Genomic DNA, 576716 nt, shown 5'->3' with positions numbered 1-576716 from the left:
TGATCATTTCCTGCCTCTGCACTTCTTCCAGTTTTTCAAATATGAAATATAAAATAAGCCAATAAAACAGCCTTATTGAAAGAAACCTGCAAAGTTTTGAGCGTGTAATGTGATTTCCTTCCCCCCACCCTCTTCTCTGTGTATTGTTAATTTTAATTATGCATTGTAGAAATAAATATCTAAGTGGCAAAGACGGTATCAGCAGGCAGCCAGCAAGCAGGCAAAGCAGCAGGAGGGGAACAACACTTGTACACCTGTTCCACTCACTTTTAAGAGAATAAGGCAGTCAGAAAAGTGTGCAGTTTCTTGAATGACATATGCTTCTTATCACTCAATTTAACTTCTCTGAGTTTGCCTTTCTAAAGGAAGGACAAACACAAGAAAAGGAAATGGCTGCACAATTGTGCACATCCTGAATATTCATGGCTTTTGAATAGCCACGTAACCAGTTATCCAAAGACCGGCAGCACATGGAAACAGCCTTCTTCTCCACACGCTCTTTCCACATCTCTGAAACACAAGTATGAAAATATTAACAAATGCTTTTATTGAAAAACTCATTTTACAGGGATGTGTTGTCAAAACATGCCATGACATAATTTCTTTTAAAATGTGATGTCAACAGACATTGGACAAGATTGCTTCTCTGATTTTCCACAATATTTTTTACGGTTCACTAATATTTCTTTCATGCAAGGTATTATTTAGAAATACTCTTTATCTTCAAAGACATGGCAGTTAATTGCAGATCATATGAGACTACAATGAAACAATGACTACAGGATATAAGATTATTGAAGGATGGTTGTTTCTCAAAACCAGATACTTTAGTTCACAAATAAACGTCTGCTGCATCCAGAACAATCAGCGTTGGGTTGCAGGCGGTACACCCCAGTACAGGTGTACCAAATCCTGCCCGGAGCACCGGTTACCATTCTGGTACAGTGCTCCAGAGGGCCCACCCACTTGCCCAAAATCCTTACATGTGCTTTAAGCTTTTGGCGCTTCCACGCATGCACATGACGCATATGGCATCTGCGCGATGCTCCGCCGAGCAGCTGGAGCATCGCGGAGGCTTGCGGAAGCGTCATTTGACACTACAATGCAAGTGCGCACTGCGCATGTGCATGTGCATGTGGGTGACTCCGGGGCCATTCCAACCATACCGGTTGGAACAGAATCCAGAACCCACCACTGAGAACAATGGATAATTTTGCCATAGCCTGACCAAGTAAATTACCTGTTGCTACATTTCATGAAATACTACATATATTTCATTTGTTGTTGTTAGTTGCGAAGTCATGTCCGATCCATCATGATCCCATGAACAACGTTCCTCCAAGCCTTCCTGTCCTCTACTACCCCAGGGAGTCCATTTAAACCACTGGCGACTGCTTTAGTGACTCCACCCCATCTTGCCGTCCCTTTCTTCTTTTGTCCCCAATCTTTCCCAGAATTAGGATCTTCTCCAGGAAGTCCTTCCTTCTCATTAAGTGGCCAAAGTATTTGAGTTATATATTACATTAGAGCACATTAACTTTTAAGAACTTCAAAAAGTTATCTACGAACTTCATGTACATTCCATGAGTGAACTGCTTACTTTGGTGGGATAGAACCATAATATTACATTTGGCTATGGTGCAGACTTCATAGAGGAGATAAGAAATTAAAGGCAAAATAAATGAACAAGTGACAGCTTCTCAATTATCAAATTTTGTCACAATGAAACTGTTTTTTCATGTAGAAAAAGGTATAATAAATAGTTTTTTTTCTCTTATCTTAGAGGAGAGATTCATTCACTCCTAGTGAAAACTGCTAAGCCAGCAAGTAAAGGGAGGTGATAGTTACGCAAGTGAGTTGTTGATTATGGATGAATGGATATGCATGCATTCATCCATAATCCAGTTCCTCCATGGGGAGGAACTCTGTGTTTCCATGTGGAAATGGGCATCTAGTCAAATCAAATCCATATCAAGGTTAAAACGACAACAAAAGAAGATAGGGTACAATTAATTTAATAGTACGGAAACTATCATAAAGAGTAAAAATAATGAAAAGTTGAAATATATAAAACAAAATTATGTACAAAAGAAAAAGTCTAAAAAAAAAATCCAAAAGAGCAGAGAGCATTTGATGGGCGTAGGGGGAACTTCAAAGATTAGTACATGGCGGACTAAATGCATAACAATACAGAGCACTCTAGAATGATGAACTCCATGATTATTAAACTAGTTTATGTCACAGGATGAATTGAAAGTGCTGCTATGCAGAATGTGGCAACATTATATTTTATATCAAGGTTAGTAGTAGAGAGCAGCAAGTAGTATTATCCTGTGTGCCCTGGGTATTTATACAATAACAGTGAGATGAGGCTAGTACGGATGTGTCTATATTAAAGATACTTGAGAAGTACATACTGTGTTGTTTCTGTGTATCCCAAGTCAGAGGGTCACAAAATTACAGGAATGTATATCTGTAATGAATTAATTGGAGAAAAATGTGTGTCTCATGTATGAATCTGCATACAGTCCCAACTGCTGCACCACAAAGCAAGATGTGCTCCTTAGCCCAAAGGACTCGGCTGTTTCTGCTGTTATTCTTCCGAAGGAGCACTCCCAGGCTTGGGTCAATTTGAAAACTTTCATCCTTCATCCAAACTAGTAGCAAATCAAATAAAAAGAATCCTAGAACAAACATATTATGATAATTGAAATCATTTCCTATCATGCTTCAGGATATAGGACCTCAGCTTTATTATTCTGTTGTATTTTGAATACAACATGTATTCAAATCTTAATGGGGAGTACACCTCAGCAGTACTAAATACCATTGAATATGGTATCCTTCTGACACCTGCAAAACAGGGAGCTGGGAGAGCATATTGAAATGGTACTTCTCCTGTATGAATATATATAGTTACAATCATGCTCATTGGGGAAATATACACAAGCATTTCAATTTGGACTTCAAACCAGTTTGATGCGCTGTGTAATATTGTTTAACATAAACGAGACCTCACAGGGAGAGATCATCTTTACTTCAGGATGAGTTGTCATCAATATGCTGTTGTCACTGAGCCAAGGATTTTGATAATCTAGATGGGACAAGGCAAACTTTGATTGAATCCTAACCAACATGCAATTAGTAATATTGGTCCCATTAGCAGTTTGAAGGGAGACACACTCCCACTATACAAATTGATTTAGGTTCCTGCTGAAACATGGACAACAGGGTTTTTACTCAATCTTCAACCACTGCTCCAATTACAACTACAGGTAATCTTGACTGACAATCTTTCATTTAGTGATTGTTCAAGTTACAATGGCATTGAAAAAAAATGACAAGACCAGCTTTCAAACTTTAGACTGTTGCAGCATCCCCACGATCACAAAATTCGAGTGTTTGGCAACTGGCATGTATTTATTATATTTATCGGTCAGCTTCTGACAAGCAAAGCCAATTGGGGAAGCCATAATTTCTTAATAACCACATGATTCACTTAATAAATGAAATGATTTCTTTAACAACTGTAGCAAAAAGATCATAAAATGGGGCAAAACTGATTTAACGACTGCCTCATTTTCCAACAGAATTTTCAATTGTAGTCATAAGTCAAGGACAACCTGTACACTAGGACCAGGGTTCTCTGGGAACAGTAGCTAATGCATTGATCACACTTGACTGTACTACTATGGAATCAGTTTTGGAGATGATGTAGTACAGGGTTGTCAAACTCAAGGCCCAGGTGCTGGATCCAGCCCATAAGGTGCTTAGATCTGGCCCGCAGGGGAAGCCCTGGAAACAGCAAAGGACCTGCCCACGGTGCCTCTGCCAGTGAAAATGGAGCATGGGAGGACCACATGTGGTCCCCGTTGGGCCCTGTTTTTGGCCCTGATGGCATCCTGCAACCTGTTCTGACCTAGGCTTCCCAAGAGCATGAAACAAACTCCTTGTCCTGACAAAAAAAATCCTTTTATTAATTTACTGTGAATTCTGCTCATTCACATACAGCAAAGGCTTTCCATGGAGGATTTACAGTTTCAGATCCTATCTGGCTTGGAGAACTGACAGGCCAATATCTGCAAAACCTGGCAAGGAGTCTCAGAGTGTCACAAACCAATTAAGCAAAATAATTGTCTCCTGCAAACTCCACTCCCCTTTTGCTCCACTTTTATTTCCTCTGGGAGGGCCATTCATTGTCCACCTGTGGCCTTACTCCCAAGTTGACCCCTGTTCTTTAGTTGTTCCCTTCATCTTGCAACACTGTGCATGCACACAATGGGAACAGGCTCCAGCTGTTCATCTGCCTTACTGATGTCTGACTCTGAAGGAAGCTGATAATTGTCTTATGGCTATGGCCCCCTCTCTGCCTCTGACACAGAGCCCTCATCAGAACCTTCCCAGACTCCAATGCAGCTAAACAAATGGTACACAGCAAAAAGAAAGCAAATTAAAAGACTGAAATACATTAGATATAAGGTGTATAAAACAATTAAAATGTCAGTTATTTTACTGTTAAATGAAGACAATCATACAATCCCATGTAAGAGCCTCTTGAAAAATTCTAGCAGTAACCTTAGAACAGGTCACCTTATTTCAGTAATTTGGGCTTTCCTTTTTACTATCAGCAGCCTGAAAAGATCAGGTAAACATTACAGTATTTTTTGGAGTATAAGACGCACCAAGGTTTTGAAGAAGCAAATGAAAAAAAAAGTTTTTGCACTCTGCAAACCTCCCCAAAACAGCCCGTTTTTCGTGAAAACGGGCCTGTTTTTTTTTTTTAAAAAGGGCATGAATAGCCCTTAGAAGGCTTGTAGAGTGTTCCCGGGGGGGGGGGGATGAGCAACAAACAGCCCATTTTTCATGAAATGTTCCTGGAGGCTGGGGGAGGGGCAAAATTGAGCAAAAAACAGCCTCCAAGAGCTCTCTGAAAGCCTCCTACATGGACATTTTGGTGAAGGGGGCGGGGTTTCAGGAGGCAAAAAATGCTGTATTCAGTGTATAAGATGCACCCAGCTTTTCAGCCTCCTTTTTGAGGGAAAAAGGTGCATCTTATACTCCGAAAAATACACTATGTCTTGTGGTAGCTAAGAAAGTCCAAACAATATAAAGGTCATTTCCATCTGGCAACAAAATATAGTAATTTCAGGAAAAATTTTAGAAATAAAAGTTATTGCATTCTTACTAATTCAAACCATGTTTTATCTGGAATATAAGGCTAGGTGATTCTAACCCTAACCTACTCCAGTATTTTGCCAAGGACATGAAGATCCATGATCAAGGCAATATTTAAATAAATAATACAAGAAGGAAGCTGAGCAACTGGAAAAGTCCAGAAGGGAAATGAGGGAAATGGTGTTTATTACTATATGTGGCTCTTGTAACTAGAGGCAAAAAGAACAGATGAACAAATGAAAATGCTGCAAAGATATGTATACAACTGATACATGGAGTATCCGAACCATGAACCAATGCAAACATGAGGCTTTAAGAACAAAAATGTCATGATTGAACGTTGATATTCAAGGAATTCGAGAACTGAAATGGATAGTAATGAATTATTTCACAAATCAGTAATATAAGATTTCCTGCAAAAAGAAACTTTTAAAAATAGAATAGCTGTAATTTTTAAGAAAAGAGGGTTAAAGTACGTTCTTGGATGAAATCCCTCAAATGACAGAATTATTCCTTTTCAAATTTTAACGTTAGCCAACCACTATTATGGTGGTCCGAGACTACATGCCAGCCACAAATATTGAGGAAATAAAAGCTGAGGAATTAATTCATACACACACACACACACACACACACACACACACACACAATTCATGCTATCATACTAATTATAAAAAACTGGAATGCTAAATTTGGAAGTAAATTAGCTCCTGAAGCAATGGCAAAATTTGGCCTCAATACAAAATGAAGCAAGCAGCAAACTAATGAGAGTTCCACCAAAATTAAATGTTTATAGAAAATATCTTCTTCCAAAAACTTAAATTACAAATCTATACACTACCATTACTGGATATACAGTACCAATAACAAATTAACTATTGCAAGCAAAGGCAGGAAAGCTTTTTTTGATCTGCAAAAACAGGTTTCTGTGCTTACTGCAGCTCACATGATAAAACTTCTTCTTGTACAAACATAACTGAAACTAACAAAATATTTCAACCAACATGATAAAATATCAGCAATGTTCAAATGATTACATGGTAAAGGTAAAATAATATATTGAAAAGATTTGATTTGATGAATAAAGTGCTTGAAGTATTCTGGGCTGAAATTATTGTGATAGCATTAGAGAAAAGAAAACAATAATCTTAAATATAAAAGGCAAAAAAAGTTAAAATAGCTGTTGAACTGAAAGAACAAGAGAATTGTTTAAGAATATTTCAGAAATCAAAGAAGTCTTTCATGCAAAAATAGATTAGACAAAACAGGCAAAGATCTTCTAAAGAAAAAAGACATAACGATGTGACATTAAAACATGAAAGAACTATACAAAAGAATTCCAAAATAAATGATATATACAAGTTTGATCATCAAATTAGAGCCAAACATTCTGTAAAGTGGAGTTAAATGGGCCCTGGAAAATACTGGTAACAACAGAACTACAGAACCTGATGAAATACCAGTAGAAGCATATAATCTTACAAGAGGATAAAGTTAAAGTGCTTCATATAGTTTGTAAGCATTTATAGAAAACACATGTGTCCAAGGAACTGCAAAAGATCAATTTATATTTTAATACCAAAACCTCAGTATCATAGAATGTTCAAACTGCAGTTACCTTACATGCTAGTGTGATAATATTCAAGATTTTGCAACCCAGTCTTCCTGAGAACTACAATAGAACCTCTGATCACGAACACTTCTGACCACGACCAAATTGTGTTCCAACCAAAAAATTCACATTTTTTTTGCAACCGATTTCCCCTTCAGTGCCATTTTTTTTTTGCACCAAATTTCCAAAATTAGGTTCAGGTCACGACCAAATCAGTTTGCAACCAAAGTTATGGAATGAATTATGGCCGTGACCAGAGGTTCTACCAGTGGTGGGTTGCAGGAGGTACGCCCCAGTACAGGCGTACGAAATCTTGCCCACAGCACTGGGTACTGTTTCTGTACGGTGCTCCACCCACCCGTCTGAGCTCCTTACCTTTGCTTTAAGCCTTTGGTGTTTCCGCACACACAAATGGCGCATATAGCTCCTGCACAACGCTCTGCCGAGCAACTGGAGCATCACGGAGGCTTGCAGAAGCATCACAGACAAGTACTACGCACAACCATGTGACACTGAGGCCATTCCAACCATACCAGTTGGAACAGAATCTGGAACCCACCATTGGGTTCTACTGTATGTGGTACTCAAGAAGGATTCACAAAAAGCAGATATACCTGTGATCACATTGGTAATACTCTATGGGTAATTGAAAAAGCAAATGAGTGCCAGAAAGATAACTATTTTTGCTTTATTGGTTATACAAATGCTTTTTGACAGTGTAGTTTACAACTAATTATAGATAGCTTTTAAAAACATGGATATACCAGTTCAACTCATCTATCTGTTGAAGAACCGTTTGGAATGGAACGCAAAGCAAAGCATAAAGGAACAAAAATGGCCAAGTTGTACATTGTTACCTTATTTAATTAATATAAATTATGTGACACAAGAAACTCTGGACTAGAAGAAATAGTTGCTGTAATTAAAGATCCTGAAAGAATGCCTAAGACATTCTGAAACTCTTCTTAAAGGTAAAAATAGAATTCAAGCCATTATTCAAACTAAAAATACTACGATTATATCAACAGATAATGCCACCCTGATGCAAAAGACAAAAAGGTCAAGTATTAACAGACATGATCTTCCTAGGCTGAAAAATTTACATTGATAGTAACTGTAGCCCTGAAAAAAATACTGCAAGCTTAGACATCAACTGTATAAATTCTCAGGGTTATGGTTTTCCCTAGCTGTTATATGCGGTCATGAAAGGTGAACCATTAGAAAAACTGAAGAAAGAAAAAACTTAAGGCTGTGAATGTTGGTACTGGAGAAAATTGCTGATAATGCTTTGGACATAAGAACAAATAATTCAATACTATACTGCACTGCCTACTGGAAGCACTAACGATGAAGCTAAAGCTTAAACATTTTATACTTTTAATACCAGGAACAAGTCATTGAAAAAAAAACTAATGCTTAGAAAAATTGAAGAAAGACAATGTAAAAATAAGCCAACAAAACAAAATAAAACAAGGTTGCTGCACACTCACAAGCATGAGATTACAAGAAACAGCTACTAACAATCTTAGCAAAATGATGTGTATTATAGCATGGAGAGACAGATCTAAACAATGAATAACAACAATATATTTCAGTAGAATGCTTATCTATAGACTTATTTAGATTTGGATTAAGGCAATCCAACCTGTATCACTCCTAGACCACATTTACCAATCTCAAAACAAACTACATAGTTACATAACTTTCAAGCAGTGGTGCTTCTATGGCAACCCCCTAAAATACAACCCAAATAAATTAAAACAGCTACTGTATTCAGTATAATTTTTATTCTATTTTTTAATTAAGATATATATCAACAAAACATCAAAGGTTAAAAAAAGAAATAAAAAGGCAGAAAACTACATTCCTACACAATCATTTAAATTTACAGAAAAATACAAAAAATTCAAGTATGTATATTCAATGCTTTGAACCAGGAAAACTTATTTCCAATCCTAAATTAACAATTCGTATACAGTAAACTAATAATTAATGTAAAAATAGCCACTGCTAAATTCAAATGAATTTCTGCTAAATTCAAATGAATTGGTGGTATTATGTATTAATCAGTAATAATAAAAGAAGGGTTCAATTATAATTTAATAACATTAAAAGTAAGAAATACTTTGTTTCTTTTATTTTCTTATCCTTCTATATTCTTCAAATAAATAATTTGAGACAGAAAAAAATGATTATGCATTTGTATATATAAATGAATTGACTTCCATATTGTGTACAAAAAAAAATCAATGCAGAAAAATCCACAAAATTTGGGAAAACATATTAGCCTTCTTTGTTTCTCTGTAATGAAAGGCTCTGTTAATATTTCATGCCTTTGCTTCCTCTGAGTACAATAGTCATATACAACTATTTCTGGAAAATGCTTAATCATTTTAATCATTTATTTTGTGTAGACATTTGTAGATTCAGATACTTCCATATAGCAGAACAAGCTTTTATTTAGTTACTCTAATATGAAATGTTATCTTCTGCAGGTCTTAAAGAGCCTTATGCATTTCCTTCTTACAAATGCGAAATAACAAAATTATTATATTATATTCAAGTTTTGCTTCCAGATTTACTTTGAAATAAAAACATTATTTTAAACAAGCACTACTTTCAGCATGCTTCATTGTGGAGAACATTCCTTTATTCTGATGTCATGCTTAAGGCTTTTCTTCTCAGAAGACATCTTTTGTAGTTACAATCAAGAGGCACAAAAAGAGATTTCAGAGCAAAGAAGGGATTATAAAGGCCTAATTTATTCAAGTTTTCGCTTGAGGTATATGGAGGGGAAATTATTTTTTAGGTGTGATTGGTTAATGTAGTCCAATTATAAGTAAATACTTCCTCCCAGTTTTAAAAAGCACTGTGAACATTTTCACACACTAGTTGGATTTTAAATTCTTTGTATTATTGTACTGTATCACAAGAAAGTCAGCTATAGTTTCATGAAAGACGTTTTCATTAATGACTGGCATCTTCTCAATAGCAGAGGCCCAGCACACCACTCTCTTCCAAGCAAACCTTTTTATTCTTGAACAGTACTGCATTCATAACTTATTTTCAGCACTGCAAGGCAGCACCACAGAAAAACTGCTTAATATTAACAGCTTATATAATTGAAAACTCTTTATTATTTGGCCTAGGTAGATAAATATCTTCTGCACATACTTCAAAATCTAATTATCTTTATTATGTTTGCTTATTCCCAGAATCAGATTTTGTCATACCTAAAAAAATTCTAATATTAAATGCTTTAAATGACACACATTATTTTTTCTGCACAGGTAAAGAACATATATTGAAGTTCAAAAACAAAATGAAAACATGAACATGACACTATAACACTGTGTTCCATTGCTAAGGTTACTCCAGACCCCTGGTTATTTAATTAGCATTGTCCATGATCCTAGCACTTCTAAACCAGAAACTTGTTACAACATTCTTGAGTAAGCTGTTATTATGTTCTCTCTCTTGAGAATAGAAATAATAATAATTTATCTCAGCAAATTACTGTGGAAATAAAGATATACTTAAAACTGTATAAAAATACTAATACTTGTTATTTATTGACAGATGTTCTAAAGATTTCCCAGTAATATTGAAAATTGCAATATCAGCAAGAAGCATGTTCAGGAAGCTGATGGAACCGATATAGAAATAATGTAGTTGTTCAAATCTCCATTCGAAACTTAACATGTTCATAATGAGGTCTGATATAATAGATCAAGAGTGAAGGACTTAATTTTTAATTAGAAATGTAGAAATTTATACAGTGGGACCTCGGGTCACGAATGGTTCTGACCATGACCAAATCATGTGCCGGCCAAAAAAATCCGCTAAATGTTTCACGAACACATCCTCGGGTGGCAATCAAATACAGTCACAGCAATTTTTCCTGCCAGAGTGATTTTTCCCTTCCACACCTTTTTTTGTGCGTGCACGCATGCGCAGTCAGTCTTGCTTCCGGTCATGACCAAATCAGGTGCTGACCGAAGTCTTGGAACAGATTATGGTGGTGACCCGAGGTCCCACTATATTGCAAGAGCAATCATGGTTTGATACATGGTTTTAACTGCAGAACTATTTAACTCATTTTTTGCATCTGTCTTTACACAAAGTGATAAAACAGTCCAACCTATCAAAAACAGCACCACAAAAATCAGATTAGGAACACAAGTTGAAATAGGAAAGAAAAAGGTAAGTGAGCACCTGTCTACCCTAGACAAGTTCAAATCACCAGGACCAGACGGATTGCACCCCAGGAACTGGCAGACGAGATCTCAGAACCACTGAACTATATCCTTCAGAGATCCTGGAGCACCCGGGAACTGCTAGAGGACTGGAAAAGAGCTGATGTGGTTCCCATCTTCAAAAAAGGGAAAAAATAGATCCAGGAAACTATAGACCTATCAGCCTGACCTCAATACCAATTCTGGAAAAGATAATCAAGCAACGAATTATGGAACACCTAGAAGTAAACAAAATAATAGCCAAAAGCCAACATGGGTTTGTCAAAAACAGATCATGCCAGACTAATCTTATTGCATTCTTTGACAAAGTGACAAGTGGACCAGAGGAATGTAGTGGACCAGAGGAATGTTGTCAATATAATTTACTTGGACTTCAGTAAGTCTTTTGATAAGGTAGACCATAACCTACTAGACAAAATAAAAGAATGTGGGTTAGAGAACATCAACACCAGATGGATTCATAACTGGCTGACCAACCACACTCAATGTGTAGTCCTCAATGGAACTGCATCTATATGGAGGGAAGTATGCAGTGGAGTACCCCAAGGTTCTGTTTTAGGCCCAGTACTCTTCAACATCTTCATCAATAATTTTGATGAGGGAATAAATGGGGAACTCATCAAATTTGCAGATGACATCAAGCTGGCAGGAATAGCCAACACTCCAGAAGATAGGCTTAAGATACAGAAGGATCTTGACAACGTTGAACATTGGGCAATATCTAATAAAATGAAATTTAATGGTGAAAAGAATAAGGTTCTACATTTAGGCAACAAAAATGAAATGCACAGATACAGTATAGGTGGTACCTTACTCAATAGTAGTAACTGTGAGAGGGATCTTGGAGTCCTAGTGGACAACTATTTAAATATGAGCCAGCAGTGTGCAGCAGCTGCCAAAAAAGCCAACACAGTCCTATAGATAGCACTTCAACTGGTTAAAGAATAAAACTGATCAATTCCAAAGAGATTTCCTCCTCCACAAAAAAAAAAAAACTAAGAATGCATTTCTGAACACAGAAAAAAGGTTAAGGTAAGCGAGATGCACTATATCCCGAGGGCTCCATGTAGGACATTAAAGGCAGCTCAAGAAAGCATCCAACATTCAACAAAGACATCAAAAAAATTGAATGGCTAGCTACATTCTGATTCATTTGCTGTTTATATTGAAGAGTATATTTACTTCCTTTTCATAACTTTGAGTGTAATAATATTTAATGTTATATGCAAGTTACATTTCAAATTAAAATGTCTTTATTGTAATGATTGATTTTATAATACAACACAACATATATAATAATATAACATCAAATAGATTTATCTACTGCTTCATAGTTCTCTCTAAGCAGTTTACAGAGACAACATACTGGGTTCAAAAATCTGGGCCCTCATTTTACCAACCTCAGAATGATGGAAGACAGAGTCAACCTTGAATCAGTGAGGATAGAAGGAATCAAACTCCTAGAAATGTAAGCAGAATGAGCCTGCAATACTGCATTCTAACCACTGAGCCACCATGGAGGATATAGGACAGCAAGTGCTGAAAAGGGAATGTGTGCATGCGCGCTCATCTGGCCTACAACCCAAAAGAGAAGCTGCCCAGGGGGCATGCATGTGCCAGAAAATAAAGTTCCAGTTTCCAGTTAGTCTTCTGGTTACTGGCATGCATGATGATCAGTTGGCCAATGTGCATGCACATGCTGGAAAATGGAAGACCAACTCTTCCAGTATCTGGCACTGCCACACAGACAAAGGCCAGCTGATTGTCACATGGACATGCACACCAGAAACCCAGAAGAGGAACGGGCAAAACCATGTGCGCCAGGTGGCATGGCTAGATGTGCCACTTTGGCCTTGCATGCCATAGGTTCTCCATCATAGGATATCGTCCTATAGGATAATAAAAATAATATAAATGCAAGGGTCAAAACTTCATGCTGACACAATTGAAATAAAACCAGAAACTATTCACAAATTCTTGCACTTCCTACAATTCCTCAAATAGATTTTCAATCAACTTTAAGAAAAAATTATTGAAGCCACAAATATTGTAATATTTAAAAAAAAAAACATTTGAGGATTTTGGTACAATCAGGTATATGGGTTTACTGGTCAGTAAAATCCATTTTATTTTTTTAGTTTAAATTTGGTTTTTAAACTTACCTTTTATTACTTTTAAAAAACAATTTAAGGCGATGAACATATCCAACATACTTTCCTCCTCCCATTTTTCACAACAACCTTGTGAGGTGAGTTGGGCTGAGACAGTGACTGGCCAGGTCACCCAGCTAGCTTTTACATCTCCCGTTGTAGGTGTACTAGATGTGCTTCAACAACAGTTTCATGTTTTTTGTATGTTCCTCTCAGGTATTAGCAAGCTTGAGCTTGTGATCAATACTGCACAGGCAAATTAAAAAAGAATAGGCAGCACTGAATCAGACCTAAGGAACAAATTATACCTTCTCCATGGACAAATGTTCACCTTTTCAATCTACTGTATGTCTTGTGGCAAACTGTAATCAAAAATAGACATCCATATAGCTGAATTGTATGTATTTGTTTGTTGGAGATTAGATTCACCACAAATTGTAAGCCTCACAAGGATATTCCAGTAATCTTAATCTTTTTCATCGAATTTATCTATTTTCTTCTCATTCTTCTAATTCCCTAAACCTGCCAAGCAATGGGGGAAGAGTTTGTATCATACACATACATTTTCAGATCAAATGTTCGAAGTATGTGCTGAACATTCATGTGCTGATTTACTCACTGATCTCTCTTTACAGAATGGTCCATCTTTATTGCTTCATTGGTTTTCCTTGTAGTCCATATTATTAGTAATTGCATCAGAATCCATAATTTGAAAATACCTACTTTTTATTGTTCCATTTACAGCTTTCGCAGCCATGCCACTGGGAAAAATACTGCTTTAACTATTCTGATCCTTTTAGTCATAGAAATATTTTGATGTCTTATTCCCTAGCATTAATCTCCACATTTTACCCCCAATACATTGTTGTTTTTTCTTAATAATTAACAAATTATTTAGTTTATCATTTAATGCTTCAGTCAACTGCAAATTAACTTAGCACACTACTTTGTCTTTATATTTAACATTAACCCAGATTTTTCATTCTATTATACTTTAATGAGTTTTTCAAAATTGCCTTTATTTTCAGCTTAGCAAATAATGTGTCCTCATATCTATGACTATTAGTGTACCAATGTCTAATATGGATTCCAACTTTTTCAGTCCTGCTATTCTTATATTTGGTTAAACAAATATGAAAACAGTGACCTTTATTTTATTCCCTTTCTTATTATACACTGTTTTTCTAAATTTAGTTCTTACAATAGCTTCTTGTTTACTGTTAATATTCCTTAGAAAAATAATCGGATGTTCTGGCCACCTATAGACCAATATATCTCATTCTGGCATGACCTACAGAGTCATACCCTTTGCTGTAGTAAAATAGAAGTAGATTTTATATTTTCTATCTTTGCACTACTATTATATTGCTCATCTCATGTCATCTTTCTCTATTTTTTCTGAAATTTGCCCTTATTATTTTTGTCCATTTACTTTCTATACATGGTTCTGTTTAAGATATTAATCAAAACTTTGAGGAATTAATACAGTGATTCAGTAAATTAAGTTTCTTTTGCAACCTGGTTCCATATTTGTGGTTCCCAGTTCTCTTAAACAATTTATTGGGCGAATTGAATTAAAGGCCTGTAATTTTTGTATTGAATATCTGGTTTATTGCCTCCTATATGTCATTTTTTTCTTATTTAATTACTGAAACTATAACTTCTTTTAAAAATTCAAATGTTTTGAATGTGTAATTTGTCTGAACCATCTGTCTTATTTAATGCTTTAAGCTGTTCTATTTTTTTTTCTAATTTTGTATGTTGCAGAGTCCATTGGAGTTAGGTGTCTCTAAAAACTATTAAATAAAATTTCATTTACACTTTATAAATGTTTCAGTCATCTACAGTATTCCCATTTTCTTTTTAATTTTATTTTTTCCATTAGATCTTACTGGTTATATTTATCCTTCCTTTTTTGTAATAATGTGTTCAATCTTTTAAAAAAATATCTCATTTTTATTTTGACTGGTTAGTTTTTACTTACTTTTTCTTTCTTAAGTTATGCTGGAAGGCTGTGTTCAGCTGTTCTTGATGCTCAAGAATAGACATTCTCACTTCCAGCAACCATTCATCATATGGTTTATCTTCCAGTTTCCTAATCATTATCATTGCTCTTCTCTGCACTCTTTCTAGAGTTTGAACATCCGTTTTGTATTATGATGACCAAAAATAGAACACAGTATTCCAAGTGTGGTCTTATCAGTACAATAAAAGTGGTACTAACAGAACACATGATCTTGATACTATCCCTATGTTGATGCAGCCTAGCTTGACCTAGCACAGAACAATCTACCCACAATCCTTCTTGTTTCTCAAGTAGGAGCTTGTATCCTAACTAGCCTGAGACTTCTTTTAAGGTGTATATTTTGTTAAATATGCTGAGTAGGCTTATTAGATGGCAATTGGTTGGATTGTTTATTTTTCCTTCTTCCAGGTAGGAATAATTATTATGGTATCATTGTAAGTAAGAAGTGAAACTGGCACTAGACCCCACTCAAAGGAGGTTTGTATCTTTGTTGTTGTTGTTTAGTTGTGAAGTCATGTCTGATCCATCATGATCCTATGGACAATATTCCTCCAGGCCTTCCCTGTCCTCTACCATCCTCTGGAGTCCATTTAAGCTCACGCCAACATTCTTCTTTTGCCAGCAATCTTTGCCAGCGTTAGGATCTTTTCCAGTGAGTCCTTCCTTCTCATTTGGTGGCCAAAGTATTTGTATCTGTAATAAGATACAATGCGATGTAATAAGATACAAAGTTTTTGTATCTGTTTAGAGGGAATTAAATCCACACCTGGTTTTTTTTTCTGGTTTTAACTACTTAATTAGTTTATTTACTGTACTGCATCTGAAACTAAATACCACTCCATCAGTCTTTTCTCCCAAATCAGTTTCAGCATCTCATGAATTTTGCCTCCATAAAAAGCTTGAAGTTTCCCAGATTGCTTCTGAGATATGATACTCCAGGCATGAAAGGTGAGCTTTCAGTACTCCCATAACTAAATATCAAAACCTAGCAGTCTTTTACCTAGGTTGCTGTTACTAACAATGTCCAAGTTTCATTAACTGCTTCTCTCTTTTTTATGCTTCTTCTGAAGAACTTGAGAGTATAAATGAGCTTGAGTATAGTTCTTAGCGAATAATTCTTTTTTAACTTTCTGGAAGTCCAGAAAGTGCGTTTTTAGTTTGAATTTGACTTAAAATCTGTTTGCAGGATTGAATGAAGAACATGCAATGTTTAAGAGTAATTTTATTGGTGTACTTGAAAATATTTCAAGGTGTACCTGTTTCAGAGTACATTTCAAAAGCTCTTCTACACCAGAATCATATAACAGCAGTATTGTTGATGGCACTGGTTGCCACTGTCCAAATCAATGTAATGGCCATTACCTAGTTATATTCCTCAACATCTTCAGTCTGTCTGCTTCAATTAGACCCAATGGGTTCAGTATGCGCTTCCAGACAAAAATGTTCAAGGTTCCCCGTGTGTGTGAGATTATTTTTGGGGGGGGGGGGAATTAGAAAGTGGTATGTGTTTCCATTCATAAAACCCCCTCCCAAAATTATGTCAATTCCCTCCCTTTTGGTTTTTAGAATGGCTAATTATTTTGAAGAATCTTTAGGTTTTAGTGTTGTGGATGCCAAGGAGGAATAATATATTATTACAGTTCTAATGAAGATTTTATGTTTGTTTGTTTTTAATTTTAAGAATACACTTAAATTCCTGGAAGTTCATTTAGAGTCAGCAGTATACAACTATTGTAATATATAAATAAACGATTAAAATTTATGCTACTATTTGTTCCCACTAACTATTTGTTCCCAGTAACTATAGCATAATCTTAAATAACACATTTTTTTGTGGTTAAACATATTATAGATTATAATGTAAAAGTTTTGCAATTCAGTGATTTAACATACAGAAAATGGAAAGCAAATATCTATTATTTTCAGTTCTGGCTCTCTCTGATAACACATTTCTTCCACTTGGTTACCATTCATCATCATCATCCATTTATTTATAAAAATGTATACTCAATGACTCTGGGTGGCTTACAAAAATAAAAGCCTAACATACAAACAATTTGTGACCTTGTGACTGTATTTAGTGTTCCTTTTTTGTTCTCTCGCATCCTTCAAATACTTCATCAGTTTTATCCATGTGGATAAGCTGAGCCTTGAGCCTATTGAGATTACAGAATGCTAAAATAATCTTATATTAGTTTGTCATTCCTTCTATATTGTTCTGAAGTCTTTAGCAGTAACAATAAACTTCAACATGGAATCAGTCACAATGAATTATATTCTTTACAATCACATGACAAAGTAGCACCATCGATCCATGTTTGAGAGATTAAATTGTAAAGAAAGAATGTTACAAAAATATTATTGCACAGATACTGCATCTCATATAGAAAATGTATTCTTAGAAATTGGAAATTTGTAGGTTGGAATTAAGAACTATGTTGAATGTAGCTACACGTGGTCCTTGATTTATGATTGTTAACTATGGTTCAAATTAATGATGTTTTCAGAAAGAGTAGTTAATAGCATGGGATTATTTCAAAATGTTGCACCATCATTCTGCCGACATTTGCAGTGTGGATGCTTGGAAAACTCCTCACACTTACAACTGGTTGCCAAGAACCCCATCTATCAATACTCAGTCACTTAGGGCAGCCCTTTCTGTGGATTGTAGTTCTCAAGCAGGCTGGAAAAATTGTTTAGAATAAACTCAAAGTATCTACAATTGCTAGATGGTTATTCACCCTATTTTATGCACTTCATAAGAACACAATTTGAAGTGAGATATACTATAGCTAGTCACTTTTCAAGCATGCATGCCAACCAGCAATTAAACAAGGGGAAAATTTTGACCTCACTACTTTTAATTACTGTATTAATGCATGGTAGATGCTTTAAGCAAGAAAGAGTTTCATCCAGCTAAATGATATTTATATTGCATTATGATCTCATATTTATTGAAAGTTATTTAGAAGAACCATAGATCATTATTTCATTCCTGAACGCCTCTTCTTAACTACGAGAATATAAAGGCAAAATGCTTCAAAAAAAGTTCTGCTGGACCCATGAGGAGCATATAACTTAAAAACACTGTATCTAAGTGTTTAGACTGTGCTACGTTATTCAGAGAAAGAACATCATTCATTTCCCAGGTTGTTTTGAATGATAAAAAGAGTTCAGCAGCAATCCTCACTTCTTGGGGTTTTTTTCTTTAGAGGAACCCAGTATGTAAGCTGTTTCTGAATCCCAAGATGCTGGAACAGCTTCTCTATGAAGTGCAGTTAATTCCAGGGGTCAACTATGAGAAACTGGAGAGAGAGTGTTCAAACTGGTTTTCTAAGTTATTTCAGATAGGAAAATAAGTGCCTAATGAAGCTCAATGTTTGGAGGTGGCTAGTAAAGCTATGTATATTTAAATACTAGTGAAAAGCATCCTTTCAGCCATAAGTCTAATATATTTTATTCTGTCATACAAATTCTGTTTCTCTTGAGAACTCACATAAATGACAAATTACATAAACTGGTTCTCAAATGAGATGCTGATGTACTTGAAATCAGCTCTTAAACAAAGAATTATTGACATAGAACTACGGTTCCACCACAAAACTGCGATGTCCTTATCCGCACCGACATAAGTGCGGAGGCAAATCCGCGGCGTCCGAAGCGCTAAGAAAAAAACGACCCTACCGCTGCGACAACAGCGCGGTGACAGAAGGGTGTTCTACATGCTTCGTTCTTTGCCTCCAAAGGTAGCCCTCCTCCTCCAGCTGACAGTGGCAGCGGGCACGGGGCAAAGCGGGCTGCCCAGCAGCAGCAGCCCGCGGGAAGGGTCCAGCTCAGCCGTGGGGGGGCAGCAGGAAGCGGAGGAGGACGCGGCAGCGGCGGCGGCTGAGGCTCTCCCGAGCCGGCGAAGCGGGCTTGCCCGGCGAAGGCAGGCTGCCCTCTTCTTCCTCAACAACATCTCCTTGGACGGGCGGCCTCCGCCGCCGGAGCCTCCCCCGGAGGAAGAGGCAGGGCGGGCGGCGGCGGCGGCGGCTGAGGCTCTCCCGGGGCCGGCGAAGCGGGTTGCCCGGTGGCGGCGGCCGCCCATCCAAGGAGATGTTGTTGAGGAAGAAGAGGGCGGTCTGCCTGTGTCGGGCAAGCCCGCTTCACCGGCCCCGGGAGAGCCTCAGCCGCCGCCGCTGCTGCGTCCTCCTCCGCCGCCAGTGTCGGCAGCCCTGCTCGGGCCACCCGCGGGCTTCCTGCTGCCCCCCATGGCTGTGCTGGACCCTTCCCGCAGGCTGCTGCTGCTGGGCAGCCCGCTTTGCCCCGTGCCCGCTGCCACTGTCAGCTGGAGGAGGAGGAGGGCTACCTTTGGAGGCAAAGAACGAAGTATGTAGAACGCCCTTCTGTCGCTGCGCTGTTGTCCCCGCGGTGATGACGTGCGGTGATGACGTCGCAACTTTAGTGACGCGATTTAATCTCCGCTATTTTGCGTAGCGCGGTTTTGTCATGCCACGAGAACTACAAACAAAATTTACTAAATGTCATTCTGACAACAAATGTGGCACAACAAACTTTGTTTCAAATCAACCTTATATAGCAATAGCAATAGCAATAGCAGTAGACTTATATACCGCTTCATAGGCCTTTCAGGCCTCTCTAAGCGGTTTACAGAGAGTCAGCATATTGCCCCCAACAACAATCCGGGTCCTCATTTTACCCACCTCGGAAGGATGGAAGGCTGAGTCAACCCTGAGCCGGTGAGATTTGAACCGCTGACCTGCTGATCTAGCAGTAGCCTGCAGTGCTGCATTTAACCACTGCGCCACCTTGGCTCTTAAATGCAGACAACTTATAATCAATACATTTCATAGGGCCTTGAACAATACTGAGGTTTTAATATCTTAGCATCAACAGTACTGGAAGTTAAATTATGCAAAATCCCCAACCCTAAAAGGCTTTGTCCTAGTAAAGAGAGGAGCATTGAATCATGGGATCATCTCCTGCTTTAATTTTTACCAGGACACTTCTGGACAATGTGTTACTTCTTTGTCCACTGAGGTCAGACAGAAGAATTCTATGTGCAGCTTCTTTTGGCAGATAAAGATGCCAAGATAACTCTTACTGTGGCATCTCAGAATATATTCGGTGGGAGAGTAAAACAGAAACACAATTTCAGGCCTTTTAATCATGCACATAACATTGCACTTCATATTACATAATGTATCTTATTTAAGTCTGGAACTACGATGCAAAATAAATTTTAACAGAATCTGGTGACTCCCATCCACTAACAAAACAGCCTATTGCCCTATGTATAAACCCAGCGTGCCAGGAATCTTTAAAAATACCTCCATATGTCGGTACATTGCACAGTTCATCCTGATACAATCTCGTAAAGACATATGGAACAGTTGCCAAAGTTCTCCTCTTTTGTCACGTTCATATCATTATTAAAAATTTATGTAAGCATTAGTCTTACAGAGGTCTGCCATTTTTAAAAACTAAAAAGTCCACCATGAATTTATGTTCTATTAATATTTAATTTATACTCAAATTAAAATAATAAAAAGCCCAAGATTAATAGTTATCGTTAAAAACAAAGAATTGGTTACAAATATATTAATTCCAATGCCAAGCAAACATCTCTTAGCAGCTAAGAAATTTGTGAAATGGGAGGTATAGGATATTACACCATTATCAGGTAAGAAACACAACCAATCATCTCCCTAAAGCAGGGATGTGAAACTCATGTCCTCACGGCAGTATCATGTGACATATCGCAACTTTGCTAAACTGGGCATGGGTGACGCATCCAGCCCGCGGGCCCCGGGTTTGAAAGCCCTGCCCTAAAGGCCCTCATTTTGAAATAGTCAACATGCAGCTTTATATTTGAGTGTGCAGCAGCGAAATACACAAAGATTCCCCAATGGTCAATTGTAATGTTCTATCAGCTATAAATATATAATAAACAAATTTAGATTCAGACAGAGATGGGAGAAAAAATGGTGATTCCCCAATTCCCCTCTTCTAGTAACTTCCAGTAATATTACCCATGATGTTATAAAGAACTGGCTTGTTAAAAGGAAGAAGGATGAGAAAATATTCTACTAACCCTTGACTCCAGAAATAAACCACTAATGCAGGGGCCATGGCCTATTTGCAGCTGTGACATGGGAGAATCAGGCCAATGTACAATGTACACATGTGTGCAGCTTGACTCAGCCCTACTCACTCACACAATGAAGCTGTGCACACACACACATCCCTGCCCCTCGCATCCCCTCTTCCCTGGGCGTGGCCACCAACCCGAAAAGGTTAGGAAATGGATCTCACTTTTTCCTTCTCAAACTGAAGCTCTTCCATTCAAAGAGAGGAAATCTGTATTAAGAATAAAGGATTTCACCCAGTATTTAATGTGAACCTACTAGCATATCATTTTTAAAAACTTTTTTGAATTTTTCAGATTAGAGTTTATAAATGCATACAGTAAACAAAAAAACTGAATTAAAAGTACATTTTTCTAAAAAATCTCTGGCGATTGGCAAGATCATGAGAAAAGATTTGAAAAACTGTAATTTATGAGATATAATGATGAGACCAGACCATCACCAGCATGGATATTGGAATTATCTACTACTATTGGTCAGTATTTTGAATACAAGAAAATGTATTTTTCTAGGGATTTCTGTACAAGTAAATGCTGCAACAAATATTTTAACACCACATATTCCTACCTTATTTGCAGTACTATATATGCAAGGGGAGAAGAAAAAAAGACATTCTGATAGAGCAGTTGCATAGTGACAGTGAGGGTATAAATTGGAACTTGTACTTTATGTGAAAATCATTGCTTGTTAGGGATGTTATGAAGATAGTAAATGGTTTTCAGACCATTTAGCCCTCCCTTCCAGAAAGGAGAAAAAAGGCCTGAATGTTAATATTGTGAAATATATATTCTGCTAAAAATTAAATTGAAATACTATATTCTAAATACTTTCCCACACGTAAGTCACCTTTTTTTATTTCTTGAGACAGTATCAGTTTATTTCAAATTTAGAGATACTGGCCTTGATTCAAATTCATGGCAGTTATAGAAACCAATGTTCCATGGCTTGATTCAGGTGGCAAGCATTAAATCTTTTTCCTGCTGTCATGCAACAACAACTTTAATACAAATTAGCACTGCCAAACTCACTTTTCTGAGCTACAAAGTCCTTGATGCTACTCCCTGAATTTTATTCATTCTTTCACATGGATTATGCTCTTTTAAAATTGCTGTAACTGACAACAAGAACAACAAAAACCAACCATTTAAAAACAATGGATTTTGCACTATAATTCACTACACTGTAGAAAACGTAATAGGAAATATTCATTATTTTAGCTAAGGTAAAAGTGAAAATAATGCATTGTAATTTTGTGGAAAAGGGATTTTATAAAATCAAATCCTCCTATTAGCCTGATTGCCTACATTTAATCTAACCTATCAGTCATTAATGATTTCATATGCTTTATTCCACTACATCAGCATTCATTTCAATTTCACTTTGTAGGTTTTTCCCCCTACAATCAATGATATCTTCTAATCACATTTAGCTCTTGCATAGTTCCCTTTATAAAAGCTTTTGCAGCAAGAACAGTCCACTAGGGTCAGGGGACTTAAAGAACCTGTCAGGGTATAGAACCTATTTATTAAAAAGAAATAACCCCTGGAACCCTGATAAAGAGGGGTGGAGCTTCGAAATGTCAACTCATAACATTGCATCTTTAAAAAAAATCAATAGTGCTACTTCTGATTAGAGCAGCCTTGAGATAGAGCACATGGCTAAGTACATTTAAGGTGCCTCCCATCTCACTTTGTCCTTTGTGAAAAGGAAATTGTCCCACCCACACCCAAAGAAACTTTCCTATGAGATATAGGGGCAGGAGGTAAATCCCAACACACTCAGCCATCTAAACTTAATTTGATGTTATTCTTTAGTGGCATCTACATAATTTTTTTTCTAAGAGACTCCAAGTCTCTTTTCTAAGAACTTCTATTTCTTTGCAGGGAAACATTTTTTCCTCTTAGTTTGTGGAATCCTAAGCTTCAAAGGAACCCAATCTGGAAAAAACTAGCACTGGTGATCTGCACTACTTCTATGCTTCTTTGCTATGCCCATACATTTTTGGCTTGATTAAAGATGCACTTCAATATAAAACGAGTAATGCTCAAATCTCATTAAGAAGCAGACTACCAAACCTCTTCAATCTAATCCCAACTGACCCAAATATGTGATTTAGAACCATAAATTTAAGTTGCTGCTTTATGATTATTTCATGCCAATTCATAAAAACATATGAAACATTTCATTTAAATAACAGCAATATATCAAACTATAACAGGCTTAATCAAGCTGTTACTTCTATATGCCACACTCCAGGTACAGTTCTGAAGCCACTCCTTCAAATAAAGTCCACCTCTCACTTGGATGAAAATGAGATGTGCTCAGCTATGGAATATTTATGAGACATGAGAAAAAGAGTAAGATCAGATTATCAGATCAGATCAGATGAAGAGGACTTCTTGGCAGATAGAAAGGACTTATTTCCTTCTTCAAATAATAAAGTGAACTGCGACTTCTGCCTGTTCCCAGATTCTGAAGCTGTCTTCCTAACTCCACCATAACAACTCCTTGACTTTATGTCAAACATTGTCTTGTTGTAGCAAAAGGACAATGGGCTAAAGGATGCCCTGGGAAGATATTATGTTCTGGTACCTGGCTGCCAGTTCATGCTACTGTGATAGCAAGTCTTAGTACAATGATCACCAGTAGCAGGAAACAGAAGCATAATTTAATCTTTTGTGCAGTTCAGTCCTGTAAATGTGCATTATGAATACATTATTGACAGCAACGGGAATTATTACTAGATTTATGGCATACAATTCCTAAAATAGAAGATCCTAGAAGGAACAATGGGACAGGAGTAAACCTTGCAGTTCCTTGAAATGGGGCCAAATTTGGGAAGCACGTTGCAATTTTATGTTGGGTAGGGAAGATGAAAACTAGATTACCTCTTTTCAACAGACATTGAAAATATATATATATATATATATTGAAAGGAAGTTTACTGTAAATGCATTAATTATCATATAGCTCCTTGAAGTAGAAAAGGTGAAGACTAACTGCAAACAAGAATTGCTCCTACATGGGTAATTGACAGTGGCCGAATGAGTTATCCTGATGAAATTGGGATAATGCAATAGTTTCAAAGATTAAAGGTTTATTTTCCTATGGACTAAAATCAAACTCATTGTAACGTAGACTCCAAGAAGCTTCGTGGTTAATTAAAATATCTCAATGCAAGCAAACCACCCTTATAACTATAAACATATATAAAAGGGTAGAAGCATTAAGTAATGGAGTAAAGTTTCCTGGGTATTGTTGTTAGTTGTCGTGTCCAACCCATCACAACCCCATGGACAACATTCCTCCAGGCCGTCCTTTCCTCTACTATCCTCTGGAGTCCATATTAGCTGGGTATTACTGGGTATTACCAGTTGTAAATAACTTGTTTCGGTGCCATAGTAACTTTGAACGGTTGCTAAATGAATGGCTGGACGTCAAGGACTACCTATATTACAACAGCAATCAATGCTTTATCTAACAGACCATATGGCATCTTCTTGTGTAAAATGAGCAGCTAAGGGGAAATGTGTAATTGCCTTGAATTGTGGATGAGAGTAACTTATGACCGGTTTTCCACTTACAACCACTGCAACATCTCCATGGTCACGTGATCAAAATTTGGCTGGTTAGTAACTGGCATGTATTTATTATCTCAGGGTCATGTGATCACCATTTGTAACCTTCCCAGCCAGCTTCCATGTAACACTTATATATGAACATGCAACCAAGTGATGGCCTAATTATATTATGAAGTTATAATATCCCAAAATAGATGTACCAAACCATTTTATGGGAGGGGAGAGTAAAAATCCAAAACCTTTCTCCCCAAATATTAGTAACACTTACATTACACAGCTAATTAAAGTTGCCATACCAGACAACATGGGGCAGGTTCATATATTCTGCTTACAGAAGAACTACGATCCTCAGATCAGTAATTTTAAACTGATAGGTATTTTGTTACAGTGAGGATGTCATGGGTTTCTATGGCCATGTTCAAAGACCCTTAGCAAATTATGCATTAGAAGGAATATCCATTCAATTTCTTTAAGTAACTAACCAAAACAGAAGAATGAAATATAAACTCCCTTCAGGTTTTTGCCAAATGAGTCAGTGACTCATTCTTAAATGGCCTTGGATTGACAGGCAAACATTTTCTCATTTACGCAGCATTTGGCCTATAGATGTTTATAAGGTTGCTATTTTTATACACTACTACTTGATTATTTAGGTGCATTTACATTGTTTATCATGTTACTTTTTATTGTGTATTTCACCTTGGGCAAAATTTACAGAATGACATGGTAAAAACATGATAAAATGAAGAATTAATTTTTAGTGGGTACTCTCTCAATTCAGAGAAAGTGAAAAAGGAGGCACTCAAGAGCCCTTCAAATAAAAAGAAACAAGTAGAGCTGTCTGATCTACTGATCTTGCTTTCTATGAGTATTTCCCTCAATATATTAATAGCATATACTCCAGTAAGATAAGTGTGAGTTTCACCGTAGAGGAGGATACTTTACTCTGCAATTAATGTTAAAAAGGCAAGAATTTATTGGTCATTCAAAATACAGACATGTGAAAAAGTAAAGTATACCCCTTTAGAATTTTTGACTTTTTTTTCAACTTACTTTGGAATTCAAATATTTTATCTTTATTGTAACAATATTGATACATAAACAGGATTCAAATGTCATGCACTATTTATATTTCCTAGCCAATTATGTAATTTTAAATAAACATAATGCATATATGAATGTGAAAAAAGTAAGTACATTCCTACATTTACTGCTATCTCAAATATCTAGAATTAGAATCAGGTGCACCATTTTAATGATTAGACTTTCATTAGAGGGGATCTAGGAGGAGCCTGTCTTAATTAAAACTCAGGCATTTTGATTTCTTATTTGCTGCTAATGTATGAAGCAATCAACATATGTAGATCAAAAGCTCTCTGAGGCCTTTGGAAAATAGTTAGATACCCCTATATATCCCTGGAAAGGGATGTTAAAAGATTGACAAAGAACTGGATTCCACTAGCCACAAGGATATTTATAAGTGAAGAAGATTCAAAGCAACTGCCAGCTTGCCCAGGTCAAGGAATCTCAGCAAGTTCAGACACAGAGCAAAACAAACGAGAATGAAAGTAGTCTATGAATCCCAGACTTTCATCACATCAGTGGTGGTTTCCAACTAGTTTGGACTGATTTGGCCAAACCGGTAGTAGCTTGGGGGCCTGGGTCGATGGAACCGGCAGCGACTCCGGCCTTCCACGCCCCCAAACTGGCTCTCCCGGCAGTGCCAGAGGTGCTGACATTTTGTTTTTTGCTTCTGCACATATACAGAACAATTTTAATTGTACTGTGCATGCGTGCATGGCGCATCCCTAAGAGAGCCAGTAGTAGACTCTGCCGGAACCCACCCCTGCATTACATTAGGAACAAGTAGCTCACAACACTACTAATTCAGAGTCCACCATTAGAAAGAAGCTACACAAATTAGATTTATATGTTCCAGGAGGAAACCTTTGCTGTCCAGAAATATATATCAGGACTATATGTTTTTGCTCATGAGGCCAGACTGAGTTTGCTTGTGAACATCTCAGAAAAGATCAGTACTTTTGGGAGATGTGCTCTGGACACATGAGGCAAAGATAGCCACAATACCAAAATGTGGGTTTGACAAAAATTAAAGACAGCATTTCATCAGAAGGATCTGATGAAGGAAATGTTATGCTTTGAGGTTGCTTTGCTACATCGGGCCTGGAAGTGTACCATCATAGATTCCACAATGAATTCCTCATTGTAAGAAAGAGTGCTTGAGGATAATATGAGACCATCTGTCAGAAAATTTAGCTCATTCTAGATTGTACCTTGCAACATGACAATGACCCTGTTCTGTCCCTAGAACATTTGCTGCTCTGGCAGGATGGGTTTATGCTTGGCAACCAGCATGTATGTACAATGGTTACAGCATCCCAGGGCCATGTGATCACCATTTGTTACCTTCCCAGCCATCTTGCTGAAAGAAAATGCAATGGGAAAATCTGCATTCACTTAACTGCAGTGATTTGCTTAACAACCATGGCAAAAAAGGTGATAAAATTGAGCACGACTCAATTTACAACTGCCTTGCTTAGCAATGGAAAGTCTTGTCTCAATTACAAGTGTAAGTCAACGTTTATCTATATTACAGAACTACTGAATGCATTAAAAAAGTAACTTGATTCATGTTAAATTTTCTCAAAAATGTTTTATATATTTAGGATAGCATTGTGGTTGGTCACTGTTTAATTGGTGGAAAACTTTTGGTATAAATCATTTAGGAGAAAAGCTATTTATTCTGTAATGAATAAATGCACCATATGCATATTCATAGTTCTGGCTTCTAGTTAATTAACACATAAGAAATTGTATTTGTCACTGAAAATTCATTGGAAGGCCAAATTGAAATTATGAATGTCAGCTAACTTCAAGTTCATACAGAATGAATGTACATGTAATTTATATGGATTTGGTGTGTGTGTGTGTGTGTGTGTGTGTGTGTGCGTGTACTTATGTGTGTGTATATATACACACAGACAGTGTGTATTAATGAGTTAAGGGAGGGGTATCAAATTCACATTGTCATGGTAGCATCATGTGACATATTGGGACTTTTTTCCCCTTCGCTAAACCAAGCATGGGTGTGGCCAGTGGGACTTTTTTCCCCTTCGCTAAACCAAGCATGGGTGTGGCCAGTGGGTGACATATCCAGTCTGTGTGCCGGGAGTTTGACAGCCCTAAGTTAAGGAAAATAAATTGATGCCATAATCCTTACAAGACTTAGTATGTTTCCAACATAGAATAAGTTGTCAAAGATTCCAGAAAAACAGTAAAAGTTATATGTGTATCTTGGAAGAATATAAAGGCCCATTTCTGTAATATCAGCCCACTATTGGGGAAAAAATTGACAAATAACAGCTGCACAATCCTGTAAAATGATGCAGCTGCTTTAATTAGCTGCACAGTGGCTTTAGGTTCACATTCCTAGTTTCCAAGTAATTACACAAAGTATTATAAAATCCTATTATTTCTTATAAGGAAATTAGAATGACTTGCAATTTTTACAATCAAGTTGCTAACAAACTTCCAGAAAAGCTAATGTTTTTCATTGATAATTTATACATAAGCTCTTACCTAAAGGTTTGTTGCCTATTCTATAAAGATTCATGGACAACTGAAAAGATCTTCCCTTTTAAACAATAATATCAATTCATGATATCAATTCATGATATTCCGGCAGGCCCCAGGCTGTTGAACTCACGATTGAGTTCCAGCCCCAATTAGATTGGGTGTACGTTGTGGTCTTTTTAATCTATGTTTCTGTTTTTTTAACTTCTATTTTTAAATGTATTGTTGTAAGCCGCCCGGAGTCCTTCGGGATTGGGCGGCCTATAAATTTATTAAACATCAACATCAAACATCAAACATGACATTATTTTACGGGGTTTTTTTGCAACAGCCTCATAATTAAAAATGAGATTATGTCCAGTAAACCCTTTTTTCAGTTTATTTTTTTTCCCTGGGGGGAAAAACAAGAATTGGAAAGGACATAAAATCCTGAATTGAAAGGTTTCTGATCAGGAGGAAATATTGCAACTACAGGCTAAATCCAACACTTTGGAGAACTTTTGCTGGTCACAGAATGTACATGGATGAAATATTTGTCCTTCACCATAGCAGAATGGAACAGATTGGAGGCAATTTTCACTGATTTGTTCTATCATGAAATCTATATATCCTAAAATTTGCTCCAGAGATTTGGGGAGCCTGTGGACCAGTGGCAGAAGAACTGCACAGAATCAGTGAAGAACTCTTCTCATTTTCTATGAATAACTTTTTGAGCCGAATAAGACTCAGGGGATGCATGCAGCAACTGAAAAAAGAAAACACAGAATTCAATACACTGAACTTTAAAGACACATTTTTAAAGCAGCTGAAGGACTGCAGTAGGATGATATCTTTAAATGAATTTGAAGTATATAATGGTAAGACAATGTCATGATTAGAGTTCCTCAAAAAAATGTTTTCAGCACATTACAAAGCAACTTTTTTTCTAAAAATGTAAACTGAAAGATGAAAAATACATGGAATTTTAAATGCAGAAGTCCTCAAGTTCAGTCTCAAGATTTTTTTATATTTTTATTTTAGAAAGGCCAAAAAATGGGCATTTACTGATTTTGAACTATTCTGTTCACAAGCCTTAGTCTAAATATGCAGATCTTTTCATCCTGGAAAATAGACCCACTAATTAAAGCAATAATGCCTGAAGCACTTTTCTATTACATTTTATGCCCCTCTCTTCTTTCTGGAATATTTTGGCAATCAAAAGAACAGAATGTTCCAAAAAACCTACCCATTCTTCAAAGATGTTTGTATACTAACACTAAACTCAAATTGTAAATGTTCATATAATTACAATTTATGAAAACTGATGTTATAAATATATTTTACTTTTTAAGCCAATAAGAATAATTCAGAAATCTTGATAGTCCATGACACTGTAGACTAGCTGAATGTAAATGCTTGATATAGATACTGCTAAGACCTCTAGCCAAAGTGGGCATTGCAATCAGATGGCAACTGGCAATCAATCTCTGGCTTTTTATTTTATCAGGGTGACGTTTAGCACTCCTAAACTTATTTAGTCCAACTATATATTTCCCCCCAAAATACATAATTGTTTCAACATTTGTGTACAAAATCTGTGGACTTCAGTATTGTTGCAAGCTATTTGAATCAACTTTGGATCTTGTTTTAGACTGTCACATTGTGTCATAAACAGCCAAATTATGCTCTCAAATTCATAGTATATTGCTAAACCAAACCTAAGAATTTAATTTAGCAGAAATTTGGCAATCTGATCATCTTTCCTAAAGGAATGAGTCATTGCAATTCACAAATTGAAATTCAGGATAGGTAACGCAAGTATCACACCAAGTTCAAAACAATAAAAATAAATATTAAAAAGTATAATGTAAGATAAGACGTATTTCAGGGATGAGAACTTGAACTCATGGGCTTAAGTTTATCCTGTTATTGTTGCACTTGAGACTAAAATCCACAGGAATGCTAATGTGTTCCTGGATCAATCACTATATATTAACCTTTAAATATTATTGGGAGTATTCTAGGTATTTGCCCTCCACCAAAGGTGTGTGGGAGGGGGGGGTAGCATAGTATTATTTCAAGAATTGTGGATTTTCCATAGGCTGTCTGAAAGTAGTGTTTTTGTATATATGTTGAAGGCGAAACCTACATCTATTTGCAGCAACAGATCGTTGGTATATCAAAAAAAGGAGAAGGTACATTTTCGATCAATATGGGCAAAGTATTTGGAGTCATTCTGTTTATAACACCATTTCCAGCTCTTTTCCCCCTTTACTTCACCCCTTTTTATTCCTCTGCTTATTAATTTTGTGGTTGTGTTAATCCTTTAATGCCGTTATATGCATTTGTATTAGTTTGTATAATACAAACTAATATAATGAGAGGAAAAACAAGATAAATTTATTTTTAAAAATGTTATTTTAATTGGGTTAATATCATAATAAATCCCAGTGTACTTAATGGGATTTTTACCTTCTCTGCATATGACTGGGATTTGCATTATGACATGAACATGGTTTAAAAGGACCAAACTTGCTCTTATTTAAATTGTATTTTTAATCATTTACCTCATAAATGTTTTCTTATTTTTTCTTTACAATCTGCTTTCATAGTTTTAATTGCCATGATGCAATTAGTCAAACATTAAGGAACAAGCATAAGATATAAACTGGTATTTAAAATCCAAGTTTTCAGTTAATTTTGACAAGGGAAATGTTGTACAAGTGATTGTTCTAAACTAATGTACTGAAAGGTAAAACAAAATACAATACAACCCAAGAGTAGGAGGTAGACAGCCTGGTCTTTTAAAGGTTTTAGACCATAATTCCAACAATGTTTTGCTACTGGCAACTTCATCTAAAGACAATTGTGAAATATGAAATAGTTGGAAGGCTTCCAGATGTTTAGGTTTTTTTAAGAATCAGTTGTAAACATTTTACTAGTACTAGTAAAATACTAGTAAACAAAGTCAACTTTTTTCAATCAGGTGATATTTAAAAAATATATGTAATCTTGCTACCATGTTTTTTTCAAAACAAACCAATAATAAATTAACATAAAGCTGAAAATCAAAGTTCTGCAATACATTGGGATGAAATGCCTTCATATAATGGCCATATCTTATGTCATTTTTGTTGCTAACGATGGCTCTTGCATATATAATTCTATTATACTTTTATAAATCAGCATTTGGATAAATGATTTTGAACCATTAATATATTTTCCTGGTTAAAATTCTCTGAGATGTTCTTAATAAGAGTCTTAGATAATGAATTTGGGCAAACTCTGGAACAGTCTTTACAGTATTATCATTCTCATTAATTTTCAAAACTACCCACTGTGTTGAGATGATCGTCATGGGCCTAAGACTTCATTTGGCTAAATATTTTTGCATATATTTCAACATTTAAGTAACAGATGTTTACATCTTAAGTTTGAATTTCAGTAATGGTTAAATATTTACTATGATTCCCTAATTTACTTTACAGTGTTCATCTTTATCTCACTTTTTAGCCTTGAAATCTAACTTTACTATGCTCATTAACTATAGACAAAATAACAATAAAAATGAATTTAGTAATTATAGCTATGATGATGATGAAGAAAAATAGTTTAATAAAATAGAATTATTTTCAAGAGAGTTAATGAAGATTATATGCACCATCCCATTCAAGTTCCACTTTAAAGTGTCATTCCTTTTGTTATCTTCAAAGACTAGTTGTTTCCCAATTGTTTCATTCCTTTAGTGTTCTCGTATCAGAGCAATAAGTATTTCATTACTAGTTTATCTGTCCAGAGGCTTGAGAGGCAGTAACAATTAACCCTCCCTTCACAGTGATTGATACAGGCTTTGCTTTCAATTTGTTCCACTACACAGATCATGAAATTCTGAATGCGATCATCCTTATTGACCTGTATCTTATTGCCTACCTTGTTGACAAATTGCTACGAGATTATATATATATATATATATATATATATATATATATATATATATATATATATATATATATATATATATATATATATATATATATATATATATATATATATATATGCAATTTATATACAGACATACAGAGTATATACACAAACATACATACATACATGTACTTTATAAAACGATTCTATCTAAAACAAAGTTTTAAAAAATCCTGGATTATAGATAGTCCTCAACTTACATCAGTTCGTTTAATGACCATTCCAAGTTACAACAGCACTGAAAAAAGTGGCTTGGGCCATTTTTCATACTTATTACCATTATACCATCCCCATGGTCACATGATCAGAATTCAATCAGTTTTATGACTGTTGCTGTGTCCCACGGTTTCATGATCCCCTTTTGCCACTTTCTGAGAAGCAAAATCAACAGGGAAGCCAGATTCACTTAGCAATCATGTTACTAATTTATCAACTGCAGTGATTCACTTAACAACTGGAGCAAAAGGTCATAAAATGGGGCAAAACACAATTAACAATGTCTCACTTAACAACAGAAATTTTGTGCTCAATTGTGGTTGTAAGTCAAGGACTGCCCGCATTTTCTTTGAGCATGATAGTTATCAGATAGCAAGAGAATCCATGATTTGATTTTACAACAAAAAAATATATGCTTATACCTCACCAAAAATGTATTGTTTTTGCAATTTTTCTCCATCAGTAATCTAAATATACTACCTAAGCAGTATGAAGAGAATTGCTAGTGGAAGATTGAATAGTTATTTAAAACAATTTGTCCTATTCTTGCACAATACCAACATCAAAGATACCAATCACTTTCTCTGGATGGGACTATTAATCTAAAGTCTTAACATTAAAGTCTTAACTTTTCTCTTATTTTGTGTTAACAAAGATCAATGGCAAATTAAACAATAACTTCTGTGCTGTCTCTGGATTATTTCCTCTTTTGATAATCAAAAATGGAAGTACAGGAGGCTCATCACTATACCAGCAAATATTCCATGTGCTGCTCCATGTTGATACAACACATTCTCCCTCCACTGCAGTCATAGCTTCCTTCTGAGATAAAAGCAAACTTTCTACAGATTGAACTTTATCAGATATCTTCACCAATGCTGCCTACTCCATAATTTAATTAGATTCTCTACCTCATGATTCTATTCATTTTCTAGAGGACCTGGGCATACTGGAATCTGGAAGACATACAAGAATGTTTAGGAGAAGCAGAGCAAGAAAACAAGCAGACATTCACTTGGATATTAAAGTTTGCAGCTCTGCCACATTTTTTGCAACATCACATCTGTTGGACAGGAGATTCCACAATGGTTGGTTTCAATCTTCTACTGTTACGAAACTGAATAAGGAGGAACAAGTTAGTACGTACAACTAGAACAATGCTCACCACGCCCCCAAACCGGTTCCCCAGTCACCGCAACATCTTTTTTTCACTTTTTTAAATGTTCTGCGCATGCACGTGAGACATGTATAAGAGGGAACCATGCGTGTGCAAAATTGCGCGCATACCAAACCAGCAGTAATGCCAGAAGAAATCCACCCCTTTTTATGACCATTGGCCTGTGATTCACAGGGATCTATAAAACTTGATTTCAGCCTGTAAGTGTATTGTTTCTATAGTTTTAAAAAATGATAATCAAATCAATTTGTAACTTTATTATTTTACTCTTATACCTTCACGCTTCACATGTATTCCAAAAATATTTAAAATTTGGATGTAATACATTTTTACTCCCAATTTTATTTTAATTATTAGGAGATAATATGCAGAACAGAAAAAATGGCAAAAACATAAACAGACATAAATTTGTGTTTAAAACATTACATCACACATTAGTTTTATAATTAATGTCATAGAAAACAAATCGCTAGCAGAGTATTTATCTTCTTTACAAAAGTTCCAAAGTTTATTATTTGGAATCTCTATAATCTAAAATACTGTAGGGAAATAGTTTCACAAAACAAAATTTCACAATTAAAAAATACCTAAAATGTCACACATTTTGAGAATAGAATAGTTTTGAGGAACCATACAAAGAATACTATATAACAAGATACTTCATGGATGGCTGAATCATATGAGAACGTATTAGTCATGATGTTGAACTCTAACTGTACATTATTTTTAACTACCATCATGAGCAAGAACATAGTGGAACAAAAACTGCAGGCATTATAAAGAATTAAATTTAAGAAAATATACATTCTAAAATCAGGAAAACAAATATGTTTACATTTCAAGCAACTTTATATATAATTCTTCAATGTACATTATATTAAAATGCACAAGTAAGATTAAAGAAGTGAACTTCTCTGATAACTATCATACTACATTTGCTGTCAAAGAAAAATATTACAGAAAAGTTTTGAAAGTAAAGAAGGCGTCAAGGCATAGTCAATTTCATTCCTCTAATCTGGAAAACAATTTACAGCTGTAAAAAAAAGTACTATATTATTTCACTTTCACTTGCAGCAGAGAAAATTTTAAATTAATTGTAAGGGGGCGGGGGGGGGGGGGGGAGAGAGCTATTCACAGAAATTCCTGAGATTCTTATCAGCATACTGTTCAAATGAAGAGCACTTTAATCAGTAGAGGAATCCTCACATTTCTAATGTCTTGCTGAGCATTCTGCAGGTTAGAGCAGCAGCTGGGAGAGGTCATATATCTTTTGTGAGTATCCCAAAAAGGCTCACTGCCAGATTGCTAAATTATGAATAAACAATGAACAAAAGAATGCAGATACGATAGTGACAAGATAATCCAAGCAAATTTATCTATGACAAATTTCACAGGATTAACAAATTACATTTACACAGAACAATACAAACCTGCAAAAATGATGAGCTTATTTTCCTTAAAACCATCAGTTCCCCTCCCCCCCCCAAACCCATCCAAATTCACCGCATGCATTTAAAATTAATTGAACTAGAAAATAAGACACATACAGCTCAATAGTATGCATGTTTTCTTCAGAGTAAATCCAACTTAGTTCAAATATACCTAATAGTTATGCCAAGGACTGTAGCCATAATTAATGACAGAGAAGGGATTACGTTTCTTTTCTTCAAGCAAAATAACACATTTAATGCATGGAATGCTTTATTTGTGGATTATGTAGTACAATACTTTAAAACTGATAGTTTCTCTTTTAAAGGATGTGTTTTAAAATTAATGCCACTACATTTATTTTCAAGGTAAAATTGTTATATTTTAATCATTTATATGATTAACATAATCAGAAATATTTAAAGCTTTTATTACAAAAGATGTTGTAATATATTTTCCAAGATTTTTTTTAAATTTAAAAACTTAACAAATGCTTAGGGAATTTATTGAGTTATTGATTAAATTTATTAATTAATCATCTGGAAACTTGCTATTGTTGACAATAGTCACTGGCTAAGTATTATTAACTGAACTTGCTAAATGATCTGTGGTCTAGCTGGCTGGAAACTGGAAAATCACAGATATATGAAGAGAGAAAAATCAGCCCAATCTGATTCTAATCATTCATGACTAAAATGCACATAAGTCTAATTATACCAGATGTGGGTACAACTTTGGAAGTGTAACCATCTCAGAAAACTGCAATGCAGACTTCACTGTGCATCAAAGCATACACTGAGTTTTTTAGCTCCTGATCCAGCAAGCAGTAGTAGGACGCTGAAAATCCTTTGAAAGATGACCAAGGCAAACGCACAAGGCTTGGAATAAAACCCAGCTCTTTTAATAGATGCTTCATTCCCCTGCATTCTCCCACATACGACACAGTGCCTCTTTCAAAGAACTGTGTATACCTAAAATACATATAGAGCTAGATCTATAGATAACACTCTCTTGGTGAGTATGAAGCTTTAAAAAAATATTCCAGAGATAATTGTCTTTTAGATATGCATCATACTATTCTTCAACATTTCAGAGTCCATTGTGTAAGGTAGTCACAGACTTCAGACTTCCAGTATTTGATGCTGAAAAGTACCTATCTTTCCCAGTCTTAAGATCTCAAATATAAAATATATTTTGCGAGAATCTAAACCAGCTGGGAAAGTCATATATTGCCTGGAAATTATGGATGTACAAATCCCAGAAGCATTAGATCAGGGAAGAATAATGTATATCAATTCTGATTATATGCCGATCAATTATGGCGCTAAATAGACTTACTTTTGACTTTAAGATATACTTATTATTTTTCATTTGAACCTACTTCATAAAAATATCTTTGCAATTATTTTTCCATCATTTAGAAAACACAGCCTAGAATATAACAACCTACAAACGGTCATTTGTTACAGAGTTGGGAAATTGCAAAGTTATAAGAATTAAAATGATTTGGCCATTATATGACTAACTTTCTATGTATTTTGGAGTGTGTGCCCGTGTGTCTCCTTATATCAGTATGTAGCAAAAATGCTAATAACTAATAATAGAAATGGGAACTAAGCAAAGGTGCATACTTTCAACAGCACAGCTTCTATCTGAAAGGCATCAGATGTATTTAACCACATTGGCTAAGAATTATGCAATTTGTAGTTTTATTGTATCATATTTGGATAGGACTAGATTACAAAAGATGAAGCAGACTACAGCTATGCATTTCAGTGATGTAATATACAATTTTAGTAATGAGAATAATCCACACAATCTAAATCTGTGAAGTCAATGGTAGGTTCCGGATCCCGTTGTAACTGATACACTGCAACAGGGCCGGGCGTCCATCACAGTGTGCACATGAGTACCCATCACCCGTGACACTCCAGCTGCTCGGCAGAGCATTGCGCAGGCGCAATAGGCTCCGTGCGCGTGCGCAAATGCCCCAATCAGTTCAAATAGCAGTAAGGAGAGGGCAGGCAGACCCTCTGGAGCAGTGTACCAGAATGGTACCTGGTGCTCCCAGCAGGCACTGGTATGCCCGTACCGGAGCATACTGTTGGTATCACACCACTGCTGTGAAGTAAGCACCAACAATAATCTGAGAATGCCTGAGAAGATAGTTAATTCTAAAAGCTTATTGGTGCTCACATTTCTGTCCAGAGAAAATAGTATTACCGCAGGAAAATCTATGGGGCCCATGTCCTGTCTTATGAAAAACACTGATCTTATTTTTATTTATTATTATTGAATGAGCAAGACACTTTCCTGTCGATACATACCCCTAAAGAGGTTTCTACAAGAAGAACAAAATGGTGAGGGAATTCTTTTCTTTTTCTGGGAAGTTTTTTTTTCTTCATTCAAATAGAAGGAAATCATACATAACATCTTCAGGAATTTTTGAAGGACCGATTATCTCTGCAGTTCTTGTTACCTGCAGCAGCTGAAAGGTAACGTTAATCTTTCCTCTTAGCTGTGTATTTTCTGCCAACATCAGATATGGAGATTCCTAAAACTTCTGCAACAGCATATCTTAGACCATTTCAGCATCCCTTTCTTCGCACTGTGCATGTTAATCAAATTCCTCTGGCTTTATCCACAGTGTTTGTATAGTTTTGCACACAAGCAGTTCAGAAAGCCTCTGCACACATGTACATTTGAATCCCACGAGACTCTAGATTACAAACAAGAAGTCTGAAACTAAAAAAGCGCTTAAAGAAGCAGTTAATATATAAAAAAGAAAATGATTATCCTCAAAAACTTATCTTTCTTATGTTCTTATGTTTTTACCTTTTTCATTCAAGCACATTAACCATTAATTTTAATAATTATAGAAATTTAGTGACATATTTACATGCCCATGTTAATTTACAATATATAAAACGTGTTTGCCAAGCAGTAATCATAAAAAATGCCAATATTAAAATTAACATCTAATTAATATTTTAATGCACAACTTTTAAACTTCAAATGCAAGTGTTTTAATATAATCAATTATTCACTAAGTCAACCAAAATGCAGAAGGAAGAAACATAATCTAGGCTTACGTGAAAATTTATGCTTTATTAAATATAGAAAATGATGAAAAAAAATGAGTGATTAACTCATTCTTCAAGATTATGAGCAATTCTTTGTTTTTTACCAAGCCTCAATTCATCTGTAAGATTTTCTGAATTTCTCTTTATATGGAAATATATGGTTTATATGGAACTGAAGGATAACAGCCAACTTGGTCTCCGGTTATATTTTTCTACAAATAGAATCAGCCACTTTGTGTTATTATAAAGGTGAAGGGATAAACAACACACTCTACAAAAGTCTTTTTTTATCTTTACATCCAACATTGTAAAGATTCGGTTGTTCAGCCCTTGGCACTGACCTACACCTTGACCTATAAAGTCTATTACCTATAAGTGTTTCAATATCCTGTTTTTCACTCAACAGTGCTACAAAGTTATTTTTTAGATAGAGAAATACTTTTATTCCAAAACTTATCAATTTACTGAATGTTTATATAGCACCCTAACTAAGATGGGTAATTTTACAATGAACTAAGTGATTTGAAATAAAATGAGCATTAATCCATAATAAAGTTTATCAACCAATCAGCAAAAGTGGAAAATGTGGTAGCAAAAATTACTAATTTGAATTAAAGTGCAGAATCACTTGTTTTATTTCTTTAAAACATATTAGATGTTACCTGGCTAAAGGTGAACAACAAAGGTACAGCTTTCTCCCTTCAAATCACAATTGGTTGGCAAAATTTCAAAACCACTTGGAAAGAAAAATCTGTCTTATTCCATTGGATAACTTTGCACAAGGTATTTTTTTCCACAGCTAATGCATCTGATATTATCATTACTTCCAGTTCTCAATTGCAGAGCTAATGTACCCTGTATACACCCTTATTATTGCTCCTCAGCCACTGTTATAGAAAAGCACTGACCTGGGACTGGACTTGCCAGGGAAAAGATTATCATATTAATTTCTAGCTTGTAATCACCATTATCATAATCTAGAGCCCCTCTGAAAAAAGGCAGTTTCCTACATTTTCGAGTACAATACTGCAGGATGCATGCATTGACTTGGAAAATTTACAATGCTATATCATCTAGCTAATTGATAAATGTCTGGTTACATGGTTTCTCTTGCTAAACCTTTATTTCACTGCATCTTTTCATGGTATGCAGTTTGTGGGAATGCCATCTTTCAAACCTACATAGAGATTTTTTTAAGAATTCAGTTTTATAAAAACCTATTGATACAGTTAGCCTTTGATTTACAACCTTTTTAGTGATTTTTCAAAGTTACAATGGCAATGAAAAAAGTGACTTATGAACATTTTTCAGACTTACGAGTCGTAAATTATGACCGTTGCAGCATCTCCAGTCACATGACCAAAATTTGGACGCTTGACAACAGGTTCATATTTTTGCCGATTTGCAGTGTCCCAGGGTCATGTGATCAACATTTGCGACCTTCTGACAAGCAAAGTCCATGGGGAAGCTAGATTCATTTAACAATCATGTTACTAACTTAACAACTGCAGTGATTCACTTAACAACTGTGTCAAGAACAGTTATAAAATGGGGCAAAACTCACTTAACCACTTCTTGTTTAGTAACTAATATGGTTAATCATCATTCACAAATACAACAGTAATAAAAATGTAATTTTCCAATAATATACAACCAAATTTTATGCATCTGACAACAAAAACCTTCAGTGAGAAACTGATTAAGATCTGGTCAGTTTCAGGCAGCACTTGGCTGAAAGTTCTAATCAACTAATTAGCTCAGAGCTGAGCTTGTTAACTATTGGTTAGCACTTTTTAGAGAAGTCCTACACTGAGGAGAAAAGCAGCTCAGAAAGAAATAGTTTAAGCAATATTTCCAACCTGCGAGGGGGCAAAAAATAAAATAAAATAAAAATAACTGTCAGGCACAACAAACTATACAAGAGGACTTTATCTGAATGAGATGGCAGCAATCAGTGATCTTTGCAGTGTTTTTCTTTCATGTATTCACTTAACAACTATGTCGCTTAATGACCAAGTTGTTGTAACAGAGCATAGTCACTACATAAAGAGAGAGTGGAGTCCTCCAAGTTAAATAAAAGTGGTGTATCCATAAGTCAACTTCAGATTATTGTACGGTATTACTGATAAGTTATATTTCATTTCATACATTTCCCAAGTCTCTGTGTAAGGCCAAAACAAATTACAAATTTATTAAAGAAAAAATAAACAACTTACCTAAAATAGGAACAAATATGATAAAGTCAGCAAATCTTTTCAAACAAACAGATGCATCTCTAGAATAAATCTTCTGTAGATCTTGGTAGGAAGCGAGACTCTCCTCATCATTGAAATTAAGACTAACTAAGAGGCCTATTTTTGCTAAAAAGTGCATTTTAAATCATACGGCAAATGGCTAAGGGGACTAGGTAGGTTTAACCCAAGTGTCTGCAACCTGCGGCTCTGGAGCCGCCTGCAGCTCCTTGGGCCCTCTGCAGCGGCTCCCTGCAGATGATCCCACCATTGGCTGGCCCTACTCCTCGCCCTCCCCTCCCAGTCACTACTTGACTGGCCTGAGAAGGTAAGGCCAACTGTGGAGGATGGAGAAATGGTTGGGGCTGATTGTCCGGTGCCTCACTCTTGCTGGAGCATCTTCCGGCCCTTGTTGGTGCTTGGCATGCCTTGGTCACTTGGGGAGGCATGTAACCTGCTCCCTGCCCCCCAAAACTGGTCCAACCCGGCCGCAACTGATGCTGGCCTTACTAACACAAGGGCTGGTGGGGTGGGAATGGGATCCAGGAATAGGGGATGACGGAATGGGGGACAGGCCTGCAACGCCCAGCCATTGCTTTAAAACATGCATGGGGGACTTTCATTGCATCTCTGTATCTCTCTTTTTCTTTGCCGAAGCCTTAGTGTGGAGTGAAGCGGCTCTGTACTTGCCTTCACACCACATTTACACTCAAGGCAGCCCTCACCTCCTGCCACTTCAGGCTCAAAGGTGTAAGTCACATCCTGTTGCTAGGGGCCAGTGGGGCAGGGTCATATTGTGGCTCCATGTCATAATGGGCTTCAGGAGGAGGAGAGGCCCCCATTTCTCCCATTGTGAAGCACACTAAAGTTCACTGTGGTGTGCAAGGCTCTGCAAAAGCCTGCCTGACACCTCATTTCAGAATCAGAGAGGGGGTAGAGACATAGAATGAGATACACAGAGAGATACAGAGAGAGGGAGAGAGAGGGAGAACCATAGAGAGACACACAGAGAGATACATAGAGAGGGGAGAGATAAGATATGGAGAGGGGAGAGACACACATAGAGAGAGAGACAGAGAGAGAGATACAGAGGGGAGGAGGGGGAGGGAGAGAGAGACATAGACAAGCACAGGGAGAAATACAGAGAGAGGGGGAGACTTAGAGGCAGAGAGAGATATATATAGAGAGAGAGGGAGAAGAGACAGAGTGATACAGAGAGAAATGAGATATGTAAAAAGGTTTTTGTGGCTCCTGGTTCTGCCCTAATGACCAGCTGGGTAGGCATGGCTAGGGGGTCATATGACTGGGTGGAATGAGTGATGTCAAGTTGGCCACACCCACCCAGATTTTGTGGCTCTCATTGTTTTCTTTTCTGTGGGGAAACAGGTCCAAATGGCTTTTTGAATGTTTAAGATTGCAGACCCCTCGTTTAGCCTCCCCTGGAAGGCTCAGGAGAGACATAACAGCAGTTTTCCAATACAGATAGTCCTCAACTTACCACGATTGAGCCCAAAATTTATGTTGTTAAGTGATAAATTTTAAGTGAGTTTTAACCCATTTTATGACTTTTCATTTGTTAAGTGAATCATTGAAGTTGTCAAATTAGTAACATAGTTGTTAAGCGAAGATGGTTTCCCCATTGTCTTTGCTTGTCAGAAGGCTGCAAAAGTAAATAAATTACCCCGGGAATAATCATGAATATGAACCAGTTGTCCAGCATCCAAATATAAATTATGTGACCATGGGGATGCTGCAAAAGTCATAAGTGTGAAAAATGGTCATGTTACTTTTTTCAATGCCGTTGTAACTTTGAATGGTCTCTAAACAAACTGTTTTAAGTCAAGGACTAACTGTACTTGAAAGGCTATCACAGGAAAGAGGGTGTTGTTTTGCCTCCCAGAACTGTGGATAATCCACTGCTAGAGGTTTTCAACAAAAAGACTGGACAACCATTCTTCTGGATGGTGTAAGTATTCCTTTGGGCAGTATAAGGACTCCTGTTTTGGACTAGAGGACCTACAAGATCCCTCCCAGCCATATGATTCTAAACCAGAGACTATTGTCATTTGATTAATAAGAGACTATTGTAGTCGCCACAAGCACCAAAGCAACATAATGGAATACTATCATTTCCTAAATAAATGGACATTATCCAGGTAACAATAGGGAACTTCTGTTTATTGAAAAATGGCTATCTTGATATTACAATTCTTTTTTTTTCATGTTGGAAAAGAAAATAACTAATACAATGCAGAAACACAATTTACTTTTGTATCAACTTTTCCTACTATGTATTTTCAGCTCTAGCTAATATATTGAATGAATGAATGCTTTATTATGGCCAAAGGCCAGCAATGTTTTAATGTTTTGATTTCAGCAGTGAAACCTGCCTCTTTATAAACACAGAACTGCAATTAATTGTGACCATCAAAGAAGAGGACACACGGTACATTCCTGGTGGATTGGGTTCTTTGTCCTGTATTTCCCTCTCATGCACCTCTTATTGTGTTCTAGAAGGCTGAATAGCTGTACTACAGATTTTATAAAGGCACCTGGCAAGGTTGTAAAGAAGTAGAATATATAATATACATACACATACTATAGGCAGAAGTCAAACAATCAGTAAATTACAGCAGGCAGGCAGACAGGCAGGCGAGGAGAGGAGAGAGGGGAGGGAGGGAGGGAGGAAGGGAGAGAGAGAGAAGGAGGGAGGGAGAGAGAGACTGGCCCTTACAGGGCCTCCTCTTATTATACAGGCTCTTAAAGGGATAACAGCCAAAAACCTTGCTGGCTCATTCTCATCATTACATCAGTGCATCACTGCATCATTGTAGCAGTTGGTCAGCTCTTAAATCATTACTCTGACACAGTAAGTCAAAGAAATGAAATGCAAGGATAAGAAATATAGTTAAATCTAGAAAATACCAACTCCATTCACTAAACTTTTCTGAATCTTTCTATCTTTGCAAACCATCCTTGCTTCCACCATGCCCATTCATGGCTTCATAGTTTGCCTTTCTTCCTTTAAAATTCATACCCTTCTTTGAGAATCTCATCTCTTCAACAGATATTGTGACATGTGACCCTAAAATGGGCAGGCTCCATTAGGATCATATCTTGAGAACTATCTGTACATGTAATCCTTGGTCTTATAACCAGTCGCTTAACAACTATTCAAAGTTGTATGACAACTTTATGACCTCCCCAGTTCAATAGTGACTGTTCTACTGTTAAGTTACAATGGCACTGAAAAAAGTGACTTATGATGTAAGTTTTTCACACTTCTGATCGTTGCAGCTTCCCATGGTCATGTGATCAAAATTTAGACGCTTGGCAACTGATTCATATTTATGATAGCTGCAGCCCAAGGTCATGTGACCAACTTTTGTGACCTCAGGCAGAGTCAGTGGGAAAGCCAGATTCACTTAACAACAGTGGCAAGAAAGGTTGTAAAATGGAGCAATTTTCACTTAAGAAATGTCTTGCTTAGTAACAAAAATGTTGGACTCAATTGGGGTCATAAATTGAGGATCACCCATAATTTATCCTGGAGTAAGTATTCATTGCAATTGCTCTGTGGAAGAGCTTTCCCACCCAGAGATCTGCAGGGCCCTCAGCTTGCTATTCCTGTGGCAATTTTTAAGAACCTGTTTTCCCCTCCCTGCTCCTGGGCTTGAGGCTATGCCGATTGTGTGTGGAGAGGGATCTCCTTTTTAGTGGCTGTGTTTTTTGTGGTTTACTTCAGGCTACATATTGCATATGCCAGTTGTGTTTTACTACATGCTATATTTTTCTCCTTTTGTATTTCATTATGGTGTTCTATTTTAAATCTCCCAGAGTGTGGATTTGAATCTGTCTGTCTGTCTGTCTGTCTGTCTCTGTCTCTCACTCTCTCTCTCTCTTTCAATTAAATTAATGTTAAATTCTCCAAATTATATGTCAAGAATTTGAAATCATTTCATGTTTTGGAATCCTCACAAATATATGCTCAGCATTCAGAATTCAGCCCAAATAAGGAAGTTTGATGTAGCACAAGCTTCTGTGGATAAAGTGTTATCCTCATCCAGCAATTATATACTTGGATACAGAGAAAAAAATCAAAACACTCAGACCATCTGGAATTAGCCATTCCTTTGTTCAAGCATGTCCATTTATAGGACAGCAATAGAACCAGGAGGCTGAAATATCTCCCAATGGTTTGAATTACCATAATTTCCCCATCTGTATTACCTTTCATCAATCTCCTTAACATTGGAAATGCCCAAGTTAAAAGTTGTGTTAAGAGAATATACCAATAAATGAAAAAAAAATAGTTTTGATGATTGGTCCTCCCAAAATAATCCTGTTCCCTGCTTCTTCATATGAAAATTAGTATTTATCAAGAAATATTAACTATTTATGGTCTAAGGCATAAAATTAGATCCCCTTTTGTTTTATTAAATAACTAACACTTTCCACTCCCAGTAAAAGGACAACCAAAACTGCTCAGGTACATATATTACTATACAACATTATCTTCTTATTTGTCAAATCACTATAACAAAATCATTTTGTGTGCAATTCATATAATTAGATGATTATAGAATGTATTATTTTTAAAAAAATTAATGAATTTACAAAGCTCAAATGGATCATACTCAAATATTACTTCTTGACTAAGAAGATAGCTGTTCATAAATGAGTTCAAACTTCAGTTTTTAACATGCTATGTACACATTCAGAGCTCAAGTAGTTTCTTGTCTTTTATCTACCATGCCATTAAGAGCAGAAGAATTTGCTTCTGTTTCAAGCAAGTTACAATGACATACTGCATCTGAACCTGAATAATCTACAGCTAATATTAAGAAAACAAATCAAACCATAATCCGAAGTGATGTTTACTCTGAAATATAGTTAATACTAATACTAAAACTGAGTGAGATTCAGATATGAAAATTGCAATGGGATAAAAGTAGAAGTATTGTCATAGACACTTTGGAAAAGAGAGAATGAATACATGCAACTCTAAGGCTCAACCATACTTATTCCTATAACATTAAACTATCTTGTTGTTAAAGCCAAATTCATCCAGTAAGGCACAAATTGATGCCAAACTGTCCATTTGATGAAAACAGACCATGAGACTTAACTGATAAGAGAAAGATGAAAAGAATCCACAGACAATTATCAGTTCTTACCCAACCATTCTTTCATGTCAGAACCTATGACAGAACAGTATAATATGAGCCTTTTCTTCACTATACAGAGTTCAGTTAATCTTGGATACACTGCAAACATTTAATGATTTGAGGAAGGTCAATATACTTAATGCCGATTATGCAACACCATGTTTGAAGGGGAAGAAATCAGAAGTATTCTGAATTAGTTCTGAAAGACCTTAGGGCATTGCTAATCATTAGTTGCGTTAAGAAAAATAACTAATTCAGTATCATAAAAATGAGATTCTATATAAAAATGAGATCAGTGTGACCTTTGTTACATAACATAATTAAGATGCTCAAAGACCCTTTAAATTAAGGGAATACTTTATATTTTTCTGACATCTGAATTAAAGCAATTAAATATATATTCAATTGGGTTAATAAATAAGAATTTAAAATCAACCTTTTGAAAAATATAACGTATGTTAGCTTGATCCTATTTAATGTGCATAATTAACTAATGCTGTTTTTACTAAATAGCAACAATAAGATTTCTATTTTCCCAGAAAATGTCAATTGTATCAATTGTAAAGATAATACTATTGCTGGCATATCTTTCAGCATAACACACAAGCCTACCTTAAATTATTAATGAATACCTCAGTTCTAAGCCATGTTAAAATAAAGGACACAGCAGATAGTTTGTTCTATAGGTAGTTATAATAGATGGCAAGAACTACCAAAAACAAAAAGGTGGCATGTGGCTTTTATATAGAAAAAGCAATTTCAGTAATCAGCAACAGTTTTCATATATATTCCTTATTAATCCTTTCTTGCAAATATGGCATTATAACACATTGTGACTATTGTATCATGATTTATAGATACTCAGTATCTTAAGGTGCCTCACTCTAAGAGGAATTTATAACAAAGCAAAATTACAAATTCTTTTACACAAAGTTGGAAGACAATCACAAAAAGTTAATGTAAATTATTTTTTAAAAAAATCCTACCCCCCTCAAACTGAGATTTTTTCACAAAGTTCTAGTGATTGATATACCCAAATTAATTAGCTGAAGACTATCTACAAGTAAACATGTTAAAAATGATTTATAAAAAGAAAGCTTGTATTTTAAAACCTTAACTTGTTCAAACACTTCATAGGATCGCTTATAAAATATTCAAGCAAAGCATTTAAATAAATACTTGGTCTTACCAAAATTATTGCCAAGCGTCTTTATGAATTGTGTGAAAATTTCAAATATTTCAAAAATGACATTCCTATTTAAAGCCACTAATTTAAAATATTGTTCATATCAATACACTGCAGTTTTAGCAAGATATTGATAATATATTGTACTCACATATGAATGAACAGAAAATAACAAACACAATAACAGTATTTAAGTAGATTTAATTATATAGCTTAATGAAGTAAAGCATTAAGTGCAACAGAACTACTGTGATAACACTCTCATAGGAAAGTCCAAAATATATTGACTTGTTCATTATTTCACGTAGAATGAAATGCAACAGCTTAAGTGTTGGATCTAATATGTTATTTGCAGTATTGTACTCACAAGAGGTGAGATGCTGGTTATAAGATATATATTAAGCAAAACAAGCATGTAGTTGAAAAGTACAGAACAAAACATTACAACATATTTAGTTCATTACTTGTTGAAAAATTCTTAATACTCTGATATGAACATCAAACAAGATATTTCATTAACCTACAATACAACAAATCAAATACGGAGGAATAATTTCAAGCTATTAATATTACTGCAACTACTAATCCATAAATCAGGAATCAGAAATATTGTGGTAATGGGGAGGCTCTGTTTAATAAAGGTCATTATAACTCCTAGCTCCACAGCTATAAGATGTAATATCCTCTCTGGTACCTCTATGATATGCCCATGCATTACTGTTCTTGTTGACAGTCTGTTGCCTTGGAAATATTTCATTATTTCAGTTTTTCCATTTGTAGACCCTTGGCCTTGTGATATGAAGGCCACCCTATTTCATATTTTCGATTATCATTTAAGCAATCTTCTGGAGCTATTTATATAAAAGCAAGTGTTAGACAATGCATATCATCATTTATCATTGCTGTGTTTAAGCATATACTGTAGAAAGAAATACCAAAAAATGAACAGAGCTTTGTTCCACTTACTTTACAACAGAAGCACAGCAATAGGCTTTACAAATCACTACAGACATATCTTATGCATTACATTTGTGTCTATTTAAAGCACATTCCTATGCATATCTACTGAAAATGAGCCCCACTGAATTCAATGGTGATTACTTCCAGGTGATTGTGTATAAGATTGAGTTCCTAAGATATAACAAGAAAACTGAATAACATTTGAAACTGTTTGTTAACACAATGTATTTTAACAGGAAAAATATATTAAACTCAAGTCCATTGTTTTTTCCTGTCCCCAAATAATAAAGTTTGAATATTAACGACAGCTACTAAACATCAAAGTTTTAAAGACTACCTTACCAACTACTCTATTAGTATTTATAAAAGTTTAATATATTTGACTTCTACTCAACAATTATACTATTAATATATAACAACTAAATAATAATACTAAAAATCTGCCATACTGTCTTTTAAGCAAGCACTGCATGTTAGTTTTATGATCTGAAGAATATAATTTATTTCAATAAGATGTGCATCAAACTCATATATGTGAATATATCATATATATAAAATGACTGATTTCAGTCATTTCAATTCAAAAAGGGTGCACAAAATTATTGCCTTAATCCGTATTACAATTTGCAGATTAGTAAAAAGAAACAAGCCAAGAGAGTAGTTTTAATTAATACTAAAACATAAAGTGTATATTAAGAAAATATTGAGCATTTAATCTATTGAAATATAATTCTATTCTTCAAAGTACTGTGAAGCAGCAAGAGTTTGACATACCATGTCTTATTCAAGCCCCTGAAATAATTCATGTATAATTTCATCATAAACTAGTTGGAGCACAATAAGCAGTGACAATAACTTAGGCCTCAGGGCATAAAACAATCTGGACACCAGGGCAAGCTTTGGGTTATTGGTCGTTCATGAATTAAAGTTACCCCCACCACTACCGGTTAAAATTATTACTCATTCCACTCCCTACACAGGATAAAACTACTCTGATCCAACCTTTAAGATGACAGCATCAGAGCTGAACAAGAATATGTTATTAAAGGGCATTAAATTAAATACAGTATATCCTCCTACAACTTCAATCAGAATTTCAGACCAAGTGTTATTTAGTACAGCTCTCAAGTGAAGCAGAATAACAAATTGCACACTTTGATTTACCTTCTTCGAATGCCAAATGGAGACAGGTGATAAAGAAAGCACTCATGCACAGGCTATGAAGTTTCCCCTAGAAATTAATTCTATCTTCAAGATTCCTATCTCAGAAAAATTCCCAAAATGGCACACAAATATGCCTCTGCTGCAGAGATTACTGAAGCTGTCCCAGCAAACATACTTATTACTAATATAGTACTAGGCTCATAAAGAATATACAACTCTCTGGTTTGGAGCCGTGGTAAAGACAGACACTGTATACCAGCAGTTATGTACAGTATTAGCTTTCTTTCTCTTGGAGACGTAGAGCTTTGAATACAGGATAACAGCACTCCTCTATAATGAATGGTAATGTACATATGATTTTCAATCACTGGGAGACACTGAAAGTTCATAGGAAAGGAGTAATAAAGTGACTTCAAACCTAATTCCTAAACTCTATAAATATTGCCAATATTTCCAACCTGACTCTATGCAAATGTTACTGGCAGTCATGAAATGCAACAGTTTATACCATCAAATACAAGATGAACAAATTAGAGGTATTTGGATTGATATATCTTAAGGAAAACTGAATCACCTCAAATCCAAAATACTAGCTCTGTTGCTATAGATTACATATGCAGATAAGGATGCTCTGGCAGGCACATGCAAATTTAAATTCACTCCCTCCTTTGAGATGCTGCTAAAAGCTGGTTGTTGCATTCTCTAAGTATTTAAAAGCTATCAGTCTGTAATGTGTAGACATGTTTTTTTAAAAAAAATAGATTTTAAAATAGGAAGCTTTATATCTTAACTAGCATGTGCATCAATTATGAGTTATTCAACGGAATCAGTTATGCTAAAAGTGAGCACAAGGGATGACAAATATTATATGCATACTGATCTTTCCTCATATGAAATTGAGCCTCATTTGGTAAACATCAGGTGAACTTTTTAAAGTGCACAACTTGTTCACCATCTGTACAATGTTGCACTCCAGCTATCATGTTCCTTAATTGTGATGCAATCTGTATGCCATCACTAGTTGTTTCCTATTACACTTATGATAACCATTCTCCTTATTGGCCATCTATTTTGGGGTGGGAGGCCTCCAGAGGAGAGTCAATCCTATCTGGATCAAACACCCTAATGCAGAAGTCTTCCTGATTCCTAACTCCACTTCTAGGATTGAGTATACTTATCCATAAAATACTTTGCACATACTTAGATCAGGTATCATAGGTATTAAGCCCTGGAAAATCCTACCTCAAATTATTTGACATTATACTGCAAGAAAGTTAAACTGCCTTGGTAAGGAAACCCACGTTTTTAAAAGCTTTTTTACAGCTCAAAGTGCAATTCCTTCACACTTTCATTGTTTCCAGTGGCTCATCCAGAGGTTTGTTATGTTCAATGGGCCAGGTTAGAATTTGTCTTCTTCCTCAAGGATTCCAGGTGGCATCCTTCTCTAAAGATGCACTTTAAATTTTGCCTAACGCGCCAGCTGCAAGCATCTCACCAACTATAGAACCGAAGGGGAACAACAATAAAAAGGTATATCGGATGGCTTTCATAGCAAACTATTTCTTATGACTAAGCTTCTCCCGGGCAATAAGTAAGTTCACGGTTAAACCCGGGCGATTCCAAAAGGGGGGGAAAGGGAGGGAGGGTTTTATACACGCGAAGCCAGAGAGTTGTTGCTGAGCTTGAACTAAACTTGTGCCAGCAGTTTGAGTGGAGTCCCAGCAAGCTCCTCTCCCCCCTTTTCGGCCTAGCTGCACGAGCCCAGCCACTCTCTCCACTAAGCAACGCCGGGCCTGGTTAAAAGCTGTTTTCCTCTCACGCACTCCCCCCGCCCCTTTTTTTTGCTCCGTTCCAACCTGCCGTGGGTCCTCCCTCCCCCATTTGTCGAGACCCATCCAGCCGAAAAGTTGCCTCCCGGGAATTCCGCCCCACCCCCTCTCTCCCTCCGCCCCCCACCCCCACCCGTGCGCTCAGCCAGACACCGACGACTCTTCCGATGTGGGGAGGTACAAGCTCCCTCCTGCTGCTGCTGCTAAGGGGGCGAGCCTAGCAAGTGTTGTGGATCCGGCAGCAGCAGCAACAACAGCAGTAGTCGCCGCCGCCGTGAAACGTGCATGCACCACGAGAAACTCCCGAGACCTAGCAGCGCTAGCGGGTCCGTGGCCACCCCTCCCTCCGCTTTTCCCTTTCCCGGGCATGGAAGCCAAGTAAATCAGACCCAAGGTGGCGAGCGGCGGCAGTGGCGGCGGCGTCCCAGACCCAGGCAGGCACTGCTGCCTCGGGTTCAATATAGAGAAAGTGTTACCGTTCTCGCCTCGAAGGATCCTGTTGAAAGCTTGGCTTGGTGGGCGCCATCTTCCTGGGCTTTTTTCCCCCTTTCCTCTCTCTCTTACTTTTCCCCCTCCTTGTGTTGCTGTGTGGTGTTGTGTCTAGCGGCGGCGGCGGCGGCCCTGCTTAGACAGGCAGGAGGAGGAAAAGTAGTGAGGCCAATGCATTGCGGGCTCCCGCTCCCCGGCGCAGCAGTCCTGCCGCAGGTTGCTTCGCTTAGCTAGGCGCTGCTGCTGCCGCTGCTGCTGCTCTGACCGCAGCCGTCCATAAGCCGAGGAGCGGAGAGAGCCTAGGCTCCGCTGCCTCCGAAGACATACCAAGCCCGGCGACGAGTGGCCGGCCGCAGCTGAGTGAGAAAGCGCGCAGCCCCGATGGGCAGCCCGGCCATTGGCATCGCCCGGCAGGTGTGACTAGGCACACGGAGAGGGAGCCCGTGGGACTGGCTTTAAGCGCGAGGCCAAGCCATAAGCGGGGAAGTCAGAAGTCTCTGTTCTTCAGGCTTGGCTGCCGTGGACGTGTTCGCGAGCATTTTCCAGCTGCTTCCCCAGCTCCGGCGCTCTGAGTCTGGTGTGCAAAGGGACAGGAAAGCCTCCGCTGCCGGCGCAACAACGCCACTCAGTTGCAGTTTCGCATACTTTCCTTCTCTGGAGTAGCAGAGCCAGCAGAGGAAGAGGGAGACAGACAGAGAGGGAGGGAGGCAGACTAGGAAGCCGCAAACACACGGCCGCTGCTGGGGGAAATTCCCAGCAAAAGCCAGCGTGAATACGGGGAAGACCCGAATGCACGTGGGATAAAAGACAAAATTGGAGAACGTGTTTTTTTTAAGTGGTGTTGGGTTTTGTGTGCGTGTGTTCATACACAATCGGTACAGATTTGAGCGCGTGTGCGTCTATTAGCATACGTGCATGTCTTTATGTACACAACCTATGTGTCTCTATGGAAGAGGAGCGACATCCTTCAGCTACACGAGCTGCACATGCGTCTGACTCTTGTCCTTCGTCCAACTACCGTATACAACTGAGTGGACGTGTGACTGCGCAAAAATGGGTGTAGAATTCTATCACCTGGACGTATTGCTACCGTATTTCTTCTGGCATATCGATAGCTCACCCTGTTGGAGAAAGTTCATTTTGTTCTTATAGACTCCCACTGTGCCGGATCATAAGTTAATGAAAGATTTTCTAATATAACAGGTGGTAACGGGCAGAGTGGCTCTTCAGGATGGCACAGGGGAAAACGCCGATTTTTTTTTTAAAGGATCAAATTTCAAACATCTTCCTAGGAATAGGAGTCGATTAATCTTAAAAGTTGCTCCGTATCACTAATTTACCCAACCCAGTCGCCTCATGGGCTGGAGGGAGTAAGTAAGGTGCTGAAGCGGAATTTTGATAAAAGTTAAGCGGAATGCAACAGATGCACGCGTGCGTAGGTATGCGAATAGCTGCATAAGGACTTTGCAAATGCGGAAAGTTTAGCTGGAGGGCGCAGTCAGTGACCCCAAAAATATGATCTCTGCCACTGGAGGCAGATAATTTGACCTGCCTTAAGTCCCTCGGGGCTCCGAAGAGCAGATACAGCCGACCTAAGAAGCTTCAATGCAGAACCTTACAGCAACTCCTTTGCTTCTAAGAACTGCTTTCTGATTTAGCACGCAAAAATGATTCAGTCGTTAAGGATCTACACTCAAATGAAAAGAAGTAATTCTTATAAAATAGGGAGTCCCGAGTTTTTATCCAGGGGAAATTCCATCAACCGCTGTCTGGAGACAGGGCTATGAAGCCCGTTTTCTCCACATGCTCAAAACAATGAAGTTTAACAGGTGTCATCTGGTTTATCTAGTGAGTGAAGGACTAGCAAAATCCTTCTGTTTTTCTTAAGTATTGTAGGGCAAAACATGGAAGAGTTTAGTTTTAAATGGGTTAAGAAGAAAATGCCTTGCTCTTAAGTGCCCATAGTTTTGGGGAAACACGATTTTCTATGCTTCTTTAAAATAAGGAAAATGTAACATATATTGATTGTAAGAGACAGTATACTAAGAAAACTAAACTTGCAATTATGTTTCAGTTAAGCTGGTAATAGGATCCACTAAGTAAAATGAAGCCTATTCACAGGACAGTAACCATATGTGTTGTCTTTGTTGGGATAAATAGCTACAGGTAAGGGCATTATATTTAATAATCCTCTTTATATTGCCAATTTATCAAATATATACTTATTTCTCCAATTTTGTATATCATAATTAAAATACTAAAACCTGAGAACTGTTCCATATACTTTTTTCTATACAGGATAAAATCTGAGAGCTATTTTCTTATTTTTGTAAAAGTTTTATCATTTGAACCTTGAGTTTCCTTCTTTCTGCTCTCCTATCCAAATTATCTGGAAAGCATGAGGTGACAACTAACCATCAATTTCCCCTAGTAATTTAAGAAACCTGTAGCAACAGATAGTCCCAAAACAGAGAATAGCGAGCTTTTCACTAACTTTATTCTTTATATCCATTACACTAGTGTAGCACTACACTAACTTTATTCTTTATATCCATTACACTAGTGTAGCACTACACTAACTTTATTCTTTATATCTATTGTACCGCCTTAGAGTTTGTGTATTTATTTAAAATAGCAGTGTCTTCAATTCCAAACCTTCATCCGCTTTAAGAGTCCTCTGCTGTCTCATGAAATAACTTCATGATTCTCACACTATCTCAAAAGCACATAAAGCAAAGGATTATACATACATTGCTTGAAAAGTTTACTAAACCAAACCATGTCCTGGGCACCAAATTTTTTATCCAGACTGCTTTCTCATTCAAGCAAACATAGTTACAGCCTGACTGGATTAAATAAAGAAAAATATGATTTCCAAAAGTTCCTTGTCTAATGAAATTTTAAATTTGAAAGTGTTGGTTTATTTTTGTGTAAGTACTAGTTTATGCTCACATATATTTTATTTCACATAACCTGTCTGGATGAAATTGTAGAATATGGGGAAAAAGAAAAATGACATGTTGGGAAGCAGAATCAAATAAAGAAAAACAAAGAAAATATTCTACTTTTGAAAAAAACAAAATGCCAATTAATTGTATACAATGTTGGTGCTGGAACTCTCCTGCAAAGTAATGATAGGGAAAATAAATTTTAAAAATCAAAGAAAATCTTGGGCACTATGACTTGACTAACTTAAGGTTAGATCCTTCCTAATATATCTATAGTATCTGTTTAAAAGCAGTTAAATTCAAAGGGACTTATTTGGACAGAAGTATGTATAAAACTGTAACTTAAAGAAGCTGGCAGTGAGACTCCGGTATTTGCATTAAAATGCATTTCTGATGAATACTCCCAAAGTGTTAAGTCACTTAGAATTTCCTGCTAGATTTCCCTGTAGTAACAGGTGACATGCTAATACCCTGGTAATACAAATGTGTAACTGCAAGGGTGAAGTGCCAAGTGAAAACTCTATCGTGCTCAATTGAAAATAAATCATCAATCACAATAGCGTGATCAATTATACCTCTTAGCTGCTATGCTGTGGGGTTTGCACAAGCCGCTGACATTGAGAAATTCCTACTTAAGGAGGAGAAACAGACAGGACTCCAAACTTTGCAGCAGAAAAAAAAAGATAATCTGCCTTTGAGCAGGCGGCTATCTTACTTTTCTCTTCCCTATTGTTGTTTCCAAGATCAAGCAGCTCTAACATGTGTGTTCGCGGCTTTTAAAACACCCTTTTGGATGAAGAGTTGCCTTCCCCAAAGCATTCGACATTGAGATTTGAGGGTTTTGTTTTTGTTTTGTTTTGTTTAAAAAAAAAACACGATGAACACATAACGCTCAAACGGACATAAAAGGCAAGTGAAATTAGTCGAAAAGATAAACACACCTCTCTAGCTTATGTACTCACCGTTGTTGGTAGGAAGTAATGCCCTGGACGTTTTGCGGATTCCCGTTAGCTGCGGTACTGGCTCTCCCCACGCCCGGGCCGGCTGGTACTCCCCCGGCCGCAGCTGCAGTCACCTGCACGCTGAAATCCGGGAAGATCCGGATCATTCCCGCGGCTCAGCACCCAGCGAGTGTCGGCGAAGAGGTACAGCAGCTCCTCTCCCTCCGGCGGCTGCAGCAGCAGAGCCAGCCACACTGCAATCCCATTAGTGAACAGCGGCCACTGGGAGGGAGGCACAGCGCTTTGATGTGAGCGGCTGGGCTGAGATTGAGTTGAAGGGGGGGGGGACTTAAAGTGAAGCGAGGGAACAGAGAAGGTATTTTACCAATTTGCAAACATACAACGCGCCAGGATTTGAAGAGAAGCGCGGAACTGGAAGGTTGCGAAAAAGGAGGCAAAATCGAGAAGGGGGGGGGATTCTCTGGGTAGCCTAAACCCGGATTCTGAGGGGCGAAGGGACGGTGAGGGGGCCGCAGTTACTTTAACGCGGCTGTGAAAATGATGGGCAGCAAATGTTGCCTCTTCCCCCCCACACCTCAACCTTCTACTCCGCCCAACCACGCGGAGTCCGGGAGGACTTCTCGGTTTCTCAGAAACACTGCTGACAGCAGCTTAGTGGGCCACAATAAACTGGCGAGGTGCGGGGGAAGGGAGAGAAGTGTGTGTAGGGGGGGGGGGAGAATTCCCGGTTCCCAGAGGGAAAAATAAAGCGATTGGGAGGAGGAGGCGCGTTACAGGACAAGTTCTTGAGAACTAGCTTTCCTTCCCCTTCTCTCTCCCACCCCCCTCTCTTTTCCCTTCCTTTCTTGTATTCTTTTCTCTATCTTCCCCCTTTTTTTATGAAGCACCGGTTTGCACCCAGAAAAAGAAGAAAAAAACACGCCGCTTTGTGCCGCGGTGGGGCTCGCTCTCTTCCAGAGGGAAGTGACTCTCCTGCCCTCCTAGTGTGCGCCGCGGTTACTGCTACTCAAACTTGGAAGGTAGGGTGTCTGCGCGCGCGGCTGGCTGGCTGCACGCACAGCTCTCCCTTGCTGCTCTAACAAATCGATTAAACCGTTGAGTGCAGTGCAAGAAAGCGGTTGCAAATGCATTATATGAAGCGGGAACAAACACAATAACGCGGGAGGCAGCTCGGTGTGCCACTGCAAGCGAGCGAGCACGCACGCTGTTAACCAAGGTTCTGGGGGGAGCTGGTTGCAACGGCGTGCCTTAAGTTGGCTCTTTCAGGTGGGACTTTGTTGTCATTTTAACAGGCACGGGAAGTTAAGCGGTACATTAACAGCAGGGAATCTCTTCCCACGTGTAGGGATTGTGGGTATTGCCAAGTACTTCGCGAGGTTAGGGGCTGCCGTTTCTTTGTGCGCAGGACGGCGTGCAAATTTACATTCCTATTCTCTTCATCCTTTCTAGCTGCCCTCTGCAAATAACGGGAAAACGAGGGAAGGGGCTTGCAAAAGCCGATTGTTGTGCCAGCGATACAAGACTTGGTGAATGTTGCGAGCAGGGCTTTGCAAGGGCGCGGTAAGTGGTGGGCTACCCGAGCTGGAATGTGCCGAGGTAGGAGCTTCCCGCTTTACCCCTTCCCGTTCTCACACCACAAGTGCTTCCCTTCACTACAAACGGACGGATGTCAAAGGGAAGGTCTCTCTACTCAGGCAAAGCCGTGGAGAAGACGCCCCTGTTGTTAACCAGAGGCACTGCGGTCCCACCTCCCCCTCCCTTTTTTTGTCCTGGTGTCCCGTTTCCCCTTCCCTTTCCATTGCTCGAAGCCCGTTTCCCCTTCCCTTTCCATTGCTCGAAGCCCGTTTCCCCTTCCCTTTCCATTGCTCGAAGTAAAAAAAATAAAAAATAAACTGCTTTGTTCCCGGTTAATATTAGTTTTGCCTGCTAGTCTGTATAATTGTCAGGATGCATCTGTAAGAAGAGTACTTGTGGGAATTGTTAACATACGGTGGGCACCAATTGGATGTGGAAAACAGATATTTTTTCCTGAGAACATTTAAGAGTTTTTCAGAGGCACTTCACAGAATATTGTCCAATGTAATTTGACACAGTCCCACTTAAGTTCAGTGTATTCTGGAGGGCTCACTGGGAAAGATTGATGTCTGGATGAGTACAAATTTCAAAGACAACAGGAAGACATAACTATCCATAGTGATAGCTTTTGTTTATAACAGTTGCACATCCAAAATATGGCAGGATGGTGCTCTTCTCTGTCTTCCTTTACTCTGTCCTGTCAAAATTGCATATTTCAGGAGCATTTGTTACCACATACACACTTCTCCATCATGCAGCATTGTATTATTGAGTAACCATTAAAAATTACCAACCTTATCTTTGTAAACTAAACCCAAATTGGGAAAAGACTTCAGTGGATGATCTGTTGGAGTAGAAAATTCATGTGGGAGGAATGGACAGAGGTGGAATTGAACAGTTTCCATGGGGTCCATATATAAAAAGAGCATTATCCAAAAGAAGGTTCAATACTAAAATAAGATTAATATTGATAGAGAATATTTGTGGCTCAGGGTTGAAATGAGGAGTCCATGGTAAGCTCTAAATTTGGTTGTTTTCTTACAGTTTCATTTCCAAAGTTAGGTAACATCAGCAGCAGTACACTGGTTGGGTTAACTAGTTTGGGTAATGAAATGTCTGCAAGAAGACCACCAATCTCAACCAGGGATGTCTCGAGATTAATATTTTCTTTCAAAGGAGGCAAAGTAAATTGGTTAATCACAACAGTTGCATTGGTATGTTTTTTCCCTGCGCAATAATAAGAGGAAAAGTTTCTTTTGTTAGAGACCAGTTGTGTGACATTCATATAAGGCAGCCTCTTATAAAATTTAGAGAAACTTCAAATTTCATGGAATGGTGAATGGAAAATTCTAATGAGCGTGGTCATGCTTAATAATTTGCAAGAAAAAATCATATTTTAGTTTTTCTTGTCTTTCATATAATGTTTTGATTGAGGAAAGAGGACCACAATGAAAACGTACAAGTTTTACATCTGGAGTAGTCATATGAAAATAATTAAAGTGAAACCTATAATTCTGGTCCTTAAGACATGCAAAGCCAATTCTTTGTTGGCTGGTTTAATTTCCAGGTTATCATGGTTTCACAAATTTACCAACTGCATGACGACATGAATAGAAAAATTAGTTTTGGAAACAATGTGAAACATGTTGAGAGGTGGTAAAGAATAACCCTTAAAATAAATTAACACTCAAATAGTGTTTGGTGTATATTAGATTCTTTGGAAATGCTTAATAAGAGTTTAATAAAGGTTTATTACAATCATGTTGCTTTTCCCAGCTAGATGGTGTGGGCAGATCCTGTATTGATCAGAAATATGAACATGATTTGAGACCAGTCCTGTGCAAATCATAAAGGTTAAGAAGCCACTTTAAAAACAGTAATGGGCTCAAAGAAGTAGCCAGCATGCCAATCAGTTGTGGCTAGTCAGCTAACAGTATTGTTGAGGTTTGGAGACACTTGGTAGCATGTCTTTTGAGGTGGACATAGCAAATCCTTCATGGAGACTACAGTATTTGTCAACATTGGATTTGTTGAATTGGGGGGGGGGGACCACTTAAGAGTTACACAAAGCTGCTTGGCAGAACTCATTCAGCCAATAGGCATTATGCCATATAGGCTTGCTTTAAAACAATTATTAGATGATGTGTCCCTACATTTATATCAAAGTGTCAGGGATATTTTCATGGATGAGGAACACCTAAACAATTATTGTGTAACATGGGAAGGATAAACCTACATCTGATTTGTGGTATTTGATAGGTGTTGTTTGCCTGCGTTTTGAAGTAGCTTTTTTTTTGTAACAAAAGGGGCAAAAAAGAAATGTTAAAAATGTGATCAAACTTTTTGAAGATGTTTAGTTACTAGAATTTCCAAACTATTTTCCTTGGTTTCAGTATGTCTTCATTTCCCACAGTTGGAGGTAGATTTTGGTTTTCATTAGGTAAATAATTTTAATATATATAAAAATGTTTTCAAAAACATTTCTTGCAATAATAAAATCTGCCCAGGCAAAGCCATGTGGATATTTATATTAGAAGCACATTTGTCATGTTGGACTTTTAACAATTCTGATAGGATATCAGATGTATTCCAGTGTATTAAGATTCATGGCAAAATGGCAAAAATAAAGAGCTGCTCTGTCAGCCTCTTTGGATGCAAATTCTCCAATAAAAATTTATTCTACAGGTAGTCCTCGTTTAATATTGATTCATTCAGCTCCACTGTAGCGTTGCAGCATCCTACAGTCACCTGATCATCACTTCAACTTCCTACTGGTTTCCCCATTGAACTTAGATGTTGCAGAAGGTTGCAAATGACAGTCATGTGATCACAGATTATTGCGTCTACAAATGCCAGAATTGTATGTCAGTGTGGCCACATGACATTGTATCTTACAACCACATCACTTAGTAATGGGATTCCTGATCCCAATTACAGTTGGCAAGCAAGAACTATGTGTACTACCAGCGTGACCTGTCAAAACCGCGGAGGACAAAATCGCGCTCGACGAAAGCGCGCATGTGACGTCATCACAGCGTGACGAAAAAATTAAAAATTGAAATAAAATTAAAATTAAAGCAAGCCGATTCACATAAAGGTAAGGGTTAGGGTTAGGGTTAGGGTTAGGTTAAGGGTTAGGGTTAGGTTTACAGCGTTAGGGTTACGTTTAGTGTTAGGTTAACGGTTAGCGTTAGGTTTAGCGTTATGTTAACGGTTAGGTTTAGGGTTAGATTTAGGGTTAGGTTAATGGTTAGGGTTAGGTTTAGGGTTAGGTTTGGGGGGGTTAGGGTAAGGTTTTCGCTTTATTTTTACATTTTTCGATCACAGCGTGATGTTTTCGTCGCACTGTGATGACATCAAATGCGCGCTTTCGTCGAGCGCGATTTTGTCCTCTGCGATTTTGTGGTGGAACCTACTACCAGATGTGGTTTGAAAAATTATGGGCAACTACTAGATGACAACAAAGAGATACCAAAAAACCAATCTTGTTTCTGTCATCTTCAGAAAATTTTTTAAAGTTCAGATACTGTAGTCTTAGCTAATGACCCCCATTATTAGATCAAGGACTATTTGGTCTTTCGTAAGAGACTGAACATATAAATGTAGAAAGGCTCATAGTCCATTAACCATTTTGAAACAAGCCTATATCATTGGGAAATGAATTGAGAAGCAGGTATCGGTATTTCATAGGCAATTCCCTGTGTCTATAAGTAAGAAAAATCAATTTTGAGAATGATGGCTCAAGAAAAAGACTGTTTTTCTTAGTGAAAACTCAAGGAAATGTTTGAGATCCTAAAATTAACATTTCTAAAGTATTTCAAAGAGGCTAAGGAACAATTGCACCATATTCAAAGGCATAGTGTTTATGGTTGCCCCCAGCTGAAAAGCAATACCAATATACAGCTTGGTAACAAAGAATCAATAATATCTTTCTCTTTTTTTGCTTCAGCATTTTTGTTCTAAACCAAATCAGGGTACATAAACTCGATGATAAAACTGTTTGTGTTGAAATCCTTTGTATCAAATAGCATCTGTGTTTGCATTCTACTTTAATGCAAAATGCTTTGGACTGCAGCTAATACCAAGAGATATGAAACTAGTTAGTCCCCACATGTTGCACATAAAAAGAATTCATAATGAGCATCTGTGGGATGTGGAATGGATCCCATGAGTTAGCTGAAGACCTCATAACATAAGAGCTGAGAAGCCTAAGTGAATTATGACTGTCTCTTTTCTCACAAGTAGGATTAATTTTCTATCCCACTTATATTCATTATCTATCCTGTTTATACCACAGGGATACCAATTGTTTGAGTGTTGAATGTAAAGTCTTCACAGAAAATATGGCACAGCTGATTGAACATTTTTTTCTTTTTCTGCAGCCCAAATACCACTCAAACACCACATTTAATAACCAATATTAGAGGCATTTCTTGACACTTTAAGCAGGTTTATTTTCTCCCTAATTGGCATGTTTACATGGCCCAGTTCTCATGCTGTCTTCCATATGTCCACTGCTCTTCCAAAGATATCAATATAAATTTTGTATGCAGATCAAGAAGGGTATATGGCCTTTAGAGAGTAGGTCAATAAATGGCTGTAGGAATGATTAAAGACTTTTTAAAAGTGCCCTTCCTTTTTCTTAGAATGGTGTACAAGACTGGCATGAATTTAGGGCTGATATAGGAACTGGAGTTTTAAGATACATGTAATAACCAGGGGTACTACTCTGCCCATTTTCACAGCATTTTCAAGGTTGATTGTAAGCTGAAGTGCATTTATTTTAAATAAGAGCATCAAATTTTCTGGAAAACGTCTCCTAGCATCTCTCATTATTCATGCTGGTTGGCTCTTTGGGGATGTTTAGTTCAATAACATCTGGAGATCCTTAGATTTCTTGCCACATATTTATAATCTAATATTAACTTTAATAATTATATAATTGTTCAAATATGAAACATAGTCTCCATGCACAAGAGAGCAGTCTCTAGGCATGCCCAGATCCTACTTTGGAGAAAAGGCATTTTGTTTAAATACTCCAGGTCCAGCTTCAGGCTGCTTAGGCCTTGTGGATTACAACTTGCTCTTCAAACTTAAAACAATCCAAGGAGTAAGAATTGATCACTTTCTATCTTTGTTCCTTGAAAATATGTACCACTGTCTTTCATTTTTACCAGATCTACATTCACATTTGCACTACTTCATATAGAAAGAGGAAATTAGAAAAATCACAATGGATCACAATAGCAAGATAAGTATTTTGCTTTTATTGTTAAGGCTCAAGCTTAAAAGTCTTCATCTTTCTTTTCTTTTTTTACTCTGTTGCATTCTGTATTTTATATGGTCAGATGACGACATAATACTTGAAAAAAATACTCTATATTTGATGGAGCCCTTTGTGATCTACTCATAAACTTCAGTTGTTGAAATGCAAACATTGACTGAAAAAAGGGATAATGGTGTAGGAATTTGTGCATCCATGGCGAAATGCAAAAAATATAATAAAACAAAAGTAGATCTGTAAAGAACGAATATTGGGTATTTTGTATTTGAAGATTATTTGATCTTATGCTCAAATAGAGCTGAATGGTGGGGTGGGGAAAGAGATGTGGTGATGCACACAAACCTGATTAGATGTGTCTTGTTCCCATTCACTGTTGCAGTCTTCACACATTTAGCTTGAAGGGTAGGTTCAACTAATATCTTCATAGCTTTATTTTCTGTTTATTCTCAATATTGTCTTGCAGGATTTTCAATTCTACTCACACATTGCCTTTTCGTTCTGATCAAAGTTGGTACAGAGTTTTAAAATATATAAGAGTACAATCTCCAGAAAAATGAAATATATATTTAATGGAAATATTACCTAACACCATGTAGCATCCATCAATGCAACCTCGTGCTGAGATTCTGAAATCCACCTTAGCTTTGATAAAATTCCAAAGAGAATATATAACTGAAAGAATGACACTCTGCTTGGATTCATGATCCAATCTGTTTTGTTTAGGTTTGGCCTTGTGTATTGTATGAATAAAGTAATTGTGGTAAACCATAATTTGTATTTGTGAATCCAGTCATTATAGTTTATTAAAATCATGGTAAATGTGTGTCTATGGGATTGCTTCTTTTCTGTTTTTTTTTTAAGTTTAAAGCTAATTTTGTTAGGTATACAGTGTTAAGGATATTAAATAAAAAGAAGAATTTTTTTTAAATCAAGTCTATGATCAAACAAACTGTGCCTTGATGCAATATGTGAATTTAGTCCCTAATTAATTAAATTTGAGTAGAACAATTGAAAGGAAGCAATTGCTTAAAGGCTCTCGGAAGCATTTAAAATGTTTGCCAACATTTCGGAGCTTGTATAAAAAACCTCTTTTCCAATCAAAATAACTGGGCATATATTTATATTCACACAGAGGTAGTAAGAATAGGTTCCGAAGTGCATAACATGCAAATTATATGATCACTAACAATTTGAAAAAAAATTCATTGTACATATTGGTCCTTCTAAGCACTTTTTTGAATGCTTTGCAAGCTCCAGCATTTAATTCTTTACTTCTTGAATAAAATTAACTTCTTGAAAATAAGCTATAGTCAGACCATCAGTAATGGTGTGCTGCAGTATGGGCCAATATCCAAATATAATTAAACCCACACAAGGCATGTTACTGTAGTTAGTCTTGTAACTAAGTAGTGAATTGCTATTACAATACTTGTGTTTAAAAGCCTATTTTTTACCTAGTCTGGATGAAATATCCAATATTTGAAATACCCCAATATCTAATCCAATCTGGAATCTCTTTGTAATTTTTTAAATCCCAATCAAGGAACTCTACAAATACCTGGTACAGACATGCTGCATGTGTAATAAATTAGACTGCCTACATTTATGACCTGTTACATGCAAATGACAGCAACATTCATAGGATTCAGTATCAAAATCACAATATGAATGTGACCAGGATTACAGCTATCATCCTATATTAAGAAGCACAGATGTATTGACTGGTAGACTACATGCTTCAGATGCAAAATAATGAAAAAGATGTTGGGTTTAATAATTGACACCTCCCAATGGAATTGAAGGAGAGCTCTATCTAAAAACTTTACTCTACCCAGTTAGACAATGAATACTGAAGCAACTGGCTAATGGTCTTAAGCTAGTAAAAGTGGGTAAAGGTCAACCCAGTCTTCAAGTAGGGATTGTCACACTTATTTAGATTTGGTTTCCTCAGGAGATGTTTTGATATTTTACAGTATGTAAATTTATTTAAAAATCTACAGATAGGGGAGGACAAATCAAGCTCTCTCATACTTGGATACGCTCCCACATTGGAATTCTAGGGAAAGAATTCTATATAACTGCAATAGCACTTGGGCTTATATACCACTTCACAGTGCTTTACAGCCCTCTCTAAATGGTTTACAGAGTCAGCATATTGTCCCCAACAATCTGGGTCCTCATTTTACTGACCTCTGAAGGATGGAAGACTACCACAGCTCTTATGCTGCTAGCAAACAGAACCCAACACAAGTTCTGTGTTTCCCTTAGTCTATCCCAAAAAAATGACAGGAATGGGCAAAGGATAGTTTAAGATATGATGGTGGATATCTAGATAATTTTTAGCAGATTGTCCAAATTGTGTAATGGTAGCAACAATTCCCACGCTGGGCATGTTTCATAGGTGCCTAGTTCCCTCAATAAAGGGTTGTGTTGTACGTGGTAATGCGTAATGATTTTCAAGTTTCTAGAAAAGAGCTGGATAGAATTTTTAAGCTTGCCCTCCTGTGAATTTCAGCATTTCAACCAGGATGGCTTTGATTTAAATCAAGTCCAATAGCATTTTATTAAAATAAATTTGATCAAAATAAAAAAAAACCTGATGTAAATTTTTTAAAATCTTATTTTTTAAAAAAACATCAATTTTTTTCTACCCTGATTTCAGCCAGGAATGTGATGGCAAATGAAAAGGCATGATACTTCAATTTTAATTAAAATAACTTATTTGCCTTTGGAGTTCCCAATTAACTAGCTAGTTGTTATGGAACATTTATCTGTATTTTCCCCAACAATTAGTCTTTCATAGTATTTTCCAATGTGGCATTCCAGCTCAGAATTCCTAAGCCAGCAAGGCATTGCTGAACATTGTTTCACACATAGAATGTTCTTACATGCTAATATTTCAAATATATTTTCCATCATCCTGAGCATATTAACAATTTACTAGCCAATTCCAAAGTGTTTTTTTTAACATGCATGACTCAGATGTTAAAACAATAAAATAAGGTTTCACATGAAAGCTGTTCCATCCATTAAAAAAAATGCCCCGTAACATATAAAATTGATATCTTCAATTAGGGAAAAATATTCAGCCTTAGTTTCTTCTTACTACTTTAGGAACAATTAAGAGAATAATATCAATTTATCACCTTAATGATTTGCTGAGTACACCCAGATTGGCAATCACATTGTATTTCCTTATCTGTAGTGGAATTTCACTATACAAAAAGAGAAAAATCCATACATATCTCTTTGCATGAATGGAGCTGTGTCTCTATAGAAATAAATGGAAATGATTTTCATCTACAATCTTTGAATGCAGTGTTTGTGTGTAAGAACAGACATAGGGCATCCAGATCAGAATGTAAACGTTAGATTTTAGGTTTGAGCTTAATTTATTTTTTACACAGTTCTGGCATACTAGGCATACTATTACATGATGTTCTGCAAATTGTTTCATTTGTGGTTAAAGCATTCCTAATAATAGAATGCCTTTTCTCCCCCAATGAACTCTATATTATCTGCTACTATGGGAAAGAAACTCAGTGATGATTTTAAAAATGAATTAAAGTATACATCCAGGCTGTGTAATGTCATAATGCTTAATATTTAAACCTTACGTTATCACAATTATATGCTGTATCTGTCAGTGTACTACTATTCCTTACCTGTATAAGTGAAAGAAAATCTCTTTAGAAATTCATTTCCATTTACTTAAAGTTAAATGGTTTGACTTTGAATTTTCATTATCTCTTGTTGGAAGGTGGTTGTGACAGGTATTGAAGAGAATGCCACAACCCTTCATTGCATCATCTAATTTCTACTTTAGTTTTTATGTTTTATGTTTTATTGTTTTATTGCAAATTTATATGCCGCCCTTTTCCCTGAGGGGACTCAGGGCGGCTTACAGCAATAAAGGGAAGGGGGTGCAAGACAAAACTTAAAAAGAAAAAAAAAAAAATCGTGATTAAAGGAAATTGGTCATAAAAACACAACATTCACTCAACATTCGGGCGGGGTGAGAGTAATCCTATCCCCAGGCCTGACGGGATAGCCAGTTCTTGAGGGCTGTGCGGAAGGCCTGGACTGTGGTGAGGGTACGGATCTCCACGGGGAGGTTGTTCCATAATGTCGGAGCTGCAACTGAGAAGGCTCTCCTCCGCGTAGTCGCCAGTCGGCACTGACTGGCGGATGGAATTCGGAGGAGGCCTACTCTGTGCGATCTGATGGGACGCAGGGAGGTAATTGGCAGGAGGCGGTCTCTCAAATAGTCAGATCCACTACCATGGAGCGCTTTATAGGTGGTAAGTAAGGCCTTGAAGTGCACCCGACGATCAACAGGTAGCCAGCGCAGCTCACGGAGGATTGGTGTTATATGGGCGAACCGTGGTGCGCCCATGATCACTCGCGCGGCCGCGTTCTGGACTAGCTGAAGTCGCCGGATGCTCTTCAAGGGCAGCCCCATGTAGAGCACATTGCAGTATTCCAGCCTAGAGATCACAAGGGCTCGAGTGACTGTTGTGAGAGCCTCCCGGTTCAGGTAGGGCCGCAACTGGCGCACCAGGCGAACCTGGGCAAATGCCCCCCTGGTCACAGCCGACAGATGGTGGTCAAAACTCAGCTGTGGATCCAGGAGGACTCCCAAGTTGCGGACCCTATCTGAGGGGAATAAATTTTGCCCCCCCAGCCTGATTGATGGAACGTTAACCAAATTTTTGGGAGGAAAACACAACAGCCACTCGGTCTTTTCCGGGTTGAGTACCAGTTTGTTAGCTCTCATCCAGTCTTTAACAGCCTCAAGGCCCCGGTTCATCACGTCCACCGCTTCATTGAGTTGGCACGGGGCGGACAGATACAACTGCGTATCGTCCGCATATTGATGGTACTTAATCCCGTGCCTCCGAATGATCTCGCCCAGCGGTTTCATGTATATGTTAAATAGCAGGGGGGACAGAACCGAACCCTGCGGCACCCCATAGGTTAGGGGCCTCGGGGACGATCTCTCCCTCCCCACCAACACCGACTGCGACCTGTCCGAGAGGTAGGAGGAGAACCACTGTAAAACAGTGCCGCCCACCCCCACCTCCCGCAGTCGTCGCAGAAGGATACCATGGTCGATGGTATCGAAAGCCGCTGAGAGGTCAAGGAGAACCAGGATGGACGCATAGCCTCCATCTCTGGCTCTCCAGAGATCATCGGTCAATGCGACCAAAGCGGTTTCAGTGCTGTAACCGGGCCTGAAGCCAGACTGGAAGGGGTCAAGATAGTTAGCTTCCTCCAAGGTACGCTGAAGCTGTAAGGCCACCACCTTCTCAACAACCTTCCCCAGAAAGGGGAGGTTGGAGACTGGACGATAGTTGTTAAGAACTGCTGGATCCAAGGACGGTTTCTTCAGGAGGGGCCTCACCACCGCCGCCTTAAGTGCGGTGGGGAGGTGTCCCTCCCGAAGAGAGGCGGTGACAACCGCCTGGATCCAGCCTCGTGTCACCTCTCTGCTGTTGGCAGTCAGCCAAGAGGGACACGGGTCCAGTATACAGGTGGAGGAACTTACAGCTCGCATAGCCTTGTCCACATCCCCAGAGGCAACATCCTGAAACTCAACCCAGAGATGGTCTACCAAGTTATTCCCCTGTGTCCCGGCTGGATCTGCAGGGGTGGAGTCCAGTTCCGATCGAAACCGAGCAATTTTGTCCGCCAAGAACTGACTATATTCCTCAGCCCTTCCCTGTATGGGGTTCCCCGTCTCCCTCCTATTTAGGAGGGAGCGGGTTATCCTAAACAGGGCGGCTGGGCGAGACTCGGCGGACGCTACCAAGGAGGCAATGTGTGATCTTTTGGCAGTTCTCAGTGCCCAAATATACTCCTTGGTGCAGGCTGTCAACAATGCTCGGTTCGGTACGGACCTATCGGATCTCCACCGGTGCTCTAGGCGTCTCCTCCGGCGCTTTATCTCGCGGAGCTCCTCGGTAAACCAAGGGGGTCTCCGCGAGCCGCTGACCCGGAGGGGCCGTAGTGGCGCAATTCGGTCAAGAGACTTAGTTATTTTAGATAGAGTGTAAAACAATATTCATAGAAAAGAACAGGAGAACAAAATGAAAGAAACATAAAATAGACCAAGTTGTATAATGAATTGTTAAAAAGGAAGACCTGTTTATTGGTAACCATACCGGCACACATGACACTCTGTATAAGTGTGGTATATATATGTGTTTTATTGATTCTTTACCACCGAGATAATTGCATTAATTTTATATAAACAAAGTATCCCTTGATAAGATGTAATGTTTATAAAGATGAAATACAAATAACATGATTACAGCTGAATAATTTTACTCCCCTTTCCCACTTCATACTATTTATGAGGTTGGGAAAGGATTATTGTAGTTTTTAAATGTTATTCTCCCTGTCAGTTGCATGGCTTGTGTTTCTCTGCGAATGGACATTTGTAATAGCTACACTTCTATTTATTGCAGCAGTATATCTCAAAGAATATAATGATAAGCCACCTCTGTACTGATGTTAAGCACACTGCCTGGTTGTGTCCACTAAGAGTCCAAGTCCTTCTATCTTCAAGCAATGTATAAATTAATAAAAATGAAGTGGCTATATGAAGCAATAATTTAACTTATCTCATGATGGATAGAAAATGAGTCATAGAAAATTATTAAAAGGCAGAGAAATAAAGGAAATGTTAGAAAAAAGATACCAGCAAGAGAATAAAAAAAATCTTCCAGCTGGATCATAGTATTTCGGTAACTTCATGATATGGTATAATTGTGTATAAGTAAAGCAATGTGATATACCTCAGATTATATTGCTAAATTATACTCCAAAATATTATGAATACAGGTAATCTTCAAGTTACAATTCCAGTCAGGACTAGAACATCTGTCACTAAATGATGTGGTCATTAAGTGAATCATCACGTGACTGCACCCAATGTTACAACCTTTTTTTTTTTTTTTTTGCCACAGTCATTACACAAATCCAGCTTCCATACCGATTTTGCTTGTTGGAAGCCAGAATTCCGCAAATGGCGATCACGTGACCACACTGCAAATATCATAAATACTTGTCATTCAAGATATTTGGTTTTAGTGGACGCTCCATCCCAAGTGGTCTGTTAAATCAAGTCTTTATATATATATGATTTCATTTTCTGTTTCATAACTAAAGGCAGGATTACTTGGTGTTTGTGCATTTCACTGTTATGAAAAACAGTAACAAGGATCTGTTCTGCACTTTATACCCAGTCCTTTACAAGACTGATGAGCTGTGTTTAAAATAGATTGTTCATGTTTATGTTACATTGAAAGAAATAGTTACTTTTATTGCTCCCATTACACTGATAAGTTGTGTTAAATATCTAGATGAGAAATATCAGTGGGGGAAAAAAATCTAATAGAGCTGCCTTCAAATCTATGATGACGGCCTTGGAAGTGTATGTGATCCTCAAGGTCACTTATTGTCTAAATAGAAAGTGAAGGAAGGTGTCAAGAAAGTCCCAAAAAGAGGCAAGCAGAGAATAAATTAGAACGAAAGGGCCTGGGGATAGTAGCATCACTACTGAAGTCATAAATGATGTATAAAGACATCAGTAGAAGAACTGGAGGGAAAGAATCTCTGGAAGAATGCCCTAAGGTGTTATCTCAATGGCTGATCTATTAGCTGATTATGCAGCTGTTGGAGAACCAAAGGTAAGATTTGAGACTAGCCTTTAGATCCGACTTATTAGGGCTGGCATCAGAATCATCATCAAGATGCTGCTGAAGCACAAGTGTCAAGGGACTGTTTACCCAGAATCTACAAATAGATATGCTCCTTATCAGTGCTCAATGGGTCCAAAGGTGGTTTAAAAAACCATGTAACCCCGCTTATATGTTACAATATAAACATAATGGCAAGATAACAACTCCATTATTTATAAAATGCTCTCATCCTAAAGATTTTATTTTACGAAGAGTGTTGATATGGCTTTATGATTCCCTTTCATATCAAGAAGGCTTGCATGTAAACATCCATTTGCTTTCAAGTGAACAGAAGACAGCTTAGAAAGTTCATTGTGAAGATCGGAGTAACAAAACTAGTTGTTACTTCATTATGGTAAGCATTTCATCTGAAATTACAATGTATGTTTTCTCAAGAATTTAAAAGGTGTGTATAGCAAATGTACTTTTATTCAATTGTTGCTATTAGAGTGAATTTCTACGATTACGATTAATGTTTTACCCAGAATGTTATTTTTGTTTCCCATAATATCAGTTTTGACAACTGATGTACCATTTAAACAATGGCAGAAGGATATATCTAAATTTGTATGACCAGGAGGAAAAACAATGAGTTACATACAAGCTTTTACAAGAAGATGAGGCTTGGACCTGCCAGATTTGAAACTAATTTTTTCTGCTTGCTCTTTATTTTGGTTAAAAGAGTGGTGTTGTGAATTACTGAATTTATAAAGTCATAATTTGAAATTTTGAAAGAAAAGTTCATAACAGAAAGCTATTGTTTTAAATAGTTTTATTATATACAATTAACAGAAAGGTTTAAAGTAGATAAAAGATTTTATGATTTTGAATTTAGTAAGATTGAATTTGAAATAGAATTGTGTACTAATAGTAAATGTAGCAAATGTACATTTGCTAAAATGTAGATTTTTTGCTGAAATATCAGGACAGAATAAGATCAAGTGATTGATTGTGTGATAAAGTGGGGTTAACATTTTTTTTATATAATATACAGATGGACCAGTGGAAAAATATGTAATTGAAAGGATTGAAATTATATTAATTTCTAGCCTTAAAAAAGATTTTTATAAAATATTGTATTGTTGGTATTTGTCACAAGTGAAATTGTTTGTATAAAGGGCACTTTGAACCCACTGGAAATATGAACAACATAAAGTGACATTTTATCAAGTTTGGTGAACGTCAAAAAAAAAAAAGACAAAACATTTTGGATACCAATGCATGCATTAATTCAGAAGATTTTAATAGTTAAAGTAAACTGAAACCACATATTTTTCTTTTGGGATTAATGGACAAGCTACTAGTAAAAAGTCAGTGTCTGAAATAAATGCACAAAGATGCCCTATCTTGTATTTTCTCTGATCTGGATTAATTGGTGTCAGTCATCATGAAAATTCATAAAATTATTTGGGATGTTCAGTAGTTCTAATGACCTCCAAAAATATTCTGTAGGCACATAGTCTTTCAACATATGCTAATGCAATGATAACTCAGCAGCACGAAAGTATGATGCTACATATGATGCTATTGAATGGCTGATTACAATATTATATTAAAATCATGGGAAATTGGTGATATTAGTTGAAAAAGTTCTATTTTTTGAGATTTAATGTCAGATAAATGGATTTGTTTTTACATTTAAATAGCATGCATTATACTGATTTGAAAATAAGTTTGAATTAATAGAGATGCCTCTTTTTTCTTTAAAAACTAAAAATTTGGCTTATTATCAACAGAAAGCAGCAAATGTGATTACCTTTACTGAAATAACTTTTCATTATTTAAATAGCATTCATATTTATTCAGTAATTATGTCTTTCATAAATTTGCTATATATAACATGCAACCATTGCTCCCCTGATTATTTGAAATTAATACACAAATTCTGCATGTCAGTGCACTGTGTCATAAAGCTTTAAATTCTCAGGAGGGGATAAGTTTATATATATATATTAAAGAATGGCAGAGTGAATGGGATGAAAAATAAATAAAATATTTCAGATAATGTTTAACTAAATGAATATTGGAAAGATTGTCTTTGGGATCTGAATGAGAATAATAGTATGGCACAGTAATAATATGGGCACAGTTTGCTTATGAAGTAGCTCTTTAAAGTATATGTGAACCAGTGATGGGTTGCAGGCGGTACGCCCCAGTACGGGCGTACCGGAGCCAGCCCGGAGCACCGGATACTATTCCCGTACGGTGCTCCGGAGGGCCCCCTGCCCGCCTGAGCTACTTACCTGTGTTTAAAAGCTTCTGCGCTGCCACGCACATGCATGGCACGCAGCTGGAGCATTGCGGAGGTACTAAGACACATGCGCGCACATGTGCACACGTGCTGTGCACATCCATGAGGATGCCGCCGGCCCCGTTCTAACTGTATTTGTTGGAATGAGATTTGAAACCCACCACTGGTGTGAACATTGCCTCCATGCATGAAAAATGAAAAAAACTGCTATTCTTCTGCTTCACTGTGGTTCTGCTTTTATCTAGGAGTGCAATTCTCATCAGCAGCATAGATAGTCTTTGACTTACAATCACAATTAGAATTGGAATCTCCATCACTCAGCAATGTGGTCATAAAACAAGATGTCACATGACATCTTAGCAATGGCAATCCTGGCAGTTTCAGTTGCCATTGTTAACCAAGAATCACAGGTCATTAAGTGTGTTCTCATGCTAATCCAAGCCATTTTGTCTTGGTCTTTCTCAGCCCCAATCCTCAGTAAACTAAGAGGCTGCCTCCTACTCTTCCCACTCATCAGTCTCTTCTCCATCTCTGCCCTTTTGGGGGGTGGTAAGCAGTCCCATAACCATGTGGCTTTAGCGGTGCTCGCCATGGCCCAGGAAGCCACAGCCATCCCAGTCCTCTATGTAGTCTCACCCTTACCAGCCAGATTTCTGCTCCCCTGCACTCCACCACTTCAACTGACTTTCTCTGTTTTCATGTTCCCACTGCTGAAAAGACACGCTTGACCTGGCTGCTGGGCTGCGCTGGGGCTGATATTTTCATATTTTTGCAGTGTGCAGCTCAAAAATATCAGTAGCACTTAGACTTATATACAGCTTCACAGTACTTTACAATTCTCTCTAAGCAGTTTACAGAGTCAACATATTTCCCTCAACAATCTGGGTCCTCATTTTGCGCACCTTGGAAAGATGGAAAGCTGAGTCAACCTTGAATGCTTTTTGGTTGCTGTAGTTTTGGACCTGCTTTTGGATTTGGGTTTTTTTTTCCAGTGCAAAAGTGTAGTTTTTGTGGATTTATAACTAAAACACAGATGAGGGAAAATATAATAAATATTTTTAATATACTAGAAAATTATTCCACTACATATACTTTGACCGATGGATTTTAATGGAAGGTGATACAAGAAAGGAAATTGAATGGGGTGTTAAATGTGATTGGCAGGCATCTGGCAAGCTAAGCATAATATTCAAGAACAACTTCCGCTATACCTGAAGTTAATTTTTTTTATCAGTCTGTGCTCCTGCTCTAACATATATTGATGAAACATGGACACTAAACTCACAATTGATATAAAAGCTACTATGAGTGATGCAAAGAGCCATAGAAAGATACATGCTTGGCATTGCAAGATAAGATAGAAAGAACAAACGAAAGTATACAATATCATCAAGAGAGTAAAAGAATTGAAATGGAAATGGGCTGGTCACATAGCGAAAAGAACTGATGGCAGGTGGACCAAGGCAGTCATAGAATGGATTCTACTTAATAAAGAGCGTCCACAAAAGAGATCTAAAATAAGATGGATTGACATCAGCAAGTATAGTAGGCCCAATTGGCAAAGGAAAGCTCAGGACGACCCAAATGTATAATTGTGTTTCCTCAGTTTACTTATGACCACCTGCACCGCTATACTGATGGATAACCTTGCCCAATAGTTTCATGTACATGTTAAATAGAAGTAGGGGAAAATAGAGTCTCAGAAGTCTGTACAGCTTTGGATGCAATCTGTTTCCCTTATTGAATGAAACTGACCGTGGAAAGAGGAGGAGACCTATGGTGTCATAACATAGTGTTTCCCAATCCCTGTTCCTTGAGCTGGTCCAGAAGGATACCATGTTCGATGATATCAAATGTGTGTACCAGAGGTGGGTTCCTACCAGTTTGCACCTATTTGGTAGAACCGGTTCGTCAAATCTACTGAACCGGTTAGAAGAGGTTCCACCAGTGGACCCGGAAAGCAGGCCACACCTACAGAAGACGTTCCAAAAAAATTTGAAACCCACCACTGGTCCTTGGATATGATTATTCTACACTATCATGCTCATATTTATAAAACTCAGTGCCTCTGTGAAAGGTAAGGATTACTGCGTTTGTGGTCAATCAGAACATTGCATGTGTTGAAGTTGTTTTAATGCAAACCAAATATGCCTTTTAAAAAACAAGTTTACATCATATTCTTATGCATGCCAGTGCTGTGTGTGAGGTAATTTAAGGTGGTTCTGACAAGTGTCATCAGCATCTTCATATCCAGGCACATGGGCGGCAAGCCACTCCCATCTGGTCACATGGGCGGCAAGCCACTCCGACAAAGGCCACACCCACAGAGTAGGTTCGAACAATTTTTGAAACCCACCACTGGTGTGTACCTATGTATCTGTCAGAAGTCATGTTACAAAAACTAAATTGTTGGAAGAAGTAGAACAGATACATTTCATCCTAGAAAAGAATTCATACACATTTACAGGAGCAAGCAAGCTGAAGAGATAAGGAAGTCATCTCCAAAATCAGACAAGACTAAATGACAACAACTAGTGATAACAAAGATAAATGCCATACATCAAGCCATATTTGCCCCCAGAATCTAACAGTCAACAAAAGAACACTTGAAGTGGCAAGTGATGGAATGGGTGAGAGTATGCAACTAGCAAAAGATAAAAAGGGAAAGCTACACAGGGAAGACCGCATGCTTACATCATCTGCTGAGCACTCCTGTGTTCTCCAACCACCATGCTACTTTTGCATCACACAGATAAGTATGGCTGTATGTATAATGCTTAAGCAGTTGTAATTAAGAAAGGTTTTGTAGGTTAATAGAAACTTTCTGTGTTCTTCATTATCACATAAGATCTGTAACTTCTGTTTCTCTTGAAAATATGTGAATGTATCTGCAGTGACCAAGTCTTTGTGACATGAAGCTTCATCTGTATCTATTGAGTCTATGCATTAGATACAATGCAATGCACTCAGAAGGCACATGTGCCTCAGCAAAGTGTTACAAAATGAAAGTGAATGACTGCACTTCAAGTAGAGGTAATATTGTGAAAACCATACTCCAAGAAATGATAGTTCAGAGTAAACTAAGAAGAATATACAGTAGAATGAATTGAAATCAATTACATATAACTTTAAATTAATTGCCAATTAAAATTATTTTTCTATAAAACAAGTTATCTGGATATCCCCTTCTGCATGTATGCATGCAAACCATTCTTCCATGAATAAACTTTCTCACCGGCAAGTAAACAGAAGCAGTCACACATTCCTCCCATTTTTTCCAGCAGAAATAGCAACTGAGGTGGGGGGAAAAAACAGGGTGGGGAAAGGATAAGTTGTCATTTTACTGGGAAGGGAAAGTAAAGGAGATAAGGAAAGTGGGTGAAGATGATGGGAGGAAAAGAGGTAACGGAACAGGAAATGAAAGAAATGAGAGCAAAGCCTTGCTTAGGCATTGCAAAATACATTAAAATTCAGCAGATGAGCAGCTCCTTCCAAGCTACAACATTCCTCCTTTTCAGCAGCAATGTCTGCAGTCATTTGCTCTCCCTGCCCATTTATTTTCCGCAAGACTCTGATTCCTATCAGCGAATGCAAGATGATACCCTCATCCAGTTCGTAAGTAATGGGGGCAACGGGGAGGGATTCACCTTCGTATTGTAATTACAGTAGTTAGGCGGATGAGCCGAAATGAGTTAATCATTAAGCTTTCATTCCTTATGGAAAACATTTCATAGCCCAAAACATGGTTGTGGTGGTAATTGTAATGGCAGCACAGCAAAACAGAAGATAAGAGAGACAAATAGCTGCAAATTGGCAATGAACAAGTGGCAAATAAGGTGATCACCCAGAGAGAATTGCAAGACTTATGAGAGCTCTCTTTTTTGTGCAGAATATATTTGAAAACATTCAGCACCGACGTATTATTAATTCTTGTGTACGCTGCAGGAAGATAATATTGGCTAAGATATAACTCACTCCACTCTTTTGAAAAGTGCCTCTAGTCTAACTTCTGCCTTGATAGCCATCAAAGGCTGACTGAATGACTCTCAGTTTAATGTCCTTTCCAAAAGGATAGTACCTATGAAAACATATTTACTCTGGGCTGTCGTATAAAGACAGTGAAAATCAGCTAATCTCAGGTAAGGAGGTGGAATCCACTTTTTTTTAAGCCTGTAGGCGAGTCTGTCTTCATATTACTTAAATAGACAACACACTACAGGTTTGGGCTCTCAGTATTAACTCACGGTGAATATGATTTACTGCACTTGTCAGCGCAAAGCAAGTGTTAATGCTTCTTTCCACAGCTAAAGAACTCAAGCCTTCATACATATTATATCATAGGGGGAATGATCCCATTAAGGAGCTCCATATTTACATTTCTGATTGCCTAAAATTATTCATCAGAGGTTCCATGAATATATATTTTCCACCTATGGAGTTTCAGGAGGAAAGGAAGTATGGATGAAAACTAATGATATCCCCTTTTTCTAACTGTTCTTAAAAAATCTGGTCCACATGGTTGGAGATCTCTCTGAAACAGTGGCAGATTTAGAGAAGTTTGTATTTGGAAGCAACATGTAAAAAATATTTGCTTCCTCTCTTAATATGGGAATGACCCTCACTGATTCCCCATCCGTTCCATGAAGACAAATCTTACTTGATTATAGATTTCCTAGAATAAATATACAGGTGAAACTCGAAAAATTAGAATATCATGCAAAAGTTCATTTATTTAAGTAATGCAACTTAAAAGGTGAAACTAATATAGGAGATAGACTCATTACATGTAAAGCAAGATAGTTCAAGCCACGATTTGTCATAATTGTGATGATTATGGCTTACAGCTCATGAAAACCCCAAATTCACCATCTCAGAAAATTAGAATATTGTGAAAAGGTGCAATATTCTAGGCTCAAAGTGTCCCACTCTAATCAGCTAATTAAGCCATAACACCTGCGAAGGGTTCCTGAGCCTTTAAATGGCCTCTCAGTCTGGTTCAAAAGAAATCACAATCATGGGAAAGACTGCTGACCTGACAGTTGTGCAGTAAACCATCATTGACACCTTCCATGATGAGGGAAAGCCTCAAAAAGTAGTTGCAAAAAGAAGTTGGATGTTCCCAAAGTGCAAAATCAAAGCACATTAATAGAAAGTTATGTGGAAGGGAAAAGTGTGGAATAAAAAGATGCACAAGCAGCAGGGATGACCGCAGCCTGGAGAGGATTGTCAGGAAAAGGCCATTCAAAAGAGTTGGGGACTTTCACAAGGAGTGGACTGAGGCTGGAGTCAGTGCATCAAGAGCCACCACACACAGACGGATCCTGGACATGGGCTTCAAATGTCGTATTTCTCTTGTCAAGCCGCTCCTGAACAACAAACAACATCAGAAGCGTTTTAACTGGGCTAAAGAAAAACAGACCTGGTCTGTTGCTCAGTGGCCCAAAGTCCTCTTTTCTGATGAGAGCAACTTTTGCATCTCATTTGGAAACCAAAGACCCAGAGTATGGAGGAAGAATGGAGAGGCACACACTGCAAGATGCTTGAAGTCCAGTGTGAAGTTTTCACAGTCTGGGTTGATTTGGAGAGCCATGTCATCTGCTGGTGTTGGTCCACTGTGCTTCATTAAGTCCAGGGTCAACACAACCATCTACCAGGAGATTTTGAAGCACTTCATGTTTCCTTCCACAGACGAGCACATATAGGACTGCTTAGAAAAAGGATGGAAAGTATCATTTGTACAGCACTGGATGAAACTGGGGCACTCTATTGAAGACACTCTTAGATGTGGTAATATCCTGCTGTATTTTCTTCCTTAATTCCAGCTGTTCTGTAACCTTCATCCACTTTAACATGTTCTTTATTTGTTTTATGAGCCAGACAGCTGAAGTTGGCCATATATTGCACTACATAAAATATGGCAGATGAGATAGCTCTGAACTTTACCTGATAACATCAGTTTCTATTCATGTAGCTGTTCCTCAATCCTTATATGACTCATTGCAATTCTACAAACACCATAGGAAAAGGACATACTCTTCTAATTTTGAGCACAAAATGCCTATCCATCATGCAAATATATAAAACTTAAGATTTTTTTTAGGTCTTGGAGAAATTGATTTACCAGAGTTTCATACTGTGGCAAATGACTTTAATTCTATTGATTGGTTGGCAGGAAACCAGAAACCAAATGCTTTTCTTCTGTAGTCACCAGGAGGCAGAATATAGTTTGATGCTTTTGTAGGAGAAAAGGAAGCAGACATACAATTTGGTTGCTTCTCATCATTCAGATGTGAAAAACTTTAGATCATGTCATCATGCCCAGAATCTTCCTGAGTTGGTCATAGTCGGGTGGCTTGTACCAAGAAGACTTTAATCCAGCTAAGAAGCACCAAGAATTCACGTCTGTTCTTATCTTGTGCTACAGAAATTAGATTTGCCCTGAACAAACTGCTAATTTAGCAACCTTGTTCACTAACTGTATAGCTTATGTGCACAACTAGCTTTGTAATGTACACAACTCCCTATTTGGGGGCATGAATGATTCAAATGTATCAGTACTTTTGATTTCTTTTGAAATCTCCATGATCATTGTTATTTGTCCTTTTCAGAGCTGTATGGACAACACAACAAGGGAATACAATCCCCACCTGGTCAAGGAATTGGAAATAGCATAGTGGCTGTGATTCTGATGAGTGTGAATAGATTGCCTCTGAGTTTTGGAAAATTATTTGGTTCAATTCTAGTAGGTACCAGCAAACATTGATAACCGGCTATTATTTCCTTTTGATGTGGGAGTTCAAAAATATGTCTATATAAATCACCTTGTTGTAATTAAATTGTCCCTTGCAAAGGGATAGGAGACACAAGGGAAGTCAGTTTTATTTCACATTCTTATGAACCAGTATAATAATATCCATGTTGTTATCTATCAGAAGACTTATAGGGAGTGGTGATCATATCCATTAGCTGTAGTTGTTTCTACCAGTAATAAATTTTATATCAGATTTAATATCAGCTTGTATCCTTGGACAATATTTTGTATCCTTACTATCGGGCCCATCATGTAAGCAATGACTGTCTACAGAGAAGGGCAATTGAACCTGAATACTTACACTTAATAGGTGATTTACTCTTTGTTTCACCCACTGTGTCCCAAATTTTGCATTAGTCTAGAACCGCAAGTGGTCAATTTATAGACAGCAACAAAGTTAGTCATGTTTCTGAGACAGACCCTATTTTTCCCTGCAATGTGTTGTAATTATGCTCATTTCATTGTGTGGTGAGAAGCACGTATGACCAACCTCACACATGATTAGAGCTACCCGGGGTGAGATTTTGACTTAGCAGCTTTCATTTTGCAGATGGTTATAGGAAACCAGCTTCTGTTTTTCTCCAAAACAATTTCCCAGTCCTTAGAAATGTACAACACTGTATAAATTATGCAACTGATTTATAAGTCACTTTTAATGGGCATATAATTTCCCCATACTTCAGTAAATACAAATTGTAGTCTGATTGAAAGCAGACTTTAAAAAAAAGGAGAACAAGAAAGGCTCAAATGGAACTGAGTTCTCAAAATTAATTACCTTCTCCTAAATATTGCAATTGGATTCTCTTGGAGGAACACATTTTCTTCTTTGTATGAGAAGTGATAAATGAAGAACCTCATCAATCTACCTCTTTACCCTTGGAATAGAGCCTCTCTCTATATGCATACAAATCTCTCTCTGCTCCTCATCTGTTTCTTGCCACACAGAGCAAAATATCATGATTCTGTTAAGTCATTTGCAAAGAAAAGTGCAGGTGGATTTCTGAAGCATCCTTATTCCGATAAAGTCCTATGTATTAAGCCTAATACTATAGAATGCTTTCTATATTAAAACAAAGCAAGCTTGTCATTCCAAATCTTTTTAGAGTTTATATACAGATGTAGCTTTTTGGGATAACAATCTTTCTTAGCAGCTCGATATTTAAGCAGTATTTTCTCTCTCTCTCTCTCTCTCTCTCTCTCTCTCTCTCTCTCTCTCTCTCTCTCTCTCTCTCTCTCTCTCTCTCTCTCTCTCTTCCTCCCTCCCTCCCTCCCTCCCTCCCTCCCTCTCTCCCCTCCCCTGTGTTTGTGTGTCTATAAAACATAGGGGCATGTGAAATACCCAGTCTCTGGCTCTGTTTACTCCAATCCCAACTACTGATTTTTTAAAAAAGAGTTGTTGTAACAATGAGATGGGCAGCAGAGAAATTTAAGGAATAAAATGAAAAATAAAATAAATCCTCCTCCGAGCTTGGTAAAAAGCAATAGTAATAGAGAGGGGGAGAGAGGAAAAACTTCTGATTAACTCAGTGTCAGCTTGGGTGTGGCTTTGTCTAAGGAACCTGGGCATAGTTTCTAAATCAAAGCCTCTGGTGAACAACAGCTCCATATTCAGTATATAGAGTATATGCCCCAGTCCTATTACTGTGACTGTTACATATTTTCAATTACAGTATTTGGAATGTTCATGACATTCAACCTTTACTTGTTGACTTTAAAGGGGCAAAACTGAGCTTTTCTGCTTAAATTGGATGTAAGCAGAGTTTAGATAAATAATTCAAGTTGTTTGCAGAGGTGTTGAGCTCATCCCCTGGGAAAAGACAATATGTGGGAATTACATTAGCCATATGTCCTGTTGTATTGCAGACTGGTTATGCATGACAACCCCAGTAGTACAATCACCTACTGAGAAATTTACTGTCATCCCAGAACCATTTAATATGCTAATTAGTTATTTGCTTGGAACACAGTTGTCTGTAGGCTTCTCTTAACAGCAAAGAGGTGGTAAGACTGTCCATCTTTGCTACTGAATGAAGCTGACAGGGTTATCAAAAAAAATATGCAAGACTGTGATTTTGGAGTCTAAATAATGGCTTAATAGCGATGTTTCCATTCTGAAACCTGATTTAGGCTACTCAGGGTTGGGGTTTTTTTTTTAGCAGTTCTATTCCTAAAGCATAAATTGCCTTTGTGTCTCCCTTTTACAATTTATATAAATATTTGATAATTAATGCTTTCACAAAAACAGAGGAGAGGCATTTGTAATGCAAATGGGCATTCATACCAATCAAGCTTTTACATTTATTTTAGAAAAAGGGTGAAAAACTCCTCAGATATCAAGAACTAGGTCATTCATCCCAGTGGGTCTAAAGGTTTCTTCCCAACAACTATTTTAAAATGAAATCTGAGATAGCAAACTCAGGTGATAAATAGTGACTGGATTGTACCCAAAACAGACTCTGATAAACACAAATAATAGAATAGGGTCTTCTTCCAGGGCCAAAAAATTGCATGCCTAATGTGAGATGTAACATCTGTTTAAAAACCTGTAAGAAAAGTCCATTACCCTCTAGGGCATCCTGTTTATTTTAGAAAAAGTTCATATATCAGGGTGTTTTCCTAATGCTTGGATTAGTTCCTGAAACTTTCACTACCTTTGAAACAACAGAACATGAATTTATTCCATCCCCTCTATGACTGTCCTTCCCCTATTTCAAACGATTGTGTATTGGTTTTCAATGTTTTCTTCTCTAGTCCAGACATAGCTAACTTCTTCAACCTTTTCTGAGATTTAATTTCCATGTTTCTCTCCATTGTTGTGTCTCTTCCAGAGATGTTCCTTTGTTCCTCCAGTGTTCCTTTGCACAAAAATTGTATAAGTACAATGCATTGGGGGAACAGAACACCTCCCCCCCCCAAAAAAATCTAATACGATTTAAATATATTAATAACCATAGAATTTAGTGGGGAAGAGCAAGCATGTGGCAGAGCAAACTGTGGAATTGTCTTATTCATTTATAAGAAGCTTATTCATATCTGTCTGTCCATCCCTTCCTCCCCCCCATCTATCAATCTAAAATTATAAAAATACAAATAATGTAAAACTAATAAATTAATTGAATATGGTAACAAAGCATATTAATATCTCAACATTAACCTTTTGAATTGGTTAAAGGATACTATTATCCGTTAGATAATTAAAATTAGATTTAAAATATTAAATACTTCTTTAATTCAAAAGCATTATTCAGGACACTTTTTCATTCTTGGTCTTTTAAAATTGAGGCAGCATATCTAGAATTATTTTAATCTCACCTGAGTGGCATTTCCTTTAGTACCCGTTTGTGGCCTCTTCTTTAGCCGGTAGATATCCTTTCTTTAACAGGCCTATACATGGGTTGACCTAATTAAATGTTGAATTGTAGGAGCGATCATTATTTTGTCCTTTAAAAATTTGACAGGATTCCCCAAGGTCCTAACAATATTGATGAAGATGTGAAAACAGCTTGCATTCAATTGTTAAAAACTTCAGTCATTTTTATCCTAGTGTAATACAGATTTATTTTCAAGTCTGTCAATTTTGTTTGAGGATATTTTTTCCAAAGATGTTCTGTCAAGAAGGCCAATAGGCTTTTTACTTGCTAGTGTTTTCTCAACCAAATGTTGAATTTTGTGTTCATATCTAATTAAACAGATGGTGAATAATAGGTTTGTGAAGTAAAAGATTAGTAATCTTTGTGAAAAATTCAGCATGAGAGTTGATGGGCATTTCTATATTAATTAACTTTCCATGTGTGATTACCCTTAGAAACGTAGTTAAAGATACACAAAATGGCTAAAATATTTTGAGTAGACTTTTGCCCATAAGCCTATATCCTTGTCTCACCCAACTTGCACAGGGTTTGAGAACATCATTTTAAATTTCATTTTCAAGAAGGTCACTTGAACCTATTTAATTTCTAGTGCTTGCAGCAGCATTTTTCATCTCACGTAAGACTTTGGGAATAAAAGTCTTATTCCAGCTGCAAAATTTTACATTAGCCATGGGAATAAGCATAAGGTATTAATCTGCTTGGATTCAATAATATATCCTCTGAGGCACCCAATCATTGGGGAGACTGGCCACCTAGCTTGAGGTAATGTTTAAACAGAACTTTTGTATATATTGCACAACAGTTCCAGCTGTGGGTGAAGCACACATTAAAGCCCTAACCAAAATAACCATTGGATATTTCCTAAATCAATGCAATTATGGTAATTTACTGGAAATTTGTTTCAAGTTAAATAAAGTCATCTATTATGTTCATTAGATTTCCCTTTTCCATCTTGAATTCTGATTGATTTGATTGGTTAGGCCAGTCAGTGGTAGTTTTTCTTTTCTCTGGAAAATATGGCAGCTTTCAATTTTGATTCCTTTGGGAAATGCGGCTCAACATATCTGAAGATATATATATCTGAATATATATATATCACAAATACTACGCATATATATGCGTGGTCAGAGCTGCCGTCTTTCTATAAATCTTAGTGTGTGTGTGTGTGGAGTGCTAGCTTTGTTTCAGTAAGTGGAATGAGGCTGTTACAACATGAAACAACAACGGACAACAGCCAGCACCAATCAGCACCAATCCACCAATCTACCAATCATAATACAACCACACAACCAATCATTCCACTTACTGAAACAAAGCCAGCACTCCACACACACCCATCAACATATATATATATATTTTACAGTAAAAAATATTGGGTTTCTGTCTGGATGGTCTCTTGTGACGAGCCTAATGACAGAGAGTGGAAGTGTGACCTTCCTCCCATACTTGGGCATACCAGGGGTTGTGACTTTAAGTATATACCTCCCACCCTGGCTGGCTGATAAGGAGTCGTTCTCTGTAGCTCAAATGGTTAACTCCCTGCCTGGGAGGCAATGGAGCACAGGTTCGATTCCCAAACTTGGGTATGGCTAGCTGATGAGAGCTAAATAGCTTGAAATAGATCTATACTAGTCTCCCTTTATTTATTTATCAGCATAAATATAACAAATGTAACAAAAAAGGCAACAGTAAAAAATATTGGGTTTCTGTCTGGATGGTCTCTTGTGACGAGCCTAATGACAGAGAGTGGAAGTGTGACCTTCCTCCCATACTTGGGCATACCAGGGGTTGTGACTTTAAGTATATACCTCCCACCCTGGCTGGCTGATAAGGAGTCGTTCTCTGTAGCTCAAATGGTTAACTCCCTGCCTGGGAGGCAATGGAGCACAGGTTCGATTCCCAAACTTGGGTATGGCTAGCTGATGAGAGCTAAATAGCTTAAAATAGATCTATACTAGTCTCCCTTTATTTATTTATCAGCATAAATATAACATATATATATATATATATATATATATATATATATATATATATATATATATATATATATATATATATATATATATATATATATATATATATATATATATACACACACACACACACACATACATACATACATACATATTTATATATATACATACACACACACACACACATACACACATACACACACACACAGACATATATATATATCATATATTTAATTTTTTAATAAACATTATTACCTAATACTTTAATAAAACATTATTACTTAGCCAGTGTTTTTATTATTAGTATATTTAGGATTGCTTAATCTGCAGTATGTGTTGGGGCACACAATCTCTCCAATCTGTATCCTATTCAATTTTAAATGGAAGGATTGTAATTTAATTTATCCTGCAAGATTTTGATTAAGTAATGGTAGTTTATATACAACTTATCCACTATTTTGTTATACCATTACTCAGCTATAATATATAGCAATATCACTTAGACTTATATAGCACTTCATAGTGCTTTATAGCACTCTATAAGTATTTTACAGATTCACCTATTTTCCCCAATAATCTGGGTCCTCATTTTACCAACCTCGGAAAGATGAACGGCTAAGTCAACCTTGACCCTGTGAGGATCGAATTCCTGACAGTGAGCTGAATTAGCCTGCAATACTGCATTCTAACCACTGTGCCACCATAGCTCCTAATATGATAGTTTGAATTGATGTAACATTAAATAAGTAAAAGTAGAAGTAAAAGTGAAAGTATAACAATTTGCACTACAGAAGGAAGGAGTGGGCCCATAATGTGTGGATTATCAACTGAAGAGAGGTACCATAGGACACCTATCCATAATAATAAGAGCTTCATCACTTGTGTCTCTGCATCTTAAAGCATGCTTCCATTGACCGTAATAAATGCAAATAATGGTGAGGCTTAGCATCTCTTTTTGAAGCTATGAGTCTCAGGCAAGACACAACTGTCTTAGATTAGACCAATTATTTATATGCAAAGTATATTGCTGATGATTGACAAATAAAATTATGCAACTATTGGCAATGGCAGTGGGGCAATGACAATATGCTTGTGTTTTTAATCTTCTTCCTTTTCCTCTTCTTCCTCCTCCTCCTCCTTCCTCCTCCTCCTCCTAGCGTATTCCCACAAGTGCAGGATCAAGTGCTTATGCTTGAGTTACTAATCTTTCTTTTAAAAAATGAAAACAACTAAAACAAGTATAAACAATTTTGGAACATATTATGAGTTCCTCAAAATGGTTTTAAAAAGCAAAATTGTAATTAACAGATTTTAGAAAGGTGGAGGGCAGGAAATGAGAAGGCCAATCCGAAATAACTGGAAGTGTAATAGTAGAGAAAAGAGTGTAGGGGAATTCCTTTCTTTGCAAGCCTGCTTTGTTGCAGAATTATCTGTACTGCTTTTCTTGCAAATCTTGAGAGAGGTCAAAAAGGAAGAACAAATGTTACCCTTGGAAATAATCTCTTTCATGTGTCTTGCTCTGCAAAGGACACACTTGTCTTGCAAATGGAGCTGTTCGACAATCATTGGTCTTGGAATGTGGTTAAGCTTAATCTTTGGTGCTAACAGAATTGTGCACTTTTGACCTCCCTGTGGTGTTGTAGAATACAGTGCTGGAATAAGGTTGAGAAACAGTTTTCCCACAAAAATTAGAAACTGGCCCGACCTTTTCTATGGCCAATCCCTGAACTTGAAGGTTGGTCATGGAGTGTGTGTGTGTGTATGTGTGTATACTGTATTTGTAAGAATGTATGTATACATATGTGTTTGTGTAAGTGTATGTAGTCCTAGTGTTACAACAGTTCATTTAGTGACTGTTCAACAGCACTGAAAAAAATGACTTATGACCATTTTTCACACTTATGACTGTCATAACATTCCCCCTGGTCACATCAGAGGTGGGTTCCTACCAGTTCGCACCTATTCGGTAGAACTGGTTCGTCAAATCTACCGAACCAGTTAGAAGAGGTTCCACCAGTGGACCCGGAAAGCAGGCCACACCTACAGAAGAGGTTCCAAAAGTTTTTGGGTGTGTAATGTCCCGCAGTTATCTACGCATTAATAATGATAGTAATATTTCCTTATACATTTTAGGGACCTTTCCTTACATAATTGGTGTTTTCTTTCATACTTTTGGATTTCTAATTTCTGTTTCCATTAGTTGGCAATTGCTAAAACCAATCCCACGTGAAAAAGTATTCAAAGCCTTCTTGATTTTAATTGTCAACTTATTTATTCCTGCACATTGTAATATTTATTCATTTACATATCTTTGTTTTTCCACAATTCCATCAGCTGCTAACATGTGTAAAATTAAATATATATTATACTCTCTTTCAAATAGCCAACAAAATATTTCTGGTTTAATTCCATATCTTGCTTTATGATTGCTTCTAACCATTAACCTCTGAATAGCTACTTGGACCGACCTAAGTACTAATTCATAATTTCATATCCGGTCACATGGGTGGCAGGCCACTCCCATCCGGTCACACAGGTAGCAAGCCACTCCCATCCAGTCACATGGGTGGCAAGCCACTTCCACAAAGGAGGCCACACCCACAGAGTAGGTTCCAACAATTTTTGAAACCCACCACTGGGTCACATGATTAAAATTCACATCAGGGATGGGTTGCTGCCGGCATTACTGCCAGTTCAGGATCCGTGCAATTTTGTATTAAGCTTCCAATAAGCTTAGTAAGTCAATTTTAGTTTAACCCCATAAATTTCAAAAGGTCTAAGTCTTACTCATATATCCCACACAGTCCTTGGCCACCAAAGATTATTAACTAGCAATTAAGTTAAATCCCCTGGAGAATGTGTATACAGTACTGGCTGAAACTTTAGTTTTGCCTTTAGAATAATGTCTGCTTCTCTGATTTAACTCTACCTTGGGTTCTTTTATATGCTCAAACTAAAATGTAATGAAATGGCACTTAAATTAGCTGCTTAATCTACAGATGAAGCACACCTTTGGAGATAGTTTTGCAATATCAAAGCAAACTAACAATCTGTAAATGGAGTTTTAAAATCTCTGGTGTTGAAATCTAGGACTTTTCTTATTATTTGAATAAAGTTTGGTGCTTGGAAACCTATGTGAGAATATTTTAGAGATTGTGGTTTTTGGGTTGTTGGATTTTTTTTTTTTTTTTTTTTTTTGCAAGATGCGGGTTTGAACTATTCAGTATCCTTAGGAAAGCAAATCCTGCTGGCCTTTGTTGTTCAAACAGAGTTACCAAGAGCTGCTCTTTTATTACTCACCTTTGCAGAATTTATTGTTTATCTGACATCATTCCAATTGGGATAATACACTAGTTTCTATTTTAAGATGAGTGACATAATACAAATGTAGTTCCTGGTGATGTCAGAACAGTTCAGTTTGTTTTACAAGATTAATTCTGAAATAAGTTGTTGCTTGAAAATGAAGCTAAATATCCAAGACTCTAGTTAAAGGTACCTTGAGTATTCCACATTTATAGCTTTACTACATATAAGATAATTTAATCCTTTGAATGTTGTTATTCTTAGAATATATTCCAGTTTGTTGCAGGATTTACTCATAGAAGAGAATATTTGTAGCTCGGTTGAATTGTGGCATCCTTGGTGGTCTCTGAGTTTGATTGTTGTATGCCAGGGCTGTCAAACTTGCTGCCCATGGGACGGATGCATCACACTCTGGCCACGCCCATGCCCGGTTTAGCGAAGGGAAAAAAGTCACAATACGTTATGTGACATCACGTGATGGCCGTGATGACATGAGTTTGACACCCCTGTTGTATGCTGAAGATGTTACCTAGTTTAGTAATGAAATGTCTGCAAGAAAACAACCAAACTGAGAGTGCACCAAGAGCCCACAGAATCTACTTGCTTCGCATTGTGCTTGCCTATTTGCTCGCTAGTTCTAATTCTTATAGCATAGACTTTAAATGCATGATTGATTGAATGAATGATTAGATTTAAAACTGCCTAACCCCAGTATGACTCTGAGCACCTTGAATTGAATTGAATACTTTATTTGGCCAAGTGTGATCAGACACACAAGGAATTTGTCTCCAGTACAGAAGCACTGAGTGTACATACAAAACAATAGAATAATAACAATTATAATATCAATAAAAGACAGACTAAAGAAGATAATAAGAATAAATAACAATACCACAGTCACACTACAGCAGCATTGGGCAGCATTGAGAGAATTAGGTATTCTATAGAGTGATAGCACAAGGGAAAAAACTGCCCCTGTGTCTAGTTGTTTTGGCTTACAATGCCACCATCCTGAGGGGTGGAATTGAAACAGTTTATGTTCAGGATGCAATGGATATCTTGTCAGCCCTCCTTCTGACCCATGAAATATACAGATCTTCTATGGAAGACAGGCTGGTTGCAATTGTTTCTTTTGCAGTCTTAACTCTCTGTTGGAGATTATAGAACCCCAAAACCTGAAGGACTCTACTGCTGATACCATGCTGTTGAACATAGTTAGAGGTGGTAAAAGAGAAGGCTCCTCCTAAAATTATACATTATATATTTATGTGTTATAAAATGATATAACAAAGGGGTATTTTTAAACTGGCTTTTGCAGAGATTATGATAAAAGATAAAATATTAGGGAAAGTTCATTGCAATTGACTGAGATGATTGAAGAAGCAATTGTTGATGATTTTTATTTATAACTGTATGTCTTTCCATCACTCTGCAGCTTCCATGGATACTCCATGTTGCATAATCTGGAAGAGGACACTGAGAGGAAGTCATGCTTGGTGTTTTTGCTTGAGATGTAATTAAACTGTAGAAGCCAGTCAGCTTGCAGTCTCTTGGAGAGAGGATTCTACAGGGGAAGACAAGGTGTCCATGCATATTTCCTGACCGCTCTACAACTAAAATAAATTTTTTTAAAAAAAACAAATAATACATTCATAAGAATTTCATGACTGTCTTTAAAATCTGAAAAGCTAATTTACTTTAACAAAAATGCAAATAATTTGTTTTGTGTGGCACAAAATTACGTTTGAGATCATAGTATGCAAAAAGTAATGATTGATGAAATTCAGTCAGTTAGATCTTTGAGAATTGCCAAAGTAACATAAAGCTGAACCTCTAAGCACCTTAACTTTGAGGGCTGTATCAAAATGAACATGAGCAAGTTTAATGAGTCTTCAGTTTATTGAGTTTAAGGTAAAATATTCATTATGTCATAAGTTGTTTTAAAAAAAAAATAGTAATGCTTAAGTAGCAATAGCAGTTACACTTATATACCACCTCATAGTTCTTTATGGTATTCTCTGGGTGGTTTACCATGTCAAGATATTGTCCCCAACAATCTGGGCCCTCATTTTACTGACCTCTGTAGGATGGAAGGCTGAGGCAACATTGTGCCCCATCAGGATTGAACTCCTGGCTAAGGGCAGAGTCACCCTGCAATACTGCATTTTAATCACTGCATGGCTTAAAGGAAAGCTGTTTCATAATTTGATAACTAAACAGCCACGATGATAGTATAAAGTCTATGTTTATTGAAAGCAAGTTCCACTAAATTCTACTATATAGGAGTAAATATATTTAGATTTGAATTTCTGTGTTTCTTCTTATTGTTGCATGAAGTATAAATTTGATAAAAATTATGTTTGTATCATCATACTTTGATTTGATCTGTATGTTTATCTTTCATCAAAATCAAAGTCTTACAAAGCTTTCGCCACCAGAATTCAATACTTAAGTACCTAGACTCATATTCAAAATGCTGCATAGGTATTAACTAATCAAGGAATGTTGACAGATGATGAACTCTACTACTAATTGTGCTGCTAAGGTAACAAAATGATCTCTACTCACCTTCTAAGGTACAGTACATATCACAATGTTTGGACTGAAATGACATGCTAATAGAAGATAACTATCCTGACTAGATAAAATTTTAAAATAGCACCTTTTCTATCAATTTCTAAGCTTGATGTATCACATTTCCAATGCAGATATAATGATTTATTCCATAAAATCCATAACCTTAAGATTTGCACATTGCCATTTTGAATCTCATTCTCTTTACACTCTGATTCTTTGCTAGAGTATTACTTTATGATGATTTAGATTGCTTAGGTACTATTGCGGGGATGAAATTTTAGTATCACATTTCTTCTGACAGGTTTCTCTTTTGTTTATTTGCCAACTGTTTTCTCATGTTTTCCATTTTGATTTGTTTAAACAGTAGTTTAAAATTAGCCCTCAACACAGAATAATTTGTTCAATTTTTTATTGTTATTTATTTATTTGCCACCGTTATTATCTTTCCAAATAATTCATGGCAGCAAACAAATCCAACACAACTTCCTATTCCTATTTTCCCCACAACAACTTAGCTGGGCTAAGAGACAATGACTGGCCCAAGGTTACCCAGTTGGCTTTCATGACTAAGACAGGACTAGAACTTACAGTTTCCTCCTTTCTAGCCTGTACTTTAATCTCAAGTCCAATCTGGAAAATCCTGAATACATGAAGGTACCGTGTTTTCCTGAAAATAAGGCAGGGTCTTATTTTCTTTTGAGCTCCCCAAAATAAGCATTTGGCTTTATTTTCAGGGAGGTCTTATTATTTTTGAGATGCAGGAGGTGGTGAGCGTGATCGGCTCATGGCTGCTGCTGTGTTGCAATATTTTTTGGGGAGTGCTTATTTTTCAGCGAGGTCTTATTTTGGCTTATTTTAGCACATGCGCTTAAAAGCCCAGTTAGACTTATTATCCGGGGAGGTCTTATTTTCAGAAAAACAGGGTACAACCTATGAAATGTTGAATCTATGTTCATTCATAAGTGTTAACTGATTTGTAGATGTAACAAGATCAAAATATTTATTCCTAAATAATTTCTATGGAACAGTGTAATATTCTTTTGCTTTAAATTATGCAGGGAAGAGTTTGTAAAATATTTCAAAGAAACCAGCCATTTTCTTAATTTTTTTAATCAGTTGTCCTCCTTATCATCACCTGTCATCTTTCTCATTCCCTCTACCTACCATTCTTTTTCTTACTCTATTCTCCCTGTAAAAAACCTATACAACATCTCAGGGCCATATAGAAGATCGGATAGGTTGACCCCATATTAAGAACAATTCAAGTTTTTGTTTCCCAAAAGAGCTCTCTCATCTAATCATATTTATATAGTACAAAGGCAAAATTGATGAAAAACAGCCTGTGCCTTTGCAATTTCATCAAGAATCTTCAAAAAGGCGAGTTTAGCACTGAGAAGACATCATTGATGGAGCACGTATTCTTGATTGGGCAATGCAATAGAATCATAACTTTCAGTTATTTCCAGCATTCTGTAAAAACAGGGAAAAGAAAAGGAGGAAAAAGCCACCTATTGTTGTGGCCCACCAGTGGCCAGCAGAGCTGGGAGTAGATTCGGACAGTGAGGAGATTGGGGAGGAACATGAGTCAGTCTTGGAGTCTGGGGAAGGCTCTGATGAGGCTCTGTGTTGGAGGCAGAGAGGTGGCCAGAGCTGTATGCCAGTTATCAGCTGCCTTCAGAATCAGACATCACTGAGGCAGACAAACAGCTGGAACCTGTTCCCAGTGCCCACATGAGCAGAATAGCCAGACAAAGGGAACAGCTAAAGAAGAGGGATCAACTTGGAAGTAAGGCGACAGATGAATGATGAATAGCCCCTCCCAGAGGAAATAAAAGAGGAGCAAAAGGAGAGTGGAGTTTTCAGGAGACAATTAGTTTGCTTAATTGGTTTGTGACTCTCCAAGACTCCGTGCCAAGTTCTGCAGATATCGGCCTCTCAACCCTCTAAGCCAGATAAAGTCTGTTACTATAAATCCTCCCTTGAAAGACTTTGCTGGATGTGAATGAGCAGAGTTCACTGTAAATTAATAAAAGGGGTTTGTATCGGAACAAGGAGTTTGCTTCATGTTCGTAGGAAACCTAGGTCAGAACACTTACATACATCAGAGCAGCATGCCCAGATGACCCTTCAGTCATATTCCCTGTAATAACCTTTAGACAACAAAGCTTATTCAAGAAGGAAATTAGTAGCAATCGCACAGTAGTTGCATTGATTTCATTTGGAATTCTTCAAATGAGATTTTTGCCTTTGCACATATTGTATACTGTAGTTACTATTTCCCAGTACTCTCCTTTAAACACAAGATAGACAGGAGAGAAAGGAGGGGGGGGAGAGAGAGATTTGGCTATGTTTATATTAGAACTATCCCCACATGCATAGTTAGCTACTTCATGTGCTTTAGAATAGAATAGAATTCTTTATAGAATTCTTTATTGGCCATGTGTGATCGAACACACAAGGAATTTGTCTTGGGTGTATAAGCTCTCAGTGTACATACAAGCAGCAAATGATAAATCATGATCGTCATCATAAAATGCAATCATCATGAGTAAATAGATTTGTTAGATTTTGGGTGTTGGGCAGGAAGTTCCAAAATACTTTCCTTGATATTTTCCTATAACTGGTCTAAAGGGAGAGGTCCTTGGTAAGACAACCAGAAAGATCCTATTTTTTAGGGAAGTCAGGGACCAACTTACCATGATTATCTTTTACTGGATAACCCTTTGGAACAGGTGCCAGTGAAACCTGAAATGTCTCTTACCAGTCTATAACAATGTTGTATCATCTTCAGTACTCTTTCTGCAAACATTATTTGTTTACTTGGCACTTCTTTCATCTTTTTGTTATTCTCTTTGTTTCCACCACCATTCTACTGATCACCACACATCTTTCCCTTTTCTTGTTCAAATCTTTTCCTCTCACCTGAGTGCTGATCAACACTGCTCCAAGCATTCAATTAAGACAATTCTTTGTCTTTGAAAGCATTCCTGATAAGTTGCTCGTACATCTAAAAATGTGCCTAATCTCATGTGGCAATCCCATATTCAAAAAGAAGCCTCAGCCTTCAAATTATACTGAATCTGGCTGAATACAGCAAGGATAGATATGGATGCCTATAAAGGAACAGTCTGGAAGTGGAGGATTATGACTCAGAATCAGTAAATCTGTCCTCCGGTTTTCTGAAAATGTTCTTCCCTAGAGAAAGGAGTTTGTTTCCCTCCCTTATTCTCAGGATACCTTAGAATTTCTTTAGAACTTCTTTTGATTATGTTTCTGAATTTACTCCATTGTTGCAAGGTTACTGCATTCTGTGACACATCTGTCCATCATTCTGCCATCTCCCTGGTTGCTTAAATTTCCTGATTTGAAAAAGCCCCCAGAGAGGGTGCCGTACATTTTCTCTTGGAATTTAATTAAAGTATGGAAAGTCAGAAAGACTGCAGATGGCTGGAGATAAGTTTATTCAGTGAAGGGCACCTCATATCTAAAGACAGTGCCAGAACACTCCATTAGGACTGCCAGGCCTCAGCTTCAGCCATCTGGATGGCCACTAGGTAGCAGCAAAGAGGTACAAAGCATTCTGACACTTTTGCTGCCATGCAAAAGTGATGTTTAGGTTCTTGCAGCTCAGGGATCATAACTCTATCCTTCATTGCAATTATTTAAATAAGAAACATTTCTTCTTAGGAAGTAAAATATCGAATATTATTTTCCTATCAAATTGCATAAGGAATGTAAAAAAGCACAGAAGAAAATTTGAGTCCTACTTTGCTCTTAGATGATACAAACATTTGTTTCGAGATCTATGAGGCCAATTTGTGCCCCACAACATTGTCCCAGGGAGGAGGAGAAAAGTCATTTTTGGTAGGTTTGGCTTGTCCTAACTTGTATAAGGTGAGAAATTAGCTCCACACCGTTTGCAACCAGTATACAAAAGGGACAAGATCTAAAAATAAATTACAAGCATTTTTATGGATTGGCTGAAAAGGAATTCTAAAAATCCTTTCTTTATTGTCAGCAGACATTAGATTTTTCATGAGCTTTGTTTCTAATGTAGCATATGAAGAAAAAAACGTACCAAATCTAGATAAAATCTAATGTCTTCATATAATTGTTGTAAAATACAATGTTCTCAAACTAACATTGAATTCTATTCCTAAAATACAGAATTTGTCATCTTGTGAAGAGCTTTGGCTTTATTGAACTTGGGGGATAAAGCAAATAAGATAACCTCATGTAACTGGAAAGAAAGCCACTCCTAATTTTAAGGAATAAATCTGGGATATAAATTTGTTATCTATTTTTTAAGTCTTTGTGTTCTAAAAATGAGATGATGGTATGGTCCAAATTTAATGATAATCTCAATGACTGAATTACTTTCATAAAGGTATTTATATAGACCTTTTCTTATTGTTTTGTTTATTTTATTACTATAATTAGTTTTAGTGTGTTGCCACTATTCAAAGTGGACTTCCTTCTTTTGCACATTTATTTATTTATATTTAAACCATGTATATATCAGCAATGACTATAATGTACTGTACTAATCTAATAAAATTTACAAGAACATGATTTTTTTAAAAAAAAATCTATAATCATTCTGCAAAATACTGAAAAATCATTATGTTCCTGCAGAATAAGGTAGAAGAGAAGGAGAGAGGAAAACTGAGATGGAACAGTCAATTTCCACTTTCAAATGAATGAGTGAAATGTCTTTTTTTTTCCAAAAATGCATTTGAGATATTTCCTTTTTCCCCTTTCTGATGCAGAATATCAGTTGTAGACTACTATGAAGCTTCTTTTCTAATCATGAATTTTCAGAGCTGATGTCATAGTTTCCCACCTACATGTGAAATAAACAGATTAGTGTACTGCAAATCGCGAATTACTATATTATAAAGAAAATGTTGCACTCTTTTGTATTCCTCTCCAGGAAGCCAATCAGCAAGCTATGCAAACTTCCAGGATCTTCACTCCATGCATCTTTCTCAGCATTTTTTCACTTTTGTCTTCCTTGTGTAATGGTCTAGATCAGGCCTGTCAAAGTGGCAGGCCATGGGATGGATGCCTCACGTACAGGCCGTGCCCACCCCAGCTTTGCAAAGGCAAAAAAGTCACAATACATCACATGCCACAATTGAGTTTGACACCCATGGTCTAGATCCTCTGCATAGGATCAATCATTGCTGAGAAATGCCAGCTCTTTCCTTACATTTTTTCTACCCTAAGTTTGCATTCTTACAGTTTTATTTTTCCCAGAATTGCTGATATCTCCATTATCTCTTTTTTGAATACATAAAGACCAGCCCACAGAAAATGAGTCTCCTATTATAGAAGTTCTTCTATCAAATTTACATAGAAATCACTAAGTTCAAAGGTAGACATTTAAGAGGAAATTAACAGACATTCTCTTGGAACCAAAAGGACTTGAATGCTGCACAAAATATTCTAATTTGATTTTAAAACAGAAAAGTCTCATGCCCTACTCTAAAGAACAGATTTATTGTAGCATAATCTTTCATAGACCTCATTCTATTTCATGGAGCAAGTAAGAGAAGGGGTTTTATGTATATGTAATATTGTATGTGTAATAATGTACATATAATATTTTTAGACACTGTTTTTTGGGAACAATATCAGGGTATACTGTCATGGATCTTCATCAAGTGTAAATGTACAACAGTTTTGAATTTCTTACCATCAAGGAAAATGAGGCATATTGGAATATATGCTCTTAAAGCTTTCTACAGGTAGTATTAATCTCCCAAAGTAGCCAGCTAGCAGAGATAAAGATCAACTTGGTTGGGAATTCCAAAAGTTTGGAAACAATAGTCCCTATCTATTTGGAAGTCACTTGTTAGAAAGGGTTCTCTAAGTCTAAGAAAAAGCACCAACTAAAATTAATTCACCTAATTTGAATAATAATGTTACATGTTCACAGGGAGTTTTAAAATGCCAGAAAAATGCCAGACTATAATGTTTCCATGAAGAGAAAGTGTATGATTATATAAAACTTTCAGAGTACAATAAAAGTCTAAAGAAAATATAATCATTATTGTTGTTTTATCGCCTCAAACATGTTGTTGCAAATGTCATTATATCAGATGAGTTGGGTAACAGGTTTTTCCATTTTGTGCTTTATTTGACAAGGTGATTCATTGTCTTGTGCAGTTTAAGATGTCAGTTCTCCTAAAAGGAAATGAGCAGTGCTGATTCACATGTGCATATTCCCCTTCATCAAAATATGTGATTAAGGAAGTGTTATTCTTTAGAAATGGTCTTACCCAACTCTGAAACAGGAGTGTTTTTCTTTATTGAAACATAATCTATCACAGTAGCCTCCATGGTAACTGCATATGCTACTCATCCCCTACGGGACTCATAGTTCAAATACCAAAACAGTCATAGTGGAGATAATTTTAATGCTGCTTTCTAGTAGCCTGACAGGTAATTGGAATCATTAATTCTTAGCACATCCAATCTACCATATTAGAACGACTAACAGTTTGGTATTAAATAGCCGCATATTTAGTAACAGCATCCCAGTTTTTTAAATTTTACCAACTTACACGAGCAGATTCACTGATTTTAGTAGAACTGTAGTTCTGTTTCCTTGTTTTAACTGTATTTCACTTTTTATTTATTTCAAGTACTTTTCTGCCAGTTCATTTAGGATGACTCTTAGTAGCTTATAGCAAAGTATCAGGCATATAAATGTAAATATATAAATTAACATATAAAAATCAAATAACCACTTTGCAATAATATAAATGTCATATCTTTGTGTTCATGTGCATGTGAGCATGTCTGTGTGCGTGTGCGCGCGTGCGCACAAATCCACATGTGCATCAAGTCAGTTTTTCACATCTGGAGAGTGCCTCGTCTAGTCTCTGCAGTTTTCTTGACAAGTTTTTAAGAAATCATTTATCATTGCTTGCTTCCTGACTAAGAGTGGGACTGGCCCGAAGTTCCTCAGGTGATCTTGTGTCTAAAGTGGGACTAGAACTCATAATCTCCTGGTCTCTAGCCTGATGCTTAACTAACTACACCAAACTGTCTTATCTTTATCCATTCAAAATTCCATACTATTTTAACAGAAAAACCAATTATCTAAAGTTCAACAGCTGATTCCACAATCCCATATGCTTTTAAAAGACCCATGTTTTTAACAGTTTCATAAATCTCAAGAATAAAGATGCAATTCTTAAATTTGATAGAAGACCCTGTTGAAAATGCCCATCTCTGTGTCCCTTCCCCAATGCCCTTACAAACATTCTTTGCAAACATATTTTGCATGGACAGAATTCTGGGATTGTTCCAAAAATTACCAGCAACATTGGCAGATCAGAATGTGAACTCTAAAATCACACTATTTGAAACATAGTTAAGGCATCAAAAAGTAAAGTTTACAGATAATGATAAGATCCTAAAGAGAACAGAGCAAGCATAGTTCTATGTGAAGAGCTAGTAAACAGCAGAAATCCAATTGTGCCACCAATCAGTTCAGAAGTTACTATATGAATTGTGATGAAGAAGCAGCCACTGGAGAAAAGAATAGATGAAGACTGCTTAAAAGTCTAAGAAGAAAGACTAAAATTCAGTTTGCTCATGGTGAGAGGCTAGAAGCCAGGGGAGTGTGAATTCTAATCCTGCTTTAAGGCATGAAAGCCAGCTGGGTGCTCTTGAGCAGTTACTCTTTCAGCCCAACCCACTTCACAGGGTAGTTGTTATAGAAAAATAGGAAGAGGAAGAAATACAGGTAGTCCTCAACTTACAACCACAATTGAGTCCAAAATTTGTGTTGCTAAATGAGAAATTTGTTAAGTGATCTGACCATGGCTATGGACTGATGGCAGTATATTCCTCCTTCTGCTCAGTTGTTGAATACAGTAATAGAAGAAGCAATTCAATTCTGGAAAAATAATATACTCCCTCAAGTAATCTGGAAAATACCTGAGAGAGAAAAATGATCCAAATTTAACTAGTTGTTTCTTCTCTTGAGTGGAATTACCTGGAGAATTCTTCAGGGCCCAAGACTATCCTCTCTGCATAGGTGTGTGCTCATCTCAGTCTTGCAGAATCTCTCACCTTCTCCTGATCAACTGGACTTCTGATGGACTTCTGCCATCTAGTTAGCAATGACCAACCTGGGAGTAGCAGTGGAGAGGACGTGACAGATTCTGCCTTGGCTTGGTCTCTTTGCCTTCCCTGTTGCTTTTCTGATACGGCGACTGTTGGTTCTCTTTCAGGCTACTATGTCAAGGTTGCGAAACCTGGACCACCATTTGACACAACAGCAGAACACACAGAAAACTCTCTCCTCTTGTTGCCATATAGGTGTCACGTGATTTATTTATTTATTTATTTGCCCAGCATGGGTAGCTCTATCTGATATGATCTACCTTGTTAAAAGCCTGGATCAAGGAATGGGATGGTTAAGTAGATCAGGAGTCCTAGCACTTCTGTATCCCAAGGTGGCTGTTCCTCCTAATTGTTTCTCCAGTCAGAATTCTCTGTTTCAATCCTGTGTGTATACTTTTGTAAAACAAATACACACACACACACACACACACACACACACACACACACACACACACACACCAAATCCAATTCCATCAATTTGTGTTTTCTTACAGGTAATGTCACCAGTCTTCTAAATTCTGCCACCGAATTAGAAAAGAAATGAGAAATTCTGCCACATTTAGAAAAGTAGACATTGTGTCCTTTGGATGTCTGTGAATTGGTGACTTTAAAGAAGTGGGAGGTTCCCCTCTCCCTTTGGAATAGAAAGGAGGAGAAAAATGGCATGAAACATGAATATGTATCTACTAGAGCTCTGCATATTTCAAACATGATTCAGAAGCTCTTTCAGACTTAATGTGAGTACAACTCTTTTCTGATAATTCATTAAAATAACCAGATTTCCACAGAACCTAGAAAAAGGTACCGTCTGAACTTTAATTAATAGATTCCTTAAAGCGGTGGAACTTTATTTTCAGGCTCATGCACAAGCTTCAAAAGGGCTAATGAGCAATGGAATAACCATGCACTCTCAAGGGGAACAAGGCACTTCTGAATAAATTCCCAAACCATACATGAGACTAATATCTACCTCACTATGCAGATGGGTTAGGCCCACCTGCTGACCCATCACATTGGTTTTAAGGCCCTCTCAATGTCCGCTATGGAAAATCCCATAGCAGAATAAGAGAGGGCATGCTCTGTTTTGCAGAGTTCGTGTTTTAGCATCAGATGATGACAAAATTTTCTGCCTGACATTCTGATAAGACACTGCCAGTCAGAATAAACCATGCTGAGTTAGATACAGCCTGAGTTGGAGGAAAGTTACTTTCAGAAGCCAAATAGATTATTTTGAGTCGGGAGGGGCAGTGGTTTCATTGTCAAGAATTTTAGTGGATTTCTGACTGCTGAAGCTTTTTCTATAGTTAGGAGATACAGTACCATTTTAGCCCTACAAAGACGTTTGATTCTATAATCCTTGTAGCAATGAAGACCAGCAGACTAATTATATGTCATGGCAAAGACTTAAAACTATTCTTTTATCAGGTATGCTTTCACAAATATTCAATTTCAGTGAGAATCCTCTGGGGCTTTAAAAGTACATGACATCTGTCTTAAGCAATCATTAATTAATTAATTTGAATCCTGTTTCATGTCTGCCTTACCAGGGTAAACTTCTCTTCACAATTATCTTGTTTCACATATACAGTATCTTTAAAGGATTCACAACTTCTCCATTTCTAAATGATGTTCTACAACAAATCAGATTCTACCATATAGCTATTGAGACCCAGGTCAAATAGGCAATGATACTGTGCTAAAAGCATTGGAAAAATAATCATCAGTGTATTAAAAATGGCCTTCAGTGAGACTTGATCTTGCATGGCCAATTTTCCAACTTAATTAGATATCTCAGACATATGAGAAAATCTGACATTTTCACATTCCAGAATTTTATGTCAAAATGTAAATGCCCATGAAATCCACGATGCTTTGTAATACATGCATTTAACAATGATTCATGTTTGGTAAAAGCCACATATTCACCTAGGATGTCCATTATAATTACTGTGCCAGAAGAATTTAGAACCGGAGCTTAGAAAGGAGTAACCAACATTTACACGGTGAATAGAACTGCTAATTCTTAAGCACTGTTCACCCCAGTCCATCTATCTGCTCAAAGGTGGAATAGAATATTGGACATTTAAGTGGGAGGAAATTGGATGATGTTTGAGAGAGAGAATTGCTGCTATTTTATTGGGTGACAAGATATTTTCCTTCTTTCCTTTTATTCCTTCTTTCCCCAAATAATGAGCAAATCCAAGTTGTAACACTAAGCATCATCTTAGCTGTAGTCAGCAGCTGGACTCAGAATGTCTTGACATAGATGCTAGACAATGTGGCTATTGTGATAACACCCATGAACACCCCAAAGCTTGCCCTCATTTTTTCATATTATCTTGATGATGATTTAAATGTTTTCACCTGACATCATTTTACAATTTCCAGTTAAATAAGTGCAACTGACTATAGGGTGAATAATGGGAACATGATATTCACGGTCAGTGTACCCAGTTGCCTCTTTTGATGGATACCTGCCTTGTCTTTTTGCAATCTTTGAATTCCACAGAAGTCCCACTGAGATGATAGACATTTTAGAGCAGGGGTATCAAACTCAATTTCATTGAGGGCCACATCAGGGTTGTGTTTGACCTTGGGGGGTTGGGGTGGGCATGGCTGGGGTAGGTGTGGCCAGCTCAATGTCACTCGTGTCAGAAGCCCCTGTGGTGGCCAAGTACCAAGGCAGGACTTCCCTCAGACCCTCCCTCCCTCCCTCCCTTTTCTTCTTTTTCCTTCTCTCTTCATTCTCCTTTCTTATTCCTTTCCATCTTTCCTTCTTTGCTCTCTTCCAATCTTCCCTTCTTTTTCATTGTCTTCCCTCTTTCCCTTTCCCCTTTCCTGTCCCTTCGTGGTGCTCAAATGCAAAAGGGGAAACATTTCTTCTTTTCTTTTGTTTTTAGTTTGTTTCTAGTCCTCTGCCAGTGAAAAGCAAAAGACTGGCCCATGGTGCTTCTGCTAGCAAAAACTGAGCCCAGGAGGAACACACATGACTGTCTCGAGGTCCGTTTTCAATGACAGAGACACCGCAGGTTGCTCCTTTACTGTTTCCAGGGTGGCCTCATGGACCAGATCTAAGCACCCCACAGGCCGGAGTGTACAGATATTGAGTTTGACACCCTGTTCTAGAGGACTTTGTGTTTTGTGAAAGAGAAATCCCAACTGCCAATTTTCAATGCGTTTTGGAAAATGTAATTCTTTTTTTCAAGGGCACTTCTGAAGTGTCTGTCTCCTCCTTTTTTTGTTAACTTTTGTCTTTCCTTCTCATTGTATATCAATGCCAGGTCCATCATAGCAGCCAGTTTGTTAATTAGCAATCATCCTATTGCAGCCATTTTGTAACATGTCCACTTTACCCCAAATATGCTCAAAGCCTCTCCTTCATCATACAATTCCTCTACCTTTGTTGTAGAATGAACAGTTCATTTTGTATTCATCAAAATAAAACAAGGTCTAGATGATTGAACAATTAGCATTTAGGGGATAATTTTGTAATTTGTGTGTGATGGTGACTTTTTTATTCTATGAAGAAATATATTTAGAAATATACAGTAGAACCTCTGGTCAGGAACCTCTGGTCTGACCATGACCAAATGGGGTTCTGACCCAAAGATTCATAATTTTTCCCCCATGGCCGATTTTCTCTTCTGCGCCATTTTTTGTAAGAGCCAAATTTCCAAAATTAGGTTTGGGTCACAACAATATTGGGTTACGACCAAAGTTATGGAACGAATTATGGTCATAACCAGAGGGTCTACTGTATAGTGTATTTCTTACTTCAAGCATAGGTAGAAGGAAGCTGTAGAGGCACAGTGGTTAGAATGCAGTATTGCATGCTGCTGACTGCTGATTGCCAGCAGTTCGGCTGTTTGAATCTTACTGGCTTAAGGTTGACTCAGCTTTCCATCCTTCCCAAGTCAGTAAAACGAAGACTTGTTGGGGTTAGACTCTGTAAACCACTTTGAGAGGGTTGTAAACAGTGGTGGGTTACGACCGGTATGCCCTGGTACAGGTGTACCGGTGCCTGCCAGGATCACTGGGTACTGTTCCGGTACGGTGCTCCGGACAACCCGCCCGCCTGCCTGCACTCCTTACCGGTATTTGAGCTCTTTGGGGTTTCTGCACATGTGCACAGAGCGTATGGCTCCTATGTGATGCTCCGCCAAGCAGTTGGAGCATCGCAGAGCATCACAGGTGGTAAGTATGTGTGCGTGCGCTGAGCACATGTACATGTGCGCTGTGCATGTTCATGTGGTGGACGCCAGGCCCCGTTGTACCATACCGGTTGCAACTGGATCTGGAACCCACCACTGGTTGTAAAGTACTGTGAAGCAGTATATAAGTCTAAGTGCTATTGCTATATTATAGAGGAAAAGGGAATGGCTTTGAAGGACAGAAGGAAGAGCTTCTGCCAAGGCAAAAATCAGACAAGGACAACCTTAATCCATCCTCAAAAATTGAGAGAATATATCAGACAGGCCCTTTCCTAATTCATGGGAAGATAAAGGAAGGGAGGGAGGAGGAATTCAGACTTGAGAGAGTCTGTTACTATAGCCCATGGGTGTCAAATCTGCGGCATCACATTGCCATCATGTGATGCTTTGTGACATTTTTCCTATTCGCAAAGCTGGAGTGGGGTGGCCTGCGTGTGATGCAGCTGGCCAGTGGGACACCCTGTTACAACCATTCAACAAAAGTCATTTTAAGCTTATATGGCTTGTTAGGCTGGTGTTATACTCCTTTATTTAAAGTAGCAAATTGATCATTTAATGAATTTAAAATTTAACTCTTTATTTAAATTGAAAACAAATAGCATTTCCCACAAACCTTAATGACTAAATGAAGCTGTTTTAAGATAGGCTTTAGTTTGGAATAGTATTGATGAACATGAAAGTAAACAAGTGATTTAAACATGTACAAAGTACTCTATCCAACTACGGTACATTATGTCCCGTATTTCTGACTTTCTCACAACCCTTCTGCGAAACTCTCAGAGATATGTATGGTGAATTGATTGTGAACCTTGTTAACAACTGACTCTTTTCTCCCTCCTTTTCTCTGGACCCTCTTTTTTGGATTATTGTTATTAAACTTCAGAATCACCCATTTTGGCCATTTCATTTTGTTGGCTCTGTTGCTAAAACAGTTCAGTAGCAAAGTGCCTTTTTATATACAGATCTTGAGTTAAACTTCTGGCATCTGACCAGGCAGCAGGTGATAGAAATGACAGCTATTGGAGTCTTTGGTGTTCTCCTGTCAGTCACAAAAAGCAGCTCTAACTTGATATAAGGCAGTTGCTTTTGTTCCTCCCCAGTGGCTTAGCAAACCAATAATATGGTTCTATAATTCTTCAAATGGGGAGTTCTTCAAAATATAATTAATTGTACATAGTATGAATTTCCTGAAGGCATCTGGGTAGAATTTATGCATGGAATAAGCTATGCCAAACCTGCCTTTCCATTACATGCATGCACACGCATGCACACACAGACACAGAGAGAGAGAGGGAGAGGGAGGGAGGGAGGGAGAGGGAGGGAGAGAGAGAGAGAGAGAGAGAGAGAGAGAGAGAGAGAGAGAGAGGGAGAGATCCATAGACAAATCACATTTGGGTTAGCAATATGTAGTTATTTTTGGGAGGAAAATGATTTGGTTTCTTTTATACATTTAAAATTCTCAGATTTTATGTGCACATTGTTGGAAGAAAAGTAAATAAAATAGCAAGACACTTTCCAATTAGAGCATAAATATGAATGGCCCAAAGACTGCCTAATAAAACAGGATTGAACTGGGAAATCAATGCATTATCTGAATTTACAATCTTAACTTGTAATTGGATGAGAGATTCATCAAATCTGAATATTATTACAAAGCTTTCAGCCTTTTATTCGGAAACATCAACTTTAATATACCACATTCATTTGACCCTGTATATAAGAATCAGTTTATAATATGTATGTTTCCATTTTCATCCATATTTACTTGTGGTTTATATCTTACCTAAGTACTGCATCAACCAGATTACTGAAAAATAAGAACTTTGGAAACCTATAAATGATCACTATGAAGGATGATCACATATTAGTTTCCTTTTATTACTGTAGTCTCATCACATTGGAGTGCACAACTAGGGAAGATTTGCATCTTTTATTTTTTTAGGAATATACTCTTGTGGACTTTAAAATATTAAAAAAACAATTAAACTCAGTAACTAAACTTATATACTTCTTTGTTGTTATGAGTCCGTTGGTCTAAAGCACCAAAAATGACAAGAGGCCCAGTTGTCAAAATCAACAAGTTTCTGTCCTGTCATCACCCACAGTGAACAGAGGGAATATTCAGGCAATACCAATATCATTTGGGAAGGGAGGAAGGTTTCAGATACAACAACAGAAGATGAGACTGTAGAAAATAAGCCATTCTTTCTCAGTATCAATGAAATTTCAGATGTGGCACAACATTGTCATCTTGTAGTAAATCTATATTTTTAGGTAGAAATTAGCAGTTGTACATTGTACATAGATCTGTCTTTTCCTTTATACTTACGTTCAGTGTTGCAAAATATAGAAATAGGCATCACTCAGCGACCACAATTGCAACCAACAATTCAGTTGTTTTGTAAAGCAGTCATTAAGTGAAATTGTTATTGTACTTATGATCTTATGATCAGCTCTCCTTTGCTTTACAGACCTTCAAAGATTACTTTTTCATCATCATTGTAACGGCTTGCTAAATAAAGCAGTCACTAAACAAGTGACAGCTGTATAGCAGGAACTTGGAAACTAAGAAACCTTTTTGACCAACTTAGTTGTAATCCTTGAAGGGGCAATAAACCTCAGAGTGAGGCATTTTATAATGGATATTTGTGTGTGTGTGTGTGTGTGTGTGTGAGAGAGAGAGAGAGAGAGAGGAGGGGTGGGTGGGTGGGAGGGAGAGAGGGACAAAATTCATTTTTTTGTGGGGGAAAAACCCAGGTGGAAAGGGAAAGTTTTCAAAAAAAATAGATACTTTTCCTGGTTCTTATTATGGTCTCCAAATGGGCATCTTAACAGGTGGAGACAGTAAGGGAATTATTCCAGGATGAGATTGTAGTTCAAAATCCTCTTCCAATTTTACCAGAAGTAGCTGAACTTTCAGGACAGAAGGGTCACAGACAAAGTTGCTCCTAAAGGCCTACACAAAACCTGAGAGGCCCTTATAAATATTCAAATACTTATGTCAAATCCATGTAATATTTAGACAGATGTGGGTAAATGAGAGCCAGTTCTAAAATTTCCCCAGTAAACTCATGTTTATTATGCCAGTTCTAATTATCATGCAATCTAGTGGCTTTAAGGCTTATGTTTTCTACACCACCAGGCATCACAAACATTAAAGCATTTTATACTGTCATTGTACATCAATGTTTGCACTTGGTTATACATATATACAGAAACGATTCACACCTTGCTATTTCCTTCTTTCAAATGAACGTAATTTTACTGTGAAAGCAACTTTTTAATAAATGTTATAAGAAATACAGCAAGGCACCATTTTTTTTAAAATGTGGGGTTCTTTTCTGATTACCACCTCAAGAAGCATAGTAGAAAACCAAAATGTTTTATTTAATTTAGTACAATGTTAACAATTCTTAATATACAACACCACATAGCTGTTTCTTGAAGTGTTGCATAGTTTTGTTTTGTTTTGTTTTTTAGAAAAAGCAAAAGGATACATTTGTGTTTACTTTGTATAACCGGTTCTTTTGACTCAGGAGCAATTGATTCCTTTTTGCTGTAATCAAAATTTCCTTTCTAAAATATTTTCAATAAACAATATGGGTTATTGTACTCATAAAATACCAAATGTGATACGTAAAACAGGAGAACTAATGACATTTACAGTTCTGAAATGATGACTTAAAATGATCACAGAAACTGTGCAATTGCAAAATCATTAAAATATTAGTGGGTGAGATGTCATACAGAGGCATACACATTTGAAAAGAAAGTTGTTAAGAGGTAGCTTGGCATATAAACCCATATGAAAGAAAACTGTTTTGCTACAAAGCCAAATGATAACTGAAATTGCTCCAGCATATGCAACCTGGTTACAAAGCCAACATGTACAAATAACATTTGGAAAGAAAATTTATCTTGGGAGTCAAGTGTAACAAAAGGCAGTGATACAATGGAATTAGAGGTCATCCCAGGGTTTAGAGGATAAGCCTACATCTGAAATGCAGCCAAGTTTCTAAAAGGAAAAGGGGAAAGAAAAGAAAAAAAAAGTAAGAGCATGCTACATCAACTATAATTCCATTTGTAAAACACAATTTTCTTTAAAATAGCCACGTTAGCTGCTATATGATCTCACACCAGGGTCCTTACGGGTAGGTATATGCAAAAGCAGCTATGAACACCAATTTTTTGTAGCTTATGGTTTAAATCAGAGTTATATCTTTTCATTGAAGTGGAAACCCTCATTGATTTTTATAAAACAAGATTTAGTTTCAAAAGGCACTGGGGAAATAATCAAGTTTGACCTTTTCCCTCAATCCCATCCTTTTAGGTATCTGTGAACATGCTTCCTTTACCTTCTGAAAGTTTATCAATCAATAGGCACATAAGACTCAATAAAGGCCACCCAGCCAACCAATATAATCTGCAATCCTGAGCCTATTACATGGAAATAAGTCCTATTAAAATCAATAGGACACATTGCCAAATAATCTATTTAGGTTTGAGATTATATAAATATGGGTATAATCTAAAATACTCTATTGAATTCTCTCTAAAAATAGAAAGAGATGATATAGATAAATAATCCATTAATTGATATTGCCCTAATATTTCTTACTAGGAGGAATAATTAATATAGTCCTCAATTTATGTCTGTTTAAACAATGATTCAAATTATGATGTCTTCAGAAGAAGTGATTTATTATCTGTCCTTGCACTTAAAATGTTGCCTCATTCCCACAATCACATAATTTACAATTTGGGCACTTGACAACAACTATTTAAAACTGCTTGCAGCATCCTGTGGTCACATGATCATGGTTTATGGTCTTTGCAGCTGGTTTCCTACAAAAAAGTAAATTGAGGAAGCTTTATTTGCTTACATCTGGGCACATGATGGCTTGTGTTATGACCACACTGATTTATGATGGAAATTCCGGTTCTAATTATTTACATGAGTCAAAGACTACCTGTATTTCTGATGCAATTTTTTCCACTTTAGAATTTGCACAGGGTTAATCTGTGCAACAAAGAGACAAAGCATAGGATAGAGATTATGAAAAAATAACTATTAGAATACAGCTAAGGGATTAGTACAAAGTACCTTATCACCGCATTTCCAAGGAGGCACTCCAGCTTTGCATTTTATACTTTCCAAATTAAGTAAAAATATCTGGAGTTATCCAGTCACCTTCTTGTTTAATATTAATTAATATTGGGGAAATCGATCTCTCCACCCCCTCCACAATTTTTAAACAAATACAGGCCTATGATTTAAACATGAAACGTGTTGCATATCTAACCTCAACACCTTAAATGGGCTTTTAATAATATATTTTTTAAAAACCATAAACTGTTGGAACTGTATGTAAGCTTTTTAGATATCTAAACTTATACATAGCTAAAAAATTAAATATGTCAACTTAATGTTAAAAATAAAACTATTGTGGTAATCTTTATATGAGCAGTCAAGAAAAAATTTACTACTTTGACAAAATACTGATTAAATCAGGAAACAAACCAGGAGGTTAATCTTCATCTGGTATTCATTCATGCTTTCTTGGACCTATAGCAATAGCAATAGCAGTTAGACTTATATACCGCTTCATAGGGCTTTCAGCCCTCTCTAAGCGGTTTACAGAGTCAGCATATTGCCCCCAACAACAATCTGGGTCCTCATTTTACCCACCTCGGAAGGATGGAAGGCTGAGTCAACCCTGAGCCGGTGAGATTTGAACAGCCGAACTGCAGAACTTCAGTCAGCTGAAGTAGCCTGCAGTGCTGCATTTAACCACTGCGCCACCTCGGCTCTATATCACCATTGGGTAATAATCTCCTTGATTAAGGTGAATGGAAGATGTCTTTGGTTGTTTGTTCCAGTTCTGGCCACTTCTAGATCTTTCCTATCAGTTTGTGTGTATTTATTGGCACAGCTCAATGATAGAATAGAGATGGCTTTAAGAACTGGCCAGTGATATCATCCAAGGTCTTTGGGAAGAACTAGATAGGTGGATAAAAATGTCAAATCCAGTCTAACTATCTGTTTGACCATGTGACAAAACACAATATAGCAGGACAATATCAAGCACAATGAAGTTAAGAAGAAAGTCAGAAGTGAGTACATCATGAGAATGAAGATCTTAAAGTCCAAACACCATCTAAGAAATTAACATGAGGCAATTCCAGTCACTGGATACACAGTTGGAATAGTGTGGAATACTGGACTCAAGCCACTGAACTAAAAGTCCTAGATAGGAAGACCAGAAAAATAATGACAATGAATCATGCCCAAAGGTACTTTTCAAATCATGATATGGATGACTGAGAATCTCCATAGACAATGTATCATGTCCTACATCCTCACAGCAATATTGACAAATTATACTTAAGAAGGAAAGTAGGTGGATGTGGAATGTTGAAAGTACACCAGACAGTTGAAGAAGAAGAAAGATCATTTCAAGAATATCTGAAGGACAGTGAAGAAGATGTACTGAAGGCTTGCTAAATACTGGAGAGGCCAAACTGACCTATAAGAATAAATGAAGAATAGAAACAAGTCACGACAAAGCAAATCACTATATGACCAATGTATTCAAAAAAATAAATAATAGGCCAGCAGATAACTGCAATGGATAAGAACAGGAAAGTTGAAGAAAGACACAGAGGGACTAACTTTGGCTGCACAAGAACACACCTTAAGAACAAATGCATACAAAGCCAGAACTGAAAAGACAGCAACAGATAACAAATGCTGCCTCTGCAAAGAAAGTGAAGAAACAGTGGAACATCTAGTTAGCTTCTTCAAGAAATTTGCACAAACTAACTACAAACACTGGCATTGAAAAATAGCAACAATGGTGCATTGGAATCTCTGCAAGAAGTCCCATTTGCTTGCAAGCAAGAACTGGTAGAAAATAGACAAAGTAATTGAAAAAGAAGAAACTAGTGTTCTGAGACTTTAGAATTCAAACATACAAACACCTGTCACATAACACCCCAGTCTTATCATTTGTCAATAAGGAAGATTTAAAAAATCTAGATAGTGGACATTGCAGTACCTGAAGATAGCAGAATAGAAGAGAAAGAACTGGAGAAAATCACAAAATACAAAGACCTGCAAATAAAAGTAAAATGACTAAACCAATTTTGTTGTATTTAAGTACAATGACAATAAAGATTATACTTACAGAAAAAGAAAGTAAAGATAGTACCAATAGTAATAGGTGTCTTGGGTCCAATCCAAAAACATCTGGAGCACCACTTGGAACACCATCAGCACTGACAAAATCAGCATCATTCAATTCAAAAGACAACTTTACTTGGAACAGCTTTTGTTGTGACCTTTAATATTATTAAACACTGCCTAGCCCAGATCCTTGGAAATAATTTGATAGGTGGACAAAAATGCCAAATCCATTTCAAACATCAGGTTCACTGTGCAAGCAATCATCATCATCATCATTAGTAGTAGCAATACTGGTAGGCTGGCAAGATCCAGTTAAAGCTTAGGGTCTTAAATACTCATCACTAACCAATCCCAGAAAATATCATTTGGCTGACTTTATAAACTAGAGCACAAAGTTTGGTCACGTTAAGCATAAATCTTGTATCTGCAATGCAACAGGATCAATAGAAAATAAATAAATCTACATGGTCTAATACTAAAAAAATAGGATGATGGGAACATCACAAATATAGCAGAACAAACAACACAAGGAGATGTGGAATTTATCTTAAAAGATTGCTGATAATAAGAACATTGAAATAGGCCAGCATGAAGCCTTTATACTGCCTAACCTTGGCTAGGTAAATGAGATGTCTCGCCAGTTGGGAAAAGTTCAAAGTTTTCCTGCATAGATGGTACCTACCTTGTTGTTTCTTTTGCCTTGTTATATTCTTATGTTTGGATCGATCAATTACACTAATAAAGATGATTTGATTTGAATGACTTGGCATCACCTTGTGAAAGAATTAGATGACAGATGGTGGGAAAAACCTGTCTGACACATTAGACAATCTCTGCAAATCAGAATAGAAAACACTGGACTGCATAAAAAATAATTGGTTCTGGTATAACTTCATGTGCGCCTCAAAGAAAAATGTATAGGAAGAAAAGGTTATGGACCATATTGATAGAAAAAGAAAGTGCCATGATAAATTTTCTTGATAAATCTTGCCTCCATGGAAAACAAAACCTCTGAACCTCGAGAGGAAACATATCTGTGCAGTTATAAAGTCAGCAGCCGTCTGGATAAAACAGCAGAATTATCACTTACAGTACATAGAACTTTTTGAAGCTGCTGTCTCTTAATGGTCAATTTTATACCATACCCATAAAATAGTGAGATTACAGCTTCGATATACGGTGTTCAGCAGGAAAATATATTTGCTCACAACAGCTTTATTCTGGCTTGCAGCTGGAGCAGAAATCACATTAAATTAGTTGAGCTACGTTGGTAAATATGCATACTGTCACCTTTGCGTACTGGGTTTATTTTTAGGGTACACATATACCATAGATAATTTTTCTCTTAAGTATCTCAGCTTCACATAAAATCACACATTTTAATGAGCTTACAGCACAGGTGCTCCAAGAAAAAAAAATAATGGTGTTTGCCATTTATCTTTCAAATTAAATAATGTGTTTTTAAATAGTAACTTTTTTCATAATACACTTATGGGAACAACATTTATCTGTCACATTTTAAAAGATGTATTAGTAATAAATGTAAATTACCTTTGGAAAATCAGTAATTAGGCTCATCAAAAAATAAACAATCTGCCACCAAAAAGATAATCTTTAGCATAGTTAAGTATAATAACTGTTATTTGAATAAGTTAACAAATTAGGATAGATTGCTTCTAATTCATTTCCCATAGCATGAGAAATGAAGTTAAAGTATCAACTAAGCCCTCACAGGAGGGAGGAGGGATTTCAAGAATCTGGTGGGTAGCTTAGAGAGCCTGGGGTCTGGTGCTGACTTGAGGAGCTGTGGATTTATGAGTTAGGGTACTTTTTATGTGAAGACCCCACAGCAATATCCTTGCTGAATTATATTACACCTTCATTAATTGACATTTAGGAGGCACCTCAGTGTGCATATAGCTTTTGTATGCACTAAATTTTTACCTTTAGTGAAAGGGAAGCTCATGTGGGCAGTGAAAGTTGGTGTACAATCACCAATAGGTGAATATTGAGCAAAGGCAAGGGTGGAAAATCTGTCAAGAGTTATGCTCTCTTGGGCTAAGTTGTTGTACGGGAGTGGGGCCAAACTAAGTATGCAGAGAAGTGTGCAGTGTTTGCTTGCTTTCTGTCTCTTCATGGCATTTCCTTTTTCATTCTCTTTTCTAGCACTCTTTTTTCTTCTTCCCCTTTCTTTTTTCCTACTCTCAAAACAAGTTATTTGAGGAAGCCAGATTATTCATGCCAGAAACCTAAGTGAATACTTCACAAAGCTTTTGAAATGGAGGCTGAAAGAGGTAGAATGCCCACTTCTGAATTAGAACGCATTATTGTAACTCTAGAAAATATGCAATTTCCAGTACATTGTCCTGAAAATAAGAGCTGCATCAGTTTTCTCCTTTGCTAATACACATTCCAATAAACTATTCATATTGGTTTGTAAAGGTGAACCAGTTTCAGTAATAACTGCCATGTTTCTTAATTTCAGGAGTTCACATTCAGTTTTCTGGTTTTCTTGGGGGGGGGAGTCGATTACACAGGAGGTGTGGGGAAGTGCCCATTGACAATTTGTATAGAGCCAGTAAGTTGTTAAAGCTGACTTTGACTAGACGGTGCAATAAGCCAAAAGACAGCACAGAAATGTAGGCTACACTTGTAATACCAGTTTTCTTCAATTATTTGCTACCATTCAGCTCAAATTTAAATCTAAAAAGACATGTATGCATAATTAATTTTATCAGAAAACAAATGTGAGATTTAAAGCAATGCTGTAAAGATGATAGAACTGATGCCTATAATCCATGCGTGGACAAGGGCAAATAATATTAATTTTCATGTTATGTATATTGCTTTAGGCTTTAGTTAGGATTGAAATTTTAGCACATGAGATGGGGTATCACAGGTTAGGACTGAAAATATTTTAAATAAGGTAAACTAGCACTGCTACATTTAATAGGAAATAACAAATGACATATATAAATAATAGTTCAATATCTTTTTCTTCTCCAGTGCATATAACATAGCCTCGATTCTGAATTTTATTTAAGGTTAAGAATGATGATATATTTCAGGAAACCAAGCACAAATGTTTTCTAAATGAACCAGTTAGAATTGGGAATTATAAGCAGTCCAGGTTGTAGTCACCAAGTGAGGACCTCATTCTTCATTCCCCGCCCTGTGCAAATTGCATCCACTTCAGTTCCCTCCACAATCATTTTTTTTAATTATAAAAGGAAGGAGGGGCACAGTCAATTGAATAAAAAATACTACTGGCTATGGGGATAATGGCAGAAGTGAGTCCAGCAGAGGTAAGGCAAAGGTGATGACAAACATCAGCTGGGACAACCCTGGACAGCAATGGTGGATGAATACATGGCTTTTTTATTGTGGCTGTGCTCTGCTGGGTGGCCAAAAGGCCAAAAGGAGGGAGTTGAAATGGAGGCAGTTTGTTCAGGAGAGAAGAATGTGACTGCATGATGCTGCAAAAATCATAAAAGTGGGCTAGTTTGCCAATTATTCAAACTTTGATCATGTGACCACAGGGAAGTTGCAATGGTTGCCATTTTGAGGACACATCATGTCCATTTTTTCAGCATCTTTGTAAGTTTGGATGATCATTGAAAGAATGGATTTAACCTGACTATCTGTAAAATGTAAGCTTCAAGGAGCTTACATGAGCTGTGGTGGCGCAATGGTTAGAATGCAGTACTGCAAGCTACTTCTGCTGACTGCCGGCTGACTGCAATTTGGCAGTTCAAATCCCACTAGGTTCAAGGTTGACTCAGCCTCCCATCCTTCTGAGGTGGTAAAATGAGAATCCAAATTGTTGGGGGCAATATGCTGACTCTGTAAACTGCTTAGCGAGGGCTGCAAAGCTCTGTAAAGCGGTATATAAGTCTAAGTGCTATTGCTATTAAATATCATTTTATTATTGTGAACATAAATTCAAAAGGCACGCATTATCTACTAAAACAGTCACCACCAATACTAAAATTTGTTTAATTATATGGTCATGTCACTAATAATATTCGGTCCTCAAGATTTCAGTACATACCTGCTCATGAAATAACATGTATGTGTCCAGAGACAGTTGCATTCTATCTCTTTGCATTTATGTGCCTTTCTTTGTAAAGAGGCAGGAGTTTTTCTTCACATACAAGAGTTTTTGGGTGTGGGTGCTTAATTTCTTTGCCTTTCAAGTGATCAGGTTTTAACTGAGTGGCTTTAACTAAGGCCTTTGGAGAGGTGACAAAATCTTCTTCAGATTTTGCAGTGCCAAAGGACTGACCTGGATGGTTTTCTATAGAGTCATTTGGAAAAGAATTCAAAACTGGACCTTTGTTAGAGGTCTCTTGATCGGAAGATTCACCAGGATAATTTTTTATATTCTCTGATCCTGTTTTGCTAAAAGTGCCTGGAGGATTTGTACCCATTTCCTTAGATAAGAAAGAAAAGTCATTACAATTGGTGGGTGTTTGGTGTTCATCTATTAAATCCAAGTCCTTGTACTTGACCATAGTTGCCTCAGCTTCATTAGGAGCAATGTATGTCTGCTGTTCAACTCTTTCTTCCTCAGGACAGGCTTCAAAAAAGCATTCAATGTTTTCTGCAAAGTCCAGCGGAACTGGAGTACTGCTCTTTTCTTCATCATATTTAGTCACTTCTCCACAGTCACTATCATGAGAAGAGAGTGAAAGGTAAGAATAAAAATCCCCCTTTCTAAGTTGGATTGGCCTGTGAGAATGTTCTAGAACCTTTTCTTTGATCTGGGCTAATGAATGTGGAACAGCTGGCTCGCTTTCAGGCTGTGATTTGTTCTTCAAGGCTGTGGAAGCCATGTCAATTATCTCCATCACAAAATTATGCACTGAGCAATCTTCCCCATTTCTTTTATCAAAAGCAACTGATTCACAGTTGCAACATGAATCATGACTGCTAGCTGATGGGTTTTTTTCTGCTTCATTTGATTTTAAACATGCACAGCAATCACTAACAGGCTTACCAATTCCTGTTTTACTTTCTTGATAACTTGGAGGCAATGTTAGTAATGCTGTACTGTCTTCTTTGACATTTGAGTCAAATTCTGTGATAAGATTTTTAATACCCTGGCCATCACACAAAATATGATTTTGATACTCTTTTTGAGGACTGGCTATATTTGATAGTTGAACAGCTTCCTCATTGTTAATATGAGAATCTTTTGAACTATCAGCAAATGATTCACTGACAAAATCTTCATTTTCATTCTCTTTCCTATCTAATGTACTAACAGTTACGGCAGATGTTGAAATATGTTGTCCATTTAGACTTTCTTGACTAACTGCAACATTTCCATTCTCCATATCATCTACTAAGCGATCTTGTAAAAGCTGAAAACCTTCATTTTTTGCTTGTCTTTTTGTCTCTGATGTACGATTCTCCAATACATTCTTCCTATTGCCATTATTTTGTGAAAGCTTACATATGGAATCACTCAAAAATTGTTCAATGTTCAGTGAATCTTTTGGTTTCAAAGTCTCACCACCTCTTAACTCCTTACAGCCCTGAATTTCATCATTCACATGATGTCTCCTCTTCTCCTTTGGCAAATATAATTTAGGTCTAATCCAGGTGTGGAGTTCATTCTTAATATAGTCAAGTCCTGACATTAAATTGGAGTCTTCATAAATATCCTCATCAGTTGCAATACTGGAATCATCATCTTCATCTTTCATGCCCAGCTCTTCCTCAGTCAAGGTGAGAGTAGAACTTGATAACAAATCACTATCATCTTCATCATCAGTGCAAGCGGAGGTACAGGAAACATTAACAATCATGCTAACGTTGATATCACTCTCATCAGCGACAGACCGATTGAGGTGCTTTCTGAATGATGCATTTGAATCTAGTACTTTGTTTCTGGGCATTATAATATCTTCAGAGCAGAGAGACAGATCATCACTACTGCTTAACTCAGTGAGAGAAGCAGGTGAATCTTCATTGATTGAGGAGGCAATTTCCAAGGACACTTGGCCAGTCAAGGATATTCTTTGAGAAGTGCTTTGGAGGGTGATATCAGAGATGCTCCGCTTTATTTTTTGATCTAAAGGACTTTGGATATTTTCTAAGCGATTCAAAAGATCTAACGTCCTTTTACTGAGTTCTCCAACAGAATCACTACTTCCACTAAGGTCACCGGAATCATTACCGCTAAAAAGATCTTCATTGCTCTTGTAGGGATTTAGCAAGCTCTCTAAGGAAGTGCTACGATTAAGCCCATCTCCACTTCTAAAAACAGTTAAACCAAGCAAATCACTTGTCAGAGAAAGGGAATCTAAAGAAGAGCTATGAGATAGAGTTGAAAGCACTTTCCCATTTGTTGTGTCATATAGTTTCTTTAAATCTTCCACAAACTCAGAGTGTTTAGGATCAGCATCATTCCAGTCAGTTGGTAAAGCAAGCTTTTCTGTACATGATTTTAACTCCCCAGGCTGATTTCCAGATATAAAAGGAACTTTGTCAAAATAAAAGCCATGAAGCAAGTTGCCCTGCTTGTGTGCTTTTTCTGACTGAGGTTGCTTTATCATCCGTGGTAGCTTTAATTTTGAACCTTGAAGATATGAGTAGTCATAAAATGTAAAAGCATTGTGTTTTCCTTGTAATTCTTCCACACTCACAGAATCATGATGGGCACCATTGTCTACAGCTTTTGTTCTGTTACTAAACTTTGGTTCCGATGTAGTGACGTTATCAAGGCTTTCTTCCTCTTTCGGCTTACAATTTTGTTTTATCACATCAACTATATTCCCTAAATCAGAATCTGAAATATTAGGCATGGAATTATCTTGTATTCCGTCACTATCAGGAAACAATTGGATTTCAGAGCTGCTGATAGCTTTTAGCTTTTTTTCACTGATTACTTTATTCTGACTTTCAGAATGCCTGGTAATATTTCCGCTATGATACATATAATTCTGTGGTTTTGCCAATGTGGTGCTACCCATTAAATTTGGCAAATATGAGGAAGCATCTTTATTTGTGTCTTTGTTTGCAGTAGTTGAAGGTGTAAGGCTGGAGTCTTTGGATGTGTTTTTCATGAGAGATATATGATTTTTTCTGGGTAGTTCAACATCGTGGAGACTATATACTTGGTAAACCTTTGCACCTGAAGAAGATGGCATTCTTTGGTCACTGTGACTGTCTCCATGAATGTTAGGGGCTTCTTCTTGTTTTGGATTACCATTATCAGATATTTCAGGTGGCAAATTCAGCTTTGTGTCGTCTTGTTTTGCTTCAGGTTCAGTAAAGTCTTCATTAATACTAATTAACTTATTACTTATATCCATTTCATCCCATTCTAGGGCATCTTCACTTGTGCTATTTAGCTCCATTAAACCAGGATCAATAACATTCAGGGAGTCCTGTTTAAAAAAGAACAATAGAATTATCAGTTAAAACAGAATTATGGAAAAGCAGAATTTTAATTCATAAATTTAACATAACTGGAACATATAATAGGTAGAAAGCCTATTACTCATCAATATTACAGTGCAATTGGAAAGAAATACAGTAAATAAATATGAGTATTCATAGAATACTTAGATTTGACACAGGAACCAGGTTCCAATTGATATTCAGGTATGAAGGTGCTAAGTGAGGAATCCATAAACAATGGGGAATTCAACAGAGCCTCTACACAAAACTTATTTAAACAATTTAATTAATTTAATTAAACCAATTTAATTAATGTAATTCCAATAACTATAATATTTTCTTCTTTATCACCTGCTAGCTGATCATCATCGGAATGAAATTTACACTCATGAAACTAGTGTTGGCTTAAACACATAATTATTACTTTGGGGCATGGTACTCTTACATTTTGCACATATCTCAGGGAGATAAGTAGCTCTCTTTCAAATCTCTCTGAACAATAGTTATACAAACAACTTAGCAGATCAAGAAAGAAGTGGGCTGATGATGCATATAGAAATCAGTTCAGCGACACTTATGTCACATGCAGTTTTCCCCGCTAGTGGTGAGGAATATGGTGGCACATTGCAGTCAGTATGCCAGAAGTCCAGCTAAAACCCAGATTTACTCCAAGAATTCTCAAGCTATTTTATATCTTTCAAGTCAATATACTGTTGCTGACATCCCATCAACTAGACGATATATGCAGTATACTGATCCACATTCAATATGCTTTATTCATAATGAAAGAACTATATCAAGTCCCCATTACAATCCATCAAATCTAGATTTTATATTCTGCAACATGAGTAGATCATAAAGAGCAATCAGACTGCTTAATGCTTGTGTGCCAGACAGGTTCTTATATCAGTTCTCTAGTTTTCCTATATTCATCTGGGCAGAATATTTATTTGAATTTCTGTTTGGTTGCTCGTAAAAGCAGTATTCAAGAAATTATAAGTAATAAATCTGTAAAGCAACCCCTTCATTACATTAGTTTCATATGTTGCTAGCTTTAAAAATATTCTGGAAAGTTTTTGAATAATGATGCAAAATTTTAAAAAGTTGTCTTCCAATTCACATTTGTCCAACATTTAATCACACATATCCTTTTCTAATATTTTAGAAGTATACTCAATGGTGAACAAGAATATTGTATACTAACAATGATTAAATAAAGCTAGTAACTTCACCTATACCTCTTTTTTGACTTTATAATCAAAATGGTATGCTGGAGATTGGAATAAAGATGCATTTCTAATTTTCATTTCTCAACTTTTAGTCTATCATCTAATTAATTGCTAAAATTAAAAAAATATATCTTAAATATGTACAAATAGAGGATAGACTATGTGCTTCAGTAGAGCTGGCCTTCCATAATTCTCAGTTAACATAGTTATTAACTGTAGGAATGCTGGGGTGGGAGAAGCTAGAAATGTCAGATTTATCTGACAAATTTCTTTTCAAGTAATAAGAATTCTGGCAAAATACAATATTTCATTCACAAAATCCACAAGGACTTAAATATTTGTCAGCTCAAATTTCATTTAAAAATATATTTTAAAAAAATGAATACATCAAGGCAAAGAATAATACATGATTCACACAAAATATGTAAAGGAAATAAAAATGCAGTATTACTGTAGACTGAATACAGAAAGAACCATACATCCCTGATTTGTGGTCCAACACATCTGGAAGGCACCTGGATATAAAAGGTTGGTAAAGGATTTCAAGGTTTTAAACTTTCTATATAAAAGCTCCATAGTTAGCTCGAAAATGATGTTACTGGAGTTCCTCCTTTATTCAAAAGTATATGTCACAAGTAACTTCCATACATTTTAAAACTAATACCCTTCTGTAAATTCCATAGAGTTTGTGAATTATTACTCAGTCTCTTCTCAAATATGGAATATTTGTTTCTTTGATTGTGAAGATAACATTTGAACTGTAAACCAGCTGTTGACAGCTTTATTTATTCTTCCCGTTGTACAAATTCAACAATGATGCAAGAAATTTTAGCTCACTTATCTTAACTGTATAACCACTTTAATATAAAGGTTTTTTTTTGTCTCTTATATCATTTAAACTATGTAAACTTTTAAAAGATAAATAAAAAGATCCAGCCTCAGCAACAAAATTTTGCTGTAACCCATGTTAGTGTTTTATTTGCTTTCACAGGATCAAGCAAGATATTAAAGGGACCTGGAAGTATGATGCAAAGTTCGGACTGCAGGACTGCCCTTATCGCATCATTAATATGTTAAATTTAGTCACTTCTTGATACTGTAAATGAAGCACAGAGGATTGGCAGGGCCTCCTGAAGTCTGTGTTGAATGAAGCCTGAATAAAGCTCATGCTGTGAATAAGGAATCAAATGCATGGACAATAACACCTGGATGAATGAAGCTGAACTGGATTAACTTTGGAGTTTGTACTAAAACATTGCATGAAGCCACATTCTCAATCAAAGATGGTTTTAACTTGGTTTTTCTCTCTTCAGCTGTTATGGAAATAGTTGATGCAAAATAAATCAGAATGTCCCATTTACTTTTACTTATTTTAAAGTAAAAAGCAGAGGTAGTGCACCTATAGTTCTTCACATTTACAATAAGCGATTGAAATCATGATCTTTCTTTTTGATTGTAATATCCCATTTGATTCTGGAAGAATTCAGAACTTAGTAGAACATATTGCAAGTCATAAAATGGATAAATAATACTGAGATTGCTATTATTTAAATGCATTTAATATTGTAGAATTATTGCAACATTAATGTTCCACAGTGCTCTACTATAATGTTATATCATCAGAAAAAAGTGTTTTTCATTTAAGTGGTAGATATAATATTTTGGGGCAACTGTGGGAATTCATTTAATTCAGCAGGACATCCAAACCGTATAACTGGAACCATAGGGCACCCTTCATTTTTTAAAATCCTCTTATGGATCGTATTCACCTTTAAACAAAAATTGGAATGTACTAGACTGCTACACAGTTTGAACTAATTTGGGGAGAAAGGAGTCATTGATTATGTGTCAGTTGATTCTGGTTTATCATTTTTATATTTGTAGTCAATTGCTTTGTAATTTGATTAATCATTTTAATTACATTGCAGTTGCTTCATTTATTTAATTGAATGGATCCTTTAAGGCTTATTGTTTCTATTTTTAATATACTTTGCCTCTAGTTCTAATAAATTCTAAATTGTTTTTCCTTTTCAATAATGAAGTTCACAGGAACAACCCAAAACAAAGGGACTTTTTAAAAAAATGAATAATTTTAATAGACAATTGGTTCTCTTGATGGCTGCAATGGAAGATAGTGAGAGAACTTCACTTTTCTCATGTCATGCCAAGTGACTTGCTGTTTCTCAGCAGACATCGGAAAGTTGTTTGGCATAAAACATTATCATCTTAATGAGTGTGCAAAGTATACATTTCCAGATGGAGTGGCATTGAGCCTTGGATTTGATATGTCAACAAATAACAGCTTAGCACATGACAGTGTTAATGCTTCTTCTCTGCATGAAATATTTCAATAGAGAAACAATTATGATGGCAGGTACATAAGGTTTGTACCTTGGCAGAAAAAGTCTGCAGTGTCATTCTAATATACAGTACTGTTATAAACAGGACAATTTACAAAAGCAAAGCTTTTGCACCACATGCCTTTCTCCATTAACACAGTTTTATGGGTTTGAATATTGAATGTGTATATTTACTTCTTTTCTGTCATATTCTCATCATGTTCTAAATAAATAATAATGAGTTTGAATGACCCATTCAATCATAAATGTATCGGCTAACCTAAGCTGAAAGTTAGTTGGTTAGTTGTAATTTGATGCGTTGTGCAGTGCAATCATAAGAATGACACTGTTGTTCCTTACAGAGGCTCAGTAATAGCCCACCACAAAATTAGATTAAAACACAAACACAGAGAAGGAATTTCCTCACTACAAGAATTCTGCATTTGAGTTAGTATGCTGTGCATTTACTTCGATAAAAATGATCATATTTTCAGATCCACTTCTGCCTAATTCATTAATGTTTACTTGGAACTTCTTGTGTTATAGCCAGAGAATATCCTCTTCATTCAAAATGCAATATTATACTAATATGTAAAACAACAATTATGTTTTATTATGGCTTTTGAGAGGAAAAGGTAATTATTCTATCCCTAGAACAATTATAGTTAAAGTGGATACTAATTAGTAGCTCTGTTTATTCTGAAAGAAAATACAATTTAAAAGGTTCTTTAAAAAAAAAAAGAGTAGAAATAGTCATCAGGTCTAAGGGATGTGATAGTAATAACAATTCCACACACTGAGATGGTATATCAGTGTAAGCCACTACTGTTTCTCAAACACATTGATACTCCAATTCCAGTGAATAATTTCCATAGAAAACATTGGTTATATTTCCTTTTATTTCATTTTAAACCAATTGAAATGGCAATCACCGGCTTACATGTCAAGTTGCATAGGTGGAGGATTTGTTTCTCCTGATAATACCACACAGTACATTTTTTTGAGAACAGCTTCTATTCTTCTAGAATTGACTATTTGTCAAAGAGTTACATGTCAGGTACATGCATATGTGTGTATGCATTTTTGTTTATATATCTCTCTGTGTGTTCATATGCATTAAGTAGAATATAATTTTGAATTCAACAGAGCTTTGAGTGTAGTGAATGCTTTGTTTCAGAAAAAATGTTTTTATATCAAGCACATATTTATCTATTTGTGGAAATTTCATGGTATGCATTTAGTATGTGTGCACAAATGCTTCTCCCTCGATCTATGTAGCTAATTTAGGGTGTTGTAGAAGGACAGTAAATAATTGTTTTATTTGCTAGTATTGTAACCTTTTTGGCTAGGGATGGAAAGAGCTGTCAATGCTTCTTTCTTTCTTTCTTTCTTTCTTTCTTTCTTTCTTTCTTTCTTTCTTTCTTTCTTTCTTTCTTTCTTTCTTTCTTTCTTTTTTGCCTTATATGCCAAAATAATTTGGCTGGAACATACTGAAAAGGGGATTGTTGGGACAGGCTTGGATATACAGACACGTCTTTGGAACTGACATTTTTGGGCCCAATGAAAGCAATGAAAGAAACATTTTTAAAAAGTAAAGACTGGCACCAAAAAAATAATCAACATACTCTCTTGAATGTACTTGTACTATTTACTTAACCTATTAGTTTTATCAAACATTCTGAAGCCTCTAGAAAGTTCCTTTGAATGTTGAATTTTTTGATGCTTATAATTTAAAGGTCAGGGGTATTTAATCTTGGCAAATTTAAGATTTATGGACTTCAACTCCCAGAAATTCCCACCAGCCATGGTGTAGATAGATATAAAGATATCTATGTTTATAGATATATATTGCTACAGTACTCTGAGGCAAATTATAATATTAGTTTACTGAAATATTTGTAAGAGTATAAAAACAGCAATCATTTTGTGTTTGTTCTGTTTAGAAAACAGGATCTTGGCTATTAGTTTTATCTGGTCATTATCATGACATTAGCAGCAATGTCTCAATCCATCTTGGGATGCATTTTTAACAATATTTTTACATGATTGGTGCCAGAATGCGAAGAAGTGGTTTGTATTTGAATATTCATTCAGTTCAGATAAATGCAGTGTATTCAAATATATTTGTTCAAATTAATACTTTCTTTTTTCACTATGGATGACCTGTTGGATGTTTTAAACCCACATGCAACCTGTGCCTATAGGTCAATATACAAGGATTAAATTGAGATTCAGAGGCTACTATCATAGTTCTCTCCCATTTTTTCCTTGTTAATCTTAATGAGATTATACAGTTGAAGGCACATCCAGTTTCTCTATATCTCTGCATAGCTCCTTGTTTGTTTCAAGCCCTTGAGTTTGTAGAAAGAGCTTGTACTTCTTAAAATCACCTTCCATTTCACAATCACTCCAGCCATGGAACTATAACTAGGCCGCAGAGGTCTTGGGAAGTTTGTGTGCGTGTGTGAAAGCACGCACTGCTGCATTTGTGAAAGTGGCACACACACGTGCACAAAACCATCCCCTGTCTCCCTTGTGCCCGCCATCATTTTTGCCAGGTAACCAAGCTAGAAAGTTTGGGGAACACTGAACTGTAACAGCTTAGAAGTTAGGAGCTGGTATTACTGACAGAAGAAAATTAGTGTAGTTCAAAACATGCTATAGTTGGCAAGTTAAGGGTTGGAAGCGCTTTCCAAAACGGCATAGTAATTTAAATCATAACAATGGTTGAATACAAAAATTTTATGATGAAGTAAAATAAAAAAGCACCCAAAAATTAGCTAAACATAAAGCCCAAAGGCTGCAGCAACTCTGGCACTAACAGAGTTGGCAGTGTAGCTGGTAGAGTAAGATTGATACTGATTCCCAAAGAAACAAATATGCTAGTCTTTTGCAGCAAAGTTAACAAAGAATCTTGTGGTCTCTTAATATATTAACATAATTGTTGTAGAATAAACTTCCTTTCACAGACTACACAGATAAGGGCATAATAAACCATTAGGGTTAAAAAAACCAGCAACAATATTGTAATTTTTTTTATCCTTCCTCATAGGCTAAAAGTATTGCAAAAAAAGTAAATAACCAATACGATTTCTTGTTACTGATATAAATGATACTATGACACAATATTCCATAATGTTATTTAAGAAGTATATTAAATGTGCATACAGTATTTGTGCAGGCTAAACTTGTAGATTGAAGCCACTGATCAAGTTTGTACCTCTTTTCCAAAATTGACTTTTTCAAACACAAAACTTGCTATACTGCTGAGCGAACCTCCTACAGAGGGAATGGCTCTATAAACTTTAGGAACTCATTTATTATGTTGCTCGATCAGACACTGCATTTATTCACACAGTACTTCTATAAAGCTGAGCTTTCATTAGAGCCATTGGGAGGCCCAAGTCTTTTTCTCTTAACTTGAGAAGGTGAAGCTCAAACAGATAATTAACCATGCAACAATGAGGAGGCTTGCCGAGTAAGCAGTAGTGTGAAAACAGTTACTCCTCACAAAAGAGGGGAAATTAGCTGGCTGGATAAAAGAGGAAGTGTCAGACTGGAAGACTGAAACACAGAAAGGAGGACTGCCAGCCTAAGCAGATAGCTCTGATGCATCATTAATGCCATTTTTTAATACCTAAACTCCACAGCTGTCCTAATCCAAATGCATTTCAAACACCGCCCATCATGAGGAACGAAGATACCACACTGAAACGATTGCCGTTAAACTTCCCATGTTCCTCTTTTTAATCGTTGTCAAAAATTGCCAACAGCGAAATGTCACAAGCTCTCAGTGCAGCATCTTTGTTCACTATGCCAGGGCAAACAGAACTTCTGAAAGAGAGAAATTCACTATCTTCATTATAACAAAACATATCGTATTTTTCCTCGTGAAGACTAATCTCTCCAGAAACAGAAAGTTAGGTTTGATTCTGTTGTTTTCATACAGAACAGATTTAATTGTGTGTATTCCTTTTCTACATTACTTTATCTAGAACGATGTTCCCTGAAGCAGGCTCCCGCCCCCTCTTTTTGGCAGAGGTTCAGGTGCATGCAGTGCCAAAAGAAATAGAATAAACAAACACTGCTTAATGCAGCTGGCTAGGTAATTTACATATTACTGCACACCAAACATGGAGACCTGAATATGGATTAGAGCTCCTGTTATGACACAAATGCTATATAGATAAAGAAAATGAAAATTCTAGCTACCCCTCAATTTACCGTTCTCAAGAGTGACATTTTTCTGGGCAATATATGTAGAAACATGTATGTGCATTTTAGGAATACATTAACATCCACAAAAGAAAATTATTGGGCAGAAAAATATATATGAGAAAATTGATACTCTGGGTGTTTCTTCATAGCCTTGTACAGGAATTTACCTGTAGGATTAAACCAGGAGTCATAGAGAAGCTTCTCATCAGCCCAGCTATTTTATAGTTCTTTGTTAATTTTGTGGGAAGATCTCAAAACAAGCCTACGTCACTGAGGATATTTATTAAGCACCCTTAAAGCTCATGAATGTCTGCTCATACTCATTGGTATTGGAAATGTTGTAACGTGCAATCTTAAGTTTCCTAGAGAATGTCAGAATGAAATTAGTTAATAAAAAAATGTAAGTACCACTTATTTATTAATTTATTTTAATTTATGCTTCAGTGTATTGTGAGTTAATAAAAGCATTGAGCAAAATACAAAACAAGTAAGACATCTGTCTTGATAGCATTTTGTATCAGGAACGGACATATTTATTAACTTAATCAAATTTGAGATCAAATATATGCCCTGTATAATCCAGTACATAGCTGCAAAATCAGTTTAATTAATTCAATGAGAAAAACCTTTTAGTAAATATTCTCTAGAAGTTCAAGGCAGCTTAGCAATGTCTCTGTTTGTGTGTGTGTTTGTGTGTGTGTGTGTGTTTTCTTCATTTTATTCCCTCCATAACAACCCTGTAAGGTAGGATAGATTGAGAGATATTGACTGATCCCAAAAAAATCCAGTATTTCTGTAAAGTTTGATGACTCATATCTAAAAAGAACAGCTATAGAATAAACCATATGTGAAAAAGATGCAATTAAAGACATTTTGAATCTAAGCCAAGTAAATGTGTGTTTAAAGAAGATGGATACTTCAGAATGCCATGATGTACAGCTTTGACTTGATCCAGCAAGGGTGTTTTTCAGTTCATAATGCATCTAACACTAGGACAATACAACACACACACACACACACACACACACACACACATACACAGAGTCCTCCAACTATGAGACCTTTTAGAGGATTGCATATGTTGCATATGTGCGTGTACATTCCCCGGAGGAGCAAATACTACTGACGGAAATTTTCGCTTACCAGGCTAGGAGAAAAAGGATTGAATTCCAGAGCCCTTGTACTTACTATAGTTTGACCCTCAGACAACTATGATAATGAGTAGTCTACAGCAGAGGATGCCATAACATTTGAGTGCCTAACAACTCAGATTATGCGATTCTTCCAAAATATTTTTTACTGCGGTCTGTGCAATTAGTGCAACAGTAGTCAGGTTAAACCTTTGGCATTACTGGAACGTAATAAGTGGAGATTATTTGTAGAGAATTCTCACTGCGTGTTTTTTGTTCTAAGTTTTACATGAGTTTACAAAAACTTTTTCAAAAGTTCTATACTTTTTCTTTCTCCATTAGTTCCTTCTGTTCAAAATAATTACCTAATTTGCCATTGAGTCATTTAATTAGGGATTGTCCATACTAAGTGACAACTTATACAAATAACAAAACGATGGCTCTTCCATTTGTCTCCTCAGTAGATTTCTCCCCCTCCCCCCCCAAAAGTATGTAATGACCATCAGACCACTTATTTGTTTTGCTTTTTCTTAAGGGAAAAGGAAAGAACAGGGACACCATTAGGAGCAACTTTACCAAGACGTGTTTTCTTTTCCCGAAAAGCACAAAAGGAGAAGTGGATGAGGATATCGGCTTAGCGGCAATGCATCATTTTAACACATTTTGTTTTCCAGGTTTGCTTTTCATTCATTATAAAGAATCTGGGATTTTTCCCAACGTCTCTCAAATGGCACTTTCAACAGCCTCTTTAACTCCTAAGAATAAGCAGCCAAGAGAAAAGGAAAGAAAATGCTTGGTAGTTTTTTTTTTTTTTTTAAATAAGCTGTCTCACTACTGCAGATTTTTCGAAGTTCTTACAACTCTAATTAAAATGTGGTAATTGGTTATGTTACCTCAATTACCATGATGCATGGACACTGATGCAGAGCGACACCAATTGAATCCCTTGGGTGTTATACCCTAAGGCCATCCCATTTATTGTGGCCTTATTATTTTCAATTATGTGCCTGGATGTACAGCATACTTTCAAAGCCAACACACATGGGAATTGTGCTGGACACACAGAACAGTGTACTTACAGAAATGTTCAGCGGTAGATAAAAATTTGCATGATGGAATGGAAGTGCTTCTCAAAACTACATGAATAATACGAGTCAGGAATATTATACAGAATCAGTAACAGGCTATCAGGCTATTCCAAATTGATAATGCTGCTTCAGAATTTCTGTGTCTCTGTTGGGAATTAGTAACTTGTAGATTGCAACAGAAAAAAAACAAGCAGGTTTTATCTGATATAAATTTGAAGTCTAGGTCAGTGAAATCAAAGAATAGGAAAGGACAAAATTCCTTTCAAAAGTCCACTAGAATTGCTGTCCAATAAGTTTCAATAAATAAGAATAATAACATGTTTACTTTGTAGGTTTTTTTTCCTTAATTCATTCTCAGATTTATGTTGGGAATGAGTGGTTAAATAAATAAAATGTATTTTTATATTTCAAAATGTATTTAAGGAGCAATCTTATGCAAACTCAGTCAGAAGTAAGACTATGGACTGGGTTTATCTATTGCATTATGCCTTGTTTGTTTAACCATGGTTTATGAAACAAACAACAATTGCTGGCTTCACAAAACATTAAGCCACAGATCATTCCATTCATTTATTCACACAATAGCAGGATGCAACTAAACATGTTAAATGAAAACCAACCATTCTGGATTAGTAAAATATGTGTACGCAGCCCACACGGTTTGCTGCCTGGAAAGTAGTGACAGGAATATGATACAGTGTATAAGGGATACCTATAGAAAGAATAGATTTAGATCTGGCCAGTGAGTCGGTAGCTTAAACACAAGAGTGAATACTTCACACTGTCTACTTTTTTTTTCCTGAATAGGAGACAAAAGAAGCATCAAAGCAATCCCTGGTTAAGCCTTCTATGTTTTCATTTTCCTCAGGAAATGAAAAAAAGAGATAGCATATAAGGGTCTAATGAATAAACTGGCCTTCAGAAAAAAGTAAACAAGAAGGCAAGAAAAATAAGTGTGAAAGCTTCTTTTTCAATTGACATTTTCTTTTCAAAGTATCAAAATACTAAATTGTTCATATTTACATGTGTTTATTAGGAATAGTTTAAACATTTCCAAGTTTCAGCTGGGAAAACATTAGCTTTCAGTTACTGTCAATTAAAGGAGTATTAAAATATCACTTTCACAACTGATGAAGTATTTAAAAGTTTTCATTGGAATATAAAATACTATATGGAACAGCTATAAATTATGGAGAAGTACACAGACACACATATGCAAACACAGTTTTAAAACAGAATAGTTTATTCTAAGAAAAAGATTCCCTGAATTACTTCATAGTTAGTTTACTGTCCAAAATTTAGAGCACTCTATTCAAAATGATATTTTTCATAGATAGTGAAAGCACTCCCAGAATGGTCAGGATGGCTTAGAATTCAAGGAGTTTTAATTCAACGCAATGGAATGGCTTCCTCGGAGGAAGAGAAGTTGAGAAATCCTTATGAATCACACACACAAGTAACATATTTCAGAACCATTAGAGAAGGAAAGAGAGCTTGCAACCAAAGGGAAGATTAGCAATTAGAGAACTGGATGGATTGAATTAATTTAGTGTTGCTTACTCATTTTACATTCTTTGGGAATGTTGTTCATACACATGTTTTGTTCATACACATGTTTTGAACATTGAGAAATTGGTATGCATCATTACAAAAATGACAGTCATGATATGGTGTTTGTTTGTGTGTGGTGTATTATCTTAAAAACAGTTGTGCATTCAAAAGAGGGGAAAGAAGGATCATGCATTAATGCAAATTTGGGAAAGTTGAACTAAAGGATAAAGTCCTTCTTTCTAGAAAATACAAAAACACTGGTTGTGTTAAGCAAATTCAGGATTCACAGGGAAAAGAAAATAACAATTGCTTAACATGTCTTTTGGTCACCCAGTGCTTTTCATTCCAAAAAGGAATTTTGGACAGCCAGCCAATAATCCCAACCTGGAGTTCCTTTACTTAATCCTTCCTCCTTTGGGAGTGGGGGAGGAGGAGGAGGAGAAAGATATAATACTGAAATTAAACAGAGAAAGTAAACACTCAATTAAATCTTTGAGCAGTAACAATAGAATGCCAGTAGATACCATTAGTAAAAAAAATGGACAAAGGAAAATGTTAGAACAGCACTTTAAAGAAAAGATGAAAATAGCTCCTGACCTTCCATATTGCATGATGTAATGATCCAAGTAATCTTTTTCCATATCAGGGACTCTTAATAATATCAAGTAAGATGCCATCAGAGATGCAAACACATCCGCTTTGTTTTATATATTACAGTATATTTTGGACAACCTCAATTAAAACACACATACACACACAGTTTCCCAGGGAAACTATTCATTTGCCAAGACTGGCACAACATCAAGCTCAAGGAAATAGACAAGGCAGAGAAAGCAATTTTGGGATCAACCCAAGAAATGACTACACAGGAACTGAATGAAAGGAAATGCTGTAAAATGCCAGCTTGGAATTGGGAGACAGCGAATGCAGCAGAAGCTAACGCAATTCAATTCCAACCAGAGCATTTGGATTCTAAGAACTCTTTCATCACTGGAAAAACACTTACAAACTAAGGCCCACGTTTTTATATGGTGCATATGTTTGCAGCTACAAGACTCCACAAAACAAAAATATCGCCTGCGCTCCAAATCAAACCTAGAAAGAATTTTTAATAGCTGCCATATCTTGGCAGGAAACAAGTTGTGCTCCCTACTAGGTAAAAGATAATTCAGTCCAACAAACAAGGCCAGGTTTTCTCAGGCAAAATGGGAACAAAGCAGTGTGGAGCTTGTGAAGTTCTGTCCAGTCCTGAGACAAAGAAAACATAGTGCTTGTACACTCATTCTACCTCACCTCTCCATCAATTACTATCCAAATAAAGTCACAAGACTACTTCACTCCTGCTGCAGACACAGCACTCACCTTTAATTAACATGTATCCACTTATTTAGAGGTACTACAGTACCTCCAAGCAATTGCCTGCCTGGGAAAGAGAAAACTGGTCCCCATCAGCAGCACTCTTGTGTGTTCAGCAGCCTGCCAGGTTTTCCAGGGCTGCTCCTTGCCTCTGCTTGTGGCAGAAGAGAACAGGACCTTCTAGAAGGTGAAATTGAAATGGAAGCACAACGCAAAAGAACAGCTCACTGCTGGTTACAGGTATTTAAGTGAAACAAGACAAAAAGAAAACAATCATCTTCTCTGCTCCCGGCCATATGTCATATATTCACCAGCTACATTGTATGAGAACATAGGAAGTGAGACAGAAATGGTTTGCTGCAGGGTTAGCTGGAGTTGCCAAACTTCAAGTGTGCTGTTCATGCAAAATCAAACGACTGTTGGGGACAAAGGTGAATTCTGCAAAGACAGCAACCATACTGTATGTCTGCTTCTTTAGAAATCACTTCTTCCACAGTGCATAATTAACCTGTGGAATTCGCTGCCATCAGTGAATTAACTTTAAATTTTAAAGCTAATTTTAAAAGCTTCAAATAGTGATTGAATGTATTTATGGTCTATCAATGGTTCAAACACACCTGGCTTCCAAATTAATGGCAGGAGAACAAAGATGGTTGAGGCTAGAAAAGCATCTCATTGCCCACTCTGAGAAACAAAATGGATGTTGATCCAGAACAAAGATGGATCTTGGCCTGATCCAGCAGAGCTATTCTTAAGTTCTGCTCTTTATTTTACAAATGTGAAAAACCTGAAATTATTAAACCCAACAGGCCCTGTCAATCAATGATTAAAATCCAAGAAAATGGAAGGCAGTACTAATATTTGCCAAGGACAATAGGATTGTTCTGCAGTACAGTGGATTGGAACAGGCGTAAAACAATCCTGATACAGATAATTCTTGATTTATGACAACAGTGGGCCCATAATTTCAGTCGTAAGTTGTTGTGATCATAATATGATAAATGAGAAGATTTGAAGTTCCAACTGGTTTTTTTAAAATTACAATGTCATTAAGCAATCACTGTAAACCAGATGCATTTTCCTCAAGGATCTTTTTGCTGGAAACTGGAGGAAATGCTGGAAATCGGCAAAAAAAGTCACAAATCTTGATCATCTGACGGTGGTATGCGGTGGTAAAAGTGAGCTGATTGCCAAGTGCCCAAAAGGTGATCATTTGACAGTGGAGGGGTGTGCAGCTTTGTAACTCTGAAAACAAGTCATAAGTAACTCTGAGGATGGTTCATAGTAACTTTGAACCATTGGTAAACAATCAGTCATAAGTCAAGAACTGTACCTATTAAGCTCAAACACAACATTAATGACCTCACTTTTTCCTTGCTCTATGATTTTATTAGTGTTGAATGTGGCAATGGTGCTACAGCAGAAGAAAAAACACAAGTACTTAGATATGAACTAGCAGTCACTGGCAAGTAAATGATACATACCTAAAACACTTTATGAACTGCAAAAACCAGTTCCATAGACTTGCATAATATCATAATGCCCCTGCCCCATTCCCTATCACAATGCTAAGTGAAAATTATCCTTAAAAAATGCAATTCCAGATGCTAAAAGAATGTCTACACCTGATTTGCAAAAAAAGAAAAAAAGAAAAAAAAACATTTGGGCTGAATCTTAAGAAGGACTGATGTTATTTATCTACAATTAGTTTTTGTTCTCCAGAAATCATTTCATTCAGTACAGACATTACACAATGTAAAATACAGAATTGTATTCTTTAAAATAATTTCTGCCTAACCCATTAATCAGTTGATTCCATCTATGTGTAAATTAAGATGTGACTTATAAGAAATTATTTGGTTCCTATTGTACCTGGCTATAGCATAATTTTTTAAAAAAAGGTTGAGACAATGCAACAATAAGTCCAATGGGAATGGATGGGAAGGGAGTGGGGGTGTAAGTCAGACAGATATCACTTACTGGATGCTTTGCCAACTTCTTCTGCAATCTAGTTTGCCACTGGACTGCTTGCATGATGATAGCTTCCCACCTTCTTTCAAGATTTACAATTATCAGCTGCATCGACTGATGGTCCGCACTCAGATTACAGGTATCCTGATCATCAAGGAGGTGTTGGCACAAACGTAACACTGAGCCTACCCCTCGACGCCTCTGCTTGATTTCACAGCACAGAGACTGTGGACAGAAGAAGGGTCAATGTCAATATACCATTGTTGATTTTAATGGATTTTATGGTCACCTTTTATGTTTTGCATTTTGTCTTGGTTGTTATTAAGCCACCTTGAGCTCCTGTATAAATAGAAAGGTGGGCTATAAAGCAAATGTATATGTTACATGTATAACCACATAGCAGGTAGTCCTTGACTTACAACAGTTCATTTAGTGACCATTCAAAGTTACAATGGCACTGAAAAAGGCGACGTATGATCATTTTTATCACTTATGACCGTTGCAGCATCCCCATGCTCACTTGATAAAAATTCAAATACTTGGCAATTGACTCATATTTATGACACTTGCTGTGTCTTGCGGGTCAGGTGATCACTTTTCATGACTTTCTAACAAGCAAAGTCAATGGGGAAGTCAGATTCACTTAACAACTGTGTTACTAGCTAAACAATCACAGTGATTCATTTAGCAACCGTGGCACGAAAAGTTGTAAAATGCAACAGAAATTTGGGGCTCAATTTTGGTTATAAGTCGAGGACTACCTGTACATTGTACATATACATTGCAAGAATTATTTGTAGTTTGCAGCAGGTCTTGAATGAACAACAGTCAGATCAAAATGCAAATATATGTCCTGTAAAGCTGGATAGCTAATTTTGAAAATAATATATCAGCAATGTGTCCCTTCTTTGTTCAAACATATTAGAAGTCATGTCGTTGGTGTCATAGACTTAAGTTGTTTATATTCACTTTTTTTTTAAAAAAAGTTCCCTAATTAAAATAGTTTTTATTATTATACAATAGGAGGGAAGGCAACTGCTACAGAATCCTAAAAGTTGGAAAGTTCCAAAGGAAGACTTTTAATTTTCGTGGCAATGACTTACTCTACATCAGGAATATATTTGTAAACAGATTCCTAACTAGAGTGATGAAGAATACTTCAAATTGATCTTAGTCTACTTCATAAGTTTTGGAAATAGATTATTGGTAAAGAGACTACATTTTATAGGGGAATCCCTCCATGATATATATGGGAACGAATGGATCGAAGAACAGGGAGAGAAAGACGTTACTATCTTGACCTCTAGTTAGGATTTACAACATGGAAAACCTGCATGATAATATAATCAATGTCCCAACATGGGTCTCTTGCTGGGTATGGTGGCTAATGGTCTGCAGCCCAATTATACACAAGGCCACTTCCTTCCAATAGACTGTCCATCCATCCACTCTGTGCCTGCAGAAGAATACCTGCTGAGGCATGATGGAAATTCAAAGGCAAGTGGTTTCTGCAAAAGTTTCCCCTTTGTAGAATGCCCCACCACCAGAAATAAGATCTGTGTTCTTCAGTCTTGATTTATAGCAAGCTGTTAAAGCTTGGCTTTTCCAAGGATCTTCAGGATGATGGAGTTAAGTCTGAATCTAATCATAGCATGTATAAGGGCACTATCAGTACTGATGCAATGTACTGATTGTTTGACAGATGGTTTATACCAGTGATGAAATTCACATTTTTTTACAGCAGTTCTGTGGGCATGGCTTGGGGGGCATGGTGTAGCTTGGTGGGCATGGCTTGGGGGGCGTGGCAGGGGAAGAATACTGCAAATCTCCATTCCCACACCATTCTGGTGCCAGCCAGAGATGGCATTTGCCGGTTCTCCAAAGTACTCAAAATTTCTGCTACCGGTTCTCCAAAGTACTCAAAATTTCTGCTACTAGTTCTCCAGAACCTGTCAGAACCTGCTGGATTTCATCCCTGGTTTATACTATCTAGAAATATATACATCATGTATTGATATTTTTGATTATTTTATTTTATTTATTACTGACTCTCTGCTCTAAACTACTTAGAGATTGAAGGAATGAAGCAGCATAAGGGCCTGGAAACACATGTATATAAGTCGCCTTTAGAGAGCTACTAGCAGACAAGTTTGATCAGTAAATAATGCTGTATGAATTACTTTACATTGTTGGATGTAATCTTATGTCCAGACTTGTCTATTATAATTTGACCTATGTGGGGCTCCCCTTGGTTCTAATCCTATATTTAGTAGAGAACTGAGAAGAACATATGTATCACTTTGTAAAAAGCATTACAGTGGGCAACATCCAGGTAAAAACCAAATGGCTTTAAACTTCTGTGTGGCTTGAGTCCAGACAACCTGAGAGAACATATGGGGTCCATAAGACAGTCCCCCTACCAATTCAGTCTTCGAGATCATCTGAAAGATTTGTCTACAATTGTCATGCTGTATCTCATAGCATCTCATTATGGAGTCTTTTTTCTGTGGGCGCTCCACTTTGTAATAATAAACTGGTAGCCTAATCTTTTTATTTTCCTTTTTTTAAAAAAGCCATGCAAAGAACCTGCTAAAAGAGCTTCTCAACTGGTGATTTTAATTGTTTTAATATTTCAGGTACTTTGATTTTATCTCTTATTATAAACTGCAGAGAGATTCACTGGGCATTTGGTATGGTAACCAACAATGATTATGTATTCTTATTCTATCATTTTGGAACCAGAAATTGAAGCTATATTTACCGAATATTCTCCGATATAAGTCTACCACTATCAAAGACCTTTAAGCAGAGCTTTCCAAGTAAATAGATACAGAAGTGCTGATTCTGTATATCAAACTTCACACAAACCACAACAATCTTGAATATTTTTACACTCCAGAAAATCACTTCCATATTCAGTTATTAACTAAGGAGCAGAAGCTTCACAGACTCAACATAGCTGGATAATGTATTTTTATTACAAAGAACTATTAATGCAGATCTTGCCTGTTACAAAATCCAGGACTTGATATCGAACAGAGAGATACATATATGTATGTGTATACATCAATTTAACAACCCATTAAAGGGGATAGGATGTCCATTAAATCTGAATGACCATAAATTATGGTTGTGCTTTATTGTATTAATTTATGTCATTTGCATTATTACATAGTTGTTGTCAATAATGTCATTTCCTGGATGACCTCTACTTAACAGACAAATATTCATTTAATGGATGTTAAATGGTGTAACAACTGAATGAAAAAAAATGTCCATTGCATCAGAGCAAAGGCCCATTAAGCTGTGATTTCACTGTAACATACCTCAACCCAGGCTTTAAATCCTAGGCCATTTCCTCTGTTCTCTTGAGTCAACAATCTTTTGACATTTCTTTTCCTTGTCATGAGTATTAGATATATCCGCTGCACATTTACTTGACAATTCTGTGTGGTCTCAATTCTCTGATTGCACTTACAACTTCATGAACTTATTTATTCATGAGGTTCCTAAGCTGCTTCAATTAGTTATGATGGGCATATTAACTTATATCACTGAATATAAGATGTGTGTCTGTCTCTCTGTGTGTATGCATGCATGCATGCATGCATATGCCCCTATGAAGTAGGAGCCTTTCTTCAGACCCAAGGCTGAACTGAATTATTGGGTATGTCAGCTTCAGGCAGGTGCAATCATGTTCTTTCCTCTTTAAAGTGAAAAAAGGAAAATTTTCACTCACAAATGGCCAGAGGAGAAAATTCTCTCACCCACCACACCCTACCCACTGCTCATGGGGGCGGATGTAAACAAAACAATGTGCTATTTTACTTTTTCTTCCTAGGAAGCATCACCTTGTCACTAGTAAGTGAACACACACACACACACACACACACACACACACACACACACACACACACACACTATTTATAGATGGTTGCAAAGTATAAAGGTCACAATGTCAGTGAAGGAATGACTTATTAGGAATACATAAAACTACAAAGCATGAAGATGCCAGTTTTTGAAATATGCATCTTTTCCTTGGGCTGGATGATAAAGGAAAATAGGTAGCAAAAAATCTAGCCATTCTGCACATGAATACTAGCAGTTTATAATTGTAAAATTATTTTATTACTTTTGTGAACACTTTTATAATGGGCCAAGATAATTTTTGATACCTGCATATTTAGCTTTAATATTTGTATTTTGTATTTCATTTATTGAAATATGTAACGGAAAGATCTAGAATGCAGAGATAATTCATACTAAGCAATTTTTCTCTTTACTTTTGTTTTGTTGTAATGCTTCATATTTTGTTTGGTCCATTCCACATCACTCATTGTATATGTGAAGATTTACAATCAACATTATACAATATTTTTTAACACTTTTGAAGAAAGACAAAGGTATATTCTTCAGCTCTGGATTAAGTTCAATATATAGTTTACAGTGATGTTCTGCATACTTTTACCATGTTATAATATATTATTCACATTAAGGCCCTTATCGAGCAATTTAACTGTATAAAATAACAACATTTACCGAACAATCCTATGAATCAAAATGAACAATCCATTTGATACGTGGAAGGTATACAGGTAGTCCTTGAATTAACCCCTTAATTTAGATAATAAGTCATGATAGTTGTAAAGTGGGTCACCAGGATGACCAGACTCAATTTTATGATATTTTTTGCAGTGATTGTTAAGCAAACACAGCAGTCATTAAGCAAATCCATTGTTTGCTGTAGGGTGGTTTTTGCTAGAAACAGCAAGTACAGTAAATGCCAGTTTTGGGCAAAAATGTCATAAATCATAGTCACATGACCATGGGAGACTGCAAACAACCATAAATATGGACACGCTCTTGAGTGCCCAAAATGTGGTCATGTGACCATGGAGGGGATGTGGAAGACATGGGACCTATGTAGCTTTTTGGTGATCCATCATAATCATAAGTTGAGGACTAGAAATAGTCCTCAACCTACAACCACAGTTGAGCCCAAAAACTCTGTTGCTAAGCGAGACAGCTGTTAAGTGAATTTGTCCCATTTTATGACCTGTCTTGGAACAGTTGTTAAGTTAGTAATATGGTTGTTAAGTGAATCTGGTTTTCCCATTGATTTGGCTTGTCAGAAGGTGATGATCCCAGGACACTGCAGACATCATAAATAAGAGCTAGTTACCAAGCAGCCAAATTCTGATGACCCACAGGGATGCTGCAACAGTTGTAAGTGTGAAAAAATAGTTATAAGTCACTTTTTGCAGTGCCATTGTAACTGTGAATGGTCACTAAATGAATTGTTGTAAGTGGAGGACTACCTGTATCTATAATCCTTTGATTAACCTGAATTCTTGAATCAAGACATTGATAAGAATTTTTAATTAGATTTTTTTATATTTCTGAACTATATGAAAGACATTCTTAAACTGAAAAGTCTTCATCAGAATTATGATTGCATTTATATTGCTGAATTATTAATCAGTATCCTCTTCAACAATTGTCCTGTTCCTATTTATTTTATTGATGTATTATTACATTTGCTGCCTGTCTCTTTGTGGGACTATTCTGGGTGGTTTACAATGGTAAAATGTAAAATTATAAAAAAAAATGTAACTATAACAACAGTAAAACAATGAAACAATAAAATACATAATGAAAATAGAGCAATTTGAATTAGAAGATGGGTGGGAGGAAACAGAATGTGCAGTGGAGAAATGGGGTCAGGTATTAGCCCAATAGCCACCTCCATTGTATTACTCCCCCACTAGGTCCCCAGGCCAACTGGCAGGCTCAAGTCTTCAGACTCTCATGGAAGGACAGGATGTGGGGGCAGACTTCACCCCAGAGATCAGATGCTATGGCACAGAAGGCTCTTCTTTTGGATCCTGCCAGCCAGGGATCCTTGATTGATAGGATCCACAGCAGGCCTCCTATGCTGGCATGAATGGAAAAGGCCTGTTCTAGTAGAACAAGCTGTTTCATAAATCATAAGGACCCATGCCACGATAGGCTTTAAAGGTCATAACCAACACCTTGAACTGCACCGAGAGGCAAACAAGCAACCAGTTCAGCTCATGGAGCAATAGTGTAACATGGGCCATTGTAGGAGCACCACAGATTGTTCACACTGCTGCACTTTGCAGTAGCTGAAGCTTCCAGATGCATTTCAGGGATAGCCCCATGTAGAACATATTGAATAGATGAGAAATGACTAGGGCTTGAGTGACTGAACACAGGGAGTCCTGTGTTAGAAAAGGCCATAGCTGGTGCATAAACCAAAATTGCGCAAAGGCTCTCCTAGTTATGCCCACCTCTTAGTCATCTAGCAGGAGTTGTGAGTCCAGAAGAATCTCTAAGTTGCAAACTGGGTTTGAAGGGGGTAGTGTAACTTGTCCAGAATTAAAGAAGTAAAAGATCCAGATCTTGATGTTCCAAGTACCCAATGCTACTCAGTCTTGCTAGGATTCACCCTAGCCTATCCAAGCTCCCACAGCCTCCAGGCACCATGAAAGGGTAGCAACAGCATCATTCAGGTCACCAGATATGGAGTTGTAAAATTGAGTATCATCAGCATACTGATGATGCCTCAACACATGGCAATGGATGATCTCACCCATGAACTTCATGCAGATGTCCATGATTTGTACATATTCCCTCCATATGTACTTTCCTGGGGTTTATTATTATGACAACATTCACTTGGAGGGCAAATGTAGTTTTAAAACAGATACATAAGCTCTGCCAGTTTTGCAATTTACATGATTAATTTATACAACAGCAACTCAAACACTGTTTACAATAGTGCCGTTCTGGTTATGAATCCACTTCCACATTTGCAAGGCTTTCCACTTGCACATGATCATATTTAATGCAATACACTAAATGCTGCTAAGGTTTCCCTAAAACCAGATTCCCATGATATACAAAACTTCTTACAATATGAGGAGAGATGGAGTGTTCATCCAAATATTGACTCCAGCTAATCAATACTCTTCACAGTCAACTTTTATTGTCTCTCCAGAGATAGTCAATAAAGAAGGAGAGCTACTTATAGATTATCAGTGCTGAGAGCACTTCTAAATAGATCCTAATGTTCTATAAATGATATATCTATCACAACCCTTAGAGAAAATTCTCAATATCTTACCCTGGAAGCATACTTAGTCAAATCTGGGTGTTAGAGTTCATTGCTAAACAAGAAAATCTGTCTCTAAATTCTACTTGTGCTTGCTTGAAAATGAGTGGAATTTTTGCAGGAGTAGGGATCATGATTATGCTGTTGCAGAGCTAAAAGTAGAGATTCTCAGTCACCCAGGTCATGGTTAGGCCTGGCTAGGTGGCTCAGTGGCTAAGATGCTGAGCTTGTTGATCTGAAAGGTTGGCAGTTCAAATCCCTATATAGGCCAGTGGTTGGACTAGATGACCTCCATGGTCCTTTCCAACTCTGTTACTGTTAATGATTGTCCCAAGGGTGCTTTTTCCAGAGGCAACTGGACTGTATTGTTTTTTCTTTGAAGACATTTCACTTCTAATCCAAGAAGCTTCTTCAGATATTGGGAAGTTGAAAACCCATTTTTCTGTTGGGTCTGAATTCTGCTAAGGAAACAGGAACTGAAGTCAGCATGTCCATACCCAGAAGTAGGTAGGGATATTAATTTCTGATATCTTTTTCCCTTCTCTTGTGGAAGGGGCAGTTCTTATCAAAGGCAGGAAATTTGAAGTGAGGCCATTATTTAAGGTCTCACATTGGATTAGAGGTTATGCAAACATGGTTTTGGATGCAAAAAAAACCTCCCTGGTTTTAGTCTGATGAAGTATCATAGGAAAATGATCACAAAAAAGCACATAGTCCTAAGCATGTATACTCAGAAATAAATCTTATGATTCAATAGGATTTATGGCCACATAAGTATGGATAGAATTACAGCCTTAAAGTAATTTATGGCCTTTTACTTGTTTGTGCCCTGTGCTATTTCTAAAATCTGTTAGAAAGGAGATGGATTAGGGCAGTTTGATAGCCAGGTTACATTAAATATATGCACAGTGTAGAGAGTTCTTTCATTGGTATTTTTATATTTGTTATAAACAGGCATCTTTGTACACGTTAGCTGAAATTGTTATTAGCAGTATTCATTTTTAGCTAAGTTTTGATTTATCCTATGATGATCTCTTTAATTTAAAAATTAGCTATGTATACTTCCGAAACAAAATACATTGGAGTTTTTTTTTTAAAAAACCAGCCCATTATAAGTAATCTCCCAAAACAAAAAATAAAGTAAACGTCACATCCTTGGAATGGATTATGACGCCACATTTTAAAAGAAAATGTTGGCAAATAGGGTTTTTGAACTGATTTCAAGGATAAATTAACACCTACAACAAAACCATGCTTGATTACTAAGAGTGAGACCTAATCTACAGTATACTAAAACTATTTTATAACCATACAATGAACCACAAGAAACAGCCACTGAAAAATGACATGATTAAATAGTATAACATACAATCATTTGCTTTCAATTATATCGATGTGTCTTTTTCTATCCCAGGGGTCAGGCAGAAATATTGTTTTTTAAAAGCCTCTATTAAATTGGGTACCAATAATAAGAGATGAGTATCCTAATAAGCTCATTTGCATAGTATATATCACATACTACAAAACTATTCTGTCCAAACAGCTTTGCTCATAGATTTGTCTCCTGATTGCCATCCATCTTGCCAATATTGCAGCATATTTCTCTAAAAGCATGCTGTTGTTTTCATAGCTGTCCCTGGAAATCTGTTGTAGAATTTCCCTTATTAATCTGTTGGAAATTCTTCATTGTAATTACAGGGGAGAAAGTTTGGTTATAATATGCTTGCTGTCAGTTTTTATTAGGATGATGGTTGAAGGAAAATCTCAGAATGACATTTTGGAAACACTGCCTAATTGCAAGTTAGGAACAAGGAATGACAGTTTAAAAGACATCACAAGTTCTTTTTTTTCTAAAAGTGAACTGATTTTTTTTCTATTTAAGAAACATACCTTTTATACTATTATCCACCAAATTGTTCCAATGAAAATCTCCCTTGCCAAGATTATTTTGTAAAAGTGCAAGATCTCACTGACAAGTTTTGAAATGGCATGTGACATTTAATATTAAAAATATCCACATTTGTAATCAAGGCCTTATTTTTCTTCCTTGGCCCATTCTCAGGTGAAAAAATGCAAATGCTATGCTATGTAAAATGCTACATTTTAACAAAAAGATTACTTTAAATATGCTTGATTATTTAAGAATTACCAATGACTCTGCTATTCAAGTTAAATAGCTTAATCCTGTCAAATTATAGGCTTTGAAATATAAGCATATAAGTACACTGTAATATACTTTAAATTACTCGAAAACAATTAAATTCCTTCTACCATTAGCCAATAAATGGCATCTATATTTATGCCAGGTCATCTCCAAAAGTATATCATATAGACAGAGATGTCCTGAATGGCTAACCAAACATGATTTTTAAAAACATTTCTGCATGTTACATCTTATGTTAAGTTAAGTAAATTTTTAAACTGTTCTTACTTTTTAAACTGTTCTTATTTAAAAATATTCTTTATTGTGATGATATTTATGCTACACAGCATGGTAGGATCTAATGCTAGTGCTATGCTAATGTACTGATATTTAGTACATGTTCCTATGTTATTAGTAGTCCACTATAGTACTCTGGAGGAAAAAATCTATTAAAATTCTAATCATATGACTTAATATGAAGATTAAGTTATTCTGAAAGAAAATTCTAATAGATACAAATTCTGTATATTATTACTGAAGTGTTGGCAGCTATCACTATGTCCCATTAGAATAAAAATATAATTTTATCAATCTATTAAAACATCAATCTACTTAACAAGTATAGCAATCAGCCATATTATTAACATTAAATATATTGAAGTGGTAGACAGCTCCTATCTTTTAGGATTGACTACCAACAACAGCCAGTTTGGTCTAATAGTCAGGCACCTGTTTAGAAACTGGATGACTGCCTTAGACATGAAAACTCAAATGGGTGATCAACTTGGGTCTCTCTCTCTCTCTCTCTCTCTCTCTCTCTCTCTCTCTCTCTCTCTCTCTCTCTCTCTCTCTCTCTCTCTCTCTCTCTCCCTCCCTCCCTCCCTCCCTCCCTCCCTCCCTCCCTCCCTCTCTCTCTCTCTCTCTCTCTGCCTATCTCTCCTCACAGGGTTGTTGTGGAAAAACAAGAAAGAGAAAAGAGTATTAGGTATGCTCATTACCTTGAGTTATTTTAGCCTGTAATCAAGAAATATGCTACATAACTAGTACTTAGCAGGATACTAATGAAGAAAAAGATATTCAGATGCGACAACATATCCATACTTACAAAGATCTGAATTGTGCAAGGAATGGTTTTCCTCATGACATGCTATTGAAGCAAAAATTGAGTGAAGAAGCAGGAGGAAAATAATACTTATATATGTGGTGTTGAAGAACCTAAGATTCCTAAGGATACCATGGATTCCCAAGAAAACGAAGAAGAAAAAAGAATCACTGAAGAAATAGATCCAAATATCCACTTGAGACTCAAAGGACCAGTCTCAAATTATTATTTGTTGGGCGCATTATGTGAAGTTCTCTTGAGATGATAACAATGTTGGAAAGGAAAGAAAGGTAAGAAGAAGAAGAGAACTATCAGCAAGAAGGATGGATTTGATTACAGTACCTTTGGAGGATCATGGGGGCAAGAAAGGAGCAGATCTGTCTATATATTGGTTAATAGTGACACCAACCTGACAACATATGATCGATCAATCAATCACTCCTTAAAGTTTAAAGTATCATTTCTAAATCATGTCACATATTTCTGCTTAGTCACAATGTTAAATTATTTGTTTTGAGTGCCAGGAAATCACATTTTAAGAAGAATTATAACAGCTTATATTGCTTGCTATATAAAGTTTTTGTCCTGAATTTATAAACTGTTATTATATTTAAATATATTCTGTTTTATTATTTTGTGGTTTATTCTCAGTTATTTGTATTTTTAGACTATAAGGATAGATAATCAGCTTATAAAAACCAGTATGCAATAATGCTTTTAAAATTGGACATTTACTTAAAGGCAGGGGTGGGTTTCGGCAGTCACTACTGCTGTTTCACTTGTGGCCACGCCACACACGCTTGATGCACGTCGTGCGCGCATGCACAGTGCAATAAAAATTGCTCTGCACATGCACAGAAGCAAAAAAAAAGATGGTGACTTCTATGGGGTCACTGGGAGAATTGGATCAGGGGCATGACAGGCCTGGGTTGCTGCTGGTTCCAGTGAACCAGGCCGCCAAGCCACTACCGGTTCGGTCGAACTGGTCCGAACCGGTAGGAACCCACCACTGCTTAAAGGTGATTCATTTGTTGTCTTTGGGACTGTGTTAAATGTAAAATTTAAGTATAAGGAAAAAAATCAAATCAATGGGCTCAGATGGTGCTTTTACCTATCCTTATAGACCATTCAAGGGGACTGACACGAGAAAGGAAAATACTACAAAGTGAATAACTGGCAATGTGCCAGATGATTATAAAACAGCAAATGTTGTTCCTATCCTGATAAAAGGAAATAAGAGAATACAAGAAACATAGATCAATAATGTGATAGGCAACCATGGGTAGTTTCTTGCATGGTTATAAAGTGAAAGAAGGAATTTGAAAAGAATGTGTCATTAGAGAAAATCAGCATTGGCGTGCTAGGTTAACTTTATTTCTTTGTTTTTTATTAGATAATTTCATTAGTAAATTTTGAGTATGCTTTATACATAATGCTTCTTGATATTAGCAAGATAGTTAAATAAATAGTCTATGGCATTTTGATTAGTAAACTAGTTAAATGAAGGTTAAATAACAATGAAAATCCAATAGATACATGGATGGTTGAAAGCTGTGGTCAAATAGTGTTCATGAATGGTTCCTCATTAAATTGGAGGTAGGTGCTTGGACTTGTCTTTCTCTTGTAACTCCTCAACATTTTTATTAAATGAACAGGTAGAACAAAAGTTTACCAGTTCTATCCCCAATTGGACTGGATAGCCACTATTTTAAAAGACAGATTTGAGAAATAAAATTAATGAAATGTAAGAGAATAAATGCAAAGCTAAAGATAGATAGCTATCTTGATAAGATCTTTGAAAAAGATCTTTTGATTTTTATTTATTTTATTTTGTAATGCATGAATTAGATGACAGATATAAGTATAGACATGATTATGAATACATGAAATGAATACAAATACAAGGGAATATTAGGACAGGGATGGTAGGCACGGTGATGCGTTTATGCATGCCCCTTAAAGATCTCTTAAGAATGGGGGGAGGTCGACAGTAGACAGTCTAAGGTTAAAGTTTTGGTGGTTTAGGGAAGAAACCACAGTGACAGGTAGTGCATTCCAGGCATTGACAATTCTGTTTCTGAAGTCGTATTTTCTGCAATCAAGTTAGGAATGGTTTACCATAAGTTTGTATCTATTGTGAGCTCATGTGTTGTTGTGATTGAAACTGAAGTATTCATTGGCAGGTAGGACATTGTAGCAGATAATTTTATGTACTATGCTTCAAAGACTGCGAAGTTGTAAATTGTCTAAGCTCAAAATTTCAAGTCATGGTTTACTAGTTGATGACAAACTAAACTTGAGTATGCCATGGCTGCAAAAAAAGGGAAATGTCACTCAGTAGGGAGTGTAAACTAGAAATGAAGTTCTACAAAGAGAGATTTAAGGTACGGACAACTTCAAACTTGAGAAGTCTGAAAGGACACATGGGAGCACTCTACAGGCAGGTTCTGAAGGAATGTTAGGAAACTCATCTTAGCAGTTAGAACAATTTGATTGTGAATTTAATTACCCCAAAAAATAATGAACTTTCCTTCACTGGATGAGCTCAAAAAAAGCCATGTATTTATTTTTTACAGTTATTTTTTAGATTTACATCCTGCTTTCCATCCTGGAGTGTATTGAGGCAGTATACAGAGTTATCTGCAAATCTAATTCTACTACTTATATAACTTCTCTAGATATCTGCAGTTTGAGCAAATTGTTCCAGAAGACTTGAAAATGCTTTCAGATAAATACACTCTAAAAAATTTCCTATGAGTGGAAATCCTTATAGTTTTAACACTATAGCCATCCTCCTATTTAGACTTTTGAACATTTACAGTACAGGTAGTCCTCAACTTACAAGCATTAGTTGAGAAACTATTTGAAGTCACAAGATTCTGAAAAAAGTGACTTTTTCAGTTTAGCAATAGCACTTAGATTTACATACCACTTCACATTGCTCTACAGTCCTCTCCAAGGATTTACAGAGTCAGTATATTGCCCCCCGAAATCCTGATCCTCATTTTACTGACCTCGGGAGGATGGAAGACTGAGTCAACCTTCAGCAGGTGAGGATCGAAACCCTGGCAGTCAGCAGAGTTAGCCTGCAATACCACATTTTAACCACTGCACTACCATTGTAGCATCCCCACTGTCTGAACAAAATTCAAGTGCCTGGCAATCAGTGTATATGGTGTTTGGCTTCCAACAAGCAAAGCCAATCGGGCAAGCCAAATTTACTCAACCACAGGATTCACTTAACAACTGCAGTGATTTGCTTAAGAATCATGGCATAAATGGTTGTAAAATTGGTCATGACTCATTTAGCAACCAACTTGCTTAGCAATGGAAATTCTGGTCTCAATTGTATAAGTCAAGTAAGTCAACTACCTGTATGCTGTCTTAACAAATAAATTAAGATGTTTAAAAGATTGAAGTGATATTTGCTCAACATGTTATATTACTACACAGTTCCAGCATCTTTAAATAATGATCAATAATTTCTGTTCCTGTTTTCAAATTTTATCTTTCTACAGAGCTAATACAATGCAAAATGAAAACTAAAATTAAAGAATTACATTTTTATATAATAAATGTTTATCTACAAATATTATAAATACTGTCTGTTAGAATACAATGTGATAAACTATTCTGAAATCATGGTTCATATATCATAGATAAATCCATTATTATTGTTGGTTTTTTTTGCTAAATTTAATTCTAAGTTCTTGAAAATTTCCTAAAACTTTTATTGAAAAGACATCCATTACATATTTTGTAATGTTAAATACATCATCTTTTATCTTGCATAAAGTGTCTTGTAGGAATTTGATTTGAAAACTTTCTTATTCTGGACATTAAATTTAATGAGACAAAAGGGGCTAAAAGATTGGACCTATAATATACCTCTGCAAAGAATGTGAGTACTCACTGTAGCCAATGTATAATTTTCCTCTATAATCTGATTGTTTAATTTTGAAAGTAATAATATATGAAACACGTCTTAATTACTAATGAGCTGAATAACAATTTGATTAATATAGGACTTGATCAACAGGTATTTTTGCCACTTGATTACTTTGAGGATAAAATGAAAAGTCTTTATGGCGTGATATGCTGCCATATCATAAAACTCACTCCTTTAGTCACTCTGCCCAGCAGCACTCATCTACTATAAGACAAGATGAGGCAAAACGGGACAAAATGGCACAATGTTGCATTTTCCCTTTTAAAAAATCAATTTCTGAGTGCACCCAAAATCAAGTATAATCCTCCCATATGTGCTCGATTACAACTTCTGTTATGCTTTTACATTGGTTTTATGATGTAGATAAAACAATTATCATGATAATTCTGCTGTTGGAATTGCTATCCTAGATCAATATTTGTTAATCAACAAGGCTCAATCTTCGCCAGATTATTGCCTAGTGGGTAACAGCTAATAACAAATCTTAACCTATGCAGCAAAGATCCTGGTTCACTTCTATCAATTGGTCACAGGACTGTACTAACACAAAACGAGCTGCATGCTTTTCCCTTTTTCTCTTATGTATGCTAAACTTATGCAAGAGTAATTTACTACTAAAAATCACACAATGAGTCTTCATTAAGCTGGATGGAGTGTACAGAATTCAATACTGAATGCGATGAGACAGTTATAAGGAGTCAGGATGTAAGACTCAAATTATTTTGGTCCTTGCAAATGTTTCGTACAGAAAGATTTATTTTTAAAATTAAGTTCTGTTACAGAAAAGGCAATGTCTTCATATAAATGTGCAGAAATTATATGTTCACGCTTGAATATGCAGGTAACAGTATATAGTACTAAACATATATGCATTTCATATTTTATATTGCTCCAAAAACCAACCCAATTTGCATCAATACTTTTTTATTACCTTGAAGTACTGCAGTTGCTTCTCCGCATTCATTGTTCCTTCATTTTCTTGCCTCAGACAGGAATTGAAGATAAAAAGCTCAGTATCTCTCAGCCATCCTTTCAGTTCTTTGATTCTGACCTCCAGTTGCCTTACTAGGTTGCCACTTTCAGGGGAAAGCAAGTCACGTGCTCCTAACCCGCTGTGCCCCACCAATGAGTCTTGAATCTTCTCTTGTAGAGTTTTCTAATGCAACAGAGAAAGAAAACATAGATTAATCTAAGGTTCTAAAGTAAGTATATCTAACAGCTAACCACTGATTAGAAAGCAACTAAATTAGTTGCTCTAACTCCTGATTTATCTTTATCATGTTTTTTAAAAAGAATATTCTGTTGAATTTAGCATGGCAAATACGGTAAATAGATACAGAACAGATTTTAGTGTTTTTAGTATATTTCTAATAGAGTTATCAAAATACTGTCTGAGCCCATATAGATGGATTGAATTGTTTTTTGGGGTGAACAATTATCAAAGAAGTTTGGTCATCAATGGAAGCTCATGGGTATAATATTCTGGTTGTGTTATAGAATACCTACTACAGATATATAGTCAAATGTTCAGTGGTGGGATTCAGCCAGTTCGCACCATTTCAGGAGAACCGGTTGTTAACTTTCTGATCAGTTTGGTGAATTGGTTGTTGGAAGAAATCATTAGGGCAGAGAACTAGTTGTTAAATTATCTGAATCCCACCACTACAAATGTGTTATACACAGCTGAAACATAGATGTTAAGTTATGATTTGAAGTTGCCACAATGCTGAACTTATATAATTTGCTGAATCCATGGCTTATCACAGAGGTTTGATTTTCACAAAAGCCAAAAGCAAACAATGATGGCTTAGTTGATGCAAAATCTTGTAATCTCAATTCATCTCAGTGCCATATGTTTTCCTATAGAAGATTTTTATCAAATCAGTAAAAACTGATTTGGATCCAAAAAACTGCAAATAGACCTATGACTGAGAACCTACTTTTCTATTCAATAGTATTACAATTAGTTATCTTTCTTTAGACATTTCTGTGGAGGTACTAGATATACCTTGAATGGGGTGGAATAATAGCAAAAAATAGCTAGGAGATCTGTGGCAAGAAATTCAAGAGAAGGAGTATCTCCCTACACAAAGAAAAATGCCTTCTGCTGCAACATTTTGTATCTGAATCGTCATTTTCTTAAATTTACGGTATGTGTAATAAGACATATGAAATGATATAATGAGAAAATCAGTTACTTGGCTCAGGGGATTATCATGTAAATTAATTACAATCAAAGTACACAACAATGGTGCTTTCCATATGCTTTTTGGAATATGGCTCCCAAGGTTCCAAAAATATTATCTAGTCTTTCTGGAGTTATGGTTTAAATCAACTAGATGGATCTAGATTGTGCACTATGATCTAACATAAAATGTATGTATCTTGTTACATACAATTGTAGCAAGAAATTTTAACCAGAATTATACAATGAAATAGTAAATAGACTACATGGAAAGTTTTAAAATTATTTATAATAATAGCATTTTAAAAAATGCCACTTATTGCCAATAACTTAACTATTCAATGATATTGGATAGTTAAGCCTTAGAGAAGATATACTGAAATCAATAGAATCAAGTGAATTTAACTTAATTGTTGCTTAACAATTAACATAAGGGAAACTGATAAGGTGCCACATGGTATGGTCATCTGAAGATCAAAGGGAAAAAAAGAAAAGGACATGGAAGGACAGTTAGGAAAGCTATATGGGATGGGCATGACAGATGTAATAGCACAGAAAGATATAAGGCAGGCATTCTTCTATAATTATTTAAATATATATTTTTTCATTCAGAATCCATTTTGAGTTTTCTTTGTTGATTTTAGAATCACTTTGATTTGTTGTACTGATAGGGTTAAATAAGCATATATCTTAGCTTTCAGATTGCAGAGTGATAAGTCAATTTATTGGGATTCGTTGGTAATTCAAATCAATTGATGCCAATTCTCAGATTCTGTAGAAATTCTCACCAATCCTCTTGTGTACTCACCAATCCATTCATTTTTTAAAAAGTGGAAATGGGACTGCGGGAATCTAAAATTCAGCTAGCATTCTTTTTGTACCCAAGACAACCTACTCCATCAAACATCATTTTAAAACAGATTTAACATGGCAGAGATATCATCCAAGAACAATTTCATCCTTTCTCCTCTTGGGTTTGAAAAATGGTTACTGATACAGATGTGTGTATATATTATTATTATTATTGACCTAGGTATTTATTAAGCTGCTATTACGCATCACCACTAATTTCTGGATGTATAATTGCTTGGATTCAGTTTCACTTGTGCTACTTTTACGTAATAGCCAAATTGGAGGCATTAAAGACTTGGTTTTAACTGTAATTACAATGACTCAAAATACTTCAAAATTATGTTGCAATAAATATTTGTAGCTCAGGTTTGAAATGAGGGGTCCTCAGATCACCCCCATCCACACAGGTAGGCAAGACACCAGAATATGAAGTGACAGCAAATAGCACTCCTTACTAACACTGATGACATTATCTAGTTAAGGTAATGAAATGTTTGCAAGAAAACAAGCAATCTCAGAGAGCACCAAGGACCCCTCATTAAAATTATGTGAATGGTTGCATTGTAATTGGAGTTATTGTTACAAGACTTCCAAAAGCTAGACTTTCTTTGCCTGCAATAATCAATGGATTATTAAAAGGAGAGTAAGTTAGGATTAGTCCCATTGAAATCAGTGAAATGGGAAATAAGTGTTTTGAGAATTTAACAGCCTAACAATAGGCTTTGAAATACATACTGAATTAAATCAACAAATACTCATCTATTCTCAAACATTGTGCAAATAATGTGTTTGGGAGATCATAACAGAATAAAACAAGCATTCTTGGCAACACCCTTCTATTTTGATGGCTCAAATATTGATAATTTGAAGGCTCTCAGTGGAATCCAGCTTCAGCTATTGTTTTTACGCTGTAACAAAAGTAGCAGCAGGAGGTGAAATCAATGCCCTTGGTGGGTAGGGTCACAAAAAAGAATTTATTGCCACTTTTTTGTTCTGGAACAGTTTGCAATCATAAATTCTTCATAAACAGAATACTTCAGAGAATGGTCCGTCTTCATAAATATACGACAGAGGACATCAATTTCATTTAATTCACAATTTGTGTCAGCACAGCAGATGCCAATGCCTGCCTTGATAGGGTTGTTTAATATGCAATTGAGACTGAGTAATATTCAGCACAGGGGACAAAATTTCACAGATTAAACTGTACGCACCACTGACATTTCATTCTAATGTATTTCCATTCCACACTGTTCACCTTAGATGAAAGTAATATTAAAAACCATATCTCTCTATTTTACCATTGTTAGAAGTTAAAATCCTTGTCTTTAATTTTTTTATGCCAATTAAAAGTAATCATGCCAATTAAACAGTGTGCATGGTGTTGTTAGTTTCCAGTTTTTCTTATTAAATTAAAGAAAACTCCATCAAAAACTGCTCATTAGACGTGAAATTTCATTTAGGAAGAAAAAGCAACTTTTTTTTGTAAATGCAGAAATTAATTTGAAAAAGTAATATAAAATTGCTTCTTGATAGAAAAAGAAAGGACCTTTAAAATTCATTTTAAATGGCAGAGTGGTCTTTTATTTCTGTTTTAAAATCTGATTATTTTAATGAAGGAAAGTTGATTAATTGCTTTTCTGACTGACTGTATATGCTTCTGGGGTAACCAAGAATTTAGGATTGTTCTTGAAATGCACTGATTTAAAAAGATGAACAATTAATTTTGTATGCCCAAGGGGAATTTGAGTTTGATATAAAATAGTCCTTTTCCACATCACACAGCATCTACCTTTCCTCTCGGAAAGAGAGAAATGTTATATGACATGGGGATTGCTTCTTCCTAATGAAAACAAAAGAAACAGAATTAGAAATACTATTGCTGCTGAATATGATTAAAAACTTGGGAATACCTAAAGCAGCTGTTGGAAACATAATCTTATGCCACCCTCAGCAGATGATCAATGCTATCAAAACTCATCATATCAAATATCCACCCACTCAGCATAGTATGTGTAATTCTTTTTCCAGTTTGAGTGGTTTTCAATAAGTAATAGGTGGCCAAAGCGTACAGACAGAGGCAAATATGTGCAGGCCGTGTTTAATAATATTTCCAAAACTATGGAAACATCATTGGTCCATAGAGGTCGGCATCAGGGAATATTTTGTAACTGTTAAGGACAGAAACTTTTCTTCCAATAAAACATTGCATTTTTATATTGCAGTATTTAAATGTCTCAATCTAAAAGTGCAATTTTTCAAAAGATATTTTGATTCATGAAAAGTGGTAGATGTGCAGAAATTGGCTTTTTGCGCGGTTGGCTGAGCACAAAATCTTCCGTGCAAAACTCTGAGAAGTGGATCTCTGCATGGCACATTCAACTTTGATCATACAGTATATTAGTTACTGAAAACATCACATGTGATCTTGTCTACACATGTCAACAATGGTAGCTGATATAGAAGTCTGATGGGGATGTTTTTCAGAACATATTATTCCATTCTTATTCCATTTAATTAACTCCTAGTTTGACTCTAAGGTCAGTTCAAAGTGCTATCTTCTGGAAGGTGATTTAAAAAGCAATATGCTCTCACGTGTGCTTCTTTTTTCTTTGTTTTCTCTGCCATTGCCATCAGAATTGTAATCAGCAGGTATGTAAAACAGAATCTTTTGGCTTGCAGCTCCTGGAACTTGAATTTGGACTGGAATTCAACACTGATTAACCCTCTTTCTGATTGTGAATTGTATGAGAGTGCTATCTTATGTTACTTATTTTTCCTCTCATTATTCTGATTTTTATATTGATATTGTTTGCTTACGTGTAGCTGAATCACAGTGCATTGAAACTATGGACACAGGTGGGAGTGCATCCATTATTTTAAGGTTATTATTTAAAAGTCTGAAAATGTAGCACTTTTAGTAAAATGATTGCTTACCTATGACTTTATCATTTAGTTTGTAAAGTTACCTGACCTTTGATCTTGAGTGACACCAATTAAGGGAAGGCAGGGAGAATAGAAACACATTTGTCCTCTCACATACCTTTCAGCAATTGGCAGTAATGTTTCTGACATAATGCCTTATTGGTATCTGGCTAAGAGACTCACTGTGAGGCAGATGTTAGAATCTCACATTTGGTTGACAGTGTCACCAAATGTGAGATTCTAACATCTGCCTCACAGTGAGTCTCTTATAGCATGAAATGAATTATATAAAACATTTATTTTTTGTTTACTTCTTTTGTCAAACATGAGCTGCATATGTCACTCAAAACACATCCTGATTGCTACCTTGCAATTTCAGATTGGTGCAATATTTGCACATTTATTCTCTGCAGCATCAGTATGACCTGAAATATGTAGCGACATCCCCACTTTTCATCTTTAGGGTATAGTAAATAGTTAAAGAGTAGATGTCTCTAACATGTACCTTCAGAATAAATTCTATTAATATTCACTCAAGCATGACAGTCCATGTATATCTGTATTATAGTGTATACTGTATTAAAGCTGACTTGATGCATGCCCATAATACATGGCATATTTTACTTACATTTTTTCTGTATTAAAGTACTAAAATTATTAAAGTCTGACTAGGCACAAACAGAGAATAAAAAAATAGACAAAGAAATTTTTTCTATAATAGTATGTTTGAAATGTATCTAGTGAGCTGAATGAAAGAGATATTTGAGTTTCATATTAGAAATCAGACACAGAGCATACTTTAAGGCACAGAAAAAGGACCTAGAACCCACAAACAGTAATAAAAATGTAAATACCCCAAGCAGTTCCCATTTTTCATTAATTGAATCCACTTTTTCAAGGAGATCGCTTGGTAACAAAACACCACTTCTCTTCAGAGCTTCGACTTTACTCAGCAATTCCATCTTTTTGGGATGTCTGATTGACATTTCTACACTGTACCTCTAAAATGAAAAAAAAGATGAGTTAGCTATAGAAAAACACCTTTAATTTAAAAATAATCTTAGAAAGTAAGAGGAAAGAATAACAGAGTTGGGAGGGATCTTGTAGGTCATCTAGTCCAACCCCCTGCTTGAGCAGCAGACCCTGAATATGAATATGACTGAATTTGATCTCACTATTATGTAATTCATTTACTTCTAAATGTCTTTTAAAATTACACCAACAAAATGAGACTAATGAAGACAACTGTGACATAAAGATAGCTTCCAACTCTGTTCAGCAGGGTCTCTGCATTCGTTTGGTTCCCAATTCTAATTCAAGTTAATGAAAATAATTCACATAACAGGCAAAATATATTTATACAGAACCTTTTTAAAGGTGATGTTTATACATTTCCTTGTATCTCTCAATTCTTGGGAGAAACATATTTTTTTCATATTCCCACATACAAATTGTTTTTTTGGCTGGGATCCAGCAAGTGACTTTATCCTATTCAAGGGCATATGAATCTTAATTGCATTTTAAAATACTTTTACATTTGCCAACAAATCTCAATCCATATCATAATCTGAATGTATTCACATGTCCCTCTAGCCTTAGTTTATGACTTGGCAAATAATCATTTCCTTTCCATTGGGTCTTCCAAAGAGCAGGCACAGTTGACCAGGTAACCAGGACAATGTCTTGTCTGGAAGCATATGACCGACTCATTCAACATGGGATATAGGTCAAATAATTCATGGATAGTTTATTAGCTCAAGCATTGGTTTGAAGGGCCCAGTGGGTTTGAAGGCACCTTGACTTAGAAAAAAGTTTATTAATAACACAAAAAAGGAGTTTACTGCCTCAGTAACTAAAATTAATGTTTTGGTGAGCATACAAAATGTGGTGATATTACTTTGGATCTCATACTTTGAATTGCAAAATCCATAGAAAGCCACTAAATGCCTAGACAGTTCTTATAGCAAACTTCCTCCTTTGGTACTACCCAGGTTCCCAATCATAGCCATCAATTTTGGGAACTGCAATTCTACCACTACTGGAAGGTATAAGCTTTGAAAATCCTGTATCACCTGTTCTTACACTTTGTTGCTGCACAGAAGCCAAAATAATATCACATGTTATGATATCACCATGCAAATAACATATATCTATTGCATTATGATGTAATTCATGTACAACATATATAGTGCAGATCACTCCTCCCCCTATAGATGCCTTAGCCCAGTGATGGCTAACCTTTTTTCCATTGCGTGCCAAAAGCGGGAGGAGCGCAGGGAGGTCATGGGCAGGCATGCCCACACCCATAATTCTATGTGCATGACCCCGCACATGCACACTGACACCCCCCATGCGCATGCGTGCATGACCCCTGCCCCCCCCCTTTGTGTGTGATGGACTCATTTTTCGCCCTCCCCAGGCTCCAGAGGCTTTCTAGGATCCTGGGGAGGGTGAAAATGGTCTTCCCTGCCCCCTCCGGAGGCCCTCTGGAGACTTCAGGAGGCTTCCCTAAAGCCTCTGAATGGCAAAAAATGGCCAAAATTGAAGGTCAAAGGAGCTGAGAGGGAAACGCCTCATGCACCCTAACAAATGGCTCCACGTGTACTTGTGCCATAGTTTCTCCATCATGGCCTTAGCCCATTTGGAAAACTCTGAAATAAATTTGAGCAAACCAAGGCAGTTTACTTGGCAATAAAACAAAAACAAAAAAACCCCAACAACCTATTACTGAATAGTCTCTCTCTCTCTCTCTCTCTCTCTCTCTCTCTCTCTCTCTCTCTCTCTCTCTCTCTCTCTCTCTCTCTCTCTCTCTCTCTCTCTCTCTCTCTCTCTCTCTCTCTCTCTCTCTCTCTCTCTCTCTCTCTCTCCACACACACACACACACACAAGTTCATATGCGCATTTTCTTTCTGTTTTAAAGAAACAGTGATAATATGTATTTAGATACTAGTACAAAAAACAATTGCCAAAAAAAGCATTTAAAAGTGTCATATAAACTACACTTATCTATTAGCAATTTGCACATTTAACATTAGGTTTTTTTGAAACCTGAGGAATAAAGTTCCTTCTGCTGCCATTGAAGGAAAAAACTTAAAACCAGAAGAAACTAGAGCAAAGTCAAAGTAGACTAAAGAACGTTTGAAACATGGGTGCTTTTCTCAGATCCAAGAACACATTGCCTGACAAAACAAAACAAAAATATAATTGGAGGGTATTTAGCAGAAAACAAGGAAGGTGTGAAATCATTCTTTCAGCTAATAGATCCTCAGTGTTTGCATGAATATGTTTGCATATTGTTAATTTCATATTTTAATCTTTCATTTGCACTGCACATGAATATCATTTATATTTTGCCAACTTCAAATATTAGTCATTTGTGGATCACAGAGCAAAATGTTTTAAATTAGATGGTTTAAAGTATTTCTCATTATTAATGAACACAGATCAGATGCCAGTGTATCAAAAATAAGCATGAATATGCATAAGAGGCAGCCAATGATTGTTTAGATTTACAAAACAAACTTGTCTTTTCAATATGTGAAAAGGAAAGTAGAAGCTGTTTTTCTTTTTTCTTTAAAAAAATATCTGCATTAACAAGAAGTAATCAGGTTTCAAATGATAGGATTGGATCACAGAATAGCTAACCTTTTCCTTGGGCTAAAATTGCCAACAAGTATGATTCTTGGCTCTATATGATTGCCTTTTCAACTGGAAAGGGTGACTAGAGGAGATTACAATCTGCTTTATGTAATCTGATTTCTATTTAAAGATGATATAGCTGAAAAAGATTTACATAATTATTTCTGTAAGTATGCATAATATCAAGAGAAATCCAAGTCTGTTTTAGCTAGAAAGTGCAATGTACCTGGTTTCACTTATTTTGCATTTTTCCTAGAAAGTCGAAGGGAATTCTCTAATTATCTGACTATGTTTTGCACTTGCCTACTAATATTTTTCACCTGTAATAAACTGGATTTGTTTGCTTTGGGCTGAAAAGTATTATAGCTGTGTTTTTGAGCTGGTAAAGATTAACATCTAAACAAATCAGGCAGCATATGTCTCTTAACAATAATACTCTAGTTATCATAAAGACCTAATGGGTATCATTTAATTTTGGTTCTAAATAAAGTGGTTGCATTATGCAGCATAATACGAAGAGTCCTTGTGACAGATGCTATAAAAGATTATTACATTAAGCCAAATAAATAGGTTAGGTTTCTATATGCTTTCTGTCTCTTTCACAGAATATCATACTGCATAAACAGTGTGATAAAAGAGGCTAATTGCTAGAATATGCATTGTACAGTGGCTGGAAAAGTTATAGGGGGGAAAACATTTCACTGAAAACTGCACCAGATATGAAAAGAACAGTCAGTATTGTTTCAAGGTAAAGGACTAAAATTGAAGTTATTTATTTCACTGTGAGAAAAATGCTTACTGTACTGTTGAGCTAAGATTCTGATAGCACATGATATATTTTTTTACCCTTCAAACACTTACATTCTGCAAAATTAGCTTCCCAGCTCTATCAGTGCTGCACAACCCTAGTCTAGTAGGAGTTCTTTATCCTGCGGTGAGAAGATAATTTAATCTTCATATTCATTCTACCCTCAGCATTAAGTGAGCAAAGACGGCTGTATTGTGACAGGCTGTGAATGTTATGATATAGATTACTGTTCAATAGCCAACAATGAGATTGAGAATTTTTAAACTCACATCATTTCCTCTTTTTTTTCCTCCATCATCCAACAATAGCTACAATAAATAAAATGATTGAATATTTATTTTTCTACTTCATTTGCCCGCAGAAAAAAGCCTTACATATTTTTATGGCAAAGTCAGATGTTTATATCTATGGACAAGTAGAAGGAGTTTATTTTGAATCCACCCAAGAAAAAAGGGCAGGAGAGTGATGTAAGCTGAGGAATTTTGATCCTCTTCTCTTCCCCTCATTCTTTTTTCCTTCTCCACTTACAATCTTTTAAAGTAATTAAAACCAATACACCTTAGATATTTCGTAAAAGTTTGTACTAAAGACAGTTCACTGGAACATAATCAGGAAATGTAGAAAAGATTATTAAGAGAATTTTGTGATGAATGTTTCCTAAAGTGTCCAGCTTTTTCTTTGAGAGAGAGAGAGGGAGGGAGGGAGGGAGGGACAGAAATCACACCCCAAAATTCTGTCCAAACAGAGACTGGAACAATGCCTTGAAACAGCATTAATTGTCACCATGGAAACCAGAAGAATAAGCCATTTTGAACCGGCCTAGAAGGCACTCATTGAGCAACTAAGCATTTTTTTGTCTCCTTCAGTGTTAAAGAACAAGATGCCTAGTCACTAAGAGGTCAAAGAAAGAAATCATTATGAAAAGATCCTGGATGTCAACTCTGTGGTTAATGATAATAATAACAACAATAATAATAATTCTGACATTTAATAATAGACCAAGTCTTTATTGCACGCTTTTCATGAAAGAGCTGCATTGGGCATCCCTGCCCCACCCTCGCCCCACAAAAATCAGGATCTAGAGTGAAATGTTAGGGCAATATTATGCAGCCCTTGGGTCTAAAGCTCCCTGGGAATTTTGTTGTAATAAAACTTCAGAAGAGGAAAGCAAAAAAAAAAAAAAGGAAAGGAAAGGAAAGGAAAGGAAAGGAAAGGAAAGGAAAGAGGGAAAAAAGGCTGCATGATGGAATTTAAAATAATGCTTTAAAAGCACACAGAGAGATTAAGACATCTATTGTATACTTTTGTATGGTGCTTCTGTGGGTTAAAGTGAAAAGAGACCAGACATACCAAACATAGCGAGCTGTGAACATAAGAGAAAGAAGAATTAAGCCAGGGAATACTTCTCTGTGGTTGAAATATTATTGGGATTGGGGTTCACTTTTTCAGATTTTACATCATGCATTTCAGACTTGTTTTCATAACAACAGAATAATGCCGGTTACTTTAAGGAATTAAACAATGCTTCAAATTTCATTGAAACACACTCTGCAAGTGTTCATAGATTTCTCTCTTGCTAAGAAGTTACTGTATTATCAGATAGAAATAGATCTCATGTATGAGCACATACAACACACGCACGTGCACTTCATTTGCAAATAACTCCCTCCTACAGGCTGCACAGAGCCTCTTATTAGAAACACTGCCCTGTGGATACATTCGCCAATTACATTAATAAATGTACATTGCATTAAAACTGATACCTATGCATGACTCAAGTATTTGCCTGTCATCTGCCTACATACATATACATCCTTTGCTTTCTGGCTAATATTCCTGCTCTTCACGCCTAGGCTTCATGGTGGCCCCTCAGGAAGCCCATGCCTAATGCCATTCATTAATGAACAAAGACTCTTTTTATTCCGAAGCCCAGAGTCCAAAGCTCAGCTGTATACATGGAGAGTGAAGGAATCTGCTAGAGGCCAGGCTACCCTTCACAACAGCTCGTAGGCACCAAGTCCTTTCCTAACACCAAAGCAAGACATTTTACAAGCAATCCAGAGGCAGGATTATATTCCATATTTCATATATCTTGCAAGTACAATCAGAATATCTGGTTGCTGTTCAGGTCATTTTTTCTAGCAGCCATTACTTTGTTCAAACTTCTTGCAATCTCCTGCTATCAGAGCATGCAAAAAAAAAAAAGCTGCACAGAAAAATTATAAAGACTTCTATAGCTGTCCTTATAAATGAATAATTAGTTTTCTTATTATTGGGACAAATTTGCTGCTAAGCCTTGGGGGACAAAATTAAAAACTGCAATATTGTTTAAAGTAGCCCGAATTCATACAGCAGATAATCTCCAGGGTTAAGAATTTGTTTTCTTTTTCTCTAAGCTATTGCAATTGCATGATCTAGAAAACATTCTACTTTGGCTATATATTGTTAATTGGGGATGCATTGCAGTATTTTTGTTTAATATAAATCAAACTTCTATATTAAAATGAATTGAAAATTCCCCAACAGAAGTTCAAAAAGCAATATTTTTAAAAGTGTATTTCATTAAACTTCACTCCAATTATATCACCTTGAAAACTGAAGAGAGGAAATCACTAACTTATTCTTGTAAAGTCCTTTAAGAAACAATAATAATAATAATAATAATAAATTGCACAATGTCACAGTAAAAAGGTTTAACGAACATGCAAGTGCAAAACAAAAATTCATTTTGTTTAAATAATTTCAGCAAGGAATGAATATATTCACTGAGAGTGAGGTAGGCAGTACCTATCTCTCTCTGTGTGTATGTCTGTGTATGTGTGTGGGGGGTGGGGAGTGCACACGCACCCATGCACACCAACATTTATGTCTTTCATCTAAGCTCCCCACCTCCTCCATTATATCTTTGTCATAGTTCTATGAAAGAAAAACTCTTTTTAAAGAATTTATTTTACCATAATAAAGTAATGTGTTTTTTTTAAAAACCAATTGCTCTACTTTTATGAAATGATATGATCCAAAACATTTAAATTTTGACTGTAACTATAAAATCTTTTGTGCCCTTTAATGAGTTGATATTAAATATTTAATACTGTTTAGGGCATATCCACTACCACCAAAAACAGTTATATTCCCAGCAGTCCCACTGTTTCAGGCAGAAGGCTTGATTGATCCTCCTAGCCTGAATTGAGTAGAATGAAAAGAAGCAGTTGGAAAATAGCTGCAATCATTTAATGCAGATGACCTCTGACAGGCTCACAGCTCTTCTATCTGAACAGAAAATTTGCATGGGGTCTCTGTGCAGAGGAACAATGTAACCTAAATGGTAGACAATCTTTATTCTAATGAAGTGGGTGTCAAGGTCAATGTAAAACTGCAATGATAAATGGTGCACCACTAGGCAAGAGAAGTTGTGTAGGCATTGTACTGCTTTCACGTTAATTGAAGGCTGAAAATGCATGAGTGAAAGCGTAAGACTCTTCTCACCGCCGTGTGTTAATGCAAAGAAAAAAAGTTGTTTTTTTTCCCTTCAGGACTCTGACCATTGATATGAATCTTATTGCAACAAGGTCAGTAACATAAATACAACTGCTCAGCCAATAGTGGGTGAGCGGGAAGGAGTTGTTATTTGGATGCTTTATTTCTAGACTAACAACTTCCACAATCAGAGTGCCCAAAAAATAACAAGTCTCCAGACACCTAATGTAATTCCCATGATCCTTTTGCTATTTAGAAGATCTGTCTTTAATTAGTTCCAAACAAGCAGCCCTTTAGACAACTCTTCATTAGATACCACTCCTCTTGAAATAACTGTATAACCACTATCCCCTTTGCAGTTGTGTTCCAATGTTATTATTTTTCTCTAGGTTCTAAATTTCCTTGTTAGTATACAGTTAATATCTCTAGGTGCCTTTTGTTCTGAATAAAAATTAGACCAGTAAAACTGGGTTTTGTTATGCAAAGGGTGGTATGTCTTAAGTAGGAACTAAACTACAATCAGTTATTGTGGCTTTGTCAAAATGGCAGCGCAACTATAATTACACACTTCATCAGTCAATCAAGCAATTTGTAAAAGGCAGTACATTTTGTCCTGTAAAACAAAAGAGGGTAAGATGCTTTTAAAAAACCCTTAACAGCTTAAGCCTGTTTAAAAGTATATTGCTTCTCACTAATATGCTCATTAAAAGCCAAGAACTCCAGCTTTATTTATTCAAACAAGAAATATGTTATCAGATTATCAATATCCTTCCAGTACTTCCCAGGTTTATCACATAAGAAACACTTAATCGAAAATTGTATGTTTTCTTCCATATACACTATACTATCTGATAGTTCCATTTTATTCTCTTCCAACATTTTAGATCCATTTCTGTTTGACTTTGGAAATTGTTATGGGACAGAATATGCTTCAACTGCTTTGATGGACAACTTAGACAGGAGATTGACTGGGGAATTGTGTTACTGCTTCTGTTCACTTTTATGATTTTTAAACAATAAATCATTAATTTAGAGAAGTAGAATAAGTAGCAGAAACCGAGACCACTCTCACATTGGAGTGCACAAGGGAGAAGGATGGCCAAGTCCATAGTCTCCAGTCAAGTACATTGAGGCAAAAAAACTAAACATGTCAAGAGAGCAAAGAATATGTTTAGGCTTATATACTAAACTAAAGTAAGCTAAAATAAACTTAGTTAAACCTAATAAACTTCATCTTATTCTGCTTGCGATTTCATGTATGAAACAACTAGGAAATATTGTCCAATAGTTTGGGGTGTTTATTGCTAACAATATGCTGATGATGCTCATCCAAGCTTTTCAGTTCTGGATGAAAGTGGGGGGAAAAAAATTGAAGTCTCATCCACAGAGAACCCGTAGCTATTCCAGACTGTTTTCTTTGAAAAGGAAATCGGGAACAAGAATTTACTTCTGCTTGAAAACATGAACATATTTGTAGATATATTCTAACATTCAGCCCTTAATTGGGATGTTAGATGTTGATAATGGCCAGAGGTACATTTATATATCTAAGGCAAGAATGCCAGGGGCACCCATTTTTCAAGATGCCCAGTCCAATTCCTTGATCTATGTTTTAATTACTTGTCTAAATTACTGTAATACATACTTCTCTTTGTCCTATCATTATCACAAATACATTTGGTGGGAACATGAGAGAAGGTCTTCATGCTAGTTGTTCCCAAAATTGTCCAGGTTGAGTTCCACAATAGCAAAGACATTTTCATCACAACAGGCTCTTAACGTTTATACTGACATTCAGAAGAAAAAGAAATTTCAAATATCAAATTAACAAGCTGATAAAAAAACTCAATATATAAAATAAACTTTAAAAATTTAGTAGAAATGTTTAAAAATAATAAAAGTCAAGCAGGTGTGACCAAATTGCTTGAACATCCTTTAATTTGTTCCTAAATGGATTTATTGCTGAATTAAGGTGATGAGTTTATTGTTTTAGTGGTATATTGATGATTTTTAATAACTTGCTTATTTTATCTTTATTGTTACATTTTTTTACTTGAAAGGTAGGAAATGCATTGAATAAAAAATAAACCGTGTTGGCTAAATTCAGATGTTTTAAAATATATGTAAAATAGAGCCATGGTTAGAGTGCAATACTGCAGGCTACTTCTTCTAATCACCAGCTGCCAGCAGTTTGGAGATCAAATCTCACCAGGCTCAAGGTTGACTCAGCCTTCCAGTGGGTAAAATGAGGACCCCGATTGTTGGGGGCAATATGCTGACTTTGTAAACCGTTTAGAGTGGGCTGTAAAGCACTATGAAGCGGTATATAGGCCTAAGTGCTATTGCTATTGCTATACTTATGAACATATAACACATATGAACATATAACATTAAGCCCATACTGAAGTAAGACAGAGGTATATACTTTCTAAGTAATTGTTGATTACAGTAGCTTAAGGGGGTAGCAGAAAAAATCTCAACTGCTATACACACAAACTGTTCATAAATTTGAATATTGCTCTGATTTCATTCAACAAGTTACCGTGTTCACAAACTTTTAATAATATTTTTTCAAATATTTCTCATGGCAATCATTAAACCACATGTCTACCAATAATGAGAATTTATGGGTTCCTATTAATATCTAGAAAGAGTCATAAAGACTAATTAAGGAATTATTCATATCTGTGGATACAAACAGTTGAATGAGGGCTGGAAGATAGTGGGTTGCTCAAGAATGTCACTTAGTGCATTTCAACGAAGGATATCCCAGCTCATTTTGCATATCTGATTTTAAAATCTAATAGGACATAACAGAAAACACATTCATTCATTTCTAAAATATTTGCCTCTGAGTAAATTCTAACTGTACTGCCTAGTGCCTCATATTTAGCAATTTCTTCATGGAACAATGCTTTTGAATACAGAATAAATTTTCCCGATGCCACAATCAAGAAAATGCAGTTCAATATATTGAGAAAAAAATATTGTATAGGCAAATGTTACTGATGAAACTGTTAAAAAAACTGTACAGCTTCATCTGTGTGTGATTTGTCAGGTCTGAAGCTTTGACGTGCCCAAGGGGCAGACCCCAGCGGGGAGTAGGCTGCAGAGCTAAATAGCTGTGAAAGAAGTCTTAATGTAGGATGGAATTCAAACTAACCTTGACATGACCTCAGGAAAAATATGCAAAAAGTAAAATGAATGCACTCTGCAAGATACATCCTAATTTTGTGGCCAGGCTGGTTAGCTTCACAAACATAACCAAGGCTTTAAAAGCAAAATAAAATATGAGACAAGGAGGAAGCAGGAATTCAGGGAAAACTTAAGCAGGCATGATGTGATTCAATGAAGGCATGTGAACAATTTGGAAGCAATCCAAATAAAAACCAACACTGAACAATATTGTTGTCAGCCTGCCTATTCAGGAAAAAAAATTTTTTTTAGGTTGAATATAAATGACACAAAGCCAAGATTACATCATTGCATTACAAAGTCTGCTGTGACTTTTAGCTGAACAGCTCTCATGGATCTACTAGTTGATGGTAGCTATTCAGCAACTTGATTTTTAGAATGTTTTCTTTCCATTATATTTTTAACCAGATTTCTTGAACTGCTGCTTTATTCTGGATACTGTCCACTTGAAGGAAATGAAATTCCTATATTGTCTTTATTTCATTTTATATTTTTGTTCATTTTTGAAACAGCAAAAATAAATTTATCTGAACTAAAAACAGTTGGAACTTTGAAAATGAGTCATAAGTAGCTTTGGGGAGGTTGTTTGTAATGTTGAATGATTGCTAAGTAACTGTCATTAAACAAGGACTACCTTTATAAATTATTTATCTGCTAACTTTATATATACGTAGATATATCACATAGCACATATGTGATATATGATATGTAATATATTTGTGTCTATGTAAGGTAAAGGCTCCCCTTGCACATATGTCCTAGTAGTTCTCAACTCTAGGAGGCGGTGCTTATCTCTGTTTCAAAGCCGAAGAGCCAGCACTGTCCGAAGACATCTTTGTGTTCATGTGAACACCAAAGGTGCACAGAACGCTGTTACCTTCCCACCAAAGGTGGTTCCTATTTTTCTACTTGCATTTTTACATGCTTTCGAACTGCTAGGTTGGCAGAAGCTGGGACAAGTAATGGGAGTTCACTCCGTTACGCGGCGCTAGGGATTCAAACCACCGAACTGCTGACATTTCTGATCAACAAGCTCAGCGTCTTAGCCACTGATCCACTGTGTCCCTATATAAAACATTATATATAGATATATCATATATCATATATGTGATATATGATATGTAATGTATTTGTGTCTATCTATAGATTTGACTTCATACACCACAATAAATACCACACCTTCACATTTTTTAATATCAAACAAACTTGGGAAAGTAATGGAGGAAAGTAATGATTTAACTTTTATCCAGTGTTGCAAGTTTGGAAATATATGGTAGAAAGAATTTGTCTTTGTGCTCAGGTGAATTCTGCCAGGAAACAGTACTTGTAACTGAAGATGTCCAAAGTCAAAGTTACTTTCTTTATGCATTTTCCGAAGTGTCATTTCAGCAAACATCTCAGGTAGCTGTGCTGGTCCATTACAATAAAAGAATCAAGTAATGATCGGTAGAGATAAATGCATTGTCAATGATTCAATGGTGTTCTCACATTTTAAACTATTCCTTCATGAATCATAAATTCTGTCTCCACTATTGGCACAAATTTAAGGCATCACATAGGTTTTCCAGTTATATACATAAAATATTATATGGTTTATAATATGACTAGGTTGTCTGTTTATATTTCAAATCCATTTTCTTCTCACCAACAATCATACATTCATATAAATTGGACAGGAGGGGTACAATAATGCAGAAAAAGTGCAAAAGCAATTTAAGTTCTCAGAGGATCAAATTGTTAGATTCCACAAATCTTTGTGTTTGTATTAATTTATTGGAAACATTACAAGGAAACAGTATTACCTCTATTTTTCAACCATTACACAGGCTAGTTTTGCATGTTTCAAGCACATATACAAAATTCCCTATACCTTATTCAAATTACCTGCATACATTTGCATGGCTTATGTAAATTTAAGTTTTTCTTAACACAATTGCTGGGCAAGGGAGAAAGGAACATCTCTAAAGGAGAAACCAATAAAATAAACATACAGCCATGATAGCCAACAGACCTGGTTCAATTGATACATAAGTATTTAGACCTTCTTCAAGGCAAAATTATTTTATTTTCTTGACAGATCTTTGTGACACCATGTCTGCATAGAAAGCCATGGAATGACCTATTCCTGATACATTAGCAGCTCTACAAAATATAACAATATTAAAACACACTTTTTCTTATAATTATAATTGTGCTGGAGTATTGAGCTAAATGTATCCAAAGGAATTCTCCAAACATTCAACCAAAACCTTCAAATATAATCTAGGTTTTGGATTCGGCATTTTCATTTTGCAGAAACATAAAACCTTCTCTATCTCTCCCTCCCTCTTGCATTAAAGGCTTTTAAATACTAAATTCAAAATTTGGATATGGATTTTCCCAACAGAGATAATTATTCAAGATTAAGTGAAAAAATTACAATGTCACTGCTGAAGAGTGACTACAGTGTTTAGCATTCTGACCCATTGAATCAAATCCCAGGATACCTAGATTGGAAACAAAGGTTCTAACAGTATCATTTAGAGGCCATTACAGTCCAATAGTGAAGCCTTCCTTACTTGCAAAATTTCTCACATAGGTGGATGTGGCCAGTTACAAAACACCCATTTACTCATAAGCCTAGCCAGATAGGCTGCTCCCTCTGTACCCTCTAGCCACCCAGTTTGTTAGTACATATTCAGAGATAGTATACTGCCGGTTCGCCCCAGTTGGGGAGAACTTGTAGTGGCAGCATCGGGAGACACATCCCACCTGCCCAGAGGTAATCACAGATGCTCTGCGCGTGCACAGAAGGGTCTGTGCATGCACAGAAGTGCCGTATGAAAATGAAGCATGCAGGTGCATATGTGTGCTCCCAGTTCTGAACCAGTAGCAAAAATAAAAGGATTTCATGCCTGTACATATTCCAATTTACAATAAAATAGCAGAGTTGGAAGGGATCTTGGAGGTCTTCTAGTCCAACCCCCTGCCTAGGCAGGAAACCCTATACCATTTCAGACAAATGGCTATCCAACATCTTCTTAAAGTCTTCCAGTGTTGGGGCATTCACAGCTTCTGGAGGCAAGCTGTTCCACTGATTAATTGTTCTAACTATCAGGAAATTTCTCCTCAGTTCTAAGTTGCTTCTCTCCTTGATTAGTTTCCACCCATTGCTTCTTGTTCTACCCCCAGGTGCCTTGGACAATAATTTGAGTCCCTCTTCTTTGTGGCAACCCCTGAGATATTGGAACACTGCTATCATGTCTCCCCATGTCCTTCTTTTCATTAAACTAGACATACTCAGTTCCTGCAACCATTCCTCATATGTTTTAGCCTCCAGTCCCCTAATCATCTTTGTTGCTGTTCTCTGCACTCTTTCTAGAGTCTCCATCGTGGTGACCAAAACTGAATGCAGTATTCCAAGTGTGGCCTTACCAAGGCATTATAAAGTGGTATTAACACTTCACATGATCTTGATTCTATCCCTCTGTTTATGCAGCCTAGAACTGTGTTGGCTTTTTTGGCAGCTGCTGCACACTGCTCACTCATATTTAAGTGGTTGTCCACTATGATTCCAAGATCCCTCTCACAGTCTACTAATCCCTCTACTATTGAGGAAGGTACCATCTATACTGTACCTGTGCATTTTGTTTTTCTAGAACCTTACTTTTTTCATCATTGAATTTCATTTTGTTAGATAGTGCCCAATGTTCAAGTTTGTCAAGATCCTTCTGTATCTTACGCCTATCTTCTGGAGTGTTGGCTATTCCTGCCATCTTGGTGTCATATGCAAATTTGATGAGTTCCCCATTTATTCCCTCATCCAGATCATTGATGAAGATGTTGAAGAGTACTGGGCCTAAAACAGAGCCTTGGGGTATTCCACTGCATACTTCCCTCCACGAAGATGCAGTTCCATTGAGGACTACACGTTGAGTGCAGTTGGTCAGCCAGTTAACGAATCCATCTGGTGGTGATGCTGCTAACCCACATTCTTCTACTTTATCTAGTAGTAGGTTATGGTCTACTTTATCAAATGTCTTACTGAAGTCCAAGTAAACTATATTGACAGTATTCCTCTGGTCCACTAATTTTGTCACTTTCCAATAAGATTAGTCTGGCATGATCTGTTTTTGACAAACCCATGTTGGTGTCTGGCTACTACTTTGCTTACTTCTAGGTGTTCGCTAATTCGTTGCTTGATTATCTTTTCCAGAATCTTCCCTGGTATTGAGGTCAGGCTGATAGGTCTATAGTTTCCTGGATCTATTTTTTCCTTTTTTGAAGATGGGAACCACATCAGCTCTTTTCCAGTCCTCTGGCAGTTCCCCGGTGCTCCAGAATCTCTGAAAGATATAGTTCAGTGGTTTTGAGATCTTGGCTGCCAGCTCCTTCAGAACCCTGGGATGTAATCCATCCGGTCCTAGTGATTTGAACTCATCTATGGTTCACTTACCATTTTCTTCCCTATTTCAACTTGTGTTCCTAATCTGATTTTTGTGGTGCTGTTTTTGGTAGGTTGGACTGTTTTTGCCCTTTGTGTAAAGATAGATGCAAACTTCAGTTAAATGGTTCAGCTTTCTCCCTGTTGCTTTTCACTTTCTTACCATTTTCTCCTAGCAATGGACCAATTGTTTCCTTAATTTTTCTCGTTTTTAACATGTTGGATTAACATGTTGGATTTTTTCTTTCTTTTTAAATGGACACATTCTAAAACATAGGACTGCAACCCATTTTCTAAGCATGCTATGAGACCTATGTGGGACTCTAATGTATTATTGTAAAATTATTGCAGCTCATGTATTAGTTTGTACCATTCCAACTTTCCATTTATTATTTTTTACTGATTTAAGGGTGAATATATATTAAGGTCTACTAGGCACAGAATCTGGCAGGTTCCAGAAGACTCATCCACATGTCATCTGAAGGTAAGAGAACAAAAAGCTTGGTATCTTAATGTGTTATGCCAATGTCATCTGAATAGCTGTCTGGTGAAATCATACCCTTTTCTTTGGATGTGTGTTTGCATAAAACCAGATATGACATAAATGTTTGACTACATTTATATGTAATTTTCTCCATCTTCTTCTCAATAAATGGAGTAGGGTAGGGAACCAGGTTATGGATCAGGACAGGTGGGACATGTCCATTTCTCATCTGAAACTGTGGAATTAGGTATTAGCTAAGTTTCCATTGTCTCCGGAGCTAATTAGAATAATAATATGTTATTTAAAACACAATTGCACAACTAACAAATTGGTGGTTTGTTTCTGATAGTTTTAAGACAGCAGGGAAAAGTAGTGCTTGTTTTCCTTCTAATGTTTAAAGTGATCAAAAAATAGAAAACAAAGATAGCTAAATTTGATAGCTAAAATTTCACTTATTTGGACCAACAGAAGTTGTATAAGCTTCTTTCATAAAGAAATACTTTAGAAGTAACAATGATTGGAATAATATGCATATTTACTCAAAAGAGCTCCATTTGCTAGGCAGAGGTGGGCTTCAGCCGGTTCGCACCAGTTCAGGCGAACTGGTTGTTAACTTTTTGGCCAGCTAATCGTAATGGTTTCGGAGAACCAGCTAATCCCACCTCTGGCTGGTCCCGCCCATCCCACCTTGGCTTCCAGGATGGGTTTTTTTTTTAATGTATGAAGGATCAAATACTCAATTATAATTCTACATTCCTTATTTACAGAAATCATATCAAAATTTAGAATGAAATCCACTGGGAGCCATCTCATATAATGTAGGCTCTGAGTCCCTCTAACCAAAAAGTGTTTATCAATAGAAGGTAATTTGTAGCTTAGGGTTGAACTGTGGGTTCCTAGGTGCTCTCTGAGCTTGATGGTTTTCTTGCAGATGTTTCATTACCAAACTAGGTAACATCATCAGTACTAGAAGAGAGTGAAGTTTGCTCTTAGTTTCATCTACTAGTGACTTACCCTGTTAGTGTTGATCAGTTGCTTCACAAAAAGTGTTTTGATTGGTGCCAGGTCTCTACAGCCTCAGGCAGAGAAGGGCTATTCTGCACCCCTCTCTTAAACGTTCTTTAAAATATAGAGTTTCCCAGCATTCCTTTATATGTCACAAAGCAAAGCCCACATGTTGTAATTAACCCCCGCGCCCCATTTTGACTGGCAGAGTGCTGCAGGAGGCTGAGTTCTGTCCCGCACCCAGGCCATACCTACCCTGGCCACGCCCACCCTGGCCATACCCACCTGGCCATGTCAACGTAGCAGGTCATTAGGGCAGAGAACTGGTTGTTAAATTATTTGAATCCCACCACTGTATGCTAGGTGTCTCATTTCTCCATTAAGTGAGCTGAGAAAATCAGCCTAAATCTTCATTATTTTAGACTGTCATCCTCCACAATTGAAGAAATTACACTGAAATATGCAAAACTGCACTGTACAAGATTGCATACAGATTTTATATTATAGTATAAAGTATTAACATGTCCAACATTTTAAAAAAATGAAAGCAAGATAGAAATATTTCAAAGAAGCTACAGTATTAATAGGCTACCCCGATAATACTGTGAGCCTATTGAACGTAATTTTTCAGGCCACAGTGATTGGCATTAGATACTGACATTTGAGGAATTGCTATTATATTGATTTTGTTCTTTGCATTTTATCTAATCAGCTGAACAAAGTGATACTGGCAGAAGTTAGGTGTCATTGGGTAAAGCAATTAAGTACTTAAGTAAAAAGCTAGCATATTTAAGCCATGCCATAATCTTTAAAAATCTTTTTCTGAATTCAATTTTCTACCCTTGATTCAACAACAGATAACTTCCATGGATAGGAGATTGATGTAAATTTAGAAGGACCATAGAGCTTGACGTTAACATTGCAAACTCTATAATGTGACACCCACAAAGAAATTCCACTAGGCAATACACATTTGCATTGTATAAGTACTATTGCATTATGAAAGTTTTAAAAAGGCAGATCAGTACTATACAATACACAATGCAGTGTGGGAGGCCACCTGGTGGTCAAATGAATAATTAATTTGAAAGACAAGCAAAACATTGTCAGCTTTGAAGCATCAAAAGTTTATATATTATAACTGAAACAAATATTTAAGGAACAAGCTCTTTTAATCATCTAATCATCTTCCAAAACTATTGCAAGAAATCAGATTTTCTATAAAAATTATACAATATCCAAAATCATTCCCCACTTGTTAGGTTTTATTTGGTTGAATAGTGATTCACCAAGTAAGGGTATATTTTTAAGGATAATGAATCATTTCTTTTATGTAAAATTTTTTACAAAAATACAAAAAAAGGGAAGGTATTATGTTAGTGATGCTGACCTACTTCTGGAAACAACTCTGGGAAAGCTAATCTGATATTAATAGTGATATAGGCGAGGGAGTCCAAATCCATTTTCCTTACTTCTGCATAACAAGCTGCAATTGCAAATATTATCATTTCTGGAAGTAATTTAAAGTAGTTTTTCATTATAGTTGGCATCTCTTACCATCATCATCATCATCATCATCATCATCATCATCATCATCATCATCATCAAAATCTAGATAAGTATTTAGGAAGAAAACTCCTTTATTGGGTATTATTTCACTAAACAAAGGTATGTCAGGTTATGTTTGTTATTTCTACCTTGCAGTCCAAGTTTATGATAAAGAAATAAATATTTTTACCCAAGTATTTATTGCTTAGGAATTCTACAAATGATAGTACCAACAAATATCAAGGCATCGGGTCAAAAGGGTGCCATTAAAAATATAATTTTATTCTTATTGTTGAATTTCTGTATTTTCTCTTGAATCTGACATTGTTTTAAGTAGTCACCAAATACTCTCCGATCAGTTTTAAGTACAAAAGGTTATAACTATATATACTAAAACTCTCATGCCTCTTTGTTTGTCACCTTCAATTCAGTGAAAATAGAAGCTATAGGGCAACAATGATTGAATCAAGACAAATCAAATGGCTGTCTTATAGTATATTGGGACCATGGGAATGAAATTTAGGAAAGTTGTGGCTGCTTCCAAGAAATCAGGAAGTTGCATGGTTCAAGAGTGGATGAGAGGGCTATTTCCCCATCTGGTCTCTGTCCCCAATCAGCTGGTGACTAGGCATAGATAGCAATTGGCTACTTTGGAGCCAAGGCTGAATTTAACATCTTTTAATGGCAGTGGGCAGCAAAAAAAGGATGAGGAAGCAATTGGATGTCTGCTTGTGAGGTAGGGCTAACTGGGACATGCCAAAAGTTGACAGCCTTCTTCCTTCCTGGGGGCACTTGGGGAGATGTCAGGATGGGGAGTGTGGGTGCAGGTTTTTTTTTCACATTCCACTGCTTTGTTTGTTCGCCCTCCCCAAATAAAGTGGCAGGCAGTTCTGCAGTTCAGTGGAGGAGGAAGAAGAATGGTTTTAATTTTCTTGCTAGCTTCCCATAAACAACATCAATGGAGAAGTCAGGAAGTTGGAAGTCACTGCCACTGATTTCTTTTGCCTGCCAGTAATCATTTGGTTTCTCTGTTTAGGGAAGGAAATATCTCTGAAAGAATGACCCAAAAGTTCATGGGTTATCTAGTAGTCACATAAAATGCTGACAGTAGCATTTAGCATATTTCATGCAATTGATATCTGAAATATCAAACATGTCATGATTTTCAGATGGCAAACTTTGCTTAATGAACTTATCATGGAGCAAGACAGACTGGATTCTATGGGACTTCATTGCTGAATAGACATTTATAGGTTGCATTGTCAGTATCTTGAACAATGGATTTAGAGTATCTCCATAGAGACACAAACAAACACTGATTTAATGAAATATCACATAAAAAAACACTTATTCAATGAAATATCATACTTCGTTTTGCTGAAAATGACACACTGTCAAGAAGGTAAAAAAAAACCATCCCATTACACCAAAAAGGTAGTTTTCTGGATGATTTCAGCAATAAGAGCTGAAATCAGTTTTTTTTTCTTCACTTTTAATAATAAAATAATATTTTTACTTACAATCTGAGAGAAAAAAAACATGTCTTTGTTTTCTTGTATTCAAACACAAATATAGTATGAAACACAATGAAACATTGGGACCAGGATTTGTGTTTCAAAGGTGATCTTTATCTGAACTATTTACCCTCCTCTTTCTGTGTTGTTGTTGTTGTTATAGCAACTTGTAAAATTTAAGAACAGTTAAATCAAATCTTTCTACATTTTCTAGGAACAAATAAAATTGAAAAATGGAGCATTAGCAAACTAGATAATTTCAGAAATAGGGCATAAAACAGTAGTACTGTCCTCCATCTGATACTCAGTGGCATAACTTCTGAACATGTCACTAATAGCTGCTGATAGATGTGTCTGCTATAAATTAGACTAATCACCTTTTAGAGTAATCTAATGTAATTATGATTGCCAACTCTTTTAATACAATTTAATCTTTATACTGAAAAGATTAAAACATCAACGGTGGAATGTGGAACATGGAAGATAGAATCCGGTAGGCTAGTCATGAATGATTCATGAAGAATTTTGGTTACCAAGAAGAAACCACTTTGGCCCACTTTAATTCTTTCCTCTCTATTTCAGTTTTATTTTCTACATATATTGTATGTTACCATGCAGTCAGGATCATGCTTCTTGATTAGAAGATGTTCACACAGGGATTAATCAAAGAAAAAGAGCATCATATATTATCACTGGTAAAATAGAGGAGAAAGGAGGAGAGAAGTATAAATTAGGCCATTCTAGGACTTTTCTTCCTAATCTTCCTAATCACCTCTCCTCACTCACTGCCTTCCAATCATCTAACATTCATGCACAGAATCTTCCCTTTTGCATTGTAGACAAATGCAAAGCTTGATACACATTCTGAGTAGAAGGCGCACAGGCTACATCTGTGCTGAAAATGGATAGGAGGTCATGCATTGCCATCCTCAACAATTATCATAAACTTGGAGGGCGGGGCTTAATGTCGTGACGACACGACATGCATTCTTGGGGCTCCAGGATTGCAGTCGATATCTCTGTTGCTGGATGGTCCTTTTTGGACCTAAACCGTTCTGAAGGAACTTTGATAGAGAAGAGCAGGTCCTGCTGATCTCAGGGACATCGCAAAGTCCCTGATCGATCCAGGAGAAAGCTCTTTTTGCCAGCTACAAGAGAAGCAGTCAAAATGGCCCCAGAAAGTTAGGACAGTCCCCTGAAACAGAAGCAGAACAGGAGAGACAGTGTGTCGAAATGGTGAGAAAAATCCTTATTATTAGAGAAGAGAAAACCCAAAAGACTTAGTTAAAATAAAATTGAAGACAGAAGGAAGTAAGCAGCAAATTAACCCTGATTTAAAACTATCATGTTATCTTTTTCACTTTAATTTTGTTTGTTTTCTATGGATGGACTTTTTTTACAAATGCCTTTTACTTTTAAACTGGACTGATCCCCCCCCTTCTTCCTCTATACTTTCATTTTTTTGTATTTGTGGATTAAAAGCTTCTTTCCTCGCAAGGCTCGGCCGGATCGTAATCTTTAAACATTTTTTTTCTTTTGTTCTGGACTTCGGAGCTTAGAAAAAGAGGCAAAACAGAGGGAAAGAATGTAACACTGCCCTCTAGAGGCTAGAGGCTTGACAACGTCTGATAATACAAAGCTATTGGCTTTGTTTACGGAAAGGGTCAGTGGCTATACAGACTTTGACCTGAAAAACTTTACTGAATTTGTTTGAAACCTAGCAAAAGCCTTGGATGTTTTAGTGGCAGTATCTATAACTTGGAAAAATGGCCCAATATGAAGAATAAAAGGGACTAACATTGCAAAGAATTATGCTAGAAATTTAAAAAGTCTTAATAATCACAGAGAGAATTGAAAAGAGACTTGAAATTATAGATCAAAATACAGGGAAGAGTTGAGAATACTTATAAAACAAGGATGAAATTTGAGGACAAAGTTCAAAAAACCACAGAGACATATGAAAGTGATAAGAAAATTGTTGACACTGTTAGCAAATCGAGAGTGGAGGAAAATGATAAGTGCAAAATATGGAAAGGAGAGATCGATGAACTGGAACTCTATCTCAGATGTCAAAATATAGATGAAGAAGGAGAAAAAATTTGGCAGAAACAATGAGAGTAATTTCGGCAGAAGCACCAGTGATAACAAAAGTCAAGCTGATGAAAGGAACAGATAGAGGGTTTCAAATCTTTACAAGAATGCAATGAATAACAAATTGTCAAGAGAAATCCACATAAGACTTATCAAGAAACCACTTAGAATACAGATTCTACAAATGGCAAGAGATATTGGACTGCACTATTTCTGGAAGGATACAGGATGATGAAATGAAATGTCACAATAAAATTTAGTTAAATGTAGTTAAATTTTGAGTACTATCTATAAGACAAAGTAAGAATAGCTATAGTCAAATAAATGATCAATAATGATAATAAAGCATTTATATATGCTAGATTGATAATATGAAATTTTATACAAACTGTAAGTGAGGATGATGGAGATGATGTTGAAAAACCTTTTTATAAAAGATAAATAATTCCATATAGAATAGAATATAAAGATGTCATATCATTGGATGATTTCAGGATGATGTAATGAAATGCCATAATATAAATTTACTTCAAATTTAATATGTTTCATATAAAAAGGATGTAATAATAGCTATGCTTAATGGATGTTTAACAATTATAACAATTTGTATACATGTATATTAGATTGATGATACTAATAATGGAAAATATGGAATTGAAAATTATTAGAGAATATCAATGCTAAAATAATAGAATGACTTAGAATAGGATATAAAACATTATTTATTATTGGATATATTGAAGATGATATAATGAAACATTATAATATAAATCACATATTTAGAATACTTTGTTTAAAATGGAGAAACAATAGTGATAATCAAACAAATGAAGTATAATAATAATGTATACAAAGATATTTGATTGACAATATGTGATTTTTGATAAAGCTCAAGTGATGACTATGGAAAGGACACAGAAAGACCTTGTAACCAATCGACACACTGTATGTAGTTGAAGAGGTTTTTATGTTATATGTTTTGTGTGTTTGTGTTTGTTTGAAAATAAAAATTTTATTAAAAAAACAATTATCATAATCTTGTTGAATTACATCTGTCTGTGTTTGGCTTTATATTCTGCCTTTCTTCTTGGATCTCAATGTAGCATACCTACTAGTACATGATCCAATTTTTTTCCACAACAATCTTGTGAGGTAGATTGAATTGAGAATTAGTGATGGACCCCAAAGTCTCTTTGTTCTTATATGCTCCTGCTCAGGATAAATATATGTAACAAAAGTTAAGTGTGTATACTGAAAAAGTAACACGAGGGTAACAGTATTATCTCTGATATTTCAAATATCCTTTCTTCACTTTTATGAAAAACAATCACGAACTGTATTTAGGTCTTTATCAGAGGAAATGGCTGTTTAATGTGCAACACAACCTCTGGTACAGTGTTACAGGTTGAAGTCATATTTTATAAAAAGCTAAAGGCTGCAATTTTTGCCATTTAGGTTAAAAGTTTATTAGCAAACCATAATCAGTATCCTGATTGCAATTAAACAAGGCTCCCAAATGGGTCAACATGCTTAAGTGCGATCTGCAATCATTTAGATTTTAACATGATGGTTATTACGTATTACCAGGATGCACAATGAGATATTGATTACTTTTAACCTTTAGATCTAAGGATTCAGGAAAGGTCAAGGCAGTAGAGCAGCCTACCTTTCCCGTCTAGTAAACTTATGGCCTTTAACAGAATTCTAATGATTCTACTTGGCAAGGCAGATCTGAAATTAGTTTATTCTCTTGGCAGACAGCTACCATGATCTATTTTGAAAAGTCTGCATGGATAGCATATTTTATACTTTTTTTGCTGGCTCTTGGACTTGTTGAGAATATGCAGGGGCCGTCTGATTAACTTCAGCTTCTGATAATGTTAACTTTAGAAGCCACCCTCAACCAGTGGGGGGTAACCATGCCAGTAAATAAGAAGAAATGTTGCCAATATTCTTGTTTGTGGGGAATTTTTTTTTGTAGATTAAAAAGTGTACGGCTTACACATAGAGTGATACACAGAGAGATGATAAACAGTTGGGATGAATAAATGTATACTAAATTCCCCCAGCCTTCCTGGATTTGTTAAAATACTGTCTACTCATTTGTAAATTAGTAAAATTAAAAATACATTCACTGCTGGCTTCACTAAGCATGTAAGCTTTTTTGTCCTCCTAATTAGAATAAAATCATCTCTTTGGACAAAGCTGTTATTCAAGATGAAATGATACAGGGAGGGCATTTGTTGAACTACCAGCTTTCTTTCACTTTGCTAACATTTGGAATGGCTTCGTGCATTTATACCCACAAACAGAACAGAACCCAGACTTCAGCTCCAGAAGAATTATGGCCAGGAGAAAACATATAACTGTTGTGTTACATTAATTTGCAGAACACTTGGCATTATCACTGCCAAGTAGTCAAATTGTTCCAGGTTGTTCCGGAAGGTTGTTATTAATAGCATGTTTTCTGAGGAAAGTTCTGTCTACTTTTGGAACTGCATTTCTGTTGCCAAGGAAACTCCTTAAGCACAGCATTCTCCGAGCACACTGCTGCTTTTGTTTGCCCGTATCCTATTCATATCATCTAAGTAAGCACTTTACACATACTTCAGGCTGCAGTTTCAAACACTGAAGTATTATAGCTTCTGTTCACTGTTCTCTTCAAATATATTTCACCTCCTCCATGTTCAGTTTCCCAAATTATTTTAAGTTTATTTCTAACTATAAAACAGAGAACTCGTCCATTCCCCCGCACTTCACCACCACAACACATTTTTCCATGCATTTGAATTATAGCTTCATGAGTTATAACATTACTCTTTAAGTGTTAATTATCTTTTCACTCCGAAATTAATGTAGTCATTTCCTACTGATTTCAGCCTACACTGTTATTGGAGCACTGAGCAAAACATGTCATTGAATTCTAAGCCAGAATTGTTGTTGTGATTAATCCTGGTCACATGGACCATCTCTGCCAAAAGGAGATCACTGAAGAAAGGTGACAAAGACAGTGATTTCCTGTCAGCAAAGACTACGACAGGGGCTGTCTAGAAGTGATGCAAATGAGGGAAACATTCACCATGGTTTGTTTGATCCACTTCAGGACACAGCATCGCACAGAGCTGGGAAAGAGACACATGGAGCAGCAGCACACCCAGAGGAGAAAATGAGCTGCACCTTCAGAAGCACAGAAATCCTCTATCCTCATACATTCTACTAGTGAAAAGAAAGAGACATAACACAGGTCTGCAAAAAAATAATAATAATAATAATTCAAGAGCTGTTTTGGTTATTCCATGTAATCTTTATGTTTTTTGGTGCGCTGAATCCGAAAATGACCTCCATTTCCTCATAGGACATCACATTTCCTGACAATTTAGGTAACTATGTTAAATAAGGCAATACCTCAAAATAAATGGAAATAGACTTATAAAATTAAAGTTTTATTACAATATTTTCATGAAAATCCTTTTTTGAACTGAAATGAGCTCACCTACACACTAAACTCGATTCTTCTTCCTTGTGATGCTCCTCTTGGTGCATTTACACTTGTGAGTAGCATCTGGAATGTCTCTCTGGAGCATCCAACAGTAGTCTGCCATCATTGTAATGCTCCATTTTCCCTGGTATCTCCTTTCCATCTCTTTAACGTCTTGGTGGAATCGTTCACCTTGTTCCTCACTCACAGCTCCCAAATTTTCAGGAAAGTAGTCAAGGTGGGACTGGAGGAAATGCACTTTCAAACTCATCAGGCAACCTAAAGCTTGAAATGCTTTCACATTCTTCCAATGATCTTTTTGTAGTGAGGATCTTTGTTATTGCCTAAAAATTTCTGTACGACTTCTTTAAATGCAATCCATCCTTCTTTTTGAGGATCCGTCATGGTATTGACAAACTTTTGATCAACTATAAGCCTTCTAATGTCTGGTCAGACGAACACACCTTCCTTCAATTTTGCCTCCGACAGGCATGGAAACTTGGTGACCAAGTATTCGGAGCATTCTCCATCTCTTGGAAGTGATTTTACGAATTGCTTCATCAATCTCAATTTTATGTGGAGAGGTGGTAGAAGAACTTTATGGAAAGGTACCAAAGTTTCTCGGAGGACATTTTTTTCACCGACTGTTAGCACCCTCAGCTGCCAACTCTTCTTGGTCCAGTGATTTTGTCGGTCTCGACTGTCCCATAGACACAGAAAACAAGGGTATTTGGTATACACAGCTCTGCTGTTGCTTCAACACTGTATATTCACCACAGATTAAACAGAAACTGTCTGGTGAATTAATACACTTTCACGGAGCCATAACATAATGGTTGAAGAATGACGAGCTAACATGAATTGTGATGAAAAAGTGTGAACAGCCTAGAACCAAGAACCTGATGATGATTCATGCACAAGTGTGGCATGCAGGAGAGAGCAGCTCTGTGTTTGTACACGGGACATCACAGTGCTGGCCACACCCCCTGCACTGACCGGAGATGCTGCTATCTGCCCTGTGTCTCCCTCCCACTGGATTCTTCAGGAAAGATTAACCATTAGAAGCACAGACTTAAAACTTGCTTAGCTTATGTATATATTGCTGACCATCAGATTTATAGTGGTATTTTTTTTACATAACTCGGAAAAACCCTTTAAGGTATTTTTGGCATTTTATATCTTAAATGCACTTATGTGAATTAATTAATAGTAATTTGGACTTTAAATTTGATTAAAAACCCATAATATAAAAAAATACCATTTTTTTTAAAAAAATGATAAATTTGAAGACAATTTTGCATGTTGTGGCAAATCGTGACGTTAGGAGTTTTTTCAATATTTTATTTGTTTTCAGCACACCAAAATACATGGAAATTAGATGAAAATAATCAAACAGCTTTTTAGTCGCAGATCTGTGAATTTGTCCACGAATGATTGCTGCCTCAAGCATATGATGCATCACTACAGGCTCATTCCCTGTACAAGTAATAGATTTAATTCAGCAATAATTTATCCTGGACTACTTAGCAACATATATGTTTGTACTACAAATTAAAATATGATAGGAACAAGGTTCTCAGAAGTATTTATTTTTGGTTGTTGGTGAATCCAATCTACTCATCAACCTTCTGATGCATTTAGAGCAGCATATTTAATGGGCAAATAATAAAGTAATACACCAAAACATTGTCCCATCTGGTCAGGAAATACATCTGTTGGGACCAAGAAGAAGGACCTTCTCTGTAGTGGCTCCCTCTCTGGAACATCATTCCCCCAGAAATAACATCCCCCCCACCCTTGTTACTTTTTCAAAAAGCTCTGAAGACATGGTTCTGTCTTAGGACTCCAGCTGATATGGAGCCCAAGTGGTTTGTTGAATTGTGTCTGTCACCACCACAAAGCAAAAGGGGTGGAGTTGTGTGTGTGTGTGTGTGCTTATTTGTGTGTAAATTATTATACCACCCAGAGTCACCATGTGTGAGTTATTTGTTTAATAAATTAATTAATATAATTATAATTAATACTATTTGCTTTTATCAGAGACGAAACTTAGAATGCAGTGCAATTCTGTATCTGCCATTAATAAAAGAAGTTAGATAAAAACAAGGATAAAAATTACATTCTTCTTCATTTCCATTTCCATATACCTCATCATTAAATCACAAAGTGATTTAAATGAATTATGAACAATAAAATCTGAGCATTAACACAGAGACATGGAATAATAGATTTGAAAAGGACCATTTAAGCAGATATCCAAATTAAAGCACCCCACCAAAACCAGTAGATATCTAGCATCTGTTTGAACATCTAGTGAAAGAGACACCATCTCCTTGGTTTCACTGATTGAGAAGGATTTTTTTTATATAACATTTCATCTCAATTTTCTATGATCTAAATCAAAATAAATTGATTACTTCCCATGATTTGGACATTATACCCTATTTATACAGTCTAAAATTGGATGTACCAATATCAAATTGCTGGCTCATAGTCAATTTCTATTCTAATAATAGAAACTGAATAATATAATAATTTTTATAGTCACCATGACCAAGCCAACTGTTCTATATTTAACCATTTTATTTTTATTTTATTGAAATTAGCTGAAAGTAATCAAGTAAACTATAACTCAGACAAGTAAAATAGCAATAGCAGTAGACTTATATACTGCTTCATAGGCCTTTCAGCCCTCTCTAAGCGGTTTACAGAGAGTCAGCATATTGCCCCCAACAATCTGGGTCCTCATTTTACCCACCTCGGAAGGATGGAAGGCTGAGTCAACCCTGAGCCGGTGAGATTTGAACCGCTGACCTGCTGATCTAGCAGTAGCCTGCAGTGCTGCATTTAACCACTGCGCCACCTTGGCTCCAGTTCGCTCATTTCTCCAGCTTACCTGAACATCAGCTTTCTAACCCAATTTTGTGTCATTTGCAAATTTAACAAGTATTCTCTCCTTTTCTTCATTTAAGTCACTAAAGAAATATTGAAGGTACCCCGGAATTAAACCTTGGAGTATCTTATTTAAAATATAGTTTGGTAAAGCCATTGATGAAAACTCTTCAAGCCATCTAAGTATCTGTTTAAATATAATACCATTTATTTAACTATCCTGCTAATGAGCATGCATAGAATATAAAATCAAGATGTATTATGTCCAGGCGTGGGTTCCTGCCAGTTCTAACCTCTTCTATAGAAGAGGTTCCACAAATCTACCATGCCATTTAGAACCGGTTCCAGCTCCCTCCACCCGCACCATGCTTGCCCTGCCCGCCGCTCACTGATTGGCTGGCTCACCAATCGCCCCACCTGCCTCTAAGAGTCCTATGTAAACCTTAAAGTCTTAAAACTGTCAAGTTTGAACACCTATGGGGTTTTTTTCCTAAAGGGTTAGGGGTGCATGGGTCTTGTAACTTGACAGCTTTAAGACTTGCACACTTCAGTGTCAGAGTTCCTGAGCCAACATGACTGGAGGAGGAATTCTGGGAGTTGAAGTCCACAAGTCTTAAAGCTGTCAAGTTTGAACACCCCTGATTTTTTTTTCTAAAGGGTTAGGGGTGCAAGGGTCTTGTAACTTGACAGCTTTAAGACTTGCATGCTTCAAATGCCAGAGTTTCTGAGCCAACATTTTGGTTGCTAAGCAAAAGTGTTGTTAAATGAGTTTCACCACATTTTATAAGTTGGCCACACCCACCCAGTCACATGGCTGGCAAGCCACTCCTACAAAGCAGGCCACACCTACAGAAGAGGTTCTAAAAAATTTGAAACCCACCACTGATTATGTCTATAACATCCCTATAATCTATTAAAGAAGTTATATGATAAGATTAGCATACCAAGATTTGTTCTTTACAAAGGCATGCTTATTTCCGTTGATTACTGCATAATTTCAAATCGCTTATGAATCAATATCCTTATGATTTTCTTCGGGTAAGTGTAAGCTTTATCTATAGTCAACAATCATACTGGAAAAAATTAACTATATAGTATGTAGGAACAATAAAAAGGAAATTCCATAAGGAACTAATAAGGTTTATAATCTCACCCATGAACCAAAAAAATAACCATTTCATAGTGCTTTTACAGCCCTCTCTAAGTGGTTTGCAGAGTCAGCATATTGCCCCCAACAATCTGGGTCCTCATTTTACTCATCTCAGAAGGATGGAAGACTGAGTCAACCTCATATGATAAATATATCATTATGTTAATGTTTAACAATGACAGAGCATTAATCATTAGCCTCCTAATGACAATTACACAAACCAAAAAGAATGTATTTTCCCTATATCATAACAACTACACTTAGTGGATTACTAGGCTATTAATAGTTACTAGTTAGTATTTGGATTGTTATTCCTTCCATAGCACCCCACAAACTAAAGGAGATTGTGATCCAGTCACTGTGAAGATTGACACCGAGGCCATATTATTTCAATTATCCATTGACCCTTCTAATATGGGATTAAAGTTCATACTATGACAGGTCAAATTCAATGCCCTTCCCTCTAAGATGATTGGTAATTATTCAAATAAGTAAAAATAACCCTCCTACCTAGATATTAATTTTACACAGAATGTTAGGTGACAAAGCATCGTAGTGGCTTTCCTAGAAGTAATTGATTCCTGATTCCAGTTGTAGCAAGAAAAAAAGGGATATTCTGGGGGACTCAAAAATTAGACCTTAAACAAATTACATTGGACCAGTTCCATGGGTCTTAGTTTTTTGTAGGAACAGATATGAGAACTAAAAAGCAAAACAAAAACAAAAACCCAACAACCACTAATTAAAAACCTTTAGTTTTAAAGATGTCTAGGTCAGTGGACAGTTAGTCTCCCGATCTTTGATACTTGTGAAATGTAGTACAGCATTAATAAACCTGTGGCTCTGATTGTTTTGTTTCTTCCAGACAACAGCAGGTTGAAAAATAATGGATTTGTAGTGATGTTATTTATTATTCACTGTTACTTAATTCTCCAGTAACAAAAAGCAAGCCTTTTGGTGAAGAATACTATATTTGACTTAGAGAAGTTATTAATGAGCCTATCCTTTCCACAATATGATGCAGGAATTCAAGGTTTTACCTCAAACATACTTACACCATGGAGAACATATCTGCAGGTTCATCAATGAAATAAAATGAAAGATACTATTTTCCAAAGTCCAGATTAATATATAAATTTTAAAAAAGAATTATTGTAAGGTGAATTTTTAGTTTTGTCAGCCTCCTGTCATCACCATGTGAGAGTCACTGTGTGTGAGTTACCACGTGTGAGACCATATAAATTTGTTTAAAAATAATAAACAAATAAACAAATACATAAAAAATACTCGATACATTATTTTAAATCATTATTAATTTTAAATAAATTAGGCAGCAAATGGTACGAATGGTTTTTTAACATGGTAAACTAACAAGACTTCTCTTAGCAGTTACTACAACTGGAAGCAGACTCAAGTAGACATTCCAGGATGCTTATCTTGGGTAAACTTTTTATGTAAAAAGTAAAGAAGTTGTTATGACAGCATTTCAGTAACTGCAACATTACAGCCCTTATTTAAAGTGAAATTGAGATTGAAATTGTCAATGGAAATTCTCAGTCAATGGCTGTGTCAAAGGTGCTTTTTTCCAAAGGCAACTGGACTTTCTTTGTTTTGCTTGAAGAGATTTCACTTCTCATCCAAGAAGTTTCTTGGATGAGAAGCACAACGGCTTCAAACAAAACAAAGAGAGTCCAATTGCCTTTGGAAAAAAGCACCTTTGGGATAAGGTTGAAATTCTTGTACTGTTTTTTCTACCTGCATGATGCAGCCAGATTGAAACTTTTGGAGATGGTGGTAGTAAAAGGTAAAGGTAAAGGTTTCCCTCGCACATATTTGCTAGTCATTTTTTTACTCTAGGGGGCGGTGCTGATCTCCATTTCAAAGCCAAAGAGCCAGCGTGTCTGAAGATGTTCTCTGTGGTCATGTGGCCAGCATAACTAAACGTCAAGGGTGCACGGAATGCTGTTACCTTCCCACCAAAGTGGTCCCTATTTTTCTACTTGCTTTTTTACATGCTTTCGAACTGCTAGGTTGGCAGAAGCTGGGACAAATAATGGGAGCTCACTCTGTTACACAGTGCTAGGGATCCGAACCACCAAACTGCTGATCTTTCTGATTGAAAAGTTCAGTGTCTTAGCCACTGAGCCACCGCGTGGTGGTGGTAGGGATGGTTTGTTCCTAGGTCTTATGATTGTACTTTTTCAGTCTCAGTATGAACTAATCCAGTCTCAGGCTGTCTGTTTCTGATCCTGACAGAAGAAGCTCTCACACTTAGCCATTGATTTCAACATGAAATACAAAGAATAAAACCAATAAATTGCCATTCTAACATTTAAAATAGAACATTATTGACATTACCATAAAACAAGAGATGGAGAGCCAGCTTGGTGTAGCAATTAAAGAAATCAGGTTACAAACTAGGAGACTGTGATGGAGACTAGTCCTGCCTTGGGCATGAAGCCAGATGCATGACTTTGGGCAAGTCACTTTCTCTCAGCTCTAGGAAGAAGGTAATGGCAAACCACATCTGCCAAAAAAAACCCTTCAGGGACTGGTCCAGTCAGTCCTTGAGAATCGGACATGATTGAACAGAAGACAAAAAGAGAGAGGGAGACACTATAACAATTACAATCATAGGGGGAAAAGATTTTAGTAGATGTAAAAGTTCCATTGATTTAAATGCCAGAACATATTTCTCATTAGCTGTGATGATTAGAAGCAACCAGAGAACGGTTCCTGTTGAGGATCATAATTGATGGGCGCATTTGGGAATAGGTGGTCCTGCTGATATATGGTTCCAACTCTATATACATTTAATGTAAACCTGTTTGTCCAATGTTAATTACTCTCTCCTCCAGCTACTATTTACCTCACCCAGGGGAGAAGGCAGGTAGCTGGTTTTTAATCTAACTTTCTTTACAAAGCTTTCACTTTTTTCCACAAATTTTAATACCATTTAGCCAAGGGAACAACCTATCTTTTATAGGACAGCTTTGTGTTTAAGCTCTCCTGTTATTAAATCAACACATTCTTTATAAATCATTATGCCAGTAGCAGCATTTTTCTAACCCACCATGCACACCTCCTTTCTGAAGTTTTAATCAGGGCAGATTTTATATAATATGTATTTCAAGCACCTCAAATGTTTTCATAATCAAACCTTCAAATGTCAGAGGAGATGCCAACATTTTTTATATTGGTAAAGAAATGTTTGGTTAATTTTATTCCCTACATGCTAACAATTTTAACAATCACATCTTACTGAATTTAATGGGGTTTTAATCTAACATACAATTAATCTTCTGGGGAAAATGTAAGGAATTATCATTAACTTTATCTAGTACACTCATTTCTAATCGCCACAGCTTCAATAAATCCTCATTTGCTTAAATTTTGAACTCTCCAGGCAGAAATCTTGCATCAATACAGAGGTTTCTATTAAAGGATTAATAAGAGGAGTTTCTATGCTTGGGCCAGATCCTATAATACTTCTTGAGGATAATTGTCACTGGAACTTTATAGAATGTTTGTGTGATCAGATCCATATTTTTGATATTCAAACAAAATCTAGTTGATATTTAGCTGTGCAATATGTTGGTTTATTAGAATAAACAAGACATATCCAAAATATTTAATTTTGATTGTGTGTTTTAAAATCAAAAGAATGACTAAAAAGCAGGTGTTCGTTGAAGATTAAAAGATAAACTCATGCAGATGTCAAACACAAACTCACATGGAGCTGTATATGCATAATCATGAAATGTATATTAATATCGGTCTTTACCACACTAGCAAATCAAAAGTTGATACATCCAAACTCTTTACTTGTTACATTGTTTGACCAATATTGCTATCATTTTCTTCTTTTTATCTTACTCTCAGTCAAATAGCCAACTACTCTGCAGCTTTGGGTCTGAAACAGTGGTTGACTGACTTAGGCACTCACTGTTGTAATACACACCCCAGCCTTAGAAGGCATGAGAAGGGCTATGAAAATTTCAACAGACACTACACATCCTGGTCATAAACTGTTTCAGTTTCCTTCCTCAAAACAACAGTACAGGGCACGGCATCCCTCTGCTAAACAACTAATTCCCGCAACATTCTCTTTTGCTCTGGGATGTCAAACTATCTAGTAGGGCTGTGTTATTATTAGCCTTGTCATCTTTCCTATTACCTATTTTCTAGCTTCTTATGCCTATAACTTAGTTGTTAGTATCTTATAATTTATATTGATTGTTTTTATTTAGTATCCTATGACTATCACTGAGTGTTGTATCTTATGATTAATGATAATTGTATTTTATGATTATGATCATGATGTATCCTTGTTGCTTGTATGTAAACTGAGAGCTTATGCACCAGAGACAAATTCCTTGCGAGTCCAATCATACTTGGCCAATAAAGAATTTTAATTTTAGTTAATTCTAATTCTAACTAGAAACATTATTGGCTAGGCAACCTAGTAAGCAGGAAATGTCAAATGTTTACTTCTCAACATTCAATTCTTTGGCATGCTGGAAACCAGTAGATTAAAACAAGAAACCCAACTGTGTATTGTCCATGTGATGAGGATCATTTTTATGCCAGACTATAATCTAATGCCATCTGATTGAAGGTTTCAAATAATTTCAGGCTTGCTTTTTAAAATAATATTGTATTCTAATGCCCTCCAGAGGCAACAGAAGGAGAATTCTTTGGATGTGAAAACAATTAAAGATTAAGTTAAGGGGCAACAAAACATGACTGAGTACTATGCCTTAAAAAAGAAGAAGATATGCTCTCTGCATCTATCAGCATAAAACAAGAGGACAGAGAAGTTGATATGAATCAGTATGAGATCTGAAAAAAAACATCACAGCGAACGTACGCTGAACTGTGAATTTAAGAGCATTTTTTCATACTCAGTCTGCCTATTTCTATATTGTTATTACACTTTTAATGCATACTCTTGTCTTGCAATGTACTTGTTTTATTATAGATCTTTCTCATTTATAGACTCCATAGAGGCAAAGATTACTGCTGGCAGTAGTGATAACACAGCATGTAACCTGGCAGAGATGCTTTGCTGAGCTGGCTCAGAGGTGCAATTACTTATCAGTTCAATATCTGGAAGGAAAATTCTGTGGATTTAAGAAACTCATCACAAGAAAAGAGAAAGTGCAATGAACTGGTTGGTGTAGGAAAGTATCATGAATTAAAAAGACTGTTCATCAGATAGCGTTTGTCTACAGAAATAGTCATGGTATAGTTCTGTAAGAAGATGACCAGGACAAACAACTTCAGTCCATACTGACCAACACTGAAAAGTGTGAGGACTGGTATGTAAATTTTGTGCCAAAAAGATGCACATTTTCTACTTCAAAGCTCAATTTATGTTGTCAAGTGAGCCCTCACGTGGTGACAGATAGCATTAATCACTTCTCCAGCAAGGCTTGAAATGAATAATCTTCCACTTGCAATAAATGCCAGCTATCAATACATGGGTATGTTTTAACAAGAGGCATTAATCATTTGAAATTGACTGCAGTTAGTTCTCATCATGCTCATCTTCATCATCAACAACATCTTGAAATACCTACACATCATTTTATTATTATTTTCATCAAGAACATATCACAAATTCTGGGAATTTAATTGTATTTGGTAAACATCTTAAAATTTTCATATTTTGTAATGTGACTCATAACAAATTTTGAATTTTATTATTAGTGCTAAAAGTGTTGCTAGATGTGGTTCATACATTACAGTCATCCCCTTTGTTCATTCATAAGAGAGAACTAGAATGAGAAAGAACTCCACATTTACTTTCTAAATCTGATCAAATTCAGAATATATCTGTTCTTACATTGGAAAATTCTCACATATGACTTTGTATCTAGTTAATTGCCTGGTTGGTATAGGATTCCAGTTAGGCAACTGGATGGAATCCTATAAGAATTGATGCTAGCTCTTTTCTCTTCAACCAGCAATGAACATGAGTGAAGCTTAAACTCTGCAGGAAAATGTAATACAATTTACTGCCTGGTAAGTGTGCACAAGATTAGCCAATATAACTAACTTTCCTCTCGGATGCCAGACGTGGAAGATCAATGAAATATTCTTGCATCAAATATTATCTCTCTGTGTAATACATGTTGCTTTATATTATACTGTATTTAGTTTTATATTAGAGGTACTCTTTTTTCCCTAATTCATGCATTCAAAACTCATACATGAGGCCAGAATAAAAAATAAATTTATTTTCACATACTACCATCTAATGTTTAAAATAATCTAAGATATCATAGATCCCTACATGGAAAAGAAGAAGCCACATGTTCAGGCTGGCATTAAAAAAAAAGCAAAGGAACAAGAGACATCATTATTTATGTACACTGGATAATTGAGAAATCCAAAGAATACTTTCCAAAATTCAATATGTGCTTTACTGATCATAGAAAAGCCTTTGACTGTGTTGCCAGTCTGGACAATGTGTTTTGGAAATGGAAATTCCCGATCATCTTAAACCTATATGTAGATGAGGAATCCATAAGCCAGACAGAGCTTGATGAAATCAACAACTTCTGGGGCTGCAAAAGAGTGAGGTAAGGCTCTATTCCAGTGATTGCAAACCTTTTATCCACTGAGCACCTAAACTGCCCAAACTGAAAGGTGTGCACACGTATGAATGCGTGGACATACATGCATGTGCAGCATAGACTTGAAGACCAGCCAGTGGGAGGCGGTGCATCCCAACACTGGCAGTGCAGCAAGAGGCAAGATCTTTTTCTTTTGTGAGCTTCTGTTCTGTCGTTTCATGAACAGTAGCTCATGAAAGAAATGCCATGGAGATCTAACCTGGGGCGTTGGTTCATGTGCCAGCAGATAGAGCTCTATGTGCCACCTCTGCCATGTATGCCATAGGTTTGCCATCACGGCTCTATTCCCTTCCCTTATTATTTAATCTACCATATTTTTGGGAGTATAAGACATACCTTTTTCCCTCAAAAAAGAGACAGAAAAATCTGAGTGTGTCTTATACACTGAATACAGCATTTTTTTGCCTCCTGGAACCCTGCCCCTTCACCAAAATGGCAGTGCATAGCATTTAGGAGGCTTATAGAGTGCTCCTGGGGGGCTGGGGAGGGCAGAAATGAACAAAAACGGGCTGTTTTTTGCTCAATTTTGGACTCCCATCCCCCAGGAGCACTCTATAAGCCTCCTAAAGGCTATGCATGCCCTTTTTTGACAAAAACTGGGGCCGTTTTCATGGAAACCGGCCATTTTTTGCTCGTTCCCCCCCCCCGAGGACTCTACAAGCCTCCTAAAGGCTATTCATGCCCTTTAAAAAAAAAGGCCTGTTTTCACGAAAAAACTGAAGGGAAGAAACAGGAATGACTTGTTCTATACTGTTGGCATCCCATTGATAACAGAATGCAAACTATCTACAGGGCTGAGTACAGTGAAAAAAATGGGAGTAAGATTAAATATGAAGAAGACCAAGCTAATGACTACAAAAATAACCAGACTCAAATTATCATGCTTTGAACACTTTATGAGAAGACCTATTGTACATCTCTTAAGAGGCTTGGAAGATGAAAGAAAAGAAGGTAAAAGAAAAGAGAAAGGATGTCCAACAGCAAGGTGAATGGACAAAGCTTAAATGGTGATTGGTGCACTGTTGGAAGCCCTGAAGAACCAAGGTAAGAAGAGATCATCTTAGAGAAAATCTATCCATGCAATCAGTAAAAAAATATTATGACTTATTAGTTGATCATCATCATCATCTTTATTATTGAATTATTGAGTCTGTCATCTGCATCTGGTGCAGATATCTGCATATCTGCATCTGCATCTGGTGCAGATATCTGACATAACTGTCTGGTTTGGCTCTACAACCAAACAAGACAGACACAGACTCAAATGGATAATTAGATCTGCAGAAAAAACAATTGCTACCAATCTGCCTTCCATTGAGGACCTGTATACTGCACAAGTCAAAAATAGGGCTGTGAAAATATCTGCAAACCCCTCACATCCTGGACATAAATTGTTTCAACTTCTGTCCTCAAAACAACACTATTGGGCACTGCACACCAGAACAACTAGACACAAGAACAGTTTTTCCCCAATGCCATCATTCTGCTTAACAACTAATTCCCACAATACTGTCAAATAATTTACTAAGACTGTATTACTATTCTTCTTCTTTTCCTTCCTAGTTACTAATAACCATGTTGCTTGAGTCTTTCAATTTCTATATTTTATTTGTTCATTAGTACAATTTGAAAGCTTATTAGTAATATTGAGTATCACTAAGTGTTGTAACTAATTATTCTTGATGAATGTATTTTATTCTCCTTATGTACACTGAGAGCATATGCATCAAAGACAAATTCCTTGTATGTCCAATCACACTTGGCCAATAAAGAATTCTATTCTATTCTATTCTTATATTTGCTTTATATTAAATAATTTGCTATTTATCCCATTAAAAATATTTGGAGACTTTTCAAAGGTGCTTGGAATCCATAACCACTATGTTTGGTACCCAAACACTATAGTCTCTATTTTATATTTAATTTTGATTTGACTTGAATTATATGCTTTATTTTAGTTTTTATGATGTCTTTAACGTTAAGACAGTAACAAAATCACCATAGCTTAATTCTTTGAAAGAAAAATATCCAAGTTTTCTGTTAGGACCATGCAACAATCCAACTTCAAAAGGAAAAATAATGATTTAGAGCATTTGCAGTGCAGAAATAGCACCTGCTGGCCCTTCCTTAAAGCAAATACATCTTTTTTAAAGAGTTACTAACAGATGCTATATGAGTACCTGCATGCTCTAAATTACCTTTTGTCTTCTAATTATGATCGTTGTGTAGTCCAACTGTTTATAGTACTTTGCAGTGCAATTCAAACTTATTCCTGAAGTAAAGACTGTTATGACTAAAACTGCATGCAGCATTTCTCTGCTATCACTGAATATTCATATCAGCTTCCTTCCAGATGTAACATCATATTCCCAAATCAAATCTTACATTGCTATTTTTAACCCAAAATAATCTAATCACTCAATATCTGATTATTTTAAGTGTTTGCTGGTATTTGAATATTCTTTAAGTATCTCTGGCATATTTTCTATGAATCTGAGATGGATTTCATTTCATGTACATTTGATGTCTCCATTTTACAGTCAAAGAGTACCCTTTTAAAATTTTCTAGAGTTATTTTACAGACATAGTACAGTATTTGTTTTAAAAAAGAACTTCAGCTTCATTATATTTGAGCAATTTGTTTTAATCATTTATCATATACAGTACCTAAATGTCAATATTACAGAGACACAAGAATATTAAGTAATGATCCAAAAAGAATTTGTGGATCAAAAGGAATTGAATAGAAACTGGCCTGTTCTAACACAAGTAATAACAATAGCACTTAGACTTATATACCGCTTCATAGTGCTTTACAACCCTCTCTAAGCGGTTTACAGAGTCAGAATATTGCCCCCAACAATCTGGGTCCTCATTTTACCAACCTCTGAAGGTTGGAAGGTAGAGTCAATCTTGAACCGCTCAGAAACAAACTCCTGGAGTGAGCAGTGAGTTAGCTTGTAATACTGTATTCTAACCACTGTGACACCACAGCTCTTAAGTAATGTATGTGTGTGCCTTTAAGTCAGAATTGTCAGGGCAATTCCAAGATGGCCTATGAAAGGAACATTATGGTTGGTGTCCCCACCCCACCAGCTTTTTTTGTTCCTTCAAGTCAGTATTAGTTATCTGTAGTTATCTTGGCAAGATTTTCAGAAGTAGTTTGGCATTGGCTTCTTCCTAGGGCTGAGAGAGCCCAAGATCACTGAGCTGGCTTTATCCCCATGGCAATACTAGAATTCCTGGTTTCTCTCCTCTACCACTATACCAAACTGACTCTCCATTACAAGTGATGCTATCCACAATTAGTTTTTGAACATTTAGAAATCATTCATGGAGCTAAACTTCATCTTGGGAGTTCTAAATAAGGACTCCCAATGTTGGTAGTATGTGGGTATACTACATCATTTGATTCTATTTCACCTTGATCCTTAGAATATTTTCTTAATATATGAAACTTGAGAAGTACAATCATCAGTATTAAAAAGTACAAAACGTAAGTCTATTGTGAACATGTATATAGGAGTATCTATAGAAATTCTTATATAGTTTATATTCTTAATGTATTATTTTAGGTATACATTCAATTGAACTAAGATGGCTGAAACTCTTTGGGTTATGGTATATGAATACTGTTTCCTAGTGCTTTCTTTCTCAGCCAATTATGCTCCTGGGCAAGAGGGGCATTGTGTCATTTGCACAATGACATCATGATGTGCACAATGTCATTTTGACATCAAAGTGGCTTTTACCATGCATTTGCCCAGAGAGATGTCATACAACAGCATTCACTTCACATATCAAACAACTATAGATAGTGCTGGCGATTAATGTACTCTACTATTGTGATATTGTATCTCAAAAAAGCTAAGAAAATTAAGATGTCACGTTCCGGCGTTCACGTTGCATACAAACAGAGATTCAGTTTGTTTGGTGAAAAACTTTTATCTCTATCTAAGAAACTACGTGATAACCAGCACTAAATGACAATGATACAAAGGTAATCAAATCCAAATCATTTCTAACCAAGTTCTAACACCATCCCCTCTCTCTCTCTATATATATGGGTGTATACACACACACACACACACACACACACACACACACACCATTACCCCACCAGCTCCACCCACAACTCCACCCAGAAGACACCCACCCACCATCACCAATCACCATGACCACACCCTCAGCCACACTCCCACTCAGTGTCACCATAGCCTCTTTCCTGGTTAGCCACATCCAAGCAAAAGAGTTAAATCAGAGTAGGCAGTTGCACCCGAGTACAAGAGCCACCTGCAGCCACAGGCTCAATCGACATCAGAGAGGCAACATCAACGTGGCAGCGTTAGTGGCATGTAAGCATGGCCGAGCGGAGATGGTGATGGACAGGTTCCCCCTGGATGGCAGCCTGAGCCTTTTACACTCAAAAAAGCTTGAAGAAACTTTTAAAAATAACCAGAAATATAATTGGAAAAAAATGTTTTCTTCTATTCAATTTTGTCCAACCTTCTGGACAATTTCCTGTAACTTTCTTGGCAAGGTTTTTGAGAAATGATTTGCCATTGCCTCCTTCTTAAGGCTGAAAGAAAGCAACCAGCCCTGTAATGGCGAAACTGTGGAATGTGTGGCAGAGATGGCATGCAGAGCTCCATGGCATCACCCCAGCTCATCCAGCTGTTCGTCGGGTTTCCAATGTGTGCATGCGTACCGTTCAACTGTTTGTCAGGGTTTCCAACACATGCTTGCATGCTGACCAGCTGGTCATAGGGTTTCCAAGGCGCACATGTGTGCTGGCCAGTTGGACATCGAGTTTCTGCTGCTCTGGCGTACGCATGCATACATGCGCACATGCATCTTCCATTTGGGCATTCTGTGCCTAAAAGGTTCACCATCACTGAGTTGGCCTATGGTCACCTAGATGTCTTTGCGCCTAAAGCAGGACTAGAACTCATGATCTCCCTGTTTTCAGCATGATGCCTTAAACATTGTACCAAACTGGCTACATCTGGTATAAAAATTGGTTAAATTATAAGCACTTTCATTTTAAAAAGGCAAATATTAAAAAATACTCAGCATTTTTTATATACTTATAAGCAGCTCTAAAAAAAACCAGTACACTAGATTACCTATTTATTTATTTAAATATATACAATTTTCTTCCATTCAAACATTTTGTGCAAATTATTTCAACATAACCATATAGAAAAAATGCAAAAATAATTAAACCATACTTGATAAATAAAAAAAGCAATGCCTTGTTTTAACCTTGAATCTGTAATTTCTTCTGGAAGAAATTTTAAAAGCAAATCAGTGGTTGTTATGCTACATTGTTGTTGATTTGGTGGCTAGCTGCTGCTGCTGTTGTTATTATTATTATTGTTGTTTCATAGTCTGCTCTTTGAGATATGCCATATGCTCAATGCAAATCAAAGATGACAATTGTCAAAATTAGTGTAATAAAAGTTGCCTAAATGAGAACAATTTACAACTTTCTGCTAGTTCCATATGAAGCCTTCTCTGGTGACAAAATCTACATTTCTGACTTTCTGCTTCCATTTCACATTGAACAAGTGGTAGATTCTGGATCCCATTGCAGCCGGCACAGTGTAATGGGGCCTGGCATCCACCACATGAACTCGCACAGCACTCATGCACACACGCACAGCACGTGCACATGTCCTTACTTCCTGCAACTCTCTGTGATGCCTCCGCGACGCTCCAGCTGCTCGGCGGAGCATTGCGCAGGCACCGTATGCTCCATGCATGTGCATGGAAGCACTGAAGAGCTCAAATACAGGTAAGGAGGGCGGGTGCCTGCTGGGAGCACTGGAATGGAATGGTACCCGGTGCTTCCGGCAGGCACCGGTACGCCCATATCGGGGTGTAACATCAGCAATCCACCACAGGATTGAACAATCTAAAATGAAAGTTAAAGTAAATGGAAGGAAGGAAGGAAGGAAGGAAGGAAGGAAGGAAGGAAGGAAGGAAGGAAGGAAGGATAGTTCCTTCCTGTGCAGTAGCAATGGTAAGGAAAGGATTGTTTTCCCTGTCTTTCTCTCTGCATTAAATAAAAAGCTTCATAATCAATGCACACATTTATAGATTGTGTTTTTCATTCATAACAATTGTGCATTCTTAAAAAGAGCGCTTCTGCTTTCAAAATAACTAATATAAGAATTGTATATCCTGACACAATAGATTCACTAAAAAGAATGAAAGTCTGAAAATACTTCCTATCAAAGCACATTTTCTAAATGCTACAATCATTTTTTTCTTCATGTTGTTTCAGTCTATTTAAGAATGCAGTTTCATCCATTTCAATTCATCCAATGACAAATATTCCTCCTATAGGATTGTACCAAATGGAATGTGATGTAGGGAACTTTCTTACAATTATGATGTTGGCGCAGGCTTGTCAGCACAGAGGGAATGGAAACGAGGTTGGGGACAGGGGAGGGAATTCTAATAGACACCATGATATATACAATGAACACAGAGCTATCCTGTGAGAGAAAGACATGTCAAACTCATCAGATCTTCTATAGCTAGGTAAAGGCAGCAACAAAAGATTTAACCTTGTAAAGATGCAGCTGCTGCTCCTCTGACATCATCAGGTCATGGCTGTCGATCACTATGGATTCCATGTCAATCAGCCAATCCCAGAGCTCCTGGTATTCTGAATCAAAGTCCAAAAGGCTGCATATAAAGAAAAAAACACATTATGCATAATAGATTAGCACTGTTCAAATCTTATATTAGAATAAGGCTTTCCATAAATGCATGTTCTCTTTTGCAGAAAGATTCTTTACTTTAACAGGAGGGATGAAAATGCAACACAAATATAAGCCATGACCTGTGTCTCAGCAAATTATGCTAGGTTCTGTCAACAAAAGCAGACAGATTTCATTCGCTTCAAAAAAATGGGAATTATAAATACAGCGTCTTCACGGTTTTTAAAGTGCCGACATATTCAGCAAACTTCTCTGTGTGATAATCATGATGAGCAGTTATTTGCACCAGAACTATATTCAGACAAAAATGACTCAATCCATTTAGCCATCTTTTTGCTGTCCATCTGTCTATCTCTGCAAGTATATTTTCATGCATGAATAGCTAGCATTTCAACACAACACTTTAAGATAGGCTTGACTGAAGATGGTAAGCCAGTGAGAACCAAGGCCAGATACAGTATTAGACAGGTGTTCCCTACAGACATGTTAGAAACAAAGGTAAGGACAGGAAGTCAAAACAATGAATCCTTGAATAGCCAGCAATCATTAAAATTCAAAGAAGGATCACAACGGTTTCCAACAAAATAAATCATTAGAATAAGGAGCTTAAAAGGATTAACAATATTCTCTATTGAAAGCCTAGTGAATAAGTAAAACATCACAATACAAAAAAGGGGGGAGTAAAGGGAAGGGAAGGGAAGGGAAGGGAAGGGAAGGGAAGGGAAGGGAAGGAGGAGGAGGAGGAGGAGGAGGAGGAGGAGGAGGAGGAGGAGGAGGAGGAGGAGGAGGAGGAGGAGGAGGAGGAGACGACGGACAAGGACAAGAAAGAGGATCAGTATATAGAATATGTGAATTTTTAAAGGCCAGCTGAAGGTTCCTGAGAAAAGATGTAGCTGCTTTTAAAAGTTTTGGACAAATGGTATATTCATGCTCCAACATATTCTAAAGCATCTTAGGGAAATAAATCCAAAGTACTGTACAACTCTACCATAAATACTGTTTGTATACTGTATAAAAATTCATTCACTTGCTATATTTGAATTTCATGTGTAATGTCTACTATATTGTTTGTAGGCCAGAAGAGAACGAATCCAATCTGTAAATGGTGCAGCAAGAAGATCCTGAACATAAGTATTTGGCATGTATGGACTTTGAATTAAATTAAGCAAAAACCAAAATCAGCAGCGACAAAACACTACACTTTGATTACACTTTAAAATTATATTTTTAATAACAGGGTAATTATTATCTGTCTGCTCCTACCACATGAAACTTTATTTTTGAACTTCCAGATAATATACAGGCAACCCTATCAATGTATTTCCCCTTATGTGGGAATGTATCAGACTGTATTTCTCTCTGCTTCCATCATGGTGCGACAAACTTTCTCAAGCAGGTTATGACAGCAAAACTCCTTTCAACTCCATAGTACTGGACACTGTCCATGCTTCACACCTGCCATGGCAATAAATCTTGACTGTCCAGACACTTTCACCACATACTCAAGAGCAGAATCTTACAGAAACAGCATGGGTAGATTAGGTATTTTGTTGTAAACAAGAACTCTCATATATACAATATGGGTAGATTTTGTTGTAAACAAGATATCTCATACATATGTTCTGTTCCTGTCTACGGCGTGAAAGTGTATGAACAGCTAAGATTTATTGCCCTGGCAGGTGTGAAATCTAATACAGCACAAACACACACACGCATATGCATATGTGCGCGCGCGTGCACACACACACACACACACACACACAATTTGTAAACTGAAGAACAGAGAAATCAAGATAGATGCAAATACAGTTCCAGATATATAGCACCCGGAGTTTGTTTGTTTGTTTAAAAGACTTGTATGTACATTTTATGTACCATGGCCCGGATTGCTCATAACCCAAAACAAACATGCGCAGCACCTCAAATATAACACGCTCCCATATTCAACTCTACTGTGCTCAAGCCTATTTAAATCCTAGAAGCTCTCCATCCTTTTCAAGCTACTGTCACAAAAATTGGCTATTTGTTTTTTAGATATTGAACACCACTGGATGTATCTGTGATTTTTGTCCCACAATCCTTAATGTAGAAATGACATATTAAAATCTGGGCCTTAGAGAATGTTGCATATAAAAATGTACTTATTAGGGATAAAATGTACAAAGTGCCTACACAGAAAAAGAGTCATTAAATGTAGATACAATGATTATTATGTATTAAAATATCAACAGGCTTATGAAGTTATACAGAGGGTTGTATATATGTGAAACTGATACAGGCTGAATATAAACTGATTTGGCCTTCATATCTCAAACTTTTATCTGATTAGAGTGTTGTGGGAAAGTGCCCATCATCTTTTTATATTTGCTGAAATTAACTTTGGTTCATGACAAATATCTGGCATGCTGAGTTTCTGTTCCACCAATATCATGAATTCAAAGAAGATATTGTGTGCATTTTATCACAAACATCAGCTCTTGGTGAGAATTAGATCTAGGATAATTACCCATTCCATTTTTGGGTTGATGAAATTATTGGCAAAATAAACCAAGCATGTATTAAATCTTCCATTCTTAGAGTCTGATATCACAGTTCTTGAAATTTTCCCATTACTATTATGTAAGCCAGCTCTGAAAACTTAATAATATGATATTAGAAAACAACACACAAGATTTCTGCAAAACATTGCCACAATGTAACTTCAATATGGCTTTAAATGTTATTGGATGGGTGATGATTCTCAGGGTAATCGTTTTATCTTATAAAGCTGTAAAGTATGATCCTTATTTTATTTGATATGTAGATTAAATGTAAATATTTAAAGCAAGTGGCATATTTCTTTCTTGAATTTATTATTCCTTAAATTCAATGAAACCATTATTTTTATTTATTGAGGACATGGGACTTACTTTTTAAAAATAATTTTATGGAGCCACAATAGCATAAAGTTTGAAACGTATGGTTTCAGTCATGTTCCTGTACTCAATACTTGGTGTCATTGTCATCTGATACTTTATTATACGCTGCAAAATATTTAATTTTATGCCTATTTTTTAAGTATTGAAGATTATCCTTATCACACTTACCACACTATTAGTTCTTGTAATAGAAAACCAATTCTGAAAACCGTAATCAAGGAAACATAGGAGTGGTGCAGTAATGGTATTTTATTTTCTTCACTACTGGTTCGGTAGCGGGAGCGTGTGTGTCTGGGCATGTGCAGTTCTTGATGACATCTGGGGGGTGGAGCCTCACACCACCGCCACTATCAGTTCGCCCGAACCAGTGTGAAATGGCAGCATACTACCTCTGCAATGTGCAAGGCCAAGAGTGTGTGCAACAGCACAACAGCCCACATCCATAATGAAATGCACACATGACAACACCCCGTGCCCTGCACATGCACATGCAACACCCCCACACTCCCCCCACACATGGACATGGTACGCCCTGCCCCATTTTGCTCCAGCAGACTTCCCCCCGTACTCCGCCACTCTGCACATGTGTGCATGACCCCACCCACTGCACATGCATGCGCATCTCCTGCAAGTGCCCCCCCCCCGAATGTGTGGCAGAGACCTGAAAATCAGCTGCCTGTTAGAGGGTGTGCATGCATGCATGGTGGAGCTGAGCTGGGGTGATGACTTGCATGCCTGCAGATAGAGCTCTGCGTGTCACCTGTGGCACATGTGCCATAGGTTTGCCATCACGGGTCTAAACTAAAATTAGTTTAGTTTAAAATTATCGTGCCTGTTGCAGCCCTCACTCTCCCTGAAAAAAATGTAACATGTCACTCCTAGGCTCCAAAAGTGTCCTATCTCTGTGCTAATGTCTTCAATCCTGATGATACATTGCCAATTCGTATAAATATGAATGCAAAACCCACAAGCTTCTATATTTCAACTCCCAGAACCCACTACTTGGAGCAGAGTTCAGCAATGTATGGAATACCATCTTTGATGTAGACAATGCTGAGCAGGGCAGATTGGATTTTCTGATTCCATACAGGTCAGCTTCCCTATGTTGTTACAATAACTGCAACATGAGCAGCCTAGTATGCTATAGAATATGAATAAAAGTTTGTTTAATTTCTCTGTCTATATTGCAAAATCAAGTCGTAAGGAATATATTTTAACTTCACGGATATGTAATTATGAAAGCAGTGTTGCACACCTAATCCTTTGAATGCAAACATATTTTTAAGGTGTGGGCATTAATTTGTAATATAAAATGAAAATGCATGAGTCTTTCTCATGAGAAAATAATATTGTGACTACCACTTAATAAACAAAACATGGAATTACGTTTACCAGTCAATTGTTCAAATTTAATATTTTATCTAATTCTGATATTTGGGAGTTTTTTTCCAAAACCTTTTTCTTCTGACAAGACAAGCCACTCTATCTCTCAATACTATTCATACATTGGCTACTAGTTTCTATTAGCTATTATGAGAATCAACTCTCACAATATCTCTTCCTCCAGGTTCCCCCCTGCAAGTTCTGATTCTCCTACCTCATTCCTGCAAAAGGCTGGAAAGAGTCTTCCCTCCCCTTCTTTTCTGGCACTACATGTATGACTGGGGAGATATTCCAGTGGGCAGGACGCATGAAAGATGTAGGGTGCTTTTTCCATCCCACAAGGTGACATTTAATTGAGGGGACCTGGAGCACACTCACTCTACCTGAATGTACAGAGAATGCAAAAATTATTGGAGACCGGCAGTCATCATCAGTCTCATTGAAGGGCTTGAGATACATTCAGTTGTACCTAATTGGTAGCTTGAACAGCAGTGATGACAGATGCATATGGCAAGAAGGCCTCGTGACTGCTCACATTACTGTGTTTTGGACCAGGTAGTAGCTGCCTTAAATAAAATATACAAGGCAAAACATGTTTTCTCGAAGCTTGCAAAATCAGAAGCATCAATTTGAACAGCAAAGGGGCAAGATGGTTCTATGTTCAAACAGAACATGAGGCTTGAGAAGTCATTCTTAGCATTCTCCCAGGGAACAAGGCCAATTAATTAGCAACACAGAACCTCGGTTCAAACGTACATGCACATCACTCATTAGAGTCTGCTCATCTGGGTTTTTTTTAATAAACCACTCATACTTAAATCTCAGCTCTCTGCTATTGGATTTTCATTACATGACTATGCATGATTAAACTTCAGAGTCTGAGAATCTATCAGTGGGTGCAGGCAAGGAATCCTGGGGAGATTGCTACCCTGTTTCAGTTAGAATGGCTTCATTGGAATCACCTACACCAACATTATTGCCCCGAGATAGCTCATCCACCACTTCCTTCATATCTAAAGACAAGCCCAGCAGGGGCATGATAACCAAGCCATCTGCCTTTATATGCTGCTGGCATAGACATTCATTTAATAATAATTATTATCATCCATTTCAATAATTGCTTACAAAAATATTCTGAGAATTGCTTGGATAAATGCTAATGAAAGAAGCTTCATGGAGGTATTAATTTTCCAGATGTATACAAATAAACATTAATGAATTGTAAATTTTGCCTGGAAGTCAGTTTCATGTAGTGGTTAAGGCACCAAGCTTTACTGTGAGACTATAAGCTCCAGGCCCATCATAGGCATGAAGCCACCTGTGTGATCTCTCAGATCCAGAATGAAAAAGCTCTCACCCCCCCCACCACCTCTGAATTTCTTGCATCACCCCATCACATTTCCCCCACATATTTCTCATACTATGCAATTCTACCTAAAACTGCTTTGAATATATTAAAATATACTTTTCAAATTCCAAAGTATTCAAGCACAGAATGAGTTTATAGGATCAAATCCTAAAATCAGACTCAAGTTCATATTGATAGGCTGTAGCTGTTCATCATAGTAGCACATGGATGAACAGAAATTATCACTGGACTAATTTCCATCGATTTCCTAATCAGTATTTCTGGCAGAGTGCAGACTCTACAAACTGGTAGGATCAGCTGCAACAAATTCATTTATGTCCTTGGTAGTAGAGTATTATCAACTAATATGACTCTTCTATTTTCCTTCTTGCATCCTTTCTAATCTTTAGGAATTCAACTTCTTGGCTCTGTTGTTCAGAATTAGAATTCACAATTTCCTTGTTTCTGGCCTGATGTTTTAACTACTAAACCAAACTGACTACCATAATAGTCAGTTTGTAGTCAGTAATTAATATTCTTTTTATCTATTTACAGCTATATCCTCTTTTAGTTTTCTTTTGATTTGATTGTGTTCTCCTGCTTTCTGAGTGGACTAACAAATTACCACTTTGATAAATAATGCTTAAAATTTTTTGAAGATGCACCTTCGCATCGCTCTGATCGTATCAGTGACGTGCAGTCAGGGGAGGCAGAGAAGGCAGGGCCTCACCACTGTCATCATGAAAAGAAAAAAACATTAAAAGGAAGGCTGAGGTAGTTGCTGCCAGAGTCACAGTGGATGACTCTGCTTAGTGCTTAAATGTTTAAAAAAGCCTCTTAAAAAGTGCCCTCTATAGGAGGAGGCGGGAGAACCACGTGCCTCATTTAGTCTATCTTTATGATCACTTGAGCAGAGTTAAGCAAGGGTTAAAAGTCGAAAAATTCCTTATGTAGATGAGGCACTTGGTTCTCTCGCCTCCTCCTGTAGAGGGCACTTTTTTTAGAGGCTTTTTTAAACAGTTAAGCAGAGTCATCCATTGGGGACTCTGGCAGCAGCTAATTGAGCCTGACCTTAGCAGCTCTTGCCTTTTTCCTTTTATATTTTTACATTTTCATCATGGCAGAGAAGAGCAGAGTTGAAATCCTCTGTGAAACAGCTGGAAAAGGTATGTGGGTCGGAGGGAGGGGGAGGAATTCAAAATTAATGTAATTTGTAAGTAATTTATTATTATAAGTAATGTGTGTGTATGTGTGTGTGTGTGTTTTAACTGCCTCTGCTGGCGTGCAGGCTGGCACTTTTTTTATGTTGGACATAGCGGCAGGGTTTTGGACATAGCAGCAAGCCAGGGCTTTTGGACATAGTGGCAGGATGGCTTTTGCCTCTAGCGCCGGGGCAGCAGGGCGGCTTTGGTTCCATCCAGCATTGATACTTTGAAGCTTTCCATAGGTCCTCTCTGCTTTTAAAGTCTTCCGTTGGTCTAAGGAAGTTTTTCCTCTATGGCGGACACAGCACAGGGGCGTCCAAAAGCCTCTATGGCGGACATAGCGCTGGAGTGGCCAAAAGCCTCTTTCTTGACAGCAGGCAAAAGCTTTCATTTTGCCTCACCAGCCATAAACCTCACCGCACATCACTGGATTGTATGTATTTGGTTACTGACTTTAAAAAATAATCACCAAAAATCATTTGGCAATATGATCTTATATTTCTTTGGAACTGTACATTATTGTACCATATGGCTTTTATTAGCTATGTACAGACAAATAATGAAACATGCATTACCTCTCAAACCCTGCCTAGGGTTTTGTTTTGTTGTTCATTTGGGTTTTATTTTTTTGCAGTTATAACATGAAATCAGTGCAAGAATTATAATGATGCCTTGGTGCACCATGTTGAACTGCCATCATTAGCAATAGTTTGAATAAAAATACTCCTAGAGCAGTCCATGAATGGAGTTCCATGGTGAAATCTAATTTAATCTATTTTAATCTAATCTATGTTCTTTTGTGCCATCATCCAAGATTGAGAGGACTCTGACCTCAGAATGAAATCTGATTTTTCACCTCTTTGTTGATTTCCAGAACTGGATAGTTCTAAGTATATAAAACCCTAGTTTAAACACAATAGCACCCACAGAGAGACCCAGCACATAATTCAAGGTAAGCAATGTTATGCAAACAGTAAAAAAGAGTAAGAAATAGTAAATCATATTAAAGGCACAAGCTAAGAAAAAGAAAAGTAAATCTGAATTTAGTTCATGACAGCAGCATTTACTGTATCTCTCCATATGTTTCTATCCTTGCAAAACATTCCTGCTTCTACCACATCAATATACCTCTTCATACCTATGTTTTGTTTCTTTATGCTTCTCATTCAGCACTTATTCATTCTTGATCTCTTCTTTTACCAGTCATGCATCTTAAGCAACCCATTCCCATTACATCTAATTTACCTTTATGGTTCTACTAATATATCTCCCTCTCACTTTTATACACCCAAATGGGCAGAAACAAGTTCTAGTACATAGCCATTTTAGCTTTTGGTCACAAATATTAATTCCTCACAACAGACTACATTTTTTTTGCACATTATCTTTCTACTGGCATTTATACACTTCAAATTTCTCCATCTTTCCCCCCAGTCTTAGTGAACATTTTATCAAGATTCATAAATTCATCTATTGGCTCTAATTTCTTACCGCGCAATCATTCATTCTATTTTATTTGGTATTTATTTGATACACAAATGTTCAGATTCATGATCTTTATTGCATCTAATATTTACTGCAAATTAATTTGATCTTAGCCGGTAACAGATCATCTGCATATAAAAATGTAGACGTATTACTACATATGTAACATATTGCTCTTATTACAAATATTCCTTATACATTTATCAATAAATACATTAAAAACCAAGGATATATTGTTTTATTGTCTGCTTTTACTTGTTGAATCATTCAGCAAACTTTCCATTTATTCTCATGCCAGCTTTATTCTCATCATATATCAATCTTAATGCATCAGCAATCTCTCTTTGATTTCAGATATGTGCAAAACAACCTATTATTCAAGCCCACTTACTTTATCATAAATTTGTCTAAATCAGCATAGATTAAATTTTCTTTCTCTTATTCACTCATTTTATTATGACTTGAAGAGGAAAAATCTTGTTTGTACAGTCCTGTTTATATACTGTTTACTGTACCTTCCAAAGTTGGCTCTTTGCTACCTACTCTATACTTTCAAACTACTGAAGCATGTTGAACGAACTAATCTCCCTAAGGAATTTTACATTCATTCTTGCTACTTTTTCCTTTGTATAGGGAAACAATAATAGCATTTTTCAAACTTTGGGTTTGTTGGGTTTTTCAAGTTGCACAGCCATTCAATGCAAATTTACCTTTATGCACATCAAACAACTATAAGTAACAAGTATATGCATACTCTGATAATAAAAGTATCATTCTATAATAATATTAGCAATACTTGCTGCTGCAAGATGATTGCACAGACTATAAACAATGGCATGACAAAGTAGCAACAATGGTCTGTTGGAGTAACTGCAAGAAATATTATTTGCTTGCAAACAAAAGAACTGGTGGGACTACAAAATAGAAAAAATAATAGAAAATGAAGAAGTGAAAGGTGTCTGGGCCTCTAGAATTTAAACAGACAAGCAGCTGCCACATAACATTTCAGATTTAATAATAGTCAATAAGAAAGATAAAAAAAATCTGGATAGCAGGCGTGACAGTACCTGGAGATAGCGGAATAGAAGAGAAAGAACTGGAGAAAATCACAAAATAAAAAGATCGGCAAATTGAACAATTATTGAACAATTATTGCAAAAGAAAGCAAAGACAGTGTCAATGGTAAGAGGGGCCATAAGTGCAATCCCAAACGTTGACAATAACTCAGTTGCAAAAGACAGTTTTATTTGGAATAGCTTGCATCTGCGACAATAGATGTCCATGCTGGAAGTAAATAACTTTATTACATGGATAGTTTTAACCATAAGTTACCCATGCTGGATTACTTCCAGCATGGATATTATAAATTATTATTTTTTTGGTTTGGTGCCTTTAAAACGTGCAAGTGTGGTTGCAAGTGACAAAAAGGAGCAAATGACTTCTAGCTACACTAAGAGTACCAATATATTGAAGTAATATCATATACACACATTCCCATATGTATACATTCATACACATACATTTGAAAGAGGATGGGGGCAACAACTGTTAAAAGTCTGGTCACTGTTCAATATTGTACTGTAATTTAGATGAAAAGAATCTCAACAGGCCTACAATAAATGAACTGCACATGGGAGAAATTAAGGCTGTCCTGTGACACAAATATATATATTTTCTATTTTCCATTACATTATATCTATCTTATTTGGAAGCATCACAGATGAATTTAAAAGCTACATTTTGCTACATATTTTAGGAGTTCCTGATTATGAAGTGACTTCTATTTTGTCTATAATTAATCCCATTTTGCTTCAAAGCTATTGGCCCAGAGGTCACCAGCACTGCATTGCAACTAGAAGCCGTGATTATTACAATTAATTACTAGATTATATCAGGTAATCTTTGACATGCCAGAATTGTCAATTTTGCGGAGACATCAGATTGACCATTGTTTGGGGCGAGGGGGGGGGGAGTTTGTGAAAGACAGATATTTAGGTTGATGCTGGGCAAAATGCTGGGTTTTATTTAATTTTGTACAAATGAGGCAGAACACAGTAAAAGCATAAAAATAATGGACCAATACCAATCAATGCATTCCAGGATGAAACCTTTAAACAAACTTGGTCAGCTGTAGTTAGTTTGCTGTTCAGTGATCAAGTAATTTTGGGAAATGAATTGCAGCAGACTGATATTCTACAGGAGAAAGAGGGAGAAGGGTGGGAGGGATGGAGAGAGAGAGAGAGAAAGAGAGAGAGGGAGAGAGAGAGAGAGAGAGAGAGAGAGAGAGAGAGAGAGAGAGAGAGAGAGAGAGAGAGAGAGAGAGAATATGATGGGTTTCCTGTCTTTTGGCTTAGTAAGAAAAATCTTTCTGGCTAACATAGAAGTGAGGAAGAGAAGATCATGTTTTTAAAAAAGAAGATACAGATCACTGAGAATAAAACAACAAAAAGAATAGTTCCCTACCCATTACTTCCCACTGTGTGAACTTTTGACATATCCGCAAATTCTTCCTTTCGATTGCTGCCGCTGTTGTACTGCTCACTGTATAGCTTTAAGGACATCTGCTCAACAGCATCTCTTTGTGCTTCCAGAAAGCATAGCTGAACCTCTGCCTAGAAAAAGGAAACAATAAGGAATGAAGCCTTGTTTTAATTCATAACAAATGCTTATTTAAAGTTGCCATTTTTAGACTAAATGAATAACTCAGCCAGAATTCATTTACAATGATATTAAGCATTACTGTAATAATTGTTGTATTGATTTTTAATGATGCTGTCTTTATAGAAGTATTAGAGTGGTGGGGGGAGATTATGAACCATGCCTCCTCTCATTAATCATTTAGAGAAAATTTTCTTTCTTGATTAACTGTCTTAGCTATGTTCATTTACTACAAATCAATGTTTTTCCTAGGACCAGTGATATTATCAAGCATCTTTGCTTGATCAAATCATGGGAAAAAGAGAAATAATTTGAAAATCTGAAGAGTTTTACAAAACAGCAAGCATGAAAGGATTTTGCTATATACCTTGTCCATGCAACAAGTTAAGAACGTACAGCTATTTGGTGATATTGCAGTTTTGTCCTTTCTGTGTCAGTTCTAACAAGTAAATAAACAAATTAGGGCCTTCTTATCAACAAAAAACACCTTCCACCTGAACTCAACAATCCTGTATGTAAGTAAAGTAAGTGAAATCTTTATTACGGTCAAAGACCAGCAATATACATTTGTTTTTACACTATATTAAAAAATACTAATATTAAAATATAATTAAAAAGTATTGACATTGAAAGTGGATAATAACATAATGGTCCAAAGATTGTTAAAGGTATGTCCAGATAATTGGTACAAGATGGTACTATACTTCTGTAGCCAATTTTTTTTCTTATGGACATTGCAGCAGCACAGAACTTTGCCACTGCATACGTGGTAACCGGGTTAATGTCCTGGAGGAGAAAGCCTAGATAAAAATTGTCTGCCCTCCCTGGCAATCTCTCTAATAAGGGAAGAATATATGCAGACCTACAAGCTCTGTATAGCTCACAGTGTAATAGTACATGTGAATTATCTTCCACTTCTCCTTTACCACATATACAAATGCGTTCGGCTATAGGTGTTCTCTTATACCTGCCCTGGAGGAGTGCTGAAGGAAGAATGTTAAATCTGGCTCTGAAGAAAGCTATTCTTTGTTTTGGAGATATCAGGTCATTTAGATATCTTGCCGATTCCCACACACCCTGTTTGATTCTGTCCCTACTGTGGAGAGGCAACCTATTTAGTTCTTCTTGGAACTCCATGTCCCTCATTCTATTGATTATTACTTGCTTTGCTTGCTCAAAGCCTAGGGACATTAGGTGAGAATAATGGTGAGAGCCCAAAGCCTAGGGACGTAAGGTAAGAATAATGGTGAGAGCCCATAAGAGCCCAGCTTGTGATCAATTGCTTGTTTCCAGGGGGAAGGGAAATTGTCAGTCAACACTAGTGGGGACAGTCCCTCTGGAAAGAAATGCATTTTAAGCCAATAAATGATCATCATCTTCCAGGCTCTTACTTGAATTTGAGGCATGCCTGTCTCAATTCTTAACTGGGCATTTGGAGTTCCATTGGGGGCAGCTAAGATGGTTCGCAGGAATTTTGTTTGAATGGTTTCTAACAAATCTCTCTTTGCAAGGATTCCTGTTTGTGCCCCATAAAGAATTTGTGCCAATGTTTTGGCCTCAAAAAGTTTTAAGGCAGCAGGTACTAACTGACCTCCACCTGTACAAAAGAAATGTTTGATTGCATTTGAGGACCTAATGGCTACTTGCAATGTGTGATCCAGGTGTGCCTTCCATGTCCCTAGCGAGTGGAAAACCACACCAAGGTATCTAAATGTTCTATCCTGAATGTATTTGTGCCCACTTACTGAATGCTGACCCTGTTTTCTCAGCCTTTGTCTAAATTCATGGGCTCCACAGCTTTTTTGCATGGTGGAAGTTTTGATGCCAACTGAATATATAATGGGAATTGTTTGGATCTGGCTTAGCACTGGTGAGTGAATCCAACTTTTGTGATTTATTGATCGTGGTATATTCTTCACCAGGATTTTTCAACTAATATCAGAAGGAATTCTCTAGAAACTTGTGAAACAATCCTCTCAGCTGAAGTGAACATGGAAGCTCATTGAAAACAATATCTGAATATATTTTATTTATTTATTTATTTGTATCCCTCTTTTATTATTTTGACAAGTAACTCGAGGTAGCAAACATATCCAAAACACTTCCTCTTCCTATTTTCCCCACAAAAACAATTGTGTAAGATGGGTTGGGCTGCAAGAGAATGACTGGCCCACAGTCACCCAGGCAGGCTTTCATTGATTAGGTGGGATTTGAATGCATAGTTTCCCACTCTCTAGTCCGGTACCTTAACCCGTAGATCAAACCTCCCTCCCTTCCTCTATACACATGAAGGTAAAGGAAAAGGTTCCCCTCCAGTGGTGGGTTTCAAAATTTTTTAGAACCTCTTCTGTAGATGTGGTCTGCTTTGTGGGAGTGGCTTACCGGCCATGTGACCGGGTGGGCATGACCAACTTGTAAAATGTGGTAAAACTCACTTAACAACGCTCTTGCTTAGCAATCAAAATGTTGGCTCAGAAACTCTGGCATTTGAAGCACGCAAGCCTTAAAGCTGTCAAGTTACAAGACCCTTGCACCCCTAACTGTTTAGAAAAAGGGGTGTTCAAACTTGACAGCTTTAAGACTTGCGGACTTCAACTCCCAGAATTCCTCCTCTCACTCTTCATCTTGATGATGTGCGGACAGGCGGGGGGAGGGAGCTGGAACCTGTTCTAAATGGCACTGTAGATTTGTGGAACCTCTTCTATAGAAGAGGTTAGAACTGGCAGGAACCCACCCCTGTTCCCCTCACACATATGTGCTAGTCATTCCCAACTCTAGGGGGCTATGCTTATCTCCGTTTCAAAGCCAAAGAGCCAGCACTGTCTGAAGACGTCTCTATGGTCATGTGGCTAGCATGACTAAATGCCGAAGGCACACGGAATGCTGTTACCATCCTACCAAAGGTAGCTCCTATTTTTATACTTGCATTTTTACATGGTTTCGAACTGCTAGGTTGGCAGAAGCTGGGACAAGAAATGGGAGCTCACTCCATTCCATGACACTAGGGATTCAAACTGCTGAACTGCCGATCTTTCTGATCGACAAGCTCAGCATCTTAGCCACTAAGCCACTACATCCCTCTACACAAATTATTGACTATCAATTTGGGAACACATGTTTATGTGCCTATGTGAAACAATCTCTTCCTAACCCTAATGGCTTTAGGAAATTTTTCTGGTGATGCTAAGAAAGTTATGTTTATCCTGAAGCAATATATGTAGTTTATCATTATAACATTTTGTTAACAGCTATGTCATTTTCATTACAGTCATGTAAATGCCAGCACATGGATTATAGAATTATTTGTGTTGAATTTCCAAGAATTATTCATTTATCCATGGGATCATGTTCTACTTAGTAGCTTCATATGCCAATCTTGCATCTCTATTGTTTGTTTTATTAATAAGGTAAATACAACAGCAGAGAGGTCTCATTGGATCAATCAGCTTTCTAAAGACTACTCAGAAACCTCAACTTTAAATACAATGAAATACATTTATCTGGATATTTTCTTTTAGACAATCTCCTGATCAAATGAATATAGAATTCTCTTTGGCTTTAGAATGTAGCTACATTATGTATTGCAGCTGTGCTGAGGAGTTGGATTCTGGAGCTCAGCACAGGAGATGATATGGAGATACATTTGGCCGTTTGCCGTGTTTATCCCTGGGTAGCTGGAAAAGTACAGAGGCAAGGTTGAGTTCAAGAGCACTTGGGGGCCAATATGGCATTGTTTTCATACAACATGCTCCACTAAAATCCTAACGTGCTGATTATAATTACAATGAGCTTCATAAAGAAGCATCAATTTGCAACTTAAGTTGGTCTACCCATATAAAGTACCTATTTCCTAAGAAGGAAGGATTCTATATATAGTTCAGAAATTTTATACAATTGGGAGCCTCACTTGCTACAAAAAACATTAGAGGGGATAGGATTTCTGTTGTTGTTTGACTCGGGACGAAGAGAATAGATGGGGCAATACAATACAATACAATAGCAGAGTTGGGAGGGACCTTGGAGGTCTTCTAGTCCAACCCGCTACTTAGGCAGGAACCCCTATACCATTTCAGACAAATGGCTATCCAACATCTTCTTAAAGACTTCCAGTGTTGGGGCATTCACAACTTCTGGAGGCAAATTGTTCCACTGATTAATTGTTCTAACTGGCAGGAAATTTCTCCTCAGTTCTAAATTGCTTCTCTCCTTGATTAGTTTCCACCTATTGCTTCTTGCTCTAACCTCAGGTGCCTTGGAAAATAGTTTGACTCCCTCTTCTTTGTGGCAACCCCTGAGATATTGGAACACTGCTATCATGTCTCCCCTAGTCCTTCTTTTCATTAAACTAGACATACCCAGTTCCTACTACCGTTCTTCATATGTTTTAGTCTCCAATCCCCTAATCAACTTTGTTGCTCTTCTCTGCACTCTTTCTAGAGTCTCCACAGCTTTTCTACATCGTGGCGACCAAAACCGAATGCAGTATTCCAAGTGTGGCCTTACCAAGGTATTATAAAGTGGTATTAACACTTAACGTGATCTTGATTTTATCTCTCTGTTTATGCAGCCTAGAACTGTGTTGGCTTTTTTGGCAGCTACTGCACACTGCTCACTCATATTTAAGTGGTTGTCCACTAGGACTCCAAGATCCCTTTCACAGTTACTACTATTGAGCAAGGTACCACCTATATACTGTACCTGTGCATTTCATTTTTCTTGCCTAAATGTAGAACCTTACTCTTTTTACCATTGAATTTCATTTTATTAGCTAGTGCCCAATGTTCAAGTTTATCAAGATCTGTATCTTAAGCCTATCTTCTGGAGTGTTGGCTATTCCTGCCAGCTTGGTGTCATCTGCAAATTTGATGAGTTCCCCATTTATTACCTCATCCAGATCATTAATGAAGATGTTGAAGAGTACTAGGCCTAAAACAGAGCCTTGGGGTATTCCACTGCATACTTCTACTTTATCTAGTAGTAGGCTATGGTACCTACTACCATCTCAAATGCCTTACTGAAGTCCAAGTAAACTATATCAACAGCATTTCTCTGGTCCACTAATTTTGTCACTTTGTCGAAGAATGCAATAAGATTAGTCTGACATGATTTGTTTTTGACAAACCCATGTTGCTTTTGGCTATTACTTTGTTTGCAGGGCAGGGCCTGTCAGAGGTGGTATTTACCAGTTCTCTGAACTACTCAAAATTTGCGCTACTGGTTCTCCAGAACTGGTCAGAACATGCTGAATACCTCTGGGTGTGGTCCTTATTAACCCTGGTGATGTCCGACCTGTAATGGCTTTCTAGAATTTATGTCTCTCCATATTTTAATGAGAGAGACACTCTTTGTCCGACTCCTCTGATTTGACCTGTCCAGAATCTCTGGCATAGCTCTCCTCTTCCCCAGAGCCCATTACCCCACAATCACGTCAAGATGGTACGTCACTCAGAGTTGTTGCTGCTGCTCTTATTATTATTAACATTATGTATATGATAAGGATTGCTGTACATATGTAAACCTATGCACACAATCCACATAATTATATTCAAAATGTCTGTGGGGGTCTGGCAGTGTCTTAACAATTGCAATTCAGCAATCCATGCAATTGCCTCTGATGTTCTATTCCTAAGAAAGCCAATAACAGAACCTGGATTCTTCTTCACTCAAGGCAAATAATATACTTTCAGTCTGCAGCCCTCTCCTCCACCACCTCTTCCCCACTATGTATTTTGTGGAAAGAAGTCTTTCTGTACTTTTAACAAACTTTGGGTTTGTTTTGCCTCTGGCAGTAAGCAATTTGTGCAAAAAGACTATTTCATACAAAATCACATCCAAATATAAAGGGACATGACATCAGTTCAATTTGTTAGAATTTTTGTGCAGATTTTCTAAGGCAGGGGTGTCAAACTGGCAGATGGCGGGTTTTATGCATCACACACAGGACATGCCCACCCCAGTTCCGTGAAGGGGAAAATTTTGTGATACATCACATGCAGAGGTGGGTTCCTACCGGTTCAGCCGAACTGGTAGTGGTTTGGCAGCCTGGGTCACTGAAACCAGCAGCAACCCAGGCCTTCCACGCCCCTGAACCAGTTCTCCTACGGGGTTGCCATCTTGATTTCTGGTTCTGCCCATGCACAGAAGAATTGTAATTGCATAAATTTAATTTTTTTCTTGTTTTAATGTTTTGTGCATGCACAGACCTATTTTTGTGCAAATACATATGCACGCATGAGCGAAGTTAGCGTGCACACACAAAATTTTTGTGTGCACCGAACTGGCAGTAATGCTGGGAGCAATCCAACCACTGGTCACATGACCACAACGTGACACTATGAGTTTGCTGCCCATGTTCTAGGAAATCAGAGAATGCATGTCTTGGGCTACCTTGCACAATATGTTTAATAGTTTGCATATCATCACCACGATCAAACAAGGGAAATCTTTCCATCCCCACTGATACAGGGCAGGTAGTCTATGGCAAGTATCTATTTGATGTACAGAGAAATGCTGTGATAGTTTGTTAAAAGTACAGAAAGACTTCTTTCCACAAAATACATAGTGGGGAAGAGGTGGTGGAGGAGAGGGCTGCAGACTGAAAGTATATTATTTGCCTTGAGTGAAGAAGAATCCAGGTTCTGTTACTGGTTTTCTTAGGAATAGATGGCGAAGAAGTCTTAGCCAGTTGCTGCCAGTCACTGCAGAGCAGGGTCTTCAGGCTTTCTAGCTGAAGGCTTGTGGGTACGTTTGGAATTTTGACATGTTGAGGGTTTGACAATTTGTGCTGTCACAAAATGGGTGTGTGGGCTGGATTTTTGAAGTACAAAATAGCTGTCAAAGGCATCTACCGGATAGACATAAAGCACTGGTAGAGCTATCAGCTCTAACGCCCACTCTTGAAAGACACAGTCAACTCCGAAGCTCCTGTTTTACATTTTTCTAGGCAGCCAAATACTGAACACATTCAAACAAAGCATTGGCTATAGCTAGTCCTCAGATTTATTTTTTCCTGAAGAAACTTCTGGAGCTTGTGACTCACAGATGTCAGTAGGCCTTTTTTGTGTTATTCAAAATTGCCTGTTGTTGTTGTTGTTGTTTTCAGGAGAACTTTCCAATAAAACATCCACAATAGTAGTTATGTACCCTGCAAAAAAACCTACCAAGAATGATATCTGGTTTTTCATAAATTATCAGTTCTGTCCAAGGTCATTTCAGGGGAAATCTGTTCTGGTTTCTTTCCCAGTTTTGAAGTATGATTTAAGTAGATGGGATTTTATCCTCCCACTATCCTGGAAACAACTCACAGGGCTGGACTGTATTTACACAAGTTGCAACAACATTAGACAGTTAGGAAAGAAAGAGCAGAGTTTTGAAAAATGTACTATTTAAAACCAATGTTTTAAAGCAGAGGTCTTTAAACTTGGCAACTTTAAGACTTGTGGACTTCAACTCTTGGGAGAATTCTGGGAGTTGAAGTCCACAAATCTTAAAGTTGCCAAGTTTGGGGATTCCTGTTTTAAAGTATGTTGAAATTTATAGCCAAGATCACCCTAGGATGCCACCTTTCACTATAGTAGTTTCTTCTAAAGGAAGACACAGATAGTCACTAGGAATTACAATACTCATTCCAGAATACAGTGCAGCTCATGGTCAGGGTTCAAGCATTAAGTTACGAGATTTCACTCACTGGTCTTTTCCATAAAATCAATGAGCTATTAAATCAATTTTACCAAGCACCAAAAGGCAAGACAAGAAACAATGCTAAAAATTACCAAGAAGAGAAGCAACCTAGATTGAAGGAGAAATTTCCTAACGGTGAGAGCAATTAACCAATGGAATAGCTTGCCTTCAGAAGCTGCTCCAATATTGGATGCTTTTAAGAAGAGATTGGACAACCATTTGTCTGAAATGGTATAGGGCAGGGTGGTCAAATGCTTGGCCCGTGGGCTGGATGCGTCAGGTGCTGGCCATGCTCATGATCAGTCTAGCAAAGAGGGGAAATGTCCTGATACATCATGTGACACTGCTGTGATGGTGTGAATTTGACATCCCAGGTATAGGGACTCCTGCTGAAGTAGAGCGTTGGACTACAAGTCCTCTGAGGCCCCTTCTAACTCTATTATTCTATGTTTTGTGTTCAATTATTTAACTAAATATATCACAAAAGTCAAGGCATAGGATGAGAGACAAATTAATAATGACTAGAAGTTATGGAAAAATAAAGGATTCTTCTCCTGAAATCATTCCATCATTCTGAATATTTTAGAAATGGAATGTTGGAATTACTGGTGGTGATTTGAGTATTCTGGTCTGACTGGAGATACTGGAAACATTGCACTCAATATTTCTCTTGTTGCCATGGGGTTTCACACAAGTAACAAAGCTGCTGTGGCAAAATCAGTAGAATGCCAGAGCGATCTAGAGCAATAGATTGCAATCAGACAGAAAGAATTTGAATTAGATCAGTTAAACCATTTTGCTTCAGTTAAATAACATGATATTCTGAACTACCACAACTCATCTCAGAATTCCTACAAACTCAATTAAAGAACAGGCTTCATCTGGATCCAATGCTCAAAAGTGGAATTGCCTCAGTTGTGTGTATTTTTTTCCTAGCCTTCAATAGAGAAAAATACAAAACATGGCTTTCTTTAGCTTTAGCTTAATGTTCAATCATTTTTTTAGAAAGGAAAACTGGAGGGAAAAATCAGAAAGTGAGTAGCATTGTTATGTATAAAGTACAATTACCAATTATTCAACTCACTTCAAACAATGCGCTGAGTTTTTAAAGTCATATAAAAAAGTTATTCTTTAGATTTCACAAATCTAATGATATGAAAAATGACAAAGTAGAGGACATATATAATATTTTAATCTTTTCTAATTCTAGTTTAAACTCACTAGTCAGTTTCTTTGCTTTTTCTGTTTCCTAGATGTATTGCTGTGAGGATACAAAGCCAGACATTCTTTGCAAGGGCTTCCATATTGTAGAATGTTATACTTATTCGGATATTTTTTCATTGCCCATAAAAAATCCTGGTTTTTCAAGGCTTTCTCTTTAGTTGAATGCTAATTTGGGATTTTCATATTGGTTATCTACTTATATTTTATTGATTGTAATTTATGAATTTTAAATATTAGTAGAGCCTAAGCATTATTTTTAGGGATTCAGTACAAACTTGTAACAAGTTTCTCTCCGAAACTTATACCATGATGTGATCCCCATTCAGGTAACTTATGAATCATTAAAGGATTTTTTTAACTTCTGAAATTATCATATTTTTTCATGTTTTTACATTACACCATAGCTCATCTAGGGATTTTTTTCATACTCCAAAATACTCCTTTTATTTTCATTTTTTTAAAAATAACCTGTTCTACAGAAAGTCATGATAAGAACATTAAAACCTTGATCACCCTGGCTCCCAGATTTGTTAAAATCTTTGCTTCCCAACATTCAGACCCAAGTTGCTTTTAAATTAATAAAGGAGAATATTTGCAGCTTATGGGGGGAAACTAGGGGTCCTTGGTGCTCTCTGTACTTGGTTGTTGTCTTGCAAACGTTTCATTACACAACTTAGGTAACATCATCAACATTGCACCTAAATTGTGTAATGAAATGTATGCAAGAAAACAACCAAGCACAGAGAGCACCAAGGACCCCTATTTTAAAATTGTTTTTGGATATGCTGAATATTCTTATGGCCATCACAGTGTCAGCTGCAGTCACATGAGATCCTTGCTTAAAGAGCTGCATGGCCCTCACTTAACAATACAACCAGAACTGCTGGAATTGTTGTCACTAAGCAGCATAGTTTTTCGTCTTATTATCACTTTGCTTGACAACAGTGTTTCCAGCCCCAGTTAGAATCATTAATCAAGGAGTACCTGCTTGTTTGTCCTCCACTTTATCAACTGCTTTTTCAACACTATATGTAATGTTTTACCCAGCTACTTGCAAATGTTATAGTGTGCACAAATCTAAGCAGAAGTAAGGCTCAAAGAGTTCTTTTCGATTTTTATATGAAGTTATCTATCACATGGCCACTGTACTTAAGACTCTTTCCCCATGCCAACAGCTCATGTTCTACTGATATCATTACAATTTCAGAGAGGTTCTGAAAACATCAAGTACATATTGATTATTTTAATTTTAAAAAAATCACTTCTGTATCTTCAGAGGCTACTGCAAAGCTCAAAAGTCAAGAAAAAAAAATAAAAACCATGCACATTATAATGATATTTCAAAGTTATAAAGATATTATAGGTTACTCGGCTGTTTTTGCATCTTGTCTGCTAATTATACTTGTAAATCATTTTAGTGAGAAATAAGATTTGGTGTTTTGGGGGGGAAATCAATTAATTCATCTGTTTGGAGATGATTCTGGAAAGCAGTCAAAGTTGAAGTAAACCTGATTTCCTATGGGATGTCATTCCAAAGGACCAGTGCTGCCACTGAAAATCAGTTCCTCCAAGCCACAGTCTTCCTCACCTCCCTAAAGTGGAAATCTGCTAGTAGCTTCTCATGGTTAGACTGAACTTGCCAGGCTAATTCCAATGGAAGAATAAGGTCCTGCAGATAATTTGGTGCTAAACCATTAGGTTTTCTACATTAGCAGCAGCACTCTTGATAGGGTATAAACTATGCAGTACCCACAGCACAGATGTAATTTGTCAGCTTCTTAAAAGGCATCCCTATATTGCAGGAGTCTAAATGTGTGATGGCAAGGATAGGGATCACTGAAGCAAGATCTTCTTGTCCCAGTTAAAGCCACAGTTGATGCACCAGTTGAACCTCAGAGAAAGCCATGTTGTTCTATAGGAGGATAGGGTTTGGGATTAGACTGTTCTAATCCCAATCTGGAAGATCCCCAAATCATGGATTTGTGCTATCCCACAAAACTTTGATGGTAATGCCAGAGAATATCAGGTTTATTGGCATGACAGGGGAGCAAACAGAAGGAACAATTAAAGGTGGAAAGGGTATCTACCACTACCTCCTTCAAGGCTGCTGGCAACACCCTCTCCCATATTATGTTAACGGCCCTATACATCCAAGAAACCAGACCCCTCCAGCTGCAATGACCAATTTGCTGACTGATGTTTATTTGCATGGTCATATCACACCTCTTCTGTGAGCCCTGCATTGGGTAACAATACATTTCTAGATGCAATCCAAAGTGCTAGGTTTGGCTACATGGCTTGATGTCAGCATACTTTCAAGATTGGTTCCAAAAGTAGAAATTTAAAACAAATAGATACCAGACTTTTAAATATCCTTTAATGGGTTATTAATGAATAAATGCACAGAGCGTATGTATCTTTCAATCAGACAGCATAGGTAAGAAGTCATATTTCCCAGATACAACCCTTCATAATTAATGCTATTGATATGTGATAGATTACTATATGTGTGGTTGACAGACAGACAGATACTTTTTACCCAGTCCTAGAATATCACTGATGTGATATGACTGACATCATTCTTTCCATATTATTTTGCCAACACTTGGGAGAATTATTTTGAAATATATTTATTTGTCTGCCATGTTTTTAGGTTCAGGTTCAGGTTTAGTTTATTTGTATGCCGCCCTTCTCCGGGAGGGACTCAGGGCGGCGAACAACTCAGAAGGGGAAAGGGGACACAAACACAATACACGTAATTAAAATACACAAGAATCATACAGCCATACAAAGTCGAGAGGGGAGGGGAACTCATCAATCCCAGGCCTGCCGGCACAACCAGGTTTTAACGGCTTTCCAGAAGGCCTGGAGAGAGGTGAGGGTCTGAATCTCCGCAGGGAGTTCATTCCAAAGAGCTGGAGCTGCTACAGAGAAGGCCCTCCCCCGGGTGGTAGCCAGATGGCATTGGCTGGTAGACGGAACCCGAAGGAGGCCGACCCTGTGCGATCTAACGGGTCTATGGGAGGTAATTGGCAGCAGGCGGTCTCTCAAGTACCCAGGTCCAATACCATGAAGGGCTTTATAAGTTATGACTAGCACTTTGAAACGTATCCGGAGACCGATCGGTAGCCAGTGCAGCTCGCAGAGGATAGGTGTAACGTGGGTGTACCGAGGTGCACCCACAATCGCTCGCGCAGCTGCATTCTGGACGAGTTGTAGTCTCCGAATACTCTTCAAAGTCTGCCCCATGTAGAGTGCTACTTTGCTGCTTTACTGCTTTGCTACCAGTGTTCAAGAAAGCTAGCAGATATTGTAAGTAAATAAACATCTCTTTCCAAAACAATGGCTGCTCTCAGATGAAATGTTTCTGATCCTGTCTAACAAGCTTTGTATTTTATGATGTGAATTTGGGAAGCTGGTTTATTATTTAATATTTATTCATTTCTAACATTTCTATCACAAATTGCTACAGTAAGAATATTCGGTGTGATAGAGTGCAAATCCATTACTCTGCTACATTTACTGTGCAGCTGTGATCAAATCATTGTCTCCCAAAGATCTGTGGTAAGAATTTCTTGCATGGATGAACAAGATATGAATTGCAAAACACCTAGGGGGAAAGGTAAAAGACTAAAAGACCACATTGTTGTAGACTTAGTATAATACTCCAAATCTTATGGCAACATTAGAGATTTACTGAAGAGAAAGTCCAGGTTTAAAACCTAGGAGAAGCATCTTATATTTATCAATTCCTTTGCAGCTTCCCAAATCACATGCCATTGTACATAACTGTTTATAGAATGGATAAATGAACAAATTGCTAAATTTATAGAATGAATGTCTGGAAAAGTTCTCCAGCCTTCAGGAACAGATAGCAAACTGCGGCTGCAAAATAAAAATAAAATAAAAGGAGACTGGAAAAGCTTATTCTGTGAAATTGTTTAGGTGAGGCTCATTTTCATGATCAGAATAAAAGTTAGGATTCAACCAATATTTCAAAGCATTTATTATTTTAAAACTCTATTCATTTTATGAAACACTGATCATATATCTTCTTAATAGGCATACTCTCTCTTCCTTGTTGCAGATAACTACCAAATATATCAGTTGTTAGAAAGCTCTAGTGTTCACATCATTATATTTTATTCTTTTTAGTAATACATAATCAAAAGACAGTGTCACACTTGCAGATATATTGGCTCAAAAATATGCGTTTCAATATTCATAATCCATCCCACTACAAGAAATTTGAATGGAAAACTAGTTGTAAAAAGCCTTTTCCTGGCAATTGGAAACCAGTACTTAGAAAAAATTTCCACACACACATGGAATTTCATATTGCACAAATCAACCTTTTGTCTCAAAATAGGCCAGAATGTATCACTGTAGCTAAAATCATCTACGAAAGCAAAGTATTGTACACCAGTGAAATGGGCAGGATTTCTCATTCTGCAAGGAAGAAGAACTTCATAGGGCAGGACAACCACATTTGGGATGGGGAATTTCAGGATGTAGAATGACGTCAATAACAGTTTCTTGATTATGATCAGCAGCAACAACTCACACTATCTTTTGATATTATGGCAGCCGAAATACAGCCTTTTCCAACTGGGTGCCTTTAATTATTTTAGATTCTAAGGCCTGTCAGTCCCTGCCAGCATAATAGGGTTGATGGAAGTTGGAGCCCAAATCATGTTGGAACCCCATACTGGGGAAAACAAACTAGTGATTTATTCATCCTGCTAGCAGCAGTTATTTAGAAATTCATGCAGAGGATTTACTCAAGCTGTTTTCACATTAAAAGCTGGCACATGTCCCCAAATCGGTTTTCCTTTGGCTGCTACAAAGATACATCACTGACACATCCAGTCAACGGTACTCCTTGTAATGTCCAGAGCCTCTCTAAAAAAATACAACTCTTCTAAAAATAAACTATTTATATTGGTGAGAGGTCAGCTTCTCTGGTGCTGCTGAATTCTTGGCAATTTGCATACCATTAAAGCATTAGCAGTAATGTTTGGAAAATTTAATTTTAAAGCTGTGCAGTTAAAGATGTTTGCTGAATTGTAAGCATCTATGACAGCTGGGAAATTTGTTAACACTCTGCTAGTTACACTATTTGTGCCTTAGACTGGAAGGCAGTAAACAAATCCCCTTTCTTTTTCTACAGCAATGAATGCAATTTTAATACAAGAGAAAGTATTCTAAACCCCTTTTTTTCATCACAGCAAAGTGTTTACGAAGGTGACATGTCTTCTTATTTTCAATATTTTGCATTTCATAGAATATTTTTTAATGTAGTTGATTTACTTACTTTCAGCCAGGGGTGCAGTTTATATCTTAGTCCCTGGGGGGGGGGGGGGTGGTGAAGGATGCAGATCATTCTAAAACAACTTTTCTTATTTAATTGCTTATCTTACTTCTACTGGACTTATCATGCAAAGTCTAGGTAACATTAAGACCATCCCCCCCCACACACACACCATCAGTTCAGATTACTGTGTTGTTCACAGCAAGCAATCACAAATGGAAGGTGCATAAGAAGAATAAATAAAGTGCCTCTCTTTTATCTGGTTCAGCTACTGCTTCTGTCTACTGCAGACATATACCCATAATGGTAAAGATCATAATTATTCATATGCAACATCAAAAAATTATTAGAGAAGCATAGAAATTGGGCAAAAGAGTCATTCTTGAATAATGGCAGAGGGATGCAAGTAGGAACAACAAGCTTTATTTTCCATATGAATAACAACAATTTAGTTATCAAAAAGGAGTGAGAGCTCTGGTCCTATAGAGTCCTTAAATATTAAAAATTTAGCCTCCTATGGCTCTAATACTGTTTTTCCTAGAAATCCAGAATGCACAGTAACACTCAGCCTAGGGCCTATATCCTTATTTCAAAGAGAATCATTCAAATCCCAACCTCCACTCTGTCAGGAATCTTGTCTTTGAGCTGCTAACGCGGAATAAAAATCAATATATATATATATTTTGATCATTTGATGAATATTTACTTCTTCCTTTAGCACTAGGAGATTTCAAAACGAAGAACTGCTGAATCAAATCATTTTATTTTTCTGTCTTTGTGCCAACGCCAATTTACTATCCTCCAGAAAGTTCCTGAACAAGACATCCCAAATGGCAAAGTTGTTGGTTTTTCCTGTCAGTCATAACAGGATCCCAGCAGGGAGCCATAATCATTTCCTTCTCGTACTGTTAGTGCATCAGAAAGACGTAGTTTGATTTACTTCGGTAGAAAAAGTAATCTTGTCTTATTTAGACATATCATAGAATGTTTGTGTATTTATTTCTTGAGTGAGAGAGAGCAGTTTGCCAATTCTGCTGCTGTGTCAACCTATAAGTTAAACACTTACTCCTTTTGGCTCTCACAAAAAGCAGAATTTATAGTGGGTTTTGAATGCAAGGAAACCCTGGGAACACTAGGAAAACAAAGAACTTTAAACATGTGTTCTTTTCATTGATGTTTCCCCCCCCCCTAAAAATGACAAGCAAATTCTAGCTTGACTGCTGTAATAATGCTTAAAATTTGCAACATTATCCAGTACAGAAATGAATGTTGCTCCTCAAACAAAAGCTATTAAAATGCGATTGTACTTAGGTGCTGTTTTTATTAACAGTGTATACTTACTTTTAATAGAATGAATTTTTTTTAAAAGAAACTATATATTTAAAGTTAACAATGATAAAATATTTATACTTTAAAAAAATAACTCCTCCATTTTTTTTAAAAAAAGAATTAGATTGATTTAACAAGAACCAAAGAAACAGTTTTGGCCTTACAAAAATAATTTTATACTGACTCAGTAGAAAGGCTTTCAAATTAAACAGCAATTTTATTTATTTTCTTTGGTAAATTAAATAAAAGTGGCAACAACTGATTTGAAGGAGGATGATATCCACTAGCACATTTATGAGGTATTATGCAAACAGATGTTTTAAATAAAACAAAATATTTAGATTGCTGAATACAAAGACAATTATAAAATGCCTTTGTTAAAAGACATTTTTTCATTTTTATTTCAAAAGGGAGAGATTGAAGAGCTATGGAAACCAGAGAGCGGAGAAGAAGAATTATCCTAGAAATGGAATCAATAGGAAATGATGCAACATTTAAAACAGCTGGGGATTGTAGCTAATATAATTTTACTTGAAAATAAAAATGCTTTATGCCTTTATGTCAAACTGAAACCTGCAGTAAAATAATAGCAACAAAAATGAGAATCTAAACTAACAGTTATATCTTTACTTTATGGATATATATATTGATGTGTAGCACCATGGTTTATAAAGGATAAAACTGGTATTAAAAACAATCCAATTAATACACATAAAAATTAGAAAGGAATTAGGAATTACTTTCCAATATCTCCTTCCATATAATCAGCTTTGTTTAGACTAGTAAGGATGGTAATGCAATTCCATTTGCTGTGCTTTATCTGAACATAGCAATTTTTATACTAACCTGTTGGCAATTTACTTCAAGTGAATTTTGATATGTGCATGTTTTTGTGTGCCAAACAATAAAGGCATTTGAATTTCTTCATAATTTGATCAATTTGTAATTTACAAATTTATTTGTAAAATTTCAAATCAGTAAAAATCTTGAACGTAATTGTGTAAACTTCCCAAGTTAATGTTTTCTGATCTTATTTTTCTTTTCTTTAATCAGCTAATATTGTCATTTTTTTCCAAAACAGGAAATCCCTCTAAAAAGAATTACTTATAGAATTAACATAGCCACAATTTAGAAGGTATTTTCAAAATATTCCAGATTTGAAATTGAACCCTGGCATTTTCTCCTGGACTTACAACTGAGTTTTCCTGGATTCACAATTCTTGCTCAAAGAGGGCCAGGAGGTTGTATGCCAATTACACCCTTTCCTAGGCCAACAATTCCTACTCATAGTCATTCATTCTCTAGTCACTTCCTGTCTTAACTATTGTAATGTGCTCTACATGGGGCTGTCCCTGAAAAGCATCTGGGAACTCAAGTTGGTATAAAATACAGCAGCCTGCATGGTTTTATGCAGACCTTGGTGTGCAAATGTATCACCTTTTCTGTGGGAACTACAGTGGTTGCCAATTTGCTTCCAGGTGCAATTCAAGGTGCTGGTTATCGCCTTTAAAGCCCTTTATGGCTTGGGACCCGGTGATCTGAGAGACTGTCCCTTGCCGGTCACAGCCACCTGACCCACCAGAGCGAGAAGGCAAAGAATGTTGCAGGTCCTGTCCCTTAAGGAGATACATCTGGTAGGGCCCAGAAAAAGGGCTTCTCATAGTGTCTCCCTCTCTCTGAAGCAACATTCCCCCATAGATTAGACTGGCCCCCACTCTTTCGGAAGGCCCTGAAGACCTGGTTCTGTCAATGGGCCTGGGGAACCCAGAGAAGGATGGAGCCCATTAAATGGCTAGTGTGAATGTGTATTGTCACCGAGTGGGTGATGGGTGGTAGATAATTTTATTATTTTTCTTTTTATTTCTTTTAAATACTATTTTTATATCTTTGTAAGCTGCCATGAGTCACCATGTGCAAGTAGGCAGCAATGTAAATTTTCTAAATAAATAAATAAAAATGTCCTAGTGCCGTAATGGCAAACCTATGGCATGTATGCCACAGGTGGCCCGCGGAGCCATATCTGCTGGCACATGAGCCATCAGCTCCAATGCACATGTGCGTGCTGGCCAGCTGATTTTCAGCCTTCCAGAGAGCTAAGGGAGGCTGTTTTTACCCTCCCCAGGTTTTAGAAAAGCCTCCAGAGCCTGTGGAGAGCAAAAAACGAGCCCAATGCTCCAATCAGAAATTCGGAAACAATCCATTTCCAGTTTCTGGGGGCCTCCAGGGGGGTGGGAGAGGCTAGTTTTGCGCTCCCCAGGTTTCAGGAAAGCCTCCACAGCTGTTTTTTGCCCTCCCCAGGCTCCAGAGGCTTTCTTGGACCTGGGGAGGGTAAAAATAGCTTTCCCCAGCCTCCCAGAGGAAATACCAAGCTCAGCTTGGAGGCAAACAGTGTGGCGCACATGGGGGGAGCATGAGGGGTTGTGCATGCATGCAATGTGGGTCACGCTTTGCATTATGGGTACCAGCACATATGCCTGCTAGCGCCCCCTTGAATTTTTGGCACCCAATACCAAAAAGGTTACCCATCATTGCCCTAGTGTTTCTTGCCATGTTTGATATTTTTTCCTATAGGGAAATTAGAGTACTATAGGGTTCAGTTCATGGGTTAATGGGGTATTATTGTCACACTCCTTGTATTATCATGTTTTCTCCTTTTCAGACACAGCAGATAGACAAATGAAAAGTGTATGCCAGGTTCATTACAGATTTAGATAATGCTGTTGACTCAGATTTCAGGTTGTTACTGCTCATTGCAAAAGCTAATCCAGCCTTTTTCAATTTAAGTCTAACCTACCTAAACATTTAGACTTAAATTCCCTTCTAATGAGGTCATTATTTATAATCCTATACATCTGCCACAGGTGCCCACAGAAAGCTAAACTTACCCCAAGCACTGACAGGTTAACATTTTGAAATGCAAAAACAGATGCACTATTTCTCTTCAAAACTTTTAGTAGGGGTGGCTAAGGCCTTGCAAAATTATGTTACTTTGAGAGCTGCAATGGACAGGTTAGTTTAAAATTCAAAAAAGTGTGCACTGATGTGTTTAGAAAGAAGCATCTCTTTCCAATTCACCATCAGGAATAATTCTGTTTATGTGTGTATTTGTTTGCTATCATTCATCACTGGCTCTGTTGAAGTGAAACCACTTGGTTAATGCAATTGTCTTCTGCTGAGCTCAGACCAAGTTCATAATGCAAATAGTGTGCTGGGCACTCATGTGCATTAAGAAGTACAGTCTCGCAAGACTATAGATGAAGAGAGGTGAAGTTTTTGTTATTGTAATTCTGTATTGTTTGACTCCAACTGATTGCCCAGCAAAAGGGCTCCCTTTTGCTGGGCTCCCTGGAAGCTGTGCTGAAGAAAATATGCTTTAGTTCACTTCCATTTTCCTTGTAAATTTTGTTTTTTTTTAAAAAATCATCTTTAAATAAATTCATCGAGGCAGTCTTTCTGGAGGTTTGGGTGAAACCTGAAACAAAATACCTTCCTACTTTGCCTTCATACAATTCACAGTAACTTGTACACCTATGCACACAACATCCTAATTTCACTTAAGGTAAGTTAACATTCAGAACTGACCTCCCACTGTTCATAGAAGAGATGTTCTTTTAGAGGTGGTGAGGCTGAATCTGTCTGATTCCAGTTACTACTGTTACAAAATTAGGATTGACAATTTGTTGCTTGATGAAAACTCCAAATGGAACATTATTGGGTAGATTAGATGTGACCTCTGAAATCAAAGAGAGGCAGACTTCTATCCAGTCCCTTCTTTTTCTATCCTTTTTGAGATTAGGTAGATGAGCTTTAAAAGTGCTGGATAATCTAACATTTTATCCACCACCTCTAAAGTCCCATTTAGGATTTCTTTCAAAACGGACAGGCAGGCTTAAAAATAAAAAAATGCGGAGCTGTATGGGAATAACTTGGCCGCTACAAAAATGTCTCACAAAACTATTGATGTTCTGTACATCTTTGTTACCTATTCTCCCTGCTTCCATATGAAATATTCTCCCTTAATCACACCCTCTTTCTCTCTGGCATTTTTCCACACCATTGCTAGTCTATGTTCATATGAGATTTCTTCTTAGGAGAGGCTTATCTAAATTGGATTTATTTATTTGGCTGAGAAACTGATTTTGAAATCTTTCAAATCATATTACTTGTATGCTAAAAATAGTTTGTGGTCTTGGTGTATCTATGATTAATCTTAGTCATATTAAACACCAGACACTGATTGAACAGCCCATATACCGAATGATTAATATATTATTCATCTTAAAATAAAATTAAATGCTTAATGTGCAAAATCATTTATAGGATTTGTTCTTTTTTAAAAAAAATTATGTAATGATAAACAGCAAATACACTTGAGAAAAGGAAATGTGTTTTAAAAACATTGCTTATTTAGAACTCAATGCAAATGCCACAACTGTCAGTATAATTTATTTTTTGTGATTACAGAAACTTCCAAACTATGATTCTGTGATATATTCATTTACTTAAATAAACAAAAACCAATGAGTAATGAAAAAATATTGAAGTTATGTATGAAGGAGCAGTTGGACAAATATATTCTCTCTGTGATAGGAATGGAAATCTGCAGTACTGGGGCTGTATATGATCCTCATTTCCTTTTATTTGTGTCTGCTGGAGTGCTCTCAATGCACACCAGCAAGTTTCATTGCAGAACTCCAAAAAAGGACAGGTAGGAAACAAAAGAAGAAACCCCTGTTACTTTAACATAAGCATCATACTGTGTGTGATCTGACATGAAATCTGAATTCTGTGCTCTAAAATGAACGGCCTCCTCTGCAGCATTGTAACCAAGGAGATAAGGAGAAGCTATGGCAGCCACTATTGATATCAAGATGCTTGCAAATAAGGTGGCAGAATGGGACCAGGAAGGGACACTATGATAGCTTAATTGGAGAACTTGCCTGGACAGAGGTTGATGAATGGAGATGTCTAGCAGCATCGGTCGGAAAGTAGATTTATGTCTGATTGCTGTGCATGTGATTGCTATACTTGGGGTCCCCTGGGTATCAGGTTTTTTTTCGCTGAGGGATCCAGTCAGAGGAAGAAGAATTGGAAAAGTATCCGTGTGCATGAAAAAGCTGGGAATAGCCAGCAAGGATTGGAATGGGTGGGTTTTTCATTCCTTTAAGAATTAGTTGTAGTGAGTAAAGAGGATGACTTTGGTGAAGCTATGCAGGAGCTATTGAAAAATGAAACTTTTATTTATGTCCAAGATAGCAACATTCAGAAATAGCTCAGATACAAACTTCCTTAATTCATTGCAGCTGGAAGAATGTTGGAACATGGCAGGGGAAGGATACTGCAAAATCTCCACTCCCACTTACTCTGGGGCCAGCCAGAGGTGGTATTTTCCAGTTCTCTGAACTACTCAAAATTTCCACTACCGGTTCTCCAGAACCTGTCAGAACCTGCTGAATTTCACCCCTGATTCAGCTCTTGCCTGCTTCACATGTACTTTTATATGCTGGAAAAACTATAGATTGTCCTTTAATGTTTTATTTTAGATGAGGGCATTAGAAGTAAAATATCTAATGCAGTATTCTGAAATGTAGTTTCTTAGTCTCTGCTCTACCTCCCTGTTCCATCCCAAAATTGCAGTTTCTTAGTCTCATTTCCAACACCTATAGGGCTTTTCCTGCGGTCATTTGTGCTTAATGTATGGACATTAGGAATAGGGCTAAGAGCTGCATGACAGAGCCCATAGTGCTGTCCTTTCTTTTGCTTTGCCTCATCTTGCTTTTTCATACAGTTCATGCTCTAGGGAGTTAAGATCAGAAATATAGCAAAAAAACAACAACAAACAGGTCCATTCATCCTTTGAGTTATTGCTTTTAATGTCTGAGGCAACAGAAGGAGAATGTTGCCCGTCCTAATAAAACTGTTTTGGTCTCTGTGGTGCATTGCTTTGTACTTATCTCCCTCTTTGAAGTGAAGGGGACAAACACAGATACTAGAGCTCAGTGAGCATGTAAGTGAGTACATCATTCTCTGAATTGTTTTTATCTGATCTCCGCCTTATTACTGCCTTTAAAAAAGGTTGATTTCAATACATATTTATAATTGTCGTCTTCTTCAACATATCACTTATTATCAAGTGCTTGCTTTTTAAATTTACTTTCCCTCTTTTGCATTATTACAATTCTCTACCCTTTTTCTCTTTATCCCCTCCATCTCACACTTGATTGCATTTTACTACACATGTTCTCTCTGATTGTATTAACAAGGATCCTTTGTTCACTGGCTGTTTCCTTTTGCTGCCTGCATGCCATCATTTTCTCTCGCTTTGCTGGGCCACAGACCTCCTCTACACCTAGATCTCTTTTTCTTTTCAACACCCCAAAATTCTATTGCACATTGATTTCCCATTTTGTCCTCTTCTTACCTACCCAATTGTCCCACCTGTTCCATTCTTACCTCTGTGCTACCATAGTGAAATAGACGTTGATCAAATAGAACAATTTTTGCCAATCTTTCCTCTTTCTGCAACCACTTTGCAAATCTGCAAGAACAGTGCAGGAAATGAAGCTAGAGACTAAAAAGTTGGCTGATCTATTGAAGACCATCGTCTTAGTTACTCTGGATGTAACCCACTTTATTCATTTTCTCAACAATCAACTTATAAAGAGAGTGTTAAGGGTAGATTTTGCAGTTTGACTCATTGGTCAAAGAAGATGTCTGGGTCACTAAATACTTCTGAATCTACAGGGAGAATGGTCCAGATAGGCCTTAAGTTTTGAAAAGGCAGAAATAGTAATTGATTGTATTTGCATATGTTACTAAAGGTAAAGATTCCCCTCGCATATATGTGCTAGTCATTCCCAACTTGACAGGTTGGTGCTCATCTCCATTTCAAAGCCGAAGAGCCAGTGCTGTCCAAAGACGTCTCCGTGATCATGTGGCCGGCATGACTAAATGCCCAAGGTGCATGGAGCGCTGTTACCTTCCCACCAAAGTGGTCCCTATTTTCCTACTTGCATTTTTTATGTGCTTTCAAACTGCTAGGTTGGCAGAAGCTTGGACAAGTTAGTTGAGCTCACACTTGCATGGTGCTAGGAATTCAAACTGCTGAACTGCCGACCTTCTGTTTGACAAGCTCAGCATCTTAGCCACTGAGCCACCACATCTCCCTTATGTTACTAAACTATGACTTTAAAAATATTTTGTTGGACAAGCCTTATTGGCTAATTGGCCAATTCACACAACCCTACATTATAATGGATGGTTATGAAATAGCAATATGGGTAAATCAGGCTATTATTTCAATTTTAGTGAGGAAGGGAGAGATTGCATGAGCCCTCAGATTTTTAATAATGCAGGGATGATCTAGAATAGAGCAATTTATGTAGACTTGGTAGAAAGAAGATAAAAAGCATGTTCAAAAGAACAGACTAAATTGGTGAATTGGTGAATGACTTTGCACTCTAATGTATACTTTTATGTGAAAGCAATGTCCACTAATTTTATTCTTCGGCATCAAATTTCAGACATTGGCATATATGTCACACAACTCTCATCACCATCAACATGAATGAAACATTTAATATCCCTTTTGAAATAGCTAAAGAACCTAGATTATTCTCGGTGCCAGCATTATGGCCTTCACCTTACTGACTGTGAAAGCTTTCACAGTCCTATTCACTAATTAAACCGACCAATTCTTCAGTGCTGCATGTGATTTGTGATATTATGCCTTTAAGTGTGTTATTTAAGTTTGCGAATGCAGTTAATTGAAACCCTACTAGATGCAAATCAAAAGTTTCAGCCTTAATTGAGATATTTTGAAAATTGAACCCATTGCTTCAGGCAGGTGCTACATGAGATTCCATTAATATAGGTAATTAACATTAGCCTCTGCTTTAATTAACATGCACACTTTAATTAGTAAAGCATTAACCAACATTAAAAAATCTGATCTTCATGCATCACAAAACCTGCAAAGTTATGACTTCTATGTTATTTTTTTCCCCTAGGCTGTAAATCACATAGCACATTGACAGTTTTAAGAAGTATTTTATTCAATAAATAAGTTACTTGAAATCCTTGAAATGTAAATATTTTAAATCATATTAGACTGTATTAGACTCTTATGTTGCAGATACTTATATTCCTCACTTTAAAAAACCAAAACAAAATTGCCATAATAAAAAAAAAATGTTGAATTAAAAATATCAGTGTCTTTCCCAAAAGGATAAATTTGACGTAGTATAAAAAGTACAGGAATTTCCCAGTTCTCCTCTTCCTCTCGCCCGTACTATAGATTACTTATTATGGTGTGTGTGTGTGTGTGTGTGCGTGTGTGTGTGTGTGTGTGTGTTTGTTATCTCCCAGCCACTTGTAACATATTTGGTAGGTGCATGGAAGCTGCATAGGAAAGAGGAAGGAACAGTCCATTAAAAGAGTGTATTCTGATAGCAAAGGGTTCAATTGTATCTGACTCTAGTGGGGGGAGATATTCATCTCTATTTTTTAACCGAGGGAACCAACATTGTCTGAAGATGTTTCCATGATCATAATAGCACATGGACAGAAATATTTTCTTTTTAAATTACAGATAGCTAAGTATTTTCACCCTACTGAGCTACGTAGAAATCCTCAATCAGTTATTTGACTAATGAATAATTTTCTGTAATTATAATACCTACATAATTTCCTAGTAACAGATGTGCTTGAAGATTCAAATGCCAAATTGTACAATAATCAATAAAACTATGACCCTGAGCTCTTCTCAAATAAATAAATAAGTAAGTAAGTAAGTAAGTAAGTAAGTAAGTAAGTAAGTAAGTAAGTAAGTAAGTAAATAAATAAATAAATAAATAAATAAATAAATAAATAAATAACCATAGGAATTTTTTAAAAAAACCCTTGAGTCAGTATCATGCTATTTCATTTTGGAGCATCTTGTATATGTGGAATATGCTCCACATATGTCATAATTGATGGAAATCTGGCAACAGTATGTTGGCTTGCTAGGTAGTTTCTTGGTTGGAGAAATTAGCTTGTATTGAAGCAAGCTTAGGTTAAACTGCACTTTGGTTCTGCTTATTGATGATCAAAATGTGTCATAAGTGGTTAGAAAACAGAAGCCAAAACAGAAAATAGAAGTCTTTGTTTGTGTTTTTTTCCCTTCTAAACTAGTATTGAATAAAAATTAACCAAAGTTACTAATTACTATCAAACTTAAAATATTGACCACTATGTAAATAAAATGGTGATATGAAAAATTAATATTATTACAAGTGTTAGTACAACTGTTATTATACTATTACAGAAGTTAAAATTGATAGGAAGGCAATGCAGAACGGAGAATTACAAAGGCTAAACATGAATGCCGATACAGAAGGCTGTATAACTATTTTATATTGTTATGTTTGCCTTGTTTTTTCTTTTGTGTGTGTTTTTTTCTGTTTTTTAAAGGTAAAATGGTTCAATAAAAACTATTCAAAACGAAAAACAAAATGTGTCATGCACATGGCATGTTGATCTATATCTTACTAAAAAGCATTATATGAATATGGAACTGAAGTAGCTTCTTGGATGAGAAGCAAAACATCTTCAAAGAAAAAAGTTGCTTTTTGGAAAAGCACCTTTGGGATCTGAATGATTGTGAATCTCCATAGACATTACATGAAAACCTTCATTGAACTAAATCATGACAGGGGAAAGAAATATAAAGAATAGAATAGAAAAAAAAACTAAATAGGTTGTGTGTCTCTGAAATAAAGATAAGGAAGAAGAATATAATAGTTTTGAACTAAAGTAATCCAATTTTGTACGACATAATTGGTGGATACATGCATGCAAATTAAGGTTTAATGATGAATGGTTAAAGTATATATTAGAAAAGAGAAATCAGTGCAATGAAGATTGTTATGAGTGCATATGAAAGCAGTAATCTGTAGGTTGCTTATTCCATTGACTGGTAATAATGGAAGAACCAGTCATGTTAAAGAAAACAGTGCAACATTCTAATGAATATGATCTAGCAGAATACAACAAAACACTAACTTCCCCTCCAATTAAAATAAATAAAACCTTCTCCCAGATGACATGAATGGAAGAATGAGAATGAGAGAGAACAGAAAAACTCATTAGGTCTGACAGGAACCAACAGCAGATGGCAAAAAGGAAATGGCTATGATTTAATAGGGCAGAGAAAATATGCTATGATTTTGGTGGAAATAAAACATTTTGGAATTAAGTAAAAAGGCCTAAACAAGGACACAACTAATGGTTTTAAAAATTATTTGAGACAAAACTTAAACGAGGAAATACTAAGAGAAGCATTTAAGTGATTTACATGGGAACAACAGAGAAATATTCAAGTGTAACTGAAACAAAAGCATTCATATAAATCCATCCCCTCATAGGAAATTATAAAGGCTGTGAAAAATGTATAAAATTACAATTGCCTTATTTAACATACTCACTACACAAACAGGAGAGCACTTAAGAGCAAATAGAAACATTACAGCAAGTTGGCTTGTTAAGTGCACCTGCAAATCTGTCTAGCAGAATTCTGATGTATAGGTTACAAGAGGGAACAATGAGCAAAATTTAGAAAGTACAATTTGATTTTATGCTGGATAGATGTTATACAAACTGGATTTTGGCTCTTCATTAAAATGTATTAAAATGAATGAATGCAAGAAAGGAAAATATTATACAGTTGTTGATTTAAAGAAAGCATTTGATAAAGCAAACAGTCTGGAATAATGGAATATTTTATGCAAATATGTAGTTGAATGTTACTTACTGAATGGGATGTGAACAATGTATGGAAGTTAAGCATGCCTGAGAATGGATTGCTTAATAGAAAACTTATCACTGAGCATGGACTAAGACAAGAACATAATGTACTTATGGATAAATATATAAATAATGTTTGTAGTGACATAAGTGTACTGGTTGTGGATTTGAATGTATGTGTATTTTTATAGACAGATGGTAGCACATTGCTGACTAGGAATCCAAATAATTTGCAAAGAAAGTTACAAAATTTGAATGGGGTGATGCAACAAAGAACATGGAGCTAAAAAGTAATGTATGAAAATTCAAGGTATTGTGCTTGACCAAGAAAATTGAAGGAATTATTATTCATATACCGTTATATGGTAAAAAAAGACAAGAGATGAATGTGTATACTTTGGTAGAAAATAAGCAGAGAAATAACATGTGAAAGTATTAGCAAAAGGTAGTGAATATAGTATTTAGTCTGTTGTAGGGAATGAAGGTATCTTAAAAAATAGCAAAAATGGTTCTTTAGAAGCATTTTTTCTACCCACAGTATTATATGGAATTGAATGTTGGGTCTGTTGTAGGAAATGTGTAAGCTGAATGTGAAGGTATTTAATGGAAGGCTAAAGTGAAAATGTCAAGAATAAATGAATGCTGAATGAATATAGATTTAATTTTTAAAAAGTGAGTGATTATTATTTAAAAAGTACATTGAGGCGCTTTGATTTTAGAGATGATTTGAACTTGCAATAGTACTGACTGGTCCTTAGAGTTCTGGCACTGCAACATCCCTCTAGCACTTGACTCTGATCGAAGTGTTCAATGCCTTACAATTATGATATTGCCACATCCTGCAGTTATGTGGTTGCCATTTGTGACCTTATTTGCCAGTTTCTGAGAAGTAAAATCAGTGGGGAAGCTGGCAGGAAATAACCATGTGACCTTCTCATTTAATGATCTGTGATGATTTGTTTGACGATGGCAATCAGGAGTCCCAGAACTGTCATTGCTAAGTGGCACAGTCACATGATGTTGCATTTTATGATTGCAATGGCAATTGCATTCCCAACTGATGTCATTAACTGGGGCTACCTGTATGAAGAAAATAAATGGGAATTAAATTGCTAAACAAAATATATGAAGAAAGTGAATGAGTTTAGAGGAACACTGTAAATGTTATGCTTGGATGATGTAGATGAAGTCCTCAAAAGGGCAAAGATTAGAAGTCTAAAGAGCAAGAGGCAATGAATGGATGTAATGTATGGATGAAGTGGAAACAAAATATGGAGAGGAATAATGAACAGAGTGGTATGGACTAGGTTTATTTTTTTCTTTAGGCCTTTCAGTTTTTTTCTTTATGGTTTCTCATTTCTTTTTGGCACTCTGCATAATATTGCTTACCCTGAAAGGAAATAGCTTGCTAGCAATGAACGGTATATTTGTAGGCCATATTGGCTAGAATGTCATGTCTCATTTTTTTCCAGATATTTTGAGCATCTGCCAATTGTTTAATATAGAAAAAAGTTCCTGGATAAACACAAAACAATGGTATTTTCTTGAAAAACATAATCTTCCAAGATTATTAAACTGGGTTGCTTTTCGAAGACCCCAGGAGCACAGATGCTTTGATAATTTAGAACAATGTAATTCTGGGATTTGCAGCGGAGCAATCCCTTTGTCTGAATGCAGATCATCAGTAAAAATCTATTGTTGCAACTGAGCAATTCAACCTGTTGTTAATCATAAATTACAACTACTTTTTTGCATGCTCGGTTGAAAAGGGAGTACTTGAGAAGACACTACATGAAGTCAGTCATTGTAAAAGATCCCAAATTAGTCTGCATTCAGCACTTCCAGTGAAAGGGAACATGGGAGGCTGAATATGTAGAGAGTAAAGGGGGCCAGGCAGATGCTATAATGACTGTCCCTTAGCACTATGGGAAGTGCAACTCTAACTGAAATCTCTAAGGATATCAACTCAGGTTTTTTTTTAAATTGAAACATACATTTTAGGAATAAAAGATTCACAGAAGAGAAGAAAAGAAGAAAGCCCTAATTTAATATCACAAGTATTTTTTTTTCTAGGCATACTGTTTTCCATGCACATAGTGAAATTAGTATATAGGTTTAAACTCTATTATGGTTAGAGGTACCTTAATACTTTGTTTTATATTCCCAGAGCATTTGCACATTTGTACATACATAAACATAAATATAAAATCTGTACAAATGTATACAACTGGCAGCCTCTTAAATAATAAAAAGTAGTATTCCTTGGTGCATTTTACTACCAGTGGTATGTTCATTTGCAGAATATTTTGTGAAATGTTACAAAGCTTTTAAAAAACCCAAGCACTGGGAATATGGTCCAGATCATCTTTCTAAAGCAAAGAACGATTTCTTTTATAATCACTTTCAGGTTCTCAGCAGACATTTTTCTCTTCCTTTGTTTATTTGACAAATAAGAGCCAGAATGGGGATTTTTTTTTCCAAGAGGAAAAGAATGAAGACATTGCTACAGATTTTGGATAGAAAAAGATAAATAGGCAAATTTTAGTGTAGCAGGACAAAGCAGTGGATCTAGTCACTCAAATAAATAGTGGTCCATGAAATTGTAGAATAATTATAGAACCTAATACAGTACATTCTATCGTGCAAATGTCATCACTCATTTAGCAAAGAAGCAACTGTCTTAGCCCATCTGTTCCAGTTCTTAATACTGATTTTTTAAAAATTCCCTGTCTTCACCCTATATTATTTCAAAACCCAAATTTCAAATACAAGTAGCATCTTTTAAAAAAAGCTGCAGCATGAATGATATTTTTTTACCTTCCACATTTGCATGATTTTTTTGTTTTATATTATTGCTACATTATGTTTGTTATGAATTTATTTAGATGTGAGCACTTGGAGTCTTCAGATCTCAGTGGGATACAAATGTGAATGAATGAGTCAATGAATGAATAGCTGAACAAATGAACACATGAGTAAATAATATTTATTATTAAGATTTGACTGCTGTTTTATCCAACTTCTTTGCTGGTTACAAATGAATTAATTAGCACATCATTTGGTGCATATTGGCTATAGAATTTGGAGCACTTTCAGCATGTCTAAAACTGGGGTTACACTTATGTTGTTGCCCTCTGAATGGAGGTCACACCTATTTAACAGCCCACCAGTGACTCATGGACCCAAGTAGGTTCCAGAGGAAGTTGGGGGATATTCGGGGGGGGGGGGGGCTTGCTGCATAGTTCTACCGAAACTCTGGTTACATCTTTGAATCAAAGGTCGGTTAAAGCTTTGGACAGGATTACACCTATGTGGCCTCTCTTGACCCATCACTCCCGATACTCCCTCTGGTTCATGAGGGAGCTGTGGGTTCTAAAAAGGACAAAGAGATACCTAGAGCACTGTTGGAGGAAAACAAGGGATTAATCTGATCAGACATAACTTCAACTGTTATTAAGGCTTGTAAGAGCAACAAAATATCAGGATTCCTCTACTCTTATTGCATGTGCAGACCGTTGTCTGCAATTATTTATGGGAACCTGTAAAGTGGCCCATTTACATTTCTGGTCTGCCAGCTGTGTGGGTTGCCAGTTTGCTTCTGAGTCCAATTCATGGTTTTATTATCACCTTTAAAGCCTTTCATGGCATGGGTCCAATGTATCTGAATTGATAAGCCTGCCTCACTCATGCCAGTAGAAGAACCATGCTACGGATTCCCCATCAGTCAAAGAATTTTAGCTGGCAGGGTCCAGGAGAAGAGCCTTTTCTGTCTTGGCAATGACCCTCTAGAACATCCTGCTCCCTCCTCTCCAGGTGAGATCTGCAGCCACCTTTATGGCCTTCCAAAAGGGCTTGAAGATCTGGCTCTGCCAGCTGCCCTGGGGACCCAATGGGGGAATGGCACCTTAGTGGTGATTAATGGATTAATCAGACCCTACAATCATCTTCCCATGCACACTTTTCTCCCTCCCTTCTTGGTTAATTGAATTTTTACTGAATTTTAATTGTATGGCTCTTAACTCTAGGGAATATGTAACCTTTTTCATGCAGGAATGGTGTGTGTGTCTGTGTGTGTGTGTGTGTTGTGTGTGTTTCTGTTCTGTGCAGTAATATGGATTGTACCCAACCTATCTAGTGAGTCAGTTTGGTCTAGTGGTTAAGGCACCAGGCTTTTAATCCTGCCTTAGCCATAAAGACAACTGAGTGACCTTGGGCCAGTCACTCTCTCTTAGCCCAACTCATCTATTGGGTTATTGTTGTGGGGAAAAATAGGAGGAGATGTGTCAGACATGATTGCTATCTTGATATATTTATAAAAATAATAAAGGCAGAATACAAATAAGTAAATTAACCTTCTGGGACAGTTGCAAGACAGTGAAAGAAGAGAGGAGAATGAAGCTTACTTCGGATGCAAAAGTGAAATAAGACTTGCATTGTGTTAAGAAGGGTTCTATGATTTTTACTAATAATACAGGAATGTTACATGTGCAATTTTCATTTAAAATAAATGGTACTATATTTGGCTCTGTTGTATGGGCTGCACTCTAAAAAAGAACAGTAAAATTGGTTAAACTTGATAGAAATTTTGGGACAGATTAAATGAAAGATGGGTTTTGACCATGTATTTCCTCTTCCCAATTTGCATACATAATAGAAAAATGGTAGAGAATAGGTTAAACAGTCTAAAAAGATTTTAACCTTAAATTTGACAGAAGCTAAATGGCTGTGACATTGGGTGCGTCTACTTTATTCCAGCTAGTAATCCACCTTCAAAGTTCCTGTCAGGTAAATGACCTTGTATTTCATTAACTGATAATTAAATGGATTTATTCCACTAACGGTTTTAATTAAAATGCTAGAAATATTGATTACCCTTCTCATCCTTATTCCCCCAGATGAAAAAAAGGTTTTAGGAATGTTTATTTAGAGAAGACAGAGAATTAAATTAGATTGAATCTCTATGAGACCCGAAGATAGTTCTTTCATTTCTGCTGCTCAAGCAGAAAAAGGTTTCAATTTTTTGATGTTTGATTAATTATTTTGAAATCCATTTATGCTTACCTTGGTGTTTAATTAAAAATGTCATTTTTAGCATAATTAAACTGGCTATCTGTGGAAGACTAACTTCAAACTTATATATATATATTATATTTTGGGTAAAAGAAACTTTTTACTTATTTGCTTTTTGTCGTAAAGATGTTGTCTCATGAATGAAAAAATATGAAGAGCTGAAGCTTAATTGGATTTTGTACATTTGAATATGTGAATGATATGCTTATAACTAATGCAGGTTTATTTGGTTATACATTTGGAATTCATCACATATGCTTTCAGAAACATTAATCTAACAAACACAGATCTGCTTTCCCAAATATATCGCATAAATTAATAATACACATAAGACTTATTTTGGCATGCCCAACTAGTTGTTTTTTCCTGAGCAATATGTCTTTCACAGTAGAGATCCAAGAGACAATTTGCATTATTGTTATAGTATATCTCAGTGTTTCTCAGCCTTAGCAACGTTAAGATATGTGGACTTCAATTCTGGCTAGAGAATTCTGCAGCTTGAAGTCCATATATCTTAATGTTGCTAAGGTTGAGAAACACTGGTCTATCTGATATGACTTTAAAAAAACTGTTTCAGAAACCCAGGACTATCACAACTAATTGTGGTAAATTAGATGTTGTGATGAAATAATAATAAAGTATTTCTCCTTTCACTCAACTAACATGCATTACTGAATATTTGCACAGAAATGTAAAACTTCTATAACATTGGCAATAACAATTTATAAAAGTATTCTTTTATCTAGCTAAAATATTGTGTTCGCTCAAGCAAGTGATGTAGAGAATCACAGCTTAGTCAGACAAGGTGGAACAAAATCACACATGAAGCTCACTTTATGAAATAGCATAATCTCTAGTATGTATCAGATTACCATAAACACGATTGAAATAGGAATCTGAAAGTATAAATTGAGCAAAGAAACATATTTATGCCCCAATTTTATGTCAGTTTTTCTCACAAGGATGTTCAAATACATAGTTGGAGCTACCAGAGACAAAGGGGTAGACCTATTCCTCAAAGGACCTGGGGGCTTTGTAACAGTTGGAAACTTGTCAAAAACCGATCCCACTTAGAAATAAGGAAAACTTTCCTGACAGTGAGAACAATTAATCAATGGAATGGCTTCACTCCAGAAGTTGTACGTGTTCCATGACTGGAAATTTTAAAGAAGAGATTGGACAGCCATTTGTCAGGAATGGTGTAGGGTCTCCTGCTTGAGCAGGGGGTGTACTAGAAAACCTCCAAGGTCTCTTTCAACTCTGTTACTGTTACTGGATTAGCTGTTCTAAATCAACATTCACTTATTTAATCCTTTAATATTCTGAGCTTGGTGACATATTGGGCAAGCTCTTCCTGTCTCTGCTGCCTGCATTTGATTTTGCATTAAATATTTACACCTATGGGATGAGGCGAGATGGAGAAGCAGAAAAATCAGAGAAAAGACAGCAGCAAAGTACAAGAGAAGATGAGCCAGAAAACTAAATAGATAAGCAGGGACACTGTTTGTTAATTGCTGGCCCATTTCTAGATGAAGAAGGGGAAGGGACTAGTGCAGTGTGGCAAACCTTTTTGGCACCAAGTGGTCTTCTGGATGATCTTCCAGTTTCCGGTGCGCACATGTGCACCGGCCATCTGGTCTTCGCATGCACATGCATTCCAGAAACTGCAAGACCAGGTGGCCAGCATGCATTCTGGAAACCAGAAGTGCAGCCGCCTGATGCACACATGCGCACCAGGTGGCTTATCTTCCAGTTTTTAGCACTCTGGTGCACGTGAGCACCAGCTGTCAGGCACGCCAGAACCCGTAAGAGCAAAGGGTGACGGCTCAGGTGCCCAGAAAGATGGGTCTGCATCTGATAGGTTTATCATCACGGGACTGGTGTATCCAAAATTGTCTACGGGTACAGTTGTACCCTGATTATATAAGTGATATTTGGGAAAGTCATCCTATTAACCCTAGACAATATAGCCAATGGTCCTATATAAGAGAATTGTGGTCCAGAAATATGAAGAACTTCCCTGTGGACATAGCATTGTTGAAAAAAGGTTGGGTGAGGGCTTTGCTCACTTCACCAGGAACTTAATTGCTGACATTTTTTTTACAATTGTTCTTTTTGAACTCCTGTAATATATAACGGGAGAAGTAAAATTCAGTGGGTGTGAAATTCTGAATGCATTGGGGAGAATTTGGCAGTCAGTAAAAGCCACGTTGAGATACTTGCAATAGTAATCGTGTGGTTGAAACATAACAATCTGCTGCCTTCTCTCTTTCTGTTTGAGATGCTGAATGTGTTTGTTTTTGAGAGAGATGTCAAGTAATTTATAAACATATATATTCCAGTTTTATTGCTGAGCTTCTGAACTTTGAAAAACTAGCTAAGATAAATAACTTTACTCTTTTTTAACACTGATGTGACATATTTTAACCTGTCTTCATACAAAAAGTAGTGCTGTTAACAATGGCAACTTTCTTCAAGTGCACTATGAATCACTGTATTCCTTTTTCCTTTTTACATGCACCATTGCCACTATCTTACCTTCAGCGGTTTTGCTAGATTTCAATGAAGATGGAACCAGAGGGCACACATTAGAATTTTATATCAGTTCAAGAAGGGGAAAGAAGAAAGACATATGAAGCTGGAATGACATTCACTGAAGGCTCCCTAGGGAAGATAACACATGTTTTTGTCTTTCACCTGCTAGGCATGCTAAATCAGTGCAATGATAAGCTAATTTATGAAATATATTTCATTGAAACCTGGACATCTTTATTGTTGCTAGTTCAGCTATTACATGTTGGGAAATAATGGATGCTGAAGTTAAAACAATATTAAAATATTTGATTTTTTCTTCGGTAATGATTATGATATATCTTTTTCCTAATGTTCCTAGAAAAATACATTTTGAAGCCACTTAGAATTAGTCAAAATTTGAAATATACATTCTTTCCCCATTCAGGGGTAATCATAGCAAAGCAATGCTATTTATTATCCTAGTGAGCAGCTCATGGCATTTTTAGTAGTGTTGCTGCTTATGTTGATACATGTGGAAATGCAAACCAGTTTTATCTCTTGGGAGACACACCTCTGCTATGGGATAAAATATTTCAGTTCACATCCTCAATCTATGCCTTTGTAGTTCAATTGTTCACCAGTTATGACATTGCCATATAATTGGGTACTGTAGCCAAAATAATATACTAGTATAAAATCAGAGCGAACCATTTAAATCCCAGCAACACTGGGATGTGATGTACTAATGGTACCAAAATTGTTATATAGTTAACACATACTATATAGTGGCTAGAGAAAGTCAAAAATGATATTATCATACTTGTGGCATTAGTGGTTAGGTGGCGCAGTGGTTAAATGCAGCACTGCAGGCTACTTCAGCTGACTGCAGTTCAGCAGTTCGGCTGTTCAAATCCCACCAGGCTCAAGGTTGACTCAGCCTTCCATCCTTCCGAGGTGGGTAAAATGAGGACCTGGATTGTTGTTGGGGGCAATATGCTGACTCTGTAAACCGCTTAGAGAGGGCTGAAAGCCCTATGAAGCGGTATATAAGTCTAACTATTGCTAACTATTGCTAATATAGCCACAGAGAAAGTAAGCTTTGCCCTATTAAACTACTGCAATGCAACGGTAAAAAAATATCATTCTTTAGGTTCTTACAGCTTTTGTCCATTTAGGGCCTAAATCAATGACCCATAGACACTAATAGGACAATACACATTTCATCACAAGATTGAAATTCCGTAGACCAGCATGGAAAACATCTATTCACTCAACATCTACCCTGTTTAACTTTGAGAAGCCTGGAGAAAGAATGGTCCATGGTATCTTCTTTTGACCTGACCATTACCAAACCATCTAGGTTTGACCTGCCTTGCTGTATGGACAAAATTGAACAGAATTAGGTGTGATAGTGAAAGAACTGCCTCTGCCCTGTATCAGTGGGGATAGAAAAATTCTCCTTGAGATCAATGTTCCCTCTATAGTGTTCGAGCGGCACATTTTCATGCCTGAGCACCTGAATTTTTTTTAGCCATAATTGCCATCAGAGCAGATGTTGGGGAGGGGGGCAAGGAGGAAAAGGGTCCCCTTCCTCTCCCTCAGACCCCCAGGAAGGAAGGGAAGGAAGGGAGGGAAGGGAGGGAAGGGAGGGGGAGGGAGGGAAAGGAAAGGAAATGGGAAACAAGAAAAGGAAAGGAAAAAGGAAAGGAAATAGAAAAGAAGGAAAGGAAAAAGGAAAGGAAATGGGAAAGAAGAAAGGAAAGGAAAAGAGAAAGGAAAAGAAAAAGGAAAGGAAATAGAAAAGAAGGAAAGGAGAAAGGAAAGGAAAAGAGAAAGGAAATGGAAAAGAAGGAAAGGAAAAGAAGAAAGAAAAAGAGAAAGGAAAAAGGAAAGGAAATGAGAAAGAAGAAAGGAAAGGAACAGAGAAAGGAAATGGAAAAGAAAGAAAGAAAGGAGAAAGGAGAGGAAATGGAAAAGAAGGAAAGGAGAAAGGAAAGGAAATGGAAAAGAAGGAAAGGAAAAGAGAAAGGAAAAGAAAAGAGAAAGGAAAAGGAAAGGAAGTTAGAAGAAGGACAGAAAGGGAAAGGAAAGAGTTGAATGGATTGGTACTGCTCAAAAATCAAGTCTCAAGATCCCGTGGACCCCTTTGGCTCAGGCAGTCCAACCCACGCTGCTTCCCTCTCTCCCCAAAACGAAGGGATCACAGAAAAACTGCTGAGCCCAGAACGGGGCTTCAGACGAGGCAATGCCTGAGAAACCCCGGATGTGCAGAGAAACGCAGGCTACAACCAGCGAATCCCATTTTCCCAGGAACTGACGAAGCCTGAGAGGACCAATGGGCAAGTGCACAAAAATAGTAATGAATAGTAATCAGTTCAAATCAATTCAATCCAATCAAGCAATCGATTAAAAAACCTGGGTGTTCCTGTATTCAGAAAGTCAACCTTAACACTTTAAACATATCCCTGATGATGCAATCAAAGAAGGATCAGATAAAAAGATGGGGGGATAGGGGGAAAGAGACATAAGATCCAATGAACTGCATCATTCCAGGCACAAATTAGTGGACAGAAAGCAGAGTCAGAAAAAAGCTGTCTGCCAACCAGAGGTGGTATTCAGCAGGTTCTGATCAGTTCTGAAGAACCAGTAGCGGAAATTTTGAGTAGTTCGGAGAACCGGTAAATACCACCTCTGACTGGCCCTGCCCCCATATATTCTCTGCCTCCCAAGTCCCAGTTGATCAGGAGGAAATGGGGATTTTGCAGTATCCTTTCCCTGCCATACCCACTAAGCCATGCCACATCAACTAAGCCATGCCACACCCACCATGCCACGCCCACAGAACTGGTAGTAAAATAATTTGAATCCCACCACTGCTGCAAACTACTTTAGGCATCCAGGTGCAACACCATCAAAGCTGTGCTTAGCCATTTCTGAAGTAAGGTATGAACAATTCTTAGATTATTTAGAATGTATGACTTCTTGTAGTATTTTATCTGTGAAAGGCCTTATAGTAAGTTTCTCATCAATAACTTTCTAATTATGTACCACAAAAGACATCTGTGGCTTACTAAAAGAAAAAGTAAAAGAGACAAGAATGCAAAAGAGAGAATCATTAGGATGAAAAATAGTCTTAGATGAAGTTAAGGCAGTAAGAATTCATCCAATAGGAAGTCCCAGTTAAAGAGTAAGACTGGGGCAGAGGAATAAACCTAAATGGAGTGGAGTGGAGTGGAGTGGAGTAGGGTGGGATGGGATGGGATGGGATGGGATGGGATGGGATGGGATGGGATGGGATGGGATGGGATGGGATGGGATGGGATGGGATGGGATAGGATAGGATAGGATAGGATAGGATAGGATAGGATAGGATAGGATAGGATAGGATAGGATAGGATAGGATAGGATACTTTATTTGGCCAAGTGTGATTGAGTACAGAAGGAATTTGTCTTCAGTGCATAAACTCTCAGTGTACATATAAAACAACAAAGTATTAATAATCATAATAATTATACCGATAAGAGAAGGCAGTAGAAAAGTTGAGAAGGATAATAGTAATAATATTAGATGAGTAAAAATGCTTAGACATAAGACAGAATTGTGGGAATTAGGTGTTCAACAGAGTGATAGCACAAGGGAAAATGCCTTTGTGTCTAATTTTTTCAGCATACAATACCCTATAGTAGGGTCACAAGGGAAGGAGTTTAAATAGTTCATGTCCAGTATGTGAGGGGTCTATTGATATTTTCTCAGCCCTCTTTCTGACCTATGCAGTATGCAGGTCCTCAACAGAAGGCATAGATATTGTAATTAATGTGCCAGGAAACAATAGTATGCTCTTCACTGTACCCACTGACAACCAGATGGACAAGGAAAAAGAAATAGGCATGCAATAAAAAAACAACCATTCCTGAAGTTCCCACTTTTTCCTAGCTGGCTGGCACAGGGATCAGGGAGTGGGAGAAAGCTATATATTTGGAAATGTATGTGCAGGTTGACACCCTAGCCTTCCTTATCTATCACACAGTGACCAAAGGAGCAAAAAAGTTACCCACTTATGATGTATAAAGGGTATTTATAAAATCTAGTAAGTCAACATTATTTCTTGAGTTTTACATAAGATTAACAGCTTCACTGTTCATTTTAATCAAGGACTTGCTTGATTGCCTTGTTTTTCTTGATAGAATTCAATCTGAAATCTTGTTTTTTGAAATCTTAAGGGAAATCATAATCAACATGACATCTCAAGCATTCGTGACAGCTATTGTGATATCTAATGACAAAAACTAAAAATTGTGTAAAACTGCATAATATTTTACTTCGTAATGAGCTTGGAAACATTAGAAACTCCAGAAGTAATTTAATAAGATAGAAACACTTTAAAACATTTAATTGAATTATGATGAATTTTAGTCCACGAAAATATATGCATCTTTTCATAAAAATTCAGATTCCCTTGAATGAGTTTCAGATTGTTGCTTACTCAAATATCACTTCCACGCTTCTCTTCAACTAAATACAATCAATTAAAGTTAATTAAGTCATCATTAGCTAGGATTCAGCCTGATATATCAGAATTACTTTAGAAAGCCTTCCTCTATAAATATCTGTTGCATTATTGACAAACCAAGTTTTATACTTGCCTATAGATGGGATCTATAATTTAAAGCCATAGTTTAAAAAGAAAATAATTCATCAAACCTCAATGGCCACAAGATGGCATATTCCTGAAGGACCTCCTGAGAACCATTATCCATATGTATGTATGTGTGTGTGTATATATATATATATATATATATATATATATATATATATATATATATATATATATATATATATATATATATATATATATATATATATATATATATATATATATATATATATATATATATATATATACACATATACATATACATATACATATACATATACATATACATATACATACATACATACATACATACATACATATATATATATATATACACACACACACATACATACATACATACATACATACATACCACATACACATACACATAATTACTTCTAAAAAATGTTATCATTTCAGCAACTGAAACTCTTTAACTAGCTGAGGAGCCAGAATAAATGCCACCCAATGGTATAGAAAGTTATGTAAAAAGAAACTTTTCCAATCTGTTTGCAGGAACTTTGATATAACTTTGAAGTCTTTAAGGGGGCGTGCTATTGTCCCTATTTATTCGTACCCATTTCCTGTGTTCATGTCCATGTTTATACTTACACGTGTTATCTCATACATGTTTGACAAAATAAATAAAGAAATAAATATCTGCAGATGCTATTCTAATGGGTATGTGTGTGTAATGACTGCTGAGATTCTTAAGCCCTGTGTTCTCCAAAATAATTCCTCCAATCAATCAAAATGATACCAATAATGATATTGTAATTTCTATCACTGGGAAGAATACTCTCAACCTCCCTTCTTGGTTGCAGCATGCCAGCAAAGCTCTGGAAGCCAATTTTTTTGTATCCAAGCTTTCGAGTTTCTGAAAATTGGGAATGGGGGCAGTTAAGAAATTACATAGAATACTTGCAGGCTTTGAGAAGGCTTTAAATAAAATATGGCATTTTCTCCAGAGTTTGCCAGATGTTGCTATTACTCAAAAGCCTCTTCCAATAATGTATTCATTTTTATGGCTAAAAATTATTAACAGCTTTTTATGATCTCATTATTTCTTCATTCACATTGAAGCAGGATGATATTGACTCTGCCTGACCTTTCAACAGTAAACTTCCTCTAGTTAAAAGAAACATTTTTTCATTGGATCACTATGCAAATATGCTTTCAAACATTCCATACCACAGATAATACCATCAATGGATGTTGAGTTTATTTCTTACCTCTAGAACCATTTTTTTGTTTCACTAGGATGCTATAACTCATCAAACAAAGCATTGCTTTAAATAGCATGCATGAGGCTTATAGGATTCATATCTAGCAAAGGAGCAAATCTGGTTTATATAGTTATAGATACTTTCAGCAGATATTTCAGCAGAAGGGGAAGACTTGAAAAATGGTAGGGAGAAATATAGAAGGCTATTCTGAATTTCTGCCTAGAAATTATGGATTTCCTGCACTCTGATTTCCTGCAAAACTCTTTGTATTGCTAAAGACATGTGTCCCAAAGTGAATAGAAATGTCTATGTTTTCCAATCAATCACTCGAAAAACCTTGATGGGATTTTGCATGTTCAATATTGACATTAAAATAATTCAACTCTATCTCTTTTCCTTTTAGTCATGTCATGTCTATTTTTCTGACATGCCAAGGAAAAGTGGTTTCCTCAAGGCAATAGCTGGAGGGAAATGGAACGGTGAATAAGCTCCGATTTTTCAAATGTTCATAAGTTCCAAAATTATTTTCTGAGCAGGTGTACACACCAATTGCTATAATAAAAAAAGTATATCAGTTTGCTACTAAGCAGATCCTTGTTACTATCTAGGAACACAATTTTAGAACTTCAGATTATGCGGCCTCCAGGCATATTTGCTGCCTGGATTTAAATTGGAAAATGGGAAACCGGCAAAAATTGTGAAAATAAAGATTTCTGATAATTTGTTTGTGTAGAAAAAAGTAGAAAAAAGTGTACATTTTATTAGGGTCTGAAGATTCAGAAGATGTTTGTTTGGGTGAATGGGAGGGGACAGAAAACTACATTGCAGATCATGCTATAAATCTGTTCATTAATTAAGAAGGAAGGAAGGAAGGAAGGAGGGAGGGAGGGAGGGAGGGAGGGAAGGAAGGAAGGAAGGAAGGAAGGAAGGAAGGAAGGAAGGAAGGAAGGAAGGAAGGAAGGAAGGGAGGGAGGGAGGGAGGAGACAAGACAAGACATTTGGACTCTTGGGACCTACAAAGCTGACATGCAAAATGAGTTATTTGAAAACAAAGCCAACATAGAGGGATTTCCTCTCACTGAAGAAGGGAAACCTATTTTTTCAGGGATTTCTATTGACTGACAGGCAATATTAAATTGTTCCTGGGCACAATGTTTTTCTATCATATAAACGAAAAGTATGATTATCAATTTTAATATTTATTGTTGCATAATATACATACAAAGGATGGCTATCATATTATGAACATTGCACTTATCATCAGCTAAATATTCCTCCTAGTTAACTCTATTATATAGAAGAATAGATTTAACTCATTGGTCAAAGTGCAAATAGATTTCAGTATATAGATTTAAGAATGTGATTGACTTTGTAGCTGTACAATAACAATACTGTGCAAAGCCTTCGGAAGAACTATTTTACAACTCAGGGAAACCACATTGAATTTTTAACACAACAATATCATTTGCAAGTCTTTTCTGGGAATCAAGTTCAGAATCATTCACACAGATTTGCAGGAAGTTCTTCAGCTGTACAGACGTGGGGGATATGAGCTCTGAAGAGCCTCACATGAATCCTGTATGACCAACCTTTTCCGGTGTTCCTTTTTTGGAGCAGAATCTCCCTGGAAGGGGGGGGGGAATGAAGAAGAGCAGCGTCTCATCAGACCCAGAGGGAAGCAACAGATCCCTCAGAGGTCAGAGATTTGTCTGTGAATCAGAGTCGGGGCGGCAGCCTTTAACATGGCTGACAAGATGCTGACTTTTTGTCAAAATAATTTGGGAGCAGGATGGGAGAGGAAAAGATGAAAGTCCGGGTAAGAAAATCTATTCAACCCACAATTATAAATTAAACCTGGAAAAGGCAAAGAAATTTGGGGAACATAAATGATATTGATGGTCAGATCGGGACTTTCTCCAAAAGAAAAGGAAGAAAGGAAGGTGGATGGTTGTAACACCACCACCCCCTCCAAAGCTCTTTGTTTGTAATGATTTTGGACAGAAGAATAGAAAGCAGAGAAGTGACAAACCCACACAATTATAAACTTTAAATTTGGTTTTAGATCCAGAAGGGTTTACTTTTACTTTGTTTGAATTCCTCCCAGCTAATATAAACAAGAGAAAAGCACATCTTCTTACTGATAATGGATAACTTAACCTTGATTGTGTGGGAAGTTTTAATTAACCAACTGCCATAAATTAGAAGGAGCCAAGGAGAAACTCTTGACTGATGTTGGGCTTGCTACGGGTGATTTATTTTCAGCAGTTATTAAAGGAAAGAATAGACATCGTACTCAAGAACTGGGAAATATGAAGGTTTCTTTTTTCTTCCCCTTTCTCTTCTTTTTTTCCTCTCTTCTGCAAAAGATTAAGATGGCATCAGCTTCTCTTCCGTTTTCAAATTACTTGGATTAACTAAATTTAGGGTGGACCAGAAATTTTGAATTAAGACTTGTATAATTAACTGCAATCTTGGAACTGGATATTAAGAAAGAACAAAAGACTAAGATGGCTCCCATTGCGTTTCTTCATAGCAGTTGAAGTAGATAAATTTAAGGTGGATTAGAACTCTGAAACAAGAATTGTATAACTAACTATAACTTTGGAACGACATCATGGAAAATTGTGAATTAGAAGAACTATGCGAAATAATAAAAATATGCATAAATCATTTAAATCAAGCCTAAATAAAATTTTGAATGCAGGGAAGCAGAATTCTAAAGAAGAATTCAAAGAAGAAGAAGGTGGGCAAAGCAATGAAGTGGGAGAAATGGAGGGAAATAAAAAGCAGACAAAAACTCTATTAGTCTTGGCATAGGGAAAACAGTAAAAAGAGGAGATGTCCCAACAAAAGGAGAAAAAAAGCAGAAAAAAGTGGTTTTGAAGGTTGTTAGTGGTATAAAGAAATTGAACTAACAGACTATGCCCCAACAAAAATAAAAATAAAATACACTTGTGATGGTGGCTTGGGGAAAATTGATGGGAGTGGAGGTGTTAAAATAAAGAAAAGGGAGAAGACAGGAACAGAGAAGTGGGACAAAAGACTTACTAGGAAAAAATCAGATACCTAGATATGGGAAAATATAAAGCAAGATAATGGTTTTATTCTTAAATATGACAATAAAATGGAGTTGCTAACTGGTTGAACATAATGGAAAGATAACAAAAAAGGCCAAAATATATGGAATATGGATAAATAGGAAACTGATATGGGGAGGTTGTAAAGCGGAGGTTTGTGTTTCACTTTTATACATTATAATTAAACTGAGTTGCGAATTGACTGAAAAATGACAACAGAAGGATAACTAAACATGAAACATGGATATATATAGAACTTTTTAAATGATGTTTACTGCATGTCATTTTACATAATAGATTAAGGGAATTGTAACAAACATTGAACAGTTAAGTTTGTCATTTATAGACAATTTAAGGGAAATCTAATCCATGATATGGAAAAATGGAGAGTGAACATGGAATATATCTACAATGTCAAATTACTGAGATTTAAAGACAGAATCACAAATTGGGGGCACGTAAGGATGTATAATTATATAAAGATAATGATGAGAATAGCTCATCAGGGCTAGCCATTACCGGGGAAGGAGGGATCACTACGTCACAGTGATCCCCCCTTCCGGCCCTGTTAGCTCCACTCCAGGACCAGATGGCGAGAGTGGTCAGGGCCCTGGTCTCAGGCTGTTGTTGCTAAATGCCAGGTCTGTGGTTCACAAAGCTCCCCTTGTCCGGGACCTAATATTAGACGAGGGGGCAGACCTATTACTGAAACCTGGCTGGGCCCGGAGGGAGGAGTCCCCCTCACTGAAATGTGCCCAGAAGGGTTTCAGGTGCTTCATCAGCCGCGACCCCAGAGAAGGGGTGGGGGAGTGGCTATCATCATCCGAAGGTCATTAGTTCCTCGTAGGATCCCTGCTCCAGAGCTTGTCGGGTGTGAGTCCCTGCTGGTGAAGTTGGACCTTGAGGGTCAAGTGGGCTTGTTGTTAATGTACCTACGTCCCAACAGTGTTGCAATAGCCCTCCCCTCACTCCTCAAGTCAGTAGCCGAGTGGCGGTAGAGTTCCCCAGGCTTATGGTGCTGGGGGATTTCAACCTGCCTTCACTCGGTGACCACTCTGATGGGGCACAGGAGGTCATGGCTTCCATGACAGCCATGGACTTGACCCAAGTAATTCGGGATCCGACTCACTCAGCAGGTCACACGCTTGACCTCGTATTTCTCTCGGAGCAGTGGAGACGTGATCTAGATTTGAAGGGCATTGAGATCTTGCCCTTGTCATGGCCTGATCACTCCCTACTGAGGCTTGACTTTCGGAAACCAATCCCCCACTGTAGGGAGGGGGAACCGATTAGGTGATTCCGCCCCAGGCGCCTGATGGACCCTATGGGATTTTAGACAGCTCTTGGAAAAATACCTGATGCTCTCGTCCATAGTCCGGCGGAGTCCTTAGTCGCTGCCTGGAATACAGGGGCGGCGGGGGCTCTAAACCGGATTGTGCCTTTCGGCCTCTCCGAGGTTGCGGATCCAGGAGGGCTCCTTGGTTTACCGAGGAACTCCGGGAGATGAAGCGCCAAAACAGACGCCTAGAGTGCCACTGGAGGGTCAGTAACTCTGAATCAGACGGAGCACTGATGAGAGCCTATATCAGGACCTATCTCGTGGCAATACGGGCGGCGAAATGTGCGCATTTTGCTGCTCTTATTGCATCCGCTGAATCGCATCCAGCCACCTTGTTTAGAATAACCCGCTCCCTTCTGAAAGGGAGGGATGCAGATGACCCTTTACAAGGTAGAGCTGAGGAATTTGTGCAGTTTCTAATGGATAAAGTCGCTCGGATTAGGACAGATCTGGACTCCAATTGCATGGGACCAGCCGAGGTACCGGGGGAAGGTCTTGAGCAGATTTTATGGAGCGAGTTTCAACTTGTCGCTCCTGAGGAAGTGGAGCGGTGAGTGCCTCCACCTATATACTGGACCTGTGCCCTCCTGGCTGGTCTCGACCAGCAGAGAGGTGACACGTGGCTGGATCCAGAGGATAGTAACACCTCTCTCCGGCACTGTTCCCTCTAAGGTGCGCGGCCGCGCGGCCGCGCACATGGCAAGAAACCCCCGCGCAGAGGTTTCTAACTCCCGCGCAGAGGTTACTTTCAAAGCAAACGTGGGGGAGTCCTTTGCAGGCGGCTAGAACTGGCCGCCCGCAAAGGACCTTCCCAAACTTGTTTCAGCGGCAGCTCTCAGCCTGGCGGCAGCGTCACTCAAACTGTGGAAGGAGGGGGAGGAGGAGGGAACTAAAGAGAGCTTTTACCGAGTCTGCGCCCCACAGCCAGGACCGTCCTTGCGCCCCTCAAGCCGCGTTTCTTCCCCGCAAAGCCCTTCGGGCAACCCGAGAGTTCCTTTTGGCGCCAGAAGGGCTTTGCAGGAAGAAACGCGGCGTTTCTTCCTGCAAAGCCCTTCTGGCGCCAAAAGGAACTCTCGGGTTGCCCGAAGGGCTTTGCGGGGAAGAAACGTGGCTTGAGGCGCCAGGACGGTCCTGGCTGTGGGGCGCAGACTCGGTAAAAGCCTCTCTTTGGTTTCCTCCTCCTCCTCCTCCTCCTCCTCCTCCTCCTCCTCCTTCTTTCTGGACCCCCTTCCTCAAAGATTTGGTACCAAAGCAATGGCGGTGAGGAAGTTGTGTCTTTTGGATTTTGCACTGTTGTCTTTTCAATGGTTCTCAGACTGGTTGAACCTTTAGCAGCTGGGGTGATATTCTTTACTGTTAAGGTTACAATTGGATGTGTTGGACAAATCTTAAAAGATGAAACTTTTATTAAAACGTTTGACTTAACTAAAAACGTCTTCCTTTTTCTTCTTCTTCTTAAATATGATTTATTTATTTATTTTTACTTCAGAAGTTTGATGACCATTGTACAAACTAATCCAACCTAAATGTAGAGGAGGAGAAGAAGGGGGGGATTTAAAAAGAGCAGAGGAAAAAGAAAAGAAAGCATGAAGAAAACATAAAGAAAGGGATGGGAGGGAGGGAAGGAAGGAAGGCACTTTATGTTGAAACAGAAAATATTATATAAGGAAGAAAATGGAAATAACTTAGGAAGGAAGGAAGGAAGGAAGGAAGGAAGGAAGGAAGGAAGGAAGGAAGGAAGGAAGGAATTGCACTTAATATTGAAGGAAAAGAGAATGAAGGAAAAAGTATTGGAAGGATTGAAAGAAGGAAGGAGGAACAAAGAATTACACTTAATATTGAAATGGAAAAGAAAATATAATGAATGAAAGAAGAAGTATAGGAAGGGAAGGAAGGAAGAAAGAAAGAAACAAAGACTGTTGAAACAGAAAAGATAATATAAGGAAGAAAATGGAAAGACGTATAGGAAGGAAGGAAGGAAAAAAGGAAGACAATGTTGAAATGGAAAAGAATATAAGGAAGAAAATGGAAAAAAGTATAGGAAGAAAGGAAGAAATGTACTTAATATTGAAACAGACAAGGGAATGAAGGAAAAAATATTGGAAGGATTGAAAGAAGGAAGAAAGAATGGAAGGAACAAAGACAATGTTGAAATGGAAAAGAATATAAGGGGAAAAATGGAAAAATGTTAGGAAGGAAGAATTACACTTAATATTGAAACAATTGAATATAATGAAGGAAAAGGAAACAGGAATAAGGGAGGGCTGAAGAATTCTGGGAACTGAAGTCCACCCCTCGTAAAGTGACCAAGGCTGGGAAAAGAATCCGCACTAGGGACAATGCAAGCTATGCTTCACCCCGTCAGTCCATCTTAGCGTGCAAGAAAGACATCAGACAACGCCATAGTTGCTATGGTAGCATTTGGCTATGCGCAGCGATGCTCTCCTGGTCTTTATGGGTGGGAGGGGGGCAGTTGAGCTATGATGCTAATCCCCTCGTGGGAACACAGAGGGTGGGAGAAGAGAACCAAAGAACTTCAAACTCCAAGGTTCTGGAGTGGAGAATAAGGGGATCAACTTTGTCTAAATGATATTGACATATAAAGAACGGTTGTAGGAACTGGGTATGTCCAGTTTGATGAAAAGAAGGACTAGGGGAGACATGATAGCAGTCTTCCAATATCTCAGGGCCCAGGGTTGCTCCAAAGAAGAGGGAGTCAAACTATTCTCCAAGGCACCTGAAGGCTGGACAAGAAGCAATGGATGGAAACTAATCAAGGAGAGAAGCAACCTAAAACTAAGGATAAATTTCCTGACAGTGAGAACAATTAACCAATGGACCAACTTGCCTCCAGAAGTTGGGAATGCTCCAACACTGGAAGTTTTAAAGAAGATTTTGGATAACCGTTTGTCTTAAGTAGTGTAGGGTTTCCTGCCTAGGCAGGGGGTTGGACTAGAAGACCTCCAAGGTCCCTTCCAATTCTATTTCTATTGTATTCTCTATATTCTATTCTTTCTCTGTTCTATTCTAATCTCTTCTGAACTAAATGTTCTAGAACTCAAATAAATAGCTGCTTTTTGGTTTTATTTTTTTTAATATTTATCAGTCTCTCTTTTATTCCATACTTCTGGTTGAAAGACTATTCTATGTCATGCTAAACAAATGCATATTCTAGTGGCGGCGGGAGCTCGTTGGCATCTTCAGCAGCAGCCCTGCCTCCTGTGAAAAAACCGAAGATGGAGCAGATCCACGCAGATGACGTTGCTGCAACATGACTGGAGGAGGAATTCTGGGAGTTGAAGTCCACAAGGCTCAAAGCTGTCAGGTTTGAAGACCCCTGGGGTTTTTTTCCTAAAGGGTTAGGGGTGCGAGGGTCTTGTAACTTGACAGCTTTAAGACTTGCACGCTTCAATGCCAGAGTTTCTGAGCCAACATTTTGGTTGCTAAGCAGGACCGTTGTTAAGTGATACTGATATTATATAACACTTTTAATTAAGCGGGTACCTTGAATAAACATAACTTTGAGTTTCAAATAATACTGATTTCGTTGTTGTCTTAGGTGACATCTGTGAAAAAAATTCAGGTGCTCAGGCATGAAAATGTGCCGCTCAAACACTATACTTTTCCGCTCACACTGAAAAAAAATTAGAGGGAACATTGCTCTCCGGGAGGGATCCTTCCTGCTCCTCCTAAAGAATGCAGTGGTGAGACCCCTCCTGAGACCTCCCCATTGAGATCCGGACCCTTACTATCCTCCCGGCCTTCCGTAAAGCTATTAAGTCCTGGCTGTTCCAGCAGGCCTGGGGCTGTTGAAGTATCCAGCCCCACTTTAATTATGAATGCTGTTGTAATTTTAAATTGTTGTATTGTCTTATATATCCCCCCTCCCTTTTTTATTGTAAGCCACCCGGAGTCCTTCAGGAGTGGGCGGCATACAAAACCAATAAATCCAATCCAATCCAAATCCAACCAGATCTATATCTCGACCAAAATTAGGCTGGGGGGGGGGACACTATGTATATATACTTTTTTGTTCTATTTTTTTTAAGAAAGGAGGAGAATATATGTTAAAATTAAATATGTATATCGAAAAGGAACTATAAATACCATCAACATAAAATGGGGCTTGCTCAGGAGCTGAAATACACCAAGTAAATGAGATGAAGAGTGGGAAGAAAAGCAGAGAGGTAAGGGAAGAAGAGAGGAATAAGAGATAGGGTAAGGAGGCGGGAAGAAAAGGAAAGAAAGGAGGAGTGGAAAGGTGGGAGAGGAGGAGAGAGGAAGGGGAAGTAGAGTAGGGAAGAGGGAAGAAAGGAGGGAGGGAGGGGGAGGAGAGAGAGAGGGAGAAGAAAGTAATAGAGAAAGATAAATAATGTGTATAGAGAGCAGAAGATCTAATAATTGTTTTTGGGGGAGTTGATGGTAAGATGAATTGATGTAGACATTTAATAATACAGAACAATGCTGGTTATGTAACAGTATACATGTGATTATATGTTATAAAAATGAAAAAATAAAAAAAATAAAAAAGAATAATTCACACAATCTTTACAAATGATGTGGTTATGTGAACTGTTAACGACAACTTCATTCATGCCTCTATGTTGTAAATTACTTTGTTTGAATATTCTGGTTTGTCTTCAGATCATATAAATTGCCTTTGTTTGAAGGCATTACAGTCTTAGTTTGAATCATGAGGAAAACTTGTTCCTTGACCGATCCTGTTTTTGATCTTCCTTTATAACAATTGTGTCATATTTAATTCAATAGCCAGTAGAACTGAGATTTAAAGAGCTGGAAAAACTCAGATTCCTTAGGATCTTTGGTCCAAAAATCACCATATCCACTATTTTATAGTTTTTTATTATGGCAAACAAACAAATAAATAAAAAATACAGTATAATAAATAAATATTGATAAAGTGGATTTTCTGCTTCTATATTTGGAGACTTTTTCTGACCTTAGAGGAGAGAAAATGAAGAAACATTTGGCCCTGAAACAGTAAGTCTATAGGATTGCACTCTAATATAAAAATGTTATGGCCAATGTTTGTATTTTGCGATCTGCAGGAAGACTCAACTACAGTAGCAGTAGCAATGAGTACACTCTTGGAAGCACTGAAGGACTAGATCAGGAACATCAGAAAAAATCTGTTGAGATGAAAATGACTTGATGATACATAATCAATCCATTAAAGCAAAAGTGAACCATCTTAGCTTCAAAAGCTAACTATGGTCATTGAAAATATTAGATACAATACTCTGAGTCATCAAAAGTTGTTATCGTATTGTATTTTTTTAAAATGGCAGGTGGATTATATTCTTAACCTTAATTAAATGTAAATATAAATTAAATCAACATATTCAATTTCTATTGTGAACTCACCCTCCAGGCCTAAGAACAGCCTAATGTGTAGAAAACATTGTATATTGATGTCTTAAAGGAAACCATGACTGAGGTGCATTTTGATAGGTATGCTTAGATGTCATTAAAGTTATGTTACACTCAGATTTCATTTTAATATTTCAATGATATTTGAAAAATCCAGTTTAAAAGCAGAGGTCACTGTAGAGATGCAAGGACACAAATTTCCACCCTACAGATTTATTTTAATACAAAATTTAATTTATTTATTAAATTTGTTTGCTACCCACCTTCCCATAAGTTTACAAAATTAAAATGAAATCTCCGTATGTGTGTGTGTGTGTGTGTGTGTGTGTGTGTGTGTGTATATAAAACAGTGGTGGGTTCCGGATCCCATCACAACCGGTACACTGATATGGGGATGGGAGCCCACCATATGCACATGCGCTGAGCACGCATGCGCACCACCGCCCTGCCACACTTCAGCTGCTTAGCAGAGCATCGCACAGTCACTGTATACTGCATGGACATGTAGAAATGCTGCGGGTGGCTCAAATAGAGGTCAGGAGAGCAGGTGGGTGGGTCCTCTGCAGCACCATACTGGAACTGGCCGCAACCAATCGTTAGTATAAAATCACATTAAATTTGCAACAATTCTTTCCCAAACCCTATTAGGTAAACAGTGTTCTGATATAGTAGTATCAACCAATAGCCTGCATGACAGAAGTTCCTTGAATAGCCATTTCAATTTTTTAAGATTACACATGAGAGAGGCTTAAATGCATTAGAAGCAGCTTCTTTCTATAACCATACTGAAAAATAAAAACATTCTGCTGCCAAAGTTGAAAAAAAAATATGTTTTTTCAAAAATAACATAATTATAGTTCATCCTTACTGAGGATTTAAGTAAAATATTGAAATTACTTTAAAATGAATTTGAATATCTAATTGTAATATAGAAAACAAAATATGACTAGATAACAATAATTAAAATAACACAAGCTTTTGTCATTTATGATGCATTAATCCTCTGATGAAATCATCTGTAAACTTCACTGTTATATTTGTAAATATTGTTTTCACATCTATTTATATGCATGCATGTATAGAGATATAGATAAAGATATAAATAGAGATGATATAGATAAATATTTTAATATATTGTTATATAAACCTATATAATATAAAGTCTTGCCTGCTCTAGTTGTTTCTTTCTCCCTGCTTTTGCCTACCATTTGTTGTGTTTTGTCTGTTGCCTTGCTCAACATTGCACTATAAATGCAACACAGAGCTTCTATTCTATTGTTTTAGGAGGATGTTTTAAAGCTATACAATTCAGAAAAAAGACATAAATCCAGAAAAATTCAGCTTTTACAGTTAATGTCATACTATACTGCATTTCAAGTCAAAAATATCTTTTTAATTCTAATGTGCAGGAAATATAAAGTGAGCAATTACTTGAGCTAAATTTCACATGGGAGGCAGAATAATTTATCAGTATTTCCAACTACTTGATGCTGCTACATCAGTCTATTAAGTCCTTTGGTCCTTGAAGGAGGAAAGGGGGTTATTTCTTTCCTCAAACTCCTATCCAAGGCTCTGTGATAATTTTAAAAATAGTCTTTACCATGATTTAATATAGTGAGTTGAGATACATTCCATTAAATATAATTAGATCTAGACAGGAAAGGTAGTTGTAAGAAGCTAATGAAATATCATTAAAACTGAATCAAAGATTGTTGATTAGAATAAGCTAATCCTGATTAGGATAAACAAACTAGATGATAGAATTCTTATTCCCCCACTCAATTAATTTTTAAATGTGAAATGAAAAAGGATAGGAAAGGAAAAAAAATCTCACGTTAGTATGGACAATGTTGATTTTCTTCTAAATTAATATTACCGGCTATAAGATCTGCATTTTTTACGGCAAAACAACTATATCGTGCTCAAGAGCTATGCATAAATTGCTGGGTGAATAGAGGAGGTTTTGGGCAAGTAACCCTTTTTGAAGAACAGGGACAACATCTGCTTAAGTTATAGTTGGTTGAATGGAGATACTCCATCTGCAGATCATTTAAATGGATGCTGATGATTTTATTTACTTGGGTTTACATGCCACTCCTTTCCTATCAACTCTGAAATGCTTATTAATTCCCTGATACATGAAATAAACAAATAAGGAATACCAGTTGTACCATGTAGGAGAACATCCCTAACGCATACATAATAAAATTTAGTATACTGTATTTATATAAAACTGACAATTCATATACATGGAAGCACAACAGGCAACTTTAAAAACATCTTTCCTACTGCTCTATTTCTTTGTAATATCTTTCAGATCCAATCTCTAATCCACCCTCTAATAGTAAAATGGCTATAATACTATCCAGTAGTAAGTTCTTATTATTTTCCCCCTTTCTCTGTTCTTTATTTAATTTTTTTTTAAATAACTCCAGTCATAGACTTTTTTCACTATTTTTCCAGACATTTTGGGCTTCCAAATAGATCAAATAATATATGATCTAACTTGGAGCTGTGAGTGAAACCCTTCTGTCTCAGATGACTGGAAAGTGAAATAGTGTACCATTGAATTTATCTAGGGAAAAAATGGTACATATAGAGAAAAAGTAGCTGGATCAAGAAAAAAAAGGGGGGGGACCCTTCTATATGCAAGGCAAAGGTCATAGCCAGGGGTGGGATCCTACCAGTTTAACAACCAGTTCACTGAGTGCATGCTTCACATGCACAGTTCAGAGAATACTTACCTTCCGCATAACTGCGTGGGAAGGAAAACAGCTGAGATGCGGCAATCCACTCTGCCACAAGACTCAGCTGAGAAGGTAAAGGTAGGTAAAGCGCCGGGGTAGGCAGATAGGCCAACTTGCTCATGAAAGTGAACTGGTTTGCTCCCAGTTTATCTTCAGAGCTACAGATTTGCAGGAACCAGCCCGATCCAGTAGACTCCCACCCTGGTCATAGCCATTGTGCCATTTCAGCAGTATGGTTAAAAAGAGCTATTAGAATACATTGATGCCATCAAAGGAAAGGTCCTTCCTCTGCAAAAGGAAGAACTATTAGGGTTAGCCTGTAACAAACTGACGCAAAATGGTAAGACAGACGGAAACACTCAAGAGAATATAATATCAAACAGAAGTAGAGATTTTTAAAAATGTATTATTGGATTACTTTTATGCTGAGCGGGGCAATGTTATGCCTTCAAAAAATAGTTGTCTGCCTATGCAGATGATGGGGCATCTGGACAGGACAGTGCAGAACAGTCCTCATGATACAGATTATAAAGAAAGATCATTGAGCTCTTACAGTAAAAGCAGGCTATAAATAAGACAAGATAGTTTGCCCATGTACATATTATTCAGAGCACTATGTCTGCTAAACTTACTATGGTAATTTTAAATAGAAGCTATGCTATCCAGATTAACTGAGCCAGGGTTATGGTTTACTTCTTATTCAACTTACTGGTCTGTACTATAAGATTTATTGAAACCACACTAGCAGTTAGTCCATAGTTCAATCTAATTGTAGAGACCTAAAGAGATAACTGGAAAAACAAGCTAGGCATGATGGTTCCAAAATATGCTAAAGAGTCATGGAGACACAGTGGTTAGAATGCACTATTGCAGGTTAACTCTGCCAACTACCAGCAGTTCGATCCTGATCGGCTCAAGGTTGACTCAGCCTTCCATCCTTCTGAGGTCAGTAAAATGAGGATTCAAATTGTTGGGAGCAACATGCTGATTCTGTAAAATGCTTAGAGAGTGCTGTAAGCACTATGAAGTAGTATATAAGTCTAAGTGCTATTGCTATTGCTATTAATCTTCATAATTAAGTAGACCTTACAATTATCCAGAAGTCATAATCATACAATAAGCTACTCCAATTCTCTGAACGGAATCCATCTTTTAAAAGTTTTTAAAAAAACCCTAAATTGAGAGACAGTTATTTATGCCCATAAGAAAATTATAGCATTTTACCATTATTCTATCAAAACCAGAATCTCAAAAAAACAGTTTCATCGTGTTATGATGTATATTTTAATAATAATATGGCATATCTAAATTTTAAAAAATCTGCTCTCTCTTGGTATCGTATCTGCACCAGAAAAAAGTTCATAAATTAAATATATCCATTAAGATAAAAAGGATTGATTTAAGATAAAATATTCATAGGTATTTTGCATTGTCATAACAATCAAAAAGGTTTCATGTGATTTGGGGAGCAGAAGATAAAATTCATGAAGTTGTGCAACTCCTAAAAGAGAAGTAATAAGTACAATAAATATGTAATGTAATACATATCTACATATCATATTTCAACAGCACAATGCTTAAGATACAGGCTTTAATAACTTTTTTAAAAGGTCAGTTCCTTTGCTGAGCTGTAATATATGATACTTAATATATATGATAAGGGAAAAAGGAGAAGAGGACGACAGAGAATGAAGTGGCTGAATGGAATCACTGAAGCAGTCGGCGTGAGCTTAAATGGACTTCGGGGAATGGTAGAGGACAGGAAGACCTGAAGGAACATTGTCCATGGGATTGTGACTAACAACAATATAAAATACTAAGTTGTACACTTTGTTCAAGAATAATCATTTGAACATATGGGTGTGTGTCATGAATGAATGAATGAATGAATGAATGAATGAATGAATGAATGATGCAATTTTTAATAATTCCACATTATAGCTTGACTTGTGTACGTTAGGTGGTGTTTTTTTTTTTAGGGTGAACTTTACAATCCCAGAGCCAAACTGACATGAAAATAATGCCTCCTAGCACCTTTAGAGTATTACTTTTTGGTAGTAGCAGTAACAGAATGATGAGATTTCTTATTCGCATGCTACAACGGGAAATACAAGCAATTAAATAATTACATCAAAAACACTGACAAATTGCAGCAATTGCAGGTTTATTTTCCAAATGGAATAAGGTGCTGCAAAGAGCACACAATACACACATATGTGTGCACGCAAATACAGTGTCCAAAATATCAAACTGCTCAAATTTTCATATCCCATTCAAACTCATATTTCTGAAAAGAAAGAGCTCTTGATAAATTACCATGTTTCTGAATGTGTGTTGAGATCTCATTCTCTCCTCTTTTCTCTTGTGGGCTATCAATCTTGTTGTAAAAACAACTTCCTGTATGTACAGAGGAAAATCTGTGGAATTTGCCATCCAGATAAACAGTGGCTTTATGTTTTAATGGCTTTATGTTTTAATGGCTTTATGTTTTAGTGGCTTTATATTTTAGTGGCTTTATGCAAGAAAAATATGCAATACAAAAAATGTTTTAAAATCTATTTCCTCATGTTAATGGCCATTGCTGGATATAATACATAGTTCATCTGGAAATACATAATATATAAAATAGAAATATACAATATATATAAAATATATTTCTATTTAATATATAGAAGTTGAATTTAAGTTGAAAGGGCAACTGAATACAAACCCCATTCCCTGTGCAGGAATCCAGATCAAAGCATCCAAAATAAATGACTTTCTAGCATTTTCTTCAACTCGTTAAATAATTGGTTCTACTGTCAAAGTGCTCTTACGATTAGAAAGTTCTTCCTAACCACTAACATTCCATTTATTGCATTCTTAATTATAAGTGCTAGTTTGTGTTTGATTTTTCAGTACTTGGTATTTTAAATAACACTCTTAGCATACTATCAATTAAAATGTGCATCTTTGCTTCCCATTTTGAAGGCATTGCTTTAAAAGGCATTCTAAAAGAGCTAGAACAGGGTACACATCAAGTTTATGATGACAAAAAATGCAGAAAAGGAGACAACGTGTAAACAGGAATTTAATATATTTTATATATGTTTATTGTATCCAAGCAAGATTTATGAATAGCAGCCATTGACTCTGTTTTGCAGAAAAAAATTAAGTCCTTTCTCTGCAACCAGGTGTTTAAGTTGCTTAATAATGGCCTGATGAAATTTTTTAATTGGTAAAAGTGTTTCTTGGTATAAGCTGTTTCAACTGCAAGTGTATATTTATAGATATAGATGATATAAATATGTATCTAAATATAGATATAAGTAAAGATGTAAATATAAATTAGATATAAATACAGATATAGATAGATATAGATAGATCGATAGATCGATGGATAGGTGTACAACACACACACACAGACAAACACACTTAAACATATAGATATACCTATAGGTATATATTTCAGCCATAGAGATTACCATTCTTGAAACTAAGACAAAATGTATATCTACACTGTTTAGAAAGTGTCAGCAATATTTTAGTCTGACATCCAAATTGGGTTCTGAATGAGCTTCAACATTTTCAATATTATCTGCCATTTCTCCTCTTGAGTGGAAACTGTCAAGGACAAAAACAGCAGTTCTCTCTCTTGTAGCAAATGGGTCTAAGCCACAGAGTCAAGTAATTCAGAAGCAAGCATGCTAGGAATAACTAGGACTTTTAATGCTTGCAAGATATGTATAAAAGAATGCACACATGTAAAATCTTCTCTTCCAGTTGCCACAAAAAATGTAACTAGCATTTAAAAATACATACCTGTAATTATGAGATGAGTTATTGAATACAGATAGATGAATTAGTAATTAGATTACCATTTTTCTTTTTCAAAAAATACATGATTTGCTTTTTCACTAGCCCTTATTCGCTGATTCAATTACCACATCATTTTAATAGATGTTCAATAGCTACAAAAACAGTTAATCTATGTTAATAACAGTTCTGAAAATATGCCTAATATTACATTAAAATAAAGATCTACCCATTTTTAAGAAGTGTGTGTAATTTTATGTCCATTACTTGATTTGTACATCACAAATGTGGATGATTGCATTGCAATTTTATGTGGCAACTTTTTTTTCAAGCAGAGTGAATTATTTAACAGTATTTTTTTTTAGTTGATTATTTAATCACATTTATCAGCATTACATGGTATTTTTGTTATCTAACATAGTAAAAAATGTAACATTATAGATGTATAATCTTATAACCTTCTCAGTTTGGAAAGAGCAATGCTAATTTTTCTCTGCTGGATACTTTCATCATATAAAAAACGGCAGTAAATTATACAGTGTTAAATATGTTCGCATCAGGGTCTCAATAAAAAAATATTTGGAAAGTCCAATTACCACAATTTGCGGAAAAGAAACAAATTGTAGATCAGTTTACCTCCAATATTTAGCTGAAAATTCTTTAAAAGTTCATTTTATGGTGAAAAAGAAGTGGGCTGATATGTGTTATTTTATTGCTCTTGTTTTGTTTCTTTTGTCAAATGGAAATAACTTAACCTGGTTTATTTAGCATGACATCCAAAAAGAATTCCTAGCTTGTTTCTGCTTCAAGAAGCAGAATCGAAAACCAGACGTTTTTCTTGCCATGTAAATCCCTTAGGTTAAGAGATAAACTAGGGAACATATTTCAGAGATTAAATTGACTTAAAATCAGTTATACTTTTAAAGAGATGCTATGTTTTTCAAGAGATTGAACAGCCCTGTCTCAACAGAGGGGGAAGGATATGACACTACCTAACTCCTGTTTACAACACAGTCCTTTCAGCAGTTCCAAGAAGGTTCCTCAACCATTTACATTATTCAGGTGACCTGAGGGTACAGATAAACCTCCAAGTGGCCTCAGTGACTCCCAGAAAGATTGCTAATGACCAAATAACTGCAAGAAATATAAATCCTTTCTCCACCATTCAGTCAGAACTGAAGAAGCTTCTTGGATGAGAAGTGAAATTACTTCAAGAAAAAAAAAGTTCAATTGCCTTTTGAAAAAGCATCTTTGGGATATTCACTGGATAAACTTTGAGTTAGGCAGAAGAATTAAAACCAAGTTAAATGTTGGACTATACACAGAAGAAAAAAAAAACATTTAAGGGTGTACAAATTTTTTTATATGTGTGCTATTTGCAGAAGAATTTTTTGATGTAATGAAAATTAGGTTTCTATGAAAATAGACCAAAATGATTATTGCAAATCCACTGTTTATTATTCTATCACAGTATTGTTTTGGAATGTACAACAATGCTCGAAAATAAATTTGTAGGGCCTTGTCAATGGAAAGAAAATGTTTTGATATAGTCAATGTTGACCCACTTTCTCAGAATTAAGTTTTGCAATTGATTTTTTAGAATAAGCTATTCAAAATGGCTGCAGCTATTTTTTCCTCACTCTGACAAATAGGTAAATGAGGAAAAATTATCAAAGTTACACAAGGCCAACTAGAAAATAACGCCTGAGAGGTTTTCTTATATAAAATGCCACTGAATAAACTCTGCTGTATAAAAAAAAAACTTTCTTAAACTAAAACTATTGAGGTAAAATAAATTCTTTCAGGCTGTACGGAACTACTTCCTACTTAATTGTAAGGAAATCCTAAGAAGGTTACAGCAGTGAAACATTAAAATTCTAAGGGCAACTAATAACATTAAAACTTTATAGCCCCAGATAGAATAATTTAGACAAAAACAACATGAACATATGTTTTGTGTAATAATAACAAACATTTATAGCTGTCAAGAGAGAAAAACACAGGTTTATGCACACCTTAATGGCGTGCATGGCTGAGCATGAGTATATTTAAAACATAATATATTACAAAATTGGCAGCAGGCATGACTCTTCTGGGTACTATGTTAAATCAATGAATAAATTACCAAAAGTGTGCTGTGGCTGTTTGGATGTGTAATTGAGCTTAACGTATGTAGTGTTATTTTAAAAGAAACTGTTCAAGGAGCTTCTGGTCCAATCCACAATGCATCTTTTTAAAGCTGTTTGCGAATAGCAATAAATGAAACTGTCTCACAGTAGGAAGGAAGTTTAGTTATATACACATTAGGCAAATGGGGAAAAAGTTAATTTTAATATGCTTTTCGAGAATTAAAAACAAACTGAAAACAGCAACAGTACTGGCTCAGAAAATCAACATTTTACACTGTGATTTAAACTTTTTTTTAATTAAGATTTGTCCTATGTTCCAAGGTCTTTATGTCAAAGGAAATAATGAAGAAACTTATGGAATACATTAAATTTTTCCATCCCAAAGACTTTGCAGTGAATTAAAAACTAACAGTTGAGTATATTACCTTTTAATAACTTAATATTTTTATATAATTTAACAGAGTTTAGTAATTTAGTGCCCCTAAATTTGGTCACCAAAAACACAATCAGGTCAGTTTTAAAGAAACTTACAAAGGGGGGTGGAGAGGGAGTGCTGTATTTTAAAAAATACCTGCATTTTAATTTTTGAAACATCACAAGAGTCCAAAATTGTTTTTGTAAAAATATTTTTTTTAAATCAATCTATAATATTGATTTAAAACAAATCTATTTGTAATTCAAAAGCAGTTAATCTTATGTATTAAAAACAGAGTTTATGTAATGAGAGAGAAAAAACACCCATTCCATTTTCTGGCTATTTTGCTGCTCTCATGTTCTCTTCTTTTTCATGATATTCTTAGGTTAGAAACAATAAAAACAAGATTTAGAATTCCCAAGTAGGTGCTTCTTAGGCAGTCAAGATCTTTTGTTATCTTTTGGAACTATTATTAAAAAATACTGCTTGCTTTAATTTTATTCTTTCGGACTAACTACACTCAATTTCTCTTTCTAGTATAACATAAATATTGTAGAATATTGTTGTCTCTCTGTCTCATAAGATAAAGTTTCACAGGGATTTCCAATCTCTCACCATGTCTCCTTGGGATTACATGCGACAAGGGAGAGCACTTTAGTAGTTATGACACTCAATTATCCAACACCCTTTTCCAAGAAGTGGGGTGGTGCCAACATTTGTTTCATTTTTTTTCACTCAACATTTTAGCATTCGCTAATAGTAGTTGTGAATGTTTCAAAAATCGAACATATGTATCAGAACATTTGTTCTTCTTTTTACATTGCTACATAATACAGACTGAAAATGTGGAAAGCTCAGAGTGTCTCAAGATGAACTGGGAAATGCATAGATCATAGGATCTCCACAGTTGTTTGGGAAAGAAGGCACCAAGTGGGCACTCTTCCTTACTTTCCTGATATTGAGAAAGGGTGGTTATTATAGAGCCTTGGAACGCACTGACTTTGGAATTAAACATTTTTCACACATAGAAAGTCAATTCTACCAAAGCATAAAGCATTTTGAAGTCAGCTGGATATAAAATTCACGATGTCTAAATAGATTTTTTTTCCCCCTTCAAACACTGTTTTACCTGCTTTTCCCTTTGCGCCCACCCTGGTGCAGAATAGCTATGTTTTATGTATTCTGCTGGGAGTAGAGCTAAAAGATTTCACAGATAAAAAGGCTGTTATATTGTGCTGAAAAATAGAAAGAAACCGAAAGAAAGAAAGAAAGAAAGAAAGAAAGAAAGAAAGAAAGAAAGAAAGAAAGAAAGAAAGAAAGAAAGAAAGAAAAAGAAATCTAAACAGATGGATTATGAAAGTAACTAAAATAGTTTTAATGGCATCCAAACATGTAAAATCTAAGTGTTGTCTCTATTTAAGGATATTGTTGTTCACATGAAATTTCTTTTCTAGTTTATTACATAATATTTCTTCAGCATAATAGTTACAGAAAAAATTGAAATATTGTTAATTAAAAAGAACACTATACAGAAAGATTTTAGTTTATTCTATAGACACAAAAAAATAACACACAAATACCATAAAAGTATGAGATGCTTTTGGAAAAAAAGTCACCAATCATTAAAATAAATACTTTTCATCTCCAGAAGTACATATTATTCCAGAGATATGATTGTGTGTATTTTTGTAAGAGAAGACGTATTTAATAAAGAAATATGTATGCACAGTAAAGATTCTAAAGGTATTTTCTATATATTTTTCCTTTAAAAATTATGAATATATAATCTAGTGTGGTCTAGAACAAAATTGATTTAAACCAGTTTTTTCTGAACAAGTGAGAAGAAAAAATACACTGAATGCCAACTCATACAAACTTTAGTCCTTATTATTCATCAAGCCATGATTAACTATAACAATCAATACTTTTTTAAAAAATGGAATAACAATGCATTAATAAATATTTAGTGATTAGAATCAACCTAACTATTTAGAATGTGGGCAATTCTAAATCAATGTTTAAAACAATAACTATCTAGAAGGGCTATTCTATGCCGCAGATTGTAGAGATTGCTACGAACACGGATTATTTTTTTTAAAGTATTCAGTAAATTAACAAATGATATTACTAAGCACAGCTACTTAGTCATGCAAACTATATATTAGTTCTTGTACGATAAGTAGTCAGCTAAGGGAAAACATAGGCAGAAAGTAAATACCGTGTCCTGTACATGGGATTCCCATAAGTTAACTACTATTATTGAATGTATAAGATGTACATATGATATATTATACAATTAATATAGCAGTACATGATCCATTGCAGACACAAAGCTATGGATGAAAGTGGGGCAGAAGCAATCAAAAGTAACTATGAGCAAACAATTGGGATCAAAAAGAAGATATTTGATCACTATGGATGTTATTGAAATCTGCTCTAATTGCTGCCTTTCAATACTCAACTTCTTTTCTCTAGCATTCCTTCATGGCTGCTCATATAGTGACTCCTTGGGATGCAGCTAACCTCTGTTTGAGGGAACTGTATACATCCCTGGCAAAGAAACATTAAATATGCCATTTATGCCATTATAATGCGAATGGAAAAAAATCAGACAACTAACATTGGCAATAACAGTCTGGGCTGCATCTTGATCTTTGTTCAACAGATCAGTATTTTAGCAATCTTTGTACAGGTGAGTATATGAAAACTGCATCATTAGCTGGTCAATGTTGTTTGGGCCAGAAGTTAAGTAGCCCTGATTAGTACATGGAGGGAAGACTTTCAGGGAGAACCAGGGCTTTAATTTGGATTGGAAGAAGGCAATGGCAAACCATGTCTGTGATGATGCCCCAAAACCTGCACAGACACATGAAAGTGAGTGAGAAAATCAGGCATGCAGCAGCAAAAGTAAGGAAGCAAGAGAAGGACAGTCTCAGTGGTGGGTTGCAGGCGGTACGCCACGGTATGGGCATACCGGAGCCTGCCTGGAGCACCAGGTACCATTTCGGTACAGTGCTCTGGGGGTCCCACCTGCCCGCCCACACTCCTTACCTATCTTTAAAGTCTTTGGCACTTCTGTGCAAGGGCACGGCGTGTACAGTGCCTGGGTGCCACTCTGGTGAGCAACTGGAACGTGGCAGAGGCTCACGGAGGTGTCGCTGGATGGTAAGACACATGTGCACGCTGCGTGTGTGTGTGCACACGCTGCTCACATTCATGTGGATGCCACCAGCTGGAACGGGATACAGAACCCACCACTGGACAGTGTCCTCATCTTTATTTCTATTGGAGCCTACTGGGCCCTATCTCTATATCTAACTTATGCAAGGTATTAATTGCCAGCAAGTGATCCAGGAATAGAGCACAGGCTCAAGTTAACACTGTCAGCATTAGCAGATGTTGCACCTCTTCCAACTCCAACAACAAATCCTCGGATCCATCAGTTGCTAAGTATCGTAGGAGGGTACTCAAAAGAGATTCTAGCTGGCTCTGTTCCTGGGAGCTAAGGACATCCTTTTAGCAATTCTAAAGAGCAATCAAAACAAACATTTTGATGAACACAATTAGGCTGCACATTTCTCAACCAGCAACCATTTTTCTCCTCCTTAACTTCTTTTTCTCCTTCCTTTTAAATTAACTGCCTTTTAACTTCCTTTTCTCCTTCCTGCCTTGTTTTTCTATGTTCCCTATCCATTTAAAAACAAAAGAGTAGACGTTGAGTCAAAATTTTATGAATGAACATATGGGAAAATGGGGTGTTTTGCATCCTATGTTTTTGCCATGAATGTTTTAAATATCTGGCAATGTCTTTTCTTTTCTTTTGCAAGGAATAGACAATCTCATATCTTATTGAAGGCTACATTGTTTTTTCCCCATAAATTCAACTGCCCTCTAACATTTCATCCTAATGAATACTTGCCTACAATAAGCTGGGAAGAACCTTAAAAAGATTGTCTACCATTCTATTTTGAAAAAATTACATGCAGCTCAATATGGAAGGAACAGAACAGCCTAGGGAATTTTCCAGTTTATTTTAAACCTTGAGTGATAATATAACATCAGATGAAATAAGATCTTAGGGCCCAGTTTTTGTATTTTGGCCTCTCTTTAGAGTATAGTAATTGATTTTAAGCCAACACTCTTTTAATATGCAAACCATTATTATGAGAAATTATATGTCTGTTTTTTACTTCCAGAATTTTCAATGCAATGCTAAATATATCTACTTCAAAATTAACCTCACAAGAGTTCAAAGAAACTTACTTCCAAGTAAATGAGCAAAGAATTATAGCTTACTTAGAAATCATTGCTGCAATTATAGTACTGCTGACCATAGTAGATTTATCATAATAGGAACCTTTGGAGATTAGAAGTCTAGAGTTGAAAAGCTTTTTAAATGAGCTAGAGAAAAGCAACATATCTCCTTATGTGTGTGACATTTCTCTTTTATTGATCAAAAGACTCAAATCAATTCATCCATATTTTTTCAGTATCATAATGCTAAAGTATCCCAGAAAAAGCAGTGTAGCTTGAACCATCAACATACATTAGAATCCCAGCCATAGTTTAGCATAGGTAACTACAATTCAACTCTTTCCTTTCAATCTTCTTTGCCATTTCACCATTCTCTGCTGATTTTTACCACTCAACTTTAGCTTTTGTAGGTTAGGCTCAATAGTTTGAACATATCTGTATTGTGCAGAAGATGAACTAAGAAAGTACCTTGGGTAGCTCCACCTCTGTACATGGCTCAAATTAAAAATCAGTGTCGCTTTATTCTGAGAAAAACAGTGAAAATGTCACTGTTTTTCTTAAAATACAACCAAACTTATTGAGGAAGTTCCTCCATAGTAAATTTTAATATGCTACTTTATGGTATATAGAATATACTAATTGTATAATTACTGCAGAATAGAATCCTACAAAAATAAAACAGGTTTCAGGATTCAATCAGGCAATAGCCAAGGTGAAAAAAGGGGCAGTTGGTGTAATTTATTACTAAGAATGATGATTATAGAAAGTACCAGAAAATAAGTTACATAAATAAGACAACAGACAGGAAGGAAGGAAGGAAGGAAGGAAGGAAGGAAGGAAGGAAGGAAGGAAGGAAGGAAGGAAGGAAGGAAGGAAGGAAGGAGCGATGTAGGGACGAAGGGAGGAAAAAAAGCAAAACACATGTCATCCATCAAGCCTTTTTGATGTCACCAGGACTGTGTCCCACTTTGAGATTGCAATAGATTAAATTGTGGCTGTTTAGGCAATTTAAGTTAAATTAGTGTTTAGTAATACTAAATTGTAAGATAAGAAGCCTAACCTACCTTACCTCCACTCTGCAACAGTTGAGAAGTGTCTGTTTGCCACCCTTTATCATTTGCCACCAGATCTTGTGCAGAGCGAAGTATGACATAACACGTCTGAATGTAAATTGCTTTGCAATATTCACATTATGCTCTAGTTCTAAATGATACTATAAATGATGAACAAAAGCTCAAACAAAACAAAACAAAGACAAACTCCATTCAAATAAATATCTCTGTAAGAAATATAAAGTGTTCAAAAGAAGAAGAAAAAAGCTTGTGATTATTAAATGATGTCCCTGCTGTTTCTTCTGCTCAGAATGCTCTATATGGCTTGCATTTATATCTATATGGATTTCAAGGGGTTTGTTTTCCCTAGCATTAAGGCCACCAATTGAACCTGGGACTTTTTCATACAAAGCTCACTGTATTCTTTACCACTGAGTTATTTCTTGAGTACCTCGGCCTTGGCAGAATTATTGAAAATCCAGGGTTCTCTTTCCAGGCAGATAAAAAAGAAAAAATAATAGGATAATGTGTATGTTGGCTAGGGGGCAGGGGGAGGGAAACAATGCTGAGGATAAACTCATGGGGAGAATTTTTGGCCTATCATCCCCCCCACACACACAGACACAAAGAGATCATCTTTTTCTACAAAAAAAATGCAAGCTCCTTAATGGGTTCAATGAAACAAGATTATTGTATATGCTCTTTGTTCTTAAGTAATTTATAAAATGCATTTCTTCTATACTAAGATTCAATTTAAAAAAAAAAATATTTCCAAAGCATTGATACTGGTAATTTCTTTCAAAAATCATCCTTTTGATATCAATTTTCTAAGTAAATAATCCCTTCCACCCATTTCCTTTTTTCTTATTTGAAGATCAAAGCATAGCTTATGCTATAAGTGAAAGAGTTAACTCTAATTTGGCAAAAAAAAAAACTTTTCTGGAAAAAAAAGGTATCCCAAATTCTACATCCAGTTGTCAAATAGAACAATACTATTATGCAACATAATAAAAGGCACAACTATATAGGTATACAAAATCTAAGTCCCTAAAAGTAAATGCTTATATTTTAATGAATGCCTCTTTTTTTTTTTTGCCCTCCCTACATACTTATAAAAAGGCCCTATGGTAAGATGGAAAACATTCCTTTAAAAACTCCTAAGGGAAAAGTTTTCTAGAGACTTTGAAATCCTTGCTATTTCTGGTTGCTTTAGAGATTTGTAACATCAGCTTTCCATAGCTGTCTCTGAGCAAGGTGAAAAAAGAAAAGAAAACAAAAGAAAAATACCCTCTAGATGTATTTCTTAGATTTTCTATTATGCTTCACAGGCTTCTTATGGGCTCAATAGTATTGTGGAAATCAAGAGGGATTTTTCTTATTATCTTTCTTATTTTGATTTTTGTTTTCTCATTCCACCAAAACGCAGGGAAGGAACACACTTTCAGGAGCTTGGGCGGCCATTAGCAATTTAAACTTATATAGTGCTGACAGGATGGAAAGAGAATTAATTAATATACATTAAAGTAATGGAATTACCTATGGAAATCCATTTCACTGCTTGGAGTTTTTCAGATAAACAGCATACTAGAATCTCACAGCCAAAGGACTGGCTGTTTAATAAAAATCAACACATATCGTGAATTCAGAAAATGTCTCCTGTGGAGAGAAGTGCTCTTTCTATCAGCAGGAGGCTTTTGATGCACAGGAGATTTTCCTCTAGCTGAAAGAGGGAGGTGATGATCTTTATCAATTCCTCCTTCCCCCGCAGTTCCCTATCTCCCACCCAAGATCTCTTCCAAAGGACCAGGGGAATCTTCTAGACTGAGCAACAGATTAATTGCAAAGCAAGGCAGAATCAGCTAAAAGAATGCCTTTTGTTTTCTCCCCCTGTGCTGGTGCTGAACAGAACTTGGACATACGTTCAGTGGCAGATTAAAATGATGGATTCAGATCATAACATTTAACTTCCCTCCCTGTTAAATAGCCAGTTGCAAAGGCTACAATGGCAGCAGAAGCCAGAACTAAAACCATTCCCCTCATATTGTCTCCTGACATGTTGACCTGCTCTCTTGTTTTAGCCATTCGGTCTTTGGATTCATTCATAATTTCCTCTCTATCCTATTTAGTAGTGTCACCATGGAACTAAAATCTCTAAGCCAAATTTCAGGTGATGCCTAATAAGCTACTTGTCACTTTGTGTATGTGTATGTGTATATGTATGTATATGTGGACATGGACGTGGATGAATGGATGGATGGATGAATAGATAGATAGATATAGATATAGATATAGATATAGATATAGATATAGATATAGATATAGATATAGATATAGATATAGATATAGATATAGATATAGATATAGATATAGATATAGATATAGATATAGATATAGATATAGATATAGATATAGATATAGATATAGATATAGATATAGATATAGATATAGATATAGATATAGATATAGATATAGATATAGATATAGATATATAGATATAGATGAATTAGGAAAGAAACAATCTTAGACACCTAAGTACGTATTTATTGGCAATTTTGCAAAAAGAGTGCATTTCTGTTGATTCAGCTGTATTCTTCCCTAGTATTTTTAGTTAATGATTTAAAATATTTAAAAGACTGTCCTAACAATCTGAGATACTGGTGGCAAAAAGAAGGATATAAAAACAATACAAAAACCAAATACTTAACAAAATAAAAAATGTAATGAATACTTAATAGAGGTAGGCAATAAAATCATATATATAGTTAGAACAGGACACTGAACATTAGAGTTGGAAGGGACCTTGGAGGTCTTCTAGTCCAACCTCCTACTCAAACCAGAGGCCCTATATTGTTTTGGACAAATGGCTGTCCAGCTTCTTTTTAAAAGTCTTCTATGATGGAGTACTTGTACCTTCTGAAGGCAAGCTGTTCCACTGGATGATTGGTCTTATGGTCAGGAAATTTCACCTTAGTTCTAAGTTGCTTCTGTCTTTGTTTAGCTTCCATCCATTGTTTCTTGCCTTGCCTTCTGGTGCTTTGGAAAATAAGTTGACTGACTCTTCTTTGTGGCAGCCCCTCAAATATTAGAGCATTGCTGTCATGTCACCCTTAGTCTTTTTTACTACGGGCTAGTAAATGGGCTAGACATGCCCATTTCCTGCATCATTCTTCATATGTTTTAGCCTGCAACTCCCAATCATAATTTTTTTAAACTACCTGTTCGGGCAAACTGGTAGCATTTTTTTTACTATCAGTTTGGGTGAATCGGTCTGAACCTGTAGCATTTCACCTCTGACGTGTATCTAACTCTAATTCTGTTGTTTGTCCATTTGATTTTTCATCAGTTAAGTTCTTCATAGCACTATCTTGCTTCTTTGAATAACACCTATAAGGCTTTTAAGAAAGGTCTTTCAGAGTTTGTGACTTGGATCAAATCGATATGTGAATAACACTCAACTCTAAATTTCTCTTTTGACTGATGCTAGTTGAAATTTGCAGATCCTAAAGCCTTGTTAGGATGTAGTAAAAAAATTAAGTATGAGTGAATATCCTCAGTCTAGTCTTGTCAAGAAGAGGTACTATTGATAAGCAAACAATCTAATTTAGGAGTAGTTATATAATAACTATGGTTGAAGCAATAACTTCTCCAAATGATTAAGCAGAAAGCAGGGACGATACATTTTTATAAATCGGGAAAAATAATCTTATTCTGAAATTGGACAGCTCTGAAGACAGAAGACTGAACATTCAGACTGGAAGATACTGTAGTTGGGGGAGGATCCAAAAATTATCCAGGAAATTATAGGCCAGTTGGCTTAATGTTTTCCAGGCAAATTGGAAGAAATGGGTAATTTTTTTAAAAATGAAAGAGCTGTCTTTTTATGAGTTGCTAAAAATAAAATTAGTGCAAAATGATGCATGCTTGAGCATAAAAAAACCCCTTTAATTTTATCCACAGACTGATAAGACTTTGTCTCAAACTACTCAAGAAAAAAATCTTGTCTAATGGATGGTTCAATGAAAATGTCAAGTATATAATGCCCTTAAATTAATATATTGTGTATCTGCATCTAGAGCATACAGGTTTTGTTTCCCCATTCAAAAAAGGTTTAAGGCATCTAGAAAAAGATATAGAGACACTTATTACAATTACCAAACTTCTTTGTCATGAGAAAAAAACTAGAAAGTTTGGGATTCTTTAGATTGGAAAAAAAGTAATAGAAGGAAAATATGATTGAGATACATAAAATTATGCAGGCGTGGAAAAAATGAAAGGGAAAAAAATTCTTTTGTTAGGGGAGTATCTCCCTCAAAACATTAAGACTAGGGATCATACAATTAACATAATTGAAAATTTTAAAACCGACAAAAGCAAATACTTCTTAAACAATTCTTACCATATTATATAGCAGCAGTCACCATTAAAATGAGATGGATACATTCATGGAAGACAATCTACTAAGAGCTATTAGTTTTAGAGACTCAATCTTACCCTAGTTTGGCAATAGTATGCTTCCAAAATGAGTTCTTATAATTTCTTATGAGCACTTGAGAGGCATCCATTTGACCATTGTAAGACATAAAAACTAAACTATCACGGGTCTTACCAGCCTACCCATTCTTTTGTTGAAATCCTGATTCTATTTGCACTTATTGGATAATTTATCCTGCTGAATTTAGATAGATATACTTCTGAATAAACATAGGGATGTATTATGACAAGAAGCAGATGGAGTTCAATGGGCTTAAACCACACCTAGCTTCATTTTATGGTTCTGGTGGGTGAGCTGAAATATTGTCACATTTAATTCATGTAATCATGTGATAAGTATGGCCCTAGATGGATCATACAACAAATAAATCATACTCATCTGGACTATGCAGTGCGCCTTCAAGGGGATGCCTATAAAGTCCACCTGAAAATGGCACTCAATATAAAATGCAGTGTCCCACATGTTAACTAGCTCTACGCTCCAAGAGCACATTTTACCTTTACTGGAAGCCCTGCATCAGGAATGGGACAACTTGCCACAGCCAACTTGCTGTGGCCAACTCACCATGGCTAACTCACTGCAAGACAACTCACCATGGGACAATTATCTGTGGGACAATTTAACAATTCTATTTAATTATTTAAAATAAATAAAAAAATATTTAAATTTTTGCTCTTCACATTTCATTGTGTCCCTCCTTTTGCATCCTTTCTTTAATGATTCTATTCCACCATTTCTTTGGTATTAGTGTAACTCTTGTCCTGCAGCGAGTTGGCCATGGAAAGTTGGCCGTGGTGAGTTAGCCATGGTGAATTGGCTATGGCAAGTTTGCCATGGTGAGTTGGTTGTGGTGAATTGTCATAATTGGCATCAGCCACCAATAGAGACTCATCTCTTAAATTCCAAATGGTTTGGCTCTGAAGTTTTTGCAGGCTCACCTACTCCAACTAGAATCACCCTGTCCAATATGTGCATCCTAAGAGAAACTCTTTTGATTCCTTATCTCCATGAAATCAGGGTGGTCCCTCTACAGTGGACTATCTTTCTCTTGGAAATTCAACGGGCTCTAACCTTGAAGCAGTTTAAGGCAGAGCAATTATGCAGGGCTTTAAAAAAAAAGGTCATTAAATCCCCCCATCTTAGGAATTTGCTTTGGGTGTTAGTTCCTTTTTAGATAAATTGTTGCTTTTGATTATTATTCTTACTGTATCATGAAGGTTTTATAAACTTCCTATAAAGCTTTTATACTTCTTTTCTTGTGTACCTATTTATGACTTCAGCATCACAGACAATTCAGTAATTAAATACTTAAATAAATATGAAATTATTAATGAAATCACAATAAAAATATTAACAAGTAATTTTCCATATTTTTCATTTTCCCTCTGGTCTTGTTCATTAGGGAAGTAGTGTGTCTCAGCTCTGTTTATTTTTTCAGTTTTCACCTTAACATGCCATTCAAAGACAAAAATATACTCTCAACAGGAAAAGATATATCTACTTTAAGCTCCTTAGAAGCAGCATCCTGCCCCTAAAAGGATACACAGAAATCAGAATCTAAGGGTGAAATCCATTGATATCTGCCTGTCTGACAAAATTACACTGTTGGAAGAATGGACTTCTACTCTTGTCTCCTGTGTGTAATCAAATCTAACATTTGGAGGAATAAATGAACTATTAAACAGACATGATGTTGGTTTATATGACATTAACTATCAATGCAACCCAATCTTGATGGCATTATTTAATTATAAAACTCATCAACTGATATGTAGCATAATACGAATCCCTCCCCCTTAGCACTTTCTGCACTGAAGCTTTTCTTGCTGTATTTAGTTATTGGGTAGTCCCTGTGACATTATAGTGATGTAGGGTATAAATTACATCACAGGACTGTAAAAGAAAATAAAAATAGTCCTAGGCTAACAATTGTTGCATCAACACTTTCAACATTTTCACAACATTTTTAATGTTTTAATAATTTGTGCTTTCCTAGAATTATATCACATTTCCTTTCTTTTTGGGGGCGGGGTGGGGGAAAGAGGAATAAAATGTTATTTTGCCGTAGCAATATAATTCATCTTGCAGCAGGTTTTCTGTTTCCTCCATAACATATTCTTAGCATAGGAGTAAGGGAGAGATGGCTTTCATTGTCCCCAAAGAAGTCCTCAAAAATAGATTTAGATATCAATATATTATTGATATGTATTCAACACATGCACCATTGTGGAAGGTTTAAATTCCAAGCAAAAAAGATTTGTGGCAAAGCATATGACCTTCTCCCCACTGCAATGGCCATCCCCTAATTAGGCAATGCATCTGATAGTCATTAACAGGAATGAGATAATGAATCACTTTCTCTCTTCTTTGTTAATTTGCTGTAACCAAGCGGCTAATGGATGTCAGAGCTGAGTGATCGCACTGATTATGGTGATTTATAGTTGCAACAAAACAATTTAAAACCATTCTGATTATTCATGTTAAAGATACTGTATGTTTTGTTTACTAAATATTTTACATCCCTTTCCCTGCCCCTTCTGGATTTCCACCCAGAGAAGTTTGTCTAAAAGATATAAAAAGTTTCTGCCTTTTAGAATGGATATTGTTTCAGAAAGACACATTTTATTTTGTTTGTAATTTTTTTACCCAGTAGAAATGAAAAGCCTTAGGGTGGAAAGAAAACTTCAGTGATGCCTAGTTCAAAAGGAGACTGGAATAAGAGGAAATAAGACAAACTTCAAGCCACTTACCTTGGGGCTCTCAGTCCCTTCCTCATCCGTTGCAGACACATCAGTAGCCAGTATCTCTGCTTTGATGATACGCAGAGCCCTAAGAATCCAGCTGTGTTGTCGTTTGATTTGTTTCTGTAGTTCCTTCCACTGACTCGCAATCATCTGCAGCATGTCCTTCAGTCCTTCTCCCCCCAAAAAAAACGAGAGAAAGAAATTAAGTCATACGTTCAACGTTATCATTTGAAGAACCTCATTTGTTAAAGGCAAGGATTCTTAGGGGGGAAATCCTTTCGCCTCAAATATTCTGGCATTGTCTACAGAGACATCACCAGATCAGGAATTCTAACAAACTGGCACTGCAAACAATGAGGTAAGATCAAAACATGACATATAGACAGCAGTGACTGAAGTCAGCAAAGGAAAATAATATTTAATCTCAGATTCATATAGAACAGTAAAAAAAAAACCATCCTATTGTCTGCTGTTTACAGATATCAAACAGCAGACATTTGTTGTTGCTCCTCTTTAATAATTACTTATATGGTCAGTTTATGAGACCATGGTATAGTTTTACTCCAGAAGCTCCAGAAACTTATGCAGGTCAACTGGACATGAACGGTGGTGCTATTTTAGGTTCTAGATAGCCAAGTTAATAAATTATAAACTACAAATTAAACACAGAAAAATCTTCCAGATCCTTCGTTTTATTGAGGAAAAAAACAAAAGAAAAAAATAGCCAAAATAATGCTAGCAATTTTTAGCAATACAAAGTGTTTTGATTAAATCCAGACCGTGAAAAACTATGTCAAAAAAATTCCTGACTTATCCAGGCTTATATTGAAAATTGCATGCACAACTGTCCAAAATCATCACTCCTAATATTTCTTAATACATAACTTTAAAATTGCAGTAAGAATTCATTTCAACAGCAAAGGAGCTTCATCAGTGCAATTATTCATGCTAGCTATGTAAAAATATACGTATGTATAGATATCAAATCCTAATTTATCATCTTAATGACATTTCCATAGCACTTACATCAAAGAACATGTCAACGTGAAGTTTTCAGTGATGTAATTTCAATTGAAAGTCAGCTCAACAGCAAGACCAAAATAAAATGAACAGACTATTTGCTAGTAGTATTTCATTTTATAAGTATCACAGCACTGTATGCAGCATATGAAACATTTATAAATCTTGAAGGTCAAAGTGATAATGTAAATATTAATAATACATAAGGAAGTGAATATATGCGGTAATTTACAGCAATGCTTCTTTATTCTTTAATAGTCTGGAGATATAAAGACTTGCAATATTTCAGAAGAATCTACCTGATTTGTGAGATACTATAAGATCGAGAAGTTGACATCCTTCTTCTGTAACAGCTTCCTTTAATGCACAGTGACTGTCTACATTCAGTTTAAAACTCTGCAAAAAGAAAGGGGAATGTTTTTATATTTATCAAATAGTATAGATACATTTTTAATATAAAGCAGGTCTGCTAAAATATTTGCTACTGTTATCAAGAACCACCATGCTATATATCCAATAGCCAAATTAATTTTCAATACTAAAAGCTATTGATATTTTGGAATGGAATTGAAAATGTTTCCATTAAATTACTGAAGTGCATCTGGTTGAAACAGCTGACAAATCTAGAAATTCATTAGTTTTTATGAAAAACCAGAGCCCTAGGCTACCTCTGGAATAATAGTGTCCTATAAAATATACTGTTGCAGCTATCTTTTTCAGATGTATTTCAAATACTGGTGAAAGAACAATTTAAATAAGTGCATGCAGTACAGTATATATTAAAATGTATTTAAACAAATCAATGTAATTAATCTGCTGCAACTTCTTTTTCTTCATACTATAATTGTTGGTTTGTGTAAGATGTCCACTGTGTTTACTTAGAAAGTAACTAAGATTGCTCTTTTGCAAAAGCAGTCTGCAACTATTGTATTTATTCTGGGAAATACTAAATTACATTTTTATAATCACCCATAGCAACAGAATGAACTGCAAAAATTCTGTGCAAATGTCTACTTACAAAGTCTAAATTTAATCTCTGAAAGTAAGACCTTCTACTTTTATTTGATTTTCGGGTGTTTTATATTCAAACAGAATACAATTTACTTATTTTTATAAATTTACAGTACTCGGTCATGGAGAGAATGTAGACCCCTATTCTTTCATCTACTTAGCTTTCCTCACAATCTATTAAAATGTTAGGCTTAACAAAGCCGCTTTTCTGAAGCCACTTCTGATTACAAATGTACTTCAAGCAATTTCATTTTTTTCCTAGTTACTCTGTCCATGTCTTTTCTTGTGATATAAATTGAGAAGGCTAAAATGTTCAGGATTCTTTTTTTGATTCTAAGGAACAAACCATGAATATGCTATTAAAAATAGGACAGAGAAAGAGCAGAAGTCAGCCTAGATCTCTGGTTTCAATTGCCATCAATCAATAATTAACTGCATCTTTAAAAAGTCTATGGTATCATTCTGTATTCTTGGCAAGAAACCTTTCCAAAAGATGATTTCCAATTGGTAACCAATATGCTGTAATTAATGTGTATAGTAATGAATTTTGTGAGTAGTCAAATAAGTTGCAAAGAAAAATATGTTAATACATACAAGAGCCATATGTCAGCAGCTGCAAATTTGCTGGGAAATTAGACGGAACAGAATGGTACATGACTATATTTGTCAGTTATAAATGGTTCCATTGAATCTCACCTTCTATATTCATCCATGACATTTGAGATAGTAAAGTATACCTTTAAAATATATAATGTAGAAAAAGGTCCTGGAGTTGTATCTTTATAATGTACCATTATAAAATATATAATTTTAACTGCAACTTACAGTCCCTTTGGCCTGAATTGCCTTAGAATTGCCCTTTATCACAGCTCTTTATATTCCATAGTTTAGTTCTTTATATTCCAGATAAATTATTGGGTTGTTTCTCCACCTCCCTCCTGTTTGTAAATGAGGAAGCCAAAACTAATGGTTTAATGCTTGGTACTGGTAAATTAGACAATTAAGGATATTTCCTATGAAGGTCTACTACTTCCTGCCAAACCTATTTTTTGCACATTTCCACTAGTGTCTAGTTGCTTTTCATTATTATTCATTTATCAATTTGTGCCGCCAAATTATTCTGGACAACTCATAATATAAAAGCAGAGTAAAATAAAATAATAAAACAACATTAAGGTAAGTAACAAACAGGTATTAAGAAAATAGTAGTTTGGAAAACTCACATCCAAACATATATAACACATGTCAAAACTCTTGAGCAAGAGAATTCCATATACCCTACAACAAAGCCTTGCAGAACCCACTGTCCTTAAGGCCCTCAATAATGTTATCAAGATGGAACCTATCCAGATCTCAGGGAAGGCCTGATTTCAGAGGACAGGCAGTATGATAGAGAAGGTGCACTTAATGAGGTCCAAAAGATGATATGGTTTCAGCCTTAGAAAGAAAGCAATAGCAATCCATTTCTGAAAATCTTGCCAAGAAAAGTAGAAGTCCAAGTATTCACCAGGACACCAGTTATAAATTGCATATATTACTAATACTGGTGGTTTGCTCACATTGATTTTTTTTTGTTATGTAAATGTGTTTTATTTTCCATTTTCATTTTCGTACAGTCACACATATACTGTACAGAACCGGGGCCATATAACATTAAACAATAAACAATAAAGGAAGACTTGCCTACAACTCAAGAATGGACATTGAAAGTTACAAACCTAGCCGAGATGGCTAAAATATCGGCATATCTTAAAGACCACTCAAATGAGAGATATAAACGAGACTGGAAAAAATGGATTGACTATACACAAAACAAATACGGGACTAAGAAATTCCAGATAGCCTATGCTTAAGATTAGGAATAATCTAAACTGCTCAAAGTTTGTGCAACAGGAAGAAGCTGAGTTCAACGCAGAGATGTTATTGACTTTCTTTTTTTAATTTCCTTTGTATTAATATATTTTGGACTGTGTTTGTTAAAAATCTACACTGTGTACGGGCTCTGGGAAGTCGGGGGGGGGGGAAGGGAGGTGGGGTCTTAGGGGGGGAGGGGGAATATATAGTATGTGTTAGATTTTAAAGTAACGCGATTGCACTTGTATACTGTTGCTCTTTAATTCCAGTGTAAAAATAGGACAAGCTGAATATATTAATAGATAGTAGAAATACACCGAAGGGAGGTGTAGAGGGATAGAAGAAAGAGGGGTAGAGAGGGTGGGAGAGAGGATTGGAGGGAGGGTGAGAAGGAAGGGAGGGAGTGTATTGGGAGAGAGGAGTGGTAGAGGGGGAGGGGAAGTAGGGTAGAGGGGAATGATGGTGGGAAGATGGAAAGTTGGAGGGGGGGCGAAAGAAAGGGTGTATGGAGGGTCGAAGAGATACATTGGGTTTCTATTTTGGGGGGTATTATTGACAACGTTGATTCTTCATTAAGTAAACTATGCAGTATGAAACTGTTACCATAGTTGATGTGTCATGAGCCTCACATTTAGATATGACTTAGTGAATAGTTAAAATAGTTCTGTGATAGAAAATGACCACAATGGTGGCACTTTATGAGAATTTCATTACAGGTAATTTGTGTTTTGTAGAAACTACATTATGATTTAATTTAGATCATCATAACATGAATGCTTGCATGCATAAATACATCATATTTGTATCCCAGTTTTCTTTTGTAATGGTTTAAGGCATAGCCATTAAAATGCTTCCATATAAAATGATATGAACGTACAAGAGAGAAACTTCATTCAGAAATGTCATCTTCACATAGCTTAATCCAAAAAAATGACTTGATGTATTATAGACATTGCTTCTGAGTCAACTACCCAATAATTCTCAAGTTAACAGCATTGCTCAGTTAAATGAAATATTAGATGATATCTATCTTTGCTCAACACAGGTCTACAATGCTGGAGGAGGACAACAACTTTCTTTGCACAGCTTCATGAATAGGTAAGATGCATTTTATGGAAGACCATTAGTAAATATTTTATGTATACTTACATATGCCTTATATTTTCCCTTAGCTCAACAGAAGAAAGTAATAGATGAGAGGAAACATATAAGAGGAAATTAGTTTTTCTACTGTTTGATGCATAAGAATAAAAAAGAGCTTTTAATAGTTATTAGGAGTTAAATAAATAGAGATTTTCTTTAAAAATATATATCCAAAATATAATCCTTAAATTTGTGCAATACTATGTAATACTGAATTTCTCACACAGAATGAAATAATGATTTTCTCTATTTTAGGAATTTAAGCTTTTTGCTTTTATAAATCAAGTTATGCAATATATTTAAATAACTTTAATACTATTAAGCAAATCAAGCTGAAATCTAGATGAAAATTATCTCAAGCCAAAAATATAAACTAGATCAAGCATTCCCAAATAAGGGAAAAGCCTGGAGTCTTAGTGCAACCACTTTTCTTAAAGCGTTATTTTCCATGAAATCTTTTTTTTTAGACTTCCTTTCATAGATGCAAGCTTGAGCAATCTCTGACAATATTTAATTTACTGTTTACTTAAAACAGGCTTGTGTTGAATAGTTTGTAATCATGCACTTCACAAGAGATGTACATGAAGGCGCCTCATATAGCAAAGAAAACCTAAAGGAGCCCAGAGGAGTTTGGGTAATTTCATATAATTGGAGCAGAGTATTGATGCAGCTGGATGTGATGCTGCCTTAAGATGATGTAGATGTGTTTGATAGGAAAATTGGGAAAGATGAGATATTCTTCTTCATTAGAAAAAATAGACTTGCTGCCCTAGAAAAGATTCACTTAACATAACATATCAAGTACACAATGCAGCTTGATTTACAGGTGCACCTATTAACCAGTAATAATGTTGACTGAAGAAGTAAAATATGATGAATAAAGATGGGCCAAAACTCTGGGGCTTGATTTGCAATTTTACAGTTGCACAAAATTCAGTCTAATTTGCTGCAAAGCACATATAGCAAAATCTAGCAATAGATTAACCAATAACACATCGGTCTTAAGGGGGAAACTATTTTCACAACCTCCAAGTGTCACAGCAAACAAGAGCAAAATAGATAGTAGCTGTTTGCTATATTATTTTCAGTCAGGTATGTCTTTTTCTTCTTTAGTCATCAAAGCAGAGTTTATCACTTTGCAGAGAAAACTATCCAAACTGAGCAGCGCTAGTGTTTAGGGAACATCAGCTGAATGACTAATGTATAGCAGTTCTCCTTTGGGCCTTACTTTACACAACTGGTTCACCACTCTGAAACAAAATTAGGGACTAATTAAATCATTTGCCTGCCACAGCATAGTTCTTCTTACATCCTTATAGTTGGTCCAAAGATAACAATCATCTTTCATAAGGACTAAACTATTACTTCATTTGAAACTGCTGTTGTAAATTTTATATTGCAGTGGTTCCCAAACTTGGCAACTTTAAGACTTGTGGACTTCAACTCCCAGAATTCTCCAGCAGAGCTGGCTGGAGAATTCTGGGAGTTGAAGTCCACAAGTCTTAAAGTTGCCAAGTTTGGGAACCACTGTTCTATTGCCATTGTAGCAATAGCAATAGCACTTAGACTTATATACTGCTTCACAGTGCTTTACAGCCCTCTCTAAGTGGTTTTACAGAGTCAGCATATTGCCCCCAACAATTTGGGTCCTCATTTTATCCACCTCAGAAGGATGGAGGGCTGAGTCAACCTTGTAACTTCTTTCAGTATTACAAAATGAGGCCATAGTCACCAGGTGGACATTAAGGATGAGGTTCTGCAGAGGACAGGTGAATTGTCAGCTTTTAAAAGATGGTCCAAATGTTCAGTAAATTAGATGAATATCCAGCCTCAGCAATTGAATATAAAACATTGCTAAGGATAGAGGTGGCTGCCTTTGTTGTACATCTTCAACAGGTCATTCATGTATCAGTCTTAAGATGATTGTCTCCTATGCTGAACTAGCTGAGAATGAAACTGGTAAAGATATTCCTGTTTAGTTTTGATCCATTTCTTAGTTTTGGTAATGATGCTGGTCAAATAGTTATGATTGAACCTGGTTGGTAGATTCCTCCTACTTCTTTCCCAATCTTAGTTATATTGGGCGGGGGGGGGAGTACCAATTATGTTCCTAAATGGATGTTTCTATGGACATATAGTTTCCAGTTATAGCACTTATCTGTGAGCCATCCTCTTCTTTTGGATAGAGATTTGCCAATCTTATATAAAACAGTAGATAGGTTTATCTTTCTTGTTGCATTTGAATCCAAAGGAGAAATTCATGGAATTCTTGTCAATTTTTACCCAGCATTTAGGAGTTTCACTATTTCACTGGTCATCCTGTGAACTGAAAGGCCATTTTATCTTTCCACTGCTCCATTGGTAGGGTAGTTTTCAAAAAGGAAACAAAGAGAAAAGTCTGCTCTTTGACCAATCCTCTCTGGCCTTAGTCAGTTTTACATTTGGAAGAGCAGAGTCAGGTCAGCAGTCCAAGACAAAATGGCTATAGGAGATGCTGATCAGTGATAGCAAAGGGAAGGCAGGCCCTACCCCAGAACATTAATTAATAGGAATGGGGAAATTTACCTATAATGAAATAAAGTGCAGCAGACAATCTGCACAAGTCTGCTTCTGCTGGTGGAGTTTGAAAAATACCTCCTTTGATGCATGGCATGCACACACCCCAAAAAAAGATTAGTGGAGGTTGCCTTCCCAGCATGCTTGGGGTGCACTGAGGACCCTGCCCTTTATTCCCATCCTCCAAAAATGATATGTAGTCATTTTCATGTCCAATGAGCAGACCTGCAATTATGCTTCACTGCTGAGCAAGGCACCCTAGTGGTTTAACATAAAACTGTAGAATTCCCCCAAGTGACATACAGTATTTCAACCAATGCTTTTAAATTTCTTTAAAATGACATGATGTTAGGCTGGCAGTGCAATAGCTAAGATTATACAATTCCAAATTGTTCCAGGATTTTAAAAAAGGAAAAACTTCAAAAGAATTTCACTGAAGTTCACTAAACTGGAGGAAACTGCCTTTATGTAGCTTAATTAAATGATTTAGAAAGAGACAAAAAAAATCAAATAATGAGATCTGAATAGATAACAAATGGCCATGAAAGGATTCTTGGCATTGTGGTAAATATGTCAACAAAATGGTGATTCAGTTTCAGTTGCCGTGAGAAATTAATTAAATATATAAACTGTATAAGGTCCTATTTTGAATTACTGGTATATGATTTATACTTTTGAGTGCTGTGTTCAGCTTTAGTTCTGTGGTTTGGAAAAGATATTGTAGAGGTGGGAAAGACATGAAAAAGAGAAAACTAAATGGTCATAAAATTGGAACAATTCTATAAAAAATATTACATTGAAGAATAAAATAAGAAGGTGAAAATGCTTGACACATAAAAATAAGACTGGTGAAAGTGGATATGAACAGGTTTTTCTTCCTAAAATGGAGTAATCCAGTCAACCTGAATAGCAGGGATTCAGAAGATAAAATAAAGGGATTCATTGTGAGAAGATACAGTGATGCTTACTAGCTTGGACAGCTGCACAAAAGAATTATCATGGGGAATAAAACTAATCTTCATATTATTTTCAGTATCTGAGGTAATATTCTTCTTGATAACAACTGCTGGAGATCATAAAGCCAGAAGATACTCTTACAGTCATAACCTGCTTGTCTGCTTCCTGATGGTATCTTATCAGCCACTATGAGAATAGATGATGGATTAATTAAACCTTGATGTTTCCAGCATGATCCACAAACAACGCCATGGTAGCCATCACTGAATACACTACTATTATATATGCATTTAATATCATTGGTGAAGGCACAGACATAAATATATCATTTTTATTATGCAAGCATAGACACATCCTATTATTGTAATGAGTCTCTTCCAATCTAATGTTGAATCAGTCCATGAAGGGAGACTTCTCTTTGTTCACAGAAGAAAACCTAGTGCAGGCACACACAAAAGATTTTCTTTTGCAGCAGCATGAATTCAACAAAATGTTTTATGTGAGGATCTATCCAACACTCACTATGAAGAGCTTTGTCATGTGTCTCACATAATGAGTTCGGGCACCTGCTCCTTCAAATACTCTATCAGGATAATTTTGACACTGCACTTCATGGGAATTTAATTTCATAGACTTCTGCTTAAATAGAGATTAGAGTTTCTGCCAAAACAATATCAATTGAAAAGATGACATTATAATTAATATAAAGCATTGACTAGCTCTATCTTTCAACTACAAACAAGACACCATGTTAAAATTTTGCAATGTGATCATATATGTACCCAACTGAGAAGCATATCTAATTGAATTCTATCTTAAAATATGCAATTGTGTAGCATGTCTATTGAAAGGTAAACCTTACTGATTTCACGAAGAATGATAATAAGACTGCAGATTAATTCCCCTAACACAATGGTTCTCAACCTTCCCAATGACGCGACCCTTTAATACAGTTCTTCATGTTGTGGTGATCCCCAACCATAGAGGAGCCAGATCTCGGTTCCTAAGACCATTGAAAATATGTGTTTTGCGATGGTCTTAGGCAATCCCTGTGAAAGGGTCATTCGACCCCCAAAGGGATCATGACCCACAGGTTAAGAACCACTGCCCTAACATATAGTGTGGTAGACAACAAAAATTAATTGCTATGCGCATGGAACATCTGATATTGAAAACTAATGTACCACCATTATCTGGAACTCAGATTTGGATCTCTACTCTTCATCAATAGCCATCTGTCCATCTATCCACCTATTCCTCTTATTGTTTTGTGGATTCAATGGATTCAAAATTTCTTAATGCAATTATAATTATATTTTTATGCAAATACAATAATTATGAGTGATGCAGTGGCCTAGAGGTGGCGCTCTCATCCCACAATCAGGAGGCTGTGAGTTTGAACCTAGGTTGAGGCAGATATTTCTCTCTATAGGCACATAGAGAGGTATCTGCTGGAGAAAACCTCCTCATTGGCGACAGGAAGGGCATCTGGCCAGTAAAAACTCAGCTCCATTCAGTTGCCCAGACTCCACCCCGCAAGGGATTATAGGTTCATTAAAGTAGGAGGATGTAAATATAATGATTATGTTTCCTCTAGCATTATTTAGATTTTGAGGTACTGAGGTAACATTATAAAGTTCATATTATAATGCCTAGAGTTGCTGAGAGTAAGTAGGCAGCTTTATAAATTTCCTAAATAAATAAATAAAAATGTACAGTATAAAAATATTTAAATGATCTGACAGCACAATTAAAATGCTAAAAGGACTTCATTCCTATTATAAAGTTCTTATTTACAATTAATGTATTTATTTATTAAATTTCTATACCTCCCATCTCACCTAAGTGACTTATTTGTAAGAATATGTTTTCTTTTATTTATTATTTTAGGGGCATCTTAACCTCGCTGTAGCATTTGTTCTACACTATTTACATTTAAAACCTCCAAAAGGGATTCTACCATTTTTCCAGTTCATGAATTGACTGACTTTTTAATTCATACACTTACATTATGTATTTCTGGAAAGGCCAAACTATATATAATTGATAATGAAGGTCAGGATAATAGCAGTAAAGAAACTGTTTTTTATTACTGATTTTGGTAACAATATAATTTTGTCCTACCAAGTGCGTTTCCAGGTAGAGTTTAAGACTGTCTGTCTCAGCCTTTGGAGGAGTCCAGTTTTCTGTGGTTTCCATGGCTTCATTTAACCATTGAATGAATTCATCCAACTTGCTTACAAACCCCTTGAAAAAGAGAAAACAAGAAAAGACAGTTGTTAAAAGACCACTGTAAATAGGTAATACAGTTATAAAACAGCTCTACATTCAGTAAGTATGTACTAAAACAATGAGATGATGAAGATGGATGGGAGAAAAGGAATTGGCCTAACCTATATTGAGAAAATTTAGGGCAGTAATGAATATAAATTATAGGTTATAGATTTCTTGTCATAACCATGGAAAACCTATTTCATTAGAGGAAATTTTGGAGGTTTATATGTTTTATTTGGGGAGAGAGAGAGGGAGAAAGAGGGGGGAGAGAGAGAGGGAGGGGGAGAGAGGAAGAGGGAGAGAGAGAGAGAAGGAAGGGGGGAGAGAGAGAGAGAGAGAGAGAGAGAGATCTGCAATGTCAATGGTTAGAAGACAAAGAAGCCTACTTTTATGATATATTTTGATATATTTTGACCCTGAAGGTTTTAGAATCCACTTTATAAAGGTTTTTATTCTTAATTAAAACTAAAAGTAATTATAATATCTGAATAGAAAATGCAGGATTGAAAAATAACAGCTGGCTTACTATGCTATAGAACTAACTAAAAATAATGAATATCGAAATAATATCCATGCAATCAATATTTGCATCTCAGAACACATTGCTGCCATTTTGTTTACATTGCTCTGGTTTCCAGTTCACTTGTTAAAATTGCAGTGTGTCAGAAAACATAAAGTCTAAGTGGTTTGTGATCTTCTTTCACAAATAGATGATCATCTGCAATACTCTACCGTATCTGCCAACAGATTCCTGACTATGTAGGTATAGAAGAGGGTCTGCTCAGGGTGCAACATAGCAATAGCAATAGCAGTTAGACTTATATATCGCTTCATAGGGCTTTCAGCCCTCTCTAAGCGGTTTACAGAGTCAGCATATTGCCCCAACAACCTGGGTCCTCATTTTACCCACCTCGGAAGGATGGAAGGCTGAGTCAACCTTGAGCCGCTGAGATTTGAACAGCCGAACTGCAGAACTGCAGTCAGCTGAAGTAGCCTGCAGTGCTGCATTTAATCACTGCGTCACCTCGGCTCTTCATGATCATTCCTAATGAAGCTTGTTTAGAAACTTTATTTATTTATTTGATTTGGTTGCCCAACTCCAAAGCAACTGTAAGCATTAGCAAATGGAATAGACCAGCCTCCCATATAGCAGATGTTCTCCAGATGTATTGGATTATTTCCCATAATCCTGAAACTTTTGGGAGATTATGACAATGGAATTCTAACACAGTCAGTTTATTTCAGAAACTGGAATAACTCTCCAATTTTCCAAAATTTATTTTAATTTCATATATTTGTATTTATTTGTTTATGTTATGTCATCTGAGAAGCTCTTATGGTTGCAGATTTTTGAAAGCAAGCCTCAGACAGGAACTCTTGAATAGATATACACAGAGACACAAAATAAAGGTTTTATACTGTAGTTGGAATTGGTGATGAATTTTATGCTATTACTTTAGTATACTCTTTATTGGCATTGTGCAAAATAAATACAACAAAATTGGTTTGCAACTCAGTGGTGCAAAATTATAGTGGAAAAGAAAAAAAGAAAAAGAAAAAACTAGTCATATGTTTCCACGTGTGCATGGAGTGTTTGTGGTTGTGTTTAAGAGTCTGAAGTTTCTTTAGTAAGAAAAGTAAGATAACAATCCTAATCTAAAATGTGATGTTATCATGGCATCCTAAGCATATCCTCCGGGGGAAGATGAATGTCGGCACATACTAATAATAAGCTGCAACTCTGTTTTTTATTTATTTATTTTTACTCAGTGAAAATTTCCTGCAGCCAATCAGAGTTGGAGCCATTATAGACAAGGATAGGAAACTTTATTTTTATATATTTTACTGTCCACATTTTATAAAGCCTCTTATGAAATGCTAGAAGGATTTTTAAAAATTCAGACAGCTGGAGAACTCCCATTTGGGGGTTGTTCCAACTTCTTGTTTCTGACAAAATCAGATTTGGTTGCACTGCCTGAAAGATATGCTAGTTGAATAAACTTCATATAGTGTGGCTGCAGTCATTGATCTTTCCTTCTTTCTCTATATGGGGTGAGTATAACCATTGATCCTTCCTTCTTTCTTTCCTTTCTTCCTTCTTTCCTTCCTTCCTTCCTGTTAAAATAATTCTCTCTCTGACTTATGTGCTGCACAGTTATTGAACATATGCTACAACCATACAATATACAGAAGCTTTTGTACAAACCTCTATCTAGTTATAGATACAGAAGCTAAAACTTGTTCTCATACAGGGCAAGACATGTAATATCATTTATTCTCCATGTATGTGATCATAGTGGGAGAATAGTGTAGATAATAAGAATGAAATCCTATTCGGAATAGATAAATACATATTATTTAAATATATAAACATTCCATGACCTATTAATAAACAATCTATAATTTGGAACCTATATTTTTAGCATATATAAAAGATATAATTTTTATAACATATTTAATATTTTAAAAGCTGAAATAATGAAGTAAAATACTAACACAGAAAACTGATCAGCTAGAATCATGTATTAAATAATATAATCATTCCCCTTGTACATTTATTAAAATATATTGTACTGTCAGTAAGGGCCATAATGTTCTTATCACAAGTAGAGGTATTTATGGTGAACATCCCTGAAGTGTAACATTAAATTCAGAACTAGATGAAAGTATAAGAAACTATTCCTATGGCTATACCTGTGATTGGAATAAAGTCCATTTTCCAATTAAAAAAATAAATCTTAAGAAAAAGCCTACTACTTTTCTGATGACATATATAAATGTTTATGGAAACTGTTCAAAAGAAAACAACTGTAGAATGCTAAAAGCCCCGATATTGAAAATCATTATGAGGGCACAACATTGTCAGGTCCAAAGTGTCATTGTCTAAGTAAACAGCACCATCTGGAGGAATAACTACAAAATAGCAAAGTCATCATGAGATTTTAAAGAACGATTTAATCTTAGTCATAGCCTTCTAGCCATTATGAAATGCCAACCTATGGCAAATACTGGAAATAGCTATTCATTAATATCTGCCTTTATAGGAATACTAGCCAGACTTTCTGCACCCACGAGCACATTTGGAATTTTAAGCTTATATTGGTGGCACTCTTACAAAATGACTACTAGTGGAGAGAGATGATGATTTAACAGATGGCTAGTTACATGGTTGACCATTACAACAACCAATTACAAAGCTGTCATTTTTCCACATCCAGCCCTTTCCCAATTCTTTCCTTGCAGGAATAGCCTGTGTAGGGGCCACATTAAGAAAACACGGACACCCAACCAAAGGAAATGTTGGGATGCACCTGTACCTCATGTTCATTTTTTAATAAAAGTTATAGGAGCTTAATGAATCTGTAGTCATTTTTAGAATAAATATGCTGGAGACATTATATTTTTCTTTGCAGGACACCTGGTGCATGCTAATTAAATTATTATTTTTTAAAATGTGAACAAGATAGAGAAAACTGGCAGATCCTCATCTTTTGGAATTCTTTCAAGCATTTTTAAAAGCAGTGCTATGAATACAGTATGTTTTCTTCTGTGTAATTTATTTATTAATTATGTATCTTGTATACTGCCAGCAACTCCAGTATTCAGGTTAAAATAGAAATAACACAAACAAATGAACAAAAACTCCAAGCAGTAATGTGTACTTCATTTCAGGAAAAAGATTATAACAATCCAAATTGATGACCAGAGAGCAGATCATAACACCAAGCCCGGGCCATTGTATGTGAAATACAACAGGATGTTGTAGCTCTACGTGAGGTGATTTTTCTGCTCGCATGCCTGCTCACATTCCATTGGTCTTCGTATGTTTAAGTGCACTTGGAAGCAGAATGAACTGTATATATGCCACTCTATTACCACTGGCAGGGGTGGGCTTCAAAAATTTCAGCAACAGGTTCTCTACCCAGTTGCTGGGTGGGCATGGCCATAGTGGATGTGGCCTAGTCGGCCTGATGTACCACAGCAGAGGGAGAGGGTGTTTTTGCCTTCCCCATGCTTCGGAGGCTTTCCTTGAGCCTCCGGAAGGGCGAAAACTTCCTCTTCCGGGCTCTGGAGGCCGGAAATGGGGTGGGAGGAACCATCAAGGGGTGGGATTTGGAGGTTCTCTGAACTGGCCATAATGTTAGCTATGGGTTCTCCTGAACCTGGGTGAACCTGTAGCAGCCCAGCCCTAAGCACTGGGTACCATTTAAGGTCGTATAAAAAAGTGTTTAGATGTTAAAAGCTGTTGATGGGAACTGACCTAATAGGAGGGAGGTTAAGGATGCCAAGTCCCTTCTCCACTATTGAGGATTCCCCAGTTCTGACTGTTCCCTCTCCTTTGAATGTTCAGCTCAGATATCAAGAAAAGGAAATTTACAGATTTTGGAGGAGAAATATAGACATATTCCTGCCTTGAATGTTCCATATTTCTGTCTTAAACTAGCAGAATAGCCATGTAATTTAATGCATTTTTAAAAAACTGCTATGCTTATTTTAACTGAGATATTAAATTGACTTTAGCTCTCCCTCCATTAGTTGACTGGCATCCAACCCACAGCCATTGGGACCCTAAAAGCAAAGGGTTAATCTTTACATCTGTTTTCATAGTAACATGGGGCCAAAGAAAGAAAGTTTCAGCCTCTGTTGTGGAAATCACTTCTACCATTACAAAGGAATAGGGGAGAGTTGACTAGAACAGTTCTTATCCTGGATGGTTTCCTGCTTGAGAGCCTACTGTATAAGCAGGACATATAATCATTTCTCTTCAGGACAATGTAAGGAATATAACCAATAGTAAGAGAAAATGTCATTTATTTGCATCGTATGCAGGGGGTATATTTTGAACCAGCGTCCAAGCAGCTGACCATCCAACTTTCAAGTTAGATCAGGTGAGGAGGCAGATGTCACAAGAATACTAGAACTCTACTTTATAGAGTTGGTTACAATAACCGGATCTTCAAAGTCTGACCAGATTTTTCTATCCCTTCCTCTTATACCAAAAGAAGTCAAGGCAAAGCAATCTTGATTTTCTTTCTTACACTTTCCTTTTTTGGGGCTAAATTCATAATTACTAACATATTCTTCAAGGCCAGCTGCATAGTCGCTATACCAATGACTTGACATAATCTGGAAATTCAGTCAAATGCCATCCTACATTGGAGTAGGTATTAGCTGCCATTCTTAATATTTATATATGTTTATAGCATGGTATAGAAGAGACTCTACTTGATGCCTAGTAAGCCCCGATAACACTGGAGAATGTTTGCCCATTTTACTTACTCCTTAGGGTATCATAGTCTCATCTGAGGAACATCCCACAAAGAAAGAAGACAATTTACCAAGTCTCAGGAGCAGAAGAATGGGAATCTAGCACAAAGCCTGAAAAAGAAACTTTTGCCTAAAAGTCATATCTAATTGGCCACAACGATCATTCAATGCAACAGCTGCAGTGCCAAAAAACAAAGGAGAATGTATTAGTAACAAAGGCATATTTGAGAATATCTAAATATACCTATAAACTCCTGAAACTAGTCCATATTTGATGAGCCCTAGCTGACTTTAGCCAGAAAAGCCTTTATTATTGAAGCTTTCAGTCTGACAGTAGCTCATTGCTAGAAGAAATGTCTACTGTCTGTGAATCTGTATTAAGCGCCCTGTGTGCTACTAATTGCAATTTCTTAATAGATATCCTTAGTGTACTACACATTTGCTGCTTGGATTTTCAGAAGAGACTGGACAATCACTTGTATTAAATGGTAGAGGGCCTCCTCCTTGAGCAGGGGGCTGGACTAGAAGACCTTCAAGGTCCCTTCCAGCTCTATTCTGATTGATTCAAACATTCATCCTCTTACTCTTTGTTCCAAAGATCTGAATTCTAAAATCTACACTTTTTGTTTAACTCTGCTAAGTTTACTTTTCAATTCACAATTTGTTGAAGTCAAACTTCATTTTTCTTGTGAACATTTTTTAATATATATTTTGTATATGACCTGTTTATTCATATACAAGTTTTTGTGCACACTTTTCTAATGCATACATGTTTGAAGGTCATGTATACATTTTTTAATGTTGAGTTGCACACTCCAACTTAGGGAAGGATACCTTTGGAATATACATAAATTCAGGTTCAAAAAGAACAAAACTTTCTCAGTCATCTTTAATGTTCTGAACTTTCCTTTTCAAAACTGGTCCATATGCATGGTTATCAAGCGAGGGTCATTGTTGAGGTAAGCAGGTATGTGTAATAGGCAGAAGGAATAACCTTGAAGAACAGGTGAAAGAGCTTCAACTAGCAATAGCAATAGCAATAGCAATAGCAGTAGACTTATATACCGCTTCATAGGCCTTTCAGGCCTCTCTAAGCGGTTTACAGAGAGTCAGCATATTGCCCCCAACAATCTGGGTCCTCATTTTACCCACCTCGGAAGGATGGAAGGCTGAGTCAACCCTGAGCCGGTGAGATTTGAACCGCTGAACTGCTGATCTAGCAGTAGCCTGCAGTGCTGCATTTTAACCACTGCGCCACCATGGCTCCTAAGATAATGGTCAGATAAAATAAATCTGAATGCAAGGAAAAACAATATAATTTGAGAAAGTGTCTGAGACATAACTTTCCAAGTTCTCACAAAGATAAAAGGTGCTTGTGGGTACAGAACTACAGAGCTACAAAATCATATTCAGATTCTGCACCTGTATCAGAATTAATAAATTTAGTTTCCTAATCTGGTTCCCTTTGATGGGCTGACAGTATTCTCACACCAGAAACTTTTCTGAAATGTTCTTAGGTATAAAGAGCTATGTGTGGTGTAGGGGTTAGCAGATTGGCATACCACTGGGGACTGACAATGGAAAATCACTAGATTCTCTTCAACCCATTTTACTTCACCGGATTGCTATTATGGAGAAAAATCAGAGAACAGAGTGCTATCTTTGCCATTTTGAGTTCCTGAAGAAAAGGTTGGATATAAACCTAACAAATAAATATATCAAGTCATTGGTGATATAGAACACTGATATCATTGGGGTGCCTACACAATGTAGTGATTTGCTGTCTGTTTGCTCCAAGCAGGAAGTATGCATTATACATATATACATCCACCCATTGCTATTTTCACTGAGTAATTGCATTAGAATAAAAGGGATATATGTCATTTTATAAATAAACAATCAGCAGCCTAGTGTTTCTCAGCAGCTGTACAGATCCTTGCCAGCAGGCCCACATTCATGGAAACAACATTTTGCCAGGTTTCAGTTTAGTCTTGTGTTTGTGATTTTGTGTTTGTGTTCAAAGTTGTAAACTGGTTTCACATGGAAATAAACTGACCTAATTTGCTTTCCCAATATAAGCTATTGTTTTTATTCTGTACTACTTCAAATTCTGCAGTGCAATTTTAGCTTTAAAAATATACTACAAGGCATATAATATATTTAAATCAATCATAAGATGCATATAAGAAGATATATAAATTGATTTTTTTCATATGAATTTCATTCCCACCAGAAAGCCCCCTCTTGTACAGAAAAGTGATGGAATGGACATATGATTGAACTCTTGTGAACTTAATACAAAAAAATATCATTCATCTCTCACACCCTATTGACCTTGCTTTACTGCTCAATTCATGAATATTAGGGAAGTATCAAACTTTTAAAAGAGATGTTTTGCAAAGCAGGCTCGTATAAGAAACCCTATTCAAAGCATTACAGCCAAAGAGTATATTAAAGGATTTGACACACTTGTTTTCAAAGTCTTTTCCCAACTGTGTGTTTATGTGCATATGACTAAGTAACACAGTGGCGGGATTCAACATTTTTACTACCAGCTCTGTGGGTGTGGCTTGGTGGGCATGGCAGGGGAAGGATCCTGTAAAATCTCCATTACTTCCCTACTCCAGAGGAAGGATACTGCAAAATCCCCATTTCCTCCCGATCAGCTGGGACTCGGGAGGCAGAGAATAGATGGGGGTGGGGCCAGTCAGTGGTGGTATTTACTGATTTTCCGAACTACTCAAAATTTCCGCTACCGTTTCTCCAGAACTGGTCAGAGCCTGCTGAATACTACCTCTGAAGTAACACTTCTAGTTCCATCAGCAAAGTGAAGCAGTTATGCTCATATATGGGAAAGTCTTCTAAACAGTCATGTCAAATCTTTTGAATGATGTGGCTGCTTTAACATTTCAAGGAGTACATTGCTTGCATCAATGCATTTTGCAAATTTCCTCTTTATGCTGCCATATATTGATAAGAAGATAAAGGTCTATCTACTTCATTAGTTTCCAACTTACCTCCAATTTTTTCCATACAATTTCCTTATTCTCTTGGTGTTGTATATCTTCCATCAGCTGCTGTATTAAAGCTGATTTATTTGTGAGAGTTATTTCATTTTTATCAGAAGCCTGACATGTTGATGGCTTTTGTGGCCTATCTTCTAGGTACCTTTTCAAGCTAGATGTACAAAGTTCTTCATCAGAAATTATATCACTAAGAGGGCCTGATTCAATGCTGTCTCCTACTGAAGATATGATGTCACTTGAAGAGCTTGGTGAAATTCTACCTAACCTTTTGTGCTTCTTTTTGACCTGGTAGGTTGGGTAAACTTCTGAATCTGAATTCATTTCAGATAGTTCCCAGTCATCAATGTTTTGAATAGTTTCTCCTGGAGATTTCTGTGGAAGCAATTTTGTCAAATGTTCTAATTTCAGAGCTAATACTTCTGTCTGTTTGAGGTGTGATGGAAGAGCTAAGTATTCATCAGAGCCATACCAGGCATCACCTATTTTATTTTCTGTGCTGGCATTATTTGGTGAAGGTGAGTGGGTCTTTTCAGTCTTGTTTCTTTGAAGAAGAGGGAAGGGAGATACAGCCGGATCTGATCCAGCTGAAAAGCTGCTGACTTGGCTATGAGTGGGTGAAGCAGATGGTTCTCTTTCACTGCAAGACTGGCCATTCAGTTCTTCTTGTTTGTACGGTTCAGAAGAGGTTGACGTTGTATCACTTTCTGTTCCTTCTATCGAGTGCATGCTGCCAGAAGAAACTCCATTTTGTAAAACCAGAACTCCTCTTTTACTCATCTGATTGGTTGGTGTAGTATTTGATACCATTTCAGAAATCCTGCAGGATGCCACCTCCTCAGGAATGTCATGTGACTTCTTGCACCTCAGCTTCTGCCTTCTAGCATTGTCAATTGACCTACTTAGAGCCATGGACTTTTCTTTGAAATGATTTTGAATTGCAAACTTGAGTTCACTTATGTTGTGTAAACAATCGCATGACTGACTTATGGCAGAAGGGCAATTATTGTATGCTGTTTGTAATGCCAGGCAAAGCTTGGATCGATCTGGTGGCTCTAGCAGTGAGGGTGTGCTCTTACTGATTTCTGTCTTAATCAAAGAGAACTGATTGTTTATATCATCAACTATCATGTCTGTTTTAAATATGTCTTCTTTGAGAAACAAGCCCCTCTTGGGCAAGGTGGGCTGTGTGGGTGAATCCTCATTGTAGTCAAAACCACCCTGAATTGATCGCTTGGGCGTTGAGTTTTCACTGTGAGGGTGATGATTAGCTTTTGCACCACTGGAGGACACTGGATTCGGCTCCTGTTTTATTGTTTCTAAAACCTTCTTGTGGCCAAACGAGACAGCCGGATCCTCAGAAGCTACTTTACAAAAGGGTAAGTGCTCAAAAAGATGAGTGAGTGAAAGTTCAGTTGATATAGTTGATGATTCTTTGCAGCTTTGGCCATCCCCCTGCAGCTGATCTATTGATAGGGGTAGGTGTATTTCTTTTGTATTAATACTTTCACTGCATTTGGAAGCACCTGAATCTGTTGCTACAGCCAGTAATCCCACACTTCTAGTAAGTTCTGGAAAGGCTTTGTCCATTTCACTACAGCTCCAAGACTCTAAGGATGTTATTTTAGCTGGACTGGAAGTCATGTCCCCAAGAGCACCAAGCAAATCCTCACTTGGGCTGTAGTCAGACAGTTCAAAGGCAGTAATTCCACAGTCTAGGGATAAATAATTTTGAGAGCATTTGATAGTTAGCTGTCCTGAGTCATCAACTTCTGTTAAAGAATCAAGACGGTCCTGTAACAAAATCAAGAGAAAAAACAGTTGTGCTTATGATTTTTAAAATCTATAATGCTAAACCTTGCAAATACAGAAATGGGAACAGTTAAGGGGGAATGTCCTCTTGATCTTCAGAACATTACTGATCATAAAATTATCACATTGCTTTATGGATTTCACTGAAAATGGATAACATTAATTAAATAACGAAGAACGCAATAATGGAAGAGATTGTCCAGTTGTTGACAGCTTTAAATAATTGGTGTAGAAGTGATGTGCTATGCCTGGATAATACTGAATGGAATGTGAATGGCAAAAAGTTCATGAACCAATGTTTAATGGAGCCATATGCATTAAAGTCAGTCCTGATGGCATTTTATTATATTATTCTTATTTATTACTATCATGCAAGGAACACAAAATAATAATTATTCAGAACTCAATGTATAACCTGGGTTAGTTGTATATCTTTACAACTTCAGATAGAATATTTCTTTATTTCTCTTTACTTGTATATATAGAATATTACAATGTTTTGATTTATTTCGTAGTCTTTTAAAAAAAACTCATCTTGTATTATTCAGTTGCCACTTAATTAAGCAAAAAATAAGCTTCTATTTTCTGCCCTTTTATCCCTTCTTCAGGACAGGAATATGAGCTTAAAACTGGGAGAATCCTTGAATCAGCCTTTAATTTTTAAATGAATATTTTTTTTAAAAAAATGTCTAATACGTGTGGATAAATAATGTTTTAATTTTAACCTAATATTCTTTTGTGGGTAGTTTAAATTTTTAAAGACTGTAATCAAATCAAGTGCAAATATTCAAAACTTTCTATAAAATTTCATAAAAACAGATTTGGAATTATAACAGATCACCTGCCAATATTTATGTTAATTTATATTATTGTGTAATTGCCATAATAGATTTGTATAATTTTTAGGATAGTTCCTAATTCTAATTTAAATCAAAGGAATACTAGGATATTATGATTATTAAATAAATATGTTGATTAAAAAAGGTTTTAGCAGAGGCAGACATATAAAATACATTATGATAGAAATGGAGAAATATTGTATCCCCTACATTTTTACATCAAAATTCCCCAGGTTAAAATATGTTTCTGGAGTACTATTGGAGACAAATATTGTACTGTATTTCCAACTTGTTTTTCCTTTTCTTACTTATACTGCAAAGAGTGTTGAGAGCGAAATAGTTGTTCTCCTGATACATGCCATGACTTGGATCCTGTAACACTTTCCTGACCTGGTCTTGCCCTGCTTGTAACCCTGTGAAGTGAGCAAGGAACAAGCTTTCCTTATTCTAGTATTTACCCCCCTGCAGCAGAACTATGAAAACTATTTCTGATATTTGACACAGGACACAAAACAAATTCAGAGCCAAAGAATATACCTGTTTGTTGAAAAATAGTCCCAAACACTTATTTTCTTCTTAGGCAGCACTCTCCTCAATAGTGTGACTATATTTGAACCATGTCTGTCCATCTGTCTCTCTCTGTCTCTCTGTCTCTCTGCCTGGTATCTCTCTGCAAACTTGTTTGCATTTTTTAAACTCTCCTGCTTCAGAGGAAATCTAAGTTCCAATAAATTCATCCTATCCTTATGGGAAAGATTTACCCTTGCTCCATCTCCCAAGTAGCATTTCATTTTGGTCATTTTAAGAATATTGCATTGTACTGTTTCTTAATGGGGAAAAGTTCTTACATATGAGTTTGTGGCATGTTACTCTCAACGGATTTGCTGGGATATATTATTCCACAGAATGAATAAATAATGGTTGGCTGAAATAGCTACTGACAAAACAGACTGAAAAATTATTGGCTGAAGGGTCAAATATATTTGTGAGCCACAGATAATGAGGACTGATTGTTTTTAAAAGTGGATGACTTTAATGTGTATTGTGAATGAATGACAAATGAAAGGGAGGTGGTATGACAGACCCTCATTCGTGTAACATTTAAAAATGAATATGTGATGTTTGAGATCATGTTAAGATAGGAAAACTGCAGCATGATAAAAGCCGTAAGTGCAACACAAAGCCATTTTTAATTAATTCCACTGACCACTGGAATTCATATTTACAGCGTGTCTCCAAATGTGACATTTACTTCTCCCAAGACACCCAGGAAAAAAGAAGTGCCCCCCCCCAGGAATGCAATGCAAGATCTTAAAAGTCAAAGACATAGAGCAGGTAGGGGATTGAGCCGTGTTTTAACATTTGGGGGGTTAAGTGCAAAGTACTGATAAATTTCTTTAATGCCCAAAAATAAATATTCATATCTAACAGTGCTTGGAGAATAGCTTTGGAATGTAATATCAAATTTTAGTCACTTAATCATTCATTTGATAATATAAGTCAAAGAGTTTTTTCCTCTGAAACTATGGTTGTAGAACTTGTTTATTTACAACAGTGAATTGGAATTTCAATCAAAATTAGATCTAAAGAAATGGTGGGTCAGGGGCAGATACCAACAGGAAATGCAGGTGGGAGTGGAATAGATTCAGTTTCAGAACCAACCACTCTCTTCTAATCTGCTTCTGAAAAAACTGTGAAGTAGTTTATATTTTTATCATTTTTATCAAGCTTCTCTTACTTAAACTGTAGTTGGTAGGAAGAAAAAGAGCCAAACCAACAGTTCTGATGAATTCTTTGTAAATGTATGTATATATTTATGTATAAATGTATAATTTAAATCAAGTGAGAGTTTGTGAAGCCAAAATTTAGATTTGTGCAGATCTTCCGTGATGACAATTTGTATTCTATTTCTAAACAGCAGGCTCTCAATTGATGCGAGTGAATGAACACATCTAGAAATGACTTTTTGCCTGAATTCATATTAAATTCAGTATTCTGTTTAGGAATCAACTTTGAAGTTAATAAAGGACTTAATACTATTCAATTAGAAGATCCTTCTATTCCATACTATGAAAAAGTCTAAATCTCTTGCTATAGGCATATAGAGCATCAGATGGTTCTCTCCATGTTTATCTCTTTAATTAATTGACAAAGTTAACCGGAAGGTTAACTTATGAAGCCATCATGAAGCACTGGATTAGTTCCACTGTCATCCTACAGTCCCTGCAGAATATTGGTCTATCAGAGCCAGAGCAGGAAAAAGTGAAAGACATTATATTTAGTGAATTAATTTCCAAGCATTTCTACAGCAGCACTCAATATTTTAAGAAACTGTTACACTGTCATGCATAGGTCTTTGATGGAACAGCTTAGAAGGCAATGTCCATTTAAATTTGATTCAATGTTTGTAATTTGTAGTGATCAGTTAGATAAGCATTGTGCACTCAAGAAAGTAAGAACTCATCGGTTCATATATAATTCCAAGAATTAAGAACATAAGAAGCTATGATATGTTAGGCTGAGGTCCACTTTAATCCTGTATTGTTTCTCAAAATGGCCAACCAAATGAAACTGGGTGCTTATTAGCAGAAAAATGAGGTACCTACTTCTGTAGTTGTTCCCCTGAATAGGCCTTCCAGTCTGGAGGAAGTATAAACTCTTCACATCAAATAACCTTAGATAAATCTGATTTTTGTACACATATCCAAATTAGCAGCTATCATCATACCAAGGGAAAATTAATTCTGCAAATTAATTGTGCTTTATGTGAAGATGTGCTTCCTTTTATCTGTTTCAAATCTTCACCCAATCAGTATTTGGACCATTTCACCCCAGTGCTTCCAGACAGAGAGAGAATTTTATTCTTTCTTATTTTATACACCTCAATCTATGTTCCTCTTGAACTGACGTTTTTTTCCAAGATAAAGAGACCTGAACATTACAGCCTTTCTTCATAGAGAAGATATTTGAGTTATTATTATTATTATTATTTGAGTTATTACTTTGTTTGATCTTATCTACCTTTTTTCAAGGTTTATTATATATCCCTTTTCAAGCTTCATCAAAATGTTTGTCTTTTTCCCCATGTTCTTGATAGGGCTATTATTTTGAAAACATAATGACATAAACTGGCTGAAGAAGAAAAGGACTCTGTGTGTGTGTGTCTGTCTGTCTGCCTGCCTGTCTGTGTCTCTCTCTAAGTCAGTGCAAGTCTTCAAAAGAGCATAGGGCCCTACAAGAGCTGGTGTGTATATGCTGACAGAGAGAATAAAAGTATTTTAAATTAAAGGACCAGATGTATAGAATTCTTACATGACAATGTGATTCCAGCTGTCTATACACTAATGTTATGATTTTTCAGCTGTCCCTAGGAATAGCTCAAAGCTTGCTTTTTGGTGAAAAAAAGTTTATGGTAGCAGTGAAATAGGGCAGAATCTAAATACTCCAAAATAATGTTTATCCATAGGACTGGTATGCAAGAATGTATGTGAAAGATATTCCACTTTTGAAAAAATTACAATTTAAATGAGATTTATGACAGAGGTTGTTCAAGTTTCAAGAAAATCTTGCCTATAATGAATGTGTGCATATTTGTGTAATCATGGGGAAAATATTACTTGTGGGTTAATACATTCCCTTAACAGTATTGTTAATGTGAACCTGTACGCTTCCATTAAGGGAATCATTATGATTGATGTATCTACCTCTGTGTTAATCGTAGGGAATAAGCAATGCACTTAGCTATCTTTACAGCTTAAGGTTACAATAGCTTTTTGCTTTTAGCTCTACAGTTATCTCTGAAACAGCCACCTCAAAGAAAATACATTTCATTTCAGCTGGATCAGTCACTCTGAAGGAAGGACTATAGTGTCATTTTTTTTGCTTTACTAAAGCAGACTGATACTAGAGTTACCTCATCTGGCCTAAACCCAACAGATTCTGCTGCAAATTGATTTACTTGCTTTAATGAGGGTAAAGTAGGCAAACAATTCTAGGATTTAGAATTCAAAAAGGAATTTCTTATAGTTACTTGCCATACCTCTTTTGTTTCTTCTGTAAAAGCTTGCAAAATATCAGTTTGCCTCGTGTAATTTCCATTGGCATCTTGCAGTCCCTGAAGAATTCTCTCTCTCAGAACCAGGACAGAAACTCGAAGCTGATGCCAAAGAAACTGTACTGTGTGGATGTCAACAATTACATTGACCGAGTAAGACAGAAGTTTCAGGGAAAATTCAGTCTCTAGAAGAGCATGGATTTGTTCAACATGATCAGAGATATCTTCACATATGTCCTGCGGCAAGAGAAAAAAGAAAATATTACCCACAACTATTTCAAATTCCGTTCGTTCGTTTATTCAGTTATTCACTATATAAAAGGCATAAAGATTGTGCCCACAAGCACACACACATACACATAACATACACACATAGAATGACTTAATATGCACATAAAATCAAAAGCTCATTTTTGATATTTTATGAACTTCAGGAAAATTGGTATCTTTTGTACTTTTCAGTAGATTGTAATGGTGAGAATAACTAGCAACTTGATAAATCAAGATCTAAGCACACTATGGTTTAAATGCTGTGATCTGTTCTAAAAACCTGGAAATAGTATACCATCTCTTTTAAAAGATGTACATAGGTTGTTATGTTAATGAGAACTGATTGATTTTACCCTGTTTCCCCAAAAATAAGACCAATAGGGCTTTTGAGCACATGGACTAAAATAAACCGTCCTCCGGAAATAAGCCATCCCTGAAAATATTGCAATACAGCAGCAGCCATGAGGTGACCACGCTCGCCGCCTCCTGCAACTCAAAAATAATAAGACCTTCCCGAAAATAAGGCCAAGTGCTTATTTCTGGGGTCAAAAGAAAATAAGACCCTGTTTTATTTTTGGGAAAACATGGTAATAGCAGTGAAAGCTGTTTTTAGCACTGTAAATATAATTATAATCCTTTAGTAAATAATACTATTGGCTTTTTTCCCCCAAAAAATTGGTAATCTTAGAAAAAACAGCATATATAAGAAAGCTTACATGATGCTGATATAAACTTATTTTGATTACCTCCAACTCTAATTTTGTGACATCCAATGCTAAAGGTTGTCTACTGAGCTTGAGCTCTGTAACAAACAAAACAGCTAATAATAATATCAAGATAGCATAATTACAGTAACTAGAATGATAATGCTGAGGAACAAGTACTGTCAAGATATCTAAGTAATTCATTAACAATGACAGGATGTAGTGTTTTTAGATTGCATGTTAAGAAGCAATTATATTTCTGTTCAATAAACTTTTCTTCTGGTTTGGATCCTCCATCCAAACATTAAATGCCTTCTACATCTTCCCTCTAGGTAAATCCTGCACCCCATACAAGCCATGTTTGCATCATGTGTCATATTCACAAACTTATAAAGTGTCACTGTTCTACTTTATATTTGTGAACATCTTTGTTTTCTTAATTGAGGTGTGTACATTAATTTGTCTCAGCTGACCAACAGAATATTACATAGGTCATTTAAGTGTATACTACCAAATTTAATATTTCTATTAAAAATAAAGAACAATGGATGTTAGTTGTTTTGAAACAATAAGGACTTGTTTATTCATATTAATGAATATCATATTTGCATGTGTGCTGTCAATTATTTAGGTATTTGTATCAAATTATTTTAGATATATTTCTCAAATAATTACAACAAATGAATAAGATATATAAGTAATTTCTCTGACTTCGACAGATAAGAATCATTAAACTTATTCCTTGGAATAGATGACAATAATAAAATGAGTATAATCCCCATGATATTTTATATTTTGCATGAAATATGCAGATAGGAAAATGTGTATTTATAGAAAAAAAATTAAAAATTCAGTATACAGTTTTGTAAGTTTGGCTCAAGTTGAAATGATATATTTGAAACAAAAAAAAATGCTATTCTCAGTTAAAGAAGGAGCTGTTGATTCTTTGGACTAGTATTTGACTAGTACTAAATCTTGGAAATCTTCACTTACTGCAAATTCTCCCCCTTAGTTGTTTTTGGAATATTTAGAAATAATATATTTGTATTAAAAATAAGAGCATATTATTTCTGGGAAATGCGTTTTGATCCTTTTTCTAAGCTAATTTGATCTATGGAATATATTTTGGAGTATATACCCTGGTACCTTTAGTTAATTAGATCCTTTTGGGTTAAATATAATACATTTACCATATCTCTTAATTTGACCTATGGGATACACCAGATATCTGCCTTTGATTGATCCAGGACTGCCTTTGATGTTTGAAAGAACAGACCACAGTTTTTCCATGATTTATCTCCTATCTAAACAGGAGGTTTCAGATGAAAATTACAAGGAACAGCAATAAAGCCTATGGCATTAGATGGCAAGGCAAAATGCATGATATGACTCTGTTGGCAAGAGTCATCCATTGATTTGGGTCGAGATAATAATGTTGATGGTATTCAATGGTACCCTACCCCTCCAGGTTACGTTGCAAATTCTATGGAGGTCTTGAAACAGTATCAGGAACAGAGGTGGGTTCCTAGCAGTTCGGACCAGTTTGGCTGAGTAGGTAGTAACTCGGCTGCCCACGCCTCCAAACCAATTCTATCAGCAGCGCCATAGGCACTGCCATCTTTGCCTTTGCTTCTGTGCATGCGCATAAGCAATTTTTCACTACTACACATGGGCCCGAAGTGCGTTCCTGAGCGAACTGGCAGTAAAAAAATACGGAACCCACCCCAATCAGGAAGCTATTAGGGACTAGTTGAAGGAGTTCTAGAAGATAAATCTGCTGTTTATTCATAAATATCATTTCCAATTTGTCTCTATATACAAGTTGTACCAATGTGAGGCCTACAGACCATTATAAAAATTACATTAACTGCTTCAATTGGTTGCTGTTTTATTTATTTATTTATTTATTCAAATTTATATAGTCACTCATCTCACAAAAAAAGTAACTCTGGATGGCGTATAAACAAGTTAAAAAAATAACAGTACACAAATAACAATTATTTAAAACATTTTTTAAAATTATAAAAATGCAGCTAAAAGATAAATAATGGGTGAAGAGATATCAGCAGCAATGGAGCTCCTCAATAAACACTTCCTAATTTATTTGACACATGACCAGAGGTGGTATTCAGCCAGTTCCCACTGGTTCAGGCAAACCGATAGGAGAAATTTGATCTGGTTCACTGAATCGGTACTGACCTCTGGCTGGCCCTGCTCCCACCCCGGTTGTTTGATCAACGCTTGTCTGGTCGATGCTCATCCCAGCTATCCCAGCCCTATATATGTTGCCTTCGCCATGTGGCCCATCTAATCACCTCACCAGTTGCCTCCACACCTCACCCACTCTGCTCAGCTTACCAAACGTAAGCATGCTGCCCATTCACCCTTCACCTTGGGTCAGGGTCCAGGGTCCAGGTCTGCACCATTCGGACTTTCCTGGGCAGGTCTTTCCAGCACAGCAGGCAATGGGCTGCGCGTGCATGGCCGGTGCGAAGAAAAGGGCAGCGATGGCAATGGCTTTTTTGGCAGACCTCTGATAGTTTTCAGCAGCCTCCAACCAGCCACTGTTGCTGGGAAGTGGCTGGCAAAGAGGCGTCAGCTGGGAGGCTTCTTGGAGTTGCACCGAAAAAGAGAACTTGCCTTCCGGAGTCTGTACCAGCTGCTGTGGGAGGAAGGTAAGTCCAAAGAAAGAGGTGATCATGGGGAAGAAGCGGGGCTAGGATCAGGGCCTTTGAAGGAGTGAAAATGGGACTGGCAAAGGGAAAGCAGGGCCTGGACAGCAAATAGGTAGATAGGTAGAAATTCATTTTTTTTCCTACTGGGTTCTGTGGGCGTGGCTTGGTGAGAGGGCCATGTGATTGAGTGGCCATGGCCATGAGTGATGTTGAGTTGGCCATGCCCACTCAGTCACATGACCCCCCCATGCCACACCCACAGAATCAGTAGTAAAAAAATTGAATCCCACCACTGCACATGACCTTTGAACATTCCTAACTACAATAAAATATTACTTGAGAAAAATTAATAGGATATATTGTGATTGACTTATGTGTCCTGATTTTTTATATAACCTGGATTTGTATGAGCAGCAGGAATCTGCTTACTATCTGCAGATCCCCAGAAAGATGGCCCAGGATTACAGATGGTGTCCAATATTCAAAAGCTCATGTTCGTCTCTTGAACACTTTCCTTCTTAATCCTAATTGCTGATTTCCTTTCTTCAAACCTGTTTCAGTTGTTCTTTTCAAAAGGCAATGCAGCTTACATAATCCTAACTGTAGAAAAGGGACGTTTGTTGTCTGAATAGATTCATACATGGCACAACCACTTAGTTAATTTAGCCTAGGTTTTGGTTGTTTTAGTTCCTGCATAAAGTCATGTAGCATAATATAAAGAAAAAAATGTTGGTTGGTTTCCAATCCGCTGCAGGTGAAGAACATTAAGTTTCTGCAGAGTAGATAAGGATGGCATAGATCATGACAGCATGCCAGACAAAGCATGCATGGCATCTTTGCAAATAAACAACAATGGAAGGGTTATCAGAAAGTATTGAACAATTAGGAAGATAGATTAGTCAAGACATACAATTCTTACTGCCATTATGCATTAAATCTTCAAGATTGAAGCTTAGACAATTAGAATTAGGATTTCAAGTAAATAGTAATAGCACTTAGACTTATGTACTGCTTCATAGTGCTTTACAGCCCTCTCTAAATAATAAGTAAATCCTCATGTGGTACACAAAGTACAAAAAGAAAATTGAATAAATTACATTACTGATTCTGATCTCTGATTAGCCTTCAATTTTTGTAATAAAAATATGTGGTTTAAGAAACCTAGCCATCAATCATTAGCAGAAATTCTGTCCCCACGTTGTTATTTTTTATTCAAAATCCATCACAGATAGTAATCCCAGGACCAAAAAATACTTTCTTTGCTAAAAATTATATCCACTTTATACCAGTTGCCCGAGTTAAAAATTTTTTTTGTTTTTTAAAATATAATTTATCAAGCACAAATTTGCAAATCTATGGATTTGATTTTGTAGTATATACAGAACCATTTAGAGCTATGGAATTTCTCAACACATCAAAGCCAGCCTTTTCTATTACACCAAATATCCACTTAACCTAGTCTACGTAACAGCTGAACCAATAATTTACAGTTGCTACTATCTATCAGACAAACCCTGTGCCAACTTCAAAAAACTCTAGTATATAAATACTTTTGCAACAAAAGCTTGAACACTGACAAAGTCTGTTTACCTCGAAGTTAGTTCTAGTGAATTTAAATGTCTGTTCTCAGAAATAAAAATATGGATTCATAATATTTACTCGTCTATTTTTTAATCACATATTTTTTAGAAAAACTAAGTGATGATGGAGTTGTTTTTTTCTGGAGTTATTACAGTGCAGCAATATACAGCATATAAAATCTAATAAAATATAAAAACTTCCAGGACTTCATAATTACAGAATAAGAATGCTGCAAATAAATGTATGGCTTTTAAAAGATTTACGCATTTCATAAGACATGCTTACATGCAAAACAGATTTTAAAGCATGTTTGCTTAATTAATTTCATTTAAAATTATAATTGTTTCCAGGAAGAGAAATTTTAAGGTGAAATCATGTAGGATTGCTGTTGGTTGTCCTTCTTGTTCTTTGATTAAGATCACCTGATTTCTGATGGAATTAATGTTGCTTTACGGATCTAGTGCCATTCCATTGAAATGGTGGAAATAAGCATGGCTTTATATCAGAATAAGATACTGTATGTCCTTGAGGTATAAAAATAATAAATTGAGCATCTGCAGCAATATATATGTGCAGACAATCACCTACCAAAACTTCAGATTGCCAACAATAATAGGATAACAAGAACAACAAAGGAAAGAACAGCAGCATCTCTGATGGATCTCAGCATATTATGCTTGGATTAGTAGATGTCACTAATCGGTTCCTTCTATTTGCTCTTCTTTGGATGACCATTTTGGACTACCAGGACCTAGGTATCATTCCTAGATGCATCTTTGATCTCTTTGCAATAATAATAGTAACATTTAAATGGTGTCATTAAAGTTATGATGATCCAAAAATAGGAAAGAGATCTTGGAGTAAATGTACATAATTAAATGAAGGAGCTGAATGTATGCATTCACTGTAAAAAAGACAAATTAATATGTTAAAAATAATAGGAAGTGCTACTGAAAATAGAGATGCCAAAATCATATATTCTCTTATATTCTCATCTATCTATCTACCTATGATGCCAATATCATATATTCCCACCATGGGTCCGGCTGCTGCTACTGCTGGTTCAATCAGGAACGCGCCGCCCACGCACATACACTTTGCGTGCTTGATGCATAGTACTAAAAAATGCTTCTGCGCATGTGCAGAAGCCAAAAACAAAATGGCAGCTGCTGAGAGAACCAGTTTGGGGGCAAGGCAGGTCTGGGTCGCTGCCGGTTCCAGTGACCCAGGCCGCCAAGTTACCTATTCGGCCGAACCGATCCGAACCAGTAGGATATATATTATCTTATATATTCTCATATAAATAATAACCTGATTGCATCTGGAAGTGTATGTGCAGTTCTTGTTGTCAAATCTCAAAAAGGATATATTGGAGATAGAAAAGATTCAGAGCAGTACAATTAAGATGATTGTACTGCAACAGTTTCCCTATGGGGAAAGATTGAAGAAAGGAGCTTTTTAGTCTAGAAAGATGGAAAGTAAATGAAGAAAAGGACAACCAGCTGTAAGCGGGTAGTGCTTAGTGATATCAGTGTTAAATGCCTGTTGGAAGACCAGGTTAGAAACAGATCACCATGGAGAACAATCTATGTGTCACTAAGAATCAACAACAACTTGATGGCACATTATCTTTTTTTTTTTAAGAAAAGAGGTGCATGAAAGGAGAAGCGACTGAGGTTTACAAAAGTAAAGTATACACAGTGTTGATAGTAGGATGAGTTATTTTTTTCTTCAAAAGCACTAGATCACCCAATGAATCCTGGAAGATTCATCACACATAATAGGAAGTATTATTGTTTTGATATAACAAACAATCCAACTTTGGAATTCATTTCCTTGAGATGCAATTCTGGCTACAGCGTGATTGGAATAAAAAATGGATTGTACTAATTCAGGGAAGTGGTGGGGATCGATTAGCTTTGATGGCAGCAAGACTGTTTCTGAAGGCTATCTGCTAGTAGAATGGTGGGGTTCTTTGCACAATTGGTTGGTCACTGTGAGAACTGCTGGACTAGATCTAGATACTCAGGGATACAGGGTAATAAAGATTTCTGTTTGCATATAATTGAGAAAGAGATTAAATAACATAATTATCATACATTGGGCATGATCATAAGAGCACAAAAATTATAAATTTTACAAATATGTTTGTTTTTATCTTAGTTGATATCTTATTGTTTTGAAAGAACAGCCATTGTACATGCAGTTCTGGCAAGCAGGCTCTCTAAGACTTCTTTACTACTAAATCTAACAGAACTAGACAGGAATTCACTCTGTGTCAGCTGCCCCTAGAGGAAATGTGCCAAGTTGATGGAATGAAAGATATTTCCGGGTGAGACAACTATGGCCTTGAAATAATGAGGGTTCAAGTAACAAACAGAAAATAAAAACCCAAATAACAAAATGGCATACTAGTCATGGTGTGTGTGTGTGTGTGTGTGTGTGTGTGTGTGTGTGAGTGAGAGAGAGAGAGAGAGAGAGAGACAGACAGACAGACAGACAGACAGACAGACAGAAGACAGACAGACAGACAGACCATGGGCAATCTGAATTTAACTCTGTGGGGAAAGAAGAATTTTAATCAAGCTGAGTTATTTATAACTCAGTGAATATTAATCCTGCGGGGTTTCTAAGAAAGAGGGGGAAAATATGCTTCATGTAAAACTGATTGTTTTTTTATTCCACGGTCACTTCAATTTCAAATGTGAGATGTCTGGTAATGCCTTTTGTTTGGATTCCCCCCCCTCTCCCAACCGAATCCACATTTTTGTTTCATATCAGGTTCTGAAACTAAAGAAAAATAAATGTATTTCTCTTTCTGTACTAGCTGTAAAAGTAGTCTTCGGCTTACAACCATTTGTTTAGTGAACATTTGAAGTTACAACAGCACTGGGGGGGGGGAAATGACTTATGTCTGGTTTTCACACTTACGACTGTTGCAGCAACCCCATAGTCACATGATCAAAATTTGGGTGCTTGGCAACTAGCATGTATTTATGACAGTTGCACTGTCCTGGGTTCATATGATTACCATTTGTAACCTTCCCAATAAGTTTCTGACAACCAAAGTCAATGGGGGAAGCCAGAATTGCTTAACAACCTCATGATTAGAGATGGTATTCAGCCAATTTGGACCAGTTCACCTGAACTGGTAGCGGAAATCATAGGTGGGCCTGCCCACCCGCCCTGGGTCTATGCCGTCTATTTAGGCACATTTTTGAAGCCGGGCATATGCACATAAAGCTGGGCGCGTGCATGGCGAACCAGTGGTAACAAAATGTGAAACCCACCACTGTACATGATTCATTTATCAACTGCAGTAATTTGCATAGCAACTGTGGAAAAAATATTGTAAAATGGGTCTCAACTCACTTAACAACTGCCCTGCTCATCAATGGAAATTTTAGACTCAATTGTGATCAGAAGTCAAGAATTATTTGTAGTCATAGACATGCCATGCAAAAATGATTTATCTTGACAGCTAAATAAATAACCATTTCTGGTAAGATCTTCATTAGATAAATCTTTCCTAAGATTTTCCTAAGCCAGGTAGAAAAACTTAATATGCATTGTATTATTAATCAGAAGATTTAGTTCTCCAGGAACAATATTTTCAAAAGTCAGCAGACAATATTCCTCTTTCCTATACTGTCTCATATATTCTTTCATTTTCACCGTAGCTTTGTATCACTTCCATTTAAAGCTGATCAAATACATTCCGTCCCATCTAAGCTACTGTCATAGACAGAATTTTCTTCCTTTATCAGATCCCAAGATAAAAATTAAATTAATTATAAGAATATCATTAGTCCCATGGTTATTTAAATCATAAATAATAACTCATGGAAAATATAAATGTCTAAGAATTCCAGGCAGGAGTTTATGACTATGGAATCGTCTTATGTCAAGTGAAATTCTACCACTGGAACTGCCCAGACTGATGGGAATCAGAGAGTACGTATATACTTGAATAAATTATATGGGTAATCTACAATTAGATTTGAAAAGACTGGTGAAAACTTAATAATGCAAGTCCTAGCTGAGGACTTAAGCATCTTAGGATATAGGCAGATCTTATAAGCAACTCCCAGAGTAAACAAAAATAAAAATAAACCTAGGGCAGGGGTGGTTTTAACCTTACCTTCACTACTGGTTCGCAAATGGGAGCTTGCATGCATCCACGCAAGTGCCTGGCCTTTTGTGCTTGTCCTTTGCTCAAAAAACTCCCTAAATAGGACGAAATAGACCCACCCGCAATTTCCGCTACTGGTTCAGGTGAACCGGTCCGATTTGGTAAAATACCACTTCTGTCCTAGGGTGTTCAGATCCAATAAATTCAAATTTCAAACTATCAAGTGTTTTTCCAAGGGCTCCAATCATGATTGGTATAACAGCAAATTTCTTTTTCCATAAGCATTCAGCTTTAGACTGCAAATTCTGGTACAAATTCTGGTAATTTTTAACAATAATTTTACTAATAGCAACTTCAATGAACCAGACTTTCTTTTTTTCAAAGACTGTTATATCAGGCACATTATGAACAAGGGGACTTTTTGTTTGGCTTTGGAAGTCCCCTAAGATTTTAGCCCGTTCATTTTCCAAAATTTTCTCAACTTGATAGCCCCATTGGTTCTTGACATTTTCAAATCCAACCCCCTGGCAAAGTTTCCAATAAATAATTTTGACATGTTGCTCAAACCAACTATTGCTTACAGTCGGTTTGTGAAATCTTACTGCAACACTGATCAAATGGTCAATTATTTCATCCTTTTCACTAAAAAATTGTTATGGATGGTTGCACAGTCAACCAGTTGTTTAAACTGGATTTGGCATTTTTAGCCACTTATCACTTATCAAATCCTTCCCAAGAATCTGGGATAGGCAGATGTTATTTTTATTGTTATTATTATCAAACTATAGCATTTCCTTTAATATATATAATATAACCTCCCTAGGCAGGGGGTTGGACTAGAAGACATCCAAGGTCCCTTCCAACTCTGCTATTGCATTTTGTGTGTGTGCGTGCGCACGCGCATGCGTGTGTATACATACATACACACTAAGAAGAGTTATATTATGTTATATTATGACAAGACAAATGTGCAAATGTTATTATAACACATCTGCTTACTATAGAAATGGACATGATGGATCATTATTGAACTAGATAATTGATATCTACTAATTGACTTCTGTAAACTTTGAATAATATAGTAGACACACTAATAACATAATTGTAATAAATTATATCCACAATGTTTTATTAGGAATTTGTTAAGATAAAATAAAAATGATTCTCTAATATTTTTAGGCCAAACTTTACAGCCAAGACAATGCAGTTGTATATAACAGCACTATTTTTAATCGTACTTTGAATTATAAATAGCCAAGCAACACTGTTCTAAATCTTGCTAAAATACAAGTATTATTTTTCACTGATATTAATCACAGAAGAATGAATCTTTAGATCAAAAGCTTTGCATCCACAGAAACTTGAAAACCTACCCGGAATTTTTTTAAAAAGGGTGCTATGGCAACCTTTCAAATATACTTAATCACACAAATTATTAAGATCATGATAATGTCAACCAGTTACCATGGAAACTTGATATATTGGCTGTTAAAACAGAAAGAAAGGGGGGTTGGAACTTGTCTTTAACAAGATAGTCTAATGTACTAATTCCTTAAACACCCTGTAATACAGTAATTATTTCAACGTCAAGTATTGTTGACAGAAATTACAGCATGCAAAGGAACGAAGAGCTAAAGAGAAGTTCATAGACATGAAATACGATTCTCTTGAAAAAGCTACCGTACCAAACAGCATCTGCAAAGGTTATACTTTAAAAACTAAGGTTCACAGATCTCTTTCCAGAATCTATGCTTTGTTAATTATTTCCCACTACAAGGTATCCTACCTTAATTGTTTTGAAAGGAGAATTTTCATTCATCTATTTAGCAGAAGATTAATAACCCCCCTTCTTCTTCTTCTTGGCCAAAGCAGTTAATTTGAGTTAGCGATTCAGGAAACATGCCAATGTAAAATCCAGGCAAATCACGGTTGGATCCATTTTCAATTGTCAGGCAATAGCTTTTGATTTGTAAGAAAAGCAAATTTAAAGTATAACCTTTAAAAAAATTGATGAGCGCAACATTATTCCTGAGATTAAACCTAGCTGTTTCTTTGCACAGCAGTTTCTGAGCTACTATAACACTAGAATGTTTTCGCTGTCATAAAGATCTCTGACTCACCGGCCACTTGCCACTTGAAATTAGTTGGGTTATTTTAGTCACTGACATGCATTCCAGAAGAATGTTAGCAGTGCACCAAGATGGCAAAAAGGAATCTAATATAAATCGGTCACTTGGTTACAGTACAAAGCCGATAATAAAGTTTCAAATTTGGATTTATTTCTGGAGAAAGCATTTGTGTCTTGATATGTCTGCAAATTTATGCACTCTGGCTTAGTAATAAGCGCGGCTAAACTGTGGGGAACATAGTTCTAAGTAAACAGTTACAGGATTTATATGACAAATCGAAACACTGAAAAGCAAGTGCCTTCTGCAATCTTTGGGATTTGTGAGCAAACATGATCTGGATTTTAAAGCAAAGCTGGAGAAGTTTTGAAAGCTCTGAGATAAAAAAAAAATTCAGAGCATCAAGATCAGAAGGTTGGAAACATTTGCTTCTCTTTTGCAGTGACTCACAATACCAGAAAAATACTAAATTCCCACTGAGAGCTGCTAGCTTTTTCAGTACTATATAATGGTGGTGAACTGAACTGAGAATAAAATGCTGATATATTTTTCAGCTCTGATGTTCTTGCTGCTTCATTAGAGGAGAAATGCCAAACTACCCTGCGGATATTTTATATCAACAAAGCAAAATTCATTGTAATACATCCTTATTTCCTTGAAGGAAGGAAAACCAACAATTTGGAGGTGGAGGGTGGGGAAGGGGGAAAATGAAAACTATTAAATCTAGTATTTTGAACTGACTTAATCAAAATTCTTATAGTGTTGTTTAGTTTTTGGAAAGAAAGGTTCATGAAAAACAGACCACTGTAGAAGTTTCATCTATGGCTTTCAAGACTAATATTATGCATTCTGAGCTGAGATACGCTATCACTCTCACATCTCAGCTGACATTTCAGTTGTATAATATAATTGATTAAGTAGAACCAACGTTTTGAACTAAACCATTTTCTTCATATCTTTCAGAAAAGCACAAAGTAAATTCAGTAAGCCTGCTGCAATAAAGTATCACATTGAATTTTCATTCCCCCACCCCCACCCTTCTGAGAGATTAAACAGTCAGACAGATTAGCTTTTACCCTTAAGGATTTAATCAAATGATTTTTTTAAAGTGTGCAATTTCCTGCAAAAAATAGTGAGGAGACTGGCTCAGCTAGTTCCTCAGCCTCACCATCCATCTTTGAAAGGATGATGGTTACATTCCTTTCATATCTAAGCAATGGGGTTACATCACTCTGAATGAGCTATATAAAAACAGCTGTTGCATTCCACATTTGTGGACCTTTATCTTATTATTCAGCTGTGCCTTCCAGACAAGTAGGAGTGCAATGAAATGGAAACTACTGGAACAGGCAGGGCAGGATCATGCCAGGACTGCAAGTGAAGAATTAAGCTGCTGTACTTGGAGAGTAAATAATAAGTACAGCCACGTGAATACTAGTCCACCTGATAATTAGAATTTTGTCTGCTAGGAAGCTGTTGCATACTGTTCAGTGTGTCTTGCATTTGCCTTTGTACAAGCTTAGTTTGCTTAATGCAAGTGTGCGCATCATCAAGGATAATTATGACTCCTCCTCTGATGGAGAAGAACCATGTCATCCCTGTGCAGCCCTATTAGTTAGATTTATTTTCTGGTATAACCATAGAATTAAAATTCATTGAGAGTTCAACCTTTTTCAAAAGAATTAAACTGAAGCCAGTTTCTTATCACACTACGCATATCAATAATCTCACCAAGAAGAACATATGGAACTAACCAGATTAGCAGTGGAGGCACCATGCCTCCTTCTTTAATTATAAAGATACTCCAAAATTTCAGACAACAACATGTGGAACATCATGAATATGTTTGTGTATGGCAGTACAGAACAGGCTTGCTGTGCTGAACTATTGCCTCATGTACTGGAAGGAATGTTTGTATAGGGGAAAATATATTGTTTAGCAAATGTTTCAGGCTGGCTATACATTTAGAAGCAGCTTCAGGCTTATAAAACTGTAGTACTGCAAATTAATTATAAGTAACATCATTGGTGATATATGTTTTTATCTGCAAGTTTAAAATGTTTACTGATATTTTTCTAAGTGTATTTTATATTCCTAGATACCAGCTTAATTTAATTTAAATTTCATAGATTTTATAACTTGAAAATGATAAATTAAAGTAAGATTAAAAAATATCAACACAAAATCTACGCATTACATCTAACAACTGCTTTTCAATTATCACTATCAAGAACATAATTATTAATGTGTGTATTTAACCTCTATTTCATTTCTTTCTGGCTTCATTTACTGTTTCTTCCTGTCTCTAGTCATGGATTTATAATATCCCATCTGTGCTAATAAAATAATCCACATACTTTCATCAGAATTCTCAACTTTTAGATTGCATATACCAAAGAGTCACAATCAAATATGAGAATGGTGACAAATTGGGGCCAGTTATGAGAACCTCATCTTGTTCTACCCAGACACCACATCCAGGCAGATCAAGATCAAAATCAATTTGGTTTTTAATTTTTTTAAAAAGGGGGGGAAACTATTATAATGAGTCCATGTTTGTGGTCAAAAAAGCAAATAGCGCATAGTGACAGATAAAGATGAAGCCATCCACATTTAATTTAGTCAAAAAAGCTCAGTGCATAACCTGGGCTGCCAGTCTGCTAGAATACATTTTTTTTAAAAATTAGTGGTGTGGATTCTATTCTATTCTATTCTATTCTATTCTTACTGGGGATATTATATGATGCAAATATATTATACATAAATAAAATTAAAGCATTGCATTTAGCAAAAGCTTACAGGAAATACTTTATTTTATTTTATACTAGAAGCACTAGATGGTGCTGTGATACAATTGCAGTGGAATCGTCAGTCTTTTGCATAGCAATAGATAACCGCTTGTGGGTGAAATAGACATTTTTTCCTGCAGTTTTCAGTGCATGATCATATGCTTTATTTGCAAGACACAGAAGGCTTAAACCAGGTTATTTATTCTGAATTAGTTGTTTTGACTGAAACCCCTACAGCAATTATATAATTTGAAATTTTCTTTCATAGTGGATCCCAAATAACATTAACATACAAATTCAACTCTTGAATTAAAAATACTTTTATTAATATTACTAGTAATTTAATTTTTAAATATTCAGATGTATAGAACACCCAATAATCCTATTTTCTGAGTTAAGAAATTGAGGGTCACTTCCCAATGATTAATTTATTTTTTCAGGGCATAGGAAGAGAAACTTCCAGTGGCATTGGTTAGGCATCTTTACTATATCTACATTCTGAAATGTTTCCTTCTCCTTTGCTTCCTTTGCCATAGTTTATATTATACTTTATATAAAATAAAATATTAAAGTATATATAAAGGCTAATACTTCCAGCTTGACTATGGACGTTCTTTGTAGTCAGTGGCTGTGTTCTCCTTGTTTCCTGCAAAAAAGGGTTCAGTACTATATTAATATAATAAAGGTTTACTCAGAACATCCTGCAACGGTACCTCTAACACCGTCTATCAGTAATATCTGTTTATCTCAAGTCCTTGGAAAGGACTTGATAGGTGGTTAAAAATGCTAAATCAAATTTAAATATCTAGCTAGCTAGGTGAGAAACTATAATCAAAATCAGAATAGAGCTAGAAGAGATCTTGGAGGTCTTCTAGTCCAGCCCCCTGCTCAACTATAATAATAGTTATTCTTTTTTTAACTAAAGTTATTCTTTAGTTAATCTTCTGGGATGTTAGCTATACCTGCAAGCTTAGTGTAATCTGCAAACTTGATATTCCCCTTCTATTCCCCCATCTACATCATTTATGAAGGGATGGAAGAGTACTGAGCCTAAGATGGAACCTTGCTTACTTCCCTCCATGTAGATATAGTACCATTAAGGACTACTCACTGATGGTGATGCGTCTATTCCACATTTTTCTAGCTTACTAAGAAGTGAGTTATGGTCTACTTTGTCAAATGCCTTGCTGATGTCTAACTATACTATGTCCACAGCATTTCATTGGTCTACTAATTTAGTCACTTTGTCAAAGAATGAAGTAAGATTGGTTTGGCATGATCTGTTTTTAACAAACCTGGGCTAGCTACCAGTTATAACTTTATTTGTTTCTACATGTTCACATATCTGTTTTTTGAACATTTTTCCAGTATCTTTTCAGGTGTTGATGTTAGGCCTATTGGTCTGTAGTTTCCTGGGTCTGTTCTTTTCTCCCTTTTTTGAAGATGGGAATCACATTAGCTCTTTCTGATCCTCTGGTAATTCCTCAGTGCTCCAACATATTTTAAAGACATAATACAATGGTTCTGAGATAACATCAACCAGCTCCATCAAAATTCTGGGATGTAATCCATCAGGTCCTGATTATTTATATTCAGCAAAGTCAGACAGATATTCTCTTATCATTTTCTTGCTTATTTTAATTTCTATTTCTAGTGTGTTTTTTACAGTTATGTTTTTGGTAGGTTTGGCTATAGTTTCTTTTCATGTGAAGATTGATGCAAAGAATGAGTTAAACGGCTCTGACTTAAAAATTGAAAAAAGAATTAAAAATTAAAAATGATATTTAAGATTAAAATTTAAATTTTAAACAAAAATTGGAAAATTGGAAAAAAATTGAAAAGGAATTTTTCTTTAAAAATGGAATTTAAAAAAAGGAATTCAGAGATTTAAAAAATTTAAGAATTTAAGGTTTGGTTTTGGCTCTTTATGAAGTAATATGCACTTGCTTTTTGTTGGAAGTCTCAGGCTATTTTCTAGGAGATGCTTGGTCTTAACCTTATATTTCCTGCCTTGAAAGTTTATCGCTTTCCTCCCTGTCCATAATTGTTTTGTACTTATCCTTTTTTCTCTGCTTTCTTGCGCTTCAGTTGCCTGGCCACTGCCAGGGTTTTTGGGTATGATGTGCTGATGTGGACACTCTGCTTAACTGGCCCACTGCTTACAATCATAATAAAAGAAAGTGAAGACTTGATTTTGGCAGCTCAAGAACAAACTATTTGAACTAATGACAATAAAAGCTAGAACTGAAAAATCATCAAATGATTCAGAATGCAGATTGTGCAAAAAATCTAGATCACATACTCAGTAAGATTTGATAAGATACTTCTGCAATAAGATTACACAAACTGATTACAAACAAAAACATTATCCAGTTGCTGAAATGATTCACTGGAAAATCTGTAAAAACTATCATTTGCCAATAATGAAAAGTTAATGGAAACTTGGGTGGAAAAAATAGTTGAAATGAGCAGGTTATGGGATTATGTAACACTGCAGAGTTAACAATTATTGATGAGAAAGACAAAAAAAAGTCTGGATAGTGAACGTGGCAGTGCCTAGTGACAGCAGAAGAGAAGAGAAAGAACTGGAGAAAATCACAAAATACAAAGACCTGCAAATAAAAGTAAAACAACTGTAGTGACAGAAAGCAAAGATAGTAGCAATAGTAATAGGTGCCTTGGGCGCAAATCCCAAAACACTTGGAATGCAACTTGATCACCATTGACATTGACAAAGTCACCATCAGCAAAATGCAGCTTTATTAGAAATAGTTTACATCCTGTGATGATACCTTGAACACTCTCAAACAATAACACCTACCTATCCCAGGACTTTAGGAAGGACTCCATGGGTGAATAAAAATACAAAATCCATTCTAAACATCTGACTGACTATGTAACTCCTCCTCTTCTTTTTCTTTTTCACTCAAGGCATATCAAGGCCAATATCAGCTAAAGAACTGGCAGCCATTATTTCACATTATTATGAATAGATAACAATAAGTTTTACATGTGGCCCAGGGTGGGTTGCTCCCGGTTCTAACCGGTTCAGTAGAAGAGATTCATCAAATCTACCTTATCTTTTAGAACCCATTCAACCGGTGGGGCAGTACCGGAACGACTGCCCGGCCCCCTCGCTTGCTCTCCCCACCCATCCAGTCTTCATACTGGCTAGGGAATTCCAGAGTTGAAGTCTACACATCATAAAGTTCCCAAGCTTAAGAAACACCGTATATTCATCTGAGAGGCTTGAAGTGGATATGTACTCTCCCTGATCTACCACCCTAATAAAAATGATTCCAGATAATATGGAAAGCAGCCACTTTTTAAGTTAACAGCTTTCACGGGCTGATAGAGATTGGGAAGAGAAAGAGCCACAGCCAACATCAGGCTGTAAGTTCTCTTCTCTATGCAGGTGTAAATGTTTACAGTTTGCTAAGCACCCAAAGAATAGCTTTTGAATAAGAGTTTAAGAGTTTAAGAGTTTAAGAGTTTATTAACATTTATAGGCCGCCCTTTTCCCTGAGGGGACTCAGGGCGGCTCACATAAAATCAGGAAAAGGGAATACAAACAATGACGTAGACACACATAAGTAAAAATAATGAGCAACATTCATTCATCATTCGGGAGGGGCGGCTATCTTTGTCCCCAGGCCTGATGGGCTAGCCAGGTCTTAAGGGCTATGCGGAAGGCCTGGACGGTGGTGAGAGTACGAATCTCCACGGGGAGCTCGTTCCAAAGGGTCGGAGCTACTACTGAAAAGGCCCTCCTCCTTGTAGTTGCCAGCCGGCACTGGCTGGCAGATGGAATTTGGAGGAGGCCCAATCTATGAGATCTAATTGGTCGCAGGGAGGTAATTGGCAGAAGGCGGTCTCTCAAGTACGCAGATCCACTACCATGAAGGGCTTTATGGGTGACTAGTAGCACCTTGAAGCGCACCCGGAGATCGACAGGTAGCCAGCGCAGCTCGCGGAGGATAGGTGTTATGTGGGTGAACCGAGGTGCACCCACGATCACTCGCGCGGCCGCGTTCTGGACTAGCTGAAGTCGCCGGATGCTCTTCAAGGGCAGCCCCATGTAGAGCACATTGCAGTATTCCAGCCTAGAGGTCACAAGGACCCGAGTGACTGTTGTGAGAGCCTCCCGATTCAGGTAGGGTCGCAACTGGTGCACCAGGCGAACCTGGGCAAATGCCCCCCTGGTCACAGCCGTCAGGTGGTGGTCAAAGGATAGCTGTGGATCCAGGAGGACTCCCAAGTTGCGAACCCTCTCTGAGGGGTGTAAAATTTGACCCCCCAGCCTGAGTGGTGGAATATTGGTCGAATCTTTGGGAGGGAAGCACAACAGCCACTCGGTCTTTTCTGGGTTGAGTACAAGCTTGTTAGCCCTCATCCAGTCCATAACGGCCTCAAGGCCTCGGTTCATCACGTCTGCCGCTTCATTGAGTTGGCACGGGGCGGACAGATACAACTGGGTATCGTCCGCATATTGATGGTATCTTATCCCGTGCCTGCGGATGATCTCTCCCAGCGGTTTCATGTAGATGTTGAATAGTAGGGGGGATAAGACCGAACCCTGAGGCACCCCATATGAAATTATAGTGAAATTATAGTGAATAGTGAAATTATCTTTCTCCCAGGTAGCTGAATGTCTTGGACTATCATTACCATAAATTAAAATGTTGTAATACCATTCAGATGTTGTGTTGTGATAAAGTAGTTCTCTTAGGAGGCGACCAACAATTTCTAACAAAATGTCTATGTCATTTTAAAAGTATGAAGTGTTCTCCCCCATTTGCTCTTCCCCACATGCTACAGAAAGACTTTTTCTGACAGAAAAAAAACTTAAAGACACTCTTCACCCTGAACTATTAGTTTAATTATTATAGACTCCTGCTGGAATGGATAAGCAAACAATGTGTATCAGTTTCTGGATCTGCATTCCAAACCCTTATTGATGCATCCATGCGTCTCTGGAAATGATTATCTACTCTCTCTGGTAAACTGAAAATATCACCCTACTTGTCAACTGTACAATTAAAAACTATCTTAACAAAAAGATTCATCACTTTCAAGATTTGCTTGATAAAGCAGCCTCGGTAAAACCACATTTAGAATACTGCATCCAGTTTTGGTCATCCCAATATAAAAAAGTTGTTGAGACTTTGAAAAGAGTTCAGAGAAGAGCAATAAAAATGAAACAAAGGATCAGGGATGATGTGATAGCAGTCTTACAACACTTAAAGAGCTGCCACAAGGAAGAGGGAGACAACTTATTTACCAAAGCACCTGTAAGCAGGACAAGAAAAATGGATGGAAACTAACCAAGGAAAGAAGCAACCTAGAACGAAGGGGAAAATTCCTAACAGTGAGAACAATTAACCAATGAAACAAACTGCCTTTGGAAATTGTAGATGCCCCAGCACTGGAGGTTTTTAAAAAGAGACTGGACAGCCATCCATGAGAAATAGTATAGGTCTCCTGCAAGGGCAGGGGATTGGGCTAGCTGATCTCCAAGATCCCTTCCAACTCTTTTACTGTTACTGTTAGTGTATATTTACAAATATAGGCTAAACACAAATGTTTGATTAAAAAGGTGCTTGTTCACAATAATTTGACATCAGATTAGTGTTACTTTTGGTTAAATCAAAGAATCGGAGCAGAAGTGGGATGACTGCTAAATACATCATCAAAACAATGTATTTATTGCATACTGTAAAAGAAGAAGAATCCAAACATGTGAAGCTAACACATTTGTTTCTCCTTGCACACTATCATTTGTAATCTCTCCCCTCCAGTATATGCATCCTGAAAAAAGATTATCTGTCCCCAGATACTTTCCTTAGTTACCCCTGCTTTAATCTCCAAAGCTCAACTGCTGGCTAAGATTTTCCAACTCTTTTGTATATTAGCCTGTGGGAGAAGAAAAAAATTACCATATGCTTACGCACATACAGTGGCTTTAAGCAGCCTCACATATTAACTAGGACAGCATTCAGCTTTAGGCTATATAGCAAAAGGTAAGGAAGATATAAGGCTATTGGTTACAAATGCTAAATTGCATAGTGAAATGGGAGTCTGAGAAATGTTGACAAAAATAGTAACTATAACTTAGTGGTGGGATTCAAAAAAAGTTTGCTACTGGTTCTGTGGCTTGGTGGGCGTGTCATAGCTTGGTGGGTGTGGCTTGCTGGGCATGGCAGGGGAAGGATACTGTAAAATCTCCATTCCCTCCCCACTCCAGGAGAAGGTTACTCCAAAATCCCTATTTTTTCCCGATCAGCTGGGATTCAGGAGGCAGAGAATAGATGGGGTGGGGCCAGACAGAGGTGGAATTTAGTGGTTCTCAGAACTTCTCAAAATTTCTGCTACCAGTTCTCTAGAACTGGTCAGAACCTGCTAAATACCACTTCTGCTATAACTATATAGCAAAAAAGAGGGAAGTGCTATACTGTACCTAGGGTTTCATAATACCTTTATACCTTTGCAAAGATTTTCCCAGAAGAAACAGTTACTAATCCAAATGTACAATCATATGCTCTCCTTTATTTTCCTGTTACCAGTTATGGGCATCACCTTTTATCGAAGGCCTCCACATTTCAGAGAGCTGTTCCAGGTTTTTACAGATACCGACTTTTGTCTACTTCAATTCAAGCTCAGCATATCACCAAGAACCTTAGTAGAGAGTCAGTTCAGATATGTGTAGAAACATATTTTAAGACATTTCTACTTATGTACCAGAGTTTTAGCATTAATCCCAAAGAGCACATAGTGAGTTAGTCTAATGCAGCATCCTTGCTTTCCCGCAGTGCATCTGCTTTGTCATACAACTCGCTGTGAAGCAACTTCTGAGAGGAAAAATACCCTCTGATCTATGCCAGCATCTCTTCTCAGCTCTCTCAGAGGTTGCAAACACAGCTAGAGACTTACTGTATTTAAGACTGATAGCAGATGTGTTCCAATATAATAAGGCAATGTTTCTGCTTCTTCTCTTCTAGAATTATGATCATTACAGGGATGTCTAACATTGGTTACATAATTGTACACAGCCAAAACAGCCTCAATGATGTCTAGTCTTTCAAGCTCTGTTATGATGTGATTAAAAAAAGAAAGAAAATCTTATTGAAATAAAATTCAGATCAATTAGCTCTAGTTTAATTTTTATGCCATTCTCCTATTTCCTATTTTATGTTTTTTTTAATTCTCTTGGCTTTATAGATAAACATTAATGTGTATTTTTTACTGCACTCTTCTCAGAGTATCTTGGTAAGCAGATGGTTCAATTTATAAACTTAAGCAAACAAATAAAATAGATGTGAAAGTTCCAGGGGGTTCCACTCTTCTGGGCTAGATAACTGAATTTCAAATTCTTCTGGGCTTAAATGTCGACATTTTTTGAAGTGCTGGTGATGGAGCAATAGGGAGCAAAATCCAAACAAAACAAGACACAGGCCTCTTCAGAATATGACTGTACATTCTGGCTTTAGATTTGAAAAGTTTACTAACTACAGTACATTCAGGTGAATGCCTGAAGACTTCTCTTTCCAATGGATTGGGTGGGGCCATATGCTATCTGGTTTCCCTTTTACTATTTGACCATATGGAGGAAAACATGATCCTCAAAGTAGCATGCAGCAATAGGATGGTAAATAAAACTGAAAATTGATACCATATAGACCATTGCAATGGTGGGATTTAAATCATTTAACAACCAGTTCTCTGCCTTAATGACCAGCTGGGTAGGTGTGGCTTGATGGTCATGTGACCATGTGGGCATGGCCAGATCAACGTCACTCAGGTTGATAGGTGCTTTACCTTAGCTGTTACAATGTAATAAAGGCAGTTTCTGTAAGCAGGGCAATAAAGATTCGGCTAGAAACAACAACCAGAATGTTTCCTTTCTGCCTTCCTTACAGGATTAGCCCTGTAAAGTGGGAAAAAACAAAAGGAGATTTCTTCCAACAACCAGTTCTCCAAACTGCTTAGAAAGTTAACAACCAGTTCTCCCAAGTAGGTGTGAACTGGCTGAATCCCACCACTGGACCATCAGGAGTGAGACTAAATGTCCCTAACTACCACTGCTCCTCTATATCCTCCTCTTATTCTGTGAAAAATATTTCCAATTGCCATATAGTATAAAGACAAAAATTTCTATGATAAGAATCAAAGCAGTTGTTTTAGAGGCATTTTTTCATGAGAGTATACTAGGCTGAGAATGAATCAACCCTCCCACCCTATACCGAAACTGGGATCTGGAGAAAGAGGAGGAGAAAGAGATTACAGTACAATGAATATAAGGAAGACCTTTTTTTGTCCTTAGACTCTAAAGAAAGAAAGTGAAATAAATGGCAGTAATCTATTGAGCCTATCAAAGCCTATGCTAGACAAAACATTGACATGACTCAGTTTTAAACAACTTTGAATATTAATATTTATAAGTAGGAAATGATGGTAATCATTCTATTTATGCCAAAAGCTTTGAAATAATTTTCTGCCACAGGGCCTTATACCATTTCTCTGTAGTTCTACATATACTCTAGTAAAGATTGCAACTTTAATTAGTTAAACTATAGATTGAATTCCTACTCCATTATTTTCAGCAAGAATTTGTTTTCTGCTTGAGTTTATGACTTTATAGAGCTGATATGGTACTGTTTTTATTATAATTACAATATTTAAAGTTTTCAACAGAACTTAAGAGTATTTTCAAAATAGATTCAGAATTTTAAGATGCCATCTGTCCTCAATCAATCAATGTTTTATTACATTCAAAGATCAGTATAAGACCCTCCTTATACTGGTCTTTGCCATTTGACACCTACTCCACAGCATTTCCTAAAGATGCCTGGTTATTCTAGCTTTGTTGTAAAGCCATGAGGTGAAATTCAGAATAAAGTTCCAAATTTAACCATTCGTGCTATTAACTAAGGCAATTAACAAACTTCCAGATCTGAATAGATTTGCACACGCTTTGGAAATAAATATATGACAAGACTGAAACAAATAACGAGCCCAATTCTAAATTTATGAAAAATCCTTTATATCCCAAAAGTGCTTTTTCAAGAGTCAACTGGACTTTCTTGTCCAATTGACTCTGGAAAAAGCACCTTTGGGACAACCATGACCTGGATGACCTGAGAATCTCCATAGACATTAATCTTTTATATATATCCTTTATCTACAACCTGCTTGTGCTCCAAAATTCAAAGTGATCTGTCCTTTCTCCTCCATTTTTTCCAATGTTAACAATCCTCATGGTTAAGATCTGGATGACAGCTGGTAATGGACTCAAAATCACCCACTGAATTTCCATGACTGAGAATGGATTTGAATCTGAGTCTTCCAGGTCAAAGTCCAACTCTTATACCACACTGGCTCAACCGTCACATGAAAAATTAATTAGAAATGCAATGTTACTTTTCTTGAAAAGAATAACTTTGGTAGTGTGTTTGATTGCAGCTCATGCCTTGGTAGATGAGCAGTTTTTATTTCACTTGTTTTTTCAAGATGATGCTAAGGCAGATATTTATTGCATGAAAAATTCAAATTGAGGAATGCTGCATACCGTTATTTATTATGTTATTTATTTCAATAGCATACCATCCTGGTAACCTTGGATGTACTACATTCTTGTCTGACTATAAAAGTATGCCCTTGGCTTTCTAGATCAAAAAATCTCAGATCGAGAATCTATCTTAATAATATAAAGCAATTATAGTAATTACTTACTGCACAATAAGTAATCTGTACTATATTGTAGAACAAGAGTTTGCATAAAGATCTCCTGCTTCAGTAAGCTGGGAGAAAAATCTCACATTCAGCATTATACACATTGATAAGCAGATTCCCCTTTCAGTAAATCAGTAGTCCATGAATACTGAAAGAGCTGGAACAAAATTGAAATATTCTTTTTGCTACTGCCTAACAGACAATAGTATGAGAAGATATTTGTTTATTTTTATTTATTTATTTATAAAATTTATTGAATGCCCATCTAACCACAGGGTAACTCTGGGTGGCTGATATACATATCTGATGCCCCGGTATTCAAATTTTGTGTATGTAATCTTAGGTAGGCCTATCAGAAACAATTAATAGGTTCCAAGAAGTATAAGGATTCCAGCTTTGATCTAATTACCTACCTATGAAGTAATTTACATTTGTGTGATTGTATCCAAAAGTAGCTAATGTTTCTCATGCAATTCAGCAGGGCTGAACAAAAGAAATGGGAGCGGCAATGGAAAACTGCCCAGGGAAAACCTTTGTTACACCACAGATATTGCAGTGATGTAGACTTACACTGATACTCCAGTATAATATATTTAGCATATTGTTTAATTCAGTTTTGCACCTAAAAAAGCAAATAAGCTTTGGAAATGAGGTACAGTGATGAAAACAGATATTCTATCCATCAAAGATATAGAAGAATCTAAGGGGAGCTTTTTAACTCTTTCCAAAACTGAGCAATCATGTTCCATCTCATTGCTCCATAAATTGTATTCAACTGTGCCCCTCTACCAAAGAAAAACGTGCTGCTACCAGATTCCTGTTTCTCTTTTCCATTTCCTTGTTTCCCAAATCTGCTACAGTGATTTGGTAAGGCTTCTAAAACAGATATGGGTGTTATGGATCAAGAAGAACAAGAAGAAGAACTTTTACTTCAAGAACACAGTGTTGGATGTATCTCTGGAACCTTCATCCTAGAGACAAACATTTTCATGCTCTATTTCCATAAAACAAAGTGTTTCCAAAATGCAATAACCTCCTGAGCACTGTGCTAAATAAAAACATCATGCAGGTTAATTATCTCCTTTTATTGTTGGCTGCTAATGGTTGTTTGAATATTGCAATAAGAGCTATTTATAATTTATCAGAATTTGCTGATGAAAGATAATCAACACCAACATACGTCCAATTAAACTAATCAACATTTGATTTTTCAATTTAATATGAAGGAGATTATGGTAATAGAAGCCATGTATGAAAAAAACAGAGGAAGATTATCTTTATCTCTGGCAATCTTTTCAAACTCAGCCAACATTTTGTAAATAAAAACCATAGAGAGATTTCAGATGAATATAGTTATTCTAGTTACCCCAGAATAACAGAGCTGGAAGAGATCTTGGAAATCTTCTAATCTAGCCGTCCTGCTCAATCAGGAAACCCTATACCATTTCAGACAATGTTTGTCCGATCTCTCCTTAAAAACCTCTAGTGATGGAGCACCAAAAGCTTATAGAGGCAAGCCATTTCACTAATTAATTGTTTTCACTATCAGAAAATGTCTCCTTAGTTCTAGGTTGATAAGTTTCCATTCTTACTCCTCAGTGAAGTGGCTCATTAGTAACTACATCAGAAGAAACTGTTTCCTTTTATAAATAGCAATTATACTATGTGGTAATATAGGGGAGAATTATTAAAATGTAATGTGGCACAATAAGGTTGCTTTCAGAAAACCAATTTTAAGTATGAAATTATTTTAAAACTATTGCCTGAATTTTTGGCATGTTTATCCTTTTTTATTTCTTAAACTTTCACAGAACAATTTTCAAGGTAATAAAAGTGTTCTAGCTTTGGACAGAAATATACGTAATCACTCAAAGATTTCTTTATGTTCTTAGGGAAAAGCTGACCTTAGATAGAATAGATACTTCTTTGTGTGCACATTTGGCAGAGGTGCACAACCTTAGTCTCTGAGGCTCCATGAAGCCCTTGGCATCTTTCCAAAAGCTGCCATCAAATTACCAATCTTAATAAGAAGGAAAGGAAAGTAATTAAATATCTTGCTGTTTTAAAATTAGTTTAAGCTTAATTAAATCACAATTAGTTTTTAACCCAGCCTGCATGCTTATTATTGTCCTTTTAGAATCTGATCATCAACTTGACACCAACAGATGAAGCTGGTCACTAATCCAAACAAAATTCCACAACACTGTATTAAAGCATCTATGGGGCATTTTTAGGAAACAATGAAACAAGGCTTCTGGGATTGCTTTCCTTGACATTAATCCCACTGAATATAATTCAGACAACAAATTACACCACGCCTCTGTCTGAGAAGGCTTCCCAGAACAGTTTCCAAAGTAACACAAGCAAACATGAGAAAATGAGATGGAGGTCCAGAAGGTTCATTGACTTTACTTGAGAAATGAATAGATTTAAAAGAAATCTTCAGGTTATAGTTAATGCAAAGATAGCTCCTTAGTGCCTGGATTTGGCTTGCATAAATTCATTTGCTCTTTGTGTGAATTCCTTTACAGATTTGCAAGACAATTCCAGTTCTCTATTTAATGCTTAATATTGGATGTCCATAATTTGTTTCCTCACTCATTCAATATTGATTAGTATGACATTCTAACTCCCTATTTGCCACTGCTAACCCTCTGACACCACTTGGGTGATTTCTTTCTTTCTTTCTTTCTTTCTTTCTTTCTTTCTTTCTTTTTTCTTTCTTTCTTTCTTTCTTTCTAGCATTTGTGCAGCTTGGTTGCAAATTCATCATTTTGCACTGTGACAACTTCAGTTCCTATAGCAAAACTATCAATAATTATGAAAACATCATTTGTATACAAAAATATTATAAAGCAATTAGAATATTAGGTGTATTTATAAATTCTCATGTACATGGTTCTTAAATTTTAAGACATAAAAACATGTTTAATCCTTAATTGCCTTCTTTCAGTATCATACAACTAATTTTTATATAAGGCAGCAGAATTATGCTTAATTTACTTTCTTTCAAAGCATTAGTGACACAGATAAAATTTAGATAGAGATATAAAAATCTATTGTAGTTACCTGTATATATGCTATATATATTAGAATTTTAATAAGACAGATAGTAAAATCATTAAATATCTTAGAGCAATCATTCATAATCCCATTTCATCCCAGACAGTAAACTAATGAAATCATTGCACCTTCTCTCCTACTGCCTGCTGAACAGATCATAGTGAAATCTGGAAGTTAGCGGAGGAGTGGTGTCGAATGAGGTGAGGAGAGGAGAGGAGAGAGTTTCTGATTTGATTCTTTTCACTCAGGCAATATCCAAATCTCCAGAATCCAAATCTGGACAATCTCCAGAAAGGAAGAAGGCAAGAAATGATGGAAAGTGTCCTACAGTCAGACATCTCCCCCTCATTATGGGTAAGCTACTATGATTGGCAGATAATTCTCCCACTATCTGGAAATGGGCTGAGCAATGGGGGTGAAATTCAACCAATTTAGTTATAGATAGACATCTATGTATAATCCAGATCATCTCATTCTACCATGCTCAGTACAAAAGCAAAAGAGACAAGATAGGGCTTGAAAATGGGGACAGCAAATGTCATGCCATTGTTGTTTTCTGTCAACTCAAAGACCTATGGAAAGCAACTCTAGTGCTTTAACTCAGTATGGCAAAACCCCTGCCATCAGCCATTATGACAGTAAGACACAACCAAGTGTTTTCATTAGTTAATGTAGAGAAATGTTTCATTCCTAAACCCTAGTCATTCCACTGCAATCAATGTGCTGTCCAAATACGTTCATATTTTTTCTTTGTTAACTATATATCTAGAAGAGATAAAAGCAGTGGACAACACCTAGTTTTGATGATAATTCATAATGTTAGGCATCAAGTGCCTAATACCCCTGTCCTACTATCCCCATTTATTTGTACCCATTTCCTGTTTTCTTATTCATGTTTATTCTTATTCCTGTTATCTTGAACATGAGTGACAAAATAAATACATAAATAAATAATATTAATACTGCCATCTCTGCTCTATTGCTCCCCTGCAGCCCAGAAATGACTGGTCTCAAAAGATGAGGGACATTCTTTTTTGAAAATAAAGGATTTTCCAAAATCTATAATCTGTCCTGGTCTCCTACCATCTATTGCAAAGGAGAAGAACAGAAGACAATCTGCTATCCAATGTCCTCTTTTGACTGCTCTCCTTTATTCGTCAAGGGCAGCAACTGCAAGGATAGGTTTCTTCTTCAAATGAAATGAGTGTAATTGTGGACTTTTCAAACATCCTTTTTAGACAGGCTGGTATTAAAACGTGTTGGTCTATCCTAAAAGTGGCAGCTCTGAGCAGGCCTTGAAAGTGTTATTTAACTTAATGTGTACTTTTGTCTTGGATGTGGCAGATAGGTCAAAGCTCTTTTAAGGAGCATCTGTTCCTCTCTCAGTCTGGCAGGTATTCATGAATACAAGATTGAAGGTTCCTGCTAGAAGCTTGGTGCACTAGAAACACCCAAGGTGATGATGAAGCTACACAGCCACAGTTGCAAGCTACCTGTTAAACAAGGAATAAAAATGATAGGCAGTCGGGGCAGATAGACAAGTCAGTCTGGTGGGTAATACATAAAGCCTTGGTGGGACTGTGGGGCATCTGCTGGTTCTGATCCAGCACCACCAAATTAGATTGGGGGAGAAAATTACAACCAAGCAGAAGCAATTATGCATTTGGAGTCATGCTTTGCCATATAATTTTGGAGAATTATCATTTGGGGGTTGCACTGCCCCCCAGACAGACCTGGTGCATAATCAGGGGTTATCCTGAATTTGTGACTCCTGATTGAGGAGCAGATGGCAGACATGCACAATGCTTATTATGCATCAGTTACACCTGTTCCTAGGCCAACAGGCCTTTCTGTCAGGCCCAAGTCCAGAGATGACACAGCAAAGTCCAATAAAGTCCAGTCCTTTATTTGCTTACATCCAATGAATCTTGCCAAACTAAAGTTATAAACGTCTAAACCTATTAGATGTATCCTGAGAGATTCTAGGAAGTGGCTATCCTGAATCTTTCACCTCACCCCCATCCCAGTCCTCCATTCATTTTGGGAATGCACAATCTCTTAATCCATGCTTTCTCTGGGAAAAAAAATCTGTTGCCAAAAGTATCCCCCACTGCTCCTCCAGGCGTACATTCCATCACACTTTCTCACACTCGTGACCTGGTCCTCTCCTGTTTGGACTATTGTAATGCTCCCTACATGGGACTGCCCTTGAAGAGTATCTAGAAAGCTTTGGTTACTCAAAATGCAGCAGCCTGCATAGTTTTGTGCAAGCCTGAATTTGTGTATGTGTCATCTCTTTTGCGGGAATCGCATTGGTTGCCAATTTGCTTTGGATGCAATTCAACCTGCTCGCTATCACCTTTAAAGTCCTACATAGATTGGAGCCAGCTTATTTGAAAAATTGCCTCTCCTCAGTTCATCTATCCAGTCCACCAGAGCTGAGAGGCAGGTAGTCCCTGCATCTGTTAGGGAAATGCATCTGTTAGGACCAAGAAAAAAGCCCATCTCTGCCATGGGGGGCGGGGAGAAGAGGGATTGGGGTTTTAAATTGTGATTATTTATTGCTGTATGCCCTCCAGAGTTATTGTTGTGAATTGGGAAATCATATAAATATGTTTAATAAATAAATAAGAAAAACAATTGAAAAAATTGGACAATAGTTCGTGGAGAAAAAGATAAACTGTATACAATCCTCCCAGGAGGAGATAGTGGTTGTTTCACACTTCCATAATATGTGTGTGTGTGTGTGTGTGTGTGTGGTGAGGCAAGACTAGGAGGCATTATTTCATGGTTATATTGTCCAGTTCTAAGGAACATGCCCTCCCCCTTACAAATGAATTGGCTTCTTAATGTCAGATGAAATTCTTCCAAACAGCATTTGGTGGTGGTGGTAGTGATAATAATGATGATAATTTCCCCATCTTTATTATTTTAACTGTTACAATTGTCTTAAAATTGGTTGCTAATATTCTGTCAATTGCTGTAAGCTTAATTCATCTAATGTACTGTATTATCAATGAACGTTTTAACTAATTTGTATTGGGAATGTTCTGATTATCAGTTTTAATTTCACAGTATGGAAATATAGTAAATATAGAAAAAACAAAATTAATCAATGAAACAGCTACTTTCAGACATTTTTCTCCCCTCACAAAGCAACCTGCAGTCTCTGCCATAACCAAGCAGCATTTCAGAAAGAGAACCAGCAGAGAGCAGCATTTAATCTTACTTTCAGTTGTACCAAATGCACATCCACGTGTTTGCTGTCCAGGTCCTGCTGCACAGAGTAAGTCAAATCCCGGACTCTTTCTGATGTCATCCGAAGCCATGTCTCAATCTCAGGTAAGTGGAGAACAATCTTCCAGTCTGCAACTGTGTGGAGCGGGGGAGGCTTTTCATATTGTTGCTCGGGATCAAAATCTTCCCTGCCATCTTGCTCAGTTGTAGGAGTCGTATTGATGATCATGGGGGATACATCGGTAGGGATAGCATTCAGTTCTTGTGGAAGGATGGGGGAAAGTGCTACTTCCATGGCTGTTGACACAAGTTCTAGATCATGCTCCTGGCCAAAGCAGCTGCATATATGGAAGAGACAAAGGGCAAATGGTTTAAAAAAACAATTACAATTATAGTACTTTCTTATAACTATTTTATTCTATACTCAATTTTGATATTTGGGTTTGAGAAGATACTCCCTATTATTTGCTCTGCTTCCCAAAGGCCAGGAGTTGATAAAAAAGGCAATAATTAAATAAAGAAGCACAAAAACAGCGAGGACAAAAAGAAAACTAAGCTAAGGGACACCTGCGCCTTGCTAAGTAAACTACCCTGAACTTATTTATGTAGATCAGGCAACATGTATTCTTATGATGAAAGAGAAATGGTGGTGAACATTGCTCCCTACAATCTCACAAGTGTCTACAACTCCCCAATATCACTGCTTGCTTATCAGGCAAGATGAAAATTTTCCTAACCACATATTTTTTAAAAGAAGACATGGTTATGATTATGTTGCATGAGAAATGATTAGAAATAGTTATGATTATTATTATTAATCAGGGGTGGGCTGCTGGGGATTCGCACAGGTTCGGGCAATCCTCTCGCTAGGATTCTGCACAGTTTAGCAAACCCCCAAATGCCACCCCTGGCTGGCCATACCCACCCTTCCCCTCCCTTCCCAGGAGTCACCACGCAGCCCCGTTCATCATGCCAGATAAATGCAGAGCCCGCGAGGAGGCTTAAGGAAGGTGAAAAACAGGCCTACTGGAAGTCCCAGAAGTCTAGAAACTGGCCTGTCTTCGGCCTCCAGAGCCCGGGGGAAGCAATTTCCACCCTTTCCACCCTAGGAAAACTTCCAGAGCCTGGGGATGGTGAAAAACTCCCCTCCCCTGCTGTAGTAGGCCATGCCCTGCTACATAGGCCTGGTTAGGCCATGACCACCATGACCACGCCCACCTAGCAACGGAGCAGCAAACCCATTGCTGCAGCTTTTGAAGCCCTTATTATTATGCCTAACTCATTATGAAGTTGCTTAGCAGAATCAAAAACTCCTTGTTAGTTATCTAAGTACAAAAGGAAAATCAGAGGCTTTGCCCTTCTTAGATTTTTGGTTATTCTTCAGACTAAGGTAGAAAAACCTCCTTATATTTCTCTCTTTGTGTCCAAAAAGGTTTTGCTTGTCCAAGCAAGACAACTGTTATCTCATCAACCAATTAAAAACATACTGGAGAGGTAGCTGACTTTTAAACACTTTTTTTAAAGGTCTTGCAGATAAATAATTAAAACATCAAAGACTTTCTAAAAAGGAGGAGTTTCTCCCAACAAAGCTGACAAATGTTCAGTCCCAGCTGCTGTATATTACATACATACATACATACATACATACATACATACATACATACATACGTGTTTTACAGCATAACTCTGGAACGCCTCGGTCAATTTCAGCTTAACTTGGTACACTTATCCTCTGGAAAAAATACTGTGGGGGTAAGATGCCCCAAACACCCCTCAGGGTGTGTGATCTGTTAAGATACAGCTGGTTGTCTCTTGTACAACAGTACAGCCATACTACTATACAGCACAGTGGAGTTGCCATGGTAACGGCTTCACAGTACTCCACAAGGGGGCTCCCTTTGGTAAGAGGGAAAATCCAACATTAGAAATTACGTTCGGTATGGATATTTCCCCCCTATAAATAAATACCCGGGCAACGCTGGGTTATCAACTAGTATTAAATACAAAACAAGCAACCATTCAATAGGAGTGTTCAGTCTTTTCTGCCATCTACCTAATGCATTATTATCTCTTGCAGCTAAATGGATTGAACGATCCACATTGCTTGGCTAAAAAGCTTCCTGCTGTAAATCAGAAGTTTGTTGATTGGATTCAGAATTTGATAAAAGGCAATCTTAAAATGTATCTATGTACTGGATATTTGAAGCATTGCTGAACTCTGAATATTTTCATAATAACATCAACGAGCATTAGAACTAAAATCACACTGAAAAAGGCAAATTATCATCTCATTATGGTAAGAAAAGTGAAATGAAAACTTTTAAGGCAGGGGTGTGGCTTTTCTGTGTCAGTTAAAGGCCTCTACAGATGAAGCATATTGATATTTATACATAGCAGCTTTGAAATCCACGCAGAAAACAAATATAAAAGGGGGGGAATACTGATGCTTATAAATTGGTGGGATTTCTCCATCTTATTTCATAATACAATGATACCTCGTACCCATCGTTAATTGGTTCCAGGAGATATGATGAGTACCAAAATCAATGAGTGCCAAACAAAATTTTCCCTTAAGAAATTTTGTAGTGAGTCACAAAGCAGCCAATACCGACAAGTTCTACCTTGTGCATTGAGTACATCTGATGAGTTTCAAAGCAATTGAGTACCAAGATACCACTGTACGCATAAAATAAAATAAAAAATATTTTATAGGTACATTTTATGCCTTCCATAGACCTAAACTACTTACCCATTGAGATCAATTCCTGGGGACGACCTATTAAAAGACATCCCACAGAAACAGAATAAGAGGAAATCACTGGTTGTCACCTACAGCACACAACTCAAAGCTCTCAAATGCCTTAACAACAAATTACAGCCCTCACTGGACAATGACAATGCTCTTTGTCAGGCACAGTCCCATTCTTGCATACAGACAACCTGAAGCAGATTCTCACAAGCAACAAACACAGGATACTCATGCCAACATCAGAGACCGCCTGCTGCCAATTACCTCCCAAAGGCCCATTAGATCCCACAGATTAGGCCTCCTCCGGGTTCCATCTACTGGCCAATGTCAGCTGGCTACTACCCGGGGAAGGGCCTTCTCTGTGGCTGCTCCGGCCCTTTGGAACAAACTCCCTGCAGAGATTCGGACCCTCACCTCTCTCCAGGCTTTCCGAAAAGCCGTTAAAACCTGGCTGTGTCGGCAGGCCTGGGGTTGATGAGTTCCCTTCCCCTCTCGAATTGTGTGACTGTTGATTGTCTTTTAAATTTCCCTGTAGCTTTTTTTGTTGTAGTTTCTTCGTGTTTATCTTCCGCCTCCCCTTGGGTTTGTGAACCGCCCTGAGTCCCTCAGGGAATAGGGCGGCATACAAATAAAATAAACCTTCAAACCTTCAAACCAGATCCTGTACAAAGATGTATGCCTTGTCTCCACATCTACACTAACAGGATCTTCATGGGCCTAACAATCACACAGTCACAAATTAGATTCTCCAGTACAATACATTCCATCATTTGGTAGCATTTATCTCTCTGGATACTTAGGATAAATGGAAGTTTGCACACACAAAAATGGACACAGATTGACCTCAGGGCTTGAAACAAAGACAACTTAACAATAGAGTTTTTAACCTCCCAGGCCAATCCACATCAGACTTCAAAGTGACTACTTTAGAAAAGTTGGTCATTAATGGCACCATCAAGCAGATAATTGTTGATCTTCCATACATTAAAGGTTTTAGGCAATCTTAGAAGGTCTCAGCAAATACAATAGGTTTTTAACATATTGCAGTTGTTAATTGATAAAGTACTTGTAATTTATCTCACATGTAACTTACATCTCCCCCCCAAAAAAAATTCAATCCTACATCTTCAGTTTAATTTATGTGCATCAGAGGTAGTGAGAGGCAGCTCATGAAAAATTATGTCTTTTAATAAAATGTATAAATCAGAAAAAATCCATATTTTTTTGCCACTATAGATTAAAATGGGTCTCATCTATAATGTGTATCAAAAGGAGAAAATGTCATCTTCTTTCATCCCATTAATTTTTTTGCAAATCTAACTTAAGTGCAATGCAGCCTTTTACCCAACATGAAATTTTTTTCATTTCATTTAGTACAAAGCTCAGTAGCAAACACTTAAAAAGCACTCAGCTAAACATGCTCCTTTAATTAATTTTTTAATATCATCCTGTGATGGCCAAGGCCAGAGAAAACTATTTTTGTTCTGTTCTTATCACTTCCTCACTGATTCACCACACAACAAAATCTCAAATTTTCCTTTCCAAAAGTTAAAAGTAGCTAAACTGAATAATGGAGGACTAAAAAAGAGAATTATGTTATATTGAATATATAATGTAATATACAGAATGAACTAGGTTTATGATAATAGAAAGGAATCACGTGAAAAACACTATTTAGAGGGAAAAAAAGGGTTGGAAATGAAGCCTTCCATGAAATATCATGCCGTTCTCCAAAAAGCCTCAACTTGAGTAGAGGTATTTAAGTAGGAAAAGCTTGTGTGTAGGGACTTTTCTTGCACACCTATGTGTACACAAATAACAATCATGCATAGCTGCAGTTCCCATGGAAGTCTGAACACACAGGCTTTCCATTGACATCCATAGGGAGAGTGGCAAAACATGTTCTACAAAATAATGCTGCAAATGGTATATGACAAAAATGCAATGTCATAGAGCAAGTCAGGGGTGGGTTTCAAAAATTGTTCGAACCTACTCTGTGGGCGTGGCCTCCTTTGTGGGAGTGGCTTGCTGCCCATGTGACCGGATGGGAGTGGCTTGCCACCCATGTGACCTGGTGGGAGTGGCCAAGACAATGTTATTACTAGATATTACTAATTACTAGATATTATTAATATTACTAGATCATTATTAATGCATAGATAACTGTGGGACATTACACACCCACCCACACCCACAAACTATGACAGTGCTAGGAAAACACCCAAAAAATAAAAATCCCCCCCCCCAAAAAAAAAGACTGCCAATGAAACCAGGTTTTTTTTCCTAAGCCTAAGAACAGGAAAGACAAAGTCACTGGAATAAAAACCATCAAGGCAATGTGGAAAATTATAAAGGACAGGCACTCACAGAACCATCAACCACCTCAGAATTACCTAAACAAGTAAGGTGACCAGATTTTCAGATTGGTAAAGAGGGACACCATTGACCGGGGGTGGGGAGCTAGGCCGCGGCAGTTACTGCCAGCCCGCGACCTCGCTAGGGACGTCTGGTCACCTTAATTATATACATCCTCTCTCTGTCTATCCATCCATCCATCTGTCTGTCTATCTGCCTGCCTATCTAGTTATGGTATCCCTCTCCCTCTTTCCCCCTCTCTTTCTCCATCCATCTATCTGCTTGCCTACCTATCTCTCTCTCTTTCTCTCTATCCATCCATCTATCTGCCTGCCTATCTGTCTATCTAGTTATGGTCTCTCTCTCTCTCTCCTTCTCCCTCCCTCATCTCATTATCATCTATCTCAGTGTTTCTCCACCTTTTTATAAAAATAATTTTTTTATTTATTTTTTGTTACATAGACGACACATACCCACAACAATAAAAACAAAACAAAACAAAAAGAAAAAAACCCATCATCACATATAGCATGTCGTTTGGTTACAAGTGTTTTAACATTTATCATTCTTATACATTTATTATTTCATTTAATAGGTTATAATATACAGTTTGGGTTGCTTTGTTTACCATCCCTTCCTCCTGTTATAACACCACCTTATTTTCCCTTTCTTTTCTCCCTTCCTCCCTTCTCTACTTTCTTCTTTCCTGCTCTCCTTCCCCTTCCTTCTTCCCTTACCTTTCTCCTACTCCTGCTCTTCCTCTTCCCCTTTCTACCCTCTCTCCCCCTCTTTCTCTCCTTTCCATCCTCCTCTCCTTACCTCTTTCTTCTTTCCCCCATCTTCCTTTCATTCTCTCCTCCTTTCTCCCTTTCTCCCAACTCCCTTTCTGGGAGTTGAAGTCCACACACTTTCAAGTCTCCAAGGTGGAGAAAGACTGATCTATCTAATTAATATAATTATTTCTCCCTCTCTTTTTCACTCTCTTTCCAGCGCACACACGCAAATGCATAGGGCAGCCCACCTCACACACAGGTAACTCCGGGCGGCTTAGGGGAAGAGGACAGCCGACCACTCACCCATGCGGGGGGGGGGCAGGATTTCACCAAGAAAAGTTAACTTTCCTGCGAAAGGGGCCGGCAGCCTCTCAGCTCTTCCCGGCCGGGGAGACCTCCCACCACTTCCACTCCTGCGACCCTCCTCCCGCCTCCTCAGAGCTTCAAGCAAGCTAACTGGGAAGGCCGGGGAAGAAGAAGAAGCAGTGGCGCGAGGTCAGCGGTCCTTGGGGGCGCGGCGGAAGCCCTGCCAAAGCGCCCCTTTCCCGGTTCTGCTGAGGGCGGAAGGGGAGGAGGAGGTTCCTGCAGCCGCCAAGGCGGGAAAGGTGCACTTTGACAGAGCTTCCACAGCCCTGCCAAAGCGCCCCTTTCCCGGCTCAGCTGCCGTTGCTGCTACTCAGGGCAGAAGGGGAGGAGGAGGAGAAGGAAGATAAAGCGGCGGGGTGGTTCCTGCAGCCGCCAAGGCGGGAAAGGTGCGCTTTGACAGAGCTTCCACAGCCCTGCCAAAGCGCCCCTTTCCTGGCTCGGCTGCCACTGCTGCTACTCAGGGCAGAAGGGGAGGAGGAGGAGGAAGATAAAGCGGCAGGGTGGTCCCTGCAGCCGCCAAGGCGGGAAAGGTGCGCTTTGACAGGGCTTCCTCTCCGGAGAGGCGTTTTTTAAAAAGAAAAACCCTGCAGGCACCCAGCGACAGGGGCTACGAGCTAGGAACCCGGAAGTTAATTACTTCCGGGTTCACTGATGAACCGGATCGCAAGAACCGGTGCAAACCGGGAGGAACCCACCCCTGGAGCAAGTATACAAAAGTAGGTGTTGTGTTGAGATACAATAGGACACATTTTGTCAGTGTGTCAGTATCACAATAAGGAACAAATCCACGTATACCTTTCCCTTCTTAATAGCCAAAATGCAATCATTAGATGTTGTATCTTAAGTGAATGAACAATGGGATAATCTAGATTGACTACTTTCAGATCAGAAGAGATCTGGAAGGGACCTTGGATGTCTTCTAATCCAACCCCTATCAAGCAGGAGGCCCTATACCATTTCAAATGGCCATCCGGTCCCTTCTTAAAAACCTACAATGATAAAGCACCGACAACCTCTGAAGGCAAGCTGGTCCACTGGTCAATTATTCTCACTGTTATGAAGTTTCTTTTTCATTCCGGATTGCATCTCTCCTTGATGCAATGCACCAGGAGATAAGACAAGAACAATGAAAATAAACCAATTCATTGGTTTCCATTCATTGTTTCTTGTCTTGTCTCCTGGTGCATTGGAAAATAAATTCACCCCCTAGAGCCAAGGTGGCGCAGTGGTTAGGGTGCAGTATTGCAGGCCACTTCAGCTGACTGTTATCTGCAGTTCAGCGGTTCTAATCTCACCGGCTCAAGGTTGACTCAGCCTTCCATCCTTCCGAGGTGGGTGAAATGAGGACTCAGACTGTGGGGGCGATATGCTGACTCTGTAAACCGCTTAGAGAGGGCTGAAAGCCCTATGAAGCGGTATATAAGTCTAACTGCTATTGCTATTGCTATTGCTATTCTTTGTGGTAGCTTCTCAAATACTGGAATACTACTATCATGTCACCCCTAGTCCTTCTTTTCGCTAGACTAGCCATACCCAATTCCTGCAACCGTTCTTCATATGTTTTAGTCTCAAATATGTTTCAATTATGCATGTTAGTGTAATGTTCTTTCCACATGCCCCCAGTGTGTTTGCTTATTGCCAAGAGGTTGGGTTATATGGACAGACTACCTTACCTATTGGTTTCTTCATTTTTAAAAAAATTCCAGGCATACATTACATTTTTGCTTTTGCTAAGTGAAGGAGAGGCAAGGTAGCACTACAGATAACAGAAGACTATGTCAGTGATTATGCAGTGCCAGAAAACATACCTATAAAAATATTGAAAAAGAATAAATCTGAGCTGGGTCTTATATCCCTTAAACAGATAGAAAGTGCTATAGTTGGGGGAAAATCTGTCATAATAAAGCAAAGGCTATATTAACTCCCAACTTGTAAATCAATAAAAGAAAGAAGAGACACTGGATGAGATGTACTTTTTAAAAAGTTATTTTAGTAAGAAGTGGACATTTGGAGATGCTTTTTTGTCATACAGAAATATTAAACATAACTTCATGTCTGCCTCTCAAAAGGAAGATTTGTGATTTTTTTCCCTCATCCCCCTCTCTTGCAGCTTCTCTCTTTTATATTAGAAAAACCAAAATGCTTGGAAAATAGCTCAGAGGAAAATCACATTAATTGATAATGCACCCTTGTCCTCCAATTATTATTTTTTTATTTTCTTTCCCTTTTGTCACCTTTGTCAGGTCACTCTAACCATGATGGTGCAGTGGTTAGAGTGCAATACTGTAGGCTACTTCTGCTGCCTGCCAGCTGCCTGCAATTTGGCAGTTCAAATTTCACAATGCTCAAGGTTGATTCAACCTTTCATCCTTCCAAGGTGGGTAAAATGAGGACCCAAATTATTGTGGACAATATGCCAGCTCTGTAAATCGCTTAGAGAGGGCTGTAAAGCACTGTGAAGCGGTATATGTCTAAGTGCTATTGCTATTGCTTTAAGCATGTGTTGTTCCTTATAATGTTATGTTTTCTATATATGGAATTTCAGTCACTTGTGTCTCCCCCACCATGCTCAATAATAACCATTATTACCACTATTAAAAAGAAAAAGAAAAACCATTCAGAGAGCCGAGGTGGCGCAGTGGTTAGAGTGCAGTACTGCAGGCTACTTCAGCTGACTGCTAGCTGCAGTTTGGCAGTTCAAATCTCACCAGGTTCAAGGTTGACTCAGCCTTCCATCCTTCTGAGGTGGGTAAAATGAGGACCCAGATTGTTGGGGGCAATATGCTGATTCTTTAAACCGCTTAGAGGGGGCTGTAAAACACTATGAACTGGTATATAAATCTAAGTGCTATTGTTATTGCTATTTACTGTCAACAATTGATAGTCAGTTTGCTGACGTTGTCTGAGGTACATCATCAAATGTCAGTTTTCAAAACAAAAACTGGCACCAAACTTATTTTATATAGTGTTTATTTTATTAGAAAATACCCATCAGCAAAGAAAAGTGTGGCTGGGTGCTGGGCTTAGAAAAGAAAGGACTGGGTTCAAAGAGTAAGCATTAGAAACAATAATACTAAGCTTTTCTAAAAGGGACCCTGGGCCTATGAAAAAGTAACCAAGCACAGCTTTAAATATACAAAATAAAATAAAAAGTCTAATCCAATCGAAGCAACTGCATATTGATCCTAGATTTCCATACACAATCCTTTCTTCTAGAGGTCTGGAAATTTCTCACCTTCCAAACAGTTCTGTTTTTGGGAAGTCTTTAAGACAAAGCCTCCAGAAACATCTTTCTTGCCTAATTAATCTCAAGGCAGTGAGATCTGTTTAGGAATTCAGCCAAGTGCCCCTCCCAAGTTTCTTTACTAGAAAATAACATCACAAGGCTACAATTCCTTATTCTGATGTTCTGTTGTAACAGCAACTTCTGAAACTTGCTTTGCTAGAAGTGCCTGTTAAAACAATCCAAAACTAATCTGCAAAATTCCTGATTTTATAGTAATCACTTGGCATGTTGGTCCACCCCCTCAGACAAAAGTCACACGTAGCCTTGGGTTACCAAAAGCTATCCACTGTTTTACATCTCTGAACATAATATGCTTCCTATGTCAACTTCAGGTTTTATTTATGCATGTAACAGATGGTTAGAAAATTTATCATCTAAGGCTACACATAGGAAGTGTATCTTGATTTCTTCAAGGAAGCACAATTGGATTGTGTTTGTTTTGTAAAATTAAAAAAACCAAATAAAAATTATGCTTTTTATGTATTTGGTAATGCTAACATTTCTGTTACCAAATGCTGCAAAGGTATTGATAGAATTTTAATAATAATAACAACACTAACCCAGTCATATTACTAGCAGTCATAGGCACAACTGCTTACCAGGAACAAAGAGCAAGCAAATTTTCTTCTTGGATTCTCTTCTCCTTGTTTTCCAATGCAAGAGGAGAATGGATACTATAGTTTTAAAATGGAAAAGAAGACCTGGTAGAATCAGCATGGCAAAATTTGACCCCTCAGATAGTGTTCAGCATTTTCCATCGAGCAGAGTAGTGAGCAGTATGGCCCAATATTTAGAGGGCCACAGATCATTGAACCATTAATACCAACAAGAATTTATAGGGCTGTGTAAAACATTTAAAAAGCACCCATTTTTCAATCAATAAAACAGCCTCATCATTTTCCAGGTCAATGTGGCTGCTTTAGAAGATGTTCCCAGTTGTCTCTTTATGAGAATGCATGCCCAGCACTATGCTCTGACAAATCATTTATGTGGAAATATTTGGGAGAAATTCTATTGAAACAGCAGTAGAAGTTTGGAGAAAGCTGTAAGTATTTTAATGATTCAAACAAATGTGCTTTTTTAATCCCTTGGTTTCTTTCAAAAGATTTGCCCTAAAGGTTTATTTGCTCTTAAGAGAAGAGCTGTAAACCATCTAGTCAATTGTTTTATTCTGGAAATCAATACCCAGACAATTTATAAAAGAAGGCAACATACACTCTACTCACAATCCTCTAGCGGTAGAGAACTTCTTTTGGTAACTGATATTAAGATCAAATTACTCTGACTCTTAAAGGTTTATTTTAAAATTCTACCAGCAATTATTTAAGCCCATTGGATCTAGTTCTGCCCTGCTCTGTAAGCTCTGCTACCTTCTTTTATCAACTATTTCAATAGTAGAATGTAGCAAATGGAGGATCTGGGTTTACTGGATTTTTATTTTTATTTTATAGAGCCAAGGTGGCGCAGTGGTTAAATGCAGCACTGCAGGCTACTGCTAGATCAACAGTTCAGCGGTTCAAATCTCACCGGCTCAGGGTTGACTCAGCCTTCCATCCTTCCGAGGTGGGTAAAATGAGGACCCAGATTGTTGGGGGCAATATGCTGACTCTCTGTAAACCGCTTAGAGAGGCCTGAAAGCCCTATGAAGCGGTATATAAGTCTACTGCTATTTTATTTTTATTTTTTGCTGATAAAATGGTGTTGTCTAGGGAGAAGAGACAACTCAAAATGTAATTCATCTAAAGATCTATTCTCATTAAAAATCAATAACTTTTTCCAATAATTCTTTATACAGATTATCTTCAGAGGTTAAAATTTTAGCAACGTACTAACATAAAATTATTTATCAAATCCAGGGGCGGGGAAGAAAGCGGTATCTTATTTAGCTTCATGTTCCCGCAACACCAATTTTGCAGTCTCCAAAACTACTTTATCTACCAAAATTAGATAACTCAGTCTCCCATCATTCTGAGTCAGGAAACACGCAGACACTGCTATATAACTACATATATTTTTTTAAAAAAGAACAAACCCCCATTTGCTTCTTAAACCTATGAGACCAAGAAAATCCCAGTTCCTTCTATGTACCTGATACCACTCCTCCCATCCCATCCCATTCTGAACTCCTTAAAAATTGATTTAGTGCAGCCCCCCCACAACTGCCACTACACCTCTGGTCCTTATGAATCCTTCATCTCATTCCACCAATCATTCTCTATTGTTCCAATATTAAAGTAGTAAATTTTCTCATCTAGGTGGCAAACTGACCTGAGTGCAATTTGACATGCTTCAGTTACAATTAATTTGATGTTATGTTCAAAGAGACCCTGTGAACTAGTATCCTTGAATCATCAGGCTTCTTTCTGGCACAGGCTTAGTCCTCTTCCAGAATAGCATCCCACACAAAATATTTGCACCAAACCAGGGCAAGTTTTGACAGGTGGCTAGACACTCTGTTCTAGACATCTGTCAAAATATATCTACTCTTTGAACATACCATATTAAGAAAAGGTGAGGGATTTTTTTCTTGCCAGATGTTTGTCTTTTAATGGGTGAGAAGGGAAGCAAAGCTGGGAATCCATCAATATCTGTTTTTAATATATTCCCTATAGTGCAAGTAAAGACAACACCATTTGCCTACATCATGATATGGCAGGATGGGGGCAGTAAATTATATGCCAGTTTTCTGTCAGTTTAAAGATTGATGAATACCATTTTAATTCACTCATGAATAAGATCCCTCAGATCAAGCAATGTTTCTAAATCCTACACACCATCAGTGTGTAGGATTATACATTATAAAAATTGCAGAGTTCTTCTAAAGTCATATAATCTTGTAGAATTTCACATGAAAATGCCAAAATTCTTGCAAGATTTGATAGACTGGTGGAATCGCCAATCATTTATTTAAATTAGGGGACTGTCCAGTATCATTTTATGGTGCAACCAGTAGTCTCCTGGTGCCCATGAATGTCATTGCCAAACCTGTTTCCCATGAAGAGTGTCAAGCACATAATGGATTTAAGAGAATAAATCTAACCTGGAATTGAGGGGGGAAATTTAAAAAACTTGCATTGCTGATGTGATAATGAATATCAAAAGGAAGACCTGTGATAGCAGCTTTGTTAAATAAGTTTCTTAAATGACTAAACTGTGATGTTAATGCCTGTAAATTTCAGTGACTGGGTTTCCTAATTTAACAGAGGAAACTGCATCTGTATGATACACTATCTGAGCATTCTTATGCTTTCGTCCCTTTAAGTCAGATTTGATTGCTGGAGACTACCTGACAAGTCCATAGAGTTTTCCTGGCAACATTCCAGATGCGGTTTGTCTTTGCCTTCTTCTTCCTTGGGTGGACAGAGAGTAATTGACTCAAAGTCACCCATCTGGCTTCATGTGTCATGCCTGGAAGCCATCATTTGCATTGAGCCTTCAGACCTGCCACATTTAATGCTGTGGGAAACTGGGAGGGGGAAGTATATGGAGTGGGATAGATATAGTCAAAATAACATGCCTTTCTCAGAGAGTCAAGGACGTCTCGCCCTGCACTTGGAATGACGTGACTGGGATGCATCTCCAGTTTGGGACAGTGCCTGATTGGACTATGTAATGGACATGTGGGTGCTGGGCAGGGACTTGAACTTTCACTTGGGTGGGGGAAACCCAGGAGACTTCAGATTTGGGTTTTCCCAGATGTGCCAATATTACATCTCTAATAAAATGGAACTTTGAGGAAGCTCAAGCCTCAGAGTCTTCTTTCGTTAGAGGTGTTGCTTGGAAGCCTGACATCATGCCTAAGGCAGGACTAGAACTCAAAGTCTCCTCATTTCAAACCCTTTGTTGTTAGCCATTATTGGCTCTTTTATGTTTTTAGCCAATCTAAATTTGATGCTTAAAATTTGATATAATTTAATCTCTGTCATGAACTGTGTTGCTTGTCAAGAAAATTAAATGTTCTACTAATATTTTTTTAAAAATTGAAACATTGAACTGTGTAAAGTTACAACCTACTAACACTTTTCCTGATCATTTTGCTATTTTATTTATTGACATTTTCTAGAAAATATTTCTGTCATTTATTTGGGATATCAATTTCAGTTATAAAACTGTATATTGGATTGGTCGGCCATCAAATATTGTATTCTGCAATGTATAGTAGGTGGCTGCCTTATACTGTCATAGACCACTCTGAGCAGAAAGTCCACATTGCATCATTTTCTACAGTATCCTAACTTTCTAGGGTATATTCAAGGAGTTATCAGTATCAGTGAGGCTAACATTTGTGGTAGAAAATTCAACTTTAAGCAGACATTACATTCCTGCTCCAAGCTGGTATTAATTTTGGGAAGACCTGCCTCCAGACAGAGTCTTGCATTAGGTACACAGCATGCTACCTAAATATTTTCTCTTAAAAACATGGATTGGATAAATAGCAATAGCACTTAGATTTATGTACCATTCCACAGCACTCTTTGAGATGTTTACAATGTTAGCATATTGCCCTCAACAATCTGGGTCCTCGTTTTCCTGACCTCAAAAGGATGGAAGACTGTATCAATCTTGAGCCGGTCAGAATCAAATTCCAGACTGTGGACAGAGTTTGCCCTCAGTACTGCATTCTAACCACTGTGCCGCCACGGTTCCTACAATAGCAATAGCAGTAGACTTATATACCGCTTCATAGGCCTTTCAGGCCTCTCTAAGCGGTTTACAGAGAGTCAGCATATTGCCCCCAACAATCTGGGTCCTCATTTTACCCACCTCGGAAGGATGGAAGGCTGAGTCAACCCTGAGCCGGTGGGATTTGAACCGCTGACCTGCTGATCTAGCAGTAGCCTGCAGTGCTGCATTTAACCACTGCGCCACCTTGGCTCCATCCAAGCACAGGTAATATGTTTCCTAGTCCTAATTCTATTCCACAAAGAAATTAGGCCAGTGTTTAGACTTCAAAGAGCACAATGAAATGTACTGTGTTTAAACAGAAGAATGACAAAATGATGCCATTATTTATAAAAGAAAGTAATTGTAACTTAGAGGTTGAAATGAGGGCTGCTTGATGCTGTTTCTTGCAGATGTTTCATTACGCAAACTAGGTGACATCATCAGTGCTCTGATGATGTTACCTAGTTTAGGTAAATGAAATGTGTACAACAAAACAACCAAGCTCAGATGCCATTACTTGCTTGAGTCTTTTGGTTGGCATGTCAGAAGTGAGCTTTTCAGTTGGCATTTGAATGAAAAATTCTCCTGAGTAATTAAAGCTGGACAGGATATCATAAATCTTCCAAGGTATATCTGTTTGGGGGGTGAGAGTAGTAAAAGTTTAGTCTGGCAAGTTTGATGTCAGGCCTAGGCCAAGAATGATGTAGAACAATTCAGCCAAAGTTCAGTTCTTTATTTTGTCACCTCATATAGACAGAAACTAAACATGTATTACTCTCACCCTAATGGCTATACTCTGAGAGATTTTAGGGAGTGGCTATCCTAACTCTTTTCCAATCCAGCTCCAGGCTGTGCTGTCTCTTGTCTTGGCTCCCCACTTGGAATATCCTCCCTCATGCCTAGGAAACTGCAGCATCACTGTAATCCTTCATACTACCTCCCCATTAGGCACCATCCTTCTTGTCCGCTGATCAAAACACAACTGCTTTCTCCTGTGGTTATGAAGCAATGCAATTTGGTTTTAAATAAATAAATAAATAAAATTGACCAAGTTGTGTCCTTCTAGATTATTACTAAATTATTGAATTACTTACAATGCCCAGCATTCCTAAGTATTGACCAGATGAAATAAGTTGAAGAATTTCTCAGGGCTAGGGATTCTATTTCCTGATTAATACAAGATTATACTAATACACTAATTTAGTGTGCCCCTTCTTTTTTATATTTAAAATATTCATTATTGGAAAAGGAAGATTTGGCATGTTTATACAAAATATAGAATTGTACTAACTTGCTTAAGATGAGATCCTCTTTGGAGGATGTTGTTCACTGAAATCAATAAACCTTGTCTGAAGGACCACTTAGCACAGAAATCTAATGCACTAAGTATGCATTTTAGTTAATACATTAGTGAATTTTAAAGTTGGTGGTGGATACATAAAGAATAGCAGAACAGCTGACAACCAACGACAGAAAAGCACTCAAAGCTTAGTGTTTGTAATGGATCTGCTATGATTTCAGCTATTGCTATAGAATAAGCTTTATCTTGGACAGAACAATGTTTCTTAAAATATGTACTATGACCCTTTTCAATCAAACATGTTTCCCATTCATGCTAATGGTTTAAAAATTGAGGATACTACAAATCAGGCAAACTCATAAACATCCGAATGAGCTATGGAACAAATAATAGCAAGTGTTTGTGTCCCTTACAAACTTATCAGATTTTTGCAAGAGTTGTGTAACATCAAGATCACATCATTGTTTTATATTTTAGCCTTGTCTAAAGACAAAAGCTTGATTTAGAGTTGCCTACAACTTCCCGCATATCTATGTTGCAAAGAAGTTGATGGGTAAGCATAGGTTTCAGAGGGCTGCAGACAGGCTGACACACACACCTCCTAAATCCCAGCTGTATGTTGTGCATGCCAATTGGTTGGTCCAGCATGTTAATTGGTTGGTCCAACTTCCTGTTCTATGGTTTACTGTTTGTGTGCCCCACCTTGTGTGCCAGAATGAACATTTGCAGACATATAAATGCAACAGCTATGCAATCATCTCCAAACAATAGATGCATATATTACCTGACATGCAGTGATAGAGAAATCTAATCAAGGCTTCAGTCTTAGTTTAGTATTTAATTTTTAGTCATCTAGTCTTAGTCTTTAGTCTTCTAGTCTTAGTTTAGTTTTAACATTAGTTTAGTCTTTAATCTTAGTTTAGTCTTTCATATTGATGAATAGTTTTGGGTTAATGGCAGGAGTGGGATTCAGACGGTTAGGGCAAAAAACAGGCCTACTGGAAGTCCTAAAATAGGCCTGTTTCTGGCCTCATGAGGATCTCTGGAGCCTGGGGGAAACAATTTTTGCCCTCCTGGAGACTCGGTGAAAGCCTCCGGAGCCTGGGGTGGGTGAAAACACACACACACACCATGGTGCAGGAGGCAGAGTAGGCCATGCCTACCATGGTCATGGCCACGCCCATGCCCACCCAGCAACCGGGTAGAGAACCCCATTTTTCAATCCCACCCCTGGTTAATGGAATTAAACATTGATTCTGAAGAACAATGGGGGGAAAGAACCACCCTCAACAATACATAGTTAACAGTGCAGCAGATGTCCAGGGAATTCAAGGGCTGTAGGTTAGATAGGTTTTAAAAAAAATCTTAGAAAAAGATAATAGGACACTCACATTTTATTGGCAAAAACTCATATATGGACATATTTATGAAATAATTAAGTCTTAACAGTTCAATGGAGACTTTACTTTAGAGTTCTCACATGCTTAAAATGCTGCTGTGTCTAAACAGTTTTGTGACATTTCCAATATAGCATTTTAACTGAATGCAACTGAACAGTTGAACTTAAATTTCAGTTTAAATTTCAGTTGAACAGATTAATGTAATTCTAAATTCAAGGTTACAACAGCACCTGAAAAAGGTGACTAGCAACCAGTTCTTGCACTTACAACAATCTCAGTGTCCCTGCAACCATGTGATCATGAGTCTGGGGAGGAGGGGCGCTTGGCAACCAGAATGTATTCATGACAGTGTTCTGGGATCATGTGATCGCCATTTGTGACCAGCCAGTTTCTACCAAAGCAAAGTCAATGGGGAGAAACTGGATTTGCTTAGCAACTGTGTCAAAAAAGATAATAAAATCGGATGCGGTCATGTGATGACTCACTTAGCAATGGCATCGCTTGGCGGTGGAAGTTCCAATCTCAGTTGTGGTTAGAAATCAAGGACCACTTGCAAGCACCTGTGCTGGAATAAGATAAAGGCAAATATCCTGGAGGACAAATTAGTTAAAGATATTGCTGGGATATATTTGGGGATTCGGTTTTAGTGGGGAAAGGCCTCTAAGGTTTTGTAGCCACCACCTAAACCTTTTCTAGTTTGCAAAAAAAAAAAAAAAGTTTTGCTTTTCTCCTATTTCTTGACAGAGAGGAAGCTGGTAGAGACAAAGAACATGATTAAGCAGAATGTGAGGAAAATATAACACAGCACGGTTTTTAAAAAAGTTTCAACAAACAGGTTGAAATCACAGTTTAGGTAATTTTCTTTGTTTATTTCATCTTGTAACTTTTTTTCTTACAACTTTCTTTGTTGATTATAGCCAAAATGGGCAATTGTGCATAAAAAGGCAGACTGTCAGTACTTCTGTTTCACAATGTAACTATAAATGTTTTTTATTCATGCATCATTTGGCATGAATTACTAGTCATGCAACTGAATGCCTTTTGTTTGACCTATCTGACACTAGTTTTTATGCTTTGGAAACAATTATGGCCCCCCAAAAAGTCAAAGATAACAAATTGAAAAACTGTACAACCCAAAACAGAATTAGGAATATTTATTGATAAGAAAATCTTCTTATTGGTAAGGCCAAATTTTGATCTTGCTAAAATCAACAAAAATAACCATTCTCATTTGGCATCACTGAAATCATTGTTCCTCATTTTTTGGTATCACCAAACTCATTTATTTTTCAAGAGGCAACTGGACTTTCTGGTTTTTCTTTTCATCCAAGAAACTTCTTCAACTCTGACTGGATGACAGGGAATGGAATGATTTCTTTCTTTATTTCATCTTGTAATTTTTTTTCAAATCCTTCCGTTCTCTACCATCAGAGTCAGAGCTGAAGATGAGGATGAGAAGTCTAATGTCTTCAAAGAAAAACCAGACGTCCAGTTGCCTCTTGAAAAAATCACCTTTGGGACAACCATGAACTGAATGACTAAGAATCTCCATAGACATTGAACTTATTGTGTTAATTTTCCTTAATGCACACCCAAAATCTCTAGTTTCACTCAGTTCTCTAGTCAAAGATAAGTAGCTGTCATAGGTAGGTTTATGGATAGGATTGTCAGTGAAGTAGGATAATGCAGTCATCTCAGATGGTAAATGCTATGGAATCATGGTGGCATAATTTTCAAGCTGTTTCTCTCAAGCATCCCTGCCATCCATTTCTCCTGAATTCCACAGCAGATTCAGTCTTTTAATTGCAATGATATTGCCCTAGGGCTGGTCAACTGTCTTCCCTGAATATCATGTGGCTTGGTCTGAACCTGCTGTCCTCATTGCCAGTAATTAGAAAAACATAAATGGCAGCCAGGTCAATTACTGCCCATGGAATGAGAGGGTATTATACTTTTATTCACGTTTGGAACTAAGGTATCTGAGGTCTGGTTTGTCTTACCTTCCTCATATGCAAAATGAGGATAATACAGTCATGGGGGAAACATTTTGAAGATTTAAAATGTGACATTCTTGATGTTCTCATGGAGGTTATCAAGAACCTTTGCTGTTGAAGAAGACTTCACATATATAAGAATAATCCTGTACTTGCCCTAGAAGAAAGTAAAGCATAGAGTCCAATACTATGCTTTGTCATTTCAATTTGAAAGAGAGGTGTCAGTAAAATCAGCACTTTGCTGATACCTATCTCTGTCAGTAAATAGTATTTAATCAAATATTAAATTAAACCCCACGTTAGGATTTTAGCCTTAGGCACTTTTATATAATTATCCCATTGAGTAAAAAACATATAATATCAAAAAGCAATAAAATTTGTTTTTTTATCATTTTCCATCTTCAGCATTATTGTAGCATATATGATTGCTGAAAAGCAGTACTTTTGTGTATGCATGTGTGAGAGAGAAACAAGGGCATATGCCATTAGGAATCAACAGATGAAGAATCACGAAGAGGTGAAAATGGCATTGGCGTTTTTAGTGGCAATATTAACAGTGTCAATAAAGCAGTCCTTAAGGAATTGTTGGTTCAAAAACTGCACATGTATATAGAGGGAAGCATAGTTAAATAGTTTGCAGAAAAAAGCTGGGTAAAGTTGCTTGTTGTTGTTGTTGTTAATTGCGAAGTTGTGTCCAACCCATCGCGATCCCATGGACAACATTCCTCCAGGCCTTCCTGTCCTCTACCATCTCCCAGAGTCCATTTAAGCTCATGCCTACTGCTTCAATGACTTCATCCAGCCACCTCATTCTCTGTTGTCCCCTTCATCTTTTGCCTTCAGTCGTTCACATCATTAGGCTCTTCTCCATTGAATCCTTCCTTCTCATTTGGTGGCCAAAATATTTGCATTTCATCTTCAGGATCTGGCCTTCTAAAGGGCAGTAATGGTTGAACTCCTCTAGGACTGACTGGTTTGATCATCTTGCAGTCCAAGGGACTCGCCGGAGTCTTCTACAGCACCATAGTTCAAAGGCCTCAATTCTTTTGTGCTCAGCCTTTCTTATGGACCAATTTTCACAGCCATACATTGCAACTGGGAAAACCATAGCCCTGACTATACACACTTTTGTTGGCAGTATGATGTATTTGCTTTTTAGTATGCTGTCTAGATTTGCCATAGCTTCCCTCCCCAGGAGCAAGCGTCTTTTAATTTCTTGGCTGCAGTCCCCATCTGCAGTCATCTTGGAGCCCAGGAAAATAAAATCTGGCACTACCTCCATTTTTTCCCCATCTAAAGTTGTTAAACTGATTATAAACATGAAATATATCCAGTTACAGTTTGAATTTCCAGCTCCTGGTACCCTGATGTGCTAGCTGGACATTATTGCTGACAGAAAAGCTTTCTTTCTCCACTAAGCAATCCTGGCAGCATAACTAGTGTGAGATAGTTCACAGTAGTTTTGAAGGACAATTCTTTCTGATCCAAGATATGTAGCCTTTATAGATAAGAAATCAGGATGCTTAAAATGAGGGCTTGCAAACAGAAAAGTTGAAAACTGAAATTAGATTAAGGTACCCATTTTTTCATTCAGTTTTAGTCCTAATAGTTTAGGTAGGTAAACATTTTTCAAGGCAGAAAGCTGAAAACTGATAGAAGCTGCTATGATAAGAACATCTAACAGAGTTCCTTGCCTCTCCAGGCTAATGATATTCTTCTCAAGAATCAAGGACATGGGATACCAAAATGAAAATATAATATCACAGAGCACTAAGGCTCCAATAAGAAATTTCACATGGAAACTGGCAAACTATTTAAGCATATTCACATTTTCAAAGCAACAAAAGGAGTTCTTTAAATATGTTTTGCCTTCTGCATTTTAAAATGATAAATACTCTAAAACCTCCCTAGATAAGAACCTGTCTTTGTGAATATGGACAATCAAAACAACAGATCATGTCATTATACTACTCTTTGTTAAATGCAATTAGTATTTAGCCCTCTGTTTTTCCAAGTTTCAGGCAGTTTGAATGAATTTCATATAATTCTCTTCCAATCACATGTAAATTATTTCATAACTCTTAGAGTAGACATCTTCTGTATAGCTGTGTGGAAACATGACAACAGATTATTCAATATGATGCTTTCAATGCACTAATCTCCAATTAGAGTTTAATAGTGTTTTATATATTTATTTTTTATTGTAATACAGTGTTTGCAATTCTAAGGCAATGAAGATTTGCTACTGAGAACAAAGTTGATCATAGTAAAATCTCCTCATTTTTTTAACTACATGGGAAAGTATATATATTTTTATACAAAATTGAGGAGTTAGGGTAGGGCGCTCAATGGCTGATATATAGAGTGGACAAATGGATTGACCAATAGTGCTTTGTGATAAATTGTGGGCCAAGAAAAGAAGATGCTTTTTTGGTCAGTTTTTTTTTATGATAACTTACAAATAAACATTTTTGGTTCCCATAGTATACTACTACTTTTAGCAATCTAGACATACACGAGACAGGACTGCCAGTCCCTGCTGGGCTTCAATTGTGCAATCAGAAGACTTGAGCAATGGAAGAACCCCAAGTAGACGTTTACTCTATAGAGAATGAAAGCATGAATACTGGACCAAAAGACAGAGAAGTGGAGAGACAGAAAGCAAGATAAATGCCAAGAGGAATATTTCTATGTCAAGAAAGATACTTACAGCAAAATTTATGGCCTATGGCCTATCTATAAAATTAAAGGGTAGGTTTTATGGGTGATAAAGAAAATAAGAATTTTTCAAGTCCAATGAAATCAGGAGTCTTTTCCTTCCATTCTTAAAAAAAATACTGTTGAGTCTTCCTTACAGAGGAGAAGAGGGCAGTGATTCCTGGATACAAATCAGCCTGAAATAGCAATGAAATATCCAGCAGAAAACATCAAAGGGGTACCTGAAGAGTTCAAAAATAGCTAACTCTAGGATCAGGACACAAGTAGAGTTAACAATAAACAAGTAATGCACATGTTAAGTTTCTATCAGAAATTGTGTACATATATATAATTAAAATTGTCCTTGTACTGAAAGTTAAAGGGAAAAAAGAATAAAATTCTAGTTTTATCAAGCTGTTTTATCAATACGGAAGGAGGGAGATACTGTTCTAATGGAACAGCAAGCAATTAGGTGGCTGTACATTAAGCATACAACACTAGTTGGAAATGAAACAATTTCTGCCAGGTATTATCAGAAGCTTGAATACAAGGGAAAGGCCTCAGCATGTCTTTGCATTGTCTTCTTTCTTTCCCTGAAGCTATGTACATCACACTGAAATGGTTGTACTGAAAGCCATTGCTTACTGTGGGAAGGAATGTAGTATATTGGAGTTTCATCAAATATTTATCCATTGCTTTGAGCTACTCTGTTTTATTTTACTATTGTCTGTCTACATCTCTTGATGTAGTTGTGATTGGCAGCTAATGATAATATTTTTGTTCTTTATAAACACATGGGTTGGGTAGAAAAAATATGCTAGGGTTTAGGGCTATCTGTCTGCCCACAATGAATCTTGATCAGATTTGGTGTGAGGGAAGGCTGCAAAAGAAATAATGAGTTGAATAAGATCAAGATATGGCCAGGAGCTATATAGAAAAAAAATAACAGAGAAAAATATATTTTAATGCATAGAATAGGAAGTTTGACAGAGGCTAGGAATATATTGCCTACTCCATTCTTAATCCTTATCTCTCTTCTGATCACATAACCACAGTGAGAATGAGCCACGGTGACACAGTGGTTAGAGTGTGGAACTGCAGGCTACTTCTGCTGACTGCTGGTTGTCTGCAATTTGGCAGTTCAAATCTCACCAGGCTTAAGGTTGACTCAGCCTTCCAACGTGGGTAAAATGAGCACCCAAATTGTTGGGAGCAATATGCTGACTCTGTAAACTGCTTAGAGAGGGCTGTAAAGCAGTATATAAGTCTAAATAGCAATATAGCAATAGCAGTAGACTTATATACCGCTTCATAGGCCTTTCAGGCCTCTCTAAGCGGTTTACAGAGAGTCAGCATATTGCCCCCAACAATCTGGGTCCTCATTTTACCCACCTCGGAAGGATGGAAGGCTGAGTCAACCCTGAGCCGGTGAGATTTGAACTGCTGACCTGCTGATCTAGCAGTAGCCTGCAGTGCTGCATTTAACCACTGTGCCACCTTGCTATTGCTATTGCTGTAACCCAGAAAGGAGTTGCATTAAGGCTTTGCTTTTAGTGTTTTTCCTGTCTTGTTAACTTTTCAATAATATTCACAAAACAGGAAGAACAAATACCCAAATAACAGTGTAAAAAATTGTGGTCATTGTTTAGTGGAATCGATTAGGGGAATCCCTGGCATCAAGCTTTCTTAATTGCTTGTAACAAGGATTAAACCTAACCTATTGTCTTTTTGACTGTCTCCCTGTTAGGATGAAACATATGGCATATGATTTATTTATTTTTTTGCTTCTGGCCCATCTGCTACTGATTTGTCTAATTTGAGGGCTTGCCTTTATCAACCAGAGGAATCCCCCAGGATTGTAAAATCTACAAGTCAGAAATATTTGCTTTTCAGATCAAGTAAGTTCAGTTTAACATATGCTCTTCAAATGTCATGTAGGCAATGGTGCTTCTTGATCTTAATGGTGAGGGGTGGGATTCCCATTGTTCAGTTGCAGTTGGTAGATAGCCATTTTATATAGAAAAATGAGTACCTATAATTATGAATATACCCACTTGTTTGTCTTCAAAATATAATACATGTTCAGAATAAAAGGATTCCATGGAAATCAATATCAATCTAATTGGGTGCTTAGGATGTATTTGCTTTCCTATCATCTGATGCTCTCTGGTGGGTTATTTGAGGACACCCTAATTTTGATCCCAAAATCCAGATGAAACTATAGTACTACCTCCAGACATAATGACATCTTTTCAAAAGCATCCAATTTCCGTAGACAAGAAACTGCTAAAACTTATTTTTCTCTTTTTTAGAATTATCAGGTTTAACAATTTCAAAATAAAATAGTTGTTATTTTATTTATTTCAGTGATGAATTAAATCAACATTTCAGTTGACTTTCTTTGTCTAGAAATGTGTTTCAGCATTTTTAATAGACTGAAAGACTTGATTTATGTGAAACAAGCGATGGGTATGTTGGAGAATAGTGGATAAACCTTTTATATAGCTTCATGAAATGTCCTGCCAGTGAATGCATTAGCTTTTATTATCTCTGTATATCTCTTTCTCTGAGATAAACATCAGAAATGTAGGTAGCAATTATTCAGGTATACCTTTGGTCCATAGCCAAAAATCCCAGGATAAAAAAGAATTTTAATATCTTTCTTCAAAGACAAATAGCTAAATAGGTACTTCTACAAACTCTTGTTCATGGATTAACTTCATAAACGTTTGCACAAAAATCAGAAAGGAGAAAGGTTTAGTTTTCCTCAAATTACTCTTTGGTACTTTGGTACTTCTCATGGCCCTAAGGGCACTTTTCTAGTTCTCATGGCCATTGACTTATAAAGCTTACAGAGAGTAATATTTTCTTGTATTTTAATTTTCTTCCATTTTAATGCCATTATTACTGTATTTTATTATAATTTCACAGATATGAGAAATATTTTTTGGAATCTCAAATTTTCTGAAATTGATACCAAAAAATTGCATGTAACCTTTGTCATTGTAGCATTGTAACATTGTCCAAGTAGATTTTATGTACTTCATTATATGGGTTGTCTTAGATGTCAGTATGACAAGGCAACAGTGAACAACAGCATGATTATTTCAATATGTTGTCTTGGGATCTAAAGAGAAAGTAACTCTTGATCAATATGCTCTATTAAAAATAAATCACAAACTGTGAAGAATGAGCATTTGGTCTCGGTCGCTCTCTTTCTTGGTCTCTCTCTCTCTCTCTCTCTCTCTCTCGGTCTATCTATCTATCTATCTATCTATCTATCTATCTATCTATTTATCTATCTATCTATCTCCCTCCTTCCCTCCCTCCCTCCTTCCCTCCCTCCTGTTGGCAAATGTACTCTTACAGCAGTCCTGATGGAAAGGAAACATACAATGTTCTAAAGTAGCTTTGGGAGAAACAGTGATCTACTTTAGATCTGTATTGTCCCCAATACAGATGTTTTTGAGATTTTTATAATGCGCTATTATACTTCCTCTCTGTGTTTCTGTCTCTAGTTATATGTATATAGCCATTTCAATCTTTTTAATAGTGCTTTTAATGGGTTTAGAAGATTATTTTAAGTGTTTATATTTTAGTTTTTATTGTTAGCCAACTTGAATGCCCTAAATGTGGAACACAACATATTGCTTCGGTGTTTCTAAAGAAGGCTTTTATGTAAGCTAATCCATTAACTTCCATTTATTCTTCTGGTTGTTTCTTACTTTTTTTCCCCTTTCCCTATAAAATTTTTAAAGGGGAAATAATGAAATATATGTGATATATTTTGACTGATAATAGAAAGATGCTTTGAAGCATCAACCATTATCCCTTGTACTTTATTCTCTGCATTACATATTCATAAGAAGTGTTTGTCTATTCTTTTTCTATGCATGGTTTATGATATTGATGAGACTTGGACATTCATTTTACAACCCACTGACACAGGTGAACATAAATGCTATTTAATCAAGCCTTCAAATTATTCTATAATAGTAACATCAATTGATAGTTCCTGTTTACAATATTGATTAAGACTACGTGTCTACAGGCTATGGAGAATTAATATCCTATAGCTAAGATTGCTGAAATGTTCAGATGGTTATCTGCCACTTATTTTTCAAACTATTTAAGAAAATAAGAAACTCTTCTGGGACTTTATGTCAGATTTTCTGAAGTTGTCATTCCTCAAGTATGTTAGATTTATTGCCAAATCCGAGTTGGTGCCCTTGACTTCATTTTGCAAATGAAGTCAGTCAAACAACAACCATATCCTACAGGGGTATTGTTAAAGCAGTAAGCAGTGGACCTGCAAAAAAAGAATAAGGGTAACATCCACACTCTACCCTTAAATTAATCCCAACCTGTGCTGATAGTGGTTGAACCCTAACCACATTGACAAAAAGTCTATCACATTTGATATCGTTTGTGGACAACTTGGGCAGTCTAGTTTGACAGTTACAGCACACATACCTGATTGAAATTCCCTTGCAACACCTGTTGTAACTATTGTCACAGGACAGTGGTGGGATTTAAAAAAATTGCTATTGGTTCTGTGGGCATGGCTTGGTGGGCATGGTGTGGCTTGGTGGATGTGGTAGGGGAAAGATACTGCAAAATCCCCATTTCCTCCCAATCAGCTGGGACTTGGGAGGCAGAGAATAGATGGGCCAAGTCAGTGGTGGTATTCACTGGTTCTCCAAACTACTCAAAATTTCTGCTACCGGTTCTCCAGAACTGGTCAGAACCTGCTGGAGACCACCTTTGTTACAGGGGTTTCTTAGCAGCATTGAGATTATTACATTTTCCTGACATGAAGAATGTTACTCATTCAAAACTCAGAGAAAGAATTAGTATTTTTTTCCTTTTCCTGAACTATCCACCGTATTGCTTTTTCTTTTCTAACAAGTTCACTAGTACACTGCTTCACCAATTTTCATGTCACTTAACTTAGAAGGGTTTTACTCAAGGCTTCGAATAGCCTTTGTTCATTTGGAATTTGGAGAGAATATCCTGTTTTTCAGTGGTGCAGTACTGAACCAAGAAAAAAAAAGTTGGTGGCTCAAGCAATAAAAAGTATTTTTTTTAAAGATATGTTTCTGTTTCTGCTGTGTTTCAAATCCGTGTCCCTGGTATGTCAAAAATATTGACAAAATGAGTGCAGTGGTTATCTTTATGTCTGATAAAAGATAAAGAGTTAAGATGGACTTGCTGCCCTTACTAGCATGCTGAACTCTAATGGAATGTTTCTTTTCATTCATAAACTAGGGAAGAAATTAATAATTGTGGGATTGTGAAATTTTTTTTTCTTACAATGAGATTGAAAACTTTGTATTATATGCTAAAACTTTTAATTGGTCAAATTTAAATTCTACTCTTCCCCCCCACAAACCTATATTTGTTGTGGCCCACCAGCAGCCAATGGAGGTGGTGGCAGACTCAGGCAGCGGGGAGGTTGGGGAGGAGCATGAGCCCATCCTGGAGTCTGGGAAAGGCTCTGATGAGGGCTCTATGTTGGAGGCAGAGCTGGGGCCAGGGCTGTCTGACAGTTATCAGCTGCCATTGGAGATCAGTGGGGCAAAAGAACAGCTGGAGCCTGTTTCTGATGTGCGCATGTGCAGAGCTGCCAGGAGAAGGGAACAGTTAAGGAACAAGGACGACTCAGGAATAAAGTCACAGGTGGATGGTAAATGGCTCTTCCCATAGGGAATAAAGAAGAGCAAAAGGGGAAGGAAGTTTGTAGGACACAATTAGTTCGCTTAATTAGTGTGAAGATTTGTGCATGATTCTCAGAGATTCCTTGGCAAGTATTTTCTTGTACAGCATTGTGTTTGGAAGATATTGGCCTGGCAGTTTTCCAAGCCTGATAAGGTTGTAAATTCCCTCTTGAAAGACTGTTTTCCGGGACTTTGCTGGAATGAGAAGAATTCACATTACCTTAATAAAAAGAGGTTTTGTCAGGACAAGGAGGCTGCTTTGTAATTTTGTGAAGCCTAGGCCAGAACAATATTCTAACAGGTATGAAATAAGACATTGACTTATCAGTTACACCTGATTCTAGAAAAAAGACTACTATTCTTCAAATTAATATTGTATTTATTTGGCCCAAACACAGGTCAAATAGAAAGGATAGATGTCAACTGAAGTAATTATCCAAAATGCAACTATTAGAAATGCCCAAAAGAAAATGGTGCAATTCAAAGAATATTTTCCATAAGTGCTATGTAAGTGTTTATGCTGTTGCTCCAATATTACATTCCTTACAACCCCACCCAGGTTAGCACTATTCTGAGATTGGCAGCCTAGGTGAGTTGACTGAAACCATTTCTTGCTGTTTCTATATGTTTGAAGTGTCTCACTAATCTGCAAACCAGCCTTTTAAAAAATTAAAAAGGGGTCTTGCACAGAAAGATATCTCATTTGTCAATCAACTTCTTAGGAGCAACCATGTGGTCCTACCTGTATTTCTAGCTAAACATCTAGAAGAAAAATGTTATCTGCAACATTCCTATTATTCAGACAAATAAGTGATGAGTCAAAGATGTTTGAAACTTTGGGGACTCAGTGTACAATTATTTAACATTCTCCATTTCTTAATGGTTATCCATTGTCCTGTTGGATTTCATAAGATATTGCTCTGAGGAAATGTTCACTGAATGGACACAAATTTTGTCATTTTCAACCTGTTTACTTTATAATCATTGTAAATCCAACCCACTTTTCCTTTGCTTTGCCTCACTCAACTGCACTCCAACTTTCAACTGCAACTTTCACCAGCACTTTGCTGTTATTATTGAATGAGAGGTGAGAGTGGACAAAAAGGGAATTTCTCAAAGTTGAAAAGCAATTCGCCCTGGACTGATGGAAGAATGTTCTGGTAAGAGAAGAACTGCCTAAGATACTTCTAGACCAGTGGTTCTCAACCTTCCCAATGCCGCAACCCTTTAATACAGTTTCTCATGTTGTGGTGAACCCCAACCACAGGAACCAGTGTCTTGATTCCTAAGACCATCGAAAATATGTTTTCTGATGGTCTTAGGCCAGGGGTCTGCAATCTTAAACACTCAAAGAGCCACTTGGGCCCGTTTCCCAGAGAAAACAAAACACCGGGAGCCACAAAACGTGAGTGAGCATGGCCATCTCGATGTTACTCATTCCCACCGAGTCACTTGACTCCACGCTAGCCACGGCTTCCCAGGTTTTGTGGCTGTTTTCTTTTCTATGGAAAATACACCCACATACATACACATTTCTCCCTCTCCCCTTCTCTCTTTCTCCCTTTCCCATCTCTCTTTCTCCCTCTCTATCTCCCTCTCCTTCCCTCCCTAATCTCTTTATCTGTCTCTCCATCTCCTCTATCTCTCTCATTCTCACTCTTCCATCTCTTTTTCTCTCTCCCTCTCCCATCTCTCTCTCCCCTCCCTCTCATCTCTTTCTCCCTCCCTCCCTCAATTTCTCTTTTTCCCTATCTCCCTTCCTCCCACTCTCTCATTTCTCTCCCTCCCTCTCTCCCTCTCTCCATCTCTTTCTCCCTCTCTCCTATCTCTCACTCTCTCTCCCCATCTCTCTCTTTCTCTCTCTTTCTCCCTCTCCCCCCTTCTCTCTCTCTCTCTCTCTGCTGAGGAACAATCGCCAGCCATGGTAGAGGCCTCCCTTCAGGTGACCCTCCTCTCCCTCTCACAATCCCCTGGTCTTGCATGCCATCCCTCCCCATCACACGAGAGGAGAAGGAGAGGGAGAAGGAGACAGTGCAGGAGCGAAGCAGCCTTGTACCTCCCTTTGCACCACATTCGCCCATTAGGCAGCCTTCGCTTCCTACCACTTCAGGTTTGAGCTTGTGCCCTTCGCACTCAGCCAAAGACATGGAGGACACAGCAAGGTCATGGCTGGAGCCTTAGTGCAGGAGAGAAGCCACATCCTTTTGTGCCCTGTTAAGACCCTCCTTAAGTGAGCAGACAGCCACGCCGCACACACCTTTGCTGCGCTCTGGTGCTCGCTTGTGGGTGGTCTCCCCATGTGTGCGTACCCTCCCAGCCCCACCACAGCTGGCCAGAGGGTTACGAGAGAAGAAGGAGGATGAGGGGGTCTCCCAAAAGGAAGTCTTGGACGGGAAACAGGGGCGGATGGGGAGCAGGAGCACCGCTTCCCACCGCCGCTGCCTCAAGAAGGAGGCGGAGGTTCGGTGGGACACCTGGGAAAGCATGTGGGGGGCACAGGAAAGGCACCCGAGTGAGCTGGTGGGTCACGGGGGAGCCCAAGATGCGCACCAGTGCTGCGAGGTTCCAACGCTCCAGCCCTGATGAAAAAGCAGAGCACCACTGCCAGGTGACCCGGCGCGATGGACAGGGACTGCTGGGCAGCTCTCCCCCTGCCTGTTCCCCACGGCGCTGCTTCCCCAGCTCCACTGAGATGCCTCATCTGTACCAATCCAGGCCCCGCTCGTAGTGCCGATTGAAGAAGTGCGGCTCAGTGCAAAGGGCGTGCATGCTCGGGTGGCTGCGGATGAGCTCCAGCATGGCACGGGTGCCGCCCTTCTTTACACCCACAATCAGCACATGCGAGAGCCCCTTGGCTCCCGGCCGGCACCAGTGCAAGGTTGGGCCATGCGGGTTGTGGAAGAGCCACACTCAAGACTCTTTGCCTGTGAAAGGGGTAGCGACCCACAGGTTGGGAACCGCTGTTCTAGACATGTTTGACCTGTAATCAGACCAACTAAATGCAGCATTAATTTGAAGAAGAGTAATAATCTTTCTTCTAGAATCAGGGGCATCTGTTAATGTCAGATTAGATTCAAGTATATTGAGCCCACCACTAAAAGATTATTTCACAAATGAAGGCAAATATACATGTCCTTGATTAATGTTGCATAATCCAATCTGGATCAGTCACCAGAACCAGATGTTAGTGTAACACATTCTGGTGAGAGAGAAATTCCCTGAGGATGGACTCCAGCATTAGTCCAAAAACCCGAAGACTACATCTCTAGTCCGAGTGACTGACACAGATTGGATCCTACAAAAGATTACTTTTTTAAACTTCTAATCATAAATGTAATGCTGATAAAAAGATATGAACATAATTTTTGAAAGATACTTTTGCTTAAATTTCTATAAAAATAATTTTCTGAGGATGATTAAGGATGTGAGGTCCTAAACAATCTTCATGCCCTGCAGTCAAAACCTAAAATTGTCTCTAAAAGCAACCATTGGTTGAGTTCAAATATTGCAATGGACCCCAAGCAGTAATTACAAGATGAATTACAATATAAATAGTCATCAGTAATTTTGATTTTGAAAAAGATTTCAACTTTAAATAAATATAATTATTTTAAAAGCCAGTTTTCAGTTATGTGGATAGCATCAGACATTCTACATCTTTTAGATAATTCCAAGTATCAATAAATAAAAAGGCATTTTTGTTGTATGGCATCCAGAAACATTTGTTTATGAGATGGATTATTCTATAAATTAGACAAACAAATAAACAAAAATGCATGCAAAGAAAATACTGCTATATTTTATATTAGAGTTTCTTATGTTAGAATTATAGAGAAAACACAGTTTAAGATTACCCAGTTTTCAGTAGATATGTGTATTTGTTGCTTATATTTATCATATTTGGTATCAGCCAAAACAGGATTAAGGCGTAGTTTCTTCTAAAGTTTGTTCAAACTTAGAACTCATTTTTGACCTTGGAATAATTTTAAAAAGCTGAATCAGCATTGCTGTATTCAGACTGTCCAGGAAATAACACAATTTCATCATCACAAGGAGGTGGAACATAGCAAGTGTTTCAGATTCTCTTTCAAAAGTTGTAAGCCAGTCTTAACTTGCAGTTGCTTGCTTAGGTTGCAACCTTACACAATTTTATTATTACAAAGTATATCCAGTTGAATATTGTAGATTTAGTTTTAAATAAATATGAGGTTCTAGAAATCAAGAATCAACATAACCGAGGCTCTGATCATGATTTTATACTAAAACAGTGTGAAAGAAGATGGCCAAATCAATTTGAAACAGCCTTAATTTATACTGTATAGCACTTGTATACAAATATATATTTCAGAAAATAATTGCCTTGATTATAGAATCCTTCTGATTCTTTAACTATAAACCAAAACAAGACATGTGGCTGAGACCACACATTATACACTTTATTCACTATTCCTAATTGCCTTCAGACCCATCTTCATTATTTATTAAATGTATATGCCACTCATCTCACTATCTAAAGCACTTCACATATACTTTCAGTTTCCTAATTGCCATCCCCTGTGCTAACTACTGAAGCTTCTGCTAGATTCTAAATTAAAGATTTAATCTGAAGCTATAATTGCAGCAAGTGTTTATCAACACTTTTACTAATCTCTTTAGAGTGCCTATACCTGGTTTCTGAGCACATAATTCTGATACATCAAAATTGCTTTCTGATCATTAAGAATGATTGGTGGACGGGTAGGAATTTCTGTCTGTCAACCAATTGTCAACCAATAATGTTCCCTTAAGTGACATCAGGGGACTTTACTAGAATGGGGTACAAATGGAGAATAAAAGAATGAGAACTTCATTTTATATTAGCTAAAATTGTGATTAAAGATTTGAGGGACATGGAGAAAATGCTATTTGGGGATATGCAAGCTATTGTTTACATTATATTCTACTTGCTTCTTTGTAGTTAAGCAAATGTGACAAAAGATAATCTCCAATACTCAGAGGAAACTAAAGTCATGGAGTTTTCTGCTGCTTAGAAGTAGGGAACATATACCTGTGCTTTTCTTACTTCCATGCTGGTTTCTTCAGGACAAATTCTGAATTATTGAATGAACAGCAACTGATCAGATGCTATCACTCCAAATAAGATGCTATCATTCCCCTAAACAATGGTCTTAACTGAACACCTCAGAACAAGCCTAAATGAATTCAACAGGGTTCTGAAACTAGTTGAGAAAGAAATCCTGGAGGTTCTACATCAGAGTTATCAAACTCACATCATCACGATGCTGTCACGTGACGTATTGGGACTTTTTTCCCCTTTGTTAAACTGGATGTGGGCGTGGCCAGTGTGTGACGCATTCAGCTCACGAGCCAGAAGTTTGACAGCCCTGCTCTACATGGTTAGTTAAAAGCATCTGTTGACCATTTGTTAAAATGCAAACAGGTGGCCCAAATGCTCCCAACAAGAGGAGAGAACTAGGAATAAACTAGCAAATTGGAGATAATTCCAAGCATGACTCAGTATAGACCAGACTTTTCATGGAATTTTGCTGCAAATTCAGAGGGTTGACTATCATAAGCAGAAGACCTCAGCAAAGAGACATTTCCTTATGAATTCAGAAAATTGTCATGTATGGAGGTGAAAGCAAATTGTGTTCTTTAGTCTTTCTCTGATATCAGGGGTCTTCTAATACATCCTTTGTTAAATTATGCTCTATCCACTTTCAAAAGAAAGAGCAACAGAGTTCACCTAGGGAAATAAAATTCTTTATTTCTGGAACTATTTACAGTAGATGATTTCCCAAATGTAAGAGTTAAGGATCCTCCGGCTAACTAAATGTGCTTTTAGATGATTGAGTTCTAGTGTTCTTAACAAGAAGCATTATTTTCATCTTGCTTGCATCTTGTCCTTCTAAATATGTTTTTTTTATCGAAACAAAATGGAAAAAGCAGCTATAAGATACAGGGAAATTACAAATAATGGAGAATAACATCTTGATTCCATAAATCTAGATTCAAAGCATTAGCTTTTAGGATGTGAGGTACAATCCATTTTGCCTTTTCGTGTAACATACAAAAGCATTCATAATCTCTGTTTTTGAAGTCCAAGACCTCAAGTTAAAAATTCTCTATAAAACTCCCTGCAATGTTTTAGTAGGATATAATTAATGAAGAAGCCTAAAATCTAATTTTGTATCTAGGCTGTTGAACAGCTTGAGGTTTCAGCATTATTGTTTTTGCTCAGTTTGAAACTCAAGACAATTTGTCTGGGATGATTTGTGAAAGCATGATAGAAAAGATGTAACTAGATAATATACGAAGGAATAAATCTTATTTTTTCAGCATTACATAAGGCCAAAATATACCAATATTGTCTCTGTGGCCAATTTATGTTTTCCTTAGAGACCTCTGAAATCAAAACTTTCCATAAAGCTAAAGCATTGTTGAGCAGCTGCTGACAAGGCAAAAGGGAAGAAAACAATAGAGCAGGGCTGTCAAACTCCTGGCCCCCGGGCTGGATGTGTCACACACTGGCCACGCCCACACGAAGGGGAAAAAAGTCCTGATATGTTACATGATGCCACCATGACAACGTGAATTTGACACCCCTGCACTAAAGGGTACTAGATCTAGCACCATGGATCCAACAGCCATGGCGCCTTTCCCAGCACACCTGCTGTTGGCCCTTCTCAAAATAAAGTTTTCTCAATATGGAAAGAACTGGGCTCAGACGCTGCTGGGGAGATGCTGGAAAACAAGTTCCAGAATGGCATTTTTCCTCTGAGACAGAGAATTCAATTCCTGAGGTGCAGCCTGGGAACATTGATTGTGACTATATCCCATTGTCAGCAAAACCCTTTTTGCCATCTTCTTTACCACCAATTGTAAAGCACAATTCACAAGAACTTACATTAAAATGAGATTCTCAACCTTGGCAACTGGCCTGCTTGCTGGGGAATTCTGGGACTTGATGTCTACTCATCTGTGTAGGTTGAGAAACACTATATTAAGTGAACATCATTTAAAATTTATACTTTCAGAAGAAACTAGGAAGTGTGAAAATTTCAAAGATCTCTATAAAAAAAAATGGTAGCCTTGGGCGTCTAACAGTTTATGGCTCCAAAAAGCATCATGTGGGAATTAGTATGAATTGCAGTGACTCAGAAAGAAAGGAACAAGACCCAAGCTGAAAGAACTGGCAGAGGTTTGCTGCAAAGTTAAAACTAGAGCTAGTATTATTTAGCTTTATTCATGAAATGTATACATTGCCTCATATAATCAAACTCTAGGTGCTGTACAAGTAATAATAATAATAGAAAATAATATAGTAGAAAATATAATGCAATACAACAATATATTAGAACTAATTTCAGTATTGGTGGCTCTCCAAAACGTCTCTAAAAAGCAAGATCTTTACCGGGTTCTGGAAGGCCATTACTGTAGAGGTCATTTTTAGCTTTGGGGGAGGGGATATATTGTTCTATAGGAGTGCAACTCTCATAGAGAATGTCCATTGTCAGGCCATCTCTCGTTGAACCATTCTGGCCATTTGAGTCACTTTGAAAGACAATCATTTGGATATCCAGGTTTTTAAGATAAGGACCTTAAACTGCAGTTTAAAACACCCTAGCAACCAGTGTAGTTCCTCCAGCAATCTTGTAGCATGACATATTAACAGGACCTGTAAACATACAGTTACTGCACTTTGGACCTGATGAAGTTTGCAGATGATATTCTCAAAGGCAGACCCTGCAGTAATCTAAGCAGGAAATGCTAAGGGCAGGAAATGCTAAGGGCAAGGTATTGTAGTAATATCCTCCCAGTGCTCATGAAAAACAGATAAAGTGACGCAAAGCATATGCATCTGAGTGCTCTAGCTTATCTTTCTCATAAACTAGTGCTTTAACTAAATTAGCCAAGTTTAGATAATTACGTTGAATAACACTTGGGTACAAACTATTTAATACAGTTAAATTTTGATAGTAAAGCATGTGCTACCTAAAGAATATTAGTAGACACTCAAGTTCCATTGCATATCCTCACATTTTTGTCCAATTTCTTTTATTACCCAGATTGTTTTAGGGGTGATATGCTGACTCTGTAAACTGCTTAGAGAGGGCTGGAAAGAACTAAGAAGCGGTATATAAGTTTAACTGCTATTGCTATTGCTATTACAGTATTGTTATTATTGGTCTTTATTATAGGGCCAGAGACAGAAGCTAAAAATTGGACAGCTAAAAAATAAAATATAGGCACAACATACTGCATTCTTGTCAATCAAATTGTAGTATTGCAATAGTATTGCAATAATAGTAGTAATACTAATAGTAGTATTGCAATAATACTCCTTGCAACATACAAGGAGCAGGATAAATCTGGTTATGTGACATGATGGCTCTTCATATGCCAGGAAGAGACAGTAGATTGTTTTTCGCCTGCTGAGTCACATGTTTTACAGTTCCATTTACTTTGGGGTGTGGGATCTACCAATCATGTCTAGGGTAAATGGCTTATCTGGTTCAATAATTGAAAGATGAATTCCTAGCAGAAAATCATTTTTTAAATTGGCAGGAACACTTGTTTCAAATCACCATAATTTCCATATTGATAGTCATCAGATTTTCTACTATGAAGTTATTTAGCTTTTTAAAATCAAAATTGCTATACAACTGATTGTTGGTAATGATGACAACAACAATGATAGTGATAAGGCTTTTTAAGGATCATTTGTGATGAAATAAGAATCAGGGGTTCCATCAGTATGGAAGCTCAGGAAAAAAATCTGTTTTTTAATTTGTGATAAATTTTACTGCTCTAATAAGTACATGAGTAATTTCAGGTTCATTAATATATATTAACTAAGTATCTAAAAATAGGTACATCTTTTTGAGGTTACCAAATCCTGATGTATAATGTGCCTGGTGACAGATAATGACAGATGCACTTCTAATATTTTATTTGCCATTGTGGTTTTAAACACGGATTTTTTCAGGAGAATCTTAAGCTTTATTATTTTTTATCTCAACTTAAGCAAATTAAAGGTTCCCCCCTAAAATAATATAAATCCTGGGTTTGATACCTGTAATATTCAAGAAACTATCATTATTTGTATTTCTTCATTGTCAGGAGACAGTTTTACTAATATAGAAATGATTTAAAGATAAAAGTTAAAATGATAGAAATATGTGGGAAAATATACCAAGTTCAATTAAAATATATAATTTCAATTGAACTTGGTTTAAAGTCACTAGTTACAGATTGAAATATCTGTTCCAAAACTCACCCCTCTTATTTTGCAATAACATTAGATGCTTTACATAAGCATGTCTTCTTCCAGAGCTCCTGACTAATAATATATAAAACTTCCTTACATAGTTGAAGCTTTCACATCATATTAAATAATTTGTTCAACCCTGGCACAGGGTTGAACAAAGACACAGCTCGTTGAATTCACAAATTACATTAAGCCGTATATCTGGTTTATCAAGTGAAATGACTGGGATCTCACAAAATCCCAGTCATTGCACTAAGGCCTGTTATGACTGGAATCAGATATGAGAGTAAATCTCTAACATTTCAAGAGGAACATTTGTTTACTCTACGTGAGGCTGAATTTGGAATCTTCATGTGCTCAAACTGAGCTACGTCCCCACCCAATTTGGCTACAAGATAAAATAATTCATGCCTAATTAATTTACCCCTTTTCTGAAGTACATCATACCTACTAGAATGCTTTATTTCCTACTGTCTTCCTTGCTTGCGTGATTAGAAAAGCCCTAAGTATTAGATTGCATATTTAAGCAACCAAGATTACCCAGTAGCAGTCTTAGTCTTAAATGTCCTGAATCACATGTTTTATATTTTTCCTCCCAGACCCATGATGCTGACAAATTCCTTGGGCCGTCACAATCACAAACATTGTTGTATATTACTAATAATAATTAATAGTATTTTTTCCCCTGAGCAATGGCTCAACATATGCTCAAATAATAAAATACTGTGAGTTTAACCCAGCTTCCAGCCAGAGACATTCTGTCTCTTGCTAACCCAAGCTTTTTCATGGCTGGTAAGCACCCGATGCACTCCAGAGATTTCTTTTGATAGACTACATTGTCTCTTTTTAAGCCATCAGAATAAATAAAATATGCACAGTTTTCCCCCTGGTTTAAAAGAAGAGGCCATGCTGGATAATGCATGTAGATTACAATGTAAACTGCCTAATTAAAATAAAAAAGATCCATTAGAGATTATGCCAGATGAGACCCTTGTGCTCATTACAGCTTTGAAAAACAATCAGCTCTTCAGTTTACTCTTTTAGACTTTGGTGTAAGTACACTTAAACTCTTTTTTTAACCCCCTTGTCCTTGGGCTCTTAAAAGATTCGTTCAGATTAGAAAACTACACCATATTTCTCCACGTCTAACTGCACTGGTAAAATAAGTCAGATAAGCAAAGCAGAGAAGGAGGCCACTCCCTAATTCCCAGTGGATACATCAGTCGGGGAAAATGACACGTGTCTAGTATTTCCTTTCTTTTCACTGCAAGCAATTGAAACAATGACTCATCTAAACATTCAAAGACAATGAAAGGTAGTTTTCTAGGTTAGTGAGACCCATGTTGGTTTCCGGAACCAGCAACAACATTATATGATTGAGAAACAGAACCACGGAGATGCCATAATTTCTGGGAAGCATCCTGGTATGAAACATGTGCATGCAAATGGTCTCAGCTAATTGGGAGAAAGTTAGCAAAACCAATAATGTTAATAGTATATTTATAAGGCACCGACACTATCAGATTGAGTTTCTCGGCTATACCTTTACTGCAGTTTGATGGAAGATTTTTTTTCCCCCAGGTAACTATCTCAATTCAAGGGACACAATATGCCGTGCAAAGGATAACAAGAATGGTAATAGATAGTGGAGGTGTCTACCTGTGACTTTTTAGGGAGAAAAGTTGGCATCTTGTGGGCTATAAATTCTAAGAAACAAGGAATCTAGCTAAAGTCAGGGCAACATCTGCCAAATGCTTATTCATCATTAGTTACCATTTTCGTCTGCTAGCAAAACACATTCAAGGAAGGTGATCATACCACAAGCCTCTACAAAATAGCAAAAGATAAGGAAAAAACAGGATGATGACTTCTCATGAAAATACAAGTATAGGTAGGGTTTTTAAAAAAAAAAATCAGTTGGCTTCAAGATGAAATATTGTTTAAATCCAAGAAAGAAATAAGCAAGAGGCAGTGCAGATTAAGGTATGAAATTCAATACATTGCAGATGCCTTCAGCAAAGCAATCAGCGATCTGTCGTTAGCTATCTATCTAGCATCCTGAAGCTCTGGTAGGCCTTTGTCTAAGCCTGCCTACCTAAACATTAATATTTAGACATGCAGCATCTTTATCCAAGGCTTCTCTAAGTAGGCAAAACTGATACACGTATTACAAGAGAGCATGACACAAATCAAGGACAGTCTCACGATAAGACTCACCATCTCCACTTCACACCATTCTCCTTTGATGTTTACAGCACAATCTGTAGGACGCAATACTAGGAGGTGCCTTGTTTGACCTGCTGCATGATGCTGTGACATCAGTTCAGATGATGCGGCTCATTATGGGAAAGGCTGCTGTTGCTATGGCAACTGAGATGTGATAGGAATCCTTACTGCATTTCCAGGGGAGTCCAAGACAATACAGAAGCTTTTTAAAGAGACAGACTAAAAAATGCAAGGAGGGTTGAGAAAGTGCAGTGTCACTGTCTTAAAAACACACATACATACATACAAGCGTCGTGACTCTATATGTCTTTATTCAGAGGAAACATCACCTGAGAATTGATCTCTCCGCTCTAGCAAGGATATGCATACATACCTGTACAAAATTATTTCTATATAAAAAATGTATATATTCATATATGAATTCAGCCTGGCTATTGCACATCATCTGGTAGCTATAAAATTGTTTCTAAATCCCACAAGCTAATTTGGGTATAATTGTTTATGATGTGAAAGATGTTAAAATATAATCTAAACACTAACCTAGCAAATCATGCCCCACCCAGTTTAGGTTGAAAGTAACTGAAACACTTAGAAACCCTATTTGCTTCTAGGCAACGTTTGCCTAGGAACTGCATCCTATATTTGCCAGTCATTTGATTTAAACATCACAAAGACAAATTATTTTTCTTTTTTTAAAAACAAAAGTGGAGGATTTTTTTAAATTTAATTTGTAATTGACAAGAGGAAAACTTTTTAGCCAATCAGGGAGAGGAAAGTGGGGGGGGGGGTTGAAATTGCCCATCATGTCTCAGCTGTAAGCTAATCTGCAGTATCATCTGAATGCTGAGTAGCCAGCTTTTCATCTGCCTAAATGAAGACTCAAGAGGGGCTGTGAGCAAGCTGTGTATCCTCTGGGCCACAGAGCTGTGGTCCCAGCAGCAAGTCAGTCATTGGATTCTTGATTCCCCCCACCCCAATCTAACCGTTCTGAGAAAGGTATTACCCTTAGTACCCGGAGTTTTCTTCCTGGTTCCATAGAAGCATAAAGAAATATGACTGCCTTGGGCAACCTTGAAACCCAGCAGCTTGAAAATTCACACTTAAACACAGATGACACATTTTTGATCGTTGGCCAGCACTACTGAGATTAGAGAGGTTTTGGCAAAACTGCTTTTCCTGAGCATGAAAACCTCTTTACAACATAAGAGAAAAGGTCTGGGTTTTATGGGCATCTTAGGCTTAGGCCCTAAGAACAAACAAAAGGCCATAGGGCTTTTAAGCCTAAGACTGCTACAGAATCCCATATGCTAATGTTGGAAACCACTACAAGTTGCATTTCAGCATACGAAATCATTTTTCCTTCCTATTCAGCATTTGCACACAAAAAAGGAGAAGCTTTCCCACAAGAGCCATCAGATTAAATTGACCCATATACAAATCACAAAATGTAATTGTAGCAGCAGGACTGATTCCACAGAGTAAACGTTTGGAAGTCTCAAACCTTTTTTCCCCTGTAAGTCAGAGGTGGTATTCAGCCTGTTCGCTCTGGTTTGGTTGAATCGGTAGTGGCGGCTACAGGACGCTCCATTCCCCCCCACCCCCAATGTAATGTGAGAGCACTGTGCATGCACAGAAGGCAGTGTGCATGGCCAGATTTGCAAACTGTTAGGGAATGTAAGTGAATTCCAACTCTGCTGTAAGTCATTGGGCCTGCCTACCTTTACCTCACCCCACTGCTTTGGAGTCTCTCTTTGTAGTTACTGCTGTTATCATCTGTGGGAAGTTATCGTCCAGCCCTCTCCCAGAAAAATGAAATATCCTAGGAAATGTTGAAAAGGCAGAATATTTCTCTGGATATGTAAAGAAAGAAACATGTTTTAAAAGACAGAATAGTTGCCTGTAGCTTCCTGCCCATCCCCACTGTTAATAGGCCATTGAGAAGGCCAGGCTAGTCCCTTTTACATAATAAATACTTCTCCACTGCAGCCCCAGGGGGGATGGGAGTAAAGGCATGATAATATTGGCCCTTTACTCAACTGACCACATGGCATCTGAGAACTCATCCATACCTGGATTCAAAACACAGCCTAGAGAGTAGCCCCTGCATGGCCCCATGGGAGCCTGACAACCAATCAGAATACATTTCTTACACAGGAACAGGAAACAGAGAGGTGGGACTGAACAGGTTATAAAAAGCCTAGCAAGCCCCTCCATCAGCCCTTCTCTTCTTCTCCACCAACATTGAAGCATGTGATTTACCTTTTCTGTTCAGGGCTCAAGCCATGTGGCTTTGTCCAACAATAAACATCTTTCCAAGCAGCCTCCATGTCTCCAGTGTCTTTTCCCCCACTTGGAGCTGAACCCAGAAGGACATTTCTTTCATCACATCTATCTCAGATAGTTGCTTCATTCGGCACCCTCTCCCCTAAAGTCACCATGTATAAAATATAGGACACCAACAATCTATCTACTTTGATGGCAAATTAAAAGACTAAAGGGTATAATATGGAATAAATTATGTAGAATCATCTTCTGACCAATAAGGATAGATGGCTGACTAGAGAAATCGGCCTCTTCCTTTGGAAGATAGATTAATCTCACAAGGCATAAAAAGAATTGAATTTTTTGAGAGAGAAAAAGAAAGGTGAAACTATTCAAATCATTTTAATGATAATAGTAATGTGCAAAACATGTAATGGTGAAGGAAATAAATGTAGAGAGTTGCTAAGATTGAAAACAGACTCTTTAAAAACTCCCAATAGGAAAAAAAAGTAAAGAAAAGTAGAAAGGTTTCTGGCAACTTATTGCTGGTTTAGTGGTCTAGTTAGAAGCAGTTCTGATTTAAAAGAAAACCATCTTGAAAAAGCTACATAGAGACAATAAATATCAGAAACAAGCAGGTGTAAATGGCAAAATACATCCCAAATAAAAGGCATTTTTATACAATATTTCTAGCTAAATGTGTTGCCTGTACCTCAGAGAAAAATGAGGCTATTTGTTTTCCCTGGATTTTTCAATGTTTGTAGATTGCAGCCCTAAATCAGAACCTCAGGAGAAAATTGTCATTTCCCACTATTTATCTAGCCTTGGTATCCAAATTCTGGCTGCTTTTCAAAAGCACAGAAATACTTACCCTGTCCAAGAGAAGGGGGTTTAGAGGGAATCTCTTTATTGCATGCACACAGAAGCCCATGTGATTCTGCTTGAGACACAGCACTGTATATATCCCTTGCAGGTAAACAGCTTGTAGTCTGGAGTGCTGTGTAAGAAGGCTGGCTTCAGAATGCTGATTGTTCTGTTAAGGCAGGGGTCTCAAATTTTCAGTCATAGGTGATATATGGCCCTCCAAGTCATTTTCTATAGACCATAAACAATATCTAGGAAACAGCTGTGAGTGACATGTGTTATTTCAGGTGTGGAGGACTATCTCAAAATAAAGTAACATTTGGGAAACATTGAGGAATAAAGCTATGTTCATATGGATCTTTTAATATCTATGCATAGGTTTAAAGATAACATGTTTTACAAATAACACTATCTTAAAAGAGTGTGTGTCCCTATCACCCACCTGTGGGGCACTGCATTGAAATTTAAGCCATCAGAAGAAAAAAACATCACCAATGCTCATACAAGATATATCCTGGAATGCTGCTTGTTAAATTTGGATTTTCTCCAAAACAAATTGTTGAATGCCATTTTTCTTCCCGAAGAACAGTTAACCAGAGATTGTGTCTCTTTTAATCCAAGGTAGTGGTCACCTGGATTTCTGCAACTCAGAGGCAATGGCTATATAAGTATTCTTGGAGCCAGAGTTCAAGTATAAGATTTCTTGTGTTTGTGAGATTGCTCAGCAATTGAAGAGCTAGAGTTTGTGAAATCAATTGTGTATCAATCTCCACAGTTGGGCTCATCCAAAATAGCAGGAAAGGAGGGGAAAATGTGGTTGTATGTTGAAGCTTTATCTAATCTAGCTTCTCTTCTATGGTCGGGTGAACTTTAAAAAAAAACCATGGCATGTGGAGAAGAAATTGACGATCCAAGACTTTCCTAGAGCAACAATCTCTGGGAAGGGAATTCTTCACTGCACAAATTGCAGAAGCACACAGAATAAAGGCCTTTCAAATATCTTTTCAGCCTATGCACGGAACCATATTAACCATATTACATCATTACTATGTTTTTATCTTTACTTGGAAGTTTTAACCTGCTTTTAATTGTTTTTAATTTATGCTTTTTCTCATGTATTTATGTGTTTTTATTGTGATGTTGTAAACTGCCCGGAGTCTTGTAGATGAGATGGACAGTGTATAAATTTAATAAACAAATAATAAACCAGGGGTGGCATTGTAAATTTCATGGCTTCCCCCTATTTTCTCCAAAATGACTAATTGTTCTGTTAGCCATTAGATGGACATAGAGGGGATTTTATATCTCTTGATTGATAGTAATTATGCAGATTTGTTCAGCCAAGATGCCGTTGCTAGATAGGTGTTAACAGAAATATATGTTGAGGTCATATCTGAATTAGTTTTTGTTCTGTGATGAAATTAACTTTTAAACCAACATCCCATGAAGAGTAGAACGAAGAAATAATGAGTTCCTTGCTAGCAGTGGCCAATGAAAAGGGAATTTGCAGCCCAAGATATCACATAAACACAAACCCAGAGTTGTTTCAACCATACTTTCACTTATGTACATTAAGCAAATCAATTTCAAGGCCTTGCATTCTCTCTGTTCTGCGTCTGTGTCACCTATTGTTTTTCCCCTCAGTTCAGGGGTGGGTTCCTGCCAGTTCTAACCTCTTCTATAGAAGAGGTTCCTCAAATCTACAGTGCCGTTTAGAACCGGTTCCAGCTCCCTCCCCCCGCACGTCCGCACATCATCACGATGAAGAGCGAGAGGAGGAATTCTGGGAGTTGAAGTCCACAAGTCTTAAAGCTAGGGGTTTTTTCCTAGAAGGTTAGGGGTGCAAGGGTCTTGTAACTTGACAGCTTTAAGACTTGCGTGCTTCATATACCAGTTTCTGAACCAACATTTTGGTTGCTAAGCAAGAGCATTGTTAAGTGAGTTTCACCACATTTTACAAGTTGACCACACCCACCCAGTCACATGACTGCCAAGCCACTCCCACTCAGTCACATGGCTGGCAAGCCACTCCCACAAAGCAGGCCACACCTACAGAAGAGGTTCTAAAAAATGTTGAAACCCACCACTGCCTCAGTTCCATGTTTTTGTTGTACCCAGGTTGTAATGAAAAAACTGGTTGGACAGACAAGAGAATGGAAGGGAAAAGTTATGAATAGAATGATAAAGTGAATAAAAAATGGTGATGTTGGACAAATTTTTTATGTATTTATTGGTTTATCAAACATGTAGAAGATAGCAGGTATAAATATGAACATGGGCATGAATGAAGGAAATGAATACAAATAAATGGGGACAGTAGGACAGGGATGGTAGGCATGCTGGTGTGCTTATGCATGCCCCTTTATGGACCTCTTAGGAATGGGGTGAGGTCAACGGTGGACAGTTTAAGGTTGAAGCTGTGAGGGTTAGAGGATGTAACAATGGAGTCACCTAGAGCATTTCAGGCGTTGACCACTCTGTTGAAGTCGTATTTTCTGCAATCGAGTTTGGAGTGGTTTACCTTGAGTTTGTATTGATTATTTGCCTGTGTATTATTGAGGTTGAAGCTGAAGAAGTTGTTGACAAGTAAGATGTTTGTAGCAGAGAATTTTGTATACTATGCTTAGATCAGACTGTGGGCGGCACAGTTCCAGATTGCCCAAGCCCAAACTTTCAAGTCTGGTGGCATAAGGGATTATATTGTGAGTAGAGGATTGGAATACTCTTCTAGTGAAATACCTCTGGACCCGCGCAATCGTATTAATGTTCAATATACTGTTGGATTCCAGGCAGACAAGCAGTATTCGAGAATTGGTCTGGCAAAGATTTTGTATGCCCTAGTTAGCAGTCCAGTGTTACCAGAGAAGAAGCTTTGCAAAATTAGGTTAACAATTCTTAATGCCTTTTTGGCAATGCTGTTACAGTGAGCTCTGGGGCTTAGATCGTTAGAGATGAGTACTCCTAGGTCCTTGATGGAGTGAGGGTTGTCTACGAGGTTGTTTCTGCTCAACTTGTATTTAGTGCTCTGATTTTTATTGCCAATGTGTAGGACAGAGTATTTATTAGTTGAGATTTGGTACTGCTAAATGCATGACCATTCTGACACATGTAGGGTGATCTTATTTATATATAAATAAATATTTATATTTATATATTTTATATATAAATAAATATTTATAAATATTTATATATTTTAGCAGTAGACTTAGCAGTAGACTTATATACCGCTTCATAGGCCTTTCAGGCCTCTCTAAGCGGTTTACAGAGAGTCAGCATATTGCCCCCAACAATCTGGGTCCTCATTTTACCCACCTCGGAAGGATGGAAGGCTGAGTCAACCCTGAGCCGGTGAGATTTGAACCGCTGACCTGCTGATCTAGCAGTAGCCTGCAGTGCTGCATTTAACCACTGTGCCACCTTGGCTCATTTTATAAAATATATATTTTATAAAGGATAAAATATATTCTTGCTGGTCCTATTCTTGCTGGTCCTATTTTGAAAAAAAATGCAAAACAAAATAAAACAAAAGCATGCATTAATGACAGAGGTGGAACATGTACTTTCTATAATAATAGGGAGAGAGGAAATACGATTTTCCAGAGTAAATCCTCAGAATACAACATATGAGTTGGTTTTATACAGTCTATCTCACATATACAATGGAAATCTATACAAAGCTTCCACATTCCATTGCAGAAACAAGTCACTGCTTCCACATTTAAAAAAATCAACCCAAATATTGGAAGTATTTACTTATCTGGAAGAAATCAAAAGTTACTGGATTTTTTAAAATGAAAAAATCTAAAATGTATACGGTAGTTTGGGATGAAGAATCCTGACTTGTTGCCTACTTCCTAGCTTTCTCTACCAATGTCAAGAAAGATACCCAGCCTCAAATTTACAATATCTTGAAATTATTGGAACTTTCCACAATTCAGTGTATTTTTAATTCATTTGTTTTTAATTCCATCCTTTTATATCCTATAAAATGTATCATCTGATTCTTATTTTGCATAAAGCTGATCTGGCATCTGAAAAGGCTCCAGTCTTTTATTTCAGCAAACATAGCCAACTTCAAATAGTTGTGGATAATACATTGTCCTTATACATCACGTCTGTTGAGAATTCTGACTCATGCAACAAAGTTGGATCAAAACTAGCAATTCTCAGGAGTGGAGATCTCATTATATGACTCGATGTTCCAGCACATCCGTTTAGTTTTCTCCTCAGAGTTAGTCTTTTCTAGATTTATAGTATGAAGCACATCATTTTCATAATACTCTTTAATGAACTAGTTTGTCTAGCAGTAAGAAAGCTGTTTTTCATTTAGCAGAATTGCCCTTAAGAGATACAATAGGGATTAATTCTAAAAAAGATTAAATGAATGAGCACTACAGACACAAACAAGCCTTAGGCTTGGGCAGCCCTGAGAGACAGTCTATGTCATTATAGCCATCTGGACGCTGTGCCTTGGCCTGAGGAAATGGCTTGTCCACAACAGCTTCCAAAATAGCAGTGGACAAAACAATGATATTTTGAAAAGCCAGTCACTGATTATATGGTCACAGCAAACTGCAATTAGCCATGATGGTTCTGTAAACCTCAGTTCTCCCACACAAGTCACCTCTCTATGATTTGCTTTTCAGATGTTGTGAACAATGCCATGTTCAGAGCACACACAGATTGCTTTATGCTTCCATCTTGCTCTAGCCTAAAGAAGCCATTATGTCATCTACGGATGATATAGCAGTTTAATAACAAATGATCTAGGTAATTTAGAATAGACTAGAATAACACAGTTGGAAGGGACCTTTGAGGTCTTCTAGTCCAACCCCTGCTCAGGCAGGAAACCCTATACCATTTCAGACAAATTGTTGTCCAATCTCTTCTTAAAAACTTCCAGTGTTGGACAATTCACAACTTCTGGAGGCAAGTTGTTCCACTGGTTAATTATTCTGTCAGGAAATTTCTTCTTAGTTCTAGGTTGCTTCCCTCCTTAATTAGTTTCCACCCATTGCTTCTTGTCCTGCCCTCAGGTGCTTTGGAGAATAGTTTGACTCCCTCTTCTTTGTGGCAACCCCTGAGATATGCTACCATGTCACCCCAGTTCTTCTTTTCACTAAACTAGACATTTGCAGGCACTTCACTTGGAAGAAGATGCTCTCAAAGCACAGCTGGATGAAGAAATGAATGAACATGGAATGAATACCCAAATCACAGGCACAACAAGGAATGATAAAACTACTCCTGAGAATAGTGATTTTGAGTTTTGACTATTTTTATCAAACCCCACAGAAATTCTTGCTATGTTTAGCATATTCCGATATCCAACTAGCTGGTTTCCAGTACACACTGAGCTGCAGCATACATTTTAGTCAACCTATGCTTTACAGTATTGTGTGAATCTGAATTTATTACAGCAATAAGGAAAGAGCTGTTGGGACTATTGGAAGGCAGGCATATCAAAATAACATTGTTGGGTTTTCCAGTTATTTTGAAGAGTAAAGTGATGGTTCTCCACAAGGTGGCAGAAAAACCACATGCTCAGGAAGGCAGATTCAGTATTAAAGACAGTCTTCTAAAGCCAAGAAATAGTTGTGTCATTAAGCTCTGGGAACCCCTTTCCTTCTCTCTATACTTGGTTTCTTGGAGGATACTGCATTATTTGTTTCACTGAGGGCTCTAGTTGAGCTCAAGTAGCAGAGTGTATTAGCCAATGCTCAGGCAAGGCCTCCGATCCCATTCCAAAGAACACATGGGAGTATGAGCATACCAAGTGATATTTGCGCTCCTCTGAATAACAAAGGACCTCTTCTGAACTAAAAGCCCTTTGTAAAGTTAACTTAAACTAGTAATGTATGTTGACTTTTTCCACAACTCACAAATAACACTTGAGGCAGAATTATGTAACTGGTCTGCATTTAAATCTCAATGTCTATGGAGATTCTCAATCATCCAGGTCACGGTTGTCCCAAGGATGTTATACAAAAGACAACTGGACTTCGTTTTTGTTTTTTTCTTGAAAATGTTTTGCTTCTCATCCAAGAAATTTCTTCAGATCTAGCTGATTTGTAGGGAATGGAAGGATTTATACGCCTTAGCAGTCATCTGGTGGTTAGTACTCTGAAGGCCGCTCTCTGGTCATAGAGTTAAAATCGCCTTCAAAACTGAATAAATTTCTTAGATGAGAAGTGAAATATTGTTAAGGGGGGAGGGAGAAGTCAGGTTTGCCTTTTGAAAAGCATCTTTGGGACAATTAAATCTCAAGCAATCAAGGGCTGATGTTGCTCTTGTCCTTCTTCCTTCATAGCCAACAACAGAAAGTGGACAAAATGCAGTTTCTCAGCTGCTGCACATTTAGTATTTTAAAAAAATATGGTGAATTTGTAGTCCTCTAAACATTGCTGAACAGCAACTCCTTTATCAAGGGCAGTACTAACCAGAACTATGAGATGTTCTAGTTCAGTAACATCTGGAAACACAGCTAGTTCTTTACACTTGGTTTAAAAACTCTGAGATTTATAATGTTTTAGAGTCAGAAGTATCTCTTGGAGAGAAAATGCTTAGGTCTTCTCCAATATATTAGACATACCAATTACATCACAGTCAATTGTTCAACAGAACCCAAGTACTAGTATTTTAGCATTTCACAGAGTTCTCCATTCCTCTCTAGTTATTCATAAATATCCAGACATGCTTTGTAAGGAAGTTTTATGGCTTAGGTAATGATTAACTGACCTTCTACTCAAGGGAAAGTGAAGATTTGCATGATGCAATCAAACTGGTGTCTTTCTCTGGAATTAACAAGTCACATTGGTGATAACAATGGTTAGCCACACAATTATTGTTCCAATTCTAGACAGTTATTATCGAAGTGCTAGGCTGAAGGGCATAAATATGCTGCAAGAAATGTTCTTTTCTAAGAATGGGTAAAGTATGAAAATAAACATTAATTAGAAAGACACCTAAAGGGTATCTCCAGATTTATACAAACCAACAAATCATATTATAGCTGTGTGCAGAATGAGAAACAAATGTATGCATCTCTTACAAAGGTTGAAGGCACAAAGTTTCAAATCCACAAAGTGCACTTCAAATGTAAATAAGAGACTCATATAGTGCCATCCATGAGATGGGGAAGGGTGTCAATATCTACAAGAAAGTGAACACAGAATTGCATACACACACACACACACACACACACACACACACACACACACAAACACAAGCATGGGGGCTTGGATCACTGTGACGTAGCCACTGGTTTACAAATTTTGACATCATTCCCTACAACTCATTGATTGTCTGAATAAAACCTTGGAGAAGATCATTATGGTCATATCAAGATAAATATGGAGGCAAATCATAATGAATATATGGCAATTTTTCATAGATTTGAAAAAATCTTTAGTTTTGTGATACTGGCGATACTGCAAAAAGAGGCAAGCTGGCTTTCGAAAATCTGGCAGCCATTGTACCTAATTCAGATTGCATTTGGGGTGTTGAATCACTCAGCCAATTAATGGGAAAGAAATGGAATATCCCTCATGTCTCAAAGCTGCAGAAAATGTTGTTTATAAATTATTTTCCAAGGCTCTCATTTAAAGCTAGGAAAGATCTACAGTATTCAAAAGATCACATTTCAATATGTAACTGAAGTGTACATTCTTCAAGCAAACAAACAAAACCACTGTACATTATAACTTAACTTCTTTGACACATGCATTTTCTGAAAAGGAAGACAATGCACCTCAGACTGTGATGTCATGAAATCTTCGTTTTCACATGCCTCTTGCGTATCAGTGGTTGTTGAGGGTGGGAGGGAAAATCAGGGAAACAGATGACTTCATGGCAAAAAGGGCAATTCTTGTCATTGATATAATGTCGAGGGGGGAAATGAGGTATACAGCTGCATTTACAGCTGCATGTTTTCAATTTTAAAAAACCCACTAACAAATACATTTCTTCTCATTTATCATGCACATTTCAGAAGGCTCCAGTAATCAAGCTCAGTGTCCTAACTATATCTCATTTATTACATGGCTTTCCAAAAATGTCAGTAACATCTCATTTGATTCTGTTTTATATGTGGACTCAACTCATCCTGGGAGGAACGGATATTTACACTATGATTTTTATGGATGTGAGATTTCAAATAGTCATTCATTTTTACCCAACTCCCCATGCTCTGGAATTTAGGCCAGCTGCTAATAATTTTTAGCCACTAAGGACCAGATTATTTTTGAACTGTTGCCCTCACTGTGGTAACTCTATCATTCATTCTTAATCTTCTGTGTCAAACAATATCTTAATTCTCTTTTCCTGATTCACATAAAAAGGTCTAACCATTAAGGGGAACCCCTTTTCTGAACCCATTCAAGCATTGTGCAGGATGCACAAACTAAAAGTAAAGTCATGGAAATGTTTTCTTAAACTATATACTAGCTAAAGGCTAAGCACATCCATTCCAAAGTGCTTGATGCAAAGTGCATTGTTATTCAATGGAAACACACAAACACAGGCACACACACACAAACCATCTAACAGCTTGGGGGCATGTAGATAAACTGAGGATCCCAAATTCTTTACACAGATTAAATGGGATGAGATGAAATAAACTGGTCTAGAGTAAATGGGGAGATAACAGAATAACAGAGTTGGAAGGGACCTTGGAGGTCTTCTAGTCCAATCCCCTGTCCAGGCCAGAAACCCTATACTATTACACAAATGTTGTCCAATCTCTTTGTTAAGTATTCGGAGTGAAGCAATAGGCTTCACTCAGATTCACCATTGCGGGAAACTAGTTCAGTTGTGATTGGTCGAACCATCTGACCGCTCCCTATAAAAAGGTGAGCTGTCAGATAGGCTATTTTGCTGGGTTGTATAGTTGTGGAATAAAGGGCTGTTTGTTGCTGATCTTTGAGTCCTGTCTCTTCCATTTGCCTAATCTAACACTCTTCTTAAAAATTTCCAGTGTTGGAGCATCCACAACTTCTGGAGGCAAGTTATTCCACTGATTAATTGTTCTAACTGACAGGAAATTTGTCCTTAGTTCTAGGTTGGGTCTCTCCTGGATTACTTTCCATCTATTGAAGAAAGGTAGGCATACTTCAATATGTCCACATAATATTCCTGCTTTGTGAATTGTATTGGTTACCAGTTTGTTTCCAGGTGTGATTTCAGAAATCACAATTTTATTTTTATCACAAATTTATGCTAAGCTAAATTATCCCTGGATTGTTTCAGGTTCCTGTATTCTCCCAACTCAGCCTACGTGATTATTTTATGATCCAATGTGTTATACTAACTCAGGTTATGAGGTTAATTCAATATGCTGTGATTTGGGCTGTTGGGTTCACAAAGCCAGAGTATGATTGGACCAAGACCAATTTGGCAAATATTCCATCCCGCCAATTTGGCAAATATTCCATCTCTCAGGCTGGGGGGTCAAACATTATACCCCTCAGACAGGGTCCGCAACTTGGGAGTCCTCCTGGACCCACAGCTGACTTTCGAACACCATTTGTCAGCTGTGACCAGGGGGGCATTTGCCCAGGTTCGCCTGGTGCACCAGTTGCGCCCCTACCTGAACAACAGGCTCTCACAACAGTCACTCCGGCCCTTGTGACCTCTAGGCTGGAGTACTGCAATGTGCTCTACATGGGGCTGCCCTTGAGGAGTATTCGGCGACTTCAGCTAGTCCAGAATGCAGCCGCGCGAGCGATTGTGGGTGCACCTCGCTTCACCCACGTAACACCTATCCTCCGCGAGCTGCGCTGGCTACCTGTCGATCTCCGGATACGCTTCAAGGTGCTGCTTGCCACCTATAAAGCCCTTCATGGTAGTGGATCTGGGTACTTGAGAGACCGCCTACTGCCGATCACCTCCACACGACCCATTAGATCTCATCGTTTAGGCCTCCTCCGAGTTCCATCCGCTGGCCAATGCCGACTGGCCACCACGTGGAGGAGAGCCTTCTCAATGGTAGCCCCGGCCCAATGGAACGATCTCCCCGTGGAGCTTCGTACCCTCACCACCCTCCAGACCTTCCGCACAGCCCTTAGAATCTGGCTATCCCGTCAGGCCTGGGGCTAAAGATTGTAACCCGCCCGAATGGTATGAATGTTGCGTTTTAATCATGTACTGTCTTATATGTAAAAGTCTGTCTCCCCCTTCCTTTTGATTGTGAGCCGACCTGAGTCCCCCCAGGGAAAAGGGCGGCATACAAATAAACAATCCAATCCAATCCAAGACCATCTAGCATGTTATGTGTCTGCATAGGCTGTGACTCTAAACTTTCCAAGATTTAAATTCAATCTTTCAGTCCTGCATTGGAGATAAACTGTTGTTTAATTGTCTGAATTGGACATTGTACATTTCCTGGTCTTTAAAAAAGGTACTTGAGTTAAACATAAAAAAGTGTCTTGGACAGCACCCTGCCAAGTAGAAACATCTCTGAAATCTCTTAATACCTTGAACTTCAGCCATCTGTTTGCAAGATACAGCTTTGACCTTAAAGGAAGCTGGCAAATAGAAATGTTTCTAAAAATACCAATCAGATACTGTACTGCAAATTGCCATGCTTGTTTAGCAGACAGTCTCAGTGCCATGCAAGCATGCTTTTGCTTTGCCAAGTAGGACATCTGCATAGGCACGTAATCAACAGATACAGCCAAGAAAACATGTTAGTTTGCTTATCCTATGAGGCAAATTGTTCCATGAGTTGTAGAATAAGATGGAGCACCCGATACTCTTGATGTGGGTGAAGAAAGAGGAAACATCTCTTCAGAAGGGCTCTTTTCAGACAAACTAGTGTTTGATCTAAAGCCATGTAGTTTATTGGAGAGCACATTAGGAGCTTGAGGAATCTTGCTGCTAGCATTAGACTTGGGGAAAACTGGCAAAAGGCCTAATTCCTCTTTGAAGTTTTCTGTAACCAAAACTTAGCTAAGATGCATACTGGTACATCTTGAAATGTTTGTGAGGAAAAAAAATCCAGGGAGATACGTATAATATCTACTTGCCAAAAGGCTATTTTTTTCCCCAATGAAATCTTTTCTACTTCTTATCACATAAAAAATAGTAATTGCATGTGTCCTACAAATAAAACCAATGCTGTAATGTTGAATATCTTGTTTCCCACTTCCAAATTGTTTCTTCTGTAGAAAATAAGTCACCTGATGTCCCACACTTATTTATTTATTTATTTGCCTGCTTGTTTATTTACTTACTTACTTATTTTGTCTGCTGCCCATCTTATCACGAGGTAACTCTGGGCGGCTTCCAATATTAAAAAGAATAAAACAATGCAAAAATCTAATCCTGGCTTTACGTATCTATCACTATGATACTTTTCAACGACTATGGGACACATGAAAGAACAATACCTTGCAAATATTCAATACATTGCAAAGTGGGAAGAACATAAAAGCATGCAAGTACCCAATAAGAGGTCAGTGAGATTCCTTTGGAATCATATTTAACTCTCAATTATTATGACTGAATAAGTGGCTGTCAGTATTAAAAATCTTCAGAAGGTTGAAATACTGCATATATCAACATGCTTTGTAAAAGGGGGGAAAGATTTGATTAAGCAACAATGAAAATAATTATTCTTTTGAAAAGATTAATACCTCTCTTCAAGGTTCAAATAGCTGGTTAATTGGCCCATGCGGTCCCCAACATTTATGCATGAGTTTTTAGGGCACCACAGTGTACAAAATGATTCTAGTAAGTTCAAATTTATGTTAAATATTTAGTTCAAGAATTTTGAGAATAAAATTATTCAAAGTATTAAAAAAAATAACGGCCATTAATTGTAATCAACACCTGTAATTATTTTATTAGTTCACTAAGGGAAATTTGAAACCAGATGCCTAAAATGATACAATATAAGTAAGAAATATATTAATAATGCTAAAAGGTATGATATGCAAAAAAAGGGATGTGGTGGCTCAGTGGCTAAGACACTGAGCTTGTCGATCAGAAAAGTCAACAGTTCAGCGCTTCAAATCCCTAGCGCCATGTAAGAGAGTGAGCTCCCATTACTTGTCACAGCTTCTGCCCAGGGGTGGATTCCTGCCGGTTCATTGCGCGGACAATTTTGCTCCGCATGACTGCGTAGTTGCCCAAAAATAGATCTGTGCATGTGCAGAACATTAAAAATGGGGGGAAAACCATGCTGTTCTGACAGGGGAACTGGTTCAGAGGCAAGCCTGAGTCACTGCTGGTTCCTGTTCCGGCGACCCAGGCTGGAAAACCACTACCAGTTTTGCTGAACCAGTCCAAGTATGTAGGAACCCATCTCTGCTTCTGCCGACCTAGCAGTTCGAAAACATGTAAAATGCAAGTAGAAAAATAGGGACCACCTTTAGTGGGAAGGTAACAGTGTTCCGTGTGCCTTCGGCATTTAATCATGCTGGCCACTTGACCACGGAGACATCTTCAGACAGTACTGGCTCTTCGATTTTTTAATGGAGATGAGCACTGCCCCCAGAGTTGGGAACGACTAGCACATATGTGCAAGGGGAACCTTTACCTTTATGATATGTACGGCTTTATAAAGATTGAATATTTATTGATAAATGGAGAAAATGGAATAGGATGCTAATGCTAATAAATTAAATTACTAGTGATGTTGATTGCAGATGAAAAAAATAATTCCACACAATTTTTAATGAGAACCATATACGTTATGTACCATATTTCATTATAATATAAATGACTTTATAATTATTCACCGCCCAGAGTCACTGGGTTCAAATGGGCTGTTGTAGAAATTAATTAATTAATTAAATATATAAATATACATTATGACAGAGTGAAATTACTCTTGACCTGTAACAATATAGGTAGTCCTTTAGAGACCATAATTGGAACCAGCAATTTGGTCATTAAGCAAAATGGTTGCTAAGTGAAATCATAACTGCGCTTACTAACTTATTTCAACTTTCCTTTGCTTCACAGATTTGAGAAGGTCGTAAATGTGTGGTTTGATTACTTTTCATCTCTATTGTAACTACATTCAAGGAAATCACTACTTATAAAATATCTGAATTGATGACTAGGCAGAATGAGTATTATATAAAATTATTAAAAACACGCACTAATTCTAAATTGTAAGAAACTAACGGTAGCTGTTTCCAGTTGGACTTTTAAGTACAAGAGTTTTTTCCAGCAATTTAAGGTAGCATCTAAATTATGTCATATTTTAGCAAGCCTGTTTTAACTCCAGGTAGGTCTATGTGCGTGCTCTCAAAAGAGATCACTTATTTAGACAGAAAAATGAATCTGTATCACTGGTTTCATAATATATAGTTCCTTTAGTATTTGGTATGAATATATCCTTTTTAGAAATATTGGAACTTCCAAAATTTCAAATTGAATATCTTTACTGCTTTGGAATTAAATTCAAACTTGTGTTTACCTCACACCATTCATGCTTAAAATAGAAAGAAAATTTCCTGTAAATTAGCATTCCTTGCTGAAAACAAATTATTCCTATACATCTGCATAATCACACCAGTTATGAGAAAACAAAAGAGATGTGAATCACTGAACCATTGGTGTGCAATTTCTTTGCCCATTCATCTGCCTTAACTGACATGATGAATGCTGTTACTCGAAATTTTGTTGCAAACAACAGCTTTTTGATTTATTAAAAAAAAGCTTAGGGATATAATATTAGGATAAGATGGACTCAGCAAGAGGGATTGCATTGTTGAAATATTTTGAAATTCGGTATTTTTAAGGGTATATTTAAGAGATAGAAACCTCCTAAGCCTTCGTGAGTATATTCACAATTGCAACTTTTTTGAGGTAGGGTAAATGAATAGAAAGGGTTGATAATGAAGATGCAGAGAAAGGAAGAGAAATTAAAGCTGATGAAGTAAATATTTAAACATGCAAAACTATCTCATTCTCATCTAACCACTATTCCATTGTTTAACAGAACATGGAATTGAATATTCAAGCAATTTTGACAAAGAAGTGGATTTTCAAGTAATCTTCTCTTCTCACATTTCCCCGAGTTGCCTATGACACAAAAGTGCCTAGAAATTTATATCTGTTTTTCAACTTCATATAAATGGTAGTTATTATGCTATTTCAAATACAGGGTTTGGTTATATTTGAACAGTCTTAAAATAAAAAGCCATAAGCTCCCTTCTGGCAGTTGATACACTGAATTTATTTGTGATTCAACCATATCAGAAACGTTGTGGTTGCTACCTTGCAATTCCATTGGTTACAAAACAGAGAAACTATAATGTGCAAGACTCATATAAGGACACAGCCTAAAAATACATGCCATGCAGCTTATTTCTTATTATTTAATTTTAAACAATAGACATTAGAGATGAAAAACAAGTACTGTAAAAAAAGTTAAGAGAATTCCCCTCATGAACATATTGAAAAGGTGCCATCGGCATTTGCCCCACAATCACATAGTTCTAGTTTTAAAATGTCCTGACTGGGTCGTTTATTTGTTGTGTGGTAACAACACAGCATCACAATAAAGTTGTCTGAGCTTGCCAGAAATAATTGCCAAATGTTTTTAATCAGATACACAGTTCTTTCTTTGTTTTTTTCACTGTGGACGTGCCTTTCATAAAAAAATAAAAGATGTGCTTTTCTAGGCCTTCAGCTTATTTTGGAAAACCAAGGACAACTGGTATCCTACAAAAGATAATACTTAATGTTCTGACATTCTTTCTCAAGCTGACTGAATGAAAAATCATTACAGATTCTCTTTTTTGCTTTTGAGTGTTATTGGCAGAACTATGAAACTTCCTTGTCTATTGCAAAACAAATCCAAACTCCCTTAGCACTGAAGATTTTTACAAATAAAAAATGCAAAAGAGACAAACTTTGATGAAGAATTTGACTGTCAGAAACCAAGTATCTGAAACAGTACACCGATCATGATTCAGGCGGAAGACTTTGTATGCTAACTCTTTGATAGTGACATTTGTAAAACAAAACAAAATGAAAAACAGTACTGGCATATGTTTCGCCATACACTTTCCAAAGCAAACATACCCACGCAAAGAGCTACTCCCTGCAGGAAACACAACAAAAGCAGCCATTCAAACATAGCACAGAAAACTGACATGGAAAGATGAAATAACGGGGATGATAATGGCTCTGTACTACTTGGCAGCTTTCATGTCTAAATATGCAGTCAGCTTTTCCAAATACTTCATAAATAAAAGATTAGGCATAATAAATTGAATCTCATTCTGGTTCCAGAGCATTCCATTGATGTTGTTTAAGTATTCATCTACTATTTACACACATCAATAAATTTGGGCCATTTTTGCAACAATTTCCCAAAGCAATTATTTTTAAAAGTGTAAACGCTGTCTATGTGTGTATGCATGAGTCTGTTTGTGTGTGAGCACACGAGTGCGTGTATGAACAATATTATTTTTTAAATAAGGATGTCCTCTGGTTTTGGTGAAAGGCAGCCAGGTGGCCTTCATGAAGGGAAAATGTTCTGCAAATACTCCCACAACTTGATTTCTTCATGTGAGAAAGAATGTGAAGCACTTTATTTCTTTTGGCCAATGGGAGAAACACATGTGGAATCATACTCATCTTTGGCATCATTACTGAATTTCTAAATTGCACATGACATTCATACATAACTATTTTGTAGGCTTGCTTTTTATTCTAGAAAGAGGAGTTGTGACTTGGCAGGGTAGAGCAATGGTGGAGAGGATTGAAAATAGACTATTGAAAAAATGTAAGCTTGAGGAAAAGGTCCAGGTATCCATACTTTTAAAATATAATATATAATAAAATCAAACAATGATACCAAAGAATATGAATCAGTTCCTAGAAAGAAGTGAAACATATCCAAAAAGGATATCTATGCAGAAAGTTCTACCATTGTTCACCAGTTTTATTAGATCACATAAATTCTAGAAATTTAATATTTATGTACTGAATTTATGAGTCCTATTGGTTCTTCTGTGGGGCAGAATTTTACAGTTTTGTTTTTAATGATGCTGCTTATTACCGGATAGTTAATGTTTCTATAAAAGTTTATAATTCAAATACCTCTTAGTTCCTTCACATAGTGACATTTTATTAGAAATGTATTTTCCCATGAAAATTGCAAATGAAACAAAATTGCATGCAAGGCTTTTGTTTTTACATCATAATTTCATCACTAAAAACTTTGTTCTCTGACAAATTCTGGTACAGGTTTATTTGCTATAAATTCAAAACCAACCGTTTCTGAGAACATTGCAAGATAAATATTTCTAAACATCTTAGGCATGCTGAGTGATAGTCTAATATTGGATAACTTGAAAGTCAATTAAATAATGCTATGACCTTTCATTCCCAACATTTTTTTCATGTGTGGAACTGAAACTGCCTATCATGGCTATGTTGGAAATGGAGAAAGGTTGCATTGGTCCAAGTCATCATTCTTTATCTATTATCCAACATCCTTAACAACTAATTTTTATCACTTTCCAATGGGCACTATACCTTCAGATTCAAGTAACAGGAAGGCAGAATCCAACTGATTATTGGGAGGGGAGCAACTTCCATCAGTCACAGTTGTTTTACAAAAGAACCCGCTATTTGGAAAGGTAGTAAGGCCCCCTGTGTTGATTGTATTCCATCAGAGGTTGCACTTCAGCTTCAGTTGAGGATATGTTAATTGGTATTCCTACTGAGGAGGAGGTTGAATTTTACAGCCTAAATGGTCCTTTCAGTTCCAGGAAGATGATGAAAAGCAGCTGAGAAACATTTACACTTATGTTAGCCATAGTAGAAGAACACGGGCTGGTTTCTTACATTTGATAATGTATTGAGAGTGTGGCATGTGGTTTCTAAGGAGCTGGGCTGGCTGCTGTTGTGTTGTTGTGGAGGCAGCAAATGGAGAGACACCGGCTTTAAAGGACAGCTTTGCTGGCCTGGCTGCTAGCCAGGGCTGATGTGGAGGGATGTAGAGACAGAAGTGCCATTGGTCCAGCCTGGTAAATAGGTGTGGGGAGACTGGAGCCTTGAGGGGTATTTCCTCAATTGTTGGGTTCTGGTTAAAAATTGGAGTAGGAAGAAGGAAAGATGAAGAGAGAAAAAGAGTGACCAAAACAAGAGTGGCTGAGGAGAAAAATTGGAGAGTGGTGTTAGGTGAGTGTGCAAGGCAATTGTTGACAACTGGTCAGGGAATAGGAAGATAATTCTACAGGAGAGAGGGAAGTCCCAGAGAGACAACATCTTCATGCAGGGCCCAGGAAGTGAAGGAAGGAATCAGCTGTCATTGAAAACTCTAGGCCTCTGAGAAGCACTGAGCAGAAGACCCTGAGAGAGGTTTTTCTCAGTATACACTACAGTAAATCCATCCCTTTCCTTTCTTTTCACTCTCTGATGAGCCCAGAAACAGGGGAGAGAGGGAGACTGAAGAAGGAAGAAGTAAAGCAGGAAAGCTAGAAAAGAAGAGTTTCTGAGAGGGAGACTTGGGAGGAGGAAGACCTGGGAGGAAACCTGACACCAGGTAAAAGATAGGATTGTGTATACATGTAACTATTGTAAATACTTGTTGCAAATAGTAAAAATGCAAAAAAAGAGGCCTCCACTGCCTTGTTTCTTTGGGTCAACTGCTGTCCTTGAAAACCAAAGAATCCCATTATACTGTATCAGGGAAATTACCTTTTAATATAATGGCAAGAAACCATCTGCTAGCAGTGGTAGGCTTCTTGGATATCTTCTCTCCGTGGAAGCTTTCCCAGCCATCTGTATTCTGCAGATGCTACACAGAGGGCTAAGAAATTATACTGATGAGGCTGTAATGCAATAGTTGGAGCCAGGGAAAGAAATCTCTGAAAAGTATGAAAAATTATCTTCTGTAAATTGTTACGAAACTTTTTTTTAACTTTTTTCTGGACTTCTTTCTCCAGAAGCACTGACTTACACATACTTGCAAATAAAGAATTGACACAACTTGTTGTATACTGCCCTGAGCTGATTTCAGTGAGATGGATAGCTGGATAAATTAGATAAATAAATTCAGTGCAATCAGAAGCATTGCTAGCCCACAAGAGACTGGCAGTCAGATTTCTTTGGAAATAGCCATAATAAGGAAGGAAGACTTGGAAATAATATGTCCAGCTGATATCTGAAGCACAAGCGTGACTTTTGAAGGCTTTTGCCATTTTCATTTTCTGTTTAAAAGTAATTAAAAAATGACTCATAGTACATTAGTTATTGAGAATTAAAATGTATCTTGCCAAAGAAATGGGAAAATTAGAATCTAATTGCAATATTTTGCATAAAAGAAATAGATTAGCTTATTTAAAAATAACTTCAGTGAACAACATCATGTTATAAATGTCATTTATTTGGAGCACAAATTCTTGTTTACATGCAAAAATTTGAAAGCAATCTCTGTTCTTTACAGTGGAAGATCCTATATGAAATGGTAATGGGTTTTTTAACTTGGATTTTAACTCTAAATCCAAGGAAGTAATTTAAGCAATTTAAAATTTAAAGGACTATGCAAAGAGTTAAACAACATAAATTAAAATTAACACAAAAATATAATTAAAGCTTAGCAAAAGTGAGACATTTCACTGCTTTTTTAAATAAGGAGACACTGGGAGATAAATGTAACTCCTGAGAAACTATTTTCAATTGCTCCTCCAGCATGCCTAGTAAATGAATTGTTGACAGGGGAAATATCTTTGGAAGGGTTTATCCTCCAATGGACATGTAATGCTGAAGGCTTAAACATGTTCAGGGGTTTAACGTTTAGCACCAATATTTGTAGTGGCAGTTGGTATGTAGTTGACAACATATGTTACGCTTCAGAGGTGGATTCCTACCAGTTCGGCCGAACCGGTAGTAACTTGACGGCCTGGAACCGGCAGCGACCCAGGCCTGCCATGCCCCTGAATTGGTTCTCTTAGCGGCGCCATAGGCACCACCATCTTGTTTTTGCTTTCTGCGCATGCACAGAGCAATTGTTGTTGCACTGCACATGCGTGCACAGTGCGCATCAAGTGCGCATGCACATGTCCCTGAGCAAACTGGCAATAGCGGCAGCTGGAACCCACCCATTGCATTTTCATTTACACGAGTGGTTCTCAACATTTTCATCACCACAAACCCTCTTTAAATACCTTTTGTAGTCATGGGCCACTAAGACTTAACTCAAGATTTAAATCATAACATTTCTTCAAGCCTTCATGGACCCTGTGATGAGATTGCAGCCCACCAGGGGTTGGCAGATCACAAGTTGAGAATCATTGATCTACACCAATCCCTTATTTTGACCCCTTATTTTCCACTGTTCAACAACCTAACTGCCCCTTTTGTATTTTAACAGATACTTTTTTCCTTGATATTTGGCTTTTTGTTGTGGTGAGTAATTTGGAGTGGAGGTTTTTTTGGAGCCAGTACATTTTTAAGGAAAATTGATTCAAGCCTGCCCTGGGCTCACAAATGTCATACATTTCTGGATCATGGGGCACAGGATTGATGGAGTGTGTAAAAAAAAGAAAAATACAATGCTTATAATCTTTATTTGGTTGTGTTGAATTTGCTTCTGTAGCTGGACTTAGCAGAGAGATTGCAGGAAGCCCTATTAGAAAAACTGAGTGAAAAGTCCAGGGATCCCATGCCTTTAAACACTGAGCAGAAGCAGATAATTGCCACAAGTTCAGTTTTCTAAGTAGGTACTGAAGTTAGTGCCTGAATCTGGCTATTAAATTACTTGATTTACTTTTGTTTTGCATTCATTCCATGAAAATCTGTCCTTTTAGTGATAAAAAATGACAGTTCATCACATGGTATAAGGGAAAAATAAAGATGCTGTGAAATTTGTTTAAATTTGCATCCCTACCTGCTCTACTACCACAAAGATATTAGTGGTTTTGTTAAAAAAATAATTTTATTTTTGGCTCTTGCTCCTTTCTGCCTGCTGCTTCTAGTGATAAAATCTCATCTCCAATTATTATTTTTTTGACCTGTTGGCAGGTAAATTCGTACAAGTAGGTTCTATGAACTTCTATTAATCAACAACTCGGTTGTAAGCATATTGCACAGATATATCATGTGGAATGCATTTGAAGATAATCATATGGATGACCAAGACTCACTGGCAGACAAAAAGAAAACAAGACCAAGTTTCTTAAAATGTTTTAAATGGCCTGTAAACTCTCTGCTAGGAGATTTAAAAAACGAATTATTCCCATGGCAGGAAAATGGAAGTATATTCTCCTATCACAATTGCTATTTCTTAAAAAAAAAGAGCTGATCTGCAGGAGAAACTTTATATAGGATTAATTTTCAGATTTAACTGTCACTAGTCTGATAGACCTGGGTTCATTAACTTTTTGATTGATTTAGAAATGTTGATCTCAGTGAATGAGTCAATTGATAAGAATAGCCCGTTTTATAAAAAGATTAAGAGGGATTCTAACAGCCTGCTGGTGGAAGATTATACTGTTTTGAGTCAATCACTGAACAGAGATGAATACTATATTAAAGATCTCTATGGTTTTAAAAGGTCTCTGTGGTTAATTCCTGCTTTGGAAGCTGCTTTAAAATTTAAATGAACCTGCAGGAAGAGTTTGCCGCAATGATAGCTCAACTGTTGGAGAAAGCTGAGGTGCAAGCAATCCAGTCATAATCATGAGAAGAAGAGTCACTGTTCTGTCCTTGAAAGGAAAGACAATAGATGTTGTTGGGGTTCAGCTAATGTCCATTAATTAAAGCGAGTAAGTAAGCCATAATCAAGCTGTTGGCAAACACCTGAACTTTCATAAGAACAACTACTTCAGGAGTGTCAAACTGGCAGCCCAAGGGCTGGATGCATCACAACCAGGCCATGTCCACTCCAGTTCCGTGAATAGGAACAATGTCACGAAACGTCATGTGACGGCAGCATGACGCAGCGAGTTTTACTACTTGACTACATGAACTACTTGAACTGTTATGCTTGAGGTAGATTTCATTTGAAGATACATATGGAAGGGTAGAATGGTAATATAATGGTAATATAACCTACAATATTGAGAGACTTCTAAAAATCAGAGAGCAGCATATTCCTGGCTGTAGCTTTGTATTTTCAGTTAGCTCTTGCAGTAATGGATTAATTTTAATTAATTAAAAGAGATTATAATAATCACAATTTTCAGGTAGAAGTAATCCAATAAAACTTTTATTTAGCTGAAAAAGTAAAACTAAGTCCAAAACTATTGCCCCTTCCAACTATTTATTAAAACATATTAATAGCTAAAAAGAATTTTAGTTTATACCAGGAATGTTTACACTTTAATTATACTAATATAGTGCTTGATTTCCAACAACATATTTACTGCCTAATAAAGTCTATGTACATTTCTAATGTTCCATAATCTAGAAGAATATTGTATCAAGTAAATGTAAAATAGTGAATTTTAAAAACTTTTACTAAAGGCTATTGTGATCTCGACAACTTATCTTGTAAGAAGCACCACAATAATATTAAATGTCAATAATGTTTAGGGCAATGAATGATTTGTGATGCTAGCTAGCTAAACCAAAGCAATACATTCCCTGACTCACCTGCTGATGCAAGATTATGTAACTCATCTCTTTAGGTTTTTTTTTCCTTTGTAGGAGATAAATAAGCTATCAGCCATCAGCATCAATGAAATAAGTTTGAGACCCAGTCTTAGAGTCCTGACTGCATCTAGCTTTTACATGCTTCATTCTCTAGCATGGGGAAAGTTTGGCCACAAATAAGGAAGCGTATTCTCTTGTGTTAAATGGAATTTAGAATTGATCACAGGAATCAGGCTTAGATTTGTTCTTGGTACCAATGTGTCCTGCTGGTATTCATACAGACTCTCTGTCACATAGCTGAGTGTTTCTATCTATTAGAGCTACAAGAAACTGTCTTTCAGGTGAGGGTATTAATGGGAACCTATTTGGTAGTAATTAAATCCTTGAAAATCTAGAGTAGATCCCAGTGAAGAGAAACAGTGAACCACCAAAAGTGAATTTCTGAGGAAGCAAGTGATTTTATTTAGTTATAAGATATCCTCCCCACCCACATACACAATGTGACTCTAGGTGATCTTATATATGTAGGTAGCCAGATAGAGATGCCTCTTATCCAACTAGGAAGACAAAGCCTGCCTACCTAATCTTTTAGTTTCTATCCCCTCTTCATTCCTACTTTTAGGATTTATATGCTGTTGATGCCACAAATTTCTGACTTTTGTATCATAAATTAAAGGCAAATCAAAGGAATTGAAAAGTCCTGGTGGTTGCTAGGTGCCTTGATGCAGAGATAATTTCTTCAGAATTAGGAAACTATTCCATTTATATTTCCAGGTGTATAATTGTAACTACTCTGGATCCCGGTAGAATAATACCCTTAGAAAAGATACCCAGTCATTTCAAAAAATACCATGGCACTTTTTTTTCATCTTTATCAGTGACAAACATGAACTTTCTTCTATGAGAGAAGTAGAATCTTCCAGAACTAGAGTTAATTCTTTATTGGCTACTCCATATTCACTGGCTAAGAATTTCTAAGTACTTTCATCTATGTCTCTGTTAAATATCATAGGTTCATCTAGAAAGGAACAGGCTTCACCCACAGGACTACAGTCATCACACATATTTTGTGCTATTATACAAAGCTGCAACAGGAAAGCAACTTTTAATGACTGGCATGATGTAAGCATTCAAGTGATTTTAATGATTACATTATCAGCCAAATACATTTTTCAATAGGACTGGATAGGTAACAAGAGAGAAGTCTATCCAATCAGTAAGATTTTTTAAATACCTATTTTTTTAAATAACATTTATCCCAGAGAAAAGAGTTGGCTCACAAGTTGGATCATGATTAATCTAAAAGATAACTCCCCCCCCCCTTTAAGCACTATTTATACTCTTCTGAAATGATAATGTATTCATCCCTTTATTACAGAGATCTGGAGGCAAGAGACAATTTAAACCCATCTTACATTTGTGAGACAACTAAAAACATGTAGCTCATTCAGTTTGCTATGACATCCACCATCTGTCACTGTTTGACAAACAGTATCCATTCTATAATGGGGGCCCTTTTCTCCCAAGGTTCTCAGCTGGTTGATTTATCCAACTTGGAATGTTTGCTCTGTACAGTGAATTCCATCAAAACCACTACTTTGCTTTATCTTAGAACATGTAAAAATACATTAGCTTTATATAGAAATCAGACTGTTTTATCCAATTGTTTTTTTTAAAAAGTCTTTTCACATCTCTGGATTTACATATAAAAATATCAGCAATGCATCATTGGTATGTTATTTTCTTTAGATTGCTCAGCATAGCCAACAAGTTCTTTTTGGAAAGAAAAATTCTTAAAGCTGCATGTAAGATTAATCCTGTTACGTTTTGCATTTTGCAACTGTGATCTGCAGTTCAGCGGTTCAAATCTCACCGGCTCAAGGTTGACTCAGCCTTCCATCCTTCCGAGGTGGGTGAAATGAGGACCCAGACTGTGGGGGCAAGTTGCTGACTCAATTTGCTAAAAAAATCTGTAAACTGCTTAGAGAGGGCTGAAAACCCTATTAAGTGGTATATAAGTCTAATAAATAAATAAATAAATAAATTTTCAATTATTCCTTCGAAATACCTAATATGCTGATGTGACATTTTTGCAGATCCTCTATTGCTCTATTTCCTCTGATACCTTAACTCACAAAAGACCTTCATTAAGTGTTGATAGCTCTTGGTGGTTGAAGGCTTAATTAACATTTTTGATGGAAATGGGGGAGTCAAGGTATACACACACACACACACACATTTCATTGATCAGAGTAAATATATATAATATTGCTCTGATCAATGACATTTATGCAGGTCAAGAGAAGTGTTTCATTATCACCATCATCTTGCAGTAGCCCATTCATTCTGCTGGAATGCCTCCCCCCACCCCCCAACCCAGTATTACAGCTGAATAAATTGAGCAGTCTTAATTGGTCTTTTAATAACAGCAAAGTATACATTTGACAAGAAAAAGCATTAATGGGTAGCCAGAGACCAGTGACTAAAAAACCCTTACATTTGGCAAAATCAAAATCTCCATGGTTTTCCTGGCTTGAGCAAGACCCCAGGCAAACTACTAAATACATTGCCTAACAAAGATTTTGCTTACTGAACACTTTTGGGTGTACCTTATAAGTTTTTGGACGGTTCCCAAATTCTAAAGCTCTCTACAACATTTAGGAGGCTAAATGGGAAATCAAATTCCATCTGCCTATGACCTCTGTTCCAATTAAATAAAACTCATAATTTGTTGAACTCCATTCCAAACATTTTTACTACTGTATTTATTTCAGATAAAAGGAGCAATTTGGCTCTTCTGAAGTTGAATATAAAACTGAATATTATACACAGCAGGCATCTTAATGTTTTATTCATTGCAATCTGCATACAGATAAACTTCAATATTTAACTCACTGTAGCATTTTGTAAACTTTGATAAGATTACATAAAAAGGAACTAAGTGTGTATGTAGTTATAGCTTCAGCAAATATATTGATTACTGTAAAAAAAATGAAATCACAATGAAAGTGGAGGCCTGATTTATTTAACTTGTCCAATTAGTTCATTACTTTACAATTTTAGAGAAATTAAAACTAAACTCCAGTACCTTGAAAACAAAACAAGTCAATGGTAGTTTCTAGCAACCAGTAGTCAAGTAATGCAGAAAACATACATTGGAAAATGCTGCTTTTCATTAATGTTGCATACTTATATTTACATTATTTCAAAATTCTTAAAGTCTGAGTGTAATGTAAAAATAATTTCTAAATCATTTAATATAAAATGCCACTCACGTCTTCTTGGAAATAAGTGCTATTGAGTTCAATGGAACTTACTGTTATGCAGGTGGATATGACTGCTGTTTTAATGTGTTTTGCATGTAACTAAATATATTTATAAAATGTTATTCTATGCATTAAGCTTAGAACAGCATATTAACCACAGTTAAGATGTATTCCCTAATAACTAAGTTTAGCATTACAATGTAAGTTTACAACCCATTTTACTGATCTTAACAGAGTTACATAAGGATAACTGTGTAGGATTGCAGCCTAGTTACACATATTTCAGTAACATACAAATTTAATGGTCGTCAGTGTGAGGGATGCAGGTCAAACTGACAGCTCTTGAGCACTATTCACATTGTTAAAAATGACTGAATTTACAATACTGAGTAGTTCATGGTTTGAAACTTCAGAAAAGATACAAGGTACAATGAAGGTATTCCATTTGCTAATGAGTGAGCTAAATTGCTAGATGGCTAGCAATGTGTAGGTCTTTTTGTTATGACAAGAATCTCAAATTATTACAAGAAAGCTAGCTTTTAAATACCTCATTGATGGATTTTCCTGTTATTGAGCCATCAATTCTGCTTAAGGGGAAATTAATGTGTGCATACAAACACCTAAAGCAGCAGTTAAAATAGGTCAAAAAATGTTGCCGAATATGCCGAAAAGGATCCCAAAGATTTTAATTTCAGAATTAAAAAAAGGCAAGCAACACAAGAGTTTTTTAAAGCTATAATGGAACATGTAATTATGGAGATGATTCAGATTTAAATCGTAGTGTGAATTCAAAATGCTATCATTGGGTAATGGAGTATGCAGACACAAATATATTTATGCCCTGCTGCACAAGGGTGCTGAGGATAACCAAGAAGCATGCCCTTAAAGATAGCTAAGAGCAGCACTGAGGCAAATTGCCTACACTCTCGATATGAGTATATTATTAATGAAAGACGTACTAAACTACAAAAAGACAATTCTAAACAGAAATCAAACTTCAACTGTCATTGTGCTAGAGAATACTCTTTAAAGGAATAAGGCTGAGAAATTTAAGCCTATCTGCAAGAGGAATATGTGGTTTTTCCTGTACAGTTTGATGCTTTTGTCATACCATCTATAGTAGAAAAATAAATTCTTTAGCAACCTAGAAATCATTTACAAAATGCTTGCAATTTATTTTCTTCTTAAAATGCCTCAGTTAAACTAATGGCTATAAATAAAAGCTATTTAAACAGCAGATGATGTAAAACAAATTAATGCTACTACATTTACAGGACAATTTTTATTATTGTATTTATATCCTGTGTGCTTTGAATTGGAATAGAGCATTTTGTTTTTTGTAAAAAAGATAATTACTTGCAAGAATATAACACAAATATCAAGGTAATTTATAATATACAAATATTTTAACAGCAGCCTGGGTTATGGTATCTTAAGTATAATGGCAATGTAAGTCATAACTCTAAGTACAATACCTAGGACATAACGAAAAAGGCAGTTTTTATTTCAGAAGGCCAAAGCCCATAAGAACCTTTAAAAAGTTTTTAAAATCAAAAATTAAATTACTTTAGTATTCAAAAATGTTCTACATACTGCAACTGATAGTAAACAATGAGATGACAACAGTGATAGTAAAGTCTCCCAACTAATTCAGATATTGCAATGTTTTTCCCCAAAGCTTATTTTTAAGAAAACGTATTTTGCAAATGAAAGAAAAAGGTGGTAAGGAAAACTCAGACATGGATGCAAATTTCATTCTGCTTATGGACCAACTTTTACCCATTCTCTCTCTCTCTCTCTAAAGATTTGTTCCAGAGGTGGAAAATGAAATCTGTGTAAGTTGGGATCTCTCCACTGAATCACTTGTATAGATGAAAGAAACCCTTCCATTTGTGGACAGAAATCTGAGCCAATTCAAATATTTTAAACCATTCCATTTTTTCCCCATAACTAGTGTTCATCACATTTATTAACAATCAACTATTAATCAAGAATGTTTAAAAATTAAGCAGCATTCTTTAACAGAGATATTTGTACCAATATAAAAAAGAAAAATAATTTTAAATGGTGCAAAAGTTATTTTGAAAATATAGTACAACAGCTCATAGGGAAAAAAATGAACACAGGTATCTTTTTATATACAAATTTAGATGCTTCAGTACCCAAAGTATTTATTGCTATATATTAGCAATGCTTTTTATACCTTTAGAGGGTCACAGAAAAATAGATATAGTGTATATGTTAAATTTATGGTCTAGATTGTTTGGTTTAGCAAGTTTATACTACAGCAAAGTTCTCATTTATGTATGAAAAGTTATACAGCCTTATATGAAATCATAAAATTATTTTCTCTACACTAAATGAATTTCCTAGTGGGAAAAATTAAAATATAGAAAATATATTAGGCTTACAAGACCTTCAATGATCTTTCAAACATGCAGTTTACAGAATTAACAGTATTATCAAGTTTGATTAATTAATGCAAATTAAGGGGAAAGTAGATAATCATAACATATCTCCACAGTGCTTAACTCACTTTTACAATAAGCATGTCCTTGGTATTGTGCTACAAGAAAAAAAAATCTAAAGCCCTCAACAAAAATATCCACAGGTTTAAGAGAAAAAGAAGTATGGGAATGTGGCATTTATAACAGTGCAGTTCGTTTTTCCAAAATATGTTGTAATGTATAAGTAGTTCATAATTTCCAAATAAGACATGGTTGTATTTTACGTGTAGGACTAAATTGGTATGAAAATGATGGGGAGGGGAGACAATTAAATAACAAAAAACAGCCCTAAAGCAGGCTGCAAGTATTGAATGTTCCATAAATGATTTATTTAATCATAACATTTCTATAGAAAAGTTTTATTCACAATATATTGTGACAAACTGTCACAGAAATGATAGTGATTGCGTAAATGTTCATGCAACAGCAGCTTTGCACTTTAGTTATTTTTGATTTAAAAAATTAAACCTCTCCAGTCATGCTAATCACATAATTTTGACCTGCAGTGTTATGAACAAGGTGGATAGAGTGACTACAAACAAAAATATCTTAGTTTAGGTTCAAATTCTTTCATAATGAAGTTGTCATTGTATCTTGAAACATGCATGTCCAGTTTTCCTCTGTATCCATTGCCAAGTTCTTGACAAATCATCTTCTTGTCAGTTGTTTGTTTAAATAATTCCAAGAGGATCTGCTTGCAACTGTGGTTGTATTAGCTGAGGTTGTAGAGGTGGTGGTAACTGTAGTGGTAAAATTGGTTCCACCATCTGTACTGGATTCGAACCAGGAAGCTGATGTGCTACATTGTCAGAAATTTCTGAAATTTCTCCACCATAGAAGAAAAATTGGCATTGTTGAATGACTGTTTCTATTACTGACTGAAGGATTTTGGTGGTTGACAGGAACTCCCTGTTTTCAAAATCAGGTCTCATCAAAGTAGGCCAGAAGCATATAGATAAGTTATCTGCAGTCATTAGGTTGGTTCTGCTCTGTTGACTAACTCTATAATATGAATAAATGTATTGAAGAATTAATATTTGACTGAAAGTGTATCTAAAAATGTTACATAGCATTACTTTTAATATATTCAGCAGATTTTAGACATTATATCCTAAACATAATGCAACAACAAACTAGGCTCAGAAGTGATTATTCTTAAAATACAAGAAAACAGGCATAAGTACCTAAGAACTACTTAAATCTACAATTTCTCTGCATGAATAGAAAAAGTAGAAAGATCTACAATCTATTAAAATAGAAAAAATGGATTGTGTAAGTTGTTCATACAAATGCACTAGTGCCAAAGGTCTTGAACAAAACAACAATCAGTCTCAAGTTGGATTCTACCATTATTATCCTGATTATAATGAACATTTAATCTATTCACAGCCACTTTTTCACAGCTTTGTTTAAATAAAATGTTTACACTATTTAAAGGTTTACATTCAACAACATGCATACACTATCAGAAGTAAACCCACAGACATTATGGGTGTCTATTTCCTACTGAGATCTGCACTGACAGGTTTGAAGGCTATCAGTAGCACATAATGAACAAGGGAAGTTTATAAGTAGTCTTTGCTTAATAATCAAAGTATGATGGATCCCCCAAAAACTTACTTATAACCCCCTTTTTGAAGTTCCAACAGTAGCACACACACCTGTTATCATTGGATCTTATTTTGATTATTTGGCAATCAGCTTACTTTTATGCCTGTTTGCAGCATCCCAGGAACATAACCATGATTTTCAATTGGGGTTGGGGTTGTTGTTGTTGTTTTTGCCAGTTTCTGATATTTACATCCAGTTTCTGGCAAAAACACCCCACTGGAATTTTACAAGATATAAATTTACAGAATTTTTAAGTCAGCATGGGAAGAGATGTACATCTCTTAAAGGAAATTTCCCACAGCAGGTGCTATTACTAAGAAGAGCACCTCTATTTCTTATCAACTCTGTCAATATATTGGTGAGTAAGTAAGAGCTTCATATTCATATAAATGTAAGTCCTTAATTTTTATTGCTACACCAACCCCATTGATTCACTGAATATTGATTCATTAAACATTTCATTTAATGATGCCTTACATCAATGGACAACACTAATACCCAACTGCTACAGAAATATGGATAAGGCTTTCATAATTCTTTCTAATTTACAGTTTGTTATTTATTACATTTGTTTAATGACCATCTTGCGTAAGATGACTTAATGTTTCATACAAGCATCTTTATGTATAGCAGATTAATATGATTAATCTTTCTGGCGAATATTAATGAAATTGTTTATCTGTAATTGATATTTGGCAAAGAAAATACCTGTTCAGATGAGTTATTACATATTTGAGCACTTCATAATTCACTGGATGGAATTTCTTCACAATTTCCTTTAATTCATACAGCCTTTCAGTCTTATCAAGAATTTCTGTACAAACAAAGCAAAAACATTTTTTTAAAAATAAGAAGCATATAGCAGCTCAGGGCACTGTTTCAACTTTTGGGACCTAATATGTGCTGGGAGACTGTTATGAGGAATGTTAACCTGTTACTGTAATAGCCAGTCATTAAGGTTTTTTCATATGAAGGGGGAAGTAATAAAACTGATGAGTGGGTGAACATTTGAAGAGAAACAACCTGAAGTAATATTTTAGAGAATTTTCTATTCAATAAATGCATGTGAACAAATTGTTAATTTCTCCTTTTCTGTCTCCATGAGTGGCAATCCTCTGGAGATGTACAGGGTCTGTGGAACAATAGTGCAATCATGCTATCAAAGAAGTCCATTCCAATGGTGATCAGAGAAGTTTGGTTTCACCCCTTAAATAAGCAGAGTTCACTAGTTTAGTTTAGTATGGTATAATAAAAATACAAATAATAAAATATAATAGGGCAAGATAATGTTTAGCGTAGAAGGTTTACTTAATCAAAAGTTTGTATGTGAAGCTTTCTGTGATTACTTGAAATATTACCTAACCATAGAGGCATATAAAAGAAGTCTTAAAATGGGAAATATAAGAACCCCCCCCCCCAATAAATCTGTGAAATCCTCAACAGGCACCAAATAGATTGAAATTAATATCCCAATACAGAGTATAGTAGGTAAGAGATAGAAAATGGTTATCCATAACATGTACTTCCGAGGAGAAAAAAGAAATTACTTACTTGATGCTTCAACTAATTCTGGATGCAGTGAATAAGGAATTAAAGGATCTGGAAGATCTGCAAAGAAAGCTTTAAGAGCTCCTGCCACAGCGTTTACTGTTACATCCATAGATTCCAGACTAATATTATGATCTACAAAGCAGTATGAAACTGTGTATTAGGAATACAAAAACATTTCTCAAGAGAATTCATTCACTATAAACACAAACCAACCATTAATTTTCAATTTAAAATATCCTTTCACAAGTATTATTACTAAGTCCCTTCCTGTATCTATGCGTTTCATATTTCCTATGTGACGAATTTTGCATTTTTCTGCTAAAATTTACTCTTATTTTTCTAAGTTATCAAGATTGCTAAAGGATTAATTGCCTAACACGATTTTGTATCAGACACAAATCTGATAATTCTAATAAAGGAAATGTTTAACTAATTAATGAGTACAGGACCAAGGGCTGAATTTTGTGCATACCATATATGTCTGACTCTGATTTGATGAGGAACCAAAAAGCTCTCTGTTTAAAATCAATCTATTTATGATCTGCTTTAGATCTTTTTACAGGTAAGTCTCAAGACCAGTATGCTATTCCCTGGAACTCACTTTCCCATTTTTTTAAAAGGACCTTTTTTCTTCCCCATTTGGAATTTCTTTTCCTCCCCCAAGATTTTTCAAACATGATATGTAAATGTTCAGCCAAAAATATCTATCTATAATGTAATTTTATCATGGCCTTCAAATTTAGGCATTCAAATCTGAAGTTATATGTAATGTCTTCATTTTAAATTTATTTAAAATATATTTAAATAAGCTATTTTTATTATTCTTAGCATCTTCTGTCAACCTTATGTTACTGTCTTCTGACAGCCTTTCTGTAGTTTTGGGCTACTGTCTACTGTTTATACATGTATATAATGATATCTTGTTCCTGAAAGAATTCTTTTTTGATCTGAGATTTTCATTAAGCTTCTGAGTGACCACTTTAAATTTATTTTTCTCAGAATTACAGATAGTCTTCAAATACCAACAACTCATTTGGAGAACAGTTACAATGGTGTTGAAAAACAATTTTACAACCAAATTACAATGTATGACATTTGCATGGTCTACCAGTCATTTAATCACTTAATTAATCATTTAATTATAGTTAGTATGGCATTGTCAGAGAAAGGCATGCCAAATTTGCTTTGAGGAAAATTTCACTGAGAAGGGGCTGGGATGCATAGCTACCAGCACAGCACAGCTTTCAATGTGTATTCTTCATTGTGTGCCTGCTTACTCTCTTCTAATCCCTTTCTCTCCAATAAATAGAAATATAAATATTAATTTCTCTTCTTGTTCACTATCCAGCACTGAGATGAGCATTCAAAATGATAGGAGTATGGCTAGAAGGGAAACAAAAGCCAGAATTTTAAAACTGATTATTCTTGTCAGTTTTGGGTGGTAAGCAGAGATGCATTCAAGTAATTTTCTACTGAGCAACTGCCGGGAGGGAGAGAAGCTAGGTCTGATATGTGGGAGGGGAGAAGAAAGTTAAGCTTCTGCATTCTTTGACTTCTGAGGCTAAAGTATAGTGAAAGGTCAAGAAAATGAAAGATTCATCTGACTATATGAAGTTTATCACAAGGGAAAAGAACATGCTTGTCTAAAGCAGGGATCTCAAATTCAATTTCATTAATGGCCACGTCAGGGCCATTGAGGTGTTTGACCTCAGGGGACTGGGAGAACGTGGCCAGAGTGGGCATGGCCAGCTTGACATCATTTTTGGGCCTGTGATGGCCCAAGCGCTCTGCCAGCAAAAACGGAGCTTGGGAGGGCCGCTCCGTTTTAACTGGCAGAGAGTTGCAGGAGGACATTGCAGCTGAAAATGGAGCTCGGGTGGGATGCGCATGGTCCTGCCGAGCTCTGTTTTTGCTGGCAGAGGCACTGCGGGCTGGTCCTTTGCTGTTTCCAGGTTGGCCTCACGGGCCAGATCTAAGCACCCTATGGGCACATCCGGCCTACAGGCCTTGAGTTTGACATCCCTGGTCTAAAGGCTGCTATGAATTGGCTTTGGCTCTTGCTTCTATTGGCATTTCATTGTGTTATGATTCAAATAACATATAACAAGCAGTGGAATTTTCAGACGATAACACACAAATCCAGAATTTATATTAAAATATATTACACATAAAAATACTTTTTTTGGCTTTGATTTGTGATTTTTGGTGTTGTTTTTTCTGTATAAATTCTAGTGATTTTATTGGTTTATTGTATATATTAGTTCTTCTGGGTCTGGAGTTGCAACTCAAGCCTACAAGTGAATCACATGAATCTACTGCATTTTGTAAAATGGTGTCCATCACTGTAGTAAAAAAAATGGTGGGCTATATTTTCTCCAATTTAAGGAACTTAAAAGGCTGGAAAAGGAACATTTCCTCTCCTGGAAGCTTTGCACTCCAACCACAATTTTCAAAAGTATCCCAAATCCTAAATTTGGTAAATGTAATATTTGATTGTTTGGGAGGTTATAATAGGAGAGCCATAAACAGTCTATTTTTATGATAAATCTCATGGGCTCTAAGAAACATGCAGAAAAAGAGGCTTTGAAATTGAGTAAAATTAAAATTAAAGTATTATATATTGAATTTAACATCAACATACCAACACATACAGTACAGCTAACATTGTCAAACTAGTTTTTAATACATTTATATATTCATGTTACTCAATTTCTATTATCACAGAGTATTCACAGAAGAGTTTAAATACTGCACTAAAACAACATCACATAGTTATACCTATGTAATCATAACAACGATCCCCGTTACCTTGATCAAACTGCTTTTGAATGTTGTCTTGATCTGTTTTATTACCACTAACACGATAGAGGCCTTCAGTACACAGACCTTTAGGAAAAGGAAGAAAACATCAAGGGATGGAAGTCACTCACATAGTAAAAAAATTCCTCCAACAAATACTTGATATTTTTTCTCATAAATACATCAATGTAAATAGACTTCAATTCATATGGTTTATTATTTCTTCATTAAAACAATATAAAGTTCTAAATGAGAAACAAGTAGGACTTTCAAAATTACTTAACAGCAAAAATAAATACTTAAATATAATTTCTTACCTGTATCTTCAATAAACTGCACACACTTCTCAACGAAGAGAGGGATAGGTTTTTCAGGTGTAACCAGATCTTGTAGGGGCATCCCAAAATAATTACTTTCCCAGTTTCTTCGAGTTGGTGGATTGAATGTCTTTGTTTTCTTTTTTTGCTGCAACAAAATAGCATTAATGGTCAAGAATATTAGCTATTGAAATAAACATTCCCTAATAACTAAAAAATATTAGAAAGGCTATTTTTCATATGGCAATTTTCATTTTGAAGATATATAATTAATAAAAAGAATAATCAAACTTGCTCACTATGCTATATTTGTCTGTTTCCAGGGTAAGGATGCTGAATCTTTCTCAGAGCATGATGCAGAAAATAGCTACTAATTAGTTTCTTATTTACATATTCACAAAATGATTGTTGAGAACAACATAACCAAACTACTATTTACCTGAATGCTACTTCTCATCCCACATCTAATCCTTATTAATGAGCTTCATACTACTTACTGCTCATGTCTTATATGTAAGAGTTTACTGGACAGGTTTATTTATTGATTTAAAAGATTTATATAGCCATTCAACCTGAATAATTGTCACTCTGGATAACATATATAAAATACTCTACCCGAAATAAACATTGTATAACCATGACAAATAAAAAATCTAAAGCTTTCAGCTACGAAAGAAGACTGTGAAAGCTTATTGTAATTCTTTCATTTCCGACTCTGTGGTAGAGTAGAATAAGATACCTCAAATTTTTACTTTTACATTCTCGTTATATCTGCTCTCATTCATATGAGATATAATCAGACATAATATAATTTTTCCTTATTTCCCGGTATGGAATACTATGCTTCAACTTTCAAAATACACATATACAAGCATGATATATAAAATAGTATCTCACACAATACAACTAAAATTGTTAAACGTGTATTAAAAATAATTGTTATAGTAATGGTACTGTCAGAAAACATAAAGCAAACTCACCAGTATTACTTTGTCAAGTACCAAAAATTGTGAAGACTTTACCAGCTAAAACGTTCAAATTAGGAATTTTCTGTTAGGTACTTCAGTAACTGTCAGTTTGCTGAACCATTAAAAGGCTATTTGAATAAACTAAATTTAAAGACATTTTGTCATTTTTACAAATTCATACAAATTAAAGTCTTGACTCATAAATTGTGGCATATTTTAAACATTCAATTCTATTGATTTTTTTAAATTACATTTTAAATAGTAAATCTCATTATTTTTAATGTGAGTTAAACAAGTTTACTATTATATCTATGTACTTAATCTCACAATCCATCCAATTTAATAACAATGTTATTCCATTAAAATAAAACATTTATGGCCACCAAGCTGGTGATTTGGAAGCCATAAGCATAAATTGTGTCTCCTTTGCCAAGTGATACATTTTAATGCACTAAGAAAGTTTAAATATTTTTTCCAAGAGATTATTTTTTCCTTCATCTCAACCAGCTGGATGTGGGTGTGCAGGCACACATGTATGCATATGTGCATTTGTGCGTGTGCATTTTATGCAATTTACATACTACCTCAATTCTGAAGGGCACAATTGGGCATTCATGATTTAAATGATGTGGATACTTTTATTTCATTTCAATTTTATTCCTGACAACACACACAGCTGTTATGAAACTTAACAGATGCTCAGTTAAGGTAAAGACAGTGTAGGACTATGGCCCATTTGTAAGACTGTATCTTAAAATACATTGTTAAAAATGTATTAATGCTTTCAAAATAAATATTAGATACCATGTTTTCCTGAAAATAAGACCTGGTCTTATAATTTTGAGAGCTTCAAAATAAGAATGAGGACTTATTTTCGGGGAAACACGATTTCAGGGTGATCAGTCCACAAGGTGGCTGGCTGTGGGAAAGCTGAGAGTCTGTGGGCCGGAGAGAACAGCTGGACACAAGAGGCTAGTCTTCATGCAATGGCACCTGCAGCCGACGGAAACAGAGGCACACAATCCAGACACTGATGCGAGCCGCAGGCAAGCCAAGAGATGGTAGGACAGAGTGGGCAGGCAGCCACAGGGCTTGTCTTCACGTCTCTCGGCTTGCCTGCGGCCCACGCAGAGTGTCATGATCACCTGCCTCCCCCATGCCTCTGCCTCTGTCTGCTGCCAGTGCTATGGTGTGAAGATAAATCTTCTGAAGCTGCCCCCCTGCTCTGGCCACTGACTCTTGGCTTTTCCACGGCTTACGTGGTGCATTCAGATTGCCTGCCCCTGCCCCTGCCTCTGCCTGGACAGTTAATCCATTCACCTGCATTACCCAGGCTGCAGCCGGACACCCCTGTACCTTCAGTGCTCCAATTCTGGGCTGATGACGATCTTCAGTAGGGCTTATTTTTGGCTTATATTAGGCGCACACTTAAAAATCAGGCTAGGGTTTATTTTTGGGGTAGTCTTATTTTCAGGAAAACATAGTATGTCAAGTTACTTAAAGTTATTGGGTTCCTAATTTCTATAAAGTCTTCCTGAGCTCAATATTAAAATAACTATACAGGAAGCGTAAAACCTAAACAGATAAATATCTTGCATTACTTATTATTTTTATGAAATGTTTGCCGCCATTTCACCGTGAGGCAATTCGAGGAAACTTTTTATGTAAATCACTCATGCTCTATCAATTTTACTTAAAGTGCAAAAATGTTAAAACCTTTTTAAGCAAACAAGCCTACAAACAATGCCTAGGAAATAGTAGAGACTGCTGTCTAGATGATGAGAAGTTTCCCTTTTTTAGTCATAAGCCATTTCTCCACAGAATAAAGTTATTCTGATAAATGTCCCTATTTAAGAAAAAAACATTAATCCAATTAAGCACAAACTGATTTGGCTTTTTAAGAAATAAATCCAACTCCCTTCATTCTTCAAAATCATAAATGTATATCTAGATGTTGCTTATAATAAATACCAATATGTTAAATTTTTGAAAGGTCTATACCTTTTAAATGTTTACATTATATACATTCAGTTCAAAATAAAAAAGGTAATTCAGATGCTGGCCTGCAACTTTCATTATACAATATTACACAATCTCCTGAACATTATCCAACAATAAAATAGCAATAAAGCTCCTTTGAATAGAAGATAGAAACAAATGATAATCTAAGTTTTGTATTCAGCACCAATATAATGTAAATTTTAAAGTATTAATGTAAGAATTAAGCAGAAAAAACACCAAATCCATCAAAACTGACAGGGCAAGCTATTATAATTAAACAGAGAACAAATCCCACGCTCACTGATGATGTTACCTGATTGGGTAATGAAACATCTGCAAGGAAACAGCCAAAGAGATTTGCCACTTAATAGTAAAAGAAAAAGTAGTTAACTGGGCAGATAAATTTGACTTAACTTTAAATGTTTCACTGTCACTTTATTTTCTCATAAAATTAGCTTGGGTACCACCCAGTGGTGGGATTCAAATTTTTTTACTACCAGTTCTGTGGGCATAGCTTGATGAGCGTGGCATGGCTTGGTGGGCGTGGCAGGGGAAGGATACTGTAAAATCTCCATTCCCACCTCACTCCAGTGGAAAGATACTGCAAAATCTCCATTCCCTCCCCACTCCAGGGGAAGGTTACTGAAAAATCCCCATTCCCTACCAATCAGCTGGAACTTAGGAGGCAGAGAATAGATAGGGGTGGGGTCAGTCAGAAGTGGCATTTATCGGTTCTCCGAACTACTCAAAATTTCCGCTACCAGTTCTTCAGAACTGGTAAGAACCTTCTGAATACCACCTCTAGATACCACAATCAACTGTTTTAATTTAAAACATGCTTTTTGCTAATCTTGCTTAGTTACTTCATATTCTAACAAATGCCCTTTCCCCCCTAAACTACAGTTCATGAGAAACAAGTTTAAGCCAAGTCAAATTAGTTACTGCTGCAGTTGCAAGGAACAGAAACGGACCCATTTATACCATACAGTTTATATATCGTGCTAACAACTTTTGCTAAGATTTTCATTGACATTTCAAATTTTCAAAAAAGCAATATTTTGACTGTATTTAAAACATTTTTAAAACATACCTTTTTATCTTCTTTCACTTTCTGTGTTTTCTTCTTCATCTTTTTATCATCTAGCTCTTGATCAGATGTAATTGCAGGGTTATCAATGCCACCTTTCCATGTTTCCACAGGGGATAAAAGTGGATCTTCTTCACTGCCACGATGTCTTCCTTTTCTTTTTGTTTTAGACATTGTAAAAGCTTCATCATCACTTGCATCTGAATGTGCTCTTCTATAATAAGATTTGGCTTTGATGAACAATGTTTTAGATTTATATTTATATTTTGAGGGGCGTCTTTCTCCATGGGTCTTTGAAATTCTGTCAGGAAATCCATTTTCTTCCTCTCCTTGGGCATTATTTATATGAGAGGAATTTCGAAATTTAATCATACGATTCTGACTATCATCTGGAGTTATGTAGGTATCATCAGCAACACCTCTGTGCTTAAAAATAGTGTCAATAGGTTCAGCATAGTTATCAGATTGTTCAAGATCATCACATGGTGCCAAAATCATTCTTGTTTTTCTGGGGTATTGTTTACCAATACCTGCCTCAATGGTTTTTAATAGATTTGGATCCAGTTTTTTCACATTTGTCTTGGTTACAATTGGTTTCGGCTTTATGGGAGGAGGCACTTTGTGGTTGCGTTCATGATCATGACAGTTAGGTGTACTGTGAATGGGATATTCATTACCTTCTACATCCAAACGGTATTTTGAGCGATCAGGTGTTGGGAGCAACTGTACCTCATCTCCAATTGGACTATAAGGAGGCGGGGCTTCAGTATCATCTTCTGAATCTGGGTAACAGTTGTAAGCAAGAGAACTTGCTCTAGGAGAATGCAAGAAAACATCTTCATTTGTGTGGGTTGTCTCTCGTGTAGTATCAGAGATATAAGAATTTTCAATCATGTTTTTCTTCTCCAAGACTTCACTAAAGAACAAGGTGAAGACCTCAGTCTGACGGTGATATTGAGATAATGAATAGAGAGCTGTAAATTTAGCAGTAATCTCAGTTGCTATATGTTCACCTTCAGTCATCAATTCTTTGATAGCCTCATTCTCAAAGAAGTCTGCCTGACTGTCAGTAACAGCTACTAATTGTACAGGAATAGTATCTTGCACTTCTGAAAGAAATGCTCGAAGCATTCCCATAGATGCTTTCCGTTTAGCAGAATAAACTAATATATAGCCATGAACAAGTTCATCTTTTCTTATACCAATTGAAGAATGATATGATAATATTGTAATCTGTATTCGCCTCCGTTTTTCACCTATAATTTTATCTAGCATTAGGGAATTATTCTGACCAGCCTGAGCAGCACTACAAGAATGAGAATCAAGGAATGGAGAAAGAATAAGATCTACACTGAATGGATCTCCACACATAGCACACATAACAATTCTTAAGTCAGCTTCTGAAAGATCTTTAATTGTAGGAATAGGACTTACGACATCAAAATTGTGTTTAACTGCATCCAAAACACTCCTCAACGCTTGCTTTATCTGAGCTTCATTAAATTTACGTGGATAAGTACCAGGAGGCACATCAATAAAAGGACACTGCAACTTGTTTGCTAACTGCTGCCCCTGATGTCTCAGAATAGGTAAATTTTTGCTAACACTCTCTCTTTGATTGGCCAATATTAGAGTAAATGGAAGGTTGGCCATATACTTATCTCTTCTTATCTGAGAAGCTTCAGTCCTGATTTTTCCAATGGATTCACCAATAAAATTAAGTGATTCAATTGAATTAAACACACAGAAATATCCATGAGGTTTGAAGGCTGAAGTCCATAATTGGCTTAGAAGGTAAGGTGACTTAGCATCAACTGGTCTGAGGTCAAGTTCATATATTTTTCCATCTAAGGCATATTCATCATCAGTAGACTGTGTCCGAATCTCATTTGCCAATTCTTGTGCAAGACCATCTTTACCCAAAATGAAAACATTAACTTTATCGATGTTGGCACTATCATGATAAAAATTTAAACGACCATGGTCCAGTTGTAGGAGGCTTCTAGCAAGTAAGTGTTCCACTTTAATGTCCATACAGCTTTGGCCACTGAGACATGTTTCTTTAGTGGGATGATATACAAAACCTATATGTTTAAGCAGAAGTGACTCTCTATCAGGTGCAAGTTTCTGTAAAGCTTTGTATCTAGGCTCTTCACTAAGAACTGCATGAATTTCACTCATTTTGTCAGAACTGGGTGTTGCATTCAAATCCAGGTCATAAAAGAGTTCTGAATGTTCAAAAAGCATTTCCTGAAATTCCTCTTTGGCTTTTTCGACTATTTCCCGTTGATGCCTACTATATACTTCTTTACTGTCAGCTTCTGTAATATATTTAAAAGCTTCATCTTCCATTACAAAACACATAACTTCCTCCCAGGGTTGCCCAGGAGAAATGAACTGAATTTTTTCAAGTGTTTTTTTGAACTTTTCCTTCATTTCAACTCTCCTTTTTTCTGATATTAAATGTTGCACATGATTTTGATATACCTTTTCAGCTTCAAGCATGCTCAAAAGGTCAAATGGAATTCTCCTGTCATTTACTTTATCTATATGGTCAGTTTCATACCAGGGCGTTTTTTCCAGCACCACAAAAAACAAATGGAAATCTTGTTTTTTTTCCATTAATTTCAAAGCTTCAGACCAACTCAAATGTTCAATCTCTTCAAGGTTTGACAGAAGTGTATTGAAAGCTCTTGGTAATGTATTAATATATTCATCTCTTCTTTTTCTTATATGCTCTTGCTTAAGTTGCTCAATATGTTTTGAAAATGTATTTTGGGCTTTGTTTGTTCCCTCTAAATTAATGTAATCCTCATAATCAGGATGATTTTTCAGTTTGTTACTAACAGTCTTCCATGTGGCATGATAGTCTCTCACAGTCTGCACAAGTTTCTCAAACTTATCTGTTGATGTCACAACAACTTGTCTTTGTGTTTTATAGGCATCTAAATAAGGTATTATTTTAGGTTTGCCACGAGTTTTATCCATCATTTGTATCAGTGCAGTGAAACACGTCTCCACATTGACATTGAATCTTGCAGATGTTTCTACTACAAGAAGGTTCTTCTTATTTGAAGCAAAAGCCTGAACTTCTCGTAAATAATGGTCCACACATTCATCACATTTAGTTGCTGCTATAATTATAGGTTTTTTAGATTTTGAAAGTTGAATATAGAGATTATTTACAAATTTAAGTTGGTCATCAAACTTCCTATTACATCCTTGGCTTACATCAATACATAATAAAAATCCATCAATACTTAGCTTTCCTTCAGGCATTTGCTTTTGCTCAAAATCTTGTTCCAATCCAAGCTGATCTGTGCAAATATACATAAGTTTTTCTGCTGACTGCAATTTGGTTGCAGCTGCACGCTTTATATAAGGTTGTAAGTTTGTACTACGATGAGGCAGAAATGTCTGATCATCAATGAACTCAGTTTGTTCAATAACATGAATTTTGCAATCTACTCCATCCTCTCCACACTGTATTACATCACCCCAATATAAAAAGTGATCATTATTAACAACACGACCACCAAAGTCAATTGTGCTAAGCACAGAGGTATGTTCAGGGTAATATTCATCTGCTTTTGACCGCACAAATCTATTGCACAAACATGATTTTCCAACTCCACAGTTTCCTTTGTCTTTTTCAGTCCCAGAAAGTCCAACCACACTAACAGCGTAGGCTGGGGGACGAGGCTCTTTGTTCTTTGCCATCATAGTGTTCTTCTCATCCTTCTGTATTCACCAACACAACTGGGTGCAATGCTCATTCTTAAAAATGATGCCACATACTAAAATTTTATCTCCAAAGTTCAAAATTATTTTCAGTTCTTAAATCCTCATGATTGCAATAAATGTGGGTGCTCCAGATCAATTGCTCCATGATTCTGAAAGAAAAAGGAAAGGGAGTGTATCAATTACAGTTACTCAAAGTTTAATTTTAAATATTAAAATGAATTCTGACAAACAGAATACTTTAAAACAATAAACAGTATTTTAATTATTTCTCAAAATTTCTCTCAGAATTCACACAGATAATCTTGTATTCAGTGACTGAACAGTAAGGTTTGTTTGCTCTTTAAGCAAACAAAGTGCTCTTTGGTTTTAATACTTAGAATGAAAATAATATTTAATAGGATGGATTTGATTTAAATCATAATTTTTAAACAGCAACTGCTATCTCTGTCTCGCAGTAGCTCCTCCTCTGACCTGCTATTGACTAACCAACGGTCCCAATATTGCAGAATATACAGCCTCATCTAAAAACTAAGCTCCATTTCATGCTGAATAAACTAAATTATTAATGTATCTTAAATAGAAAACTATATTTAAATAGATTTTTACTCCAAAAGCACTTTATTAAAATAAATTTGATAAAAATAAAAAAATATCCAATTTAAATGAAAGAAATCCAATCTATTTTTTTATCCACCCTGATGTTGTGGTAACTTCATATATTGTTATCTTACTGGTTTTGTAACTATATTTTTATCATGTTGAATTTTTACATTTTCAATTTTAAACATGAAGATGTCTATGTTCTTAAAAATGTTGCACAAATAATAATTACTAAATAATATATTGGCATGTGTTGGTATATAAAGTTTTATTAATTTCTAAATGAATTACCGGAGAGCAGTTATCATTCAGTTTCAGTTTCAAATATAGGAAATATGTTGAGTTGTGTTCATAAATCAGAGCCGAATTGCCTTCTTTGAAGTAAAAAAAGAAAAATGTTTCCTGCATGACAGATGGCTTTGTGACTATGGAGAAGTGTAACCAACATGGAGAGTTTTTATTAAAATACATTCCTTAGTCTTTAGCAAGGTACAGCTTGCCCATTTCCTTGCAGACTGTGGCACAATTAGACTATGAGAAGATTAGTCATTATAATTCAGAATGTTTGGCGACAATCTTGCTTTGGAACAATTGCAATAGGAATTTAGCTTCAGGAACTTTCAATATTTGTGACATATTTAGAATTGTGAATATATATCATACTTATCATCTCAAAATAACAGTTATTTGGATATACATTCATACAACAGAAAGGCAAACTAATAAAGATTAAGGGGAAGTCACTTATTCAATTATTCGGATCAAAGTCAAAGATCTCAACTGTCAAACACAAAGTTCTTCTCTAAACTCACAATTCTGATATACAGTAGTAATATGATTGACCTGTACCTCCTACATCCCAGAATCTATACACACACATTCATAGTGTACAAAATCCATTCAAGTCAGCAGTTTCTCTTTCAGAAAAAAAACAGTCTAATCTCATTCCAATTCTAATACCACATCTATACATGTATACATTTAAAAACATATATACACACATTTTCTTTCTCGTTCTGACTGCTTCAAATTTCACTATTATATCATTCTGCCAGTCTTTTTACTTTCTTCTCCTTTATTTATCACTCTTAGCAATGGGGGTCATGCCAAGCCATCCATGGTAACAAAGGGCTATTTCTTCCTTCCTTTTGAATTGGGGCAGGGGAATGTGATGGCAACCACAAATACAAAAATTGGTTTTCAATTGCTTATCATGTCATTTTACTTTTCAAGAATGTTTTCTTGAGGCATTATGTGAAATAAAGTTGGCAGACAACTGGAAGTCTGTGTATCATACTGAACCACATTTTCCCAAACTGTTATTTGAAACTGTAATAAACTGAATAAAACTAAAATAAATCAGATATTAGCAAAACTTTTCAATGTGAATTTTTAAAACAGGAATTTTAACATTTATAATGAATATCTATAAAGTACAAGCAAGCACTCCTTAAGATGATCATACATAATCTCCTTTCTTGCTAAGTTTTTACATGACTAAATCAGATTATAAGGGGAAAGCTTGTTCAAGAACATTTTAAAAACAGAGAAAAATGTCAAAATAGTATGTTGCAAGCATTATTTTATAAACTGTTATTTTAAGCTGGAGTGAAATATGAATTTTTAATTTTCTTAAATTAATATTTAGTTGGTATATTATCTGACAATAATAGAGGAAGTTAGCATTTTTTCTGCATAATATTCTCTTTTAGAAGTGGAGTGATCTTAAATTTGAGGCTAACTTTAAAGGAAAAAATAAAGCCTTAATGTAGAATCTTATTGTTCTTAATGTAGTCTTAATGTAGATTTTATTGTAATAACTTTATATTCTATTTTCCTTGCATTTTTTATTTCAAAATGTTTAACATCCATATTTTGTGATAATCTCAAAAATTAAAAGCAAAACCTTTCTTAGTCATTGGGAATGCTGTCAAATAACTAAGACCCTCTTCTTGTTCAATAGCAATAGCAATAGCAGTAGACTTATATACCGCTTCATAGGCCTTTCAGGCCTCTCTAAGCGGTTTACAGAGAGTCAGCATATTGCCCCCAACAATCTGGGTCCTCATTTTACCCACCTCGGAAGGATGGAAGGCTGAGTCAACCCTGAGCCGGTGAGATTTGAACCGCTGACCTGCTGATCTAGCAGTAGCCTGCAGTGCTGCATTTAGCCACTGCGCCACCTTGGCTCTGTTCAGAGATTCTTATACTGCTGCAAAGTAAAACAATGAATGTTTACAGCCTGTTTCTAATCTCCATCAGGTAAATCCATTGAGTATTTTATTTCTATTGATCTGCATACGATTTCAAAGAAAAAACTTTCATTGCTTATATTTTAAAAAATAACAATGGGGTGTCTTCATTATTGATTACTTGATAAGTCAATTTTCAGAGTCTTCACCACCCATTCAGCACTGCAATAACTCAAAAAGTCATTGTTCAGAAATCTATGTTATTTCCCTATAAATATTGTATCAGAAGCTGCTTTCTAAAAGTCCTAAATCGTTTAAGAGCAGAAGCTCTAGTAAATCTAGCAATATTTTCTGTTAGTAACATTTCCCCGAAAATAAGTCCTAGCTTGATTTTTACACATATGCCTAATATTAGCCCTATTCCCAAAATAAGTCCTAATTAAGGCTCCATCCACTTCAGGGTGCACAGGTAAAAATTAAGCTAGGGTGGGGATCGGGGCCATACTACTTACCTTAGAGTAGTTGCAGCCAGGCCTCGCACATCTCAGCCCATTTCTTTTGCTGCAGCCAGCAAGGCTTTCCTAGAGCTTCTGTAGCCGATAACAGCTCCAGATCGATCTAGAGCCCTGTTAGTGGCTAAAGAGGCCTTTCCTAAAGGCCTTTCCTGAAGGCTTCTGTAGCCAATAACAGAGTTCCAGATCGACCCAGAGCACTGTTATCAAGTACAAAGGTCTTCAGGAAAGCCTTGTTGGCCTTGCTGGATGAAGAAGTTCCTGAAGGCTTTTGAAAGAAAAAAGAAAAAGACTGGGGACAATGCATGCAAGTGAGGTGAGTCAGTGGATGACACCCCCATCCCCCAAATAAGACCTGGTACTTTTTTTGGTGGCAAAAAAATATAAGAGAGGGTCTTATTTTTAGGGAAACATGGTATTTTTTAAGTTTAAAAAAAAAATACTAATCGGGCATCTAGTTTGCATATGTGATGATATCTCCTGGTACTTTTTAAATCTCAAACTACAGATAATACATGCTTACTGACTGCCTCATTTAATAACTGTTCAAAGTTACAACAGTGTTAAAAACAGCTTTGCAATCAATTTTCACATTTATTTCTGTTGCTATGTTCCAAATACCATTTGTGTATTTCACAACTGGCCTGCAACAAGTAGAGTTAAATCCATGTCGTGTTCTTGGCAATATTTTTCAGAAGTGATTGGCCACTGCTTTCTTCCTTGGACTAAGAATGTGACATATCAATCACAGGTCTGCAAAAAAAAATTTTTAGACAGCTGTTTTGGTTATTCCATGTAATCTTTATGATTTTTGGTGCGCTGAATTCAAAAATGACCTCCATTTTGTCATAGGACATCATGTTTTCTGAAAATTTAGGTAACTATGTTAAATAAGGCAATACCTCAAAATAAATGGAAATACTTATAAAATTAAAGTTTTATTACAATATTTTCATGAAAATCCTTTTTTGAACTGAAATGAGCTCACCTACACACACTAAACTCGATTCTTCTTCCTTATGAGGCTCCTCTTGGTGCATTTATGCTTATGAATAGCATCTGGAATGTCTCCCTGAAGCATCCAACAGTAGTCTGCCATCATTGTAATGCTCCATTTTCCCTGGTATCTCCTTTCCATCTCTTTAATGTCTTGGTGGAATCATTCACCTTGTTCCTCACCTTTCAGCAAAGTAGTCAAGGTGGGACTGGAGGAAATGCATTTTCAAACTCATCAGGCAACCTAAAGCTTGAAATGCTTTCAGCATTCTTCCGACGATCTTTTTGTAGTGAGGATCTTTGTTATTGCCTAAAAATTTCTGTACGACTTCTTTAAATGCAATCCACCCTTCTTTTTGAGGATCCGTCATGGTATTGACAAACTCTTGATGAACTATAAGCCTTCTAATGTCTGGTCCGATGAACACACCTTCCTTCAATTTTGCCTCCAACAGGCATGGAAACTTGTGACCAAGTATTCGGAGCATTCTCCATCTCTTGGAAGTGATTTTACGAATTGCTTCATCAGTCCAAATTTTATGTGGAGAGGTAGTGGAAGAACTTTATGGGAAGATACCAAAGTTTCTCGAAGGACATTTTTCCCCCCGACTGTTAGCACCCTCGGCTGCCAACTTTTCTTGGTCAGTGATATTGTCGGTCTCAAATGTCCCATAGACACAGAAAACAAGGGTATTTGGTATACCCAGCTTGTTACCCGAGCAGCATGCCCCCACACACTTGCCAACCATGGTCTTCATATTTAAGTTTACGAAAAACCAATTCCAAATTCTCGTAGGTTTCCTTCAAGTGTACGGAATGACCTACAGCAGTGATTCCCAAACTTGGCAACTTTAAGACTTGTGGACTTCAACTTCCAGAGTTCTCCAGCCAGAAGAGCTAGCTGGAGAATTCTGGGAGTTGAAGTCCACAAGTCTTAAAGTTGCCAAGTTTGGGAACCACTGACCTACAGGTATGGAAGAGTAAAAACCATTGTGGAGTAAAACTGCTTTGAGACTTCTTCTTGAAGAATCTATAAAAAGTTGCCATTGCTCTGAATCATATTGGATTTTAAATTGACCCATCAGACCTTCAACATCGATGCAATAAACCAACTTGTCTTCCTGGGCAAAGTAAGGAACGAACTCCTTTTCACGATGTCTGAACCATGAAGATGACACTCCTGACAACAATAAATTCCTGCTTTTCAGCCTTGATCCGAGTAACTCAGCCGCATATTTGGGAAAATTCAAGTCTCTTACCAAATCATTCATCTCCTCCTGAGAAAACAATTTTGGTCTTGTATCATCTTCAAAGTCATAACTTGATTCGTCATCTGGTTCAGGTATGACTTCACCTTCATAGGAGCTAGGTATCTCTTCCAAGGTAGCAGGGGGCTTGGGTACTGGTATATCTGTGCCATGGGGGATGGGACGAATTGCTGAGTGAAGATTGGGGTATTAAATGGAATGCTTCCATTTGGAATTAAATCCTATCACATTGCATGAACAAAAGTAACAGTCATCACTATGGTTCTTTTACTCTTGCCATACCATAGGAATCCCATAACGGAAATATTTTTTTCTTACCCTTGAACCAGTTTCGGAGGTCCTCAACACACCATTTGCACACTTTATGAGGCGGCCAAACTTTATCTTGATCCCCAATTTTTAGTCCAAAGTATGCAAATTACACTTTTTTCACAAAGTCAGTAATATTCTGCTGTTGCTTTAACACTGTATATTCACCACAGATGAAACAGAAACTGTCTGGCGAATTAATACACTTTTGCGGAGCCATAACATAACGGTTGAAGAATGACGAGCTAACATGAATTGCAATGAAAAAGTGTGAACAGCCTAGAACCAAGAACCTGATGATTCGTGCACAAGTGTGGCATGCAGGAGAGAGCAGCTCTGTGTCTTTACACAAGACGCCACAGTGCTGGCCACGCCCCCTGCACCGACTGGAGATGCTGCTATCTGCCCTGTGTCTCCCTCCCACTGAATTCTAAAGATTAACCCCTTCTACCATTAGAAGCACAGACTTAAAACTTGCTTAGCTTATGTATATATTACTGACCATCAGATTTACAGTGCTATATTTTTTTTTACATATCTTTAAGGGTTATGTAAAACCCTTTAAGGTTTTTTTTTTGCATTTTATATATTAAATGCACTTATGTGAATTAATTAATAATAATTTGGACTTTAAATTTGGTTAAAAACCCATAATATAAAAAAAAAAACCAAAAATAAAAAAATTAATAAATTTGAAGATAATTCTGCATGTTGTGGCAAATCATGACGTCTAGGAGTTTTTTCAATATTTTATTTGTTTTCAGCACACCAAAATACATGGAAACTAGATGAAAATAATCAAACAGCTTTTAGTCGCAGACCTATGTAATCATCCAGATGGCTTTGGGTCTAACACTGCATTAGAATTCACACAATATCCTAGTTTCTAGCCAAGTATCTTTAACTATTAGGCGACTGGAGACTAAAACATATGAAGAACGGTTGCAGGAACTGGGTGTCTAGTTTAATGAAAAGAAGGACTAGGGGAGACATGATAGCAGTGTTCCAATATCTCAGGGGTTGCCACAAAGAAGAGGGAGTCAAACTTTCTCCAAGGCACCTGGGGGTAGGACAAGAAGCAATGGGTGGAAACTAATCAAGGAGAAAAGCAACTTAGAACTGAGGAAAAATTTCCTGACAGTCAGAACAATTAATCAGTGGAACAGCTTGCCTCCAGAAGTTGTGAATGCCCCAACACTGGAAGTCTTTAAGAAGATGTTGGATAGCCATTTGTCTGAAACAGTATAGATTTCCTGCCTAGGAAAAGGGTTGGACTAGAAGACCCCCAAGGTCCCTTCCAACTCTGCTATTGTATTCTATTGTATCCAATTGTATTTATTGTTTATTTAGCCATGATTTATTGAATAAGCCACAACTATGTGGTGCAACATGCTAAACACATTCAAATCAAACACATTATACCTTAGTGTAATAAATAAACTCAAAGTTTATTTACTGGGAGCATGTATATGGCCGCCCAATTCAGATAGTTTGACTCTGGACAGCATGTGAAAATTATCAAAAAACAAATGTAAAAGATAATGGCAAAAGTCATTAAAAGCCAACTAAGACAAATAAAATTATATCAGAACTAAAATATTTGAGTGACCACTTCTCTCCCAATCACATCTACCCATCCCATAAAATCTGGCAGAAAGGACATATTGTGGGTCCCAAACAGTAAGGAACATCTGAAAGAACCAAGGAGAGCCTTTTCTGCAACAATACACACTCTTTCTAAAGGTTGTACTTTTTGTTCCTTTCAAAAAGTATGTTTTAAAGGAGCAATTTGGTAACTAAAGAAAAACATGCATTTTTTACTTTTATGCTTCTTCTCCAGTTATCAGTTTCTATCCCCATCGCCGTACTTTTTTTATTGATTCTCTAAAACCATAATTAGTAGCTACTCAACCCTAGTTTTACATTTATTTCAAAATGTAGCCAATTAAATACAATTCTATCTTAAGAAAGCAAAAGAAGACCTAGTCTAGATATAAAAAATATCATGATAAAGCACAGCATATCCTGTTTTATTATAATTAACTCAAAACAGAATTACCAGTTCTTCAAGTCCACATAAAACAGGAAACTATAGTTACAGCAGTTTTGCTGATTGTAGGAGAGAAGAAATACATGAATCTCAATTTCCTTTGGTTCATTTACAATAATTTAATCTAGGTTTTAGACACTTAGTCAAATTAGATCAAAGTTTTTCTAAGCATTTTTCCCTTTGTGATTTTATCAAAGACTTCCAACGTGGATCATTTAACGTTATATGCACAGGCAAAAATGGCTCAGACAAAATCTGAAACATGCCTCTTTCTTGTTTTCTCTCACCTCTTTTTAGTAGATTCCTGCTTTGTTATTAGAAAAAAATAGTTTGCTAAGCAATCTAGGATCACACAGAATGCAGGTAGCCTTTGACTAACAAGCCCAATTGATTCCAAATTTTCTGTTGCTTCTGTTAAGACAGTTGTTAAGTGAATTTTGCCCAATTTTATGGCCTTTTTTTTACTATAGTTGTAAAATGAATCTCTGCATTTGTTAAGTTAGTAACACAGTTGTTATTAGTGAATTTAGCTTCCGCATTGACTTTGCTCATTAGAAGGTTGCAAAACATGGTCACATGACCCCGGGACACTGCAACCACCATGAGTTAGTTACCAAGAGTCTGTTTCTCTGGATGCGCCTCATAGTACTCTAAAATATTTGCTATTATTTAGTGTTATTCCTGATTTGTCTTGTTGGGAGAAATCCATTTTGGTCTGGATGTATACAGCCATTTAATAGTTTTTTCAATCTCTCCGCTATTATTGTTGTGAATATTTTATAGTCGCATTCAGCAGGCAAGCTTGTGCGAGAGGCGGATGTGCCTGCTGTTCATTCAAATAGCGCTGCATGTGCACACTTGCCCATCGCTCATGTGGAAAAATCTTTCCCCTACCCTGCCAGTCCGCAAAGCGACAAAGGTTGGGGAACTGAAGCCCATTTAAAAAAACATGATCTTGTTTCTTCTCAGCTACAAATTTATAAAATAATCTCTCCCCATTCCAAAAATATTCAGAAATTTCAGCTTACCCTTACAGAAAAAAATGCAAGGAGATTGCTGCCAAGCTCTTGCAAAGTATCACAATGTCACATATTTCAGTGATGTAAAGATCTAAAAATCAAGGAGATGAGACATTTTTAAAAGCATAAAAGCAAAATAATACATAGTGAGGTATTTTCTTAAAATTTTGAATTACATTTATTTAATTCTGTATAGTATTTTAAAATGCTACATATGCTACATATTACCTACTTCTATTAGTACCATAGATCTATATGATTTATAAGTTGAGTTTTAATTTTATTTTTAAAACATTTAAAAACCTATGAAAAGATTTTATTCTTTATTAAGACTTTTTAGAAATAAACAAAATAATATCATGTTTCAGTTATTTCTATAATGATATTAAATGAATCTGTACTGGAAAAAGAGAATTGCAAACTATTTTCCAATATTCAAGGTGATATTCATCCCCCAGACTTTAGATTCAGTTGGCTACATTTTCTAACAGTATTTTTTATGGCCCATGCTGATTAGAATTTATTCATTATTCATGAATATTACTCATCTGACACACTTTTTATTTCATGTAAAACAATACACAAACTTCATGTACTGAAATGTTAATTTACTAGATGTCAATGCAATGAATTTCACTCAGAATTGACTAATTTCCCATAACAATTAACATCAATTGTTTAATTACCGGAATCACAAATGATAAGAAATTGTCAATAGAGGAGAATATTTGTAAGTTGTAGGTCAGGGTTGATTTGAAGGATCCTTAGTGCTCTCTGAGCTTGCTTGCTTTCCTGCAGACATTATCCAAACATCATGTGTGCTCATAGAGTGTAAGGTTTGCTCCCATTTTATATTCTAATGGCTTGTACTGTCCACGTTGGTGGGAGTGGTCTTGATGGTTCTTTGGTTGGGCTGTTCACTATAAGCTTGTTTCACACCTCCAAAACATATCCTCTCCAGCATTCAGCACTCAGTTGAGTAGAGATTAGCATCACACCAACAATTAAGAAGTACACAATAACTTAATCAAGGAACTGCCAAACAAGCAAATAGTAAGCAGCCCAACCAAAGAACCATCTGGACCACTCTCACCAACATTAAGTGTGCAAAATGAAGTCTGCAAAAAAAGCAGTCAAGATCAGGGAATATCAAGGAAACCCCCCCCCCCTTAAATAAAATGGTTCTTAACAAATATAATTGTTAGCCTGTAGAATTCACCAAATTCATAATAAACTGGATGATTAAAAATATGTGATTTATAAAAGGACCAGTTGTTACAAGTATCTCTATAAACACAAGCAACCTATTTCTCATGTTACTCTTGTCTAGGAAATATAAAGACACTATTACCCTTGTTACTTATGAACTTCACTGTGACATTGGATAATCACGGTGGGAACAAGACTAGACAGAACTGTACAAAATTCAATTGGTCGTTAGTGAGGAAGTTTGAGGTTTTAATGTTGATACCAATTAACGATAATTTGTTTTGGATAAAATGTGGCTTCTAAATATTTATATATATATAAAATATTTAATCTTAAAATTACCAAGGCATATGTGGGAGAGACAAAATCATAACTGCCCAGAAGAGGGTGCAACAGGCATACAAACAAAACCTAATAAAAATCCTGTGATACAGTTTAGAAATCCAAAAGTAAAGTTAGATCCCCCCCAAATTGCCCTCCTACTCTGAATCTGACCTTTAAAAGAAAAAGTCATCTCTTCAAAAAAACAGGAAAATAATTCACAAAATCTTCATTCTATAAATGTGCTAGATCAGAACATCAATCGCTTGGATTAGGAAGCATTAAACTCTCTAACATTTAAGCATGCATGATGGAAAAAATGCTCGGCTAGATATATGCTCAAAGGGTAACTAATATTGGAATCTAGGGGGTAGACCATCAGGAAATACCAGGTTTGTAAATTAGACTTATGTTTTTTTTAAAAAACCACAAAGAAAGCAATGAAAATCCAATTTTGGTAAGAAAACTACATAGATATTTTTGTGAAGATAACAGTTGTGCTTGAATCAAAGACTTTATGCTAAAATTAGAGAGCATGAAATAAACTGTGAAATATAATTCTTCAATATTATATTACCATTTTTTTCTTATACTTGTTAATGATGAATTTTACATTATAAACACTGGACATATAAATATTCAAACACATCCAAATTCATTCAGCACAAACTAAGTACTTTGTTAGAGGATTCCCCCCTCTAATAGGCCATAAGTGAGATCTTATGGTCTATTACTAAGACACTTTGAGATATTCTGCAAAAAAAACCACAACAAATTAACTCAAAATTAATAGGAGGCAATTATTCAAATAATAAGTAGCTTTCCTTCTTTTATATTGAAAAGTGATGCATATTACAAGCCTTCTCTGAAAAAGATAAAAAAAATTCCTAAATTTCTATAATCTCCCTACTGCTAATCCAGCACCTTATCCACTATCATAGACACTACTTTCTACAACTAAGGATATAGATACAATCTATTATAAACTAGCTATCCAAAAGAATATTGTAGTTCAAGTGTTGGGAGGGATACTGTGGAGACCCTGGTTCAAATCTATCCTCAGTCACAGTAACTCACAGGATAACTTAGGACCAGTCACTCTTTCAGCCTGACCTTCTTCACCAGTTGGTAGTAAGAAAAATAGGAGGAAGCAACCTTGTTTTGAGTTCCTGAACAAAATACAGAATATAAATCTAGCAAATAGCAACTTTCAAAATCTCTTTATCAGAAAGAAATCCCCAGAAAACTAAAATAAAAGCAAGTATATTACAGTCATGTTATAATCAGTTATATTGTTCCTGGCCCCCACAATATCATTTCTACCATCTATGGTGTCAAAAGATCCTTGAAGACAGAAGGTCCCAATTATTGTTGTTTTTATATTTATAATTTCTTATTTTTTGCACTTCTATTGAAGAAGCTAATAGGTAAGGTGCTTTGATAGGTTTTGTATTCCAAAATAATAACTGAAATAAATAAGCTTCACATTACTAATATAGTCAATCTATCATTAAATGCTTATTATATCCAATATTAGAACCTGGGGCATTCATTGAAACTAGGATCGATACAAGAAAGCCTTTTTCATATAATAGTCAAATAATGACCATAGGCATAGACAAATTCATATATAATGGTAGTGTACTGCCTGCTATCTTTAAGGGCCATATATTATCTCCTACATATCAGGCAAAATATTTTAGCTAGTGGGAAGGGAAGGGGATCACATCATGCCTGCAAGCTTCACTTGTCACCTATGTAAATACAGAAATTTGAAATACTTAGACCTTTCATCTGATTTCATGTAGAAGGAACCTTGATTTAAGAGATTTCAGTTTAGTAGTCCATATGAAAAGAACAAATTTCTATCCAGATATTTCCCTGAAATAATAGAAAATGGAACTGCATCTGAAGTAGTTTGGATGAAACAAATAAACATGTTAGCAGACATTCAAGCATAATGGATATGCTCTCCCACTTCAATAGACTGCATGGTACTTCATACTGAATCTAAATCACTGATTATGATTTATTTTTGATTTCAACAGTAAACTATAATATCTATGAATCTAAACCGAAATTGTTTTAACAAAATCGTATTTAACTGTGTTATTGGTTTGAGCTCTAAACTTGGCGATTTGGTTGCAAATGTTCGTTCCCTTCTTCAATGCACTCTGTATTGTGCTTGTTTGGGGGAGTACTGATCTTTAACTGCATTTAACTTTATCTCATTAATATGTGCTAGAAAACTGTCTAGTTCTCTGAATAAACATTGTTATAATAATTTGAGGAAATTCATTCTAATGCCTTATATTCTACCAACAGCTGTAGATATCTGTTAAACCTTTACTGAATTTCATAAGCACTTGTATACCCAAAATAGGTGTTCCTGATAATAAGATAAGAGCATCTTAACAGTTGCCAAAGCACCATTTTAACATCCACTGGCTAGTTGGGCAACTATCTAGCTTTTCCTAAAGAAACTACTTCGATAAGCATAAAACGTTTCAAACCAAAAAAGAAAAGTCCAGTTGCCATGACTCAACTTCCACATAACTCTACGAGGATGACTGAGAATCTTCATTGACATATTTTCTCTAAATACTTATTATAAAGTGAGAGTTCCTATTTCTTTTCTCTAATATTTGTGTTTCTGCTATTTCAATTTCTGAAAGATTGAAAATCAATATCCCTACTTTTTTGTCTTTCATTTAATGTCAGATTTTGGGGAAAGTCAAAAGCTTGAATTTATCTTCTTACTTCCAACATCTCTCCATAGCTAACACAAATGTCCACTTCTTAACATAATATCACTGAAGAAAGTTGGAAACAGCTAGAAGAACTTGCTTTAGTTTTAGAGATGGGCATTGCAAGGCAAGATGACTGTCTCTTACATTGTGACAAATACCATCACTTGTCAGGCTTGTATGATTTACCTATTGCTTAATAATTTATAGATTTGATTAATCAATTTCTATACTTCATAGCATTTGTAAAACTGATTTCCTGAAAATTTTATTTATATTTTGGAAAATGTTTATAGTCAACAAAAACTGCCCAAAGGTATTTGCTAGATTGAAAACTTTTTTAAAAAGTTATAAGATTGCATTTAAAGATTTTTAGCATTTGTTTTATTCATTCAATATCAAAAACTTTCAAATAAGACATGAATTCCCTGTAGTATCAACTGATTTCTTTAAAAATATACAAAGTATAAAGTTATTTCTACTATTTCTAAAAGTTGGATTCCACATTGGGAAGCAACAAAGTCATCTTAACAGCTATTCTCCCCAATAACTGCTAACTACTTTACAATTGTAAACTTACTTATATAAACATCATGATTATATTGTGAATTCTATTTCACTAGCTTATTTTAACTCTATAAATAAATATTTACTGCAAAATAAATTATTTCAGTGTATGATAAAGTACAGAAACCTCACAATTGCATCACAGCAATTCTTAAGAGATTAGCAAACATGACAGAATAAATGTTTAGGCCCACTTTGATAGATGTACATACTTATGAAGTGAAATATTAGATCATAATTTAAAAGAATGCATTGCAAAGTCATTCTAAACCAAGACGATCAAGCAGATGCTATCCAGATGTTTTGAATTCATGGCCTAACAACTGTAGCCAGATATGGGAACTGTTTTTGGAAGATACTAACTGGCCTATACTTGCAGCTATAATATTAGCAAATCAGAATTCATCTACAATTAATACAGCTTAGAGGCAATTAGGCCTTTAGTTAAGTGCTTGGAACAGAGTAACGTATGGAGTGCAAAGTATATTATTAATAAATATAGAAAACTCAGGTGAAACAAATATTACATATGAATAAAAACCCAAACTCAGGGATGTAAAAGTTTTTTTAAATCTATTTAAAAATTGAACAGTGGTTTATGTATTTATCTTCTAAAACTAACAGTAGGAAAAATATGAACAAAAAATCATTATTAGTTGTAAATAATAAAGGCAAATCCACAAGCATTACCAAATATTTGGATTAGGCTTTAGTTTATTTTTTACATTATTAAAATATTTTATTACAAGAATTTCATCAAAACTACCAGTTTTATTTGCATACCAAACTTTAAAGTCCTATTAAAACTGGCAAATAAACATTTTAACAGTTGTCAACTGAAATGTACATTCTTTTCCAGAAAAATAGCCATCAAAGTTAATGGGATTTAGAAGTATACATAGAATTTCACTGCAAGTTTAGGTACTCTTATTTCGGATCAAGAATTGTTAGTGAGATTTCAGTTTAAGACTAACAGGATAGATAAAAAGTTTGTTCAAATATACTATGTTAATGTAATAATGGTACACTACAAAGTATCTGCTAAAAGTTCAAATACTAATTCTATAACAGTAAACTTACTCCAAGTTTTTATGATGCTACAATTTTCATTTGTAATATATCTCTATATTTATTTGCTATATATTTAATGTGTTCTGGTTAATTACAAATAAAACATTCATTAGTAACTTCACAAAGTAGAAAATCAAAGTCTGTAGTCATTATTATGAAACAAATATTTAATATTAAAAGCAAAAAACCATATTAATTAGCCTTTTGGTCATATATGTATGCATGTGTGTATATATGTATGAATAATACTTGTCAACAAAGATCTAAATATATGGTAAAATGAATATACAATTAAGCTACAACTGTTTGAATCCAAGAACTGCTTTACTATGCAATGCAGACTTTGAGAAATGTCTGCTAACTGCTGGTATCTAACAGGGAATACACACCAATTATCATCAAAAACCTAATCTAAGTACACCCACCACTGGCCTATTTTAACCTAAATGTAAAACATTTTCCTCCTACTTTTAAAGCAAATCCTTAACACTGGAATTGCTGGATGTTTCACGTAGAAGAGTACATATGGGAAGGTTTCCACACCCTTTTTTAAACACCAGAGTATTTGATTGGGGAGGGGGGGATTAAAAGCCAACAAGCAACCCGGACTCTGAATTAATTACGTCTCTCCTCAGTCAAACTGCCATTTCCAGACTTCTATCTAAGGCTTTTCCTTGATAGAGGAAATCCAGGGGTGACCGAGACAAGAAAGAACACGAAGGATTGTAGTAAGCAACACAGCCCGCCTAACCTCTTGTTTCAAACTACATTATATCCACCCTACGGAGCTGGGGGAGGGTTTAAAGGAGGAAAAAGTAGGCCACTCACATCTTTAAAAGAGGAAAGTTTGCTATGGCGAGATTTTTGGGAGGTGGTCGGAGAGAGGAGGGGGGAAACTGAGGAAGAGAAAGAGAAGAGTATGGAAGACCGGAGAGAGCAAAGCAGAAATAATGGGGACGGGGAGGGCGGAGAGCTCGAGAAAAGAACCAAGGAGGAAAGGCGAATTATCCTCCTTCCTGCCTCCTTCCGTCCTCCCATCTCCCAGGGGAGCCGTGACCAGCTGGCAGCCGTTGCAGTCGCTATTAGAGCCTGGTAGAATAAGCTCCGAGCCTCCCGGCGGGGTTTAGGCCTTCATCACCTGTCTGGGACCAGAGCAAGCAATGCTTCCAGCCCTTCCCCCTCCTCCTCCTTCCCGGGTGTGTAGGTATGGAGAGGGCTCCCACAAGGAAGGAAGAGGGAAGAAAAGAAAAAAAGCGGAGCTCTTGATGACCTACCCAGGCAATCTTTCTCTCTCAGAAGTCTCGGCCGAAGACGGCCTCAGCCTTCCTCGGAACTGGCAGGAGCCGGTAGAGCTCGGACCTCTGCAGTAGCAACACCCGGCTCCGAAACCCCAACGCCGCTGCAGCTATGGGCTTGGGTGTAGTTAGCGAAGGGGGTGGGAGGCCGGTGTGGATCGGGAGGAGGGCTTTTACAAGGAGGAGCGGCTTAATTTCTCCTTACCTCGGTCTCCGGCTTTTCCACAGCAGCATTCCCGGAACTCTCGCTCCGCGCCAGCGGCCGTCGTTCCCTTTCAAGTCGCAGCCCCCCTTCACAACTCTCGGCCCATCTTCATATCTCCTCCCTCCTCTCTCGGTGTTCCCGGCTTCGTAATGGCGGCGGCTGAGAGTCTCCCCAGCACTGGTTTCGCTGATGGACCCGCGTCTCTCTCTCGCTCTCTTTCTCTCGCTCTCACTCTCAGAGAGACACTCGGCGGCCCCCCTCTCCGTTCCCCGCCCCCACCTCGAACTTTACCTTCAGCAGCTTTCCCTGCCTTCCCTCCCCCCTCCCTGTTCTCGCCCGCCGCCGTCGCCGCCGCCACCGCGGCTCTGCGCGCGCGCGCCCCCGAGGCCTACCCCGGGTGCGCGTGCGCGGGAAGGACCTTCTACCTAAAACGTTTCCGTTTTACTGGGCCTCTGTCGTCGCCGTCGTGAGGTTCCCTCGAAGCCCTGCCTACGCAACATGCGCGTGAGAGAGAGGGAGAAAGCTTCGTCTCGGGCGCGAGCTCGCCCGTTTTATGTACATTAGTTTCCCCTCCCACTCCTCCCCCCCCCTTTCTCTCTTTCTCTCTCTCTCACACACGCACACGCACCCACAGACAGAGCTTGCTGAAAGCGCCAGTTTAAAGGGTTTGAGGGGCGGGTGGCGGGAGAAAAGGCGACAGGCTCCTCACAGTTCTCGTTTCGGACCCTGCGACTGAAACTGATAGAGAAGGAATAACGAAACCTTTGGATCCGACCATTTGGTAAAAGCTGTGGTCCTTAAAAACCGATGGAAATATATGTGACTCTCTAGGAAAACGAGTAACCTCTCCCGCCTACAAAATCTTCCGCGACTAAGATTATACATAAAACAGAAATATCAGTACGCCGAGAGTTACATCCGAAGAGGCGTTTCTTCAAACGTCTTCCAACGCCGACTGGTCTGCGTGATTTCTCTTTATGCATCACTTTCTTAACCCGCCTGTCCTTCGAAGTCTTCGGAGCAACTAACTCCTCAGCTCACCACGGCCCTCTGGAGAAGGCGAAGGAAAGCAAATGGCATGAGCTTAATAGCTAAATGGAGGCATTCATGAATCTACAGCAGGTTCATGGTTTGAGATGCGCTGGAAATAAGTTTCCTTCAAGTGGATCCCTGGATCCCTCTTTAATCCATGGCCGTCCAGAAGGATTTCCCTCACAAGTGGGCTGAGCCCCTGAAGGAACATTTTCGGGTGCGACCTGGCAAGGCAACTGGATGGAGAAGAAAAGGGACCTAAATTCGGCTCCTCCGTGGAGGGGAGGAGGCATCACTTAGCTTAAGAAGTTCCACAGAATTTGCAACTGTGTGACATAGTGCTTTCTGCAGTGTTGGCACTGACCTACACTGTAAATTCAACAGAATTGAGTTTTTGCTCCTAGAGCAAAAGTAATGCTTTATATCTGGGGGTAAATGACTGCTTTGAGAATGGAAGTGTGAATACATCCAAACCAAACAAAATAATGCACCGCATAAGTTTTTGTATTCACAATTATAACAAAATTAATAAAATTAGGTTGTAATGAATACCTAGCCAGTAGGCATGCAATTGCAGTTAAGATATGTTCCATTAAACTCAAAAATACATTCCAGTGCATGATATCTGAAGTTACCTATTTCTCATCAATATCACCATTGATGTTACTCTTGCAGTAGATATATTTAATGACAAAAAGACATATGGTATTTGCTGTTAATAATTTGAGAATTTAAGGAAACTATAACATTTATAAAACATTTGCTTAGAAAAAATAATAATATATTTTTGATTAGGGCAATTTGCCAGGATAGCATGTATTGGAAAATAACACAAAACTTAAGTACATGTTATGGTCACTTAGTAGTAGAAAGATAACCTGTACTGATTAAAGGAGCAGGTCACACTGAGTCTTGCTGTGAGTCTCATATGACAGATTGCATTACTGAAAAAAGTTTTAAAATATTATTAGAACTGTTGGGGGTCAAGCTGCACCTTGAGAATATTTATATATTTTTTAACTTGATGTAGAAGTTGTTTACACTTACTAACTTTTTTGTTTGGTCTGTGAAAGAATGCATTGAAAGATGGAGAATTGCTTCCATTGCAAACAGAACACCTTACCCAAAAAGCAATTCTACAATATTCTAAAAATAAGGAAAACAAAAATTATTTTGGCAAGGAAACTTGGGAAATAGGAAAATAACAGTTGATGAAATTTCAACTATAACTTTCCCTAAATCTCTTCTGAGAGAGACAGCTAGGTGTAGTGGTTAAGGTACCAGGCTATACTGGGAGACTAAGTCCTGTCTGAGGATTGATGCCAGCCGGATGACCTTCACTCGGCCCTAGGAAGAAGGCAATGGCAAACTACTTCCGAAAAATCTTGCCAAGAAAACTGCAGGGATTTGCCCAGACAGTTGCCAGGAGTCAAAAACTGTCGTGAAGGCACCAAAATAAACAAAAACCCCTCCTCTGTTTAGCAGTAGAGAAAGTTCCTGGACATGAATGAAATATGAATTAAATAGACTGAGAAAGCAGAAGAGACAGAGACCCAAACAGGATCATTGTAGGATATGTGTGTATAAAGTAGGTTGACAGCATATTAATGAAGTAGCTTGGAGTACTGAATACAAAATTGTTTGGACAAGGCCAAGAAAGATTGAATAGCAGTAACTTAGTGGATCCTTTGAATCCAACAAAGACACTGAACATTGAGGAACAGAATAGTCTTAAATATAAAATATTCATTGGGGAAAGTCAGCTTATTGTTTATAACATGTAAATACAGTTTCTTCACACACGCTATCCTTTACAGTGATTTACAAGAAGAGATTATTGCCATCGTTTAAACTGAATTATTATTTTTTTTAATACTATTCCAACATACTGTTTCAAAATGATTTTGGCAGCTGTGAATGACAGAATTGTCATCACTCTTTCCTTTGCCATTAATCTTTTTAGGAGAATGATCAATATCTTTTAAAATAAATCCATGCATTTGAAAATGCTCACTGGTTGAGTCTTATTAGCAGTGAAGTAGAAGCACATTGCAATATATATGTAGGTAAGGCTAATGGCTGAGAAAGATAATTTTGATAGGAAAATTGGAAAAATGATGAATAATGCAAAATTGTATTATTAATGCTTAGTTTCCAAAGTGCTGAAGGAATACATGATAGCTTTTTGCTACTGAGAAGTGGGTTTTAGCATCCATATCTAGTTGTCAGTGGAGATTCTCAATCACCCAGGTTATGATTGTCCCAAAGGTGCTTTTTCCAGAAGACAACTGGTTTTTCTTGGAAGTCCAAAAAGTCCAGTTGCCTTTTGGAAAAAGCATTTTGGGACATCCATCTCCAGAATCATCTCTGTATAACATTGGCAAGGCAGAAACAATGTCCTTATCATAGATTGCCAAACATTAGCTGTATTATTATGCAGAGATTAAATTGGAATGTTATTACATGTTTCTGAATTGGATTTTTTTTTAAACTTAGCAATTGTGGGCTTTTGGGGAAGAAGAATAGTATATAGTGTAGAAATAGAATTTCTATACATGAACATACATGTATTGAATGCCTTTGACAGTTTACTTTTACAATTTCAAAAATGTAGATCTTGCTGTACCGTAATAAAGTTCAAAGTAACAGATATGAAATTAGACATATTTTATGGAGTCCTTGGTGCTTTCTGAGCTTGTATGTCCTTAGAGATATTATATTACCCAACTAGGTAATATCAGTGCAATTGAGTATGAAGTCCTATTTTATATATTGTTCCTTGCCCTCTGAGTGTTGGTGGAAGTTGGTTTTCTCTTTGATATTTCCTTAATAAAGTTATTGTTTTCTGCTTGATTGCCTTGTATTAATCATAGTTTAGTTTGTTTCTTGTTAATCCTAGTCTGTTGTTACCTAGTCAGGTGATGAAATGTTTGCAAGCAAATAATCAAGCTCATGGAGAATCAAGGCTTCCACAGTTCCATCCTGAGCTACTTATATTCTCTTCCATTGAATATATTTTATCTTTGGGCATGAAACTGGAAAATATGAAATGTTAGCATCAAATGTTAAACAAATGTGTGTAAAAATATTCAGGGTAGGAGCGATCAGTTGAAATGACTCCCCTTTTTCTTTTAAAAATACCCAGTCTGAATAAGAAAGTACTAAAATATCTAATTAACGAAAACAAAAATGAGTTCTCCAGATGGCCACTAAACTAGGCATGTCAATAAAGCAAAACTGAAGACAAAATGATTATAAATTAAAATTCAGTTAAAACATACATGTCTGACAGGCAGTTTGTTGATAAAATAACCTGATTCCCTAAAGACACAAATCCAATACCAGGTAATTTTCTTCTAGAATCCTATTTCATGATGAGGATACCATTTTCTTTGCTGGTCATGTAATTACTTCAAATGATGTGAGCACTCAGAAAAGTCCTATCAGACTATGGAGGTAAGAAGTGGGCCTAACAGGCAATCTGTTGTTTGTATTGCCAGCGTGATGACATTGGCAGGATTCAGTACATTTTCATAATCTGTATAGATAGCTTTCCAATAGCAAGAGAGGCATTTGGTAAGGGGGAGACTCAAATTCAACTAAAATAATATGCTATTTTGAGGGTATTTTTGAGTTTACATTATGCAGCTGTTCTACCCTTTTAAAAGAATCTTAAAATACAGGGGGTCCTTGATTTATGACTACAACTGAGCCCAAAATTTTGGTACTAAGTCAAGTTACTATGTGACTGGACCTGATTTTATGACTGTTTTTATGGTCATTAAGTGAGTTACCATGATAATTAAGCAAATTATGTTGTAAGTCCAAATCCAGTTCATACAATAGGGGTTAGGGTTAAATCAATGCACACTTGAGAGAAGGGTATCCCAATTTGCACATTACAGATCGTTCTTGAATTATGACTACAATTGGGATCAGAAATTCCGTTGCTAAGCAAAGTAGTAATTAAGTGAATTGCATCTAATTTTATGACCTTTTATTGTTAAACAAATCACTGCAAATTTAAATAAATCAAAAGTAAGTCATTAAGCAAATCCAACTTTCATGAATTGACTTTGTGAGAAGTTCTTTGGAAACGTCACAAATGGGGATGACATGATCTGGGATGTTGCAGTCACCATAAATACATGCCAGTTGTCAAGCACCCAAATTTTGATCATATAATGACCAATTAACAGGGGTCCTGCCAAGGATTTTTAACCTCTCCCTGCAACAGGCTAGACTCCCATCATGCTTGAAAGCAGCCACAATTATCCTAGTTCCGAAGAAAGCAGCCATAAAAAGCTTGAATGACTATAGACCCATTGCACTGACGTCTATAGTGATGAAGTGCTTTGAGAGACTGGTCCTACAACACCTCAGGTCCTGTTTTCCACCAAATTTTGATCAACACCAGTTTGCTTATAGAAGCAACAGGTCAACAGGAGACGCCATCACCACTGCTCTACATATTGCATTGAGCCACCTTGAAAAATCTGGGAATTATGTCAGAATGCTTTTTATAGATTATAGCTTGGCCTTTAACACCATCTTACCAGGAATTCTCATTGGAAAGTTGACTGACTTGAATTTCCCTTCCCTCACTTGTGAATGAATCAAAGACTTCCTGACGGGTCGTCCACAAACAATAAGGGTTGGGTCGTTTACATCTTCCACACTGAAGCTCAGCACAGGCTCCCCTCGGGGCTATGTGCTCAGCCCATACCTGTACTTGCTGTATACATATGACTGCATATCCTCTGATCCATCCAACATCATAATAAAGTTTGCAGACGACACAACAGTGCTGGGTCTCATAACTGGAGGAGACGAAGCAGCATACAGGGAAGAAGTCCAGAAGGTATCTGCATGGTGCTCAAGAAACAACTTACATGTAAATTCTAGTAAGACAGAGGAGATGGTGCTAGGTTTCCGGAAGCACAGAGAGGAACCTGCCTCACTGTATATCAAGGGGAGCTGTATGGAGAGGGTTTCCTCTTTTAAATTCTTGGGAGTGCTTATTGGTCAAGATCTCACCTGGAAAAACAATACGTCTCTGGTTATTGGAAAGGCCCAACAGAGACTTCATTTCCTTAGAGTCCTGCGAAAAAAATCAGGTGGAACAACGGCTGATGACCTCTTTCTATCGGTCCACCATAGAAAGTGTCCTCACATATTGTATTACAGTATGGTATGATGGTTAAACAGTTGCGGACAGGAAGGCACTACAGAGCGTGATCAATTCGGCACCAGAAACCATTGGTTGCCCTCTGACACGACTGAATGACATCACCAGAATGTGCTGCTTTAGCAGAGTAAGGAAGATAATCAGAGGTGATTCACACCCTGCAGTGTCTCTTTGCACTTCTACCATTAGGCAGAAGATATCAAAGTATAGCCAGCCGAACAAACAGGTTTAAAGATAGTATGTATCCTTGGGCTGTGAGACTTTTAAATGCAACCACAATCACTCCATGCACATGCTAGTTTCTTTTCTCTTTCTTTTTTCGTTTCTGTTATATGCCCTGCCTCAGCATTAATAGCCCTGGGGACATGGACCTAACACGTCAAACAAGTGGGGGGGATCTGGACTGTCCTGCGCCACTCTGAGAAGAACGTTCAGGTAAGACCAACGTTCCTTCTCCAGCTGAGGGCGCAGGAGGGTTGAGAAGTGGGACATACCAAAGCAGCAGTCCCTAGGGCGGGAACTCATTGGTCCATGGCACCCGAGGGAGTATGAACCCCCTGAAGCACCCTATGACTGAACGATGCTTCGGCAGACGCAAAGGCATCGAGCCAATAGTGCTTGATAAATGGTGATGGGAAAGCCCACGTCGCTGCCCTACAAATATCCCCAATCAGAGCCTGAGGGTTCCATGCAGCTGTGGTGGCCGCACTCCTAGTGGAATGGGCCATTATCCCTTGAGGCACCGGCTTATCCCGGGCCTCATAGGCCTGTGCAATGCAAGCCCATAACCACCGTCCAATGGTAGTAGGGGACACCCTAGATCCTATCGCTGACAGCTGGAACGAGACAAACAAGGCCTCAGTTTTCCTGGAAGGCTCTGTCCTCTTAATATAAATCCAGAGAGCCCTCCATACATCCTATTTGTGCCGGGTCTTCTCCTTTTTGTATGTGGGGTTGGGACAAAAATCCGGGAGAACTAACTCCTGAGCCCTATGAAAGTATGAATTAATCTTGGGGATGAAAGCGATGTCAAATCTTTTTTTTTTTTTGAAAAGTTTTTTTTTATTTTAATTGAACAAAAACACAAAAAAGAATCATCCTTCATTACATCTTGTAGAAAGCGTGTCAATTGGTTACAGATAACTTTTCTTCCACACTCATTACTTGTAGTTCATATTAGATTATACACTTTAAATCAAAAATCTTTGTATACCTTACTATCAATGTACCATAATTCTCATTTGACTACAATTATTTAAACATGCTTTTACCTCAAATCATTCATACTTAAAGACACAACCACATAATGGCATTCATTAGCTATTTCAAAAAAATCCTCCAATAACATTACACCTTCATGACATCTTCTAAGTAAAAGTCAATTAATAAAGTTTCTAACCCTCCCCCCTCCCCCCAACTCGCTGTTTAGGATTTGTATCCAAGTTACTTTTGCCAATACCAGAGCATGTATATATTATTAAACAATATCCATTGACATTTCCTTGTTGTTATTATAATTGGCTAAAAATCATTTACTATTTATATCCCATCTCCTCTCATCAGATCCAAAAAACAAACAAACAAACAAACCTTACACCTTTATGACAAGACCTAAATAAAAATTTGTTAATAAACTTTATAGGTCTTTTTCCCAGATCGCAATTTGTAATTTAAATCCAAATTTCTTTTACTAGTTTGCCAGTACATGTATATATCATTAAACTGTATCCATTATCATTTCATTATTGTTATTATAGTTAATTATTTGTTAATGAATAAACATTTAATAACAATCTAAAACAATCTAAGAATTATTAAATTCCTACATAGGCGGATGTCAGGAATGTGTAGGTGCTGCTTCTGTAGGCTAGTGATAGCCTGCTTTAGGGTCAAACACGGTATGATGGTCAGTGATGATCCAGTGTCGATCTCCATCTCACTTGGAGAGTCCTCGATGAGGACTCTGACCTTCAGCTTTTTTGGCTGCTTGGTGCGGACTTGGCCTATTGACGTATGGTAGGTGACTCTATTGTCACCCTCTGAGTGCCGTGGTGGCTTCTGCCAGGCCCCTGGGTTGGGCCTCTGTTGGCGGCTTGGTGCACTTTTAGGATGCCAGGTGGTAGCAGGGAATTTGCTCTGGCACACCTTGGCAATGTGCCCCTTTTGCTCGCAGCGCTGACAGATTGCGTCGCAGAAATGGCAAGTCGATCTGGCATGGTCTCCTCCGCAGTTAGCGCAAGGCAGGAGACACGATTTGAATTTGCGTGCCGGCTGGGCACGGCTACTGCGCATGTGGCAGTTGTCATCTTCCTTACCTTCTTAGCTCTCGGGCTCTGCAGCCTTGCGATGTACATGTATACTTTTTCACGTGTCTTGTGGTATGCTTTGGCGCTGCAGAGTCTCAGTCGATTTGGCGGCTGATTTGGACCCCCTAGCCTTGTCCAATGCAATCTGCAAAGTGAGGTTAGATTTAGTGAGTAACCTCCTCTGCATGGTAATGTCCCGCACGCCGCAAATTATGCCATCCAGAATCAGCTTGTCCAAGTCTCGGAATTCGCAGTACGCCGCGGCCTTGCGAAGCACCGCAACGTACTCATTAATCAACTCGCCTTCTTTCTGGTTTCTGATTTTAAACTCATGCCGGCGAACGTGCTTGGATAGCGTGGGTGCATAGTGGGACTTTAGCATCTCCTGCAGCGCGGACCAGGGAACTGCTTGAAGCGGAGTCAGCTCACAAAGGTTTTTCGCCCTGGAATGCGTGCCTCCCTGCCTGTTTACATCCGCCTTTGCAGCTACGTTGTCCGTCAATAGCAGAATGTGTTTGTGCTCTTCAAGGGCCTGAAAGTGTTGAAGGGCTAGATGAGCCACCTGCAGTTCCAGCCAATTTATGTTATGTTGTGGATTCCTGTCACGATAATCGGAATTACCGGTCCTCGATCATATGTAGTAGAACTAGAGGATGGTAGAAATTGGAGAAGGCATATTGACCATCTCTGTAGCCGGATTTCCAACTCCAAACTTAGACAACCAACCCTTGCACAAGATAGTCAAAGCCGCACGAAACAAAATAGCAATTCCTCCATGTCCAACTCAAGCCAGAGAGTTTCAGAAGAATTATCTGACTTGGATCCAGGCCCGCAGCAAGCTCCGAGTGAGTTAACTCCAGAAGCTCCAGCCACGGCCTGTGGAAAGTTCCAGGTGTTTCCATCAGGCAGAGCTGCGGAGCAAACAAGTCCGTCTGACTTGTCTGAAGAAACCATTCACACTGAGCTGCGTAGGTCAGGCAGAGCTACGCAAAAGCCCGCCTACCTGCGTGACTACATCCCCCTCCCACTGACAGGGGTTTCCACCAAGGTAGGTCCTCTGTTTCGGCGGGACCAGAGGCTTTATCCCATTGGTCAAGAGGTCTGACAGATCCCTTTAAAGGGGATGCTGCCCGACCCTTCTTGAGCCAGATGTTTACTTGATTTGCAATAAAGAGCTGTTGTTACTGAAGCCTTTGTGTGCCTTCCTTTACCTGATCTAACACTTTCAGTATATTCTTTTTTAATACTTAAAATCATCATAAGGGCAGAGAACTGGTTGTTAAATTATTTGAATCCCATGGAAAGTCATAATTAAATAAAAATGTAACTATGTTACAATAGAGATTTCTATGTAGACATTGGTTTGAGAGAATAGAAGAGTTTTCTAAACAAATCTTTTATTGTATCAATCAATTAGAAGCTATGGAAGCAGCTGGGAAACTAGATTTAGAGTGGGAATAGGAGAGGGCTTGTGACCAGCAGATATCATTATAATTCCTGAGGGACAGGGTGTGTGGGAGGCTTGATCTATGCCACATAACTCCTTCTTTGATGTATTGATCTATTTGGGGCAATGTTAAGCAAAAAGGTTTTGGATGAAATTATTCCTATAGTGTCTTTTTGTAACATATTACAGTTCCAGATATCCTTGGGTCCTAGACGAATATAGATAATAGGGAAAATAGATTCTTTTATTTTATTTTAATGCTACAATAAATTTTTAAAACGGAAATATAAAAAATTCATAGTGGGGCCAAAGCCCATTATAACTTTGTACCATAACAAATATACAGAGAGACAGAATTATCCAGTGATAGATCAAAATTGTTAAACTATATGTTAAGTTAAATAAATATTAGCACTGAAGTATGGTAAAAGCCGTAATATTCAGGCTATTAGATCTTCCTATTCAATTCAATGAGAATGAGTTTATGTAATTTAAACCACATGTGTCCTTCTCTAAGGTCAAACCTACTCTACCACATAGGCAGTAATGTAAAGAAAAAAAGAACGGTCGCCTGGGGGGGGCGGGGGTTCAATGAAAGATAATCTAGAATGTAAAACTACAGACTTAAACTAAAAGTAAAGCCTTTTATTTTACAACAGGACCCCAATCATCTATATTTTTATTAACATGAAGGCATTAAAGGCATTAAATGTACAAATTATACTTGTTGGAACAATTTTCATTGAATTGTAGGTTAGTTTCTTTTTAAAATTATTTTATTTAAAAACAGGTTCTGTTTAAAAATTGAACTATTATCATCCTTTTCCTGCTATGTTTTTATTCAAAAAGTGTCTTGTCTTCAAGAGTCAATGTGATTATTGGAACAAAAAAAAACCTTGACAAAAGGGTTTTATGGGGTCAGAATAACAAGGAATTTAATTTAACAAAAATATTTAGGAATATTTCATCACTGTTTAGACATTGAGGACCTGTATTCCAAGAGATAAATTAATAATACCTATCTTTTCCTAAATCTATGATTTCATTTATGTTTCATATATTTTAAAAAATCTTTTGAATATTGTTGAGATAATGCTGTTTCCTATGAATCACAGCATTTATCTCTCATGTCAAGCATCCAGAATTTATATAAATAGTATATAAACAATAGATTATTATTAGATTAGTTAGTTACAATTATAATTATTCACATAATACATTAATAAATAACAGATGGGTTTTTAAAAAATGAAAAAAAATGCCTTCATTTAGTACCAAAATTAAAGCAATGCTTTTAAATTGGATATCACCATTAAGGAGACCATCTTCATTCTGACTGTCTACTGATTTCACTTGGCAGAGGGACCTAAGTAAGGCCTTGGAAAAGAATCTCAAATTTCATAAATAGGTCTGTATGAGAACAGTCAATATTTCTATTATCTTGTATCAGTCTGTTAAAAAGACTTGAAAGACTAGAACCAGGACTTTGAATGTGCCTGGAATATAGGTGACTAGCTGCAATAACAAGAGATGCGCACAGTGATGTCACAGGCTTTTCTACTGGTGTCACCATGTTTTCCCTGTAAGACCACCAGTGACGTGCAGTGAGGTTTATGGCTGGTGAGGCACTGACACAGAGGTTTCTATTTTTTTTAGACTTGTGGACTTTAACTCCCAGAATTCCATAGCCAGGCATGCTCAGTTCCGATTTAAAGCGTCAGTATTTGTTTTTCTCCTTTGCGAAAAAGTTTTCCTTCATTCTTTTTCTTCTCCCTCCCCCTCCTTCCTCCCTCTCTCCCCCCTCTCTCAAACAGACACACGCACACAGAGAAGTTGGATCCCTCTCTCACTCACTCACTCTCAAACAAACACAAACACAGACGTTGGATTGGATACATTTTCCAATGGCTTGAAAGCAGCTCCTCTGCCATACCCCCCCTCATTTCCCCTGCTGCCTTCCGATCCAAGCCTTTGATTGCAGGTGGAGCCACGTTGCCTTTTCAAACGTAAACGTAATCAGTGAAGTTGGGCTTATATACTTTTATCCAGCTGTGTGTGTGTGTGTGTGTGTGTGTGTGTGTGTGTGTGTGTGTTTGAAAAGGCAATGTGGCTCTGCATGCAATCAAACTTTTTGAATTCCTCCCCCTCCCTCCGACCCACACACGTACCTTTTCCAGCTGTTTCAGAGAGGATTTCAACTCTGCTCTTGCCTGCCATCATGAAAAGAAAAAAAAATGTAAAAAGAAAAAGGCATGAGCTGAGGTCAGGCTGAGCTAGTTTCTGCCAGAGCCTCTTAAAAAACGCCCTATACAGGAGGCAGGAGAATGACGTGCCTCCTCTATGTCAGGAATTTTTCGGCTTTTAACCCTTGCTTAGCTCTGCTCGAGTGATCATAAAGTCAGACTAGATGAGGCATGTGGTTCTCCTGCCACCTCCTGTAGTGGGCACTTTTTAGAGGCTTTTTTAAACAGTTAAGCATTAAGCAGAGTCATCCATGATGATTCTGGTAGCAACTAGCTCAGCCTTTTTCCTTTTACATTTTTTTTTTCATGATGACAGTGGTGAGGCTCTGCCTCCCCTGCTTCCCCTGACTGCACGTCGCTGAAGACCACTTATTGGTAAGTGACATCATCTCCCCATCCATGGACCTTTTTGCACTCAACACAAGCCAGAAAAAAAATGCAATTGCTTTAACAATTAAAGGCGAGGGCCCTTGTTTATGCTTCCACTGTGAAGCATCTGCTTGGAACCTTTGCACAGCACTATTTTCCAATTATTGGTGAATACTGTCAGTAATACCCAGCTGATATGCTGCCCAACTTATATTAATGAGTTTGATAATTCTTTAATTAGTTCATGTCTATATTTCAAATTTGTTGAATTAACCTATCTCATTCTACACATAAATCATGTTGTTTTTCTCTAAACTGGGACGTAAATTTTAGATTTGGCAGTCTTGGAGCATTCCAGGAAAATAATACTATACCATTGTCTCCTGAATAAGTTTTATGTCTAAACTCTGTGTATATTAATGTTAATTTATTTTAAAAAGTAGTATGTCCTGGTATATGCAGATGAGTTTTCTATTTTGCTCAATGACCCTTTTTGTTATTACTATTGATTTTTTTTCAATAAGATAATTATGTCTTGCAGGCATAATTGCAGGCTAGCATCCTCAGACTGCTGCCTTTCAAGTATGAATTTCAATTCTCATAATCCCAAATTTGTATGGTTGTTGAGTTTATAAGAACTAAAGTACAACACATCCAGAAGCAGGAATTTAGATAATATAGCTTCAAGGTTCACAAAGTATGAAGGCAAATACAATGGCAATTATTAAGGTATGGTATGTATTTTATTTATTGTATGCTATTTCAATTTGATTGAAGCTAAGCAGTGTAGAATCACTAATCTTCACAATAACAACGTAAGAGTTTAAAAACAAGTATAGCTTTTTACAGTAAGCATAATAAAAACTGTAGTGCACAATGCAACATGTTGTGTAGTGAGGTAACTCATTCAGAGAGCAGAGCAAAAGTCTTTTCATCCAAGACCCTCAGAGTCTCCAAACTCTAAAAGCTTTCAGAAAATAATGAGGAAAAAAGACCACAACTAAATTATTTCCAGAGCCAAGCTATTCCATAGGAGAAGCCCCTCCCCATGTCAGTTTTTGAGCACCCTCCTGCCAGTACTACCAATTACAGGGAATCTCAGTAGGCATTTTATATACATTGGATGAGCAGATGCTACTCAGAATAGCCCATCTTGAAAATAATCAGGTAACACAAGCTTTTCAGATAATCACTACTTCTGTTTGGAAGAAGAACACTATTTCTGGACATTGTGGGAATTATAAAAAAAAAAGAATAATAAACCAAGGCAAAATAACTAAGGACTCCTTCAAATCAAGATTAACTAATGTAAACAATGTGTATAATTGTATTTTCATGTTAATAAAATTAAAGTTTGTTGCTCAGCTGGTCTTGGTCAGACCAATTTATAAAGAGTACAGCTGCTGTGAGAAATGGGAATTACCTTGAAGATTTGGCAATTCCTCTGAATAAGCTGAATCCCCATCTGAAACCTAAATTCTTACTGTTTGGAGGCTACTTCAAGTCAAGCTCAATTCCTGGTGATTGCATAGATGTTTAAATACATTTTTCTTTCTAGCAATGCAACAGTAGTTTGCCATTGCCTTCCTCCAGAACTGACTTTGACATCCCAGTCTGTACCAATAGAAAAGAATATGTTTAGCTCAGGGTTGAACTGTGGGGGCCTTGGTGCTCCCTGCACTGTTTAAGGATATAGAAAACCTCAGCACCAGGGGTGGACTGCTGGCAGTTCGCAGGGGTTTGGGAGAACTTCTAGTTAAGATTCTATGCAGTTTGGAGAACCCCCACATCCCACTCCTGGCTGACCCCGCCAACCCCCCCCCCCAGCCCTTTTTGAATGTAGGTAAGTGCAAGACATACATGGAGGCTCAGGGTGGGCAAAAAACAGGCCTACCGGAAGTTCAGGAAGGCTGGAAATAGAGGAAAGCCTCCTGAGCCCAGGGAGGGCAAAAATGCCCCACCCCGCTGTGGTGCAGGAGGCCAACTAGGCCACACCAACATGGCCATGCCCACCCAGCAACCGGGCAGAGAACCAACCCTTGCTAAAAATTTTGAAGCCCAGCCCTGCTCAGCACTAAAGAATTACCTAATTACCTGATAATGAAATGTATGCAAGAAAACAACTAAGAACAAAGAGCACTAAGGACCCCCATCCCAGTCTGTCTGTGCTGGGATTTCCTGATAGTCTCCCAAGAATTAATATTTAACAAGACCAGTCCTGTATCACTTTTTTATATAACTGAAAACTGGACATATGTTACTACTTGCTGTAATAAGATTAAAAGTACAGAGATATAGTATATTTATTATAGACTATATATTACTATCTTTCTCCCAACATTTGAAAATCATAACAATTCTCAATATTGTACCAAGTCATACTTGATTCATTTACAACTGCTATGTATAATTTTCAAGTGTTATTTCATTTTTTCCTGTCAAACAAATTATCTTAATAGTTGGATACGTTGAAATTCCAGTAAGGACATGGTGAAGTATATGTCAGTGAAGGAGAGGGGACTGCCTTTCAGTTGAAATTAGCAGCCAGATGGTGGATCCTGGTCCATAAAATCTTTCCCAAAGAAAGGAGAGATAATGAGATGGTCCAGACTGCTGCTCCTCTTGAGGAGACTGTAGGAACAGATGTTTTTGCGATCAGTTTGAGGGTTGAACATCTGGGAGTAAGGGATTCCAACAAAGCTCAGAGTCATAATGTACCCTATATCAACACAAAATTCAATCCAGCCTCAATTCTTAATCACTTTTGGAATTCCTTTTTCTACTACTTTTCAAATATTAATAACCTTTGGAATAGCAGGTTTGATGACATTTACTAAGCAAATTTTCTTCCATCCTTAGTGAAACAAGTTTAAGGACATGGAAAAAATATTGGAATAAACAACTCTTGTTTCTTTCTGTGGGCTCAGGGCCATTACGACCCCAACCTGCCCATAGAGTTCCAATGATATTCTGCATATATTTTTACAAATATTTTTTGCCATTCTAGCAATACGTAAACATGTCTACAACAAGTACAGAAAGAGCAAACACACTATATGTTCATAAATGCAGCTACAAAGAGGCTTTTAAATGAAGAAGGAATTATATCTTTGTTTCTAAGAACCTTTCTTCCTATAGTAAGTGGGCTTGCAAATGGTCATACAAATTCATGTATCATGAACTAAAAACATGGATGCTGGGGAGATGGTCAAATTTATTTTGTCTCCTTTTGTATAGAGCATGAAGAAAGAACTTTTGCTTCTGCAGGATTGGCAAGAGTGTGGGATGGAGTATTGAGTGAAACCTATTCTTTCCACCCTTCTGTTGATCAATGAAGAGGAATGCTGTTTGATGCACTTGGGTTTCAATGTTTTATTTATTATATTTATTTAATGGATTCTTAATTGTAAGTTACAAATAGAAGAGAATATTTGTAGCTCAGGGATGAATTATGGGGTCAAGCCTGGTCTAAAAAACAATAGAGAATTCATGGAAACCCGGCATTCAGATAAATTGGCCATCAACAAGCACATAAAGATAAACAATATCTACTGACCATCCAAAAGAGATAATAAAAAAACAAAGAGTAAACAAAAAGATCAAAACATCTCACCAGCAATCAACATCCAGATGATCAGACATTAACATCAAGATTAACATTAGACCAAAATACAATACAATACAATAGCAGAGTTGGAAGGGACCTTGGAGGTCTTCTAGTCCAACCCCCTGCCTAGGCAGGAAACCCTATACCGTTTCAAAATCAAGAAGCAAACAAATACCTCAATCAAGGAACTACCCAACAAGCCAACAGTAAACAACAACCCAATCAAGGAACCACCAAGACCATTCTCACCAATATGGACAGGGCAAGCCATTAGTATATGAAATGATAGCAAACTCCACTCCCTACTAGTACTGATAATGTTACCTAGTTTGGTAATGAAACATCTGCAAGAAAACAACAATGTTCTGAGTATATCAAGAACCCCATAATTGCTTTTCAAAGTAAGATGGATAAATAAATAAATAAATAATAGCATGTCTTCATAATTTTCATAAATAAGGCAACAAACATAACTAATACTCCCTCCTCCACCTATTTTCCCCTCAGCAACAACAACCCAGTGAGGTGGTTTGGGCTGACAGAGAAAGACTTGCAAAAAGTCACCCAACTGACCTTTATGACTATGGCAGGACTAGAATTCATGGTCTCATGGTTTCTAACCTGGTGCCATAACTACTAACTGGCTCGTAGAAGCATTATCTTAGGAGGAAAACAATTGTAGGTCAGTTTAAAACTGAGAATAGAAAAGTGGTGTGATATAAATCATCTGTATAACCAAATGCCATTTTTAGATGCATTATTAGAATAAAAAATGGCAGATCCACTAGTCAATGCCTCCCCAAAGAATGGTTCACCAAAGCAGGGAGATCTTTTGGTTCATTCTGATATAAATTAGAGTGGAATGCCCTACAGAATTGATTATCTTATATGGGTATAGGAATTTGACATATCATAGCCATGCAGGGCGCCATGACAGAGTAACAGTTCCTTTAATATAATATTGTACAGTGATTTGCCACATTCATTTATGCCATCAGCACAGTTGCAATCCAGCCAAAATTAAGCACATGTAATACCTCATTCCTTTCCATTACAACATTAAATTTTAATTGCAGTATTAAGTTCTCTAATGAAAAGCAATAGAATTTAAAAGTATATTGGATAATGTCCCAAACAAACTTATTTCATGCATGTTAGAGAAAAATTACTAGAAGCAAAATATGTTGCCTTTATCGCAATTAATTTTAGATTTTTAAAAAAATATTACTGTATTCAAAGAAGTAAAGTGAATGGGAAATGTAGGCAGATGATGCAAAATCAAAAATAGCAGAAAAATAGAGACTTAATTAACTTAATATTGAGATGCATAATGCATATTTATTAGCTGATTTATTTAATTTGATTTTGGTGCTATTTGCATGAAACTGGAGTCGGAAGTCTAATAATAAGGAAATCATGCATAAAAGCAGGGAACAGAGGAATAGAATGATTGACAAATATTTTTGTTATGTCTATTTTACTTCTGTCTAGATAATGTGGTGTCTCACTTTTTATTATCTTTTAAGTGTCAATTATTACCATAAAAACAAAAGGTCTAATCATGCTTTAGTATCTGCCTAGTGCTTTCAATTATGCAATTAAACATTTTTTTTAAAAAAATCACTGAAATCTGACATAACATTAGTCATTCAAGAATTGCAGAAATGACATAAAAGATATTTTAAAACTCTAATAAGAGGAAGGGCGGTTTAATAAGGGTTTTTTAAGTGTATTCATTACAAGAGCTATGTTTCTGCCTTCTACCTTTGAAATAAAAGGATTCCTTTTGCAGATTTAAAGGAAAATAGGTTGGAGGCTCTTCAAGTCATCTATCTTTAAGACAAATCTGTTCAATTGGAATAACATCCATTTTATCATATGTACCATGATGACTGGTTCTTGCTGAACTTTTGCCCAGATTAGGAAGTTGAAGAGATGGCACTTTCCGTTTGAATGCCATTAAAATAAATGTTTTTGTTAGCTAAAATGGGTATTAACTGTGAATAGCAAGTCCTGTTAATTTCTACTGAGAATTTTATCATAATTATTCCAATTAGTCCACCATTCTGATGCCCTTATAAACATAATTTCCCCCTCCAAGCCTTTGTATGGAAATTTATATCTTGAGCAAAGTAACTATAGAACACTTGGCCAGATTGCTTAAAAGTCCTCTTTCTCACCCTTCTGTTGAAAAACAAAATCTTAAATCAAACACAATTGCTGTAAGGGTAGAGACCTTTTAAGGTACAGGTTCAATCCAGTGGTAGGATTTAAAAAATGTTACTACCAGTTTTCTGGGCGTGGCTTGGTGGGACTAGGGAAGCAGAGAATAGATGGTGGCAGGGCCAGTGAGAGGTGGTATTTACCGGTTCTTCAAACTACTCAAAATTTTAGCTGCCAGTTCTCCTGAACAGGTCAGAAACAGCTGAATACCACCTCTGGTTCAATCCCTTGCTTAGTGAAGGGATCCAAATTAAAGCATCTGAACCAATGATTTACTGGACCACCAGTAAAAGATAAACTACTGCAACCTTCAGTAATTATTGATAATTATCTAATAATTATCTAATTACTCTTATTGTTAGGATTTTTTTCTACTGAAATCTGATGGCTAATTTCTTTGTTGTCATCTAAATTTTCTTTAATTTCTCTTATTCCTTTATAAAAGTAATGGCCAAATCTAGATACAAAATCCAAAATCAGGTCTGATCAAAGCAGAATGAAGTAGAAATATTACTTCTTTTCATTTAGAAATTATACTTCATATTATAAATAATACCTCTCTTGTTGCAGCCTAAAATTACCTTTTCCTTTATAGGTACATTACACTGGTAAATCATGTGCAGTCTCCAAATAATTATTATTCAAACTATTTTGAAGTAGTATCACCCATCCTGCAAACATGTATTTGTTTCCTAAGTGAAAATCTTATTTGCCTTCATTTGTGAAAACTTTTCAATTCTTTGTGTTAAATTTCATTCTGTTGCTTTCAGCCAATTTCTCCAACTTACCAAGTTTATTTTAAATTTTATTTCTGTCTTCTAACATATTAGGTTTGTCATTTCAATGTGATTTAATGACTCTTTTGGAGATCTCCCCATACATGAAATGTCCACAGATCTTAGTTCAATATAATGACAGATACTGGATTAGGAGCTGGAAGACCCAAGTTCTAGTCTTCCCTTAGGTATGGAAGTCAGTTTTGAGCCAGTTACTCTCTGTCAGGAAAATGATTAAGTATAATAATAATTTATCATCATTGTCAGTTTCATACAGCACTCAGAACAGAGACTGCAGCTAGTCGCAAAGCAACAAGGATCACAATACTGAGATTATATATTAATCTTTCAGGTTGAACCCAAAAAGAGAATGAATTCTAAAGTTATTTATTTCAGTCAAGATCAAAGTTAAAACATACTTTGTGCAAAATTAAAATTGTTTAGACAAAAGAAAAGTGATATTAAAATTTATGACAATTAAAGCAAGAACAAAAAATGACACATGAAATTTCCATCTTAAATACATAGATTGCAACAGAAAATTCTGTCTTTGGACACATTCTTTACGTTAATGCAATTGAAGTACATCTTTTCAAAAATTATTGCCTTATGATGCACTGTTTCATCCAGGTCGAGGTCATGACAATCAGGTATTACTACTGCTATGTATTTTAATGTCTATGTTATTGTAATTGTTATAATTTTGACAAATATTGTTCATAACCCAGGGACACTTGGAGAGATGAGTGCCATATAAATTAAATAAATGAATAAATAAATAAATTTACACAATGCTCCATATAATGTGGGGGAGGGAAAGTCTATTCCTTCTATCTGATTTCTTCAAAAATATGTTATTTTCAAAGGGTCTGTATACGAAAGGGTGAGGAGAAGAAGCTAAACATAATGGCAAAAATATTGTAATTTATTGCTTTTGCCTTCTAGCCAAGGTCAGCCAAGGTCAGCTATGTAGAACACCCAAATATCTAACTACAAACTGAAGATAAACAGTAACCATAACCCTAAATTCTTAGTCAGAGAATAACTTTTGTTATTATCATTTTTAAAACTTCCAGACAGCTTTCTGGACTCCATCTAATGTTTTGAAAACAAAAATGGTTGAGTACTTATCAAATATTTTAATTTTCTTTTCTTTTTTCCCCTGTATCAAACACTGCTACATTTTTGGGCATCTTTAAAATGCTGTGGAAAAGATACACTACTGTATGGAAGGTTTTCTTTCCAGTTCAATGGTTAGCAGTTGAGTGGGCTTTCTTTAACGATAAATGTCTTCACAATAAATGGCAGAAACTCTTTTGCTGTATAAAAAAAAAGGAGAGGCCAAAAATTTGGACCTTTTCCCTATCTAGCTGATTATCTTCTGGCAAGCGTAATACTTCACATATTAATGCTTCCACAAGAGAACAAGCTAACCTTTCTCCTCTTGTCCTGGAATTCCTACAATGTGTAAATTGGATTAAAAGTGATATTTTAGATACAAGATTTTATTCTGAAGAATGTTATTAAATTTCATTAAATTAGTTATAGAGGTGTCAACAGACTTTCCAGAGTTTTCGAACGGACTTACTCTGTTCTCGGCACCACTCAATACTATTTTCTCAGTTAATAATAATTTTAATAACTTTTTTACCTTTTCCTATCTGTAAATGGGGAGATACATATACAGATAAAAACTCTCTGGTGGGAGTTTTAATCACAAAAGAGGAAACTGTAAAACACTGTTCTGCTCAAATTGTTAGACAGAGCATTGCAGCCTATATTCATATCAAAGAAACAGTTATCTGTAACCTATATCTAAAGTGGGCATCATATTTATGTTTGGTGCCCTCAAGCCCACTTTTATGTGCTATAGTGTAAAGATACAAATGACCCACTGGGAAGCAATGAGGATCCTTCAGACTGGTGGAAAGAGTAAAGCAGGTGAAACAACCACTGAGTAAAGAAAGAATTCCGATACATGACATTGGAAAAGAGAGAAATATCCAGACAAGGAGAAGGCAAGAACGAAGAGAATGACAAAGTGCATGAAAAGAACAAAGATGAGTAAGCAGGAAAAAATAATAACAAAATATCAGTGAAAGAAACTACTTGGCAAGCTAAGCATAAACATTGCACTTTTTCATCCTGCAGATGAGAATGTGATTAAGAAAATATTAGAATGCGCAGAAATGAATAGATTAACACTTGCTATAAAAGAAAAAGAACAAACTGAATATTTTATGACATGGGAGTTATTTTATGAATGGTTGGACAATAAAAATATCAGTGAGATATAAATAGAGATTAGTGAAATAAAGAATATAAGTTAAGATAGAGATGTAAACAATATGAAGATGATTATATATGATTGATGACCATACTCAATATATTATATTTTCATTAGAAGATATATTAAAAGGGAAAATGAATAGTTAGAATGCTTATTTTAATTAATTATAAGATTAAATAATTATTATCAATGTAATGAATATTGTAAACTGATTATAATTGGACAGAGGCATTTGCACCCAGATGACACACTGTTTAATGGAACATGATATGTTCAAGTTAAAAAAATAAAAATAATAATAATTAAAAAAACATTCCATATTTTTAGTAATTTGCTTGTGTTGATTTGTACCATGGATGTTCAGGGATAGCTATGCCTATATAAAAATCAACCCCATGGATGTTCAGGGATAGCTATGCCTATATAAAAATCAACCCTGATAATATCAACTAAGGTTACAGCAAATAGCTGCATTGGCAACACAATATTTGGAGCAAGTTGCCAACAAAACTTCAAAGAAAAACACTTTAGAAGAAATATAGGATGAGGATTTGTCACACATAAGATATTTCAGAATCTTGGAAATGTTTGCTACCAATTTTAAATAAACCTATATTTCTGTATTGCTTAGGAATAGGAATAGCTGTATGTTAAAAATAAGCATGCATGTATTCTAAATAGAATCAAGGTGGAATTATCTTGAGTTTCTTTCTTACCCTTTCCAGGGCTAAGTTATCATTTTTTTGAAGAATTCTTTATTCAAAGCTATTATCATACTCCACTATAGAACACAGTGACGAACAGTGCATTAATCTGTAAAACATTTATTGTAGCAAATATTCACTGCTCAGTGGTGGATTTCAAAACTTTTTAGAACCTCTTCTGTAGGTGTGGCCTGCTTTGTGGGAGTGGCTTGCCGACCATGTGACTGGGTGGGAGTGGCTTTCCAGCCATGTGATTGGGTGGATGTGGCCAATTTGTAAAATGTGGTGAAACTCACTTAACAACACTCTTACTTGGCAACCAAAATGTTGGCTCAGAAACTGGCATTTGAAGCACACAAGTCTTAAAGCTGTCAAGTTACAAGACCCCTGCACCCCTAACCCTTCAGAAAAAAACCCCCAGGGGTGTTCAAACTTGACAGCTTTAAGACTTGTGGACTTCAACTCCCAGAATTTCTCCTCCAGTCATGTTGGCTCAGGAATTCTGGCATTGAAGTGTGCAAGTCTTAAAGCTGTCAAGTTACAAGACCCTTGCAGCCCTAACCCTTTAGATAAAAACCCCAGGGGTGTTCAAACGTGACAGCTTTAAAACTTGTGGACTTCAACTCCCAGAATTCCTCCTCTCGCTCTTCATCTTGATGATGTGCGGATGGGGGGGGGGGAAGGAAGCTGGAACCGGTTCTAAATGGCACTGTAGATTTGTGGAACCTTGTCTATAGAAGAGGTTAGAACTGGCAGGAACCCACCCCTGTCACTGCTATACATTAAGAATGTCAGTTACTGCAGATAAAAACATGTAGATCAGGACTGTTGCAAAGTTTGTAGAAATAATTGTATATACAACATTACCTCAAATTTGTAGAATTCATAGAATTTAAAGAATCAGCACATACTTCCTTTAAGGAAACAAATCAGTTGATGTTTGGGCATAACAAACTCACATACATAAATCATATTTTTATTATAATATGAATCTTTCTTTTAAATCCAGAAAACAGTGTTTCTCAAACTTCATGCAATTACAGACCACTAAACAAACATTTAGAAAATGCAGCAGCCCCCTATTAAAGATAAAATCTCTTTCCTAGAAATTTTTATATTTAGGAGCCTGAGAATTCAATGCATAAGAAGATTAAAGTTCCATTTTTACACCTTCTTGTCCTTTGTGCCTTTTTAAACTAATTTTTGTTCCGAAAACTTTAATTCATTGAATGCTCTTCAATAGAAATCTCTAGAGGTAGGAGAATCTGCAGCCATATGGCATCCCATTTTGTAAAATCAAACCAGAACAATTATATATGGTCCCAGACCAATCAATCCCATTTTTAGATATTCACTTTGGTATTTCCTATTTGGTCTTTTCTTTGGGGGTTAATTATTGAAGATCACAGTTCCACTTAGCATAGCACATGTGGACTCACAATCGGTAACTATATTTGTAATCTGTTCTCTATTGCCAGCTTTCTGAATTTTAATAACAACTTTGTATTATCATTTGTATGCTTCAGTGAAATAAGTTCCAGAAATTCATCTGCTTTCATGAACCATTTTCTGGAAGTGAATGGCTAAATGTAGGGAGGCTGTGATGTTGGACATATAGAATTGTTTAAGAATCAATGCAATGGACCCATATGTCAATCAAAGCAACATGCCATATTTTTTGGAGTATAAGATATACCAAGGTTTTGAAGTGGCAATTTTTTTTAAAAAAGTAGGTAGGTAGGTAGGTAGATGGATAGAGAGGGAGAGAAAGAAAGAGAAATACAGTAGGTAGGTAGGTAGATAAAGATATAGATAGAGAATAGAGAAAGAGAGAGTGGAGAGAGAGAGAGAGAGAGAGAGAGAGAGAGAGAGAGAGAGAGAGAGAGAGAGAGAGAGAGAGAGAAATACAGTAGGGAGGGAAGGAGGGAGAGTACCGTGTTTCCCCGGAAATAAGACAGGGTCTTATTTTCTTTTCACCCCTGAAGTAAGCACTTGACCTTATTTTCGGGGAGGTCTTATTATTTTTCAGGTGCAGGAGGCTGCGAGCATGGTCACCTCATGGCTGCCAAGGTGGCGCAGTGGTTAAATGCAGCACTGCAGGCTACTGCTAGATCAGCAGTTCAGCGGTTCAAATCTCACCGGCTCAGGGTTGACTCAGCCTTCCATCCTTCCGAGGTGGGTAAAATGAGGACCCAGATTGTTGGGGGCAATATGCTGACTCTCTGTAAACCGCTTAGAGAGGGCTGAAAGCCCTATGAAGCGGTATATAAGTCTACTGCTATTGCTATTGCTATTGCTATTGCTGCTGTGTTACAATATTTTTGGGAAATGCTTATTTTCAGGGGAGGGCTTATTTTAGCACATGCACTCAAAACCCTGATAGGTCTTATTAACTGAGGAGGTTTTATTTTCAGGGAAACAGGGTAGTTAGGTAGGTAGATAAAGGGATAGAGAGAGAGACAAATAGAGAGAGAGAGAGAGAAATACAGTAGGTAAGTAGGGGGAGAGAGTGTGTCTATAGATAGGTAGGTAGAAGGATATATAGAGAGAACTAGAGATAGAAATACAGTAGATAGGTAGGTGTTTCTGCTGGAAAAGCAGTTGATCAATGTAATTCTCATCAATCAGTTAAAGAGCTTTCCAAAAAGGAAAATAAAGTTTTTACACTCTGCAAACCTCCCACAAGCTGCCCGTTTTTCACTAAAATGGGCCTGTTTTTTTAAAGGCATGAATAGCCTTGGGGGGGAGGGCTTGCAGAATGCTCCTGAGGGGGGGGGCAAAAACAAGTAAAAAATTGCCCGTTTTTCATGAAAACAGGCCCATTTTTGTCAAAAAAAATGCATGCATAGCCCTGAGGAGCTCTCTGAAAGCCTCCATAAGGGTTTGCACGGCCATTTTGGCCATAAAGGGGCGGGGCTTCAGGAGGCAAAAAATGCTGTATTCGGTGCAGTTGTGGATTCCGGATTCCGTTCCAACCGGTACAGCGCACGCATGCGTCATACTTGCCTGCGATGCTTCTGCAAGCCTCCGCGATGCTCCAGCTGCTCAGCAGAGCATTGCACAGGTGTCATACGCACCATGCATGTACGTGGAAGCGCCAAAGGCTTAAAGCACAGGTAAGGAGCTTGAGTGGACAGGTGGGCCCTCCGGAGCACTGTACTGGAACGGTACCCAGTGCTCCGGGCAGGCTCCGGTACACCCCTAACTAGGCGTACCACCTGCAACCCACCACTGATTCGATGTATAAGACTCACCCAGATTTTCAGCCTCTTTTTTGAGGAAAAAAGGTGTATCTTATACTCCGAAAAATACGGTATCTGTTTGCTTTAGTCTTTTTAAAAGATAGTAAAATAGGGCTTGCGTTCTGCAACAAGCATGCCAATAATTTCTTCCATATAAGCATTTCTTACACTGTGCAAACAAGCAGTTAGAAATTTGTTATAACTCAAATATTTACCTTCAAAATGTTGTTGAAATCTACTGTATAGTGAAATAAAATGTAATATTATTCTCTTTTATGTTAGCAAATTTAGACGTAAAAATATATCATTTGATACTAGCTTCATAAAAAAACTAAATGAAAAGTATATTAAAAATTTGTTCAAGCTTCTTAACATTAGCAACTTGAACATACATTGCTGGTAGATACTTTACTACTAATTCAGTCACATACTGCAGATAAAGGCAGGAAAATGCGAACTTCTTGTTTTGTCTTGGCAAAGCAGAAAGATAGTAATTGTTTTGTTTTCTCAGTGGCATTTCCAGCCACACTTACTAATGCAACTTCTGCCACCTCACATTTTAGAAAGCTGTTTCTAGTTAGAATACTGTTATCTGCTAACTGTTGCTCTCCTAAATTGTGTTCCACTATAATTGACAGAATTTTTCATTTCTGAGTGGGAAGGAAAATAATAGTTCTTAATTCTAATCACTTCATACTCTTAAAATGCTATCAAAAAAACCTTGAAGATGGTTGACAGATAGGCAGACTCCTACAATCTTATTCAGGTGATACAAGAAAACACATGAAGTCATCTTGTGAGCCTCTTTCCTCTCTGTGAGCATATTAGAAGATTAGAGCTGTGTTAAGTGAAAGTGAAATTTGACTGTACTTGTGGATAACAACACAACTTAGCAGAGTAGAGCTTGTGGTTATATCACCAGGACAAGACTCATACACTCATAGAGCAGTGATGGTGAACGCACACATGTGCGAGTGCACACAAGTGCGGCACTGAGTGCTGAAAAGAGAGCACTTTGTGCAGGCGGGCGCACTTATCTGGGCCATAACCAGGAAGAGGAGCTGCCCAGGGAGCATGCACATGGCAGAAAATGTACTTCCAGTTTCCAACGCACACATGTGCACCAACCAGCAACTCTTCCAGTTACTGCCATGCATGTGCACATGTCGATCAGCTGGCCAACAAGCATGCTCATGCTGAAAAATGGAAGACCAGCTCTTCCGGTTTCTGGCACTGCCACATGCACAAAGGCCAGATGATCATCACAGGCACATGCATGCCAGAAACCCAGAAGAGGAACGGGCGACATCGCACATGCCAGGCAATATGGCTTCATGTGCCACTTCAGCCACGCATGCCATAGGCTTGCCATCACGGTCATAGAGCTTCAAAATCTGCATAGATACCCTCCTCATTCTGAGAGATGGAATTGCCAATAAAGGAGAATATCTGTAGCTCATGAAATGAGGAGTCCTTGATGCTCTCTGGGCTTAATTGTTTTTTTTTGCAGGCATTTCATTGCCCAAACTAAGTAACATTATCAGACAAATAATAGAAAATATTATCGGTCAGGTTTTAGAATTTGGCAGTGTGACCATACTGGCACACAAGACATATATAAGCTAAAGAGGAATAGGACAAGAAAATCCTGCTGATGATGTTACTTAGTTTGGTAACGAAACATTCAGAAACTAAATTGAAACAAGCTTGGAGAGCAAACCATTGCCAACATCGTCAGTGATAGCAGTTGTAATTGCCCTTCTCCAGAAGAATTAAGTCCACATCACTGAAGTAGACAGGACCACAGTACTTATTTCTCTCTGATGAGGTTGAGCATTTTGAAGAATGAAATGGATAGATTAAGGCATCTTGACCATCATTTTAGCAAAAAGAAGGAAAGACATATAGGAAATCCTTAACAAAGACCAGTTGCTGCAAGGTGACACCCGGAGTCACTTTGTAGCAAAATGGGTGATGTAATAAATTCAATAAATAAATAAAAATAAATAAAACTGTTTGAACTTACGATGGATCTTCCCAGTGCTACCTATAACTTTTGTGTAGTGAGGGAAGATGCAGGAGCCATGGATTGCCAGAACCAGATCTTTATTAAGTACAAGATGACAGCGATTCAATTCCTTTGCAAACGGTCATGGTATTTATACTCTCCCGACAGCAACTGTCATTAACTGTCAAATTCACCAACCAATCACAGCCTGCGCTGCGTCTCAGCCAATCATGGCGCAGCACAGGCTGTTGCTGGCCTATACAACAATAACCAGTTTTAAAGCTATGACAGCCGGCCCTCTCCCTGTAATCACATGATTGCATTTTGAGCACTTGGCAACTGACCTGAATTTATGGCAATTTGCAGCGTCCCACGGTCATGTGACTATGATTTATGATTTTTTTTTAATGCAAACCAAGTTTACTTCAAGTTTCCAGCAAAAAATTGCCCAGTAAGTATGATGGGTTTGCTTAACAATTCCTGCCTTCGTTTAATAACTGCCATTAATGAAAAGTTTGTAAAATTGGGTGTGGTCATGTGGTAATCTATTTAATGACTGCCATGACTTATGACTGTAATTTCAGGCTCATTAATTCTTATAAGTCAAGTATTACCTGTACGTAAAATTGTTTGGAGGTTCTAGCAGGGGAGCTCAGCTATCATATACCCTTGACCAAAGATCGGTACACACCTTCTATCTGGGATGGTCGTCCTCTTCCACCGAGCGTGCAGCTTCGGGAGGGATGCACATGGAGCGGTGAGGGAGGAAGGGGACACCCGCCTAGCCAGACAGATCAGCCGAATCAACCCTGGCGATCAATGTACGTAAAATTACAAGACAGAACATTGTTTCTGAGAGCCACAAAGATGCTGCTAAGGGTCTACATAAGGTTATGACGTTCCCTATCTTTGATTTCTGACTTGTTACATTGTGTGAATTGAGCTAATTGTGGTGTACTTTATAAACTCTTCTTTAGAAATGATGGAGTGAAATATATGAACCTTGATTCATTTTCTCTCTCTTTCTGTCCCTTCCTCTCATACCTCTGCTCAGTTTGAAAGAAACTCTGGCCTCTGGCCTTCCTTCCAAGCCTGTTGGCTATATGTAGGATTCATTCCTTTGGCATTATATTATATGAAACAGCTCTGAACTTCAATTTTTTCTATTGGACACTTGGCAAGAGTCTATTTCTATTTCAGTTCTTTTCTAATAACCATAAGTGACTTTGATTTGCAAATTATTTAATCTTTCCTTTTTCTTTTTTCTTCTTTCACCCATAAAAAGAAACACAGAGGATAATGCAATGAGAAATCTCAGTGTATATCTATTCTATCTTCATTTAAGCCATTCTCAAGATATTTAAAAGAATAGTAGATGAATGCTAACAGGGAGGTGAATGCCTTCCAAAGTTCTCAACTTCCTTTGGAAAGGGAAAAATAGATATTAATGAATGTGAGAGAAAGGAATCTCTTCTTAGAAACATCATTCAACAGGGAGTTTTTTGATACTTTGCAATATTTCAGTAACTATTCCAAAGAAAGGAAATGCTTTGCTTTTGAAACCAGGGGTGTTAGAGAGACACAACTAAAGGGTATTTGAATATTTCATGCCATGTACAATGCTTCAGTCCTGGAAAAATATATCAAATGATCTAAGTCTTATATAGAATTTTAGAAGTGAAGAGGAGGAAACAATTAGTGATGAATTTTATGCAGACTGGAAAAAAACCACAGAGAATTAGAGAAAAAAAGAAGGAAATCTATGCTTATTATGCTCTCTAGATGGTAGGTGTTTTTTTTTAACAAAAAAGAAGTTTAAGGAAAAAAATAAGGTTACTGCTTCAACAATAATTATATCCTGCAACAGGAGAACTTTATACTTGAAACCTTTCCTACATTACCTGTGATACCGTTTGCTTGGGTATTCTTTTGTAATATTATAAAAGCGAGTGTTTTATTTGTTTTGTTTTCACTACACAAAGATGTTCACAGACCTCTTGATAAAGTGCTGCGGCTCAGGTTCAACCAATATACATCTTTACTTCTGTTTTTCAAAAAAAATAGAGCCTGCCCTTGTTACCATACATGCACATTTTCAACTTGTGGGCGTAGATGTATTTCACATTATGGTTGTTTTTGTTATATTAAAATTATTTCTACAAAGGTCAGGATTCTGCTGAATATGGAGAACAGATAGCATTGTCCTCCACAATGCTTGCTTAAATCTATCTCTTTTATATCCTCTGATACCCTTCTGTATACACTAGATTGACACTTTCAGTTGAATAAACATAATTTATCTTATGTTTTATATTTTAAAAAATAGGCTTTGTAGAATGAGTGCCTGTTAGCTTATAACAGCCAATAATCAGAAGGCAGCATTTTCTTGAACTAATAAATATTATTAAAGACATAAACTTTTATGAATTGTACAGTATTTCATCAAATGCATGGAGTGATTACACTGCTGTATAATTTTAAAAGGAGGTGAGACAAACAAGGGATTGGGTGGAAAGGTTGCTTATCCAGATTTAGATTACTTGGAGATACATTCAAAATTCTTCATCAATTAGTAATTATAATTTATTAAAAACCAATTGTGTTTGCTAAAGTCTTCATATAGCCTAAAGCTTATTGATGTATACAAGTTTGGCAGTCTCTTGCTCTATAAAGCTGATATAGTTTTGTTGTTCTAAACAGTTACTCTGAGATCTTTAATTGAGTGTCCTGGAAGATTGAAATGCTGTGGTATGATTTTATCCTTGTATGGAGTCCCAAAGTTATATTTTATCCATTAATTATTTTATTGAAAGTCAGTCCTGTTTACTAACATAGAATCCAGAGATTGCTGGCAGAGGAAGATATGTATCACATTAGAGGAAGTATATCTGAAGGTGCCTCTAATCTGGTACATGTAGATCCTGTGATGCAGAGGTGGGTTGCTCCCAATTTGGCCCAGATTGGGTAAAGTGGTAGTGGCAGTGGCAGGAGGCTCCACCCACCCGCACGGACACTCCTGTGCATGCATAGAAGTGTTGCATGCGTGCATGAACAAACTAGTAGTAAAAAAAATGGAAACCCACCATATATATATAATTTGCCATGAGTATCATCCTCCCCTCCTGCAGCACCTTTGTATGATGCACAATTTGTACACCGTATTTTATCGGTAGTAGACCTGGTCAAAATCTGTTTGTTATAGGATTTGGATCTCATTGGCATCATTGCTCTCTTGTTTCTTGTATTTGAGAATGTATTTCAGATTGAGTGGTTGTCTGTTTGCAAAGATAGGTCTGTCTAGAAAATGTAGTGTCATTGTCTAATATGGGTTTCTAACTGATTAATAACATGTTGGAATGACTGGGCTGCAGGGGTGGGTTCCTGCCAGTTCTAACCTCTTCTACAGAAGAGGTTCCACAAATCTACAGTGCCGTTTAGAACCAGTTCCAGCTCCCTCCTCCCGCCCATCCACACTTCATCAAGATGCTGAGCGAGACGAGGAATTCTGGGAGTTGAAGTCCACAACTTTTAAAGCTGTCACGTTTGAACACCCCTGGGGTTTTTATCTAAAGGGTTATGGCTGCAAGGGTCTTGTAACTTGACAGCTTTAAGACTTGCACACTTCAATGCCAGAATTCCTGAGCCAACATGACTGGAAGAGAAATTCTGGGAGTTGAAGTCCACAAGTCTTAAAGCTGTCAAGTTTGAACACCCCTGGGGGGGGGTTCTGAAGGGTTAGGGGTGCAAGGGTCTTGTAACATGACAGCTTTAAGACTTGCATGCTTCAAATACCAGAGTTTCTGAGCCAACATTTTGGTTGATAAGCAAGAGCATTGTTAAGTGAGTTTCATCACATTTTACAAGTTGGCCACGCCTACCCAGACACAAGGCTGGCAAGCCACTCCCACAAAGCAGGCCACACCTACAGAAGTGGTTCTAAAAAATTTTGAAACCCACCACTGCTGGGCTGTGAAATGTAGGTGGGAACAAGCCATTTTTTCTTTTGTTCTTCTTTTGGGCTCTTTTAATTATTTTTTCTCCCCTCAGAATTGATTTGGTCATGTTGATTTGCCTATTGATTTTATCGAGTGGATAGTTCGTTCTCCTAAATGCATGATTTAATTGTATCAGATAACCACTGTCAAGTGGGTCAACTGAACAAGTGCACTTGTAACATAAAGGCTGGCTCTAGATGAGGTGGTGTGTTCCTGTTGGAAGCTTGAAACATGTAGATATGCATGGCAATCTGAGGGTGATTGTGTAAATCTAGCTTCTCAATAGAAACTTCACTCCCCAACTGATTCTTGCTTCTATACTTTCTTAATTCTTCTTTGCCATATATGGTATTTGTTTGTGTTTTGCTATTATCTAAGGGGTAGTTTCACATTGCTCTTCCTTTGAAGCATAAAATTGATGTAATCCACAAATCTATAATAAATTAATCAACAGTAATATTTTCCATTTTTTATCTTGGGATTTTTCTGGCACAATAAATTTCTATCTATATCAGGGGTGTCTAATCTTGGCATCTTTAAGACTTGTGGACTTCAACTCCCAAAATTCCCCAGCCAGCTATGCTATGGTATTCTGATCTACACCAAGAGTGAACTTTCACTCTTGTTAGGACTCACACTCAAAATATTCTAGGTGGTTAATAGCTATAACGCTTTGGAAGGTGATGGAAACTAGCCGATGTTAAAATTTCCTGATTTCAGGAGGAGGGGATTAGAAGAATTTGCAGGGTTACTTTGTTTATAAATTATATAAAACCCATTTTTAGAACTTACACTATTTGTGAAAATGCCAGTTGATATAATAGTTATTGGAGGTAGATATAAAATGGGGAGGATTTACTTTGTTATTATTTTTACTCACAGTTTTCTTGTCCATCACATACTCATCACTTTCGGGCTGCTTTGTTGGTGCAGATAAAGTCTAACAGCCTTGACCTGTCCTGTATGTTTCATGTCCTTTCTCATTGCTTCACTGTTGATGCATCATGTCTGGCAGCTTTATGATGTTTTAGGGGCTTGGTATTCAGATATAGAATGTCTCTCACAGAGAATGTGTATATTCAATAAATAAATAAAATTAAGGAATGTACCTAAATTATTTATGAAAACATATAAATCAAATATCATATAGCTCAGCAGGGAAGCTGGTGCCCTGTCACCATCTTAGCTCCGCCCAGGCAATTGGGATAGGACAGGTAATCCCTGACTTACAACATTCATTTAGCAACCATCCAAAGTTACAACGGCACTGAAAAAAATTACTCCTCATACTTACAACCACTGTAGTGTCTCTGAAGTCAAGAGATCAAAATTTGGGTGCTTGGCAACCAACATGCATTTAGGACAATTGCAATGTCCCAGGGTCCCATGATTTCCATTTGTGATGCTCTCAGTTGGCTTCTGCCAAGCAAAGCCAATGTGGGAAGGTACATTCGCTTAACAGCCATGTGATTCACTTAACCACTATGGCAAAAAGGTCATAAAATTGGGTGTGGCTCACTTAATAATCTTCTTGCTTAACAATGGAGAATTATGGGTGTAAGTTGGGGAATACCTGCAGTTAAGGCACCAGGGTGGAAACTGGGAAAGTCCTACCTTAGGTACAAAGCCAACTGAGTGATTTGGGAGCTAGTCACTCTCCATCGGTTCTGTGAAGAAGGCAATGGCAAACCTCTTCTGAAAATGTTGCCAAGATTACTGCAGGGACTTGTCCATGCAGTTGCCAGGAGTTAACGTTGACTGGAAGCCACCAAAACAAAGAAACAAACAATTGATAGCTGCATGTTTACCATCTCAAGTTAATAGAAAAAGATATCACCATTCTTCCCAAAATCTTCTTTTCCTTTCCTTCCCTCTTACAGTTTAATCACACATGCTGTTGCCCAGAAAATCCCCAAGTCTTGGATTTCACCCACTCATAACTCCACCTTTAACCTCTGCCTGGAACAGCAGCATTTCAGCTTCATCCAAAACAGCCTTCTTTCATTCCATGTATAAACCAGATGTCCAAAATACATATTTAGAGTTCAGGCACAGAGTTTGCCAGGCATCCAACAAAAGGAGGATATGCCTCCTTTTTGTCCTCATGTCCTCCATCCAACAGGCATTGTCTTAAAATCAAATATTGTCCAGCTTTTTGAGTATCTTATTTTATTTTGGTGGTTTGAGGGATGGTTTTTATGACAGTAATCATTCAAACTTTCATGACTTGCGATCTTATAAATTCTTTGCTTCTTTCTTTTCTTTGATAGATTCAACAGTCTAGATTTAGATCATTTATTTATTTCCTGATTCCAGCAAATCAGCCTCAATCCATCCACTTGAAATCTATGATCATTGTAGCCTGTAAATCAGGTTACCTGTCATATATTTCTGTAGATTTGAAAAATTGTGTTGTTGATTTTATATTTTCATGAAAATAAAGATCTGCTGGAAAAATACTGTGATTGAAAAATCTTTCTGATGCTGGAAAAAGTAATTTCATACACATATAGTTCTAGGTACTTCCCTCCCACCTCAGTTTTTCACTGTAATTTTTGTAGTGGATGCCATGGAGGTTTAACTGTTAATGTGCTCTCTTTTCTTCTCACTTGTCTTCCTTTTCAATTTTTCATGTCCTCTTTTGCCTATTCAGATAGCTAGTAATCCTATTCAGGCATAGACCACCTAAAACGAACTGTTCCAATGCACTGAATGATTTGCACATCTCTATTAGTCAGCCATCTGGCCAGGATACATGAATGTAGATTCTTCATTGACCAGGGTATTAGACCCAATGGTCTAAATGATTCCTTTCAATTCTATGATTCTATTCAATAAACCACAATGTAGCATATAGTGTGAATATATCTTTAGTCTTTTCTGGGTTGATTTTGCAAGCTTATTCTTTAGTTTTCCGTAAAGTACACTGTTCTTAAAAACAAAACATGCTCCTTTATTGATCTGAGAAATCCACATGGGTTTTTCATGGGAAATAAGCAGCAGTGGTCAGTAGCTCTACTCAAAAACACAGAAAGTCCTGTCTACAATACTGAATCTTGTCTGAACTCCGGCTTCTTTCTCTAATAATATAACACTAAACTGGAAGCCTGACCTATTCTCACAGGTTATAAACAGTACAACTTTGGTATCAGTTTGACAATTGTACTGCAAGAACACTCATTCAAAAAAAATGGTTTGAAACATGCTGAGCTGAATATTTTCTCCTTCATGCAGCTGATAGTTTTGTCCCTTCCTTTCTCTGTAATTGGTGTCTTTCTTTTGCCTGTTTTTTTTAAGTTTCATAAACAGCAGATAAGGCAGCAAATCTATTTCCGGCCTATTCTGGTTCAGCTAGCGGGTTAAATGAACATGATTGAACACTCCTGTGTTTAACCCCAAAAAAATTCCTGCCACCACAGAGAGAGAGAGAGCTAGATTCAGCTCTAGTCTTATTTCTGATTGATTTGTCTTTTCTAAATGGGAGATCAGCATTTCATAATGTGAAAAGTCTCATTCAGTCTGCATTGGTACAATCCAGACACAAAGTTACTACTTTTGAACGGATCATCTTATATGTTCAGCTATCCAAACAGAACGATCTACACAGGAAAATTATTTTCCCAAAGCACAATAAACCCACAAGAGTCTTAAGGTTCTTGGATCCATTTGAGAAGCTATATTACTTTAGAAAGCACTTACGTATATCAATGACTTATATTGTAATTAGAGCTCAAATAATGTAAATGACACTCATTCACAAGGCTGACTAAAGTTTAATGGAACTATTACTGTGGTTCAGAGCTCCACAATCAGGCTGTGAGTTTGTAGAATAATTTGCAGGAGAACCAAGTAATTTACTGCTGGAGTGGGGACAATTATGCCATTCCATTGACACTGTGGTGAATGGTACATTCATGATATTCTCAATTCCCTTTCTCTATGCTTCCATTTGCATAAAACCATTCATGTGCCTTTGTGGAAAATATACAAAAGGGTTCAAATCCTATCCCCACTCATTTCATCCCACCTCTTGCCCATACCAAACACAAATATATATTTTAAGGCAATACAAATATTTGCATATATGGAAACATCAACAACAATCCAATAAAATGTAAAAAAATGTATGACTGGTTCCCTAAACACATTTTTGGCATTTAGGCTGATTTCTGTTTATATCAGTAGATTAGCAAAAGAGTCTGCAGTGCATGCTCGGTTTATCAGACACTTTCCAGTGACATAATCTTTTGTAATTTTCAATAGCTTCTTTGATCATGAGTACAGCAGTAAAGTAAGTTAGATCAATAGCATCATGATGCAGCCAGCTGGAGTTCTACCTGATACACAATTGTAGACACAGAATGTGTCACATACTTTCTTCTGAGCAACAAACAAAATTAGCTAGGTGTTTCCTACTTATTGGTGTTTCATACTACTTTCTCCTGCAAAAGACACATGCACACACACAAACAAACAAACAAACAAAGTCAGATCCTGTCTATATTTTAAAACATATGGTCTTCCAGATGCTGCAGCACTACTATTTATCTGCCTGGCTCAGAGTATTGGAACTGAAATTCAGCAACTAATGGAAAGCTATGCAGTAGTCGATCCATCCGTGATCTAAAAATAGGCTGCAAACCAAACAATCCATCAAGAAACCTTCTATGGGGTTCTAGTCCCTGATTCAATGCCAATTATATCACAATAGATTTGCTGATGACATTGCAACTTTCTTATACAACTGCAACTTGTACAGGCTGCTGTGTTGCACAGCTGTATAATCCCATTTTGTCCTTGGCATCCTAATTAGGTAGGTATTCCTAACTACTAAAATCAATTCAGAGGAAAATTCAACTTTCTGCAAAATAGGTAAGAAGTCAACTCAGTTTGATCTGGTAAGGGGTTTTTTTTAAGTGAAAAATATTTACCAATTGCTTCAAAATGTAAATTATATACAAAACATTGATTTTCAATGCTATAAGTGGATGACTGTGGTACTCTGGAATTTACAATCCACACACTTTTTGCAGACTGATTTGAGCCTCCAAGCAAGATGTGTTAAATCTTCCTAGCGCATCACTATTTGTTCTATTTGTTCCTAACCTTTGTTTATGGTGGAGGAGAGGAAAGTAGAGAGAATATCAAACAGAACAAAATAAAGAGTTTAAAGGGACCTTGGAGGTCTTCTAATCCAACCCCCTCCTCAGGCAGGAAACCCTACATCATTTCAGACAAATTATTGTCCAGTCTCTTCTTAAAAACTTCCAGGAAGTTTCTAGGTGCTTGAGCTTCTTATTACTTAGCAGAACTAGGCAAGTTTGCATTTATCTTTCATTCTTTTAATTAATTATAGCAGCCAGTGAAAACACCAATTGATTAAATATTTAAAAAGAGAAAATGATTTTTTCTAGTCTCATTCACTAGAACCATTCACTATTGAAAGTCAAAGAAAAGCATTAATAATGACATACCACATTGATTATATTCTCAGTCCCTATTATGTATTTATTATTTTATTTATTCATCAAATTTCATAGAAATTGCCCATTTCATAGAAAGCAGGTAGTGGTAGCAGATGTAAACACAGAAAATGTCTTGTAGCATCTTAAAGGCATTATTTTCATTATGGAAGGTCTATGTTAGTGATCTATTAAGAAACCAGCTAGGGCTATCCTTTTAAAAATCAGTGAAACAAGAATAGAGAAAAAAAAGCAGGGCCAGATGAAATTTACATTTAAATTTTAAATACTTAAATTTAATTTCAGTGTCCTCTCGGCATGTGTATGTAGACCCAGAAGAAGTCAGAAGGGTCCTGAATAGCAATAGTGAGACTTCAAACTGCTGTGGCTGCCTTGTAGTCTCGAAGAAGAACGCCTGTCTAAAGCTTCATTCACTGAATGATCTGCACAGGCATAATGGTTCACCGACAAAAGGGCGAATGACAAAACCGCGCCCGACTAAACCGTATCGCTGATGTCATCAAGAGGGCGACAACAGCGCGGAGACAGAAGCACGCTGTAAACCCTAACCCTAAACCTAACTCTAAACCTAAACCTAACCCTAAACCTAATCCTAAACCTAACCCTAAACCTAACCCTTAACCTAACCCTAACCCTAAACCTAACCCTAAACCTAATTCTAAAGCTAACCCTAAACCTAACCCTTACCTTAAGTTAAATCGGCTTTCTTTCGACGTGCTATTTAAAGCGCCCTTCTTTCTCCGCGCTGGCTGTTGTTGCCGCGTTGATGATGTCAGCGACGCGGTTTAGTCGGGCGCGGTTTTGTCTTTCGCCCTTTTGTTGGGTCACGGGCATAATAATTCTTCCCATCAATGTCATTGTTGTCACCTTCTATTACATTAAAAATGGCATTTCAACATTTGGAGACACTTTGGAGCGAGGCCTATACTTGGGCACCTCAAGATCCATAGCACTGGTATTTCTAGAATAGGAGACTTAAAACTAAGATAGGCAGAGGAGGCGGGGGTAAAATCTCTTCTATGGATATACATCCTGACCAAAAACTTTTCAAATGATGAGAATTTGTCCTCTACTTCCCCGCAGTCCACCAGTGACTGCATGCACTGCCAGCTCAAGGTTATATGGTAACACCACATCAGATTGATGACATAACCTTCTACAAATGCAAAGATTTTCATTTTTTTTAAAATAGCCTTTGTTTTTAGTGCTCCCTAAGCTTTGGCACCATAGGCCAGTGCCTACTCAGCCTTAGCCTTAAAAGCCTCTCTTTTTTTTCTCAAGTTGCCAAAGGATAGCCTAGCAGAAGAGACACAAGCCTCATTTTTTGTCTTAGGAATGATGAACTATCAGAGTTCAGGAACAACATACTGACTGGGTGCAGACTGCTGTAAAATATACATTACTCAGAGCCTTGGCATACAGACCTTATTAATAAGTGAATGAGAGATCAAATGAATTAAATGGGATGGGATACTGACTATATACTGTACATATAAAACATTGTTTTCATAAATGACAGTGTCTGGGTCCACAAAACACAATAAACCAAAATCAAGCTGCATCCGCTTACTTGACGACAGGCTTCTTTGACAAATATTGGAACTGAAACTGGCACAGACTAGGAACAGAATTGCTAATATACAAATTTAAATAGTAGTTATTTAAGTGTTTAAAATGATCACAAAGATTGAGTTTGTGCCTAACAATTTGGAAAGAAAAATGCTGTTATTATTGCTTATGTAAAGGAAAAGTAGCAAGAGTGAATGCAAAAACTACAGGGAGATTAGTTTGTGAAGTGTGAATGCAGAGATGTATTTCCAAATTTTGGCTGAAAGTTTATGAGTTACAATTAGCAAATTTGGGTAAGAGTAGTGTGATTTTATATCAGTATGCAGTTAGATTTTTGTTCTATAGTAAGTCATTAAGAAATATATGAATGGAGTGATGCTATAGCAGATAAAAACAACAGATTTTATTGGATAAAACATACTGAGATTGGTTTGAATGTGAATTTGGAGTTTAAAAACTGCTGGATTACAAAAGTGATATGGAAAAATATGCTGTGAATCTGAAAATGTACTTTAAAATATCACAGTGATATGGAAAATGATGCCAAAATTGATTTACAGATGAAGCTGGCTGATATTTAATAAATACAGGAAACATACAAGTAATAAATCAGAAGAGTGAGTTGGAATGCATTCTTATCTTAAACTTACAAAAGGAATGTGTGAAACCAAGGAAACTCTTTCTGGGATGAGACAAAGAAGAATTACTCAAGCTGTTCTTGAAAGGAGACAAAGAGAAAAGAATAAGAAATCAACAGGGTTGAAGGGTTAAAATATACATGTTGTGGTTTCAGGTAGCTGTTGATGAGATTTCCTTTTGACTAAGATTGAGAGATGAGGTTTTAAAGATCTGTTTCTAGGTAGCAAGAGATTTCTTTTGCTTTATTGTTTTAGATAAAATAAATTTGGATTATCAAATTGAATTTTTTGAGTAAAGTTAAAATATATATGTTAATATATCTGGTAACTATAAATAGACTTTTGCTGATTAGGACTGAATTTTTATAATTTGATTATTGATAAGGGATGAGGTCTGGGAAGAATAGCAATAGCAACAATGTGAGTCCTCATTTTACCCACCTCGGAAGGGTGGAATGCTGAGTCAACCTTGAGCCGGTGAGATTTGAACTGCCAAACTGCAGCTAGCAGTCAGCTGAAGTAGCTTCCAATTCTGCACTCTAACCACTGCTCCACCTTGGCTCTAAAGAAGAATTATTTATAATTGTTGATACATAAATTGCGTCCTTTAGTAGCATTTACTATGTTAAGAAATGGATCCAGGAGTGTTAAGATATGAAAATGCTGGTAGAAATGCCATGTAGCAACCATGTTCATAGGATTAGAAGTTTGACAAAAGAAACTAACATGACTGAATACCAAAGCATGCTTCTGCCCACTTCATTATATAAAAGTGAGAATTCGGGAAGCAGGGGAAGCATAAAGAGGAAGCATAAAGATAAGTTGACTTCCAGAACGCATAAAACAAGAAATATAGGATTAAGAATAAATGAGTGCTGAATGAATGTGAATTGAAAAAAGTGAGTGACCAATATAAAACTATAAGGCTGAAATTACAAAACGTATATGTGCAGGAAGAGCAATGTTGTAAAAAATACAACATGTGCATCATGATATCACAGTGAAAAGTCCACCCCTTAAATCTGTGTGAATACAGTATTGCAACGCAAGTACGAACAGGATACAAAATAATGAAGCTATATACTCAATCATATATTCAGAATTACTTTCCTTTTAGATTTTTGTCCTCCCCCCCCCCCCATAGCTATGAAATGTTATCATGAAATCAGTACTAACCATAATAGAATAGAAATATCTGCTACATGTTTTTTAAACTATGAAAAAAGTCTGTTTGCAAATGTTTTCTCATCAATGATTCATACAGTACAGATTTCAAAGATGCTTTGCTTTGTCTTATGTTGTTCCACAGAAAAGACAACATGTCTTAACAGCTTTCATCTGTCCTTCTGCTTTCTTAATTTGATAGCTACATACACTTATTTCATTACGCGCTTTATCTCTTTGATATATATTTTAAAGATTTTGTAGATAACCACTTACGTTTTAATATAGAAGTTGACTACCTCCCACTTTAATTTCCTAAGCCCAAATATAATGTTCAGATTTTTTGCTGGATCTATTTTATCACATTATTGTTTTAAATAGGTCATCATACTTTTAGAATTATTCTAACAAGCTAGGCCAGCCTGTCCCAATATGGTGCTGTCCAAATATTTTGACTAGAATCAATCCTTCACTTTTGTAGTATAAAAATATCTAGTCAAGGCCATATTACACCATCCATGTGAAAAACAAACAAACTGTGCAAATGCTCAGGATTTTTCTTACTTCATATCTGGATTGATACATTGTAGTAAGCCATAACATGGTTTGCCTGAGATAATTGTTTTATTTATTATGATAGTTATAAAGTCCACAAGGTCTGCTAATAGTTTACAAGATATTCAGAAAAATGGGGGGGGGGACATATAATTAAGATCACAGAATATAATCCTTCTTCTTTGGCATCCAAATCCTAATGACATTCTAAATTAAAATTAATTAGATGCTTTCCTAAAAGCCATCTAGGATGGATTCAACCAGATCTCCAGTTCAAACTGTTTCCTAGGGATGGAGCTTGAGAAATATTATTTCTTGGAGCTCTCCTTCCCGAGTGTCATGGGTAGAGGAGAAATCCTCAACATCCCAATTCACAACTGTACAATATTGGACTGTATTGACTTAAACTATATAGAATTGCATTGGATACATCAGTTCCATTTGAAGCAGGCAGCCCTGGGGTACGGAGAAACTAAGCTGTAGTCCCTGCAGCATTAATCTTATTGAAGTTAGGTTTCACTAACCTACAAGTGAGGAGAATGTTGCATTTTATACCAATTGTTGCTTCTGGGTACTCTTCAAAGACAACTCCAAATAAAGTATATTCTATACCCATTCTAGAGGCAATATATGCAGATGTTACTGTTTGTTACCATGGCCTCCATTCCATTAAAGTCACAGCACATTCACCACCTGAAGCTGAGCAAAATCATCTGTCATTCCAGTGGTAGTGATGAATCACAGAACTCTCTTTCAACAAAGTGCTCCTTTGTCCAGAATTACAACAGAAGAAAATTGTTTCAAATAGCCCCTTTGAATTTCAGGGAATCAATGTCAACTGTCTTCTTCACATCCATTCTACAACAATTTTAAAATGCTGGGTCAGAACTTCCAACCAATCACTGTCCCATCTCATGATGGCAATGTGTATTTGAATGCTATTAATGTATGATGATTCCCAAACCAGTGGTGGGTTTCCTTTTTTTTTTTTTTTTTTTTACTACCGGTTCACTTTTGCACATGCTGCCACTGCTGCTACTACCAGTTCACCCAATCTGAGCTGACCCAATGATATCCTGAAGACATCGTCCAGTGATTTCATAGGATGAGAGAGGATGGAAGAAGTGACCAACATATTACAAGGGAGCAACCACCAGTTCAATTTCTCCTTCCATCCTAGGAATGATTGAAATGGCCACTAAAGAACAGGCAGAATGACTGCTGTCTACTTTTGCAGGCTGTCCAGAAGGATATCATGTGTAATGGTACCTAACGGCACCCCAAAAAAAAACCTGGTGTGTGTGTGCACTTGTCTCTAAAAGCTAAAGGCAAAAGTTCCCTTCGCACATATGTGCTAGTCGTTTCCAACTCTAGGGGGCGGTGCTCATTTCCATTTCAAAGCCGAAGAGTCAGCGTTGTCCAAATACATCTCCATGGTCATGTGGCCAGCATAACTAAATGCCAAGGGTGCATGGAACGCTGATACTTTCCAACCAAAGGTGGTTTCTATTTTTCTACTTGCATTTTTTACAAGTTTTTGAACTGCTAGGTTGGCAGAAGCGGGGACAAGTAACGGATGCTCACTCCATTACGCAGTGCTAGGGATTTGAACCACCGAACTGCTGACCTTTCTGATCAACAAGTTCAGCGTCTTAACCACTGAGCTACCACGTCTCTAAAAAGATGGTCCCTAAAAAGATGATCCCTAAAAAGATGATCAACCAAAGCAATCAATGTTTAATTTTAAAAGCAATTGACATTTTTCAAGATTATCTTTATTCTTAGTTTCTAAATAAATAAATGGGTTCCTTTGGCAACTGGAGTTAAGGTGATTGTTTTATTAGCATATGCTGCTAGGGAGGCCTATGTACTATTCTAATATTCAAGGAAAGTAAAGAAAAATGTTGTAAAAGGAATATAAAAGTGTTTATTACCATGAAAATTTAGATCAACAGTTATTAATAATTATGGTTTCTGGTATGTCCTCTCCCTCATGATTGGGGTACAGTCTCCAGCTTGGTATACAAAAAGAAAATACAATGCCTTGCTCTTTATGTAGCATAAAATGCCTGGCAACATCATAAAAAAATAAGGTGGTGAAAGCACAAATGGCTGTTGGAATTCTTTCCAATGCCTTTACTAATAGTGGCCACAGTTTGTGTGTGTGTGTGTGTCTGTGTGTACATCTTTGTGAGTGTGGGTTTCTATCGCAATGGTAGTTTCACTGGAAGCTGGCAAAAAAGAATTGGATAATAGTGTGTATCTTTTTCCCTTTGATACATGATGTTCCCATATAATGTTGAGTATGTAGCACAGAATTAAACAAATGTTTATTTTAAAGATTGTACCGTTTTGTCCTATCCTTGGTATTGTCATCTACAGAGAATGGGATGGTTTTTCTCAGTTTCAATACTCCTTAATCATGGGATGGTCTCATCTTTGGCAGGAGTAGGCGAAGCATGAAGAACAAGATAAGATAAGTTTCTCCTCTTTGGCCTTGGCAAATTCAAGTGAGATGATGCTACTGAAAGCAGGTGTAACTAATTGGTGCTTTGAAATCTAAATAAGTTCCAATTGTCTGGAGATGAAACTCCAGTACAGATTTGATTGGCAAAAGATGCTGCATATTCTGATTTTGAAAATGAAATGGTTCTGGAGACTTATTTCACAAACTATTTATTTACTCTGACTTTGAAGAACTCTGATACCTCTATCTCTTTAGGTTGTCAATTTACAGAATTTCCTAGATGGTATGACACAGGAATTTAAAAAAAGTAGAACTGAAATGTGGGTAGGATAGATGAGCAGACCGCATATTTAACATCCACTTCAGAAGATCTTTCTCTTCTACCATACTAAATTTCTGCAATACACAACAGAATTTCACACACATGTTATTGTTGTGGGGGCCTATAACCTATTTTATTCCATAGACATGCAGGCTAAAGGAATATGGAAGGAAAACAGGATGGGACCAATTAAAAAAAAGCATTTTGGGGACTTTAAAAATTAAATCATGATTGGGTAGAATAGCTGCTGAGTTCTTAGGGAGGAGAGATTAAATAACAATTGATTCCAGGGAGTAACTGTATGTTTTCCCTTTGCAACTCCTGAAAAACAAGCGTGGGAACGGAGGAAGCAATTGTCAGCTTGCAATGCTTTTTTCCCATCTACATGCTATAACTGTATAACATATACAAGCCACAATGACATTATTTATTTTCCTAGCTACTGCCCAAATTCCTGCATTTGCTGTACATTCAAGGGCAGAATAAGACAAGGTGTCCAAGTAATTAGTCTTTAGTCAAGCTATTTCACAACAATTGCATGTGTGCGATGAAAGTGAAGATTCACTTTCTATCCCTAGGGTGGTGAATGGGTTTGTGGGGATTCTGAGATAATGGCCCCGATTGTTGCTATGCTACCTTTCTATGCTTTGGATTATCTGCTAAAAGGGCTAAGCAACTACTCTGGTATATCCAAATGACTAAATTATGTTGGGAATGAATTATGGTTTCTTATCCTTTCAAACCATCCCCGTGGAAGGTTTCTACTAAAATGAATCATATTTATTAAATTTGCTCATATAATTTATGGCATCCTGTTGAGATGTCTTTTTTTTAACTTGCACTAGGCTGTGATGATCCTTTTTTTCCCTTTTGATTAAGTGCTGGCATAGAGGGCTCATAGAATTGCCTTGTCCACAAGATGCACATTCTTCAAGAAATTATATAATTGCCAACTCAAGTCAAATAATGCAGGTAGACCAACATACCTTAGAGGATTTTTGAGACTATACTCAACAAATCAAGCTTTATCTCTTCCTTTTGAAGGATTGTACATAGGGTGAAAATGTCTGTGGCGAGATAACAGTGCTTTTGGAGGGAAATACTCATGTTGAATTATTCATTGCATTTTAATATGGTGTAATCGTATGCAACAGGTGGCTTTCCTCTAGGTTGCTGAATTTTAGTCGCTTCAAGATAATGGCCTGGGGAAAGGCAGCAGTAGAACAAATCAGCCTTATTTCAAATTAATTACTGCAACATTGCAGTGTCTGTCAGTTGTTGCTTTGCTTTTTGTCTAGGTGCTAAAAACACATATTAATTGCCTGGAACTCTGGAAATAAATACAAATGCAAACAGCATATAACAAAACATTCCAAAGGCAAAGTTGTCTTTTAAAAAAATAAATGGTGGGAATTTAGTTAATTGCATGATTGTGTTGTGGTCTGCCAGCAGCCAGTGGAGCTGACAGCAGACTCGGACAGTGAGGAGGTTGGGGAGGAATGTGGGCTAGTCCTGGAGTCTGGGGAATGCTCTGATGAGTGCTCTGTGTTGGAGGCAGGGATGAGGCCAGGGCTGTCCAAAAGTTATTAGCTACCTTCAGAGTCGGAGATAAGTGGGGCTGAAGAACAGGTGGAGCCAATGTGCTCATGCGCAGTGCTGTTAGGAGAAGGGAACAATTAAGGAACAGAAGTTGACTCGGGAGTAAAGGCACAAGGGGACGCTGAATGGCTCCTCCCATAAGAAATAAATAGGAACAAAGGGGGAGTGGTGTTTTCAGGAGACAATTAGTTTGTTAGTGTGAATATTTGCTTATCTGAGAGATTCCTTGGCAAGTTTTTCCTTGTACAGCATTGCATCTGGAAGCTATTGCCCTGGCAAGTAGCCAAGGACTGATAAGGTCTGTGTTTGCAATTCACCCTTGAAAGACTTTTTGCTGGGACTTTTTGCTGGATTGTGATTGCTAGGAATTCACATTAGCCAAGTAAAAAGGGATTTTTTTGGGACAAGGAGTCTGTTTCGGGATTTGGTGAAGCCTAGATCAGAACAGATTGATAGAGAAAGGTACAAGGTCTAATTTACTTTTCTCTCCAAAGAATTATCACCATAGATATTCTCAAGCAGAACTCTCATGGCGATGCTACCTTTAAAGAGAATTTAAGTATGATCAATTTTCAACAGAACCTTTTCAACAAGTATTGAATATATCTTTTGTCATACTTTTGGTACATAATGATTAATGACTGGACTTGCTAATGATTTTAAACACACAAGAAAAACATTTTATATGCCAGCTCTGCAACACTTGAGGTCTCAAGAAGAATCAAATAAAAGGTCAACAGAAACCCAGAATATAATGAAACTGAAAAAGAATGTATAGATATTTCCAAAGTTTAAATCCAAAAGATTCACGTTAACTTTATTTTTTTAAAAAATATTAGAAAGAAATGTCTTATCATATTGCAATTACTGCAAGACTATAGAAAAAAAGTAATTTCTGGAAATTACAAGTAACAAGATTTATTGCTTGTCTCCTTAGTCTAGAACCTTGCATTGACTGCAATACATAGATTCTGTACATGTTTAGCTTGCTCTTTTCTTTAAATGGACAGAACAGATCTGAGAAAACATAGATCGAGTGTAGCCAGTTCAATCTGGGTCCACATAAAGACTAAGTCACATTCCAACACAGTATAAGTTCATATTATTTTCCCCCACCACCTTTATAGTGTATTTAGATAAAAGACTCTTGGGGTACCCGTCATGCTGCACTTAAACTTCAAGCATCTTCATGGTTTTAGGCTCCAAAACAGGAGTGTCCATCATCTTTTACAAATCTAGTTTGTAAAAGATGATGGAGTTCCCTGACTACGCATAAAATTGCCATGAAATATACGTATATACCAGAGCGTTTATATCTCAGACATTTTTCAGTCTGAACAGAATTATGTGTCTGTGTTACAAGTCTTGCTTTTATATCTTTATATATTGAGGTGGGAGACAATATCATCCATGATTCACAATGCGGAATATTCTTTTGTGCAACTGTTTCCTGCTGGCAGATGGGACAATACAGTCAATCATTAACTAGTAGATTATTTTTATTTAGTTGAAATTTAAATTGATGTCTCTATGGCTCCACTAAATATATTCACAAGTCTCCTTGTTTTATAATTGGTCATAATTTTGTACTAAATAAATGAATGGGTTAGTTTCTCAATTTTTTAAGTAGAAAGAATATAAGGTTTATATTTCTGTTCATACATATATGACATGTATTATATATGTAAGACATTCCCCATAATAACTGCTGTACTCCTTGTGGTGTGGTTGTTCCCAGGGGTGGGGGGATGACACATAAGAATGAAGGAAAAAGGTTAGAAGTGTATCCAAGACTGTGTATTCCCAGCAGGAACATGCAAGCCATGATGGTCATCCCAGCAGTCCAGCTAAGCAGGCATTGATATAAGTAGATGCCAGAGGCAGCTGATCACTCTAGTGACATGGCAAAGCATCAATTCATCCTGTGTGAAAGAAGGCAATATAAACCATTCTTATATTTTACAAGATAATATAAAATGATTGATGATACAATGCCAGATGATAGGCCCATCGGGTCAGATGGCACTCAATATGCCACTCTGGATCTTCCAGAGTACTAATGATGTTTATGATGTGGCTAGATTAAAGCCTTTGGGACTTCAATTGCTAAGGTTGCTATAAAGGAAAAGAACACCAGAAGTTGTAAAGATAGAATTACAGTAAGAAAATGAATCATGGAAGCATGAACATAGGAAATCTCAACACAAGGTAAGGATGAAATAAAATGATTATCAACTGACCTCTTAGACATCAACAATTTGAGGTGGACTGTGATGGGACATTTTTGATCAGATCACACTGTTTATTACTCAGGGCATGAAAAACAAAGAATTAACATGATTAATGTTAAAGTATTTGATAATACTTGATAACTGTAAAAACTATTGATAATTAAAGACTACAGCAAGAGAAAGATTATAGCAGACTATAGTAAGAACACTCTTTGGCTACAATGCAATCAAATAACCTATCACTTAGAGTTTGTGGACAACCCATTTATATGATGATCATTCACATTTATCCTCTAACTACCAATGAAAAGAAGAGGCAGTTGGTAAGTTTTATGATCAAGCCTACTTTGAAATCAACACAAGGTATGAAGTTTGTGATTGGAGACTGCAATGCCAAAATTGAGAATAAAAAAGAACTCAAATTCACTATATTATTGCTAAAAGGGGATGGAGAACCTCAATTATAGCATAAAAGACATGGCCAAATACTGACTATGGAACAAATGGTGCAAGTTAAACTAAGGAAGAAGTAAAGCAGTTAGTTTTCACAATATGATCTTCTCTATTTTCAAGGACAACATCAGGAAGTTCTGAACTTCATTGATAGAAAACCAGAGGAATTGAGAATGAACTTTTAAAAGTTGTTAAGGATTAATGTGAAGAGAGACTGCCAAAATGAAGAAGCAGAAGAAAGCAAGATTATCAAAACAAACCATAGTGTAAGAGATGACTAGGCTGAACCAAAGAGAGGAGTCAAATGCATCATCAGTCTGGAGGACCTTCGTGCCCACAAGAGATCTAAGTCCAGCCCACCTTGACGCTTATCTGGTGCCAATTTGCTTTGACTGCTAGTAGTTCAGATTCTTGCAAAGAGATTAAGCTTGCAATAAACCTTTATATTCATTTGAACTGCCTGGAGTCCTGATTTCCCACATTTGACACATGGAAATTATTAAGAAGAAAACAGAAATCAAAGCCAAGAAAGGCAAAAATCTTAGAAACCCATTGATGAATATGTATGTTGTTGTAATGTTGCTTCTTCCCAGGGGCTTCCAAAAAGCAAGAACAATGGGGAACCAGGTGATTCATTTAATGACCACAGTGATTCACTTTAAAATATGTGACTTACTTAACTATCACATCATTAGCTACAGAAGTTCCTGTTGTAATAATTGTGCTCATAAGTCAAGGACTACATGTACAACTATTAAAGATAAGGAGGACAGGGTGGGCTTATGTAGTTCCTCTATTGCCATACACTTGTGTACTGAAACTTATAGTCAATCTAAGAATGTGTCTTGGAGATATTGAGGAGGGGGTTGCAAGGATTGCTTAAAATTTATCTCCCCCAAATTAAACTATTTACTATAAAAACCTATAACCCTCCAACTGCTGATGAAATACAAAATGTAGCTTATCTTTGAGTAATAGTAAAGCATCAGGATTTTATGGAATTCCTGCAGAACTGTATGAAATATTTTTTGAGACTCGTTTCTAAATGTTTATGTTTAATACAGTATATCATTTTTTTAGAAGATGGTATTTTATCACTAAACTTATATTAAAAATAAACTGAAACCAGGCAAAATCTTACTTGCATTCCAAACATTGGACTATTGCACTGATCAATGTAGATATTGAAATTCTAACAAATGTTTTAGAAAATAGATTGCAAAAAATATCTGCAAGAGCAAAGAATGATCAAGTTTTATTATAAACAGATGTGGATTAAATAACATTTATATAGCAGATCTGACTGTTTTCAATAAATATAGAGAGAATCAAGCTACAGTTGCACCATTAAATGCTTATAAATCCTTTCACAAAATTCATAGGAAGTATATGCTCAAAACGCTAATTAACTCTGATTAATTAAATCTAATTAAACTCTAATTAATTACAGTTTTATAAAGAATTTATAAATTAGGTCCACACTTTATGATGCATATCCTAGAGTGTAAGTTAATTAAATGTTTTCTTCCTCAAAATCTGTGTTCAAAGCTAGTCACAGCTTTAAAACACTAAAAAAAAATGGTTATTCGATAGAACTAGATAAATGGCAGAAACTGTGGGATAGAAATTGTAAACTAACAATGTCAGTGGCATATAAGGAAAATCTATACAAAATGTTTTATAGCTGGCATTTACCACCAGCGAGACTAGCAAAGATGTTTGAAAATCTATCAGCTAAATGTTGGAAGTGTAATCAAATATCAGGTTCATATTATCATATGTGGTGGACAGGCCCAAAGGCAAATAAATACTGGACTAAAATACATACTTTGTTAGAAAAAATGATAAAGCAACACATAGATTTGAAACCAGAAATATTCTTGTTGGATCTATTACCAGAACAGTATAATAAAGGGAACACATATTAATTTTACATGCATTAACAGCAGCAAGAATTGTGTTTGCACAACAATTGGAAAAATGAAGAGATCCCAACAAAGGAAAGTGTTATAAAAAAGATTAGAATGTGCTGATATGGATAGATTAACACTTAAAATAAAAGAAAAGGAAGAAACATAATTCTTTTAACATGGGACTTGTTTTACCAATGGCTAACTAACAGATACAGAGGTTAGAAACTAAAAAGATTAAAAAGATAACAAAAAAGTTTGTAGTGAAAATTTTTCAAGATGGATAAACTAATTGTATTACTTTATGATTAAGTTTGATACATTTATTATGATTATTATTATGATTACTGTTGTATCTCCACTTAAAACTAACTGTGCCCAGACGACACACTGTTCAGATAGATTTGAAACTTTTTATGTTTATTAAAAAATGTATCAATAAAGCTGTGACTAGCTTTTTAAAAAACAAGCTAGTCACAGCTTTGAGGTTAATTTTATAATTAGCAGGACTCTTAAACTTTAAGTTACAAGGCATTATTTTCTACGATTACTCTTTGGGAAAACCATTTCTATTGCCATTGCATACATTAGCCTTATAGTAAGATTTTCATGAAGTACTGCATATGGTTAAATTTAATGGGAGGGTTAGATTTTCACTGAGTTTTTAGGATTCAGAAGGGACAAAGAAAATCTGAAAACAAATCAAGTTCAACAATATTATTTGCACTAAAGTTTAAGTTTGTTAGAAATAAAAGAAGGAATGCAAAGTTGATTTATTTGATCAAGATTAAAAAGATATAATGATATTTGTGGTTACCCTTAACGGACTTTTGCTGACACCAAGACTGGCAATGTGCTATGGATTTGTTACCATCAGTATGCGGACGATACCCAGTTGTATCTGTCCGCCCCGTCCCAACTCAGTGAAGCGGTTGACGTGATGTGTCAGTGCCTGGAGGCTGTTAGGGTCTGGATGGGGGTAAACAAGCTTGCGCTCAATCCAGACAAGACCGAGTGGCTGGTGTGTTTCCCTCCCAAAAATTGGCTAGGTATTCCATCGCTCAGGCTGGGGGGTGAAATTCTACGCCCCTCAGACAGGGTTCGCAATTTGGGAGTCCTCCTGGATCCACAGCTGACCTTAGAACATCATTTGTCGGCTGTGACCAGGGGGGCATTTGCCCAGGTTCGCCTGGTGCACCAATTGCGCCCCTACCTGAACTGGGAGGCACTCACAACAGTCACTCATGCCCTTGTGACCTCAAGACTGGACTACTGCAATGCGCTCTACATGGGGCAGCCCTTGAAAAGCATTCGGAGACTTCAGCTCGTCCACCTATCCTCCGCGAGCTGCACTGGTTACTGATTGGTCTCCGGATACGCTTCAAAGTGCTAGTCGTCACTTATAAAGCCCTTCATGGTATTGGACCTGGATACTTGAGAGACCACCTGCTGCCAATTACCTCCCAAAGGCCCATTAGATCCCACAGGTTAGGCCTCCTCCGGGTTCCATCTACTGGCCAATGTCATCTGGCTACTACCCGGGGGAGGGCCTTCTCTGTGGCTGCTCCGGCCCTTTGGAACGAACTCCCTGCAGAGATTCGGACCCTCACCTCTCTCCAGGCTTTCCGTAAAGCCGTTAAAACCTGGCTGTGCCGGCAGGCCTGGGGTTGATGAGTTCCCTTCCCCTCTCGAATCGTGTGACTGTTGATTGTCTTTTAAATTCCCTTGTACCTTCTTTGTTGTAATTCCTTTGTGTTTACCTCCCCCTCCTCTTGGGTTTGTTAGCCGCCCTGAGTCCCTCAGGGAATAGGGCGGCATATAAATAAAATAAACCTTCAACTTTCAAACCTTGTTTATAGGTAAGAAATAGAAAATGGGATATTACCATTCACCTTATGGTTGTTAGGATAGAATACAGATGAAAGTAATATTAGGGTTAGTTTCTATAAGCACTCTGGTTAAATTGAACAGGAAGGTCAATATTTGGTTGAGTTTTTGTGATTATTGGGAGTCCTACCTTAATTTTATGTTAATGTTACATTGCCTGCAAAAATCTCAGTTAAAGTTTTCTTTTCATGATACGGTGAATTAAGAGTTAGAATCAGGCTACTATGATGTCAATCAATAGGATGGGAGGAACCAGCTTTTTGGTGAGTTTTATCATTAGTGGTAATGTTAGTTCATGTTATAGTAGGAATAGTCTGACAGGATAATGTTTTAGATAATACTTTTCTAGGAGAATTAGGATAAAATAAAATTTCCAGCCCTTGCATACGGTCCAACAGGATGCCATGGTTGGTGGTAATGGCTGCTAAGAAGTTTAAGAGAACCAGGATGTGTGCACTTTCCCCATCCCAAGTCCTAACATAACTTATCCACTACAGAATCTCTGCCATTTCCATCCCATATCCAGGTCTTAAACCTGACTGGAAGGGTCTCGATACTTCATTTCTTCTACAGTGCTTCATAAGGATGGGGTTCTTTTTGAACTGGAGGTGTATTTTGCTTTGCAAGGCAGCAACTAACAGAAAAGCAAGACAGTGGAAGCTTTTATGCTTTTTTATTATTTACAGTGAAGCTATTTACAACAGGTACAAGCAACACAATCTCAGTGTTCATCTGGTGTCAGCTTTCTTCCTAAGTTTACCTCTCAGAGACTGTCCTCATCAAAACACTCTGCTTCTTCTTACTTTTCTACACTTATTGAGGGAGAGTAGAAAGAAAAGAAAGAGTTGGGTTTACTCTACCATGTTCAGCACAGCTTGACTTTCTCTGGTTCTGCTTAGCCATACACCTGCTGCCTCTCCATTGGAGAAAGAAAACCTCTCTCAAATTCTTCTGCCCAATCCTTCTCCAGAGACCAGGGCGTCACCAATGATCAATAAGCCCCTCCTTCTCGCCCTGGTGGTGAAGATTTTTTAGTGGTAATGAAGTAGACAATTAGATATTCCTCTTTTATCTAGATGAAAAGAAGACGTGTTACCATCTATACCCAAAGCATTGATTTTAGGTTACACCTTATTCAACAACAAAATAATTTCATACATATTGGATTCCACTGAGTTTGTGTAGAAAAGGCTTAAGTACATTACTGTATTGCTGTAGGTGCCGTGAAGATTACATCAATGCTTCATTTGAACATATTTTTTTTACAATTTCCTATAGTTTCTTTTTGGGAGGAAGTTACTACATCTATTTCCTCAACTTTGAGATAACATTTAATATTTTCACTTATTCTTTTGAACTGTATTCTTATCATACAGAAACTGACATCATGACAAAGAAAGTTGATTTTCTGACAACTAAAAGATTCTTCCTAATTATTTGATACTATTAGCAACTTACACATTAATCACTTATTTACACAAAAGGTTGTGGATGATTATAATGACATATGATTGCCATTTATGAAAATGCTTTTGCAGAATTTTTACATCTGTATCTATGAATATATGTCGTATGTATGTTCCTTTTTTGTGGTTTTTAAGACTTCATTTATTCATTCACTTTTACACAGTATTACCGATCTTCTATATTTAACAACAGTTCATCAAAGTTTCATGCTGTGTATTTCAACTGAAATAATTTGAGTTATAACAGGATATCTACAAAGGGGGGGGGGAATTATATAAGACAATGGCTACAACTTCTCAGTTGAAATCCAGCCTCTTTTTTATATAAAATACATGAAAAAAATCCATAATATTCTTCTTTGGACACATTTTTCCCACCTCTCTGGGAAAGATTTTAATCTGGGAATGCTGAAAGGAAGGAGAAGAGGATGTTCAACAGCAAAGTGGATGGACTCAGTTATGCTAGTGATGAGTTCCATTGGACTCAAAAGAAAAGGTGAGATAGATCATAACAGAGAAGATCTATCTATGTGGTTCCTAGGAGTTGAAAAAAAAACTTGATGGCACATAATCAATCAACATGTAAAAATTGGCTGGGCTTCAATTGCGTTATTCAGCCACCATCTGGACATTTTTGTCACACATGCATACCCATGGATACTCCTGAGTTGTACTCATCGCTCCCTATTAAATAAAAGGGAAGCGGGGGAACCCTTGCAGGGCAGAGCTGAGGATTATGCCCAATTCTTAGCGGACAAAATTGCTCGGTTTCGGTCGGACTTGGACTCCATCCCCGCAGTTCCAGCCGAGGCACAAGAGGATCAGGTGGAACATCTCTGGGTTGAGTTTCAGGATGTTACCCCCGGGGATGTGGACAAGGCCATGAGGGCTGTAAGTGCCTCCACCTGTGTACTGGATCCGTGTCCCTCATGGCTGGTCACTAACAGTAGTGAGGTGACACGAGGCTGGATCCAGGCGGTTGTGACCGCCTCTCTTCGGGAGGGGAACTTCCCCGCCGCACTGAAAGCGGCGGTGGTGAGACCCCTCCTAAAGAAGCCATCTTTGGATCCAGCTGTTCTTAATAACTATCGCCCAGTCTCCAACCTTCCCTTCCTCGGGAAGGTTGTTGAGAAGGTGGTGGCCTTTCAGCTCCAACGGTCCTTGGAGGAAGCAAACTATCTTGACCCCTTCCAGTCAGGCTTCAGACCCGGTTACAGCACAGAAACCGCTTTGGTCGCATTGACCGATGATCTCTGGAGAGCCAGAGATGGAGGATTCTCCTCCATCCTGGTTCTCCTTGACCTCTCAGCGGCTTTCGATACCATCGACCATGGTATCCTTCTGCGACGACTGCGGGAGGTGGGAGTGGGAGGCACCGTGCTGCGGTGGTTCTCTTCCTACCTCTCGGACAGGTCGCAGTTGGTGTTAGTGGGGGGGCAGAGATCGTCCCCTAGGCCCCTAACATATGGGGTGCCTCAGGGCTCGGTCTTATCCCCCCTACTATTCAACATCTACATGAAACCGCTGGGAGAGATCATCCGCAGGCACGGGATCAGATACCATCAATATGCGGACGATACTCAATTGTATCTGTCCGCCCCGTGCCAACTCAATGAAGCGGCAGACGTGATGAATCGAGGCCTGGAGGCTGTTATGGACTGGATGAGGGCTAACAAGCTTGTGCTCAACCCAGAAAAGACCGAGTGGCTGTTGTGTTTCCCTCCCAAAGATTCCACCAATATTCCATCTCTCAGGCTGGGGGGTCAAATTCTATACCCCTCAGAGAGGGTTCGCAACTTGGGAGTCCTCCTAGATCCACAGCTATCGTTTGACCATCACTTGACGGCTGTGGCTAGGGGGGCATTCGCCCAGGTTCGCCTGGTGCGCCAGTTGCGACCCTACCTGAATCGGGAGGCTCTCACAACAGTCACTCGGGCCCTTGTGACCTCTAGGCTGGAATACTGCAATGTGCTCTACATGGGGCTGCCCTTGAAGAGCATCCGGCATCTTCAGCTGGTACAGAACGCGGCCGCGCGAGCGATTGTGGGTGCACCGCGGTTCACCCACATTACACCTATCCTCCGCGAGCTGCGCTGGCTACCTGTCGATTTCCGGATGCGCTTCAAGGTGCTATTAGTCACCCATAAAGCCCTGCATGGTAGTGGATCTGGATACTTGAGAGACCGCCTTCTGCCAATTACCTCCCTGAGACCAATTAGATCACACAGATTGGGCCTCCTCCGTATTCCATCGGCCAGCCAGTGTCGGCTGGCAACCACAAGGAGGAGGGCCTTCTCAGTAGTAGCCCCGACCCTTTGGAACGAACTCCCCGTGGAGATTCGTACCCTCACCACCGTCCAGGCCTTCCGCACAGCCTTGAAGAACTGGCTAGCCCGTCAGGCCTGGGGATAAAGATAGTTGCCCCTCCCGAATGATGAATGCATGTTGCCTATTGTTTTTATTATATGTGTCTATGTTACTGTTTGCATTTCCCCTTCCCTGATTTTATGTGAGCCGCCCTGAGTCCCCTCAGGGAAAAGGGCGGCCTACAAATTTCAATAAAATCAAAATCAAATCAAATCATCTTGACAATAGAAAGGGTGCCTTATTGGGGAATGGTACAGCTTAAAAAAGCTTGTATATGGAATGCTGCTATATAAAAGAATTCAATATGAATTGATGTAGGGCTTCAAAAGTAAGTTCCACCGAGACAAAAAAATTTGCATGTTCTTTATTTTAATAACTGCCATGCAAATAGCAAATAGAAAGTATATTTCTCCACTTTCAATTTCTCCACCCTTTTTGATGTGATTAATGGGAATTCTTCAGATAGTTTTGTACTTGACATACACTCTCACCTTTTTAAAAGAGTCGATTATTGTACATTAAGGGTGTGATTTGGCCTGCGGCCAAATCCCGTCCTCAGATCTGACCCACATGGCCACCCTAGAAACAGCGAAGGACTGGCCTGCAGTGTCAGACAAAATGGGCTCCCAATCTCCATTTTCAACTGGGATAGCCTCCTGCAACCCTCTGCCAGCGTCAAGCTGGCCATGCCCACCATGGCCACACCCACTTTTTTTTACAACCATTACATATTTGAGCACTCAGTGCAATATTTTGTTCCTGGAAAAAATGCATATTTCTTCCCGGTACTGTTGTTGAAAATGATTGTGTAATTCTGTATGTGTCATGGATAAACAATGGATGTGTTTTAATGAAATCATTAACAATAAACAATCCAATTCATTATTTGCTATCATGTTTCATAATTGTAGGATTCTATAATCTTTGGAAGGCCTGGCATGAGAGGTTGATATTCTTGGGCACCTGCCAATCCCAAATCCCATTATACCGGCCTGACTCAATAATCTTTTTTGAGGTTGTTTTAGATTTTATATGCCACGTACATCCTGAGATCTCTAAGCATATTACAATAGAAAGATAAAACCATAAAACAAGTAAAAACCAAGACTATTAGAAATAGATTAAACTATATTGATTACTAGCCTGCTAAAGAGATACATTTTCAAAGCCTTTTAAAATGTGAACAAAAAGGTTATTCCTCTCAAATCAGCAGGGAGGGCATTTCAAAGAACTGGAGCAGCTGTATAAAAGTTTGACCCTGAGTCTCCCAGATGAGACCCTGCCAGGGGAAATTATATGGAAGAATACATCTTTGGACACAAACTGCATGGGGTTTTAAAGATAAATATCAGCACTAACTTTGCCTCTCATCCAGAAACAAACCAACAGCTAATGTTTATTGACGGTGCAGTTTATTGATCTATGGATTTATGGTGAGAAGAACAAAGACAAGGACCGTCCTCAGCCTATGAGGGCAATGATAAGAATTGGATGGAGAGGGAGAGGGAGCAAGGAAATGGAATATGGAGGAATGACAAAGCTTGTTTATCATCACCCCTTTTGAAAATCTAGATTTGATCTTGGATTTTGCCCTCCATGCTGAGTTACAGAGTAAACACATTACTTTTTAAATGAAAAATAATGCAGCAAATCTGCAAATATACCTTTGTTCACCCTGCTGTGTTTTTCCATAGGTATTTTCTATCTATTAACTCCCCTAACTAATGCCATTCTGCACAGAAGCTACGCATCTTCAATATGAAGTTGAGATTCTAACACCTACCAGTCACTGAAACTCGTCTATTCATCTACTTAATCTATCTATCTATCTATCTATCTATCTATCTATCTATCATCTATCTATCTATCTATCTATCTATCTATCTATCTATCTATCTATCATCTATCATCTATCTATCTATCTATCTATCTATCTATCTATCTATCATCTATATCATCTATCTATTTCTTTTCAATTTCTACAGCCTTCCAACTCAACCATGTGACTCTGGGCAGCTTACAATTCTAAAAAATCACAATTTAAAATTGTGCAACGAGCCTTAAAATAAACAAGTATAAACAGCAGCTATGATAATTACTCAATAATAAAGGCAAGTAATAGAGCCCTTCACACATTCCAAGACCCAGGTGTGGATACAGAGCCAGGTTTTTAAAACTTTGTGAAAAACCAGCAGAGTTGGGGCTATCTAATCTCCAAAGGAAGAATATTCCATAAACAGGCTACAGCAGAAAAACCCTTCTTCTAGTTCCTGCCAGTCGACACTGTTTGGCTGACAGGATGTTTTGGATCTGATCAGATAGGTAGAAATGCTTGGAAAAAGACACTCTCTCAAATAATCTGGTCTCAAGCAATGGAGACTCTGTACATCCCTTCAGGAATCAAATTGTTTCAGGTACCTATTTAAGAATAAAAAGGCCCAGAAAATGGAAAATTCCCTCCACCCAGTATTCAGATGAAGAAGAATCTTTAATATAGTTTTTGAATGCATATTCTGTAATCTGATAATAAAAAATAAAGATCAGGCTGCATAGAAGCATTAACATACAATTTTTGGTTTGCAGGTGCCACTAATGTTGCTATTAATTTTGGTAGATATCAGAAACATGCATTGTATTGTTTGGTTTAAGCTTGATCACATGGTGATATCATGACCTGAATTATCTATTATTAGTTCATAGGTCTGCATCACACACCTAACAAAATCTAAGTAAAGGTTTATTTTAAACTCTCCAAAGAATAGTCCATATCAATTAAAGACGAAGAATTTTTTTTCTAACTATGAGTCTGTATTTTGACAAACACTTCCACAAATATGCATGTGTAATATTTTTACTTAAAACATTTATTATTTTATATTTATGTGGCATATTTGAAAATATCCAATTTTCTGTGCTGGTGCTCTGCACAGGTGAGACGACATTTGGAATACCATGTCCAGTTCTGATCACCAAGATGCAAAAAATATGTTGACACTCTTGAACAGGGGTGTCAAACTCAGGTCATCACAGTGGTATCACATGACGTATTGGGACTATTTCCCCCTTCGCTAAACTGGGTGTGGGCGTGGCCAGCGTGTGACACATCCAGCCCATGGGCCAGGAGTTTGACAGCCCTGCTCTAGAAAGAGGACAGAAAAGATATGGTTAGGGGTCTGGAGGCTAAAACATATATTGATGGTAGGAAGTGAGTATGTCTAATAAAGACAACATTAAAGCAGTCTTCCAATATTTGAGAAGCTGTCACAAAGAAAAGAGGGACAGCCTATTTTCCAAAGTACCTGAGGGCAAGACAAAAAGTAACAGAAGGAAACCTATCAAAGAAAAATTTCCTGACAGTGAGAACAATTAATCAATGGAACAGCTTGCCTTCAGGTGCTCTGTCACTGGGGGTTTCTAAAAAGAGATTGTACAGCAATGGTATAGGATTTCCACTGGGGCAGGAGGTTAGATTAGAAGACTAGACTAGATTGCAAGTTAACTTACAACTCTGTTATTCTATAGGTAGCTTTGCTATAAAACCATGTATATTTTTTGCAGGACTAGAAGATATGTTATCTCCTTAGCATTATTCTATATAGCATATTGAGGTGAAACTTTAGATTGAATTGTGATAACAAACTAAAAGGGCAGAAGTTCTTTCTACATATTTCTACAATGTTTCTGAAATTTGTCTTGTATTCAATGAAATTTTGGTATTAAACTAAATACAATACAGGTTTTGCATAACAGTTTCTTTTATCACAAGCCCAATTCACATTTTGTGAACTATTCAAATACCCAGCTGATATATTTAAATATATACCAAGGAAATAGCAACAAGGGGAAATGCTTTTGTAAACCTACATACATATACATACATACATACATACATACATATATACATACATACATACATACATACATACATATATATATTTTCGGGGAAAAGGATTAGCAGAAGCTTCCTTTCCAGTATTCTTTCAAGAACAAATCCTGATGGGTAATGGATCTGGGTGAGATGAGACTTGATATAACATCCTATTGTTCTCATGTATTTCTCTGCAACATTCCTATTTTTCACCCGTTAGGAACCTTTCTGTCTTAGCATTAGATCCAGAATTTAATCAATGGAATTCCTCTCACAAAATGGGCTGCTCATTGATCAGAGTCACCTTCTGCATAATTTCACTCTCCAGTGAACCATGCCTGAGAGATGCAATGGGAAATCATTAGCAAAAGTCTGTGCCACTCAAGATATTTTAACAATTGGTGATGACTAAGCATCCACAGTAAAGTGATTTTTCAGCAGTTCTATTTTCATCTTAATAGATTTGTTTACTTGTAGTCAGTATTTGTATGAGGAGTAAGCAACATGTTGGGTGCCCCTCTGGTTTATTTTACACTGTTATCAAATTGGGCAGAACTGCTGAACCCATCAGAGTAAAGCAGTTTTCTGCTGGATTTTATTCAAAGTCAGTAACATTCAAGTGGAAATGAAAAAAGGAACATCCTTTAAAACTAATTAATAGAAGCTTATTTTTTCTGCATACTAAACAACTTAAAGATGTTGCAAAAAAAGATTACAATATTAATTTTGGACTCTTTTTTTTGCCAACTCTTAGAAGATACTGCTTTTAGCAAGCACTGTCCTTGAGCTCAGAATTCAGAAAAAAAACCAAATTTGCCAACCTCTCAAATAACTCCTACTTTTGAACAGATATCTGTAGGCCTGGAATAATAATTAATATAGACCATTTCTAAGATGTAATATGAGAGATTAAATATGCAGTTCTTAGATCTGATTGATCATGTGAAACAACAGAGCTTCTTTGCTTTAATTTCTTCTTTGAAATAAGGAAGAAAGAAACTCTCTCTCTCTCTCTGTGACACACAATACACAGTGTAATGCATAGTATGAGGAAAAATTAAATACAAATATGTATAGTGTAATTGCATAACAGAGTAAGTGAAGCTGTTTTGAAATAAATAGTTCATATTTACTCAAAAGCAAAGAAAGAATCTTAAACAGGACTTGTTTAAAAGTATATTATTTTTTTGTTATTTTCTATTCAGTTTTTAAATCATTATCTGCTTGCTTAGTTATGCAAACAATACACATATTCAGTAATCATAAAAACATGGTACATAACATACTTCAGAGATGAAATTTAGAGATAAACCAATGAACTGTTTTTAGGAGGATGGGATGCCTTGAAGTCAGTGGTAATTTCTGGCAATTGCCTGGACAAGTCCCTGCAGTTTTCTTGGCAAGATTTCAGAAGTGGTTTGCCACTGCTTCTTTCCTAGGGCTAAGAGAGAGTGACTGGCCCAAAACCACCAGGTGGTTTTATGTTTAAGGCAATATTAAAAGCCATACATAGTTTCTAGCAATAGCAATAGCACTTAGACATATACCACTTCAAAGTGCTTTACAGCCCTCTCTAAGTGGTTTGGAGAGTCAGCATATTGCCCCCAACAATCTGGATCTTCATTTTACTGACCTTGAAAGAGTGGTTGGCTGAATCAAGCTTGAGCTGGTGAGAATCGAACTGCAGTCAGCAGAATTGACCTGCAATGCTGCATTCTAAACCACTGCACCATCATTACTCTAGCCTAGTAGCTTAACAACTACAACACAATGGCTCCAATAAAATTTAGTGAGCTTTTAAACTTTAATAACATTGCTGAAAGTAGCTTCCACTAGTACTTCACTGCCATCATTTTCCTTGTGAAAAATTTTTGGGGAGGAAGTATGACTGCCTCTAATAGCCACTGCTGTTAAAGGGTTGGGGAAGAATTCTGGAAGTCATGCTCTACTTGTTTCTATAGAACAGAGGAACTCTGGCTTGGTGGCTGTCTTCATAGCAGTTGCTTGGAGAATATTGTATGTAAATGTGATTTTCCCTTTCCTTTTGATATATTGCAGAATTGAGGGATTCTTATATCTACAGTAGCTCAGGATGAGGTCCCAATTGTGTGTTGTTGACATTGTCTCATTAACAAATAGAGATTTTATACTCATTGGTTTGCATGGTTGTTGTTTTTTTTGCAACTACCTACATAATTCCTGCATATTTTCTGTGCTTCAAGGCCAAGAGAGTTGAAAATAACCCTAGCTCAGCATTGTATTGGATATTAGGGCCATCCAGCGTGTGCCCCTAGATCAACAGAGTCAGGGTTATTATTCCATTCTGTTTGTGATCCCAAAAGCCTCAGGAGGCTGGAGAGCTATTCTTGACCTAAAGTGCCTAAACCGCTTTGTGCGTTGTTGGAGATTCAAAATGCATTCACTGCATTCCATTCTAGAACGTATAAGGCAGGGGGATGTTCTCACCTCTATAGATCTTACTGAGGACTACCTGCATATACCCATAGCTCCTGAACACCGGTAGTATCTAAGGTTTTGAAGTGAAATGATGGTAGTATGGAAATGACTTATACCTGGGAATCTGGCGTGTTTTCAGCTAGCCTTCCCTCTCTCTCAAAATATACAATATGAAATAATGAACTGGGATGCAGGAAAGATGCTTGACTGTGAAAAGAGAGAAACAGGCACTAGAACAATGAACAAGTTTACTTTCAAGTAACGTAAGGAAGGTAACCTTAAAGAAGAATTTCACCCAGTTTTGAGAGGCAAGGATAATCCATAAAATCTCACAGATGACATGTTTTCAAAGGCTGTAAGCCATTTACTTTCCTCCCAAGCTTTTTAACCTCATGAAATTGAAGGCAGAATTAAATAGAAAGATACAAGCAGGTGCCAACATGTGCACTTAGATACATTTTGAGGGCAGTTTGACATATGACTTATCCAATTCTTCAGATGGAAGGATGGGCCACAAATAATGTTTGGCAATCTAGGAAGATGAAAATAAAAGGTGAGAATTGGGACAGATTTTCAAACTGCTTCTAGAAATCAAAATTATTGAGTGGGGTGGGAGGATGGGTATGGATGTGTTGTGGATGTGCTGGAGAATTTAAGGATTTTCTGTCATGTTATAGGTCAGTGATGGCTAACCTTTTCCTCCTCGCATGACAAAATCGTGCGCGGCCAGACCCACAATGCAATGTGCCACACCCCCAGTGCATGTGCACATGTTCACCACCACCGCTCTCCCCCACCCATGCATGTGACCCCCTGCGCACCCCCTGCGCATGCACACCCCACCACTGCCCATTTTGGGACTAGCAAGCATCCTTCCTGAAAACAAAAATGGGGCACGGGAAGCATGCTACTGCCCCCATGCTTTCCCCCACCCCCTATGAATGTGTGCATGACCCCCCCTCCATGCATTCATGCACATCTTCCATATGCGCAGCAGTGACCTGAAAATTAGCTGGCCAGCGGGAGATGTGCCCACATGTGCAGTGGAGCTGAGCTGGGTGATGGCTCGCATATCTGCAGAGAGGATTCCGCATGCCACCTGTGGCATGCGTACCATAGGTTTGCCATCATGGTGATAGGTGATTTATTTTTTTGAAAAGATAGACATGCATATAGCCGAAATGAAAATATACTCATTTTTTGGAAGAAAAACAGCCATGAGCACCCAATGGGTTAGCTTTTAATGGTAGAACAGGCACTTGATAAGCATTTCAGAATCCTTCCAAGAATTTAAATCTTGTAGCACTTAAAGGATTACCAAAGTTAGTATAACAGAAGCTTTTGTTGATGACAGTCATTTTGTATATTTAATGAAGTAGACTATGATTCATAAAAACTCATAGCTTAATATCTTTGTGGATTTTTAAAGTGCTACAACTCCTTAGTGTCATTCCTGGATTTACATGGATGTGACAAGGGCTGAAATTAGGGAGAAAATACACCTACATCTGTAACCCTACATCTCACAAACCTTCATTTACTCAGGGCACGAATTATGCAGAGTTACTGCAAGGGACTCATAAGGAACCCTCCCTAGTTTCTTGGGCTTTAAAGGTAGAAAAGGAGAAATGTACTTTTAGACTTGCAAGGTTCTCTTAATGTGGCGTTACAGTGAAATAGATCTAGATCTTCTGGGCAGGCTTCTTGTCTGGTCTACCTCATAAGGCTGACAATTGCATTCAAGTGCATTCTCTATCTCTCTAATTTACAGTCAAAAGCCAAACAAGATAGAACAGGCATGTGTGTATTTAACCAAACTGTAAACATTAAAATACATACATTTGGACTTTGTTTTTCTTTCTATTTCTTTGACTGTAAAACAAATCAATAAATACATTCAAATGAGCGGTGATTGTAATAACTGTTCCCCTTTAGACTTCCCATCTGGGCATATACAGAGGTAAGTGTGCAGCTGTATATTCTGTTTTCTCTTTTTCCTGTGTTTTCTACAAATATAGAAGAATAGCCAAACCAGCTATTCATTGCTCAGAATTTCTGGGCTAGTATTAAATTATTAGACTAGCAGGGAAATGACAAACGTGGGCTAAGTATGTTTAAGAATGAAGGTGAATATACATGTCCCAGGATAATGTTGCAGAATTCTATCTGGGTCAGTCACCGGAATCAGAGGTTTAATCTTCCAAGCTTTCGGACTTGTCCTGGAGCCCATCTTCAGGAAACATGTCTCTAGCAGAGTATGAGCTTGGGGCTGTTCTGTGTATGGTATTTACCCCAAACAAAATGTAAAAAGCCACATACAACCAGGCACCCTATAAATACCACACATAGAACATCCCAAAGCACATACACCGCTAAAGGGAAGTTCCCTGCAGATGGCTCCAGTACGAGTCTGAAAACTCAGAAGAGAAAACTTCTCGTCCCGGTGACCAACCCAGACTGGATCCTGTAAGAATCTTTAATTTACTCTAAAACCCATGAAAACATAATATTTCAAGCCACTAAATTTTAGTGGAGGAATATACTCTAGTTTGAACAAAGAATAAGTAATTTTCTAACCACAGGTGCCATTTTTGTGAAAACCCTACATTCTTGCCTTGTATGAATTGGCCTACTATCAAATTCTATCAATTTATACCATGAAAAATATCTAGCATTTGAAAAAGGCTTACCTTTAACTTATATTTTAACTTCATAGAGCAACAACTCATTATTAGAAATAGTATGCCATAAGAAAAAAGATGAATTAGTTGCAGGAAGAGCTCTGTTGAAAAGGAAGTTTAAAAGGTTATCTTCACACTAAAAAAGAATCTTCGGCTAAATAAAATATTCTTAGGTCTCTTGTAATAGAGACAATAGAGAAATGTTGTTCACAATTTTGTGCAAAAATATTAACTTGGACCAGTGATGGGTTCCTACCGGTTTGGACTGGCCAGACCCAGGCCTGGAACCAGAAGCGACCCAGGTCTGCCACGCTCCCAAACCATTCTCCAACTGGCACCATAGGCACCACCATCTTAGCAATAGCAGTAGACTTATATACCGCTTCATAGGCCTATCAGGCCTCTCTAAGCGGTTTACAGAGAGTCAGCATATTGCCCCCAACAATCTGGGTCCTCATTTTACCCACCTCGGAAGGATGGAAGGCTGAGTCAACCCTGAGCCGGTGAGATTTGAACCGCTGACCTGCTGATCTAGCAGTAGCCTGCAGTGCTGCTCTTTAACCACTGCGCCACCTTGGCTCTTAGCTCTTGGCTCTTCTTTTTTGCTTTCACGAATTTTATTGCATTGCACATCCACGCACAGCGCATGCGCGGTGCAGCCACAATCAAATTGATAGTAGTGACTGCCGGAACCCACCCTTGGCCTAGACTAAGAAAAAATTGACCAAGTATATCTCAGGCCATATTAGAAGCACAATAAATTGTGAAGTTAATGAAAACTAAGATCATTTTTACAGGGAGTAAAAGTTCTACACAAGTTTTTGTATAAGCATCTTAATAATCCTTATGATGTTACCTCAGGCCATAAGAATCCAAGAAAAAGAATGCTGCTGGATGAGACAGAATAGTATTGATTTTTTAACACAGTACAAAGACCAGTATAGATGTTGGCAGTATAAACTAAGAAATCTCATTCTTTGTTGAGTTCTGCTCTATATGAAATCAACCCATATCTTAAAATAACTGTAAGAAGCACAACTGAATCTGTAATAAAACATACCACTTGCCTCTGCCCTTTTGAACCATTCATATGCAATTCTTACTCTTTACCAGTCTTCAGACATGCTCTTCCCTTGAAAAACAATACAAGATTTAACAAAAATAACATGGAAGAAAGAAGGTAAATGATTGACTAGGTAGATTCTCCTCCTGTGTTGCTCAGCTTCAAAGTATTCATTGTTCAAAACAGTGCAAATTCACATTCACTTGCATAGATGTCTCATTATATATCCTCCCCCCTCAATAGAGAGATGGACAGCTGCTCATCTGTAGGCTTTCTTTTGCATCATCCATGCTAAAACATGAGGAATAAAACCAGCCAAGTTTGTCCTGTAATGAAAGCTGTTACCTTCCCACCAAAGGTGGTTACTAGTTTTTTACTCGCATTTTTACATGCTTTCGAACTGCTTGGTTGGCAGAAGCTGGGACAAGTAATGCGAGCTCACTCCGTTATGCGGCACTATTCGAACCACAAACCTCTGACCTTTCTGATGACAAGCTCAGTGTCATGGTCACTGAGCCACCATGTCCCTTGCAGTAGCATTAACATAGATGTAATTCCATATTTACAGAATTGTTCTACCAATAATATTCACACCATATTTGTATCAACTGCAGATTGTGGGTTGTCTCTAAAGGCACAGAATACATTGAAGTAGCCCAGCTGAGTGATGATCAAAGCATGAGTTACTAAGTATTGATTTCTATGATTTTTATATGGTTGTTGTTTCTATGAGAATCACTATCACCAAAAGGCATTTAATGTTGGTCTGGGTATGTTGTTTTATTTATTCCTGTGCAATCTTTGTCTTTCTGTCATCTCTTTGTTTGCCTTCATTTTTTGACCTTAATTACATTATGCTTAAGCAGAAAAAAAATTATTTACCAAAAAAGAAATGTTTGTAGCATGCCTCCCAGTTGAAAGATAAAGTCCATGCTCTTCCAGAAAAAATATAGCATCCAGATTATATGGTGCCTTTAAACTACATATTTCTTATTAACAAAACATCACAACTGCTAAATGTAACACATCAGGAAATAGAAAAAAAGAAATGATTTTGAGTTTTATAAAGAACAAATAAGGAAAAATAAATAGGCAATTTTGCATAATTGCCTACTGGTGAAATTCTTGGTGATTCACAAACTGTCATCCAATAGATTTCCAGAAAAGTAATCACTCGACTTTCAGTGGAACTAAACATTCATAGCTTCTAATCAACATTAAGAGATGGGGGGGAAGGGGGGAGGCAGATAGGGAGAGACAAGCAGATAGATGTGGAATGTTAATGAAATAACACTAAGGGGCATCCTTGACAGTATCAAGCTTGTGAAAATATCAGAGATTATATGCGGATGATCTTAATCAGTTCTTAAATGATGTCTTCACAAGTTTTGGTTCATAGTCATCATAGCAAGTCTGTAAGTTTGAACTCTGGTCTCATAAAAATATTTTCTGAGTCATCTTTAAGATAGATGTTTGTTTTTTTTAAGTAGCTCCACCCACCCTAGTTCAATGATAGAATTCAGCCCTGCATTCGTCACAAAACACACTTCAAGTGCCTCTCCATGTCCTTCATAAAGGCCTAAATTATCTCCGGCTGAAGGAAAAAGTGGACCCATTTCCTGTTTTGAAAGAGATTGCTAATGCTTTAGTTTATGCTGAATAGTTGCACTTGACTGTGCTGAGCCAACTTTTGGTAATTTGTTCAATTATCCAGAAGAAAGATGCTCAGATGCAGAGGAAAAACAACAATGCAACATTGGTTGAAAAACAAATCTAATTCTTTCTAATTCTTAGAAAGATTACTCCTTACACCTTTACAAAGAGGTAACCAGAAGCCATCAATCTTAATCCACAAGCCTCTAATAACTAGCTATTCTATGCAGTAGTGTAGACCCTACACATCCACTTCAGTATCTGTTTCTGTTGCTCCTCTCTGGGAGGAGATTTCAAAGTATTTCTAACAGGGCTACCAGATTCTGTAACAGGTTTGTTCCCTATGCCATCCGTCTGGTAAACTCACAAGATTTGTTTTTGTTGCCATGTACATGTATACCTCTGAACTAGACTGTTTTTTTCTCAGTGTCATATAATATATGTGGGTATATGCATAATTTTGTATTTATTTATTTTGTCATGTTTATATAGTGTATATTAGAGGTAGAGACCCTTTGAGTGCTGTATGCAATGAAATTTTATTTTAAATTTTGCCGATTTAATTTTGTACATTCAAAGTGACAATAAAGTTATTCTAAGTTCTAAGAAGTCAAAAGCCAAAAGGGCAGCCAGAAATGCAATTTTAGGAACACATAAAATGGTTAATAGGGCACATAAAGAGACCACCATTTGCTTCATTCAATCATAGAGGTAATATAGTTTGCCCTGTGCAGGGAAATTCGTTTAAAAACAATAGTAGTGATTCACTTAACAACTGTGGCAAAAAAGGGCATAAAATGGGGCAAAACTCACTTAACAACTGCCTTGCTTAGCAATGGAAATTTTAGGCTCTATTGTGGTAGTAAGATGAGGACTTCCTGTGTTAGAATATTTTTGGCTTCATCTACTATTATTGTGCTGAATATGCTTCCTCATATCAACAATCTCCTCATTGCCAGCATCTTTCAGTATTCTCTTACTGTCACAATATTCTGGTTTTTTATCTTCAGATACATGCAATCAGAAGCCAACGTTTTTCTTGGTATCCAATAATGACTTTATAAAAGAAACAAACCAGCAAACTAAAATCAGAGTTATGGGAAACAAGATTACAATAGGAGCTTCCATGTTTAGCTCCTTCCATCAGTAGGAGAAAATAAGCAAGAACAATCAAAGCTTTCTTTTTCTTAGTAACCCAGAATTCTAAGAAAATGCTGGTTTCAATGGCAGAAAAAGGCACTTTTCATCATAAAGCTATTGTTCTGCTTTCTTTTACAAATATGTGGAGGGAAAGACATAAAACCACAAAGATTTCGTTTTCATCCTTAGGCACATAGGAAATAGATTAAGGAGAAATGAAACTCAATAGAAAGAGATATGAACACAATTACTGTTTGCTCTTCACAATTTTTCTCAAAGCAGCAACAGCAGCAACAGTTTAAAACAAATGCTAAAAGGTCATCTCCTACCTCTTTTCTACACTGTGGCATGACTCAGAAAGCTAAGTTACTGCAGAGATTTAACGCTCAGGTTTCAATGAGTTTGGCATTAATAATGGCATTAATATTACAAAACAATTAAATATTTTGAGTGCATTTACAAAAACATTTCATCATATACGAATATGAACTATACTACTTTGACTAATTCAACAAAGCAGGGTTAAAAATCAAACTCTCTACAATATGTGAGGAAAACTCAGAGAAAAATGTTCATGTGTAAATACTCTCAATTTCCTCAGATATTCCTGATATTACAGCCCTGAAAACCTGGTTATGTCATCTGGCCTGGGCAGTGGTATATTATCCATTAAGCAGACTAAGCATGTGCTTAGGGCACCAGGCCCAAGGGGGCACCACAAAGTTGAGAAAGAAACCCCCCCGATGAAGATTTGTACAGTATGTACAAAGGAGGGGACACCAAGATTTATCAGTGCTTAGGGCACAAGTGAGCCTTAATCTGCCACTGGACCTGAGGTCTCAAGGGAAAACCTAGAGGTGGCTCCCTTGCCAATTTAATCTCTTATACATGTCATGCTTTTTTAACTTTTTAATTCAACTGGTTTTGAAACTGGTTTATTGTTTTTTATATTTTTGCTATATGCGTCTCAGAGACACATCTTGTGAGATAGGTAGCCATATAAATTTTAGATAGATAGATAGATAGATAGATAGATAGATAGATAGATAGATAGATAGATAGATAGATAGATAGATAGATAGATAGGCAGGCAGGCAGGCAGGCAGGCAGGCAGGCAGGCAGGCAGGCAGGCAGGCAGGCAGGCAGGCAGGCAGGCAGGCAGGCAGGCAGGCAGGCAGGCAGGCAGGCAGGAAGGAAGGAAGGAAGGAAGGAAGGAAGGAAGGAAGGAAGGAAGGCAGGTAAAATGTTATTACTGCAAAAGAACTTAAAAAGCAATATTGTACTTCAGTGAATTTCTGAGTGAGGGTTCAATTTTTTTCATTGCAACTCAAATTTCGTGATTCATGTTTAAGGAGCCTCCTGAATCCAGGTTTTCCTCTTAATTTGTTGCATTAATTAGATGCCTAAATGGAAATAGAAATCTTGTGATTCCTGGAAGACTCAGCCACCAAACTCCCTGCCATGCATTATGAAGTAAGACAATAATAATATGGAAGAGTAAACTGAGAAAATAATGGAGTCTTCTAAGAAAAAAATGTGATCAACAAAGTTTTCTTGTTTCTGTTTTATAATGACCTTGCTCATTTCTAGATTTTAGAATAACAGAGTTGGAAGGGACCTTGGAGGTCTTCTAGTCCAACTCCTGCTTAGGCAGGAAACCCTACACCAACTCAGATAAATGGTTATCTAATCTCTTCTTAAAAACTTCCAGCATTGGAGAATTTACAACTTCTGGAGGCAAGTTGTTCCACTGATTAATTGTTCTAACAGTCAGGAAATTTCTCCTTAGTTCTAAATTGCTTCTCTCCTTGATTAGATTCCACCCACTGCTTCTTGTTCTACCCTCAGGTGTTTTTGAGAATAGTTTGACTCTTTGACCTCTTCTTTGTGGCAAGCCTTTTGTCTGAGGATCTTCAGGGGTATCCAGAAGTTCAGTGAATGATTACTCTGCTTCCCAACATAATAGATCATTAGAAGCCTGTCACTGTTTTTCAGTAAAAATTCATACCTATTTAAATTTATATGCTCTGAAAGTGTCCTGTCTTCTCACACCTCCCTCTAGATATTAATTTATTTTCAAGATCTGTTGTGTACTGAAACATTCAGTAGGCCTCCCCACAAACAAACAAACAAACAAACAGAACTCTCTCAGATTTGCTCCAAATTTTCTATCAGGAACAAATTTGCTAAAATATGCCTACAAATTGAATTGCAGCATCTACATTTTGTGTAGCTACTTCTGTGTAAGTAAACAGAGATTATCAATTGCCATATTTCATCGGCTGTCACACTGATCTTAGACTTCACACAATAATTTTCAAAGATTATGTCATGCTAATCCAGAGTCACAGTTTGTGATTTTTAAACTAGATGCTACAAAAATTGTAGCTTGATCTAAGGTTGTTGTTTTCCAGCAGAATAAAATTTAAAATGGGACTACAAGCCTCAAGTTGAAAAAGATGGATACCAAATTCCTTTTTATATTATATATCAAGTATTTTTTCACCACTGGCCACTCAGGGACTGAGGGTGGGGCTGCTAAAAGTTGTGCTTTATGTGATGTAGTGGTTGAGGTATCATTCTGGTACTGGGAGACTGGAAGTTCTAGTCCCAGTTTAGGAACAAAGCCGGAAGTCTTGGGTTAATTAACCTCTCAGTCCTAGGAAGCATGAAATGGGAAGCCACTTCTGAAATATTGCCAAGAAAATTGCAGAGACTTGTCCAAGAAGTCATCAGCTATCAACAACGACTTTTTTCTTTGCAAAAAAGAAAAAAAACCTAGATGGTGACAGATTCCTCGGTCTCCGCTCTGAATCAAAGTTAGATATTTTTTAGATCAAATGTTGATTTTTATCTGTAAACATCAGGAATCATAACTATTTGATTATATATTTTTCCATTATGTGTACTATTCAGATTCACAACTAAATAGTCTAATAATATCACCTAGGTCAGGGGTTCCCAAACTTGGCAACTTTAAGACTTGCGGACTTCAACTCCCAGAATTCTCAGAATTCTGGGAGTTGAAGTCCACAAGTCTTAAAGTTGCCAAGTTTGAAGACTTTTGACCTAGGTAAATATATGACCTTTGATATGGGTTCATAGTTTGATGTTGTGCAGATGCCATCAACTAATCCAAAACTTCATACCATAAAGGTAGTCCACCACTTACAACAGTTCATTTAGTGATTGTTCTGTTATAACATCACTGAAAAAAGATTTATGACCATTTTTCACAATTACAACTTTTGTATCATCCCAATTATCATCTGATCAAAATTCAGTTGCTTGGCAATTGGTTCATACTTATGACCATTGCTGTGTCCCAGGGTCATGTGATCATCTTTTGTGACCTTCTGACAAGCCAAGTCAAAGGGGAAGCCAGATTCACTTAACAACAGGGTTACTAAATTATCAACTGCAGTGATTCACTTAACAACTGAGGGAAGAAAGGTTGTAAAATGGGACAAATCTCACTTAACAAATGTCTCACTTAACAACAGAAATTTTGGGCTTAATTGTGGCCATAAGTCGAGGACTATCTATATTACCTTGGCAGTAGATTGGTAACTTTTTGCATAATTCCCATATGGGTTGTTGATGTTGTTACTACTATTGGCATTATTATTCCTAGTATTCTTATTTCAAGTTGTTTTTCTTTGATTTTATCTTTGCTATTTGATCTACTGCAATTTTTTTAACCATTTTATCTAATTTCTGGCTCTTTTGGTCTATGATTGTAAATGTGATCAATCAATAAAGAGCTCTACAAATTGTAGAGCCTCTGGTAAACATATAGATAGTTCTAAAGACTACTTCATTTAGTAATTGTTCAGAGTTACAACAGTGATAAAAAATGACTTTACAGCCAATCATAACTTTATGATTTTTGCAGGACTGTAAAGCAAAGGAAAGCAAAGGCAAGAGCATAAGCACAGTTGCGGTTTCACTGATGACTTTAATGATGACTTAATGACTGAATTGCTGGTCCCAATTCTCGCTCTTAAATAAGGACTAACTGTACTTTCAGGCCTATGGAAAGTCTTACTGAATGCAAGTAGAAGCTGAAAGATATCACTGAAAGATAGCAAGGAGAAAGGCACAAGAAAATTTCTCCTGCATTATCCTAACAGCCTCTGAAGTATCATTCTGATAATTGGACCATTATATAATTTATATTAATAGACACATGCAAACAAATTATGATAACCAACTGTGCTAGGATTTAAGAACAGATTTGCACAACTTGTCTTGACATTTAACTAAAGTCATCTACCTATGTTTCCTGGTTATGAAAAATGTGCAAAACCCTAAATGAAATTTGTATAGCAGTAGACTTATATACCGCTTCATAGGGCTTTCAGCCCTCTCTAAGCGGTTTACAGAGAGTCAGCATATTCCCCCCAACAATCTGGGTCCTCATTTTACCCACCTCGGAAGGATGGAAGGCTGAGTCAACCCTGAGCCGGTGAGATTTGAACCGCTGAACTGCTGATCTAGCAGTAGCCTGCAGTGCTGCATTTAACCACTGCGCCACCTCGGCTCTTATAGGATTTCTCTCCACCAGTATGTGTGTCTCCTGCAACATTATCCTGGGACATGTATATTTGCCGTCTTCCATGAAAATTGTATAGACCAATAGAACTCAGTGTTCTATTATTATCATATAAGTTGATAATTTCTTTCTTTCCTTCCCTTAAAGGATACTTACATGGACACTCTAGGTGCTCCTGCCAGCTTCTATTGAATTTAAACTTCATGAGTTGCTCTGACAACATATCCCGAAGGGTTTCAATGTTCCATTCCTTATTTTAACCTTTCTTTTCTTTTATATTTTAGTCTGAGGAGAATAATTTATTTCTTTTTAAACTGAAGATGTTATGGATATTTTTCCTTCCCAACCTTTGATCTTATGGTTTCCATTGTTCCACTTTGGCTCTTATACGGTATATTATTTTGTTGATATGCAATTGTATTTCACTTATTTTTCCATTCAATTATGTTCCTCTGATGAATCACTTCATGGAACATAAATATAACTGTAAACATTAGCTATGTAAGTTCTTACTCAAAATTTCTTTATATAACATGCTGTCAAGTAAAGACTGTTTTAGTTCTTTAACAGGAATGTTCATTATTCACTTTTACAGAAAACCGTTTTCACACAACTTTTTTCTTTCTTTCACCAAATATTGTCATTATTTGTATGGTTTCTTTTCTGTAAGGATTATATAAACTATGTGTGTCTGCCAGCAGAATTACACTCACTGAAGGCTTAGATTCTCTCCTTTCTTATATCCTCTATTATGCTTCAAAAACTGATCCAGAACATTTGAGGGACCTCTCAAGTAGATTTTAGGAAAATATGGAGTTGAAATGGGGAGAGAAGGCAAAGGAAGTTAAGATGGAATGTCTAGAAATTACTTTACATGATGGAAATAGCCTCGAGAACACTGACATGATGTTTACCCTGTAAGATTTAGATACTAGTAAAATATTAGAGTTGTACTACAGAAAATATTTATGATTTTTTTTAAATTTAGCATTCTTAGTAACAGCAATCCTTTAATTAAAATTAATTTAGTCTCTTCTCATTATAAAGAGCTTAAAATACATGCACATTCACTGTGAATGTCTTCTGATTAAAAGCAAACATAACACATGCATATAGGAGGAAAACATCTATTTCCAATGACAAGGATCAGATTATCTTGTGAGAGGAAAACCTCTGTTAGAAAGCCTAGGAATTTTCTGCTATTCAAAGAAAACAATATTGGGTTAATATTTTTTGGTTTTCTACTTATATGCTCCTGTAATAAACAAAGAAGAAAGGATGAATTCTTTAGTCAAACCGACTTCCCTTTTTAATGTTATATTGCTATCTATATCATAATTGAAACAAGCCATCTCACCATTCTTTGGTAAGGATAACAAAAAGAACATCTGTTGTGAGGATAGAAAGTGAGCATTATGCTTGAATGGCAATTTGGTCACCCTTGGTTGATGTCATCTAATTTAATCCACTGCTCAGACTGGAATTTGTACAGAACGTTCTTTAACAGACAACCAATGACTGATTATTACTTATTGAGTTAAAGACAAAGACAATTTGCCTAATACTACTTAATAAGTATCGTAGCTGAAAAAAATGTGAATAAGTCCCTGCTGTAGCCTCTTACTCTTACCTTGAAAGAAGAGATAGATAATGAGCGAATGTACATACTCTCATCATTGCTTTTAGGAAGTTCCAAGCTGCATTTGCTACTTCCTTTTTTACAGCATTCCCTTTCACTGGCCTTTGCCTGTCATGCCCCTTTCCAGGCTAAAAAATTATGTGCATTCTTGCTAATATTTATGTGAGAAATGAGTCATTCAGTAAGGAAAAGAATGCACATTAGTAAGACTTGGCTATATGAGTAAAGACTTGCCCAGACTAGTCTTCTATGAACTCTGCCCCTGTGTACTTTTGTTTTAGGTGGAAATGATGCAATTTTGTTTGTATTCTTTCACTTATTTGACCTTTTCAGGTGGCTAAGGAAGAAGTTGGCACATCTTAAATGAGCTCTTTTTTCATTTGTATGTTGCAGATACAGAATGACCCAATGTCATCTATGTATACAAATCATAAAAACCAGTGGTGGGATTCAATTTTTTTTACTATTGGTTCTGTGGGTTTGGCTTGGTGGGTGTGGCTTAGTGGGCATGGTAGGGGAAGGATACTGTAAAATTTCCCTTCCCTCTCCACTCTAGGGGAAGGTTATGTAAAATTCCCATTTCCTCCCTATCAGCTGGGACTTGGGAGGCAGAGAATAGATGTGGGCAGGGCCAGTCAGAGATGGTATTTACTGGTTCTCCGAACTACTCAAAATTTCCGCTAATGGTTCCCTAGAATGGTCAGAACCTGCTGAATACCACCTCTGATACAAAGACTACACTCAACTAAACAACATTGCTGGATTTTCTTTCTCCTCCATCCAGTCCCTGGATCTGCTCATTTCATTATGTATAGCTGACTTAAAATATTGTGTAGTATATCATATTTTGAAGTACAGATGGGAAGAGCTAAGCTGAATTCCAAATGAGAAATACTTTTATATTCTATTTATCTCTTTCTCTTTCCCTGATCATCAGATACACAATTTATGCAAACTAAGTAACTATATATTACAGAATAGATGTAAGAGAAGATTTAAGATTCCATATTATAAAGCAGTTCAGATGCTCTGGCTTTCTATCACATTAAGTTTACTTTTTTTCCTGAACAAAATGAATCATCTGGAAAATGTTGGTGGTACCACCAGCAATAAAAAAAACCTGGATGACTATTGTGTGCGACTCTCAAATGAACTTAATTGAGGAGGCACATACTTTCTTGGTGAGGTGTGGTGCTGGAGAAGGCTTCTGCATATTCTTTGGACAGCAAAGCTATCTAACAAGCAGGTATTGGAGCGTATAACACCAGGCATGTCACTGGAAGGCAAAATCACAAAACTGCATTTCATCACTTTGGCCATGTCATGTGGGTGAATTCTCACTAAAGAAAGCAACTATGCTTGGAAGAAAATTAGGCCATCAAAGAACACAGTGGCTGGACACTATCAAAGCTGACACCAGCCAGAGCATAAAATATCTCAACACCACCATCTATAACCGTGATGGTGAACCTATGGCACACAGAGCCCTCTCTGTGGATATGCCAGCCGTGACCCCAGCACAGCTCCACCGTGCATGTGTACACGCCTACCTCTGGCCAGCTGGTTTTTGGGTCTCTGCTGCACATATGCGGGGGGTGGGGTACATGAGGGGGATGTGTGTGTGCATGTGCGGGGGGAGGAGTACATGTGCAGAGGTTGCTCGCCTGCCTGCCTGCCCACACCCAATTTTGTGCTTGAAAGGTCTCCTGCAGCAACCTGGAAACCAAAAATGGGTGAGGTGGAGTAGGGTGCATGCATGGGGTACACAAACGCATGTGTGTGGGGTGGAGCGTATGTGTGGGGGTGGGCCTCACATTGCATTTTTGGGTTTTGCACACACACGTGTGCATTCGCACATGCACATGCACTTTGGGCACTCACCACCAAAATGGTTAGCCATCACTGATCTATAGGCTTCTATGTTTTTTGGCCTTCTGGAAAGATAAAAGGGTGAGGGCCCATTGGATACCCAAGGTGATCCATTTCCACAGGGCAGGGGCCTCTATGGAAAAGGCATGTTTCCTAGGTTCAAAAGCATGGCCACATTTAAGGCAAGTTGGAGACATGGAGTGTGACCAGCCTATTTAACTTGGTAGGTGGACAGATATCCTTATGGATTGGCAGTGCCACAAATAACCTGGGTCTCTGCCCTGTATGGTTTTAAAGGTGATAACCAGAACCTTGAATTGTGCCCAGAAATGAGCCAGTGCAACTTATTCAACAGTAGTGTAATATGGGCAATAGCAATAGCAATAGCAGTTAGACTTATATACCGCTTCATAGGGCTTTCAGCCCTCTCTAAGCGGTTTACAGAGTCAGCATATCGCCCCCAACAACAATCCGGGTCCTCATTTTACCCACCTCGGAAGGATGGAAGGCTGAGTCAACCCTGAGCCGGTGAGATTTGAACAGCCGAACTGCAGAACTGCAGTCAGCTGAAGTAGCCTGCAGTGCTGCATTTAACCACTGCGCCACCTCGGCTCTTGGGCAGACCAAGAGGCACCCAGCACTGTGTGTAACTCTGTATTCTAGACCAGCTGTGACTTCTAAGTGGCCTTCAAAGGCAGCCCCCTGTGGAGTACAGTGCAATACATCCAAGAAGTGACTAAGGCATGAGTGACACTGAGTAAGGCCTCTCTGTCCAAGAATCGATGTATGGTTGTTTTGTAGTCTAAACGCTATTTTCTTTGGCCATTCCTCAACACTTTGTGCCTACTTGTTACTTGCTCGAGGACTCAGTGTATTTACTTGAACAAAGTTTTCAGTATATTTATCTTATATTTATCTCTTTAATAACAGCTTCAATCTCAGTTTCAACTCTCAATATATGTTGAAAGCAGTATAAATTAAAGCTTAATTTTGCCAAATTAGTGAGTTGCAAACAATTCCTTAATAGCAAATTGTCTGCTATCTGTATTTGCTGAGCGTAGCTAAAATATTGTTTAAGCTGGTGGTTGATGTATATGCATACATTATTTATTTATGTCTTATTTATTTCCTCACGTACCAACATGCATTAAAAAAATATATCCAGGTACCTACATCAATCTTTCTGCTAGAGACATATTAATTATTATTTTTTCTCTCATTCCTTTCTGTAGTCTTTCTAAACAATTTTTGCAGATTATGTAAATACTCAGATTGACCTATTTAAATTGTAATAAAATGTGTGGTTTTTAACTTCCAAACCCTTTTTATTGAGAAATAATTTCTTGTAGCTGATATTCTAAGATGCAAAGAATAATCTTATTATAGAAGTAAAAACAAAAAGTATTAAGGTTTATGACTTAAAATACTAATTAAGTAGCTAATTCATTAACAAGTAAACAAAATAATTGAAAAGGACCACCTTATGTGCCTTTAATGATATATCGCAAATTCACTTCCTTTTCTTACTGACTTTTCTGTTGACTTTAAATCAGTGCTGGGATTCACTTACCTTTCCTACTGGTTCACAAATGTGTGTGAGAGAGAATGCTCGCTTCGCTCACGCACGCCATCTTCTGCGCATGTGCACTGCCTTTTCTGCTGCTCGGTGGGTGATCTGGTGGGTGTCCGAAGGTGTTGGGCACACTACAGAAGGCATGCACATCAGAGAGAGAGAGAGAGAGGGAGAGGGAGAGGGAGAGAGAGAGACCGCAATTACAGCAATGCAAGGCACAGAGGAAGGAGGCGGGGCTGCTGGCTGGTGCTCTCTTCATTTACTGCTCACCCCTAAGGCCCACCGGCTGCAGCCCTGCCTGGCTGGGAAAGCAGTGAGGGGGGCGAATGCCGCCTCCTTCCTCTGCGAGCCGTGGCAGCGGAGAAACAGGCTTCTTTTTTGCCAGCCTCTCAGCTGATCCAGTCTCCCTTACACATGCAGTGTGTGTATGTGTTTGTGTGTGTGTGTGTGTGTGTCAGCCACCTCATTTCCAATGGGGGTGGGGAATCCATGCAGAGGGAGGAAAAACATATGGATCCTCCCATTGGAAACAAGGTGGCTGTCAAAGAGAAAGGAGCACGCGCCATGTGGGATTCTCCCAATCCTCCGCTCTGGCAAAAGAAGTGAGTGGGCGGGGCAAGCCTGGTACTGACAGGTGGGGAGACTGAGCAAACGGTGACTGGGCGGGCAGGTGGGGCCGAGCCGACTGGGCAGGCAGGAGGATCAAGCAGGGGGATGGGGCAGGCCAGGGAGGGAGCATTCCGGTACGGCCTCTGGAACAACAGGTATGGGAAGGCACGCTAAATTTCACTATCCGGTACAGCTGTACCAGTCCATACCGGTTGAAACCCACCCCTGCACTAAAGCAACATGCAGGCTCAGCTTTTCTGAAGGAGGGGTTGAGCAATAGAAACAATATCTGTGTGAAATATAGAAATATATACAATATGTACAGTTTCATCATTTCACATGGAAATGCAATCTTTTCCATTCCTTCAGAACTTCATACACACAATGTAGTCCATTCTTCTTCTTAGTCATTTCTATTTTGTAAACTTAATTGGATCAGGTCAAGGAAACCTAGACATGTCAGAAAGGAATGAGTTACATTTATTTATCCTTATTTAAAACCAAAGATTTGCAATCTCACAGCTTCAGGAATACACAGTTACTGTTCACCAAGCCAGCTAAAGGCATGCATATGCAATATGTTTTTAATGTTTTTTAATGGTCTAATCTAGTATTTCTCAACTTTGGCAAGTAAGATATTCCCTATGCTGACTAACAATTTCTTAGGGGCAAGGATCAAAGAGGCCAATACCCCAAGTTTCATATAGTTTTGTATTTGAAAACATCAGAAGGCTTTTTCATTTAAGGGCATGATACTGGCTTGTTAAAATATACTCCCCTTTACAAAACAATGATTTCAGGAATCAAAACAAAAAAACAAATACCCGAGAGAAGAATTATAATGAAAGTGAAGAAGGTATCTTCAAAAGACATTCCTACAAGATTAAACATTTCTAAGGATCAGGAATTATAACACTGACCATTGTCTCAGCATTCCCAACTGGAAAAATATTGATTCTTGCAGCCACTGATACAAATGTTTTCAGGGGAAAAAGTCTTTGTGACTATAAATGTAAATATGTTGATTTCCATGCAAGCCAAGATCTTGAATTATTAATAAACATACTGCATTTCTTTTTCAAATATTTGCACTGCTAATTGCACTGCTCTCCTTTAAGTGAGCTGAAGGTAGCTATTTGGAGTTCTCATGGTCAGTAGCCTTAATTTTACAATGCCTGAATTGGGTTATGGGCATTATCATGAAAACTATTGGGGCTAAGTGAGAGAGGTTAGTTTTTTTGATTTGCAGTTCTAATTTCCAGCTAGAAAATAATTATCATTTCCATTCCTATCACAGTCCATTTTTATCACTTTGGGGAGAGATTAGAAGGATCAATTGATTATCAGCAACTAATTGAGCAGAAAACCAGCCAAAGCTACAAACTATCTTTGTAATTCTCTATAAACATTTGCATTGGCTTCAAATATTGCAGCTTATTTACCCAAGGGTCTATGATATGTGTTATTTTCATATTTTAAATGCCCACAAAACCACAGAAGAGACAACTCCCCACTCCATAGGCGTTATTATGGAAACACATTTCTGTGGATAATCCACGTACATATGATATACATACTAAGGGCAGAATGAACATCATCTGCAGTTGTTCTAAGTAAAATGTATCCTTTTCCAGAAGGTATTCAATGATATCTGATCCAATTCTTGTGTAATGTAAACCCACAGAACAAATTTACAGTAGATGCCATCTTTTCTGAAAAGTTACTTGGTTGAGTTGGATGGCTATAGAAATTGGATGGATGGATGGATGGATGGATGGATGGATGGATGGATGGAAGGAAGGAAGGAAGATATTTTTATAACTTCAATTCCACTATTAAGATCTTGCTCAAAATATAAGCTGCTTTATATTACTGAGAATGACATTTCTAGAGCAAAGTCCACATTTTTAATAGTGGATTATAGGCAGGAAAATATAGTGAATGTATTAAATCTGGAAGTAGATACCAGTGGCCAAGGTAGGTATAAGAATAAGCAATCCCAGAAAGCCGCAGCATTCTGTAAATTCCAGTTGAAAACAGACTAGATAACCTACATGAATTTTCATGCAGTGTTGATTGATTGATTGATTGACTGACTGACTGACTGATCTAGAACAGTCTGGTTTACATCATAGTAGGGGCAACAGAACCAAGAGACAACACTCTAACAGCCTTAAGTATCACTGTTTGTTGAAGTAACTGGAATTTTCCATAGTGAAACGGGTCCTTTAGTCTATAATCAGTTTAAATTATGCAACTTAGACCTAGTTTTATGTATTGGAGAGTTTATCTTATAGAACAATGTGAAGTTGATTTCCTATCCTTGAAATGTAAATTTTTTTGGGAGAGGCAGCTATGATCAGAGATATTATAATAATAAATCAGTACTAATTTCCCCAAAGAGCATGTGGATATCTAGAAAGAAAATGCAGGCCTTTGATTTGATTCTTGCTGCACAATGATGTTTTTATTTAAGCCGACATTTACTAAAAATAAATGTGTGCAAGTGAAGGAATTAGGTCACTTAATGCCATAACTGGTTTCTGCATGTATATAGAAAGATCCAGAGAGGCACAGAAAAGTAGTGGCAGGTTGGCCACATTAAAATGGTGCCAGTATTGTAAAGGGAGCAAGAATAATGGCAAGGCATAAACATAGTTCATAGGCTGAACTCTGTGCAACTAGTTATCTGAAATGAAGGTCCATTAAATTCAGTAGGGCATATTCTTTTGTGAGCAATGACCGATCACATAAAATTGTTCCTTTATCGCTTTGATGGAGCATCTAATCCATCCAAACTGTTGTTACATTTTATGGCCATTTAGATTCATTTCCAATAGAAATCTTAGATTGATTTATATATCCATGCTGGTGTGAAAACTATAACCATTATATTGACTACCACAATAATTAAATTCTAATAATGTGTGTACTTCAAATTTTATTTTTTTAATTCTTTATTCATGTCCACAAAGTCTATGATGTAGGCAGTTAGTTGGATTCAGTTAGAGAATTACTATTCTAAAGATTTCAATGTTTCTTTATGGAGTGCCTTTTCTCTTTTAGTATTGCCACTATAAAATTAACAGAAACAAAACAGATTTCTAAAATATTATTTTTAGTCCTCCCACATTATATTTAAAAATCAATTAATCGAATAAGAAATAGTCAGGGAGTTTTAATGAGCAGCGTAAATGGTTTGATGTACATGAGTTTAGCAGTGTCTTTTTCAATTGTGCTAATAGTAGATTTTTTTTCCAAAACAACAAATTTGAACTCTGTAAAATAATCAGGATTTTCCGTGTTTAGCTGTCTATAAAATTCCATTAACTTCCCCAATATAATTTACAGAATAAAACCCAAGCAAAGATGACCACCATGTAGAAATGTCTTTTGTGGACACCATAGGCAAATAATGGCTGGAGTTTATGGGAGTTGAAATCCAACACATATGACACACTATAGAAACTCTTATCACAAGCTCTGCTAGACACTTAGAGAAGCAGTCTTAAGTGTCAGTGCTCAATAAGATGTGTACTTTTGTTTGAAATGGTATTTGAAGCACAGCATGGAGAGTTAAGGCGGGGGAAATGAATTCTTCCTGTATCAACATTTTTTTCTCCTCCTGTCACATTCCCACATGTCAAAAAAACATTTAGCAAAAATACGCAAGGCCGTAAGATTTATTTTCTTCCTAGCTATCCATTTATTTTCTGTTTTAAATCTTCCATTTGCAGTTTCACAAATAGGGCATCAATTGCTATTTGGAAAACCATATTATGTCTCAGAGGAATAGTCTGTATGCCATTCATCCAGGGCATAATTTGAGCATATGTTCAGTCTTTTGCTATAATCAGGGTAAGTATTCTAATTTAGACTAAAGTGTGGAGGAGCAGGCATAATTTATACCTCACATTCAAGGCCCTGAATATCTGCCTGGATATTCCTGCCATGATGTAATGTCCGGTAGTCTAATTCCAAGGAGACAAGTGCAACTCAGCTTGCTATTATCTTTCACATCTTCTTATCTTTCTCATCTTCTCATCTTTACTTCTAACTTCTCCTATTGGTATATTATGATTTATCACTTATTCGTTCTTATGATTAATGACTGTAACTATGATTTATGATCTATGACCTATCACTTTGTTGTTTGTATGCACACTGAGAGTTTATGCACCGGAGACAAATTCCTTGTGTGTCCAAAAATAATTCTCTACTGTTCTGTTCTATTCTATTCTATTTTCTAATGAGCTTCCATTTTACCACTACTTTTTCTTCCATGCTGCTGTTTAAATATGGCTCATGCATAATCACTGACTAGTTATTATTTCTAATAATTTATTAGATACAACCATAGCCAATGCTGTAACACTGGGAGAAAGTGCTTCCATAGCGAATGGCATGACTTCCAATGAGTCTTTAGGTCAAGCACTTATTTGTCAAGAAATTCAACACTTTTTAAAATTTCCTTTTGCCAGAAGTCAATTTCTGCTAATAAAGAGCAGTGCATTGGTTCCATGGATATGGAGGAAGTATTTGACTGAGTACAGTATTATTATAGATTATTTTTTGTTGCCATAGAAACTTTAGAGAATGGTTTTTTTTATTATTGAGTTCTAAGAGGCAGGGTTTTTTTTTTACCACATATAGTGGAGTTTGCTGTAATATAACTTTGCTGAAGAATTCTATTCCATTCATTGGATTTTACGTATTTCTTTAAACCCTAGCAATTCCGAGGGAAGAAAAAGACAATACCGAGTGAGTCACGAAAATTATAAAGTTAATTGATCAATAAAAACCCAAGAGAGACTTGTTAATGTACAAGAGTTTCAGCTGATGATTTTCAAGCACAAGTTTGATTGGGGCAATGGGCAGACAACACACAGACATGAACTATTCTGAGTTCATGTTCATGACAAGGTAGCACAGAGACCACTCGCCTACAAAGTCACCAAGAGTCAGACACAACTAAATGGTTAGAAATAACTACAATTCTGAGTTCAACTAATTTGAACTATTATTTTTGAAGTTCAGCTTAATACTTGGTACTGATTAGAATAAACATCTTCATGGACTTCTCCCATTGCCTTCGTAGCAGTTTTGGATTTTGACAAGGAGATCACATCCCAAGTCACCAATGACAATCTTACAATACAATACAATACAATACAATACAATACAATACAATACAATACAATACAATACAATACAATACAATACAATACAATACAATACAATACAATACAATACAATACAATAGCAGAGTTGGAAGGCCTTCTAGTCCAACCCCCTGCCTAGGCAGGAAACCCTATACCGTTCCAGACAAATGGCTATCCAACATCTTCTTAAAGACTTCCAGTATTGGGGCATTCACAACTTCTGGAGGCAAGTTGTTCCACTGATTAATTGTTCTAACTGTCAGGAAATTTCTCCTCAGTTCTAAGTTGCTTTTCTCCTTGATTAGTTTCCACCCACTTCTTCTTTTCCTACCCTCAGGTGCCTTGGAGGATAGTTTGACTCACTCTTCTTTGTGGCAACCCCTGAGATATTGGAACAATGCTATCATGTCTCCCCAAGTCCTTCTTTTCATTAAACTAGACATACACAGTTCCTGCTACCGTTCTTCATATGTTTTAGTCTCCAATCCCCTAATCATCTTTGTTGCTCTTCTCTGCACTCTTTCTAGAGTCTCCACATCTTTTCTAGAAAGAGTGCAGAGAAGAGCAGCAAAGATATTCCTGTGAAAACAAGGTGAACTTTCCCCCCCATTAGACTTTGAGGCTGGGGCTGCACTAGACATCTCTGGGGAGCCCAAGATGCAAAGTGGATGCAACTGGCTTTTCCTTGTTTTTGGAAGGGACCTTGTGGGGCTCCGCCTTTTGGCATCTCAATAAGCCAATTGTAGGCCTTACACTACAATTTCATATCTTTGTTAAGGCAGTGGGAAATTACTAATGCGTAGATCAGATGTGGTTATAGGAACCACAAACTGGGAGGTTAAGAGCCAGATGTAGCCCTGCTGCTTAAACATTCCTATCCCCATTCTAAGCCATGATGGGGTTGATTTGATTTTGGTGTGTTGTGTTAATGTGGCCTGCAATGTTCCCTTCCATCCCTGGCAGCTATCCTTGGTTCCTGCACACATTCACTGCTGTATTTCCCACCTGCCCTCCTCCACTTATCTCTCTTGGCAGGGAGAAGCATTCAATAAAGCTTGAACAGGCTAGTGATATTGTAAGAAAATGTGCCAAGGATCCACAAACCATTTTTTTTTGCTAAAGCTTTTAAGATAGGTTTTCCAGTTGGCAAGCCAGAATAATGAACTGTTTAATTTATGTTTAAATTATGTCACACACATAATGTCTTTTACAAATTTATTGTGATGGATTAAAAAAATTTCCCGAATCAGAATTTGAAATGTATTCTTAAAGGGACAGAGAATAATAGCAATAAAAGTATATATAAGAGATAATTTGTCTTGTACTTGGCAAACTGAAGCCTTTTTGAGAAGACTGAAAGGTTAGCGATACCTACTAATTAGTAGACCTACGATCTACTAATATTGTGAGTGAACATTTCTTATAAAATTTTAGAAGAGTCTGTAAAGTGGAGGAACCGTCCATTTCTCTCTCTACCAATGCTTAAATGCCTTAGAAACAGAATTCAAGATGATCATGAAAAGACAGAAACCAGCAAAATGAATTTCCATAGTGACAAATACAAATTTCTGCATTTAGACTGGGAAAAATTTGCACAAGATAGATGATCATTGGCATGGCAGGAATACCTGTAGAAAGAATCAAATTCCTGCAATGCCACTTAAATTCAAAACAAATAGGCTGAATTAAATGGCTCCACCCATTCACCTTTGTTGCAGTAATTTGTGTGCTTGTAGTAAATCGAATATATTTTCGATAGTGCTCCATTTTGGATGATTATGACGTAGTACCTTATGCATAAGATGACAAGTTCTCCTTTGTAAGAGGTTGTCCATTACAACAAACTGAATATGGAGGATGCTCAAATTAACACATATAGCAGCCTAGAATTCTTCAAACTGATCCTATTAGCTAGAGAAGGTCATAGGTTCAATCTCTGTCATTGCTAATTTAAAAAAAATAGAGGTTTCAGTTGACATAAACTCTCTGGAGAGCTGCTGCTTGTCAAAACAGGCAATACTATATCCATTTATGATGCACACTCTGTAAGTAAAAGATTGGATAAGCCTTTTGAAATCTTGTTACTCTTAATATTCCTCAGTGCGATATTAGCTGTAAAAAGGGTCTCTGGAGTGTTTATACACTGATTGCTTGACTTGCTAAGTCTCATTTGTCCTCCCTAATTGTCTATGGAGACTCTCAGTCATCCAGGTCATAGTTGTCCCAAAGGTGCTTTTTCAAGAGGCAGCTATCCCAGGGTCATATGATCACCTTTACAAACTTTGGACAAGCAAAGTCAACGGGGAAGCCAGATTCACTTAACAACGGGGTTGCTAACTTATCAACTGCAGTGTTTCACTTAACAACTGTGGCAAGAAATGGAGCAAAACTCATTTCTCAGATTTCCCATTCAACAACAGAAGTTTTGGGCTCAATTGTGGTCATAAGTCAAGGATCAATTGTATATGGGAGTGTGATTTTATTGAAAGGGTGTATACAGATACAAAAAAGTAAAAAGAAATGCCAGCAGGATATAAATAAATTGCTTTCTAAGCTCCAGTACATTATTTGTGTTTGCAAATAACGTAGACAAACTGAGTTTGGTAGATTGCAATAGCCATATGTTTCAATCTTTTTTTATGTACTATTGTTACTCCCCTAATTTCTGTTCACTGATTGGCAGTTTATTTATCTGCAATATGTCTTTTTTTAACAGCATGTGTACAAAATATGTACTAGTATACTGTTGCTCATCATTATGATGCTCTGGTTTGAAATTACTGAAGTGGGAAAAAATAGATTCTTACAAAACCCTACAAATTGAGGGATCATGCCTATTTGTTCCATGGTAGTTCAGTGGTTAGAATGCAGTACTCCAGGTTAACTCAATGCTTACTCCAGGACTTTGATTCTGAGCTGCTCAAGGTTGACTCAGCTTTCCATCCTTCCGAGGTTGGTAAAACGAGGACCCAGATTGTTCTGTAAACCACTGAAAGAGGGCATGTGAAGCGGTATATAAAGTTAAATGCTATTGCTATTTCAGTCTTCTATATGGATCTGTAGGCACCCGATCAAGGAGTGCTGGCTAATATATACAATTGATAGGCGATTGGGGGGGGGGGTGCTTTAGATTTCAAATCCCTAGCTAACATGCCCAATGCCAAAGTCTAACAACTGCATTCAAACATCTGGATAACCACAATTTATGCACCATTAATCTATAATGGTAATATACTTTTTGTTAATAATTTTGTTGCAGCAGTTCTATTTTTAGTATTTAAAAAATCTGTAAAGGTATAGCAAAGAGAGTGATGGACTTTGATGCTTACTGCAACATTAATGAATGAAGAGCATTTCTCTCCATTATAGTGTTATCAAAACCAAGTGCATTAATTTGCAGTGAAGATTCTTCAGTTTTGACTTTCTGAATAGAATATAGTGGTACCTCAGTACTCAACATTAATTATTCCAGGATTCACAAGTACTAAAAATTATGAGTGACAAACAAATCAAGTGAGTTACCATATGATCCTTTGTTTTGGCCAGGAAGAACTTTCTGTCTGTCTTTTTTCCTATTTCAGCAATCATCCCAGCATGATGGCCTTCCTGTCTGCCCTCTGCAGCCATCCCCTTCTTCCTTTTGCAAGGACCTTCCCAGGATGGCCAACTTCATGTCCACCCTCTGTGGTGATCCCCCTCTTCTTTTTGCAATGTGCCAAATACCAAAGAAGCAATGATATCAGGACAGTATTTTCATATCAAAATGCATCGAGTACCAAATTTGATGAGTTTTGAAAAAGTCTAATATTGAGGTACCACTGTACTGGTATAGACTTAACTGTTTTCTTGTTAGGCAGGTCAATGAATGAGTGCAGGTATGGACAATATCAGAATTACGCCTTCTTCCTCTTCCTTTCACTACTATGGAATGAAATTTGGAGCTTTTCAATGACTTCTAGCTTATTTTAGATTACAATAAATATACACTTATTCCTTCAAGTTATGCTTAGCTGCTAGAAATGATTAGTTTTCTTGAGGGCAATACAAAGGTAATTTGCCATTGCCTTCTTCCAAGGTATTTTTTTCACCTTCTCTGTCTTTATTAAATTTCAAACTTATTAGAAGTCTCCTAACTCTGCCTAGTTCTCAGCCCTGTTATGAAGGCTAGACCAGGAAGTCAACTACCTTTGTTGACATTGGCTATTATAACAGAGAGAGTCGGTTTGGTTAAGTGATGTGCATCAAAAGTGGTGTAAAGCATCAAGCTAGAAACCAGGAAACAGAGAGTTTGAATCTCATCTAAGACACAAAGCCAGCTGGGCGACCTTGGGCTAATCACTTTCTCTTAGCCAAGAAAAAAGGCAACAGCAAAGCATTTCTGAACAACCTTGCAGAAGAAAACTTCAGGGACTTGTCACTATTGAACAGAAGAAAAAGAAAATAGTAGCAGAACTTTGCAAGCGTGATTGTGCTCACAACAGAATACCTTATGCCACCAGACTTGAAATTTTGAGTTTAGATAACTTAGAACTACGCCACCTTTGGTCTGACCTAAGCATAGTACATAAAATTATCTGCTACAATGTCCTACCTGTCAATGACTACTTCAACTTCAACCACAACAATACGTAAGTACACAATAGATACAAACTTAAGGTAAACCCCTCCCAACTCGACTGCAGAAAATACGACTTCTGCAACAGAGTGGTCAATGCCTGGAATGCACTACCTGACTCTGCGGTGTCTTCCCCAAAACACCAAAACTTTAACCTTAGACTGTCTACTGTCGACCTCCCCCCATTCCTAAGAGGTCTGTAAGGGCCGTGCTTAAGCGCACCAACATGCCTACCATCCCTGTCCTAATATTTCTTTTTATTCGTATCCATTTTATCTATCCAAAATCATATTGATACTTATATGTGTTGTCTAATACATGCTTGATGAAATAAAATGAATAAAAATAAATAAATACTTCCATATCCTTCATATAGTTCAGTTCAATTATGGAGTTTTGTGTTCAATTTACTTCTAAATATTATCTAAATATTCCAGATCAAAAATACTTTGGCTCCCTTTTGTCTAGGCAACAACTTAATTATATCTCTATGATATTTCTTTCTACATTAGCCAAGCCCAAACAAACCATAAGCTGCTGTCTGCTAAAATTGTTCAGCTTATTATACAACATTCTGTATATTACTTTATTTATGCAACTTTGGCCTCCCCCTGTGTGTGCATCAGTTTATATATCCTTATTTTTCACAGGGGTCCTCACTTTATGTTAATTCTTTTAGTTTGGAGGCCTTAACTACTTCACAGGGTAGTCAGTAGAAATATCAGAAGCTTTGTGCAAAGATCAATGGCACAATGGAAGACACAATTGCTGGTCAAGGTGATAAACTGGAAGAGGTTAATTTCAAGAGAGAAACTTTTCAAGGAGACTCACTATCACCACTATTATTTGTCATTGCAGTGATTCTCCTGTCAACAATACTGAACAAGTCAGGGTGTAGCTATCAAACATCAAAAAGTTGCCAAGCTATCCCACTTTCTTTACGCTGATGATCTGAAGCTGGGGGGGGGGGGCGCATCTGAAATAGAATTGTTGCTCAACACTGTACATATATACAACCAAGATATTGCAATTGAGTTTGAACTGGACAAATGTGCCACCCAATACTCTACATTTTCTTTTACAATAATTATGAATTCTCTAAAAACATAAAAGTTCATATGATGTTGAAATAAAGTAGAACTTAATGATTAACAAGCCATAAACATAACAGTTTTTACTGGCTTCCCTTGTTAGGCATTTACTTCCCTATAGAATCCTTGGCTTGGTGACAGACAAAACTAATCATAGACATGGGTGGGTGCAATCAGAAAACATGTGCATCTACTTTGCTTAGCACAAAGCTCTCAAACTCAAAAAAAAATCACAAGGATGCCTGAGGAGAAGTTCCAAGGGCACAACAGCATTTCTAGTTGAGGCATTTCATAAACTGATGCAGAAGTCTCTAGGGAGCTGAAAATGAAGCAGAATATCACAATATGTTTTATGGTTGCTGAGGCGATCTGCTCCAATCTGTTCCCACAGATTTTCATCCTCAGGATTGAGTAAGCAATCAACCACCTGAGACTGATTCAGCGAGAAATATCCTGAAGCCAAGGCAGAGGGCTCCATTGACTCCAATTCCAAAGACCATCCACCCCAAGGATGTGACATGTGTCCAAAAGAGTGAAGCAGAGATAGATCCTTGAGAAATAAGGACATGCTCACCCTTACTGAGGGTCCTCTAGGTTAGCCTAGACCCATGATGGTGAACCTATGGCACATCTACCACAGGTGGCACGCATGCCACAGGTAGCATGCAGAGCCATTTGCTAAGGCACGCAAGACATTGCCCTGTCAGCTCCAGCGCACATGTGCACACTGGCCAGCTGACTTTGGCCTTCATTTTCAGCTCAAGCCTCCAGAGGGTCTCCAGGAGGGAGGCCATTTTTGCCCTTCCCAGGCTCCTAGAAAGCCTCTGGAGCCTGGGGACGATGAAAAACAGGTCAATTGTGTGCCAAAAGCAGGGGGAAGGCGGGGGTTGCACGCACATGTGCAGGAGGGTGCACACATAGAATCATGGGTGTGGGCATGCCTACACATGCCCCCCCTAAACTCCCCCTGCTTTTGGCACCCGATGGGAAAAAGTTTAGCCATCACTGGTCTATACTACAATAGCTGCCAGGAACTATCTTCTTTGGGAACAGCTACAGCAACCTTGGTTCAATGCGTTCCTGCATTTCTGTTTCTTAGTTGCCTCTTGAAATTTGGCTCTTTGAACTTGGACAGACTTGGTGAGATGATTCTGGGTCTTTTGTGGAGTAAATTTGTTTTGGCGTTGGATTAAACTCAGGCAAGACATTAGGATGCTGTAAATATTGCTAGCACATTGTGGTTTACACCCTTCCTAGAGTGTTTGTACTCTGCCTGTCTTGTGTGTAATTGCTTTCTATTCACTAATGAATGACTTGCAAATTGATTCTCCATGTGCATATTCAGCCTAAACAGAATAGTAGTTCATTAAATTTACATCTGTAAAATAAAATAATTCATCCTTATTATTAATTTTATTAATTTCATTAATTCCTTTATCTCGGTTTAATTTTAGCCATTTGTCTGTCAACATATTTCATTAATCAGAACACTAATGTTTGGTTTGGTTGGGGTTAAATGACAACATAACCCCCTTGAACCTAATCATCTGAAACCTGGCAGGGTTTACCTCCTCGGAAGAGGCAACTATGCCTGAAAAAAATCAAGTTCTGCCAAGAAATAAAAATGTTGGCAGTTTTCTTCAGAAAAAAGCCAGCCATGTTTTGCCTTCCATTTGCCTGTTAGCCTTTTATATCAGGCTACAACTCTGGCAAATTTAGCTCACTTACAAATTAATGGAAGGAAGTTAACATTGATTAAATAAATGCATTCTGTCATGCAGAAGCAAGCAATTGCCATCTGGTGTTTTCCAATTGTAATTAATAGGAAAACAAGGCCATTTGGTATTTCTGGTAAAATCTAAGCCACTCTAACCTATTATCCAGAGTTGTTCTGAGTGTAACATGAACTGATTGAGGCAGAAACTTGGACCAACTGCTTTGGAGTAGTGGAGGGGTGGGGGAGAATAACTTTGCTATGTCAGAGTTCCTCTTCCACTCCTTTGCAATGCCAGATGAGGAAGATTCTGGAGAGACAGCACTGTATAGAATAGAGGAACATATCTGGCCTGGCCCCAAACAGCTGGCAGAGGCCATTCTAGGAGCACCTTCACATTCCTGCCCAATTGGACAGGGCAGTAGCCAGCCCAATCTTACCTCAGGAAGCCCAACTCCCCCACCTCTCTGGATTTGTGAGCTATTCCTTTGCAATGACTAATATCGGCAGGCTATAAAATGGCTGTTCCTGCTTACTCTCCTTGTCTGGGGCAGGCTGAGAGAAGTCATCAGAAGGGCAATTAAAGGCCATGGATGGCAGGCAGCCGCCTGCTTCCCCTGGAGCATTTCTTACATGTCTCCTTACTGTTAGCGGTGACAGAGTGGGCAGAGAAGCTGCCCAGTAAATTTGCTAGTAAAGTAGGATGTGAAGTGCTAGGTCAATTTTGTCCTACTTCCAGCTGCCACTGTCATTGGGTCCTTCTTGAGAGCCACACGTGACTCCCAGGTTGTGACTGAGACCAGTGGGGCAGTGTGTTGTGTCACACAGTCGAAATATCTTTGCCCTCACCACATATTTTGATGGCTGGTTGATCACACGGAGAAAAGGGCAGTTAAGCTCTTGTAATGGAAGTAACTCTTCTGACACTCTTCTTGCATACTGAATAACAAACTAAATTACTGAATAAAACAAGAAAAGAATTGTCTTAGCCTGAAGTGTGAAAATACCCAGTGAGTTGCTGTCCTCTTCAAGAAGAAGCAATAGTTCTTTATTTTCCTTTTAAAGAAACAACCTCATTTATTATATGGTAAAAGATTACATTTACCGTGTTCCCTGGAGGTGCTACACTGTCTCTAAATAATCAGTTATCTAACCCTGCAACCCATGTCAACCAATTTTCATTAACATAGCAAGATACACACAAGCAGTTGTATATCACTCTCACACAGATAGCATTTGACCACTTGGCTGCGTCTCCATGGAGATTGCTTGGAGTATACCATGCAATCTTGTCTGAAAATGCCTATAACTATCACATTTATGTCAGAAGGCAGTCACTGTTGTCATGATCTTTGCTAAGGGTAGGAAATAAGTCTCCCAAACATGAAGATGCAGGCTTACTACATGAAACTAAAAATTCACAGTAGTTGAAGGATGAACTTACAGTACCATTTAGTAGAATGGGCAGTTGCCACAAATGGCAACTGCTATGAGGCTAGTGGGCAAAGCAATGCCAAGGTTGGCACAGGTCTCCCTCAGACCTTTCCTTGACTTCTGTAATGGATTACCAGGAGGGAGGGGGTGTACTCCAGAAGAGACCACTCTGTTCAAACAGTTTGTGTCAGAGAAAGATGGTGAAGACAGCCCCTCGTTAATTGTGCCAAGTGTATATGCTTCATGTACTGTATATAGTAATCTGCCTTAGTTTGATAAGGTTCTATCTATAGGTTTGGATGTATAAAGAAATTTATTTGGAAGAATAGTTGCATATTTGCATCATTGCATCATCATCTAAAATTTTGGTGGAATTTACAGAAATAAACCATTTCTAACATGCCCTGTTAGTATAAAAAGAGGCATAGAATCAAAACCACTTGAAGTATTGGTGCCACTTTATAAATCCTTAGTAAGACCACATCTGGAATACAACATCCAGTTTTAGACATCACATTACAAAAAAGATGTTGAGACTTTGAAAAAAATGCAAAGAGCAGCTGATTAAAGGCTCAGATACCAAAACATATGAAGAATGGTTAGAGGAATTGGGTATAGCTAGTCTAAAGAAAAGAAGGACTAGAAGTGACATGATAGCAGTATTTGAAGCTCTGCCACAAAGAAGAGGGGTCAACTTATTATCCAAAGCACCAGAAGGCAAGGCAAGAAATAATGGATGGAAACTAATAAAGGAGAGAAGCAACCTAGAATTAAAGAGAAATTTTCTAATAGTGAGAACAATTGGAACTACTTTCTTCAGAAGTTTGAATACTTCATCACTGAAGGTCTTTAAGAAGAGACTAGTGGAGCTGCTTGTCTGAAATACTAGGGTTTCCAACTTGAGGAGGGGGTTGGACTAGAAGACCTCCAAGGTCCCTTCCAACTCTATTCTGATTCTGATAGCCAGTAATTGATGGAAATCCTGAGATATTAAAAATGTACCTACCTCTAATTATTATGCATTTATCTACAGGAGCTTTGTCATTAAAAGAAAGATAATGACTTATTTAGTGCTGCTTTTAATACATTCTCCTTTTCCCTTCCCACAAATTTTACAGACTACCAGGGGAACCCTTGAAGTAAGAAAGCAAATGTCTTAATCAGTTTCAGAATACATCAGAGCTGATCTAAAATCTATAGAGCTGATTAATGTAATGGAATGGGATAGAATAGAATAGAATAGAATAGAATAGAATAGAAAGGGACCTTGAAGGTCTTTTAGTCCAACTATGTCATGATGTAAAACATGAATAGAAAACTCACATACACAAACCAATATGTAAGTCAAGGAGCAACTAGAAGAATAGCGTTCCAGACTAATGTTCTGTGCTATTACATGTATCCATTTTCAATCAGACTGATAGTATTTTACCATGTCATGTGCCCAAATACTATTACAGGGGATTTCCTGTCATCAAACCAGTTAATAAGTGTTGGAGCTCACTGATAGAAGACATAAAAATATATTCTATATTTTGTAGCTTCTGATTATTATTAACAAAGAACAGCTGGATTTTTAAGCTGAGGGTATGACTAATATGAACAAAACATACTTTCATTTTTACCTTTTATCTTCTAAGACCTTTGTGGGGGGAGGAAGAAAAATTAAAATATTTCAAGAATTTATTTGTAACAATGCCAGGTGTCAGCCTTGTTCTAGACTTCCCTTGGATATTTGCCAGAGACAGGCTGTCAAGTCTTAAAACTGACTGGAAATATCTGCTGTATGTTTAGAAAGGCATAAAATCTGGTCACATAGACTTGAACACATCCAAAATGGACTTCAAGTGAATCTTGGGACTGGAGTGTATATTTCCAAAATATGTATTTAAGATTGCATTTTGATATATAATTTAACATATTAAATCTGATATGTCACCAGATAGAATATCATTTAGATGAGTAGTAATGGTTCAGTACATTCACCTCTATAAAGCTATGTGCTCTCCTTTGAAGACAGAGTCCTTTTCAAACTAGGTTGCTCAATGAATTCAGTAGATAAAAGTTTACCATTATAGTACTTTTAGACCAGGGGTCTCCAACCTTGGCACCTTTAAGCCTGGAGGATTTAAACCAAAGCTGGCTGGGGAATTTTGGAAGTTGAAGTCCTCCAGGCTTAAAGTTGCCAAGGTTGGTATAAGACAGGAATGCAGGTAGTGCTCAACTTACAACAATTGTTTAGTGACTATTCAAAGTCACAATAGCACTGAAAAAAGCGACTTATGGCCCTTTTCACACTTACAACTGTTGCGGCATCCCCATGGTCACATGATCAAAATTCAGGTGCTTGGCAACTGAGTTATATTTCTGAAGTTTGCAGCAGTGGTGGGATACGACAGGTACGCCGCAGTACGGGCATACAGGTGCCTGCTGGGAGCACCTGGTACCATTCTGGTATGGTGCTCTGGAGGGCCAATCCTCCTTACTTGTATTTGAGCTGATTGGGGCTTTTGTGCATGCACACAGAACATATGGCACCTGCGTGATGCTCCACTGAGCAGCTGGAGCGTCACGGAGCATCGCAGGAAGTAAGTACGCATGCATGTGCTGCGCACATGCATGTGGTGGATGCCCGGCCCGTTGCACCATACCAGTTGCAACGGGATCTGGAACCCACCACTGGGTTGCACTGTCTCAAGGTCATGTGATCCCCTTTTGTGATCTTCTGACAAGTAAACTAAATCAGGAAGCCAGATTCATATAATAGCCCTGTTACTAACGTGAAACAACTGCAGTGATATATCATTTAATAACTGTGGCCAGCAAGGTTGGAAAATGGGCAAATCTCACTTAACAACCATCTCACTTAGCAACAGACATTTGGAACTCAATTATGATCGTAAGTTGAGGACTAATGGCCTGGGCAAAATAACACAGGAAACTGTTTTACATTAATGCACTCTTAAATACAACTTAAGACTTCCAGCCTATCCCTGGCAAAGATTTATCAGGCTTGTCCTACTTCCCTCTATTTACCCTTGAAGATGTAAAAAAAAAAGACTTGCTAAAAATCCTTTCTGACAGATATTGCCTCTGTCCTGACAACAGCTGTAATGGGCTATTTCATCACTCATGTAAGACATGGAGCAACCGAGTGCTTGCCTCAAAAAGACATGAGTATAACCATTAATATATGTGGTCCATCTCCAGGGACTTGGCTTTTAGCATAGGACTAAGTTATTTTGTTTTAAATGTCTTTAACATGACTTTTATGCTGACTTTAATTTATCATTTTGTTTTAATGGAAGTTGTAATGTAAAACTTACATATTAATATTACTCCCCCTAAGCTATTCCAGGAGGACAATGTAAAAGTTAAATATCTAAGTGAAATATTTAAACTATTCATGTGGATTTGAAGTTATCCTCTGCCTATGATTTCAGAGAGGAGATGTCAGAGATTCCATCTGCATTATTTCACAGAGAAAAAATGTACAGTATCATTGATCTATGAAAACAATGTAAATGTAACACATAAGATTTTCCATTTAAAAATAATTGATTATCATGGGAACATGGGATGAAACGAAAGAACTGAATTTAAAAACAAAGCTCTCTTGGATTAATCCAATGCCTTTGTTTTCTCAGTATTTTTCTTCCTATAGTAGCAACCAACCCATATGAGGACAAAGTATAATATTTTCTCCAGCCATCACTATTCAGAGATATGTTGCTGTTGAACCTGATGGTGCAATTGTACCAGTGTGTTTAAGGCCATGTTGCTAAAAGATCATCAATTTTCAGTGAATAACATTTATCCATTCTGTGGAGATTTTCTTGGCTATATTCATGCTGTCTTAAGTTCCTAAAATGAAATGAAAACTGGCATCAAATTACGCATCTTTATGCGTACAGTAAAGAGAAAGGTTCCCCTTGCACGTATGTGCTAGTCGTTCCTGACTCTAGGGGGCAGTGCTCATCTCCATTTCAAAGCCAAAGAGTCAGCGCTGTCTGAAGACATATCCGTGGTCATGTGGTCAGCATGACTAAATGGCCGAAGGTGCATGGAGCGCTGTTACCATCTCACTAAAAGTGGTTGCTATTTTCCTACTTGCATTTTTACATGCTTTCAAACTGCTAGGTTGGCAGAAGCTGGGACAAGTAATGGGAGCTCACTCTGTTACACAGATTAGAACTGCTGAACTGCTGACCTTTCTGATCGACAAGTTCAGCATCTTAGCCACTGAGACACTGCATCCCTTATTTTTATGCATAGAATCATCTAAACTGTTCTTGCATATGTTCCATAAATGGTATTTATTATTATGGAAGTAGGCTTGCTATGATTCACAAAATCTCACTGTGGTCCACATTGATAGGCAACAAGGTTTCACAAAGAATGTTATACCCCTATCTGGAGATCCTGAGGTTTGAATCTGGAATCTCTTGCATACAAAGCAGACACTCTATAAGCCATACCAAACCTTGCAGAAATATGGGGAGGGGGTTGAATTCAGGAGTGGGGATTTAATTAATGAGAAATAGCTTCATTGATCTGATTTATTTTGGATTGGTAAAATACCATGGAATTTGTCATTGCTAGGAATTTTACCACCCCCTCAAAATGTGTATGTATTTGTTTTGATTATATCATAAAGGTCTTATTTAGTGTTTTTGTGCTTTTTTGGTCAACTGATGCTTTCTTGCTAATTTAACTTCTTACAGCTTTTCTTCTTGTTCATGAATTGCCATCAACCGAGAGTGTTTTGGGTTTTTTTTCAGAATGGATTTCTGTGAAATGTAAGAATGACAAGAGTACAAACACTGAAGTCCTTGTTAAAGTTCATTTCATCAGAAGAAACATCACTTTTAGTTAACATAAAAGTGGAAAGGTAGAACAGAAATCAAATAAATAAATTAGTAAGTAAAAACAACAACAAAAGCAATGGAGCAACTGAAAGTACTTAGTGGTTTTTATGATTATTTTACAGAAGGACTATTTGGAATTATAGCAAGCCTTTTGTTTTTATTAAACTGCGTGGAGTTGAAATGAAATTATTTCACAATGAAGAACAGTTTTGTAGAAAGCATAACATTTACTGTAAGATTACATCTCTGGTTTTAAAAGAAAAAGATTCTAAGAAAAGAATTGTTTCTCTTCAGAATGCCTTCCTGCATAGGGGCTGATATGGCTATGAAAGAGGTCAAATATTTCAAACTTTGCTGTCAAATTGTTGCAGTGAAGCCTCTATGGGAAGCAGTGAACAGTCAAAAAGAAAACTCTGGCATTTAAATCATGAATGTCAACAAATAATGCCCATCTTGAAGCTGAAACTATTTCACAACTTTAGGTTTTATGTCTTCCCTCCAAATAAGAAGGAATGTTGAAAAACAATGTAAACTTCTATTTAATGGCTCCTCTAGGACAACACACTTTGTTGCTATTTTAAGTGCTTGTTTTCTTTTGTGCTCCTTATTGTCATCGCATTTCATAAAGTTGTACTGAGGGACTTGGCAAGAGGGGAAGACAAAATACAATTCCCTTAGAATAGAATGACAGAAACACATTTGGGTATAAGCACAGAAATGACTAATACCGCAGTTCTATGCAGAATTCGTTTTAAGTGTCCCACGGAACTCAGGGTGATTCAGTTTTCAGAACAGAACAGAATAGGATTCTTTATTGGCCAAGTGTGATTGGACACACAAGGAATTTGGCTTTGGTGCATATACTTTCAGTATACATAAAAAGACAAGATACATTCATCAAGAATCATAAAGTACAGCACCTAATGATAGTCATAGGGTACAAATCAGGAAACAATATCAATATAAATCGTAATGATACAAGTAACAAAGTTAATTTTGTATACATGTATACAAATATATATATAATTATATACAAGATATATGTGTGTGTATGTATATGTATATGCATATATACATTTTGTATACAGTATACATATATAGGGGTTGCCCTATCATAGAGCCTAAGGGTTCATAAGTAAATTCCAGTTAATGAAATAAATAAAATCTACAAACTGGACAAAAACATTGGTCCTTTCTTTAATGATTTTTCTATCTCTTCTTTGGTCAGAAAGGTTTAATAAAATCAGCATCTGAAGTCCTTATTCATAGTGTTACAATCAATTTACTGAATTCTTATAACATTAAGTCATAATTACCATGGTTTAATGAATTTAAGTACAATTGGTTGGCTTCATGCTAAGCCAAAATCAGGAAAATATTGTATTTATTTATTTAGGCTACTTCCATCTATGAAAGCACAAAATCAGAGATAAATCCCAAAGTATCAAAATAAATATCTCCTTCTGAGCAGAAATTTATACAGCTTTTCTACAGTTGTCTCATTGCAATGTCTGAAACAGGCCTTACAAGGTATGTCATACAACAAGAAATAAATTTATTGAGGGAAGAGAGGGAACAAATGACAAAAGTTTACATGAAGGCAATTCATTAAAAGTTTAAATCTGCAAAATTTAAATCTGCCACTGCCTTTCCACCAATTGGCCTAACACCAGCAGCGGTTGGATTCAAAAAATTTTTACTACTGGTTCTGTAGGCGTGGCTTGGTAGGCATAGCATGGCTTAGTGGGTGTGGCTTGGTGACATGGCAGGGAAAGGATATGTAAAATATCCATTCCTTCCCCACTCCAGGGGAAGGTTACTGCAAAATCCCCATTTCCTCCCAATCAGCTGGGACTTGGGAGGCAGAGAATAGATGGGGGTAGGGCCAGTCAGAGGTGGTATTTACTGGTTCTCCAAATTACTCAAAATTTTTGCAACTGGTTCTCCAGAACTGTCAGAATCTGCTGGAAACCACTTCTGAACATCAGGGAGAAAAATGTAGCTGTGGGTTTCCTTCATAAAGAAACCACTATTTTTTTTTCCATTCAAACAACTAAATGAGAACTCTCCTCTATTCAAAGGACTGTCCTGTAACAAGTCACCAACAGAACAGACTTGAGTGAGGTTCTTTAAGTTGCCCACAAACAGTTCTAAAACAACTGATTAACTACACCAATCCCTAATCATTGTTTCACTGTCCAATTTTGCCTCAGCGTATCTTTTAAGTAAGCAGAAATGGAGGGAGAGTTGTATCATTTCCACTCTGATGATCTGTAGCCAAGAGGCCTTTGAGAGCAAGTTACCAATGCAAACCTTTATGATCCATCAGAAAGCTAAACCACTCTGTCCATGGTGCCCCACTTAAATATTATTGAACAGATAGGGAATAGGATGTAAGTGCTCTTTTCCCAGCCTTTGAAGAGTAAATAATTGTGTGAGATGGATCTTATAGCTTTTAAAAGACCTCTGTTCGCAGAAGCATGCTTTTCCGTAGCATACATTTATTTCAAGTGCTGCAATATTTATGATAAGATGCATTTCTAATTATTATTCTTTTCCTACAAGGTATATATCTGTTGTCAATCATGCTCTGTTAGAAGATTAGGAGATATTGTAAATTGCCATCATTCATAGGCCACATGGCCCACAGGCACAAAACCACATCCTTCCTTAGAGTCACATCTAATTCAGGCAGATTTTAATTTCCAACTCATTCTAACCAAATATCTGGCACCAGATTTTTAAAAGAAAAACCTTCCGCAATGTGGAAAGTGGGGGCTTATGGTGCTTTTGACACAGAGTCTTTGTGAAGTTCTTCTAGGGGATATATTATTAACACTGATTTGTAACATCCTTTTCTTTGGGGAACACCAGTCAATTACATGGAACAGTGAAGGGTATACACTGAGCTGGATTGTGTTGACCTTCCTGGCACTGGTAAGTACACATCCCAGGGAATTCAAAACTAAAATGATTCATTGCACTACATGTTACGGAACTCAAAAGAAAAAGGGTTAGCAAAGCATTGACTCCATTGGAACTATTTGAATATCACAGATATGAATAAAGTCTAAGCAATCTTAATAACAACATCTCTGTCAATGAGTTAAACACATGCCTATTATACAATGACAATTACAAATATTTAACATGCTTACTCATCCATCTCCCATAGTTTCTTGTGATAAAGCCTAGTGATTTGAAAATGGTTATCCTGTTATATATGTTATCCAGTCTGGAATATCAGTGTGCTGATAGGCAAATACACTATTTGTGTGATTGCAGCAGATATAGGGCTCCAACAAGACTGTTGTGATTCTTTCAGGGAATATTACTAAAGTAATAACAGCATTTTTTTCTTCCTTGAAGTCAATGTGCAGTTTGGCTAGTCACTGAAGAGGCACTGGCAGGGGTGAAATCCACTTACCTTTGCTACCAGATCAGCAGCAATCTGAGCTCGCACACGTGCTCCACCTCCGCATATGTGCAGAGGGTCAAAAACGGACATGGTGATGTCCGGGCAGGTGGGTGAACCCTGCAACCAAGCACGCCTGCAAAGGTAAGCAAACAGCGAGAGGGGGGAAATTCTCTGTGCCACATAATTTAGATTAGCTAGAAAGCAGGAAATCCGGTTCAGGTGAACGGGTAGCATTTTTACTACTGGTTCGGGTGAACTGGTCCAAACCAGTTGCATTTCACCCTTGGGCACTGGCAGGCTTTACATACTAGCACTCAGTTCCTGGGATCATAAGTTCCCTTCCTTGTGTAGAACATGCCAGGAAAAGAGATTTGAAGGCCATGAAATTTTGCCACTCAAGAGTTTAATATGCTTTGCTTAAGAATGGGACAGGCATGTGTTTAGATGCAAAAAATAAGTAGGGAGACAGGGGGAAGTGGCCAATAACTGAGCAAGGATTGAATCATAGTTTCTGATGCTAAGCTAGTGACAGAAAAGGGCAAATTCCAATCGACTCTTTTGTTCACTAAGGACTGTTTAAAATTGTAAACAGTCAAACGACTGGCTCATCCTAGCTGTACATACAAATAAATTAGAAGAGTAAAACAACAAAAATGATAGTTATCTCAAAGTGACCATAGATTCTTCATATTAAATATTGTTATAGGATTCTCTATATGAGGTCATACAAACATTGCAATTGCTTTATATGTCATCCATATATGTTACACTTTATCCACTCTGCCCTATGCTTGGACTTCAACACGGACATTCCTAACTCAATGGGGGCAGATGTGTGCTAATTGGTTGGGTATTTGTAGTTACATCTCTGATCCATTTGCTCAGGCTTCCAAATTAGTCATAAAATAGATTCACATATTGCACCAAGCGATAACATGGCTTGTTTGAGTTTGACTTAGTGGATTGCATGAACTGAGTCATTATTTTGACTAGCTGTTTTGACAAAGGAACTTGTTCAAATTGAGTTATATACCATAATAATCAGTTCTTTGTTTGTATTACATTAATGCTATTGAATTAAGTTTGACTCTGGGTCACTTCATAGACAAATTTTTGCTGTCTATAAAAATAAATTATATCTCTTCCCACAACATTCTAGTAATCTCTATTCCCATCCCTCCAATTTTGTTTACATCAGCCTTGTCTATTATAATTAGTTTAGTAGTCTATTATTATTAATTTACACTATATTGCCAAAAGTATTCGCTCACCCATCCACATAATCAGAATCAGTTATGAGCGAATATTTTTGGCAATATAGTGTCTCTACTCCATTATAATCATCCCAAAGGTACTTTTTCAAGGGGCAACTTGACTTTATGGTTTTTCTTTGAAGACGTTTCGCTTCTCATCCAAGAAGTTTCTTCAGCTCTGGATGACTGAAAATCTCCATAGACATTTGATGTCAGCCTGTTTCGCTACTTGATTTTGGCTGTCATTGAAACGGGGAGGGGGAGGCCTGATATTTGGGAAGGGAAGTTTTAATTACAGGAGAGACTGTGTAAAGGGAGTTTTGTTCTCATCATCTACTGTGCATGCTGGAGATAGTGATGGGAGCTGCCAAGGCCAACTGTCCTGCATACCAACCTGATGATGCTTTTTGAAAATGGAACTCACATGACATCTAAGGAATTTGCAGATTGGACTTGGGATGGGGTTACCAGGGGGAGAGGGTTGGGTCACATATTGATATCTATGATTCCACGCACTTTTGCCTCAGATCTTAGATGCTATCTTTTCATAAACAGTAAAAGTACTCTTAATTCTTCGAAATGGAGTTAAGTGGTTTCTTTCTTGGTTGCTGAGGGAGGCTGGCTTGACATTTCCTCTACTACAAGGCCCCAAGAAGTGGAGAGATTCAGCCAATTCGCACCAATTTGGAATAACTGTTAGCTAACTTTCTGAGCAGTTTGGCAAACTGGCTGTTGGAAAAAACAGCCTTTTGTTTTTCCCACCTTACAGAGTTAATCCTGTCAGGAAGGCAACATTATGAAAGACAAAAAGGATAAACATAAAAAGTGGAAAGAGGGGGACAAACTAAGGCAAAATATCAGCAAATAGCCCGAGCCTGTAAAGATTAAGTAAGGAAAGCTAAAGCTCACAATGAAGAAAGGCTTGCCACAAAAGTAAAAAACAAAACCAAAAAAGGTTCTTCTAACATGTTAAAAACAAGAAAAAGGTTAAGGAAACAATTGGTCCATTGCTGGGAGAAAGCAGCAAGAAGGTGACAAGCAACAGGGAGAAAGCAGAACTATTTAACTCATTTTTTGCATTCATTTTTACACAAAGGGAAAAAACAGTACAACCTACCAAAAACAGCATCACAAAAATCAGAGTAGGAACACAAGTTGAAATAGGGAAGAAAATGGTAAGTAAGCACCTGTCTACCCTAGACGAGTTCAAATCACCAGGACCGGATGGATTACACCCCAGGGTTCTGAAAAAACTGGCAGACGAGATCTCAGAACCACTGAACTATATCTTTCAAAGATCCTGGAGCACTGGGGAACTGCCAGAGGACTGGAAAAGAGCTGATGTGGTTCCTATTTTCAAAAAAGGAAAAAAAATAGATCCAGGAAATTATAGACCTATCAGTCTGGCTTCAATACCAGGGAAGATTCTGGAAAAGATAATCAAGCAACGAATTAGCGAACACCTAGAAGTAAATAAAGTAATAGCCAAAAGCCAACATGGGTTTGTCAAAAACAGATCATGCCAGACTAATTTTATTGCATTCTTCGACAAAGTGACAAAATTAGTGGACCAGAGGAACGCTGTCAATATAATTTACTTGGGACTTCAGCAAGGCATTTGATTAAATAGACCATAACCTACTACTAGTTAAAGTAGAAAAATGTGGGTTAGACAGCATCACCACCAGATGGATTTGTAAATGGCTGACCAACCGCACTCAACGTGTAGTCCTCAATGGAACTGCATCTGAATGGAGGGAAGTATGCAGTAGAGTACCCCAAGGCTCTGTTTTAGGCCCAGTAGTCTTCAACATCTTCATCAATGATTTGGATGAGGGGATGAATGGGGAACTCATCAAATTTGCAGATGACACCAAGATGGCAGGAATAGCCAACATTTCCGAAGATAGTCTTAAGATATAGAAGGATCTTAACAAACTTAAACATTGGGCACTATCTAACAAAATGAAATTCAATGGTGAAAAAAGTAAGGTTCTACATTTAGGCAAGAAAAACAAAATGCACAGGTACAGTATAGGTGGTACCTTGCTCAATAGTAGTAACTGTGAGAGGGATCTTGGAGTCCTAGTGGACAACCATTTAAATATGAGCCAGCAGTGCGCAGCAGCTGTCAAAAAAGCCAATACAGTTCTAGCTGCATAAAAAGAGGGATAGAATCAAGATCACATGAAGTGTTAATACCACTTTATAATGCCTTGGTAAGGCCACACTTGGAATACTGCATTCAGTTTTGGTTGCCACAATGTAAAAAGGATGTGGAGATTCTGGAAAGGGTGCAGAGAAGAGCAACAAGGATGATTAGGGGATAGGAGGCTAAAACATATGAAGAACAGTTGCAGGAACTGGGTATGTCTAGTTTAATGAAAAGAAGGATTACAGGAGACATGATAGCAGTGTTCCAATATCTCAGGGATTGCCACAAAGAAGAGCGAGTCAAACTATTCTCCAAAGCACCTTAGGGTAGAACAAGAAGCAATGGAAACTAATCAAAGAAAGAAGCAAATGGACTAGGTGAGGTACGCAGTTCTCCTGCCTCATAGTAGAGGGTGCTCATTCTTCCTGTGACTTAGTGGCAGCAGAGTAAGTGACAGCCCAATTGCAAGGTGCTTCTCAAAGAGAAGGAAGCGAGGGTGGGGCTTCTTCAGAGGACCTGAGGCAAGAGCAGAGTTGAAGTCCTCTCTGAAGCAGCTGGAAAAGGTACATGTGGGTCGGAGGGAGGGGGAGGAATTCAAACTTCATCCTCCTGGTGCTGTGCGGGGCTTTGGACAAAGGCTGGAGGGAAGGACCCTGGCTCGCTTGTGCTCTCCCTCCCCAAGTGTAGTTTGATTGCAGGCGGAGCCACGTTGCCTTCTCAAACCTGTAATCAATGAAGATGGGCTGGATTTTTACATAGTGGATCCTTCCAGGGCTGGTGTGTGTGCTACAGCATGGCTCTTTGTCTGGCTTCCTGCCTCTTCCTGTGGTCTCCTCAGTGCTCACTGGTGCTCTCCCTCCCCAAGTATAGTAACTTCCTCCCCAGGCCCCCATCCATTTCTCTCTCACACACACACAGCTGGATAAAACTATATAAAAATCCAGCCCAGCTTCACTGATTACAAATTTGAAAAGGCAACGTGGCTCCACCTGCAGTCAAACTACACTTGAGGAGGGAGAGCACAAGCGAGCACTGAGGAGACCACAGGAGAAGGCAGGAAGCCAGGCAAAGAGCCATGCTGTAGCACACACTTTCCCCCCCCCCAGCCTCTTTCTTTTGGAAGGCTCAGATCGGCTCCCCTCTGGTTTCTCTGCCTCTCCTCTCACCCCATCCTGCCAGCAAGAGGTGAGTTGGTGGGCTTTATTGCATTCCAGGCATTTCCCACCCAGACAGCAGGCTGCATTTGCAATGGGGGAGGTATTTGGGGAAGGCAACAGGGGAATGGGGGGATGACAGAGGAGCTGCTTTCAAGCCATTGGAAAAGATATCCAATCCAACTTTGTGTGTGTGTGTGTGTGTGTGTGTGTGTGTGTGTTTGAGAGAGAGAGAGAGAGGGAAGGCGGAGAGGAGAGATAGTCCAATCCAACTTCTGTGTGTGTGTGTTTGAGCAAGGCAGAGGGAGGGAGAGAGGGAGGAAGGAGGGGAAGGGAGAAGAAAAAGAAAAAGAAAGAAGGAAACTTTTTTCGCAAAGGAGAAAAACAAATGCTGTCACTTTAAATTGGAACTGAGCATGCCTGGCTGTGGAATTCTGGGAGTTGAAGTCCGCAAGTCTAAAAAAAATTGAAACCCATCACTGCGTCAGTGCCTCACCAGCCATAAACCTCATTGCACGTCACTGCTTTTGGAAGTTATATCACTAGCTATTGGAGGGAAGACAACATTTGGACTTGAAAGATAATAAATGAACCTGTTTGAAGTTTATTAAAATAGCCTTGAACCCTATACTGGCAGTGTCTGCAAAATTGAAAGAATGGCTTAGCAGGAAAAAGAAACTGTAACATTGCAAATGATTATGTTTGAAATTCAAAATCTATTAGTTGTGACAGAGAGAATTGAAAAGAGATTGACAACAAAGTGAGCGTGGTTGGTAATGGCAAGAGTGAAATATGGAAAGGGGAGATAGATGGATTGGAACTCTACCCCAGACTTCAAAGCAGAGAAGAAGAAAAGAGAGAAAAATTGACGGAGATAAGGAAGAAATCTTGACAGAAGCACTAACAATAACCAAAGATAAGCTGATGGAAAGAACAGATGTTGGGTTTCAAGCTTTTATGAGATACAAAAAAAAAAAAAAAAAACGTTGCCAAGAGATGTTTATACAAGATTTATTAATAAAGTAACTAGAACATTAATGCTACAAATGGCAAGAGATATAAGACTGTACTATTACTGGAAAGATACAGGTTGATGCAATGAAAATGTATAATAAAAATTAAGCTAAATTTAGTTTACTAGTAGTATGTATAAAATGAAGTGACAATAGCTATAGTTAAATAATGATTAATAATAATAACAATATATATAAATATATTAGTTTGATAATATGAAATTTTATATAAACAACACATGGAGATTATGAGAGGAGGTTTAAAAGTTTTATCTAGAATATGTTATAAAGATTATTGTGATTGGATGATTTTAGGATGATTTAATGCAGTGACGTGCGGTGAGGTTTATGGCTGGTGAGGCAGTCCTCTCCCCAACACCCCACTGATTAAAGCACTTTCTTTCACCCGCCTGTGCTCGCGGCAACCCTCCTGAGTTCACAGCAGCCCACCTGAGCTGAGCTCAGGCAGGCTGCTGCAAGCTCAGGTGGGCTCCAGCGATCACAGGTGGGCGAAAGAAAGTGACTTTCTTTCGCCCGCCTGTGCTCACAGCAGCCCGCCTGAGCTCGGCCGCAGACGTGCTGCTGCGAGCACAGGCAGGCAAAAGAAAGTCACTTTCTGTTGCCCACCTGTGCTCGCTGGAGCCCGCCTGAGCTCACAGCAGCACGCCTGAGCTCTGCCGCGAGCACAGGCGGGCAAAAGAGACTGAGCTTTAGTCAGTGGGGTGTCGCGGGAGAGGAGAGAATGCCTGAGCATTGCATTTATTAAAGAAAAAAGGAAATTTGAAGGAAAAGAGGGAGCGTGGGGTGGGGGTGGGGGCATCAAAAACAGAGGGAGGAGGAAAAGTGAGCACGATGCTGCAGCTTTAAACAGAATGACAGAGTTGAATCCTCTAAAAAATGCGCCCTCTACTATGAGGCAGGAGAACTGTGTGCCTCAACTACCTCGGGATATTTTGGGCTTTTAACCCTCACTTAACTCTGCTCGAGCGCCTAAAAAGTCAGACTAGATGAGCCATGCAGTTCTCCTGCCTCATAGTTGAGGGCGCTTTTTAGAGGCTTTTTTAAACAGGCAGTCATTCACGGTGTGGCAGCAGCTATAGTTAGCCTAACCTCAGCACTCGCATTTTCCATTTACATTTTTTTTCCTTTTCATGATTGACAGTGGTGAGGCTGTACCTCCCCTGCCTCCCCTGACTGCACGTCACTGGCTGATTAAAAAGAAAGTATTTGGACAGAATGGTTTAGGTTTCAATGATGGCTGTGACTGTCATTGATCTACAGTGTGTGTTCCCTCATTTCTAATCTAATGATTGGTATTTAGGGCAGCTTTTTGCAAGCAAAAACCTTTTTGTATTTTTGTACAGGTAATATTGACTTACAACAGTTCATTTAGTGACGATTCAAAGTTACAATGGCACTGAAAAAAGTTACTTATGACCGTTTTTGACACTTATGACCATTGCAGCATCCCCATGGTCATGAAAGGCCGGGTGAGGTGAAGCGCCTCTCAATGTGAGTGACATCAAGTTGACCATGCCCACCTAGTCACATGACCAGCCAGCCACACCTACCCAGCCAGTCATTAGTGCAGAGAACCAGTTGTTAAATTATTTGAATCCCACCACTGCCTCCAAGTATGTATATTTCTGCTTGCTAACTCACCTCAAGAGAGCAGGTACCCTCTAATTGATCCAGAATGGACTGATAAATTCTTCTTGCAAAATTGACCATGGTATTCTTAATAATCTTCTGATCCATAATCTGAAATCAATGTTTTCCTCTCTTTTTTTCCTCCATATATTGCTTTCAAATCCATTCATTACCACTGCAAAGAATTCTGTTTAGTAACTTTGAGTAAGCACAATTATCCAGCTTCACATATCATACAAAACCATAAACTTGATTTACAACGTTACAGTGTATGAGTTCATCCTATACTATATACTGTAAGCCATATTATTTCGTTTGTACGGTGTAAATTCACCCATATGAGTTGGTTTTGGGAAGACTGTGATGTTGTTCCTTCGGTAATCATACTGTAACAGCTCAACTAGTGGAGTTGTATCAAATTTATAAATTAATCTGGAAATGGTAATCAACCATTTCAATATTAACATCATCCAAATGACACAATAGACAAAGAAACAACATCACAATCATTAGGGTGTTTTAATGGAAAATATGTGATGAAAGAGCCACCAGAAATGCACTAATCCTACTGAACAAAAAAACAGAAATAAAATCTATAAAAAGGATATGAAATAATAATATAGTGAGACACTTCCCAATTTTACCACTCTGATCTAGGGACAAGGATATTAATTGTATGAATTTTCTATTGCATGAAAATCAATGCTGGAGCTTGTTTTAAAATTTATGAGAAAAAGCAGAGATGAATATTTCTGGCTTTCTCTTTGTACACTCAGCAGTTGCAGTGCAATGAATTGTGTAGCTCTGAAGAAAGATTTTCATGTTAGAAAAGAATGCTGAATAACAGTGATAAACTTCTGGCTATCAGGGGCACTGGAAATGCACAACAGCAGGTCATTTCCAAATCCCTCAAGAAGAACAATGCAAAGACCTTTAAAAGTTTTTTGTTTCAAGCCTGGATTGAAGAATTAATTGGTAACTGAAACTGACAATCCGACCTTTTGAATGTCCATGCAAAAGCCAACCCCACTGACTTCAATAGGAATGATTCCCAAGTAAATTTGATTCAGATTAGAGCCTTAATTATGTTAACTTAATCAAAGATGAAAATAAAAGAGAAAAGGCTGTCACACATGGCTATTTATTACATTGATACCCTACTGGACTCCCACAAGACTCTCAGATGTCACAATAGTAAACTAATAATAAAGATGCTGTTTATGCAGCTGGCAGTTTTATTGTCATGCTGCACAGGGAGAAATACTGGAAAAGAAGTTGGTAGAATACCTTTACTTGTGATTAAAAATTTTAACAAGCTGAAGTGGAAGTTATTGTACCTTCTTTAATAGATAGCTAAAACATATGAAGAACAGTTGCAGGAACTGGGTATGTCTAGTTTAATGAAAAGAAGGACTACAGGAGACATGATAGCAGTGTTCCAATATCTCAGGGACTGCCACAAAGAAGAGGGAGTAAAACTATTGTCCACAGCATCTGAGGGCAGAACAAGAAGCAATGGGTGGAAACTAATCAAGGAGAGGAGCAACTTAGAACTGAGGAGAAATTTCCTGACAGTCAGAACAATTAATCAGTGGAACAGCTTGCCTCCAGAAGTTGTGAATGCCCCAACACTGGAAGGTTTTAAGAAGATGTTGGATAACCATTTGTCTGAAGTGGTGTAGAGCTTCTTACCTAAGCAGGTATTTGGACTAGAAAACCTCCAAGGTCCCTTCAAATTCTGTTATTCTATTCTATATATGAGTTTTAAACATTTGAATGTCTGATTCTGAACTAAAGTCCTTCTTTCTGTCACTGTTCCTGACCTTCTGGCAAGTTCTACCAGAGTGGGCATTCTCCAAATCTCATTTTTAAAATACTGCCATCCGATGAGACCCAGGAAATGCCCCCTCTGTCATGGGGCCTGCTCTCTGGAAGAGTATCTATGCAGAAGTTGAGTTGCCTTGATTCTACACTTCTTTAACTGGGCCTTGAAAAACCTGGCTTCTTTCCCCAGGTACTATTTTGGAAAATATAGGGACTATACTAATGTTGGAATATTAATATTTGCATTTTAACCTTCATTTTGATTTTACCATATGGGAATTGTTTTAATTTGCATCCAATGCAATGTCACTAGGAGTTGGGTAAATGTGCTTGATACATAGAAACACATGTACAAAATCTTGTAAAGCCAAAAACTTAAAACACACAAAACAAACCTCCAAAAACTATCCAACAAAATTGTCCAAAAGGCATGTTCCAGCTCCCAAACAATTGACATCTTCACCTGCTTTGGAAGGTAGTTAAAATCAAGTTTGTTCTAACTTCTAATGGAACGCCATTCCAAAGTATTGTGGTCCTACAGAAGAGCAATGTTCTCTGCCTAATTTTGTAGACCTCCTAAAATTAGGAAACTGTCATCAAAATATGAAGAAAAAAAACCAGAATTGTGCAACCTTATGATGTGCCCCAAATTAAGCAATCTTCATTCAGAAAAAGCTGTTGAGATATTGTTACCTGAACAATTTGTTTTTTCAAGGCTTGTTTTTTATTTTATCAAATACAGTTATTCATCAGGGGAGTTCAGCTAACAAGAGTAGTTAAACTTTGATTTGTATAGACTTACCCACTTTTTCTGACTTCTCGCAATATATTTTATAATCTTTCTCTCCTTCCCTCTTCTTTTTTCCCCCTTCTAAATATACACATACTATTCAATGTTTTGATTTGCTATATCTTTGTTTAAATTGGTTGGATCATAATTATCATGATCCCAATAAACCCGAGTAGGATATCAGCAAGTGTTAGACTAAATATAAATTAATATAGCTTTATAGTGTCATAGTGCTTTACAATTCCTACTATTTATGTCATTTTATAGTTATCTATCATAATTATATAGAGCTTTCATGCCATGATTATAAATTAATTGTAATATATGTTCTGAATTGTAAGCCACCCACACTTTTACTGAGATGGGTAGCTGTAGAAACTGAACAAACAAACAAATACAATTCTAATTTTACAGGTTTCTCCCAGGATTTAATCCCTGTCCTTCGTAATTTTACATTCATTATTTTACATTGTTTTATTCTATCAATATCATTTTGTTTTATTTCTATTTTGGATAGCTTTTATTTAACTAGTTTCATGCTGGTCTTGAACCAGAATAAAATAAAATAAACAGTTTGGGTCCAGGTATTTGAAGAACTTCCTGTCAGAATATACATCTATTCAGATTTTAATTCTGTCACTTCAGCTCTTCTCCAAATTATCCTCTTAGGTTACATATAGCAGTAGAGTAGGTGGTTACTGGGTCTTGGTAACTCTGGTGATGACAACCTAGCACCTTTTTAAAAATTTACTTACTGTAAATGTAAATAGAGACATATTTCATAAACAACTTGTAAATAAGCCACCACAGATGTTCTGAATTTTCTGTTATAAATTCTTCAAATTTGATCAAATGCCTAAAACCCCACATTTTTTCAAGTCATCTTTTTGTGGCCCTTAAATCCTGCCCTGTGAAACCTGCTGGCACCTGAATTCCTGCCATTTTGAGATGCAAAACAAATGGAAACTCTAGTGTAAACTCTAAAACAGGCATATATCATGTTAAAAACAATAATCTCCAACCCTTTCTGCTTAACCTTTTATAGGAAAAAAAATGGGGAAGTTGTGATTCTTGAGGTGTTTCTGAACTTCAAATTTCAGCACTTAACTCCGAGACTAATGTAAATCCCTGATTGAATCCAAAATGCTCATTGAGGCAATAATGAAGCTATTGTAAACAAACAATAAATGCTTTTTTGTGGCCCACCAATTCTATCTACATTCTGGGATTCCAGAAGAAAGACTGGGACTGTATGCTTCCTTTGGTCATCCTGTTGTATACAAATGACAATGGATAAGCCAAAACCAAATAAATCATGGTGTGCATTTGAATAAGGTGTGAGTAACGGAAAACCATAAACCCTGTTCATGATAAGTATAATTTGGCTTGCTTTGTTTAGTATGTTGCTTTAATTACAAGTGATTATAGTTTGCTCGTCACGTTTTATAGTTCATCATATTATGTGAATCTAATCAGTTATCATGATTTATATCCACAGCATGCCCTGGGAAACAACAGTCCTCTCACGTTTCAGGTGGCCTTGACCTTACTGTTCTCCTGTCCTCCTCCTGATTCTTCTCTGTCATTGGGCCAGAATGCAAGATTAACCTGTCTGGAATGAAAGCTCTCGAATGAATTCTGTTACTTTTATTACTCTGTTGCTTTATTTCTGTTCTGGAATTTATGTTATTTAGCATTCCACTTCTTTTAAAATTCTACAAATGGAAAGTCACCCAGAGTTGGCCTTTTTGTGTGTGTGAATTGGGCAGCCATCTAAAGTTAACAAGGAAGGGACTCTCTTGTTCTGCAGTTCGCGGAAGCAGTTGCCATCAAGCCTCCTTTGTGTGTGTGTGCAGACAGAACTGTATGTCAACCTGTGCCGTCTGTGGGCATAAGGTTTGTCATTGGTTGGTATTCACACACATTATATGTCTAATTAACACTCTCACTGGACTTTATGCTTTATGTAGATTTTTAACATAGTAATAGTTAAAAATCAACATAGTGTTACATAACACAAAAGTGTTGTCGTAAGTTTGGTACTGACAAGTCAATATGAAATGCTTGCATCTACCGCCATTCGCCTTTTAACTGCTTGTTTAAAATTAAGACAATTCCATCTTATAGGCTTGCACAACAAGCTGAACTATAAGTACAGTATTTATAGCCCATGTGGGCTAGATTCTTATTTGTTTTTAATTGTATATGTAGAATGAACACACCATTAATGGGCAGAGATTATGCAGAATGTCATGCTGATTCCCTGGCATCATCCAATCCTAAATGGAAATCTCAGGGGTGATACTTAGATATTTTTATTCAATAATTATACTATCCATGAGATTAACTGTTGTGTCAAACAAGACATATACCGTATTTTTCAGAGTATAAGACACACCTTCCCCCCTAAAAGAGTGTGGAAATGTTGGTGTGTCTTATACACCAAATACAGCTATTTTTAGCCTCCTGAAGTCCTGCCCCTGCATCCCATTTTTATTAAAAAAAACAGGCCATTTTTCGCAAAACAGAGACTTTTTTGCCTTCCCTCAGCCCCCAGCAACATTCTGCAGGCTCCAGCCGGGCTGGGGAAAAGCAGAAACAGGGGTGTTCGTGCCTTGTCCCAGCCCTGCTGAAGCCTGCAGAATGCTGCTGGGGGCTGAGGGAAGGCAAAAACTTTTTTTTTTCTTACCTGTTATCAATCTTGGTGTGTCTTCTACACCGGTGCGTCTTATACTCCAAAAATATGGTACTTTTATCTGTACTTACACAAATCCTGTGCTAGGTGTCTGTCGCTACAGTCTTCAGTTGTTACCTCTACACTAGTCACAAACTAAAATACAAAATAATAATAATAATAATAATAATAATAATAATAATAATAATAATAACTGCAACAAGATGCTCATACCATTAATTATGTTCTTTCCATTTCTAGATGTGGTAAATGACAAAAGAAATGTTATGTAACCAAGATGAACAAAAATAATTTTCTGTACAAGATTTTGACAAATAATTTCTGATAGAGAGATGTTGACAGCCATGTAGAATAATGTTTAGAATAATATCACCTAATTATATCTTGTTTCCATATGACACTGGTGAAGCATCTGTTTTAGTTTTACTTCAAACATGTCATCTATTCACCAAAATTAGGCAGTAAAGTCTGCTTAAAACGTTTTTGTTCAGATACCAGAATATAGATTGTTACATTAAAATATAAAACAAATATTATGTTTAAATATCCCATTTCTGAGTGGTGAGAAATGTCATAACTGGCAAAGGAGTCTCCAGAATCCAAGTGTCTCAAGAGGAAGTCATTGAAGATTGATGAGGTTCCTGTATTATCTGTACATATATAAAAAAACATTAAAAAGAAGTGTTAGCTGTTTACAAAATATTAATGATAATAATATGTGCTTCATCCAATCTTTAGGAAATCAATACTATTGTTAAATTGGCTATCAATACCATTGTTGTAAAATTCATTCATTTAAAGATCAAAAATGTTATCATATGATGAGCATATTGGTCAGGAAAAGAATAGGTTTGCAGAAGCTTATAACCTCATTCTAATGGGAATAATCAGTCTGATTTTCTTCTATAAGTGGATTTCAATAAAGGATCTATTCTACGAATGTTTGGGATTCTGCAGAAGTTCTAGGAAACTTCATGTGTCCCTCTGGCTGCCCATTTTTGACCCATACTACTTTCCTAAGAATAAAGCCAGTGATGGTTTGGTGGCCTGGGTCTCTGGAACCAGCAGTGACCCAGGCCTGCCACGCCCCCGAACCGGTTCTCCGGGTGGCGCCATCTTGTTTTTTGCTTCTGTGCATGCACAGAGCAATTTTTATTGCATTGTGTATGTGCGTGCAATGCGCATCATTCGACAAAGACTGCTGGAATCCACCCTTGAATAAGGCCCGTTGAATTCAATGAACCTAACTTCACAAGACATGAAAAGGAGCTCAATGACACATATCAGTCCCATGGAGACGCAGGAATGGCTAGAAAGAAACCTGTGGAAATCATAGGAAACCTTGCTTCTTAAATGAAGATAAGTGGAGATGAAAAGGACAGAGCCACAGAGTTAAAAATGAGAGTGGTGTGATATAATGGTTAAGGTACTGGTCTAAGAGTGAGGAGACCCAGGTTCTACTCCTCTCTCAATCATGGAAGCAGTTGGCTGACCTTGGACTCCTTTTCAGACTTAATCAGTGTTGCTCTGCAACTGGTTGATAATCAAAATCCTTCATTTTGACTTGCACTGAAAGCTTTGCTGGAAAAACTAATGAGCACAGTGTGCAAAACACAATCGGACTCTGCAACCATGTGTGGCAAAGGCTAACAACAACAGTGCCAGGTGCTGTACTGTAGAGCGTAAGGAAGATTACCTTGATGGAGATATACAGCCCTGTTACCAAAGCAACAAGAGGAAAAGCATATCTTAAGCCCACAACAAACAGAAAATATGCTAAAGAGCCTCACACGGATACTTTCCTAATTCACAAGAGTTTAAGAAAGGGGGGAGGAGGTACAGCATGATCAGACTTGCAAGTTTCTGTTATTAAAACCCTTCTTCTCCATAAAAAAATAATCCTAGCCTTTCTGCAGTGTTGCTTCCTGATCTGGTCTACTGGTGGAACTGACATGAAATGCCTGGACTGAAAGTAGTCTGGAAACAGTGAGACAGGATACTGCAACTTTTCAAGAAGAGAAACAGAAGCTTTAAAAGATTTTCTTGACTCTCCCTCATCTTCTTTCTCTGGAATATGGGGATCCAATGGCAATAGACAAGCCTGATTTGAGCTCAGATCTTGACACCCTGGTGCTGCGTTTTTCCTTGGACATAACTTTATTAGACTTCTGCAGTTGGAGGGTGTCCACACAGAAGGAAGAGGACACAGAAGGAAGAGGAAACTTAGACATCACTATGTTGGTTTTAATAGCCAGTCTTTCCAGATATTCTCAGCCTGCAGCTTTTGGTGACCGAATTATAAACAGTTAAACCCACCAATAAGCCTGAAGCCTCTTTTCATGTGTTCCATTTGGCCAAAATGTTGGGTATTCATTCATATAGTTTAATTTGTTCGGAGAAGTTCTGGAAGACTGTTAATGTGCATATTTTGTATTAATTTCACTCTCCATTTTTTCACAGCCTGGAAACTGTTTATCAAAAACAATCCTACCTTTTACTTGATTTATGTAGTAAACAGACCAATTAAATGGCTTCTCTTATCACTTCTTTTCCAGTTCCAACTCAGCTGTTTGTTACTTCTATGCTTCAAAGCAGGCACATTTACTTCACTGAAAACTGAACAGACAACTGAAAACAAAATCAGTTTTAAAATGTCACTATTTAAACAGGAGAAACAGGTTGACAATATTGCACAGGTGAAAATGACCGTATCTCTACATGAATATTATCGCATAACAACAGGTTATTCATAGAGGAAGAAGAATTACACCCTGCTGGAACCTACCCGTAAAGTAATGTAGATTACATTCCAATTAGTTTGGAATGTTTAGAAGATAATCATTCTGTAATTATATTCGGATATTATATATCAGTTAGGTAAACTGTAAAGTTAAGTAGCAATCAATTCTGCTGCCATCCAAATTAAAATTGAAACAAACACGTAATAGAGTGCAAACTCTTCCAACTTAGTGTCTTCTGAACACGTTAGGATAAAATTCTCAGAATCAATTAACTGTTTTGACCAGAAAATCTGGGAGTCACAATTCCAGTTTGTCTGAGAATGTGCCCACTGAGGAAAGCTGTTGTGGAAAACTTTAGACTGAAATCTATAGAGGGAAACCTCTTCTGACCTGTTTGCTGAAACAATTTAAAAATGTGATTTATGGATTTGATGATTGAAAAGGACAGACTAAGGAAAGAAGGAAATTATGTTGTAACCTAAGAAAGAGAAAGTAAAATATACATGTACTTGTATAACTGCTATTAAGAAGATCAGAAACTGTTTTTTCTTTAATTTTTTTCTCTTTTTTTCCTCTTCTCTGTCTTTATTTGTACTTTTTTCACTTACTAATTACTTTCCTTACTTTCAATTTCACACATATAAATATATATATATATAAGATATGATTTGTTTGCCTTAACACATTAATTAAAACCACAGGAGAACAGCATGCTACTTTTAGTTGATTTTAAAATAAAGAAATGTCAGATTCTTCAAACAGCTTGCATTTTCTTAGGAATAAATCCTATTTTCAGTGCAAACTAGGATCTTTATTTTAGAAAATGTTGAGGGTATGTTAATAGGCTATGTTTATTTCTAAGCAAAATGCAGGCAACATTATGCTAGTTTGCTGAATAGTCATACAATTGGGTTTTGCTGTTTTTGTAGGTTGTTTTGTTTTATACTAGAGTGAAAATTATCAAGCAAAAATAAAAATAATACAATTGTGGTAAAATAAAAGGTACACATGAAAGTAATTAACATGAACTAAATAAAGAGCCATTTGATATTTTAAATAGTGTTAATACATATTTAACTCAGTCCTTTAATGCAGAGATCTTCCAACTTGGCAACTTTAAGACACGTGGATTTCAATTCCCATGCCTTCAACCTCCCATACTGGCTGGAGAATTCTGGGCATTGATGCCCACAAATGTTAAAATTGTGAAGTTTGGGGACCCTTGCTCTAATGCAGGGCTGTCAAACTCCCGGCCCACAGACTGGATGTATCATGCATTGGCCAAGCCCATGCCTGGTTTAGTGAAGGGGAAAAAAGTCCCAAATGTTACGTGATGCCTCTGTGACGACCCCTACTTTAATGCATCATTAAATCTAGTATAGCAACCAGGCTTAACAATTAAGATACTGAAATGGTGTGATGTTTTTGCCCTTTAAAAATAACTACCCACGTAAAGTAACCAGCAGTCAAGGAATATATTGCAGACTAGTGTGTGGTAGGCACTAATGAAGTCTTTAGAAAAAATATGAGCTGTCTGAACCTTACAAAGAAGACAAGCAGGATAGAAAAAGATTATTGATGCTTTTAGACTTTCGTTCTGGGAAAAACACCTGAGGATTTTATGGATAGCCAAGAAGCAAATCATAGGGGAAAAAAATCAATGAAGGAGTTCTAATTGAGGACACAAATGACCAAATTCAGATTATCGTATTTTCAATACATTATGCTTTCATTTTTTCTAAACTCAAGTTTCTAGCTTGTTTAAAAAAAATACAGTAACAATATCTTCTTTTCTTCCTTGTGGTTGGGTAGAATTATATGTTTTCAACTGGTAGCAGTATAAACTGTGTGTCCATTTTAGCCCTAGGTGTTGATATTGAATCAATAATATCTTCTTGCAAATGTTTCTGGGAGGTCAAAGTGATTTTATTTATAGCAACTAAACTTTTATCCAATTGTCAGAAATGATATTTATCAACATAAATTAGATTATTCATTTTGCTAAAGTTAAGCAAGTTAAGAACAAAAGGCAGCCTATTTTGCTTTTTGTATTTTCTTTCGTGTTAATGATGGCAATGAAGCCAATCAGTCCATCAAAGGGCAATGTCAGCTAGTTTTCATAGTTTCATTAAAAAGCTTCTTCTCAAACTTAGTAAGATGCAAACATGAAAATAAAAATATGGAATGTAAATGCAATTCTCAGTTCATTCAAATGTGGATGGGCAAGAATAGAAGGCACTGATGTACAGAATATAACTTTAATGAATTAGGACTCACCAGATGCAGCATGTAGGTGTTAAAGAAAATGGGTTTTTAAATCTTAAAGAATAAAAAAGATTGACAAGATACATCTCATCATGGCTCATACCAGAGATCAAAAAACTTTTTCTGCCTGCGGGGCAGATTAGTCTGGAGCCAAAGAGCACAGAAGTCATTGGACAGCAATGATTCACCACAGCAAGGGGGCTGCTGATAGGCTGACTCCCTCTTCCTGGAACTGCTGTTGAGGCTCAAGCCTGGAAATTTGCCTGTCGGTTTACTTGTTCCCTGTACAGGTAGCCCTCAACTTATGACCACAACTGAGCCCAACATTTCTGTTGCTAAGTGAGATATTTGTCAAGTGAGTTTTGTCCCATTTTACGACCTTTTTTGCCATGGTTGTTAAGTGAATTACTGCAGTTGTTAAGTTAGTCAAACGGTTGTTAAGTGAATCTGGCTTCCCCATTGACTTTGCTTGTCAGGTCACCAAAGATGATCACATGACCTTAGGACACTGCAACCATCATAAGTATGAGTCAGTTATCAAGCAACTGAATTTTGATCACATGACTAGAGGAATGCTGCAACAGTTGTAAATGTGAAAAATGATCATAGGTCATTTTTTTCAATGATGTTATAACTTTGAATGGTCACTAAATGAACTGCTGTAAATTGAGAACTACCTGTATTGTAGGTCAAGGCGTTCAATTCTTTTTCTCCCTTCACTATAGCTCTGGTCCGACCTGGATGCTTTTATAAAAACAAGCTCTACCTGTATATTTTGACACCAGCCATATTCATATCACATTTGATTTCATTTACAGATTTAATCAGCAACAAAGCTCAGCTTTTCCACACCATCTTCAATTGGTACTTTTCATTCAACAGATTCTTGGGAAGCAATGAAAACTTTTGTCCTACTGCTTGAGGTGATCATACCAGTTGACCATTTGTGTAACTTTACCAATTTTTCATATATTTGGAACGGTCATGGAAAAAGAACAGATTGTTCTCTCAGAATGTCATCGTGTTTGTGTGCTTCTCTGATTTAGTTAGGTTTTATACCTCCTACCTTCTTTTTACGTCTTCACCAACTGTGTTCTAGTTATTTTTGCCTTGGTTATATGCTAATCTCTCTCTCACACACCCATACACAAGACACACACATAGACTTGTCCTTACACAGACACTCACAAATAACATGTGACTAATATTCTAATACTAATATTTCGAGAGAGAGAGAGAGAGAGAGAGAGAGAGAAGAAAAGAGCTTGGGGATGTGGAGAAATTAACTTCACTGGACTCTAAATGATCCATGGGTATTTCTCTACCTGAATCCTAATCATAAAATAAAAGAGGACTTCCTATATCCCTAGCAGAAGCTAGGCAGCTTTTTCTGAGGGCAATGAGACAGATGTGAAATTTCTCAGGAAAGGAAGTTTATTGCTTATTGATGATTGTTATTTTTACCTTGGTTGTTTTCTTGTAAGCCACTCAGAGTTATATTATTCAAGTTGGGCAGCCATACAAATTCTTTTAGTAAGAATATAAAGTGAACCTGTCTCACACACAAACTCAATGATCAGGGAGAAAGTCTTTTTATGGCTATTTTCAAATCTGTGAGCTTTCTTCCCAGCTGGCAAGAAGAAATGACAAAATGATAGAGCAAAAGCACTATTCTTAGTTCTACTAAAAGAAACACTAGGTAGATCTTGCAAAAGATAATGCCCCATCCATGACTGTCTCCTAGACAAATATGGCATTACTAGCACGGACATTTATTGTCTCTGATGTTTGCCTCTGAGACTACTCTGCTTCTGGAATAGTGCAAACATTTTCAATTTGGGCAATCCATTTCTTTAAAGAAGGGAAAAGGAAGACAATATAGAAACATATTCATCCTGTGCTTTACTGGATCGTGACTATATTGGTCTATTGGTATTAACAGAACAAGTGATTATTATTAGGACTAACAAAAGGCTACAAAAAGGATTGTAATCCAAATTCTGGATGTTATTTTTAAACAGGAAGAAGACAGGAGAGCGTGAGCATATTTGAAAAGCTGCAGCCTACTTTCAGCAATGTAGGAAATAAAGTTTTATAATTAAAATAGAAACGTCATGACTCATGAGATGGTAGGTGTAGCAAAATGGATCGTAATCAGTGAGTAGGAGAAGGAGGAGCCAATGCCTTATATGGTAAAGAAGACCGTAGAAAGAACATGTCAGAGGCTTTCTACTAAGATGAGTAGTTTAAGAACTAAGTTATAGTTGCTGATCCAAATGTCCCAGCTGTTTTACAAGGACAAAGATATGCAATGGGATTATGGCATTTGTGTGGAAAGGGACTGTGCCATAAGCACAGCGAGGCCCTGAAATTCTCTCAATCAACTAATCAGGTCCAAAACTAAGTCCGTGAGTAATGACCAACAGATCACAATTTATACCAACAGTACAAATCACAATTTGCAGCAAACATTATGATACATATAATTTACGCTGTTTCCTTATTTCTTGATTACTTGCTCTATATGCATATTGCCTTCATTCTAATGTGACGGACCATTTTGAACTGCTGCTTTACCGTGTATGATAATGTACAATAACTCTCTTCTTGGATGCAGATTTTTTTTAACCATCAGAAAGCAGGATTTTAGCTGTCCAAAGCATTCAGGATGGATTGTCAAGATTGATGAGCATTAGGAGAAAGAATGAGGGATGGGTTGTTGATGATTTAATGATGAATAAATCTTACAGTAGAAAAGGCCAAATGCACAGTTTAACAGGAATGCTGTATTTTACACAGGAGAGAGAAGCTGAGAAATGTGTCCTATGATGCTATTGCACTATTGTACCAGGGAAAACAACAACATAGATAATTTGGTTTTTTTTTGTTTTTTTCTGCCACCTTGTCACATATTTAGGTACATTTAATGCAAAATAAAAAGGTACCTTACCACAGTGCCTTCTCAAAGCATAAAATAAGTGAATAAGTGAAACACAAATCACTTGAGATTGAAAAAAAGGTACAATTTCAGTATCTTATGCAACAAATTCATTGGAACAAAACTCCCCCATTAGTTATAGGAAACCAACTAGTCAGTTAAGTGCTGGGCAGGCCATGTTGCATGGATGCCAGACCATCACATCCCCAAACAGCTCCTCTATGGTGAGCTGTCTCAAGAAAATCGATCGCATGGGGGACAAAGGAAGTAACACAAAGACAAGTTGAAAGCCTCCTTCAAGTCCCTGGAAATTGACACCACCTCCTGGGAAACCCTGGCACAAGATTGATCGACATGGCGCACGTTAATCCACCAAGGTAGCCAGACATCTGAGGACAGAAGAACAACCATAGCACAAGAGAAGTGAGCACTCCGTGAAGCCAGACCTGCAAATGCTGCAACAATGGTGCCCACACGTCTGTCCAACATGTGGCAGAACATTTCATGCCCGTATAGGCCTTACCAGCCACCTGTGGACACATAGTGGACAGCCCACAACCACTTAGATGTCAAGGTCCCCTTCGAACTTGATGGACGAACATCATCATAACTGCAAGAAATCATTTTTTCAGAGAAAGAGGCAAAATCTGTGTGAGAATGTATATCTTTTCACTCTACAAGAATGAATGCATTACATTAGGCCTTTCGAAGGCTTGGATACTGTCAGGTTAATTAAAGAAAGAACCAACCTAGAAATAAGAAGAAATTTCCTGACAGTTAGAACAATTAATCAGTGGAATGACTTGCCTCCAGGAATTGTGGGTGTTCTATCACTGGAGTTATTTCATTTTTAATGGACAGTCATTTGTCCAGAATGGTATAGGTTCTCCTGCTTGAGCAGGGGTTGGACTAGAAGACTTTCAAGGTCCTTTCCAACTCTGTTATTCCATTAGCAAGGATCCATTCAACTCAAAGACTTAGAAATCTTATCTTTTACTACTACTACAACAGCAAAAGTTCTTCCATGTTAATGTTCATACTTGATGTAAGATTATGCTCCCTCCCAAACCTGATCCTAAAATTCACATTCCATGCCCTGAACATTCAACTTGCCACCCACAAGTACTGCTTTTTCTGCTTCCACCCCCGGTTTGGCTTAGTCACAATGTGTAGGAAACCAACACCTGTAATACTCAACTTTCTGTGTCTTGTGAGAATTTCTGTTGCTTGATACTGTACAATGTCCTGTTGAGCTGTGCCTGTTCTTGAGGCTAGAATGGAAGGATTTCATACACATATAAAGATAATTTACCCAAATTTCTGAAGAACAGAGGAAGCTCTCCCTCTTAATCAAGCCTAGCCTTGACTGTTCTGACTACCAATGGTTCCTGGGATCTCAGGCAGTTATGGTTCATTTCCATCACATGTCTTTCAACTGGAAATATCAGGAACAAAACCTGAATCTTCTCTGTGCAAAACTTATACATTGAGCAAAATGGTGATAAAGATTGATTATCAAAAAAGCATGGGACCATAATCTATGGTCCAAAGTACAACTAGGTAGGTAGTCGTCCTTGCTTAATTACAGTTATTGGAACCAGAATTACTACCACTAAGTGATACAGTTGCAAAGCACAATATCATGTGACTACATCCCTTGGCGGCAGCAATCCCAACAGTCCCAGTTGCTGTTGATCTGTGAGGATTATGGGTCATCAAGCAAGGGCTTAATTTGACTGTGTTGTATGACTTCCTGCAGTTCCAGTAAGCAAAATCAATGGAGAAGCTAGCAGGAAGTCATAAGTCCCAGGAGACTTGGTGGATTGGTGAGCACAGTCTGGAATGGACAGTGCTACAAAACACTGTGAGTGCAGGTGGACAGGAGACAGTGTGCCAGGATATGGCACAAGGGTAGGCAGGTAGGGGAGGTGTTGTTGTGGCATGATTGCAGGCAGGGAGAGAATGCTGTGGTGCAACATGAGTGTGGGCTAGTGAGAGAGGGATGCTGTGTGTACAAGTGAGGGCAAAGGAGGGGATATTGCAGCATCACACAATCACAGTGGGCAGGCAGACACTATTGTGTGCAGGTGAGAGATATGGTAGGCAGCTGGGTTGTACATAGGACAGTTCCCTGAGAACTTGTATTCTACAACAAGTTAGTTGGGAGAAAAAATGGCAGGAGCTACTTATTTATTTCTTTATTAAATTTATATTGCTGCATATTCACCCAAGGCGACTCATAACTCAAACTTTATATGAGTGACTTGTACATTCCTTGCCAGCTCTCCCATTCACTTTGTAGCAGGTCACAAATAGTGATCATGTGACTATGGGTGTGGTGTGATGGCTAGAACTTTGAGGACCATTCATAAGCATCACTTGTTAATGCTGTCCCAACCTAGTGGTTAACCAAAGACTATGTGTCCATTCTCCCTCCTAAAAGCCAGAACAACTCCAAATATCGCTGCCAAATTAGAATCTATAATGTAATAGGAAGAAATGTGGGCTAACCATATTAGGTGTTTTAATTAAATCCACTTTAATTAAATTTAAATTCAATAGCAAAATGATGGGGGAGGGTTCTCCCCATCCTGCTCACTTTTGGCAATAAATGCCATCAAGAAGCTGAGCAGGACCTATTTATTGGATTTATTATGGATTTATTAAATTCTAAGAAAAGTTGATTATGCACAGAATTAAAAAAATGCTGCTGTTACTAAACTTATGCTTCTAATCTGAGCTACAGATAATTGCAAAGCCTAAAAGTAACTTAACTAGCTCATTTTTGCTCAAGATTGTAAATGCATACTAGTGGAACTAACAAAAAATGGGGATAGTACAAACCAGAAAGCAATGCAACATGTAGCATGTTGAATTTGAAAAAGAGCTGTTGTTGAAAATTAAGGAGCCACTAAGTTCATTGAAGTAGGACATAAAATACATGCATAATTTTTTAAGGATTTTAAAAATAAGAGGATTGAGATCACTCAATGCCCTTCTTCCCAAATATCAAAGTTGTTTTGGTACTAACTTATTAAAACCATGATGGCGAAAGCTGACACCACCACCATTATTTTATTTTCTATCAACCATAAAAAGAATTGTCATGTTTCTTGATTTAGCCCATTGCATTGTTTTCTTTGCCACCAATCAATTCCTGTGTAAAGTAAATGGATATTTGTGATTATAATTCTTTGGTCCTATTACATTGATATTAATATGCCTTATATAAATATTTTATCATCATCGTTATTGCATTTCAGGTTCATCATATGGTTAGCCAGATGTTTAGACTAGATTTGACATTTTATCCACCTACCAACTCCCTCCCAAGGACCTGGGATGGGCAGATGTTGATGTTTGATGGTGTTAGAGGCGAGGGTGAAGGTTCATTCTCTGAGCTTGTGGGTTGGATTTCAAATGTTTCATTACCAGGCTAGATAATATTTTCAGCAGATGTTTAGGGCATAAGTGTCAAACTTGCTGTGTCATGTTACCGACATGTGACGTTTTTGCCATTCACAGAGCTGAGGTAGGCCTGGACTGCATGTGACACATCTCGCCCACAGGCCTCCAGTTTGACATGCCTGGTTTAGGGGATCTAAGTATTCTTCTGTTATAAGGACTTCAGGTGTGGGTGAGTCAAGTGAGAGTCTTGTGATGGTCAGCTGTGAGTCATCAGTGGGTCTTGTGATAAGTCTTGTGATAAGGAGGCTTCCAGGATGGAAGCTGTTCTGAGTAAAGTTGAGTTCTGCAATTGACTGATAATGATTTTGCCGATAGTGTTCAAGTGATGCTCCAGTTGTTCTGGGATTGCACCTTTGCTTTCTTTTGCCACAATCTATTTTTTTTTAATTATTATTAATGTTAATACAAAACTGATATATTTGCTGAGAGGTATTCCTGTTATAATATTGCTACTTTAAGCAGAATGCTATTAATACATTTTCTATGGTAAGGACAAATCCCTAGATTACTTGACATATTGCTACTGTAATGTTTATTTAATTTAATAATTTATATTTAATCTAGTCTAAATGTATAATTTATTTATAATTGAATAACTTGCATCTTATCATAATTATATCAAGTTAACATTCCTGGTTTAATCAGTGAACATATATTTTGGCTTCGATTTTTCAATCAGGCACAAATGACTAGGGTAAAAAAAAACTATATACACACTTAGAAAATGATCGTGGGTGGGGCTTGGGTCCATGTTAAGCAATTGCTCCATGTATATCCTATATTAATGTTAGCAAGAACACATTTAACTTTGAGTCTTATAACTTTAACTAATACTCAAAGACCACCCTAATTTGAAAATAGTAAGTAAATGGGAAGGACAAAATTCTAGGCTCATAGGATTTTAGATAAGCATACTATCAATCACATATTTAAATTATTTCAGCTGTTGCAAGATCTGCAGGAGGTGGGGGTGGGAGGCACTGTTTTGCAGTGGTTCTCCTCCTACCTCTCGGACAGGTCGCAGTCGGTGTTGGTCGGGGGGCAGAGATCGTCCCTGAGGCCCCTAAAATATGGGGTGCCGCAGGGTTCGGTCTTATCCCCCCTACTATTTAACATATACATGAAACCGCTGGGCGAGATCATTCGGAGGCACGGGATAAAATACCATCAATATGCGGACAATACGCAATTGTATCTGTCCGCCCTGTGCCAACTCAATGAAGCAGTGGACGTGATGAACTGGGGTCTTGAGGCCGTTAAGAACTGGATGAGTGCTAACAAACTGGTACTCAACCCGGACAAGACCGAGTGGCTGTTGTGTTTCCCTCCCAACAATTTGGCCAATGTTCCATCTATCAGGCTGGGGGGTCAAATTTTATACCCCTCAGATAGGGTTCGTAACTTAGGAGTCCTCCTGGACCCACAGCTGACTCTCGACCATCATTTGTCGGCTGTGACCAGGGGGGCATTGGCCCAGGTTCGCCTGGTCCGCCAGTTATGACCCTACCTGAACCGGGAGGCTCTCGCAACAGTCACTCGAGCCCTTGTGATCTCTAGGCTGGAATACTGCAATGTGCTCTACATGGGGCTGCCCCTGAGGTGCATCCGGCGACTGCAGTTAGTTCAGAATGCGGCCGCGCGAGTGATAGTGGGCGCACCGCGGTTCGCCCACATAACACCCATCCTCCGCGAGCTGCACTGGCTACCTGTTGATCTCCAGGTGCGCTTCAGGGTGTTGTTGACCACCTTTAAAGCCCTTCATGGTAGTGGATCTGAGTACTTGAGAGACCGCCTTCTGCCGATCACCTCCCTCCGACCGATAAGATCGCACAGACTGGGCCTCCTCCGAATCCCATCCGCCAGTCAATGTCGACTGGCGACGACACGGAGGAGAGCCTTTTCTGTTGCAGCTCCGACCCTGTGGAACGACCTCCCCGTCGAGATACGCACCCTCACCACCGTCCAGGCCTTCCGCACAGCCCTCAAGACCTGGCTATCCCAACAGGCCTGGGGATAAGCTTCTCATTTGCCCCACCCGAGTGTTGAGTGTTGAATGCAAGTTGTGTTTTTATTATTTTACTTTGTTCACATATTGTTTATTTTTGAACTGCACCCCCTCCCTAATGATTGTAAGCCGCCCTGAGTCCCCTCAGGGAAAAGGGCGGCCTATAAATCCTAATAAAATGCAATAATAATAATAATAATAATAATAATAATGGTGTCTTTGATTAAAATAGTTGTTGATTTTACAATGTAATCCACATACATTAGCAAAATCTAAAACTCCCAAATTATTGCCCGTTCTTGGAATATGTTTTGAATAATTCTAAATAATATATTATAAATTACAATATATCACCACGATGGACAATAATTATTTTCAGTAGGAGTTGGAATATTCCATTGTAACAATTAACAAAATATCTTAAAATTGTAAATTCTTTATAGCCTTAAAAAGATTATTGTTATACACATTTATTCGATGCACCAGATAATGTTTTGAGTGTGTTGGCTCTTACTTTATGTTGGAAGTATTAAATAAGTGAGGAGATTCTTACTCATATGATGTTCCAAAAGCAGTATGATTTAAAGAGATAAATATGAAATATATATCATACTAAAATCTGAATCCTATCACTATATCATGTATTTTGATATTTAGTAACAGAGGTAGTCCTCGAGTTACAACCAGTTGTTCAACATTATGACAGAACCCCCCAGAGCTACTTATGATGCAGTTTCAAAATTCCAATGGCAGAATGCATTTTGCATGCTTGGCAGTTGACCTGCATTTACTCCATTTAAAGTATCCTGTAATCACATGATTGATTTATGACTTTTTTGGCTGGAAACCAGATTTTATTTCAGGTTTCCAGCAAAAAAACAAAATGCCCATTGGCTAAAATGCATTTACTTAGCCCCGTGGTATTTGCTTAACAACTGCGGCATTTGCTTAACAACTGTTGCAAAAAATATATTGTAAATCAGGCACGGTCAAATGGCAGCCCACTTATGACTTTAATTCAAGGCTCAATTATGATTGTAAGTTAAAGACTACCTCTATAGATTTATTGAGCATAACATAACCCCAAGACCACTCTGCTTAATATTGGGAAGATGTGTGACCCCAATGTAAAATCTTGGATCATTGTTACATGTTCACTTTCCATTTAGGAACTAGCTTTCTATTGATGTACAATAATGGAAAGATTGATCAATAGTTTCCAGGTTGCTACGGTTTCATGCTGTATTTAAAAACTGGGCTGAATGTACTATAATTATAATTTCTGCTAGCAACTTCTTTTTACCCTTTTTGTTCTTTTTATTTGTTCACTTTTTTATAGTAAATCATTTTAAAAAAAATAGTAAAGGTCATGGAACACATTTACGAGATTCATAAAGACCACATGTTATCACCATAAAAAAAAATCAAATTCATCTCAATCTAATGAGAGAAACACTTGGCAATTGTAACATTATCTCTGACATTTCTACATTCAGGCTCTGTATAACTTATTCAGTACAACTACCATCCAAATTCAGAAACAACACTTTCTCTTCCCCCATCCTTTCTGTTCCTCCCTTACCTTTGTGGATTAGGTAGGTAACTTCTGCAAGTGGAACACAATACAGTTCAGATATGCTTTGGGTTTCTCACACTGAGCCTGAAATTAAGTAGCCAAAATTGCCATTATAGATAGGCCAGGAGGACAGAACGGCTAAAACACATCGTAGTTGAATTTTCCAAATACAAGTATTGCTTCCTTAACAATCAGTTAAGGAAGTTAGGACAACACTGAACGAGGGGTACTTATGACCAGTTCTCACAGTTCCAGCCATTGCAGCAGCAGCAACCCCTCATGGTCACATGATCACAATTTGTGTACTTGGTAACCAACTGCATTTATAGACCTTACGGAGTCCCACAATCACATGATTGCAATTTTCAATCTTCCTACTGGCTTCCAACAAGCAAAGTCAATAGGGAAACTGGCAAGAAGTCACAAGTGAGGATCACAAGGTCAGTCATCCACTTAATGACAGCAACTGGAGACTGCCAGAAATGCTATCGTTAAGCAGGTCAGTCATATTAATTTGTGCTTTGCAATCATGCTACTTAGCAACAGAGTTTCCAGTGCCTATTACTATTAAGCAAGAATCTGTATATAAATACTTATTTAAGTAAAATGAAGTTCTGCTTACACTGATTCTTGTATTCTTTAAAACTTGACAGATGTCAGACTCATGCTAAATCAAACAAAGGTTTGATTTGGTTCACACATTGCGCTTTCATTTTAGTTTGCATGTATTGTGCAAAGTTTTCTGTTTTAGTTTGTAAATTATAGTTTATAGCTTTGTGCATTGTGCAAATTCATTGTGCTATATTTAGCAAAATTTCTCAGGCTTGAGCAACCCACTTCTGGGAAACACTGGTTTAGAGCAATGTGTGAATCATGGTATGATTTCTTGAATAGGATGACCATTTATATGTACTTCCCAAAAGAAAATGCATCACCATAAAAGAAAATACAGGTATGCATATATGTCAATGTATACTTAAAAGTACAGAACAAAAGATCCTATGGCAACACAATATTCCCTAATCAGAGTAGGAAAGACCAAGACCAGGTAGTGCATGACCTTTCCCAGGCTGCTAACTTCAAAAACTCTTCCTATTTCTTTGATTAAAACAAATCATAATGACTTTCCTAATAGAAAAGAGATGAACATATTTTCAGTGCCTAAAGATGTTTTGGTGTAAAGCTTATTGGCAACCACTTAGCGAAAAACAAATTGTTATGTTTTGGCACAAATCTATCTTATCACAACCCTTCTTGGCCATGCTGTTTTGGGCTGATGAGAACCAAATTTCAAAATTTCTGGTAGTAAATTATATCTGCACTTCCAGGAACAAGATCATAAATCCATAAATATGCAGGCCATCTATATGATGAGAACAATTCTCTAGTTTGGGCTGCTAATAATAATATTAAATAGATATTGCTTCAAAGAAAGGAATGTGCTGTGAGCTGAACTCATACTCACCCTTGAAAGGAATAACCTGTCTTCAGTTTTTTTTTTTTAACAAATACTGCTGGCTCAAGAAGTGTCTAAACAATTTTCAATAACATTTGTTCTCTAGTCACTTTATTCAGAATGTGATTGTTGCCATTCTCTGCAAGCCATATGGTTTGTTCCTAGATTATTATGTATAATGCATTTTTCATAATTTAAGAAAGCAGCTTAAAATGTGTAAACAAAATTATAAACTAATCTAATTCTGCAGGATGATACTCTTTTCACAATACAAATCATTTTCTTGATTGCAATTCCCTCGCTTCAGTGATAACATCTTACGCACATGTTGTGATTAGACATAAGGAGCAGTAAACGTAAGGAGCAATAAACGTAAGGAGCAAATATAATCTGAACTTTTTTAAAAAAAAACTATTAAAGTCAAATCAAACCTAATTAGATAATCATAAGATAAACAGTTTGGGTGTTATTTTGACTTGTTCTAAACAGTTTAGAAAGTGTGGCTAATGGAGCACAGCTATTATGAATAATGTAGTCATAAGTGGTTAAGTATCTATGTTTAGTAAAGCTGAACACAACATATACATACACAATTCCCACCTCCATGATTTATAGTATGTATCTGCAAGCAATGATTAGGCAATATGGCCCTATAGACTTGGCAATTTAAATTGAATTTGGGTGGACAGTTTACATTTTTCCATGTACTGGGTGTATATACAATATTTTGCTTGCTTTTCCACAACAGTTGGTATGAAGGAGATAGGTAAACAACTGAGCATAAAATAATTATGCCACAAATGATAAAGTTACAGGGTACAATCATAGTATAACTTTGTCATGTTGCAATTTAGTAATCCATTTTATGTTTTCTGTAAAACTGATTCTACCAGTCAATACTTCTGGTCAAAGTATGAAGCTGCTGATACAATTCCTTTTTCAAAGAGCAGATTAGTCTTTGTGATTTATTTTTTTAACCAAGGGCTGCCCTTAGGGGATAATATTCAACATCACATGAGTAGAAACAGATAGACCAAGAGCTTTTTCTTTCTTATCCTGCCTCCATCATAGCCTCAAAAATTTACCTTAACCATCATTTCATATGAGACTGCAGTAGAAGTTGCTTGTAATCAGGATTCGGAATATTAAAGCCACTTTCTTCCGCAGTACTCCACTTCAGAGTGGTGTTTTTTTATCATCTGAAGCATTTGTTCAAATTTTCAGATTTCAATGCCAACTCAATGACTAAAAAATGAGTCTTAAACTGATGATCTTCAAAATGTTACTGAGATAGAACACTCAGCAGCTCCTAGTAGCATGGATGTCTGTTGGCAACTTCTCAAGGGCTAGAAGTCCTTTACCCATGATTTAATCTTTAGCTTTGATACTATAATATTTTGGAAGTTTTTTGTCACAAGCAAAGGACCATGCACTAAGTCGCAGTTCAGAAGCTTTATTGCTCAAGCCTATACACAAGAATCTAGTCAACTGAAGTTCAGTACTAAATTGGTGCCAGATAAACATTAACAGAATTCAAGAGGGGCTGGACTTGGACCATTTGTGGCGATGTAACAACTCTAAGTAAATGGTGCACTTAATTCTGCCACTCAGCTCTGCCTGGCCTTCTCCTACACTCTTCATTAAAGCTCAAATAACCACAGAGGCTAGGGCTGTTGTTTCAAGTAGTTTAATCAAAAGCAATTAACAGACTATACAAGCCATCATTATATACATCATATATGTATATCCAACAGGAACAGGAAGTGCCTCAAAGGAGCAGATAGAGGTAAATCCTAGAGTGGCAGAAAATGCATCACAGAAAAATGGAGATAAATCCTATTGAGGAATAAAGCTACAAACAACACCAGGAACAGTTGTCCAATATTTAAGAATGTTCAATTCTTGTTAATGCCATTGAAACAGAGTCTATTTCTTATGACTACAGGGACAACTGATTTTCATCTCAGCTTAGTATTATGTTGTTCAAGCACAATGCACTGAAGGTTTCTTCACTTTTCCTGAGAAAGTTGGCAGATATGTAACCAGAGTTTTTATGTTTAATAGTGCAGTGGATTTAAATGAAATTCTATCCTTCTCAGTAGAGAATTTTATAAATCCTTTTGAGCAAATTTTACCTCACCAGGAGAAACAAATTGCTTACTTTTATAATAATGGAGGCATTCCAGGAGTTGGCGCAAATGTTTTTTTTAAATACTATATCAGTAACCACACAGTATTGGACTTCATGAAAATGGAATAAATGCAATGGATTTGCTAGTAGTAAACTCCATTTTTAGAGCTGCCACTGTTGAGTAGTAACAGACCTCCTGCAGAGACAGTTACAAAGTTACCAAGGAACCAGAAATAATAAATTTTACTCTGAGAGTGTCTTTGTAAGCATGAACTATAACCAGAGCAGACTAACATCACCAAAGCTACAGCTAAGAATCTGATGTTTAGTTCTGTCTAGTGAAGGGTCATTGAGTTGGCACATTAATAAATCCTTTCATAGTTGCTAATACAGTACATCAGAACCATGAATTCTTATGTTAGTGCTAAATACACTATTATGTGTTCTAGAATCAGCAAAAGAAAAAAACTGAAAGCTCCTATTTTAAAAAAATCAGTAATACGCACACATATAAAAAAAAACAGACTATAAGTATGCAGATATATGCTTATGTTAACTACATCTAATTTGAATGTAGTCTAAGAACAGTGAAGGTTACATGCTTGTTATTCCAACACGGTTAATTTTTTAAAGCTGTCCCACTGGCTTCTTTCTGTGATAAAGAAATATCTCAGGGGTCCAAGTGCTTCAAGAACCCTCCAAAAGGATGCAAATTACCAGCTGTCTGCAAGGAATATAAATCCTTCCATTCGCCACTATCCTGTCAGAGCTGAAGGAGTTTCCTGGATGAGAAGCGAAATGTCTTCAAAAGAAAAAACAAGAAAGTCCAGTTGCCTCCTGAAAAAGCACCTTTGAGACCATGACCTGGATGACTGAGAATCTGTAGACTTTTAGCTATACAATTTGGAACAAACTCCCTTTGAATGGTGTGGGAGTAGGAATGGATTTCCAGAGGAAAAAATTGCAGACTACAGGAACCAGGAGCACTACTCAGGTAAACTTGAGGACACAAATAAACCTCCAGGTGACTTTAATGACCTGCTAAAAGAATGCAAATGACCAGCTGTCTGCAAGGAATATAACTACTTCTATTCCCCACTATCCTGTCAGAGCTGAAGAAGCTTCTTGGATGAGAAGCGAATATCTTCAAAAGAAAAACCAAGAAAGTCCATTTGTCTCCTGAAAAAAGCACCTTTGAGGTATATCAGAGGTCCAACATTTTTTTTCCTCTGGTTCAGATGCCTCTGCATGATTTCATGCAATCTCTCAGGTGTCAATATTTTTACATCAAAGGGAATTATATAGCTGAAATTTCCCAAGATCTTATGCAAGAATACAGATCTTGTGAGATGTGACTATTTTGTGAGAGGCTGGGCATTTTTCATTAGAAAATGCTGCGAAGAATTTAAGGAGTGTTCCTGAATCTGGACCTTGAGTCCTTCATTCCAAGAACTTAAAACAAATCGGCAACTTGGTACCTGCCACCATCAACTATAACCTCAAGGGATTATGGGAACAGCTGAACATCTGGAAAGCACTGTATTACCTGTGCAACCTACAAAGTTCTTTTGTTTCTTTGATTTGTTATGTAGAGGGCATGAACAGTGCCTGAATACATACACTGGCAGGATTCAAAAAACAACCCAAACCATACTATACAGGTAGCCCTCAACTAACAGTTCATTTAGTGACTATTCAGTTACAGTGGCACTGAAAGAAGTGACTTATTACCATTTTTCACACTTAAGACCATTTCAGCATTCCCATGGTCATGTGATTAAAATTCAGATGCTTGGCAACTGGTTCATATTTATGACAATTGCAGTGTCCCTGGGTCATGTGATCAACTTTTGTGACTTTCTTACAAGCAAAGTCAATGGGGAAGCCAGGTTCACTTTATAACTGTGTTGCCAACTTAACAACTGCAGTGATTCACTTAACAACTGGCAAGAAAAATCATAAAATGGGGCAAAATACACTTAACAAATGTTTCACTTAGCAACAGAAATTTTGAGTCAATTGTGGTCATAAGTTGAGAACTCCTTGTACTTGATTTTGTTTTATGAAATTAACTTAATTACATAAATGGGAGAAAGAAAATCATAGAGAGAAGATGCAATTTCTTTCCCCATTGAATGCTTCTTACAACATAGTGACCTATTTACCCAAACCTTGCTAATATAAAACACAATTGGATTAGTTTGAAATTGTTCAGTCGTTGTTATTGTATTCAGTACTATGTTCTGTCCATTTCAGTGGGAAAGGAAGCCATGTTTCTTCCTGATCAAAACTTCACCAGTAATAGCTATTTCTGTTCTTCAGGTTCACCAATGAATTAATGTCGCTACTAACCATCCTTCCAAGAGAAGATGTTCTAAGGAATGGCAGTGAAAAGTAGATACTTTATAAATAAGGTAAGAAATGTACAGATAAAGCAAGAGAAATAGATACAAATAAAAAATAGAGACACAAATATTATGCCTTATACACAGCAACAACCATGTATGAAATACTGTGTACAGTTCTGGTTGCCACCTTCCAAAAGGAATATAGGGGTATAAGGGAAGTTAGAAAAGGTTCAGAGGGCAGCTACAATCAAGGAGGTGAAGCAGCTTCCTTATGAGGAAGTGTAAGATAAGTCATAAAATAACCTTAATGATTTTAAAAACAACTTCCAAAAAAATCTCCTCCTCCTCCTAATGCTGACACATTCACAAGTGTGACATGGACCCACTCATTTTGCATCATTTTCACCATCTGGCGTGGCTGCTGCTCTCCCCCCAAATGTTAATATAGGCCTAGTGATCAAAAGGTTGTCTTGCCTCCCCCTGGATGTCACCAAATAATCAGTTGATGGGATGCAGAGGCAATGGTGAGATGCTGAAACCAGTTATTTCCGCAGCCTCTGCAAGTGGTGTTCTGTTTAATATGATTTATGTTAACCTTTGGGCCTCCTGGAAGAATAATCACCTGTAGTTAGGGTAAGGAAAGCAAGTAGCAGGATTCAGTATTCCTGTTTTATTAGCAGCATTTTTTTCTGCAAAAAAACCCCCAACCCATCATCAAAGCACTGATCAGTCACTGTGATGTCTGTTTTAGAACTGAAGCCATGTCTAATAACATGATGTTAATCAACTGAAGGCAGAAATATAGAGAGTCTTTTTAAAATGTCATACTGTCATTTTTTTTCCATTTTACATATCCATTTGCAAAACATCCACTATGGATTGGAAAAGCAAGCGTTAGTAAAGGTATTCATTCAAAATTTTATTTTCTCAACAAAATGCAGTCAAGCAGGACTGTGTTACTTTCCACTCAGAAAAGTTTTCAAAAGAGACAGAAAGGATCATTCTAGGTATACATGTGCACCACTTATATTATGAACTCTTCTTTCAAATGTCACTATTCATTCACCATAGGCTACTGGTCCTTAGTGGTGGCCAGATGATGAACACATGATGCCAGTGACTGGTAAAAATGTGAAATAGCACTGAGACCATCTCATCATTTCACAGGAGAAGATTCATATGCACATCATGCACTTCCCTTTACCACTTTTAAAGAGCTCACCTATCTTTTCCTTTTATTGCATCTATTTTTCAGTTCTTTTCAGAATTTCTTGTAAAAGGAAGCTAAAGGCTTCAATTGTTCCCACTTTCAGAATGATTGCATTACAAATAGAACATATTGTACAGGGTTTTCATTCAATGCTTTTGTCATTTCCCTTATTTCCGACAGCTCATTTCTGCAATACAGTCACACAATATTTAAACAGAGTAACTGAAATACCAATAAGAGGGAGAAAATTATGCACTCTTTCAGAGGTGGCTTAAAATGAGCAACGACTGAAACTGGCTGAAGCTCAGCATCAAGCTAGTTGCTCCGGAATAGAACTATGACTCACTTAACCTTTTTAAGACCTACGAATGTGGGAAACAATCTTATATCAGCTCCATTTATCCCATGCATTCATCTTCAGGATGATTGGCAGTATTGGAACCCTTTAGGGAGCAACACAAAATTGTTTTGTGACAGCACCAGAAAGGGTATCAAAAGCCACAGATGGAAGCACTGGGGAAGAGAAGGAATTAAGCCTTTCTTGGTTTTATAACCTGACAACTTACTGTTCTCTGTTACTTCTCTGTAAATGTTTCTGCAATTCAGCTTTGCCGCTGCATAAAAATAATTTGTAAATTTATCTTTCCAGATCTGAAACTAGAGTCCATAAATACAGTAGAAGAGCAACAATCACAATTCTATGTACAGCTCTATTGTGGCTGTTCTAACTATTATTGTAAAATACAGACAAGCAGTTAAGAGGGTATGACAGAAAAAGTCAGGTTGGAACAGCTGCAGAATAAGCACAAGTGTTAAACCCCTTTTTAATGACTACTATTCGCCCATAGATTTAAAAAAAAATAATGAAGTGAATGCCACTGATCCAAAGCATTTATCTATTTACAGCTGCAGTTAAGAGCAGTGAAGCCCAATATCATATTTTTTTAAAAATTGCATACATTTTATATGTGGAGAAAGCTAAGTTATTTATGTACATCTCTTATGCTTACACACTATCATATAATACAGCATTAATAGACAGTATGTCTGCATAATATATTTGGCACAAGTTACATGGGAAGGGATGCGGTGGCTCAGTGGCTAAGATGCTGAGCTTGTCAATCAGAAAGGTCGGCAGTTTGGCAGTTTGAATCCCTAGTGCCACGTAACGGAGTGAACTCCCGTTACTTGTCGCAGCTTCTGCCAACCTAGCAGTTCAAAAGCATGTAAAATTCAAGTAGAAAAATAGGGACCACTTTGATGGGAAGGTAACAGTGTTCTGTGCACCTTCGGCGTTTAGTCATGCTGGCCATGCCTGACCACAGAGAGATCTTCGCCATTTAGTCATGCCAGCCACATGAACACGGAGACATCTTTGGACAGCGCTGGCTCTTTGGCTTTGAAACGGAGATGACCACCGCCCCCTTGAGTCGGGAAAGACTAGCACATATGTGTGAGGTGAACCTTTACCTTTACATGGGATAACTTTATTGGCTAAACTGCTTTCTACTGTATGGTGTGTTCCAAAACACAATATCAATCTATTGGTAGTTTTTAGACAAAATATTATTAGGAACGGAGGAGAAATTTATAACCAAAATGTATGCCTATTTATTAAAATTTGAAAGGGAAGAGGAAATAGTCAAAGGAAATATGATAGCTTGGGCAAGAAACTTTGGCTACAGCATTCAATTAGAGGACTGAGAACAGATGTGGACTGAAAATTATAAATTAACAATGTCGGCTTCATAAAAGAAAACTTATATAAAAAGTTTTACCGTTGGCATCTAGCACTGGCAAGATTGGCAAAAAATTTACCCAAATTTGAGCCCCAGATGCTGGAAATGTAAACACAAACATGGTTCGTATTTCTACATGTGATGGACTTGTCCAGAAGTGAGGAAATATTGGAGTAAAATAAGAATTTGGTTGCAAGAAATAACAGGCCTTCAAATCCAATTTAAACCAGGGATGATTTTGTTAGGAATAGAGGAAAGTTTGCAACGGAAATCAGTTATATCATAATTCACATACTGACAGCAGCAAGAATAACATATGGCCAAAATTGGAAATGAGACAGCATACACTTTGAAAAAATGATAATTAAAAAAATAATGGACTGAGCAGAAATGGTTAAATTAACTTTTAAACTGCAAGATAAAGAAGATAAAGAATATTATACAGTATGGGATAAATGGTATCAGTGGTTAGAGAATAGGAATAATGAATGAAAGTATAAGGTGACCAGACGTCCCGCATTTGGCGGGACAGGCATGCTTTTTCATAATTTTTCCCGCGTCCTGGGCCGTTCTCAAAAGATCCCGCTTTTTAATTTTGGCGCCTTCTTCTCCACATGCCCCCCTCTCTATTCTTTTCCTCAGTTCCCATGCCCCGGTGGGTCTGCACAAGTTCTTCGCCTAGTTAAGCGCGCCTTGGATCCCAGCCCCGGGGCACCTTTCCACGGTTGGCCAAGCTCCTGCTCTCCCCGCAAAAGGTAGCCTCGCCGCCGCCTCTCTCTATTCCCTTTGCCCGCTGTCAGTTAAGAACAAAGCCCACGGTGGGGAAGCTGCTTGTTTGTGTGCCTGTGTGTAATTGTCTCCAGCTGAAGGAGCGGAAGCGGGAGGAACAAAGTTCAGAGAAGCCAGGGAAAAGATGCAACCCCCCCCCAAACTTCTCGCATGGGTTAAAGTAGAGCCTCGGGATGCCTTCATATGGAATCTCCCCCCTTCCTCTTGGCTTTGACCTAGGGAGATCCCAGGCGCCACCCAGCTGGAAAGGAGGAAAATCGCGGGGTTGGGGAGAATCAGTGAGCTGGAGAAGGCTGTGGGTGTCTCTGCCATACACTCAGGCACCAGCCCTGCTGCTGCTGCTACTGGGCGGGAGCGCAGGGGCGGCATCCAGCCAACCTGCTAGAAGCCTGGCAATTGACAATGGCAATCTGTCTTGCTTTCCCACTCCGCTCCTCTTTCCCAACGCAAAGGTAGACGGACGGAGAGATAAGGCAGAAGAAGGGAGGGCAGCTGATGCCTCGACCGACAAGAGGCACGTCCTTTGCACCCTTAGCAGGACCAGTCCCATCCCCGCCGCCCTTCCCCGCCAGCGCAGCCCCTGGCGCAATCGGGCTGCAATTGGCGGCTGTCCCTGCTGCAATCCGCGCCGCCCGCTGCATCAGCCGGAATCTAATTCAAGAGATCTTAATCTTATAACACGGGCCGACTGACGATAGTTTGAGTGGGCACGGCCGGCGCAAACTACCGTCAGTCGCCCCGCGCTTATCAAAACAAGTCCGGGGAGAGTAGGTGTTGGGCAGGAAGGCTGGCGGCTCCCGGGCGACAATCCCACCACCATCCGCTCGCGGCTAGGTGGAAAGCCAGGGAAAAGATGCACATGCTCAGAGGCCAGGGTGACGCTTGCAAAGGAGAGATGAGAGAGGCGCTGAGATTGGTTAGAATCGGATGAAGCTTGGCTTTGGAAAGGTTGGGGGGGGGGGACAAGCGAAAGTGAAAGCCCCAGAAAGTGACGCAACCAAGAAGAGTTTTGCAGTGTTCCACAGCCTTCCCCCCTCGGGAAAGGAGGGTTGGGATCACAGGCACCTGACTCTATTCGCTTTGGGTGTGCATCATAATGTTGTAAGCCGCCCGGAGTTACCTGTGTGTGAGGTGGGCTGCCCTATGCATTTGCATGTGTGCGCTGGAGAGAGAGTGAAAAAGAGAGGGAGAAATAATTATATTTATTAGATAGATCAGTGTTTCTCCACCTTGGAGACTTGAAAGAATTCTGGGAGTTGAAGTCCACATACTTTCAAGTCTTCAAGGTGGAGAAACACTGAGGTAGATGATAATGAGATGAGGGAGGGAGAGGGAGAGAGAGAGAGAGAGAGAGCATAACTAGATAGACAGATAGGCAGGCAGATAGACGGATGGATAGAGAGAAAGAGAAAGAGAGAGATAGGTAGGCAGTCAGACGGATGGAGAGAGAGAGGGGGGAAGAGGGAGAGGGATACCATAACTAGATAGACAGATAGGCAGGCAGATAGACAGACAGACGGATGGATGGATAGAGAGAGGATATGCATAATTAAGGTGACCAGACGTTCCTAGCGAGGCCACGGGCTGGCAGTAACTGCCGTGGCCTAGCTCCCCCCGCCCCCCCCGGTCAACGGTGTCCCTCTTTACCAATCTGAAAATCTGGTCACCTTATGAAAGTAGAATATTTATATATGTAAATATTAGGTTATAGGAATTATAAATGTAAAGAGGAAATTGTAAATGTAAAACAAATGGAAAGTATGTAAGATGATAAACAAAATGGGATATACCGATGTCTTAGGAATGGGAAGAATGGATGCTGAATTTGGTTTTTTGTTTTGTTTTGTAAAAAGTTTAATACAAAATAACTTATTTAAAAAAAGGAACAATCTATTGGTAGTTTTCATTGCTAAGTGTAACCAAAATTGTGGCAATGCATTTATCAATATTTCAGAAAAAAAGGATTTTAAAAACCTCAGTGCTACTCTTAAATTGTGTGCAGATACATTTATAAGGCTATATTTGCTCCCTGATCTGTGGTTTTATTTAGAATAGTGACTAAAAATAAAGCTCTTAGGGAAATCAGCATGAGAAATACACATTTAATTACACAAAAAGGGCAATTATGTGATGTACACAATTATCTCATGGCTACTCTTTGTACTTTGTAGGAAATATTTAATTGCACTGCATGGCTTATACTTTTACATAACTATTTTTGTCCCATCACAATACCTTGATTTAAGACATCATCCCATTACTGAGAGCAGTTGGAAATGTATAGGTTCCTACACCCCTAAATTAAGTGCATATTTATGGTGAGGCCAAACTGAAGAACATTTAAAGGACACAAAGCACAAAAACTATTTTTAAAAATAAAGGAACAGCAGCTATGAGAGCTGGTTTGAAAGGAAAATATGTTCCCATTCATTTATTTTTATGACTAAAATCAGTCCTTCTACTCAAGCTGCTTTGTCTACCAATGGTGGGGAACCCTACTGAAGAAAATACTAGTTGCAATGCTACTACACAGGTAGTCCTCAAATTATGACCATAATTACTGTTGCTAAGTGAGACTTTTGTTAAGTGAGCTTTGCCCCATTTTATGGCCTTTATTGCCAGTTGTTAAGTCAACCACTACAATTGCTAAGTTAGTAACATGGTTGTTAAGTGAATCCCCATTGACTTTGTCAGGTCACAAAACGGGACCACATGACCTTAGGACACTGCCACTGTAATAAATAGGAGTCAATTGCCAAGCGTCTGAATTTTGATCACGTGACCATGGAGATGCTGCAATGGTCATAAGTGAGAAAGTAGTCATAAGTCACTTTCAGTGCTGTGGTACCTTTGAATAGTCACTAAATGAATTGTTGTAAGTTGAGGAGATCTTGTAAATGAATAATCTTTGGCAATAGGCTACATTTTGTCTATGGTTCTTACCTCTACTTTTTCATAAAACGGCATGTGCTAATGGATTGACCCCTGAGACTGTATAGCAGTTTCCCTATCTCCATGATGCGAACCTATGACACGCGTACCACAAAGCCCTCTCTGTGGGCACGCAAGCCGTTGCCTCAGTTCAGCTCCACATGCGCGTGCACCTCCCGCGAGCCAGCTGGTTTTTGGGTCTCTGCCACACATGCAAGGGGACGGGGCGCATGTGGGAGATGTGCCAGCATGTGCAGGGGTGTGTGCATGCATTGGGGCGTGCATGCATGTGCTGGGTCATGCAGGTCACATATGGAGTCACATGCGCATGGTGCACATGGGGATCATGCATGCATGGGGTGTACATGGAGGGTCATGCAGACATGCACAGGGGTTGGGCACACATGGGGAGGTCGCATATGCATTGCATTGTGGGTGTGTGCACGCATGAGCTTAGCCATCACTGTCCTACCTGCTTTCTTCAGAAATCTTTTCCAACTAGGATCCTTCATCCTCTACAATTGTCAATCAGCATGACCAAAAGGAAGGAATTTTGGAATATACTATCCCAAAATGGTTATAGGTGCTACTATAGTAGAAGGCTTTCAAAAATTGCCTCACAGATTACACCTAATGTTTCAAAAAAATATGACAAATACATCATGGACAACAGTGAGTTAAAAGTTTGACATCTTTTATAAACAATGTATTGGGATTCAGTCCAGGCATTCAATTCACATGGGCTATCAATCTAACAAATAAACATTAAATAAATATGAATTTAATATAGACCTTCTAAATTGGACCGCATTGTCAAATTGACTGGTTGTCTCTGAACCAGTCTGACAATTTAATGACTTTTTGCACATGTTCAGAAATGCTGTTTTTCCCCCCCTCCAGAACAAATTGCCTTTTGGAATCAGATTCAATTTGAATCAATTCAGCTTGGGAGACCTGATGTGAATCAGAACAGACTTGATTTGCACAATCCTATGAAATTTCATATAAACATAATGAACAACTGCCTTACTTAACCTGTATGCCTGATCAAAACTATTTAGAGTTACAAAGATAATGGAAAATGTGTTGTTTGCTCTTGAAAACAATGTGCAAACTTGATTTTAAATACATACGTAGTGCAATATGATGTTCATTGCTTTATTCATTTATACTGTTGTAGATTTACTACAGTGAACAAACCCATATGAAGTAATAAAAATAACCCATCCTTCCAGTGCAATTAGAATATGTAAAAGATACTGTTAAGGTTTGGTGAGTGGGGAAGTTAACCTGGAAACAAACAAGCAATTAACACATAGGAAATCAGCTTGAATCTTGTAATTGCTTGAAGTGCATAAATACAAAAGTCTACTGAGGTTAGGATTAAAAATAGAAAATAGGATAGCCCCTGCCTCCCACAGGACAACAGCCAACTAATCTTCAGAAACATCTACATAAATATTGAAATTATGATATTAAAAAGCACAAACTTTGCAGAGGTTTATCAATGCCTGAACTGCAGTAAGATTGCTAAACACAGTTTTTCAAAATTCAAATTAACAATGTTTTCTGAGGACTCTATCAGCATTGTATGGACTACTGTCCATCAAATTACATCTTTCTCCGTTAAATAGAAGTGTTATTACACTGGCCTCATTTACATGAATTATGAAACTATGGAATGTAATTATTGTTGCTGATGACATAAATTCAGAAGTAACTGACATAAGGATGCAACAGAGAATATTAAGTATAATAGATTTTGAAAAATTGAATTTATCTAATCTCCTTTTCTAGTCATCATATCCTTTGATAATGAGTGCCATGGGTTAATTATGCATGGCTAAGCAATACTTAGCTTAGTCTTTTCTAAACCTCCTTCTGAACAGTTTTATTAGGTGATCCTTGGTCCTACTGTAAGATTTGGCATTTTTCCAAGTAGCTACCTATTAACCGAGATTTTGGCTAAAAACCACAGCTTATTAGTAAGTCTGAATGCTATATAAAGCACACAAAGAGAAGTGAATTTTGACAGAATCTGAAATGAGCCATTAACATTAATCTTACCCAAATTCCCCAATAGCACTTGACTATACAATGAATAATGGCATATCTGTCACGATATGACTCTCTGCACAGAGTACAAAATCAAAATGAAT

The 576716-nt window shown here is 37.1% G+C and overlaps 3 protein-coding genes across 13 annotated transcripts in view; all 3 read right to left on the bottom strand.

Moving 5' to 3' along the window:
* Positions 1-55622, bottom strand: part of NPAS3 (neuronal PAS domain protein 3) — a 723511-nt gene extending 667889 nt beyond the window's left edge. For 2 of the 5 annotated variants that reach the window (XM_087723456.1, XM_087723467.1), the window contains exon 1: positions 51422-52169. In XM_087723456.1, coding sequence (XP_087579582.1) covers positions 51422-51471 — 50 coding nt within the window. In that variant the 5' untranslated portion in view covers positions 51472-52169. Of the gene's footprint in view, positions 1-51421; positions 52170-55344 lie in introns of those variants that run through there. The other 3 variants (XM_087723489.1, XM_087723482.1, XM_087723476.1) reach the window with 3 other exon arrangements.
* Positions 55623-105642: 50020 nt separating this feature from the next.
* AKAP6 (A-kinase anchoring protein 6) lies at positions 105643-372682 on the bottom strand. 3 transcript variants are annotated; one of them, XM_087723435.1, is made up of 14 exons: positions 372566-372682; positions 333768-334113; positions 303455-303706; positions 296759-298558; positions 288324-288446; positions 278978-279074; positions 277665-277828; positions 206235-206383; positions 195277-195397; positions 153211-153357; positions 147326-147550; positions 132075-132290; positions 113825-117170; positions 105643-106602 (listed from the first exon to the last, which is right to left on the bottom strand). In XM_087723435.1, exons 2-13 carry the CDS (start codon positions 334068-334070, stop codon positions 113868-113870), a joined length of 6900 nt encoding a protein of 2299 aa, XP_087579561.1. In that variant the 5' UTR covers positions 334071-334113; positions 372566-372682; the 3' UTR covers positions 105643-106602; positions 113825-113867. The 3 variants fall into 3 exon arrangements, with proteins under 3 accessions (XP_087579561.1, XP_087579565.1, XP_087579574.1); XM_087723439.1 differs by lacking the exon at positions 132075-132290; XM_087723448.1 differs by lacking the exons at positions 333768-334113; positions 372566-372682 and adding an exon at positions 314618-314876.
* Positions 372683-399666: 26984 nt separating this feature from the next.
* Positions 399667-433767, bottom strand: ARHGAP5 (Rho GTPase activating protein 5). Of its 5 annotated transcripts, XM_087723418.1 has the most exons (9): positions 433477-433767; positions 426071-426152; positions 420420-420687; positions 413375-417264; positions 409316-409463; positions 409008-409085; positions 406200-406331; positions 405357-405462; positions 399667-404039 (listed from the first exon to the last, which is right to left on the bottom strand). In XM_087723418.1, the coding sequence occupies exons 4-9, from the start codon at positions 417092-417094 to the stop codon at positions 403709-403711; spliced, it is 4515 nt and encodes a 1504-aa protein (XP_087579544.1). In that variant the 5' UTR covers positions 417095-417264; positions 420420-420687; positions 426071-426152; positions 433477-433767; the 3' UTR covers positions 399667-403708. The 5 variants fall into 5 exon arrangements, with proteins under 5 accessions (XP_087579544.1, XP_013907798.1, XP_013907801.1 ...); XM_014052323.2 differs by lacking the exon at positions 420420-420687; XM_014052326.2 differs by lacking the exon at positions 420420-420687 and having other exon boundaries at positions 426077-426152.
* Positions 433768-576716: the final 142949 nt, after the last annotated feature.

The sequence above is a fragment of the Thamnophis sirtalis genome, unplaced genomic scaffold, assembly GCF_051295495.1.
Source record: "Thamnophis sirtalis isolate CommonGarterSnake01/CBP01778 unplaced genomic scaffold, rThaSir2_p1.2 scaffold_1, whole genome shotgun sequence".
NCBI classification, from domain to species: Eukaryota; Metazoa; Chordata; class Lepidosauria; order Squamata; family Natricidae; genus Thamnophis; species Thamnophis sirtalis.
This window is presented reverse-complemented; position numbering and strand designations above follow the sequence as displayed.

Excerpts from the sequence above, each read along its gene's own strand:
- AKAP6 (XM_087723435.1), bottom strand. The coding sequence starts at position 334,070 with ATGGAAGTAGCACTTTCCCCCATCCTTCCACAAGAACTGAATGCTATC. Across the intron at positions 277,829-278,977 it reads TATAGTATCTCACAAATCAG|GACTGAAGGACATGCTGCAG; the intron begins GTAGATTCTTCT and ends TGGGGGGAGAAG. Across the intron at positions 153,358-195,276 it reads AGCAGCTGCATCTTTACAAG|AGGTACAGTGTAGAAATGTC; the intron begins GTTAAATCTTTT and ends TTTTCATTTTAG.
- ARHGAP5 (XM_087723418.1), bottom strand. The coding sequence starts at position 417,094 with ATGATGGCAAAGAACAAAGAGCCTCGTCCCCCAGCCTACGCTGTTAGT. Across the intron at positions 409,464-413,374 it reads AAGTGAAAGAAGATAAAAAG|CAAAAAAAGAAAACAAAGAC; the intron begins GTATGTTTTAAA and ends ATTTTGTTGCAG. Across the intron at positions 409,086-409,315 it reads GCAGTTTATTGAAGATACAG|GTCTGTGTACTGAAGGCCTC; the intron begins GTAAGAAATTAT and ends CTTTTCCTAAAG.